Source organism: Eubalaena glacialis, chromosome 3, assembly GCF_028564815.1.
Source record: "Eubalaena glacialis isolate mEubGla1 chromosome 3, mEubGla1.1.hap2.+ XY, whole genome shotgun sequence".
Taxonomy (NCBI): domain Eukaryota; kingdom Metazoa; phylum Chordata; class Mammalia; order Artiodactyla; family Balaenidae; genus Eubalaena; species Eubalaena glacialis.
In genome coordinates this window covers 51,989,913-52,566,628 of record NC_083718.1, presented here as the reverse complement: position 1 = coordinate 52,566,628, position 576,716 = coordinate 51,989,913, and the positions used below count along the sequence as shown (strand labels likewise).

Sequence of the window (576,716 nt, the reverse complement as noted above, 5' to 3'; positions counted from 1 at the left end):
CCAGCAAAAGGCACTGGACAACAGCCACAACTCATTCAAATGGAAGAAGAACCAAAACCAATGTTTTGTTATGTCTGAAAGGGCACCATATTGTTCGAATTAGTTGCTACTTGTAGCCAGAGAGGCAAGAAATAAAATGGCAGGTGTGGCAGTGGGGTTGTGCTGGGGCATCTGGGATTGTGATGCCTCCTCGGAGGGGTAAAGGGAATCTGTCGTGGGGTCATGTGGTCGGTAGGCATGGCCCGCTCCCAGCAATCAGAATGGTCTGTCAAGGAGAGTCTTGTTTGTGGGCACAATTGTTGTTTGTTTTGACGGTGGAGGGGAGTGAATGTGGCTGCTCTTCTCTTAAGGAGATTCCAAGCCAGGAAAACCATCAGCCTTCTGGTATCCCAGCTCTTTAAACTTTTTCATTATAAAAAGAAACCCAAACATTGTAGTGTGACTGTTCCTGCTTATGGGCTGATGGAAGAAGGGCTTCAGCGGCTGGTAACTGCCTTGTGTCTGTGTGTACATATGTTGGGGTGCGGTGGGGGCATGAAGAGTCCACTTTGGGGTTAATGGAGTCATTCTCCTTCCCTCTAATAGATTCAATAGATTCTGAGGTTAGTTTTCTAAAGTGGGAAAATCTCTCCCTGTGTCTTCCCCACTCTGTGTTTCTTCTCCCTTGAGGGGAGGGCTGTTAATTCCCCAGGCCCTAGGATTCTGACCCCCCTTTGTGCAGGGCCCATGATCTCCTCTATGACTGCGGTTCCCACTGATGCTTGAACTGAAAAAAAAAATCTTCATAAGGGAAACCAGATCTGTAAGACTTCCCAAAAATCTGTCAGCCTCTGAAAAACTGATGTAAAGCCCTGATTTTTTCCCCCCTAATGCCCAGCTGGAGCAGTTTTCAATATCAGGGCTAAAGGCCTGGTTTTCCAAAGTCTATTTCATAGAGACCAGACTCACTTCTTTTCAGGGTTGATGATAATTTTTAGGACTTACCTGATGCTGGGGCTGAGGTTCTGGAATCTCCCAACCAGGCCTCTTGGGGGTGTGGTGAAGTAGGCACTAGCTAAGGAGGCTGCACGGCCCTTGGTCTTCACTTCCTTTCCCCATCCCAAGCTAAGAGGAAGGGAAGAGGAGCCTTTGGCCTTGTGATCATTTAGTTCCTGTCAATGCATGTTTTCTGAGATGTGCTAGGCCCTGGGTAGGTGGGTGTAGAGCGTACAAAGTTGACTAACTAAAATCCCTGCTCTTAGCCATAGCTCACAGCTAAGTAGGAAAGGCTGAATGTCTTTATTCAACTCTGGCAACCCCCAAACGAAGTCTTCAGAAAACCTGCCCCATCTTTCTATGCCAAGACCAGGCCTAAGGAACCAGAGGTACAGGGGAGAGAATCCTCTCCTTTCTCTTTCTCTTTCTCCTCCTTCCCTTCTTCCTTTCTGTTTCTCTTCTTGGCCCTTTCAGTCCTACTGCCTCCTCCTTTCTGTCTCTGGGACCCTGTGTCCTCTGATTCTGAGTTTTTGGTGGAGGGTGGGCAGCTGAGTATAGCCACCTGGCAAAGCCCCTCTGGGGACCTACTTGGATTGAAGAGATGGGCTGGTGGGACCCGAGGTCTTCACCAGCAAGGGTTCTGGGAGGCCTTTCTGTTACTATCCAGGAAAAGATATGCAAAGAGCCAGAGAAATGGGGGGAGAGGGAGCCCTCTGAGGGATTCAGGTCTAGAAAGCCTTGGAGGTATGCCAGTCCGACTGTTTTTAGGGTTGTTAATTTTTTGTGCCCCTTAACTACCCCTGGGGAACAGAGTCTCGCTTCTAGCCCTCTGCTGGCCCCTGGCCACCCTCGGAGAGCCTTTACGTCCCCCCAGAGGCATCAGAGATGCTCCCCACTCGGGCTGGGGTCCCCTTTCCTTGGGCAGCATCTGGCTCAGGTACTGGTCCTCCCACACTTCCCTCTCTCCCTCAACTTGATCCTTAAAGCCTCCATTCGCTTCTGTTTCCCGTCCGGGGGAATCACGCTCTTCCATCAAGGTTCCCGGGCCAGCGAGGCAAACGGCCAGGACCTTGGAGCCGGGGTGAGGTCCACCGGCGGAACCTTGGGAGATGCCGCTCTTGCCCACAAACGGGGACGGTGTTCTCGAGTGGAAGTCGCCCGTGGAAGTCTGAGGTCACTGAACTTTTCCACAGAAACCCCGACCGAAATTTCTCGCCTCCAGGCCCTTTTACTACACCGAGCCCCGCCCGCCCGCCCGCGATCCAGCCCCCAGCCCCGCCCGCAGCCCGTGTGCGCGCTCCCGCTGGCGTCCCTCTCCGCACCCTCCCGCCTCGCGGTGCAGCCTGGCCCGACTGCTATTTCTTCCTCTGTTTGGATACAGCTCCAGTCTTCTCTTCTCCGTCTGACCCCTCTGGGGGGCATGTGTGCGAGTTCTCGTTCTGATTGTCAGACATTTCTTTTCCACTGTGTGGGCAGGAGACAGGTTTTCCCCCGCGAACTGTCTCCCGTCTCTTTTATTCATTTTATTCTCTGTTTCTCTCCTTTCCCTCCTCCGGCCTTCCCGCCCGCCCCCCCCCACTTCTTTTTTCCTGATTCCTCCTTCTTCCCCCTTCAATTTCACCATCTCTCCTGCCCCCTCTCCCCGTGGCCCTTCCCCTACCCTTGTGCCCTTTGAAAATAATTCAGTGATGTCTCGGGAGTACTAGCACACTCTCCTCGTTCAGCCGAGCGCGGGACTCTGCGTTAATTCAAGGTAAGCCCCGGTTCCTGCTGCCCAGGAAATGGTCGTCTGCGCCCTGGCGCCCGCGGTCTTTGGGGCTGTGCTACCTTCCCCGGCGCCGGGCGCCCGGCTCCGTGTCCCCGGTGCTGCTACCTGTTGGCGGTGCATGGACCGTGGAGATTCCTAGTTTGCCCAAACCTTCCCCTGAGACGGTTCTTCCTCTGCACGCGCTGCCCTTTTCTTTGCAACTTCCGTGTTCGTTTCCCGGGCGTGAGAAAGCCCCCGCGCGGTGGGCGTTTCGGGGTGTGAGTGGTGTGCTCCTTGCCGGGGCGCCCGGGGCTGGCACCTCGTTCGTGCTTGCGTGTTCGCTCAGCCGGCAGCGAGGGAGCCTCGTGCCGCCAGGCGAGCGCAGCCAAGCTCGGAGGAGGGGGTGCCGGCCGGCAGCCGGGGCTCTGCCAGTCCCCGCCGCCGGGAAGTTCTCTGGGTTGGGGCGGGGGGGACCACTCCTGGGGAAGGCTCGCTGAGCAGGGGCTAAGCTTCCAGCGAAGTTTCTGGGAAGGAAGCTGTGTGCGCCGTTGGAAGCGTCCCGGGATTGGTGCAGGTTAGGCTGGGGTGTTTCTGGAGCCTCGGGTCGACCAGGCGGGTGGGCGGGCGAGCGGACCCTATCCTGGGAGAGAGCTGGGAACTGGGCCTCGGAGGAGGAAGGGGAGTGCGGAGAAGAAGCCGGACTATTTAGAGTGACTTGCCTTTTGACCGGCTTTGGGTCTCCCTGCGAGAGGGTGAGTTGCGTGTCCTTTTCCAGGGATGTACACCCAGTTCTCTTGAGTCTCTTTGCTTTGTGCCCGTGCCCAGGAGAGAATGATGGGGGACACTAACCCCTCCTCTGCCACATCCCCCTGAGATCGAGGCTTCCGCCGTCTCACTCTGGGGACTGAGGTGGCACTTTGGCCATTTGCCCAAGGAGGGATCCTCCCTCTCACCAGGTCTGACTCTGTGGCCGCTCTGAGCAGAGCAGGTGGTTCACGCTGCGTAGGTGGGTGAATGACCGAGATCTGGGGGTTTGTAATGATTCACTCTCTCTTACCTTTGGAGGCCATGGTGTTGGAACATTAATTCTTTCTTACTCTTGGGGGCCAAGAACCACACTGTGTCTCAGAGACATCATGGTCAGCGGAAAGGCTGGAGAAGCCAAGCAGTTTAGTCCAGACTAGAGACTGTGAGACCTGCACTCAGAGAAACGTTTTCATGAAAGGAAAGATGTTTCTGACGCTTAAATAAGAGCATCGCTTTAACTCCACTGACACCTGAGCTAGAAAAAAGGGGTTTTCTTTACTGGGACTGGGAGCTAGGGTAGACACTGGGGAAAGCTTCCCCAGTTGACAGTTCCAAGATGAATTACTAATGGAAAATAATAGAACTTCCCCTTCTGCAAATGTGTGGGTCTTGTCGGGGTGTGCAGCCATCTCTAGAGCCTAGAAGAAGATGACCTTTTCTTGTTTGATTCCACTCTGCTGTTCTCTCACATGCTTTTTCTCTGACCAGCTAAGATGCATTATTTTTTAAATCACTTTGTAGTATTGGGTAATCATATAATTTATTGTCCAAGCTGGGACACTTTTGAGAGTAGATAGAGACATTAGTAATAATTAGACAGGGACAAGAGAGACTGTCTAGACAGATAGGGATGAATGATTGCCCTGAGAGTGACTATACAGTCAGAGTGAGGGACAGTTCATGAGGTAGCGTGCGATGCTTTCATGTCATTTGGATCTTACACCTTCCTTATTGGCGTGGTTCTTCCTGACTCAAATTGCAAATGGACTTTATTTCGGTTGCCTCTGAGAAACCAGTGCTGAATACAAATCTCTTTCCTGTGACGAGTCCTCTTTCCTCAATTCCACGAAACCCTTCAAAAATCCCACTTCCAGAGGGGAACTTCATGCTTTGATTGCAGGAGTTACAAGTAGAGGGTGATTTCCATGGAAATGATTTACATGTTTCTATCCTTCTGACTGCTTCCTTGTGATATTTATGAGCCTGGGCTCCCAGGAGGCCATCCTTCTGCCAGGACTTGTGAGTGTTATGGTGATGGCAGGATGATATACAGTGACCCTCAGAGTCCCACGGTTGAGTGATTGGATCACTGCTGTCATAACTCCTCAGCTGTCCTGAGGCTGGGGGTGGGGTGTGTGTTGGGTGTGAGAGAGGACAGCGAAGAGGAAAGAATCCTATATGTGTCTGGGTTTTGAACACATATAGGTTTCGAACATATATATGTTCTAGAAGCATCCTATTGCAGGGAAGTGCCCGGCTTTTACTTCCTAGGTTGTGTGAGGGAGTGATGAGGATTCTTAGGGGATGTGTCAGTAACACTTGCAGCCCCCTAGGAGCCCAAGAGTCTGTCAGACAGCGAGTCCCTGCAGGGCTTCAACAGTTTAGTTATCATTTATTAAGTGCTTGTTACTTTCCAGATACTAGAGCAAAGAGTTTCCAGACTTTATCATAATTAATCCGTATCCAATCCTATTAAGTAGGTATCCTCATTTTATAGGTGAGGCAACTGGAGCTCAGAAAAGTTAAGTAACTTGCTCAAGTTCACCCAGAGGCTAGCTGACTCTCTCCATGCAATGGGTACCTTCTTGTGCTGAAGTTGATGTGGTCAGTATTTGGCTCACACATGTGGTGCAACCTGTTTGGGGCCCTGGGGGCGATGGATGGTTTCAGAGTAGGGTGGATTAGACAATCCACTTGTCCGTCCCGCCTGGTTCTTGACTCATGTTGCCCCTGTTCTTTCTGTCCACATCGTCCTTTCTTGGTATCTGTGAAGTTTGTGCGCTCCACCCTCTGCCCTGCCACCTGGACCATCACTGGAGGACCCTCTCTCCTAGATCCCCCTCCAGTTTGCCTATGAATGCCTGTGGTGAGAGGATTGTCTCATGGATGCGCAGAGCATGTGCCACCATCTGGTATTGAGGGTCTGTCTACACCGTAGTTATTGAAGCCTGCCTCTCTCAGGATCGCAGTTGACTGAGTCCAGTTGTCTCAGAGACTGACAATGGTCTAGACTTGGAGAAAGCCTCCCCACCCCTTGGTTTGCCCAGAAGTAACTCTATAGACTAGCAGGGGAACCTGACCGTTCCCAGCTGACAGTGTTTTGGTTCGGTCCTTTAGATCCTTTCTCTATCATTGAGGCAAAAATAGAGCCTTAAGTAGGTAATTCTAGACCTTGTTTTCACCTGCTCCTCCTTCCTATTTACCCGTAGTATGTAATCAGACCAAGAACAACATGCCTGGGGGAAACAGGGCGTTATCAGGTGAGGGTGGGGTGGATAAAGGAGCACTGGCCTGGGAGACTTGACTTCTAGCCCAACTGAGCCCCATTAAGGAGCCATGTGACCCTGGGCAAGTCACGAACTGCCCTGGGCCTCATTTAACTTGCCTGAAAATGAAGATTGGGCAGATGCTCCACAGGTATTTCCCAGCTCCAGCAGTTGAAGATCCCACAGTTCAGGGTAGCTTTGGGCTCTGAGCTCCATAAATTCTAGGCAGAGCCACTCCTTGCTTCCCCTCCCTGGGTGGGGAAGCACAGGAGGCTGATAGATAGGAGTTAGGGGGAGGGGCCATGAAAGACACATCCTGGGGAGGGGCAGTGACTGTCCCTGGTCTCCTGTGGGCAGGCCTCAGCCCAGTTCTGGTCTGGAAAAATGGGGTGCCTTATCTGGCCTTCCCTCCTGTCTGCCTTGTGTTGTCTTGAATCCCCAAGAAGTTGTATTTCCTTGTACCCACAGTAAGTGACAGAGGATTGGGAAGAGCAGGAAATACAACACTACGCTAACCAACATCTACAATAGTCCCTGAATGATGAGCTGAGCACTGGGGGAAGGGCAGGGGTGGTAGGCAGGAGGATGGCAGAAGGTGGTCTACAAAAAGAAAAATAGAAAAGGGACATGGTCTTTGTCTTCATGGCACTTGCAGTATGGTAGGGAGCCTGGATCTAGGCCATTGTATAGTAACAAACTGTAAAGCCATTTGGAACCAAAAAGCCCATTACAAAGCTCTTTGTTATAGTACAGAGTGGGTTACATGCAAATCAAGAAACTTCCTGGCAGAAGCAAAGAAGTGTGGTACCTCTTTCCCTGTAACCTGGAAAACGTGTTAGGGGTGTAATCCTCATCTCTGACATGAGGATTCTAAAGGGTTCTGTTGTCTGCTGTACATGTGTGGACTTGGGGGAATGGCAATGAATGAGATTCTAGAACAGAATTGGGCTTTACCAAGGAAAGGCCTTCCCTTCTATGTTCACATAGTAGCACTTTGAAAGATACATCCTCTGGAATCACAGAGATTTTGCAACTACATTGACCTCACTTGAAAAAAAATTCTTTCCCCCTATAAACGCTAGCCTGGGATTGGGGCAGAGAGAGAATGCTCCAGATTCTCACTGTAGGGTTAGAGGTGGCAGCAGCAGCTGAATGGGTGCTGGGGGAGGGCACGGAGCTGGGGCCCAAGAGGAAGGCGTGATGCTGTCTTGGATACGGGGCAGGCACTGCAGCCTGTGGCAGGGCAGGGCATCCAGCCTGGTGGGCTTTTATGTAATTTCTAACCTGAGTAACAAAATCTAGGGCTACACTGATGGCTGCAACTTTTAATGATGGAAATATCACTGTAGTTGCAGAAATGTAACGATGCAGCTTTCTGTATCTTCTCAGCAGAGGGTATCTGTGTTTATGCCTCCTTTATGTATCTTTTGGGGTTCCCCCCATGAATCAGATGTGTACAAGGCCTTTTGCTGGGAGAAATGGGAAAATAAAGATGAAAATGACATGGTTTTCACTCTCAAATAGTTGGTTTCTAGCTCTAAGTACAGTCCTTTGAAGAAATTTTGATTTCTTTTACCAAATTATGTGTTATCTGGTCTTGCCCCAGTCCTTACTGGCTATAGACCATGGGCAAATCACTTAACCCCCTAGGCCTCAGGTACTTTATCAATACACAGGCCCGGTAGCCCATCTTGGAGAGAAGGGGCCTGGACCCAACAGTCATCTGAGGCCCCTTTCCATTTTAAGAGCAATGACTGTTCTGTGATTTTGTTTTCCATCCCTTCTCTCTCCGCTTCTCTTTATTCTTTGCCTCTCCCTCTTACCTAGTCATACAATAGATTTTTTTTTTGTTTGCTATATTTACTGAATAGGAATTTTATTCTTTGTTCTTAATTTAAAAAGTACTGGAGAACATTTTATATTTCTGCCTCTGAAAAGAAAGTAAGTTGAATCTCTCTTGACCTCTTTGGTCCTTGATGGATGTTTTCTTGAGTGTAAGGATCCTAAATACAGACGAAGTTCCAGGCCTTCTTTAGAGAAGGGATGTGTAATGACAGGTGAGCACTTATCCCCGATTTTCTTTTTGTCAGATCTCTGACTCGGGGTTATGAGCTGTTCAGTGCTGAAGTCTGAGAGTCCTGGGTACCTCTGCCTCTGTGCCCAGGCAAAGAAAGTCAGCCTGTCAACCTCAGAACCTGGGCACTGGCCCAGAGTGGCCTCCCAAGGTTCCCCAAGGATGGGAAGGAGCCTGGGCTGAGGGGGAGGGGCAGAGCCCCAGATGTGAGCCTCAGCTCTGCCACTTAGTTCTTCTCCCCTCCCTCCTCCGCTCCCACCTGCTCTCCCCACCCTCCTTCCTTCTGCACATGTGTCCTAAGTGCCTGTTCGGGCCAGGCACTGCTTTGGGTACAGGGAATACAGCAGTGACCAAGGCAGACAAATTTCCCACTTTTGTGAAATTTTTGTTCTATTGCAGGGAGAGAGAGACGATAAATAGACTAGTAAATTTATTTAAAAAAATCATACTGCGATACATGTCACTCAGAAAATTAATATAGGGTGACGTGGCACTTGATTGGGTAGCTCTTTAGATTGGACGTCAGGGAGGCTTCTGAAGAGGTAATATTTAAGCTGAAGATCAGAATGGCAAAAAATGAAATAGGATCCATATCACCAATTCTCATAATGTGGCCATTATGAGGAATAAGTACCACTGTATATGAAAGTGTTTTATAAACTATGTAATAAATGTAGCACATTTTATGTCTCATTAGGCAAAATTCCTTGAGGGCAAGCATTGTGATTAATTAATACTTGCAATCTCAGTGCCTAGCATGGTAGTAATTGCAGGTTGAAAAAATTATGTATCTAAAACTGGGAGTTCAGAGGGGATTTTTAAGAAATAAGATGACATCTTTGACAGGCCTTTGTTGAAAGAAGACAATATTCCATCCACTCTTGCCACGCCACTACTGGGCTTTGCTGGTGATTTCCATCCATGATGCCCTGGGGAGAGCAGAGCAGGTTCCCTGGACATCACTAGGGCACAGAGGGATGGAGAAGAACGGGCAATACTGTGAGTGTAGACTTCCTGGGGAAATTCCAGATTGCTTTTCTTGCTTTTCAGGGTCTTCTTAACCCAGAGCAGAGGCTAACTTATCTGAAATTGTGAAGAGAGGCCATAGGCTCTCTCTCGCCCTCCACAGCTGGCTGGAAGGCTTCCCTTCCCATGCTTCCGAAACCTTTGTCTTCCTCCAGCCCCGCTGCATCTCTCCCTTCCCTCCAGTCTGGAACCTGGCTCATCGGGTGCCCAGGGGACCTCAGTCCATTCTGCTGACTGGTGGCTGTGACTCTACAGACCTGCTCCCCTCCCTGTCACCCTCCCCGGGGGTTGAGTCAATGCAGCCCACCTACTGAATCCTGTGAGTCATGGCTTTTCAAACATGCAGGTGTGAATCACTCAACTTGTAGCCCTTGGGATGTCTTGGGTGACAGCTGAGGGAGAAGACTGGGTGCCTGTCCCTGTCCCTCACCTTCCCATTGCTTTGTCATGCTTCCTGCACTGAGGACCCAGAGCTCCCATCCCACAGCCCTTCTCTAGGGCCTCAAGACCAGTTTATGAGGTACATATGAGTGGGCATTCACTCATGTGGTAGGAGTCCTTCAAGTAGGACATCCCATCCCAAAGTGTGGTTCCTGGCCCAGCAGCATCAGCGTTATCCCAGACATCCTGAATCAGAACCTGGGACTGGGTGAGTGTGATGCCCATTAAAGTTTGAGAACCACTGTTAGAGGCATAGATGAAGGGATGCGCCAGAAACTTGGTACACCTTATACCTTTTGAGATAGAGACATTGTTATTCCTGTTTTTATAGGAGCAAACAAAGGCCTCTAGAATCCAAGATCACAGTAGGTGGTAGAGCTCTGGATTAGAATCCAAGCATTGGCTCCAAAGCCAGAATCACTATGAAGTTTAGACTCCTAATTAAAATGCAAATATATCTGGAGACATCTATTACTAACCATTAACACCTTAGTGCTAATTGCTCCCCTGGCCATTTACAATAGACTTCTGAGAAGAGAGCTGGAGCAGCTCAGTAGGTGGTGGTATCTTGTGGGTGCTTTCACTGCTTTGGTAATCTCTCCTCTGGTTAGCTCTGGCTGGGTTCCTCCTCCAGATGGGAACTGAGTGACTGATTCTTAAATATAGGAGCTCCCTGGTCCCAGTACACTCTCCTAGAGGGACTTTAACCCCTCCCTTTGCTTCAGCCATCACCCATATGATGATGACTTCCAAATTTGTTTTCCAACCCAGGATTCTCTTTTGTGTGTTAGAATTTCTCTCCAGCTGACTATTGGGCATTTCTGTTTCAACACCTCATAGTATCTCAAACTTACCTTGTCCCAAACTAAACCCATCATCGTTTACAAAATTTCGTTTTCTTCTCATAGAGCCTCTTTCAGCAAGTGGTACCACCATCCATTCAGTTGACCAGGCCAGAAATATGGATGTTATCTGTGACTCTTCTTCCTCCTTTTTGCCTTGTCTCCTCACCTACGTCTTGTTAGTGAGGACATTCTGCTGACTGTTCCTCCTTAATGCCATGGAATTCCGGCCCTTCTCCCTTCTTCCACTACCACTGCACTCATCATTTCTCTCCTGGTCTACTGCACCTGTCTTGTCTCCATATTCTGTACTGTGGCCACAACCATCTTTCTAATATGCAGATGTGAGTATGTCATTCTTTTTTTTGACACCACTCCATGGTTCCTTTTTTCAGAATAAAGTATGTATGGCATGATGTGTAAAGCCTTTCATGGTCTAACCCCCTGCCTGCCTCTCCAGTCTTGTTTCTAGATATTTCCACTCATTTTCTCCCTGTACTCTGCCCCACTGGACTACTTCAGTTACCTAGACATGCCTTCCTCTGTTAAGCCTTAATACCTTCACCAGTGCTAGTTCAACGTGACCTTTCCTAGCCCCTCCTCAAAGAGCCTGGCTCATCCTTGCCTATTCTACCAAACTCAGTTACTTATTCCAGGAAGATTTCCTTGATTCTCTTCAAGCTGTGCCAGAACCTCTTCCTTTGTACTCTCTCAGTGTCTTGTGCTGTAGTGTTGTCATTGCCAGCCTCTTTCCTAGAGTGTGAAATCTTTGAGAGCAGGAATTGTTTCTTTTATCTATGTCTCCTCAAAGCTTTGCACTTAGCAGGTGACTGATAAGTTTCTTGAATATATAAACAAGTAGAGAAGCCACTCTGGAACCTTCGACCAATCCTGATTCTCCTTCCCTCTGTTGTGTACCATCTTCCCTGTGATTGGGTCATTATACTCACCAACTGTGACTTTAACAGAGTCTTCATCATTTGTTGACTTTGAAATGACAGCAAGAACCCATCAACTTCTCTCAGAGAAAGTGGTGAGTTGACTGAAGGCTGTGATACCATGGAGTGTGTGTGAGTGTGTGTGTGAGTGTGTGTATGTGTGTGTGTGTGTGTGTGTTTGAAAGTGGTCCCATGAAGCCTGAAGTAGAAGAATCCAGGTAGATTCTATAGTCCTGCTAACTTTGTATCCAGTAATTTTTAATATCTAGAAAGTTGAAAAAGGGTTTTCTTCGGTTCCCCCATTTTTCTCCTTTAGGATAAAGAGTGTGTTTCAGTTATAACTGTATACCCATGGCTCCTCAGTATGCTATCTGGAACATAGTAAGTGCTAAATAAACTTTCAGAAGGGACTTAGCCAATGGAAGGAGCACTATGAAAGGTTTTGGATTGGGAGCCTGAGGACAGGATCCATGAGTCCATGATAGGACCAACTTATTCCCATGGCTTTGAGTACCATCTTAGGCCCCAGGCTCCTATGTAAGTTTACTTTTTCAATATAATAAGTCATCCCCAAACTCAGTAGTCTAAAACAGCAAACATTTAGTATTTCTCACAATTCTCTGGGTTGGGTAGGTTTGTTTGTCCTGGGCCAACTTGGCTGGAGTTGGATTGTCTAGTTTGGCCTCACTTACATGTATGGGTCATCAGCTGAGGCAGTGAGACAGCTGGAATGGCTGGAGCCTCTCTCCTCTTGGTTACTGATCCTCAGAAAGGCTAGCCAAGGCTTGTTCACATGGTTGTGGAAGGGTTCCCAGAAGCAAGAGAGAAGGCAATCCCCAATGCACAAGCCTTTCTCAATACTCCGCTTGTATCACATTTGCTATTGTTTCACTGCCTAAAGCAAGTCACAGGGTCAAGGTGAGATTCAGTGTGGGAAGGTCCTCCAACAAAGTAGACACCAAGATCAGATTAAATGTGCAAAGATTTTGTTGGGGGGAAACTCTTGTGAAACGTAATGGGGAGGGAGCTGGGAAAGGCTGGAAGAACTATCAGAGCACCGTGCAAGTCTGACCCTGAGTGATGGGTAGAGGGAAGAAGGTTGGTACCAGGGTCTCAACCTGCTCTGCAATCTAAGGATGCTCGGCAAGGCTGTTGGGAAGCTCTCCAGCCCAAGTCAGTCATCAGAGGGGTCCTGTGTCTCCCAGGAGTGGGCCTGCCTTAGTGTCCCTGTCCTGCTCCCTCTGTGCAAATTCGGTGATGGATTTCAGAGCCCAGCAGCTGGGGTTTTTGGTCAATTAAGCACCCTGTAGTTAGACGTCTGCCAGGCACATTCTCACAGCCACCTACAGGGCCATTACTCAAACAATTTATTGCAAGTCTCTAATTTATGCCTCCAGCTCAGACTTCTCTTCTAAGATCTGGGCCTCTAGATCCATCAGCTTTCTTAATGTCTCCACTTGGCTGTCTCAGAGCCATCTCAGACTTAATATTTTCAGACTGAGCTCTTGATCTCTACAACCAAATCTACTCCTCCAGCTTGCTTGTCTTGATGAGTGGCACCTTCATCCAGTCACAAGTCCAGGGTCACTGTTGATACTTGCACCTCTACATGCCCTTAGGCAATCCATTATGAAATCCTGACAGTCTAACTGCCTGAATACCTCTTGATCTGTACTCTTATCTACACAACCCCTCCCCCGCTCCCCCACCTAGACCAAGCCACCATCATCTCTTACTTCGATGACACAGCAGCCTCCTAACTCATCTCTCATTAGCCATACCTCGTCTTACGGCACTTCGCTTTATCACACTTTACAGATATAGTGTTATTTACAATTTGAAGGTTTGTGGCAACCTTCTATGGAGCAAGTCTTTTGACACCATTTTTCCAACAGCATTTGCTTATTCGTGTCTCTGTGTCACGTTTTGGTATAATTCTTGCAATATTTCAAATTTTTCATTATTGTTAAATTTGTTATAGTGATCTGTGACCAGTGATTTTTGTTTTCTTATTAATTTTTATTGGAGTATAGTTGCTTTACAATGTTCTGTTAGTTTATACTGTACAGCAAAGTGAATTTGCCATACGTATACATATATCCCCTCTTTTTTGGATTTCCTTCCCATTTAGGTCACCACAGAGCACTGAGTAGAGTTCCCTGTGCTATACAGTAGGTTCTTATTAGTTATCTATTTTATACAGAGTAGTGTATATATGTCAATCCCAATCTCCCAATTCATCCCACCTCCCCTCCCTTCCCTGGTATCCATATGTCCGTTCTCTACTTCTGTGTCTCTATTTCTGACCAGTGATATTTGATGTTACTGTTGCAAAAATGTTGCGATTCACTGAGGACTCAGATGATGGTTAGCATTCTTTTAGCAATAAAGTGTTTTTAAATTAAGGTGTGTACATTGTTTTTTAGACATAATGCTATTGCACACTTAATAGACTACAGTATAGTGTAAACATACCTTTTATATGCACTGGGAAACCAAAAAATTCGGGTGACTTGCTTTATTGCAATAGTTGCTTTATTTTTTTCCCTTCATTTTTTAATTGAACTGTAGTTGATTTACAATGTTGTGTTAGTTTCAGATGTACAGCAAAGTGATTCAGTTATACATATTATATAAATCTACTCTTTTTCAGGTTCTTTTCCATTATAGGTTATTACAAGACACTGAATATAATTCCCTGTGCTATACAGTAAGCCCTTGTTGGTTATCTATTTTATATGTAGTAGTGTGTATATGTTAATCCTAAACTCCTAATTTATCCCTCCCCTGCAATATTTGCTTTATTGCAGTGGTCTGGAACCAAGCCTGTAATATCTGGCTTATTGCCCGCCCCCTCTCCCTGCCATGGCCCCCTCCTCCCAGTCCTGTCCCTTTCCCTCTTCTCTGCCTGCCTCCAGCTCATTATGACTGAAATGAGAGGCGGAGGCATCTCAAATGAAATGTCACAACAGGCATTACTCATTGTGGTAAGGATGGCTGGCCAGGGAGTAAGCAGAGTGGAGTACCTGGCCAGGTCAGCCCGAGAAAGGTGCCTGGGGAACTGGGCGGACACAGCCCAAGTGTGACGCATGGCTGCAGCAGCTCTGGCCCCTGCTTCTGTCCTGCTCTCTCCCCTGTGGGGTGGGGCGAGGCTTGCTGGCATCCTAGAATTGTTGAAACTCTGCTGTTGAAACATAGAGCTGCCCAGGTCGCTGTGACAGGGTTTCCTTGTGGATGGGTGAGTCCAGAGGGTGTCAGACGAGTAGTAACCAAGTGGATGGGGACTCAGTTCTGTGGTAGAGGGCTTAGAGCACCAACCTGGGGTCAGGCAGCTTTCAGATCGGGTCCTGGCTCCCCCATTCATTCCTAAGCGGCTCTGAGCAGGTGAGTTACTTTCCCTGAATCTCAGCTTCCTTAAATGTATACAGGAGTAGTTCCCACCTCATAGGATTTGTGTGACGTTTGAATCAGTATAAGCAATCGACAAATATTAGCTAGAGACGATTGAGACTTGTTTAAGGTCAGGGGATGGTGCTGAACTCTGTGGGGAGGGGAGAGAAGGCAGAACGGTAGGCAGAGTTCTGGCTGGGCGCTGCCAAGGTACCCGTGGCCCACCCTCTTCCTCTGCTATCCTATGGCATCTCAGAAGCTCAAGCCCACTAGGCATCCATAAAAGTTGATTAAATGAACATATAAAATATTTGAGGGAGGCAGAGAGTCAAGATTGTCTTGGGTCCCATATCCTTTTAGTCATACCTTTGATGGGGATGTAAAGTTGTGAGGGTTTGGGGGATGCCAATTTGTAGAGGCCGTTCAAACCATTAAGACAAACACAATTCTGTGAAAAATACAAATTGCACTCCATTTTATTGTTTTACTCTGCTTTTTAAAATTTTCAGAGCAAAATTCTCAAAGTCCAAATATAAAGTACAAATGATGGGAATTCCCTGGCGGTCCAGTGGTTAGGACTTAGCGCTTTCACTGCCAAGGCCTGGGTTCGATCCCTACTCAGGGAACTAAGATCCCGCATGGCGTGGCAAGTACCAATGAAATACTTGCTCTGTTTACTTGCTTTGTAAACTGTACGGCTTGAAGTATGTATAATGTCAGCTATTATGTGGGAAGTAGCTCCTGATAGGGTTGCTATTTTGTTTGGCCTATAAAGGTAGAGGGTACTTGAGGTTTGCATTGCTATTAGCCTGCCATTGAAGAATTTTAATTCTTGTTTTCATTGATCCTGAAGCAATCTTCTATTTTGAGAGGTAGGAGGACCTTTGAAGGAGTCCCAACAGATGTAATTATACCTCAGACCTCACCCCAAATCCAGTACATCAAACAATTATTAAGCCTCTAGTCGTGTGATTCCTAACCTTTGGAGTCATAGAATCCCTTGAAAATTTGATGAAGGCTGTGGACTCGACCTGGTAAAATGGATACCTCAAATATTCATACAATATCAGGACCCCAGAGCCTCATGAAGCCCATCCTACTTGGAGTCTGAGTGGATCACGTCAGATGGAGAATATTCTCAGCATCATGAGTCATCCACGAGAGGACTGGGCAGAACTCAGAGGACAGAGATGCCAGGTGGAGAGGTCGGCCTGGGCCCCACCTTTGCCAGTGCACCTCTCTGGTGTCAGGACTCACCAGGGGCGTCCCCATTCTCATCGTGCAGACTTGCCGTCTCTGAGGATGCCTCCCGCCTCGCACAGGGACAGGGGCTCCCTTCCACAGCTGTGGGCCCTGATGCCCAGAAAGTTGGCTGTGGGTCACTGTGGCCCACGGGAAGTAATTCACAGGGACACATCAGAGGGCGGCGTGGAGGGTGGATGACATCATTCCCAGTCCTTTCCAGTGTGAACTTTGTGGAAGGGTCTTCCCTTCTGGTCTTAGCCTTTGCTCGCGTTACTTTCCTTCCTAAAATGCACTGCTCTCTCCTCTTTGCCCATCTTCCAGCATCTCATCTCCTCCAGCAAGTACTTGGCAACTTTCCCAGCCCTCGCCCCTACCCTCCTCATTCTTCTCTGAACCAGACTACCCTTAAGGCCCTCACATCCTCTGAGTTACATGTTCCCACACTCCTTGTCTTTTAGTTAACTTTTCAGCTGTAGTTAGACTTGACTGTGCAGTTAGAGGGCAGCTTCTCAAGATCAGAGACTCACCTTCTGACTGGCTACCTAGAGGCTCAGAGTGGGAAGTTTCAGAAGAAACCAAATATGTTGTTTAGGAGAGCAGCCAGGGGGAGGCAAGAAAGCTCCAGTGAAAGCTGTGGGGACTGTGAAGGGAGAGTCTAGTGGAGATGACCGTGGGTTGTTTTTCTGTTTTTTGTTTTTTATAATTGACACATAACATTTTATTAGTTTCAGGTGTACAACATAATGATTTGATATTTGTATACACTGAGAAATTACCACCACAGTAAGTCTAGGAGAATTGTGTTCTTACCCCAGTCATGTCACTGTTTAAAAAAATTTTTTTTGTCTTTATTATTTTTCCTTTTTTAAAATTGAAGTACAGTTGATTTACAGTGTTTCAGGGGTACAGTTTTATATATGTATGTGTGTGTGTGTGTGTATATATATATATATACACATATATATATATATTCTTTTTCAGATTCTTCCCCATTAAAGATTATTACAAGATATTGAATTTAGTTCCCTGAGCTACACAGTAGGTCCTTGTTGTTTATCTATTTTACATACAGTAGTATGTATCTGTCAATCCCAAATTCTCAACTTAAGGAGATGACCATGTTTTTAAAACTCTTCTTTCCTCCTCCAGAAATAGCTCCATTTTGCTTCTTAATGCAGTACAATTCCAAAAAAAAAAAAAAGCAGTACAATTCCTCCAAAGAGTTGCCTGTACTTGTTGGGTCCAAATTCTCTCCCTTTATTCTCTTCTTTTTAAAATACCTTTTTAATGTGGAAAATTTCAAACATATACTAAAGTCGAGAGAGTAGTGTAATGAACCTACAAGTGACCACAACCCAGCTTCAATAATTATCAACTCATAACCAACTTTTTTTACCTCAATCTCCCTACTCTACCTCCCCACTGGATTATTTTGAAGTAAATCCCAGTCATCATGTAACTCCATCCATAAATATTTAAGTACTAAGCTCTAAAAGATAATGGATTAAAAAAAGACCATAATAGCATTACCACACTCCCACAGATTAACAATAATTTCTTAGTATCTTCAGATACCTAGTTGGTGTTCAGATTTCTCCAACTGTATCATTTTTTAAGAAGCAGTTTGTTTGTTTAAATCAGGATCCAAATAAGGGCCACACCTCATATTTTGTTGAAAGGTTTCTTAAGTCATAATCTGTAGGTTACTTCACCCCACTTGTTTTTCAGCCTCATGGTTTATTTGTTGAAGAAACTTGGTCATATTTTCTGTAGATTTTCCCCCATTCTGGAGTTTGCTGGTTGCACCCCCATGGGGTTGTTGAATGTTTTTGTTCCCTGTAGTTCCTGTAAGCTGGCACTTAGTTCCATCTGGTTCAGATTTGCTTTTTTGTTACTTTGTAAGATTACTTCCTAGGGGGTGGTAGGTATTTCCATCAGAGGCACATAATGTCTGGTTGTTTCCCTTCATGTGACATCAGCAGTCACTGAGGATTATTGCCTGGGTTAGAGTTGGAAAACTTTCTCTATTAAGGGCCAGTAAATATTTTAGTCTGTGGGCCATGCGGTCTCTATCACAACCACTCAACACTGAGATTGTAGTGTGGAAGCAGCCAGAGCCAATACATAAGTGAATGGGCACAGGTGAGTTCCAGTAAAACTTTACTTACAAAAACAAGCAGACCAGATATAGCCCAAGGGCTATAGTTTGCTGACCCCTGCCTGGATTGTTTCCTTATGGGCTTGCACAATGCCGATATCCTAATCCTGTCATTCCTTCTTCATTTATTAGTTGGAATCACTTACAAAGAGAGATTTTTCCCTGCACTATTTGGCTATTCCGTTCTTTTTGATCCTTCTTTAATGAGGCTCCCTTCTGCCCCACTCCGCCAAAATTGTTCTAAGATCATCAGTGACCATCCTGTTGCTAAATCCGTTGTTCTGTTTCCAGTTCTCATCTTGAGATACTTGACCTACCGGCAGCATTTGACATAGCTGATCACTCGTTCCTCTGTGAAAGGCTTCACCTGACTTCAGGACCCACCACCTCTCCTGGGTTCTTCCTTTGCCATTGGTAACTCCTTCTCAGTGGCTTTTGTTAATTTTTCCTAATCAATCAATCTGTGAGTCTTGGATCCCCTAGGCTGAGTCTTTAGACCTCTTCTCTTCTTTATCTGAATCGCTTCTCCAGGGTTCTAGACATAGATGACTTCTAAATATGTACATATTTAGCTAAATATATATGTATATTAAATATTATGTTTAATATGATATGAAATATGTAGCTCTTGCCTGGTCTTCTTTGTGAACCCTGCATGTGTCTCTCCAAGTTGCCCATGAAACATTTCCCCGGGGATGTCTAAGAGAAATGTCAAACCTTACATGTCTAAATATGAATGCTTGATCTTCCCCATAAAATCTGCTCCTTCTTCAATCTTTCCTATCTCAGTTAATGGAAACTCCGTCCTTCCAGGATCTAGGCCAAAAAATCTTAGTGTCATCCTTAATACGTATCTCTTTTTCTTTCACTCCCCACGTCCAATCTGTCAGCAAATCCTCCTTCAAAATATATCTGCTTCTCACCACCTCCACTGCTACCAACCTGGTTCAAGCTATTGTCACCCCCTCCCCAGGATTGTTGCAACCACCTGCTACTAACTGAAGCAGGTGGTCCTGCTGCCCTACTTGGAGTGCATTCTCAACCCAGCAGCCCAAGGAACCCTTTAAAAACCATAAATCAGGGTATCTTACTCTTCTGCTCAGAACCCTTCAATGGGCTTCCCATCTCATTTAGAGTAGAAGCCAGAATCCTTAAAGTGGCCTGCAGAACCCTACAGGGCCTGAACCCCACCTCCACCCCTTGCCTTTCTAACCTCGTGTCCTATACCTCTTCCCATGTGTCTCCCTGCTCCAGTCACACAGGCTCACTGCTGTACCCATTATGCTAAGCACACTCATTGCCCCTGGTTCTTTGCCCTTGCTACTCCTTCTGCCTGGGATGCTCTTCTGCAGATATCTGTGTGGCTTGCCCCTCACCACCTTCAGGTCTTTGCTCAGTGAGGCCTTCCCTGATCACACTACTGTTCCCTCCACCCCTGCACTCCAGGAAAGAAGAAAGTCAAGATCTCAGCCAAGAGAAGGTGGATTGTCTTTACTCTGAGACCCTAATAGGGAAGTTGCCCGGCTGAGACCACACAGGAGCATTTCCCTGCCTGTCCTCTTCCTCCACCCCGACTCCCAATGCAGCTGGTCTGGACTGTAGGTGAAGCTCCAAGATGGTGAAGGGAGTCCTGCCTTTCCCTCTCCCTCCATGCAGGACACCCTGGAACCCCTCCACCCTCTGTTCCCTTTCCTTAAAAAATAAGCTCTCTGGGGGCTTCCCTGGTGGCGCAGTGGTTAAGAATCTGCCTGCCAATGCAGGGGACACGGGTTCGAGCCCTGGTCCGGGAAGATCCCACATGCCGCAGAGCAGCTAAGCCTGTGCACCACAACTACTGAAGCCCATGCGCCTAGAGCCCGTGCTCTGCAACAAGAGAAGCCACTGTAATGAGAAGCCCGCGCACCGCAACGAAGGGTTCCCCCTGCTCGCCGCAACTAGAGAAAGCCTGCGTGCAGCAACGAAGACCCAATGCAGCCAAGGAAAAAAAAAAAAAAAAAAAGCTGTCTGACTCTTCTGGGTTGCTAGACCAGCTGGGGTGGCTCAGAGCTGGGGGCTAGTGTGGGGACCCTCACTGGATTCACAGCCTGCATTGGGGTGTTTTCTTCCACGCCTTCACTGATGAATCCTGCTTCAATGTTTTATTCTGGAGCTCGTGCTGGCCCAGAAAAAGGCCACAGTGACCTCTTTGGGCCTTTCTTCCCTTCTGTCTATCATCCAGGGATGAGCATGCCTTGGTGCCTCTCCATTCATCTATGTGAAAATTGTGTCTGTCATTTTGAATTTGAATCCATACCTGCCATCTGGAGACTTCTGGTCCCTGCTGGGGGGGATTTGGATGATGTCATGAAATGGTGATGTCTGCAAGGCTGATGCCCTGGAGCCTTTCCCCAGCCAGGCCACTCATCAGTCAGTCCTTGTCCTCACTTTGTAGCATCAGAGACTCTCTGAGCCAGACGGTGCCCCAGCGATCACCCAGTCTAACCCTCCAAGTCTCTTCTGCTACGTGTCTGAGAAGTGGCTATACAGGCTGCCTCACTACTTTTCATGGTAGCTCATTCTACTTTCAGATAGGTCTAATTGGAACGTTCAGTCTAATTGAGTCTCTTGTTTCTTTTCTTGAAGGGTACTTCCACAGTGACTATTTCAACACTTACTCCTACAGTGAGGGCTGCGTGAAGGTAGAATCAGTTAAGGTCCCGTTTACCAAGTGGTGAAATTCTTAAAGGCAGGAATCCATCCTATTCATCTCTGTATTCCCTGCACTTGGCATAATGTCTGAATCTAATAGATGCTCAATAAATGTCAAAGACAATTATGAATGAGGAACTACTGCTTATTAAGCATTAACAGTGTGGCAGGCACTGCTCTAAGCCCTTTATGTGCCTCCAAATAGCCCAATATAGTAGGCAGTGCTTTTATTACCATGTTTTTGGATGAGGAAACTGAATCTTAGAAATGTTAAGTACCTTTCTAAGGTGACATAGCTATGAATGGAAGTAGTGAGGATTCACACCCAGAAGTGGACTCTAGAGTTCACTCTTCTTTGTATATTATTTAAGCTTTCTTTCTTTCTCTTTATTTTTTTATTGTGGTAAAATATGTATAACATAAAGTTTGCCATGTTAACCATTTCTAAGTGTACAGTTTAGTGGCATTAAATGCATTCACATTGTTGTACAACCGTAATCACCTTCCATTTCTATAAATTTTTCATCTTCCCAAACTCTGGAACTCCATACCCATTAAACTATCACTCCTCATTCCTTCCTTCCCTAGCTCCTGGTAACTACCATCCTACTTTCTGTCTCTATGAATTTGACTACTTGAGGTACCTCATATAAGTGAAATCATATAATATTTGTCCTTTGGTGACTGGCTTGTTTCACTTAGCATAATTTCTTCAAGGTTCATTCATGTTGCAGCATGTGTCAGGATTTCTTTCTTTTTTAAGGCTGAATAATATTCTATTGTATGTATATATACCACATTTTGTTTATCCATTTATCCATCAATGGAAACGTGGATTGCTTACATCTTTTGGCTATTGTGAATAATACAGCTATGAACATGGGTATGCAAATATCTGTTTGAGTCCCTACTTTCAGGAGTGGAATTGCTGGATCATATGGTAATTCTAAGTTTAATTTTTTTGAAGAACTGCCATACTGTTTCCCACAGTGGCTGCACCATTTCACATTCCCACCAGCAATGTACAAGGGTTCCAGTTTCTCCACATCCTTACCAGTACTTGTTATTTCCTGTTTAAAAAATTTTTTTTTATTAATAGCCATCCTAATGGGTATGAAGTGGTATCTCACTGTGGTTTTGATTCACATCTCCCTAATGATTAATGATGTTGAGCCTCTTTTCATGCACTTATTGATCATTTGTATATCTTTGGAGAAAGTCTATTCAATTACTTTGCCCATTAAAAAATGGAGTTGCTTGTTTTGTTGGTGGTGTTGAGTTGTATGTATTCTTTATATATTCTGGATACTAAACTCTTATCAGATATATGATTTGCAAATATTTTCTACCATTTTGTAGATTGCCTTTTCACTCTGTTGACAGTGTCCCTTGATGCACAACAGTTTTAAACTTTGATGAAGTCCAACTTATCTATTTTTCTTTTGTTGCCTATGCTTTTGGTGTCCCATTTAAGAAATCATTGCCAAATCCAATGTCATTAAGTTTTCTTCCGATGTTTTCTTCTAAGAGTTTTATGGTTTTAGCTCTTACATTTAGGTCTTTGATCCATTTTGAGTTAATATTTGTATATGGTGTAAGCTAAGGGTCCAAATTCATTTGTTGCACGTGGATATCCAGTTTTCCCTACACCATTTGTTGAAAATACTGTCTTCTCCCCATTGAATAGTCTTGGATCCCATGTTGAAAATCGTTTGACCGTATATGGGAGGGTTTATTTCTGGACTCTCTAATCTATTTCATTGATCTATATGTCTGTCTTTATGCCAGTACCACATTGTTTTGGTTACTGTAGTTTTTTAGTAAGTTTTAAAATTAGGAAGTGTGAGACCTCTAACTTTGCTTGTTTTCAAGATTGTTTGGCTATTCAAGGCCTCTAGAATTTCCGTATAAATTTTAGGCTTGCTTTTTCAGTTTATGCAAAAACTGTTGTTGGGATTTTGATAGGGAACGCATTAAATCTGTAGATCACTTTGGGCAGTATTGAGATCTTAAGACTCTTATGTCTTCTAATCTATGGAATGAGATGTCTTTTCATTTATTAGTATCTTCTTTAATTTCTTTTAGTAGTATTTTATAGTTTTCAGTGTATTTATTTTAAATTTTTTTCTTTATAAAGTTTTCCCCAGCCACCTAGTTCCCCTCCTAGAAAGTAACCACTGTTACCATTTTCTCATGTATCCTTCCATTTCCATATATGTCTAAATAAAATTTTAACGTATAAGTTTCTCAGAACCAAATAGTAACATACATAACTTACTGTTCTGCACCTAGGTATTTTTCCACTTAAGAATTGATCTTGGAGATCCTTCCAGATCAGGACACTGAAATCTGCCTCTCTCTTTTTAAAGGGTATATACATTCCATAATTTATTTAGCTGATGCCCTTTTGAAGGACATATAGGTTTCTTTTTTTGGGTAATATTTTACTATTAATGCTTCAATGAATAAACATATAAAGATGTCATTTGCACATATGCAAATATACATGAAGAAAATTTCCTAAAAGTAGAACTGTGGAGCCAAAGAGTGAGTTTAAAACTTTGCATTGTAGTCCCAAATTGCCTTCCATGGAAGTTGTACCAGTTTATCCATTTACCAACATGGTGGCTGTTTCCTTGCATCCTTGCCAACATAGTGTGTTATCAAACTTTTTTGGTTCTAGACTATCTAAGATATTAGAAATGGTATCTCCTAGTTTAAATGTGTATTTCTCTTATTGTGATATTGAACATCTTTTCAAATATTAAGAGCCCTTTATATTTCCTCATTTGTGAATTGGTCATTCATATCCTATGTATATTTTTCATGTTAATTTGTCATTATATGTTAAGAAAATTTGTCCTTTGCAGTATAGATGCAGAAAATAGTTTTCTAATTTGTCGTTTGGCTTTTGAAGTTGTTTATGTTTTTATGACAGTTTTTATATAGTTGAATGTATCAGCCTTTTTATAACTGTGTTTTGGTTTTATATTGCTAACAAAGTCCTTCACAACTACAAAAATTAGACATTAAAAATGCTAGCACTTTTATGGTTTCATTTGTTACATTTAGCTCTTTGATTCATTGATAATTTATTTTGGCATAAGACTTGAGGGAAGGATCCTACTTAATTTTTTCCCATATATCTACTCAGTTGTCTCAATACCATTTATCGACTATTCATACTTCCTCAGTGATCTGAAATATAATATTTCTTATAGATATTTGGGTCTCTTTCTACATTTTAAATTCTGTTCTATTGATCCATTTGTCCATTCATATGCCAGAATGCATGTTTTAATTAATGCAGTTTTATAATGTGCCTCAATATGTGGGGACTAGTTATCTTTCATAACATTTCTTTGTTAGAATTTTCCTGGATATTCTTGCTTATTTATTGTTCCATGTGAACTTTAGATTAAACTTATCTAGCTCTCTCCCAAACTTATTGGGAATGCATTCAGTTCATAAGTGAACTTTAGGGAGAATTTACGTCTTCAGGATGTCAAATTTCTTTATCCATGAACGTGTTATGACTTTCCATTTGTTCAAGTTCTTTTTTGTCCTTAAGTAGTGTTTTAAATGAAACGTTTCTTCATACATCTTGCATATTTCTTATTAAATTTGTTCCTAGCATTTTAGTTGTGTTTTCATTTGTTATTATAAGGATCCTTCCTCTTTTACTACTAGAGATCTCATTGTGCTCTTAGAAATTTAGTCACTACAAGTTTCCCACCCTCCTGGCCTGGGGTGCTACAGTGTCCTGAAAGGAAAATATCCTCCCAGACGTTGCCACTTATTCCAAATCTGACCTATAATTTACTATCTGTTTTTACTTTCTGAGTAATGGGCCTCTTTCAAGCCCATTATTATCATCTTACTAAAAAGCTCTTTTATATATGTGATTTCATTTGATCCTTACAATAACCTTGAAATGTTAACAAAGAGGGTATTTATCCATGTCCGTTTTAAGGAGGAAGTAATTGTCAGTCAGGCAGATTGAGATGCTCTCCTGAGCTCACACGGGTGGGGCTGGACCTGGCCCCCCCCCCGCCCCCCCGCCGCACATTCTCATCCGGGTTCTTCCAATGCCTGTCCTTGCCTCGCAGCCCCACACTCCTGTCCCATCTCCAGGAGGAGTCTTTCTGTCTCTCCTTCAGGGTTGCTCTCCATCCCAGTCTTCCCTCCTGAAGCCCCAGACTGGCTGCTCTGGGTCTGTGCAGGGATGGACCCGAAACCACTCGAAGCGTACCCCAGCGCCCAGCTGTGAGATACGGAGTCTGGTGCCGGCCTCTGTTGCTCACTGGATGTTTACTGAGGCAGTAGTTGGGAAAGTTTGTCATTTCCAGAGGTCATTCTGGCAGGTTGACAGCCCAAATCATCTCATTCTGCTGCCTTGACTTCTCAGAGAGAACAATGCAACACCCCCGCCTTCCTCTCCTGTCGTCTAGACACGGATTAAAGTCAGCCTTGCTTATTCGACTGCTTCAGCAGGGGTTGGCTTGTGCTCTGAAGGAGGTTCAGTGTTCCTTCCCTCACAGGGCATCTTTTCCTGGGCTCCAGGATCAGCGGGGCTGCAAGGGGCACACAGCCCTCCGGCACACGTGAGACCAGGCCACAGGGGCAAAGGGAAAGCCCTCGGCCCAGGGTGCAGAGCACAGAGTTTCAATTAGTGTTCACCTCCTGCCTCCCTTCCTTCCTTTTTTCTTCCTCCATCGTTCTCAAAAATATTCACTGTTTTCTATCTGCCCACTTCCTTCAACTTCCACCAGACCAGTTATGCTGCCATCTTTCCTGGAGATTCATCCCTTCATTTGTTCATTCAACAAGCTTTTATTGAATGCTTGCTCTATGTCGGACACAGTTACAGTTGCTGAGGACGTAGCAGCGAACAAGACAAAGTCCCTGAGCTCAGGGAAGTGGGAGGAGATAAACATTAAGCAAGCTACCAGACAGGTAAATAAGATGGCTTCCCATAGTGAAGAGTGCCATGAAGAAAACCAAACAAGGGGATGTGAAGGAGGGAGATTTGGGCTCTCTCCCAAATTAGGTGGTCAAGGGAGTTGTCTAAGGAGGTGTTATTTGGTTTGAAACTTAAATGATAAGAAGCTGACTATGCCAAGATCTGCAGTCTAGGGATAGGAGAGAGCAGTGCAAGGGCCCTGAGGTAGGTGTGAACATGGCATGTTCCAGCAACAGACAGACTGATGAGGTGGGAAAGTTGTGAGCAAAGGGAGGAAGATACAAGAGGAGGGATGAGAAGGAAGCAAGGGCCTTATAAGCCAAGGTTAGGAGTTTGGATTTTAAGTATGACAGGGAGATTTTGGAGAGTTTTAAGCAAAGGAGAGACATGGTCTGATCCATATTTTAAGGCTATTCTGGCACCAAGAGACAAATATCAAAGGGCTCATAGCAACACTATTCATATTGGCTGAAAAACTAGAAGCAACCCAAATGCCCATCAACAGTAGAATGGATAAATAATGGACTGCCATAGAACAATCAAAATAAACAAACTAGAGCTATACACACAACACAGATGAATCCCATAAAGAAAATGCTGAGTGAAAGAAGTCCAATGCAAAGTAATACATGCAGTGTGATCCCATTTATGTAGAGTTCAAATATCAGCCAAAATCAAAACAATAGCTTTTAGGGATTCGTGGTTAGGTGGTAAAATATAAGAGAAGTTGAAGAAGTGATTACCTTAAAAGCCAGGATAGGGGTTGTCTTTGGCAGGACAGGACAGGCAGTGATAGGGAGGGAGCACGAGGAGGGCTTTTGGGGTAGAACTGGGAATGTTTTACTTCTTGACATTGGGGGTGATTGCACGTATGCTCATGTTGTGACAAACCACAGAGTTACATATTTTCGTTTTTTGTACTTTTCTGCATATGTGTTATATTTTACAATAAAAATGTGTAAACACTGCACTTTGGCTGCCATGTGACAAATGGGTTGAAGGGAACCAAGAATTGGGGGAGGACCAGCACTTTGCTGACTGCAGACATCCCAGCAAGTGGTGAGGGTGCTGGGACTGTGGTGGTTTCGATGGAATGGGTTTGGGATGTGCTTTGGAGGTGAAGTCCATAGGACTTGCCAACAGATTGGGTGGTAAGTGGTGGTGATGAGGGAAATAGCCATCTGGATGCCCCCGGAGTATTTGGCTTGCGGGTCTGGTACCATTTCCTGAGAAAGAAGACTTGGGGAGGGGGGCGGGCTTGAAGGGGAGATAAAGAATTCTGCATTGGTTCTGTCAAGTCTGAGATGCATATTATGTATTTAATGGAGAAATCAAGTAGGCAACAGTTTCCTAACTGGCTAGTCGACCTCCAGCCTGGTTCCCTTCATTGTATTCTTGACCCCATGATTCAAGCGATCTATCTAAAGAATGAATCTGGTGATGCCGCTTCTCTTCCCCAAATCCTCCCAATGACTCTTGCCCAGTGGGTAGAGGCTAAATTCCTCATTGTCGCCTCAAGCCACCATGCCCAGTTGGGTCCTGCCTCGCCAACTTTGTCTCCAGTGGCTCCTCCATCATCCCATACTGGCCACATAAAAGGACGGCAGGCTTTTACATGTACTGTCCTCTTTGTCTCCAGCTTCTTCCCTAGCCCTCACCCTTCATCTTGCGCCCAGTCTTCAAGTCTCACCTTGGATACCTGTTCCCCCAGACAGCCTTTCCATGTTTCTTAGCCCCCAGGACCCAGTGGGGTGCCATCCTGTGTACTCTCAAACCCCTCCTTCATTTAGCTCTCCTGTTAGCACTCACCCCACAGCCCTGAAGTAGCTCTTCATTTCCATCTCCTCTGGTCGACTGTAAGCTAGCTGAGGGCAATGCCCAGGTCTTATTCACAGCTGCATCCCACACAGCTGTGCCACACCTGTTAAGGCAAATGCTCAACAAACACCTCTTGATAAACTAGTATTTAATGCATACCCTCTCCCACACACGTTCCAGGCACTTGCTCTGTCTCTTCCACCCACAGAACTTCCTCCTGGACTCTGTCCATGCCAAGGCACACTTCGTATTGCTCCTTTCACAAGCATCCTGTCTCAGGCTACAGATGCCCCCCCCAAGTCTTCTGAGAGTGCAGATGCTTTTCTACCTAAGGATTTGGAAGGTCACCAGGGAGGAGGCACAGGTGTTACCGGAGCAGCTGTGAGAAAGAGAAGAGAGAACAGAAATCAGCTTTCCTGGTGCCTCCCAGACAAAATGATCCAAAAATTGCCTTGGGGGAAACACTGGGTCTAAGTGGCTACAAATGCTGTTTGTTCTACCAGACATCTGGCAAAGCCAATCGAATGACATTATGTATATCTTCCCTGCCCAGCACTCCCACTTCCATTCAGCATGAATTCTCAAGGAGTCATTAAGCGGAAGAAGAGCCCCACAAAGTGTGCGCTGGACGGTGGCCTCTGTGGGCCTAGGATAGGGGTGAGGTTTCTGTGCTGTTTGCCTGGGAACCTTAAGTCTTTTTTTTTTTTTTTTTTTTTTTTAAGAATCTGTTGGCAGGGCTTCCCTGGTGGCGCAGTGGTTGAGAATCTGCCTGCCAATGCAGGGGACACGGGTTCGAGCCCTGGTCTGGGAAGATCCCACATGCCGCGGAGCGACTAGGCCCGTGAGCCACAATTGCTGAGCCTGTGCGTCTGGAGCCTGTGCTCCGCAACAAGAGAGGCCGCGATAGTGAGAGGCCCGCGCACCGCGATGAAGAGTGGACCCCGCTTGCCGCAACTAGAGAAAGCCCTCGCACAGAAACGAAGACCCAACACAGCCAAAAAAAAAAAAAATTAATTAATTAATTAATTAATTAATAAAAAAAAATAGAGCTACTTTAAAAAAAAAGTTGCATCCATCTCATGGATATTTGTTTCAGATTTAAAAAGAAAAAAAAAAGAATCTGTTGGCATACAACATTATAAATCAACTATACTCCAATAAAAATTAATAAAAAAAGAAATGACCAAAGAATATGCACCCAAAAATATAGGGAAAAAGTATAAATGTTTGTCAAGTGGTTAATTAATAAAACTCTGTGATTTTTCTGGAAAAAAAAAAAAAAGAATCTGTTGACGGAGCCCTGAATGCCTCTGCGGTTCACACTGGCCAGGTCAGCCTAAGGATTTAGCCACATCTGAGGTCATTCTTGCAATTTTGCTACTTCCTTCCTCCTGTTCCACTGATACCTGCCATCCCTAGGGATGATAGACTGAATTTCATCCCTGTAAGAAAAAAACGAGCCAACCCAGACCCTGGAATGAAAGACAGTGGCTTGAGGCTGGCAGAACTGGCCATAGTCCCAGCCAGCTCCCTGTTACCTGCCTCAGCAGAGGTGCCAGAGTAGGGAACCGTGTGGGTGCCCCGGCACAGACTCCAGACTCAGCCTGGGCTCCTGGTGAGCGGAGCTGGGGAGCAGCTGCCTTGCAGGGTGAGTGACCACTTGCCATCCTGATTGAAGGTGTTCGCCTTGGAGGGCTGGTGGCTTATTTCCTTGTAAAGCCTTTTCATAAGAGCTCTGAGGACCCTGGGCTTGCGGTCTCTTGCAGTTGGTGTGAGCCTGGGCAATAGAAAACACCACTGGTGGAGGGCCTGCAAGACACGCTTCATTCCTCCTCACTGTTGGGCATGGTCACACGCTGAGACGGCGGCCCAGGTGGCCGTACCTGGGGTGTGAGCGGGCCACTGAGAAGGTCCGGGGCCTAAAGTAGCACCTCAGGGTCTGCTGGCTACAGAGGCTCCCTAGGCATCTGGCTGTGTGCCTACAGGGCTACTGTTAGAATGTCAGCTCATGGTCTGAGAGGAGACACAAATGGACGCATGGGCACAGCTGGTCTATCAGGAGAGCAGGGGGCTCACCAGGGGCTGGAAGAGATGTCAGAGGGGAGTTACCCAGTGTCCTCATTTAGGTCCAGGAACGTCGGATGACTTACTCACATCTTCCTGATTCTTGAGTGGCCGAGCCAGGGCTGAGCCTAGATCTTCCTCCCAGCCAGGGGCCCTCTCAACACCTTCCGGGTTCCACTAGAGGGGAGGAGTGGGCTCTTGAGGCCACCAGGTGATACTGGGGGGGGGGGCGAGGTCACAGGAAGGAGGGACTGCAGGGCTAGCTCCGCCTCCCCACACCTCACTCTTTTTTAAAAAAAATTTTTATTGGAGTATAGTTGATTTACAATGTTGTGTTAGTTTCAGGTGTACAACAAAGTGAATCAGTTATACATATACATATATCTGTTCTTTTTCAGATTCTTTTCCCATAGAGGCCATTACAGAGTATCGAGTAGAGTTCCCTGTGCTATACAGCAGGTCCTTATTAGCTCACACCTCTCTTGAATGCAGAGCCAGGTGTTCCTGAGGGAAAGCCCATCTGACATTTTCCATGGGCGATTGGGCACGAAAGGGCTAAGCCTGGGGCTTTGCCCAAAGTAGGCAAGCTCTAGTAGGGTGTGTGATGGAGACTCCTGCACGGCTGAAGGCTGAAGACTGAAGACAGCAGAGGTCGGCGAGGGCCATGAGCACCGTCACTCAGTTTACCCTGCCCTTCCCTCTGCTCCAGCCAGCAGTCTCCTGCTCCTCCTCCCTCTCCCAGGCCTGCTCTCACCTCAGGGCACCTGCACTAGCTCTTCGCTTTGTCCGGAATGTACTTCCTCGCATATCTTCATAGTTCTATCCTCCACTCCCTTCAGAAGTTTACTCAAAAGTAACTTTCTCTGGAAGATCTTCCTTGGTCATTCTTTCTAAACTTTAGGCCACTACATCTCCCTGCCTTATTTTTCTTCCTTAGCCCTTATCACCATCTAAAATGCCATTTGTTATACCTAAAAAAATTTTTTTGATATTGTTTATATCCTCCATTAGAATGCAGGTGATAGGAGGTCGGGGAGCTGTGTCTGATTTGTTACTTTATAGAAGCCCAAACTGCCTGGCAGCCTGTGGTCGAAGGGAGAGGGCCACCATGGGTGTCACCAACCTTGGCTGCTGCAGGCTGCTATTGTAGACCCTGTTCTTCCTAATTACTGCAGGTTACTTTAACTTTTTTTTTTTTTTGGCTGTGTCCCATGCGGGATCTTAGTTCCCCAACCAGGGATTGAACCCGTGCCCTTGCATTGAGAGCGTGGGGTCTTAACCCCTGGACCGCCAGGAAGTCTCTCCTCTTATCTTTTCTAAATCCCTTCTTGCAACTCTCCGGGCAGGGTTCCATTTGCTCAAGATGCTTCCCCCTGGGGAGTCAGCCAGTCTGGGGTGTGGGTTAATGCCTTTACTTTCTATTGGCTTTTAATTGAAGACTCTTGGGACCATGTTCCCTCCATGCAAAGGGCTGGATCTCTAATGGTGGGAATTCCAGGCATAACAGCCAAGGATAGGGCCTTCCTGACTCCAGGCCTCCAGTGGTTGCCTCTCAGATGCTGGAAGGAAGTGGCCTCTGACCCCACCTGCCGCAGGACCGCTGCTTGGACTGTTCCATTCTATGGAAGCAGACCTTGGGCAGTGCACTCTGAGGGCAGCCTGCCCTGCACCTGGGGTACAGAGTTCTTTACAGACTTCTTTACAGAGCCGGGCATGCTCGCTGACTGAATGTGGCCTAATCAATGAGGACCACAGCTCTTAATGGGAACTTCCCAGTATTGCCTTATAGTTGAAAACAAGGAAATCTTTACTCTCCCAAATTCCTTTATTCAGTTCCCTTCTCCTCGACTTTGAAGAAAGGCCACTACCTTCCCGCACAGAAATAAAACATCCCACAGGCTTGACTCACAGCCTTATTTATTTTAGCTCTAACCTGCTTTCTCTTAGGATTGGTCTAATTATCTTAGGATTGGTCTAATTATCTCTAAAGCATGCCTGTCCAGGAAGCCAGAAAGTTCCAAGCAACTTCCCAAGCTGAAGAGATACAAAATAAGGAATGAAAGAATACGAACGTATCTGAATATTCTTCCAACCCCGCCTTTTCTTTCTTCCCATCCCCATATGGTTGTCTGGCACTTTGGCCCCCGAATCAACATGCGGCTTGTTTTTGTACGGGGAGGCGGACGGGTTCCTTCTCAAGAAGGCTCCCATCCAGAGAGCCTCAGAGACCTGCTTACATCTCCTTCCCCAAACTAAAGACCCCACAGGTTCAGGGATGAGGGGGCGGGGCTAAAAGGACCCATCGTCACCTCTGAACCTCTTCTGCCTCCATCCATGATTCCGGGTCTTTGGGCCTCAAGCCTTCATTTACTTTGCATGTTTTAGTCATTTGTGGGCTCATGAAGTCTAAACTCAGTGACTGTGTCCACTGTCCTGGGGGTGATGGAGTTGGTGACAGCAAGTGGCTGCAGCCTGCTGGGTGGGGCAGGGAGTGGCCGTTTCACCACAGAGGGCTTTCCTGGGTATTGTGCTCTGTGGGATTCTAGTCAGAAGTGTTCCATGACAGTAAATACTTCCCCTTCTTATCCAGAAGCAACAAAATCCCAGCTGAAGGCAGAAAAGGCATTTTGCAGAGCGTTAATTATTGATGCTGCAGGACAGCAGCTCACCTCAGGGTGCTGGTCCAGAGACACCTGCTCACTTTACAGCCAGGAGGAAAAAGGCAGCCCTCAGGGAGAACCTACTCAGGGCCAGGCTTGGGGGGTAGGAATAGGAGCTTGACTGTCACCTGCTCAGGCGACCAGCAGGTGATACTTGGCTATTATTGAGATGGGCTGACTTTTCTGCTGGACCACCTCTTTGGACTGGCACCATCTGGTCACTGATACTTAAGTTGGTGGGGTTGGAGTGTGGGAAGGCGATGGGCAGGGTCACCTTCTCCAGGTGCCTTCCACCCCAGTGACTTGTGGCTCTAAAGTGAGCAGTGGCACTGATAATTGTAATAATAGACTCAGTCCCACTCCTCGACGTCATTGGTTTCGGGGAGGGAGGATGTGAACGCCAGTTGTGCCCAGCACTGAACTATCCTCTGAGTTTAGGTGAAGTCTAGGTGGACAGGTCAGCCTTGCAATGGAGATGAAGGGTCGCACTTGGGCATACTCGGACACCAGGGGAAAGAGAGGGGCATATATAACTTGGAGCTTCAGAACCCAAGGTCTGCCTATCCTGCGGGAGGTTGGATCTCATCTTCCCCGCCCCACGTCTCATCCGTCCCTCATTTACAGTTGAAGAAAACATCTGTGATCTGAGGATCTGACTTAGAGAGTCAATGTGGTTTGCTCCATGGCAGTTCTGTTTGTTATTATCTGAATGATGGGCCATGATACAAGTTGCTGGGTCCCATATATGCTTAACCATTGCCACGCTCCTGGGAAGCCGTGCATGGTGGCAATGAGTGTGTATATGTGTCAGGTGGGTGTATTGTTGCCTCAGATTTTCGTAGCTTCTAGCATTGACTGCACACTCTTCTGGGAGATACAAGCCAGATTTCCAAGAAAAGGGCTGATTTTCCTTCTCCTCTTACGTGCCCAGGACATTTAAGGCCATACTTTCAGCTGCTCTGCTTGTCGTTTGTGTATGGAGACACTGATGTCTACTTAAAGACATCAAGAAGTACGGGGCACTGAGTCGGGAGCAGCAGTGAACCCCAGCATCCTCATTTAACAGATGTGAGCCTACAGAGAGTGGACGAGGGCACGTGGACAGACAGTGGGAGGGGGGACAGGACCAGAACCCAGGATCCAACCCAGAGCTCCCGTCCAGTGCCTCCACCGGGTATGCGGCTCCTCCTCATCTCCCGCGCGAGTCCGGAGAGGGCCCTGAAGGCGGGCAGGGAGGACAGAGCAGTTGGTGAACGTGCCCTCACAGAGTTCCGCAGACAGCAACATCCTTTGGAGGCTTTTGGGAACCCGTGGGGAGAGCAGGGAGGTGGCAGGACTGGGCTGGATGCTGTTATGGGACAGAGAGAAGGTCAGAGAGACATCACAGTGTGGCATAAACTTGGCCCTCGGTAGAGTTGATGCCCATGCTTGGGTGGGGACGGAGGCGCAGGTGCACCGTGGGGTTTATCCAAGGCCATGAAAGTCAGCAAATCCTGGTCTGGACTTGGATCCCTGATTTCCAAGGAGTGGGGAGTGACGGAGCTCTCGCAGTGGGCTGGGCTGGGCTGGGCTGGGGTAGGAGGCAGGGGCTACCGAGAGGAATCTGCAGGGAATTTGCCATCTTGTTGGGAAGATGAGATCAGCACCATAGGATTCAGGGCTAAGATGTGTTGTATGAAAACTCCAAGTGCTGGAGTTGTTCAAACAAGGGAACGGAGCCCTGGCAGGTAATAGAAGAGAGGTCTTGAACTAAAGCTTCCCGGATGGGTGAAATTGGAGAGGGAGGGAAGGTGTGAGGGCTGCCGGGGTGTGGCGGGGGAGCATCTCGAAGAAAAGCACAGAGTTACTGGGTGACAACGAGGAGACAGGCCTGTGTAGAAAGGATGGATTCATGTGTGTGTGCGTGTGCGTGCTTGTATACGTGTGTGTGTGTGTGCATATTGGCGTGTTGTGAATGAGGCTCCAAGAAATGTTTGATGGAACCAAGTTGGAAATGTATTATCCTGATATCAGGATATTGAATTATTGATTCCACTCTTACTTACCAACAGCTGTGTGACCTCAAGCGAATCCTGTCCCTTCTCTGTTCCTCAGTTTTCTGGGGTGTAGTTAGTTGCCTTTCCAGACCTTATCCAGCCTTAACTCGTAAGAGAGGCATTTTTAGTAAAGACCCTCAACTCCCTGATTTTACTGCTTCTGAGACCTTCCCTGAGGATGACAGGCAGGGGGCAGAGAGGAAGGGGGTCTTTTATGATCCTGCACCCTGGCCGGGAGACTGCCTTGGAGCCGCTGATATTTATTGGGAGAAATTCAGTGGCGCTCTCAGGCAAACCAGAGCCTGAATTAATGCCTTAATTATCCAGGCAGCCTTCCCTGAGGCCCTATTCTCCATTTTAATTTTGGGAAACTCAGGTATGTGATATTCTTCTTCTCTTGATCTGTCATCATTCAGGCTGGAAACACTTCCCTGGAGCCTCAGTGGAGGATGTAAGTGATGGCTCCTGGTGCTGGGAGCCCTCCATCACCCGGTGCTGGGAGGGGGTGGGTCCCTGGTAGCTGCCCCCTAAGAACAGGGGTGTCCTGTGGCAGAAAGAAGAGACACAGGGGAGCCCTCCTCTCTGGGGCTTTGAGCACCCTCCTCTTTCCTCCCCCTCCTTCATCTCTCCCTTCACATCCAAGAGTGGGGGGGCTCGATGTGCCCTCTGGTTCCATGTCTCTGATCTAACCTCACATGGGCTCGTAGATCTCAGCTCTCCCAGGACGGAGAGAATCTAAGACCGAATGAGCCCTCACACATGTCATGTGCCTGCACTGACCCTGACCCCTGGGCATCAGAGTAGCTCTAGGACAACAGCCCTGCATAGAGGCACATTCAACCAGCTGAGGAGGAGGCAAGGATTACCATGAAGCAGTTAACCAATGAGAAGGCACAGCATTGCATCAAGTGGCCCAGAAGGTGTATGTGGAAAGAGATCAATGCAGAAGTGGCAGTGAAGTATTAGGGCTTTTTCAGTTAAAAGAGACAGAAATTCAGCTCCAGCTGGCTGAGAGTAAAAAAGGCAAGTTTTAGTTCATGTAAATGGGAAGAACAGGGATGGATCTAGATCGGGTTCAACTGGACCAAGAGTTCAAACACTGCCGTTCTCCATTTTTCTCTTGATCGCTCACCCTCACTCATGTTTTCTCCTCTGCTTCTTTTTGGGTATTGACTTTCTTCCTCAGTATTACAAATACACTTTGAATGGGGAGCAGGGTGGTATTTCCAGGCTCCTTAATCTGCGTGTAGCAAAAGAGAGAGTTTTTCTCTTTCAGTACCCATAAATAAAATCTGAGGGAAGCACTCTGGCCCAGTATGAGAATGAGTGACTTTGGTTGGGCCTCCATCACATGGCCAACCCTGTGACCCTGGTCAGGTAGGTTCTCTGATCGCCTTTCCCATCAGGATCACATGACTGAGGTGGGAGGAGCAGTGCCTCTAAAGAAGAGACGGTGCTGGCCAGACAATAGCACCAGATGCCCACTATGGGGTTTCACTGGCCCGGAGGTAATGATAGTGACTCAGCTCTGACGTGCCCTGGGACCCAAGCAGAATCGGACGAGGGGAGGAGGGAAGACTGGGACTGGGTGATTTGGGCTGAAAGGAACTCCCCTGGTTCAGGTCCACATCACAGTGTCCAGAGGGGTCTGATGACCTCAATTCTGATCTGGGTCCAAGAGCATGTGATGAGTGTGCGGGCCTTGCAGCAAGAGTTTCTAGGCAGTGGCTGTGCTCCTCAGGTAGGGGTGAGTGTGCACAGGTGCCGTGGTTCCTGTGCCCAGCTGTCTGGATTGGAGCAGGACAGGCACTAAAGTGCAAATCAGGAAATGGAGGTAGCCTTAAAAATTACACCAAAATCTAGCAAAGGAAGGGGGGACACTGCCAGTCCAGAGAGCCTGTGAGGCCAACCCTGGGTGTGTATATCCTTGGTCTTATGATGGCCCTGTTCCTTGAAGCTGCCCTGATCTTCTCTGTCATGTTGTAGTCTAGGCAGGGCTGAGACTATAGGAGACAGGCTGAAGGGGCTGGAGGAGCTGGGAGCTGATGGGCCTTGAAGGATGGTGGAGAGGATTTAGGGAAGGTGGAGAAAGGCACAGAGTTAGAACGGGCATGCAAGTAAGAGTCAGGGAGCACATACAACTTTAGCCATCCAGACTGGGTTCCTGTCTCAACAGAGGCATCCCCCATGTCTCAGACTTGGAAATGGTCAGAAATATCTCCCCACCTCCCTTGCCTTATATGTCCCTATTTTTTCTATCCATAACCTCTACAGTTAAGGGATTAATTAATTCAACAGTGTTTATTAAGTGCCTACCATTTACTAGGCACGTGTTGGTGCTGAGGATACAGGGGAGAACAAGACAAACGCAGTTCCTATACTTTGGGAGGGAAGCAACCAAACAATAAAAAAACCAACTAAAGAAACCAATAAATGAGATAACTATAATTGGTGGCAAGTCCTATGAAAAAAACAAACAAGGATCTGGAAGAGAAAAGCAGGAGGGGAATTCTTTTTTTTTTTTTTTTAATTGAAGTACAGTTGATTTACAATATTGTGTTACTTTCAGGTGTACAGCAAAGTGATTCAGTTATTTGTATATTTTTTCACATTCTTTTCCATTATAGGTTATTATAAGATATTGAATATAGTTCCCTGTGCTATACAGTAAATCATTGTTTATCTGTTTTATTTATTGTAGTGTGCATCTGTTAATCCCATACTGCCAATTTATCCCTCCCCCGCACCTTCCCCTTTGGTAAGCATAAGTTTGTTTTCTATGTCTGTGAGTCTGTTTCTGTTTTGTAAATAAGTTCATTTGTAGTATTTTTTAGACTTCACATATAAGTGATATCGTATGATATTTGTCTTTCTTTGTCTGACTTACTTCACTTAGTATGATAATCTCTAGGTCCATCCAGGAGGGGAACTCTTTTTGATGTTGTGTTAGGAAAGAATTCTCTAAGAGGTGACATTTAAGTTTAGATTTGAGGAGGGAGCCAGCCATTTGAAGAGCAGGACGAAGAGAATTTCAGATAGAGGGAGTGGCTGGGAACATTGGAATACCTGACGGAGGACTGGTGTGCCTGGGTTCCTCACTCATGAGCAGTGATGGAATTAAGGCAGAGTGGGTGGTTCATGCAGTAGGGAGGGAATGTACTGAGTGTCAGCCGGGACCACCTCTAGGGCTGAAGTCCCAAGGCCCACAAGAAGTGCTCAGGGTCCACGGTGTATCATGCAACATGGCAGGTAAAGAATGGTCCCGTCCTGGACTCTCCAAGACTGAGGAAAATGGCCTCAGTCCTGGAGCTGCAGAACTTTGGATTTTACTATGGAGAAAAAGTGATTTGGATGTTGTGTCAGTTTTCTGCAGTGGCAGAACGCTTAGAGCAGCAGAAATCTATTGTGTCACAGTTCTGGAGGCCAGAAGTAAGAAATCGGAATCACTGAACTGAAATGAAGGTGTCCGTAGGGCTGAGCGCCCTCTGGAGGCTCTTGGCGGGGGTGGGGGGGGGCAGGTTCTGTTTCTTGTCTCTTCCAGCTTCTAGTGGCTGCTGGCATTCCTTGGCTTGTAGCCACTTCCCCTCCCATCTCTGCTGCCTGGTCTCACTGTCATCTTCTGTGTCAAATTTCCCTCTGCCTCTCTCTTATAAGGACACTTATCATTGCATTTAGGCCTACCAGGATAATCCAGGTGAATCTCCCTTCATCACATCTGCAAAGCCCCTTTTGCCATATAAGGTAACATTTACAGGTTCTGGGATATTAGAATGTGGCCATATTTGGAGGCTACTATTTAGCCTACCCAAGATGTGACGGTGAAGGAGAAGGAGGAGGTTGGGGAGAGCGTGGGCAGGGTCTGTGCACCAGTGTCTGAAGTAGATATGCTTGGCGCCTGGTTTGAAGCCCCAGTGAGTACTGGTAAAAATACTTAATTATACCTCCAGCTATGATATTTTAATTTTTCATTATATCTTAATCCTGTCATTCCCAGGAGAGGATTTGGCCAGCAGGAAAGAGGGATGAGAAGTTTGGGGTGGCAGAAACCTTGGGCCTCTCAGTTACATCAACTTTTTATGTTTTAAATAAAAAGCCTCCTGACATGGAATAAAAGGGCACAGAGCAGTGGGGAATGATGGTGTCCAAACAAGTGGGGGTGATGAGGAGGACGGAGGGCGGTGGCGGGTGGGGGGGACTTCCACTGGCATTAACAGGGGGGTCCTTGTTGCCTTCAGTTCTGAGTTTTTATTGTTAGATTCTGAGAATTCATGGACTTGAATAATTATGTAAGATACGATTATGTAAATAAGAGAAGAATGCTGTATTTCCTAGAGCTGTCAAAGAAGCATTAAGGTCTCCTACCTAGACAGTCTTTCCAGAAATATTGAATTTCTTTTTATTATTTCTGAAGTTAAACAAGAATACATTTGAATAATTAATGCATTGGTCTCTCTCTTCACTGCCTCCTCTGCCACTTGCTAGCATCTATATCACCTGAAGGTGCTTGAGCGGAAAGAGATAGAGACGTGGCAGTGCAATTTGTAGACATCGGCTAAACTGCTCGTTTGGCTTGCAGGTCGAGGTGGTGGTTATGATTGGAGGGTGAGGGTCCTCGTCTCTAAGCTCCTGGGGGTCTGTGTCAATGTCTGCTCCCGTTAATCTGTCTCAGTGCAGGACTCAGGTTGGTGAGCCCTTTAAAATAAGGCATCTTTTCTGATTGGGAAGAAGGAGGGTGGGGTTAAGTGCAGTCTGGGGTTGTCCCCAGGCAGTGAGCACTGCTCTGACCTGAGGGAGGGCAGGACAGGGACTTGGACTGACTCTCAATGCCCCTGTCAGAGTTGTCTCTGGGGCTTCAGTCATGCTGCCCTGGCTTCTGGACAGCAGCTTGTTATTGGCTGTGCCACTGTCTGTTCTGTCTCATGCAGATCATTGCCAGCTACACATATTCAGAATTAATGGGACAGGTAGCTGTTTGGCTTCTGAAGAACTAAGGGCTTCCTCTGCTAATCTAGAAGGCCCTGCAGGAGATCATCTCTCTGAGGTCCTGCGAGGGGTCTTCATTTATATACCCCACAAGCATTTAATGGCGTCTGCTCTGGGTCAGGTTCTGGGGGTACCACAAGGCATGGCACGAGCTTGGTCCCCAAGTAGCTTTTGTCTAATGGGAGAAACAGACAAGTAACAGGCAATCATAATAGAGTGGGGTAAGGGCTGCTACCGGCCTGAGTGCTGGGTGATCTGAGAGCACAGAGTCAAGGGTGGCTTTCTGGAGGCAGTCATGTCTACTGTGAAGTCTGAGAGAGAATTTGGGATTAGCCAAGTAAAAGGTGGAGGTGAACATTCCAGACAGAGGGAATAACATATGGCCAAGCTCTGGAGAGAGAGAGCATGATGTGTTTGGGGAACCATAAGCAGTTTGGCATGAATGTAGTGTTGGGTGAGGGACGAGGGTGGGAAGAGTTGAGGGTGAACCAGGTACAGACTCTTTGGATGGGGCGTTAGGGCAATGGAGCATAAAAGGGTTTAAACATGGGAGTGACATGATCAGACTCACGCTTACTATTATTTTAGAAAAATCACTCTGGCTGTAATGTGCAGAATGGCTTGGGGAAGCGTTAGGATTCTTTAGTAGGGACACTAGTTCAAGGGCTGTTAGTCATCTGGACAAAAGACATTAGTGGGATAGACTAAGGTCTTGGCAGGGGGGATGGTGGGAAGACAAGATATTTGAAATGTTAAAAGAGAAGGAGTGACAGGGCTTTGCAGTTGTGGAGGATGAGGGAGGAGGAATGGAGGATGACACCCAGACTTCATTTTCTGAGCAACAGGCCTGAATGATGATCTCATTTGCTCAGATAGGAAATACAAGAGGTGCAGCAGACTTCTAAGGAAAGATACTGGGCTTGAGATGCTTCAAGCAGAGATGACACTGGTCTGGAACACAGGAGACAGAGCAGGACATAAGAGGCAGACTCGGATCCTCAGCACATAGATGGTAACTGAAGCCGATAGAGAGATGAGATCTTCCAGGAATAGCACTGAGTGAGAGGAGATGAGGTCATCTATTGCTGTATAAAAAAAGAGAAACTTAAGGGCTTAACACAACAACAGTGATATCTCACTGTTTCGTGGGCCAGGAATTTGGGCAGGGCTCAGCCGGGAAGTTCTTCTGTTCCATGTGGGGTTGACACAGGTCACTGGTTGTATTCAGCTGGCAGATGGGTTGGTCTGGAGGTACAAGAGGCTTCACTCACACATCTGCCACCTTGCAGACGGCTGGAAGGTCAGGCTTGGCTGGGACTCTCCAGTAAGGTCACCTCAAGGTAGCTGAACTTCCTACGTGGAAGCTCAGTATCCCCAGAGAGAGAGAGTATCCCATGAGAGGAATTAGAAACTGTCAGTTTCTCAAGGCCCGGGCCCAGAAATTGGCAGGGAGTTTTTGCCCGTGCATTTCATTGGTCAAAGCAGCCATAGAACCACCCACTGAGATTCAAGGTATGTGGTAAAAACTCTGCTTCTTGATTGGAGGAGTGTCAGATATTCAAATTTGTGGCCACCATACTCAGGACGGAAGGTGATGGCAGGGCTACCCTTATTTACAGGTAAGGAATTTGAAGAGATCCCCTGACTCCTAAAGTTGATAATTAACTGGTAGGCACCAGTAATGCTATACTGGGTTGTTAAAAATGAAATATTTCCATACATATTTGGTAAAGAGCCACTTCCCTGAGCTCCTGAGTGCTGTCTAACTGCCCTGGCTGACTTGGTCCCTCTCCTGTACACAGAAATTGCAATTTTACTTTATTTGTATATTTGTCAAATGTGATATTTATCTCCATACCAGACTGGAAGCTGAATAAGGACGCAAACTTTTTTTTTTAAAACCAATGTCTATTGTAATCACGTTTGCCACATAGTTGTTAATCAGTGTTGCTCAATGAAAAAAATGAGTGAGGGCTTCCCTGGTGGTGCAGTGGTTGAGAATCTGCCTGCCAATTCAGGGGACAGGGGTTCGAGCCCTGGTCCGGGAAGATCGCACGTGCCATGGAGCAACTATGCCCGTGTGCCACAACTACGGAGCCTGCGCTCTAGAGCCCGCGAGCCACAGCTACTGAGCCCGCGTGCCACATCTACTGAGGTCCGCGCGCCTAGAGCCCGTGCTCCGCAACAAGAGAGGCCACCGCAATGAGAAGCCCGCGCACCGCAGGGAAGAGTGGCCCCTGCTCACCGCAACTAGAGAAAGCCCACACGCAGCAACAAAGACCCAACACAGCCAAAAGTAAAAATAAATAAGTTTATAAACGAAAAAAGAAAAAAATGAGTGAAATCAATATCTGTCATGGTAGATATACATATCTACCATGTGCCAGCCACATTATGGGCATCGAGAGAGACACATGATAGAATACATAAGTAAAATCTGTAATATGTCAGATGCTGATAAGTGCTACGGAGAAAACCCAGGCAGGAGAACGGGGAGTGTCAGGGAAGAGTTGCTCTTTCAAATAGGGCCCTCAAGGAAGGCCTTGAGGAGGAGGTGACTTTTGTGTGAAGATCTGAAGAAATGAATGTATGAGCTTACATGGTTTGTTTGGGGCAGTGGGAACCCACCTCATCAAAATCCATACCTTCCTTGCCAGCTTCCCAGGGTCAGAAAAGTCACAATTAGAGATTCCCTCCTGCAGCTTGGGTTGTCTGTACCTTACCCTGTTCTTTTAGAGGGACACGGAGCTGTGATTGTGAGAGCTCAGTGTGGAAGATTCAGCCTATCCCATCCCAAGCGTAAGTTTTCCTAGAGGGAGAAGGGGCAAAGCCGCGAGGCCCTGGCTGCCCCAGAGTGTTTCAGCGAGGAGATAGCATTGCGGGCATGATGTGGGAGGGCCGGGGGCTGAGTTCCTATGGAAAGAGGAAGGCGGGGGAGGGAGAGAAAGGAGGGTTTTGCCCACGAAGAAACCAAAACAGAAAAATTGAAACAGCCAACCCCAAGCCTAGTGAGTGGCATTAGTAAATGCGGTTCGGGATCTTAGGACCTCCTGCACAAGACCTCCAGAAATCCCAGCTGTGTTCCATTGTGTGAGGAGATGGAAGAGGCCAGTGTCTGCTGGGACCCTGTGCCATGAGGAGAGATGAGCCCCACTTGGAGGAACCCCACAGAGGAAGGGGTGACTTTACTAAATAGAACAGTTCCTAGGGGAAATGGTCCAGTGAGGTGGTTGAGCTGGGTGAGGCCCTGAGCTGACGGCCTGGGTTTGAATCCCGGCCCTGCCGTGTACTAGCTGGTGACATTGGGCAAAATCAGTATCCTTTCCACATCTGTTTCCTCATCTGGAAAATGCATCACAGGTGGAGGTGAGGGTTACGTGAGGGTTACCGAGTTCTTAGCCTGGGGCACCCCATGGACTAAGGGCTCATTTTACTAATAATCAGAACCCAAATCTGGAAAGGCTTCCTTTAAAAGAGAGCTCTCCCCCACCATGCTTGTTTTCAGATCAGTAACTGATTGACAGTTGCTAGAGGACAGAGGATGTTAAAGCTAAATTGACAGAAGGCATTGCCAAGTCTGGAGCATGAGAAATGAAGGTGCAGCACGTCTAAGACTGTGTGGCAAACCAGTGGGGCATTGAGGCCTGCTTCATAAGACAATTTGCACACTACTTGGTGATCCAAAATTTCACATAAGATATGCCGAGTTGGTGTAAGGGGTTCATTTCCCCCCTTCCTTTTTTGCAGTACCCCTCTTTTACCTTTTTATTGGCACCATTGGGGCACCCTCCCTCCCCGTGTTTACAACCTGAAATGCATCTTTTGTGCCCTTCTCTCTGTGATGCTGTCATTTTTAAAACAGACATGTATAGATCGGGGATTGTTTTTGTCAGCATCTTATAAAAAGGTGATCATCGTATATACACTGTTCTGCTTCTCGTTTTTCCAGTTTAATAATACCTCCCACAGCTCATTTTTCAGGAACACATTTATTGATGAACCGAGGCACCTGTGCAGGCAGTGGGTTCCTATGACATAACCAAACAGTGGTGAGGGCGAATGGGTGTTTCTCGTGAGAAGTGGGCTGAGCCCCTGAGCTGACCCTACTCTGCTGAGGTCGAGGACAGCCCTTACCTGGCAACGCGCTGGCCTGTGAGCAAAAGCAGGTGCAGGCAAGCCTTCTCACCTTGTGCTCCCAGGGCTGTCGCGGCACCCAGTGGTAGCAGGCATGTTGAAAATGCGCGGAGGCTCTTGGCTCACTGACCGACCTGTGCTTTCCTTCCCTCACGCAGGCGTGCACCTGCGGACAGATTTATCAAGAATGTCTGGGATGACTTGGAGGTGCTTGTGGCGGAGTTATGTTTCCTTGAGCTGTTGGAAAGTGCAGCAGGAGGATGCAGGGATGGAGAAAGCCAGCAGGACTCTCTAGTCATCTTATTCCCTGGCTGTTGCCTTCCAGTTGTGTGTGTGTGTGTGTGTGTGTGTGTCCAGGTTGATTGTGACATCATAGAAAGTGGTTCCTATATCATCTATTTGCTCTGTATCTAACCCATAGCATCTCCCCTGCCCCTAGTTTAACGTATGACTTTGTGCCTGGTGCTTGGGGAACAAAGATGCACGATAGACTCTTGGTCTGATTTGGTCACTTAGCAGCTGGACCCTCCCCAGAGCCCTGCTAGACCTAGAAGACATGCGTGCTCTGGCCTTTGCACCGCCTGGCACCAGGCCTTGCCGGGAGAAGATATCCAGGCCCTGCAGGCCTCAGCCTTGTTTAGATTCCTTCGCCACTGGCTTCAGTCAGCGCCGCGTTGGAGGCTATTCCAGGGTCCACTGCTGGGCTCTGTTCCTCCCAGGGCGACTCCTGCTACATCCTGGGGGTTTCCTCAACCCGGGGCTCCAGGTCGGGGGAGGCTGGCGTCTCGACCCCGTGTCCCCTCCTCCTCTCTACTCCCAAGCCCTGGTGGGAGCCCTTAGAGACTCTCTGGCTCCAGTGGACAAACTAACTGGTTGCTCAAATTGGTTCTAAATATAACCAGTGCAGCAAAGAGACTCAGCTAGAGGGTATGGAGAAGTTGTACTTGGGTAAACGACTGTTTATTTCTGATTATTTTACCAATCATCGGAGCTGCCCTCTCCCAGGCTTCCTCTTTGCCTCTCTTTTAGCAGCAAATGTAATTGTTTCCACTGAAGCTGCTCCCCTCCTGCCTTCCCACCTGCTGCTGCCTCGCCCGCCCACTGTTTGAAAGGAGTCTTTACTCTTGTTCCTGGATTAACCCCAGCAGCTCGCTGAGCAGAAAGATGGGCAGGTCCCTGGGAGCCCTGGCTGACGGCGCTGGCGCCCACTCCTCCTTTGCTGGGCTCAGGGCCCCCAGGAATGGGCACGACCTCCCATTGCCATGCTCAGAAGTCCTCAGCGAGACACTCTGGGGACTTCTTAACGCCCAAACCATTATTTATTCCCATCTCCGTACGAGAAAACCAAAGGTGCATAATTCTGACTCTTCTCAGGGCCCCCAGTGATCAGAGCTTGTCCCTCCGGGGCCGTTAGCCTCTGTGGTGGGGACAGACTCCTGTTCTGGTTTTCCTATTTTTATTTGTTTCTCAATTTGAAATAAAGGACGCTGTCAGGCACCCTGTGTGAGCTCAGTTAGAGTCGGCTGATGATGATAATTCACAGACAGGATTGCCTGTGTGTTACCCAGAAGACACCTCCCCCTGCTCTACCGGGAACTTCAGCCCTGCCTAACCCATCACTGTGCAATTTGAGGCAAATAAGAGGGTATTTGGTTTTTCCTGGATTTTGAAGCTATATAGATTAACCCCCAAACAGCTGAATGACATTTGCAACCTACATGCTATGAACGCCCAGCCCCTGAGGTGTCCCGGTTAGATACCATCCCTGGAATCTCTGCCCCTTGGCGTTGTCTATCGCAGGGCAGAGAGGGTAGCAGAGAGGTTGATTGCACTCCAGTGAGGGGTATTTTCCTGCCGTTCATTCATGGTGAGAGGAGGAAAGTGAGAAGTGGGCTATGGACATTTGCCATGAAAGGGAGAGAGAGATTTGCTGGTAGAGGGCTCTCTCTGTCACAGAGTGGGAGGTCTGGTCATCTGCTGAGTGGAAGAGGAGGTGGAGTAGAGAGGGCTTGACATGACTTTCAGGAGGACAAGAAAGTGCTGGCTCTAAAAACAGACTGGACTGCATCTGTCCACAGCCGGCTCTCCATGTGGAGGGTTGGTGCCACGTCTTCTTCAGTGCATGACCCGAGCAATCTCACATTCCTCACATTTTGCGGGGACCAGGGAGAAGTAGCCTTTCTTTCATTTGGAATGGGTGAGTTCTACCCATTCCTCCTGTTCCTTGGTCAGGAGCTATTTCTTGAGATTTAGCTAAAATCTTGGAAGCATGCAAAATCATGCTGAAGGTCACACACTCAGTTTGGTTTTGCTGCAAGATGCAACAGTGGGGTTTGTGATGATTTCTACTCTAGTGTATAAAGGGACATTTGAAAGAGTATTTGGTGAAATCTTATTCAATGTATAATCTTATGAAAGTTTACAAGGTTGCAGGGAGGATTTGTTTTAGATGTTTGAAAGAGCTTTCTTATTGTGGGCTGGTGATCCAGTGAACCAAGGAACACTAAGGCTAATCCTTCCATGGAGATTTCTTGGAAAAGCCTAGATAGTTGCTTTTTTGGAATGAGTTGAATGGCAATGTCCTGTTTTGCAAAAAGGAGTGTTGGTAAGTAGAGAATCTGGCCATTACAGAGCTGTGTGTTAGATCTGATTTATTCATGATGAGCTATCATTTCACATCAATGTAAAGTAGGCTTCTAGAAACTGTCCTCCCTCAGAGGTACACCTGGCACACTACATAATGTCCTTGTAACATTTCCCCCCATATATCTCTTCCTCAAATACCGGTCTGATGCATATGCCAGCAATGTTCCCCACTTATAGCACTTCCTTACTTTTATCATTTTATCAGAAACTCAGGGAAGCAATTGTGGGACCAACCGGTATTTTGGTTGACACTAGAGTCTTTATTTTGATGCAATTTCTGGCCATTCCTTGGAAATCACCCTGAATGTGCTGGGTTCGAGCACTGGCTCAGCCACCTGCTAACTATTGGACTCCTTGATAAGTCCCCTACCCTTCTTGGCCATAGTCCCCTATTTGTATAATAGAGGCTTGGCCTGATTAATTCACTCAACAGGTATTTATGGAACATCAGCTATGTGCTAAATGCATGGGATGCCCAGTCAAATAATACACTGCCCTTTAGCTGGGTGGGCGGGTGGTGGTGGTTGGAGGGGCTTTAGACAGAAGACAGAGACAAATAAACAAATAAATACAATGCCAAGTGTGCAACATGCTAAGGGGCATGAATGAAGGATGGATTAATTCTGCCTGAGTGGGACAGCAAATGAGTCACTGCAGGAAGTAACATTTCTACTTGGCCTTGAAGTAGGATTTTTTTTAGTATACAAGGGGGAAAGGCAGAAAGAACAGTGTGGGCAAAGACACAGAAGTTCAAACATACATCATGGATGTGGGGAACAGCAAGCAGTGCAGTGTGGTTGAAGGGGGTCGTAATGCCAGACAGGAAGCTGGGTTGAATAGGCCAGTCTAAGGCATGTGGGCTTCCACTCCCACTAAGGGCCTTCTAGTTCTGATAGGCTATGGATCTGCGCTTACTCTTCCCTTTTGGATAAATACCCAGAGGCTTGGGTGGTGGAGGGTTTTACAACTCCTCGTGGGCTTCCCTGGCTTCCTCTCTGAGATGTTTCCAAGGTTCAGCTGTGTAGTAGTTACTTATCTCTATTCACCAATTTAGGTATGCAAGAAATGTAATTTTATTTCTCTATAATTTAACTTAATTTCTATAATAAATTCCCATTCTGCTAGAGAGGAAAGTTAATCTTAGTTAATTTGGAGCCCTCTCCTTTCTTTAGGGTTATAGCTAAATCTGGGGTGCATGGAGGGAGCTGGCATAAACATTCACCCTGGTAGTTGCTGAAATGTCAGCACTGCTGACCAGCCTTGCAACCCACTGCTGAGTGGTTTTGACTTTCCCTCTCTCAACGATAAGACCTCTTCCTGTCTGGCTCTCTCCCTTGGCAAATAGGAATCATAGTTACTTTGCTGCGTCCATGACTCATTAGGCCATGGGTAGCTCCACGGGCTGTCAAAAGCCCTATCTCTGGTGCAGCCTTTTGTGGAAAGGAGTCTTGGCAGTTCCCTCAAAAGGTAAACATAGAGCTATGACTCAGCAGTTTCACTCCTAGGTATATAACCAATAGAATTTGTGTGTTTTGTGGGCACACAAAAACTTGTACATGAATGTTCATAGCAGCGTGATTCATAATAGCCGAAAAATGAAAACAACACAAATGTCCATCAGCTAATGACCGTCAGCTAATGAATATATCAACAAGTGGTGGCCTATCCATATGATGGAATATTATTCAGCCATAAAAAGGAATGAAGTACTCTTACCTGCTATAACTGGGTATAAACCTTGAAAACATTATGTTGAATTAAAGAAGCCAGGCATAAAGGTCGTATATTGTATGATGCCATTTTTATGAAATGTCCAGAATAGGCAAATCCATAGAGACAGAGAGTAGATGAGTGGTTGCTAGGGACTGTGTGTACGGGGGGCGGGAGGGATTGGGAGTGACTACTAACAGTGTGGGGTTTCTTTTGGTGGATGAATGGAAATGTTCTGGAATTAGGTAGTGGTGATGGTTGTATAACATTGTGAACATACTAAAAACCACTGAATTGTACATTTTTAAATGGTGAATTTTTTAAAGTGTGTGGACACATCGTTTTTACTGAGGTTATGATGAAAAAATCCCAGAGACGTTAATAACATTTTCTGATATCAGTGCATAATTGTGTGCAAAATAAATCTCTATGGAATAACAGGTAGCAATTTTTAATGGATCATTGATTGCCCTGAGCCGTGTGTTTCTTAAGAAAAACCATCATTTTTAATGAAATATCAAAACCCTTAAAGCAACTTTTTTCTACTTATTTCTTCATCTGTAACAAATGATCACAAGTCACTGCCTGAAGTCAAAAGATTTTTCTGTAGAGTCACCCTCACTTTCATTTTAACCACAGATCTCTCATATGTTTCTTTTGGCCAAATAAGGTCAGGCTAAATGGTGAATCTTATGTGAATTATATCTTTATTTTGAAGACTGAAAAAAAAAGAGAGAGAGAGAGTGAAAAATCCACTCTCTCTCTGGATGCCCTATGCAACTATTTCTTCTCTGAGATCTTGTAGCCTCTTTAGGACTCTACCTGGGTAAGTGGGCAAGGACCCCTGATGTTCTCAAATCCCGTAAACTCACGGGGAGGGTGGTACAAGGACCCTCAAGTGGCGGGAGCAGGGCACAGCGTTCCCCTTTCTCAGGGACCCACTGCATCTCTCCATCTTTGCTTCACCCCTGATGTCCCCCAGATCCCCCAGCATGGGAAGCTCTGAGCTGCTTCTTTGTGTAGTTCCCTTCTGTCTGTGGTCTAGCTGCTGAATCCTATCTGCTCCTTCCTGAGGGCTGGGCTTGGAAAACTCAAAAGCTGGAACTAACTCTTTCTTCCTCTGTGATTCTTCTGTTCTGTCCTTCCCGAGGCAGCGCACACAGACCGTCTCAGCGGACCCAGTGAGGGAAGGACAGAGCAGTGCAGGGAGATACGGAGCTGGGTTTGGAAACCTCGGTTGACATTTCAGAATATCATCCTACCACATGCCGCCTAGTCTTCTACTTTGTGTGAGGCCTCTGCCCGATGTAGCAGGGAAGGTCTCAGAGGTTCACAGGCCAGGAGATTCAGCTGCTAGATTTCCCCATGACCCCCCTGGAAGCCTCAAGGATTGTCATTAGGAGGGGCTGGCCTTGGGCAGAGGCAACATGAACAGAGGCCTTTTAATGCCCCCGAAACCAGCACCATGGAGACAGCTGTTTACTCTCCTCCCCCCTCACCTGTAAATACATCTTCCTCAGCCACCTGCCCCCTCCTGCAGGTGTGGGCCTTGGTGGCCCACAGAGCAGCCTGTGACCGATCACTGCTCTGTACGTATCTGAGGATGTCATGGGGAAGGAAGGGGATTCGACTTGATCTTGAAGTCCTCAGGATGGCTTTGCTACCCACAAGCTGAGCTCCTCTGGGCAAATTTCTTGGCAAGACTCAGTTTCCACTTCTGGAAATGGTAATTCGATTACTTAATGCATTCAAGCCTCTCCAGCCTATGGATTAAGGATTATTAGAATTATTAAGTATCTTTATTACTCAGCACAGTGCCTGACACACAGCAAGTGTCAATAAATGGCTGATATGATATTGACTTATTACTAGCTGCGTCATGAGCTTGAGCTACTCATTTACCCTCTCTGAGCCTGTTTCCTCATCTGTCACATGGGGTGAATATTACCTACTTCACAGGAGAGTTTTGAAGACTGGTTGCATGCCAGCATCTGGTGTTCAGTAGGTGTCAGATGAACCTTAATCCACCTTTTCCCGCGTCTTCTCTAACAGCTTCTGGTCCTTTCTCATCAGAGACAGAAAGGGGAGGTTCCTTGTCCCCATGATGATCTCACAACTCTGGGCCTGTTTTACTCCAGACTCTTTTTTTCCCAGAGGCCCAGAGTCTCATGTGTTTTCCCAGTAGCTGCAGAAATGGAGGAACGGACTCACTTGCTGTCCTGTCTGCCTTGGCTGACAGCAAGACCTCCTCATTATGGGAACAATCTTTGCCTTTGTTGCTGTTCCTCACATGGTACATTCCTCACCTAGCCTTAGCTTTGTTGCTTGGTAGGTGTGCGTGGTCTTAGGTGAGGCTCCCAACCTCTCCAGACCTCAGTTTCCTTATCTGTAGAATAGGGTGATGATGCTCTTTGCCTTGCCCACCTTACAGGATTGTTACTGGCATCTAGTGGAACACTGAATGTGAAAATATTACATACTTTGTAAAATGCTGTGCAGTTGTAAGGGATTATTGTTTTAGACTCCCTGACTACCGACGGTTTTGCCACCCCTCTTGAAACACAAATATCTCCCAGAGGCACCTCACCTGAAGCCTTATATCAGTAGATTAGAGCAAGGCATGATAGGAATAAGATTTAGAAGTGCACATCTAGGAAGGGAAACTGGGGAATTGGGAAGGACTCTTTTGACTGTATAGTTTGTCTCCGGGTGACCCAACCCCTTGCCTGAGGCCTCCTCAGGCACCCCATTATGAGTTTACCAGAGAAGCCAGGAGGAGACTGCAGGGGTTAAATCTTTCATCCCAGGTCTGGCATCAGGCCTCTTACAGGCCTGCAAAGCCCACAGTTTCCCTGGGGGAATGCAGCTGTGTTTCTAAGACAGGTGAGCTGTGCAGATGGTCACCTCTTGCTGCTTTCTTTGAAACCAGATTGCTTCAAAGCAGACATGAACAGGAGACAAATAGACCTGCATTCATTTCAAGTTTCATTCAGTAAGTTTCCAGGGCATATTTTGTGCCTGGTCTGGTACTGAAGGTTACAAGGAATGCTCTCAAGGCACTCACAATCTCTTTAGGAAGATAAGAAATAGATCTATGAAAACTGTACCAAAACACACCCCTTTGTGAACCCTTGCCAAAACGTGTGTGAGATGTCTATTGCTGTCATCCAGAGGGGAGAGATAGTACTGCCAGAACGGCTTAGGAAAGAAGGAGAGAATCCATGTTTGGAAGTAGTGGGAACTAAATTGGGACAGTTTCTTAGGTCACTTTTACTTGTCTGGAGACAGACCCTGAGTTAAAGATTTGTACGCAAGTGACAATGAGATACCTCACACCTGTTAGAATGGCTGTCATCAAAAAGACCACAAATAACAAGTGTTGGCAAGGATGTGGAGAAAAGGGAGCCCTCAACAGCCCACACTGTTGGTGGGAATGTAAATTGGTGCATCCACTGTGGAAAACAGTATGGAGCTTCCTCAAAGAACTAAAAATAGAGCCACCATATGATTCAGCAATCCCACTCCTGGATATATATCCAAAGAAAACGAAAACACTACTTTGAAAAGATACATGCACCCCAGTGTTCATGGCAGTATTATTTACAATTGTCAAGATACGGAAGCAACCTAAGTGTCCGTCAACAGAGGACTAGATAAAGAAGATGTGAGATTCATACATACATATATGTGTATATGTGTGTGTGTGTGTGTGTGTGTGTATGTACACACGCAATGGAATACTACTCAGCCATAAAAAAGAATGAAATTTTGCCACTTGCAACAACATGGATGGACCTGGAGGGTATTATGTTTAGTGAGGAAGGTCAGATAGAGACATCCAAATACTGTATGTTATCACTTATATGTGGAATCTAAAAAATGAAACAAACTAGTGAACATAACAAAAAAGAAACAGACTTGCAGATATAGAGAACAAACTAGTGGTTACCAGTGGGGAGAGGGAAGGGGAGAGGGGCAAGGTAGGGGTAGGGGATTAAGAGGTACAAACTACTATGTATAAAATAAATAAGCTGAATACTGTATACTGCAGCACAGAGAATATATATAATATAGAGCCAATATTTTATAATAGCTATAAATGGATCTTTAAAAATTGTGCATTGCTATGTTGTACACCTGAAACATATAATATTGTAAATCAACTATACCTGAATTAAAAAAAACGTAAAAGAAAATACCTAAAAAAAAAAAAAAAAAAAGATAATGCTTCCAGGAGAAACTAGTAAGGGACCAGGGGGAGCAGGACAGGGCAGGGAAGGCACCAAGCAAGGATGCTATTCCAGGTGACATTCCAGCCTCCGCCTGGTCCCTCTGGGAGCTCTGGAGCATAAATGACACGGCTGACTCTGTACAAGCTCTAGGCAGGGACCTGGCCCTTCACAGTCCCACTCAGTGTCTGTAGGCTGCTGCAGGGCAGGTGACTTGGACCCCAGGTACTTCTGACTTTCTGCGTGGTGGTGGCAGGGCTCTCCATAATATCTCAAGTAGCAGCCGTCAGAAACAAGACAAGGAGGGAGGTGCACAGTAGCAGTGACAGGAATCCGGGCAGAGCGCCAACAGCACCTACAGATAGTGGGGCGGGGCCAGGGTATGGGATGTCTTCAGTACCCGAGTAAGCAGTCCAGACTGGGTCCTCTGTTCAACTGGAAGCCCTTATAAATTCCTGAGCAGTTGGATGGCACAGGGAAACAGAAAGATTAACCCAATGGTGATGCTCAAGGAGATGGAGGTGGCAGAGCCCAGAGGCCGGGCAGGCCAGGCACGTGCTTCCCTTTAGGGCCTATGCACTGGCTGTTCCCCACCGCCTGGAATGTTCTTCCCCCATGGATCAGTGAATTCCCTGACCTCCTTCAGGTTTTTGTTGAGATTGCATCTTCTCACCGAGGTCTACCTTGACCCCTCCCCTGATTTCTGCACTGTGCTCTCCTGCACCCTATGCTCCCAGTTTCCTTTATTCTGCTCTGCAGTTTCCTTTTTCCATAGCACTTAGGAGCTTTCAACACACTTTGTAAACTTACCTATTTATTGCATCTATTGTTAGTTGTCTCTCCTTGTGATGGGAACTCTGTGTGGACAAGGACCTCTGTTTTGCTCACCAGAGGTAGGATGGAGGCTGCCAGGGAAGGAGCTAGATGGGAAGGCTTGGACCTCAGAGATGTCTTGGGGAAGAAGTAACAGGGATGGAATGGGTCGACACAAGGGTTGAGTGGAAGGAGAATACGAGAAGGATCATGAAGATTTGGGCAAGGAAAGTAGAGTGATGCTGTGTCATTGGTGCGTGGCTCTGCCCCGGCACAGGATTCTAGGTGGAGGATGTTGGAGGAATACACAATGCAGTGACGGTCTAGGGAGCAGGTTTTCCCAGGAGTGGGCAGGGGAGTGGGGAAGAGGAAGTCTGCTCTCCGATGCACTGGGGCCTGAGTCTGACTCCTGTGCTGGGGAAAGCCAGGTGCACAGCAGGGCGGACAGAGGATTTTCCCACCCTCCTGCCTGTGGCCTCCTTCCTGCTGACAGGGCTGCTGGGATAATGAGTGGCCCCTAGGGCCTTTCCTCTGTACACAGCCCTTGGCACCATCAGCCAAGCCCCCTGGCATGGCCGGGGAGCAGCACTGAGCATCGAGCCGGCTAGTAGTGAGTGTGTGTGAGTATGAGGGAAGGTGGGGGCAGCCCCTACTGGGACGGGGATACCCACCTTTGGAGCTACCTGGAGTTCAGAAGCCTCCGGTAAGTCTGAGGAGCTGGGGTGGGGCAGCTGCAGCCTGGTGGCATGGTTTGTTACTGTTCTCCTGAAAAATTAGCAAGGGGAGTCCTGCGCTGGGGTGGACAGTTCAGAGACCGCCTCAGTCACTGATCTTTCTTTCTACCCCAAACCCGGGACACGTGGTCTGGACAGCAGAGGGAGGGGTGCCTCAGGCAGAAGCTCCAGGAGCTGTATTTGCCTTGGTGGCAGGAGAGGGCTTTCCCCCTGTGTCTGGGGGCCACGAGCCCCTGACATCTAGCAGGAAATGGCACCCCAGGCACAGGGGAGAGTCTTTTGAGGCAGACACTGGCAGTGCTCACAGCCACAAGCATCGTCATGTGAGGAAGTGGTTGAGGGGGCCAGAGTGGGAGGGGAAGATCGGGACAGATGCCCTGTGGAAACTGGCTGGTGAGCATAGTCGAGATGGCTCTTGGAGCCTTTCGCCTGTGATTGGGAAGACCCTGTGAGGACCAGAGGCCTGCCAGAGCCTTTGAACTTGGGGTTATTGTTGTCACTCTGACTCCACAGCCACGGGCTGGTGAGAGCTGGAGTAAAGGCTGTCACATGGAGCCTGGGATTGGTGTCCCCAGAGAATAAGCCTCCCCATTCCCTGCCCTGGACCATAGTCTCATTTGACTATCCTCTGTGGATGTTTTATTCCCATCTTACACCTTTGGTTTTAGGGTCGGGGGAGAGGACTGATACCTTGCACGTATTACAGCTGTTGTGTTGCATCTTCCCCTCCCCCTCCCCTTTTCTTACTACAGGGGCTCTGATGTTCTGTGATCCCTGTTATCAGACACTGGGCGATGCCCTGTGCTATAAGTTGATTAGATCCACTTGGGTTGCAGGTTGCATGAGACCCAGTTATCTCAAGGTAGGACTCAATATCTCCAATTGACTGATTTGACCTATGGCACTTTGAGGGTTCCCAGCATAATTAGTCATTTTCCTCTGCTTTCCCCAGTAATCTCCCTGCTTTCCTCCCACCTCTTGAGAGGTGAGCCACCACACTGCTGCCACAAATCTAATCCTGCAGGGATGGCATTCACGGGAGCTGCTGCAGGAGGAGAGGGCATCCTGCATATGGGTGGGCTAAGGGGCAGACTGCAAAGGCAGGGAGCAGCGGTGTGAGCCCTGACCCTGCCACCCATTTGCTGTGTGACCCCAGGCAATTTACCTCACTTCTCTGAACTGGAGACTTTTTCTCACAAAAATGGAAGAGAAAACATATGCCTTTATGTTGGGTAACTGAAGAGATGATAGACTAATACTGATAATAGTAATTATATCTAACATCCCTTAAAGGCCTGTTTTGTGCCAGGTGCTTACCTGTATCCTCTATAATTCTCACAACAGCCAGTTGAAGTACTTTTAGCTCAAGTTTATAAGTGAAATGATGATGGTTTGGAGGCTGGCATCCCTTAAAACTTCCTCCTCTTTCCATTACGTGATCCTGTGTCTGTATTGAAGGAGGTATCCCTCTGCCTAACACATCCTATTAGCTCCTTTTAGGGCTACCCCAGGGGTGAGCCCCACCTGGGCCCAGGACACCCCGACTTCCTGGGATGGATCTGCATCTCCTGCCTCCCCCATCCCTGGAGAGCTGTCGTTCAAGGGTATTGCGGTATCACCTTCAGCCTGTGGAGACCCTGTTGCTCCTCAGGATCGAGGCAGATTCATAGCAAAATTTAGAATTTGTCAAAGATCTCTGGCCTGGTGCCCGATCCAAAGTGCTGCTTCAGAAACTCTGTTTTAAGTTGAACTGTCACCATCTCATCTCTCCTTTCACATTCTCTCTTTCCCATCTTGGGCTTCAAGAATTTTCCCCTTAGTTTGTTCCAGGACCACCTGGACATTTGTTTTTGTTGTGCACTGAAACCTTGAAAACCATTTAGGAAGCTTGCCCCCTCAAAGGGGTACCGAATGTACAGTTGTAGAAAAATATGAATAAAAAATAAATCAAAGTTTGAAGCTCTCCAGATGAACTTGATTTGGGATAATAATTATGTTTGTACTAGTTGGAATTGAAAATAACAGAGAGTCACTAGCTAACTACTTCAGAGATTGTTTCATAAGGGATGGGTAAGATATGGTAAATTAGCTTTTATATTTTAATTATTTTCAAATGCAACAAATACGATTCTGCTCCAGAACCATGAGAAATATGACCACTTATTTGTAATTTATTCTGCTTTCCTTGAAAATGGGGCTTTATTTCTCATAGAGCTTTCAGAAATCCTTACCAGTGCTTTTGATAGACAGCCGTGTGAAGCTCTTGGCAAAGAGAAAATGCATCACAGATCTGCCAGAGTAACTGAAAAGGAGATATTTATAAGTAGGTGACAAATGAAAACTATTTCCACAGACAACCTGGGGTACAAATTTTATTGTCAAAAAGATTTCTAAAAAGTTATTAAAGACATCTGAATTAGAAGTAATAAAAGCTAGCTGAAAATCACAATTAGCCTGAAATAAGAATATCCGTTTGAGCAAGAAAAAGGCGGTTCAGTTTTGTGACAGAAACAATCAGACAACCTTATGGGGCCTTAATAAAAGCCACTTTCCAAAATTTACCTCTGACGTTTTTCTTCTTGTGTCTTCTGAGGACAGAGAAAAGCCGATGGGGGCGGAGACAGGACCAGTGAGGAGAGTGGTGGTATTTTGCCCACAGTCATCATTAATACTAGAGGCTGTGAAACCAATTTTGTTTTTCTTCTTCTTTTTAAATTAATTTTTTTTTCAGGTGTACAGCAAAGTGATTCAGTTATACATACACATGTATCTATTCTTTTTCTATTCTTTTTCAAATTCTTTTCCCATTTAGGTTGTTACATAATATTGAGCAGAGTTCCCTGTGCTATACAGTAGGTCCTTGTTGGTTATCCATTTTAAATATAGCAGTGTGTGCATGTCAATCCCAAACTCCCTAACTATCCCTTCCCTCCCCCCTTCCCCCTTGGTATCTGTAAGTTTGCATGGAACCAATTTTGAAAAAGTTTTTGTATAAAGAAAGCCAAAAAAAAAAAGTTTTTTTTGGTCGGTCTCTATTTACACTAAATTTGTTTCCAACTTTCCAAGGGGGAGAGAATCGAAATATTTTGGAGGCAGTGGTGTGAATGGTATGGGTTTTGGGGTCAAATTGCTTAGTTCCACGTCCATAGAGTGGATCTCATAACACTGTCCCTGTGGATTCTTCAAGGGGTACAGATGATGTATGTAAAGTACTCAGCACACAGTAGGTTCGTTTTAAATTGCCACCAGGATTTGTATTGATGCTGATTTGTCAGGATTCTGACTCTATACTAAAGGAAGCATCATGAAGACAGGTTGAAGCAGATGCTGTAGAAGAGAGTGGATCCTTCTGTCTAAGTGATTCTCTAGGTCAAGTTGTGACACTCCTCACTTAATTAGAAGGGCCTGCAAGTACACCGGTGAATAGTTGCATGTCAACATTTCAAAGCTAGTTGACTCTGAGATATTTCTAGCTTGGAGGTTTCCACTAATTTAAACCTTGCACAAAATGCAGTGTGGCGGTTGAGAACTGGAGAAATTACGTGGCTTCTGACCGAGGCTTTTTAATGGCAGCATTCTCCAGTCTCTGTTTCCCGGTCTGACTGGGCCACAGGAGAAAACTGATGCCTGTTATGTCACAAGCCTTGCTCTGACTGTTAGAGTTCCCCTAAGAAGAAATGGAATTCTCCACACATTAACTAAGGCATTCTGGGATGCAAAAGTCACATGAAGCTCAAAAAGCCACATCACAGAACTTTCTCTCCAGTGAATTTGTTGAATGAAAGTTGTCCTATAGTTCCAATACATAGGCCTCAAAGATGGGGCCCTCACTCCTGGAGGGACTCCCTCAGCAGCTGGTGTCAGCATGAAACATGACCCCAGAAGAGCCAAGAAGTTCCAGCTCCCCAGAGCCAGGCTGTAGCTGCCACACTACACTGGAGACCTGTGAAGACCACGGGTCCCTTCTCTAAGGCCATCAAGATGCCTGAATGGCCTCCTCCATCTCAGACATCATCTGATTAGTAGAAATAGCCTTGGTAGGAAATTCAACTCTCAGTTGATTCAGATTTTGCCCCTAAAAGCCTGAGATAACCTGAAAGAAACGTTTTATGTCAGTAGAGTCTAAAATAACTAGAAATGGCAAGTTAAAAATTTCCCCCACTATCCAAGGGGTTGGGGCTCAATAATAAAAATGACTTCAGTTTTAAAATTAAAAAGGTATATTTTTTCGCTGTGCACCTGAAACTATCACAACATTGTAATCAACTATACTCCAATATAAAATAAAGTTAAAAAAAATTAAAAAGAAATACTTTTTACACATCTAGGATTTGTGTATAATTTTTGCACTTCTGGGTATATCAAGTAATAAAGGTAAAAGACATAAAAGAATGACTAGAGTGAAGGGAAAAATAATACAACATAGTTAAGACCAAACAGAAAGCTGGTACACCGCATACGCTAAATGCCTTCACAGTTAGAGAGTGGACTTCAAGTTTGGCTCTGACCTTCTCTGTAGCCGGAGTAAAAAGAGAAGCACAGTGAGTCATAGGTGTCACATTTTCATAAGGTGAAAGAAGAACAGCTGCTCTGGAGAAAGGTTTCCAGATACCAAAGATGGAGAGACCGGAAGGTGCTGAGTGATGTAGTGGATGAATAACAATATGATGGGCATTTGTTAATTCATTCAACAAATATTTATAGGATGTGCACAACATGCTTACCATGCCGGGGCTGGAGATGAAACAAAGAATGAGACTCAGGCCCTGCCCTCACAGAGCTCACAGTTGGATTGAGTTTCAGGGAGTTGTTTCCTATAGGTTTGTCCATGCAGGCTGGGGGCACAAACCTTAAAAGCAGTTCTGGCAAAAGAGGTTTTATTAGGGGTCAAATTCATGTCGGTTGCATTTGTAGCTCTTTAATCATATTGTCTGGTATTTAAATTTTTTTTTTTAAAGAAACCCTGTATGAATTTTATTTTTATTTATTTATTTATTTTTGGCTGTGTTGGGTCTTCGTTGCTGTGCGCGGGCTTTCTCTAGTTGCGGCGAGCGGGGTTGCGGTGCGCGGGCTTCTCACTGGGGAGGCGTCTCTTGTTGCGGAGCATGGGCACTAGGTGAGCGGGCTCAGTAGTTGTGGCTCGTGGGCTTTAGAGCGCAGGCTCAGTAGTTGTGGCGCACGGGTTTAGTTGCTCCGCAGGCATGTGGGATCTTCCCGGACCAGGGCTCGAACCCGTGTCCCCTTCATTGACAGGCAGATTCTTAACCTCTGCGCCACCAGGGAAGTCCCTGGTATTTAAATTTGATAGGAGCAGCTATGAAACTGAAAAGGAATCCATTTATTCCTTAAATGTTTATGAGCCCTTATTTGTGTCATACTATGGGAGACCCTGAGAACATAAAGATAAATATCAGATGGAGTCAAGGCTTTCTAGAACCTCCCATGGCCGTGAAGGTAACACACATAGGCAGGTAAGTCAGAGTGGATTATGGTGGGTGCTATTACAGAGGTACAAGCTGCGATTTCTGGAGATGTCTGATTCTCCCAGGGGGCGTCAAGGAGGGGTCTACCAAGAGGAGAAACTGGAGCTGAAGGAACAGGAGCAACCCAAAGAACAACAGCAAACACTTGGTACTTACTTTGTCAGGAACTACTCCAAACACTGTGTGCATATAAAATGTGTTGAATTAACTCACAATCCTCACAACAGCTCTATGAAGTAAGTATGACCATGATCCCCACCCATTTCACAAATAAGGAGACCCAGGCACAGGGAAGCTAAGCAACGTGCCCTGGATTTCCTTGTTGGGAAGTGATGTCAAGCCTGGAGCCCCTCATCCTTCTTGTCTCCTCTGGGTGACTTCTCTTGAGACCCCAGATGAGGCTGGGTTTCCTGGCTGCAGGCTCTAACTGCATTGTATACTTTTACTTCTTAGAACTCATTACATAATTACACACTTATCCATGAAATTATTTATTTAATGTCTGCTTCTCCCTGTAGACCACAATCTCCATTGGGGCAGAATTACTGTGTGTGCATCTTTTTTTACTATTTAATCTCTAGTGCAAGAGTTTGGCACATGTAAGGCACTCAACAAATATTCGTTGAGTGAGTGGAGCCTGGAAAGGGCCTGAGCTGCATGAAGAATGTGTGGTCAAAACCCAAGGTGGCAGGGAGGTGGGAGCAGGCTGTGGAGATACTTGGGACAAACCTACAAATCGTGCCTGCCACCTATACGGATGCCTCTCTTTTTGTTGTTTGCTTTAAAATAAACCTCAGCCTGGATGACCCACCCAGGAAGGTAAGCTGTTTACTTTGCTGCGGCAGAGACGAGAAACAGGGAAGGAGCTTGGACAGGGCCAATTTGCATTCTTTGACAGCCTTGGCCTATTGGATGTTTCCTGAGCCAGGTTAGGGGTGCAGAGCCTGCAGGAACAGGTTTTTGTATCTTTTATTTCTTAGATGTTTATTTAACTATAGTTGATTTACAATATTGTGTTAGTTTAAGGTGTACCGCAAAGTGATTCAGTTTTATATATATATATATATATATATATATATATATTCAGATTATTTTCCATTATAGGTTATTACAAGATATTGAATATAGTTCCATGTGCTATACAGTAAGTCTTTATTGTTTATCTATTTTATGTATGGTGGTGTGTGTCTATCAATCCCATACTCCTAATTTATCCCTCCCCCTCCCATTTCCCCTTTGGTAACCACAAGTTTGTTTTATCTGTGAGTCTCTTTCTGTTTTGTAAATAAGTTGATTTGTATTATTTTTTTAGATTCCACATTTTGATATCTTAATTCTCTTTTCCTCCTTCAGTCTCTAGGAGACAGATGCAGAAAGGACCTCGTGCTGGGAGGTGGCTTGTGCCTTCCTTTGTTCCCTCCTTTCCCAACCTTTCTCGGGAAAGTCCCTCCAGCTTGAGGTGGGAGGGGATGGGGAGTGGTTTCCAGCCCTGGCTTCCCTCTTGCTGCTGCAGGGATGGCAGGAATGGGCCGGTTTCCTGTGCTGTGACACCATGTCACTTTTCCTTTGCGTCCTGAGCTTCTGCTGCCTCCTACTTTCTATTTCCAGGGGAGGATGGCAGCAGTCTGTATTTGGTGGGATGTTCTGCTTCTCTTTGGCACATTTGACTCAGTGAGGCTGTGTTAATTAGACAAGTTCAAGAGCTGGGAAACTGGCAACTGAAGTTTTGTGGCCTTTGCTACTTCTGTACCCCCGGGGGCTGCCAGGGATAATGTGGCTATTTTGGGTTCAGTTCTTCCTGCCATTTGCATGATGAAGAGCTCAGCTTCTCTCAGGAAGAACTGGCTAAGGAAAGAATTGACTGTATAGTTCTTTGCCTTGAATGTCCCCATTAGTCCTCTGAGTCAAATTAATTTATTTGTTCAGTGAGTGGTTGTTTATTGAGTGCCTGCTAGGTGAATAGGTCTATAGCAATTACTAAAAAAGGAAGTCAACAGGGGTCCTATGAAAATCATGGACAGTGTGGCCGAGGTTGTTGAGAGGACACAGAGATTGAATATTTTGAGAGTGATCAGGATAAGCTTTATAGGGAGATAGAGTTTGAGTTAGACTCTTAAGGATGGATAGGATCTCGATTAGAGTGGACTTGGGTGGAGGGGGCTATAGAATGAAATTCCAGGTAGAGGAGATTGTGTGAGCAAAGGTCAGGAGAAAGATGTATTTGGGGTCAGGCAAAAGGATCAGTATTCTTGGAGCAAAGAGTTGATGTGGTAGTGGTGGTGGGGAGATGAATTTAGAGATGAGGGCTGGGGCTAGACAGTGGGAATACTTTGGGGGTGACATGGGGAGCCATAGAGGATTTTACAGCAGGGATGCATTAGAATAAAACTTGGATTTTAGGAAGCATCTTCTATTAGAAGTATCTTCTGGGGGATAAATTAAAGGGAGGAGAAATTGAAAACAAGGAGACCAATTCAATTCAAGTCAATAATACTAGCTAACACTTGCACAATGCTTATTGTGTACCAGGTATTGTTCTATGTATTTCACATATAAATCATTTAATCTTCACAACAGTCCTCTGTGTTTGATACTATTATCTTTGTGTTACAGGCAAGAACACGAATGCATAAGGAAGTTAAGTGACTTGTCTAAGGTCATATAGCTAGTGAGTTGTGGAGTCAGGATCTGAACACAGGCAGTCGGCCTCCAGTGTTACGTAGTCTTAATACTGCACTATATATTTTCCCTAGATGTATTGAACCCCAACAATGCGCAAGGAGCTGCTAGCAACATATAAATGTAAATAAAATACACATAGTTTTGTTTTTCATTACTTAGTTAAGAGGTAAATATTTTGATAGTTCAGATGATAATTAAGTCTTAAACTATGATGACAGTAATTAAAAAAGGGAATAATTGACAGAACTTGGTGCTAGATTTGCTGGGAAGTTTAAGAACACTTAAAATTTGGCATCTTGGGCTGATCCTTTCTTCAATTTACTCATTCATAATATGGGTATAATAATAATGACAGAGATTTTGCTTCTGGTCAAGATGGAGTAAAAGGGATCATACTTAACTTACACTTGAAACACCAAAATTCAGAAACAACATATGAAATAATTATTTGCAAGAAATTAGACATCAGGCAGAAAAAGACAGTAACTCTTTTTTTTAAAACAAGATATTGAGTACAGTTCCCTGTGTTGTACAGTAGGTCCTTGTTGTTTACCTATCTTATATATAGTAGTGTGTATATGTTAACCCCAAAGTCCTAATTTATCTCTCCCCCTGTTTCCCCCACTATCCCCTTTGGTAACCATAAGTTTGTTTTCTCTGTTTGTGAGTCTATTTCTACTTTGTAAATAAATTCATTTGTATCATTTTTTTAGATTCCACATATAAGTGATATCATATGATATTTGTCTTTCTCTGTCTGACTTACTTCACCTAATGTGATAATCTCTAGGTCCATCCATGTTGCTGTAAATGGCATTATTTCGTTCTTTTTTATGGCTGAGTAATATTCCAGTGTGTGTGTGTGTGTGTGTGTGTGTGTGTGTGTGTGTATATACACACATATACCACATCTTCTTTATCCATTCATCTGTTGATGGACATTTAATTTGCTTCCATGTGAAAAAGACAGTAATTCTTGAGGGATGAGAAACACATGAGGTGAACTCTATCATTGTCCCAGCTTACTGTCTTGAGATAGTTTCCAGGCCACATACAGGGAAGAGAAACCCAGGTAGATCACAGCCGACTCCCTGAATTGAAGAGACAAAGCTGAGAGTCCAGGGAGAGGAAGGCAGTTAGAGTTCTCACGACAGAGTAACAGAGAAGAGAAAGTTGCAAAGAGAGGACTCCAGGAGTTTGTAGAGAATCCCTTTTGAGCTTTCAGCTGAGTACTTATGAGTGCATGTGTGTGAGGAAACTACCCAAGGCTGGGGAAAGAATCACCGAAAGGATTAGAGGTAAAAGTGCCCAGCACTCACACAGGTCCAGAAATAGTACCTGTTCTCCATAGCCCAGCTGGAAACCTCAAGATTCAAGGGCGTTGCTCTGGTTCCTCATAACAAATTTTAAAAGCAAGACACAGAAGGATTGAACAATTTCCAAGGTACTGCATCCCAGGAAAAAACTCACAAATAATTATGGGGAAAATGTTTTCAACATCCAATAAGGTAAAATTGACAATATCAGCCATTCAATCAAAAATTACCAGGCATGCAAAGCAGCAGAAAAATACAACCCACAATGAGATAAATTTATGAACTGAGACTGACCCATAACTGACCCGGATGTTAGAATTAGCAAACAAAGCCATTAAAAATAGTTATAACTGTATTCCATTGTTCAAAAAGTTAATTAGAGACATGGAAGATATAAAAATCCATCTTCTAAAAATGATAACTACAATGTGTGAGACGAAAAATACACTGGATGAGACTAATGGTAAGTTAGACTTTGCAGAAGGAAAGTTTTGTGAACTTGAAGTCCTAGCAATAGAAAATATCCAAAATGAAACACAGGAATAAGAGAGAATTTTTTAAAAAGAGCAGAGTATTCGTTAGCTGTGAACAACTTCAAGTGGCCTAACATACATGTAACTGGAGTCCACAAAGGAGAGGAGAGGGAGAAGTGACAGAAAAAATATTTGAAGAAATAATGGGTGAAATTTTCAAATTTGATGAAAATGATAAATTCAGAAATACAAGAAGCTCACAAACCTCAAGCACAAGGAACATGAAGAAAACTGTACCAAGGCAAGTCATAATCAAATGCTCAAAACCACTGGTAAAGAGAAAGTACTAATAGGTACCAGAGGAAAAAGATATGTTATGTATAGAAGAACAAAGATAGGGATGACAGCAGATATCTTTTGGAAACAATGCAGATGAAAGGTTGTAGAACATCTTTGAAATAAAATTATCCCTGTCAACTTAGAATTTTATGTCCAGAGAAAGTATCTTTCAAAAATGAAGGAAAAATAAAGACTTTTTCAGACATACAAAAGCTGAAAAAATTCATCACCAGCAGAACCACACTATAGGAAGTGTTAAAGGGGGTTCTTCAGGCAGAAGGAGCAGGATACCAGGTGGAATTCTGGATCAACACGAAGGAATGAAGAACACCAGAAAAGATACCTACATTGATAAATATATAAGACTTTTTACTTATTATTTAAATCTCTTTAAAAGAAAAGAAAGTGTTTAAACAAAAGTAATAACAATGTAGTGTGACGTTTGTAATATATATAAAAATCTAAGTCATAACAACAACAAAAAAGATTGGGAGGGGAGAAATGGAAATGTACTATTGTAAGGTTCTTATATGTGAGTGGTAGCACTTGAAGGTAGACTGTTGTAAGGTAAATATGGATACTATAAATCTTAAAGCGACCACTAGAATAACAAAACAAAGAGCTAGTAAACTAATCACAGAAGTAAAAAATCATACAAAATATTCAGTTTATCCAAAAGAAGGCAGAAAAAAAAAAAAGGAGTCAACAGATGGGACAAAAAGAAAAAGGAGTCAAAGAACAGATGGGACAAATAGAAAAAGAAAAACAAGATAATCGATTCAAACCCAGATACATCAATAAACACCCCAGTTAAAAGACAGCGATCATAAGACTGGATGAAAAGGCAAGACCTAACTCATATTACATAGGAGAAGTCCACTGAATATAAAGACACAAACTTGATAGCCTTGAATGCCTATATGAGAAAATTAAGGTCTCAATTCAGTGACTTCAGCTTCCATCTTAAACTAGAAAAAGAAGAGCAAGGTAAACCCAAAGTAAGTAGAAGAAAATAAATCATAAATATCAGAGCAGAAATTAATTACACAGAAAACAGGAAAATAAAGAAAAATTAATGAACCCAAATGCTAGTTATTTGAGAAGGTCAATAAAATTGATAAACCTGTAGCCAGACTGATCAGGAAAAAAATGAGAAGAAAACAAAAATTACCAATATCAGGAATGAGAAAGGTGACATCACTATAGATTGAACAAATATTAAAAGGATAATAAGAATAATATTATGAACAACTTTCTGCCAATAAATTCAACAACTTAGATAAAATCAACAAATTCCTTGAAAGGTACAAACTACCAAAGCTAATTTAAAAAGAGATAACCTGAATAGTTGCATAGGTATTAAAAATGTAATATTTGGTTAGAAATGTTTCCACAAAGTTAACTCCAGGCCCAGATAATTTCACTGGTGAATTCTACCAAACATTTAAATAAGAATTCCATACAAACTCTTTCAGAAGATTGAGGAGGAAGGAATACTTCCCAACTAATCTTGTGAAGCCAGCATTACACTGATACCAAAACCAAAGACATCACAAGAGAAGAAAACTGTAGATCAATATCCTTCATAGACATAGTTGCAAAAATTCTGAAAAAATTTTTAGCAAACTGAATTCAAACAAGTGGCAAATGAGCACATGGAAATATGCTGAACATCATCCATCATTGGAGAAAGGCAAATTAAAACCTCAGTGAGGCACTACTACATGTCTGTAACAATGGCTAAAATGAAAAAGACTGATGGTATGAAGTGTTGGTGAGAATGGGGAAGAACTGGAATTCTAAAGTGCTGATGGTGGGAATGTAAAATGGTACGACATTAGAAAGGAGTTTAGTGTTTTTTTAAAAAACTAAACATATATCTACAATACGATACAGCCATTCCACCCCTAGTGATTTACGCAAGAGCAATGAAAGCATGTATCTGTCAATGAAAATTCAACTAGCTCTCAAGCTAAGAAGAAAAAAGGGGAATTTTATTTGACCCAAACTGAGGATTATAACCCAGGAAGCAGCTTCTCAGAAAACTCTGAGAACTCTTCCACCTGTTAGAAGTAGAAGGCACAGTCATATACATTTTTGAGACAGGATCGTACATCAGAGTGACATACTGATATTTTACATAAAGGTCACCAAGGATACCTAGTCCAGGTAAGCACATACAAGGTGAGCAGCAAGTCACCATGACCCCCCCTACAGAGCTGGGAAAGAACACTATTCTTTTAAGAAGTTACATTGCTAGAGCGCAAGAAAGGAAAAGAAATCTTTGTGGTTGAGCAGGCACTCCCGTCTTTGAGGAGCTCTGGTTAACGTGTAATGCAAATGCACATTGCACATTAGGGAGGGAGGAGGCCCAAACAAACACACAGAGAGAATATTGTTTAATTTTTTCTTGTTGTGCCTTAAAATATACATTTTATTTCACCATATCCGTATAATGATTTGCATACAAATGTTCCTAGAAGCTTTATTTGTAATAGCCCCAAGGTGGAAACCCCAAATATTCATCAACAGGTGATGGGCAAACTGGTACATCAATACAATGGAATACTACTCAGTAATAAAAAGGAAATATCGACACAAGTTACAACCTGGGATGAATTTCAAAATAATCATGCTGAATGAAAGAAGCCAGACAAACATGAGTATATAAGGTATGATTCCATTTATGTAAAGTTCTAGGAAATGCACACTAATGTAGGGACAGAAAACAGATCAGTGGTTTCCAGGAGAGGATGGAGAAGTGGGGTGGGATGAGTTAGAGATTACCAAGGGACGCAAGGCAGCATTTTGGGATAATGGATGTGTTCATTATCTTGATTTTGGTAATGGTTTCATATTTATTCAATTCTGCTTCAATAAGCCTGTTAAAAATAATAATGACCACCTAAGTGATTAAGAAGATGACATGTGAAAGTCTTTTATATACTGTATAACACTACAGAAAAGTTAGTTTTTAATTATATATAAGGAATTAATTAAAGAAGACCGTGTGATTATAAGCTTAGGAAATTGGAAGGGTGATGGTAGGAGTAGCAGAAATAAGGGAGAAAGGAATAGGAACTGGTTTGCAAAAGACAGTGATTTCTGTTTTGCCAAACGTGACCTATAGGTGGGAACACCCAGGAGCTAGTTGGGAATGTGGCGCTGCAGCTGCAGAGGTGAGCGTTGCCACATGTATGTGTAGATGGGCTCAGGGGTGAGAGCCGGAGACAGGAGAGTGGAGGAGATACCTGGAAGGACAGCAGGGAGCAAGGGAAGAGTAGAAGTCTGCGGACACTCCCAGCAAATTTTATAATAGTAATTGGGGACAGGGGCTGTTGGGATAGGGCAATTAGAGGTCGTCTGAATTGGTGACATTTGAGCTGAACCAGCCGTGTGGAGATCAAAAGGAACAGTGTCCATTCTCTACATCTGTGTCTTTATTCCTGTCCTGCCCCTAGGTTCTTCAGAACTGTTTTTTTAAGATTCCATATATATGTGTTAGCCACATAGCACAGAGAGATCAGCTTGGTGCTTTGTGACCACCTAGAGGGGTGGGATAGGGAGGGTGGGAGGGAGACACAAGAGGGAGGGGATATGGGGATATATGTATATGTATAGCTGATTCACTTTGTTATACAGCAGAAACTAACACACCATTGTAAAGCAATTATACTCAATAAAGGGGTTAAAAAAAAAAAAAAAAGGAACAGTGTTTCCAGGTTGAGGGACAGCAACTGCAGAGGCCTGGAGATGGGAAAGACCTTGATGTGTTCTAGGAGCTGTTTTTGGAGACCAGTGTGGCTCACGTTGGTCAGGAAGGAGGAAGGTAGCATGACCTGGTTGGGCTGGAAGGCTGCAGTGAGTTTCGTTCAAGGACACCCCCAGGATTTATTTATCCTATGACTGGAAGTTTATACCTTTTGATCATCTTCACTCATTTTGCGCCCCTCCCAGCTCCCACCCCCTCTCCCACCTCCAGCAACCACCAATCTGTTCTCTGTATCTATGAGGTTTTTTTGGGTTTTTTTTTAACATTTCACATACAAGTGAGTTCATACAGTATTTGTCTTTCTGTCTTATTTCATTTAGCATAATGCTGTCAAGTTCCATCCATGTTGTTGTAAATGGCAGGATATCCTTTTTTTCTGGCTGAATAATATTCCATTGGATGTATATACTACATCCTATTTATCCATTCATCCATAGATGGACACAGGTTGTTTCCATGTCTTGACCAATGTAAATAATGCTGCATTGAACATGGGGCTGTCCATATATTTTGGAAATAGTGATTTCATTTGCTTGGAATAAATACCCGGAAGTGGAATTGCTGGATCATATGGTAGCTCTATTTTAATTTTTTGAGGGAACTTTATATTGTTTTCCTTAGTGGCTGCACCAATTTATATTCCCACCAACAGTGTACAAGGGTTCTCTTTTTTCCACATCCTTGTCAACACTTGTTATTTATCTTTTGATTACAGCCATTTTCTAACAGATGTGAGCTGATATCTTATTGTGGTATTGATTTGCATTTCCCTGATGATTAGTGATATTGAGCACCTTTTCCTGAACCTGTTGACCATTTGTATGTTTCCTTTGAAAAAACATCTATTCAGATTCTCTGCCTATTTTTAAATTGGATTTTGGTTTTTTTCCTATTGGTTGTATGAGTTCTTTATATATTTTGGATATTAATTCCTTATCGGATATATGATTAGCAAATATTTTCTCCCATTCAGTAGGTTGCCTTTTCATTCAGTTGATAGTTTCCCTTGCTGTGCATAATGAAGCTTTTTAGTTTGATGTAGTCTTGCTTGTTTATTTTTGAATTGTTGCCTTCCCTGTGAATGTTGATTCAAATATCTCTGTATCCAGTATAAATGATGGGTTGGGAGTGGGGGGGGGGCACAAAGGAAATAGAGGGCACAAATGGAGCAGTTGGGAGTGCTTCGAATTAGGAAAGTATGTGTATTGAAATGCCTTTAGAGAATGACTCTGAGCATGAGCCTGACCACCAGCTTATCTCTAACTTGCTTAAAATTTAAAACAGCCTGTGGGGAGATATTCTCCTTTCAGGATCATCAGTCTGATTTTATTACAGAACCGTAGTGGGGAAATGAGTTTTTATTTTAGGAATTTTTTAGAATGTATCTGTGGAGGAAGCTGGCAATTGCTCATTAAACCCATTTCCTCTTCCCCCTGGGCACACAGCTTGACTGCATTTCCCTGGTCCCCTTGCAGTGATGTGTGGCAGTGTGACTGAGCTCTGGCCAGTGGACTAGGGGCAGAAGTGCTGTGTGGCACCTTCTGGCCTGGCTGATAAAACTCCTGCATCATTATCCAAGCTCTTTTCTCTTCTTTGCCTGCTGGCTGCATGCCAGAGCTCCAGTGGCGAGCAGCCCTATCCAGTGGAACCTTCTACGGTGATGAAATGTTCTAACTCTCTGCTGTCCAATATGGTATCTGTGTGCTCACTGAGCATTTGAAATGTAGCTAGTCTGACTGAGGAACTGAATTTTTTATTTTGTTTACTTTTAATGAATTTAAATAGCCACAGAGGGCTATGGCTACCATACTGGATAGCCCAGCATGATTTAGAGGGAGTCTGGTCCTTGAGTGACTGTGTGGCGCAGAGTTCCAGCCTATCTGCATTGCCTGGTAAAGTGCATGAGAAATAAATATTGACTGTGTTAAGACACTGAGATACAGTATCTCTTCCATAAAGTGAGGGATACCTGCTGATTCAGCTACATTAAAAACTCATATGGTTTCCATCTTTAGCTGCTCAGCAATGTGGCTGGACAAACTCAATATCTAATATCAAACCCAGTTATGTAGTGTCATTCTTAAATGGGCAATCCCATCTCCTTTCTCCTCTCTTGAGCTCCCAATCTTGCCCCCCCCTATCTTGCTGGGGGGAAAAATGGAGCTCAGGAGGTAAACAATACTTCCTTTCCCTGCACAGGGTAGCAGAGACTGCTCCATCCTGGCTCACCATGTGGGCTTGGGCAAGTCACATTTTTTCTCTGGTTTGACTTCCTCACCCATAAAATTATGATTTCTGGGTGTGCTCACCCACCTTTTTTTTTTGTCCCTAAAATGCTTCTTTTAAATATCTGCTCTCTCATGGATGGATAAACAAAATGTGGTCCGTCCAAACAACAGAATATTATTCAGCCTTAAAAAGGAAGGAAATTCTGAGTCATGCTACAACATGGATGCACCCTGAAGAGTTAGGCTGCGTGAAATAAGCCTGACACAGAAGGTCAAATCCTGTGTGATTCCAGTTATGAGGTATCCCAGTTGTCCAATCATACGACAGAAAGTAGACTAGAGGTTCCCAGGGGCTGGGGAGGGGAGTTACCATTTATGTCTAGAGTTTCAGTTTGTGATGTTGGCAAAGTCTGGAAATAGACAGTATGATGGTTGCACGGCACTAAATGTACTTAATACCAATGATTTTTTTTTAAAGCCACAATTAAACACACAGAAAGGAAAAAATGATAAATATCTGCCCTCCTTCTGCCCCCTCTGCTTCTCCTCCTCCTTTGAAAGTGTTCTCACTCCCAGTGGCCCTGGCTCCAGCCACCCTGTGCCCACCCCACCACAGGCCCTTCCACATTCTGTTTTGTGCCCCTGTCTTCAGCCTTAGCACTTAGCCCTCTTGCCTGGTTCACTGCTTTTGTTTTCTTTACCAACGATTACGTCCATACCTGCGATCGCTACTGCCTCACGCCTTGCTCACCTTCAGCCTTTCCAGCCCAGCTTCCGCCTCAACTTCTCTGCTGAGGTGGCTTTTAAGAATATCGCTATGATGATTCTCTGTTCAGCTTCAGAAGGGTGGGCTCTGGGGACCGGGTGAGTCTCTTTTGTCTGGGTACCTTAATCCTGTCACATGGCTCTTCTTCCCCACCTCTACATTCTAGGCTCTCACCTCCTGCACTCCCTGGGTGTCAGGAGAATTAAAAGTTTGTAAATTGCCTTGAGTTCCTTGGGGATAACTAGCAAGTGTAAAGAATAAAAATCATTTCACATAAAGCTGTTGAAAAATAGGCAGTGAATTGATTCACAGTCTCCCCCACTGGGCTATGATTATGAGTGTCTTAGATGAAATATCACATTTCAGCAAGACAGGCGATGCCTGTGTTAGGCTGCTAATTGTAATAAAAAGCTTAATTTGCGGTTCTATTTCTCATTCCACTGGATTGGGGAGTAGGGGTGGCAAGGATGGGACTATTCAGGGAGGCTTTATAAGCCTGACCTTTAGTCGGTGATGGGAAAATAATCGTTCCTGCATTGTATAGTCAAAGCTTAGTTGCTTGGTGCCATTAGCTCCAGCTATTCTGTTACTCAATAATGCCATCATTTTCCCTGTCTTCTAAGGCAGAAACTACATCCATCATTTATTCACCTACCTCTTCCTTTTGTTTTTCTTACTTTTATCTCCCTTTCTCCCTCCCTTCCTTCCTCCTCTCCATCTCTCTCTCCTTCTCTTGTTCCTTCCCTCCCTCCAGCCCTTCCTTTCTTATCAATAATTCTTTAATAATTTTGATCATTCACTATAATGAAGAGACTGGAGATAAGGTGGTAAATGAAATAAACAAGGTCCCTTTTAATTGCAAACTACAGTGGTTGACAAACAGTGAAACAAGGAATTCTAACAAAGAGTTATTCATTTGTTCATTCGTTCAACAAATAATTACAGAGAGTTTACTGTGAGCCAGGCAGTGTACTAGGCGCTGGGATACATCCATGAACAACTGATAGTAGGGCTGTGATGAGCAAAGAACAGACTTCTCTGGGATTGCAAAGCAGGGGACTTTGTCTCATCTAAGGGTTCAGGAGGGACTCCAGAGAAAGGGTTCTTTGACTGAACCCTGCAGGTTGAGAAGAAATTAGGTTGGCAGAAGGGATCGTGGTTCAGCTAGCTGCTGCTGGAGGGAGCAGCTTGTGAGAAGGATGGAAAGGAGCTTGCTCAGCACGGCTGGTGCCTGTGGCCTGTGGGGCCAGAGTGGCAAAAATGAGTCTTGAGAGCCAGGCAGGGGCTGATCCCTAAGGGCCACCTAAGCCACGATAGTGAGTTTGGCGTTCATTCTAGGGCATCTGAAGGATGCTGGAGAGGGTCTGGACAGTTTGGATCAGAGCTGTCCAGTAGAACTTTCTCTGATGGTGGAAATCCTGCTCTGGCCAATATGGTAGCAGCTAGCCACAGTAACTGATGTGTACTTGAAATGTGACTAGCGTGACCAAGGAACTGAGTTTTAATGTTTACTTTATTTTATTTACATTTAAATAGCCACATGTGGCTAGAAGCTACCATATTGGACAGTACACATCTGTATTGTCTGCTCGTCATACCCAGAAATAGAATGGAATTTCTTGTGCACAGGACCCCCATGCCGGCCCCTCTGCTCCTCTCAAGCCTTCCCCAGCCACTGAGGCCTGTTGTACCAGTCGAATCTCCTGGTTAACTGGGTAACCATTTTCTACCAGTTTTTATGTGTGTCTCCCTTCCTCTTCAATGAGTCTTTATATTCTCAGAGTAGGGACTGCTCTTGGCTTTTGTTTTCACCCCATGGCAGGCCACATAGCCTGTATTCACTGAATAATTTTTGTTTCACTGCTTGGCTCCTGTTTTCCTTCGTGAGCTAGTGGATAGAAAGCTCTAAGGATGCAGATACCGGCTTGTGTCCCAGCCCCCAGAGGGTGCGTGGAAGACATCTGCCTTTGAACTGCAAGGCCTCTGGGACCCCTTCCGGGGAGCCCCAGACTCTCTCGCTTGCCCATCCCTGGGACACTTCAGTGCTGTGAGTGCAGTGGGGTGGAGGGATTCTCTGCTCCCTCAGGGAATGGCGAGGTGTCACCTCATGGGACCTTGTCGCCACCCCCCAAAGGACTGTTGGGCTGCTCTTCTGAAAGCCTTATGGTGACGGGGAGCTTGCTTTGCATTCCTGCATTTTCTCTTGACAGTCAAATCACTTTCCCACTGAGATTTACCGTTTTAAAATGATTGGGAAATGGTCTTATTTCCACGCTTATGTTTTCGGCTCAGCTTGAGGCATAAAAGGAAACATTCTTGTGGTAATTGCTCTCAATCAATCTGGAGATAATCAATGATCTGCCACTTTTGTAGCCTCCCCCAACCATCAGAGCCAAAGGTGGTAGAGCTCCTGCCCCGAGGGAGAGCCATTCCTGAGCGCAGGTCTCTGTGTGTCAGCAGGAGGCGCATGTGACCTGGCGGCCGGGGCTCGTCCTCCTCTCTGGTAGTGCAGATAGTGTCGCCCCCTTTTCAGAGTACACAGAGACTGGAGACGTGGTAGTTTTAGTGATGGAACTGGGATTTTGCCCTGGCAGAGTCCTGATTCCCACTTGGGAAATTTATTTTCATAGAATAACAGACTCTCAAATATCATTTTGTCAGTGCTTGCATTTTCTCAGGGTCCCCTCTGGTTCTTGTCACCTGCAGTGACAGAGACCTCATTACCGCACGAGGCTGCCCTCGTATCTGCAGGTCCTTCTGAGGTTGGGAACACACTTCATTGGGCTGAGCTAAAGTCTGCCCCTTTGTAGCTTTCACTCTTGGATCCTGACCTTCCCCAGGGGACCCTATAAACCCAGCCTGATCATCCCTCCTCCACATGAATACCGCCGGGCGTTTGATGATAGTCTGAGTCTTCCTTCTCCAGATAGGCTCCCTCTTTCTTGGAGGATACGCAATCAAGCCCCATGGTCATCTTGGCTGGCAGTCTTTCATTTCTCCCCATTCTTGGAGGATAAGCAATCAAGCCCCATGGTCATCTTGGCTGACAGTCTTTCATTTCTCCCCAGAGTGGAGCACCCAGAGCTAAAACTTCACAGACCACTGGTGGCCTCAGCAGACCACGTAGAGTAGAGCTACATCCTCCCTTATTCTAGATGCTCTCCTTCGTTAACACACCCTGGGAGACTGTAGAACTCCAATTTCAGTCCATCCTTGTTACTTGCAGTAGTTATGTTCTCTAGAGTTGCTGAATTAGTGAATACTAGAGCACTGTTCCTAGGGGAAATACAGGGTTAGGGTTCCTGTGAGCATCTGGTCATGTTTTCATCAACCAATCAATGCATAACCTTGTTTTATGTGCATTTCTACTCAAAGACACCTTATGTAATATATATTCTTGATTCATTAGCATTGACCTCACACCCAACAGCTCTATAAAGTGATGCTTGAATAAAGTTTATCTACCAAACGTATTTCATATCACAGCCTTCTTGTGCTTAGGGACACCAGATTACACGTCAGCATTAGACTTGGGGGGCCATTTTAAACAGTGAAATCACCAACAGGAAGCACAAAAATGTAAAAACCATGGCCCTAAAGAGACAGTGAGGGGCTTCCCTGGTGGTGCAGTGGTTAAGAATCCACCTGCCAATGCAGGAGACATGGGTTCGAGCCCTGGTCTGGGAAGATCCCACGTGCTGCGGAGCAACTAAGCCCGTGCGCCACAACTACTGAGCCTGCACTCCAGAGCCCGCGAGCTACAACTACTGAGCCCATGTGCCACAACTACTGAAGCCCAGGCGCCTAGAGCCCGTGCTCCACAACAAGAGAAGCCACCGCAACGAGAGGCCCACGCACCGCAACAAAGAGTAGCCCCCGCTCACTGCAACTAGAGAAAGCCCGTAGGCAGCAACAAAGACCCAACACAGCCAAAAATAATTAAAAGAAAATAAATTTATTTAAAAAAAAAAGAGACAATGAAAAGGACTTGTTTACAGTATGAGCTGAAATGAGAAGGCAGAGCATCACCTTGTTTGACTTTGGCTGGGAAGTCTGCACTGGGTGACTCAAATTTTTTGCCAACCTGGGTATGTCTGTGGATGATCGCCAAAGTGCCTTGAGTATTGATTTGGGGGTTACAGATAAATTTTAGTGAGTAGGTGAATTCATAAATATGGAATCTGTGGATAATGAGGATTGATTATATCGTAAACAAGAGGAGGAAGTAGAAAAGTGGTTAGCTTTACGCAGAGATGTGGAGAGTGAATGCCCGGGCAGAAATTGTATGACATCCTATGCAAGTGTGTATTGCAGGAAGGTCTAAAGTATTGGTCCTGACCGTATAGTGAATGAGTCTTACTTTTTGTCCCATGTCCTTGGATGGACTCAGCTTGGGGAGGACATGCCTCGCATTTGCATCTTCACTCTCTGGCTCAGAGTGGGCACTGGGTGACTTTTTGCTACGAGGGCTGCGGGGATGTTGTCAGCGCTGGTTCAGAGCAGAGGGAGAGGAGGGAGAGAATGAAATGAGACAAGGGATGCACGGAGGACCCAAGGAGCACTTAGAGTGAGTATACAAGGCTTAAGATTCATTCAAAAAATAAACGAAGAGACAGTGGAAGGACCTGCAGGAGGAGACTGAAGTGGCTGCAGCCACAGAAGGATGATGTGGGGAGAAACAGACTCTGTGTATTGGGATGGGGCTGGTGTGAGGCAGAGGCTTGTTGTTTTCCATTTCCCTGGGAGGACTTTCCTTCCTGAAAACATGAGGCCTCCCTTCCACATAGAGGATGGCTGCTCTTCGCGACAGCTCCCTGAGACGGCCGGGCTGTTATGCCCACTGTTCAGATGAGCAAAGGGCCTGGGGTGGGGAGGGGGGATTAAGCCACCTTCCCGAGGGAACAGGAACCTGGGCTCCCACCATCACTGACCTGACCATAGGGAACGGCTTCAGCTGAATTCTGTGATGGCCAGACAAGAGGACACCATTTTATTTATTTTAAATGAGAAGTTAGGAAAGTGGAGGAAGTTGAGAGCTTATAAAAGAAGACATGCTGTTCATGCTGTTTGGTGATGTCAGTTTGATTTAGTTCGGTAGTCACTTGTTGAGCCTCTGTATATCCTTCCTGCTGGAAAGGATGGAATCATAGGCTGGGCAGAGATAGAATCTGGTCAGGGACAGCTGCCCATCAACAGGGGAGTGGGCTTCATCTGTGAATTGGGGAAGGACATCCAGGACTGTTAGCAAGGGCTCAAAGTGGTTGCTGAAATTCGTACCCTTTTGTATAGTAAGAGATGGAACTTGGGGCCTGCCGCCTAGGGGCGATTCTGTTCTGTTAGGTTGTCAGCTCAGTGCTTTGCCCTATGGCTGCACATCTGAGAGCCCTAGGTGCTAGGGAGGTCACAAAGATGAACTAGATACAGTGAGCTACAGCAAATTACAGTCTGGCAGGGGAAGTAAGTCAGATGGACATATAGCTATATAATTATAATATTTTCCCACCATCATGTGATTACAAATGAGGGAAAAATTACTCCCTACTGGAAGGGCTGTTGGATGCGTCCTGAAGAAGGAGTTGATTTGACACGGTATTCGACCCCCACGCCGCCCCTGCCCTTCTAGTCCCACCTCTGTGCTTCCCACCCAGTTGGTCAAGCCAAAACTCTAGTGGATCCATCACAAATTCTTCTCTTTTCCTCATCTCCCACATCCAATCCTTCTTCAGTTTGCTTAGCATCTATCTCTGGCATAGAGCTCGAGTCTATCCCTTGCACTCTTTATTTATTGCTACCACCGAAGCCCTGGGTACAACCACCCGTTGCTGGAGCTATTGAAAGAGCTTCCTGGGTGGTTTAAAATTCTACCCAACCTCCCCTCCTATCAGTAGTTTTTGCAGCAGCCAGAGTAATCTTTCCAAAAGATAATTCAAGACCCTGCCACTCCCCTCTTCAAAAACCTTTGTGGCTTCCTGTATTAATTAGTCAGTGAAACAACTTTAGGTATTTCAAATAGGGAATATGAATACAAGGATTTTGTTGCATAGAAACAAACAGAGGATGGGAGGCAACCCAGAGCAGGAAGCCACTACCAACTCTAGGCTGGAGGGATCCAAGCCCAGAACCCAGAAGTTACTCAACTCTGGTGGGTCCCCTGTGGTGGGATCTGGGACCTCAGAGGGAGGGGCTGTCTGGTGGGAAGCTGCAGTGACAAAGGGGACACTGCTGTTGCCATAAATGCCGGCTAGCGCCAAGAAGGAGAGGGAGAAATACTCTGGCTTCTCCCTTCTCCCTATCTGCGGTCTCTCTCTAGGGCCTCCCAATGGCTGAACTTTGCCAGAAGCTCGTTGTCAAGGGAGCCTGGGAAATGCTGAAGGCGAAGTGTGGAAGGGCGGAAGCAGATTGACAGCAAATAGGCAAAGACTGGCGCCCTCCCAGCTCTCTGCCATGGCCTGTGGGGACTCGCACCATCTGCCCCTGGTTACCTGTCCGCCCTTGCCTCGTACCAACTTGCCTTGTACCCTTCCTCCCATCAGGCCTGCTCTGCTAGCCCTCTTTCTAGTCCTGGAGCTCCCCAGGCTCATCGTTCCCCACCCCTTTGGACAGTGCCCTCTCTTTCTGAAATATGCATCCCTTGGCTACCCTCCTGGCTGGCTCCTATCTTTGCATCCTCAGTCTTAGCTCAAATGGCACCTCCCCAGAGGGGCCTTCCTGACCACCCCATGTAAAGGCGCTCCCCTCACCTTATTCTATAATATCACCTACTCTGTAATATCACCCTGATAGTTCTTTTTTTTTTTTGATGAATTAATGTTTAGTTCTTTTGCACTGGCTTTGTGGATAAGATCTTTCTTTTCTTTTTAATTTTTTTTAATTTTAATTTTATTTATTTATTTTTGGCTGCGTTGGGTCTTTGTTGCTGCATGCAGGCTTTCTCTAGTTGCGTCGAGCGGGGGCTACTCTTCGTTGCGGTGTGTGGGCTTCTCACTGCAGTGGCTTCTCTTGCTGCGGAGCACGGGCTCTAGGTGCGCGGGCTTCAGTAGTTGTGGCACGTGGGCTCAGTAGTTGTGGCTCGCGGGCTCTAGAGTGCAGGCTCAGTAGTTGTGGCTCATGGGCTTAGTTGCTCCGCGGCATGTGGGATCTTCCCAGACCAGGGAATGAACCCGTGTCCCTGCCTGCACTGGCAGGCAGATTCTTATCCACTGCGCCCCCAGGGAAGCCCACCCTGATAGTTTTTTATGGCACTTGTTTTCAGCAAAATTATTTTATTTGTTTGTTGTTTATTCTTGTCTACCCTCACTTCATTCAGGTCTCTGCTCAAATGTTGCCTCCATGGAGAGGCCTTCCACGACCACCCAAGCTAAGTATTGCCCCTCACCCATCGTGTTTTATTTCATTACACAGCTTTATTATTATTATTTGATAGAGCCAGTCATTACTTGGTGTGTGTGCACACACACACTTATTTATCTTCCCCACTAGACTATAAACTGCATGAAAGCAGCTTGCTCACCTTATTCATTTGAAAGGAAGGCTCCATGGAGGCAGGGGTTTTGTGTGCGCTGTTCAGCAGAGTGAACTGTTGTGAACATTCCTAGCACTTAGAATGATGCCAGACGTAGTACACACTCAGTGAATATCTGTGGCATGAATAAATGAATAGTGCTGAAATTGAGTAGAATCTCAATAAGCAGTGATGGGAGAGAAGAAAGAACATTCTCAAACAGTGGAATAACAAAAATAAAAGCAGAGTTATTGGAAAGTGTGTATTTCAGGAAAGATGAGAGCTTTGGTTTGTTGGAGTGTAAAGAAAGTGATGGGCGGTAAGTAGGAATTAGGTCAAGAGAGGCAGATTGAGGCCAGATCATGGAGGACCTTAAAAGCTATGTTAACGGGTTTATTCAGCTAGGTAATAGGGAACCATGGAAAGCTGTTGAGCAGGGTGTTCAGAACTGTACTTTGAAGGATGCATAAAAAGTGTCCAAAGAGTTACTACATTTTTAACTCCAGTGAAAATTTTGTAACTATCCTAGTCACAATTGGTTTAGACAGAGGGATGCCGTTAGCAAAGACTAGTGAACTTAAGAGGAATTCTAGTGTGGTTAATTGATTGAATCATTTATTCGTCAAGGATCGGCATGCCTGGTAAGAACCGGGTTCTGCCAGTGTAAAGGGAGAGACATTTAAATGTAAACAGGGTGTTAATGTAGATGTAAAACCAGGGTCCCTTCCCTTGGGCTCACTGTCTAATATGGGAGATAAACCTGTAAACCAGTGATTACAGTGCAGTGTGATCTGTGCTAACAGAACTCTGTGCAAGGCACTGGGGCCAGAGGATCTGCCAGCTCTTCCCAGGGTGTCACGAAGATTGCTCATATCCCAGGGCTGGCTTGGAAGGTGAAGGGAAATGAAAGCCGAGGGACAGTATGCAATCCAGAGGGGTACAAGAGCATGGTTGTCTGGAGAACAGGAAGCAGTGGCTCTGGGGGCTGAGTGTATGGGGGTGGGGGGATGGGCAAGGGACCTGGACATGATGAAAGGTGAGAGGTCGGTAAGCTGGGAGGGGCCAGGTGATGAAGGCACTTCCACACCACGTAAGGAGTTTGAAGAGGAGGACTATTTCCTACCATTCCCTGACTTCTGCTTTTAGCAGAAATGGTCTCTTTGTGGCCCTGACACACCCAATTTTCACCCATTTGTTCATTTTTTTCCAAAAAAATATTTAATAAGATTCTATTATATGCCACAACTATTCTATGAATTGAAGATATGGTCGTAAATAAGGTAAACTCCTTGTGGAGTTTATAGTCTAGCGAGGAAGACACATGCCTGTATGTGTGTGTATATATACATATATATATATGTATACATACTATTTGTGTGTATTTATTTTTTGCCAAGTAATGATTAATTTCATGAAAACATACGTGTGTGTGTATGTGTATATATATATATATATTATTATTTTTTGACAAGTTAATGATTAGTTCTATGAAAAATCAAACTTTGTAAGGAGTTAAAATGTGAAGCGAGAGGATTTCTATTTAGCTTAGGTGGTCATGGAAGGTCTTTCTGTGCTGTGGCAAGTGACATGTGGAAAAGACCTGAAGTGAGGAGCAAGCCATGTGAATATCGTGGGAAAGAGTGTTTTAGGCAGAGGGAACAGCAAGTGCAAAGGTCCTGAGGCAAGAGATATTCCAGGAAGAGCAAGGAGGACAGGGAAGCTGGAGTACAGTGCATGAAGGCAGAGTGGGAATGGAGGGAGAAGTCAGGGAGCAATCATGGTAGGCTTGTAAGTAGCAGGCAAGGTTATGGATTTCATTCTAAATTTGATGAGGAGTCATTGGAGGGTTTTGAGCTGGGGATTGATGTAACGTGACCTACATTGTGTTAGAATCACGCTGACTGCTTCTGAGAAGTAGGCTCTTAATGGGGCAGGTGGCGGTCGAGGGATGAGTTGGGAGACAGTTGCTGTGGTACAGGTGAGAGATGATGGTGGCTTGGTACAGCTGAGCAGCAGTGCTGTTGGTGAGAAATGGTCCAATTCCACATATATTTTGCATGTGGAGTCAATACAATTTGTTGATGGAGTGAATGTGGGGTTTTAGGGAAAGGGAGAAGTCAAAAGTGGTTCCCAGTGTTTTTTACTTGAGTAACTGGGTGACTGGTGGTGCCATTTATTGAGACGAGAGACACTGACAAGAAAACCGAGCAGGGGGTAGAGAGCAGGGGAGTGAAGACTTTTCATCTGGAGAAGCCTGTCAGACCCCCGAGTGGAGGTGCCATCTGGGCAGCTGGTTGCAGTAGCCAGGAGTTCCGGGGTGAAGTCAAAGGTGGAAGTAGACATTTGGGAGTGTCCGAATATAAATGGCAGTTAAATGCTGTCTCTGTCCTGACCACCTTTTCAGGACCAGAGTCAGTGCTGCCTCTTCCATGAAGCCTTCCTTGACCATCCCAGGCCTTTCCTTTGCCTTCCTGTCATTTCCTTTAAGCTGAAGCCCTTTGTTTGGGTTGCTCAGGGAAGCTGTGGCTTTCGCCTCTGATTTAGATCTCTTGGGGCCTCGCAGGGCCTTGACTGGGTAGGTGGGCCTGGCTGTCCTTGGGGTGAGGGTGCTCACCTTCTAAGTGCAGAGGCAGGTGGACCATGTTTCCCAAGGCTCTATATGGCTGGTGTCGTGGGTCCACCCGACAAGACCGTGTTCTCCTTGTCGTTAGAGCCTAGACCCTCAGGGTCCTCAACACGCACTAGGGTGGATTCAAAACCTCATCAGGAAAGCCAAAGACCAAAGGACACATATTGTATGATTGTATTTATGTGATATACCCAGAATAGGCAAATCCATAGAGAGAGGGGCTTCCCTGGTGGCACAGAGGTTAAGAATCTGCCTGCCAATGCAGGGGACACGGGTTGGAGCCCTGGTCCGGGAAGGTCCCACATGCTGCGGAGCCCGTGCGCCACAACTACTGAGCCTGCGCTCTAGAGCCCGTGAGCCACAACTACAGAAGCCCGCGCGCCTAGAGCCCATGCTCCGCAACAAGAGAAGCCACCGCAATGAGAAGCCCGCGCACCGCAAGGAAGAGTAGCCCCTGCTCGCTGCAACTAGAGAAAGCCCGCAAGCAGGAGCGAAGACCCAACACAGCCAAAAAATAAATAAATAAAAAAATTAAAATACCAAATCCATAGAGAGAGAAAGCCAATTAGTGGTTGCCAGGGGCTGGGGGTGGAATGGGGTGGAGGGGGATTGTCCAGAGACTGGTCAACGGGTCCAGAGTTTCCTTTGGAGTGATGAAAAGTTCTGAACTAGATAGTGCTGATGGTGGCACAACGTTATAAATGTACTAAATACTACTGAATTGTAAACTTTAAAGTGGTGAATTTTGTGTTACGTGTATTTTACCACAATGAAAAAAAAAACCAAGAAATGTTTTCAGGGATGACAGTTTCTACAAGCTTCGCTTTCTGTTCTCTCTTTTGCAGCCTCGCCGCCCCCCTTCCACTGGCTCTCTCTACTTGGGGGCGGGGCTGGTGGCCAAGGGCACGGCACGGGGATGGGAGAGGTTGGAGGTTTGTGGCTGGGAGCTGGCACTGACCGTCTTCAAAAGGCAGTCTGTCCATTTGTAGGGAGAGGTGGAGGAAGGCAGTGTTGGAATGGCAAAGCAGGGTGGGTTTATTCCCACCTAACCTGGGTCTGGGATGCACATGGGGTGAAACAAGGGCTGGTCACAATGTGAGAAGTAACTAAGCTTAGGGAATCACCATGTAGATGGAAACTGAAAAGACCCTGGAGACCCTGCCTAAAGATCCCTACGTGGTGATCCCTAAGCTTAGCTAGTGGTGAACCAAGCTGTTCACCACTGGTATTTGGAAATGCCCCGCAACCGTCAGGACACGGGTGGGGGCTGGGGCTGGGGGCTGGGGGCCGAGGCAGGTGGCCTGGGAGCCAAACTGTATCCTGGAGGAGGGTGTGCGGTAAACTGCTAGCTTATGGAGTATCAGGCACCGGCTGAACTATTGGTGCAGACTGAGTCTGACTCGTGGGTGGAACAGAGAGCTGCTGAATTTGTCTGTCAGAAAGTACCATAGCCCAGGAATCTGCTCAGCTCTTCACATTTCTGTGTGTGTGTGTGTGTGTGTGTGTGTGTGCGCGTGTGCGTGCGCGCGTGCGTGCGAGTGTGTGTGTGTGTCTAGTGGAGGGACAGGTGTCTCCTGGTCCAGGGGCTCAGTAAATGATGGAGAGCCTCTTATTGGCCTCTTTTTGACCCTGGGACGATAAACGGCGATTATTATTCTTAAGAGAATTCTATGGCAGATTAGCAGAGAAAGTGCAAAACACAGGCAGTTTGGTGCTTCCAGAATATAATCTCAGTGACTTTTCATGCAGCATTAAAGCCTTTTCGGGTTTCATCCAATCTTATCTCCCATGTTTCTCCAACTGGAATCTTTTTCCTGATACTAGACTAAGCCTTACTAACTTCAACCTCCTCACCTTTGCATATAAGAATCCCTTTGGCCAAATCCTATCCATCCTTCAAGAACAGCTCAAACCTCACCTCCTCCATGAAGCCTTCCTGGTTTCCTCTAGCCCACAGAGATCTTTCTCTCCTTTTCAGAATTCTTCAAAGGTTTTAAAGTTGCTTTCACTACTTGGTTAAATCAGCTTTTCCCAAGAGAGATATTTCAGAGATGTCACCACTATATGCAGGCACAGAGTGGATGTCTGACCAACATCTGGTGAGTGGAAATTTATGCAATCCTAAAGATCAAGCAATCAGTGTTTAAAAAAGAAGAAGAAAAAAAGCGAGGCAGGTACAAATGTGTGTGGTCAATGATTAATGAGCCCCCCCCAAAGAGGGTGCTTTAGGAACAAGACAGAGCAATACTGTCATTGGCAGCAAATGTGAAATTGTGGCCCTTGGGGAGAAGGGAGGCTGCCCTTAATTAATGGGTAGCTGGAAAAAGAAAAGACAGCGGCAAGAGAGGCTGAGATGGGGAGCAGGCTGAGAAAGCTTAGCGTGAAGATACTGTGTGATGTTAGCAATTTTGAAATGTTACATTTAGCAATGAGTAATAGATGACTGATCTAGTGGAAAATGCAGTGTTGGTTCTTTAGGAAGGTAAAAATGGGGTCTGTGAAGTGATAAGGAAGTTAACTATGGGTAGCTATATTGGAAGATATAATGTCGGTTTGTTTACCAATCTCAATGTTGTCTGTGACTATGAATGGATTTGCTCTGTGGAGTGCTGGAGCCTTAAACAGCCCTAGGTGTTGTTTACACATTCCGCACGCTTCCATGCTGAAGTGTGGTGCATCAGTTAAACACAGGATGTGGGGGTAGGCTGCCTGGGCTTAAATCCTGGCTCAATTACTTACCACTTATGGTACTTTAAGAATGCTGCTGAACCTCTCTGTGCCTCAGTTTTTCTCCTCTGTAAAATGGGGTTAATAATTGCACCTCCCTTATAGTGCTGTGAGGATTCAATGAGGTGTAATTTACATAAAGCATTCAGGAGTGTCTAGCATGTTGCAGGAGCTAATATGCTGTTACTTATCATTACCATCAGTTGTCAGTGTCTTCAAGGCTTTGAGGATGGGACTGACGGAAGAGCTGGTGTTCTTTCCTGATGGAGGCAGTGAGAAGTCATGGACCAATGTGTACTCACCTGGCCTCAAAGGCTTAGAAAGCCCCGATATTTCAAATATTTGCAAAAATGTTTGCAACATTCAAAAGGTGAACACCAAGAACCTCATCCTGGGCTTATGGGTTTGAGGGGCTGGTGCTGTTTGTGTGACTGTCCGTCACCACGTGTCACCGGTGGGATGGATGCCTGCACCTGGGGACAGGAGGAAAGGTAGAGATTGGCTGCTGGTCTCCAGACAGGACCCTTAGGGATGCCATGAGGGTGTGATGCAGTGGATTCTCTGGGCCAAAACTGTTGTCTCAGGTGACTGCAGATCCCTGACCAGTCCAGCGTGTGGTGGATGTTTAGTGGAAGAGAGGGAAGAGTGGTAGGGGCATCCTTCGGGCCTTTAGTGCCAGCCTGACCTGGGTTCAAATTGGGGTTGGCTTATCACCACTTATGTGACTTTAGGAAGCGACTTAACTTCTCTGAGCCTTGGAACACGGGAGGAATATCTAAGACAATGTATATAGAGAGTCTGGCACATAGTAAGACTAAGTGTTAATTCCCTTTTCCTTGGTTCCATCATCTGTGAAATGTAGATTAAAAAAAATCTTGTGAGGCTTTTTATCATAATTATAGATAAATAGTTATTCATTCGTTCAACAGATATTTTTTTTTTTAGTGTTGACTGAATGTCAGATGCTGCCCTAAGGGCTTAGGGCATATCAGTGAATAAAGCAGCAAAGATACTGGCCCTTTGGTAGTTTAAATTTTAGCAAGGGAAGATAGACAGTTAACTAACATAAATGAATAAAGTTTCTAGTGTGTAAAAAGATGTTAAGTGCTGTGGAAAAAAAACAAAAACAAAAGTAGGATCAGGGAGCTTGGGAGTGCTGGGTGGGGGCCAGTGTGTATATTAAATAAGATGGCCAAGACAGGTCTCTTATTGACAAGGTGGTGTTTGAGCAAAGACTTGAAGAAGAAGATGAGGAACTTAATCATGATGATGTTTAGGGGAAGAACATTCCATACAGAAGAAACAGTAAGTGCAAATGCTGTGGGGCTGTGCCTGGCATGTTGCAAGAACAGCACAGAGGCCAGTGTGGCTAGAACAGAATAAAGGAAGAAAAGAAGGAGACGAAGTCAGGGAGTAACAGGGAAACCAGCCCGCGTAGGGCTTTGCTGCCATTGGTGGGGGTGGGGCTTTGGCTTTTACTCTAAGTGAAATGAGAATATATTGCAGGATGTTGAGCAGAGAGGAATGGTGTGATCTGCTTATTTAAGAGAATTACACTGCACACTGGCTACTGTGTCCAAAGTTGACTGAGAGAGACAAGGATGGAAACAAGGAGACCAGTTAGAAGGTTACTGCTGTAACCTTCTGCTGTAACCAGTTAGGAGGTTACAGGCAAGGATGGAAACAAGGAGACCAGTTAGAAGGTTACTGCTGTAACCTACTGCTGTAACCTACTGCTGTCCAGGTGAGAGATGATGGTGGCTTGAACTACGGTGGTAGCAGTGGTTGGTAAGAAGCAACTAGATCTTCTTATATTCTGGAAGGTAGAGTCAGTAGAAGTGACTGATGATTGGATGTGAAGACTAAGAGGAAGATAGGAATTAAGGACAGTCTGAGTAACTAGGAGGATGGAACTGCCATCAGTTCAGAAGAATGTGGAACAGGTTTGGATGGGAAAAATTATGAGTTCACGTTTGGTCATGTTGAATTTGAGCTGTATATTAAATATCCAAGTGGAGAAGTCATGTAAACAGCTGGCTACGTTCGTTAGAAGTTTGGGAGAGAGATCTGGGTTGAGATATAAATTTGGGAGTTGACAATATATAGATGGTAATAATGAAAGCCATGAGACTGGATGAGGTCCCCAAGGGGGAGAGTGTAGACATACAAGAGAAGAGGACCAAGGACCAAGTTTTAGGGCCTCCAACTTTAAAAGAACCAACAGAAGAAGTTGAGGGGAAGTGATTCATGAGGTAGAAGAAAAACCAAGGGAGTGTGCTGTAATGGGAGCCAAATGAAGAAAGGGTTTCAAGGAGGAAGGAGTGATCAACTGTGTCAAATAATGTGATGGGTCAAGTATAGTAGTTATCTATTGTGTAACAGATCACACCAAAACTTAGTAGCTTAAAACAACAAATGTTTATTATCTCATAAAGTTTCTGAGGGTCAGGAATCTGGGAGTGGCTAAGCTGAGGGGTTCTGACTCAAGATCTCTTGCAAGGTTACCATCAAGCTGTTAGCTGGGGCTGCAGTCATCTCAAGGCTCGACTGGGGCTGGAGAATCCTACTCCAGGCTCACACTTACAGTTCTTAGCAGTCCTCAGTTCCTCACTGGCTGTTGGCCAAACAACTCATTTCCTCACCATGTGGGCTTTTCTATAGGCTGTCTGAGTGGCCTCATGATATGGCAGCAGCTTCTCGCAGAGCAGATGATCCAAGGGAGAGAGAAAGAGAGAGCAAGCAAGAGAGCACCCAAGACGGTAGTCATAGCCTTTTATAACCTAATTTTGGAATGTCATACCATCACCTCTGGATGCTCTTGGTCACACAGACCAAACATGGCACAATGTGCAGGAGATTACACAAGGTGTGAATACCAGGAGGTGGGGGACATCATGGAAGTTGGCTACCACATCAAGTATGACAAGAAGAATTGATAATTGGATTTAGCAATGTGGAGGTCATTGGTGACCTTAACAAAAGCTACAAAGAGAAATGTTTGATTACAGATGGTATAAGAAAGGATGGGAGGAAAGGAACTAAGACAATCAGTATACAACTCTTTTGAAGAGTTTGCTGAAGAGGGAAGCAAAGAAATGGGGTAACAGCTGGTGAAGAAAGTATTTTTTATAAGGTGAGAGAAATAGCACTATGTTTGTATGTTGATGGGAATAGTCCAACAGAGAGTGAAAAATTGTTGATGTATTATAGAAGAGAAAGAATTACTGGAGCATTGCCCTTGAGTAGGAGAGAGAGATAAGAGCTTGTGTCAAGGAAGAGTGGACTTTAGCTAGAAGCATGCTGAGTTCAGGAAGACAAACCACATGGTAGGTGGGCAGATATGGTTATGGAAGTTTGTGGAGTTGTCTTTTTTTTTTTAATTTAATTTAATTTATTTATTTTTATACAGCAGGTTCTTATTAGTTATCTATTTTATACATATTAGTGTATATATGTCAATCCCAATCTTCCACTTCATCCCACCATGTGGAGTTGTCTTCTGATCATTCCTTTTTCTTCAGTGAAGTGGGAAGCAAGGTCATCAGCTAGGCTGGCTAGATGGTATATATTTTTAAAAATTGTGGCTTTGATACTTTTGATGATGGTGGGTAACTATGGCTGCAGTTAAGGCACCTTCCTCACGATTCCTTTTGCTTGTGGTCAAAAGGTAGAACTTATGTTCTCATAACTTGTCCAGATGGTGGGGCATCTGCAAAGTCACGGTACTCTTTGCAAATTAACATAGAAACAAAGGTCTATTTAACTCCAAATAAATAGTTTATGCTAAAACAGATAAAATTACCTACACATTCTCACATAGACAAGAGGTACCAGATCTCAAGAGTTTAAGAAAAAAATTACAGGGGAGAAATCTTAATATTGAGGAAATTCTTTTCATTAACTAATTTTTAACTAATTAGGAGAAGACTGAAGTCTCTTTATTTCAGGAGTAGAACATATCTGGTCAGCCTGCAGCCTGGTTGGAAAATCTCTGTAGTCAACCTAGTGAATGATTGGCTGGGACTTCTAGAGTAGTTCAGAGCCCTGAAGATAGTCAGGCTTTCTGTTTCAAGATGAGGGAATTATAGAGCTGACCAAATAGACTGCAAAATGAAAAAGCACAGGGACTTGCTGGAGTTCTCAGAATGTCTCTGAAAGAAGCAGGAGCATCAACTAACCCCCACGCCCCCGCCCCAAGCTCCCAGCAGGGCTTACATTATCAGATCCTCTCCTCTTATTAGATCTCACTGGAATAAATAGTGGATAGGACTCTGCCTTGGACCCCTAAGCAGCCCAGCCTCCGGCCTGGGCCAAGTGACTTGGTCTTCTCTTGAGTCCACTAGGAAGGCTCTAGGAATAGGGAGGACAGTGAGAGAAGCTTTTGAATGGACCACACCTGTGATGCTTAGAATCCAGCTTTAAGACCTGGCAGCCCTCCCTCTACCTTCTCCTCGTCCTCTTTTCCCCCTGCCTGGCTCCTCAGCCCTGCGACCTCCATGTGCAGACCTGAGCATGAGGTCAGTCCTTGCTCCCCTTGTCCTGTAGGCAATTCCCATGGGTGCTCTCCTGATTCCCCCAAAGCCCTCATCCCATTGGCTGGGGCAGAAAGTAACTTTGGAGATCCTGGATGCTCTCCTAGCAACCGTGCCAGAGCTGGTGGCCACCTCATTTTTGCAGAGACAGATGCTCCTGTAAGAGGAACAAATCAATTAGCTAGCCTGATGCTAATGTACTAATGCCACCTTATCAAGCTGGTACATGTCTCAGCGGAGCTGCCTCTTCCTTCTATCCCTGCTCTAGCACTCAGTTTTCCATTGTTGCATCAACCCCCGGCTTCTGGAAGGCTCCACGGACCACAGGATTCCTGCAGTGGGCTGATTCTTGACCTCTGTCTATTCTGAGGTCAGTTGTAAAATGAAACTGCTGCCATCTCAACATCTGTGAAGACCACAGGCCCTACCCAGATGCTTCAGCTGACAGAGGGCAGCTTAATTCCCATTTCTCATGCAGTCTTTGGAGCGTGAGGGACAGCTATTCTTTTCCTCCCTATTTCCTGAAAAACAGGACAAAGGTGTGCTGAAACTTTAAATTAGATGATAATAACAACAACAACATTTTTCTCCATAAGCTTAATAGCTTAGAAAGTGCTTTCTCACATTTTATCTTATTTAATCCTCATAATAAGTCTATTGGAGGCCAGGACAATTATCTCCATTTTACAGGTGAGAAAACTGAGGCCAAAAGTGGCTGCTGACTTGCTCAATGACATTAAGCTGGTAAATGACAAAGCTAGGAATAGAGGAAGGAGAAGATAAAAGGCCAGTAAAAGGTGATTCAAAGCAAAGGTAAACCCTGGAGGAAACCCTCCTGGCAGCTGGAGCCAGGCGGCTTGGAGAGTGCTTTCTCTCCACAGACCTCGCTGAAGGAGACTGGGGCTCCTGGAGCACCAGCACCTCTGTGCCTCCCCCACGCCCCACCTGGATCACCTTTCACTGTGTCAGCTTTTCATTCTGTCTCATTTTCAGGAAGATGTCTTAGCAGCACCGCTGGACCTACTCTAGTATGTTTCTAAGGGGTTTCACTTCATCACGCAAAACCAAGTACCTCTTTGAAATCTGTAGCCCCATTTTTAAAGATCAGCGTTTTAGCTTGATCAAAGGGCAAAAAGCAATGGAGAACCAACTAGAAACTAATCCCTTCATCCCCTCCACATGGTCCTGCTGTGCAAAAACAGCACTTCAGAAATTCTGTCTACACCAAGAGGACATAAATATTAGGAGAACCTCCTCTGCAGATTCTAGGTGAACCTTGATCCTTCAGTGAGCCCCCTCAGCCCACCTCCCAAATCCCTTAAAGATTTGTCCTCATATTGTGACCTTTCTGCCCTTCTGAAGTTATGGAAGCTGACTCTTCCTGAAATAACCTGAATCAAAAAGTAATGGCTTTTTGGAAAGTTACAATTAGCTTTTCACTGGGAAGAAAGATCAAAGAGATGTATTTTTAAAGGAAAAGAAGTGGAAAAAGAAAAGAGGTGGAAAAAGAAAAAAGAAGCAACTGAAAAATCTTGTGGTCCTCTGAGTCAATTGAGAAAATTCTGAATTATTTTAGTGGAGAGCTCTTCCAACAGGAGACACATTGATTTTTGGCTTCTCTTCATTGTTTTTATGGCTGATTATATCCTATTTTCTAGATTGTCAGCATTGGGTAGAGGTGAATGAATTACTCTTCCTCACAGTTTATTGATTTCTGTGTTGATGCACATCAATTTCAGCTCAGAATAAGAGAGAGCATCCTAATAGAGCTGTCTAAAATTGGAAGAGTTGCCTTGGGAGCAGTGAGATCCCTGTCAATACAGGTGTTCAAATATAGGCTGAGTGACTGTGCAGGGAATATTTAGGGCTGTCTCAAGTGATGACTGCGAGGGTAGCTTGGGTAATCCTTAATGTCCTCTGCCTCGTGTTCAACATTAAAACCCTGGATGACAATCGCTTTAGGTAGAGCCTGCATCTCGACCAGGACAATGTTTCCCACGTGGTGGTATGCTAGAGGATTTTCACTGATGAAGAATTTACTATTAAAAACAGGAAAAATATAAAACGAGATACCACTCCATTCCTATTAGAATGGCCAAAATCCAGAACACTGCCAACACCAAATGCTGGCGAGGATGTGGAGCAATAGGAACTCTTATTCACTGCTGATAGGAATACAAAATGGTACAGCCACTTTGGAAGGTAGTTTAGCAGTTTCTTGCAAAACTAAACATACTATATGAGCCAACCATCATGCTCACTGGTATTTACCCAAAGGAGTTGAAAACTTATCTCCATATAGAAACCTGCACACAGAAGTTTCTAGCAGCTTTATTCGTAATTGCCAAAACTCGGAAGCAAGATGTCCTACAGTGGGTGAAGTGATAAACTGGAACATCAGACAATGGGATATTATTCAGTACTAGAAAGAAATGAACTATCAAGGCATGAAGAGGCATGGAAGAAGCTTAAATGCATGTTACTAAGTGAAAGAAGCCAGTCTGAAAAGGCTACATACTATATGATTCCAACTGTATGACATTCTGGAAAAGGCAAAACTATGGCGACAGTAAAAAGATCCATGGTTGCCAGCGGTCAAAAGGGTAAGAAGGGATGAATAGGCAGAGCGCAGAGGATTTTTAAGGCAGCGAAAATACTCTTATGATACTATAATGCTGGATACCTGTCATTATACATTTTGTCCAAACCTATAGAATGCAGGACAACTAGAATAAATCCTAATGTAAACTCTGGACTTTGGGTGATAATGATGCGTCAGTGTAGGTTCATCAGTAGTAACAAATGTACCGCTCTGGTGGGGAATGTTGACAATGGGGGAGGCTGTGCATGTGTGAGGGCAGGAGGTACATAGGAACTCTCTGTGCCTTCCTTTCAGTTTTGCTTTGAACCTAAAACTGCTGTAAAAATTAAAGTCTTTTAAAAAAACTGAAAAAAAAGTAAAAATAGAATCAGCACATCAAATCAAGATTTTATGGATATCATTGCCTAGGATTAAGCTAAGACAATCAATGCCATGGTAACCCACATTAAGATTGCACAAATTACAGGTGGGGTCCTAAGACATGACCTTGAACATTTAAAACCTTCATTGCTGAATTTCAGCTCTAACTAGTCCAAAGGGTGAATTGTACAGATGATCTGGATAAATAATACAGAATCATATGTACTGTATTTCTATGCTATATCTCAGTGCTCTTTTCAAGGGTACATTGTGACACAGATTTGAATTTGCAGAGCCACAAAACTCAGAAATGGTTTTCATTATTTCTAGAACCTTATTTGATTTCTGAATCCCCAGTAACTTTAATGGAGAACAACTTGAATTTTTCAAAGTCATGTTTTTCCTTGGTTCTAGCCAGAGATTTTCTAGTTAACCCAAGATTTATCATTCTTTTGATTAAATATAGAGTTAACTAATATTCTGTCTCCTACCCCTTCTTTTCTGGAGCTTACATGGCCTGACATTGGCGTGGGGTATGTGGCCTGCAGGGCTGACTGCAGACTGGCCGTGACTGGAGTGTAGATGTCCTCCGGTGGGAGGGCACTGGTGTCACTGCATTAGCTGTTGGAGCCTCTGCGTGCCCTGCCATGCCTCTAGTCTCTTGTCTCTTCCTTGCCCGAATCTTGAGGCCCCTTCAGGACAGTGGCAAGATTCCCCCACTCCTCTCTGTGGGCAGGAGTGTGTGCTGAAGATGGGAAATCTTCAGAGATTCTCCTGCACCACTCGGAGGACACACGAGCTTTAGGGGTGGGCTGGGGCCATCCCAGGCCTTGTGGCACGTTGAGCTCCTATTGATCAGGGAACTTCTACTGGCTGTCTCTGCCCAGGGTTCGAGAGAGGAAGCAGGCACACTTACAGTATTATTGCTCTAATAGCTTCCAACTAGTATAGTCTCCTGGTCTCTTCCCCTGCTCCCTAGAGTCTATTCTCAATACCAGCCAAGTAGGATAGTATCACAGCTCTGCTTAAGACCCTCCGATGCTTCCCATTTCACTCAGAGCAAAAGCAAAGTCCCTCCACGTTACCTCTCTGAGTTTATCTCTTGCTATTCCTGCTCTAGCCACACTGGTCTCCTTCCTGCTCCTGGAATGTTCTAGCCCTGCTCCCTCTTTAGGGCCTTTGCACTGCCTTTTCTGTCTCTTTGGAGATCTGAATTGCTCACTCTTTTCCTTCCTTCAAGTTTGCTCAAATGTCACCTCTCCCAGGAGGCCTACCCTAACCAGGCTATTGAAATTGCAGCCCATCCCAACTCTCCCCACCCTGCACATGGCCGCCTCTTACCTAAGGTACAGTTCCCAGCTTAAATAAATATCCTGTCCTCCAAGCAGCCTCCTTGACTCCCCAGTGCCTTCTGTGGACTCCCAAAGCATGTTATTCTTTTTCTCATGTAAGCATTTATCATAGTGTTGTGTCAGAATCTATTTACTGGTCTGTTTTTATCCCTGATGCCTAGCCCAATGCTTGGCACGTACTACGTGCTCATTATACATGTGTGGAAGAAATAAATGATTGGATGGATGAATGAATGACTCAGTTCATTAAAAAAAAAAAAAGATTGTTGCAATAACTAGAAGGCTTGTAAAGCCTTCAGCATGGTGCCTGGCTCAAAAAGAGGGAATTTATAATTTGTATGATAAAGGAGGGCTTCTTGCCATGGAACTTCTCTGTATTGTCTAGAATTCAACTAGTCCCAGAGAAAATGGCACTGATTTTTATACCGGAGAACTGTATAAAAATATCAGACTAAAATGTTTGGAAAATGTGCGTTGGATGGACGGGGCAGTGCCACGTTTCTACAGCATCAAGTCTTTCTTACACACGACTAGCAGAGGCCCCTCTTCTTGCCTCACCTCCTGTTATCACTGACTGGCTGTCAAGCAGCCCAGCTCCCTGCACCACTGGCACCTTAGAATGTGCTAATGTATTTAAGTGATTTTCATTTTACCTCTAAGAGCCTGCTGCTGGGGGAACTCAAGTTTAAGGTGGGAAAAAGAGGTAGAAGAAAGGCAGGATAGACTATCTTGGAGCATGCGTCTGATGACTAGATGGTCCAGCCTTTCTGGTGCTTCCCAATTTTGTATAATTATATTTTTTCCAGTATAGGTAACTATATGAGATGTTTCTTATACATAATTTTTCAAGTAAAAAAAATCTTTTTTTTCAGACCAGTTTTAATTTTTGGATTGAAAAGTAAGGTTGCCATAATCATAGTGGATTTTTTTGGACAAAATTATGGTGAAGACAGGAATTTGGCAACAGCCAGAGGGCAGTATAAGGACCCTGGCAGCCGGAGGATGGGGGTATAAGGTGGCAAGAGAGAGCCTAGGGACCAGGAAAGGAGGTGGAAAGATCCCAAGACTCATTTTGTCCACTTTTTCCTTGTTTCGTCCCAGAGCAGAGCTGTCACTTGATTTTTGTCAGGTGATGACACGATCACAACTGATGACTCACTCCCTCTCTTCCGCACCTCTGGGCAGTCCCAGAGCCTGCTCTGTGATGATCCTGCCTGGTGCTGCCTGGGGAGGCCTGGGACATTTCTGCCAAGAGTGTGCTCTGCCCCCGTGCCATGCTGTGCTTATTTAGAAAGTGCCACTGCCCATAGCTCTGCTTCTTTTGCACAGTCCTGTGTAAAGACATAGAGCCAGACCCGGGTGAGGGGCCAGGGAGAATCTGGCACAAACATGCATGAACTTAACAACCCACTGCACATACATGTATATGCAGTCACTGAAATATGCAGGTGGCCTAGGGATAGGACCATTTGAGGTCTCCTCCACTTGCAAAGTACAGCTTCCCAGAGAGACACTGGGGGAGGAATCTGATATTGAAGTCCAGATTCAGTGTTTACTAGTGATGTGACCTTGGGTGAGTTTCCATTATTAAAAGAGAATAGTAATAATTCTTACCTTACAGGATGGTTAATAAACGTGCATTTCTGGCTCTGCATAAGTGTTCAATAAGTAAAAGTTATTGTCATAAAACATTATTACTGTTGTATTATTACTGTCATTAGAGCCAGGGCAATGCAGTGGATGACGGCAGGGCATTTGGAGTCAGTCAGACATGGGTTAGAGGCCGTACCACTTAATGACTATGTAACCCTAACCTTGCGGTATTACATAACCCTTTGAAGTCTCAGTTTTCTCACTTGTAAAACCGAGTTAATCATAAGAGTTGTTTCATAAGATTTTTTCAAAAATTAAATGAAATCTTAAAGGATCTAGTGCATGAATGGCCCTTAATACAGTATCTAGCATAAAATAAAAATCCAATAAATACTAACCATTGTATTTATTGATGATGATAATGATGACAGTGTCTGCTAGGACCACTAAATATTTTTATACTACACTTAATTTCAATAAGTCCTTTCCATGCAATTCAGTTCCCTTCCCCACCTAAAACTTATTGCTTGCTCAGTTGAATTTAACTTTATTCAGTTTAAGTTGAGTCATTTCCCCATTATACCAGGGAATCTTAGAATTAGAATCTCACTCTCAAGAATTTTATGCAAGACTGAAGTCCCAGTGTCTATGTATAAAAGATGAACCACAACCAGAAAACATGTAGAGGAGCATGAGGTGACGTTCGCCCTGCTGTGACCAAAACAATTCAGCGGTTTTGCAGGCTCGTGGAATAGTTAACATCTTATCATTGTACAGGTGGTTATGGGGCTTCTACAGTTAGTAAGCTTTAGGATGCAAGTGACAGAAAAATCTAACTCAAATGCATGGGCTGCAGCCATCAGGCAGGAGCTGTGATGCCTCATCTTACTAGTGGTCTAGAGGTGGATGGCTTCCAGGCTGACAGAATCTGGTGACTCTATTCCTGTGGCCCGCCCTCCTCCTTGTGGCAGCTTTGTCCTCAGGTTGGCAGTGAGGTGGTGGCAGCGGTTCCATGGTTCACATCTGTGTAGGACACTGTCCAGAGGCAATTCCGTTAAAAGCTTTCCTTGAAAGCCGGGAGAATTCTCTCCACAGCCCCAGTAAGCTTGACTTCTTCCTTCATTGGCCTTAAGTGAGTCACGTGCCCTACCCTTAACTAGTCACTGGCAAACGGTTAGGGTTACCTTGACGGGCATAGACTAACTAGAACCCACCCTGGTGCTGGAGCCCATTGCCCAGATTGAATAGAGACTGCATGAGGGTGGGGCATGGAAGGATCTGGAAGATTAACCGTAATGCCCACTACAGTTTTTCTTTTTAGCTTGCTGTCGGTGTGCAGGCACTTTCAGCATGGCTGTAATTGTTGGTCTAATCTCACAAGTGCTCTGTGTCCTAGTGCACAACTCCAGGGGCCACCAGTCTGAGCTGCACACCTGGTTTTGCCGACATTGTGCATTGTGCGTATGTATTGAGCATAAAATCCTTCAGGTCATGTTATCCCTGGAAATGCAAATTTTGTTCTCAATGAATTCTTTGGCTTAAAAAACAAGTTAATTATAATATCATTATTAATAATTATGTGGGAAAATATACAATAAATGACCGGAGGGAAAAAAGCATAAATGAACATTGAGAGAGTGCAGAGATGAGGGTGGGATGAAGGAAAGAGTGTAAAAGCTCTCAGAGGCCAGATACGCTTGGAAGGCATCAGTTCATCCTTCTATTTCCGTCAGTGCCTAAGCATCCAGCTCAGAAGCCATGACTTTCCACTTGCTGGCAGGCTTCACTGTCACTTCCCATGTGTCTGATCGCAGCTGAGTGGGTGGCCGGACAAAGGCTGGGTTCTGAGACAGGTCTGACGTTGGGGGGCCTGACCCCTGGGAGGGGCCCGCACTGGCAGACAGGTGGGGCAGAGCTCAGCACCTGGAAGGGACAGCCACCACCACAGGGGCTCACAGCTGGCCAAAATGCAAGGCCTTGAGGGCTGTAGGCTTGTCCTTCTTCCTGGGGCCACACTGTGGAAGCCTTGAATGCAGACTCGGGGCTCTGTGCTTATTTCTCTGGGTGGGTGGTGATTCAGACCGGCTCTCTCAGTGCAAACCATGCTCCCTGCTTAAATCCGCAGAGTGAGGGGCTGCTCCTGGGCTAGTGCCTCTGAGAGCCTGTAACAGAATCGGAATCCTGCTCAGAGAGGAGATGCCATTTGGCTGCACAAATAGTGCTGACTCCCACCCCAAACTCTGCTGTGGCAGTAACTTATTCCTCTTTAAAAGACAGCTTCCAGGGAAATCAGCTCAAGTCATCTTGGTCTCTGTGGGCAGGAGGGATATTATTAGGCACTAGCTGGAGACCCCCAGTGCTCCTGGGATTGACACTTGACAAGTATTTGATGGAAACAAGGGTACTGGAGGAGTTTTTGCAGCACTGTGGATTCAGCTGTCCAAGCCTGATGCTGCAGTGGTTTGGCCACATACCTTTCAGGGAATATGTGTGGTCTCCTGGAAGCCCCCCAGCCCTTCTCTATCCCAGGCTAGACAACTGTGGCACCTCAACTCTGTTTCTGCAAGTCCAAGGGGTTGTGGCATTTGCTTTCTTTCCAGCTGTCATCATAACTGACTCCTTCCAGATCCTATCCAAAGAACAGTATTCTGTCCTTGGATTTCTACTTCCCTTAAAATCTTCAGAAAACGTATGCATTCCTTTTTAGCTTTGCGTGCCTGTCTGTCTATGTCTGGGTGCCTTAGGGAAGTAGAAGGAGTGACAGAAGTAACAAACCCTGGAAAAGTCACAAATGCTCAAGGAATTTCAAGATACTCTTGTGGAAGTAATTTTTGGTCTACATTCCAAAGTAGTTGCGTTTAAAAAAAAAAGTAAGAAAAAAAAGTGCCTGTACTGGGCCTAACCCCTTGGGTTTCTTTCTGGATTCTTTCTATGGTACCGTAAAGAATTTTCAGTGCCTTTATCACTCCCCAACACATAGTAGGTGCTCAATAAGTGTTTGTTGAATGAATCTATGGGCATTTCTGCACAGGAGTGTATTAAGTCTCCCCTCCCATGTTAAAGCATCTCCCTTCCCTCCTCCAAGTCAGGCAGGTCCTGTAGAGATTGTAAGCAGTTCTTAAAGCAGAACAGTAAAGGCGAATATTCAAGCAGATTGGAAAGTTGCAAGCAAAAGCCCCTTAAACCCACTCCTACCCACTCAAATGTAGTTGTAAGGATCTCTGCATAAGCCAGCTCTTTAAGAGGACTAATTTACCACAATAGCAAAATTATGGTATGGGAAATTGCAGAGTATCTTTCTTTCTCCCTACGTTCCTTCCCTCCTCTCCCCCAACCCCCGTTCCTTCCTTTTATAAATCTTTATTGAATGCTTACAGGGCTGGGTGCTAGGGATACAGCGGTGGATAAAGTCGTTGTGGCCTCTGCCTTCATGTAGCTTGAAGGCCAGCGTGTGTGTGAGGGGGGTGGTCATTCATCAAAGGACTGTAAAGGTAGATGTGTCTGTGGTATGAGCCCGCTGTATGATTGATTAGGACCCACCAACACTTTGCACTGTTGAGGTCTTGTTTTCCAAATCATCAGGATCCTTTGGTGAATTGATTGTCACACCACTTAGGGTTTCTCCTTTTTCTTTTGTGTAAAATATATCTGTTTATCTCTCTCTGTGCACATTATGATGTGGCTAATTTTCAGCAATTGATTAATACTTCATTGGATTGGCCAATATTCCATGTATTTGACATATTTGTGAGTATTTGCATTTCGATTCGCTTGTGTGGTTATGTCACAATGCAAATAGCAATAGTGTGATGCAGACGATCAATACTGGTTTTCTCCTCCCTGTCCTTGGCACTCAGGTAGACAGCATTTCTGCTGTTCTTCGGTTAAGGAGGGCCAGGAGACAGTTCTGGCTAATGGAAGAGGGGAGAAGTGCTATCCATCGCTTCCAGGTCTGGCCTCAAGACCTTTTGCAATGTCCCCCAAGTGCTTTTTCTTTTTCTTTGTCTCCAGGCTGGAGAGAAAAAGTCTAGTGGAGGACTCTAAGACTCTAGGCTCAGGTGTTAGCTGCCTGTTTTTTTTTAAATAAAGTTTTATTGAAACAGCCACATTCATTTGCCTATGTATCATCTATGGCTGCTTTTACACTACAAAGGCAGCAGTGAGTATTTGCAGCTGAAACTCACGACCTGCCAAGCCTAAAATATTTACTTTCCAGCCCTTTAAGAAAAAAATGCCATCCTTAGGGGATGACAGAGCCGCTGAATGAAATAAATCTGGGTCCCAGAATGACATCATGGAGCAGAGTCTCTCTTTCTCATCTTCTAGGCCAACTCTCATTATTAGACTATGACATGAGAGAGAAAGAAACCTTTACTGTATTAAACCACAGACATTTTGGTGTTGTTACTAGCATTACTTACTCTAATAAAATGTCATCTGTATAATAAAAAATGAGAGCTAACATTTATTGGGTGTTTCTGCCAGGTACTGTTCTACGTGTTTATATATTCAGTTCTCAAACCAACCTTATGAAGTATCTACTCTTAGTGACATTTTAAAAATGAGGAAATGAAAGACTATGTCATTTGCCCAGGGATTCATTTGGTCAGAGGGGAGCTGGGATTCATACCCAGGCAGCTTGGCTTCAGCATGCTAACTCCTAGCCTCTCTTCTTTGCTCCATATTTACATAATTCACATCTCCAAGTTCTTTCCCAGGGGCTATCTTATTTGATTCTCACCACAGACTTCTGTAAGACAGGTTATATTATTATCCATGACAATATATTATATAATTATAGAATATATTTATTATTAAATGTTGTGTAATGTAACATAAATTATATAATGATTATCATTATCATTGTTCAGGAGAGGAAACTGACCTAGAAAGGTGACTTGCCAAAGCTTGCTTGACTAGCAAATGGCAGAACTATATCCCGAGCCCCGAGCTGCTGGCACCAAATCAAGGCTCTTTTGCCTCCTTCACTCCAGCAGATGTAGCGATCACTCCACGTTTGAAGTCGTGTGTTTTCCTTGGGTCTTGGTTTCCATTCAAAATGCACCAGCTGTCAAATGCTGTTGGACATTAGCCCATCCTTGAACAGTCACCATAACAACACAGACATATGGAGAGGGATGTGGGAGGGGCAAAAACTGATGCCAGTCGAGGGGAGAATGGAGTTTTGCAGGGAGTGTGGGTGGGTCAAGGAACTCATCTTGGATGTTTTTTGGTACCTTCACTTCATGATGTAGATTGAAAATGGGTGAAAGGAACACTGTCCTACCTACGGGGCCTTTAACCTCCTAATTCATTACTTCTTACCAACTCAGCACAACCTCTCAGGACTATAGGCTGCTTTTAGGACACTGTTTCTCAAGACATGATTGCTGGGGGTGGAGGGGGTGGGGTGGTGCTTATTAAAATTGCAGAGTCCTGAGCCCACCCAAGATCTATTGCATGAGAATCTCTGGAGGGAGGTCCCAGGAATCTTCTATTGTAAAACCAGCAATGGAGATGATTCTGAGGTTCACTAAAGCCTGAGAACCACAACCTTGGGAGGTTACAGCAAATAAACTAACCCAGCTTTCACTCCTCCTTTGTAGTCAGGTAGCAAGCTGGCTCAGATAAGAATCCCTAGATGAATATTTATCACTATACAAGGAATGTTCCTCTCTGAGCCGGTGGGTGAAGATGAAGAGTAGGGTTATTCCTTGCCTTTTCTTTCACTGGGCAGGAAGCCCATTAATTGTGTCAGTTCTCTTCTCTAGAGCAGCATTTTTAGAAAAGAACTCAGAACGGTATCTCAGTTGTGTAGTATCTTATTTTTAAAAGTGTTCTCCTCTTGTGATTGTTCATTTCTTACAGTTGGGATGGGGACCTTTCTGCCCTCTTCCTGCCCGGGGCAGACAAAGGGCACAGGGCTGGGATATATCAGGTCCAGCTCAGGCACATATGTGTGCCCACCACTCACCTTTTACTGCCCATCAGTCCCATTTCTGTTCACTCTCTCCCAACCCATGCTGCTTGGTGGTGTATTCCATGGTGACTTCTTCCTCCTTGCTGAACTCAAAACTTTCAGGGTATAAAGGCAGTACATTCATAAGAACATTGTGACTTTGTTGACTTCCTAGTGTATCCATTTCTCAGAAGGTGGCTGGAAGATGCACGTGTTCTGGAAGAATTAGAAAGTGAGGGGTGAGAGTGGGATGGGCATGAACCCAATGAGAGGAAGATGCATGTCTTCAACAGGGCAGACTCACCTGCTGGGCCTGAGAGGCCAAGGGGATGCATGGGCCATTATTACTAAAGCAATCAAAAATAGATGAATAAAATTAAAACTCAGGATATAAAGGGAAAGATGGTGCAAAGAACATAATGTTCCTTTGTGGAAGAAGATCTCGACTTCGGCTCTGAGGGGAGAGAGGGGAGAAGGTTTCAGAGGCGGGCCGGAGTGTGACTACTGGCTCTAGCATCTTTGGCAGTGCAGGGTACTTGGGGTACCTTGGGGTGGAAAGGGGAGCCCTTACCTTGCTACCCCATGTGGCCTGACAAGCAAGGGAAGAGTTTTTAATGGAGCTGCTGGATTGCAAATGTGTCACTAAGCCCTCTTCCTCCTCAGGATCCCTATAATTTAAGATCCCATCTCCTGCGCATTAGCCAAAAAAAAGCAACAAAGAAAAAGAAGAGAGGTAAGTGGAAAGCAAAGTTAGAGGAATAAGACAGGTGCCCTCGGGGCTTTCGTGAGCTCACTCTTAGGTCAGTATCTCAGAGCCGCAGGACCTGTTTTCCTTCCCCTAGGGACTGGGGGTGGGGTCCACAGGACAGCCACTTTGCCCTCAGGAAGCTTCTTACTTGGTGTGTCCACCCTTGATTCTGTTTTGTGGATCTCCATTCTCTCTTTTTGCCTGCTGCTCTGTAGAACCTGCTCCTTTGGGCACAGACTGAGTGACAATGATGGTGTCCAAGAGGTGCACTTGAAAGGGCAAAGTTTACAAAAGTTTATAAGTAAAGTTTTATCAGAACACAGTCAAACATTCATTTACATATTGTCTGGTTGCTTTCAGGCTACAACAGCAGAATTTGAGTATTTGCAACAAAGATTGCATGGCCTGTGAAGTCTAAAATATTTACTATCTGGTCCTTACAGACAAAGTTTGCCTGTCCCTCTAGATCTAGAGATCTCGCACTGGCTTTAAGTGCTTAGCCCTGAAGTGACATGCATACTCCACTCACAACTCACTGGGCAGCACGGTCACTTGACCCCGCTCAACCATAGGCGGCCGGAAGTGCATCCTATTATGTGCCCAGGAAGGGGATGACCAGACTCTTTGGCCAACAGTACCAATGACCACCACAGCAATCTACTATGTGTTGAACTCAGTACTAGGGGCTGGATATAGAAAGATAAGACAAAATCCCTGATCCCAAGGAACTCAAGGAATGCCAGAATTTGGGGGCTGGGGGAAATCTAAGTATAGAGTAGATTCAAATGTCCTTCCCTGGAAGATGTAGACTCTGTCTTGTCTAAATTGCCTGAGATGAAAGATGTTTTCTCAGCTTGATGATAGCCAGACCTGGGGACTGGCCAGCTTGGCAGGCAGTGGGAGCGACAGATTCCCCTGATGAACATTTATATCAATAATAGAAGGGTTGTTTAACAGGAATTCTTAAAGGAAAGATGAGATAATTTCATGTTTTGATATTTGTAAAATTGATTCCGTTGAAGCGGGAGCGCTGTGGTGCATATTATTGCTGCTGTAATTTTGGCAAAGATGTGATTCAACTTGGCAGAGTGTCTGGGAAGGGGAAATCCAGGAGGGAGGGTGAGGGTGGGCCAGGAAGCGTAGACAAGGAGCCAGGTCCTGGTGGCCTGGTGGGAGCTCGGAGGGTGGCCCAGGAGCCTCTGCCATAGGGCGACATGAGGAAGAGGAGGCTGCAGGCAGCAGAACCTGAGACTGCTTGGGTTTCTGGCGGTGCTGAAGCTCGCGGAGGGAGTGGGAGCAGCCCGGGAGGGGTGCGTGCGTGTGTGTGGTGGAGGAGAGACATTTAAACATTGTAGGAATGAAGGATAAATTTAAAATCCATCAAGCAGAGTTGAGACAGAATGACAACGTGAGGAACATGAATCACTCTTTCTAGGGACCCACCCAACTGCGTGCAGGATTGGAAATTATTTTCTCCTTCTCTCCTCCCTACCAAGCTTATCCTGGACCCTTTACCTCCCCTGGCCCTGTCCTCTTGACCCAGCTTGGTGGCTGAGTATCTAGCGCTGACCAGCACATTCCCAGGGCCTCCAGCCCAGTATCCCCGAGATGCTTGCTGGTAGGGCTGGGATGACCAGTCCGGGTGCTAGAAATGCAGGAGGAGACAAATAAGGAAGATATCTCCCACCCTCTCTCTGACTGAGGTCAGGGTCTATTTAATGTTCGCATCAGGCTTGATCACCTATGCGCTAAGATCATCCTTCCTTTTTCTTTTCTACCTGCTTCCTTAGTGTAATGAGGAGGGGCCTGGAGAGGCATCTAGGGATTCTGCTTCATGGGGTAGAAGCAGTGTAATCAATATGGTGGAAAAACTATGAGCTAAATTTGAAACCTGGGCCCCCTCCCAGCTCTGACTTTTATTGCTAGTGTGACCCTGGGCAAGACTGTCTACCTCTTTGGACCTCAGTTCCCTCACCTGTAAAATGATACGGCTCAACCATTAAGATTCCTGCCCATTTTAATATTCTTTGTTTTTGTGACTTGCAATTTGATAGGCAGTCCAGACTGGGGAAGGTGGGGCAGGGTCTGGAGGGCAGCATTCTGGGAAGATGCCTCCCCTGGGGGCCCAGCATAGCCCTCAATTCGTAGTGGGTGGTCACTAAGCCCTGTATGAGTGATTTGGATGCCAGGGCTCCTCCCAGCGTGTAGAGCAAATGGCACTTCTTGGAGCCAAGGGGGCATGTGCAAGCCGCTTGTGTCACTAGGGGTGTGGTTTGGAGCATGGATGGGGAGGAGGCTGGGAATTCAGGTGCTGGGCTCTTGGCTGGGAGGGAGACAGTAGGTAGAGATCTGGAAAAGGTGCTAAGTTCAGGTTCTCTCAAGTCAGGACTGTCCCCCAGACCTCAGACTTGCTATGGGAACTCTTTCTGAATCCTTCAGTTTCCCTAAATCCTCTCTGCGCATGCTCTCCCTTTTGCCTGTAAGCCTCTCCCTTTCCTCACCGGGCAAGCTCTGCTTAAACCCAGCCTGAGGGTCCCTTCCTCCACAAAGCCTTCAAGCGGACTGGGGGGCCCCTCCTATGAGCTCACGTAGCAATCAATCCTAGCACATCGCGATGTGCGGTCAAATTCATGTTCTTCCTCTTTCTCCCACGAGGAGGATGTGGACTACATCCAGCTCATCTTGGCGTGCCCAGCGGCTGGCACGTGGTAAGCCCTCAGTTAATGTTGATTGAATGAGTACATCGTTCAGAGGCAAATCCGGCCACATCCTCCTTGGCACGGAAAAGGAGAACGAGGCTCAAGGGAGCCCGCCGAGGCACCTGATTCCACACATGCTCCCCAGATCCTGCGCGAATGAGCATAAGGAAAGGAGGAAGGAACCCATGTACGGGACCCAGTTCTCCCGAACAGCCTGCCTATGGCTGCCTAGTCCTGCGGGAGAGAATGTGAGAGTTAGGGCGGCAGGTGGTGGGTAGGACTTCCCCAGAGGAGGTGGGGAGAGGGTTAGGGGGATTCTTTCACCACCTGTCCTGGCCAGGACAGCCAGGTAGCTGTCGAGGTAGGGGCTGAGAAGGACAGCCTTTGGCACTCTCCTCTCCTGATAGCAGCACCCTGAGACATTTATCACAGTTGCATACAGTTATTTCTTTAACGTCTGTCCTCTGCGCTAGACTGAAGTTCATGGGGCAAAAATCAAGTCTACGTTGTTTGACTCTAGACACCCAGCACCTACGTTGTTTGACTCTAGACACCCAGCACCTGGCACACAGCCTGGTCCACAATGGATGCTCCTGAGTTCAACGGTCATTTATTGAGTTCCTACTGTGTGCCAGTTTCTGGGCCAGGCTGGAAGCCTTGCCCTGGAGGACAAAGTCATTAACCTCTTTCTCTTCTCTATCTCCCTCGTGCCCACCCCTCCCCTCCCTGCCCTCCCACCCCTTATCTCTCGCCCACCTCCCCGCGCAGAGCAATGTTCTGTGATGGTGCCCGAGATGCGTGGACTGAGCCCCGGCCGCAGGCTGCCCGAGCCCGCCCTCTGCCTGGCTGCGGGCGGGAGCCCTGAGCCCGGGGCCGAGGGCCGCCGCCGCCATCGCCACGTCCTGGCCCTGCCCGAGGAGGAGGCATGGCGGCCCCAGCAGTGCGCCCTGCTCGAGGCCGAAGCCTCGGACCAGGCGGGCATGCTGCCGGCCTCCCCGCGCGCCTCCAACGCCGGCTTCGACAACTTCTTCCCGGTGCAGGAGGGCGAGGGCCCATGCTGGGAGGGCGGGTCCAGCCCCTTCCTCCCGGTGAGCCCCGAGGTGATGAAGCGGCGGCGCGGGGGTCTCATCGAGCAGCGCGACATCATCAAGGCCCACGAGGCGCACAAGATGCAGAGCACCCCGCAGGCGCGGCGCAAGGAGTGGGAGTGAGTACCCGGCGGGTGGGATTGGGGAGCGCGGCGTCAGCCCGGCTGGTGGCCGGGGAGGAGGCGTGGGGACGGGGTCGGTGGTCCCGCGGGAACGGATGGGCCAGCGAGGCAGATGGATCCATCTCTGCTCCCGCCAAAGAGGGGCTTGACCCTCCGAGGTAGGTCCCTGAGGTCAGACCCGATTGATCTCACTGATCAGCCTTAGGCTGCATGGAGCTTCACTGAGGCCTACAGCTGGTTCATTTGGAGCCCTCCCTCCCCATCCCCCCCCCAAGTGCACCTAGTTTACTGAGAGCCTGGGCAGAAAGCACTGGGTTCTGATTCACACCCTGAACTTCCCTGAGAAGAGGAGCTCTATAAACCATGGAGAATCCACCAAAATGGGAAGCATCTATCTCGTTTTTTCCTCCGGAATTGCTGCTTACCCTCCTCTTTCTGGTGTCATCCTTGAGTGAATGATTACGTTTGGGGACAAGTCTTCAGTGGATAGAAGAGATTGACCAAGATTTCCCCACCCCCCCCCCCCACCCCCCCCATGACTTTATTTCTGATCTTTTTGTGTAGAGCGAAAGGATCTCTGTTCTGTCTTGGGCCACCTTTACCCTGATTGATGCTTATTGAGGACTGGGATTTTATTCCTAGGAGTCATCAATTAAAGGAAGATAGTATTTCATTTAATTCTCAATCACTCCAGATTTACATCCCACCCAGGGACTTTGTCCTTTGGATGCCAGTGTTTATTCTGCATGTTTGCATGTCCCGTGATCTGTATGTCTTTCTCTCTCTTGCCTTAGACTGAGTTGTTAGATGTTAGACTAGCAACAGGTGTTTTTTGATGGTGCTGGTCATGGTGGAATTTACCTACCTGGTTTTGGTGGACATCCTGTATGGTGCAAATGGGGGTAGATTAACTGATCTCTGGCGGTCTTTTCCTATGGTTGTTAGTTCATTCATTCAGTGACATGTACCAGGCTCCTGGGATTCAGAGAGGAGTTGGGCACTCAGCACTCAACACACCTTCTCTCCTGTTGATCATCTTCCAGTGCTGTTAGTTTTTAAAACCTTACATAGCTCTCTAAGTGCCAGCAACATTCTAAGCACCTTACCTATATTAACTCATGTTACTCCTCATCATTACTATGAGGTAGGTACGATTATTGTCCGCATTTAACCAACGAGACACAGGGAAGTTAAGTGACTTTCCCAAGGTCACTCTGATAATTACTGCATTGTTAATGTGGTTTGAGGTTCGTTAGTGATTTGTACCCTGGAAGTCTGGTTCTAGAATCCATGCTTCTAACTATGAAGGCACAGTGCCTTTTATTCTAGTTCTCACAGTACTTCTTATCTCAACCACCCATTGAGTTGCCATGGCAAGAGCACTGGCTTGGGGGTTGAGAGACATGGGGCTAATTCCCAGGGTGACCTTATAGGTGGTAAATCATCTCATCATGGCTTTGAAAAATGAGTAGGAGAAGGTAGATGAGCATTTGAATACGGTACAACTCTGATAGTTGGTATTTCTTCATATTCCAGAAGTACTATATTTTTATGCACCTCTGTCTTGTCTTCTTAAGAGGATGCTGAACAGCTTGAGGGCAGAGACTGTCTTGCACATTCTTCATGTCACTCAATGCCTGTCATACGACCTAACTCAAGAATTCCTACAACACTCACTGAAAAATTAGCTTCACCATGGCTAGCAATTTGTGAATAACTCTTAGGTCTTTCTCTAAGTTAAACTTTTGCTAGTTGGAGGATGGGGTGGCTGTGGGGATGGTGGGAGACTGTGCTTTCATCAGGGTGGGTCCATGAGGAGGTGAGCCAGGGCAGACACACCAGTGGCTTGAGGTCACGTCAACCTCTAAGAGTAGCGGTAGAGGAGGAGCCCACAAAGGAGGTGAGCAGAAGTGGCTGGAGTGGTAGGAAGAAAACCGGAGGGCACAGGGACAAAGAATCGAAAAGAAGGGTGTGTCAGAGAGAACACCATCTGTGTAGGATGTTGCTGAAAGGTCAAATAAAATGAGGATGGAGAGGAATCACTGGGCTTTGGCAATACGGAGGTGACCTTAATGGGAACAATTTCAGTAGGGTGATGGGGCAAGGTCCCAGATGGAGTGGGTTGCGGAGAAAGTGGGGGTGACATGGCCACACCCTCCCTGCTCCCCAGCACTCACAGCCATCACTGCAGTCTGTTTGGAGATCTCTGTGGTCAATACCACCAAGCCCTTTTCCTCACCACAAACTCCCTCCCCACAAGGCTCTGTGCATGCCTTAGTCAGATCCCCTTCCTCCTCCTCCCCAAATTCCCAAATTCCCTAATTCCCTGATATTGCACTGGCTAGGACTCATGTTCCATCATCAGCAAGAGCCTTCTCTGGACAGTCCCTTCACCTCCTGTTCTCACTGGCACCTGCCTCTCCCCCAAGAATGCTGCTTGGTCTGCAGCCGCGTCATGTGATGGCTGTCTTCCCTCCCACACTGCCTTGTGCTCTTGAGCCTGAAGGTGGGGTAGGTGTCTCCTTGCTCCTCACTGTTGCTTCCAGACCATTATTCCTCATACCTGTCCTAAAATGCCAGTTTGGAGCTCATGGCATCAGACAACACCACCTGCTGTTCCTTCCTGCTGCAGCCATCTACAGACTCCCAGACCACTCTCCTTCATCCCAGGAAGATTTCAGCTTTTGGTTTACTGCCTCTCTCCCCATCTCTTCTCCTGCCAGCAGTTCTTAGTTATTTCCATATCCACTTAGATAACTCTTCTTGTACCCTGGCCTCTTGGTTCCTTAACCTCTTCTCCCCGATGAATCTGCTCCATGCTTCCAGCTGAGACCTCATTTCCTTGGCTAGCCTGGACCGTGTCGTAACTGCACTGCTCCACGGTCTCAGTTTCACTCATCCCACTGTCTGACCATCACCTCTTTTCTGTCCAGTTCACTCCCTCTGGTGCTCCATTTCCAAGATTCTTTAATCTCACTGGCATCCACAAGACATTGATCCTATTACTTTGTCACTGCCCCCTCCCCAACCGTATCCTCACTTCCCATCTTACCAAATTAAACTCCATTGTAAGCACCAAAAATACTTCCCAGAGAAAAATGGTGACATTTCACTTGAGGTCTCCTCCTACCCTCTCAACTCTTTCTCCTGCCACCTTCTAAGATAGAGCCAATCAGCAGCCAAGGGCCAGGATGCTGGATGACTCCCAAGTTGCTCAGTAGCCTACTTTATGCTTCACCATCGTGGTGATCACTTCCTTGTTTTCACTCTCAACTTCCTTGCCCCTCTGGCGCTCCATTATACTGGTCTGGCAGAACTCCAAACCTGCTTAAATCCCACCTGCCCACCTGCACCTGGGCAGCTGAACATTGCTATAGCAAAATTCACAGCTATGCTCATTGGTCTGGCTGTAAATTTGTGACCCCTACCTCAGGTCCACCCTTAGTCCTGCCCAGAAATCCCACTACTTTCCCTTTTTCATCCACCCTCACCCTCTTTTAGAGATTATTTCACATACTTTTTCCTTCATTCTCAAACCCCAGCGTCTCTTGCCAGCCTATTCCTAGCTCATGACCACAATTGCTTTCCTACTTCACTGGGAAAATAGCAGCAATCAAAGAGGCTTGTATGAGCTCCGACCTGCATTGACCACCTGCTGCCTCTGGACCCTGTTCCGGGCCATTCCTCCTGTTTCTGTGGACCAACCCCTCATCACACTCCATGTGGAGGTCTGATGCCCACGTAGAGCATGATAAGCCTGTTTGTCTATTCGCTCTATCTCTAATTTTTCTCCTACAATTCCCTCTGGAACCCATTCCAATCAGGCTTTTGTCCCAGTCAGACAAACAGCTCTCGCCATGCTTACATGGTCCTCCACTTTGCTAAATCCAGTGGATGATTCTCCGTGTCCATTTTCTTTAATGACAGTGGCGGCGGCAGCAGCAGCATTTGATCACTGCCACTCTCTCTTTCTTAAAACTCTTTTCTCTTCCTGCCCTGCCAATCACCCCTCAATCTCTTTGGCTAGTTTCCTCTTCCTTTTCCCAATTCCTAAACATTGGAGAGCCCAGGGCTCCATCCTGCCCCTCTTCTCTTCTCACCAACACTTACTTCCCAGTGATCTCATTCAGCCTCAGACCCTTAGTTACTGCAATATACTGGTGACTCCCAAACTTCTATCGCCAGCCAAGACCCCCTTCCCTGAATGTTAAGTACAACCCATTTAGTCAGCATCTTCTCTTGTGTGTCCATAGGCATCTCAAGCACAGTATGTCCAATGGCAAAATATCAACTTTCCCCTAAACCTATGGTCTTCCCTGTCTCTGTAAATGGAACCTACACTCTTTCTGTTGCTGGGGCCAGAAACGTTGGAATCATCCAGATTTCTCTCACACTGACACCCGATTCTTACCAATCCCCATTGGCTTTCCCTTCAAAATGTAGCAGATCACAATTCACCACTTCTGCCACCATCCCCCTGGTCCAAGCCACCTTTTATTTTAATTTTTTATTCCATAAACACTTATATGGTACTTACTAGATACCCAGCACTGTTGTAAACACTTTATTAACTCATTTAATCCTCTTAATCGAATGAGGCTGGCAATGTTATTATCCCCTGACTTGCAGTTGAGCCACAGAAAGTTTGAGTAACTCTCCCAAGACGATTACTGCAACCACCTCTTAGCTAGCCTCCCTGCTGGAGCCTGTCGCCCTCACTGCAGTGAAGCGTCCTTTTTTTTCTTTTTTTAAAAAAGGATTTACAAAGGAGTTGGAAAGATAGTGCATAGAGTTTCCATGAAAGAGTCTTCAGAAACCCATCGCATCAGTCCTCTGCTCAGAACCCTCTAGTGGCGCTTACCCCACAGAACAAACCCCAGTCCTTAGCATGGTCTACAAGGCTCTGCGTGACCTCCCTCCTCGACTTTGACCTTGACTTCTCCCCCGCAAAGATGCACAGGCGTCTTCGACTTCATCTCTTTATCTTTCCCCCACTCATCTGCTCCAGCTCTGCTGGCCTCAGGCCATTCCTTGAACCCACCTCACCGCAGGAGCCTCGCCTTTGCTGTCCGCTCTGCCTGGAGTGCTCTTTCCCTCAGAGCACTCACCCCCCACTTCACTGAGGTCCCTGCTCGGAGAGACCTTCCTGACCCCTCTCTGTTGAGTAGCCTCCCCCCATTGTCACCCTGTCTCTTTATTGTGCTTTATTTTTCATCATAGCCTTACTATCATTTTCCCAACACACACATTACACACATATGTGCACATACAAGCACATAGAGATACATGCACACACACACACACACACACAGACGCAGACACACACACACACGTATTTTGTGTGTGTACATTTGTCTCCCTGCACTGAAATGTAAGCTTCTTGAAAGCAGGAACTTTGCTTATTTTCAGTGTATAGAATAATGTCCCATATGTAGTTGACTCGCAATAACTGTTTGTTGAATGAATGATGAAATAAACACACTGAGGGGAATTGATACCTATTCCAATCAGCTAGCTTCCAGGGAAAGAGGTAACTGAGTTCTCTGGGTCAGCTGTGCAGCTGTGCAGGTTGCTGACTGCACAAGGCCCTCCAGTTGAACAATCAGCAGAAGAAGTGGGGAGTCTGTGTTCTGCCCTCCTTCAGGGCTGCTCAGGACCCCGTGTCTGTGGTGCACCTTGGAGAGGTGGAGCCTTCTTCTCTCTTCTGTCTTCCGCCTTCTGGCTTCTCCGGACTTACATTTTATAGACAGGTTCCTCGTGGCACTAGGACAGGGCAGCCTGGTCTTTCTGCAGACATGGATTTGCTGCAGTAGGAAATCAGGAAGGCATCTCTGTCGGTGGCCCTGCCTGCTTCCTGCTCCTCCCTCAGTCCCAGCCCCTCCCTAGGCCCTGTCCACCGCCCACACAGCTGACAGCCTATGGCACACGCACACCACCCGCTTTACAAATCCTGCCTCCTTGGCACTGATTCAGGACTCTGGTGCTGCACGAAGCAGACTAGAAACCAACCTGGGCTGTTTCCAGCATTTTTGCTTTTGCCTGGGGGAGCTAAATTCTGGGAGGGGGAGTTGGGAGGGTAGGATGAGACTTCAAGGAAAGGGTCTCCGTTTTCCTGAAGACAGACTGTAGGTGATTTGGATAAAGCCGATTTTCTTGTGCGGAATGTTATTTCCCAAAGAACCTGTTAAAAGGTTTCCTCAGGCCTAATGTACTGGTTATGAGACCTTTTGTTTAACACTAAGTTTTATAGTTCTAGCAAGTGGGCATGAAACCATGTTTTACTAATGCTGTAATATAATTCCCTCAAGCTTCCAAAATATTTTCATATATACTATCTTATCTGACCCTCACTATGACCCTATGGACCAGCTACTATTATTTCTAATTTACGGAAAGGAAAAATGAGCTGCAAAGTTAGAGGTGGTGTTAGGTCAAAAAACCCAAGTCTTAATAACAGCTGCCGCTATCAATTGAGCACTGGCTATGTGCTAGACGCTTTGCATGTTATTTATTTTTCTAATGGAAATCACAGGTACTATTATAAAGAATGGAAACATTTCATATGGGACTATTATTGCATATGGATTTGGAAGAAAGGAAAATATGTGTAACTTTAAAGTCTGCGTAGGTTGGTACAACTTACTCTATGAAGAGGGAAACAGTATTTCCGTAATCATAGTACTTATCATGCTATATTGTAATTGCCTGTTTACATGTCTGTCTCCCCCACTAGACGGTAGAGCAGAGAAGTTTGTCTGAATCGCATTGTGTCTCCATCACTTAGCACAGTGCCCGGCACGTAATAGACTCTTAATAGATATTTGCAAAATGAAAAAAAAAAAAAAAAAAAAAGGTGATTTGACACACTAGGAAACTCAGGTTTGACGAAGTTACGTTAGTTGTCCAGAATCTCACAGCTAATGAGGATTCACACCAGGCCCTCTGACTTCAACGCCTGTCTTGTTGCACGGAGGCATTCTGCCCACCTTAGTATCCCTTGCAGTGACTACACAGCACAGGCAAGTGACAGGAACCCAATTCAAACTAGTGGGGTTGATTCTAAACTTGTAAACTGTGGGACCTGGAGCTGATTGTAAGCTCTCTGCATTTTTAGAGCAGAGGAGAGTAATAATACTTGCCTTGCTGATCTGTTGTAAATTTTGGCCATATTTATTATATCACATATGCTGGTGTGGGTCCTCAAAATGTTGGTGAGCCCCAGGGTTATTCTGGGCCTCTCCTCTGCCTACACAGTCTCCCTGGGTGACCTCAACCAGGTCCACATATATAGAGATGACTCCAGAATGGAGATTTCCTAAGAACTCTTGACTTTTGTAGCCAAATGCTAGCCCCACATCGCCACACTGTGGTCTAACCAGCATCGAGAACCTAACGTGGATAAAGCAGAACTCTTGACCCTCTTCTGACCCCACCTGCCTCCTCATTTCTGTAAGTGGCATCACATCTGTGCATTGCCTCAAGCCAAAGATTCTCAGGATCCTTTATTGCTCTCCTGCCCTTTTCTCCCGCTTCCAATCAGTTGGTAAGCCCTATCCACACATCTCCCAAACATATTCCAAGTCTGAGCACCTCTCCCTCCCCACGGCTGCCAGTCTCTTCTGTACCACTGTCACTCGGACCACTGCAGTGGCCTCCCTGTTGGCCTCTCCCTCGTGTTGGCTTCTCTGTAATCAGGAATGTGTCTATTCACTCACCAGACAGGGATGTTTATAAAAGATGTAAATTTAACCGTGATTCTGTGACATAACTTTCCCTTGTACTCAGAGTAAAATCTGAGCTCCTTTCTCTGCCTCACGAAGTCCCACACCACCTGGTCTTTGGGTGGCTTCTGGCCTCATCCTGACCACTCTCTCCCTTCCTCCCTATACTTTCGCCCACCTGCCTTCTTTCAGGCCAGGCCCGTGCCGGCTTACGTCTCTGCCCTGGTTCCTCCCTCTGCCCAGAATGTTCTTTCTCCAGAACTTAACAAGATTGGTCCATTCTTGTCATTTTGACCTCAGCTAAAATGACACCTCCTCAGAGAGGTTGCCCTTCACCACATAGTCTAAACTAGACATCTGGTAACTCTGGGTCACATCACCCTACGCAGTTGACTGCCTCCCCCCACAAGTGCCACGCAGCCTTGTCCCCTCCCTAGTGACAGTGCTGGGAGCAATGCCCGACACCCAGGCTCTTAGTGAATATATGTGAGTGAATGAATGAATGCATGATTGCTCAATGAACGGTTGATATGGTTATAATTATGATCTCGATGCTCACCCGGCCTCTGACAGCCCCCAGACATGTTATGGGGTCTGAGGAGCTCAGGGCGCCAAGGGCTCTGAGTCTAGACCAGCGTCAGCCCTTGGGGTGTAAAGCCTCATGGGCTGTGAAAACCCAGGTTGGTTAAGTTGCAGGTCATTTGGGCACTGTCCTCCTTCACACCTTCCTTTGATCACATTGAACCATGGTTATTTGACCTGGGGAAAAATATTCAAGCATTCAGAGTTTCATGTTCATCCTTAGCTAGATTGTGGATGAGGACATTGACCTTTCTGAAGAACATGTCAAGTACTTGGTCCACTGTTTCGTTGTTTTCCCCCTAATGTAGGGTTCCTCACCTTCCAGAGCCGTGACTTGCCATCACTGTCTACAGCAGGGCATAGAGGTTTGCTGAAGTCTGTGGCACAGAGGGTGCAGTCAGGGTTGGGATCAACTGCATAAGTCAGTGGACCCCAGCAGCTCTCAGGTGATGAAACGAGGAAATGCACAGTGCCCAGCATGTGGTAAAGAGTCAGTGTGCATCAGCCATTTCCTTCTTCCCCTTCCCTTTTCCCTCCCCCTCCTCCTCCTCCTCCTCCTTCTTCTTCTTATCATCATCATCATCGTCATGCCCCTCCTCCTCCTCATCCTCATCAACATTCCCATCTGGTCCAGCTGCCTCATTTACAGATGAGGAAACTGGGGTCCTGAGGGCTGGGTGACTGCTGCTGCTTTACAGAAACCATTCTTCTGATGGCAAGGTCAGTGGACTGTGGTGAATGAAAAGGCTTGGAGGACCCAGCCCTGTAAATCCCACCCATCACTCCCACCCACAGCCCTGCAGCTGTGCTATCTTGGGAGGTGGGACTGGGGCAGCCAGATTGGGAGAGACGATAACTCAAACACGCCACCAACATTCTCGCCAGCTTTCACACCACACTCAACATCCGTGACAAATTCTGTATAAAAAAACAAAAAAAACCCCAGACGTCTCAATCTTGAAGCTTTCTGGTTCAATTTTTAAAGCCATGTGGCCAATTTTTCTCTGAACTCTTGAAAGGCAGCTACCCCCATGCAGAACGGTCAGACTAAGTGGGGATGTCCTTCCACATGCTGTCACTTGCTGGCAAAATCAGGCTCATCTGGGTTAGTTCTTAGAATACTAGAGTCTGTAAAAATGTCATTGCCAGAAGGGCACGGTGGGGGTGGGGGTGGGGGTGGGGGTGGGTGGGACAGAGTCTGCTCAGTTGAATAGAAGTGCTTTGTTGAATGATCCGGCATTTTAATACAATTTAAATTTGTATGCTTTGAGGAGGGTCAGGAAGGTCACTGCTGTCCCCATCACTCCCTACTGCCTCAGACAGGGCTGATTCATGCGTTTAGAGGACCAGCTTTGCCCTGAAGGCACTTGAGCAGGCAGCCCTGCGGAGTTCAACCCCCTCACTCACAGACAAGGCATTTCAGGCTCTTAGGGTTGTAGTATATATAACAGCCTTGCAAAAACCAGGACATGTGCCAATGGAACACAGAAATCATGAGCCTTCAGCACACTGCGTTATCACTAGCCAACAGCACGTTTGGAAACCACGAGCCAAGCGGGGGCCTGCAGCACATGCCCTGCCTTCTTGGAGTTCTGAGCAACACAGGGCACCGCCCCCCAGCCCACCCTGGGAACCGACGCAGTTCTGGTGACTCCGAGAAACTGGCTTTATGATGGCCCTTTGGGGGAGCTTCAGCACACATCCTTGAATTTTTTTTTACCTGTCCTCCAGGGATTTCAAAAAAATGGTCTCTTTCTAGGTCTGTTCTCTAATGACTTTCCTTTCCCTACTTTTTTTTCTCCTTCAAACCTTCTGGCGGTTCTGTGAAAGCTTCGCTCAAGAGAGCAGGCTGTGGGGATACGCATGGTGGGGAGCGTGAGAAGTGGGGGTCCCTGTGCGGGTGCCCAGCCCCTCCCGCAGTGCCTGGTGACTTTCACCCCTCATACCCTCTCTGCTCCTTCGCTGAGCCACCGGCTGCCCTGAGGGAAAGCAGAATTTGTCACCTTCTCCAGAGCATGGTGCCAGGAGCCAGCACTTAGTGGGGTCAGGTGATTCTCTGTTGTCCTGGTTCATCCCTTCAAGACCAGGTCAGGAAGGAGGAGGCAGGGGAGGAGAGTGTGTGAGCCTGCAGCCCAGCTCTCAGTCCTGATGTGCCCCAGGTGTCCAGTCCATGTCTGTGCTTCCTCTTCTGGCAGCATCAGTCTTGTCTGTTTTGAGGGACAGCTGAGCCAATCTCTCCTCCCTGCCACCTGGCCATCTCCTCTCTGCCAGCATGATCCATGCCTGGGTACCTTCAGAAGGAGACGTTCAGCCTTCTGAACACGTCAAGATAGGAAGCGATTGTATCCCGAGACACCTTTTTGAAGAAAATGGGAAAAGGGGCGCCCTCTACTGTCAGCTGCACAATTTGTCACACTTTCCCTGCTTCTTGAGATAATTTTTCCTGTTTTCTGGTGCCCCCAAGTGGTCATTTCTGTGTAGTGCAGCCATTGTCTCTCACTTGGAAGCTTTTCCCAGAGTGCTATGCAGCTGGAATGGGCTGGAGCAACCTAGGGGTCACCCATCATATCACAGGTAAGGACACCAAAGCCAGAAGATGGAGGGCCTTGCAGAGCTGGGTGAGCACGCAGGGCTTCTGGCTTCAGTCCAGGGCTTCCCATCTCCCTCACTGCCTTGCCTTGCCCTTCCTTCGCTCACCTGGATGCATGGTTCCAGATGAGTCAGGGGTGTTTTTCTCTTGGAAGTGACAGAATGGATGAAGACACATGTAGAAAAGGAAATACTTGGTGCTGAAGGTCACACACACATACAGACCACCTGCGGTATTCCAGGCATTGTGATAAACAAGACGTTTAAAAACATTGCCTCACGTAATTTCTCTTTTAACGTTCAGATGAGAAAGCAGAGGTGGAGAGAAGGAAATGCATCACCCTAGGCCCTGTGGCCAGTCTGTTGTGACCTTTGGCCTCTGTGCTGTTTTCAGTGGCTGCTCCGCCTCTCAGCACAGGACGCCCCTCAAGAGGCCTGCTCTCCCACCTGTACCGCCTTCCGCCTCTCTGTGCCATTGGCCCCTCTCACCACCTCTCTCTTCCTCATTTGTTCTTCAAAGCCCAATGTGGAAAGGAATGAGTAAATGTGGGGTTGGGTTCCTTTTTTGCTTCTCTCCCTTCCCTCCATCTCTTACCTGGGAAGCCCTGTGTAGACCCCCTGCAGTGTGTACACATCTCACTACCAGGCCACGCTGCACATCACCTGCCGATCTCAGTGATGGGAAAGCTGCCTCCCTCCCCAAATTTATAAAGAATACAGGGAGGAGTTAGGTAAATTCTCTTTCTGTTCTTAGAGTACAGAAATACTTACTTGGGGGCGTGCTCTTTGGTTTGGGGTAGGGTGGCTGGACATACCTGGCCTGGGTATGCTGAGGTCAAGTCCATCTTCATCCCCCTCCCCCCTCATCTCAGCGCTCCCCAGCCATCATCCGTTGTGGTAACTCCCTTCCCCTTATTTCTATGCTGAAGCCGGGAACACTTGTCTCTCCCTTTCCTTCTGTCATGACAGTGCAATCATATTAGACATACAGGTCTGCATTTTGCTTTTAATTTTGCTTTTTAAAAGTTAACATTCTATCATGGATATCTTTCCTTGGCAATTTCTAGAAAGATGACCACAATGTCTCTTTAAAGCTGCATAGTATTCCTTAGATGCAGTTTCCTTAGAACCACAATTTATTCACATAGCCCCTCTGCATGGGAGTTTCCGGTCGCTTGCAAATAACGAGCCGCGCTCCAGCGACCCTCTGTGATTGAGCCTCTGTGACACGCGCTTTCCTTCCTGTAGGATAGAGTTGAAGGAGGGGGTAGGTGGAGGAGGCTTTCCCACACTGTGCCCTCACGCCCCCTGAGGACTGATGCTTCTCCCCAAACCCCGCTTCTCATCTTGGCTGCAGATTGAAATGTGAACTTTCGCAGTCTGTATTATCTCTCCGGCCCCACCGGAGAGGCACAATGAATTAATAATGTGCCAGCAGGAGACAGAGAGATGGAGTCATTAATTGTCAGTCAGTGTGCCCAACCTCTCCTCTCAATAATTAGCATGCTGACAGCTTCGGTTTTATCCAGAGCCAGGGCGATGCTTCGGGGACGTTTGTGGCTCAGCTTGTGGCATCCGGCGCAGAGCAGGGAGCCCTGGTGTCTTCCTGGGTGGGGTAGGGGCCTCCTTGCAAGGGGCTGGCTGAATTCAGAAGTTCCTCCAGGGAACCCCGTGTGCCTCCTTGGGTGGGGGGGGGGAGCGGAATGGAAACGGGCCGGGGGGGCGGGCAGGGTTGGGGGTTAACTGTCCAGGTGGTGCTGGCTGGTGTGTGCTGGCCCAGGTGGCAGCTTTGTGATTCTGGTTCTGCTGCAGGTGAGTGACACTTGCCAAATTGCGCTGGGTGTCGTTGTCTCAGGGAGGAGCCTTGCTTTCAAATCACAGGCTCCCTCTAGGGGGAGGTGGCCCTGGAAGATCGCCTCAACATAAATACTGTTCTAACCCCACCGTCCTCCTTCACTACACGTACACTCCTATGAGGTGTAACATCTGGCCCGTGCATAGTGCCAGGCTTGTATAAAGTTGCTCAAGGAATGTTTCTATAAAGGAGACTGTCACCAAGAAGCTGTGTGACCCTGGCCAAGCCTCTTTACGTCTCTGGGCTCTGTTTGTAATATGGATTAGAGGTAGCCCTTGCTTGCTGTCTGAGGCAGTGTGGCCAGATGGCTCAGAGTGCCAATTATAGGTGTGACTGCCTGTTTTCAATCCGGGCTCTAGCACCTGGGAGCTGGGTGGCTTTGGGTAAGTCACTTCACCTCTCTGGGCCTCTGTTCCCTCCTCCCTTTATTATTTAGAGCTAATGTTGGTTTGATATTGACGAAAACTCCAATCTGATGAGAATAATTTTTTCCCACGTTTGTACGCTGTTTGACATGGACTCCAGATAAAATTTCTTAGGCCTCCTGGCTGGGACTCAGCCCTGTTCCTTCCCCGTCTTCCCAAGTAGGCTATGGAGCCAGTTGGGGACCATGCAGCTAAGACAGAGCCACATCCTCTGGGCTGGGACGCAGGCATCGCCTCCTCCTGCGCTTGGCCCTGGCTTGGCTAAGGGCCAGGCTCTGTCAAGCCCATCCTTTACCCTCCGGTGCCTAGGACACCTGCCCTCCTTCCCACATTGCTCTGGGGCCTCCTCTCCCACGCTGCTGCAGGGGTGGGAGGCTACTTGTTGCAGACTGGGTTCCGGGAAACAGACTCTGAGACAAGGATTAACGTGCAGGATGTTTATGCAGGGTTGGGGGTGACCTTCGGATCAGCTCTGGAGGAGAGGAAGGGAGGGAAGCAGGATTGGGCTGAGGGAGAAGTTGGGCTGCGATTCGTCTCAACAGAGGCCTCAGATGACCTCGTGGGGTGGAGGTGGAGGACTCTAGAGCTTGGATGGTCTTCCAGAGTTGTCCGGAGTTGGGGCAAAGAGGCCAGGCCTTTCTCTTCCCTCGTCGACCAGACACTGGAGCCAGCTCCGCCCCCCCACCGGCCCCGAAGGTGTCCTGACCTTGGTCCAGGTGGGCAGCTGCAGCCAAGGCAATTCCTGAGGGGGCTGACGGTGCGGACTGTGTGCCAACAGCATCCCAGCAGCTGGGGGAAAGGACCTGCAGTCCTGAAGGGAGACAGGGCGTGTCACGGCATCCGCCACACTGCTTTAAGGACTCCTGCACCACACGGAGGGAGGGCGTCATGTCCCCCCGTCCACACAGTACAGACTTGCCTCTGAGCAGAGGCACAGGGGCTGGCCAGAACCTTCTGGAACACCAGCCAGGACCTGTTCTCCCAAGGGTGCTCCTCTGTTGTGAGTGCTTGCCTTTCTGCTCTGACCTGTCTGCACACCTATGGAGATGGTTGGAGCCTCTCGGTGGAAGGTCTGGGTCTTTCCTCACTTTCACCAGCCAGGATCACCTGCCTGGCATCTGGACTTGACTCTGCTCTCTCGGGCTCCTCTCAGATGCTTCTGGCAGCAGAGCTTAGTGGAGGCTGAAAATCCTTGGAATTAGGTAGACCTGAGCCTGTCACCCAGTAGCCTGACATGTCTCTTCATCTTTCTGGGATTAACAGCAGCAACATCTCAGGGTTGCTTTTGTCTATGTATTTACCTTTACCGATAAGCTTCATACTTTCTTATGCTCTCATGATGTGTTTAATCTCATTTTCACTAATGTTTATTATTCATCTTTGGCTTGTCAGTTTGGGCTGCTGTAACAAAGTACCATAGCCTGGGTGTCTTTTAAACAACAGAAATTTATTTCTCGCAGTTCTGGAGGCTGGAAGTCTGAGGTCAGGGTGCTGGCACGGTCAGGTTTTGGTGGGGCCCTTCTTCTGGGTTGCTGACGGCCGACTTCTCACTGTGTCCTCACGGGTAGAAAGAGAGCACCAAGCTCTCTGGCCTCTTCTTGTAAGGGCACTAACCCATTCATGGGTGCTGCACCCTCATGACCTAATCACCTCCCGAAGGCCCCACCTCCAAATACCATCACATTAGGAATTCAACGTGTGAATGTTAGCGGAACACAAACATTCAGTCCATTGCAGTCTTTCTCTGTCCCGCACTTTCCTTAGGCTGTAGCCAGGAAGCAGGACCGTCATTTACACAGTGAGCTTCAGTGACCCACCTACACCATTCCCAGTTTGCTTTAAAAAATATGGGTGTCTAGATTCCAACTCTGAAAGATTCAGATGCAGATACTCTTAGGTGGAGTCTTGGCATTGATATGTGTGTATGTATGTATATGTATGTATGTATATATGTATATTGATATATATATTTTCTACAGCTCCCCAGGTGATTCTAAGGTGCAGCCAGGGTTGAGAGCTTTTTACCCAGACCTGTGGCTGCAGATGGGCAGGCACCTGTGTCCAGCCTTTGTCAGGAGTCTGTCCCTCTATCATCTTTCCTGGGACATAGCAGATTATCTGAGACTATCTCCTGAGACCCCCCACATTTTTTGAGGGGGTAGACCGCTCCTGTAGGCCTTTTAGAAGGCAATTAGAGCATCTCTGAGGGGTTCTGCATCTCTGTACATGTAAAATAAGGGGCCAAGGCTCACTGGATGATAATTTATATCCTTTTGTCTGAGTCCTGGGATAATGGGAGGGGGAAGGCTTATCTGGATCTGAATCCGGTTTGAATCCAGCAATTCTTAGTTGTCTGATCTTGGGTAAATTACTTAGTTCTCCTGCACCTCATTTTCCTCATCTGTAGGACAGTATGTACCTTACAATACAAGCCTACAATTCTAGGACATTATATAGTGGACAAAGCATGTTCATTATGTCATCTAATTTGAGCTTGTAATGGCCTGGCCAGTTGTTATGGATAAAATGAAAGGCTTAGAGAGAGTAAATGTTTTACCCAGAATCACACAGCTAGAGCTGGGATTGAACCCACATTTTCGTTTACGTTACAACTCTGCTGAACATGGACCTTGCGATTTCACGTGACTGTAAATAAGTAAGGTTCACAGAGGGCCCAGGGACTAACACTGTCACAAAGGAACAAGGCCACTGACACTTAACTTTTCTATAAGTTCAGCCATTGATAGATCTGGAACTGTGGTGACCTTTTCAGGGTTATGGGCTCCTCCAAGTATCCCAGGAAAGCTATGGAACTCTCCCCACCCAGAAACACACTCATACACACACACCAGCCTGAACAATTTTGCCTACAAATTATTATAAGTGATTTATTTCACATACATAAAATAGAAAAATGGTATTCCAAAGGAGTATGCCTCTTCCTCAATTTTTCATGTAGAAATTAATGACCATTTGCTAAAAAAAAAAAAAATGAATTCAAACTGTACAAATAAAGCAAAAGATAAATTTAAGCTCTGCTTAAAAGTAAATTTGAATGGAAAATTGTTGTTTGCTTTGAATAAGGAGCTGAAATTGTGAAGTGATTTTTGATGTGGCAGGGGTACATCATCTTTGCTCTCCAGTTGCTTTTGACTTGGTTTTGATCACAACATACTGACCCTGAAACTCAGAGGTATGTCATTTCATCATTTTGAAGACATCATGACTTTTTTATAAATTGAAGTATAGTTGATTTACCATATTGTGTTAAGTTTCAGGTGTATAGCAAGTGATTGTAATATATATATATTATTTTTTCAGATTACTTTCCATTATAGATTATTACTAGATACTGAATATAGTTCCCTGTGCTAGTATATCCTTGTTGCTTGTCTATTTTATATATAGTAGTGTGTATCTGTTAATCCCATACTCCTAATTTATCCCCTCCCCCCTCTTTCCCCTTTTGTAACCATAAGTTTGTTTTCTATGTCTGTGAGTCTGTTTCTGTTTTGTAAATAGATTCATTTGTATTGTTTTTTAGATTCCACATGTAAGTGATATTTTATGATATTTGTCTTTCTCTGTCTGACTTGCTTCACTTATTAAGATATTCTCTAGGTCCATCCATGTTGTTGAAAATGGCTAAATTTCATACCTTTTAATGAAGTACAGGTAGCAACCTGGACTTGCAGTAGGCATCTGAAGTCCAAGGAGCAGGTGATGGGAACCTCCAATCTGTAGCAGGTTGGTCAGAAGCACAGGTAACAACCTGGGCTTGTGATTGGAGTCTGAAGTGGAGGCAGCGGGGGGAGGTCTTGTAGGACTGATCCCTTAACCTGTGGAATCTTAGGGTATCTCTGGGTCGATAGTGTCAGAATTGAATTGTAGGGGACACCCCACCCTGTATTGGAATTGGGTCCAGGAACCTAAAACTCTACCCTAACCTAGAACTTACCTCCCTCCAGTGTCGGGGGAAGGGACCAACCCTCGAAGCCTAACCTACCCTGTCACCTTTCCTCACCATCCCCTCTCTATCCTGTGCTTGCCTCCTTTGTGACCACTTCTCTTACTGCTGTTTCTCAGGTTAAGTACTTGAGGCCTCTCCCCGCAAGGCTTCTCTCAGCCTGGCCCCGGAGAAACCATATTTGCAGCCTCCCAATCCTGCTTATCTGTGCTGTTTAACATTCTCTCAATTTTGCATCCCATCACCTTTAAAATCTTCAGCCATTTAAAAAAAATGTAATGATATAGACTTTTTCCCTCTCATTACAAAAGACGTATTCATTGGAAAACAATTGGGAAATAAGGAAGAATATAAAGAAGAATATAAAAATCACACACAATCCAGTCACTCCAATCCAAACACTGCCAACATTTTGGTGTGTTTTTCCCTCTGGTCTTTTTCAAAGCATTTTATATACATACAAATGTGTTTTTAATTTCTAGGGCCCCCCCCTCCAAATTGAGCTCCTACAGAATATATAGTTTTCTATCTTGCTTCTTTCGCTTTTCATTATATTGTGAGTATTATAGTAATACCATTAAATATTATTTGAAAACCGGATTTGTAACGGCTAATGGCTGAAGTTCAGGGAGAGATTTGGGGGTTCTTATGCTGCTGGTAAGATAGAGACTCATGTAAACTTAGTTCCTGTCTTGCTTCTTATTCTTCCTCCCTAAAGAGCTCTTGCCCAAGAGAACTGCAAATGTGAAGAGCAGCAGCCAACTGTGAAATAAGAAACTATTTCAATAATAGCTCAGCGAGCGCTTGAAACTAGCAATTGGATGTTTTTGGGCTCATTGGTCTAAGTGAAGCCTCCTAACCCCCCTCCCTGGAATCTTAGATGATCTAGATAGGCCTGTGGAGCTGACTTGGGTTTGACTTACTTACTTGGCTCTGTGTAGCTTTGGGCAGATGACTTAAACTCTCTGGTTATTTCCTCATCTGTAAAATGGGGATAACAATAGTACTCACCCCATAGAGTTTTGTACATATTAAGTGAGGTGAACAAATAACATGTATCACAGTACCTGGCGGATAATGATCAATAAATGTTAGTTTTACCATTTCCCTATCATTGGGCATTTATGTGTTTTAAAATTTTTTCACTATTAAAAACAAATCAATTTATCAATATTCAACAAATATTTATTGAGTACTTACTAGATGCCAAGTATTTTTCTAAATGCCAGAAATTACATGGGGTAACTAGACAGGTGTCATCTTACGGAGTTTAAATTTTACTGGAGAGACATGACCAACAAGGTAAGTTCAGGTGGTGACAAGGACTATAAATGAAACAAGGTAATGTACTGAACTAAGAGGTGGCAACTTCAGATGGGGTGGTCAGGGAGGATCTTTCTGAATAGGAGATCCTATTGGAGAAGGATGTGGGAGAAGATGTGGGAAAGGGCAAGTTGAAAAGCTTGAATGACAAGGAGAAGATGTGGGAAAGGGCAAGTTGAAAGGCTCTGAAGTGGGAGTGAACTTGGGGAGTTCAATCAAAATTCAGAAGCAGTACATATATGAAATCTAAAAAAACGGTACTGATGAACCTAGTGGCAGGGCAGGAATAAAGATGCAGACTTAGAGAACGGACTTGAGGACACAGCGGGGGAAGGGGAAGCTGGGATGAAGTGAGAGAGTAGCACTGACATATATACACTACCAAATGTAAAATGGATGGCTAGTGGGAAGCTGTTGCATAGCACAGGGAGATCAGCTCAATGCGTTGTGATGACCTAGAGGGGTGGGTAGGGAGGGTGGGAGGGAGGCTCAAGACGGGGGATATGGGGATATATATATACATATAGCTGATTCACTTTGTTGTACAGTAGAAACTAACACAACACTGTAAAGCAATTATACTCCAATGAAGATATAAAAAAAAAAAATTCAGAATCCGTGAGTGAGCAAAGGGGGGGTGGAGGAGGTGCCCGGGAGATGGGCAGGGGCCACTTCATCATGGAGCATTTTGGGGGACAGAGCAAGGAGTGTGGACTTTATTGCAAAATGTGAGGGACCCCCACTGGGGGTTTTGTGTGGGGGAGAAACACACATTCAGTCATGTGAGCTGGACTTGGCTCACGTGGGCTTGTGAGAACCGATTATACCCATTTCTTCCCAACTAATTGTTTAGTGACATCATGTTGGTGACTTAAATGGCCATGGTGAGAGTGTTCACACTACAGAAATTTGTAGCAGTTGCTACAAATCAGGACTTTCATCCTCCAGAGGGTCCATTGTTAAGCATTTACTAGCGCACCACTGGAACACACTGATCTGGGTTTTTAAAAACACTTCTTTAGCTGCTCTGTGAAGAATGAATTATATGGAGGTGATACTGTAATGAACATCCTTGAACGTATCATTTTGACTGTAGTTCTGAGTACTTCCTTAGGAGAAATTGCTAGAAGTGAAATTACTGCGTAAAATCATCTAATTGCTCCCTCCTTAAAGTTTTCACCAATTTATACTTCCACCAGCAGTAAGAGACACCTTTCCTGTAACTTTACTGATACTGATCATTAGCAAGCAAAGAAAGGGGGAAAAAAAGAAAAAACTAAATTTGTTAGATAAAAAATGGTGTCCTATTTGATTATTAATGATTGAATGTTTATCACTCATATGTTTATTTTCTTTATTGAATTATTTATTCATGTCCTACGCTCCTTTTAAAAATTGGGTGTTTGTATTTTTCTTATTGATTTGTCAGAACTCTATATTAAAAGTTTTAATTTTTTGTCATTACGGTACAAATATTTTTTCTTCGTTTATTCTTTACTCTTTTAATTTTTAAAAATATATTGAAGTTTTACATTTCTATGGAATAAGATCTATATTGTTTCTTCAGCCCGAGGAATGTTCATTTATGTTTTAATTATGTTTTAAAAATACATTGTTAATCCATCTGGAATTTATTCTGGTTTAAGATTTTTAGTTAATATTCAATTTCATTTTATTCTAAATGGTTAACCAACTTTCCCAGCAGTATTTATTGAAGAAATCTTTCTCCACTGGTTTTTAATGTTATCTGTATCATCATCTACAATTTTAGGTATAGTAGAGTCTGTTTCTATTTTGCTTAGTTACATTGATCTATTATTTCCTACTATCGTGCTGTTTTTATTTTGAGCTTTATAATATATTAGAATATCTGATAAGGTAAAGTCTCCTTTAGCATACTTTAGAATCACTTTGCAGTAATATAAAAAAGTTAGGATTTTGTTGGGAATTGCAACAGTCTTTAATTGGTTTGGATAAAAAGGACATTTATATTTTTTCCATCTGGGAATATGGTATTTATTCAAGGTTTCTCTTACCTTTTGCAGTAAAATATTATAATTTCCTTCCTTTATACAAATTCTGTTGTTAAGGTTTTTTTTTCTAGACATAGTTTTTATTGCTATTATGAACAAGATACTTTTTTCTAACATGTTATTGCTGGCATGTAGGCAAGCTGTAATTTTTTGTGTACATGTATGTTGACCGTTTATATTGGTGTCCCATTGAAATCTAAACTCCCAGGGCCTATAAAGCTCTGCCTGACCTGGCACCGCCTGCCCCTTCAGCTTCATCTCCTATACCTTCTCTCTTCTTTCTGTCCTCTGGGCCCTCTGGCTTTCTCTTACCTCCTCCAACATCCTGACCTTTTTGTTTTACCACTTTGCACAGTCTGTTCCTTTTATCTGGAACTTCCCATTCTGTTCTCTATGTGGCTGATTCCTTTTTATCCTTCAGGTCTGGGCTCACACATCCTCTCTTTCCAGAGGACTTTCCTAACCACCCTATCAATCTATAATTATTTATTTGCAAGAACCATGGCCATTTACTTGTCAAACTACATCCACTGGCTACGACAGTGTCTGTCATATAGTAGGCTCTCAATATATTGATATATTCTTGGAATGAACCAGTGCATCTGACTACCTTTCTGAACTCTTGAGTTAATTCTAATACAGTTGAATGAGTTCTCTTACTTGGAATGTCCAGGATTGGCTTATTCTAGTCTAATGATATTTCTGAGGTTGAGGTGTCTTAAATCCAAAGAGCTCAGTGATTGATAACAAAATATTGTGCAATAAAATGCAACTAAACATCTGTTACCCATTAAAACATGAACAACTAAGAACTCTCACTAATGCATGATTCGAGTGAGACTGCCAGGACCTCCCTGTGTGCTCACCAACAGCGTCTCTGACTGGTTGTTCTGAAGGCCAGCAGACCACCCCATCACTGTGTGCCACGGGTAGCCTCATACCACCACAGGCTTCCCTTCTCACCACAAGGCTGATGTGTGTAGTCTTGCTTCTTGACAGTTTTATATTCTCTTTTAAAAATTTCCACATTTGCTCTCAATGTCATCTCTTCACCTTCCCACACTCTCTACCAGATCATTTCCACCAGTGTAAATACATGCTATATAATCTCATATTAAAAAAAAAAGCAACCCTCCCTGAATGTCATTCCCCTCTTTATCCTCTGTCCTGTTTCTCTGCTCTCCTTTACAGCAAAACCTCTTGAAAGAGTTGTCAATAGTCGTCCCCACTTTTTCATCTGCTGTTCCCTTCTTAACACACTCTAATAGGCTTCTGTCTGCTAAAACTGCTCTTGTAAAGTGGTGTCCTTGTTGCTGAGTCCCAAGGTTCCTTCTCTGCCTTTATTTTGTTTGACTTCTCAGAGTATTTGGTACAGCTGATGACTGTCATTCTGGAAACATTTACTTCTCTTGGCTTTTGTGATAGCATGCTCTCCTAGTTTCCTTCCTAACTCTCTGACTATTCGTTATAGTCTCTGTTGCTGGCTCTTCCTCTCTGCTCTATTCCTCATGTAGGTGTGCCTCAGGTCTGGGTTCTGGCCCTCTTCTCTTCTCTATCTATACTCATCTGCTAGGATCTCATCCATTCTTACAGGTTTCCAGAAATCCGTATGTGGATGACTTCCACATTTATAGATCCAGCCTTTATCTCTCCTCTGAGCTTCTGAGGCTTAATCCAACTGCATCCTTGACAACTTAACTCAGGGGTCTGGTAGCATCTTCAGCTTAACATGTCCAGACCAGAACTTTCAACTTACCCCATCCTCCAAGCTCCTCCTCCTCCATGTCTTCCCTGTTCTACAAAGGACACCACCATCTACACTGTGGCTCCAAACCCAGTTAATGCTGAAGAGTTAAGGAAGGTGTGTGGTGAGGTAACAGCTACGTTTCCCAAGGGTGCTGTTTCCAGGACTGTCCTCTCTCTGATCTGACCTTCCTTATTTTGTAGCTCATGTCCCAGAACCCAAAGTCTGTGGCCAGTTCTCCCTCCCCACTACTCCCACTTCCTGTTCCTTCTTAGGAAGTTTGGTCTTGTAATGACTCTAGAAACAGAGGTGCTGAAGGCTAGAGTGGGCAGTGGTATTCTGTCTTCTCACAAGTTACACCCAGGTAAGAGAAGGTTGGCTTCCTGGTTCTCTGGGTAGTAGAGCCCTTGCCTCCCTGTGACGTGGAGCAGGAATTGCAGATGAGGGATGGTGCATTTCTGGAAATTCTTTCAGGCTAGTAGGTTTGTTCTGTTCCAATTCCATTCTCAGTTGTTATTTTTTTTTTTTTAAATATTATTTGTTTTTGTCCATTTTTTCCTTTATCATCATGGGTATTTTGGTGGGGAGTGGGAGAGTCTAAATCAAACACTGTCAGTCAGATGGTGTTTTAAGCTAGAAATCCTCAAAGAAAGACAAATATAAACAATTAGGACAAACTTCTTTATACCCAGCAGAATGACAGAATTCAGAAAGCTGGATAATACCCACGTTGGCACTGATGTGGGGAGATGGGAACTTTCATGGACTGCTGGTGAGAGCGTAACTGGTACAACGACTCTGGAAAGTATCAATATAATAATTTGGCAGAATCTAGTGAAATGAAACATGTGTATGACCTATGACCCAGAAGTCCCACTCAGATATATAGATCCTAGAGAAATGCTTTGCATAGATCCGAAAGGCCGTGTCCAAAGATTTCATTGTCGTGTTGCTTGTAATAGCAGGGAGTTAATGGCAACCTAGGTGCCCATTACAAAGGGAACAGTCAAGTCAAGTGCAGTGGAAGCAGTTATAGGACATGCAGGAGGGAAGCAAGAGCCTGCATACTGAAACACGGATAAGCTTTAAGAACAGTACTGAGTGAAAAAAACGAGGAACTGAATGAAATTCGTTAACATAATATGACTTAGGTAAATTGAAAACATCCCTCCCTCCCGATATCTCATATTTTATAAAGATAAATGAACATTTAAGATTATATGCTAAATGTGTCAGGGAAGGTGTTGGTTTGAAGGGGGAGGGGTTTGAAGGTGGGAACTAGGGATGAAGATGTCAAAGCCCCGGTGCCTCCTGAGTCATTTCCGGGAGAGGGAAGAACAGCATGCATAAAATCAGACAGAAAGTTCAGATTTGAAACATTTCCCCCATGAATTTCAGAATGCTAGATTTACATTTCCCAAATGTCTTTTTTTTTTTTTTTTTTAAGAACCACCTTTAAAACCCAGGTCCAGGACTAGCGTGAGTGGGTCAGGCCTTTGTCGATGGTGGTTAGGGGTGGACTTTTGCTCCTTTCTGTCCCCAAAGTGCTCCAAGTTGCAGATGACATGAAACCAGTATGCACAGTCAGTCACCCTATTGTCTAGAGGATGAGCCCTAGGGACTGGGTCTGCACCACTCACCTTGGTGTCCCCAGCACCCAGTGCAGTGATTGGCCATGAACAAGCTCTCAGCACTTGCTAGCTCCTTTCAATTGTATCACTTCGTTGGTGACTTTCCTGGTGTATATGCTTGCCTTGGCAAGAGGCTTATCTAGGCACTTCCCCACCAAAAAGACAGGTCTCACCCACAGAGATAGCCTGGTCTATCTACCAAGAGAATAACATGTCATCTGGTCACAGGAAATAGCATAAAACATGGGCTTTCCTGAATGATGGCCAAATCCATCCCTACAAGGAGACAGCATCTTTTCCATTTAGGAAATACCCTTGTGGAGCTCTGTTCAAGTTCATCCAATCTCACAAATGTATGTTGAATGCTAAGTGCAACAGGGTCGAAGTTTTGGGGGCAATTCCAATGAGATGACCAGAACGCTCTAGAATGAGTGGGAAATAGAGAGTGGTACATGGAGTATCATCCTTTATGCAATAATAGGAATAATAGGAAATAATAAGGACTTACATTTATAGAATGCTTTATACCTTTCAAAAGTACTTTCCTGTCAATTATCTCAGCATGGTTTGGCGACCATAGTCTCAGGCAGTCCTTGTGATCAGGTAGATGTTTTCTTTGGAAAATGGTCTCCAGCATTGGGCTACCTACTTTTTTGGGTTGCATGAGCATGTGGGGGAAAGAGGCAATTGTGTGCTCCCATAGAAGGAGATGCAGGAGCCAAGGCTGAAAAGTTTCCCACCCCTAGCGGTGAAACCTTACATCAGTGATTCCCAACCCTGCTTAATGATTCCCCAGGGTTGTCTTGGAATTCTTCAAAGGAAATTAATTGTCATTAATTAATTAATTAATGAAATTAATTGTCATGAAATTAATTAATTGTCATAAAAACTTCAGTTTTTAAAATACACGTATGTGCTGTGTAGCACAATGCTTCTATTCATGGGCGAACCAGGGGAGGTAGACTGGAAGTTGTATGTGTGTCAAAGAAGCTGTCAATCAGCCATAGAACAATAGGCACCTGAAACTCCCCCAAATTTGGGGGAGTGTTTGGTCTGTGTTCACACCTGCTGGCTAGGCAGAGGCAAAAGGGGGTGGTGTTACTGAAAAAGTTGACATAACTTGTTGGATGACTGGGTCAACTCCATACTCTCAACTCGAGATGGTCTGACTGTGGCCTCAGCTGGTAAGATGCCCAGGTCTTCCCAGAACCTGGAAAAGCTGGCTTCCTGGCCCCCAGGGCGTATGTCAAATCTGCATTGCACAGTGGGTGGTGAGGCCTCAATTTATTATTTTTAATTGGCTAAGTTAATGATTCAGTGCTTTCAGCATTTGTTTATTGATACCAAGGAAGTGCTGTCGGATGGCTGCTTGGTTTAAGAACACTATGGCCTTGGTTGTACTTTTCCTTCCCTACTCAAGTTAGAAGTGCCGAGTTCGCTCTGTCGTAGCATTTGGTTAATGCAAACACGTGGATCACTGTGTGTTCTCAGAACTTAAAGTGCATCGTATTGGATAGGGAGGAACTCATTGCCGATGGGGCCTCAGAGGAATGTATCGAGTGCCGCCTCTGCTTTCTTCCCTCTGCCTTGCTGCGTTGCCTGGGAAGTGGGATTTGTGGGCAGCTGCGAGTGTGTCTGGGCTGGAGCCAAACTCCTGTGTGTTCTTAGCCTGTTTCTACAGAGTGCAGTAGGAAAGGAGCCATAGAGAGTGGCTGGAAGCAGGGGCACCTCGGTTTGGGGAACGTGAAGCAGCCTTGCAGAGGGTGATGGAAGACAGGATGGGGGAGAGTTAGGGAAGCCTTCGTTCACCACATGTGACAGCTCAGACACTGAAGTTGCCGCATCTACGCCTCACAGGTTGTGTAGTCAGTGCAGTTACAGCATTTTAGAGCCCACGTGGACCTTGGACTCTGGCATGCTCTGGAATTGGCTGTAAGAATAGCAGTGCTGTTTCCTGCTTCACTGGGGGATGTGGGAGCGGGGATTGGGTTGTGAAGGGCACGGGTGTGAAGGGCACGGGTGTGAAGGGCACAGGTTGTGAAGGGCATGGGTGTGAAGGGCAGGGGCCTTCATCGTGGCTCCTTATTTTGTTCTTGAGCCTTCTCTTCCCAGCTGCTCCCCGAGAGCTTCCCAGTGGTCTGCCTTCCCACTTCCTCTGTTGGGAGCAGCCCAGCTGCCCATCACCCAGATGGCAGGGGTCCCCAAAGGTCTCTTCCAGCTTCCAAATGTCCTGGTTCTCTAAGATCCTAGAAAGAGTTTGAAGACATGATTATGTCCCGGTTGTTAGTCTTCAAATGCCCTTAATTCTCAGTCCTTCCACATCCTTCTATCCCCTTGCTTACTTCCACCCCCAGAAGGTGTTGGATGTTGGGGGCAATGGGCTCAGCGAATGATGTTTCACCCCACGAGAGAGCAAGTGTCTCAGTGCCACGGTGCCCAGCTGTCCCGTCCGAGGGTCACTCCCTCAGCGGAAGAGCTCTTCTGCAGACCCACTCTGCCCTGGGGGCACCCTCCTCAGCCTTCCCCTCTGGCTCAGGGTGACTTTGCTCCTTTCCCTCAGCCCAGAGGGGGAAGAACAGGATGCTCATAAACCAAGGAGAAGAAAAGCGCAGACAGAGATGAACCCGCCACGCCCAAAGGGGCAGCCTAACGCGATAGGAAACACACCAGACTTGGGTTCGAGTGCTGCCTCTGGCTTTGCAAACTGTGTAAGTTTGCATGAGTCACTTTGCTTTTTAAGACTTCTTTTCTTTCTTTGCAAAATGTCTCTACTTTCTCTCCCTCACAGCACTTAATATATAAAACGTGCAAAGGCTGTTTGCAAAATATTAAATACTAGATGAAAGGAAGGTTCTGGACAGGCTTGGACAGCCTGAGGCTTCTCAGTTGTTCTTCTATCACAGACATCATGGTGTTCGTCCCCATGGTCCTTGACCTCACACTTCAAGGTTTGTCTCTTCCCTGGATTTTCCCAATTGATGGGAAAATGCGCTCTTCTTGTTTCTAAGATACTGACGACGACTACGAAAATGGCTTAAACATATTTTGAGCCCTGGCCCTTCCAACCACAGTCAGCTGATGAGGAAAAGTACAAGGGGTGTTGCAGGTTCAAAAGGAGGCAGACAACCCATTGCAGGCAGGACCACCAGTCTTACCCTCTCACTACAAATTCATGAAGACAGCAGCTTCTGAGATGGGGTGTCCTGTAACAACTGTGCTGGCAGGATTCTTATTCCTCCGGTGGACGTGAGAAGGCTGAGGTTTTGTGAGCGGACAGAGCTACCGCAGCGGTAAGTGGTGGAGCCAGGATTTGATCCCAGGTCTGTCAAACGCCAGGATCCACCCTCTTCCCACTGCAGCACCATGTACTTGACTATGCATGAGATCTAGACATGGCAGCTCTCACCCTGCACCCCCCTCAAAGCAGGACTTAGCACTTGGACGAATCTGCAGAATAAATCTAGCTTCACAGCACGTTGGTGAGAAATGGAGCTTTGACTGAAGATTTTCTGGGGCCGGATGAGGAAGACATTTTGCATTGCACATCACTGAGGAAAAGTTTCTTGAATTCCTTGAATTCTTTTTTTTTTTTTTTAAATTTTATTTATTTATGGCTGTGTTGGGTCCTCGTTTCTGTGTGAGGGCTTTCTCTAGTTGTGGCAAGCGGGGGCCACTCTTCATCGCGGTGCACGGGCCTCTCACTATCGCGGCCTCTCTTATTGCGGAGCACAGGCTCCAGACGCGCAGGCTCAGTAATTGTGGCTCACGGGCCCAGTTGCTCCGCGGCATGTGGGATCTTCCCAGACCAGGGCTCGAACCTGTGTCCCCTGCATTGGCAGGCAGACTCTCAACCACTGCGCCACCAGGGAAGCCTCTTGAATTCTTTTTTAACATCTCTGTTCTTCTCCTTGATGCCTTTCCCTCAGCTCCATTTCAGGGTTGGTTCATCTGTTTTCTCTCACTCTCTTCCTTTGGCCCCCGGTACCCCCTCCATTGTTCCAAGCAGTTCGGCGCCCACCCTAGCAGCATACGCAGGGCAGCCAAGCAGAATCTCTGTAGTGCGTTGAGCTGACTCCCTTTGATCACAGGCCAGTGAACACTTGCGGTGATTCTGCCGTCTCCCCAAGTGGCTTATCAAAGTATTCACCCAACAGAGCTGGTGTCCTCCAAGGGTAGGGAGGACGATGCTTTAAAAAAATAGGATTTTCCTCTATATTGTTTCATATGGGAGAGCATGAAGGAGAGAGAGTTAAAAGAGAGGGCTTAAGCTACGGAGAAGGCCACTGGGGAAAGAGAGGAGGAGATAGCTATGAGACACCGACAGGTGGAATTACAGGACTTGGGGATTGCCTGGAGAGACAGGGAAAGAAAAGGGAAGGATGACTCAGGATTTTGGCTACAGCAACAGGGTAGAATAAGATGGAGAATTCTGGAAGGGAGACAGACTTGAGATGGGGTGGGGGGAAGAAGAGTTTAGGAAAGAGAATATATTTTCTGAACTCAGGGCTACCTTGCTATCTACTTGAGACACTGTCTACTAGGGCCCCACCTGTCTGGCCCTGGCAGATGTGTTCCTTGCTTTAGCCTTCGGTCATCTGCTGGGGGGCTCAGCACCAGCGGGGGAGATGGGAAGAGCTGGTCCCAGAGCTCGGAAGGCAGTTCCCCAGTTCACTACTTTGAGTGCTCTTTGAAGTTGACTCCGCTTGGAGTTCCCTGGAATTGCTCCCCCGTCTAGGGTCTCCTCTTTCAATTTTTCTGGCTGTGGTTCCTCTGTCTTCTCTCCCTGTCTGTTTGTACCCATGACTTTTGATCTTTTAGAATTCTCTCACCCCTCTGGTTCACTGATGGCATTCTTGTTTTCCAGTCCTAGTTATAGATGTATTCTTAAACAAAACAAAATGGAGGGAAAGGAAAGGAGACAGGTACTTAGATTGTTCTCTTGATCACTTCTATAATTTATATGTTTTTGTGTCCCATTCTCCTTCCTGACTTTGAATTCCTTGAGGGCAGGAAAACTGGCTTATTCATCCCTTTGTTCGTAAGCACTGTCTCCTTTTACATGCACTGGGGAAATTAGTGTTTGAGGAATTGTATGTTTACTTCTTTTGTAAACTTATTAATAAAAGAAAAGATAAAAATACAATGCATCATCTTCCAACTCAAGATTTTTTCCCCTGTATTTTCATTTCAGCACTATTCCTGAGTGCCTCTTCTGTGTTTAGCATGGATTTAATCAAACATGAGGAAAATATGAACACACCAGAAGACCTGAAGCCTTGAAGCCATTTCCCCTGCTCCAGACTCTAGACTTCAGGGCTGGAGAGGATGAAGGATGGGTGTTGGGGATGAAGGATGGGTGATGGGGATGAAGGATGGTGGTGAGGATAAAGAGTGGCAGTGGTTCTCTGGCCTGGAGGAAGTTCCTGGTGTGGCTGTCTGAGTGGTGGGTGAGCTTTTCCCAGCCCACCCACATGTTTTTATTGCCTGCTTGCCCTGTGCTTAGCATACACCAGGGGTGTGATGTATAACAGGTGATACACCACACAGGGGCCCTGCCCTCAAAGAGCAGAGGGAAATAAGCCTGACACACAGCAGTTGGGGGACTTTCCAAGTTAGAGAGTTAAAAATTGCAGCATTTGACAAATCTGGTCCCAGCCTCACCTCACTTGCTAAATTAGTGGTTCATGCCGCCAGGATCATTCAGGTTCCAAAAAGAGAGACATCGTTTTGGGGAAAGCATCTTTGCATCTCTGTATATGGCTCCTGAGTTGGTTCAAAGAGACTCCTCAGCAACCCCACTTTTGGGAGATGATTGCTCTCTCAGCCCGCCACACTGAGCACCCAGCCCCGGCATTCATGGAAGAGGAGGAATGTAAGGACGCACGCTTATTCTTCTTCCTGCAAGTGACTGTCACGAAGTCATCTTGGAGCCCACCTGGCAGTTTGTTCTCAAGGTAAAATAGCATCATTTTTCTAGACTGGCTCCTTACATGCTCACCAACAGGGCTGACCTCAGAGTCTGGGGCAACCTTATTTACTTTGCTAGACTGTGGTGTTCTTTGGAGGGACTTCCAGACCAGGAAAGGGATGTGGCAGCGGCTGCTGGACCACGGACCCGTCTGGGGTCTCCCAGCCTCTGTGAGGTCGCCACACAGGTGCTATCCTGGCCTTGCAGCACAGCTTAGATTTTGCCTCTGCCTTTAATAGAGGATGAAATGAATCTCAGCCAGAGGACCCAGGCTTGCTTGATGCCAAGCATTGCATTCTGAGCGCGTCGGAATACAGTGGGCCTAATGGATAAAGCTATTATAGATGTGCTTATTAATATGGCAGACCGCTGTTTCATTATGCAGCTGTGGGCTCCCTCAGCATCTGTTGCTTGGAGTTACTGCCATCAGCATCTTCTTGTTCCTGGTGTTTGGGTGGCTAATGCACTATACGAAGATTCAGAGGCATTTAATAAGATGATCAAATGCCATGCTGAACTAATGTTTACAGCTTCTTGGCTTGGGCTTTCTAAATCTAGAAGTCCTCGGGACTGAAAACTAAGAATTTATCTTGGTCTCCATGCTGTCTCTGCTCACCCCGATCATTCTTTTACAGCATGTGCCCTCGGGGACTCTTGCACCCTGTCATTTGGTTGCAGAGTGGATTGTAACCTGATGGGAGATGTGAAACGTGCCATACATGTCCCCAGAAAAGCTTTTCTTGTGGCTGGTAGGGCTGTGGTTCCTCCTGGATCATTGTGTTATTTCCAGATACCATGTTTGGCATAAATGGCCAAACACACCATTGTTAAAAGTGTTCTTTAGAACTGCACCTGTTGGAGCCTTTCTTACTCCCAGAAGAATCTGGGCCATTGTGTTTTAGGCTTATGATGTAATCCTATGTCGTAGGGTGATTTGGTTAGACTATAATCCCAAGGCTCTTAAGTTCTTCCAAATGTTATGCCTCATTTTACTAGCGGACACCAGGAGGAAAGGACCTGGATGAGAGCCTCAAGGTTCACATATCCAGAATATCCAGGCTTCTCTTAGGAGTCATTAACTGAGTAAAAGAAAACTTGATTGCTATTCCAGTTTGGGATTTTTTTTTTTCCTATCAAAATAGAACTCTATTAAAAAGTTAAATCTGTATATACATAGTGTAGTGCATTAGTTTTTCTACTGATGCCATAACAAATTACCATGAATTTAGCAGCTTAAAACCCCACAGATTTATTACCTTCCAGTTCTGTGTGGAAGAAATCTGGTATGGGTCTCACTGGGCTAAAATCAAGGTGTCAGCAGAATGTTCCCTTCTGGAGGCTCTAGGCGAGAGTGTGTTTCCTGCATATTCCGGTTGTTGGCAGAATGCATTTCTTTGCAGTTGTAGGATCTCGGTGTCCAGTCTCTTGCTGGCTGTAGCCTGAGGGCTGTCTCCTTCTAAAGGCAGCCGCCTTCTCTGGTTTGTGACCTTCTTCTTCCATCTTAAAAGCCAGCCAGTAGTGGGCTGAATCTTTCTCATGTCACATCTCTCTCATCCACTTTTTTTGCCTTCCTCTTCTGCTTTTAAGAGCTCATGTAATTAGATTAGATGAGACTGTGATAAGCCAGGTTAATCTCTCCATTTTAAGGTCAGCTGATTAGCAACCTTAATTCCATCTGCAGCCTTAATCCTCTTAATTTACATGTTCTGGGGATTAGGATGTGGATATCTTTGGGGGCTGGGTATTATTATGCTTATCATATATAGTTTCTTCAGAAAGCCCATAGTGCATTAAATTCTAGAGGTTACAATCAGGAGGAGGGGAACTAACATCTATTGAGCACCTATGGTATGCCAAGTACCATGCTAGACCTGCACGTGCATTATGTGCCTTAATTAGGCAAGTACTATCCTCATTTGGGGGATGAGTTAACTGAGATTTGGGGAAATTAAGTAACTTGCCTAAGATCCAAAATTTAGTAAATGATAGAGCTAGGATTTGAGCCCAAGAGGTAAGACTCCAAAGTCTGAATGCTGTTCTTTCTATCATTCCATAATTGTTTCTCCTGGGATCTCAACCAAGAGCTTCAGAATTAGGCTTGTTTAAATATAAACGTTTCCTCTAGATTCATTAAAGTCTGTCTGAGATGTGAGCTGGAGGTTGCGTATAGATTACTCATTCTCCCAGACTCCTGTCTCTGACGAGCAGCAGAATAATTTTATATCACTTATATCACCTGGGACAAGAAAGACAATTGAGGAAGTGAGGAAACTCTGTCTCAGGGCCTTTGGCCAAGCTCCAAATCTTTTAAGAGTGGCTTAAAGTGGAACCAGGAATCTTGTCCCTGTGGTATCCTATCCTGAGTGTTGGGAAGCTGGTTGAATTCCTTCCTCTGTTCTGCTCATCTCAGATGCCTGGGGCCCTGCAGGAGGTTGGCCTTGGGCAAGCAGCGTCTGCCCTCCCCGTTGACTGAAACTGAGGGGTTGGGGTGTCTGTGCCAGCTGCATCAGAACTGGAGGAGCTCTGCAGGAATTGCAGGGACCAGAGAGACAAGGTGGGGCAGAAGGGCATGCCAGGTTTGGTGTGGCTGTCAGCGGGTCCACACCTGGAGGCCACCAGTTCTGTAAAACACCCCAGTGTTATGATCATTGATTTCCTGCCGACGCAGTTGGTTTGGATCTGGGTAGACTGTTGATGCTGTGGCCTTTGGGAGCTTACAGTTCAAGCCAGAGATATCTGGTTTGTGTCTCAGTTAGAAAGCTCCCCAGAGACATGCAGTCCCATCCCTGAGATGCCTGCCACAGTAACAACTTGGGGAGGCTGTAGCTATTTCAGCCTCATATACACACAGATACGTACACTCACGTACACACTTTAAATATGTGATCGGCTTATGTCCTGCTTCAGTATTCTGGTTTTTACTTCCAATTTTGGTACTGCTCTGACAGGCTAGCAGGGCACCACGATTCTGTCTTTGCATGTTGATTAAAGTGACTCTGACAGATCAGGATTGCAAGTTGCTAACTTGCTTTTGAGTTCCGACTGATGAGGAATTTCTAATGTCTATCCTAATCTCTTCTCCCTCTTAGCTTCTGCATCAAGAGTCCGGAGCACTGTAGGAAGTGGTGTTAGCGTCTTTCTGTTTGCACCCGGGAGGGTGGGAGGCCCCAGGGAGGAGCCTGGGTGAGCAGACACCTGGGCTTCTTTCTGTTGATGACCAGTGCCTTCCCACAAACCACCTGTATGTGAAGGTGCTGGGCTGCGGGCTCCTCTGTTTCATTTCAGCAAACACTGATTGAACATCTACTTTGGATATTCAAAGGCAAACAATGACAAACCTCTCCCTCTATTAAAAAGGCAAATACAATAGAGTGTTATAAATGCTGTATGGGAGGCAGGGAAGTATAGCGAGTTATGGGGATACACAGGAAGGTGCCAACCCAATCTGGACAGCGGATGGGCAGGGAAGACTCCCTAAAGGAACTGACATACAAGCTAGACCTAAAAGCAAACCGGAACTTTTTTCTTCAGGTGAGGGAGGGTGTGTGTGTGTGTGTGTGTGTGTGTGTGTGTGTGTGTGTGTAGGGGCCTCGAGACAAAGCGAAGAAGAGTTCTAGGCAGAATAAATGTCATGGGCAAAGGCCCAGAGGCCAGAGAGAATTAGGCAAACGAGAGAATTAGAGGCAGAGATGATGGGTGGGATTCAGAGTAGGATGATGGATGGAAAGTGGAGAGAGATTAGAGTAGCGGGAACTGAAAAAGTAGATAATCTATAGACCAAGTAAAGAAATTTGTGTTTCAACCTCAGGGAAATGGAGAGCTGCTGAATGAGTATAGAAGAGTAGTTACACAAACCAATTTGGCTTAAAGAAGATTATTTTAGCTGCGATGTGAAGAGTCGCTTGGAGGAGGCAGCACCATCAGGGAGGCTCCTTACAGGGGTCTTAAGTGGAAAAAGCAGTAGCCTGACTTAAATTTCAGGATGGAGAAAGTGGGTGAATTGGAGAAATATTTAGGAATTGTAAAGGACGGGACTTGGTCTTGATGACTGATTCAGTAGGGTTCAGGGAGAGGAAGTGGTACTAAGAATTCACCTAGATTTCCTCCCTAGGCAACCAGATGGATAGTACCGCCTTCACTGCTACAAGGGCTGGAAAGGCAGAGCAGATGTGGGAGGCTGGGGTGGAGAAGATGAGTAAAGTGTGGACAGGTTGAATGTGAGGGGCTGTGGGATGGCCAAAATGGAGGTTTCATCGGTGTTGACTCATTGGGCCTGTTTGGTTACTGAAATATGAAATACTTCTGTGTTGCCAATAAAGAGCCACTGCCCAGAGCAGCCCCTCTTCCCTGTTCCCCTTCCACCACCTTGCTTGCCAGCCACTCGAACCTCCCCAAGATCTAGAAACTAAACCGATAATGTGGGTCACGTGCGGCATGACAGAAGGTCTCCTACTCTGACTGGTTAGTGCCCTTGCCAGGGCCGTTCAGTATTTTTAACATCTCTCCTTGAAGACAGCAAAGTGTCCTGCAGGCAGTTGGTTGTAAAAGGTCAAGAGCTCAGGGGAAAGAGAGGTCATGGTCAGGAATACAGTTGGCCCTCCATATCTGTGGGTTCCGCATTCTTGGATTCAACCAAGTACGGATTGAAAATATTCAAAAAAATTTTTTCCAGAAAGTCCCAAAAAGCAAAACTGGAATTTGCCTTGCTGGCAACTATTTACATAGCATTTACATTGTATTTACAAATATTTACATAGCATTTACATTGTATTAAGTATTATAAGTAGTATAGAAATGATTTAAAGTGTACAGGTGGATGTGTGTAGGTTATATGCAAATACTATGCCATTTTTATACAAGGGACTTGAGCATCTGTGGCTTTTGGTATCTCTGGAGGTCCTGGAACCAATCTCCGCAGATACCGAGAGATGACTGTACTCTATTTGAGATCATCAGCCTAAAGGTTGAAGCCTTGGAGTGGATGAGAGTCTTCAAGAAGAGTGTACGGAATAAGAAGAGGGGCCCCCCAGGGCTAAGGAATTTGGACTCGACCCTACAGGAAGTAAGGAGCCAGTAAAGTATTTTAAGCAGAAGCATGAAGCAACTAATGGAACTCCCAGGGCCAAGAAGAGTGCCGAAGAAGTCTGATAAGGTGGCTGCCCTCAAGGAGTTTATGCTCTAATTGGGATAGGCAAGATAATACTGCCTCTTCAGAAGGAACCAGCTCACTGCATGTGGTGATTAGCACCATCCTGCAGTAAGTAGTTCTGTCCCACAGCATAGTCCGGAGCCCCCAGTGTGAAGGCTCTTCCTCCACCTGATGGTTAGGGTCAGCTGAGGGCTTAGTCAATCCATTTGCCTCTGCTGGAATGCTCAATAGTAGAGATAGCGCCTCGGAACTAAATGACTTTTGAGTTCCCTTTCAAAGCCTAGATTCTTGAATAAGCGGAAAGGGTTCTTAGTAAAAGTAAAAGCCTTTGTATGCACTTAGCAGTTTACAAAACTCTTTGAGGTATATTCCCTCATTTCATCCCTTCAGCAGGTAAGTTAGAGCAGGGGTCTCCAACCCCTGGGCCACCGACCAGTGCTGGCCCGTGGCCTGTTAGGAACCGGGCCACACAGTAGGGGGTGAGCAGCGGGTGAGTGAGCGAAGCTTCATCTGTATTTACAGCCACTCCGCATCACTCACATTAACACCTGAGGTCCACCTCACCGGCATTAGATTCTCATAGGAGCGTGAACCCTACCATGAACTGCGCACGTGAGGGATCTAGGTTGCGTGCTCCTTATGAGAATCTAATGCCTGATGATCCGAGGCGGAGCTGAGGTGGTCCCATCACCCCCACATGGGACCATCTAGTTGCAGGAAAACAAGCTCAGGGCTCCCACTGATTCTGCGTTATGGTGAGTTGCATAATTACTTCATTAGATATTACAATGTAATAATAATAGAAATAAAGTGCACAATAAATGTAATGTGCTTGAATCATCCCGAAACCATCCCCCCAGTCCATGGAAAGATTGTCTTCCATGAAACTGGTCCCTGGTGCCAAAAAGGTTGGGGACCGCTGAGTTAGAGGATATTGCAGAGATCAGGAACTGAGGCTCAGAGACGTTTGAGGTTAATAAGTTACGGAGCCAGCCTGAAATCTGGGTCTTTAGATCCAAGGGTTGGCTCTTTCACACTTCTCCCGTGGTTTGCAAACTGTGTTCCTTGGAGCCCTTCAGGGACTGCATTGGGTTACAGGTGTTGGGAAGCATCTAGGAGGCAGGGCTAGCTCCCAGCCTACCTCAGCCAGGCTCTCAGGCATTTGTCAGCCTTTTAGATCAGCCTTCTTTGGAAGTTGTCTCCCAGGGAAGCATTTCCCAGTGTGGGGAACCTACACCAGCCTGTCTTTAAGAGTTCTCAAGGCATGTCTGTCTGCAAACCATCCCCCAAAGTTGCTGTTGGTCCTTTGTTTACCACACACAACACCTAGCAAGCCACTTGCTTTGTTCTAACCTTAACCCTTCGGCCTCAGCTCTGGCCTCTCCCCTCCGGACCTATGCTCTGTGGTGCCAGTTCTTTTCATCAGGATGTCTGTTTGCTTTCTGTCCCTCCACCTCCTCCTATAGACTCTTGGCACTCCAGACACTGGAAGAGTGAATGTAAAAATTTACCAGCTTGGATTCTTTCCTGGACATGCATTGTTCCTGACCCTGTGACCATCAGCAGGATAGTTTTAGTATCTTCAAATCTTGATGGGCTTGTGTTTGGACACTTAGTGGCAGTGTTTTCCTGAAACCACTGCATCTCACGCATATCAATTTACCAATTCCCTTGTCCTCAGAAACTGTACCTGCATTAAAACAATCCCTTTTCCATTAAAATATTTTTTTAAAAGGCTGCAGTTCGCCTTGATGACCAGTAGGTATGCGTTAGAGGCTAAAGAGAAAAGACCCAGAGGCAAAGACAATAATTTTACTTCCTGATTATACAGCAAAATTAAGAATTAGTATTTCTGTGTTTTTCATTTCTGAGGACTGCCTAGAACTGAGTGGCAACTTCCTGACTCACAATTTGTGAAATTCAGGCCTAAACCTTTATCTTCTTCTCAAATGCTTATTGAGTACCTATTGAGGGGCAAAGCTTAGTTCTAGATTATGTAGAGGATACAAAGATGTTAAGAAATGGTTTCTGCCTTCAGGGGAGTTAATGGTCCTGGCATGGACTGAAATAATACAAGGAGGAGGTAGGGATGGATAGATGGAGTGAGTACTGAGGGTGGCCTGAAAAATGGAAGTAATCAGATTATTTCAAGGTTCCGAGTGAGAACATTGGTGTTCTGACAGGTGACCCTTGTGTATCCTACTCCAGAAGTATGGGGGTTGATGGTAGAGTTCTTCTGGGGACAGAGGGCAGGAAAGGTCCAGAGAAAGAGAGCTGACACTGATAAATCAACTCCTAACTGCTGGCGTGGTTGATGGTGGAGAGTTCTGGAATCCTCGTGTCGAGACAAACTCAAGATATTTCAATTGTGTGTTCTTGAAAATTTGGTCATGAGTAGCTCTTGATTTCTTAGTCCCTGACAGGCTGGAGCTGGGGAAGACATTACCCTGGAGCAGCTCACCTACCAGATCTACCACTGGGAGGGCACAGGCTCTGGAATCAGATGCCCGGGTTCAAGTCCCTGCTCTTTTTTCCCACTCTGCTGTGTTGGTTGCTTAACTTCTCTTGGCCTCAGTTTCCTTACTGTACAAAGGAGAAATAATGCCTGCCTTGCTGGATTGTTGAGAAGATGGGGGACAGCACAAGGAAAGTGCTTGGTGTATAATAGGCACTCAAGTAAATAGTACTTCATTACTTTCACTATGGTCCAAGGGCTTCATAAGGGGATCGAGGCCGCAGGTTGTGGTAGCCTAGCACAGATGTCACACGTTACTCTCACAAGTGTCAGGATAGCCATGCTGCATGGCGGAGTGAGGGTCTAGTGATCAGGTTTCTCCCCAAAGCCTCTGGGATAAGCCTCTGAACCTTCTCTGTGTGTTAGTCCTATTTGTATGCTGATAAAGTGGAAGTGAAAAAAATCACAACGCTCAGAGTTGGAGAGGATTTTCCAATACAATGTAAAATAAAGGTATTTAACAGGAGAGGCAGCTGAGGCCTAGAAGAGGTGAAATGACACCCCAAAGGCAAAGCAGAAAATGTGGCCCTTGCCTCCTAGGAGAATGCTCCTCCTTTACATAGTTGCTCTAAAAATTGGTGACAGCTCGGAGGCTTGGGAGGTTAGTTCATGCATCATGAACTAATGATCCCTTTGGCTGGACCACACACACTTGTCAGATTTATCATAGACAAATGCTGTTTTTATCAGCATCATTCAAGGACTTGTAGCATAAAGGTAGCATAAAATGGGGGTGGAAAAGAGCTGTCTTCCCCTCTGTTTTTACAGCTTAGCTCCCTCTTTACCTTTGGTTTCTTAAGTGTTTCCCTGCTCTGACCTGACATTCACTCACTCGGTATTTATCCCATGCATACAAGGCTTTGTGAGTTCGTGGATACAAAGAAATATAAACAGAACTTGAGCGTCTTCCCATCTAGCATACAGAGAAAACATGAACAGTTGAAAAGTTGGATAAACAATATGGGAGAAAATAGAACTAAGCAAAACTGCAACGCACTGTATGATTAAGCGTCAAATGAGACATCTCTATTTATGGTTCCAATGCTAATTTATGGGTTGGTGCCTGTTGATGACAACATTTTCATCAGTTTGTTGTGAAATGAGAAAAACAAGGCAAGTAGCGATTATTTTATAAGGCTCAATTTACAGACGTACCTTGTATTATCTCACTTTACTTTTCTGCACTTTGCAAGTACTGCCTTTTTTATGTATTGAAGGTTTGCAGCAATCATGCATTGAGCAAATCTCTGGGCACCATTTTTTCCAACATTTGCTCACTTTGTGTCTCTGTGTCACATTTTGGTAGAAATTCTTACCATATTTCAAACCCTACAGTAACAAAAAGAATGTGACTTGCTAAGGCTCAGATGACAGTTCGCATTTTTTAGCAATAAAGTATTTTTTAAATTAAGGTATGTACATTGCTTTTTTTTTGACATAATGCTCTTGCACACTTAATAGACTACAGTGCAGTGTAGCCATAACTTTTATATGCACTGGGAAACCAACAAATTCGGGTGTCTTGCTTTACTGCAATATTTTTTTGCATCGCTTTGTTACGATGATCTGAAACTGAACCCACGATATCTCTGAGGTATTTGTTTTACAGGATTTTCTGAGATGATATGCTTCTGAAATTTTAGTGTTAAAATGCTCTTTCTTTTATAAAATGATAGGGTCTAAATAGTGGTAGTTGTTTTTGAAAGCCCATACTTAGAAAAATAAAAAGTTGGCTACATAGTATGTTTCTTTTTGAAATTTTGCTCATCCTTGAAATTCAAAAGCAAGAGAATCTTTGGTGTGCACACATGTCCAGAGCCAAGGGGAGGAGCAATTATTGAATACTGGAGTGTTCAGGGAAAGGACAGACATCGATTTTGTTTGACAAAGGATTTGATAAAGTGGAAGGCTGGGAGGAATCTTCCCCTTGAGGGAGTAATGTGAGAAGAACTTTGGGGGTAAGATTGGAGGGTTCATTTAGGGTAGTAGGAAGAAGTTTGGAAGCCTTGTCCATTTACCTGCTGGGCCCAGAAAAAATTCACCCAGCTGTTACTACAATAACAACAGATCTCTGGCTTTCTTGAATTAACCAAGTCACTGTCTTTTTAAAAATATTTATTTGTTTATTTATGGCTGTGTTGGGTCTTCGTTTCTGTGCGAGGGTTTTCTCTACTTGTGGCAAGCAGAGGCCACTCTTCATCGCGGTGCGCGGGCCTCTCACTGTCGCGGCCTCTCTTGTTGCGGAGCACAGGCTCCAGACGCGCAGGCTCAGTAATTGTGGCTCACGGGCCCAGTTGCTCCGTGGCATGTGGGATCTTCCCAGACCAGGGCTCGAACCCGTGTCCCCTGCATTGGCAGGCAGATTCTCAACCACTGCGCCACCAGGGAAGCCCCAAGTCACTGTCTTGAACCCCTTACCCCCGTCACTGAATCAGTGACACAGTCCACCTGGTATTCTGGCTGTGGCCCGCCCTCTCACATGCTGATCTTTGACCTTGCCTTAACGCTCACCTCTGGCCAGCAGTCACTCATTTCCAGTTCTGACCTCTTGCTTGCATCCCTGAGCACAATTTGGACTGGTTACTGGGTTGGACTGAACTCGTTCATTCTGGCCTCGTCCAGAGATATACACCCTAGGCCAGATGTACACCCTTGAGGGTAGCACCCTTATGGAGTTAGCCCCAGCTTCTGAGGAGGGCCCAGTGAGCAGTAGTGTGTAGGATGCATCACAGGGCAGATTGAGGGAATGGAAAAAGTCTCAATAGGGTACGTGACTGGGTGGAGAGGGAGGAACCAGTGGCCAAAGCCTGGGGGTCTGGGGCTGGGATGGTCACCGTTGATTAAAATAGGAAGAGAGCCTGATTGGAAGAGGAAAAGAATTTGATTTCAAAGTTGCTGAGCCCAGAAATGAGAAGGGAGATAAAGGGAGGCTGGAGGAGAAGGACCAGATCCATTTGGAGCCAAGAAGGATTCTTGATCGAGAGCTTCTAGAGAGAGAGTGCATCACTGCTGCAGGTCCAGAGAGCACGGAGGAGGAGGAAACTGGAGAGTGCAGCCTCATGTGAAGGCTGGAATTAGTGCAGGAAGGGCTGGGTAGACCATAGGGGGCTGGGGAGCCCATGGTAGACAAGATGAGAGACTCCACTAACCAAGAGATCATATACTTGGTTTTGGCAAGGACCCATCCTTTCAGAACTAGAAGTCATCTTTCACTATAGGTGAGCAGCCTGAGGGTGAGGGAGAGGTGTGCTTGCTTTGTGAGCCTCTGTGTGATTTGAGGTATTCCCTTGACACAAACCTCCACCTCCTTTGCTTGGTGTCTTCACGCCTTTCCCTGCCTCCTACTCCTCCTCAGGGGAAAGCGGTCCTTGATTCCAGGAACTGAGTGGCTGTAGGGCACAGAGAGGGTAGTGGCCAAGGGGGCCATCCTTCTTTAGGTCTCTGTCATGGGCTGCTAAGCGGGGCATCTATTTGAGCTTATTTATGTGTGTGGAGTTGAGAGCCCATGTTTTGCTTATTCCATCAGCTTCCCACGCTGCCAAGAAAGTGCTAAGCAGCAGAAATTCACATGCCCCCCCCCCACCCCCGCTCTCTCACTCTCTTTCTGGTATTCTTCAACTCCAATGGGAGCTAATATTTACCTGCTGCATTAGCTGTGGGGCTGTGGGATGTGACAGCTGGAGGTGGAGAGGACGTTTTTCTCTCTTCCTCCTCCACCTGTGTTTCCCTAGAAGTTTGAAAAGGGGAAAAATTGTAATTGTAATCTTCAGGGCTGCCTGGTTGAGAATTCGGAGATAGCTGGGAAGAGTCGGGGGTCTTGTGTTAACTTCTCTACTGAAAAGCAAGGAGGGAAGATGAGTCTGCTGGGCAGATGGCTTTGGGGAGATGCCCTAAAGATTGGGTCAGCCCCTGGGCAGCCCGGGAAGGGGAGTAGCTGCCAGCCAAGGGATACTTTTTTACAGGTGAGGGACTACAGAGTTGGGGACTGCAGGGCATGAGTGACAGAATCTGAGGCATTACTGTGATGGTCTCAATTGGTGCTGGCCGGTGTGGACCACCCCTACAGGGGAGGCCGAACAGATTTCCCATGGCTAGGTACATAACTGCTTCCTACCCCTGGGACTCTGCCAGATGCTGACTCAGCCTCCATATTTACCTGCTCACCTATCAGGAGTCGAACATATGTAGTAAGTTGAACAAACGTCTGAGACCAGGAATAGGAGAAGTGTCTTAACTCAGCATGGCTTGTGAGTGATAGGAAGGTGAATAACTGGTGATGTTCTAAGACCTTGATATGTTCCTGCCATGGGAAAGGAGGTTTCCCAGGGATGCTGGAGGAAGGGACACGTAGGGGAGATGGAGTAGGGATGAAAAGAGGAATCTCAAAGTTGGGAGCAGGTGGGGCTGTCACCCCATATAAATTCAGGGCATGGTGTGGGTCCACCTGTGTGACTCCGCAGTGGACCAGTGCCCCTACTCCACTCACTCCTCTAGCTGCCTTTTTCTGCCTTTCTAGCCATTTACCAGAAAGCCTGTTTCTGTTCTTCAAACTGCTTTTTTGAGCTGTGTGTCATGATTTTCTCTTGCCCCAGTTTGTCCTCGCGTTGCTATGGTAGCTGGCTAGGGGTCTCCAGTGGCTGGGGGTGTCTTGCTGGCAAGACATGAAGGCAGAAGACACAGGTGATCCTGGGATGGCACTTCTGGAACTCCTTGTACTACAAAGTCCCCTTTTGGCCTCCTCTGCCCCCATCACCCTGCAGATCCCACAACCTATGCTTGCCAAAAGGCAAAAGCAAAAAAAGGAAGCAATAGTTACAGTTTTCTTTTATTCTGGCCATTTCAGAAACAGCCTGGCTAGGCATGGGCTGCCTCCTTCAGGGTAAAGCTATGGAAGAGCAGGGATGGGATGGCTGTTTGGGGGAAGAACCCCAAGGAAACACGTTGGATCCACTTGTCCCATCCACAACTAGGAAGAGAAAAGAAGGCAGTAGAGAGGGAGCCAGGATTTAGCCTGTGAAAAGCCACATCTAGGAAACATGCATAATTTGATGTGCTGTGGGCCCTTGGCCTCTGGGAGCTAAGCAGCCTCTGGCTGGGAATCTCAGAGCCCAGGAATATGCAAGTTTTTTTGAGGGTCCTGTATTTTTGGTGCATTGCATCACCACGTTAGCCTTTTCATCTTTCACTTGGGTTTTCTATCACATCATGGCTATGTTTCACAAGATACATTTTAAATCACTTATTTACTCATCCATCTCTTCAACAAATATGGGAGAAATAATTATTGAGTACCTACTACAATTACTGAGTACCTGTAATTATTGAGTACCTTCCAACTATGCAGATATAGCAGTGAACAAGATTGACAGTCTCTGCTCTCAAGTAGTTTACATTCTTCTGAGACAGGTCAACAATAAATAAATAAGAAAATACCAGATAGTAAAAAGTGGAAGATTAACATAGGGTGATGTCATAGAGGGTCTCTGAGTGGGTGGTCTAGGAAGGCCTCTGAGAAGGTGGCATGTAAACTGAGGTTGGAACACCAGGAAGTAGTCACTATGGGCAGATGGGGGAAGAGCATTCCCAGCATGGAACAACTAGCTTAGGTGCCCTAGCACAGAAGCAAGCCTGTGTGCTTAGAAATATCAAAGTCAGTGTGAGTGGAATGAGTGAAGGAGAAGGAGGTAGGAGATATGGTCAGATCTGGGGTCATCGTGTCAGACGCCTTAACATGGGCCATGTCAGAGACTCTTGGCTTCACCTGTTTCTGGGACCTTTGGCTGCTTGTTCCAGCCCAGCCACCACTGTAGTGATTGGCCAACTTTATGCATGTAAAACTCGATAGCCCTTCACCTCATACTGTGGACTGCCTACCTCTTACCCTGGAGCTTCTCTATTGATGCTGACCCATGAGACACTCGGGACTCTTCTGGGCAACTGCAAGTTGAAGAGAGAAATTAACTCTCTGAGTGATAACTTTTGACCAATAGGAGACCCAGCAGATGAATTCTTCCCCTCTGATGGACTGCCCCAATACACAGTTACCTGGGCTTTTAGCAGCAACCAGCTTGGTAATACACCCTTGTATTGGCTCTCTCTTTCCCTGCCTTCCTTCCCTGTTACCTCACTCCTGCTTCCATGTGATTGTACCTAAATCCTTGCCTCAGGCTCTGCTTTCTGGGGACAGACAGGCAGGCATTAGCTGATGGAGGGCTTTGTAGGACATGGTAAGAAGTTTGCATTTCATTCTGAGAATTAGGAGAAGTAGTTAAAGAATATTGAACAGGGGAATGATGATCTGATTTTTTAAAAAGGTGACTCTGATTGCAGTTGGGAGAATAAATTGAAGGGAGGCAGGAGTGGAAGCAGGCTGAGGAGTGTTGAGGTTATTGCCATAGTTCAGGTGAGAGATGGATGATGACCCAAACGAGAGTGGGGGCAGTGGGGGGCATGGGCATGTGTGTCTGCGATGAGGGAAATCATAAGGCAAGGCTGCACTGAGATGGGTGCTGGGTGGTGGGTCAGATTGCTTTTAGTAATGGACTCACCTCTGCACAGCAGCCTTTATGCTTGGAATTCAAATATGTGGTTCAGCAAGATGTCAAATTACAAGGTCCATAGATGGACCTTCATCTATGTTGAGAGTAGAGAAGGCTCACCCTTGGGGAACACTGCTGGGGAGAACTGAAGACCTTTGCAGTCACCTCGGTATGGCATTATTCGAACTGCTCCCTGCTCGGGGGGAAGGAGTTTGGGTTTCCCACTCTTAGCTGAATCAGAGTAGCCCTCCACTTTCATTTGTTTACACTTAGAGTGGTTATTTCTTTTGCAGAAAGGGATCCATGGCTAAAAGTGTAAGGAAATACTTCTTCCATTAAGGAGTAGTAATTTACCGTAGTAAGACCAGATTGAGTCTTAGATTCACAGAGCTCTCGGTTTCAAGTCCAGCTTGACCAGTTCCTAGTTATATGACCTCAGTCTAAGTTTCTCATCTTCAATATGGAGATTAATAACACCAACTGCCTGGAGTTGTTGTGAGGATGAAATGATTTAGGTGTATAACCTGCCTGATACATGCTCTTTCTCTCCCGTCACTGCACTCATGGTAAATTAATCCCATGGAAGATGCAGTTCAGTGGGGTTGAATTGAGATGGGTTCAGCCTTGACCCTCATCTGGCAGACCACTTTCCAGGGTTTAGTCTGGAGATTCTGGAGTTTGTGCCATTAAGGGAAGTAATAGATCCTTATAAAACATTCCTCTGGTGATATTTAGGAGGCTGGAATCTAGCCCTTTCTTCTGAGAGACTCCGAGCAGCATCCATCTATGAATAACTGTGATGGTGCCCCTGTGAGATAATTTGAGACAAGTGTTTTCAATCCATTTTATAGATGGAAGATTGTAGTACTTTAGGCAGTTGTGCCTTCCCAATTTGCAGTCAAACTCTAAGGCATTTCCCCCTCCATGCTCTCTTCTTCCCTTGCTTAACTAAAAAATAATGCTGGCACTTGCAGGATAAATCATCAGTCACTAACAGTGGCTGATGTGAACAACCCATATGAACCTTAGACCCACCTTAGATATAATAATGTGGCTTTTTTGAAATTACAAAAGTACTTTATTTTAGAAAGTATGGAAAAGCACAAGAAGAAAACTTAGGTTATCCACAATCCCATCATGTACAATTAATCACTCACATTGGATCAATATTCCTGCATATATAATTAATCACTAACATTGGATCAGTTTCTCCCCTGCTTCCACGCATTCATATGAACAGTCACATACACATACCTAAATACAGTTTATTATACTCAATGGGGATTATAGTGCATACATATTGCTTTTGTAACTTGCTTTCCTTATAATATACTGTGAGCAATTTCCTGTGTCATTAAATGTTATTTTACCATACGATTTATTTTAGCCTATGATCTTAAATAATTGCCAAATATTTCATTGTATGACTGTATCATAATATGTTAACCAGTTCCTTATTGTTATTTTGGATTGTAGCTTTTTATATTCGAATTAACAATCCCATGGACAATTTTACAAATGCATATTTGTGTGCAAGTTCAATGATCTCATAAGGGTAAATTCTTAGAATTATTGGGGCATAGGCAATGCATATATTTATGATGCTTGAGAAATATTGCCCAGTCTCCCCCAGGAGAGTTTGTACTAATTACACCCCTGCTAGTAGTGGATAAGATTGCCCAGGTCTTTGCCAGCTCTGTATTTTATTTTATTTTAATTAATTAATTAATTAATTAATGGCTGTGTTGGGTCTTCACTGCTGTGCGTGGGCTTTCTCTAGCTGCAGCGAGCGGGGACCACTCTTCATTGCGGTGCCCGGGCTCCTCTTTGCAGTGGCTTCTCTTGTTGCGGAACACGGGCTCTAGGCACGCCAGCTTCAGTAGTTGTGGCTCGCAGGCTTTGGTAGTTGTGGCTCGCGGGCTCTAAAGTGCAGGCTCAAGTAGTTGTGGCGCACGGGCTTAGTTGCTCCGCGGCATGTGGGATCCTCCTGGACCAGGGCTCGAACCCGTGTCCCTTGCAGGCGGATTCTTAACCACTGCACCACCGGGGAAGTCCCCTCTCTGTATTTTAATTAGTAAGAATATCTCCTGAACTTCTCTTAAACATTTATTTGAATTATGATATATTTCAGACATTTAGTATAGAAAATAATTAAGAAACATCCATATACTTAACACGAAGATTAAATGGATCATGGTATTTGCCATATTTACTTCCTTTCTCTCCCATTTTTAAAGAAATAAAATGTTACAGGTGCATGTGTGTACCCTCATCCTTAGCCATAGCTCCAGAAGTCACCACTTTTCTGAAATTGATATTTCATTACCATGTGCATTTGTATAAGTTTACTACATATGTATGTTTTCATAAAATATGCATGTGAATTTTTGTGAGTTTTAAAGTTTTATATAAATGATGTATGGAATGTGCCCCTTTGCAGCAAAGTGAACATTTATTTTTAAGATTTACCAGTGTTATTACACAAACACCTAGTTCATTATTTCACTTTCTGCCTACACCTGCACTGTATAAATAAATCACAGGTTGTTAATTTACTCCCCTTCTGAGGGGAGCTGGGTTGTTCCGATGCTTTTGCTATTATAAGCAATGTGAAAATGATCAACCTTGTCCATGTCTCCTTGGGCACATGTGAGATTTTTCTCTAGGGTAGGTGCCTGAAAGTTTAATTACTGAGGTTTGGAATGCACATTTCCAACTTTATCAGGTGTCACCACATTGCTTTCCAGAGTGACTGTGTCATCTACCCTCCCACCATGTGTAGGGTTCCCATTTCCATATATCTTCCACAACACTTGAGATGATCAGAATTATTAAAGTTGGACAAATCTGATGGGTGTAAAATTACTGCATTAATTGCATTTCCTTCCCCCCCATTACTAATGAAATTGAGCATTTAACATATGTTTATTGGGCATTTGGATTTCTTCTTAGGTGAATTGTAGGTTCATATCCTTTTCCCATATTTCTGTCATGTAGTTTGTGTTTTCTTCTTATGATTTGTGAGAGTTCTTACAAACAGATATGATTTGTGGGTTGTAAAATATCTTCTCCCTCACATGGCTTGTCTTTTTCACTTTGTTTATGGTGCTTTTTGTCACAGAGTTGTTAATATTAGTGTGGTAAAATTTATCTGCTTTTTTCTTTGTGATTTTTGTTCATTTTATCTTATTTAAAAATTCCTTCCACAAACTGAGATAAAAAGAAGTCATTTGTTTTTTAATAAATTTATTTATTTATTTATTTATTTTTGGCTGCGTTGGGTCTTCATTGCGGTGTGCGTGCTTCTCATTGCAGTGGCCTCTCTTGCTGCGGAGCACGGGCTTTAGGTGTGAGGGCTTCAGTAGTTGTGGCACGTGGGCTCTAGAGTGCAGGCTCAACAGTCGTGGCGCACGGACTTAGTTGCTTCGCGGCATGTGGGATCCTCCTGTACCAGAGATCGAACCCGTGTCCCCTGCATTGGCAGGTGGATTCTTTTTTTTTAATATGTATTTATTTTATTTATTTATGGCTGCGTTGGGTTTTCGTTGCTGCGTGCAAGCTTTCTCTAGTTGCGGCGAGCGGGGGCTACTCTTTGTTGCGGTGCGCGGGCTTCTCATTGTGGTGGTTTCTCTTGTTGCAGAGCATGGGCTCTAGGTGCACGGGCTTCAGTAGTTGTGGCACACGGGCTCAGTAGTTGTGGCTCGTGGGCTCTAGAGTGCAGGCTCAGTAGTTGTGGCACACGGGCTTAGTTGCTCCATGGCATGTGGGATCTTCCCGGACCAGGGCTCGAACCCGTGTCCCCTGCATTGGCAGGCAGATTCTTAACCACTCCACCACCAGGGAAGCCAGGCAGGCAGATTCTTAACCACTGCACTACCAGGGAAGTCCCTCATTTGTATTTTTTTAAACTACAATTTTTAGTTTTTCTTGTCACATTTGGCTCTTCTAATTCATCTGGAATTAATTTTTGTGTGTAGAGGTAGGCTCTAATTTTATCTTTAATCTCCCCCCCACCCCCATGATCAGTCCTTTGTCCCATTAGTCACCATTTAGTGACTAGTCAATTTGTTTCCACTGTTTCTGGGCATCTTTTTTATTCCACTGGTCTAATGGTATATCCCTTTTACCCCTATCTCACTAATTTAGTTTTTATAGCTTTGTGGTTTTCATATATTAGGGTAAATCCTTTCCACACCCTTGCCAAATTATCTTGGATATTGGCCGTTATTCATTAATATGACTTCTAGGATAAGCTTCTTGTATTTCATTTTTAAACTGGGATTCTGATTGAAACTGAATTTATAGTTTTATTTGAGGGAGGGTTGCAATCTTCAAGCTATCTTTCCAGCCCTGATCATGACATGTTTCTTCCTATGCTTGGATCTTCCTTAAAAGTCCCCCAAGAGAGTTAAAATTTTTTTCTCTACATCTTTTACTGCACATCTTGTTATCTGATTTACAGTTTTGATGCTATTGCATGATGCCTTTTTATCATTGTATCTTCTGGTTCTTTGTTGTAGTTGTATCAGAATTTGTACTTTTGTGTGCTTATTTCATATCCAGCATTCTCACAGAACTGTCTTATTACTTTGAATGGTTTTCCCCCTATAGGCTGTCATATTTTTTATGTAGGCAGTATCAATTGTGAATAATGACAGCTTTGTTTTTTCCTTTGCAATCCATATGCCGTTCCTTTCTTTTTCTTTACTTATTACACTGACTAGTACTTTAAGTACAACAATGAATAGAAACATTTTTAGTGGGTGTCCTAGTCACATACCTCACTTCAAATATATGGTTTGACTTCAAGTCTGTACTCCTTCTGAACAATACCTTACCTCTGGTCATCCTTCCTACCTTACAAGGCACTGTTGTCTAGTGATATGCCTTCGTCGTGTGTGTGTGTGTGTGTGTGTGTGTGTATGTGTATTCACAAGTTAAACTATCTCTCTTATCTGTCATCTATCTGCCTATCTATCTATCTATCTTTAGTTTACATTTGTCCTCATGTTTACCATTATTTTTTGCTCATCATGCCATTTTCTTGCATGGCAGTCTTTTCTTCCATTTAAATGTCCTTCTTGAGGAATATTGTATAGTACTTATTTCACCTGAACTTGAGTGGTAAAATCTTCTTTATTATTCTGAGAAAGGCTTTATTTCAATCTCAGTTTTGAGTAACAGTTTACTGAATATTTTTTGCACTTGAAGGTATTATTCTATCATTTCTAGCCTCTAGTATTATAGCTGATTTTCTAATTATTTCTTTAGGCAATCTGTATTTTCTCTCAGGATGCTTTTAAGATTTTTCTGTTCGTAATTTTAGAACTTTTAATATTTCACTAAAATGTGTATAGGTTGGATTTATTTTTCATCCTGCTTAGAACTCATTGAAATTCTTGACTCTGAGGATTTATGTCTTTCATTAATACTGGAAAATTTAATCTTTAGTTCTTCAAATACTGTCTCCATTATCTCTTTCTAGAACTCCCATTAGATATATTTTGGATCTTTTTCATCTGTTCTCCCTTTCTCTTACCTTTAATCATATTTTCCATCTGTTTATCTCTCTGTGCTGTATGCTCAGATTCCTCAAATGTGTCTACCTGTTCATTAACACTCTCCCTAGTGTGTCTAACCTAATAATTAACTTATCTACTGCCTTTAATTTCAAAGATTAGCTTTTTCATTACAAAAAATTGTATTTGTCACTTTAAACATTTCTTCATTGTATCCTATTAATGTCGTTCTTTATATACCTTTTCTATTATTTCAAGCTCTAGTGCTCTAATTATCTTATTTATTATATCAACTAAGCTTCCCTTATAGTAGATTGTTTCCTTGTGTGAGTGAAAAGTTTTGATTGCAAGCTCACGTCTAATGATGCTTGTTTTTCCTATGGAAATACAGTAGAATCTGGGTTGTGAGAGTAGCCTCATAGAATGGTTTTGTTTAGTTCTCTTATTTAACCCAGGAAAGTTACTAGGACTGGTTTTTACTTTGGCTTAAGGGTTCCTGAACCCTCCTGAACATGTGGTATGAATTCAGCTCATAAATTCATATAACATATACAATGTTGGGTTTTGATTTCTCAGGGTTTTGCTTTTTTCACTCACTCAGAGATAAAAGCTTCTTCACCATCTCCTTTTGCTATAGAGTTGACTTTTATGCAGTTTATTGTTTAACTGAGAGTGCAGTCCTTTAAGTGTCCCAGCTTAATGCAGAATCTTAGTTTTAACTTCTGTTCACAGGTGCTCTTAAGACCTTATCTCTTGCTCTTGAATGGGCATTAAAACCCATCCATTAAATCTGCTAGGTTACCAGGACTAATCACTGCCCATGGGACAGCTGCAGTCTCAGTTCACATGCTTAGTCCTATGTTTTTCATTTCCTCCTAGGGATTTCCTTTTATGTTTTGCAAGTTCAGCAATATATGTTTTAAAATATATTTGAAAATATATTTCTGTACTTTAGTTTTCTAGAAATTTTTAGCAAGAGGTTTTTCTTATTCTGCCATCTCGCTAGTACTGGATCCTTGAATGACTTTTACAAAGAGAATTCACTAAAATAAGAAAGCATAAGATATTTCCTGGGGGCATACACAGCATCCTTCAAGACTTGTAAGTGTGATGTTCCTAATGGAGAGGTTACTCAGTGCTGGACTGAGTGTAGAAGAAGATTTGAGGAAGGAAGTGGGGGAGGAACAGTAGTGCGTTAATGGACAATTACTTTCTGCCGCCTCAGATGGTACTTGAGTGTTTAGCTAATGGCAGTTCACTTAGAAAAGTGATCATTGACAAGTCCTGGTAAGCAGCTTCTAAAAATATTTTGCCTGAAGTGATTGAGTCTTTTTAGGGAATAAAAGATCAGAATCTGGAAGCAGGGAGATGGTTCTCAAGTTCTAGTGAAAGTAAATTCTAAAAGCAAAGTGGGAGCCACAGGAGGTGTTGGGGAAAGGAGAGATTGAAAGACTCAAGCTCTCCTCTAAATTTAAACATTAGAAGAGGAAGCAAACAGAAGGAGAAGCAGGGGTGAGGGTGTAAAGGACTGAGTTGAAAGCATGCGTGTAGGAGTTTTCACTGAAGACAAAGCCAATTTGTGGGGGAAAACCTATTCTCCGTGGGGCCTGGTAACCACATTTCTTAGCATCCGAAGTATTAGGAGAAATGCCACTTGCCTGAGATCCATTTGCTAAGCGTTAAGCAGATGATATTGGATTATGATCACTCTTATGCTTCAGCCTGAGTTCTCCCTTTGGTCTCTGCTAGGAATATGTCTCATATTGAGGTGTGGATCCCCATGTAGGGCTATGAGGCTATTAGAAAACCAGATGTGCAGCTCTGAGTTCACTCTGGCCCCCAAAGGCTGTGTTTCATCAGATATGAGGGAGAGAAGTGAAAGACAGTGCTGGTGTGGCAAGAGCATTCTACTGGGAGTTACTGCATTCCTGGTTACAGTGCTGGTGAGTCGTGTGGTCTTGAGGAACTCATTTAATTATTCCATACCAGTGGTCTCAACCAGGGGCAGTTTTGCCCCTCAAGGGACATTTGGCAACTGGAAGCATTTTTGATTGTCACAACTGGGAGGTGCTTCTGGCATCTGTTGGTAAGGAGCCAGGAATACTACTAAACATCCTACAGTGCACAGGCCCGCCCACCATGACAAAGAATTATCTGACTCAAAAATGTCGATTGTACTGTGGTTGACATGCCTGTGGTTGACAAAACCCTGCTCTACCTGCCTTTTCTCATACAAAAAGGAGGGGTTAGAAGAGGAGGTTGATATGTGTGTGGCTAGACTAGGTAAGCTCTAATATTCAACTTGCACTCCTATCTAACACAGACCACTTCTCTCCATGTCACATCCATAGAAGCATGAATCAAATGAAATGGGCTAAAAACATTCCTCATTTTCTGCCAAAAGAAGAAAATTGTGTCCTCAAAATGCTGGGAGCTTTGCAGGTTCACAGCGACCACTGTGTTTGCCTCCACACTTGTCCCTGTGAAGTAAGAGCCAAGGATTGTCTTCTTAGAGCTGAACTGCTTGTCTGCAGAACAGGTTTATCACTTCTAGCTATTCCCACACAACCTTCCCAACATGGCACAGATCCTAAGAAGTCCATGTCCTGGTTGTGTCCATTTGGCTTCGCATATAGTTACCATTCATTCATTCAATCATTCAATAAAATATGTGTTTTGTACCCACCAGGCATAAGGCAGTGCATTAATTGTGTGGAAAATGAAAGGACGGATAAATGAAGCCCCTTGTAGTGTAGTGGGGAGAAGAGATCCATACACCACAGTGTCTGAGGCAGGAGGTCATAAAGTGCCCAAGGTTCTCAGAGGAGAAAGAGATCATGTTGTGTTATGATCACAAAATGCTTCGCAGAGGAGGTTTGGCATGAGCTGGGCTTTGAAGTCTAGTTTTTTGACAGGTAGGTACAAGAGAAGGGGGACAGAAGGGAGAGAGAAAATGAGAAATGATATGCAGGAGGATTTGCATTTGTGGAAGGTGTGTATTTATGTGTCTGTGGACTGGTGAGAGTCCTGCTTCATTGGAGCAGGCAGTGAGAGCTGCACAGCCATAGGAGATATTGCTGGGAGCATAGATGTGGCAGGGCATTTTGTTCAGTTCTGGTCCTTGAAACAAGGACTTACATGGGATGACATTTAAGTTTGCTTACAACCCTAAGATTATAAGGTCTCGTGATTCCATAGTTATATTTGATAGGCACTAGAAAGCTCATCTCTTCATTCAATAAATAAATGTAATGATTTTTTTTAGCAGACAGTGTGCTAGGCACGGGGGGTGCAACATTGAACAAGTTCTTGGATTTTGCTGCACAGCAGGCTGGGGATAGGGTCAGAGTTGGGTTATGCAGTGAACACTTGTGGTAGAACCTGGAAGAGGAAGATGGGTTGGGAGGCTCTTCCCAGCTTCTGAGAAGGAGGTATAAAAGTCTGACCTTGAGAGGTGGTGGTGCACATGGAATGAAAGGAAGCCTGTGAAAGTGGAATAGAAAAAAAACTGACAGGACTTGGGGAAGGGTTGATGGAGGAGATGGGCAAGAGGAAGAATCAACTTTGATTCCAAAGTTTCGTGCCTGAGTTAGGGGGAGACTGTGGTGCTGCAGTCAGAATTAGAGACCCGGGAAGGGGCTGATTTGGAGGGAAAGATGATGAGTTGATTTTTAAACCAGTTGATTCATGGCGCTTTCAGGCCATTCAGGTGGAAGAGCCTTTGAGCAGTTGTGAATGTGGTACCACACTTTAAACAGAACAGGCCAAAGGAAAAGATGTGGGAATCTTCCGTATATTAGCTGTGGTTGAAGCCATCTAGATGGATGAAATCACCAAGAGAGAGGGTCTACATAGAGAAGAGGGTAGGGAACAGCCCGTGAGAGATGCGTACCTTTAGGAGGAGGAAGAAGAAAGGGAAGAAAAGGAAGAAGAAAAGGTGAAGAAGATGAAGGGGCAGCGAGGGAGGTGGGGGGAGAACAGGAGATTGGAGATGCTCCCGGAGGGGGCGGGGAAGCCAGTTCCTGCTGAGCCCCGGATGCAGCAGAATGTGTACTCACCCTGATAGCCTCCAGGGAAACAGACTCTGGTTTTAAAAATCCCTTGGAACGTATTTAGCTGTAGAAGTGTTGAGCTACCTGATCATTTTATCACATCTCAGGGCCTCAGCCAGAGGGGGAGGGGGGGGAAAAGAGGAGGAGAAGGCTGTCCAGTGAGTCTTCCCTCCTGTGTGTGCGGAGTTGTGGTGAAGAGGTTTGCTGTGAGGGAAAAGCTGCTTGATTTGTTTTACGGTAGGTACCAGTATGGCAACAAGGGGACTTCAGAAGCTACAGCCTTTGGCCTGAGAGGTATCCCCCCACCTGGAAGACACAGGGGACTGTCTGTGATGGATTTGGTCCGTGCCATCCTGTTCCCCACAGCCTGGATGGCTGTGTGGACATAGCTCATGCAAATCCTTCAGCTTTCCTCCAGGAATAGGGACTTTCCATCTTTTTATTTTTGGTTGTGGAGGAGGCTACGTGCCCACTACCTGACCCTCACTGACTCCAGAGTGACCCTGAGCTCTTCCACTGTGGGCCCTTGAAACCATTCTTGCCCAGCCTCACCGTTCAGGCCACACTTGCTCCTTCCGTGTGGCTCTTGCAGTGAGGGGGAGGGGTGGGATGTGACCTCTGGCATCAGACAGGTCCAGCTCCAAGTCTAGCACTGCCACATACTCGCTGTGTGATCTTAGTTTAGGGACATCGTTTCTCTGATCTCATCTGAAAAATGGTTGAAGCCTCTGAGGATTCTTATGCAGATCAAATGAGGTAACACATACACGCTGCTTATTAGTTAGACCTTCCACAAATGGTAGGTATTGTTAGGGCTTTGAAACTTTTTCTTTCATTTTTCTGCCTCACTCTCTTTTCGTTGAATTGTTTTCAGAATTTCTTTCCCTCTCTTCCAATGTTTTCCACCTTAGAAAAAGCAATTAATTTGAAGAAAATTATAACCTAACACCCCTTAGCCGGCTCCTGTCTGGCTCCCTAGGCAAATGAAGGGCCTTGAATGCTTTGATTGTTCTGGTATAATTCCCTTTTGGAAGTAGGGAGCTGTCTTTTGGCATCACCTGTAACGCCCGGTATCTGTCCTTGCAAATATCACAATAGTACCACCTACCGTGTGTGACACTCTAAGTTTACAAAGCATTTTCACACACATCATCTCAACAAGCTCAGCATCATTTTGGGAGCTGGGTCTTTCACTCCAGAGAGCTGGTGACTGTCTTCAGTTTTTAGGGGCGTGTGTGTGTGTGTGTGTGTGTGTGTGTGTGTGTGTGTGTGTGTGTGTGTGTGCGTGAGGATAGCTTCCTTTCTTTTAACACAAAAAGCTAAAGTTTCAAAGTAGGTGGGGTGTGGGTTAAACACTGTTCTAAATGGCAGGCCTGCTGTTCGTGGGGAGGGAAAGTGGCCTGAAAGTTTAAAAATAACCTGAACATTATAGACTCCTGTGAATTCTACAGCCCGGAGCACCGCGAGTCTGTGGGTGTCTTACCTGCTGGAGGGTAGGCAGGGAAACAACAAGTTGAAAGGCAGGAGGATTTAAGTGTGCTGAATCCTTTAGTGGCACGCGTTGGCAGCAGAAGTATTCATAGAAAAAAAAAATTCAAGCCAAACTGAGTGATCAGGCTCCATCTTCCTGAATGGTCGGAATCCACTAGCCTTGGATTTCCTGAACACAGAGCACTGGCTAATATTTGGGTCTGCAGTGCCGTGGACCCTCCTTCTCTGCTGCTGGGCGTCATCTCCTCTCCCTTCCTCCCTTCTCTCCCTCAGTGACCCCTCCAGAGTTGGGCTGAAAACTTTTCCAGATAGCTACCTAGAGTGACCCACCAGGGAGCTCAGGGGCTGGGGCATTTGGGGTAGATTTGGCCATTCATTGGATAACAAGTAAATGGGATAGAAAACCATGTTCATCATAAGTAAACTGTGCACACTAATATACACTTTGTATTTTGAGAAGTTTTGGAGAGTTGGAACAGTTTTTGAACGAGGACTCAGTTCTTGCATGCCTTGTGCCTGGGGACGTAGCAATGCAGAACTGAGGCAGGTCAGGCTAATAGTACCAGCATGGGTTGGAATACAATGCATTTGACAGTCTGTTTTCACAGTTGGTCTGTCAGTAGTCTCCTGAGATTCAGATGGCAGGCACTACTGCTGTCATTTCTGCAGGTGGGGCAATAAACCCAACCAGGACTGAGGGATAAGTCTGTCTTGTCTCACACACACATAACTCGCTTATTTGGGGTCTATCAGAACCTGCTGTAGTGTCTGGACATTTTCTTGCCTCTTGGAATTGTAGGATCATCATGAAAGTAAGTGACCACCCCAAATCTCTATTTATGATATCAGTGAGAGGCTGTACAGTGTGATGGTGAAGATAATGGATTTTGGAGTCAAACAGACTTAGGGTTGATTTTCTGTGATGTCATTCACCACCTATCTGACCTTAAGTGAAATTATTTAGTCTCTTTCAGTTTTGCTTTTCTTATGTGTAAAATGCAGATTATAATAATACCTACCACATAGAATTATTCTGAGAAATAAGGAAAGTAAAGGGCTTAGGACAGCGCCTGGCACATAATATGTATTTAATACCTATTGCAATTAGTATTATCACTAATTAGTACTTTTCTTTGTAATTATTCTTTGCTTGCTTGATGCATGTCCCTTTTTCTCTTTGTTTTTTATAGTCCTGGAATTTTTAATATGAAATTATGACTTATTGGAGAATAGATATTATTTTAACAAGGGGAAAATAGCATCATAGGAAGCTTTGGGTGATTATATTAATACGTGACCACTTTACATCTGGCAGAATTTCTTTGAAGAATGTGATTGAGTGATGGGGTGATTATGTGAAAAACAAAACAAAACAAAAACAAGTTTTTAATGGAAAGGGCTGTATAGTGAGTGTGTCTATGTGTGTGTGTCCAAGGGACTGGCTTGTTAAGGGTATTAGAGAGGAGTGTTTCACAAATTCTCTCTTTTGATTGAGAATTACATTTCCACCTTTCCCATTTTAAATGACACATTAGGAATATTTAGAAATCTTCAAAAGAGCTTATAGTTCTTCACCTTTGAATGTAATGTATTATTAAGCCTGTCTGAAAGCTGTCAACAGCATAGGAAGGTTCCTTGTATATGTTTGGACACGTGACTGGCAGAACTTGAGATCAGATCAGAAGCTAGTGCGTGTGTCTGCATACAGTCAAAAGTGTGTGTGTCTCTTTCACGTGTCATTCTTCATAAGGGAAAGAGGTGTATGATGGTGACATTTGCCTTTTTTGTAGAGAGAAGAGATAGAACCAATTAATTCTGTAGTCGATTTTTTTTTTTGAAGCAGAATTTTATTCTGCTATGTTTTATTTTCTGAGGAAAGGGATCTGAAAATATTCTCTATGTAGGGATCTGAATGTCTCTTTTTGATAACTGATTCCCCAAACCTTAATTCAACTACATTTTTAAAGAGCAGGAGATATTCCTCGTAGGGGAATGAACCCCATAATTTATGATGGATAAAATGAGGGTGAGGCTGTAATTGTGCTGGAAAAGGTCCCCCTGAGTTAGAGTCACCTGATCTCCTACGCGAGAGGTAAGCATCCCTTCTTTTTTTTTTTTATTAATTAATTAATTTTTTTATTTTTGGCTGTGTTGGGTCTTCTTTTCTGTGCGAGGGCTTTCTCCAGTTGCGGCAAGCAGGGGCCACTCTTCATCGCGGTGCGCGGGCCTCTCACCATCGTGGCCTCTCTTGTTGTGGAGCACAGGCTCCAGACGCGCAGGCTCAGTAGTTGTGGCTTATGGGCCTAGTTGCTCCGTGGCATGTGGGATCTTCCCAGACCAGGGCTCGAACCCGTGTCCCCTGCATTAGCAGGCAGATTGTCAACCACTGCGCCACCAGGGAAGCCCCATCCCTTCTTATTAAGGGGAGGATGAACACTCAGAAAGATCAGCTGGAAACATCAGACAACAGAACAGAGACTCAAAGTCAGTGGCAGAATGTGTTAGGAGAAGGGCAGCCCCTCAGACAGGGACCAGCTACCTGGTTGATGCCAAAGCTCTTTTTCACCAAAAAGAGTTGCAGGAGACCCAATCATTCATTCGTTGACTGTGTATTTAGTAAAGGCCTGCTATGAGGATAACATCATGCAGGCACTCTAGGTAATAATGAAGGGGAATTTATGTCTTCCGTACTTGAGAAGCTTATACCACAGTGGAGGAGACATGGCATACTTAACTGCAGACTTAAGTAGGACTGTACTGTTGAAGTTATATCCATGGCAACCATGACAGTGAGTAAACAAGGTACTACGGATGAGCGATACGAAAGCTCTGTGAGTTTATAGGAGGTAGAGATCACAGATTGACTTGGAGAGGTTATGGAAGTCTTCATGGCGGAGGCAGAATTGAACTGAACCACACACCTTGAGGGATACCTCGGAGTTGGGGAAGCAGAAAAGAGGAAGCATGTGCTTGGGTCAGTCCGAAGCAGGTGCTGTGAGTAAGAGTTTTGAGGTAGGCATGGGCACAACGTGTTATAACTGTGTTAATGCTCTGGTACACGGGGAGATGGTGTTGGAAAGGTAGGTTGAATTCAGATTGTCTTGAGTTGTCAGGCTAAGGAGTTTGGCCATGTTTTAGGCAGCGAGGAGCCACTGAAGTCAAGTGATTGACAGGGAGAATGATGTCACCTGGGTAGAAAGTGGCATTTTTGGAGGTGGAGCTTGCTTTGAAGGAATTATAATGAATTCACTTTCAAATACATTGAGTTTTAGATGATGATGGGTAGCCCAGTCGGTACAAAGTTACCCATTACTTAATTGTGCATTTGGCTATGGAAATGAGGTGAAAGATAAGGGATAGAGGCTAGATGTGGAAGTAGAGGATAGTTGAAACTGTGGGTAAGGACATGACCCCAGAGGGAGAGAAGTCAGAGAGAGAAGGTCAAGGGGTTGAGGACAGACCCATGGGGGCTCCCACGATAAAGGGACAGGAATAAGAGGAGTTTAGAAGGACCAGGCAGGGAGGTGGGTCCTTTTCTTACTCTTATTCTGGGAGGGGTGGGGACTGGGATGCTAAGGGGCGGACCTCTGAGAAGAAGGGGAGGTCAGTGGTGCCAAACCCTGCAGGACGGTCCAGGAGAAGGAGGGGAAAACAAGGACCATACAAGGTCAGTGGGGTCTTCGTGCAATTTCTGGGGGTTGGAAGGGGCAGAAACCAGTACGGTCTGCCCGGATGCACGTTTCAAAGCTGGCCTCAAGTCCATATCATATGGGAATGCCTTATTCACTCTGATTATTTTATACCAGGTGGGTGTAACCAGCTGTTCAGCGGAGGAGAGAGTGGGAGAGAAGGGGTGTGGTGATGGAAAGGTGGTGGCTTAATCTGTGATGATTCCAACCCGGAGTCCTGTGAGAGACAAGCCTGGTGGGCGGGGTGGGTGCGAGTTCTCTACATTGGACTGGCAGGGCTCCTCTAGGCTCTGTTTGGGCTCTGAGCTGCTTTTTTCCCTGCTGGTGGGACATCTTCTTCAAGAGTGAAATGTGGGGAGTGAGTGGTTCAAGAGCGGCCAGTCAGTGCAGGATGCAGCCCAGTGCCCTCTGATCCTCGGCACGACGCCACGCCTGACACGTGGAAGGCTCTCATTTTCTGTCTGTTGAATGAATGCATCAGCCCGAGCCCACCCAGGCTGAGCAAGCTTTGCAATGTGTGGGCTGTATTTTGTTTTCCAAGTCAAGAGGCCAAGGGGGCAGATGCATGGGCGTGTTTCCGTCAGTTGTTCTTACCCTTAGATGGCGAGGCACCCTCGGCTCACCCCTGTTGGTCAGAGCTGGAGCTCTGTGGAGTGGTCCTGCTGTCCTCTGCCTTGGCTGGACAGCAGGGCTGGACACTGAGGGTGGGAGCTCAGGTGCACAGGGATGAGGCAGGCATCCTTGGCTGTCTGGGGCTAGACACGGAACCTCCAAAATGACTTTCCCAATAGGGGTTAATGTCTTTTAAGTTTGACTTTTGTCCAGGCCGAAAAGTGACCTCATCTTATGGAAAACAAAGGATTGAAGTGGTAATACTAGACTCGTTTATGATCTTAGATACACTGCAAGAAAATAAAGATGCTGACTGGTTAATGAATTCCCTACCTTTCATCCCCTGCACGCCCAGGCTCTTGTGTCCCCCAGCGCTTCTCCAGGTCTCCAATGCTGTCTCTTTCAGGGGGTGCCACTGATTCTTCTGTTTTCCCAGCTGCCTCCAGCCCCAGCCCGAGGGGACGCCTCCCTCCTCGGCTCTTCCTCCACCCCACACCCCGTGCTCTCTTAGGGTGCCCGCCACATTCTGCCTCCTCTTAGGGTTCTTCATAAGGACGTTTTCCCCTTCTCCTCTTTTAAACCGTAAGCTTTTAGGGGCCGTGACTGTGTCTAATTTATCCTTGACACTCAGAATCCCTGGGAACGATGCCAGGCACATTAAAAGGGGTTAGTGCTTATTTGTTCAATGGGTTTATGAATTAACAAAGAAGTAAACAAGCACGACTGTCCCAGGTATCAAGACCTTTGGGGTCTTCAGACTCTGGTCTCTAATATTTTGCTTTCTTTTCTCTTTTCCCTCGTCTTTCTAAGTCTCAGGCACTTACACTTCTCTCCACCTCCATCTATCCTGCACACACCACAGCCACCCGTGGGATGCACTTCTGAAGTCTGCTTTCAGAAGCAGAAAGCTGTCAGATGTGCGGTGTTTGCTGTGTGTACAGTGGTCACAGCTAAAATGTAGTTAACAGACACTTACGCGGCACTTATTGTGTGCCAGGTACTGATCTAAGAGCTTGATATGTATTAAGGAACTTAATCTTCATAACAGCCCTGTGGGACAGGTGATGGGCCTTCTTAGAAATTTAACCCTCTGGGAGACTCCCTGGCTCAAGGTCATGGCTTACTTCTCCAAGGTCTAAGATCATGCCTGTGACCGGACTCTTAAGCAAGGAAAACATTATCCTGACATGCAGTATGTTAATGGTCACACATTGTAAGGAATCCTGACCTCATTACCAGCAGATGCAGCTCTGCTGTTTCCTATCTCTGTGCACTTGGACACGTCCCTGAACCTCTGGGCCCCAGGTAATAGAATGTGTCTCAACAGTCCTGCAGCAAAGATGCAGTGAGATAACATTACCACGGTTGGCACCCAGGAAATATTGAGTTGTCGTAAATGAATGGTTTAAAAAATATTTTTTAGCAAACTTTGCACATCTATAGTTAGCTGATAGAGGGTTGGAGCTGTGCGGTTTCTCAGGCATAGGTTTGAGAAATGCCGGTTCTAGGGACAGACATTACATAAGGATGTGAGGTTATGTTTTCACCCAAGTCAGGGCTGTAAGGTATTGTGGAAGCTGCCAGACTCCCAAGATGTCTGCATCACCGTAATGCTCCTCTGCTCTGCTATGAATTTGCACATGGTCTCCTGCCAACTTTTCTTCTTAAAACCCAATCCCAAATCCTCTCTGCATTATGTTCCTTAGAGCAATGCTTTGCATAAGAGTCTATTTCTTGGAAAGGCTCAACAGGGGAAAAATAGAACAAAAGGGGCCCTGATCACTTAAGCATAAGCTATCTGAGTGGAACTGGCCGGGTAGGGGGAGATGAGGGAGTGGGGCTGGTGGGAGGGCACACACCTTTAGATGAGGCGAAGGTGTGCAGACTCCCCAGTGGTGGGCTGAAATCTCCTGTGAAGATGGCCCAAGACCTCACAGATCTGGGAAGAGCTTTATGAATGAGGGAAATAGGCTAAGTGCTTCTCCATCTTTGCCACTCACATCTCTCCATCTTGGTACAAACTCCCATGGCCTGCCTGGTCTGGGGGGAGCGTGGTGACCTTGTTTCCTTCCTTTTCCAGAGGATGCTGGAGGGACCCCCTACCAGTCAGCTTCTCTCTTGCTTGCACTTTGAATGGTGCCCTGGAGTAGAGGAGTTGCGGGGTTAATGCTTTGAAATTGAACTGTCTGCATGGGATTCATACTCCAGGAAAGTTTTTCACTTGCTTCCTTGGATCCTTTTGGGTTTCTAGTTTGCAGGTCATTTCTTGCAGGAAATCATGTAGACCTTTTGGCTGCACCGTCTTAACTCGTGTGTGTGTGTGTGTGTGTGTGTGTGTGTGTGTGTACCTTGTACCCACGTGCCCAGTGTGTGGGGCTGCACGTTTCAAGTACTGTGAGATGGCTGATTGCATTGTTGGTGACCTTTGGGGCTTGGGCCTCAACAAAGTACCACAGGAGTAGAGGGCTGGTGACAAGAGCTCACGTCTAGGAATGTCTAGGCTCTGAGGTGTGGCGCCTGAGGTGCTTGGCTGCCAAGTACCTGAGCTCACAGGGATATGCTCACAAATGACCAGTAGATGGTGCTCTAACAACATGAAAATATGGCTGCTCTCCCTCCTGGGCTGGAAAGGGATTTTAGGAAACCGGTTTCCAATCAGAGTTATGACCAATTGCTGATTTTTTTACATTTCCATTTGTGGGTCTTTAAGAGGACTCTGGAACTAGGGACATGGGAAGGAGAATGCCCACCAAGTTCCCCTTACAAAGAGCATTACGGCAGTGACCTAATCTGAAGTTTTTTCTAAGGATCCTCCTGGATCTTGAGGGCAGTAGATGTGTTCCCAGTTAAGCATCTTCCCAGCGTGGTCCCAGGAGCATTTGGCCACTGATCAGATTCAATTTGAGGATGGTAAGCCCAGCATTCCCATAGGCTTAGCGTGATTGCAGAGTTTCTTCTCTTGATGTTGAACAATTTGGGATTACACTATTACTGCCCCTGAGAAATTAGCCTGGGTATTGGAAAAAGCCATCAAGTGAAAGATCTGTTAGAAGTCTAAAATCTGCCTCTTATCAGATGTGGAAAAACTACTTAACATTTCTGAAACTCTAATTTGTCCACCAAATCAGGGTTGTAATACATGTGTGGCCAGGCTGACCTCAGAGGTTTGGAGTTAGATTTACATAAAGTGAAAACTATTGAAGACACATAAGATATTGTTCAGCCATTAAAATTGTAGCCCTCTGGGGACTGGGAGAATGGGGGCATCGGAAAGCAGGAAAGAAGTTCACAGATCTCAAAGGACTCAAGAGCTGTGACAGCCAGGTGGAGGTGACTATGAGAGTGTGCCTTCTTCCCAGCATTACTGTCCTTAGGCCAAGTCCATTCCCAAAGCCATTTATGCCATCATGTTTGCCTTTGTCCTCTTGGGCTCCACCCTCTAGGAATTTCCAGTTTTTAACTACCCTACAGAGGTGCTCACGCTCCCCAGCACACTTTACATCATCCCTAACACATGCATTTGTGATCCCTGCCTCCTGAGAAGGTAGGAAGGTAAGCCTCAACTGCAGTGGGTCCTCACATTTCCGTGAATAATATCCTGTCTTGGGAATTCTAGGTCCCTAGAATTATAGCAGCAACAGAGAACACAGGACATTGTAGAGAGAGCAAAAGGAATTAGTACTGGATCTCTGCTTAGTAGGTGACATTGAAGACACAAGCCAAGGGTTCCTGATCTTCCAGGAACTTCTTCCAGGAGGTAATAGGTTGGTGAGCCCTGCTTCCTCTGAGAATTAACAGGCATGCCACCCTCTAGCCTGCAAAGGCCAGGACACGAAGTAGAGGGATGAAGTTGCAGCATGAGAATGAGGTCCATCATGCATACTAGCCAGTAAAGTTATACAATCTAATTTAATCCCAGAAGCATATACTTTATTTTTATCATCATCTATTTTGTTCATGATTGTGCTCTCAGCTCCTAAAACAGTGCCTAGGGCTCAGAAATATTTGTCAAATGATTTGAATGAATCTTGTGCTATGGGTTATGGTCCTACCTCTGAAAGCATCGATTTGATCATTTCCGAAAGTCTTTTCTAATCCTGTATAGTTTACAGGGCTACTGAGACAGCCACTTGTGACTGGTTCTAAATGACTGACAGCTGACGGGACTTTGGGTTCATAGTATCGCCTTCCCTTTCACTCTGACTAGGTGTTCAGGCAGAAAAGGACCCTCCAATTGAGGTAGGTAGAAGGACTGAGTAAGGCAGTAATGGGAAAGCAAAATACTCTGACTCACCTCGAATAGTAATTTGGCTTAAAATGGGCCTTCCTGAATCAAAAGGTCAACACGCCATGCCCAAGGGCAGCAGTGCCTGCTGGGGGAGGACGTGTTGAGACCATTCCTTTCGTTTTCCAGCACCAGAGACTTTCCCTTCACACAGACACACACTCACATACATTCTCACACAGCAGACCCGTGTCAGTGCTCACATGGCCTTGCCCAGCACACACACACATCCACCGAGGAACACACGCTGCCTCTCACTCAGATGTCAACTCTCTTCTCACCAGTTAATCTCACACACCGACACTGCCTTCCACACCCGCGAATCCACACACACCCATGATTTCCAGCCTCCGGGCTCTGGTCAGTCTTTTGTTTCCTTCCTCTGTCCCCCACACCACCCCCCTTCCATGGCTCAGGTGGGGAGGATTTGGATAGGGCTGTGCGTTCAGACCAAAGCGGAGGGGCAGCTGGTACCTATCTTCAGTTCAAACCACTGACTCACCTGTGCGTAAGGGCTTGGTTGCTAAACCCAGGGACTCGTTCTCTGGGGCGTGAAGTCCACCAGTCCCGCTTCTGCAGCTCAGACACTAATTCTATTTTTTCTTCATTATTGGGGTGGGTTTGAGGAAGTCAGTGGAGAGGACTTGGGGGTAAAAGATAGGGGTGGGAGGATCCCCCTGATTGAGAAGGTAGTTTTAGCCTAGAACTCACTACCTCGGAACTCAGTATCCCAGAGATACAGGGCTCTATTAGAGCCAAACCCAAGAGGTCGTCCCAGATCGCGTTTGGAGAGGGGCTGGGTGCAGAAGCTCCCGTCAGAGCTGGCTCCAACGCCAGAGTGGCGGAGCCCCCAGAGGTCCTAGCGCCCCTCGTGGGACCTCCAGGCTGCTAAGTGGGCACATGGGCAGAAGAGGGTGCTGCCTTCTCTGCGGAAACCCTGGGGCAGCGCCCTCGGAGCCTGGGAGGTGCGGAGGCGCGGCGATCCGGCCCCGGCGCAGGGCGCGTAGAGCGCAAAGGCTTCGACTCCCGGCTAGGGCGGCGGCGCGCCGGTCACTGCGCGGGGCACAGCCCCGGCGGGCGCCTCTCTGCGGGGACGGGAGGCGCGAGAGCGTGCGCGCGTGCGTGTGCGCCCCCGCCAGGCCTCGGCTCTCAGGCGGAGACTCCGCCGCGCCGCCAGCTGAGCCAGCCTGTTTCCTCTCTGCAGTACTTGGGGAAAGGCGATTCTTGCCTGGATCTTTGCAAAGGGGGCCCGCTGGACCCTCTGGCTACATCGATCAGTAGCCTAAGCCAGCCTCGGGTCCCAGGAACCTCCTGCAGCGGTTGGCCGGGTCCTTCCGGCTCCATCCCCGCCCCGCCCTTGCTCGCCAGCCCCGCCCCCGCTTCTCCTGGCTCTTCAGTGCGCGCCTGGCTGCGCCTCTGCGCTCCGCTCGCTCTGCCCCTCCTGGCCTCCCCCTTCTTCTCCTCTGCTCCTCGGAGTGGGGCTGCCAGGGTGGAAGAGGAAGACTGAGTCGGTAGTAAGCAAGTCCGGTCCTTGGACAACTCCCGTGCCAGGCTACCGCTGGGCTCGGCTGCAACCTGTTCCTCCCTCGCCCAAGTGCTCGCTCGCCCGCCCGCTCGCTCGCTCGCTCCCGCTCTCCCGCCCTCTCCCCGGCGCAGCCGCGGATCGCTGTTGCATGCTGATCCGGGGAGGCGGCGGCGGCGGCGGCGGCGGCGAGCGCTCCGGGCGGATGCTGGCACTCGGGCTTCGCTGCTCTCTGGATGCTGCTCAACTTCTCTCCCAAGCGCAGGAGCTTTGAAGTCATTTGTCCCTCTCCGGTTGGATCGACTTCTTATTTTGATATTTTGGGCGTTGCGGTTTACGCAGCAACCTCAATACCGCTCTCCCCCCTCTCTTTCTCTCTCTCAACCTTTGGATGCGTCTGTGCTGGCAGATTTAAAGACCCAAGTCTTGGCTGTGGGATTTCTCAGATGGACTTGCGGGGGCTGGTGTTATAAAGCATGTCACCATAACCTCGTCCTTGTCTTTTTTTTTTTGAAAAGTTCTTTTGTTTTCATTTTTCCCCTCCCCCCACCAATAAATTACCAAACTGTTACCTAGCGGGCCGGTGCCTGCCTCTCTCCCAGAACTAGGTGGTGCGTCTGCCAGAAGAGGAGCTATGTTTGAAGAGCAGCCTACTCCACCCGTCTCCTCTCCAGTCCCTGAACGCCACCACACACTGGCATTTTGAAAAAAAAAAAAAAAATTGCCTCCAGAAACTGAGCACACCCAAGCTCTTCCCCCCCTTTTTTTCCTCCTTGAGGAATGGAGCTTCGCAGAGGTTGTATTTAGATTCAACAGTTCAGAGCGGCGGGGTTGCTGCTGCCGCCTTTCCGCAGAGCTCGCGAGGCTCCCCGGAGGCGGTGGTCCCCGTGTCCGTCTGGATGCGGCTCTGAGACTCCGTGTGTCTTTCTGCTTGTTGCTGTGTGCGGGTGTTCGGCCACGATCACCTTTGTGTGTATTCTGTCTGTTTAAACTTCAGGATGGCTCGCTTCGGGGAGGCGGTGGTCGGCAGGCCGGGGTCGGGAGATGGAGATTCGGACCAGAGCAGGAACCGGCAAGGAACCCCCGTGCCGGCCTCCGGGCCGGCGGCCGCCTACAAGCAGTCGAAAGCGCAGAGGGCGCGGACTATGGCTTTGTACAACCCTATTCCCGTCCGGCAGAACTGTTTCACCGTCAACAGATCCCTGTTCATCTTCGGAGAAGATAACATTGTCAGGAAATACGCCAAGAAGCTCATCGATTGGCCATATCCTTTCTTGCCCACCATCACTCCCCTCTCCCCCTTTGCATTTCTTCGGGTAAGGGGGGAAACCTAGCATGGAATTTGCACCCCCATTCCTTTCCTGGTGCCGATTTGCCTCTTTGCTGAAGTGCACTCTGTACTTTGGTGCACCTAAGAGGCAAGCTTGGTGCTGTAGAAACCGATGTGGGCACTAGTGTTTTGCAAGGTAAGACTTTTGGTTTTTGATATTTCCTACGTGGAAGTCTCCAGCATCCCTGGGTGCGTGGTGTTGTGGTGTCTGCCCCTTTTGCGGCTGGGCTTTATTCGATTCTCAGCCCCCTAGTCCCTTCACAAGCTGCATAGAATGGGTTGCCCCTAATCTCTGGGTTTTCTTTCATACTCAGCCCCCCTTTTCCCTCCCTTTAAGCCATTCCCTTTGCCCCCATACCCACCAGCCGGGAAGACACCTACACTATCTGCTTGTAGGGAAGTCAAGACTCCATGAGGGGATTTATCAGTTCAGAAGCTTCAAGAGCTCTGAGCCAAAACCCTGTGGACAAGTTGACAAATGGATAAATAACGCAGGCGTTTGGCTTGGGACCCAGCTAACTCTGCTGGGGACTGAGTTTAAGTTCCACTGGAAGTGGAGTGAATGAGTGTGTCAGGGGAGGCAATCTCTAATGACACAGCCCAAACAATGCAGTGTTCGGGCTCTCTTCTCAGCCACGAAAGAGCAACTCATCAGGGCCCATCCTTTCCTTAGTCCTGGGTTGGGTACTCCTGCCTCTTAATGCTTCACCAGCTGAGTGCTCTCCTAGTGCCCAGGATCCAGGCAGATCTGCTGGGCCTGAATTCATCAGCAGGGTGCTGCATCAGCTGAGCCCAGAGGTGTGCAAGCAGTCTGTCTCTCCCTAGTTCCAGAGGAACTGCTCTCCACAAAGAGCTGGTGGGGGCAATCTCTGATGGTAACGGTGTCAGGGTGAACGGGCATAGAGGGAGCTTCTTTGCAGGTTTAATGAAGTGCACCAAATGCGGGCTGCTGATTAGGCATCTCACTGCCTCGTTCTTCACTAAGAATATGGGTGTCTGGCAAGGTCTCTATGAATTGGGGGTTGCTGGATGGTGAGGGGGATGAGTAGGGAGCAAGCCCGTGGGATGGTGTTATATATGGGGGTAGGCTTGGAGACATGGGACTTTGATGCTTTTGGAGAGAGATTTCTTGGGAGGGATGCACCTGCAAAAGAGGCCACTCCTCTTCTTCCCTATCCTCCCTCCTCCCCACCCCCACCCTCCAGGTGTGCAGCAGGGAGACAGCTGGAGCCACGTTGGGTCTCTAGTAGCAGCGAGGCTCGTGGCTCACTCCCCTCGGGGCCTGGGCATCTCCCTGCTACCCCCACCCTAGTCTCTGCCCTTCCCCTCTTTCCTCCCTAGTTCCCTGCCTCAGCAGCATGGCGATTGGCTGGCTCGTGGTGCTTCTAGGCAGTACCCCTCATTAGAAACGGAGGAGCATCTCTAGGCAGATATCCTTCCTGCTGCTGCTCGAATCCTCCCACAGCCACCGCTGGCTGGGCTTCTTCTCTCCTTCTCCCTGCACTCCCCTCCCTCTCCTACCCGCACAGAGTGATCCTGGGGCCAAACAGTACCAGAGTTAAACCTACCTAGGGTGAGGGGGACTGGGGAGGGGGAGGGGTCCGGTCCCTGCAGTCCCGCCCGCCGGTGCGCTGCACAAAGCGACAGCTTTCATTGTGTTTTCGTGCTGCGGCTACGAACACTGCTCTAGTCAGGTCCCTACAGATTTCCTCAGCGGCACCCCCTTCCCCGCCCGTCCATCTTCTACAATTCTCTAAAATTTCCCACCCACCAGGTGCTGCTTTACAGTGCCCCTCTCTTAGGGGCCTGTTTACCTAGACAGGCGCCCTCCCGTTTCCCGGCGGTAGACAAAGCCGCCCCAGCCGCCGCGCGGGTGGCAGAGTGTGCCCGCAGCCAGCGTTGGTACCTCGGACAGCGCCACCGAAACTGCCCCGCGGCCTGGGCTCCACCGTCCCCGGGGTTCAGCACCTCGGGCACTTCCGGCCGGGCCCAGGCTCCCGGGCGGGGAAATTAAGCACGTTTCCTACACCACGCGTTCGCCGCTTTTCACGTTTTCTCTTCCGCTGCAAAAACGCCGCCTTTCTAGCAGGAGTTGCGAGCGGCGCAAGGTGCGACTGTGGGTTTCACTGCGCCCTTTCCTGTCTTCGGCCAGAATGCACCAAAGCCACTCAAAGGAGAGACTAGGGAGTTGATTTCGGCATCCTACTCGGTGCCTTGGCCTTGAGCCCCGTCCCAGTGGTCTCTTCCATCCCCATAGTTGGAAGTTTCACAGTGCTTCTACAGCATGTAGGCTGTTAGTGTTTGGAGAGCATCTGCTAAGGTGTGTAGTGGAGCCCTGTTCACAAATTTAAAGTACACCATGTTTGCTGTTTATTCCTGGCTGTACAATGTAATTGACTGATATATATTCCCTCTGGTGGTGACCATGTGGACACATTGCGCTTCTCTGGGTTCTGCGTTTGCTCTAATACCGCGTATAAGTTCCTAGTCTCACCTCTCTTCCCTTCTAATTCCTTTCTGGAATTATATTCCTTTTTCTTACTGGGAGTCAGTGTGAGCACTGGTTACCAGTAAAGCTTGGGAGCTAAGCTGTCTGGGTTCAAATCTCAGTTCCTTCACCAGCTCTGCGTCCTTGAGAAGTTACTTCATTTCTCTGTGACTCGGTTTCCTTATCTGTAAAATGAGGATGATAATAATGAGTTACTGGGAGAATTAAATGAATTAATATATGTCAGGTTCCTGGAACACCGCCTAATTCCCTGTAAACACTAGCTATTATTATTAATAGAGTCCTTCAGAAATTTCAGCATACCAGAAGGGAGGGATCTTAGTTCTAGGTGAACGAAGTCGTCTAGGCTTTTGTCTCCCACAGACAGCAAAGACCAGCATCACCTGGAGGCTTGTTAAAAATTCAGAATCCCAGATACAGAGAAGAAACCAGTGGTTTCCACAAGGGAGAGGGACAGGGGGAGGGGCAAAATAGGTGAAGGGGCTTAAGAGGTCCAAACCAGCAGTTATAGTATAAATAAGTCACAGGGATGTAATGTACAGCACAGGGACTATAGTCTATGTTTTATAATAGCTTTGTATGGCATGTAATCTATAAAAATATCGAATCACTATGTTGTGCACCTGAAACTAATATAATATTGTAAATCAATTATACTTCAATTAAAAAAAATTCAGAATCCTGAGCCACACTTCAGATTTACTAAATCAGAATCTGCATTTTAATAAGATCCTCAGGTGATTAGTATGCCCGTTCAAGTCTGGCCAGTACTTCTGTGCTCTACGTAAGGGCCAGATTTTCACAGAAAGGAAGGTTCAGGACACATGTCAAGACCTGTTTTGAACTGTCATGTTCATATGCAACATGCTTGAGGATTTTGATTATTCATGTAGTACACTTTTTGAGATGTATACATCTTTTATTGGCTGCAAAAAGTCACTGTAGAACTAAGGGGATAATATGTACTTCTGTGTGCTGTGTTAGTGGTCTCTGAACACCACATAATACTGGTCTTTAATCAGATTAGCCTGAAAAGATCAGTTAAATAGAAGGAATGATTTAATTTATACTTGCCACTCTCTGACTTGGATGGGGGTGGTGATAACCTCGTCCAGTTACTAACAGGGAAGGTCTCGTTCTTACGGGAAGAAACGCATAGGATAACCTAGATTTGGCAAGAAAAATGGTGGCAAGTCAACAGCCCACTGTGAATGTGTTTCATTTTTCTTGGAAGCTACATCTGCACAGGGAGATAATTTTATTTTCTTATGGCACTCTCTTCTGCAGTGGATGCCATAACCTTTTGGAAAATGCTAATCTGATTTAAAATGTGGTATTACATTTTATATGATTCCTCTTTTTCTTTTTTGCTCATCTAATAGATCTAACAAAAGGGTTCTCTTTTTCTCAGGGAATTGGCTGCTGTGAATGTCACCCCGCATTCACTGTGTCGTAAGCTTACTGGCTCTAACCCTTCTGTGCCCAGGCCCAGTTGCCCTGTGGATATACAGGGTCTCCCTCGTGGTTTGTGAGATGTTCCCCACACGTTTGCACTTCTCCAGGTTAGAGGATGAAGGGAAGAAATGGCACGTCTGACTTTGTGCCATTGATGGGCAGTGGGAGATTTCTCCCCCACTGATGGTGTGGGTTATCTCAGCAGGGGAGCACATGTTTCATGTGGAAATGAACATGGTTTAAAGTAGGAAGATCAAATGTGTTTGTAGCCACTGAGCTGATGAAGCTCATTATGATGAACCTGTGGATATTCATTCGTGATTTCTTGTTGCAGAGAATTTCTTTATAGCCCCAAGGGACTCTGGCTTTGAGTCAGAGGTTATGTGCTTTATTGTGGAGAATTTCCCATTGCCAATTATCCATTATTTTTGGAGGATTTTGCTGAAGATTACTGAAAGCTTTAGTTCCCCAATCTCCCATTATGGCATATACTTTTCTCCTGTTTTGTTGCCTATAAATATATTGCACTGTGAAAGATAGTAGACTGTAATCCTGGCAAGAACTTCAGGTTTGATGTAACTCTAATGGTTCATGAGTCAGATCACCTTGATTAGGGCAGAGGGTGGCAGCTAACAAGAATGAAGTCTGTAATTATATCCTGTGATCAGATAATGCAGAAAGTCTTCACATCTTCTGTGTACCTGGGCACGGAGGCAGTGAAACAGATAGCAACTGTAACTGGTGCGGGATAAAGGTCTTCATTTTCTGAGTCTCCCAGGACAATCTCCATGTTGCCTAGGGGCTTTGCCCTTGAAATAAGGTGTGAGAAATGTTTCTTCCAGAAACCAGGCTAGGACTTGTCGTGGGGACCAGTTGTAATTGGGATGCAGCCTGGAATGCGAGTTGGAGTGAAGGAGTTTGACAGAAATGAAATGACTTGAGGATGGAGACAAAAATATCTTGGATGTGATAGTTTTGTCTGTTGGTTTGCATGTCATTATTTCCCCACTTCTCTCCACTTGCTTTCCCTGCGCTAGGTGCAGGGCACACTATGAATTACAGGAGGAGGAGGAAGAAAATAATGAGAACAGGCCTTCTTTTTATCTTTTTTTGAAAGATCCAGACTCTGGGATTAGTAGCTCGATCCAGAATTGCTTATCTCTTTTTAGCTGCTGCTGTACAAAATGTAGGTGTTTTTCTCCCCCCTCAAACTCTGCTGCATTTCCCCCTCTTTATAGGAACATCTGGTTTCTTTCCATTTTCATATTCTTAGTTGAAATAAAATGCAGTCAATATGTGCAAAACTATCAGAACTCTTGCAGACTCTTTGGCTCTCTGTGTTCCATCAGTTCATCAGTAGCCTCCCTCTTGTCATCCGCAGGGCTGCCTGGGAGGCTGCAGCTCCCCAAGGCCAGCATGTGGTCCAGCCCATCAGAGGCCACTGTGCTGATCTAATTTTGTTTATCACTGACCGCTAAGACATAAAAGGGGGAACCTATACGTGACTGTAATTAATACTCTTTTATTCACGGAGAGAGAGACCAGGTCCTTTTCTTCACTTTCTCTTTCTGCCCAGTCCTCCGCCCTTTTCATCTTTCTATATTTCTCCCTCTCATTTTTAGGTTCAGCCTTTGTGAATAATTCATTATATGTGTGGGTTTTTCCTAGGCTTTTTAGAAAAGGAAGGTTATTCTTCGTTTTCTTGGTTATGAGCAAGATCTCTTGCAGAGGGCCAACTTCACAAATCAACTTTTTTCTCTAAGTCCTCTGTATTTTTGCAGTGGGATTGGGACACATGAGAAAGGTAGTTGGGGGGAAAAAATCTTTTTAAATCATTTTTTTCTTGCTGCTTTTGTAATGATTGCCTCCTACCCAGTCCTGTTACATCTGGATGCCCCATCAGTTTGCAGCCATTCCCCTCCTGTATTCAGAGAACGTGGTTAACTAGAAGATATTTATGTCCCCAAGCACTTGTCACTCTGAATCCTTTCATCCTCCTAGGTCTTCACGCTGATAAATGCTGAGCCACTGAGCTCAGAAGCAGGCTTCTGTAACTGCTTCATTTCAAATTCCAGTGTGAATTCACATAGGATTGGAGTGGGGAGCAGACACTTAAATTAGTGTATCACGCCCCCCATCACCATGTGACTTCTAAAGCAGTCCTTTCAAAGAGGGATAAAAATGCCAGGGACCCCTATCAACGCTTCTCTTCCCAAACATTCTAAACCTATGCAGAGAGGGCCGGTGGAGGTTCACCAGCCCTGTTGCCAGCATTGCCCTTAATTAAGGACGGAAAGTACAGCACAAAGTTTTTAGGCTCCTCCGACCGAGCGGTCTCTTATGCGTTAAGCCTACTTCAGGGCGCTGTCTATGGTGTATTTTTGGTCACTGAGCACCCCAAGAATGTTTACTGAGTTTTTCATTCCCCACATCTTTGGCCCGTCTTTGGCTATAAACTCTTAACCCTATTTATGAGCCCCGATGTCCCCATCTCTGGAAAGCAAGGAGCAGCTAGAAGGTATATCCTTAAGAGGCAGAAATGGGCCAGATTAAGGAGAACAGCACTGAATGACTTTAAAAAATGTCTGTTATCCAATCCATCCCCCACCCTGTCCCTGGCAATGCAGTGGGTTACCCCTTAGGGGTTTCTTTTCTTATTGTATTTTGAGTTCCAAGTTTGTAGGACTGAACAGTTCCACTCTCAGCCTTTTTGAATTTTTTTTGTTTTGTTTTAAGGCCTGCAATGAATCCATTTGTAAAGTAGTTCATCCCAGAGGCAGGTGGGCGGGGCTTGGGGATGTAACTCCAGGCTAGGCTCCAGCTCTAGGCTCCTGTGGTCCAGCCAAGTGAGCGGCTTCAGGGAGGGACCCTCCTGTGCCGAGTGTGGTCTTTGTGCCTGTAGGTGGCTGATTTGAATCTCTGTTGCAACTCTGCATAGTTTTGAGGCTATTTTGGGGGGGGGGGCTGCATTTGGTCCCGCTGCTTTTTTGCTGCATCTGTTTCGCCCCATCTCTGGAGAATTTGGAAAGCCTGTTTCAGATGTATGCCCTGGCTTTCTAAAGGCTTGTGTCATTAAAGCCAGAAGGTGGCGGTGGAGTGGGGTGTCTTTTTTTTTCCTCTTCCTCTTTAGGGGAGATGAAAAGGATGTGGCCAAACAGTGGATAACAGGTTAGAGGGGAGAAGTGCTCTGGTCAGTGTCAGGAACTGAGGTTTGCCAGTAATCAGAGGCTGGTATCATTTCCGTAGCCAAGATACAGGGGGCTGGGAGTGGCCTCAGGGACCCAGAGGAGAGCCTCTGCACACCAGCGTGAGGAAGAAGTTCGTACTCTCAAGTCTTTCCCAGCCTTCAGCTCAGTTGGAGGTTTGAAGTGTTGCAAACTTTCTGTACCTCTTTCTCAATTTCCACACCTCATGGTCATGGAGCTGGTCGGAGTCAAAAAGCATGAAATGGATTTTCAGCAGTCACTCACTGACGTCCTGGCAATTTCCAGCTGTGTGCTATTGGGAACTGTTTGCTACTGCTCTGTCAGGGATGTTCCTTGCCAGCAGGTGATTTCTGTCAGCATCAAGGCTGATTCCTCATTTAGCTTCTTTGTGTTGAAGTCATACATATGCACTCTGTCTGTTTCATCTCTACCGTTAGTCTTCAAACTTCATTGTGTCTCAGAATCTCCTGAAGGGCTTGTTAAAATACAGATTACTGGACCTCAGTCCTGGAGTTTCTGACTTCATTGGTCTGAAGTAGAGCCTGAGAATTTGCATTTGTCACAGGTTCTCAGGGGACACTGATGCTGCTGGCCCTGGAACCGTACTTTGAGAACCACTGCTATGCCTGGCAATGCCTTAGAGAAGACCAGTCTTACAAAGCGCCCATCCTAAATCTCTCTCTCTCTCTCTCTCTCTCTCATATAACCCTTGCTGTTAACAGGGGTTCTTTGGGTTCAGGTAGTGAGTCTTTGAGACTTTCTTTACCAAAATACAGATGATCTTGGGAGCAGGGACATAGTAAGCTAGTATATGACATTATCAACTTAGAGTTAGTTCTTATTCTTTCTGGGCTTATAATTGAGAGCAGGCTGTTCTGAGAATAGGCAAAGGACATGCCCATTTAATGCCACAATGCTGGCACTTGGTGAGCATTCAGTGAACTGTTGCTGAATGATCGAATTAATCAGTTGCTATTGATTAAAACCACAAGCATCGGTGAAGTGCCTGTTATGTGTCTAGTGTTGCACTGACTGGGACCTGTAGGACCAGGCATAGCCTTAGTAGGGGAAGAGGAGGATGCTAGGAGGTGGTGAGGGCACTGGATGGCTGGCAGGGGATTGAAAGGTCATTACATGGGAATTTGGAGGTTGGGAAAGTAGCTTTACCTACTTTAGAACCTTGCTAAGGGTCGCTCTAGTTTCTATAATATCCAACACAGGCTGTGCAGAAAGTACATGGTGTCTGCTGTTATCGGGCATTTGGTTGTACAAAACTCTTTATTAATCAGCACCCAGAGATCTATGGTTTAATGACAATTGACATTTATACCGATGGCCCCTAGGTACCACAAAATGCTGTAGTGCTTTCTGAATATGATGGCCAATCGTTACATTATGTCAACCTGGTTTGAATGGTATGTGTACTTTATTGTATTCAGAGCTGCTGCAAATTATAATCCATATTGATTATATAAAGTAGCTCTTTATCACTTTTTTGTTAAATTAACCAAAATCTTCTCCAGCTACACCAGATAATAGAGGAATTGCTGCATTGTTCTAGAAATGAATCCTTTCAACTCTAATAATACTGTAGGACCTGGAGATGGATCCTGGTACAGTTGTCATAATGTCAGGTGGTGGTTAGAACAAAGTCATTATTTTTTAAATAGCTCAGCAAGCTTTAGATTTAGTGGGCAAGTTCTCCAGCTGACAAGCTGGCATTGCATCTAACTGGGTGTGCTTGGTTCTGTGGGCTCACATTGAAAATGAACCACCAAGATTTCCAAGAGGATCTCCAATAGGCATCTCAGCAAGAGGTTGACAGGTGACACCTTCCCCAACTTGATTGAATTACCCAGCTTTTGTGCTTTGGATTGTTCCATGCTCTTTTATACTCCCATCTCATTTCTCCTTGATCAAGATCAGAGGATGTTTGGTTTGAAACTGTTCATTGCAGGGTGATGGTCTTTAGATGCTTAAGGCATCTAAACTTTAGAGTTGGGATGGAACACATGGAACTTTAGAGTTGGGACTGACCCGAATGACTGTCTAGATGACATCTAGGTGACTGTTCTTGGAGTATGGGGACAGTTATGTCCTTCTGGTACAGTGTTTTCTTGCTTTGTATATCGGGATCACAAATCCTGTTGCAATCCAAGTGATGCTGTGGACCCCTCTTTCCTGAAAAATACACATACAATTTTGCATTAAATTTCATGGAGGGGCGGTCCATGGATCACAATTTAAAAATGCTGACTGTGTTAGAAAATTCCCACATTCTGGGATGTTGGGATGCTGGGCCATCAGGAATAGGGACTCCCAACCCAACAATGTATCCTTTAGGTACAAGTATGACAGGACTTCACATGGAAGAGCTACAGATATTTGTTTGTGTGAGTGCATCAGCCATGCTACCATGATGAAACATAAACATTCTAACCAAAGAGCATTAAGTCAATACTGGAACTCTTTCTCCATCACCCTGATAGATGGCCATCAAGCTTCTAGTGTCAGGGTGCTCTTCCATTATTAGAAAACTTGAAGTGTAGGAAGTTGAAATATTCCTACTTATAGTTTCCACCTGTTTGTTTTTTTCCTGTTTCTGTTCTGTAAAGCAACACAGACCGAATCTACTTCTTGTTCACTTAATGGTACTATGGTACTGAGCAGTGCTATTGGCTAGAACTTTCTGTGATGATGGATGTGTTTTTATCTGTGCCGTCCAATGCTGTAGCTGCTAGCCATATGTGGCTCTTGAGCACTTGATATGTGGCTATCGTGACCGAGTGTTAAGTTTTAAATTTTATTTCATTTTAATTAATTCAAATTTAAATAGCCACATGTGGCTAGTAGCTACAGTACAGGACAGTAGAAGTAGAGAGGCTAGATAGAGTCAGAAAGTCTGAGTTCCTGTCTGGGTTCTGTTCTTTGTTTGCTTTGTAACTGGACAACGTTTCCCTAGCTTGTTGCGCAGGGCTTCTTGTGATCCCCTCTGCACATGGCACCAACCTGTCTCAACCGCCATGATGCCCTTCTTTCCAGATGTTCCAATGGGCCGCCTGAAGGGACCATCCTCTCCCAGGCCTCCATGCCTGTGTATTTGCTGCTCCCTCTGCCTGGAATGTTTTCTCTCTCCCCCCGACTTCCTGGCTTTAAGACTGTACTCAGAGGTCATTTCCCCCATGAAGCCTTCCTTGATTTCTCTCAGCAGAGTAAGGCCAACTCCCTCCTTCTGGCTCCCATATGCCACCTAGTTTATTACTTTCTTATAACACTCACTTACCACATAGCTTTAGTATTGGTTTAAAATCCCTACAAGCGAAGGGCCATTATCTATAAGTTTTTAAATTACCGGAACTTAGAACAGTGCTTACTAACATTGGCATTTAACACACTTATCTATCTATCTATCTATTTATTTATTTATTTATATTATATTTTTGGCTGTGTTGGGTCTTTGTTGCTGCACTCGGGCTTTCTCTAGTTGCGGCGAGCAGGGGCTACTCTTCGTTGCGGTGTGTGGGCTCTAGGCGTGTGGGCTTCAGTAGTTGTGGCACATGGGCTCAGTAGTTGTGGCTCGCGGGCTCTAGAGCACAGGCTCAGTAGTTGTGGCGCATGGGCTTAGTCGCTTTGCGGCATGTGGGATCTTCCCGGACCAGGGCTCGAACCCGTGTCCCCTGCATTGGCAGGCGGACTCTTATCCACTGTGCCACCAGGGAAGTCCCCATTTATTTAAATTAAAATAATTTTTTCAAGTTTTTTTTTTCTGTGAAGAAATGGCATTCTGACTTGACTTGAGATTGTAGTCAGCTTAAAACCTTGGATCTTTTACTATGAATTGATGACAGAGTTAATTTTCCCTCGAACTGTTCTCATTCAGTTTAATTTTTGAATGTGAATTCAGGACTCCGTGTTTATTTCAAGTACATTTTATCTCCTTGCTTTTGGTCCAGCAGTCCATCCTGTAGAGATCCTTTTCAAGTGGGGACAGGGAACTAACATTCACTGAGCATCCATAAACTTCAGACTCCATACATGTTATTATCCACATTTTATATATGGGGAAGCTGAGACTAAAGAAGATTCATTTGGTTGCCTAAGGTCATCACCAGTGAACTTGAACCCTGGTGGTCTGACTCCAAAGCTTAGGTGGTTTCCATTGCACATTGTCTCTAGACCCTGCTGTTTAGTGGGCACGCTCTTTACCCTGAGGGCTACATCAACTGCAGACTGGATAGGCATGTGCTTTATGCTTTCATTTAAGTAATTGATAGAAATATGGTTAGAACTGGGGACCTCCCTTCTGCTTACTACTAGTGCATTGGTAAGTGCTCATCGACTGTTCAGCTTTTCTCACATTTCCTGAATGGTGCTTTAGCCAGGTGTTAGCCCTCTGTTTTGCCTGTAAGGATATTGTGCGAGATATCCTTGTCACATGCTTTGCTGAAATCAATACACACTTTTATGCCTATTTCACGCCTTTGTTAGGCCAGGATATAGCATCTTGCTTTCTCCAAAGTCCGCACTGTGTGTCATTTTCAGAGACTCACTTAGACAATATTTTATTTCTTTACTGGACAGTTGAAGTTGAAGTGATCGTAGGAGTTGAAGTGATATTAGACGTCAGGTAGTCCAGTGCCCAGCTGATGAAAGCTTCACCTTAGGGTTTAGGATTTACCAGTCCCTGCTTGGAAGCATTAGAGTGTCATAGTTAAAAATGCGGCCTTTAGATTCAAATCTTGGTACCATCTCCACCACTTCCTTGCTCGTGCCTCTGGGAGTTACTTGACCTTGCTGTGCCTTAGAATCCTCAAACATAAAATGGAAATAGGAATTTTACCTATAAGGTGTATCTTATAGGATTTTTGTGATGATCAGATGAGGTGACACATGTGAAATGTGAGAACGATGTCTGGCACATAGTAAGCCATGAATACATCTTAGTTGTTAGTACCTGGTTAATTTCAGTTGAATCAACATTAAATTTCTGCAGCTAAGTTTTCTCCTTCTAACAATACCATTTACTTTCTCCTGACTCTTGTTGGTTGTCTAACCTGAGCACTGCCAGATGTTTATGTGACCTTGCATTGGTTTTGTAACCTCTCTGAGCCTCAGTGTCTTCAGGTGTGAGGTAGAGGTCACCTGCCCTGCTTTGCCTCCCTTGCAAGACTGTTGTGAGGCTAGCATCATCTAATATGTATGAAAACCCTTTGTAAACGTGTTAGATATTAGCACTAGTGTTAATGTCAATAGGGTTAATAAATACCCAACATTTTATTGGGTATTTACTGTGTGCCAGATTCCTGTGCTAAGTGCGTCCCATGGATTATTGCATTTATTCCCCATGACAGTTCTACAGAGATATGCATGCTTGTTTTCTACATTTCACAGCTGGGGAGATTACAGCATGGAGAGGTTAACTCATTTGCCCAAGATTACACAGCAAGTGAGACCTGGAGGCCTGGATCAGAGCCCGTGCTCTCAACCACTGCAACTAGGTGGTTTGCCCACCAGCCCTTTTTGTTTTTCTTCTCAAAGTTATTGGGTTTACATTTTTAAAGATACATTAAAAATATCTACATCCAAACCTGTCTTTCTTCATGGGTCTCTGATGCTAGTTTTACGCCAACATTGTCCCTGAGGACACATTTGGATTTACAATCCAGAAAAAAAATATCTGTAGGAGCAATAATGATGCAGAATTTTTCCAGCAAACTTTTGATAAAAGCAGATGAGATATTCAGAACTATCAACCGTAGACAAAGTCGCTCGATTTTGTTTTTGTTTGTACAGAAATGGTAGCCACAAGTTTCAGATGGCCTGATTGATGGTGTGTGGAAGTGTCCCTCCTAGAACCCCAGCTTGGCATCTGGGCAGGTTTTCTTCTCAGAGGTTGCCAGCCTTCTAGCTAACTCCTCCTCGTCTGTTTGGGTTTCTGGGTATTTAAAGTCTCCATCTTTGTTCTGTCAGAGAAGGGAGTCACGGTGGGATTCCATGAACTGTGGATGAAACTTCTGAAAGGGTCAGAGGCATGTGGCAGAGAGGGGGAGCCTCCATGGCTTGGAGCCCTTGGACATTTGCATAATGAGCTTAGGGAAGGTCATCTGACCAGGATACTGGAGGGCATTTTACTTGAGGGAACTGGGCACGGATGTGGATGTGAATGGGGAACCAGGATGTACCACTTGGCTTCTGGAAACCAGGTGGAGGGCTCAAAGGAAATTAGGGAGTGGGCCTAAAGAAAAATGAAAGGAACTGCCTCTTCTTTCTGCTAACTTTGGATTGTATTTGCAAGGGAGTTTGTGTTTATGAGATAACTGAGCCATATGGATGTACAAGGATGCATGTGTTCTCCTGGTCTGCTGATATGAGGAGCAGTTGAAGGGTGTGGGCTTGTCTGGAGGTGGGGTGGGTAGGTGGATGTGGTAACATGAGGAGAGGCAGTTCTGGGGGATATGGGCCCATGTAAATTCAGAGGATCTGGGCATTTTGGCAACATGATAATCCTTTCTCATCGATAGTTATGTATTTATTTATTTTTGAGATCACCATCTGCCCCTCCTCCCCCAAAGTTCTATGGATAAGGGATGGTACATCTTCTCTGGGTAACCTCTTTCCTTGGTGATGATTAGAGAGTAACAAACAAATGCCCACCCCTGAATGTGCAGGCTCAGAAAGACTGAGCTCACTTCTGTCACAAACAGCAGTAGACAGGCTCAAAGGAGCAAAGCAAGGGAATAGATTCTGGGAAATGAGAACTGTCCAACAGTTTTCCACACTTGCACTGTGGAAGAGGCTGGGTTCAGAACAACCCTGCACAATTATAAGGTTTATCATCCCTTTCTCTTCTCTTACCTTCATTTATTTTTATTTTCATGTAATTATTTTCATTATCATTTTACCAGCATGCTGTAGAGACCATGATCCAGACCTGGAGAGTCATCCATCCCTCAGTACACATCCCTGGGAGTGTTCAGAGGAACCTAACCTTTAATAAACGCCTGTTGTGTGGCAGACACTCTGCAGTGTGCTTTAGAGCTATATTATCACTTTACCCAAAGCTGTGTGAAGTGGATATTATTGTTCTCATCTTACAGATGATTAGCCCAGGGTCACAGGTAGATGTGGTCTGAATGACTCCATTGGCTCCTCTCTTTCCACTGTACCACACTGCCTCAGGTCAGACCAGAAGAGTAGCAAGTACTCTTCCCTAACAGAGCATCTTTTAGGATGACACTGTGAACTGCTTGCCTGTATCAGTAGCACCCACTGGGTATGAGGCTAAACCCGTGGAGGAGTAAAGGAGTGATAGATGGGAAAAGCACAAAGATCTCTTACCCATCATTATGAAATGGGTCTGAGGCAGCTTGCCCTGTGTCATTGGAGTGCAAGCTTCATTTGGAACTGGGGCCCTTTGCTATTTTGTCTTCTGTCTTCACCAGAAGCTCCACTGTCAGACGTCATCACTCTGCAAAGGACTTTTGATTTGGAAGTGCCAATTCTCCTTTTCTTTTTAATATTAGCATATCAAGTCCATTTTCTTTTTTCCAGCCCTCAAAAGGTCTGTTCTCAGCCCTCCCTTTTCCGGGGCACCCATATGGTGAGTGGTAGTGTGGAGGAGACAACATTTGTGACTTTTTTTGAACTTTCACCTTTTACTGAATGCTTCTACCTTTGCGGCTTGTTAAGGACATGGGGGCTGTGGGGACAGAGAGGCTGCAGAAAAGACTTTACTATCCCGACAGAGAGTGTAGAAAAGGCTTACAGTAAGTTTATGGAAAAGCAGCCTCAGGTTCACCTTCAGGCCACCATTTGGAGGATTCTGACTTTTTATTAACTATCTCTTAGAGGTGTTTCTAGCCAGTCCAGCTTGTCATGGAGCTCCTGCTATTGAAAATTTAGAAGTGTTTCCATTGACTTTAGACACTTGAAAGGTATTCCTAGGTGTGCCAGGACTTCTGCTTTGGGTGTTATTGTTGGATGTACTCATTAGTAGCTTCGCGAAAAGTGGCTTCTCTCAGTTGTAATAATGGGCGCTCCCCCTTTCTGTCTCACTTCCCTTCCCGTCATGTTGCTTATTAGCACCACAGACTAATAGAATGTTAGAGTTACGGGGACCTAAGAGAAACTCTAATCAAACCTTCCTTTATCTGTAAGAAAGCTGAGAGTCAGAGAGGTTAAGTGACTTGTCACTGATCTCTCAGTAAGTGACAGAGCCAGGGCTGGAACCCAGGGATCCTGACTCTCAGCCCAGGGCTCCTTTTTTTTTTTTTTTTTTTAAACATCTTTATTGAAGTATAATTGCTTTACAATGGTGTGTTAGTTTCTGCTTTATAACAAAGTGAATCAGTTATACATATACATATGTTCCCATATCTCTTCCCTCTTGCATCTCCCTCCCTCCCACCCTCCCTATCCCACCCCTCTGGGTGGTCACAAAGCACCGAGCTGATCTCCCTGTGCTATGCGGCTGCTTCCCACTAGCTATCTATTTTACATTTGGTAGTGTATATATGTCCATGACACTCTCTCACCCAGGGCTCCTTTTTATCACATTTCCTCTGTGCTTTCTTCAGTACTGTTTCTCCACTCGGTCATCATCCTTCTACCCCCTCATCCTCTTTCTGGGATGTTTTCCTCCTTTTTTTCGTTAGCAGGTATATGTTTTTAGTGTTTCTCTGGGTTGGGGCACAGGAGGCTGGATCATGATTAATAAGAAAGGACTTAATTAAGAAAAAGTAGACAAGAGAAGGAATGGACAAGAGAAGGAAAATTTAAGAGACGCCAACCAGCACAGATCCAATGAGAATGGGAAGCTGTGATTCAGAACAATGGTCGATGTTTTCCTTTCCCAAAAATATTGCTGGAGAGTGTTATAAAGTGGTAGTACTCAGTAGGCAATGGGCTTCTACCCAGTGTAAAACCAAGATCACATCTCAGCAGACGGGAGAATGGCCGCTGAGGCGAGCAGTCATCTCAGAATGTTTTCTGGACTCTTCAGTGGTCCTGACAAAGGTAACCTATCCACACCTTACCTTAAGAGATACGCTCTTGAGAACAGTCGAATAGGGATGGGGCAGTAAACTCAATAAGAAGATACCATTCTTTTAGAACTGTCAATTCAAGCCAAGAAGCTAGGGAGTTTTATTTGATTGCTCTGATAATTGGTTCCTAAGCTTTTCAGGAATCCAGAGAGGTTTCTAGTCGTGGCTCTGGAAAAGTATTATTCCTGCTCTGGTTTCAGTATCTACATCTACAAAATGAGTGTGCTGGATCAGTTAAGAGAGCTCTAAGGCACCTTTCAGTTCTTACTGAGGTGCCTCTGGGATTCTGTTTCCTCATTTGTTATCTCAGCTGAGTTGAGGACACCGTTAGCTGTCTTGGCCTCCAGCACTGAAGACAATGTTCTCCCTGGCTGCACATTGAAATCAGCCTAGGTCCTTCTAGAAATGCTGATGCCCAGATGGTAGCTGAGACAAATTAAATCAGGATTTCTACAGATGGGATACCTATATCCTTAGTTTTTAAAAGCTTCCCAGGTGATTCTACTGTGTAGCAAAGGCTGAGATCCGCTGATCTTCCAGAATAAGAGGTGAGCCTTTACTGGATTTGTTTCCTTGGATTGTGCTTTTAATCATGTGTCTTGGTAGGTTCCTCTCAGTTCTCTTATAGGCTACGGTGATATAGTAGGAGCCCCCTGGGTCTCCCGGAATTTAACCTGAGAGAATGGGATGATTAATTCTTATGTTTCATGGTGCTGGCAAACCATTCACCCGTGGCTGCTTCTGGCACACATCCCGCCACACAGGTACCAGCCTTCTGTGATACGGGTGATGCTTCACACTTCATGAAGGCAGGTACTGCTAAGAGAGCAACTTGAGTCTAAGGGACAGAGGGAGTCATGCTGACCCATGAGGCCCTTGAGCAAGAGACCGAAGACTCATTGACTTTCTTCCTTCCCATTTGTTAACTCCTTATGCGTAGGAGGGTTGATCCAGCTCAACTGCTATCAAATACAGGAATCTCTTCCTCAATATCCTTGATGGTCTCCCAGAGACATGGAACTTACAGTAAGTGATGTGTGGAACTGGCTAGTCCCAGCTTGTGGGTTTCAACTGTGTGTATCTCTTCCCAACTCCATGTGCATTGGTGTCAAGTTGGTAGCCTCAATCGCCATGGAGACAGTCTTTACACTCCAGAAATTGACACATGCTACACATCAGGGCTTTTCTCTCTTCAGAGGGGCTGGTTGTTAAACATCTACTCGTACAACAGTTAGTTTACTACTTAACAAAATAGTCCATTCATTTGTGGAACAGTGGAACTTCTCTGTATTGCCGCAGATCTGCCTTTGGGTGGGCACTCCACCCAGTGGTCTCAGCCTTGCCCTTCGGAACAACTTAGACGACATCAAAGCCCCCTCTGACAAGCTAGCCCTTCAGATATTTGAAAACAGCTGTGATGTCTCTCTCAAGTCTTCCCTTTCCAAGCTGAGTATCCTTAGTGTGTTCAACGTGTTCTCATGTGGTTTGGAGGCTCAGTAGGTGTCTTTGAATATTGGGGTGCAGTGGCAGGGTTTTTAGAGGAAAACGAAAACTACTCCCAGAGATGATCTGTGGACTTCTTCACAAAAGGCTTTTCATTCTCTTTCTACATTCAGAGTACCGTCTGAGCCCCACGGAGTGAGTGTGGTTGTGGAGTAGGCTACAGTCTTGGGTGTGGCTGCTGATTGCAGCCCACATGCTTTCCCTAAAATGCACATTGCTGCCAGAATGCTTGACGGGCTTGAATTCATCAGAGTGTCATCAAAACACAGATTCTGGTTTCTGAAACAGGTAATTTTCCCACCGCTGTTTTGTTTTCCTTCCAGAGGCTTTTAATGTTCCCCCTTTCTTTCTTCCCTTTTCTGTAGCGTTCAATCATTTGTCTCCTGATCACCAAAACTCTGTGTCGAATGACAGCGTTTTGAGTCCAGGATTCAGTCAGACACACAAAAAGGGAAGTTGTTAAGACTTATCCAGCTGACTGTAGTGAGACAAAAGCGAGAAGGAAGCCGGTGCTGTCTGAGTTCCGCAGAATCGCCACTCCCCATCCTTTTGGAATTGGGGCTCGGCTGAATCTGGAACTGACCTCAGCACGGGTTAACCAAATTGGCAATAATGTGAACTTCCTTTTAGTCATCTTATATAGAGGGCAGGGACATGGGAGTCAGACGGGAGTTCTTTGGTCTAAAAGCAATGAAAAGTTCAATGCAGCTACGCAGCTAACATTGCAAGGGTAATGCTAGGGATCTTTGTTTTGGGTAACTGAGTCCATTGACCTCCCTAAGAGAGCAGTGAGACTGTACCGGCAAACAGAAAGCCTCTTTCGGTGGGGTGGGGGGGGTCTCTGCCTCTTTGCTGTATTCTCAACATTGCTTCCTTTGTTTTTCATTCATTAGGATTTAAGTCTTTAGGAGTAGGTGTAATGGCATTTCCATCTTCTTGACAGAGAGAGAGGGAGAGAGGTGTGTTCAGGACTGCCTGTCATATGGTGAATTTGAACAGAGGCAGCTGTTGTCATGGTGATGGCAGGTTGCATCCCACCACCATGGAAACCAAAGTTAAAAAACTAATGTTAAGGCTGGAAGTCACATGATACATTTTTGTTTTGTTTTGTTTTAAAAAAAGAAAAGGGGTTTGGTTTTTCAAACTGTTTTTTGTTGTTTTTTTTTTAAGACGAGTTGGGTTTTGTTTTTTTTTTAAGACGAGAAAAATTCTAGTGAGGAAAGCAATGAGATCATGAAATGGGACAACACGAAGTATGCAGAGCCTTCCACCCCATTTTTCTGCTTGTTAACGGTGCGTTTCTGCTGCCATGGGGGTGGGAAAGGAAGGAGAGATCCAGGATGGATTTCCAGATTTGCAGCCAGAATTTTGTACTGATTCTTCTGTCACATGAGGAAGCACAGGGGTTTAAGCCTCCTGCCCTTCGGTGGCAACATGTGGTCCACCCTCTGTTGACGAGCCCGGGACAGAGCCTGGAAACCTAAAAATAAGGACTGAGAAAAGGGATGGGAATGCAGTTGAAGGTGTGACTTGCCCCAGAGATGAGAGTGGTTCATACATTGATAAGTTCAGATGCTTAACATTGTTCTTCAGGAAATTGAAAAATTTATCTGTAGCCCCTCAGAACCCCACAGAATACAGTGTCTCTATTTATTCCCTTTTCTGGATGAGTTTTCTTTGGGCGCACTGTCCTCCTAGGTCAGCCACGGGAGCAAGTTCAGAGAAGTCCAGGAGGAGCCCATCCAGGAGCATATTAGCCACTGGGCCGAGGCTCCCTTGGACCGTGGCTAACCTCTGAACCCGGCCTCAGTGGGGCAGGGCTGCGAAGGCTTGCTGAGAGCTGTTAGAAAGCCCTCTTGGCTCAATCTTTTTATCTCATATTTCCTCCTACTTCATTCCACAATCTGGAGAAAAGGTGAAACATCCTTCCAGGAAGGAGAGCTGGCCCCAGGCCTAACCGGGCTGGTTTTAATTTTTTTTTCAGTCTGTGAGGCATTGAAGAACTGTACACACGACGTGTGTGGAAAGGCTAGGAGACAGCTATTCCTGTGAGAATATCAGCCTCTAGGGAGGGGTGCAGACACTGCATGTGGAAACGATGGTGGTGGCTCTGGCCACGTCTGGGTTTTAGGCCTAAGTCTCATCTCTTCACTATTACTGGTCCCTCCAGGGCAGATGTATTGTTCTCTGCAGCCCAGGCCGGGGGATATGATCTCACCAGCATGATCTCACTGCATTTCCATCAGGGTCTGTAGGAGCCAGAGCCGGACCTCTGTGGCGGTTCAACCCCTCCTGTTCTTAGCCCTGGCCTTGGGTGTGATGAATGTCCCTTCTAATCACTGGGTGAGATTGCATCAGAGCCATCAGCTTCATAAATCCTCCTCTGGGGACTGGTGTTTGGATGTGCTTTCCATATTCCCAGGAGGTTCTGGGCCACATGTCTTTGCTCTCTTCCCGGAGGCCCATTACCATAATTTTCTTTTAAATCCTTTATTGCAGTGGGTCTCTTCAATGTCAACCCGTGGCTGCAGCCAGCCAGCCCGCTTCCAGAGGCTGTGACCCCTAACAGATGCTTCCCCCAAAGCTTAGAGCCAGAGCAGTGCTTAAAGATTGATTTAGTAGGAGAATAAAAATGACTGTGCATTTGTTTAGCACCTTACAGTTTTCAAAGGGTTTTAAAAAAATTTTTATTTTATATTGGAGTATAGTTGATTTACAATGTTGTGTTAGTTTCAGGTGTACAGCAAAGTAATTCGGTTATACATATACATGTATCTATTCTTTTTCAGATTCTTTGCCATTATAGGTTATTACAGAGTATTGAGTAGAGTTTCCTGTGCTATACAGTAGGTCCTTGTTGATTATCTATTTTATATATAGTAGTGTGTACATATTCATGTATCATCTTAGACGTTGATCCTTTTGTTGTCCTCCTTTGGTTCTGGGGGAGCGGGTGGCGGTGGTTTTCTCTGACTCGAATATCATGTCAGGGTGACTTTTGCATGGAGAGCCGTGGCTCTGGTTTCCATTGCCAAGGTACGTTTTCTCCATTGCATTCCATGTCTCGAGGAAGATTCTAATTCTTCTCATATTAAAAAGGCAGCACGAAGGTCTTGGATAGCTGGATTTCACTATTGTTCATATTTAAAATATCCCTTTGGTGTTGTGTTTGAGGGAATCACAGACTAGGCAGCACCCCTCACCCCATGACTGTTTTTTTTTTAAAATTAATTAATTAATTAATTAATTTAGTTTTGGCTGTGTTGGGTCTTCGTTTCTGCGCGAGGGCTTTCTCTAGTTGCGGCGAGCGGGGGCCACTCTTCATCGCGGTGCGCGGGCCTCTCACTATCGTGGCCTCTCTTGTTGCGGAGCACAGGCTCCAGACGCGCAGGCTCAGTAGTTGTGGCTCACGGGCCCAGTTGCTCCGCGGCATGTGGGATCCTCCCAGACCAGGGCTCGAACCCGTGTCCCCTGCATTGGCAGGCAGACTCTCAACCACTGCGCCACCAGGGAAGCCCCATGACTGTTTTTGAGTCAACATTCCACTGGTTAGAATGATATTTCTGTGCAGGTGAGGGAGGAGTGGAAGGGTGTGCACAACGCTGCCCAGGCTGTCTTCTGAGACTCTTCCATCTCTTAGAATTAGACATCCCCAAACAGGAGGCAGGGATGGACAGGAGGAAAGGAGACAGACCTGCCCGTAGGGGGCGTGCTCTCGGCCTGGGGTGAGGGGTGGCGATGGGTCCTGAGGCCTGCTGCCTCTCAGACTGTGCTGTTCTAGACTCCCCAGGAGTTTACAGGAAGTGCCTAGGTGGCCACAGGCTGCCCCCGACAAAAGCACATTCTCCATTAGGCCAGGAGTTGGAGAGAGGGCACAGCGTTCCATCTGACTGCATGTCCCCGGTGGGCCCTCAGCCCCCTGAGCTCTTTCAGTCTCCTCTTTGGTATTCTAGCGTCACAGCTCTGAGAGGAAGCAGCTGAGAGTATAAGGGTCTAGGATCAGCCTCCTGATGGTATAGAGATGCATGTTTCCCTGGGGACACCCCAGATTTGCTGCTCGGTCCCTAAGTCCTTCCCAGTCCTGTACCTGCACATCAGTCCCTGTGAGGTATGGATGGGGAAGCTCTGCTGGGTGAGCAAAGGGAGGGCTTAGCTCCCAGGCCAGGCCCCCAGGGCTCTGTTGACAAGCAGAGCCAGTGCCACCATGGTAGCCAGTAGCTAGCTGGTAGGGCAGTCCTCTCTCTCCCCTGCCCCAGCTTTCTGGGCTTCAGGAAGGAGATGAACAAATAGCAGGTGTGCAGGCCAAGTCGTGCTGCTCAAATTAGCTGTGTTGCTAAGGAAACAAGTCAACCATTCGAAGGAAGGAGCATTGGGTAAAGGAGATAAATCAATAAGGGAACCTATTTTTATCATTTCCCTAATGATCGTCTTGAAGCTGCGAGATGGGAAAGGGAGTATTGGAGTGACACAGGTCCTCATTAACGGGCTCAGAGAGAGAAAGGAGTGAAGGGGTGTTTGGGGAGATTGCCAAGGAAGTTTATAAAATGAGGCCCCTAGCGAGCAGACAGCGAGACTGATGCAGAGAAGAGGCATCTTTGCAGGTTTCAAAGAATTTCCGTGGTCATTTCCTCATTTGGTCCAGTCCCTTTGTTCTCCTGTGTTTGATCCTCTCAGAAATCTTGTGCTGATTTCCATGACCCTCAGGTTGGCATGGGTTTTTGTGTTGGTTTGGTTTTTTCAGAATAGAGATAGCTTTAATTGATTTTATAATTATAAATGAATACATGCTCATTATAACACAATGCGTAAAGGAGTAAAGAAGAAATCCTGCTACCCCAAGAAAACTCATTATCCTTCTAGCAAGACAGATTTTTTTCCTTTGCTCGTAAACAGAATTTTTTTTTACATTAAAGAAGTCTTTTATGCATGCTGGTTTCTTTTTCTGAAGAGCTAATGTGTGTACGCAGCATACAGCACACAAAGTTCAAATGGGTGTACTGTGTAGAGAAAGTATGGGTAGCTTTTGTAAGGATAGCTCCGGCTCTGTTTTCTTGTTGCTATTCGCTTATGAATTGATTGATTACATTATTAATTAGTTAAAAACCAGTCATGGGGTGACCACTGTGTGCTGGACACTGGGGTACAGAGGTCCCTGAGTCAAACAGAGCCCCTGCCCTCAGGCTCCCTCACTGCTCCGTCAGCTCCATATGATCAAAATCTCAAGCCACAAACAGTGCAGACACCAGGCAGAGAGAGTGTTCTCCGAAATGCGCTTGGTGTCAGGCACAGAATGTCATGGGAGTCTCTGAATTCCTGGGCAGAAGGCATCAGAGTCCTGGACAGACTTCCATTCTGTTTCATGAAGGGCATTGTTCTTTGAGGCCTTGGCAACACGGAGCTTCCTTTGACCTTTCCAAGCACGTCTTTGCCTAGCCTGCGAGGTGCATCCTTGTGCCCTGTGGGCTGTTACTTGCAGCTCAGGCTCTTCCCCTGGGAGGTGTAGCAGAGCCCTTGGTAAGGGGCTTGAACTTCTGCTTCAGGAAGACAGGGAGCGGTGCCCCTGAGTCAGCTCCCAAGCTGGGGGCCCGAGCCAGTGGGAGTGACTACAAGCTGGTCTTCGTGAGAGCTCCTCAGTGGGGCTACAGCTCACGGACGGGGATGCCTCCCTTTCATTCACGCCTGCGCTTAACACTGAGTGAGCTCCTACTGTGTGCCAGGAGCTCTGCTGAGAGCCGCCAGTGGAGAGGTGAGCAAAACACTGTCCCTGCTTTCCAGGTATAGTTTCTTGGGGGAGATCAGTATGAGGAGGGATGATAAAATTGTACCATGCAGAGAGCTGTGGGGCACAGGGAGAAGCCTTTACAGACAAGGTGATATTTCACCTCCATCTTGACATATGACCAGAAAGGAGGAGAAAGGCCATTGCAGGAGGAAGCAAAATCACTGAGATGTAAGTGCCCATTCTTTGTGCTTTCTTCAGAAAGGGAAGTGGAAAAGAGGTTAAAGGAAAGGGCTGTAAGGGAGAGTGGCTGGGGCCTGGGCCGAGCTGGGTGTTCTCTCCTGCTCTCCTCTCCTAAAATTTCCCTGTCCCCCTTCTTTCTTTCACCTAGTCACAGATACTCAGAATTCCCATAGTTTCACCTTTACTTCTGCACCAAAATTTCACCTCAGATCCTTAATTGCCCCAGACGTGAATTCATCCTGAGGTCGAGATGCTCTATAAGGCCTAAAGGGACATCCCTCTCCAGGGTATGTGCATTTGAAGTTTTCAAAATTTGCCACGCGGCTTGTGGGATCTTAGTTCCCTGACCAGGGATCGAACCTGTGCCCCCTGCGGTGGAAGCGCAGAGTCCTAACCACTGGACCGCCAGGGAATTCCCTGAGGTTTTCAGAATTTCAAGCCAAAGGATCACTGCTCTGAATGGGCCCTTAGACATCAGACTGCAGGCAGAGGATTTGAGTCGGGAGGATGTGGGAACGGGGTCTTCTCAGAAACTGAATTACCAAACCCTCACTTTTAGATTCTAGCCTCCTGGGCCATAGGTGGTGCCATTTGTTGAGCCCTCATGAATTCTCGGCCATCCAGATACCTGTCTGGTCATAGGAAGTCTGGCTCGTCAGCCTTTCTCCCGCACTGAGCGCCCTTCATGGTAATGGCCAAGGAGCTAGGCCTGTGTCCCCCAGAAGCCTCATCTATCTGCACCTGGACATTCTGGGCTAGGTGAGCTTACCGGTCCTAGCAGGGAGCTGTATGCTTAGACTGTCTGGCCAGGAGGATGCAGGTGTGGAAGTGGGCATGAGGAATGGGGCGACAGAGGGGCTGCGGCAGCCCAAGCAGGCATTGCTCGGTGGAAAGCCTTGGAGATGCACAGCCAACAGGAGCTGCCTTGCCTGAAGGTCAGCAACTAAGAGCTCCTTTTCTTTTAAGTCTGTGCTTGTCCCTCGAAGGTGTTCAGGAGAAGAAGCCTGTCCCCCCAGTAGATCAATGAGAGTGCGCGACATCTGCGGCTTGAATGTGAACATGCATGTCCCCGGTCCTGCTTCCCAGGTCACGTGCTGGGCCCCTTGGACCCACCGAGTAGCCTTCTGAACTTGTGTGGGGACTTCCAGCCATGGCAAAGGGCTGGCCAAGCCTGACACTTCGTGAACATTTTTGTTAGAGACAAGGACAGGGCGTGAAGTGGAAGAGGCATTAATTTCACTCCTGTCAGAGCCGCCATCCTCGCATCCCCTGGACCCTTGGGGACTGGCTGTGAGTTCTGCCCTTTGTATCAGGGCTCCCCAGATGTGTTCCTATGAACAGCATCCCCAGGAGAGATGCTCTGACAGAAGGGTTATATGGTGAAGAAGTTTGGGAGTGCTGTGTCCTGTTCCCAGCCCCCTTTGGGGGATGGGGTGCATGCTGTGTACAAGAGTATTAAAGGCTCCAAGCACCCTGCTGGGAGGAAACCTGCTCACCTTGACCGAACCCAGGCTTTCCCTCATTCGTTTGATTGCAAGTTCCTGTAGCACTAGTATCCTGTGGTCTGCATCTTAGAAACATGCCCCAAGTGCCCTTCATTTCTTTTGCCATTTGTCATTGGCTTGTTGTCATGTTCTTGGTTCCCTATCTGTACCGATTCCCTGGGCTTGTTCTCAGGAAAGGGCATGGATTCCTGGGTCTCCACTTCTGCCATGTTCCCACCTTCATTTTACCATTCGGGTCTGGGGAATTCTGGGTGTCTGAACCAGGCCAAGGACAGGCTAGCCTATTCAGAGGGCTTATGGGACACCAGATCCTGGTGTGGTCCTGGTCATCCTGCACTTGTTCAGAGCTCTGGATTAGAGCCCATGATGGGGAGGAGGAGAACTCCCCCTGTGATTTGTGGGCACTGGTACACCTGGGTGAGCTGTTTGTGGGCACTTGTCACAAGAAAGTAGGCTTGTAAGTGTGGTGGGCATCTCTGGTGTGTATTTGCTGGCATGTTTAGCTCTCAGGGGCCATGCTTGGTGCCCAGAGAGACGGAAGGAGGAAGAGTGGCGAGGTGTGCTGGGGGACTTTCCATGTGGTGAGGCTCCCCGCTGACTGAGAGGGTTTCAGCCAGCACAGTAGGGTATGGAGGCAGGAGGCTGGCTCTGAGGTCCTCTGAGCCCCATCCAACCAGTTTTCAGATCCGGTGGCTGGGTCCTAGAGGCCAGCAGAACTGTCCCCAGGGTATGAGTCCTGTGTGAGTGTTGGGGTGTGTGGGAAGGGAGGATGGCCAGCTGCTGGAGAATGGGCTGTGACTCAGGGTTGCATGGGGGCAGGGGGCGGGGAGCGGTGCTGCTAAATGAGAATAAACAGTTCTGGAGGCTCGAATGTGGCCAGCCATCTCACCCCCTCCAGCCTCCCATTCCAGCACCAGGACTAGAGCAGCTGCTGGGGCGGCTCACATCGTGCACGTACCACCTCTGCCCTACCCCTCTCAGAGATGCTGTGAGTGCTTCTTTGCCACTGATGTTCACCGACACACATATCCTGGTGGGGATGGGGAGGCATGGAGGCGTGTTTATGATTTGCCCTCCTTCTGTACTCCCTAGGGAGGGCTCTGGGCCCTACATCCTACACAGCCAGCTTGAACGTGTGGGGAGACAAGATCCCTTCCCTTCCCTCCACTTTATCAGACTTACTACTCATCTCTCCCGCCTGGATTCCAGAAGCTGCCAGATCACAGGTTGATCAGCAAGACCAGTGGCAACAGCTCACTTCTGTTTGTCACAACCATAGTTATAGAATGAAATCCCACGTGCAGAGTGATCCTGGAGCCGGTGATTCCCTCTCTCTTTTCTAGAAGTCCCCCCCTCCTGCCTTCCCCGGGCTTACGGCACAACCTTTCTGCAGGAGTCAAGGATGCTGGCACTACAATCGTAGTCCTGTTTTTCAAAAAGTCACAGGGAGCCCACTCACCTGTCTTCAGAAAAATGCAACAGAAAACGAAGCCTGAATTCATTATCCATTCATTTGTAGTTTGATTCCTAGGGGCCCCGACTTTGCTGCCCTGAATGCAGACTAATGATTTGTCTGTCTGTTTTCTATAGATGTAGACGCTTAGGAGAAAATAAGGTGGGACAAAGCCAGTTTCTCCTGGCCTCATTATAGATTTTCCTGAATTGGATATTAAAATAAAAGGGAGCTCATGGAGAGAATTGTTCCTTTTCCAAGGGCTCTTCTTCTATTTATTCGAGCAGAGGTTCTAGAAGAGGGCACTACAGGTGTGATTCCCCGAGGCAGCAACGAACAGCCACAGCTGGATCCTTGCTGAAGCATCATCATACAGTCCAGTGGTTTGAAGACTGAGAAGAACGGGGAGCCTGCAACAGCATCAGTGTTTCTTCCTCCCTTCGTCCCACTTCCCTTTTTAGTCCTGGTTAATTCCTGGATGTGTCACTGAATTTACTAAGTATCTGGAGTGTCTACCATATGTCTAATATATTATTTATTGGCTACACTCTTTTCTTTTCTTGAGAAGATACTTTGTGTTCAGAGCCTAATCAGAAATGGTTACAGTTCCACATGCTAAGGACCATCCACTGTCCTACCTGCCTGTTTGCTCATATCAGTCATGCAGACTGCACAGACAGTGTGGGTTGATAAAGTTTGTGTATTGATGTACACAGCCATCTTGGAGGCTGTGTCCCTGTCTCTTTGGTGAATCTGTTTCTTAACTCCTCCTTTCCCACGCCGTTTGAGTACATGATCTTGGCCACCATCATTGCCAACTGCATCGTCTTGGCCCTGGAACAGCATCTTCCTGAGGATGACAAGACCCCAATGTCCCGCAGACTGGTAGGTGCCTCCCTCCTTCTCATCTTTCTTTCCCCCTGTTCTTCCTCTTGCCTGGTTCCCTTCTCCTTTGCTTCTTCACCTGGCTCCCTTCCCTTCTGTACGGTTCTGTGAGTTTGTTCTTTGCTGAGGGACAAGTTGGTAACAAATCCCATTGGGATTCATAAAGACAAGAGGACTGACCTTTTAAATTCCTGCTCCCGGGAAGTTCTGTGTATACACTGCATGGAAACCAGGCAAGAAGAAAGGGAGGACACGGGGTCCACACACACTTCTCTCCTCTTTCTGAGGGACTTTGGGAGTGAGAGGAAGAGGGAGAGTAAGGGAGAGAGCATGAAGGATGCTCAAAGCCTATGTGCATTCACTGTTCTGAACTTCCTAAACGTTTGTCCGTATTCTCTATAAAGAAATCATCCATGTGTCTAAAGTATTCCCTCTGAAGAGAGCAAACAAAATGCTTAAAATCCAAATGTATGGGTAAGTGGCTCCAGCCTGATAACCCATGGATGAGAACGAACTCTTAAGCTTCCAACATAAGTGAAGGCCAGCAATGGGGAAGCTGACCCCTTCAAGGCAAAGCCAGCACCGTTGGTCATTGTCGTGGGAAGATGGCCGGTCCTGGGCATGAGACCCACATCCATCCATTTCTGCAGCTGGCTTCCCTTGCTCTTGTGCTCTCTGTGAGTCCTGCAGCACCCTCACCCGTACGTGGGGCTGGCTCAGCGCAGACGTCCAGGTGTCCTGTAGGAGAGAGGAAATGTCAGAGCAGAGAGGATAGCTAGCCAGGGTGTGCCTTGGCCCGTGTCTGATGAAGCACAGTCCTTCTCTAACCAGCATCTCTGTTCTTCATCCCACAGGAGAAGACAGAACCGTATTTCATCGGGATCTTTTGCTTTGAAGCTGGGATCAAAATCGTAGCCTTGGGGTTCATCTTCCATAAGGGCTCGTACCTCCGCAATGGCTGGAATGTCATGGACTTCATCGTGGTCCTCAGTGGGTGAGTCCTCTTCCTGTCTCGTTTTTGTGTGTGGAGGGGCCTGTGGGGTAAAGAAGCGGCTGGTGCGAGGAACCTGGGGGTGGGAAGGCAGAAGTCGGTGGGGGAAGAAGTTCAAGGGTGAGATTCCCACGGGGCTGAGCCATGGATGAGCCACCTGCAGGGGAGTGCAAGCCCTCTGGAGACGCGCGTGACATTCGGCAGAGACCGTGGACCCAAGGTCTGGCGCTGCTGCTTCTGGTTTCCCATTCTGTGTTTGGCTAGGGATGCACAGACGTTTCCAAGTGAGTCTTTTCACTAAAGCAAGCAGCTTGCCCTAGCCTGAGGACTGCCCCCCCGCCAAAAAATGGGCCAGAAGATGCCATGAGGTGCAGTTTTCTTCTGGAGGGTGGAAAAGACTCTAAGTATATTTTCTGAACTGATAATTGAGACTCGTGTCCTGACAACAGAATTGTTTACGATTTACAGATTTATACGTATTTATTATCCGAGGAGGTATAAAACTGAATCACACGAAAATGTCTGATAACGCGTCCCTCTGGAAATTAACATAGTAATACTGTGTTGTGTCATAAGCAGCATATATGATGGCAGTACATTTATTTAAATATTCAATAGTCATTTTTTGTAAATGAATATAGTATACCTATACTGGGGTTGATCCAGCGCTGTTGGCAGCATATGCGATGGACCTTGGGACTGGTGATGATGGGCATTGCCTCCCTGGGCTTCTGTGGCTTCTTGTGTGTCTTTGTATCAGGTTGCTCTTGGTACCTGCAGGGGAGGGGAGCAGTCCAGACCAGGTGGGTCCTGTGTGGGTGTGGCAGCAAGGGGTGTGGCATGGAAATTCCCTTAGCCGGCTGCCCAGTTGTTCAAACCCGTGAGTACAAGATGAGAGTGGAGTGGAAAAGTGAGGAGTGGGGAGATATGAGCTACCATTATGATTGACCAAAGGCAGAGGGGAGCAAAGAGGACCTTCCCCCCCGCCCCAGGGAATAGCCAGAGGAGTGGGCGTAGGTAAAATCTGACAAGAGTGAGAGTTTGAGACTATTTGCATCTCTTCATTATGTCTTCTGCAATAGACATAATCCTCATATGTTTAACCTTCGTGTCAGTTGTGATTAAGTGAAAGGGAAAAAGTTGAAGGGGCAATTGACTAGAATGTATAAATGGAAGCTCACGAGCATCGAACCCTTTAATATAGGGAACAGATAAGTAGATGGAGATGACTCTTTATGTTTAAAAGCATCTGTTGCCTTACAAAAGGATTTTCTGAAGGTTATTTTTCTAAAAGAAAATTCTACTACTGCATTTAAAATGTGATTTAGTGTATAAAGATAAACCTTCTGCATAGTGTTTCAGAAGTACATGGTCAAAGACTGCAGTACACCTGGATGATGTTTTGTGGGGTTTTCTCTCCAGCTTAATTGAAGTATGATTGAAAAATAAAAATTGTATATATTTAAGGTGTACAATGTGATGATTTGATATATGTATACATTGTAAAATGATTACTGCAATCAAGCTAATTAACATATCCATCACCTCTCATAGTTACTTTTTTTGTTTGTTTTTTGGTGGTGAGAACACTTGACATCTACACTTTTAGCAAATTTCAAGTATGTTATACATTATTATTTACTATAGTCACCATGGTGAATACTAGGTCTCCAGAACTTATTCATCTGTAGCTGAAAGTTTGTACCCTTTGATCAATAGCTTCCCTTTTCCTGTACTCCCAGCCCCTGGTAACCACCATTCCTTCCTCTGTTACTATGACTTCGGCTTTTAAAAAAATTCGACCTCACATATAATTGAGATCATGCAGCATTTGTCTTTCTCTATTTCACGTCACATAATATCCTTCATGTTCATCCATGTTGTTGCAAATGGCAGGATTTACTTCTTTTCAAAGGCTGAATAATATTCCTCTCTGTGTGTGTGTGTACCTGTATCACGGTTTCTTTATCCATTCATTCATCGATGGAAATTTAGGTTGTGTCCATATCTGGCTATTGTGAATAATGCTGCAATGGACATGGGATTGTAGATATCTCTTCAAGATAATGATTTCATTGTCTTGGATATATATCCAGAAGTGAAATTGCTGGATTATATGGTAGTTCTATTTTTAATTCTTTTGAGGAAGTTCCATACAGTTTTCCGTAGTGGCTGCGCCAATTTACATTTCCACCAACAATGCGCAAGGGTTCCTTTTTCTCCACATCATCACCGACAATTGTTATCTTTTGACTTTTGCTAATAACTGGGTGATGTTTTAAATGTCTCTAAAATAAATAATATATACTATACAGGTAGTCCCCAACTTATGATGGTTTGACTTCTGATTTTTTGACTTTCCGATGATGTGAAAGCAATGCGCATTCGGTAGAAACTGTACTTCGAATTTTGAATTTTGATCTTTTCCTGGGCTAGCGATAGGCAGTATGATACTCTCTTGTGATGCTGGGCAGCAGCAACTACAGCTCCCAGCCAGCCCTGAGGTCACGAGGATAAACAACCGATACACTGACAAGCATCGTGTACCCATACAACCATTGCGTTTTTCACTTTTAGTATAGTATTCAATAAATAACATGAGATATTCAACACTTTATTAAAAAATAAGCTTTGTGTTAGATGATTTTGCCTAACTGTAGGCTAATGCAAGTGTTCTAAGAACGTTTAAGGTAACTCGGCTCAGCTATGATGTTCAGTAGGTTAGGTGTATTAAATGTGTTTTCGACTTACGTTGTTTTCAGCTTATGATGGGTTTATCAGGGTGTAACCTCATTGTAAGTCAAGGAAGATATGTACAGTAAAAGGCCTAAATGAGTCTGCGTCATTTTAGAAATATGATTCTGTCTAAAAGAAGAGTACTGTAATGTATATGGATTATATGCTACAATTGCGTGAATTCTTGGTCTCATTGAGGCCTATACATGTCAGAGGCCATTTGAAATTTCTCGTCTAGTCTATTTATTTTTACTTTAAACTATTCTGTGTTCATTAAGGAAAATTTGGAAAATACAGAAAAATCAAAAGAAAAAAAACAGTCACTGATTAAGAAAAATTCCTGATTATTTTGTGGTATTTCCTTCCAGCCCCTTTAATGCTAAGCAAGCTCTCCTTTCAATGCTTGTAATTGTGCTACCTTTTCTCAGTATAGTATGGGCATAGTACATATTACTCCATATTTTGGGAAAAATCTGTAAGGACTGATCAGCAGTTTGTTAAATAGATGTACCCAGCTTACTTCTCCATTTTTGCAATTATCTGAGACTTAGATTGCTTTCTGGTTTTGGCTATTATAAATAATTATTAAAGATGCTCAGTGTACATCTTTTGGATGTCACATTTTAAGAGACATTTTGACAGGTTGAAGTACTTCTAACGGAGAATCTGCCTTTCTGGGGTGGGGCCTGGGAACTAGGATGGGTGAGGGAAGGTGGAGGAAATGGGCCAACCATTTGATGGAATGAGAGAAGGCTGGTGGGAGCCATAAGCACTGCCTTCAAATGAGGGTTGCCATGTGGTTGAAGGGGCAGATTCGTAGAGTCCTTCGTCAGCATGGCCAAGAAGGCCCTCTGTGTCCTCGCCTGCATGTGTGGGGTGCACACGAGTGGGCGCAGGTGCTGAGCCCTTGGCCAAGTCACTTGTCCTCTCCGCTCTCTCTCCCCCAAGCCTGGGCATCTCCCGTTCTTAGTGGCTCTTCAAACTTTGCTGAAAGGCGACTGCTGTCCATCTGAACCAATAGGACTTTGCCCCTGTTCTTCCTGCACCTACTCATTCTTTCTCTCCAGGGAGAGGGCTTGGCACTCTTGAGATCCGAGCTCAGGGTTGCGGTTCTAACCCGCAGGAATGGGTAATCAGATTTTGTCTTCTGATCACACGGTGCTTTCATCTACCACATTGCATGGCTTCTAAAATGCATATTTCTCCTGCTGGAGCATCTCTAAAATCAGCCCGTGTCCTACAATAATGGCATGATATAGTTTAATTGACAGCATTTGTCTTTCATAGTGGTAAATAAAACCACGGGGCATCTTACAACTGTAATACCAGCCCAGGGAAGCAGGCAGATCAGGCTTTAGATAGGAGTCATCCCGTACTCAGAGAGGTTAAGTGCTCAGCCCAAGACCACCAGCTCCTTGACAGCAGATACAGGAGTTGGAACTATGCCCTTTGACCCAAGGCTGGTGTTTTACCTCTGCCCGGTGCAGCCCCTCCTTTAGGCTTCCTGACACCCGCCCCTGCAGCAGCCCGTGCTGGCTGCTCTGACTTCTTACCTCAGCTCCAGGTGTCACCTCACATCCGCCTCCAGCGCACAGGAGGAGTGACAGGTGCTAGAGCAGGACACTGCCTCAGGCTGAGGCTGTACAACTTCTCAGCTCTCAGTGTGTGATGGGAGGTGGAGGGGTGGGGGGCTGAGGTGCCAGACAGCTGGCTCAGCCAAAGACCTTCCATCACTGCCTTTTGCTCAGAGATGGGTGGTTGGGAGACCTGGGCCACCACATTCTGCCTGTACTCTCGACCTTCTAACCTTTAGAATTCTTAGGTCTGTAAGCTGAGGGAGCTCCATGGTTCAGAAGGTTAATTTATGTACATTATTCATCTAATCCTCATAATCCCCAAAATGGGATCTCGTTATCCTTGTTTTATAGATGAAGAAACCTAGGTTTAGAGAAGGTACATGATATACTAGGAGGTACTAGAGCTGGGACTTGAGCCCGTATCTTCTGGATCCAAGTTCCTTCAATGCTCATTTCCCCACACCATCAGTGACCTCACAACCTCACAGCCTCCGTGGTTCTGTAGCTCTGTGATTGCATGTTCCTTTGGTCCCCTTGAAGCAATGTGGAATGGGCTCAGGGAGCGACATAATCAGGCAGATGTCCCTGACCCAGAGCTGAGGCTTCACGTATGACTTGAAGAGGACCAGAGCCCCATGTGTCCATCCTAAGACTTCTCTCTGTGGGCTTGGAATAGAACCAACTCCCTGCTCTGTGGTTAAGAAGGCACGTTACTTAACTCTCATGGTTTAATACATAAAAACTAAACCCGAAGTTCCAGCTTGTTTCATTAATTGGCTTGTTCATTCATTCATTCACCCATCCATCCATTCATTTATTCAACAAAACGTGTATTGTTGAATACTCAAGCAAATTCTGGGACTGAGAACACCAAGGTTAATGTATTCTCATTTCTTCTAAAAGACAGTGGAATTTGCTATTCTTTTAACAAATTATTACCTTACATAACTTGGGATCTCTCTTGTACTGGTAACAATTCAAGAGATGCTATTTCTAACCATTTGTTAGGCCACCTGGAGAATTCTAAATTACTCGAAGTCATTATTATATATTAGTCTTAATAATAAGTCATAGTCTCTGGAATAGATGGGCAATGATAGGGGAGGATGAGAACTCAAAGGTACTCCTAACCCAGGGGTAGGAACAGGGAAGTGAGGGCCAGGACTGTGTCTTTGAACCCTATTCATATCTGTGCCTGATCAGAGTAGGTACTTAATAAATGCTAGTAGAATGGAATCACTTGTTCCATCCCAGATTGTCTTGTCACCGATAGGATACAAAGGAGAGTGCTGGGGGCAGCCTGGGGCTGGCAGTGTGGAGGGGTTGCCTATTCCCAGTCCTGCCTCTTGGTCTGGCTGAGCCAGGCAGTATCTACATCTCTCTCATGTAGCTATGACTCAGCCTGGCTGCTCACATCGTGATCACTCCATTAGAGAAATGAAGGCTGGGAACTCAGCCTCCAGGTGAGTAAGATATTGGGCTTCATATCACTTGGGCCTATTTACTAGGTTCGCAGTGTTACCTTTTGGGAATTGCTTCCTGGGTGATGGGTGCAGAGTTGGGGTCAGGGCTGAGTACTGAAGACCCAACTTCCTAGAGGTGGCTGTGGGTTGGGGGAGGCATATGGAGAAAGAAGCAGAAAGAGCAGAAGAATGCCTCACCTGGCATTTGCCATGTAATGAAAGCTTCCATCTATTGAGCCATATTGCAAAGACTACATTTCTATCTATATCTGTATCTATGTCTATGTCTATATCTTTATCTATACCTATTGCTCAGAACATGCTTCACTATCAGTTTTGCCAGCTTTTCTGTGGGAGATGACCTGTCTTGACTATTTTCTTAACTGCAAGAACATGGGTACAAACTCTGAAGAGTGGGTAAGTGTATCTGAGCCTGGGGCTCTGCCTCCTTCCTCTACCAAGACCATTACCCCAGGGCCCAGGTGATCACCTGTGCCTCTGTCTTCCTTCAAGTCCTTCAAGGGACATTGTCTTCCTTCAAGTCCTTCAAGGGACATTGTTGACGACCCACAATGTGCCAGGCACTGTGCTTGATGTGGGTGGGGCAGGGCTGAGTGTCCCCACCAGGAGGCCGCATGTCATGAAAACCAAGAAGGGCATCCAACCTAGCTCTGGGGACTGGGGCAAACTTCCTGGAGGAAGTAACATTGAAACTGGGATGTGAGGATAGGCCGTTAGGACTTAGACAAGGAAGGAGAAGAGCTTTTCTGGGAGAAAGAATGCTACACACAAATCCTTGAAGCTGAGAGAGAGCATGCAGGATGCTTCTGGGGAGTTGGCCAGTGGAATAGTGAGCGATACTCCCAGAGAGGTCAGCAGGGGCCAGCCGAGGCCATGAGGAGGAGCTTGTACCGTAGCCAGAAGGCAGTGGGGAACCACTGAAGGCATTGAGCAGGGGTGGAATGATTAGTTCTAACTCAGTGCTGGATGCTGCACAGGTCTTTGTCATCCTGGAATTAACTCTGAGGAAAGGGCATGGAAAGGAGAGGGAAGCCGTGGCCATACCCTTAGTTGCAGTTTGGGAGGAGGTGCATCGCCCAGCAGGGAGAGGAAGGATGAAAGGAAAAGGGAACGGGGAGGAGAAGAGCCCGAGGAGATGCTGCAGAAGAGCTGGGAGCTGCTATTGGATGTCCCCAGCTTCTCACCAGTGGCACAAGCAGAGCCTGTTGGTAGGAGGACGGTATCTGGAGCTAAATATACATCGGTAGGTATTTTTAGAGGGTTTCTGTAAGGAGGCTGCCCTAATACACGAATTTCCCGAGCAGCTAAAGATCGAGGAAAGCACAGTTTTCCTTCTCCAGCACCGTCTCTCCAGTGCTGAGAATGTGCGGGAGGTGTTGTGAACGCAGCCCCGGGGCCCCCAGCCCAATTTAAATCTCTGTGGTAATAGTATGATAACACTTGGTATTTATATAGCATCTCCGTGCCAGTGAGCCTGGCGAGATTTTACAGACCTGTCTTTTACTCATCCTCTGTGCTCTAAGTGGGCGAAGCAGGAAGGTGGGGAGCAGGGAAGGGCTGGGTAGAGGGAGGAGGCATTGGAGCTCGTCCTTTCAGAGACGGGGAAACTGAGGCTGAGTGAGGTGATATGGGGGGCTGGGAGCTACTCAGAAGACCCGAGTCAGTAGAAGGAGACCAGGTCTTCGGTGCCTTCGTGCTGACGTTGGGGTGCTTCGCTAGTCCTTAAGCTCCAACTGCTTCTCAAGTTCTCTCTCCCAGCAGAGTTGGTGGCTGCTTGTCTGAAAGACCTCCACCTCCTCACCAGTTCCTCGTTCATTTCTAGCTTCACTTTGGGGGAACACAGCTGCTACTTGCAGCATCTCCTTTTGTCAGAACATTAGTTCTCTTTTAATTGCATTTCCCTCCAGATGGGTGCATGATGGAAATGATAGAGTTAGGATATGGAATTTGGATTCAGGGGAGAGGTAGGCAGAAGGCAAAATGTGGAGCTTGGAGGTCTCTTCTTCACTCTGTGCTAATGATAAACCCAATTCTTTCAGGGAGACCCCAGATGAGAGTCCCAGGTCGTAGTTGACAGGCAGTTGAGCTGGGGTTGCTCCTTGGGTGGGAGATCATTTCTTCTTACATATGTACTCTATCCTTTTTCTGTATTGAGAGTCATCGTTGATTCATTCTACAGGTATTTATTGACTACTTGCTGTGTTCTGGGTGTAAGACATTGCTGTTGGGATGGTTTCTCTTTCCTGAAACATTGCTTCTTGTCACCTCCATTGACTGATAGAAGCTCAAACTGGAGAGAACTGAGTGGGGGCCTGAATTGGTCTTGGTGTCAACAAGGAGGAAGGAAAGCCAGAGCGAGTGGAGGAAGGTCCAGACCCCCCGGGTGGTTTGGTTTCAGAGTATTTTGCTGGCTTTATATTCATTCAGGGTAACAAAGGGAAAGAAATGATGGCCAGATGCTTTCTAAGCCAGACCACCGCCCTGGGCCTGGAGCTGCCATTTGAATGCTGTTAAGTGCGTACAGTCTTAGACATGTGCGTGACTGTGTGTGGAAGAGAGCAGCAGGGGTGAAAATTCCAAGGCAGGATTGCAAAGCAGAGATGGCTATAGCATAAATGTTCATTCTCTAAATTTACAAGGGAGACTTGAGAATTAAAGGGAGTGTTTACATTTCCATTCTGTGGGTGATATACGTTTCCTCCTTTGGATAGAGCTTTTGTGCACTTCTGTCTGTACTGTAAATATAGTCCACAGTTCAGTGTGAAACGCGAAATGCAACAGTACTATTCAATGTATGACTCCCTGAAGTCAGAAAATAGCAGACGTGAGGAGTGCAGAGTGGTTACCACAGGGAGCAGTGCAGATGCTGAAAGGAAAAAGAGGGTGTGCTGGGCTTAAGGAGAACATATAAAGGACGGTTAAGTCTAAGGTTACTAAAACTTAACCACCGAATTTTAGACCTGGGGGAATGATAAATTTGTCCCACTTTCTTTCTTTATTTTTTTCCCCAGAAGAGAAAACTGAGGCCCAAGTGGCTAAGCCACGTGTCCAGGGTCTTAGAGCTGGAACATGGTGAGCGGGGACTTGGATACTGGTTTGTTAACTCCAAATCCAGGACTTGCTTGCAGCTATGCTCTACTCTCCCCGGCAGTGAGAATCTGATGCTTCTTGATTGTGTTCAGGCCATTAAACTGGAGTGTTAAGAAATAAATGATTTTTGTAATTGGTTGGCTGGAATATATATATATATATATATACATATATATATTGCAATATATATGTGTGTGTATATATATATATGCAACTTATATGGAAACAGAGTTTAGTTTAGTGGACTAAATGATTTCAGGGGCCCTGAGTCCTGGTCCTGACCCTAATATACATTCTCTCTCTGATACCTCAGTGTGATACTAGGTGATACCTAAATCATCTCAGCTTTCCTCATGAAACCTCATTTATGAAATGAAGGTAGCGCCTGCACGAGCTACCTCACCAGGTCTGTGACAAACAAATACAGTAATGATGATGCTGATACTGGTGATGATGGCTCGCATTTTACCAGGAGCTCACATGTCTTATTTTAAATGTGGAAGCCTTCATATACTATTCTCAGCACTTGCATATATCATTTTAAGTATAGAAACATAAATCAAGGCAAATGTTATCTCCGATTTGAGGATGAGGAATTCAAAACTCAAAGAGGCTAAGTCACGTGCTCAGGGCCAAACACTTACTAAGGGGAGGGATCAGCATTTTCATTGTATTATCAGCAGTTCTAAAGCCCATGTGGTGTCTACTGTACAACACAGCCACCTCAGCAAAAGCGTTTGGGAAGACAATGAAGCAAAATACGAAATCAGTGAGCAGAAATACTTTCCCTCCCAGGTCAGAGATATTATGAAGATAAATGTTAAAATACACATAAAGCACCTTGAGTGCCTTTTGAAAAACATGTTTCAAAATATTCAAAATACTGTAGTTCTGTAGCTCATTCAGAATAGTCATTTACCTCCATAAAAGTTGCAACTACAAAGACAAGTTTCACTGCAACTTACTGCGAATTCCAAGGCTGTGGCTGATTTAAAAATTTCCCATTAGTTGTCATTTTGCTTCAAGGCAGAAGTTTACTCCAGACTGAACGTGAGATATATCTTATTTCCTCTTAGAAGTATCTAATTTTATCAGAACTAGTCAAATCCTTCTGCGGTTATTATCAACAACAACAAAGAAATTCCAAGTAAAAGCGGAAACAAAGGCCTTCATTTTTAGCCTTATCATCAATGAAAATATTACATTTTTCCATATTCTTACTTTTATTTTTTTAATATTCCGTGTCTTTGTCTTCATCTTCTGGCCTCCCGCTTCACACAAACATACACAAGTCAGAAGGCTCTGAGTGCTACAAAGGAAGGCTGAAGAGAATGCCCTTTTCCCCCCAAGAAGGAATGTCCCATCAGAAGGGTCGTGCACAGAACTCTAGTCCTCGCTCTGAGGAGAGTTGGCAGGAAAGGCTGAGTTCTGATGTCCTTCCCCTTGTCTTTCATTTCCTTCCGTCTCGGCTGCCACTCTTCTGTCAGGAGCCTGGGCCTTGGTGACGGAATGGTTAGGAGAGGGGCTCAAGGTCATGGCTTTTCTCCCTGGCCTCAAACTCTGCAACAGTGACTGGGAGGCAGAGTGACAGGTGTGGCTGCTTCACACTTCGGATGACATTTGCGGTGAAGTCTCATGATTTATGTCACTGTGGGCGGTTCCATGCATCTCACCTCCTCCCCCATCAACCCTCTAGGGCCAGGCGGGTCCTTGAGGAGTCGTTCCTTAGTCCAGGACCACATGAATGGCCATGGAGAGCTGAAGCTGAAACAGAACTGGTTTGGGGTATCTTTGCTGTTGAGTCTTAATCAAAACTCTGGGTTAGAGTGGGATAACAGAATGACGTATCTCCCGGCCCCGGCCCACTCAGAGCTAAGCATCCCTAGCCCCCATATCTGAAACTTTGAATTATGGGGAAAGACATAGGAGGAGCCAGGAGAAGACAAGGGGGAGGGAAGGCTAGAGGCAGCCGGTATTAGTTGAGGACCTCTTACGTTCCAAACATCGTGCTGACTATAAGGGGTACAGCCCTGGATGGAGATAGAGTTTCTATTGTCTTAGAGCTTGCTGTCTAGGAGAGAAGACAGATAGTAAATTAAATTTAAATGCAATGGTGTATAAAGTGCTGCAAAGGAGAAGTGTTAACAGTGCCAGGAGGGTTTGAAATTGGAACTCTAACCTAATCTGAGGGGAAGGAGGTCCAGAAGTTGATGTTAATGTTGAAACCTGGAGATGGAGTAGCCTTTGGCTAGGAAAAGAAGACGAGAGGGAAGGGGGCAGGACGAGGAGGGTTTAGGTGGAGGGTAGGGCAGGTGTAAAGGGCTGGAGGTGGGAGAGGGCCTGGCAGCTCTGGGAAACAGAAAGAAGGCCAGTGGAGCCCAACGTGTAGTGTCTGAGGTGACAGTAACCTGAGGGGAGTTGGAGAGGGGGAGGAGCCACATCATTCAGGGTCTCATTGGCATCACCAAGGATGTTCAATGGGAGGCCATTGACTGGTTTGAAGCAGGGAAGTAGACATATTTGCAGAAGATGGCTAGGGATGGGTGATGTTCGCTGAGAAAATAGAACTTCCCTGAATGATTCCAAGTCTGCTCAGAATTAGGATAGAATTAATGTTTTCGAAGAGTCCCTCCCTCTCTCCTCTTGCCTCCTCCTTCCAACACTGACCCTCAACTATAATTTTGTTTAACCTATTGGAACTGTACCAAAACCCAGTCTCTAGACCTTATAATCTAGCCCATCCTATGCTAAAAATCTGTTAACCCTGCCCAGAGTAAAGACATAGTCCTGCCTTCTGGGTTCACACTCTGAGCATCTCCTACTGATTCAAATAATGGGTAAGAATTGATGAGTGTGTGGGCTTTTATTTTTGATGTGCAGCAGAGAAATTATTTTAAAAATGTTTTTCTGAGAACACTGCTATATGATTATTATGATTTTTATTTTTCTGATAGAACAATAGTCAAAAGATCAAGCCAACCCACATGCTTGTTTATGGGATGTTTCTCTTTTTCCTGCTTTCTAAGCCCATGACACATCATGATGCTGAATCTGGATCCAAGTTGAACTCTGGTTAATAACAACGATCAATATACCATTTTGTGATTTAGGGCCCCCTTCCGGGGGGAGCTCAAAGTGCCCTGTAATTCACCCTCTTCCCACTTCTCGTTTGGAAAAAGGAAATAGAGGCCTCCCTCCTGGGTCCTTTTCTGAGTAAGTGTTGTGTTCTCTGTTTTAGAGACAGGTAACCCGGATGGAGGCTTCACAGCTGGTCTCTGGTGCTAGCGACGGGAGGTGTTCACTGCTTACCCCAGGCTTTCCCACTGAGTACTTAAATTCACATCCTCTCTTCACATGAGTGCAGCCAGCTCTTTAATGTTCCAGCTTCCTCCTCCCTGCTCTTGCTTTGTTCTCTTCTTACTCTCCCTAACCTTTGTCTGTTTTCATTTTTCACCCTGGTTCAAAATAAAAGACTGGGTGAGTTGAGGACAGGTGCCATAGAGGGTGGTGTATTTGTGTGTGTGTGTCTGTATGTGATGCTAGTTCTGACAGACTCCTTCTTAGACCTCTGTCTGTAGAGTGAGTCTGACGTTCAACCCCTCTTCTCCAGCAAACAAATCCACATATGAGGAGGGTTCTCTCTACTGGGAATCTGATAGCTCAAAGTTTGAACAGCTACTACTGAAAATAAAGGAGGAGGAATTTCCATGAGTACTTCAACTCCCCACAGCTGTGACTGATCTGAAACCAAACTAAAGCTAAGAACCTTTAAGTCACCCAGGAATTCAAATTTTAGGACCACAGGTAGAAAGTTAAAGCAGGAATATACCTTAAGAACACACCTTAAGAGACCCCTGGCATTATTGCAGTGGCCATGCAGGTCCATGGCCGCGCCTAGCGTTGGCTGTTTCCTGAAGAGTGTTTCCCACAAATATGTACCACAGTATCATTTTTCTAAAATGTGTGTGGGTGCCATTGTAATTTATTAGATATAAATAGATTTAGAAGCATTCTTGAAGAAATGGTGGCATTGTTTTTCTCATTTAGTCGGTATAGCATAGCGGTTAACAGTTTGGGCTCTGTAGGCAAGCAAACCTGAATTCCTGTTTCTGCTCTGCTGTTTACTAGCTCTGTGGTTGTGGGCAAATGATCCAGCTTCTGTAAGTCTCAATGTCTTCATCTCTATAAAAAAGGGGAGGTGGTGATGGATAATAACATCTGTCTGACAGAGTTGTCATGGGGCTATATTAACGAAATAACTCCTCTGGGAGGGTCAAGTGGGTCTTGGACTCTTGACATTAAAAAAGGAGCCTCACACTTGAAAGGGTAAGAATGGCTGACCCAGTGTGACCCATTGTTACAGACGAAGAGGCTGAGGCCCAGAGAGGGCTTTGAGAGCTTGAACTCTAGTGTATGCCTAGTACTCTTGTCTCTGGTTGGGAGGTCACTTGCCTATAGCTAACACCTGAGTTTGGTCAGGCTTATAATTTCTTGTATTCAGTCTGGTGGTATAGATATGGAGGGGATATGGAGGGGAAGTAGAAGTGGAAGTTAGACCCAGTGCGTGCACTCATGATTGGAGTAGAATACATATGTATGTATATCTGTATGTAAGGCAGCTCAGCACAGTGTGATCAGGACACAGGCTAGTTCTGGTCAGGTGGTTCAGTCTCTAGGAGTGGCTAGAAGCGAAAGATGTAAGTTGGGCCAGTGATACCCAGATCTGTATCCAAGATTAGGTATTCCATAGTTAGCCTTTGGATTCTTTGTCTTTCACCGTTGATCCAAGGTAACTTGGATAGTTAAGTCTTTTTTGGTGCTTGCTTGCCCATCTTTTCTTGACCCTGTGTGTATATACACCTTGTATTACTGTCCTAAAAGAAAATGTCTTTTTGCTCAAGCATTTGCAGGTTGACTATAGATCTTGATTTGATTACTGCTTGATAAAGGAGCACAATGTTAGCTCTTTAAATCTGTTCCCTGAAATTCACCAATGAAAATTTATGGATTCATAGCAAGGCTGAGAGAGACTTTGTGGGGAACTGAACAGGGAAAGAAGGTATAATGGAATATATAAGGACTCTCAGCATCCTTGGCTCTTGCTGCAAGAGGATGTGGGATGGGGGGAAAGAGATTGTTAGTCTTATTTCACCAGATTTCTCCTAGTGATACTTCTTCCCCACCCATCCATCCATCCATCCATCCATCCATCCATCCATCCATCCATCCATCCATCCATCCATATATTTGTCTACCCATCCACTTATCCATCCACTCATCCATCCATCCACCCACCCACCTACCCATCCACCTATGCATCTATCCATCCACTCATCCATCTAACAAACCATCATGCATTATTTATTAAGTAAATATGGAATGCCTTGCAGTATATCAGTAATATAACGGTTATGGTCCATTCCCTCATGGAACTTACCTTCAATCCAGGATTAGGGAGGAATAAGGAAGCTTAGCCTGGTGTTGCCTCTACTGCACTTGGTAGTGGGGAGAAGTGGTTGTTTCGTAGATGTGTACCCATCCATTACCAACATCAAATCATACCTTAGTGGAAAGACTAAGGACTTTAGGTTTAGGTAGACCTGAACTTGAACTTCAGCTTTGCCATTCGGATGTGACTTTGGGCAAGTTATTTAGCCTGTTGGAACCTTGTTGTTGTTGTTGTTTTTTAAGTCTAAAATACCTCTGTTGCAAGATTTATGTGCTAGATTGAGTACCACTACTTGCTCTAAGAAGCAACCCCCTATATTTCAGTGGGTTAGCACAATAGATTTATCTCTGTCTCCTTGAATAGGTCAGTGTGTTCTTGGCTTTCACTCACTTGGTGATTTAGAGACCCAGTCTCCTTCTGTCTGGTGGCTCTGCCATCTTCCAGGTTCTCATGGTTTACATCTCAGTAGAAACAGAAAGAGTATGAAGAAGGCACAGTCACTTTTTACATTCATTGGCATAGAAGAGACACACATAATTTCTACTAACACCTCATTGGCAAGGACCAGCCACGTGACTCAACCTAGGTGCAAAGGAGACTAGGAGATCTAATCTCTAATTGGGCAGCTGCTTCCTAGCAACAATGCTACACTGTGGAAAGGTGAGCATCAATTTTGGAGGACAGGTAGTGACCTCTTCATTGTCTATATGAAGGTTAAAAAAGAAAATGTATGTAAATTGTTGGACAGATAGTGGTATATAATAAATGTTTTCTTCTAATTATTAGTAATACCCGTTGATTCAAGCAATATTTCCTACACATGTATAAAACATTTTACTAAGTATTTGGACAAAAAAGATAAGTAATAAGATATCTGCCCTCAAGGAGTGTCAGTCTGATACAGAGATAGCATCTGTATACAGATAGTTTTAATTTGTGCTCAAACCATTTGATCAGGAGGAAAGTTTGCAAATAAATCTGTTCTGTCCATTCAGCTTTCCATCTCTCTGTCTACCCACCTTTTATTAAGTGCTTACTGTGTACACAGCATAGTTGTGAATAGTAAGAGGGACAGTGATAGAGTTAAATCAGGAGGAGATGGAAGGTCATTGGGAATTTGGTTTCATTTTGCTCTAATGCTACTGTTGGCACCTATACTACAAGCCGGTGTCAGCAGCCCTTGAACACTTTTTTGCCACCTCTTTTGATCAGGCTTTGAAGATAAGGATGAGAAGCTAGTAGTTTATTTCATTTTATTTTATTTTTTTGTTGTTTTTTTCTCTTCAAGATGACAAAACCCAGAGGTAGTCAGCCAGCTGAGGCTATTTATAAAATGTCCATGTTGGCCTGGATATCACTGCTGGTTAACATCTGTCAAACTCCAAACTCTGTGGCCAGTAGGACAGAGGATCAGGAGCCAGTGTCAGAGGGAAAACCAGCTTCTTAGTTTACTAATGTCTTTTCTATCCTTAGTTTGCACAAAGAAGGTTGAGAAGTCAGATGTTTACTAGTGAACTATGCATGACTACAACAAGTAAATTGGAGTCAGTATCTCATGATAGTTCTGTTTTTTTGTGTGTGTGTTGCTTTCTGATTATACAGCTGAGTTTTCCCCTTGTGAAAGAACACAAAACATTAACATTTATTATAATAAATGATTTATCTGCTTTCATTTATACAGTATTTGCTATTCATTAGACCTTATTCTTTTTCATGTTTCTTTTCCTTATTTTTTTCTGTACTGATCGGAATCTTATAATCAGTTTCTTATCATTGTCAACCAAATTGTTAAGTCTTACGGTGGAGATACTACTTTTTATCTTTTTTGTTTTATTCCCTGTCACTTCCCCCACTCCTTTGCAGGCTGTAAGCATGAATACACATACAGCACTAAACTTGATGCTGAGTTAATAGTTGATTTTTAAGACTTATTGTATCACTGACAATTTGACTGTCAAACTGAGTCAGTGCCGGTGAGAAATTGTTTGTTGTAGTGGAAAGCCCATCCAGGTCAAAACTGATCCGTTCCTAGTACCTGTCCTTATTTTTGGTATGACGGTAGGGCTAGTTTGCAACCATCCTGAGTCTTAATCTTCTGCTCTACAAAGAGAGCAATACTAGCCTTCCAGAAGTGTTGAGGAGATTAAATGCAATGACATATGTGAGAGTGTCTGGTACCTTCCTTGCTGCTGCCGCCTTTTCCTGTCTACCTTCCTCCTGACTTCCGTGCATCAGTAGGAGGAGTCGTGGAGGCCACTTATGCAGTTTCTCTATATTCAGGCCGTGGTGCTGCAGAGGAGGAAGCCCATTAAAGTTTGATGGTGCTCCTGGGCACTGCTGGGCTGGAGAGGTGAAATGCAAGAGAAGAGAAGAATAAGAATAAGAATAAAATTGTACAGCTTTTGAAGAAGATAGGCACAGGCTTATGGTTTATGATCTGCCCATATGTGTGCCTGCCGACGTGTCATATATATTCTTGCCTGACATTGCATCAAAGTACATCCGCATCTATACTTTCGTCTGTATCCACCATATCATGTATTATCCTAAGGAGAACTCTTGAATGCAAACAGCATGGCAGTTGTGTTCTCTTAGTAGCTTTTTTTCTTTATCAGGGATTTTGTTAAAAGGATTTAAAAGCCTTTTCTTTCCTTTTTTAAAGAATTTATTTTTAATTGATGTAACACTGGTTTATAATATTACCATAGCTTGTTCTAGGGGTGGATTTCCCTGCCTTTCTGTAAACTGCTACAAGGCGATGTCTCTTTCCTTCTCTCCACCTCAGTAGCATCCTCAGCCCGCAACCCTGACCGGTTTGGTCTTGTCTTTGCCAGGAGGACCCAACCCTTAGAATTTCCTGGGAATAAACTCCCACCGGTCATCATTTCTGGAATGCAAATCCTGGGCTTAGATGGACATTTGAAAATGAATTTGTCACAGCAAGGACAGCGACTCAGCCTTTATTTCACTCATGATCTGCTATTTGAGGGCAGACCCATTTCCCAGTGGGGTAAGCTGAGATTATCTTCCCTGTATTTATGTGAAAGGAGGGAGGAAGGAGAGCCTGTTTGATGATTTTTTTTTTTAAGCTGCTCTTTTTTTTTTTAATTTTAAAAATTTATTTATTTATTTATGGCTGTGTTGGGTCTTTCGTTTCTGTGCGAGGGCTTTCTCTAGTTGCGGCAAGTGGGGGCCACTCTTCATCGCGTTGTGCGGGCCTCTCATTATCGCGGCCTCTCTTGTTGCGGAGCACAGGCTCCAGACGCGGAGGCTCAGTAATTGTGGCGCACGGGCCTAGTTGCTCCGCGGCATGTGGGATCTTCCCAGCCCAGGGCTCGAACCCGTGTCCCCTGCATTGGCAGGCAGATTCTCAACCACTGCGCCACCAGGGAAGCCCCCCGTTTGATGATTTTTGAAGGGCACATCTCCAAATTTAATTGTGTATTAAAAACAAAAGCAAAAACAAACATCAAGGGATTTGAAAAAAGGGTGTTTTTTTTTTTTTTTTTTTTTTTTAACTGAGTTCAGAGACATTCCAGAAAGGTAACTTCTCACACCACAGTTTTTATTTATTTTTTTCTACCTCCTTGATTTTTCTCTTTGATTAAATTCTTTCCTACAAAATGACACCTTTTCCAACATCACCATTTCTATCAATGGTGTCAGTAGTCTGTGTGGTTACAAGGACGAAACGACCTTGACGCATGTCAGGAATACTAGGATCTGCTCCAGGCGCCGCCAGACCCTTCAGAGCCACAACCCCAGCTGCAGCCTGGAAAGTTTGGATGGATGGGCTTTAGGCAGCCTTGCATCACCTAAAATCATGTAATAAGTTAATATATATGAGCATTTTCCCCCAGGAGAAGGGTCCATAGCTTTTATCAAAGGAGCCTGTGACCCACATTTTAGGACCATTCCTTTAAATGATCTCTAAGGAACTTACAAGTTTGAGAATTTATTTGGGTTTTATTAGCCTTCCCATCATGTAGACATTTCTGTTACGTTTGATGTCTTCATCAACCCAAGACCTTATTTTCCTCCTGCCTATTTCTGTCATCTCTCCCCTCATTGGGATTGTCATCAATGAGTCCCTGCCCTGCAAGGCCATCATAACTTGACTTCTGGCCACAGGTTTGCCCCATCTCTCCTCTGTCATCACACGTGCAATTGAATCATTTCTTTCTGTATACCTCTCTCCTGATCAGGACCTTTTGACAAACTTTTCTTTCCTCTTTGGCATGGAAAAGAAGAAAAGAAACTCTTTAGCATTGCATCCCGGACACCCGTCAGCTGAATCTCCTCCCCGCCTCGTGCCCATTGCCCCTCTTGTGTCATTACTGTCACTGAAGGCTCCTTCACCCCAGCAGGGCCAGACTCGGAGGTGCCTTTCTCATTTCAAAGCTTCTTTCTGTATTCCTTCACTTGCTGTCACCCTGCTTTGTTTATATCCTGCGTACCTTTTAATAATAATAATCCTGCGTACCTTTTAATAATCTGTGCCATGATGTTCTGTGGGAACCAGCTCAAGACCTGACTTCTCGGGAAGATAGACCCCCTTCTCCAGGCTCCCTAAGCACTTAGCTGCATTTTCGCTTCATCAGCAGGTGCTGTGTTTCCTCCTTCGTTATTTCTGTGGCCCTCTTGTCTGTGCGTTGAGATTGAGGATGGGACATGTACTCCTTCCTTCTTCCCTAGGGTGACTTGGGTTTTCTCAGACTCATAATAAATGCCCAACAAAGCTGGGATGAATAAGGAGGTGAAAAACAAGGGTCTGTTGGTATCTGCCCATGGAGCTGAGTGGGGAGGGTGGGGAGGGAAACACGGACCCAGCTTAAACCTTGAACTCCAGTTTCATAGTCTGCCCTGGTGTGTTTTCTCTTCCTCAGCCCACGCAGCAGGAGGAAAAATGCAGGCCGTGGCCGAACCTTAGGCCCAGTAGTGGTGTGTGTGGGTGCTGAGCTCCTCGTCCAGCTGCGGGTGGGGAGGCTAAAGGTGGAGAATGGGGTACCATGGGGTGGAGTGCTTTGATCGGGACTCTGGGGAGAGGGCCTCTTCTCTTTCAGCTTGTATCCCATATTAGTTATCCAGTTAACTTAGAGGAAGCTGTTTTCTTTCTCTTTGTGCTTTGTTGTTGTTTTTTCTTTAAAATAAATGAAGTATTAATACTGCCAATTGTCAGATTGGCTCAGATTCCTTTTCCTTCCATCAGTCTCCCTTCCCCCTTCACCCCTCCTTCCTGGACAATTAGCAAAGTGTTTGGTCTTTGGTTTGGATGAATAATTGATTCAGAAGCTTTGTGAATGATTCATGGCCCATATGGTGGGGCAACAGGATGTGTGTGTGTGTGTGTGTGTGTGTGTGTGTGTGTGTGTGTGTGTGTGATCAGCACCTCCTACAAAAGGTCAGAGGCTTCTCCCTGGCTCTGTGGAGGGGATGGTACAGACCATCCCTCAGGGGCAGAACAGACTGCATGTGGTCTTCCTCTCTGTGTTCTAGCAAAGGTGAGAGGGTTGGAGCTTCTCCCAGGAAAGCAAGGTTCTCTGTGTGTATATGCATTTCAGTCCTTCTAGATTGGTGGTTCTGGTTTTGGTCAGGTTAATCAGGGAACTGGAGTTTATCCCCTTTAAATTTACCAGCTATTCACTCTTCCCAAGGTGAATGGTTAATTTGATTTTCAAAGCATTTGAAAAAAGGGGGGTATGTTGCCTTCCTCCCTTTGCGATACAGTATTTCAGACCTTCCTAGTCAAGGGACATTTTTTTTCTTAACCCAGAGTCTTAACCTAGTTACTTTCTGCTGCCACGCTAATTCAGTTTCCTCATATATCTCCTTCACTGAAGACAGAGAACACCTGGTTATCATTCATTTTATAGCTCTTCTTTATCTTTGAAAACTGTCATTAAATATTTGTGTGCCTGAGACAGTAGGACTGATGCCTAGCTTGTAGAAGAGCGGCATTCTCTATCTACAAACCCTTTCAGTTTTAGTCATTTTATAGGGAAAAATTGGGACTCCTGAATATACCCTGATTTTTGGAAGCCAGCTAAGAAAAAATAATTTTGTTACCTAAACAGAGTTCATTTTTTTCTTAGGCAGTCAGACTCCACATTTTATTTTAGGGAGTTGAGACACAGGCAGTGTATAAGTAAAATGCAAGACTGATGAAGATGTGGCAGTATGTTTATTGGTCATTTGGGCTTTTTTCAGGAAGGTCATAAAGATATTCCCCTATATTTTCTAGTACTATTTAAAAATTATGCTTGTCATATTTATGTTCTAATCCTTCTTGAATTTATTTTTGTGTTATTATGTGAAGTATGAATATACCTGTATGTTTTTCCATAGATTTCTAACTTCATTTAGTGAATAGTACATCTTTTGCCCACTGACTGCTGATGCCACTTCTGTTTATATGCCAGGTTCCTATATATGCATTGTTTGTTTTTAGGCTCTCTGTTCTAGCCCATCAGTTATTATTTGTCTGTCCTATTAATGACTATGTATTTATAATGCTCTTTGGTAACTGAGAGTGCTAATCATCCCTTCTCCATTTGTCTTTAAAATTGGCTAATCTTGGACATTGTAGTTTCATACAAATTTAGAATTAACATGTGAAAATCTTAAGATTTTGTTTGGAAATGCAGTGTATTTACTGAGTAATTTGAGGAAAATTGACATTTTTATAATATTGAGTCTTACCAATATGTCTTTATTTATTTGGGATATATTTTAGGTCTTATAAGAGTTTTGGAGATTCTCTATTTAGGACTTGTGCATCTCTTATTAGAGTTATTTGTATGTACCTTATAATTTTGCTGTTCTTGTGAATGAGTTAATATCTTTTTCATTCCTAATCAAACATTGCTAGTGTATAGGAATGTTACTATTTTTGTTTGTTGGTATTATACCCTCCAGTCATGTCAAACCCTTTCTTTAATTGACATTCTCTTAGATTATCTATGTAGAACATTACATCAACTGCAAATAGGTGTTATTATATCTCTTTCTTTCCATTTCACGCACTCTATATATTTTTTCTTATCTTATTACACTAGCTAGAACTGCTAGGAAAATGTTGAATAATGGCAGTAATAGAAGGCTTTCATATCTTATTTCTGATATTAAAGGGAACATTTTTAAAGTTTCACCATCAAGACAGATATTTGTTATAACACTATATGTTATTGTAGATACCCTTTATAAAGTAAATAAAGAGTAACAGTTAAATTAATTTCACCGATAGCTCAGTATTTTCATTTAATTTATAAACTCAAAGGATTTGGAAGTTCATTCTATAGAAGGTTAAACACTGAAATTATTGTGAATGCTATTGAAAATTCATTTTAAAAGTTTAGTATTAACAATAAACTTTTAGAGTACATATTGTTTTTTAAATTAATTTTTATTGGAGTATAGTAAAATGAAAAATTGCACCTTGTTTTTAAATAATTAAAAAATTATAACCATTCTTCTTATTAAAAAACAATAAACATTTATTTTTGGAGTGATAATATGCATATGATTTTGGTATAATGTTGGTGTTATTGTAGAAATAAAGTTTTTACTAAATTAAGAAGCCTATGGAATGGAAATTCATGGAGTTGCGAGGTACACATAATTCTTAATCACAGCCAGCAAGGTCTGGTATTCCCTAAGTTGAAATAGAAGCTGTAGACAAATAGAACCAGTAAAGAAAAAAGGTAATAAAGAAAATCCAGAAAGTCCATCAAGAAGCAAGAAAGGAGAGAAATGAAACAATAAGACAAACAGAAAATATGAATGTAGAAATAAGTCCTAGCTTAATAGCAATCAGAACAAATGTAAATAGATTAAACTTACTTTTTAAAATATAAACTCGGTGATTTAATTTAATTTTAACTTATGTTTCAAAGATTTAACTAAATAAAAATGATATTAGAAAATTGAAAATAGAAAGGGTGGTAAAAAATATGCTAGACAATGTCAATAAAAAGAAAGTCTCAATAAAAAAATATAATGGTTTTTTAAAAATCATTAAGGTAAAAGCATTAAAGGGGACAGTGATGACTATTCCATCCTGATAAAAGGAAAATCATTCAAGAAGATGTAAAAGTTACATCTTTATATATCATCAGCATAAATATCTGTTAAATATTTAAAGGTAGCTTAATATTAATATTAATTTAAGGGTATCCTTAATATTAAAGGGTAGCTACTAAAGAGATTTCCAACTGATTTTGAACAAAATGCAACCAAAATTTCTTCTTTACAAAAAGGTTCAATTCTATTTCAACACACACACATGCATACATGCACACGCACACACACACACACGATTACCTTTAAAATTTTAAACCTTCCTACCATTGTCTTTTATCCCATGTAGTTGATGACAATTCTAATATCAGCTTGATTATTTCTTTACACAATGTTAGCATTTTCCCCTTATTTTTGGTGGTGTAAAATTTCACCAATATGTGCTTTACATGATGGTTTTTATTTACTTATTTTTATCTTTCATGCCAGTTTTGGGGACCCTTTCAATCCAGAGATTCATATCTTTATTGTTTAATTCTGGGAAGTACTTTTGAATTGTTTTTTCCTTCCTTCAAATTGCTCCTTCCTTTTCTCTCTCTTTTTAATATTGCTTTCTCTCCATTTTATCTATTCTTTATTTCTAGCATTCATTATATACAATGTTGGGACTTTTCTGTATATCCTCTATATCTCTTAACTTTGCTTTTTTCATCTTTTTATTGCTTTGTGTTGATTTCTGGGAACACTGCTCAGTTTTATTTTCCAGGTCTCTAATTCAGCTGTCTATCTTGCCATTCAGTTTATTTAGCCACTTAAAAATTTTTCAGTTATTGAAATTTTTATTTGCCCTATCTCTAGCAATTTTTAAAAATGCTTGTAATGTTCTCACACTTTCCCCTAAGCTAGTAATTATATGTATTCATTCTCATTGAGTGTAAGTTCTTTGTTGAGTTTGTTTCCTCACTTTGTGGTATTGAATTTCCTCAAGTATTTTGTGGTTCTTGATTGTAACGTCACCTGTCATATCTGTTTGTGCAAACTGCTTGAAGGGACATTAGACTATGAGGCTAACAGGCTAACAGTCTAGTGAGAGTGTGGAGGGATGCAACCTGCTGCTGGGTGGGTCACTCTGATGGCCAGTCGCCTGTTCCTTTCAGGCATGGAAAGGCACAAAGGGCACTGCCCCACTTTCTCACCCAACTTCCATGCCCATTGTCCTGGCTTATAGGCAAACATTCTTTTATTGCTTCCTGGTCCAAGGAGGTAAGGAAGGGAAAGAAGGGTAAGGAGGAGAGAGTAAAATGTGTGCTTGATCTTACTGCTACTCTACCCACTGTCACCCTGTTGGTCACCCCTGGATCCCTCCGGACTCCGGTGTCCACCATCTGCAGACAGGAGCACTCATGGAGCGAGCCTGCGTTTATGGCAGTGGCATCCTCCTCTGAGGTCTGGGAGCTGTGGTTTTCTTTTAAAAATCAAATTGCATCTATTTTCTGTCCTAAGGGCATTCATTACAATCTCTAGTTGACCAAAGGCCTATTTCCCTTCTTGCTTTCCAGTGTGGTTATTATATGTATTTGTAAAATGATTTCTAGGAATTGGAAAGAAGAAGAGGCCACAGTGTGTGCGCCGTCTGCCTGTCTGAGAGAGAGAAGCTGGGACAACTTATTCTAATCTCACCGATCCTCAGTTTTCTCATGTTCACAACCAGGTGGTGATGGTGGTGACACTTAGTTGATATTTGAAAGTATAGTATATGTCAGGCATTATTCTAAGTTCACACTTCACATGTGTAAACTCATCTAATTCCTCAACAACCCTATGATATATATTATTATTGCCATTTCATAGATGAAGAAACTGAGGCACAGAGAGGTTAAGTAATTTACCCAAATAAGTGGCTACCTAGTTCATAGGGTTAGTGTGAGGATGATTGAATTAATACACATAAAGCACTTAACATGGTAGTTGAAATGTGTTAAATTCATAAAAAAATGGCAATTATCATTTTTCTCAGAGTTAACAACAGAGCTGGCTGATAACAGGCACCAAAAAATACATGGTGAATGAATGAAAAGACAGCAAAAAGTTACATTCCACTTGGTCTGCAGAAGGTCATGTAGCAATCTTTGGATAGAAACCTCTATCCTGGTGCTTTCTTTTGTAATTAAAAAAATGTGGGTTTCTGGATGTTGGCCACTTGGTTCCCACCCTACCAGCTCAACATTTTAGATTTTTAGGTATTGGTGCTCGAGACCATTTCAACTTTTTCTGCTTTGTCATAGGGTGTGATCACAAATATGTAACTTAGTTAATAAGTTTTAAAGAAAATCAGTTGTTTGTAATTCCTCATGTTCAGAGTACTGAAGAAGACATTAACTTTTGCTTTAAGGGAAGCAGTTTTTAATTTCCATATACATATACATCACAAACACATTTACATGTACTGCATGAGAAAATTTTCCTTCATTCAGTAGTACTGTATTAAAAACCAGTGTCCAGCACAGTGTTTGGCACAGAGCAAGTGTTCGATCAAGTACTGATGAGAAAATGAGCTTGTAGTATATGTAAATTAAATGCAAGTTTCTGCCTTCATGGGACCCAGAGGCTAGGAAGAGAGAGACTTGTAAGAAGTAACTGGAATGCATCAGTGCAGTCGTGCTCTATAGAAGGTATCCTAGGAGCATGGAGGAAAGAGAAGATGACTGTGTTTGGGGGAAGAAAAAAATCACAGGAGAGATGATGTTTGTTTTGGGTTGTTGTTGAAGATGGATAAGGGGTTGCCATAGAGAAAGTGGGGAAGGGTATTCAGTCAGGAAAGTGGAGGATATCACCCAATATAAAGCAAACTGAATTGCAAACCCCTAAGAATCTACAAAATGAAATCTGGTCAATAGTATCATGTTAATCTGAAAAGACTTCTGCTGAATTTTGAAAAAAGATCTTGCAGAAGAGGATCACCATAGATTTTCAAAATGCAATATGATTATGCAACTCTTTGCTTAAAGCCCTTCTTTAGTCGTTTGCTGTTATCTGTAGCAGAGTACAAGAGCCATTCAAGATCCTTCCTGACCTGACCATATGCAGCCTGCCCTCCAATTATACTGGACTACTTACAGTTCCTTGAGTTTTGTGCATTTCGTGCCTCCTTCCTTTTGAACATGCTCTTTTGCCTGCTGTTACACCATGCTTGCCATGCCTTTGGCTAATTCCTCATTTCCCTCCATTCTTCCCTTCCTCCCTGGCTAGGCTCACTTGGAACTTAACTCCCACGATGGACATTAGTGTCTCCTCCACTAGATGGGTTGCTTGCTGAGGGTTTGAGGGCAGGGGTTATATCTTATCCTTATCTGAACTCCTTGTGTCACTGGCACTTAGCAGTCATTCAGCAAATATGGCTGAAAAACAGATGAATGATGGAACAAGCTAATGAGTGAATTACTGAATGGCAGATAGGAAAGGGGGAAGAATTTAAGAAGGCAGGCAAATGTTTCAAGGATGCTCTTAAGGCCAAATGAAGAAATGCTGAGTTGGTCCAATCTTTGTCCAAGGGTAACCTTCATGGGAGGAAGAATATATCATTCCCCATCTCCTTCTCCTTCTCCAATGGTCCTTTAACATTACTAATTCTGCATGAGCCGCTCAACTGCATGTGTCCTACGATGTCTGAGTCCCACTGAAGCTTTCCTTGAGCTGAATAAAAGCAACCTGAAAAAACTGTTAAGCTTTCTTCTTAGTTAATAGAAATCCTTCCTCAGGTCAATAACCTCTGAATATTAGATATAAAACCATTACATTACTTAATGGATAAAACTCCTGTTAAAATTTACCTTTTCTCTATAGAAGACTGATGGAGAGTCTAGACTTTGCTCTCAGTTGCCGTATGTAAGAAGTGGTATACGGTGAAGCTGTGTTATTTGACCAGGGGTCTTAAGTTCAAATAGGACAGAGGTGAAATTAGAAACCAAGATTTCTGATTTCAGGTCCCCAGTCTTACAATAAATAAAAGTGTTCTCTCTTTAGTCCCTGTTTGGCCTCCATCCTCCTTATCACGACCACCAACAGATACTCAATGAATACCTGCTGTGTGGTTATGATGTGCTGGTGACACAATGCATAGTTAGAGCCTGTTTATGATGAGGGAAATGGAGGGTCTTCACAAAACCCACCTTAACGTAAACACGTTTCCTACATACCTTGTGGAGTTGATCATAATTATGCACAAACACACAATAAACATCAGAGGTCTTTGACTGGGTGCTCCATCATCAGGAATTTCCTGTCGCCTCATCTGATTTCCCCTATGTTCACCACCACGGTCTCCATACTCTATGGCACACGATATGTTATACGATTTTATATAGGATTGTTTTTATTCCTTATGTGCATAGCACTTAGAAGTCATTCAGCAATATTTGATGAATATTGAACAAGCTGATGAATGAATGGCAGATATGAAAAGGGGGAGATTTTAGGAAGGCAGGCAAATATTTCAAGAATGTTTTTAAGGTCCTAGGGGGTCCTAAGATTTAACATGGTTTTAGTCAAAAATATTAACATTTCATTTTGAAAGGAGCTGAGGCTTTATATTCAACATTCCATTGCCATAATAATAGCAGTTAAAGATACAGCTAAAAAAAGATGGAGGGAATTTCTAAGAATAGGATATTAGAAGCTAGAGGTTGTAGGAGTTATGAGTCTCCCAATTAGTCAGGTGGACTATGAAGGGGAAAAAAAGGAAGAGGGGCATGATTTCTAGTTTAGTAGTAACAGGATTGTTGCGAGCATAAACAGAAGTAAATTGATGCTCATATCCCAGATTAGTTAAGAACAGCCTAATTAGCTAATGAACAGTTCCAGTCCTGTGTTCTGAAAAGCTCAGTTTCTGGGCAAGCTGCAGTGCTTAACAGCAGCTGCAAAAGCGTATGGACACGCTAACACCAAGCAGAGGAACCCATGCTGAGTTCTGACCTGCAAAGGCTGGTCTTTTTGAGTTACCCATTCTTAAAGGAATATCAGAGAACAGAGAGCATGTTGAGTAAGACTAACAGAGAGGCAGCAGGACACAGCATCCTGGACTCTGGAACCAGACTACCTGGGGTCCATCGCAGCCCAGTCACTTACTAGCAGAGCGATCCTCAACTCCTGGTCCTCACCCCCTTGCGCAGTCGTCGCCCACATTGTGTCGGTGTTGGTCTTCATGACCAAGAGAACATGGCAGAAGGGAGAGTGTAACTTTTGAGGCTCAGTCATAAAAGACATTGCCACTCTGCCTTGCTGTCTTGGATGACTTGCTCTGGGGAAAGCCAGCTGCCATATGATGAGGACTCTCAATGAGCCCTGTGGAAGGTCACGTGGTGAGGAACTCCTGCCAAAGCCAGGTGAGTGAGCCATCTTGGAAACCCAGAATAGTCAAGCCTCAGATAACTGCAGCCCTTGCTGACATCTTGACTACAAGACCCTGAGAGATCCTGCTCCAGGACCAGGCACCTCAGTCACTCTCAGATTCCTGACCGCTGTGTGAGATAACACGTGCTGATTGTTGTCGTAAGCCACTCCGTTTTGCTGTGCAGTGGGAGACAGCAGAAGCAAAAGACTTTGTAAAGAACTAGTTTAAAGGATACTCTTAATGGATTTTGATTTGACAAAGAAAATAGCGGCACAGGATACTTAAAAAAGAATATTTGCCAAAGTAACTTCTATGGAACACTAGTCCTGTAAGATGCTCCATATAAAAGGGGTTTGATGCTCATATAAGTTTGGGAAATGCTATACACTGGATGTCCTTTTGTAGATTCACAATGCTCATAAACATGTTAAAGGGTCTGAGAAGTTCTGAGTAAAGAATTTTTTGTTTGGCCCAATGTTTCTCAAACTTATATTGCCAAGAAATTTCTTTATCAAATATCACTTGGTAAAATGCTGTGGAACACCCTGTAGGAAACATTATTCTATAGCATTGATTCTTAGACTTAAGCCTCCACTTAAGAGAGCTTAGAGGCACTTGGAGAGCTTGTTAAAACATAGATTGCTGAGCCCCACTTTTAGAATCTCTGATTCAGGTGACCTGGGGTAGGGCCTGAGAATTAGCATTTCTAATAAGATCTCTGGTGATGGTGATACTGCTGGTATGTGAGTGTGTGCAGGGGAGGGAAGAGACCACATTTTGAGAATCACTGTAAACAGTGGGTTCCAGGCTCCTTGGTAAAAGCTTTAAAGAAAGAGTATGGAAGTGGTCAATAAACACAGGAAAGAATGCTCAATATCATTAACCATTAAGGAAATGCAGATCACAACCACAGTGAGATACTCTTCACACCCGATAGGACGGTTATAGTAAAAAAGACAGACAGTAACAAGTGTTGGGCAGGAGTATGGAGAAATTGGCACCCTTAAACATTTGCTGGTGGGAATGTAAAGTGGTGCAGCCATGTTGGAAAACAATGTGTCAGTTCCTCAAAATAAAGTTACCATATGACCCAGCTGTTTCACTCCTAGATATATTCTTAAGAGAAATGAAGACATGTGCCCATACAAAAAAACTGTTCATTATTCATCATAGTCAAAAATGGTAGTCACCCAAGTGTCCAAGAGCTGATGAATGGATAAACAAAATGTGATCTACTATAAAATGGAATACTATTTACCTACAAAAAGGACGTTTTGATTCATGCTACAACATGGGTGACCCTTGAAAACATTATGCTAAGTGTAAGAAGTCCTTTACAAAAAGGCCATACATTGTATGATTCCATTTAGACGAAAAGTTCAGAATAGGCAAATCCATAGAAACAGAAAGTAGAATAGTGGTTACCAAAGGTTGGAGGGCAGGGTGTGGCAGAGAGGCTGCTAATGGGTCTTTTTGCAGTGAGGAAAATATCCTGGAATTAGCAGTGCAGATGGTCAGACAACTCTGTGACTACACTAAAAACCACTGAATTGTACACTTTAAATGGGTGAGTTTTGTGATTGTAAATTATAACTCAAAGCAGCTGTAAAAAGGAATGTGTATAGCTTCTAAATTAGCATAACAACAAAAATACAGATATCCAGTTACGGCATATGTTGTAACTCTGTTATAATCTGTAAGGTGCCAGAGACTTGGAAGCAGTGGTGGGCTGATACAAAGGACATTTAGATATGGATAGCCCTTTAGCTCTCTTCTCTTCCTCCTTCCCCCATGGAGATAATAAATGTTACTGTTGTTTCATTGTGGCTCGGAGTGAGCTGAGGCAGTGATGGTGAAGCAGCAGGGTGACCTCAGACAGTTTGGAGAAAGTATAAAACCTGCCTCGGATCTGTCATTCAGATGGGGCAGTAAGTGACAGCAATTTCATGCGTTACCCTTCCCGGGATTGCTTGGTTGGTTGGTTGGTTGGTTGGTTTTGGTCGTTGTTGTTGTTTGTTTTGCACTTTAAAAAGCTGAAAGTTCTAAGCTAGAACAGTGGCTCTCGAAGCTTTGGTGTGCATTAAGATCACCTGGGGCTCTTGTTTAAAAAGCAGAACTTTGGCCTTAACCCTGAGAGGATCGAGAATCTGAAGCAGCCAGATAACCCTGATGCAGGTGGTTCCTGGACACCATTGAAAACATCTGAGCTAGAAAAACACCTAAACTATATTGGGAAAGTACATAAATCTGTACGTGACTGATGTGAGCAACTCCACAGTAGTTACTCTAGGGAGGTGGGGGAGGAAACAGGTTGGGGTGGAGCCTGAGCTGTGTCTGAAATGTTCATCTGTTTTAAAAAAATGATTTGAAGCAAATAGCAGAAAATGGTAACCCCTGCTAAAGATGGGACTATGTATTACTATGTACATTGCCTTATGTCCTGAATACCTGAAATATCTCATAATAAGAAATATATCAAAGGACTTTATCACCTTTGGAAGTTTAGATCGGGCTTCGTGTTTCCCGTGGGGCTATAGGTGATGGCAGCCCTCAGCTTGGAAGCCCCCTGGTGGGCCTGGCCCTGCCCATCTCCTCCCACAGGCCCTCTGCCGGGAGGGTCCCCTGGTGACTACTCCTGGCTCCAAACAGCCTCCATCAAGGCAGGACACAGAAACTCTAGAAGCCCCAGGATAGAATTTCCACTGACAGAACAGGAAAGAGAGGAGGAATGAGGAAACCACAGCCTGCCTGCTTGGTCCCAGGTGACATCTGTTCTGAGAGTTTGGGGAGGATGCCATGTTTGGATCATAATAGTTGTCACTTTTTTTTTTCTTTTCCCTCCTAGGTTTTAAGACCCCTGCCTTTTCCCCCTATCTCTAGGAGGGAGGAATTTTTGTTTCTTGGTCAAAAGCTACCTCAGCTCCCCACTGCCCCGCCCTGATCTAATTTCTCTCTTTTCTTCAGGTGTATTCTTTCCTTGGTTCCCTTTACATGGCTGGGCATGGAGGTGCAGAGGAGGTCACCAAATAGACTCCAGGGTGGCCACCTGCTGGGCCGTGGGGCTCTGTCTCGGGCTGCAGGAGAGCTGGGCTGGCCAGCCTCGTGGAGAGGGAAGCTGAGGCTTTGAGTGAGGGGTACACGTGATGGGAAGCAGCCGGCTGGCCTTTGACACTTTGGTAAATGGAGAGTCCACATCCAGCAGATGCAGAGCTTGGTTTCAAAGGGGATGAATGCCAAGTCATCAAGTTTTAAAGCAGTCTCGGGCCAGTTGAGAAGCCTGCCAGCGTGTGCCGTCCCCGAGGAGGAGGGAGGTGTGGCAGAGCATGCTGGCCTGAGAATTCAGAGACCTGGGCTCTTGCCAGCTTCCTCTTTCCCCGATCCTCTGCCCTCTTCTCTGAAAGCAGGCAGTGCCGCTCTCTGTCCACCGCACGGAGGTGCTGAGAACAACGTAGGGCGTTTGGAAGATGGCTGATGTATCATCTTAGAGTTGCTGCAACCGCCCTCCTTCCCTCCCTCCCTCCCAATTTCCTGCTACCCTTGGTCTCCCCACATCAGCCCCTGCTGGGGCTGGGCCCTCTCTTTTCTTTTTTCCTTTTTTTTTAAAAAAATTAATTTTATTTATTTATTTTTTATACAGCAGGTTCTTATTAGTTATCTATTTTATACATATTACTGTATACATGTCAATCCCAATCTCCCAATTCATCCCACCACCACTGCCCCCCTTTGGTGTCCATACGTTTGTTCTCTACATCTGCGTCTCTGTTTCTGCCTTGCAAACCAGTTCATCTGTACCATTTTTCTAGATTCCACATATATGCATTAATATATTTGTTTTTCTCTTTCTGACTTACTTCACTCTGTATCACAGTCTCTAGGTCCATCCACGTCTCTACAAATGACCCAATTTTGTTCCTTTTTATGGCTGAGTAATATTCCATTGTGTATATGTACCACATCTTCTTTATCCATTTGTCTGTCAGTGGGCATTTAGGTTGTTTCCACGACCTGGATATTGTAAATAGTGTGCAATGAACATTGGGGTGCATGTGTCTTCTTCTTTTTTTTTTAACATCTTTACAATGGTGTGTTAGTTTCTGCTGTATAACAAAGTGAATCAGCTATATGTATACATATATCCCCATATCCCTTCCCTCTTGAGTCTCCCTCCCACCCTCCCTATCCCACCCCTCTAGGTGGTCACAAAGCACCAAGCTGATCTCCCTGTGTGATGCAGCTGCTTCCCACTAGCTATCTATTTTACATTTGGTAGTGTATATATGTCCATGCCACTCTCTCACTTTGTCCCAGCTTACCCTTCCCCCTCCCCATGTCCTTAAGTCCATTCTCTATGTCTACGTCTTTATTCCTGTCCTGCCCCTAGGTTTGTCAGAACCATTTTTTTTTTTTTTTTTAGATTCCATATATATGTTAGCATACGATATTTGTTTTTCTCTTTCTGACTTACTTTACTCTGTATGACAGACTCTAGGTCTATCCACTTCACTACAGATAACTCAGTTTTGCTTCCTTTTATGGCTGAGTAATATTCCATTGTATATATGTGCCACATCTTCTTTATCTATTCATCTGTCGATGGACACTTAGGTTGCTTCCATATCCTGGCTCTTGTAAACAGTGCTGCAGTGAACATTGTGGTACATGACTCTTTTTGAATTATGGTTTTTTCAGGGTATATGCCCAGTAGTGAGATTGCTGGGTCATATGGTAGCTCTATTTTTAGTTTTTTAAGGAACCTCCATACTGTTCTCCATAGTGGCTGTATCAATTTACATTCCCACCAACAGTGCAAGAGGGTTCCCTTTTCTCCGCACCCTCTCCAGCATTTGTTGTTTGTAGATTTTCTTTCTTTTTTTTTTTTTTTTTAAAGGGGGCGTGGAGGCGGTTGTGGAAGTGGGGTCAGTTTTTTTGTTGTTGTTGTTTTTTGTTTATTTATTTATGGCTGTGTTGGGTCTTCGTTTCTGTGTGAGGGCTTTCTCTAGTTGTGGCAAGCGGGGGCCACTCTTCATCGCGGTGCGCGGGCCTCTCACTATCGCGGCCTCTCTTGTTGTGGAGCACAGGCTCCAGACGCACAGGCTCAGTAGTTGTGGCTCACGGGCCTAGTTGCTCCGTGGCATGTGGGATCTTCCCAGACCAGGGCTCGAACCCGTGTCCCCTGCATTAGCGGGCAGATTCTCAACCACTGTGCCACCAGGGAAGCCCTGTTTGTAGATTTTCTGATGATGCCCATTCTAACCGGTGTGAGGTGATACCTCATGGTAGTTTTGATTTGCATTTCCCTAATAATTAGTGATGTTGAGCAGCTTTTCATGTGCTTCTTGTGTGCCCTCTCTTTTCTATCTCAAATGGTCCCCTCCCGGATCTGCTCTCATATAGGTTTGATGCCTCTTAATGTTTCTAAGGTTACGTGAGGGATTACTGAAGGTTCAGAGTGGCTCTCAGTGGATAAACAAGTGCTGATCGTCGTTCTGGGCCAAGCACTGTTCCAGCTGCCATGGGAGATGCAGTGTTAAACAGGGCCTTCTTCTCCATAAGAAAGAGTCTGCGGGGTCAGTGCCCGCTCATCAATTCCTATTCTGCCTCTTGCTGTCAATGGCCCATCTTTTGGAGCATGAGATGTATAGGTGTTGGGCTATTTCAAACTGGGGGTCGGGTGTTTGCCTGGGGTCTGAAGTGGTGAGGTAGGTACTGGACTCATCCCTTTTCTGTATCCTTCATACCTGAGTTTCCCAAGTCTAACCTGTCCTTTCAAAATAAGCGATCTATTCTTCCATTCAGTGTCATCCTCCCAGCCAGCAGCCCACATCCTCATCATCTCAATAAAGTGGGTGATTTAATAGCTCATTCGTTGTCTCCTTCCCTTCGTTTTGTCCCCAGTTTCAGTCTGTTGACTGTTATGAGACTCTCCCTACAGGCCCTTCCACAGCAAGGCATGCCCCTGAACGGGAACCTAGGATGGCCACCTGTTTCCTATGGTCCCAGGTCTGACCTCTTCTGCATGGCTTGTGAAGCCTTTCTTGGTTGGTGATGCTGTCCCCATCCCTGCCCTGACACTGTAGCCACCTGCTCAGCCCTGTTCTTTTAAGCACACCTCCATCACTCTGACTGTCACAGCTCTGCTCAGCATCTGCCCTCATTGGAAATCCCTTCTGTCGTCCCTCCTTCTTCATCTCCGGTTCATCCTCAGTCTCTCCTCTCCTCAGCACCTTCCACCATGACGTCAGCTGGTTCCTCTGCCTTCAGAACCACAGTTCATGCGAATTGGAAGGGATCTTCGAGAGCCTTGCGTCTTGCTTCTCTTCCGAGGCCTTGAGAGGGGAAATAACCTGCCTGTGATATACACCAGGCGATTCCAGGGCCAGACCTCCCGTTCCTGGTCCAGCGCTCCCATCGTAACATGCCGCCTACAGATGTAGAGGAAGTGTTCTCACCCACAGCTAGCTGGGATGTTGTCATCACCAGCCACGGAGATGCAGTGGAAGTAAATAACAATGTTTGTGGAGGATTTCTTATTCACTGCCTTCTCCATGCAGTTAGCACTTTATTATAGTCTGATCTCATTCTTGTTGTCAGTTCCACACATTGAGCCCTTTATTATATCAGAATATAACACTGCCTTGTTCACTTATTACTTTATGCCTGGTAGTCAAAACTGTCTTAAATATCTTTTGTAGCCTGGAACATCTCACACAGTTCCAGGCATGGAATGGAACTCACTCTCTATTTGGGGATTCACTGGATTTCAAGGCAATTCCAGGCAAGGCTCATGTTGGAGCTGTGAGGGGGACCCGCTCCGCCATACCAGTGTTGCCTTTGCCTGAACTCTTCTCCTGAGGCTTCCCAGAACCACCTGGTTAGAATCAGGTAGCCCCCTCCCCTCTGTTCTCATAGCACTTGATTAGTACCTTGATTGTGGCTCAAAACATGTGGATAATTATGAACAAAGTCCTGCCTTCTCCTGGATTCTGAGTGTCCCAAGACATTAAGAAGTTGTGCCCCATACATGGTTGTTGAATTGAATATCATGAATAATGATACAATTAGCACCATCTTATCCACATGAGGGCTTTCTGCACAGCCCAGGGCCTCTTTCCACAATGCGGCCAAACCCCCAGGCTGGGATGCAGGCCAGGCTGGGAGGGTTTGGGCTGGTTTCCAGATGGGCAGAGGTAGTTGTATGTCTGTGAGCATGTCTTGAACCTCCTCTCAAAGTCAAATACACAATAAATTACTTTGGTTTTATCCATCATGGCTACTTGGCTAAGTCTCTTCCTCCCTCCGTCAGCCCAGATAATGAAGAGATGACATTTTTATTGTTTACTCTGTGGCACAGAGAATAAAGCAAATTCCCAGTAACAGGGCACAGGCAGCATTTTCCAAGCACCCAAACTGCAGTGGTCTGGGAAGGAAAGGTGTGTCTGGGGGAAACAGAAAGGGAAAGCTAGGTAGAAAGAGGATTCCAACCCTGAGGGCTAGAAGGTCTAACCTCATTTTACAGATAAAGAAATGGAGGTCCAAAGAAGGGAAGCCAGCCCAAAGTCCCAGGGGAGGTGGAGAGGAGAGAGCTCGGCCTTTTGGGCCCCTGTCCTGGCTCTCAGGTATCGGTTCCCCTAATACCACAGCCCTGTCAGGTTGTTAGCAGAAGTGTCACACAACTGGGTTGTTTTGTGCTTTGAGGGCATTAAGAGAGGAATAGAAGTGAATAGATTAGAATAGACTTGCAGGTGATCACGGAAGGGCTAGAGAGAAGAGAGGAGGAAGAAGGAGAGAAGACAGAGGGGCGAGTGGTATTTGCTTCTGATTCAGGATACTCCCCTCCTCTGGAAAGGGGAACAAGTAAGAGAATGAGAGAAGGCAGAATCATGCCACAAGCATCGGGGCCGGGGAGGTGTAGATAAACAGCTCCCCACCAGGCTGCTTCCAGATTCATCTCTTTCCCTTATAATGATATTGCCGCAACTGTAGAGCTTTCTGGAAACTTCTAAGGAGTGAATCTTTCCAAAGGGGGAGGAGGGAAGAGGAGGAATTACCCTTGGGTTCCCATCATACTTGCTGGAGCAAGGGGCATTGGCAGAAGGAGCTGTTGATGAGTGGAGCCCCACGGGGCTGGACGCGTATCTTCTGGTGGGGGAACGGAGTAGATAATAATGATTAGATTTCCCCAGATCCCTAATTAAGTAGACCCAAAGTCCTACATAGATGAAATAGAAAGGGAGAATTGTAAAGTCCTGAATTAGGATTTCATAATTGAATAACTTAAGGACCAGATAGCAGAGCTATGGCTTTCCAGCAATGCATATGAGAAAGACTGGTGTTCTCTGGTTTAACTAATGTCATCTTAATTTGCATTAGTATTGTAGAAATACTGGGTCCAAAGGAAAGGCAGTAATAGTATGTGTGTTCTTTTGACTTCACTCTCCACGTAAATGATGTGTTAATTCAAGGTGCATACTGTTCAAGGTATATACTGTTTCCTGTATACTGTATAAGGGATGCAGACTGTCTGGAATCCCATCAGAGGAACGTGGCAGCAGAGTGTGGAGCTCTGGAAACCAGAGTACCTTTCTAACAGGTGTTTTTAAGTGTTTAGTCAATGGCGAACCCTGTGATGCGTTCAGGGGACACAGATGGAAGACACGGCCTCTTCCTGCAGGAGTCCAAGTAGCTTGGGAAGTTAGACCTGGACCCCAACCATTACCATAGGGTGGTGAGGCTGTAAGATGGGTAAGTACAAGGTGCTCAGGGAGCATGAAGGAGGGAGCATCTAGCTCTTCTTGGAAGAGTCAGGGAAAGAGGCCACACAGAAGAGCTGTTGCTTGAATGGAGACGTTCAGAAGGGGCTCCTCAGCTGCACGGTGGGGCTGGGAAGAAAGCCATACAGAGGGAACACAAGCAAAGGCACGGAGGCGAGAGCAAGCCTGCTGTATTTGGAGAATGGCATGCCTGGAGTGTGCAGGGGCAGGATCATAGGGAGGTCAAGCATGGTGGTTCCAGAAGTAGACCAATAGGCAGGTGGGAACCTTAGGGTCTTGTGTTCCGTGATAACACATTTGGATTTTACTACGAAGGCAACAGAGGATCATTAAAGGGTTAAAGCAAGAGAGAAAGAATTCCTGGATAGATAAACCTTCCAACTCGCCAAGGCTTAGATTCTTGCCGTGGTACACGTGAGTGGGTGATGCTGGTTAGGGAGGAAGAAGTAAGACTCGAGCCCAGAGGACCAGTTAGGAGGCTCTCCTTTACGTGTGTTACTGTCTAGAAGAAAATGGAGGTATGAATCTGGACTGTGTCAGTGAGACCAGAGAAGAGGGGACAGATATAATTTATGGATCCTTCAATTGGGAGTATGAGGAAGAGGGAAGAATCAAAGATGAGTCCCAGGTTTGGCGAGGTGGGGGGTGGACTCCTTCCCTGAGAGAGAGGATAACACCCTAGATGAGGAGCACCCAGGAGTGGGGGAATGAGGACGATTCTGTCTTTGTTGGGTTGGATATGCCTTTTGGACCATTGGGTATGGCACCCTGGTCAAAAGGCTGGAGGTCAGTTCATGGGTCTGTGTGGACATCTGTGGTTCATCGGTGTGTGGTTGCCATATGTAACCATAGACGTGGATCAGGTTGTCCCAGGAGAGCGACAGAGAGAGAAGAGGCTGAGGATGGACTCCAGAGGACCCTGCATTAAACAGGTGCAGAAAACATGGGCAACCCGGAGGGGAGGCTGAGAGGCAGCAGGCAGAGAGTGGGAGACAGATTAGCAGAGACCATTAGCAGGGAGGAGTTTACAGAAGAAGCAAATGGTTAACAGGGTGAAATGTGAGGAGGGAAATCACTGCTGGCATTTGCTTGAGAAACCCTGACCTTTTTCTGCTTCCTTGCTGGAGATAAGTGCCTTTTCTTTGCAGGAGGCAGTAATATACAGGGGCCCTGCCCCTCTGGAATGAATTGTTATTGTCCCATGTCTTAGATTCCATACGTAAAGTCCATTCTGGGTGTAGGCTTTCTTGAAAGAGCAGAGAAGTCACCCTTGGGAAGTTGGCACTGAGAGGCAGAGGGGGCCGGGTGCAGGGGGTTAGAGCCTTAATTTTACCAAGACTCTCTGAGCTCCTTGGAAGGCAAGCTTTATTTCTATATAAATAGAAAGTATTATTATTATTACATCCTCGTGCTGTATCAGAGCCAAACACTGGAATCCTCAATACTGTTTATTTCTTTGGGCTTCTGGAGGGGTGGGGAAGAATGGGATGTTTAGGTTGCTACGTGATTGTGCTTCTAAAAATAATGAAATTCCCCAGTGGCTTTCTTTCCTGTTTCTTGGTTAGCGTGAGAGGATGCCAAGGTCAAGTTATGGATGACGGACTATGACTCAAGGTGGCCTCAGGGCAGCCTGTTGGGGGAGGACGGGAGAAACTCTCCCTCTCCAGTCCTCCTCCCTGCATCCCCTTAGGGCTCACTCTTTGGGGAACTGCAGAAAAAACTGGGCCTCCCTCTGCCTGAATTGAAATGCCTTGAGAGGTAGTCAGCCCCTGTGGTTGCTATAGTGATGGTGGGCGGTTGAGGGGAGGTAGTGATGCAGCGTTTGGCCTGTGTGGCTGAGGTCCCCAGAACAGGCGGCTTGAAGCCCGGGCTCTGATGCTCTCCACAATTCATTTGGGATTCCAGAGGGTCACTTGCTGCAGTGTCGAAGTCTCCAGACAGGCCAGCTAAGTTCAGCCAGCTGAATCCGTCACTATTGAAAATGCATCTCGCAGGCCAAATTTTGGCAGGTGTTCATGGGATTAGGAGCTCCACAGTGACTTTGATGGAGGAAGGGGTGTGTGGAAAAGAGCTCTGAGGAGGGCAGAGGGGGTGGGGTTATAGCCTCTGAGAACTGGAAATGGCCTTTGAGATTATCTAGTTCATCAAACTCTTCAACAGCATCCCTGATGTCTGGTCGTCAAGCCTCTGCTTGGACTCTCTCTGTGATGAAGAGCTTACTACTGGGCAAGGCACACCGTTCCATTGTTAGTTCCTAGGTACCCCTCTCCCCATCCTCCCTCCCTCCCTCCCTCCATTCCTTTCTGTCTATCTGTCTTTCTGTCTTTCTTGGCAAAATCTGGCCCCTTCTAATTTGATCCACTGGCTCAAGTAACACCAAGAAGAAAAGCAGTGTAAGTCTTCATCCACGCGATAGCCACTTGCTACCAAACAAAACATTCATGCTTTTCTCAATTTCTTCTCACCTGACATTTCAAGGCAAGACTCTTTGTGCTACCCCATCCCCCATGTTTCCCAGTATTGCTCTTAAAATATGACACCTAGAACTGAACGTCGTACTCCACTGGTCTGACCCATGTAGCAAACTTGCGGATGGTACCACACATCTGTGAACACAGTCGGGGCTTATGTTTTAGTCCTCTCATCACACCATTGGCTGATTGTCTGTCAGTCTCAGGTCTTTTACATATGAACAGCTGTCATTGTCCTCTAGTTTTCTACTTTTTTTTTGCTGTTCTCATCTAAGCTGTTGATGAATATGTTGAAATGGACAGAAATAATGATGATAGAACTCAGTGGCACACCTCTAGAGACCTCCCTAGAGGTTGAAATGGATAACATAATTACATTAACAGCTAATGTTTGCTGCTTATCTATCTATCTGTCTATCTATCTATCCATCCATCTAATCAACCTTCTGTGGTCTTCTGAGTTGGTTGCTATTATTTAATGATAATAATATTTTTCTGATGAGGATATGGAACCCCACAGAGAGGTTAAGTAAGTTACCTAAGGTCTCACAGGCTCTAAATAGCAAAGTCAGAATTTGAACTCCATATTTTATTCACTGATCAGTATAATTTGGGCAAGACTTTTCAAATGTCAGCAACTCACCCAATGGTATTGTCCACAACTCTGATAGCATAAGAGATTTTGTCAGAGGGCTTACTGAAATACTGGGGTATGAAATTGTAAGCATTTTCCTGATTTATTCATCCAATAACCCTTTAAAAACAAGAAACAAGGTTAGCTTAGTTCAGTGTGTTCCAAGCAATCCCATGCTAATTCCTGGTAATAAGAAACAATGATAATAGTGATAGGAACAGTCCTCACATTTACTGAGCCCTCCTCACCTCTCCTAGGAACTGAGCTAAGCTTTCCCATGCATTATTTGATCATCTTGCTTTCTCATTGCTCACAAACTATTTACCAATGTATTGCTAAATTCCTCCGGAGTTGACAATGAGCTTACTTGTTACCATTCTACAATCTTCTCTTTGGCAATCAAGACATTTGTTCAGGTTTTTAAGGCCTCTGTTTTTATCGCCAATTTCTCACAAGCAGTTTGGATGTTCTTTTCAGTGCTGAGTCTAAACGAGCATTGAACGTGGGAGCTGGAGACTGGGTTCAAGTGCAGTTCTACTTCAGCTTTTTATCTATGGGACTAACAGCAGATCACTCAATCTTCTTGAGCTCTGGTCTCCTCATCCTTAAAATGGGGACAGTAATCCTATGCAGAATATTTCTAGGGATTTTGAAATACTTGTGTTGGGAGAATGTTTATGCTTCTCAAACTTGAAAGTTCCAGACATATTTGAGCTATTGTTATTATCTAAAATGGTTAGGGAGTCTCTCTTATATTATCTCCTACCTGGGTTTCACTTTTCTCTTAACAAAATTTGCCCTATCCTTTTTTATTTGTTTTATATATTTATAAGACACACAGAGGTGTGGCTGAATATTAGTCGCCAGACCCAGAAAGAGGTACCCGCTAGCCATCTTCCCTACTGTTTTAGCTTGAGGTGCAAGAAATGGGGTTGCAGACTTAAGCAGTCCCTAACTGGCAGAAGTCCTCAAAGAAGCAAATCACATTGATCCCAGAAGGAGGGCACCATATGCATAGATTTTCATTTTTTTTTCTTTATTCTTCTACCCTCCCTGTGTCAGCAGGATAATCTGGTTACCCCTGCAGTTTCTTCTGATGTTACTGTGGGAAGGTGGGCTGCATACAGAGAGCAACCAGCTGCTTCCCCCTATGGCCAGCAGCCTCATTTTCTCATTGGGAAAACTAAGACGCAAAACAATGGGCTTACATGGTGTCATGACCTTAGCAGAGCTGCCATGTTCTATCCCTGGTCTTAGCTCTCGGAAGATGCGCTCCATTAGATTGTAAGCCCTGATCTCGTGACCATCTTGCTTGCCGTTGCATCCTAGCTCCTCACATTGTCTGGTACCTGGTACACATGAAATGTCAGTGTACATTCATGCAGGAAGGAATGAACAAAGGAATGAAGGGAGAAATCTTTTTCATGGAAACTGTGGCTTCTGCCACGACATGCAATCTTTCTTAAGCTTTGTGATGAGGAGTCCCAGAAAGGAGTTCATCAGAAAAGCTCCACCCATCTTTACTCTTTAAATCCTGTCCAAAAGAATGGAAATGTTCTGAGATTGTTGGAAACATGGGCCTAGATGAGCAAATGATTTTGGAGTGGTGTAGGAGTGCTTGGGCCTCCAGCTGCTGTCATGGGTGAAGGGCACTGCAGGAGTAAGATGCAGGATGGATTTTCTGCTTCAAGTGTGGATATATTAGAGTGTTCCAGGGCATCTTCTTACTGGATGTCTTGCAGGGTGGTATCAACACCCCTCACCTCATCCCTCTGAGGCGGAAGGGGTGCGGTGTACCTTCATGCAGGGTTTGCACTAAACACTAAATTCCCAGGACGTTGCATTCTCATCCATTATTGTCCAGATATCGTCGGTATCTCTGGGAGAGAGTCTTGCTTCCTCATGTCCCCATAATAGTCACCTCTAAGCAAGAATATAAATAAGAGGCAAAAAAATCAGGCTTCCTCCGTCATCACAGCAGATCCAAACTGTTGGAAGGGATGGGATGTGGAGGGGGGCGGTGTGTGGGTGGAGTCGGCAGTTTGTCTCCCCTGGACAGCGCATCCCCAGAGAAGCCCTGCGGACACTGGTCTTCTGAATGCACTTCTTCCCGTAATAGTATCAGGACCTTCTCCCCCAAAGAGGGGTCACCCTGAAGTGCGAATCCACTTCCTGCGGATTCGCTTGGAGGGTGCATGGCCTCAGGCCACATCGTGGGGCTGGTGGGCAGAAGTCGGGTGGGGTGAGGAGGCACTGTGGTCGTATTGAGGAAACAAGATGCTAAAGCTTCCAGTTCTGACGGGCCTGCGTTCGTAATTATTGAGATGGAGACCGGAATGCGTGCACTATCGCCGCCGCGGCTGCTGCTACCAAGAGGTGTAAAACGAGACTTCGGAGGGAGAACCAGAGATAACTTGCTAGTTCACAGCCTTTCTCACAGTTCACACAGAATTTTTAGTCCCCCTTCCCCATCCCCACGGCTTTTCCTTTAAATATGTCAGAGACAGTGAGATGAGCGGGAAGAGCATCACGCGGTGTAAGGATGGGGGCTGCGGGGCCCCCCCCTCAGCTCTGGGAGCAGGGGCTCTGGCGAGGGCTGGGGGTGTCGGGGATCAGCTCAGGGGGAGCGTGAGGTTGGCATTCGCACAGCTCTCCTCCCTGGGACCCTGGTTCCTGGCCTCCAGAAGGCCCAGCCGGTCGGCCTTCAGCAGGGCTTCTCTTTGACAGCGTCATGGGGGCTCCTCTAGTGGTGAGGTTGCTAAGAGGAGCAAGGGGCAGGTGTGGAGGGGCCAGTAGAGAGGGATGTGCGGGAAGCCTCTGTATGTGGCTCAGGAGCACCTCCTGATGTTTCTCTAGAGCCTTCGTTTCCCCTCTGGAAAGTTACACCAGCAAATCTAACCTTCCTGCGGTCACCCTTTGCCATACAGTGGCTGCCTCAATCCTTCTTGACAGCTTTGGGCATTTTAATAGTCCTTCTGCTGATGACCATGTGGAGTAGGCACATCCTGTCAACATGCTGAGTGTCTGGGAAGATGGAGGCAATGAACTTCCTTTCCACCCCAGTTACTGTCACCAAGTTCAGAGCCTCCTTGCTCCTCTGCCCAGACATCTCTCCTCTCTCTGGCCACTCTTTCAACCACTGCTGGACGACCTTCCAAAGCCTAGCTTTGCTCACATTGTCCCCCTGGTCAAGAACCATCCATGGCTCCCGTCTCTCAGGGGAGGACGGCTTGGAGCTGGCTGAGCAGTGGGTTGTGGGAAAGGACTCAGGATACCTTAAGGGAGTGAAATGGCTGCTGAGAAGGGGATAAGGCCATCCAGGCCTCTGTAACCAGAATTTAAGGTCCCAAACAAGTGACAAAAAGGAGTGGTTACAGATAAAATTGTCCAGAATAACTAGGGTTTGGCCTAAAGAAAAGTTACAGGACATGAGAGAAGAAATAAGGATGTAAGCCTGGAGAAGACCAGGAGTGCGGACCTTTGAACACTTGAAGGACAGTCTTGCAGCTCCATTAAGAGGGGGTTCCTTTATATAACCTCAAGGTCAGGGGTGGGCTGCTTTGGAAGAACGTTGCTCCTCATCCCTGTGAGGGTCCAAACAGCGGCTGGAATGATCTTAGCCTAGAAACACTATATAGTGGCTTGGAGTTTGGGCTTGATGTTTTCCAAGATCGTTTCCAACTTGAGGTTGATCTAGTTCTCTTCCCTGCAACATACATTTATTGACTACTTACTGTGTGCCATGTACCTTGTCATAGGCAATGTTCATGTCCCCCCAAAATTCATATATTGAAACCTAATCCCCAAGGTGATGATATTTGGAAGTGGGACTTTGGAGGTGATTGGTTAATGGGATTAGTGTCCTAATAAGAAGAGGCCCCAGAAAGCTCCCCCACCCCCTTCCTCCATGTGGGGACACAGCAAAAAGATGGTAGTCTATGAATCAGGAAACGTGTTTCACCACATACCAAATAGGCCGCCACCTTGATCTTGGACTTCCCAGCCTCCAGAACTGTGAGAAATAAATTTCTGTTGTTTTAGCCACCCAGTCTGGTATTATGTCATAGCAGCCCAAACAGACTAAGACATACTTTATTCCATATTGTGCTGGAACTATGGTACAGGCCTTGCCCTCAGAGAACTCAGTCTAGTAGGGAAGACAGATAAGAAGAATGAGTTACTAGATAGAAGATGGGGGAAAGGGTGATTTGGGAAGACTTCCTAAAAGACGTTCACGCTGAACAGACGTTTGAGGGAAATGTTTTGGAGGAGCAGGTTATACCCAGACAAGGCAAGGTACATGCAGAGGCATTGACATGTGAGAACCTGACACCTGTAGGAAACCATAATTAGTTCAGGTGATTGGAGGGTGGGGTGGGGGAGGTGTGGGAACAGGCTGGGCTAGATCATGGTGTTATTTGAAAGTCAACATGGAGGTATGGGGGAATTTAAAATGGGAAGTTGCATATCAGACTTGCATTTTAGAAAGATCATTCTAGTAATGGTCTGGAAATAGGATTGTGGAAGAAGAGGGCAGGAAGACAGAGAGAAACCACTAGGTAGTGACGTGAAAAATGATGAGGACATTGGCGGTGAGGATAGAGATACTAATGGAGACAAAGCTACAGGAATTACTGTAAGACAATATCTAGAGAAAGACAGAAGAGGTGACATTTCAGGTGACACCTGAATGATGAGAAGAAAGCAGCCATGTGAAAATGTGGAACAAAGAGAGTTCCAAACCAAAGGACCAGCAAAGCCCTTGAAACAGAAATAAATCTGGAATGTTCGAGAAACAGAGTGGCGACTGGTATGGCTGGATCACAGAGGGTGGTGGAGAAAGTGGAGGGACACGAGGTGAGAGAGAGGCAGGGCCCAAATCATGCAGGACCTGATTCGTGGGAAGTCGTTGTTGTAAGCGTGGGGAGAAGCTAGAGCATTTTAGGCAAGTTGATGTGATCTATGCTTTAGGGAAGTTCACTCTGCCGTGTGGAGAAAGCACTGTGGAGGGTGCATGCAGGCCTGAAGCCCTGTAGGAGGTGGTTGGACTGCAGAGTGGAAGTGCCCAACTGGGGACTGGAGATGCAAGGAGAGAGGTCTGCTCTGCAGATAAAGACAGGATCGGGGGTGGGGGTGGGGTCATTAGTATCTAAGTGATAGAAGCCTGGTTTCACTGAGGCCACTGAGGGAGAATGTGTGAATTGAAAAGAAAGGGAGGAGGGTGCAAGTATGAAACCTTGGGAAACACTGCTTTTCAAGGAGGGTGGAGGAGGAGGAGTGGCCAGAGGAAAAAAAGGTAACTCAAAAGGAAAAGGAGGAATTTCAAAGAGAGAGCACCAAAGCCTACAAATTTAGAAAGTGCTATAATAAGAATACCAACAAGTACATGTTGGATTTGGGGACGTGGAGGCCATTGATGACCTTTAATGAGAATCACTCTCATAGAGTGGTGAGGGAAGAGGCCAGAGGGCAGTGGGCTGAGGAGGTAGAGTGGCTATGTTGACCAGCTTCAGAAGCTGGACAGCGAAGTAAGGTGAAGAAGGGCACCTTGAGCACCCAGGGAAGAGCTGTGTCAACAGATAGAGATTAAGGAGTGGAAGAAACAGGAGAGGGGCACTCATAGCACAGGACCCCTGAGGATGCGGAACACAGGGCCTCAGATGAGGATTTAGCGTGAGGAACAACGTCACCTCTGCCCAGTCCGTGTTGGTACTAGAAGGGTTGGATGGTTTTAAGTTAAGGATCCAATAACTATTGGAGAGTTTTTTTACATGTATTATATTTTAGTCATATTTTCAAATTTATCAATCAAAACATGTCTTGATATGAATGTAAAAATCCCCACCCAGTTCAGTGGCCCTCCTGGATGGGGCCATGAAGAGTGCTTTTGTGGAAGCCTGTGAGTTGTTCTCTGTGATGCTGACTTCAGAAGGTTGGGGAGATACTCCAAGCAACCTTGCCTTTTTTTTTATAGTTATGTTTTTCTGATTATAGAAGGAATACATTCTCAGTAAAGAAAATTTGCAAAGTACAGATAAGCATAAAGAAAATATATGTAACCTGTAGTTCCCACCACCTAACGATGATCACTGCCCCCATTTGGGTGTATTTCCTTCCAGTCTTTTTTCTGCTCTTACACATTGCACATTGTTGAATTTATATTGTACATAAAATATTTTTCCTTTAAAATTGCACTGTTTTTCCCTTTAAGACTATATGATGAATTTTCCCATATTATTAAAAGTAATATAGAAATAGCATTTTAAAGGCTACATACTATTTCACTGAGTGCACTATGCTTTGCTCAACCATTCCCCTCTTGTTATAACACTAAAGACTCCCTATGGAAAATGGTATGGTGGTTCCTCAAAAAATTAAACACAGAATCACTATATAACTCAGCAGTTCCACTTCTGGGTATATACCCAAAATAATTGAAAGAAGGGACTTGAACAGGTATTTGTACACCAGTGTTTGTAGCAGCATTATTTACAATTGCCAAAAGGTGGAAGCAACCCAGGTGTCCATTGACAGATGAGTGGATAAACAAAATGTGGTACAGACATACAATGGCATATCATGCAGCTTTAAAAAGAAAGAAAATCCTAATATGTGCAAAACACAGATGAATCTTGAAGACATTATGCTGAGTGAAATAAGCCAGTCACAAAAGGACAAATATTGTGATTCCACTTACTTGAGGTACCTAGAGTAGTCAAATTTGTAGAAATAGAAAATAGAATGGTAGTTAGCAGGGGCTGGGAGAAGAAGAGAATGGGGACTTAGTGTTTAATGAGTACAGTTTCAGTTTTATGAGGTGAAAAGAGTTCTGAGGGTGGATGGTGGTGATGTTTGCACAGCAATGTAAATGTACTTAATGACACAGAACTGTACACTTAAAAATGGTTAAGATGGTAAATTTCATATTATGTATGTTTTACCACAATTAAAAAAAAAAAACCCACTAAGGAGTCTGATATGTTTTGAAGTCAAGTTTACTGAGGTATAATTTACATATAGTGAAATCCATCCTTTTTAGGTATACCATTCTGTGTGTTTTGACAGATGTATGTGGTCAGCTAACCACCACCACAATCAAGATATAGAATATTTCTTTCACTCTGAAAGTTCCCTCAAGCCTGTTTATTGTCCATCCTCTTTCCCCGGCCTCAGCCCCTAGCAATTACTGCTCTGTTGTGTCCTTATGGTTTTGCCTTTTCCAGAATATCATATAAATGGAATCATTTAGCATGTCATCTTTTCACTCTTGCTTCTTGCATTTAAGATAATGCTTTTGAGATTCATCCATGTTGTTGCATATGCCAAAAATTCATTCCTTTTTATTGCTGCCTAGTGTTCAATTGTATGAGTGTATCACAATTTGTTTATTCACCATTTGAGGGACATTTGTAATGTTTCCAGTTTGGGGCAATTATGAATCTAACTGTGATAAGTAACCATTCACTGCTGGGTTATATAGCAAGTGTATGTTTAACTCTAAGCAGCTGCCAAACTGTTTTCCAAAATGGCTCTACTGTTTTGTAGTCCCACTAGCAATATACAAGAGTTCCAGTTGCTCCACAATCTTACCAGCATTTGCTATTGTCAGGCTTTTTATTGTTTTGTTTCATTTCTGTTTTAGCCTTCTAATAGGGGTGTAGTAATAACTATCGTGGTTTTAATTAGCATTTCCCTAGTGATTAATAATGGTGCATCTTTTCATGTGCTTATTTGCCATCCACATCTCTCTTTGGTTCAGCATCTATTCACTTCTTTTGACCATTTTTAAATTGGGTTATTTGTTTTCTTATTATTTAGTTGTGGGTAATTTTTAAATTTTTTACTATCATAAAAAGTGCTTCCATGAACAACATTATATGTAAAAGTTTGCCCTCAGTTTGGAGCTTGTACTTAAAATAATTTCCTAAAACCACCAGATCAAAGTGTGAACATCTTCAATGTCTTTATATACACATTGTTCAAGAATTTTTCAAAGTGTTTGTACCAATTTACTGTCTTTCTAGTGGTGGTAATTTGATAGGCAGAACAGGCTATCATGTTGTTTTAATTTGAATTTCTTTGACTCTAATGCTATGGAACTTTTTCATGTAATCACTAAACATTCTTTTTCTTCTTTTGTAAATCATCTCTAGCCTTGCTGGTTTTGATGCTAGAATAGCACAGAAATTTTTCATGGCTCTATCTTCACAGGGTCAGTTATAGAGTATGTGAAGCTCAGTGCTAGGAATGGTGGTTTACAGTATTTTCATTTTTCATAAAATATTAACCAATCTCAGCCTGCTCTCTTTCATGCTCGGAGGGCATGAGTTAATTTGCATAGCTGGCAAGGTAAAAATAACTTCAGAGCTGAAAAGAAAGAGCATTGCCATCGAGTTAAATTTGGACCCTGGGTGTCAGCACTTGTACAAGGGGCAGTAGTTCCTTCGTCTAGACTCCATTATTAATGAACACACTCCATTGTTCCTTATAAATAGAGAAAGGTGCTCTTTTAAATTCCTTTCTGAGAAAATGCCCGTGCTACTTAGTTCTTCAGCTGGAGGAGCAACCTCTTGATTCCTTTAACAACTCAGCATTGTATTCATTCACAATGAAAGTGCAATTAAAACCACTTACTTTGTTTGTGCTTACATACTCTATCAAATAGATTTGGGTAACAAAGGGTTCCTGTATATAAGCGCAATTCTTTTTAATCATTAAAATTGCTTGTTCTTTATTGTATTCCAAATAGGTGGTATGGGATGTGATATGACTCAGAAGTACTGGAATGAATTTTGGTTTAATGACTCTGAAAAGTAAAAAACACTTTGTTTTCTTGACAAATAGCTCTAGTTCATTTGGGTGCTCTACAGACAGTTGATATTTTAGAACAACTTTGTGGCTGCCTCTTCATCATGCACCATAATTGTAGGTTTGTCTTCTATGCAAGTATGGGAAATTATCTAAGTATTTTTTTTTTTAATTCTTGTCATCCTAGAAGACAGAAAGCATATGCCTGTCATGCAAGTCAGCGTCTCAGGCATTGTAGGCAGAACTAGGAAAGTGGAACAATGGACAAATATATTTTTTTCTAACATTTATGGATCCATGATTTGTCTCAAAGAGTCATTGATTTGAGAATGTTTTATAAACTCAAACAGATTCTTTCAGCCAGGTATTTCCCAGACATCCAAAAAAAAGGGGGGGAAGTGCTCCTTTCCTCAACACACTATGAGAAAGCAGAGTTTTATTACTTAGGCTTTTCTTTTCCTTCTACTTTTAAGGATCCCTTCAGTCAACCCTCCATCCAGGGTTAACCTGCACTCATCAGCATTTGATGTCTTGAGAAGAGGCCTCTGACTCTCCCCAGCATTACGAATGTGTGTAGTTTTTCAGTCTTTCTGAAGCTGTAGAGAGACCAAAGTTTCAATATCTTAGGAATTAAGCCACTTGCTAAGGTGACATCAAGAAAAAAGCTTGTACATCCTCTAATTGATATATTGGTACCATGCCAGTGTTATGTTTCTGAGTTTTTCCTTGTTTTTCATGAATCTCACTTAGCTCTTGTCTGACCATGCCAGTTATTTCAAGTTCTTCACTTTGGTTTCTTATCCAGATGGTATTATCTGGACAGAATAGGTGAGTAGGTCCTTGTGAGTGACAGAAATTAAACTTGGACTAGTTTAAGCAAAGAGGGGCTTTTCAGGGTCCTGGTTTCACAGGACCACCAAGTTGCAGAAATGTTCAGAAGAGTAGGGCCTCAGGAACTGTAGGATCAGGGTGCCATCTCCAGCAGAATTCCTTCCTTCATTCTTCTTACCTCTGTGGGATCTGCTTTATTCTTCTCTTTCACTGCAGCCAGCTTTGTTCTGTGAGAGGAAACATGGACAATGACAGCCTTTCATTTTATGGCTTATATTTTATTTTATAGCTGCTTCAGAAGAGTTCAGCCAAACTCTGGTCCTAAGTCCAAACATCCCAGTGCACTCCCTGTCTCTGAACCTGTAAACTGGCCAGCCATGTCACATAAGAACATTGTCATTTCTGAAAAGAACTGTAGGGGTAGAGTGGTGTTTTTGGAAGAAAGGCAGTACAAACCATAGGCGGCCACTCAGTAGGGGCGGTGCTGTACTATAAAGCTGGTGCCTGTAATCTGGTATTGGAGTTTGCTAGTGCATTCTTCTGCCGAGGCTGACATTAGGGCCTTGGCCCCCACATGGATAATTAGCTGCGTTCTGTTCCTCAGCTGGGCTCTCTCCCTGGCTAGCCGTCTCACAGATGCTTGTTCCTGGTCCTGCAGGAGACCTGGTGAGAGAAAGTGTGTGGGTGGTAGATCAACAGAAATCCCTCACCACTACTAGCAAAACAACTCAAAGAACATGTATTTATGTTAGCGAGTTCTTATAATGTGGGATTTCCCTCTCCAGCAGTTCTCCTTCTTTGCCAACCCTCTGAAGCACAGTTTTGGTAACATGCATAGGATGCTGCAATCACAGGACACCATAAGGCTCTGCAGAGAGGCAGCTCTGTGGTTGTCCAAGAGAAGGCATTTGTCAAATATATGTGCCTTTGGGATATATTTGTAGCTATCAGCCATTATCTTTTGTAGCTACTGAAATCACTCCAAATTTGGAATCTAAATTTCTGGGTTTGAGTCTCAGTTTGACCATTTACTATCTCAAGTGACCTTGGGCTAGCCAATTTCTCTCTGTGAGCCTTAATTCTCACACTTATAAAATGGGGGATAATGGTATCGCTATGGAACAGGGTTATGTAAGCTGTGAAACAACATTGAGACAGTGTTCTCTTATCATCATAGTCATCACCTGGTCCTGAATGACAGTCAGAGTTTCTACCCATTGCCTTGGCATTTCTCTTTGCTGTGTCTGAGTGAATAATCAGGGACTTTCTAAAAAAAAACAAAACAAAACGGAAAGAAAGGAAGGAAGGCAGGAAGGATGGAAGAAAGAAGGAAGGAAAGAAAGGGAGGGAGAGAGGAAAGAAAGAAAGAAGGAAGGAAGGAAAGAGAAAGAAAGAAACAAAAAGAAAGAAAGAAAGAAAGAAGAAAGGGAGGAAGGAAAGAAAGAGAGAGAGGAAGGAAAGAAAGGAAGGAAGGAAAGAAAGAAAGAAGGAAGGATGGATGGAAAGAAGGAAAGAAAGAAAGAAGGAGAGAAAGGGAGGGAGGAAAGAAAGAAGGAAAGAAGGAAAGAGAGAGAGAAAGAAAGAAAGAAGGAAGGAAGGAAAGAAAGAAAGAAAGAAAGGAGGGAGGGAGGGAGGAAGGAAGGAAGGGAAGAAGGAAAGAGAGAGAGAAAGAAAGAAAGAAGGAAGGAAGGAAAGAAAGAAAGAAAGAAAGGAGGGAGGGAGGAAGGAAGGAAGGAAGGGAAGAAAGGGAAGAGAGAAAGAAACCAGGGACCACTGGTAGGAACTTGACCTTTGTTCCCACTACACTGAGGTTAAGGAGCTAAAACCCTCCTTTACGTTTCCTTGTTCTTCACCTTGCATCATTTGGGGAAACTTTTCTTTTGGATTAAGGCTTCCTTTGGAGACACCGTGGGGTTAAGTTTTATGCATCCCCTAGGGGATGTTTAAAGAAGAAAGCAGAAGGGAATTTTCATCAATGCTGGAGGCCCCTGAAAATTATGACTTGTGGCTGGGGGTCATCCTGGCAACCTCTTCATTTCTGCCTGAGAGAGGCTATGTGTTCTTCTCCCAGAGTGGGTGGGGACTAGTTGTGAAGCCTTTGGTCAGACTATTGCTCAGCTTGAGGGACTCACTGTCTGAGAGGTTCTCTTATGGCAGCGGTTCTCAACCAGGGGTGCCCTCAGAGGACATTTGATGATGTCTAGAGACATTCTTAGTTGTCATAACCTGGGGAGGGGGGAATGGAGGAGGGAACGCTATAGGCATCTAGTGGGTAGAGGCCAGGGATGCTGCTCAACGTCCTGCAATGCACAGCACAACTCCCTAAACATATGGTCTCAAATGTCAATACAACTTCCTCTCCTTGGTGTGACATGGTTTGATTGTTGAACTTTTTTTTTTTTCATGTATATTATCCAACTTTATTATTAAATTGTCTTTACCCATTTTATTTTTTATTTTTATTTTTATTTTATTTTATTTTTTTTTCACATCTTTATTGGAGGATAATTGCTTTACAATGGTGCATTAGTTTCTGCTTTATAACAAAGTGAATCAGCTATACATATACATACATCCCCATATCTCTTCCCTCTTGCATCTCCCTCCCTCCCACCCTCCTTATCCCACCCCTCTAGGTGGTCACAAAGCACCGAACTGATCTCCCTGTGCTATGCGGCTGCTTCCCACTAGCTATCTGTTTTACATTTGGTAGTGTATATATGTCCATGTCACTCTCTCACTTTGTCACAGCTTACCCTTCCCCCTCCCCATATCCTCAAGTCCATTCTCTAGTAGGTCTGTGTCTTTATTCCCGTCTTACCCCTAGGTTCTTCATGACCTTTTTTTTTTTCCTCTTAGATTCCATATATATGTGTTAGCATACTGCATTTGTTTTTCTCTTTCTGACTTACTTCACTCTGTATGACAGACTCTAGGTCCATCCACCTCACTACAAATAACTCAATTTTGTTTCCTTTTATGGCTGAGTAATATTCCATTGTATATATGTGCCACATCTTCTTTATCCATTCATCTGTTGATGGACACTTAGGTTGCTTCCATGTCCTGGCTATTGTAAATAGAGCTGCAATGAACATTTTGGTACATGACTCTTTTTGAATTATGGTTTTCTCAGGGTATATGCCCAGTAGTGGGATTGCTGGGTCATATGGTAATTCTATTTTTAGTTTTTTAAGGAACCTCCATACTGTTCTCCATAGTGGCTGTATCAATTTGCATTGAACTTTCTTTTGGTGGGAAAGGAAAGAGGAGTTTTAGGCTAAGATTTTACTGCTCGTCAAAAGGCATATTTTGGGACTCCTTCATATCCACTAAGATTCTTATGAAACTTAATTAGAAACCCCATTTTAAAATCCAGAAAGGGTTGTCTTATCTTTATTAAATACAGAGCTACTTGTTCCCTCTGGAAATATATCTTCTCTATTGGAAAGGGGCAATTTGACCCTGCCCTCCTCCCATCTTCCTAAGAAATATTAGGGCTTCTGGGTATGATTTATTATCTGTGGACTTATAAGAAAGTCCATATTCCACTCTTCTGACCCAAGCCAAATACCAAAACAAACAAAAACAAGCAACCCCCCCCCCAAAAAAAAAACAAAACAGAAACAAGTGGCTGCCTCAGGATGATTTTGAAGTTAGCGTGTGTGTATGTGATCTCTTTAACATTGCCCATTCCCCGGGACAGCAAGATGCTAATGCTACTTCAGGTACCGTAAGAGGGAACAGGGTCCCTCCTAGAATGCTGTGTCTGCAGTTCTTAGAAAATCACTAAACCTTTCAAGGCAGACTGTTTCATTGTTCTGGGAAAACACCAGGAATGGTACTATTAAAGCAGCAATTCATGTTGGTCCATCTCATCCTCTCCTTAGAGAGAGTGAGCGTGTGTGTTGGCTGGTTTCTATATCTGGGTTTTTCAAACTGTGGGCCAAACCCCATTAGAGGGTCATGAAAGCAATATAGTTGGTTGCAACCAGCATTAAACAAAAGGTAGAAAGGAAGAATTGAAGAGAAAATATGAATGTATTACACAGAGAAAGAGTAGGTATTATTTTATGAAGCATTATACAATTATATATGTACATGCCCCCTGGCTTGTGATGTAAAATATGTTTTCTACTGTAGGCTGTGGTCAGAAAAGCTTTGAAAATCATTGCTGTTTATGCTTTTACATTTGTTCTAAGAACACGGGTCAGTTGAAGCCCCACAGCATGTTTTCCCTTACACCAAAGGCCTGAGTTCCATCCCCTGCCCATTCCTTAACCAGTCACTACTCGGGACAATGGACTTAGACTTTTGCTTAGACTAATTTGCTTAGAGAATTTGCTTAGACTAATCTAGGTGCACCCTCTGGGCTGGAGAGGGGCCCAGCCTCTTTAGTTGGCATGACCAGAGGATATCTCTGTGATCTGAGAAGATTATTTCTAGTCTCTGCAGCCTCTCCACTCTCCATCCTTCCCTGGACCACTAGGTTCCAGCCACAAAAGCCCTTGTTTGAATTTTTCAAGTATGCCAATCTCCTTTCTGCCTCTGGGCCTTCTGCACGTGCCTTTTCCTGCATCTGGGATGTTCTCCCCACATTGCTTCCTCTGGCCACTCATACCTTACCTTTGAGCTCATGTGCTATTTCCACTTCCCTCATATGCCTTTCTTTCCTGACCTTCCACTTCCTATAATTGTGATCTATTTAGTGCCTGTCTTCTTCATTAAGTTTCGTGAGGACAACCACCGTCTCCATCTTGTTCTCCATTGTAATGCCAGCATCTCCTGCATGGCATACACTCAATACGTATCAATAGATTGTAGATGGGTTCTGGGCTCTGGGATGGAGCTAAGCCTGAATGGGATCAAGGGACCCCAGCATAAGGGCTGGGGAGGAAAAGGAGGCAGCTTGCAGAGACTGGGGACTGGTCTGGGCCTAACCCCTGTTGTCTCTTTCCCAGCCTCACTCTCTTTCTCAAGTATATTTTGGTCAAGTTGAATGTTGGAGAGGGGAGACTTGTCTCTATGTAAACAATTTAATATATACTGACATTTTTGTTTTTGATTAGATGAAGTAAAGTGTTTAGAAATTGATTCCCAGATCAAATCACACTTTCAGTAATTCATTAAAAAGAAACGGAGAGCCAAACATAAGGTGTAATTCAGTAGATTTTTGATAGATCATCATTATGTGCACATGTGGTTTAAATGGATGTCCAGTTACATGTACAGGTGCCTGTGGGCTCACTCACAGCTCCATGGACAAGTCCAGCCAATCCATCTCAATGGGGGGATGTATTAGTACTCATTTATCCCTGAGTCAAGGGTATTTCTTGGGCACCACTGTTGCATATTGTTAGGGAAGGGGCCGTGGTAGATGGAAATGTGAAAGGCAGTTCCTGCTATCAAGGAGCTGGCTTTGAACTGAGTTATGAGGATCCAGCTAATGATCATTAATGATCAGACTTTTGTTCTAAGATGCAAGAACAGTATGCAATCAAGTGTTAAGTGTTGTGCAGCCCTCTGGATGGCCAGAGAAAGGGGAGATTGGTGTGAGCTGCAGGGGTGTAGCACCATGTAGGTAGGCTTTGACTCACAGAGTTTGAGAGCGTGAAGGGGTCCAAGAGGGCTCTCTATCTGACCACCTCATTTTATAGATAAGAAAACAAATACATTCTTTCTCTTTTTCCTCCACAACACCTATTTATTACTTAATAGACATTGTTTTTTTTTTAGTTATCCTACATCGAGCTTCCTCCATGGTCCCTGATCTCCCTTTTGGGAGAATCTTTTATTGTTTGTGCTCTTGCTAGGGGTCTTGCTCTCCTTGGAGGTGGTGGAGGACTGTCCCAGTGCAGCCAGATGAGGTATAAGGGGACATGTGACTTAAGCGCAAACACATGGCTTTTTTCCACATGACTTTTAAGCTAGTGACATTATGACATTAGTTTTCATTGGCAGATATATTCCTAAGAATATCCACAGTGGCCTAAGAATCAGATGTCCTGGATTCTCTGACCTTTGCCAAGTGTATTAGTTTCCTATTGCTGCTGTAACAAATTACTGCAAACTTGGTGGCTTAGAGAAAATTAATTTTCTTACAGTTCCAGAGGTCAGAAATCCAAAATCCATTTTACTGGGCCAAAATCAAGGTGTCAACAGAGCTGTGCTCCCACCAGAGGCTTTAGGAGAGAATTCATTCCTTTGTCTTTCTGAGCTTCTAGAGCTGTATTTCCTGTGATCTTTGACTGGTGGGCCCTTCTTCCATCTATCAAAGCCAGCAGCATAGCGTCTTGCTTCACTCACCATATTGCCTTCTTTCTAGTCAAGTCTTCCTGTGCCTCCCTCCTATAAGGGCACTTGTGATTGCTTTTAGGGCCTACTTAGATAATCCAGAATAATTTCCCCATCTCAAAATCCTTAATCACGTCTGCAAAACCTCTTTTTGCCATATTAGGTAACATTCACAGGTTCCAGGGATTAGGACCTGGGTATCTTTAGGAAGCATTATTCAGCCAACTACACGAAGATTCCTGCTTTTCTGTTTTCCCAGCCTGGTCTTCCAATATACCTTCAGTTCTGTGAGATCCTGATATTTTCTCAATATACTTTTTTTTTTGGTTTGTTTGCTTAAGAAGGCTAAAATTAGTTTCTGTCGTTTTCAACCAGGAACCCTACGTGGTAAATCAGCGCTGTGTGAAGAACTTTACAAGCAACCTCTTTTAAACAACATCAACCCTCTTAGGGAGGCACTGTCCCCATTTTACAGATAAGAAAACTGTAGCTCAGAGAGACAATTGCATAAGGCCACACAGCTAGTGTGATGGAACTGGTATTAAAACCAGCCAGTATGACTGGAGAGCATGGGCTCAACTACTTTCTCAGAATCCTAGTTCAAGTCTCTCTTGATTGTGGACCTTTCTTCAAGGACAGGCAGGATTTCATCTGGGCCCTGAAGTCTGGATCATATTATTGAGGCAGGAGAGAGATGGCATAAGAAGGGCATTCCAGACAAGAGCGAGGCTGGAGAGTAACAGGTAAATCCAAGAGATGCAGTAGAGGAAAGATATGATGGACTTTGGTGCCTCATTGGAGATAAAATAGTAAAAGAGATGAAGGAGTCAACCTCCCAGGGAACAGTTTTAAGTGAACACAGCAACTCATTTCTGTTGACTACCCAAGGAAATGATATCCTGACTCAACTCTGGGTTGGAATCCAACTTGAATTAGGTGCCTTCCTGCCTCCTCTGGGTCTCCTCATAACATGGCCTGGATATATACCTAACACCTTTTGCTACTGCTAATCAGTCTTTTTGCACAGATATCAACAACTTGGCTTTCAAATGCTAATGAGGTTCTCCCTGGGGATTTATATGGTCCGAGACAAAACAGGTAATTTCTGGAGCTCAGGAGGGAATTCTAGGCCTGATGCTAACAGTCCTGGGCTTGTGTCTCTTCTCAGAAGAAAACTTGAATGTTCATTTAGGGCCGGGGCAACCACTGAGAGGGAGGCTCTTTACTTGGTCATTTCTGGTCACCACTGAAGTAGAGTTGCCAGATTTAGCAAATTAAAATATGAGCTGCCTAGTTAAGTTTGAATTTCAGATAAGCAACGAATCATTTTTAGTGTAATATTTGTACAATGCTTCCGGGCACCTTCAGCCATGGGAGTGTATAGTGAAATACATGTGTGCAAAGAGACTGTTAGATCTGGATCGACAAGGAGGTTATGGCAGAACCCCAAGGTCAAAAGGAATACAGCATTGAAGAATTCTTTGAGTGACGACTTGGGAAGAGACCTTTGGTTATAATTGCCCAGAGCATCACTCCCATCGTCTGCTGTGCTGTGCCACTGTGTGATGGTCAGGCCACACCCTCAGAATCATATCGGCCTCCATTCTCTTCTTACCTGCTGACATGACACCTACAAGCAAAAACGATAGAGGCAGGGCTGAGCCCTGACATCCATCAGGAAACACTTTTTGAACATTCACAGCGTCTAGAACACAGTCTCTGTGCTGGTGCTGGTCAGAAGTTTGTTTGCTGTCCGATTGTCCTCTGCTTGGGGGATAAAGTAGTAATTAAGCCCCCCTCTGTGTCCAGAGCTCTCCACCAGGCTCTGTGCTCATGGTGACAAAAGGAATGGAGAACACAGCCTTCACTCCTGAAGAGCACATGCGTATGCCTCTTGGGACGGCGGAGAGCTTAGCTTTTATTAACTCAGAACTGAACTCCTCCTCAGTGGCCTCGCTCTGACCTTGTGGTGCACGTGTCCCTTCCTGTGTGTATATGTAGATACTGTGGCGGTCACCACCTGGGGTGCGAGGAGCCTCCTACCCTGCTGGTCCTGAGAATGATTGCTGTCAAGTCTGTAGGAGGTAGCAGTTTGTGGCCTTAGAATGAAGGAAGCCAAGTTCCCTGGCTTGTTTGGCGACCACACTCTGCAACCTTGGTATTTTTAGCAACTCACTGGACTAAGGAACAGTGGAGCTGCCTGGGACCGAGAAGACGCTGCCCGGCATCATGGCAGAGAGGGAAACGATGGGTTTTGATCTCACAGGATAACTAACTTTAATGCCTGTTCTTGCCATTTATTAGAAATTTAATTTTGTTCTGAGCTTCAGTTGCCTCCCCTATGAAGTGGAGTCGATAGTAATATCAGGATATTTTGGAGGATTTAATGAGATAACGTATTGGAAAATGCTAGCAGATAGTAAGCTCTGTATTTGTCCACTGCAGTGTTTCCCATTCTCATAGCACTTTGTAAACACCTCTGTTCTGACACTCTTCACGGTGAATTATAATCATTTCATTTCCGTGTCTGTCTCCTTCCACTAGACTGAGGGCCGGGGCCTTTTCCTCTGGTTCACTTGCCCAGAGCCTCTCGCGCAGGCCTGCTCTGGACAAGGCTTGGAGTTGTGCTGAGCTGGGTACTCTTCAGTACTTGGGTTTTGCTAGGAGGCAAGTCTTTGAATTTTGAGTCTTCCTCCTTCCTCCCTCCCTCTCTAACTCTCCCACTCTAACTCTCCCACTGAGGGCTGGGCAGATCTTGCCCTGTGGGATCTGTTTGAGAGCAGGAGTCTTAGCATCAGAACAGGTACATCAGAAGATCCTCATTAGACCCTACAATGCTCGAGGGCAGATTTCCAGTGCACTCCTGTATGCTCACACAGGCGTGTGTTTGGGTAGCAAATCAGCCGTGCTATCCTAATCTTTTCATTGATAAGTTCTAGGGTCTCTGCTTCAATACGTTTATTACTTTCATCAGTGCAGTTTTGAGCATTTATTGAGCACCTTTTACTTGCCAGACCCTGGGCTAGGTGTGGGGCCTGTCGAGATGAGGAAGACAGTGTCTCCAGGTGAGATGCTCTGGATCTCAGAGGGTAGACAGATGAGAACACAGAGACTTCCTTTGGGACGTGGTAAGGGCAGTGATGGGCACAGAATTTTATGGGAGCTCAGAATAGGGCCCTTTTCCTTAATTACCTTTTCCTCTAAGGATCCCATTGCTCCTGTTTCTGACAGGTGGATCGGGGAGCCAAATTGTGATTCCTGCCCTCAAAAATGATTTGAATACTAGCAGGCAGCCAGTGGCCAATGTGCAGCAGCCAGAGGTTCAGTTGACAGCCCTCCTGCACTGGATGAAAGAGAAGAAAATTCTGAGGGCCAGGGGAGCACAGGGCCACAGGCGCACAGCCCTGCCTGAAGTGTGATGGGGCTTTGGAGGACTGGGGAGGGGTTGGTTCAGCTGAGGGTAAAAAGGGCCTGGACATATCTCATGGCTGGCCACGCGAGGCCCCTGCACCATATTTTTGCTTCTCTCTTTGATGTTAACTTTACTTTTCTTCTCTTTCCCATGTCATCATCCCTGTTTCTCTGACATTTGCTTCTCCACCAGCTTTCATTTCTTCTTATTTCCCTTATTGCTTTCATCTCCACATTTCCTTTGCTCACTGCCCATCCTCTCATTCTCCTTTCCCTCTACTGCTTTTTTTTTCTCTCTACACCTGTGCCTTCTTGCCCTTTAATGTCGTCCTTGGCCTCCTACCTCCGTGTTCCAAGATGGACCTTGTTCATCTCTGGGTTGGGGAGGAGATTTTCATTTTCAGCGGCCCTTCTTATGATATGAAAGAGCATCTCACGTGTATCTGGGTATCCTAGGAAACAGAACTCTGGTTTCTGAACGGGGCAGATTCTATCCACTATGTTTGTAAGACAGCGAACCAGAGGGAAAGCAGCCTCCACGCATGCCCCTCCGAAGACTGAGAGTACAGTGCTCCTTCCCCTGTTAGCAGAATCAGGGGAGCAGTGACACCATTTTCCTGGGGTTCTGCTTCTCTATCACTGTACCTATCCTTGAAGCTTCTCTTTCTCTCTCTCTTTTTTCCTTTGTTTTTGTCTATTTCTGTCCTGTTTTTCACTCCTGTTTTCCATGTTTCTCCTTGTTCTCTCTTCTCTTCGTTTTTTCCTACTTACTAGAAATTACATCCCTCCCCTCCCTAATGTTACTCTTTGGCCTTGGAAGATAGAGTCAAAAGCAGTGTCTCCTAAATTCCCTCCTTCTAAGATGAGAGGATGGAAGTTTGGGTTGGGAGAGACAAAGAAAACCTAGCTCCTGAGATGCTTTATGAGACTAAACTTTCTTTCTGGTTCTGATTTTGAGATTGGATCAATATAGAATTATAGAATCTTAAAGTTGAAAGAAATCTCTATTGGTCATTTAAATAACCTTCAACCCAATGTTGGAACCCTCTTACCTTCGTAAAAGAGAGTTCTTCTGTCTGTCCTCGAATACTTCGAATGTCGGGAAGTCACTACCACATAAAGCAGCCCACTTGGCTGTTGGCCAGCACTGCTTGTATCAAAGTTACTGCTCGTGATTATAATCTGGATCTGCGTAATTTGTCTCTGTTGATCCCATATCTGCTTTCTAGAGATAATAGAGCATAAACCTTTCATTCACGTATTAAAGGGACTTCAAGGTATCTTGAATGTCCAATGTCAGAGAAACAGGGCTGATGACATGGGAAAGAGAAGAAAAGTAAAGCTAACGTCAAAGAGAGAAGCAAAAATACGGTGCAGGAGCCTTGCGTGGCCAGCCACGAGATGTGTCCAGGCCCTTTTTACCCTCAGCTGAACCAACCTCTCCCCAGTCCTCCAAAGCCCCTTAAAATAATTAAATGAAATAAATCATTCTTGCCACCCTTTGACCATATAGAAAACTCAGTTTTCTGAATGAGTCATTCCCCAATAGTTCCACATAGCTGAAATTGTCCTAGAAGTTGTAAGGAAGAAAAAGCACTACTCTACAGAAAGAAGACTAAAATTAGACAAAGTTGTAAAGGCAATATTATTAACATTTGTGTTAGATATAATGTCTGTTTTGCACGTTATAGTTTACAGAACACTCGTAACATTCAATACCATGTCATTTTATTTTTGTAACTAGGCCATGGTACTCCCCCAGTTTGTAGATGAGGGTAGTGTGGCTCATAGAGGTTGACTGGCCTCAAGGCACCCAGTTCACAAGTGCATGAGTCAGGACTGAAACCCAGTTCTTCTGACTCTTAGTCTTCTGCTGTACCTGTCATAAATACTTAAGTGTCTTTGTTTCTCCAAAGTACCTGCAGTGTCATGGGATTATATGAAATAACTTGTCTCTTCAAGACAAGGTACTTGGTGTACACAATCTAATAGGATTGTTATGGATTTTTGTTGTGTGTGTGTGTGTTCCTGGATATGGCTTTTGAAGTAGAAAAGTGGAAACAAAGAAACCAAATCCAGGTCACACAGTGATTTGGGGGCGATTATAAAAATACTGCATGGGGACCAGTGACGTTATTCCCTAAGTATAAGCATCAGAGTGATTGATTTTGTTTGGTAAAAATTCTAAGCGTCAAGGTAAAGAAGAGTGAGTTACTCCTTTACTGCAGTTAATCCAGAGAAATTTCCTGAAGGCGATAGGAGACAGGGGAATCTAAGAAAATTTTAAAATAAAATATGTGAGGCCCTTGGTAGGTTGGAAAGAGGGGAAGGAAATTGGCAAGGGGCAGAGAGGAGGGTAGGGGACACGGTTTCGGGGCAGGAATGAGACAGATGCTGGGGACCTTGTGTTTTACTAATGATTTGGAGCTAGGATTCCAATGTGATGATCAGTTTTCCTCCTTTTCGAAGTGAAACCCAGATGCGGCTAAATTTAATTCCACTCGGAATCACTGGTGATTCACCCAAGCTCAGGTGCGCCCACACGCAGCTGGCATCCGCTCTGTGTGCTTTCCAGGCTGATGATTCTTCTTTAACCCAGCTTCCCCCATGGAACAGGGGGAGAAAGGCAGACTGTGGTAACCTTGACCTTCTGTGTCTCCATCTGCAGCATCCTGGCCACTGCGGGAACCCACTTCAACACACATGTGGACCTGAGGACGCTCCGGGCTGTGCGTGTCCTAAGGCCCCTGAAGCTCGTGTCAGGGATACCTAGTGAGCACCTTTCTTCTTTCTCCTCTGCTGATAGCTTTACTGATGTGTCCTGAACCAGATCCAGGGTCAAAGAGAATTAGGGATAACAAGAAATAATTTCTCCTGCGAGGAAGCCCCTGCAGTAATAAATAGAGGACCTGCAGCAATCTGGCATCACCTTCCACTTTAAAATTTAGCAGATTTTTTTCATATTTAAAAGATAATGAAAGATCTTTGTAAAAAATTTGGAAAGTAAAGGAAACAATACAAAATGAAAATGAAGAGCACCCATTATCCTATCACTCAGAAATAACTTTTGTTAACATTTTAGCATATTTTTTCATTCATTTTTTCCTGTGCATTTTAATGTGATTGGGATCATGCTGTATTTTTGGTATTGGATCCCATCATAAGCATTTGATTTGCCTGACGTTAAAAATTCTTCAGAAATATGATTTTTAAATCTGTATTATAGTCTGTCTTATACGGTCCCTGACTTGGGTAGTCATTTCTACACTGCTATTCATTTAGGTTATTTCCAGTTTTCTTTTTCTAACTAGAAATAGTGCTGCAACAAACATCTTTTTACTTAAATATTATTCAAATCTCTGATTATTTTCTTAGGCTAGAATCCTAGAAGGACAATTTCTGGGTCAAAGGATATGGTGTTTCATGAACAGTGGTTGTACTAATCCTGCTTCCCCAACAGTGGGTGGGAGAGCTGGCTCTGAGATAGAGTTGTGGGGAAGATGAACTTTGTCCTTGTTCTTACAGATTTATAGCCTAGCAGGGCTGGGCCTAATTCCCTTTAGGAAAGAAGCGTATTCTAATAAGTTTCATCTATAAGAGGAATCCAGAAGACAGCATGGGTGCAATGAATAAGGGAAGGGTGATAGGCATGTAAATGATCAGGGAATGGTGAAGAAGAGGTAGGGATTGATCCCTAGGGGAGGGGGTAATGGCAGTCTTTGGCTTGACTTATCCTGGTTATCCCTTTGTGAATTGCTTTATCATCTCAGGATCAATGGTTCTTTTCCCTCAAAGACTTGCCCCTCTTCTCCCAGGAAGAAGTCAGCCTGCCATATCAGGTGGTGCTAAGTGAGGATTCCATTTATCATTCTCTTTCTTTCCCCCTAGGCCTGCAGATTGTGTTGAAGTCCATCATGAAGGCCATGGTGCCTCTTCTGCAGATTGGCCTTTTGCTCTTCTTTGCCATCCTGATGTTTGCTATCATTGGCTTGGAGTTCTACAGTGGGAAGTTGCACCGAGCTTGCTTCATGAACAATTCAGGTAGGGTCACTATTTTCTGACTTCTGCTTCTTCCTTCCTCTCTCCTCTGGTCATTGGGGTAATTTCAGGGCATTTGGAGGCTGGTTGGAAAAGTATGTCCTATCCCAACCCTAGAATTAGAATCAGAGACTTCCTAGTCAGCAGCTTTATGAGGCACAACCAGCCTAAAGATCCCCATTGTGCATTGATGTCGCAAAGCAAATAACCTCTTAGGTTTATAGTTTATTTCAATAGAAGGTCTCAGCTGCCCCATCCCTTGGTAGGAGGCTATCAGAATGCACGTCAAAAACCTTCTGCCTGGGCTTCCCTGGTGGCGCAGTGGTTGAGAATGCCTGCCAATGCAGGGGACACGGGTTCGAGCCCTGGTCTGGGAAGATCCCACATGCCGCGGAGCAACTGGGCCCGTGAGCCACAGCTGCTGAGCCTGCGCATCTGGAGCCTGTGCTCCACAACAAGAGAGGCCGCGATAGTGAGAGGCCCGTGCACCGCGATGAAGAGTGGCTCCCGCTTGCCGCAACTAGAGAAAGCCCTCGCATAGAAACGAAGACCCAACACAGCCAAAAAATTTAAAAAATAAATAAATTAATTAACTAAAAAAAAAAAAAGAAAAAAAGAATGAGGTCCTCACTTAAAAAAAAAAAAACTTTCTGCCTGAATAATTACCCTTTGTATATGGCCTCTTTGGCCCACAGCCAGAGAGACCAGGAGTCCGGAGTCAGATCTGGGGCCCTCCAGATCTTGGGGACATTTTCCATCCATGCTCGAGCTCATGACCTTCCCCCTCTCTGCTGTGACCCACACATAGTGTGGAAGAACTGAGGGAGTTCTGAGCATGACTTGGCAGGGGTGCTTGGGAGATTAGTAAGGTACACAGTTCTGGCATTCTTGTCTCCCTGTATCTTCTTTGTTCTTTTCAAGTTCAGTAGAGTGCTTTAGGAGGAAAGGGAGCAGGGGAGAGGTTGAAGGAGCCCAATTAGGTACCATGTTTTTATGAAAAGAATCTTCAAAGGACACCTTCCACGTTGGATTTTTATTTTTTATTTTTGTCTTATTTAAGATGAGGAATTTAGGCCATAAAAACAAGGAGTTAAGATCCACGGAAGGGACTGTAGTTTATAATTGTTCCCAAGGAACCCAGAAAGAACTAAGAGTCTATTCTGGAGTCTAAAGTTAGAAAATCAGTAAGATTCTGCCTTCAGCTCAGACCTTTCTGGGTGACCCAGTCCTGTAAATTCCCGTGGGACTCAGGAGAAGGTAGAAGATGTGATCTGAGGAAAGAGGGGGTGGGGGAGGCATGTGGAGGAGGCTTCATTTTCACAGGAGGTTGGGAAACATTGGGTTGAACACATGGTATGTGAGCTGTGAGGTGTAAAGATGCCAGAGAAGGGTAGGAGCCGGAGACAAAGAAGGACACACCTTTCTGTGGGAAATAGAATTACATGCTTGTGGCCTCCTGGGATCATTTCCAGCTCATGCTAAGCATTGTGTGGTTTATCCCCCACCCTCCAAATGTGTCTGCAGGTATTCTAGAAGGATTTGACCCCCCTCACCCATGTGGTGTGCAGGGCTGCCCAGCTGGTTATGAATGCCGGGACTGGATCGGCCCCAATGATGGGATCACCCAGTTTGATAACATCCTTTTTGCCGTGCTGACTGTCTTCCAGTGCATCACCATGGAAGGGTGGACCACCGTGCTGTACAATGTGAGTAGAGCTGGCGAGGGGCCGGAGCAGGAGGGAAGGATCGTGGAATGGGGCTCCTGGCATGGTTTGGGCTGGTTAGTCTGAGAAAAGGGAGGGCTGGGGATGTGTGTGTGTGTGTGTGTGTGTGTGTAGACTCAACCATGGTTGCCCTCCCACGGTCTACCTTTACCTTTCCTTCTAACCTGATTCTGTCTGTATAAATAATGGGTAGAACATGGGGTAGCTTACAAAAAGCCCCCTTTAGAAGGACTTCTGGACATAATCTATACTTAGCAGTTTATTTGCCTCTGTTATTTGGCCTCTTGCTAAGTACACAGCTTCTTAATATAGTCAGGAAATTACATGCCATATTTGATGGGTGAACTGCTAGTGAAATCAGATCAACTCAGCCATTGTGTTCTGCTACTGGTTCGACATGGTGGTGGGATTCAGTGAGGGGCACCAAGAAGTATAGATTTGTTGGTTGCTGTCTTCAAAGAGCTTACCACTGGTCTGGGAAGGTATTCCAGTAGTTCCCACCCCTGGCCGCACATTAGAATCAGCTGGGAGGGAGCTTTAAAAATTTACACCACCTGGGCTCTACTCCAGACAAGTTAAGTAGGAATAGCTAGGGGTAAAGACCTGTCATTGATTTTTTTTTTAAAGCTTCCTAGCTGATTCTAATATGTAGCTACCCTCAAGAACCATTGCATTACATGCACGTAAGTAACACGCTTAATTTTAAGACTCACTAGGGATGCTTGTTGAAAATTCTGATTCACAGGCCCTTGGAGATTTTGATTTCATGTGGCTTTGGATAGTTAGTGAGCTGAGCTACATTTTTTACACGTGCCCCTGGTGATTCATGTGATCAGGCATGTTGGGAAAGTTCTGAGTTGGTGTACAAGACGAGGCTATCTAACTGTCTGTGTGGGACGTTAGGGTGACCACTGAAGTGTCTTCCACCTCCCAGAGTCTGATCTCAACAAGTTATGGAAGGCATGGTGCAGAGTCTAAGTTCTAAAATGAAAGGGTGGGGAGGTGTGTGCTTTGATGCATAGGAGGCCTAGGGGGGCAAAGCAATTTGGGCAAATTGTCTTTGTAAACAGGTGCTCATAAAGGTCTGTACCCTCCTATGCATACAGCCAGCCCACCCCAAGGCAGATCCCTTTGGAGCAATCATCCATCTTACTTGCCCTCCCATAGTCTACCTTTACCTTTCCTTCTAACTGATTCCGTCTGTATAAATAATGGGTGGAACATGGTGTGGCTTACAAAAAGCCCCCTTTAGAAGGACTTCTGGACATAATCTATACTGGAAGGAAAGGAAATGCTGTCTCAGGAGAGACTCAACCAGATTGTCATGGAGGAAGAGCCAGGGTCTGCAAAAAGCCCGTACAAGTAGGTACCTAGTAAATGTTCATCACTAACCTGGACCCATTCCCAAGCTCCCAGGCAGGTAGAGCTTTGCAGAAAAGAGCCACAGGCTATTATGCCGAAGCTCTGCAGGGCAGTGAAGAAGTCCCAAGGACCAGCATATGCCCAGAAAGCTCAGGGGTTATGTGTGACCTAGAAAACCCTTGAGGACACTCTGGGATTCTCACCAGTTGTGGGGTGGCAGGAAGGAGGGAAGGGAGGCAAGGTTGATGAGTCCAGTCGCTCCTCATTTGAGATGTGAAGGTTGTCTTGAAGCCGTGTCACTCAGATTAACCAAGCGCCTCTGGAAATGACAGCACTGACCCCACAGCGGCTGGTGTCATTTGTGGGGCTTTGGGAGGGATGTATTTCAATTATATGTGTAGACTCACCTAAGTGATGTGATAAATGCACTGAAAGCCTGAAGGGAGAAGTGTTGCATTTGAAGATAAAGGCGAGATCTGTTGGTCCTCCGGAGCCAAGGCTCAGAAGGTACTGAGATAAACAGGAATCACTCATCACTTACATTAGTTCCTTTGTTCATTTGTTCATTCATTCTTTCAACATATATTAGTGAGCATCTGTGATGTGTCAAGCAGTGTGCTAGGCACTGGGGAAACAGAGGGAGAAAAAAGCGCCATGATCCCTGCTCTCCTGGTGCTCTCTTCAAATTCCAGTCTCTCTCAGGTTATCCATCCAACATAGGTATGGAGGTCACACAGAGACAGTGAACTTGCTCTCCTCTCTAGGTGTGCTCTACCGAGGAAGCAGGGAGAAGAGGTCAAGCTGCAGATCCTCTGAAACCTTTGATTGCATGGGCTCCCAGGGCCACAGACTCACAGTACCTCTGACAATGACATCAGTCATTGAACTTCAGTTTACTGAAGGCCTCCTGCTACCCCTGTGGCTGGATCCAGGCTTGAGGGAACTCATTGAGCTGTTGGGCTGGTTTCTGAAAAGTGGCTGCTTATGGGGCAGAATGAACTCATGCCCACTTTGAAATGACATCACTTTCCAAAGCGTTGGATCTAGGGGGAGGGCATGGAGCCAGGAGTCCACAGGCAGAGGTGATGGTCGTAGTTAGATGGATAACTACCCCTTGATTCAGGAGAAGTTGGATGAAAAAGGCGTCCAATTTTCAGCCAGTGGAACAAGGACAAAGTCTGGCTTCTTAGGAAGAGAAGGAGCCATCAAAGTCTGGGCTTCCTTTGAGCAGGAAACTGGGGTGTAAAGCATGGCTCAGGCAGAGCTCTCTTGCAGGAGCTGGATGCACATCCTGGAGTTAGGGTTTTCTGCTACTGGAGGAAGGTTCAGAGCTGTGGACTCTTCAGTCTGGTGGGCGTAAGGCTTGCAATATATGGTGGAGTCACATCATACAAGCTTTTGTTAAGGAAACCAAAATTCAACTGAGTGAATTTCAAAGATGTTATTGACTTTATTCAACCATTCATGAATTGGGCAGCATCCCATCTAGCAGCTGGAAAGGAGCTCTGAGGAGCTGTACAAAAAAATGAAAGACTTTTATAGGCAGAAGGGCACTGGACCAGGAAGTTAGTAAAAAGTGGATTAGTTGTGGCAAGGTCACTTTCCTTTGGGGCGTGGCAGGGTTTTATCAGGAAGATGCTGGTGCAGATGACTCACCTGATCACTAGTGCTGAACAGGTGATTCCTGATTGACTAGTTTAAGAGCCCATTTGTGGGAGAGGCTGACACTGAAATGAAGTTTTGGATTGGTGACATGGGGCTTAGCATAAGTGACTCTGTTTTGGACCTGTTGTCTTGTTTTAAACACTTTTAATTTACCCAAATTCAACCATTTAGCTTGGAAAGGAAAGAGGATCCAGGATGGGGGAAAATAACAATTTAAATAGTACAGACTGGGCTTCCCTGGTGGCGCAGTGGTTAAGAATCCGCCTGCCAATGCAGGGGACATGGGTTCGAGCTCTGGTCTGGGAAGATCCCACATGCTGCGGAGCAACTAAGCCCGTGCGCCACAACTACTGAGCCTGCGCTCTAGAGCCCGTGAGGCACAACTACTGAGCCTGTGTGCCACAACTACTGAGCCCACGTGCTGCAACTACTGAAGCCCGCGCACATAGAGCTCATGCTCCACAACAAGAGAAGCCTGTGCACCTCAACGAAGAGTAGCCCCCGCTCACCGCAACTAGAGCAAGCCTGCACGCAGCAACGAAGACCCAACACAGCCAAAAATAAATAAATTAAAAAAAAATTTTTTTTAAATAGTACAGACTAATTCACCTACCACCCCTCTCCCGCTTATGCCCATTGAAAGTATGAGATTAGAGATGCCTAGTATCTTGGTTGAAAACGTGCAGATTCTGAAAGCCCATGTCAACGATACCTGAGTATTTTTCTTCTCTTAATTTTACCTTAAGATTTTGTAATGACAAAACTTTACATATATATTAGAACTGGTTACACACCACTGAATTAACTATAAACAACTAGTCACCTGAGTACTCTAAATAGATGCATGTATATATGTATGTTTCTACATAGAGAAAAATTACCCACTGTGCCTTTTATTATTACCACTGCTAATAAGACGCAGATATAACTGTGTTGATTTCCCTTTCTACCACTATTCCTGGAAGGCCCAATTCACCCAGCCACTGTATTTCTTCACAAAGACCACAAAGAAAAGGGAGTCCCTATTTCCCTGTCCAATGCCTCTTCTATTCAGTGGTTACAACAAATACGTAAGATTTATTGGCGCCAGTTATAACCAAACCATTAGGAGAACCTTCAGGTTTACACTGTACGCAGAAGCTCTCTCAAACATGTGGACTCAGTTTAACCTTTTTCTATGTAACTTAAATGCTTCCTTGGTGTTTGCATCCCTTTTCTGCTGCACAGACCCTTCCTAAATGCCTCCTGTGACCTTGTATGGCTCTGCCAATGATTACCGTTGACTTCATTTGCATGTAGCTTTTCTCATGAGCATGCATGATTGTAAGGGTGGGGGAGCGTTCCCATCGTCAGGGCAACCTGGAGGCCTGCGTGCTGTGCTCAACTTAGTCTCTCCCAGAATTTCAACTCGGCTTGGCCACACTCCAACTGTATTCTTGGCTTCCCTCCCTCTTGTGGTAGAAAGATGCAAAGCAGTCTACGGTTCTGCTGGCTGCTTCTTCCTGTTTTGACTGTCTCTCCAAAGGTCTCCTCCATTTGCAGACTCTCCCCTCTTCTTAACTAGTTTAATTCCTTTCATTTTTCCTAATCTGGATAGGTGTTGCTTCTCCAGGACAGCACCTTCTCCTTCAGTGCTGTTCACTCCACAGATGTTACCGTGGCTCCATTATTAACTTCTAACCTTCTTCACCTGGGTGAGATGTGGCTCTCAGATCTGGCTTTCTCCCGATTCTGGTCTGATTTCCCTGTTGTCATCCTGGTTTTATGTTCTCTGCTGTTTGTGGTACCAGGAATATAATATACAGATTGCAGGGGTTCCCAATTGCTGTCTGCAGTTCCTCCAATCTGTGCTCTTCAAGTCCAGTATTTTTGATCTGTATTTCTACATTGGATCTGTATTTTTCATCAAGCTATTTCTCTTCTCACCTGGTGTTGATAACTCATGCAGATGCGGACATTTCTTGGAGGCGTGCTGTTCTTTGGCTTTGCAGGTACACCAGCTGTATCTGTTATGACTGCCTCGGTGCTCTATGCTGCTGTGGGGGAGATTTTTATACTCTTTCCTGGCTTTTGGCAAGAAGAGGCAACCTGTGGTCTGATGCTTTCTGAGAGTCTTCCTCACTCTCAGAAGTCCTTTGGTCTGTGACAGTGCGTATGACGCTCCTTTAAGTTGCCTTCTCCCAGCTACACATAGTTAATATTTGCTAAATGGTTAACAGAGAATTCACTTTTTGCCTCGTTGCTGTTTTGCTTATGTATGTTGAAAGAATAATGCCGTATCTGAGGGTTGGTGGAAAGCTGCCATCTCCAGCTTCCTGAAGTTTCTCTGATTTTATAGTATCTGCAGAGAACGTGTTCGGTGCTGAGTTCCATGCGACTAGGGAATGTTGTCTACTCATCTCTGCTTTAGTTTTCATCACCACCTCCTCCACATGCTCTGAGAACAGAGCATACTCAGAGCTCATTTGACAGATAGGGGCCAGGAACCTACCATCATCTTACGGTGTCAGAGTGATAAGGTGTACCAGCTGACCTAGGATAAGGTGTCTAGTTGGTAAAATTTGTAGACTCCTGTAATCGATCAGTCATGCTCTGGAATAGGCAGTTTTTTTCCCCACATCCCTGTCTGCACGAGCCTGTTCCTGTGTCCTTGCTGTTGTCTGGGTCTCTGTAATACAGGTGACACCTGGAATCTGATACCAGTGTCTGTTCACCTGTGACTTGTTTAATACACAAAGGGATTGATAAGTGGATACCGGAAGTTAGTCTGCCCCTTTCCCATGAAGGCTGAGAGGTGAAGTAGATGGGGAGGAAAATAAAGAATTGAGTTTGGACATGAATGAAAAATTTGTGATGCTTATTTGATATGGTGGTGTAAGGAGAGAGTTGGGTAAATGAATTCAGGGTAGAAGCCTAGGCTGGAGATAATAAATTTGGGAGTTTTCTGTGTGTAGAATGGTATTTAAAGTCCAAAGACTGGATAAACTATCAAGGAAGGGAATATCTAACTATAGAGAAGAGGTTCCAGAACTAAGTTCCAGTGTGAAGATGTGGGTGAGTTAGGGAGTTAGCAAGAAGACTGAGAAGGAGCAGTAGGGGGGCATGGTGTCCTGTAGGCCAAGGGAAGAGGGTGCTTCAGGAAGGAGGAAGTAGCAGTGATCAGCTGAGTCAGATGCTGCCTAGAGATGGGTCAAGGGAGATAAGGGCTAAGAATTAATCATCAGAGGCCAGGAGGGGAAAGTGGGAGGGGCGAAAACCCGATGGGAGAAGGTTTAAGAGAGGTTTGGGGACAGCCATACAGACCGTTGTGTTGAGTTTTGTTGAAAGAGAAGCAGAGAGAGTGGGGCAGGTAGAAGGAATACCATTTGCTTTTTGGTGAGAATGAGTCATTCAAGGTAAAAATCACGGCTGCTGGAGAGAGAGGACAGTTGGTGGAGCAGCCTTCTAAAGCAGGTGAGAGGGGGTGGGCTCCTAGTCCATCAGAGCACAGGTGGAGGGCCAGGCTTGGAGCCCAGCTTTGTGGTTCATCCGTAGTCCTAGGAGGGAGGCTGCAGAGGCTGGGATGGGGGTAGACATGGTGACGGAAGCATGTAGAAATTCCCCTATTGCTTCTATTGTCTCAATGAAATAGAAAGTCAGGTCATCAGCAGAAGGTGGGAGGAGGGAAATGCTGGAAGTTTGAGGGAAGGTGGGAATAGTTTTCCAGGAGAGCGAGGGACTAGGTGCAGTGGGGATCTGATCGCCGGGCAGCATTCAGGACCCACTCGGGGTTAATGGTGCTGGGGTGAAAGTGAGACCAGTGAATGTGTTGTGTTTTCCTGTGGTCACATTTGGCCCCTGAGGTTCAGGCAAGGAAGTAGGTGGAGAGTTGGCTTTCACCAGAGTAGTTCTAACTGGTGAGCACAATAAAATGAGAATCAAGGGAGGTGGAATTTGAGCTGGGTAGGGAAGAAAGAGGTGGGGAGGTGGGGGGAGACTGTGAAAAGGGAGTAAATGGATTATAGGCCTTTTTTCAAATGTTACTCTGGAATCTCCTGGACAAATTCAGTCTGTGGAATGAGTTTGAGAAACCTGTCTCATTGCATAGAAGAAGTAGGAGTGAGCTTTAAAACCAGCTGTTCTGATTTCTAATTCTGTGCTTGAACTGCCCCCAGTAGAGGGAGAGTGAGTGAGTGAGGGGTGTGTGTCCCCGAGAGCAGAGTAAGCTGTGACAGAAGGTGTGGCACACCTCCTGGGCCCTCCCAGACTTCACTCCTGGGCACCTCGCCCCGTGTCAGCCCAATTCAGAGCATTGACTGGGGAAACTTTGGGGGACTGAAACCTACCAGGCCCGCCCACCTTCCTCACTAGCATTGTACTCTGTAATCCCGTTTTCCTCCTCAGAGTGTCTCTTTTTAAAAACACATTGAGGTGGATGGACCTAGAGTCTGTCCTACAGAGTGAAGTAAGTCAGAAAGAGAAAAACAAATACCGTATGCTAACACATATATATGGAATCTAAAAAAAAAAAAAAAAATGGTTCTGAAGAACCTGGGGGCAGGACAGGAATAAAGACACAGACGTAGAGAATGGACTTGAGGACACGGGGAGGGGGAAGGGTAAGCTGGGACAAAGTGAGAGAGTGGCATGGACATATATACACTACCAAATGTAAAATCGATAGCTAGTGGGAAGCAGCCGCATAGCACAGGGAGATCAGCTCTGCTTTGTGACCACCTAGAGGGGTGGGATAGGGAGGGAGATGCAAGAGGGAGGAGATACGGGGATATATGTATATGTATAGCTGATTCACTTTGTTATACAGCAGAAACCAATACACCATTGTAAAGCAATTATACTCCAATAAAGATGTTAAAAAAAAATAAAGATATCGGCTTTTCAGGTGGAAAAATAAAAACATTTATGTTTGTAGCTTCTGCTGCTGCCTTTGGCAGCTTGTTCTCCATGTGAATCACTTGTCCTCCCTCTAAACCCTGCAATGCCTTTCTCCTGCTCCCTGCCCGCTGGGCCGGAGCCCGGGGTCCACATTTTCCAGTCCCTGGCTCCCTCCGTGGGATAAAAAAAAAAACTGTGTTTGCTTTCTTTCTCCTTCCCATCCATAGCTGCTTCTACCCTGAAATTATTCCTACTCTTTCATATCCATTTTGATTTCTTAATAACTTGTCAAACCAGAGATGTCATCGTGTTTAGAGTTGATTCCAAATATGCAAAGTTTGCCTCCTGATCAGGTGCCTGAATTTCACACCACGCACGCACCAGGCCAGTCTCCAGATCTTTCGTCTGTGCAGAACCATTAAGCTGGCTCGGGGCTCTTTGCCTTTCTTTTAGCCCACTCTAATACACAGTTTAATTTCTGATCCGTGGCCAGAGGCCTCAGGTGCCTGGTGTGTCATGCAGCCTTAGGCTATGATCTCTCTGTTCTGAGGCAACCCCAGGCCTTAGGACTAAGGGGCAGAAATTAACTGGGGGTGGTATGTTGGTGACTCAGTGGCTGTTTCAGGTGCTTTCCACTGGCTCACTCTGGAGGCCAAATCCTTACGGAATCCCAGCCAGATGGGATGGCACAGTGCCAGCCTCTGGCACTAGGCAGCCAAAAGGTCTCTATTCATTTTTCCTTCAATTTATCATTCAGAAGAAAAATATTTATTGAGGACTTTCTTTCAGTGCCCCTCAGAGTGTGGGCCGGCTTAGAATTGCCTGGGGGCAATTAATGTAATTTCAGATTCCTGGGCTCTGCCTGGGTCTGGCAGCTACAGAGCTAGGAAGAAGGAATCTGTATTTTTAACAAGCTCCCTTGTGATTCTGAGGCCACAGTGAAGTGTGACAGCGACAGTTCCGTGTGGCTGTAATGACTGGGCCTGGGGAGGGTGAAGTGGGAGCATACCAAAGAGAAAGCCTTCAGAAAGCCCGTCTCCCCCACTACATGGGTTTCTACGAGGTCCTACTTTAATCAATATTTGTCTAATATAAAGTGATTGACACACAGTGAGCTCTCAGGAAAGAGGACCAGGACCAGTGGCATTTCCATCCTCCTGAGGGCACTTTGCTGGCTGCCTACCTCCCATGCCTACAGGGTCTCTTCTCCCTCTCCCATCCCGACGCCTCTGCCCTTTGCCCTGGATCAGGGACTTGTCAGCTGCGATCCATAGGTGCACTTTGATGGCTTTACAAAATTGTCTCAAAAAAAATTTTTTTTAACATCTTTATTGGAGTATAATTGCTTTACAATGGTGTGTTAGTTTCTGCTTTATAACAAAGTGAATCAGCTGTATGTATACATATATCCCCATAGCCCCTCCCTCTTGCGTCTCCCTCCCACCCTCCCTATCCCACCCCTCTAGGTGGTCACAAAACACCGAGCTGATCTCCCTGTGCTATGTGGCTGCTTCCCACTAGCTATCGATTTTACATTTGGTAGTGTATATATGTCTATGCCACTCTCTCACTTCGTCCCAGCTTACCCTTCCCCTCCCAGTTTCCTCAAGTCCATTCTCTACATCTGCGTTGTTTTTAAAATATATCTTTTTTTTGACTTTTTGTATAATTGAAGTGTAGTTGATTTACAATGTTTCAGGTGTACAGCAAAGTGATTCAGTTATATATATATGTATATATGTATTCTTTTTCAGATTCTTTTCCGTTGTAGGTTATTAGAAGATATTGAATATAGTTCCCTGTGCTATCCAGTAGGTCCTTATTGTTTATCTGTTTTCTATATGGTAGTGTGTATCTCTTAATCCCAAATTCCTAATTTATCCTTACCCCGCCCTTTCCCCTTTGGTAACTGTAAGTTTGTTTTCTATGTCTGTGAGTCTATTTCTGTTTTGTAAATAAGTTCATTTGTATCATTTTTTTTTTTTGATTCCACATGTAAGTGACATCATATGATATTTGTCTTTCTCTGTCAGACTTACTTCACTTAGTATGATAATCTCTAGCTCCATCCATGTTGCTGCAGATGGCATTATTTCATTCTTTTCTTTGGCTGAGTAATACTCCATTTTGTATGTATATATATGCACCACATCTTCTTCATCCATTCATCTGTCGATGGACACTTAGATTGCTTCCATGTCTTGACTATTAAATAGTGCTGCTATGAACACTGGGGTTCATGTATCTTTTCGAATTAGAGTTTTTGTCTATTCTGGATATATGCCCTGGAGTGGAATTGCTGGATCATATGGTAACTCTATTTTTAGTTTTTTGAGGAACCTCCATACTGTTCTCCATAGTGGCTGTACCAGTTTGCATTCCCACCAACAGTGTAGGAGGGTTCCCTTTTCTCCACACCCTCTCCAGCGTTTATTATTTGTAGACTTTTTGATGATGGCCATTCTGGTTGGTGTGAGGTGGTACCTCACTGTAGGTTTGATTTGCATTTCTCTAATTATTATCGATGTTGAGCATCTTTTCACGTGCCTGTTGGCCATCTGTATGTCTTTTTTGAAAGAATGTCTATTTAGGTCTTCCACCCATTTTTTGACTGGGTTGTTTGTAAGCTGTTTGTGTGTTTTGGAAATTAATCCTTTGTCAGTTGCATCATTTGCAAATATTTTCTCCCATTCCGTGGTTTGTCTTTTCGTTTTGTTTATAGTTAAAATTTATATTTTAATTGTCACACTTCCTTGAATACAAGATACATACCATTGATGATAAGATCTACTAAAAAGTTAATAACGGCATTTCAGGGGGGAACCCCTACTACATTCTGTATGTTACATATTCATATATTCTTAGTTCTAAAACCTTTGTCTGCAAAGAAAGGTGTATCTTAGAATTGGGGAAGTAGAAAATGATGAAAAAAAAAACTAATTTAAAAAGCCACACGTAATCAATGTGTTCGAGACCAAATTTTCATACTTGGAGACTGCTCATGATCACCCTGGCTTATTTGTGCAGACCTTGGAGTAAAGCTCCCTTTGCCATCTCTGTGTTCGTTTGAACTTTGTGTAAATGTGCTATTAGAAGGCTGGTAGTTCTGTGTTAGTATTTTTAAAAAATTCAGGCCTGAGCTTGTTTGCTCACAGACAGTGATATAAGTGAGCACACTGTTACTTTTCTGTGTGATTCAGGATTTTCTCAGTACTATGAAACTAAAACAAAATACAGAAATAAACTGAATGTCAAAGCTGATTCAAGACTGCAGCAGTCATCCTACCGGCTTCAGTGCTCATCTTCCCCAAAACCACCTTATGTTTTGAGTGATTGATTCTACATTACATACATGTTTTGTATTATAAATGCATATATATATATTAAATAGCAAAAATACATTTATGCCAAAGGTGTTCCTCTCTGTAAGTTTTCTGCATTGATGTTCTGATGATCTTGTTTGAAACAATGATTTCTGTTACTAGACGTGATATAACAGTGGTTAGGAATCCTGGTCCCACCCTTACTACCTGTGGGATCTGGACAACTTAACCTCTGTGCCTTATTGTCCTTATCTGTAATATGAGGGTAATTTTGGTACCCCCCTCACAGAGTTGTAGTAAGAATTAAATGAGATATCTTGGATAAAGCCCTTGACATGTGCCTAGCACATAGGAAGCACTAATGGTGTTAAATAATTATTTAGAACATTTTGTGAAAACCACTCATACAGGGGAGACAAGCAGAACATCTTCTTCCACTGCCCACTCGCTGTCCAGATCTCCTCCTCTCCGACGGGTCCTTTCCTATCTCTCAGCCTAGCCACTTAGTACCTTTCCTGTGCATCTTCGCCAATCTTACATTCATGTTTTTTGAATTAGTTTTTCCTCCAAAACATTGGCCACCTCCTCCACAGAGCCTTCTCTGACTATCCCTGAAAACTCAAAGGAAAAGAGATCTTTCCTCTAAGCCCTCTCCCCCAGACCTAAACGTCAGTAGCATTCATCTGGTGCTTTTCCCAGATTCCCCTATCAGGAGTTGTCTTCTAGGTGCCTCTGTCCCTTTTCCCTTTCAAAACACCATTCTGTCTTTTTTTTTTTTTTAAAAAACATTGGAGGTTTTATTTATTTATTTATTTATTTATTTATTTATGGCTGTGTTGGGTCTTCGTTTCTGCGCAAGGGCTTTCTCTAGTTGTGGCAAGCGGGGGCCACTCTTCATCGCGGTGCACGGGCCTCTCACTATCGCGGCCTCTCTTGTTGCGGAGCACAGGCTCCAGACGCGCAGGCTCAGTAGTTGTGGCTCACGGGGCCTAGTTGCTCCGCGGCATGTGGGATCTTCCCAGACCAGGGCTCGAACCCGTGTCCCCTGCATTGGCAGGCAGATTCTCAACCACTGCGCCACCAGGGAAGCCCCACCATTCTGTCTTCTGGCATCAACCACAGTTCCCCAGACATGATTATGTATTCAGTAAATATCCATCAATAGGCTAATTTCACAGAGAGGCTCTGTGAACCCACCCAGGGTGCCCTGGCTTCCAGACCGTCCGGCTGTCAGCATATGCAGCATAGGGTCTAGGTTCAGATGAAGGAGCTGCTGTCGGGAAGGACACCGCTAATGCTGGACAGTGGGCTGTCCCCACTGTCACTGCAGTCTGCTTTCCCTGCTGTGCTCCAGCTCAGCGCCATGCTCCCTTCTACTGTGACAGGTAGAGGCACACACAAAAAAACCCAACTAGTGAAAAGTAGGGGGACTGTAATTTATTGGAATGTTTACGCAGGGTTTGTGTGTAATTAGTAGTTAATTTCTGTGACACAGTTGGCCTTCCTGGCTTGGAACCTGGCTCTGAAATGCTCTTAAAGAGACCCAGACCTAAGAGATGACAATCTGAGACATGGTTAGGGTTTGGGAACAGAACAAAGAGAAAGTATGCCCTGTTTTCTGTGATGAAACGTGACCAGGAACAGCCCCAAATTGAAGACTCCCTACACACACACACATTCTGTTTCTGGGATCACTTTCTGTGGCTGAATCCTCCTTTCACAAGTTCCATTTTTTACCTCTGTGAACATCAGCTTGGGATTTGATACTTACACTGAGGATAGGGGGACAGCCACTGGACCCCCTTCTGCCATTAGCCCTGTGATCCCAGGCAAAACACTTATGTCTCTTTGTAAGTGTCAGATGAATAAATAAACGTGCGTTAGTCTTCTCATTAGTCATACGCGGGTAATACCACCAGCTGTTCCTAACCTCAAGAGTCTTGTAGCTATTACATGAGATAAAACATATGAAAGTGCTTTGAAAAAGACCCTCATTCTTTGCTTTATGAGTGCTTTCTTTTTTTTTTTTTATTTTTTAACATCTTTATTGGAGTATAATTGCTTTACAATGGTGTGTTAGTTTCTGCTGTATAACAAAGTGAATCAGCTATACATATACATATATCCCCATATCTCTTCCCTCTTGCGTCTCCCTCCTTTTTGCTTATAAGAGCTGTGTACTTATAAACTCGATTTTGCTAAGTGAGCTTTTTTTGGTTGTTTTTTGTTTTGCTTATTCAAATAGAGTATCTGATTGCTGCTGGGGGCATGTAAGGCAAATTCTCCCATCATGTTTCCTTTTCCTTAGCTTCCATTTGCTCTATGTATTGGGAGCTCTCGTGGCCTGTGCTTTTGCTTTGAAGTGTAGTGTTATTTATATTATGTCCATGTTGAAAAACATACCTGTAGTTGATGCTAAAATGGCTTCTGAACACATTTTAAGTATTCATACCAGTTCTTACTAACTTGAATTACCTCTGGATAACTGGCGAAATGCTGACGTTACAGCTGCTCTCAAATTCTAACACACTTCAGGACTTTCTACACTTTGTGTTAGGGCAGACCTGACATTTATCTCCAGCAGTGTTCCTGAATGGGCCGGGACTGAGCCCTTAGTGAAGTTTTTAGCAGTCTGGCATAATGAGGAAATAATAGCAATACAGTTTTTTGGGAAGCTAAATTTGTTCAACTTGAAGTTGAATTTTCAAAGTTAATATCTTTTCTTGGCAGAAGAAAAAGTTAACAACCATATGGCAAGCCCATATTCTTTTGTATTTGTTTTGTGAAAATTCTCTGATCTGTGGAAGTTGAAAAAAAAAAACTATGGTTATATAGATTTTATCTATATAATAGATTAATCTATTAATATAATTACATTGATGTAAATAATTTACTTGTGAATGCACAGTATTGCTATTAGCAGCTTGGCATGTGAGTTTTTTGTTTGTTTGTTTGTTTGTTTTTCCCCATTCTGGTGACAGTGAGCTTTTTACATTAATTTTAACAGGAATTAGTAGTTGCTTATGTGACTTGTCACCAAAGAACGAATATTTTAGAAAACCAGTTAGGCTGGCATAGCGAATACCATAAGGAATAGGTAGTATTCAACATTGGGTTGTACTCAGAAGATCTGGGTTCAAGTTCAGGTTTTATTTTGTCTACTCCCCCCTCCCCCATACCATGATCTTAGGCAAGTCACATGACCTCACTGAGACTCATCTTCCTCTTCCATTAAATTGGAACACTTAGTTCATATTATGGTTGTAAGAATTAAATCAGAATGTATGTATGAAAGGGCTTTGTGCACCAAGATATGCTTTATAAATTTAAGGTATTGTTAAAATAGTTTAAGGTTATGAACAGTGATGTTTAGAGGATTTCTGTTTTTGAGCTTCACAATAATCGATTTTTCACGTATCATCTTTAAATGTGTTTTGACAGATATGGTCAGTGGGATCCCTAGGAAGTAAGGCAGAATATATATTCAAAATATCGTTAGGATCTTTCTCTTTCCTTTGTGCACAAAACATGGTACTGTGACCTTTTCCAACTGTTTCCTTGATGATGTAAAACAGAGCCACCACTCCCGGAGTCTTTTGTATAAAAAGAGCAGATTTCTAGATGAAGCAGAAAAGAAAGGGAGTGTGGGAACGTGAGTCCTTTTCCGAGGGACCCCACCTTGATCTGAATGACCGAGGTGTGCCGCCACCTGCCTTCGGGGGTGCTGCTAGTTACAGCTGTGCCATTGAATCAATTTCCTGATTTGGAAGGAAAGGCAGGACCGAAAGGGCAGCAGGCACACGCACACCCAGGTGATCACGCCTCCCTCACCGCCAGTCGTGATCACATTCGAGTTCTTGGCAGCGTGTCCCCCAAACCCAGGTGGGGCTGGGGTAGTTCGCCAGGCTGGCGCATCTCTGTCACAGCCTCCCTTTCTCCCAGGGTTTCCAATCAGGGCTCCCTCTCTCTCTTTCTCTCTTTCTCTCCGTCTTCCTTCCCTTCCCCAGGTCTCCCACTCTCCTCTCTCTCTGTGACAGGTTCCTCTTCCTTAGCAGGTGGCGTTGGAGTGGCATGACACAGCCCCTCAGGGAGCGTGCCACCTGAATGGGTTGGGAAGAGCAGAGAGGCACCCATGGCTAATAGCTAAGTCACCAAGGTCATGCTCCCCAAAGAGTGGGCAGCGGGGTTCCAGTCCTGGGAATTACAGACTCGGTGGCCTCGTTGGGCCAGCAGTCTTGGTCTACCCTCCAGGACCCCAGTCTTCCCCGGGAACGCGAACCTTGCCTGTCATCCTGCATTACTAGAAGCAGCTGTGACTGTCGGCCCACTGAGCCTGGGAAAGGTTACCGCGGAGAGTACCCGCCCCTATTTAGTCTGCGTGCACGTGTGTGACAGAGTGAGAGGGAGGACGCGTGCCTCTCTTTTGTACCCAAGTTATTTATTGCATTTGTCTTACGACTTCCATTTAGAGCTAAATAAACTGCAAAGTGGGTTATTTAGCCAGATCTCGGGTGTCTTCAGCAAGTGGGGAAGTGGGCGGTGAGGAGGGAGAAAGATGGGAGCTTGGGCAGAGGAGATTCAGAGAAAGGGGCCAAGAGGAACAAGAGGTGGCTTTTCCCCTCCCTTCAGATGGGTAAGGCATGCATGTGCTGTGGCTTGTCCACCCGGAGCCCCTTTGCTGGAGGACCTTGAAGCGCTTTCTCTGTCTCAGGCATTTGGGAAGCAGCCTCCTGTGGACATTATCTTGAGTTACAATTTATGGATTAAAAAAACGAAGGTATGCCCTGCAGACTGCATGAAGTCTGCAGTGAGCTACCCTACCTGGTAAGGCAGCTCCCCACCTCTGTGCCCGCCTGACATGATCACATCTCTTCCCTACGTGCCCTGGTCTTAAGCAGCCTCACAGAGGGGAGACACGCAAGGGAGAATGTCCTTAGAGCATATTATAGCCACCGAATCCAAATGAGGTCTCAGGGCTCTCATCTCCACAGCACAATGTCCCTCCCTACCACCATGTGCCTGCCTGCGTGCCTATCAAGCTCGAACTCCCTGCAGGCCCGGGGAACTCTTTGTCATTTCGTCGATCAAAATCACTCATGAATTCTCTTTTGCACAGATTTGATAAAGGGTCTTTCTTGAGTACCAGAAGTACTGTACATAATTCATAACATGAAGCAAGATGAAGTAGAAAGAGTGAGAAAAGATAATAAAAACTGGGGAATTAAAAGTTTTAAGCTTTGTTACAAGCTGGGAGAATGAGTCAGCAGCACATATGTCTTGAGGGAGAGCTTTGCGCAGAGCTGGTTTTGGGGTAGGGGCCCAGGGGTTCCAAAACGGAGGAAGAAGATTGCCCAGGAGTCAGAAGTAGGGGGTGGAGAGGGAGATGGCTGAGGGGTGGGGAGGAAAGGGGCAGATTGTGAGTGGGGGTGAATTCTAGCTCGGCCCTGCCTCTTCCCCTCGCCTCTAAGGAAGGAAATATCCTGGGGCCTTAATCATCTCCCTATCTCTCATTTCTCTCCTGGTTTAATTAAATTCCTGTTCTAATTTGGAAGAGCTTGCATATCCTTTTCTGCTGTGGCAACCAATCTCTTTCTATGAGACCCACCCTGGCGCTCAGACACTGAGACCTCAGTGGGGACTTGGGTCCTCTGTGGCTTTTGCGGTCATGGACAGTTCAGAAGTGGGCAGAGGTTGGCTGGAGAGGAAAAGGGGGTTATCTTGCTGTTGTCAGTCATCTTGTTTCCCGTGGCCTCAGTCTGCCACCTCCCCTTACACCACCTGGAGTGAAGCCTCTCCTCCCATCCGTATGTCGTGATGTCTTTCTCACTGTGTTACTTCTCCTCTCGAAGGACAAAACACGCTTTGTTGGAATCTCTGGACATTCAGTAATGCCGTAAAGAGAGATGAAAGACAAGACATATGTGGATAATAATACTAGCTACCATTTATCATATACCTACTGTGTGCCAGGCACTGTGCCAGGCCCTTTACCTGTGTGGCCTCTAGTTCTTACAGTAGCCTTGAAGTTGACTCTGATCATTCCTTGTTTTACAGATGAGGCAACTGAGGCACAGAGAGGTTAAGTGACCTGCCCAGGGTTGTTCAGTTATTAAGGTAGAAAGCCTGGATTGGAACCTAGTGTTGTGTCACTAGAAAAGCCCAGGCTCTTTCCACTACTCCCTGCTGCCATCAGTTAGAACAGATTGGCAGAGGAGATGGTGGATGATTGGGCCATTCAGTTCAACTTAATTTTCATAACAAACTTTAGACAGCCTCCTCATTGCCGGGATAGTAGAAGGTATTTTGTGCCTCCTTTTGAGGAGAGAAGACAGACTTGTGTTCAGTGGATGCCATGATAAAGTGTTATCATCCCTTCCACCCTTGTGGACTGAGTGCTGTGAGGACAACCAGACGATGGCCGTATTCTGTCTGAGGTGGTCAAGAAAGGCTTAGTAGAGAAACCTCACAGTGACTTGCTTGGCACAGTGACTGTTTGGTGGGTTCAACAGCAGGAAGGCAGCAGCACTCCAGAAGGGCATGGAGGGAAGAGGGATCAGAAAGCTAGTTGGGGCCAGATCCCATTGGGCCTCATTGGGTTTTATTTCACATTTGATGGGAAGTCTTTGAAGTGTTTTGAGCAGATGGGTGGTGTGACTTGATATATGTTGAAAGATCACTCTGGCTGCTGTGTGGAGAACTGGCCATGGTGGGCAAGGGTGGAGGTAATAGAAGGCGATGGTGGTGAAGTCTGGGATGGTCACGCTGGCAGTGATGAACGGTGGTCAGATTGGGCTGTATTTTGAAGGTAGAGTTGGTAGGACTTGCCGATGGATTGAATGTAGGGTGAGAGAGAAAGGTGGGGACCAATGATGGCTCCTCAGCTACATTAGTGTATTAACAGTGGTACCATTTCCCGAGACAGGGAAGCTTAGAGAAGGGGCAGGTTGATTGGCCAGGGTCAAGAGTTCAGTTGGGGGTATGTTAAATTGGAGATGCCTATTTGATGCATCTTAGGTATCCAAGTTAGTGGTGTCACGATGAGTGAGTAGTTAGATATATAAGCCTGGAGCTCAGAGGAGAGGGCAGAGCAGGAGATACACATTTGAGAAGCATCAACTTATTAATGGTTTTAGAGTTATGGGCTTGATTGGCTGATGCCGCATAGGGAGAAGGTATAGATAGAAAAGAGGATTAAGGACTGAGCTCCAAGGAACTACAACTCAATGTGTATTAGCCCAGCAGTGGCCCTATTATTAAGGCCCTAAGAACTTCGGGGTCTTCTCTCAGAGCTATTTGTTTTGGAATTTAGCCCAAGTGTAATATTATTACTTCTCCTAGGACATTACCAGGATAATAACATGCTCTAGGGCCAGTTTGTCGATTATGGCAGGGACTTCTTTACTATAGGGAAGGCAAATAGGAGTTCCCACCACCAGCCAATGAGTTGGTTTAGGACAGATACAGTTTCAGGTATGGAGAAAGCTCTTCAATCCAAGTCTGTCCTGGTTTGGTTCTTTTTCCTTTTGTCTGCTCCTCTTCTATAAAAATTATATTTTCCCTCAAGATGATGTTGCTTGTAAAGCTTGGTTTTTATTTGTGTAACTGTACTCCTTTACATTCAAGACATTTATCGGGGGCCTACTATGTGCTAGACACTGGGCTGAGTGCTGGAATGCTCCCTTTTCCAACACAGGGCTCCTCTGACAATTTCTTTACTGCTCTCAGTCATCTGCTCTCTCCCAGCTGGTCTCGATTTGTTTGCACTCCTTGTATTATTCACCTGTACACCATTATTCATAGCTGTTACATCATTGATTTTTTAGGTACTGTAGCTACCAAACCTCAGAACCATTCTTCTGGTTTTTTTCTCATACCCCACATTTAATTCATTGCTAACTCCCGTCAGCTCTACAGTCCCTATTTATCCAGACTCTGACCACCAGTCTGACCTGCAGCACCGCACCCTGGCCCAAGCCACCACATCTCTTGCCTGAGTTACTGCAGTGTCTCCCTGAGTGCATCACTGCCCCACTTCAGTCTGGCCTTTTGGGACTTCCCTGGCAGTCCAGTGGTTAAGACACCGGGCTCCCAATGCAGGGGGCGCGGGTTCGATCCCTGGTCAGGGAACCAAGATCCCACATGCCGTGTGGCGCAGCCAAAAAAAAAAACCAAAACAAAACAAAAAAGTCTGGCCTTGTGACCCTGGTACATGTAAGTCAGCGCACGTCTCTCCTGCGGGGAGCCCTGCAGCGGCTTCTCCTCTCTCGCTGAGTGAAAGCCAAAGCTCTCGCCAGGAAGCCACAGGACCCTGTACCATCTGCCCCTCCCCCCCTTCTGCTCCTCTCCTCCTCTCCCCTCACTCATCTCCTCCAGCCACAGCGGTCTTTTTGCAGTAGACACACCAGGCACGTTCCTGCCTTGCTATTGTGCTGTCCTGCTGGAATGTGCTTCCCCAGAGATCAGAGTGGGCGCACCCTTTCCCCTCCTTGGGTCTTTACTCAGTGCATCCTTTCATGCCCACCCTATTTAAGGTTGAATTTCCCCTTCCCAGTAGTCTCTATCCCCCTTCCTGCTTTCTTTCTTTCTTTCTTTCTTTCTTTCTTTCTTTCTTTCTTTCTTTCTTCCTTCCTTCCTTCCTTCCTTCCTTCCTTCCTTCCTTCCTTCCTTCCTTCCTTCCTTCCTTCCTTCCTTCCTTCCTTCCTTCCTTTCTTTCTTTCGCACTTAACCTTTTACCACAGCGTATATTTTTCCCATTTATTTGTTTGAAGACTAACTCATCCCATTACAATAAGCCTTGGAAGGCATGAATTCTGTCTTACTCACTGCTTTGAACAGTTGCTGCTCAGATCAATACCAGGCACAAGATAAGTTTTTAATAACTATTTGCTGAATGAATAAATGACAGAATATGAGCCCACAAGGGAGGGGTTGTGGTCCATGCACCGTATCTGTTATAGTTACTGTTACTCCCCTGGCTGTTGCACCAGAACCTCTGCTGATGGGTGGAGTGCATTTGTGAGATGGTTGGCTGCCATAAGGGACCTAATCTGTGCTCTCAGAACAGCATTCCCATTCGAGAAGCCAGCTGGCCGCCACGGGGGCGGGGGTGTGTGTGTGAGCCATTCACCCAGGTGTCCTTAGTATTATTAGCAAACTGACCATCCCAGGTATGAGGTTAGATAAATCCACACAGGGGCTCACTGAGGTCATATTCACAAAAGCAAGTCATTCTTTTGAGGGTTCACGAGATCTATTTTTATGCATGAAGATAACTGTGAGATCTCTGGCTGGGAGACAGGGAGGAGATCCAGATTCCTGAGGGAGCCCTCATGACGCCTTCATCCAGGTGCTACAGCAAGCCTCCAGCCCCACTGAGTAGAGTTTGAATCTGTGAATGAAGTGGAGGTCAGTGAACCTTAAAACCAGGAAGGAAAACCTACTGGCCATAAGTACTGGGAGACCTCTTGTTTATATCCTTGGGGGTATTTAGTGTTGTGAAAGGACCAGGGTGAGGCATCACAGCAAACACTTATCTAGCATATATTGTACGCCAGGCACTGTTCTATGTATTTTATAGGTATAAATTCACTTGATAGTCTCCACAACCCTTTCAGATAGGACTGTTACACCCCCATTTTACAGTTGAGAAGACCAAGGCCATCTGCTCCCAGAGTCTGTGCCCTTAATCATTATACTACAACTGTCTCAAAATAAGTGTGGCTAACCAGACATTCAGGAGAATAGAGAGGTTGTTTCATATGCTTACATGTTACGTTTTGATTTGTGATATTATTGTGGGGAGTAGCTGTGTGTGAAAACTGATGTTTTTATGAGGCATGCATATGTGAACACTGTAATTAGTATTTCCAAGAGAGAACAGGTATTTTTCCCCCACTGCGCCTAGCTGGAGACTTTGCTTATGACACTTTTTTTTTTTTTTGAATTTTCATAAGAGAGAATGTTAAAGTAGGGCTGTCCTTTCGATGAAAGTCCTGGAGGGTTTGGGACCCTTGAAGACTGGTTAGATGCTATTAAGCATTTTTCCCCTTTGATCCTCTGTACTAAGAAATTCTTGATTACCCAGGAAGGATTCTCTAGTGATTAGAGGAGCCAATTTCTTGTCCTCTCCTGTTTTTGCCTCTGCCCAACTGTCTTCCATCCCTGGTGATGGACGTGTGCTGACTCACCATCAGGTGTCCAGGGCTAGGGGGTCAGGTTTGCAGCAGCCCACCTGTGGACCTCTGAGGGCACTTCAGGCGGAGAGTGATGGTAGAAGATCAGCGACACTTGGTGGTAATGAAGCTTGTGGATTGACCTCTGCCCCACCCCCCTCTACACTTTGCCCTGCTCTGTGGGTAACAGAGCTGGCCAGCTCTTCTTACTCTACTGGGTTGGCCAAAAAGTTTGCTTGAGTTTTTCCGTAACATCTTAATAGAAGCACTGATTTTAAGAGAATGGCCAGGCTTCTTGTGTGTGCTGGACTCATCCGGATTTGAAAGGAAGGTCCTTGTGACTCCCATAAATGGTACCCTGACGTCCAGCCTTCAAGTACCATTACCTTCTGAGGCCTGAGCAGGTGCGGGGTTCCACCTTGACCCTGTCTCAGACTGGGGTCCCATCTGCCACCGGAGTGTGGGCCTTTGGGGAACCCGCCTCACCTTGGTCAGCCTTCCTTTTGGGGGAGTAATCAGGATCCTCACACCCCACTACCTTCAACACAACACAAGCACATCCCACCCATCTTGCAGGCAGCCTTGAGTAGCGCCTCTCGTGGAGTGGGCAGCCGTGGAATCGTTTGGGAAAAGGAGCCGAGGTTGGCTCCCCTTTCTCTGGGCTGAGACTGGGAAGGGGGAAGGGATGGACCGGTTGGGCATGGCCCTGGAGGCAGTAGCTACATCAGGACCAGTAGGTTCTGTCTGCACGGGACCAGCCTCACACTCATGTGATTAGGCTCCTGATGCCGCTTTCTACTGACAAGGGTGAGGCTGCTACCAAGTCACTGGAGATGAAATTGGGTCGCCCGTCGCGATTCCTGTGGGATGAGGTAGAACTGAGGTAGAACTACACACCTTGCCCTACTTTAACCTCCAGCTGGATCTGATCCCACATCCCGACTGGAGGGAGGAGAAGAGACCTCCCAGGGCCACTCTGATCTCCTCGGGGTGGAGGCTTGGCCCAGGCTGCGTCCCTTCCCCTAGCACAGGGGCTCTTAACAGAGGTCAGAGTGAATCTTTTCTCTTTTTCTAAGTCCAATTTGTAGAACAAGGGGAGGACAGTGCCCCTGAAACCCTCCTGGTGTGGGAGAGATGAGAATGGCCCCATTTGTCATTCCGAGCGTGGAGGAAGGCACGGGCAATTATTTGTCTTCTCTCAGAGAGCCACAATCTCTAGAGTTCTTCTCTGAGAATGGAAATAAGGAGAGCTGTCCGGAGACTAAGCGAGCAAGGGAGGACAGGGAGAGAAAAGAACCTCATTTTGCTTGTGTGCGTGCACGCTTCAACATCGTGGATTTAAACTTAGGAGGCAATTGAGGGGGAAACAGAAAGAGGGAAACTAGAACAAGTTGGAAGAACACTGAGGTGGGGGAGAAGGAGGCATAACAGGGACAAGAGGACGGAGAAGAGGCTGCTGAAGAGGCAGTGAAAGGGAGAGGTAAGGGAGGGAGTGAGGAACAGGGGCAGAAGGCAGAGGGGAGCTGGGAGGTGGGGAGCCTGCACTGTTTTCCAGATGCTGACACAACTTTTCCTGGAAGCCAGACTGATGCCCCAGGCAGCACTCAAACCTCAAGCCAAAACTCATGCAAGAAAAGAACCCCTTTTATTGTGTTTTCTTTAGGTTTTGGAAACAGGAATAACCACCAAAAAAGAAACACAGGGGGAAAAAAGAGACGGGGGGGCGGAGGGGAATCTGTCATGGAGGTATGAAAATTTAATCAACACCCAGTGTTCTTAGGAGTTCCGGAGCGGGCACAGATCTTATTATCTATGCAGCTATTTCCGTCCCCTCCCAGGGGCCCTCGGAGCAACCCCTGCCAGGGCCCAGCGCCTGGGACTCATTGTCCTGGTCTCTGTCCTGGGTGGGAGAAGAGACGGTGATCTTCTTGGGAAGCTTTCAGCAGAGGGAGGTTTCAGGCTTTACCTAGTAGGTATTTATGTACGTGGAGATTTTAGCATAGACTTTTTTCCTGGGGTACTAGATATAAACATGAGGTCATTTGAGCATTTAAAAACCCAGTCATGTTACCTTTGGTGTGTGGCTCTGGACCAGTATATCCTGGTTGATGGGATGCTCCTTCCCTACAGCTTTAGAGCCATCACACTGACCTGTTTCCTTCCGTCTTTCTGGTTGCTTCTTCTCCTTGGGGCCCTCATTTCTTCTCACACACTCTTTCCCTGGAAGGTATTGTTGAAAGTCCCTTGACGATCAGCTGATGACTGGAATTTATATTTCTAGCCCAGAACTCTCTTCTGAGCTCCAGGCGTATATATCTAATTACCTACTGCCTGCACCATCCTGAAATACCTCAGATTAACGAGCCTTAAACTAAACGCTTGATTTGCCACCATCCTCTTCCTCCGGTCTCCCCCATCCCAGTACAAGAGCCCCACCACCTATTTAGTGGCACGAGCAGAAGCCTCCTGTCTCCTTGTTTCCTCCCACTCCTTCACCTTCTGTCTCCCATCAAACCCAAGTGCTATGGATTCTACCCTCAAAATGCATTCCAGTGCCCCGTCTCCATCTCCACTACAGCCCGTCTGGTCCAGCTGCCGTGTTCTTTCCCCGCACTGCTGCCGTCGCCTCCTGCCTTCCCAGTTTTCTCTCTTGTGCCTCTTCAATCCATTCTCTACTCTGCAGCTGGAATGATTTTTAAACAATGCACGTCTCCCACGTCACTTCCCTTTCCCTTTATTTGGTTCCTGTTGCACTTGAAATATAGACAGAAATCTTTAACGTGCTCTGTGAGGGATGTGGCCCCTGTGAGCCTTTCGCTTTGCTGGCCCTTGCTTTTTGTACTGTGGCCACGCTGGCCTTTGTCAGAACCATGCAGCCCCCAGCTGCACCAGCCTCAGGACCTTTGGACATGCTGTTCTGCACGTAATGGAATTTCTTCCCTCGGAGCCCCTTCCCTTGCTGGTCAACTCCTGCTCGTCTTTTAGATCTCAGTTTTAAGGACATACTCTCAGGGAAATGTTCCCTTGGTACGACCCTAAACAAAGTCAGCTCTCCCCAGAAATCTCACTCGTGACTCTTTCCTGTTTTTCTTTGGAGTGCTTACCACCATTGTGCTATTCCGGTCATTTTGTAATGTTTTAAGTAATGCCATCCCTCCTAATAAGTGCAAGCTCGACGAGAGCAGGGCCCTGTCTGTCCTGTTCACTGTGGTGTCTCTGGAATACAGCACCCTGCCTGGCCCATTGTAGAGGCTGAACAAATGAATGAATCTGTCCTGAACACCTCTGTGTCTGGGGCTTTGATTCAAGCACAAGGTAGGGGTGGGGCAGGACATTCAGAAAGGGATTACCAAGAGTCCTTGGCTTAAGGCCCCTTCCCACCTGGCCCTAATCTGTTTTGTGTCATCAACTTGTGCATACATGTATGCATGTTTCCAAATAGAGGTTTGTACTCCTTGAGGACTGTGTCTTAAACTTTGCGGACACATATTCACTGGGTTTTATTTTCTTGGATGTCGTATATACACAGAGACCCTTCCAGCCCCTGTCTTCCAAGATATATCCTTCCTCCCCTTCCCCACTGGCCTTGTGTCCCTGGGATCCCAGAACGTCCTGTGGCCCAAACCACTGCGTTAAGACAACCGAATAGCTGCGTGTTCTCAGCCATGGCGCTTATTCTCTAGAAGCTTCAGCTCTCTGCAAAATGCGAATGAGATTATTAATGGTAATGATACCTTGTCTATCTTTCAGGGTTGTTGTGAGGAAAAGATGAGTTCATTTATGTCAAATACTTTGAAAACCGTACAGCTCCATAAGAGTGTTGGAATTAAGTAAGGATGTTGGGGAGTGACGAGAGATGAGCCATCACTCAACTGCAGTGGAAAAGAAAGTTTCTTGGAGGGGGTGGGATTGAGATTGAGGCTGGAAAGATGGTGTTTCAGGCAGGATCCTGACAGGAAACAGAAGGCACCTTCAGCTGGGGTAGGGAGAGATTTCATGAAGGGAGTGTTTAAGAGATGTGGTCAGAGCCAGCCAGGGATGTTTAGACCCCAGGGACAGCTTCAGTGAAAGGCCATTTCCACTGTTGGGTCCAGAGGAGCAAGGCAAGGATGGGGGTGGGGTGAGCAGAGCCCAGTGAGAGCTGGGAGCAGGGAAGAGGGACTGCCAGACTGCTATCACAGAGGGACCTGGTCCAACCAGAGTCCCCGCAACAAAGTCCAAGGGAGTTGGGAAAGACATACCTCCAGCTCTCTCCTCCTGCTAGTGCCTCTTGTGAGAAGTGAGAAGGCTAGGGAGCCACGTGATGAAGTTCGAAGGGGCTAGCTCTCAGGGCACAGAGAAGGGCAGGGAATACATGGGGGAGGGGCAGGCAAATGGAGAATAACCAGCACAGGTGGGTATAATTTGGGAAGACAGGCACAAGGAGCGGCAAGGATGTCCAGGTGAGGATAATGGTGTAAGAAAAAAAGCAGAAAGGCTGGAAAGTATTTAGGGATCAGCTGAAGAAATCAACAGGAAATAGGATTTAAGAAGTAGGTAGCGTCGACCAAACCACTGTTGATTGTTACGCTTGGAAGGTTGGGTTTTATCCTGCGAACAAGGGAAGTTATAGAAGATGTTTCAACAGAGAAGACCCATTAGGAAACCTGTGTGTGGAAGAATGTTTTAGGCAGAAGTATGTGGGTGGAGGGAAGCAAGGAGTGATTGGAAGACTGTTGTAAGGGGGCCTGATGTGAGGGGACAGGGGGCCTGGACTGAATGACAGCCGAGTGCAAGTGGAAAGCGCAGGATGAACACAAGGACCGCTGGGAATGGATGAGACCTGGATGTAGAGGTTATCAGCCACCATGTATGTCCGCAGGAGACCCAGGGACACAGAGAGGCCCCCAGTCCTGCCATTTCTGGGCGGGATCGCTTCACTTTCCCCTGTACCTCCCTCCCCTCTATCTAGTCCCATGCCAGGGGTCTTTGTGACGGGTGCTTTTCTCTTCTCTTCCTTGGGACATCTCTGCTACAGCTGCCTGCTCTCTTGTTCCTGGAACCCTCTTCCACATTCCTGATTCCCAATGGTGCATTCTTACTGTGAGGCTCAGGAATGATGGACTGAGGCTTCTGAGCCTGTGGGGCTGGGGCAGTGGTGTCTCCTGACTGTGTTTCAACCCTTTGGCCGCAGCCTGGACCACGCAGGCAGCTTTAGACTCCGAGGAGACCCCCAGGGTCTGCAAAGGGCATTAATCTTGGGAATACGAAATGAAGAGAGGGCACTTTTTCCCTCTGGCTTTTTCCTTACACCTGACTGAATGAATGCTTTACCTAGCAGGGCCACCTCCTGCCCATCTATCCAGTGCCATTTCCTTGTCTAATGCCAATTCTTATTTAACATCTGCCAAGCACAAAAGGTGCATCAGGGCCACATGGAAACAAAGCAAAATGCTAGTGGTGCTCCCTGAGCTTAGATCTGAAATAAGACAAACAAGAAAATAAAACATCACCCTAGGAGATGAGGGCCCTGGGAGAGAGAATGGCAGTGGGGCTCGCTTGCTTGCTTTCTGGTTGTCTGGCCCCCTCTTCTACTCTCCCTTCCTTTAAAACCTCTTATTTAAAAGATGTTTGTATTTTTTTTTATTTCTTTATTTGCTTTTGTTTGTTTGGTCAGTGGTAAGAGAATGGAGGCGAGCTGTTTGGAAAGGATGCATTCTTAGCGGTGGAAGGGATGGGGTGGTGTCAGGTATGACGGGGAAGCAAGCGTTAGGAATAGTAGCCCCAAGTGTGGCCGAATAGAAATAAGAAGAGAAGAACAGAGGGGGCAGGTGACCGCGGCACACCAGACTTGGTGTGGTAGAAGGAGCTCTGGGTCAGGATGGGGAATCGGTGAGGGATTTGCCTGGGTGCTTGTGTGCAGGTTGTAAGAAAAATTGCTAATGAGCCAATACAAATCATCATAATCATTTATTCATCATGTCATTAAGCACTGTATTTAGCTACTTTATGCATAATCTTATTTAATTCTCACAACAGTTCTATGAGATGAAGTACTATTAGCTTCAGTTTAGAGATGGCAAGGCTGAGTGAGTAGCTTGCCTAAGGTCACACAGCTGGTAAGTGGCACAGGTGGATCTCAAACTCAAAAGGGGCAAAACCAGGATTGTTGAGGGATTGTTCCACCTGGGCGTAGGTCCTTAGCAAGAACTCTTAACTGGGTGGATGGGGTTAGGGAAGAGTTGCCAGGACAGAGCACATCTCCACCCATACCCCACCCCCCAGCCCCCCATGTTTTGGGAGCTGGCCCAGAGATGCGCCAACACACGCATTCATTTGATGGATGGTCAAGAAAGGCTGGGGAAAGCTCCGTCAGTTTGGTGTGTAGTAGGCGCCTTCCTGAGCTGGAGCAGGTCCTCTTAGTCTAAAAGCCATGATGGTTTGTTCCCCATGTTGTATAAGAAGAGGGGGCAAGCCTTTTTGCCTCCAGTACTGCAAAGAGGGTCTGTGGCCTGAGCAGACTTCCTGAAGGCCAGCCCTCTTAGAGTCCCTGCATATAGTACCAACTGGATAATTTTTCCAGCCATTCCTCTTACCCCTATCTCAAATCATAGACCAGTAACCTAAACATATAAGCTTGAGAAGTCTCCTTCCAAACATGTCTTTGCGTAATTGGGGGATTAGCAGAGCGTATATGAGGAGTTGTGTTGGGAGATACCCAAGAACATATCTTTTTCTACAGCACTTTTCTACCTTGCTTGTTCTGTAACACAGCCAGGCACAGAGTACAGTATTGTGCATCTAAGGTTTTTAGGTTTAAGATGCCAAATATTCTTTTTTTTTTTTTTAAAGGTGAGTGTTTTTTCTTTTTTTTTTTTTAAAGTATTTATTTATTTATTTATGGCTGTGTCGGGTCTTCGTTTCTGTGTGAGGGCTTTCTCTAGTTGTGGCAAGCGGGGGCCACTCTTCATCGCGGTGCGCGGGCCTCTCATTATCGCGGCCTCTCTTGTTGCGGAGCACAGGCTCCAGACGCGCAGGCTCAGTAATTGTGGCTCATGGGCCCAGCTGCTCCACGGCACGTGGGATCTTCCCAGACCAGGGCTCGAACCCGTGTCCCCTGCATTAGCAGGCAGATTCTCAACCACTGCGCCACCAGGGAGGCCCATGCCAAATATTCTTAATCATCCTTTGTAACAGAGTGAAAAGTTCTGATCCATAGCTACTATAATCTACAATGCCAAGTAAGATACCTCCTCATTCACTTCTTGAGTATACACAAAACTGCCAGGTTGACTGAGGAACTTTTCCAACCTCAAGGTCATGAAGATATTTTCCTGTCTTATTTTCTGGAAGTTTTATTGGTTTATTTTTCATATTTAGTTTTCATTTCACCCAGAATTGATTTTTAAGTATGTTGTGAGTGGGAGTTAAGATTCATTTTTGTGCATAATGGATATCCAATTGACCTAGCAGTATTTACTGAAAAGACTATCCTTACTTTATTACTCTCTTTGTCACCTTTATCATAAACCAAGTGACCATATGTGTATGAGTCTGCTTCTGGATTCTCTATTCTGTTCCACTGTGTCTCTTTGTCTTTGTTCCAAATACCAGTTTCTTAATAATTGTTGCTTTATAATAAATTTTGATATGTGATAATGTAATTTCCCCAAATTTGTTCTCCCTTTTCAGGTTTGTCTTAGCTATTATTTTTTTCTCCTAGCATTTCCATACATATTTTAGAATTAACTTATCAATTTTCATAAAAAATTTCTGCTGGGGTTTTGACTGAGACTGCATAAAATCTGTAGATTACTGGAAAGAATTGATATCTTTACAATACTGAGCCATCTCATTCATGAGCATAGTATTTATTATATCTAATTTTTCTCAGTAATGTTTTATAGTATGTTGTGTATAGGTCTGATGCATCTTTTATTAAACAATGTTTTTGATGTTTTGTTTGTGATTGGTATTATTTTTATAGTTTGTTTTCTAATATTTTGTTGCTAGTATATCAACACACAAATGAATTTTGTTTACTGAACTCGTATCCAGCTACCTTGCTAAATTCACTTGTTTATTTTAATAGTGTATCTGAGATCCTTTTGGATTTTTTCCATACATACTCATGCCATCATGCAAATAAGAATAGTTTTATTTCTTCCTTTCTAATCCTTATACCTTTTGTTTCTTATTGCACTGGCTAGGACCTCTAGTACAAATAGAAGTGATAAAAATGGATTTTTTTTCCTTATTCACAATCTCAGTGGAAAAACTTTCAGTATTTCCTCATTAAATATGATGATTGCTGTAGGTTTCTCATATATACCACTTTTCAGGCTAGGAAAGTTCTATTCCTAAACTGCTAAAGTTTTGTTTTGTTTTTCGTTTTAGCATGAACAGCGGTTGAACTTCCTTAAATTCATTCTCTACTTACTGCAGTGATCACATGATTTTTCTCCTATATTCTTTTCTTTTCTTTTTTTTTACGTAATTCTCAACTTTTAGGTTGTGCATTTTTTTCAGTCGACAACACTGACTTTTTTTTAAAAAATAAATTTGTTTTATTTATTTATTTTTGGCTGCATTGGGTCTTTGTTGCTGCGTGCGGGCTTTCTCTAGTTGTGGCGAGCGGGAGCTACTCTTCATTGCAGTGCACAAGCTTCTCATTGCAGTGGCTTCTCTTGTTGCGGAGCACAGCCTCTAGGTGCGCGGGCTTAGTAGTTGTGGCTCACGGGCTCTAGAGCACAGGCTCAATAGTTGTGGCGCACGGGCTTAGTTGTTCTGTGGCATGTGGGATCTTCCCAGACCAGCGATCGAACCCGTGTCCCCTGCATTGGCAGGCGGATTCTTAACCACTGTGCCACCAGGGAAGTCCATCCTATATTCATTTAATATAGTGAATTACACTGATTTTCCAGTGTTAAACCTTCAGCCCTAGACTAACACCAATTTTGTTATGTATGCTTTTTTTATATTATCGAGTTTGATTTGCTATATTCTAGTTTATGATTGTATTATCTATTTTCATAATAGAGATTAGTCTGTAATTTTCCTTTTCTTAAAATGTCCTACTTAGATTTTGATATCAAGGTTAGGTTTCCCTCATGAAACCTAACCTTGATATCAAAACTATATGTTCCCTCTCTTTGTCTATTCTTTGGGAGAATTTGTAAGATTGAAGGATTGAAGTTACTTCTTTCCTTAGAATTTATCCATGAAGTCATCTGGGCCTGGCAGTTGTGGGGTTTTTTTTACTTTTTAAAGTTTTGTTTTGGCTTTATCCAAGTTGCAAGTTTGTTTGTTTAGCAGTGGAAAAGTCAATCAGTGTAATTCACTATATTAAAAGAATGAAAGAGAAAAATTGTGATCAATGCAAACATGACCAATATAGAAAAAGAATTTAGTAAAGTTCAAGTTTTATTTTGTTTAGTGATTTTTTAAATTACAGATTTAATTTCTTTGCTAGACATCAGATTATAAACTTTCCTACTTATTCTTGTGTCAGTTATTTTAAGTCATGTTTTTAAAGTAATTTATCCATTGCATCTTTATTTTTTTATTTTTATTTTTTTAATTGGGGTATAGTTGTTTTACAATGTTGTGTTAGTTTCTACTGTACAGCAAAGTGAAGTAGAGTTCCCTGTGCCATATAGCAGGTTCTCATTAGTTATCTGTTTTATACATATTAGTGTATATGTGTTAGTCCCAATCTCCCAATTCATCCCAACCCCCCCTTTCCCCCCTTGGTGTCCATACGTTTGTTCTCTACATCTGTGTCTCTATTTCTGACTTGCAAACCAGTTCATCTGTACTATTTTTCTAGATTCCACAAATAATTGCATCTTAATTTTAAAATTTAGTTGCATAAATTTGTTAATCATACATTATTATGTTATTTGATGTTCATAGGATCTGTAGTGATGCTGTCTTTTTTTTTTTTTTCTCATTCCCGATATTGGTAATCTCTGCTTTCTCTCTTCTGTTTACTTATTTTTGATCAGTTTTGCTAGAGGTTTATCAATTTTATTAATCTTCTCAAAGAACCAATTCTTGGTTTTGTTGATTTTCTGTATTGCAAATTTATTTTTATTTCAATTTCTGTTCTTTATTATTTTCTTCTAATTTGGGGAGTGGTTTAATATGCTATTCAGTTTCAACCTCTCTGCGCATCTTTATATCTAAGGTGTGTTTTTTTGTAAGTAATTTTTGTCTTTTAATTAGCGTCTTTAGTGTCATTTGTTCACCATGGTAAATTGCACCTGGAATAGTACCTGGCACATTCTTAGTGTTCCACGAGAAAATGTTGAATGAATGAGTGAATAAGCACTGACTCTTTGTTAAGAGCAGGAGATTTGGACAGAGGTAGTCGGAAATCTGAGTTTGTTCAGCCGCCAGTGAATAGTGCAACTCCCTTGGGCACCTTTGTCTTCTGTTTAGTTGCCTCTCTGATTTAGGCGGCTCTCATGCTTATCTGTTTCCTAGCAGTCCCCCTATCAAGGACTTCTACTTCCCCTCTCCCCCACCCCCATCACTAACAATGAAAGCAGTGAGAAGTGCTACAGGCTTAAGTATATCGCGTGTTCTTTGCCAGCATTCCCGACAGCCCCTCCTTTTCAGTGTTCCCCCAAGGAAGGATTGCCTCCCACCCCTCTCTGCATTACAAAAGAGCCCAAACGACTCTGGGTATTTTAAGGGGCACAGCTATGTGACAGTGACAGAGTGATGTGGTATCAGCACAGTGACTCTGTTGGAAGTGCCATTAGGGCTTTTCATGTCATCTGGATGACTGCTGCTTTGTCCACATTTAGCTGGGTGAGTCCTAGAACTGAGGGAGTTTATTTTCAGTGTGGGAAGAAAGGCTTCTTGGATCTGCATGGCAGCTCCTCTTTTTTTTTTTTTTTCTCATTTAAGACTCCAAACTCGATATGGCTTGTCCCCACTGCCTTGCTCCAGAGACCCAAAGTTATAGACAGTGAGTCCCTGCATGACATTTAATTTGCCTGCAGTGGTGTTTCGAATGTTTTAGAAAAACCAACCATGAAGTGACTGTGTGTCTGTATTAATATGGATTAATTGGATATGTGAGATAGGGGACTAGATGAACCAGAGGGAAATATTCTTGGGAAGAGTAGGAAGATAACCAGAGAAGGGATGATAGTGGGCATGGCAGATTAGATTCATAATAGTAGAAGGGACATCAAAAATCATCTGGTTGAGTCTTCTGTTCTTGGGTAGGTGAAGTATCCTCATCCATATTTTATAGACAACACAGTTGACGTTCAGAGATGTTTCATTACTTGGTAAAGAAGTTAAAATTTGATTCTGCTAGCTTATAAATTTCAAAGGTCAAAGACTATATTTGCCTTGATCACTGTTGTATCTCCAACACCTATTTCAATACCTAGCACATGGTAGGTGCTCAATAAATGTTTATTGAATGAACACCAAATACATAGCTGCTGCTAGTAAAAATTCCTTCAAGGCTACTCTTTAAGATAATCTTCAGAGTATCTGATTAATCTGGTCCTAAAGTATTTACCTCAAATATTATCAAATTTTTGATTCATAGATACACAGTAGTAATGGGTAAAATAAGTGAATTTCAGTTTATTGTATTAGATTTATTAAATTATGTAGCACATTTTCATTGAGCATCTGTTATGTGCCAGGCACTGGTCTAGGTAATGGGAAGATAGCAAGGAGCAAAACAATCCAAATCCCTGCCATCATGGAACTTACATTCAAAACAATTTAAAAAGTAAAATAAATAAGTAATATTAGTCATTTTAGTATTAAGTAATACACAGTGTGATAGAAAGGGGTATACTCCGAGGAGGCATGGGCAGTTTTGGTAGGAGGGCCTGAGGTTGTCATTTTATATAGGATAGGTAGGAAAGGCCTCAAAGAGAAGTTGGCTTTTGAATAAAGACCTGAAGAAAGCTAGGAATTAAGACACATGGATATCTGGGCAACAAGCATTCTGAGAAGAATAGTACATGTGAAAGCCCTGAGGTAGGAATAGGTCTGTAGAGGTTGAGGAAGAGTGAAGAGGACAGTGTGGGTAGAGCTTAGCAACAAGAGAGCAATCTAGAAGGTGGGGTGAGATCTGGGGACCCAGGTCATGGAGGGTCCTTGTGGGTCATGATGAGGCTTTGACTTTTACCTGGAGTGAGCTCGGAAGCCTTTGGAGAGCTTAGAAGAAGCCAATGCCATGAGTCAGCTTATGTTTTAACAGGGTCACACTGTTAAATGTTAAATGTAACGTGCTGACTGCTGTGTTGAGAATAGACTGAAAGAGGCTCTAAGCCCAGTAAGACATCGTGGTGGCTTAGCCCAGGGTGGTCAGAGAATGGGAGGAGAAGGAGTAAAATTCTGGATGAGTTTTGAAGGAAAGGGCTGTTGGATTTATTGATGGACCAGAAGTTGGATGTGAGAGACAGAGGGGAGTTAAGGGTGATTTGAAGGTTTTTGGCCTGAACAACTAGTAGAATGGCATTGTAACTAACTAAAATGGGGAAAATTGTAGGAGAAACAGAATTGTGAGGGGCATATCAGGAACTCAGTTTTAGACATGTGAAGTTTGAGATGGTTGTTGGACCTCCACGGAGGATCTGGGATAGGCAGCTGGACATATGACTCTGGAGTTCAGAGGAGAGGTTTGTGGTGAACCTTCATATTTCTGGGTTATTATAGTATATATAAAAAAGTTTTTATTATATAGTTTTTGTTATTTTGTTTTATTGTTATTTATATGTATTTTATATTTAGTATCACATTATTATTATAGCATATAGATGGCCATGAAAATTCGATGAGAACAAAGCCGATGTCATGTGTTCCATTAGTATGTGACCCAAATAGGTCTTTCTACTGGGGGGCCATTGATTAGTTTCAGAGCCACTAGCCCAAGCTAGCTGTATAGCGCACGTGCGCATCAAGTCTACAGGTGAGCCTGGGGAGAGTAGGGGGATGGATCAACATCAGCCAGCCTCACTACTGGGAAAGGAGCCTCACTGGGGTGAGTCAGCGTGTCATCATCCTTGCTGTGAAGGGGAGCACGTCCTGATTGCTTTGACAGATATGCAGATACAAGTCACCTGGAGAATGTCATTTCACCATGCTGACACCCCTCATCCATATGTTGAGTCATGGGCTGACATGTGCAGTTGAATTCATTTCTGATTTTTCTTAGGGTTCATTCATCTCAGGGTGAGACTTTGAGGTAGAGTTGACAAATGGGCCAGAGATAACACGGACCAGAGCATGCTTAGGACTGGTCGACACTGGATAGCTCATGAATCTGAGAAGACAGATGCTCCCAGCTTGTTGTCCTCTTCCTAGGAGTCCCAAGTGGATTGCACTACATTCATAGCAATGTGGTGAGTGCAGAGAGGTAGAAGACTTAGAGAGTTTCCTGAAGGGACTTATTATCTGGTGGACTTACATCCACTGTATAGTTCAAATAATAATGCAAGATGGAGGGCGCTAGAAGGCAAGGGCATGGTGAAGGTAATATGTGTCATGAGGAATGCAGAGAAGAAAGAAACTCCTGGATACCATGGAGTCAGAAAAGGCTCATTCTCACAGCAGGTGAGGATTGAACCGGCCTTTGAGAAATGGAGGGACTTAAATAAGTAAAAGAAAGAGGGGGAAGGCTCCTCTTTGTGGTTGTGCAGGAAATACCTACACAACTTCATACAGCACCATATATATCCTAATCGTGTGCCTTATGTGCGTAATCAGTGGCCCCAAAACAGACACTCCAGGAGGGAAAAAGAGCATGGACAAAAACAAGGAGGTAGAATCAGCCATGATATGGTCATTTGTTTGATGCTAGTCAAACATCCATCTACTTATGCAGCAAATATTGTCTGTCACCAATGAACAGGCCACATTGACCATAGCGGAAGATTCATGACAAATATGTGACAAATATGTGTGATTGGTGCTACATTCTGTGAGGCTTTGACTGTTAAGCTAAAGAGTTAGAACTTCACCATATTGTCAGTTATCAGCTGACTAGAAGTTTTTGGATAAGAGATTGAATGTTTTAAAAATGTGTTCTAGACAGATCCCTTGGTAGCAGAGTGCAGGCAGGCTGGGGTCGTGAGATGTCTGGTGGTGGTGAAGTGAAGGAAGGGAATAGGCTAGACGGAGAATTGAGAGTGTTAAAACAATGTTGTTAGGGTTAATGGAAAGACACAGAACCATTTCCAAGCATGTACCACAGGGCTGACTGTACATTAACCAAATAGGTGCATGATAAGTGCTTACCATGTCCGTAGCTTTCTAATACATGTAGATGGGAGACAGGGAAAAAAATTGAACACATGGCTTCCTCCCTCAATTGCTCAAAGTCTAACTGAATATAAAATGCATGTCCACATTGCAAGTCAACTAGCCAATAAAAGAAGACAGAACTTAGATAAGCAGAAAGAGCTATGGTAAGGAAATTTAATAATTGTCAGTTCAGCTAGCATTTGTGGAGCTCCATAATGGCTTAAAACATGACCATATATTATCACACCTGATTCTCACTACAACCCTGTGAGATTGGTATTATCAACCCTATCTGCCAGGGAGGTAACCAAGATACTGAAAGGCTGAATGACCTACCTATTAAGTCACCCAGCCTGGCAGTGACAGGGCATGTCTCAAACTCTTGACTGCTGATCCCAGAAATGCTTTTTCTACTCCCATAATGCCTTGTGTTGCATTTTGTGTATCTCCTTTACAGCCATGGAAGACCCTGCAGAAAGTGTAGGTAGGATTGTATACGTGTAAGGAGGGGAGGGGAACTTTCTCTCCTACTAGCTCTGTTTTCTCCACTGCTGGCCAGAGTTTTTGCCTGTATCAAGCTTAGTCTCCCTACAGTGCATAGGTAAGGGAGTATCTACTAATAGAACCAGCTTTGTCAGCTGTGGTGTGGGTCATGCTCAGCCCCGTCATGAGTATATCCCCTCCTTAAAGGGCATATAAGACCCTGCTGAGCTAAGGCATCCAGTACAGGGCCTCTCTCACTGCCTAGAATGTCCGTGCCCGAATAGTGTCCTTGAGTAGCAGAGTCCCTACTCCTTTCTCCTGGATGAGTTAGGTCAACCAGAGCTCCACCACCTCTCCTTGGCACTGATCCATCAGAGCTGCCTCTGGCCCATTTCTATTATCAGGTAATGCTTGGCATATCCAAGGTGAGCTCCTCTGTTTCCTTCCCCTGAGAGTCTTTCACAATCATTTAGATCTTTTTGAAAGCCAGCTCTTGGCTTAGTAGAGGGCTGCTCTCTTTCAAGGAGTCAAGTTTCATTGTTGAACCTTCTCTGATTAGGAAGGCAATGTTAGAGTAGTTGGTAGGTATATTAGTTTGCTAGGGAAACCAAAATATACCACAGGCTGTGTGGCTCAAACAATAGAAATATATTTTCCCACAGCTCCGAAGGCTGAAATTCCAAGATCAAGGTGTCAGCAGGTTTGCTTTCTCCTGAGACATCTTCCTTGGCTTGTTGATGGCCACCTTCTTGCTGTGTCCTCATATGGTCTTTCCTCTGTGTGTGCATCCCTGGTGTTGCTTCATGTGTCTGTTATTTCTCCTCTTATGAGGACATCTGTCAGATTTAATTAGGGCCCACCCTAATGGCCTAATTTTAAGGTAATCACCACTTAAAAGGCCCTATCTCCAAGTATGGTCACATGCTAGGGTACTGGGAGCTAGGACTTCCACATATGAATTTTGGAGGACACAGAGCAGCCCATAACAGTGGGGAAGCTCTTCCTTACTCCACACTTCATCCTTCTGTTGTCTCCACTCCCCCCAACCCCTTTTCTGGGAGTCCATTTAGGCTGTTTGCAGAGGATAAAAGGGTGGGATCTGAAGTGGTTGCTTAGAAACCCTACATAATAAGTTCTTCCAGGACAAGGATCACTCCTTATATTTTATTTTCTGCCAGAGTTTAGCAGAGAGTAGACACAGAGCAGGTTCTCAAATGTTTGCTGGATGATTACATGATTACAGGACTTGTCTGAAGCAGCGGTATTTCTTTGGGTCCATAAACTTAGAAATTTCTGTTTAATCAAATGTAGTGCTTAATAGGCTGGTGTATAGATTTTGCAAATTATGAACTTTGAAAAAATCAAATTGCAATAAAATACATTTTAAATTCAAACCATATAGAGCTAATCTCATCTTTCTTAGATGGGTGACATAAAGCAAAGGACAGTAGAGGCAAGTTGGAGAGTTCTGCCTCTTTCTCTGCCCCTCATGGGCTTTTGGACCTTGGGAAGTTACTCAGCCTCTCTCAAGACCTTTTACCATGTGCAGAATGAGTGGATGGAATCTCAGATGACAACTGGGTTTCACATTGCATGCAGTTTTCAGCCAATGGATATGATTTCCTAGAGGATTCTGAGATCATGTCCAAACCCATCTTTGAAGAGTATCTTAAATGATTAGCCATGTCTACCAAATGCACAGGAGGGAGGAGAGGTGGTGTTAATGGAGATGTTTTCTGAGGTCACTCTGAGCAGTAAAGTTCTATGAATTTATGATTTGGGAGAAAGTGCTTCAGAGACTTGCATCACCAAGAACATTTGCTTGCATTGTACTATTGATATGCAGGAGTGCTCATTGGCAGAGACTTCTGGTCAACCAAATGCTGGGTGAGTAGATAGTATGTGACTTGATCTAAATTCAGGAAAAGATGCACAGGGCGTAGGACTTCCATACATAAAATTGTTAAATTGAATTGATGTAAAATGTGCAATTAAGAGAGTAATGAGAGTGGTTATCTCTAGGTGATAATTATGGGTAATTTTTGCTTTCCTGTTTCTGCTTTTTTGTACTTTTCAAATGTTCATGTACTACTTTCATAAGCAGAAGAACAAAATTTTATTTAAAAAAATCCTAGCAGCGTAAAAGAACAATGAAAAATTTCAAAGTTCAGTTCATTTCAACAAACACCTGTATCATTCAATAAATATTTATTTAACCTTTATAATATTACAAGCACTGTGAGAGTTACAAATAATTATGATTCAAGATGGAGAGCTGTTCACAGGATGAATGTTTCATAGAAGAGAAAGCTGTTGAACTAGGCCTCATGGGAAGAGTTAGCAATTGACAGAATATGGAAAGTAGATCTCTCTGTCAAAGCAAACAACACCTGTATCTGGAAAATGTAGTGTGTTATCAATGAACTGTGAAAGGTCAGGTTTAGGTATGTGGGAGGGATCGTATCTGGGAGGGGGGTATGAGTCCAACAGACAGATTGGGCCCAGCTCGTTGCACTCATGGCCTCTAGTTGGTGAACAGAGTGTAGCCAGTGCAGAGTTCTGAGCAGAGGAAGGCTGTAATAAAGCAGTGTGTTGGCTGCTGAGTGGGTTGGAGGGGAGTCATCAGGCCAGCACAGTAATTCAGCTATAAGGGAATGTTGTCTAGGGATCCTAGGTTTTGAGAAAGGCCTTTCAAGATGGTAGATACTTCTGTGAGCACCAGGCTTCTCCCCACTGTCCTTAATTATTACAAATTAGGGAGAATAAGGTTTAAGTTGTGTCACTAACATGCTTCTCCAGTGGGTGAGGCTAAAGGTTGCTAAACTTTTTGGAATTGTGATACAATAATTTCATTGTTTTAATGTCATGTCTTGTCAACCCACTTCTGCTTTCTCTGTCTAGCCTTCTTCCATCCCGTTATTGACATTTAGTTCATATTCACTTTAGTTCTCAAGTGAACTAAATTACTTCTCTATTAGGCAATTCACGTTTAGATCATTAGAAATTTTCTGTAATGCTGTAAGCTAGAATCATGGGACTGCGTAAGTCATACTTTGAAGAAAGAGAAAAACCACCAAGAAGCTAGATGGTATGATGAGGGGTTGAGATGGGCTGTGTGTCCCTTAAGTAACTGGCCAGTGTCAGCAACCTTTGAACCCCATCCTAGGTGAAAAGTTCAACTCTCTTACTGCAAATGCATGTGTCCAGCTCTGATCACTGTGGGTGTCTCAGGAGCCTTCCATTTTCTTAGATTCTTCAGCATTCCTCAGGAATGGAAACACTCACTCTCAGGGCATACATGAGGCCAAGTCGGAGAGTAAATGTCCATAGCACTTACAGAGAGGAAGCCAGGACTCTATTTCTAAAGGAGGAATCTGTATAACCAGATTATCTTTCCTCTATTAAAAATTTGAAATCCTTTCTCCCAGGAGCTCATTGCTGGTGGACTTCTTTGTAGTCTGATAGTCAGTTCAAAAACGTGTCACTTCTGCTTCTGGAAGATGCAAGCTTGATTGTGTGAACACTATCACATGAATCATTTTTTATCATAGAAAAGTCTTTAGGTGGGGTATTGATGTCAAGATTAACTCAGAGAATATTGGCTGCAGTTAGGGCTGAATGATAGTGATCATTCTAAAAACTCATTAAGAGTCTGAAAAATGAATATTTAGACTTTATCCTTGACCAAAACCCATTTGTCCCAGAGTGAAACATGGTAGCTGGAGAATGGCAGCTCAGCAAGCCTGAAGTGTAGGCGGGCTTCTCTTTATGAACCAGGCATGTTCTTGAAATTTTGTGTGTCAATCAGCTTTTTGTAAATGGAATCTTTTTTTTTTTTTTTTTCATTAACCTACCCTGTAATTTCAGCAGTGTTTAACATTTATTCCTGATTGATCTTGAGTTGGCAGTTAACTGCGAACCTTCAGCTTTGGATTTTAATGCTTCTTCCCAGTTTCGTGCTTTTTCCTTGCTCCCTTTCTTTCACCAGCTACTTAAGGAGCAAATACTGTGTGTTAGGCACAGTAATAGGTGTTGGGAATATAAATAAGAATGACAGGTAAATAATTACCAAACGAGAGGTAAGTGTAATATACCAAGGAGTGAGGGGAGGCCCATTAGATCAGAGTCCCTTGGCCTGGTGTGGTGAGGGAAGGTATAGATGTTGCCAGAGCTGAGTGCTTAAGGAGATGAAAATGTGAGGAGGAGCTTGCTTGGGTGATGGCCTCCCACCACCCCGCAAGATGACCAGGATCAGAGGCATGGTGGACTTCAGTGTTGAGTGGTTCAGGTGTCAGGACAAGCAATCAGCAGTTGATGGTCTTTGCCTAGCCTTCTACGTGGAGTGAATTTTGGTGAAAAGTTGTTCACAACGTTTGCTTCCCTAATCATCAGGAGAGGTTATTTTTACTATTTTTCTCTCAACTTTTCTGTCAAGTATACTTGTGGAGTTTGTACTATGAACTGCCTTATTTCAGTCTGTAAGTTCAGTCTATAAGACTGAAACCTTATTATTCATGAAGCAGGACACCCCCAAACAAGACTGAGGGAAAAAAGAACGTGAATGGTTTAATTTCCAGGGGGAACTGTAATATTTAACTCAGCAACCTTAAGAAATTACAAATTTTCTGTGGCAAAGGACACCTTAGGTAATGTCAAAGGACAATTGATAGATTGAGAAAAATGACACATAAAGCAAATTCTAATGTAACTGATATACAAAGAGCCCCAACAAATTTATAAGAAAAAAGATAACCACATTAAAAAAAAAAGAACAAAGGGTATGACTAAGCAGTTCAAAGAAAAGGCAATCTAAATGGCTACTAAACACCTGAAATGATGCTGAGACCCCTGAAAGATGCAAAATAAAGTATTAAATAAAACCCATTTTTCATCCATCAGATTGGCCAACTTTTAAGGGTCATAACATCCAGTACCTGTGAGGATGTGGAGTAAGAGGCATTCATGAAATTTTGGTGGAGTTTTTGGTGCATTGCTACAACCTTTAGGGGAATTAATACTGATAATATGTATTCCCTTTGACCCTGTAAGCCCAATTGTTGAGACACGCACCTACTGAAATTAAAAGACCAGTCAATATGGATATCATATGCAAGAGAGAGTATTCAGCCTTATTTTACAGCACCCAAAGCAAAAGCAAACAGTAGTAGGGAGATCTGTGGAGTGTCACATAGCTGTGGTTCTGTGTATGTCTGTGCCCATGTGGTGTGTGTATGGCGTGCTTTAATGATTTTGATCTATGCGTTTGTCCTGGAGGGACATTCCTAACGTGTTTTACGTAAGATAAGCAAGTTACAGAGTAACGTGTATAGTGTGATGCCATTAAAAGAATAAACAAATAGCAAAGTGCTATATGTCAGTTTGAATGTGCATGGAGATAGGTGGGGAGGTATACACATCAGGCCATGGACATGGTGTAAACACAGTGGGATAGGGTGGAGGTGAGGGGAAACTAAAGCTTTCTTTATACCTCTTTGTATTGTTTATTACTTATTCCTAATGCACATTGCTCTTGTAATTTAAAATTTCACAAGTACTTAAAGATTAAGAACTGATTAGGATGGTTTTTCTGTTCCCATCTGCTCCCGTCTGGCCATACGGTTGTTCAAACCAGCTAGAAAACAGCTACATGATGCCAAGTGAGGTGAACGTCCTTCCTCCTGCCAGGGACTTTAATATCATGCCTAGAACAGAGTGGTGTAATTGACACTACCCACTACACCTGTTTTATTTTAGCCTCTCCATTTTGAGGCCCTATTATTCATTCATTCATTTATCAATTTCTTACCTTAGTTATAATTTAAAAATACACACACACACACACACACACACACACACACACACGCATACATGCACAATTGCATACTATATGCCAGACTTCCTGCCTGTACTGGCTCTGAGCCCTGCTCACCTTCCAAGTGTTCGTGTTTTTTTTTCCAACTCTGACCTGATTCCTCTCAGGCCAGGCAGGCTAGCATCTTCTGGAATTGTCCTCAGGTAGCCGGAAGACCTGACTGGAAGGAACCTGGCTTGTCACCCTCAGCTGGGAGGTCCTCCTTGGAGGCCTACTCTCCAAGAGCAAACGAACCCAGCCTGACACCGCATCCCAGGGGCGCTTTCTCAGGCTCGGTGCCCAGGGCGGCCGAGTTGCCAGCCAGGTGCGTGATGCTCGGTTAATTAGGTGATTATATGCTGTCCCGGCCCGGGCTGGGTGCTAATGAGTCTGGGCTGATGTGGAGACCTCTGGCCGAGAATGGACGTCCTCTGCAGAGAGCTCTAATGTTTCAGGTCCCAGGATGACTTTTCTTTTGAGAACGTCTTATAGGACCTCTCAGGCCCTCAGACCCTATTCCCCTCTCTGAGTGTCTTTATTTTTTTTTTGGTGTATCATTTGTTTGGCCTTGATTTGTTGCACTTTCCAGTCTCCCTGACTGCATCTTAGGCTGCCTGAGGTCCAGGAGTGGCTCTAACAATTTGCGCCCCCAGCATAGTGCTTTGGGCACAGGTAGTGCTCAGTAAGCCCAGAGATACCTGGAGTGTGTGAGGATTCCGGGGAGTCCCTGGAGCTCTATTCCCAGGGACCTGTGGCAGCAGGCAGGGCAGCAGGGATGGACCTTTCATCGCAGGACCTCCTGCTGGCCCCTCATCTGGATGCTGCCCCTCAGAGTGAAGGGAACCCCCGAGCAGCTGAGGGGAAGAGGGAACACGCGCCCCGACCTGCACTCCGGGGGAAGAGGAGAAGGAGAAGCTCGCTCCTCGGCTTCCAGGGAGCGTGCCGACAGCTCACCTGTTAAAATGCCTATTTTACTGTCTCTCGTGGCAAGCTGAAGGGAAAGTTGAGGAACCCTTGGTTTGACCACTTTTTCTGATGGATGGCTCTGGCTGGGCCCCAGGGAAGCCACACGATCGACACGGCCTTTCCGAGGGCCTCCTGTCTGGCTCCACAAGCCCAGGGAGATGAGATTCAGCCCAGGCTTCGTGTGGTGACAGGAATACTGCTCCGTGGATCTCAAGACCCCACCCACCAGAACTCAGACATGTAAAGAGCAGCAAGTCTGTCTGGGAGTCCTGAGGAAAGAACTCATCCCTGTGCAGCCCCACGGACTTCAGACCGAACTAGAGTCACCTTGAACTGAATGAGCTGGTGCAATATTGGCAGCTACACCTTCTCTGCCTGAGACGTCCTTTCTCAGCCTCTCTCCACCCTGCAGCTAAACACATAGACATCACTGAGGAGTATCAACAGCAGGGGTTAACCTGTTTCACGGCACCAAAAGAGCAAGTTTGTGCATTTCCCCTTTTCTCTTATACCTACGTTTCCAGAGGAGCAAATTATAGAGGGTATAGTGTAACCCAAGAATACAGGTTTGGGAATAGGGGAACTAGTTTCTATTCCAAGCACTGTCACTGGCTTTCTGTGTCACCTTGGTAGGAGGCGGGGTAGAAGGAGACTTGTGCTGGGATCGGCTGTCCCCCAAGGAGCTTATGTCTCTCTCTCAGGGAGGCTGGAGGGTCAGGTCAGAAACACCTATCTTTACAGATGTGAGCTTTGTTTAATATTTAATTTTTAATTTTTAAAGAACTAATAATAATAGTTCATATAACCTACTTCCCTTGTTTGATTTGTGTGGCCCATTTTTACAAAGTTAATCTGTCAGAGGGATTTCATTTATAAAGTTCCTTACTGCTGAGACTCTGCATGCCCTGGTTATGAACCATGTATGTCAATGCTGTGGAAATGAAATTTGTACCCCCTGGACCCATGCAGATGGATTAGATTCTGGGCTGAATAGAAATATAGCCTGTATGAGTCAAATATGTTTCTAGAGGATGTGCTGTCTTGAGGATGCTTGAAGGAAACAAAGACATTCAAGACACAGTCCTGCTCCTTAAAGAATGTACAGTCCGGCCAATCATTCTATAAAGCTTCCAGGAGTCACGTGTACAATATCATAGCCTTTTGAAGACTTCATAATTGCTGTTATCAGTTACTCTTTGCTGAGCACTGAGATATAGATCCTATAGATTAGATTGGGGTTTCTGGAAAGCAACTCTGCACTGGAGAATTGTGTGCAGAGTGTTGATCGGGGTGTGCTTTTGGGAGATACACCTGAGGAAGTGAGGAGACCAAAGTCGGACAGAGGAGAGGCTGACCCACACCAGCTGAGCTAGGTGCCCCTTCAGAGGTACAGGGCAATGCCCAGTGAGGGATGCAGCTGTGAGCTGTCAGAGACAGATGGTCCCAGCAGCTGTGGGATGGGCTTGTGCTCTCCGAGGAGGAGAGCTGGCTAGAACTAGAACACGTGGCATCCACTTATCACATGCTTTCTGCGTGCCATGCCACGCCTTGAGCTGAGTGCTTTAGCTGCATTATTCCTAGTCCAACCATTTTAGAGATGAGGCAGTTGAGGGGCAGAGAAACTAAGTAATGTACCTAAGATCCCACAGCTAATACATGGTGGGGTGGGGTGGGTGTTAACTAGCACACTATATTTCTCATTTAATCTTCCCAGCACTGCTTCATGAGAGAGATCATCACCCGCATTATGCAAGTTGAGAAGCTGAGGCACTAAGAGTTTAAATGATTTGCCCAGTGTCACAGAACTAATAAGAGGTGAGGCTAGTATTTTCCCATTACACTATAGCATATCACAGGAATAACCTGTCCAGTGAGAGACACCCAGTTCTGGCTGGAATAGCACACAGCCCCTGGGTAACTTATGGACCACCAGTTCTCCCTACCTCCATTTTTGTGGACAGAATTGTGTCCTTTGTTGTGGGTAAAGGAGCATGGTCTTTGAAGTCAGGCAGAGGTAAGTTCGAACCCCAGTCTTTGTTTTATGACCTGCATGCTCCTCGACTTCTCTGGGCTCCATGTCCTTATCCATAAAAATGGGAGTTGCAGTGATGACTTCGTTGGGTTGTTAATGCGGATTAGAAGGAATCCGATGGGAGAAATCTCTGCATATTCTCCTCTAGTCCCCCCTCTCCCCCTCCAAAAAAGGGTTCAGGGCTTCGCAAGGGTTTTCAGAGGGTGGATACCTTGAACATAGTGGTGGTTTATTGATTCAGCTTTTTCTCACCTTCTTTCTTCTCTCACGCGGAGACAAAGCGAGACTAAGTCTTCCATGCGGTTTGCTCAGAATTCTAACACTAGCCTGTTAGTCTAATCATAACACAGTTCTTCTTGGAAACAAACATAGCAACAGCAATTATATCTTACTTTTAATGTCTAATTGGCTGTAAACTCGCTTTCCCGGAGTTATTTCCATCGAGCATATGGAGCACTGTGCGTTTTGCTTATCTCGGTGTCCTCCTGCAGCCCCTGTCTTGCCTTTATTAGGGAAGCCAGTCGGAGGCGCGTTTGCCTTGTGGGTGCCCTGGCAGCTCCAGCCATTCCCAGCAAAGGGCCGGGACGCTCTTGAGAGACTTCTGCTCCTCATTACCCCTTTGCTCTCCCCCCCTGAGCCCCTTGAATCTTCATGCGAGCTCCGCGCCTCTTCTCCTTCCCCATTTGGTCTCCCGCCCTGGCTTCTGGAGTAATCCATCCCTGGTCTCTGAGCCCTGTCTCCTTATGCCCTCCTCTGCTTCCACCCCTGCAGCATGGTGGGCTCTCTCCCTCTCCTCTTAAGCCACTCATCCTTTCTCACAGTGAGTTCTGCAGGGCAGCCTTAGCCAGGCTGTGAGCTGGGGTGCAGAGGAGCAAACCCACATGGCTGTGTCTTCACCGCATGTTGGGACTGATCACTGACCTTAGGAAGAACCGACCTTTCCAGGAGTGCAGCTGGGGACCAGAGCCTGTGTGGGAAGCTACTTCTATAAGCTTTCCCCTCACTGTGTTTTTCCAACTTGCTGAAGCTTAAATCTTTCTGCAGGGCTCAGGCCTCAGCGTAGGTGTGTCTAATGCCTGGTCATCCTGGGGAGGGGGTGGGGGATGTGCTGGACCTGTTGCTGTGGCAACATGCTGCTGAGATCATGAACCCATTTCATTCCCAGGAGATGAATCTCTCCTTCTCACCCACCCTCTTTCTCCTCCCTCTCCATCTCTCCCCACACCCTTCTGTCATCTTCCCTCCTCCCCACTCAACCTCAGACTTTCTCCTTCCTCAGATCTCTCTTTTGCACTCCTGGATACAACAGCATAGCAACTGAGGCTACCCATGGTAGACTTCTTTTTTTCCCTAGACCATTAGTTCTCAAGCTTTAGCAGGCATCACCTGAAGAGCTTGTTAAAACACAGGTGGCTGAGTGCTGAGCTTCATCCCGAGAGTTCTGATCCGAAGGTCTCTATGGGTACCTTCGGATCAGTGCATTTCCAACAAGGCCCCCAAAGCTGCTGATGCTGGGGGACCAGGGACCACCTTTGAGAACCACTGTTCTAGACTGTGTTTGTCCAATTTGAACTAGTTATGGCTGGAATATTCCTTTACATTTCGATTCTAAAGGATTTGATTAGCTCATTCACCTGTTTGTGCAACAGATGTTAATTGAGCCGTATTCAGAGAACTAGAGCAGGCATGCTAAACAACGGAACACAAAACCCAGTCCTCCAGATTTCACAGATTTGTACAGGGGACTGACAAGTAAATAATCATTGTTTGGTGTGATAAATATTACAATCACCTGCAAATGATAAGAGGCTTAGAAGTAGACACCAATCTCCTTGCACAAGGCAAGCAAAATATTTAGATGAGATGGTGAAACAATGAAATTAGAACACTTCCTAACACCATACACAAAAATAAACTCAAAATGGATTAAAGACCTAAATGTAAGGCCAGACACTATCAAACTCTTAGAGGAAAACATAGGCAAAACACTCTATGACATAAGTCACAGCAAGATCCTTTTTGACCCACCTCCTAGAGAAATGGAAATAAAAACAAAAATAAACAAATGGGACCTAATGAAACTTCAAAGCTTTTGCACAGCAAAGGAAACCATAAACAAGACGAAAAGACAACCCTCAGAATGGGAGAAAATATTTGCAAACGGAGCAACTGACAGAGAATTAATCTCCAAAATATGCAAGCATCTCATGCAGCTCAATATCAAAAAAACAAATAACCCAATCCAAAAATGGGCAGAAGACCTAAACAGACATTTCTCCAAAGAAGACATACAGATTGCCAACAAACACATGAAAGGATGCTCAACATCACTAATCATTGGAGAAATGCAAATCAAAACCACAATGAGGTATCACCTCACACTGGACAGAATGGCCATCATCAAAAAACCTACAAACAATAAATGCTGGAGAGGGTGTGGAGAAGAGGGAACCCTCTTGCACTGTTGGTGGGAATGTAAATTGATAGTCACTATGGATAACAGTATGGTGGTTCCTTAAAAAACTAAAAATAGAACTACCATATGATCCAGCAATCCCACTACTGGGCATATACCCTGAGAAAACCATAATTCAAAAAGAGACATGTACCACAATGTTCATTGCAGCACTATTTACAGTAGCCAGGACATGGAAGCAACCTAAGTGTCCATTGACAGATGAATGGATAAAGAAGATGTGGCACATATATACAATGGAATATTACTCAGCCATGAAAAGAAATGAAATTGAGTTATTTGTAGTGAGGTGGATGGACCTAGAGTCTGTCCTACAGAGTGAAGTAAGTCAGAAAGGGAAAAACAAATACCATATGCTAACACATTTATATGGAATCTAAAAAAGAAAAAAGAAAAAAGAAAAGGTTCTGAAGAACCTAGGGGCAGGACAGGAATAAAGACGCAAACGTAGTGAATGGACTTGAGGACACAGGGCGGGGGAAAGGTAAGCTGGGACAAAGTGTGAGAGTAACACTGACATATATACACTACCAAATGTAAAATAGATAGCTAGTGGGAAGCAGCTGCATAGCACAGGGAGATCAGCTCGGTGCTTTGTGACCACCTAGAGAGGTGGGATAGGGAGGGTGGGAGGGAGACACAAGAGGGAGGGGATATGGGGATATATGTATACATATAGCTGATTCACTTTGTTATACAGCAGAAACTAACACAACAATATGAAGCAATTATATTCCAATAAAGATGTTAAAAAAAATCATAGTGATTCATCCATTCTTTTTTCCCCCCTTTTTCAAGGGTTAAAGGGAACTGAGCTTAACCTATTTAAATAATATTAATATGTAATGCGTGTGGAGCATTTTCTATATTTCAGTTCTCAGACTGCTGGCTGTAGTCCTAGTGTTGTCACTTACTGTCTGTGCAACCTCAGGCAGGTTAGCTAACCACTCTGTGCCTCAGTTTCCTCATTGGAGAAAAAGGCTACGGTACTACTATCAGCTTTAAAGCATTCTTGAAAAGATTAAATGTGCAAATGTGGGCAAAATGTACATAGTAATTTCTCCAAAAAGTGTTGACTTTTATTGATATTGTGTGACCTCATGTTGAATATCAAGAGAGTTTGCCTAGAGAAGTTTATACTCTTCAGACTAAATAAATCACCAGGGTTTAGCCAAGAGAATGGTTTGGGGCTGGCTCTGAATGTGAGAGTTAGAGGATCTCCGAACAAGTCCAAAAAGCCCCTGGGGCACCAGAGGGCCCTGGCTGGGTGATCAGGGCATCATTTCATCCAGATGGAGTATAACAAAGGCCTTGAAGGATGGCCAGGATTTTTGACAAAGCATTTCTTATTTTTGAGAGGATGAGTGGCGGTTTTAGATGGAGGCTTAAAAGAATTCCCAGCTGAAAGAACATCTCTACCTCACAACGCTTAAGAGGACAGAACACAGACCCCTCCGGCTGGGATCTAGAAAGTTTCAAGTTTACCTCTGACATTGAGAGAACCAGGGTCACCTTCTCTGAGACATGCTTTCTTCCCCATCACCTTCGTGCCCAGAGGCCACAGCAAAGAGGCTGCGTTTTTTGCTGCTTTCCCAAAGGGGCTGCTCTCTCCCCTCTTGGTTACCTCCCCCTACTCCACCCCGCACTGTCCGCTGAGAGATGAGTTTCACTATTCTAGTTTCGAGATTAGGGAGAGTTCCCCTAATCTCTGCCTGGGGCCCTGCAGGAACCACTGTCCACATTCGTGTTGAGAATCAAGTCTGTATTTTCTGCCTCCCTCAAACCCAGCTTTACAGCTGAAACTGTAGCTGGATGAAGTGGCAGAAGCTACCAGTTTTGTTTTTAATTCTTTTTTTTTTTTAACATCTTTATTGGAGTATAATTGCTTTACAATGGTGTGTTAGTTTCTGCTTTATAACAAAGTGAATCAGTTATACATATACATATGTTCCCGTATCTCTTCCCTCTTGAGTCTCCCTCCCTTTCCTGAGCTCATCAGAGATGAGTGATAAAGCCTTTCTTCTTCTGGAGAGGATTAGAGGATGAAGTCCTTCGGTGGCAAGATACACCTGGGAAGGGCTTATTAAGTGATAATTCCTGATAAACCCCCTCTAATCATTCAGTGACTCTGCCCTCTTAGTGATAAAAGAAACCTCTAGGCATTTAATTAACTCTTTAAGAAATCTTTTCTCATCACCTTTTCTTCCGTTTGCTTGTCTTAGTTTTAATCAGAGCCATACATTCAGCTTATTAACTTGTTCATTTATCTATTCACTCAGTGAACACTTGCTGAGCACCTACTGAGAGCTAACTTGGGTTCTGGGGCAGATAGACTGAAAAATAAGACCTCTTCCTTGTTCTTGTGGGGTGTCAAGTCTTGTAGAGAAAGACATACCAGCAAGCCATGATTACAGTAGAGTTGAGTGGCATGGTAGCCTTAAGTGCAGAGAGTGAAGAGAGCAAGCAACTCTGGGAAGGCTTCCTGGCAAAAGTAACCTTTAATCAGGGCCTGCGTAGAGGCTTTCCAGGTGCAAAAGGCAGAGAAGGTATTCTAGGCTGTGGGAACAACATGAGCAGAAGCATACAGCTATGAAAGAACATGGCATTTGGGGGAATTGCAAGAAGTGGGGTGTGGCCACTTGACTTGGTATACGAGGAGGCGGGGGCTGTGAGGTGAGCCAGAGAGAGGTTGGGCTGGGGTCGCACGTGGTAGGGGATTTGGCAAGGGCAGCCTTTGGAGGGTTTTAAGCAGAAGAGAGACAGGGTGAGAGATGTTGGTTAGAAATGACAACTTTCCCCTGCTCTGAAGACTGAAGCCAACCGTGGCTGGGAATCACTCGTCCCACTTTCCAAGATCACCCTGGCAACAGAGTGACTGTTGCAGTACTAGCCAGGGAACTTGCTGTGACAAGTTCTTCCAACCTTATCAGACATCGAGGGCAGAGAAGAAATCACTGCATTAAGGTGTAGACATCAAAGGAGTTGAAACAACATAACATTCAGATGGGATTGCAGTATGCAATTGGTCAGAAACTATTTCTTCTGCTGGCACTGCTATTGTAAATACCTGCACCCATAGCTCTGTTCTCAGATACGTTCCATGTTAAAACAACATTTTTATTTCTGTCTCTCTACCCCTTTCCCACCATACAAGAGGCAACACAGTGTCATGTCTTAAGAGGAAGTCAAACATGGGTTTGGATTTGGGTTCTGTAACATACTGACTATGGGGCCTTGGGCAAGTCCTCAGGTTTTCTGAGCCTGGATTTTGTTGTTGTTTGTTTTTAACATGTGAAATTACCGTTGCACCTCTCTTACACATGGTTGTTATGCACCTGGCTCATCGTTCAGCGGAGACTAGATGCTTAACGAATGGAAGCCATGATTATTTTTCCTTCTCAATTACACCGGAGCCTTAGGGTATAAGTCAAAGGAAAATGTGGAGATAAAAATGTTTTAATCAGGTCTTCTTAGTACTTCCAGAAATAGGTCTGACTGGGTCCATGTTGAATTTGCCATCCAACAGTTTATATGCAGTCTTGTATTAGTCACCCATCGTGGTTGCTCTCAGTACATTCCACCCTAATGAACAGGAACGAAAGTTGTACAAAGAATGGGAAAGGCCAAAAGAGATTTTTCTTTCCAATGGTTCCCAGATTGGGGAAGCAGTGAACATTATTACTTTATTATCTGTATTTTGTTTCAACTTTGTTATGCCCCCAAACCAATGGGAGAGCTCAGTTGGGGCATGCACTCTGTATCTGAGGAGAAAGAAGAAGAACCAAGGTGAATTACTAGGAGGGCAGCCGCAGAGTGAACGAGATAGGAGAAATCAAGAGATGAGAAAAGAGAAAGTTTCGAGGGAGTGGTAGAATTGAAACCGGAGAATTCGAGTCCATGAGATAGAGGAGAAGCACAGTGAGGAATCTGGGTCTGAGTGGGAAGGGACCCCACATCTGTTGTCTGATGTAGGCACCTACTCAAGCGAGGAATTCCCTCCTCAATGTCCCTGACAGATGGTCGTCTGGCACAGAGATTCCCATTTTTTTTCACATCATGGAACAAATAGAAAATAACATTTGTCTAACGCTGGGGTGAGTGGACAAAGCTGTTCACAAGTGGAGGTGACTGCCTTGGGGACTCTGGCTGAGCCAGGCTCTGCCAGCGGCCGCGAGAGTTGAGTGGAGTGATGTTTTGGGCACTTGTGTTTCTCCAAGCCCAGTGTGCTTAGAGAAACTCTGATCCAGCAGGACCAGAGTGAAGAGCCTCACCCAGGTACTCTCAGACCCTCAGGTGATAAATAGGCACGTGGGACTGGGCATTTCATTATCACCAATTATCAGCACCAATGCAGATTAATTGAGCATGTTTTCCTGAAATCTGAAGATATAAAGACTTCAAAGCCATGGTTTCTTGCTTTCAAGCTGTTCTTACCAAGGAGTAAGAGTGGCTCCTGTGGCCACAAAATAAATGAAACTAACTGGCCTGGAGCTTCTTCAGGGAACCAGCTACACTTACCAGCCTTACCTAGTGTTTGACACGCAATCGTTAATTAAAACGGGGATGTTCAGTGATAAATTACTTCACCTGCTCTTTGTGGAGGGCATGAAAGCCAAGAAAAATGATTACCTGAAGCTCTTTTCTTGAGTGTCTGCTCTTATATGCTGTGCTGAATATTTGAGTTAGCTAAGTGTTCTTGCTATATGTCAACAGAGATGCCATTTTACAGGTGATATATTTATTTCCAGAGAAGGAAACTCATGCAGGCCTGTGAAGCAGAAGAATGGTGGTGTTAACAATCTCCTGGTAGTCGACAACGTTACTGAGACTCTCTTGTTTGTAGAATAATATTCTAGGCATTAGTAGAGTGAACAGAGGAATAAAAGATGCAGTTCTGTCTTTAAGAACCAGTCAACCCTGATGGAAGGGGAGGACCAATGTGTGAAAGAGACAGAATACATCTAAAGAGGGCCTGTAAATAAGTACAAATAAAAACCCAAGTGCAGCACTTAATGTTTTGTTTTCAATTATAGGCATTTATACTCATGAGTTAGCCTTCTTATGGATACCAAGGCCCTTAAGGACTGTTTTCCTTTCTCATTCATCTTGTACAGAGTACACACTCAAAAATGTTGAATGACTATATATGCTGCTATGGGGTACGCCTAAGTGCTGGGAAATTCTGGAGAGAAGCAGAGTGATGCGCCTTGGGGAAGCCTTCTAGAGACTGAGCAGTGTTCTCCAGTGTGAGGGAACTCATGGCTTGGCACAGAGAGGAGAGGGTAGAAGGAAGGAAGAGCTCTTGGGGAGTGAGCAAATCCAAACATTTAGACCACCATTCAGGGTCCTCCAGGACCTGCTCCTCTTCATCTTGCCTTCCTCGCTACTGCCCACAGCCACTCTTTGTGGCCTCATCATTCCCACTTCTTTCCCTCTCTTGGACTCTCTTCCTCCATTGATGGGCCAATCGACATCCTTCTCCTACTTCAAGTCCAGGTGAAGGCACAGCCCCAGGAAGCCTTCCAGGATATCTCTAGCCTCACTCCTTTCTTTATGAAATCCGATAGCCATGTTCACAGCTCCGTGCTCCAAACCTTCAGAAGAAGTAAAACACATCGTCGTGGCCTCCACCTTCAGGTAGCTTCCAAGGGAAAGCATGAAGCTAGACTACTACATACAAAATAACCAGAGAGAGCAGGGCCATACATATGTATCAGTACTAAACGATACGGTAGAGAATACAAGGGCTATACAGAGTAGCCTGGGGATCAGAAGTCCTAGTTCTGCTTCTGTAATCAACTAGTGTGGAGTATCTTTCAGCAATCACTTAGCGTTTGACCCTTGCTTCTTCATCCATAAAATGAGGGGTTTGTGCAAGATGCTGTGATTCCTCCTAGCTCTATATACTGCAAGATGATGAAAGTTACAGTATTCATGTTAGATGAATGGGAAATAGTGATTGGTTAGCTGGAGGGGACGGGAGACTCATGGAAATGCAGTAAATGGTGGTAACCAGATTGACCCCCAAGGACTGTAGGATAGAGCCGAGAACCAGCTGGGGACTGGTTGAAGACCTGTTGCCCTGGTGTCATCAGCACAGTCTTTCTAGAATACAGTGGACCCTACACAAAGCTCTCACAGTGCAGAGGATCTGTCAAGCCTTGTGTACCCTTTGTCCCTGGGCCTCAAAGGAAGGGTCTTCTGAGACTCATGTCTTCTCTCATTCTCTGAGCTCTTTCTGGTGCTTGACTTTCTTGCAAAAATACATTCAGTCTCTGGTCAGCCCGCCGTGTAGAACGGGTAAAAGGGTGATGTGTGTTAGCTGATCATCATAGGAAGCATCCTCTTTAAGTGGCCTACTTTGGCCAGCCTGCATATGGCAGCATCAGAACAACACACTCGCCTTTTCCCAGAGCAGTGCAGCATCCTGGCCTGGATGGCTCACTTATGGTCAACTGTCCGGCTTCCCATTGGCCCCAGGAACGTCAGCCTCCTCAGCACCCTGCTGCAGTCGCCGGGCAGGAGGACCTCCTCTTTGGCTTTTTTTTTTTTCCACTGTATGTTTTCTCTGACCATGAAAACAAACAAAACAAGAACCACTTAGTTACTGCAGAAAAGTTGCAAAGTATAGGAAAAATATAAAAAGATTTTTAAACAAAATCACTAATTTCTACCCCCCCCCATTTATCATAAAATCCACATATGACCCTGAACCATATAACTAACCTATACAGTTTTATTTGGGGAAAATTTTAAACCCTCTATTGTAGAAATTTTCAAGCATACACACAAGTAGAGAGAATAGAATATTGAGCCCCTGTGTAACCCAAACCCAGCTTCAACAGTTACAAGATCTTGAAAGGATCTCTCATCTCCATTTTGGGCTTCCGGGCCAGGGCTCAGAAAGGGAGGTGACAATAAGCCTCACATAACAATGATATTGGAATTATTAGGATTTAACCAAAGAGTTTTTAGGCACAGCAGGGCTCCGAGCTCTGTGGGTTTTGAGGCTCTCACTTGCGTGGACAACGTCATGGCAGCCTTCCTGGTCAGATGTGGCACTGCTCCTCCTCCCTCACTTTGATATTTATTCTTGAGTCTTCTTCCCAGGCATGTGGATGGATTTTCACGGACACATCAATACCTGTCTGCCCAGCACCAGTGGTGATCACTGCCCACATCCAAAATGAGGCAGTGCTTACTGGTCCATGATGCTGAGCAGAGCTTGCAAGGGTGGTCTCATTGGAATCATGCTACTGCCTGTGGACCAGGGTGGGAGAGGTGTTATTTTCTGGTTCTCCTCTTTGGCTGACTGGTCCTGCTCTGTTTTTCCACTAGTCAGAGAAGGGGAAGAATAGGTGGTGAAATGCCCAATAGGAAGTCCTCCTGGAGGTGCTTTGCAGATGGGCTAAGGCACTGCTGCATCAGTGATGGTCACTGGCAGTCCAGGCAAGTGGAGAAAGTGGCTGCTGGCCATCAAGTCCGGGGGCGTTTGGGAGGACCAGAATGCGTGGAGAGTCTTGATTACTTATCACAGGCCCCTGGCTAAGCCAGATGCTGCCTTTGGAGCTTGTTTGTGTGGGGAGACTTAGCATATTCATTAGATATGCTCAGGGATCTGAGACGTAACTAAATGCCCTGCCTCCAGGACTGACAGGTTCTGCCTCCTTGCTGGGTGGCAGCAGGTGGCTGTGTTGCACTCGGGGCTCTCTGTCCTCACTCTTTTCACCTGCTCCCCCCACCCTTCTTTCCTGCCTGGGGACTGGGAAGACAGCTTTCATGTTCTGCCTGCCAGATCCTAGTGTTGGCTTTCTTCTTTATTGTGGTTCTCCCCTAGAAGGTGGTGACAGTATGGGTAGGATTGCTTTTAAGAGATTTGGAACCAAACGAGATATGGAGAGTCAAGTGTCCTCAAGAAGTTGACCCACTGTGGTTCTAGATCAGGACCCCTACACTTTGCTTGCCTGGACCTTGGTTTCCTCTTCTACCAACTGATGGGTTGGATAGTGTGTTCTCATAATCTTCCAAGACTGTGGCTAGCATTCCTGGTATACAAGAAACCAGATCGCATGATCCACAGGCTTTACTTGCCCAGTGGTTGTAGGGTATGCTGGGCATTGTGTCCTTTCGCTAAAATGTGGGTGTGGTCAAAGGGCAGTGACTCTGCCCTTAGAAACACCATCCACCATCTATCTGTGTGACTCAGGGGCAGAATGTTACCTGCTTTGTAAGGCTGGTCAAAACCCTGATGAGAAAGGGATTTAATGCCTTAAGTCAGATTCCCTATAAACTGTCTCTGGGACAGAGATTTTTCTGGCAGTGATTTATTTATGGACTGCTTTCGGGAGAAGCCTGTACCAATAGGAGGGAAGTAGAATAAGTCAGGAGAAAATGCTAGACAAAGGTGTGGTTGCAGCCATTTTAGCCTCAGTCTGATCCCCCAGGCGGCTCCACAGTGAGTTGCACCACAGAAGTTGTCCCATGCAGAGGTGAAGGGGCTGGGCCCTTGACACCCCTGCGTCAGTGAGTTATTGGTTCCAGGTCACTGCCCCCCATGGACAGGCATAAACTCCCAGATGAAGAGGGTCTGTCAGCCAGGGGCCAACTTCTCAGGTGGATCCAGGTGTGAGCCGTTAGCAGCCAACACTCAGAGCTGCTGGGGTGGGAGGGGGGTGGGTACACCTGCTGGTAAAGGAGATCTGATGGGGGCAGCACAGAATCTGCCACATCCAGGCTGCTGAGAGCCGGACAGGGAGGGGGGCTAGGAGGCATGGTATGAGGGGGCTATTCTGAATATAAGTCCCTGAGCAAAGAGGGAACGGGGATGGCTCAGGACATGCAGGGAAATGCTCAGATGTGATTTTCCAATTAGGCCAACGTAACTGATGGTTATAGAAGTCAGGAGAACGTTACATTTGAGGGGAGGGAGATGGTGCCTAGGAGGGGTGTGAGGGAAGCCCTGGGGTTATCTGGGTGCAGGCTGCACGGTTATGTACGCTTTGAAAAAATCTGCTAAGAGTGCCCTTATGATTCATGTATGTTTCAGTACAACATCCACACGGGGGCCCGGGGGCTGCTATCGCAGGAAGGCAGGAGTTCATTCCCAGAGAGCATTCCCTGCCCTCATTTTTCTTCTCACGTGTCCCCTACCTCTTGACACTTCTGAATCTCTTTTTTTTTTAAATTGAAGTGTAGTTGATTTACAATGTTGTGTTGGTTTCAGGTGCATAGCACAGCGATTCAGTTACATATACATATATATATCCATTCTTTTTCAGATTCTTTTCCCTCACAGGCCATCACAAAACATTGAGTAGAGTTCCCTGTGCTCTACAGTAGGTCCCTGTTGGTTATCTATTTTATATATAGTAGTGTGTCTATGGTAATCCCAAACTCCTAATTTATCCCTCCCCACGCCCCTTTCCCCTTTGGTAACCGTAAGTTTGTTTTTTATGACTGTGTTTTTTATGACTTCTTAATCTTAACCTTCTCCTCCTCTTTCTTTCACCTCCATGATAAACCTTTTCTCTGCCTTTCTGACCTCTGCTGCCTCCTGCCAAGGTAGTTTCTTAGACTGTCATGTGACTCTTTACTCTGAAAGCTTCAGCAAATCCTTTCCTGACCCCCTGGACCAGATCAGACGCACCTGTGGGTCAGCTCCCTGGTGGTCCCTTCATCACACTCATCTCGGTTTAAAGCCGCACAGTATGTGTGAGCTCACTTATTTAATGTGGGTCTCCCCATTATACTAGGTCATGAAGGCCAGGACCTGAGACTGTTTTGTTCATCATTTATCCCCAGTACCTAGGAGAATATCTGTTGCCTAGTACATGGTCCACAAATTTGTTGAACAAAATATGGCCTTTAGGCTCTGAGACATGCACTCCGAGTCCCAAGTCCCTTGGGATGAAAAGGAGCTGTACACTTGGTGCTGGAATGAAGTGAGGGGCCCAGGCCAGGCAAGTCAGCTGGGCAGTGCCGGATGCCCAGGCATCATACCCTCAGGGAAGGTGGTAAGCAGTTGAATCGTCCTTGGCCTCCTCATTATATTTTTGTGTTAGCCTGTGAGAAGACCCACCAAAAAGGAACATTGTTAACTTTATTTCCTCCACCTCTTGCCCTCTCTGAATTTTCTCTCCCCGGGATGGTCTGCAGAGGCCTTGGACAGATGCTTTTGCTGAGACGAATGGCCTGGCCTCTTTGACAGCCCAGAGTGGCTGCTCCAGCCCTCCCTTGACCTGAGCTCACTTGGCAGTTCCAAAGCTCTCTCTTTGAGGCAGAGCCTCTAGGCCAGCAGTTCTCAACTGGAAGCCGTTTTTGCCCCCAAGCATTTTGGCAGTTCTGGAGCCACTTTTGGTTGTCACAACTAGGGGAGTGCTGTTGGCATCCAATGGGTGGAAGCCAGGGATCTGCAAATGCACCATACAGGACAGCTCCCACAGCAAAGAATTATCCTGCCCACAATGCCGATGGTGCCCAGGCTGAGAAAGCCTGCGGCAGGCCAGGCCAGGGCTTGCCAGCGGGTGCCACCTCCAGCCTGGGAAGCAGGTGTACCTGAGAGACCATTTTTTTTTTCCCCTGAAAGGACCCTGGAATAAGTATCCTCATTTTTTTCCCAGTTCCAATTCACTCAGCCTCCCCACTCAGGTATATGTCATTCAGCCTCCCTGGTCAGAGCTGCTCTGTGAGAGGCATGGACGTCCAAGAGGAGGCCCTTCAGCCTGTTTTCTGCAGAGCCTTGTGGAACCCTGATGGAGACCTGCTTCCAAGGATGGGGGCTAGCACTGCCTTTACAGCCCAGGCCAGGACTGGGCAGGGACCCCCTGCCTCTTGTCATCTCCATCCCCATCTTTCTTTCCAATCCTGCTCCTCCCACCCCTGCCTTCCACCATCTCCCCCATCACCCAGAGATTAATGTGATAATTGCCATGTGTGCCTGTTTACGCAGGGAGTGGGTGCACTCACCACCCCCAGTCAGGCAGGTTCCCAAAGGAACACATTCCCACTGTGTCAGGCCTGGTACCCGCTGAGCACTCCCTGTGCAGGGTGGGCCGCCACCCCCGACTACTTTCTCTGTCATCAGCCCCATCCTGCGCACGTGTGCGCGTGTGTGTGTGTCACTCAGGGAATCAGCAGGTGAGAGGGATGGAGGGCAGCCTGCTTGCCAAGTCTAGGGGCTTGACTGGGTCGGTGGGAGGAGAATCAGCATCTTAAATAAGAGGACGTTGCCCCGAAGAAAAGCGCTCTTATGTACTGCCTGCCACAGAGTAGGTGTTCCATGAATGATGGGGAGGAGGAAGCTGGTACTCTGCGTGCAGCCGTCTTTGCAGGGAGGGGCTGGTTTACACTTTAGCTGCTCCACAATAGCGGTCTGGGCAGGGAAGGGTCCACTCTTCTGGGGCCAGAATCCAGTGGACCATGTTTGGAAAGCTGTAGGTCTCCTTCCCCGGGATCTTGCAAAGTGTACTTAGCACAGCTGTCTCCTGGCCCTGAAGGAAGAGTTGCTAGGGAGAATGAAGTGTGATGCCTCCGCAGGCAAGGTGCTTGGGAGAGTCACAGAAGCAGGGGGTACAGGGGAGAGAGAAGGAAAGGGAGAGCTTCTCCCTCTCACACAGGCAGCCCCTCCTCTCTCCCGTCTCCTGCTGTGTCACAGACACACATGCCCCCCCCCCCCGAGGGAACACAGTCACAACTCTGGGGTTGAACTGGTTCCTTTCTGCTTGGCACTCCTGAGTCCCACCTCATATGGTATCAGGGCACTTGCTGCCTTCAGAGTTGTCGATTACTTTCTTCTTTTTTCATCTCAAAAGACACTTCAGTAGTTGTCTATCCTACACTGGACAGTTTTAAGGTTTTAATAATGATGAATCAGAAGGAGATTGATGCTCTAATCAGCATCAGAAAGAACCTTGCCATTTTGGAGGAGGGAAGCGTGAAGTCCTAGGCTTGCCCACTTCCTGCTGAGGTTTGTTCACCTGTCCTGGTGGCCTTGTCATTGATCCACTGACAGGCATGGGAGGTGAGGGTGTGAGGCCACCTGGAGAGGAGGAGCGGGAGGGGCCGAGGGAAGAGGAAGCCGGAGGGAGAGGCGAAGGTGTAGAGGGGGTACGGCAAGTCTATTAAAAGGTTTGTGAATAATCTCGGGGAGCTGTCAAGCTGCTTTCTCCAGAAGAACCTTTTAAGCTGTCAGTCATCCTTAATAACCCCCTAGGGTTATTAACCCCCTAGCCACTGGCCCTGGGGTCCTCCCAGATATTCTTTTTCTTCTCCTCTTCCCTTTCTCCTCTCTTCTTCTCATCCAACAGGCCCCAGTACCATGGTGGATGACTTTTTTTTTTTTTTTCTTTTAAAGCAATTCAGACAAAGCTTGGGGAGAATATCAGAATGAATTTCGTTTGGCATATTTTAAACACGAGAATCATCTTACTCAAATTATGGTCATTTATTGATTGGTTGAGCATCTGTGTGTGCCAAACACTTTGTCAGATGCCAGATACAGAAATGAGCAGACAGTGAAGGCTCTTGCCTTAATGCAGGTTAAAGTGAAACCAAAACATTCTCACAGCACACTGAGTAAAAGGACACTCTTCATCAGCAGTATTTTAGAAAATTGGGACGCACATTCCAGACTCTGGGCCTGTGAGGGAAGTTCTTCTCTCCCTGTATTTCACAGGCTGTACTTCCTGATATGTTAATAGATTGCCGTTGAAAAGGAGGTTTTGTAATCAAGGAAGTGTAGGAAATGATGGAGGCAATAAAGTTAATAATGTTCCTTTTTGGTGGGTCTTCTCACAGGCTGACACGAAAATATAATCTGCTGTGTTTCCCCAGTTTCTTTGGTTCCAGAAGCTCATTTTCCACAGAACACATGAACATCTTACAGATCGCTAGCAATGAGAAGAACACAATTTGGGAATTGTTCTTCACTGTACAGCATCTCTGGCAAATAGTCACCCAACTGAAATTGCTCTAGCCATCCTCAAAACGTAGCACAGTCACTCCTGGGACCAAAAACAGATTAAAAGTCACAATTTCATCATTGCCATTGCTGACACCAACTGATGTTTATTGGCAACTGAGCCCTGATCTGGGTGCTGGGAGCAGACTCAGTTCTTGCTGCCAAAGAACGCTAAGGGTGGGGCTGACTGTCTAAGCCATGGAGTGAATGAAACTTGTTGATCTGGAGCACCACCGGTGAACCATCAGCGCTAACCAGTCTTCACAAAATGTTGCATTTATAGTCACGGATAAAGATAGAGCTAGTTATACAAAGATCATTCAGTCCATCCTGAAGCTCACAGGAAGAAGCATGTCTCAATTATCTCAGAAAAAATAGCTTCCTATGTCCATTAAAACCCCCTGTGGCCCTTGGCATCTAGTTCTTCTGCATCTTCCTTCTGATATCAGGAGAAATTTTCTCTGCGGTCTGACCCGAATCTTCCCTGCTTACATTTGACTGACCAGACCTGGTTGAACCAAAGAGCCTAGATCTTATACACTGAAATTGGCAGGTCTCTGCTTTTGTTCATACAGTTCAGAAGGTGTTTGTTTGTTTTTAACTTTTATTCTGCTTCATCTGCAAACGTATCTCTCTGAACAGCATAGGGGCAAGACAAAAAGACACGAGCTTGGTGAAAGAGGTTGCCTTAGGAGCTATTTTTTAATGGAAAAATCTACTGTACAGTGATAACTGCCATGATCAGTGGGAGGCTATATTTTATAGACTGACATATTTGAATGGGAGGCAGAAGGAAAATGAGATAATTTGGGGAAAAACAAGATAGAATGTCATAGAAGTCCATGGGAAGCAGGAAGACAATGAATCAAAATATGTTTGCAAAGTTAGTAGTGAGAGGGAGAAAAAGGTAAATCACGAGGATAAGAAACACTTTGCAATAGAAATTCCGAGCTCAGATCTTCATTTTACTAATTTAGCATGCGAATTTTAGGCATGGCATTTGATTTGGATGGCCTTGTTTCTCCAGTGAATTGGGAATAAAATATCTTTCCAGAAACTTTTGAGTTTCAGGCAGGTATTAAAGTTTGTGTGTGAGGGCTGGAGTGGGATTGGGGGGATTTCAAAGCCCTGTATATGTAAAATGCAATTCAGGTGGACTTGTTAGGAAGATTTGGGGTTGATATCATGAGGAGAGAGAGTCAAGGCAAAGCTTAGTTGAGAGGTCCATGTGTTAGGACTTTTCAGAATTCTCCAAAACTGTTTAAAGGTCCTTAATGAGACATCCTACTGAGAGTTGCTTTACGTTTTTTTTTTTTTTTTGGCTAAGACATGTGGTATAATCCTCCCTCAGCCCCCTACCATTCAAGGGCCTTGCATCTCACTTGTGGTATAAGAATCCAGAATATGGGTTTCCATGCAGTTTTTAGTTCACTGTGTGTTCACATTAGAGAGAGAGCAAGGGATCACTCTTCAAATCTAGATTTATTCCTTCTTTTACCAGAGCCTTCCCAGGGCCAAGCCTGATCTAGCTCTGTACTATTGGACTATGATGGAAGAAGGAAAGCCAGAGCCCAGGGTCACGCGCTGAACAAGATGTGGATGATATTAATCTCTCCCAAGCAACGTGTCAAGGTGTTTGCCAGCATCCCTGGAATAAAGTGATGGACACAGCCTGCCTCTGTCTTTTGAGAACGTGCCCAGTTTAGAGTACAAAGGCTTAGAACTCACATCACCAAACACTGTAAAACCAGTGATTATTTGCATGATCTTAGAAAAGTATTTTACCTTTCTGGGTTCAGTTACCTGCTGAGTGAGGGTGTTAGACCATTCCAATTCAGGATGTTATGTGTGGCTGACACGGTGCCCTTCACAATATACATGGAGAACATGAGTTAATATACAACCACATTAAATTGGGAGTGAAGTGGGGCAGTGTTTAACCGTATTGCACTGTGCTTTTTCATCACCCTATATGTGCTGCAGGAATGGAGGCCTTCACCTGGCGGATGGTTCTGATGAAGTATTAAGGAACCATTTTTCTTCCTTTCAGACCAATGATGCCTTAGGAGCCACCTGGAATTGGCTGTACTTCATCCCCCTGATCATCATTGGATCCTTCTTTGTTCTCAACCTCGTCCTGGGAGTGCTTTCTGGGTAAGCCAAATGTTTCTCTCTCCTCTTCTTTCTAATGATAAACTAGTGCTCCTGACTCCTTGCAGATTCATTCATGTAACCTTCATCAACTGGGCAGCCCCTATGTGCCAAAAGCTGTTCTAGATTCTGGGAATGCAGTCATGAACCATCGTTTTAATCATCTTTAGTATTCTTAGGAATTAAAAAATCTTTAGACTGGTACAACCTTGAACATGGTAGCTAATGAGAGTCCATTTATCCATCCATCCTTTCATTCTGTCACTCAACAGAGACCTTCTGTGTCAAACACTGTGCTGGTTGATAGACATATAATGTTTAATAAGAAACAGGCTTTACCCTCAAAAGGTTCTTACTCTATTGTGTATTGGACATCAAATTCCATATTTGTGGCTTGAATTAGTATACATCAGTTAACAAGTACTGAATGTTCAGTGCCATTGCAAAGAGCACATAAAGTGTAAGGCACGGTTTCTGCCTTTAAGAAACTTAGGTTTTGCTGAGAAGACAACACAAACACTTGAAACAGTTAGGGAACAGGAGTTCTTTTACTGACTAATATAAGATACAGTTCATTTGTTTTGGGGAAGGGACAAATCTATATAGTCCGAAGCTATCAGAAATGGTTTCAGAAAGGACTGGGATTTTGCTTGGGGTACAAAATATGTAATAGAATAAAATAGAATATATGGGAGTGAATATTCCAGGAAGTTGAGCACCACACCATAAGCAAACATGAAGAAATGGGATTCGTCATGGAGAGTGAGGAGACTAGAATGCAACCAGATTTAACTTGAGTGGAAATTTCATTTGGGAATTGAAAGGATGAAATAGGAGGGCTAAAACAGGGCCTTAGAGAGTCTTTCATTTTTCTAAGCAAAACTGAACATAATCTCTTGTCTGAATGGCAGACATTCTTGAAATGGAAATTTATAAGGTGGTCCTTCTCTTTAAACGTGGCAGATTGAACCAAGTTGGACATCTCTTATAAGTCCACTAACACAGGAAGTAAATATTGAAAAGGACACAGTGACAAAGAGAACAGGAGAGGGTATGAAAACAGATGAGAGATGTCAACAGAACTTTTGAAGACAGTAAATGGTAACTAATCTAGTGGCACGAAAGCTGAGGTTACACTGCCTCCAGCGAGGAATGCCAAGAAAAAAGCAAAATGAGAGCCCTAGAAAGGCTCAGGAATTGAGGCACCAGGTATATCTAAAAGCTGGGGTATGGGGGTGGTTCTAGAACAAGAGGATTTTTCCCAGTTCCTAGATGCATTCTCCCCTGTACCTTAGGTCTCTTCCCCCAGACACTGCTCACAGGTGCCTGTCCCACCCAACCCCCCGCCCCCAGCCAAAGTTAGAAGACTTCCTCTCTGAGGAGGCTGAATCAGAGAAGCGTGGAATAGTAACATCAGGGTGGGGTTGATATTCTGTACTGAAAACGAGAGTGTTACATGAAAGTCCACAAACTGAATGTCATGCTCCCAGCCCACTTCTACTGCTTGGCTCTCAAAAATGTAGCAATGTGGCAGAGTTCACAGCCTTCCTCTATGGGGGAACTACCCATCTGAAGAGAAAAGACCTCTGTATCCTGGTATTTGAGGGTAATCAGAGAAATGGTCCCACCCCTCACCTTCAGGGAGGCTCACCATATTAGTTTCCTGAGGCTGCCCCAACAAATTACCACAAGCTAGGTGGCTTAAAAGTGTGAGAGAAATTGTCTCATAGTTCTGGAGGCTAGAGGTCCAAAATCTGGCAGGGCCATGCTACCTCCAAGGGCTCTACAGGAGAATGTCTTTGCTTCCTCTTCCAGCCTCTGGTGGCTCCAGGCATTCCTTGGCTGTGGCTGTGTCACTCCAGTCTCTGCCTCCATGGTCAAGTTGCCTCCTTCTCTTCTGTCTAGAATCTCCCTTTGACTCTCTCTTATGAGGACACTTGACATTGTATTTAGGGTCACCTGGATAATCCAGGATGACCTCTTCATCTCAAGATCCATAACTTAATTACATCTGCAAAGATCCTTTTTCCAAATACGGGGACATTCACAGGTGCCAGGAATTAGGATGTGGACCTATCTTTGGGGGAGGGGGGCACCAGTCAAACTACTACACTCAGCATTCTACAAGCCCCAACCATTCCTGCAGGAGTTTCCAGTAAGCCTTTTGTGCTTTGCCCTTAAATATAAACACACAGCTAGGGGTCATCAGCATTCAAGGAAAAGGTCCAACACAAAAGACAAAATCAAAATAATAAATAGGAAAAAAGAACTTGAGGGAACATGAATAATGCAGGGAGCGGAAGATAACTTTTTAAAAGTATAATTGATATCAACAGAGATAGAAGAGAAATTATTTTATCCACAAGGCAGCAGATTGCTATAAAAAAAAAGAGAACATTTAGCAGTTAAAAAGAGCTCTTGGAAATTAATGTAAAATAATTAGTGTAAAATTTATATTAATGTAAAAATATTAAAATGTAATAAAAATAAATAGTAAACAGTTGGATTATAAAGTTGATGAAATCACCCAGAAAGTAGAACAGAAATCAGAAAATTAGAGGATTGGTTCAACATTGAACTAATAAGAATTCCATAAAGAAAATAGGGAAATGGAGAGGAAGAAATTAACAAAGAAAAATACCAAAAATGTTCTCAAAACTAATAAACTCATACTGCCAGATTAAAAGATCTGTTGAGACACGTGCAAGGATATTCTTTCTAGCATTAGTTTTTGATGGTGGGGGCTTGGAGAAAACCTGGGTATCTATAACTAGGAGAGTAGTTAGGTATCTGTTGGATGACATACTATGTGCCAGTCAGGAGCAATAAAGACCATGTACACATTAAAAACAGAGTTTAGTGAAAACAAGAAGGAAACAGTATAATACCAAACACATAAATTTAAAAATACATGTACACATAATATACAGTTTGTAAAAATTCATTCAAATAAAAAGTATACATTGAATATATTGTAACGGTTGTTTGTATGGCAAGGAGATGGGAGGTGGGTGTGGAGAAAAAAGGGAGCAAGTGAATTAATAATAAAAATGCCAACTGAGCACTCAACACAACAGTTGAGAAGAGACTACACCAAGACAAATCATGACATTTCAGAGCATCTGAGTAAAATAATATTCTGGAAGCTTCTGGTGCTTAGTAAGGAGATGACTTTTATCTATAAAGAATCAGGAATTAGGATGGCTTTGGACATATCCATGACATTGAAAGTTAGAAACCAATAGAGAAGTTCCTAAAAAATTTTTTGGAAAACAATTTCCAAGATAGAATGCTTATACCTAGCCAAAATAGCAATTATTTGTGAGGATGGAATAGCAATATTTGAGACACTTTCTCTGAAGAAGTTACTGGAGAATGTGAGTCACTAAAAATAAAGAATTAATTGAAGAAAGAGAAGGACCCGAGACTCATGGAAACAAGGGATTCATTAGAGAGAAGGAAAGGAGATTTCCAGAATGATGATGAAGGGAACTTTAGGATAATACCTGTCAGAAGGCCTAGTGAGCAGCAAGTTCAGATTTGAGTAGGATGACAGAGGGCTCTAAAAATATGTTTAAGAAAAAAATGAAATTAATGTTTCCCAGTGTGTATTATTCTACCTACAAGAGTTTAATTTTTTCTAAAACTATGTATATGAATATATAAATATTTGTATGTATTTGCACACACACACCAATCTAAGCAATTAATTCCACAAAATACAGAAGTGTTACCGCTAAAGGAATATAAGCAAAGTAAGTACTCCATACCGCTCAGCTGTCAATCAGACGTACATTGTTCACACTGGATTTTGAGATAGCCCCTATGGTGCTATAATTACCTTAAGAGGATGGGGGAAAATAAGGATGGGGGAGGGGAAGGGAATGTCAAAGACTAAAATCTTAGGTTCCACAGTGGGGAAGTCCTTAAGTGATATCTAAAACTGAAATATCAAGAAAGAACAGTTGTGTAAGTATAATATTTATAAAATTGGAAATGAATACTAGAAGAACCAGGTAAGAGAGTTGTAAGTGGTTGCCTTGGGGAGTCAGATTCAGGGGTGAGAAGGGGTGAGGCAGTGGGCTGCTATTTTTTCATTACAAGCTTTAAAAAATTTTGACTTTAAAACTCAACATGCATGACTTGGAGAAAAATAGAAATTGAATTTTAAAATTACTGCACACACAAAAGAAGTGTAGGATGAAAGGAGTGTATATGACTATTCATCTAGCATTGTGGGGGGAGGATTGGCCTAGAGAGAGACCAGATACAGGAGGATTAAGGAGGAAACAGCCATATTAGTCAACTCTGTGGTACTAAGAGCCTTGGGGGACTTGTGAAATGGTTATGAAGGAAAGACAAGAGACAGTGTGAAGAAGTCCTTAATAGTGTGTATCTTGAGTGGAGAGTCATGAGACATAATGCGATTTCTTATGTATGTACTCATTCAGTGAGCATTTATTGACATCCTTTATGCTCAATAGGTAATTCTCTCCACATAGCCTATAGCTACAACTCACCTGCTCTACCTCAATGACTGCCCAGGAGGGACCTGACCATGGACTTCTTTCTTCTTGTATTTCTACTGAGGGGATAATCTCTTGTTTGTATAATCTTATCCGACATTCTTTGTCCTTACTTGTCCATGTTTTAGTTGAGAAAATTCAAGTCAGATTCTCACTATTGAATAACAGGTCATTGATGTTCCAGATAAGGTTCCAGTGTGGGTTGAGGATGTGTCATAACAGAGCTGGAAATGGGACAGAGCACTGCCCTGAAACACAATTCCTGTCTGACCGTGTCCACTCTGATGGACTAGCTCTAGTGTGGAATTGCATCTTTGAATTCTCCTACATCCTTCTCTGGGTGGGAAAGCATGGGAGGTTGGGAGAAATGTGAGCTTGGGCATCTGACAGTCACGGGTGAGATCCTAACCCTGCCGCTTGTTAGCATTGTGCATTTGGACAAGTTACTCTGAGCCTGCTTCCTCCTCTGTGAAATGGGATAGCCATATCCCTCTCCCAGGCAGAAGCCTAGCCCAGGTCTGGCATGGAGTAGCCGTCAGCTCTTACACCCTTTGATATTATCGATGTTCATTTTCTCTACCTGTTAGGTGCAGGTGGCTATCATCTGAGTAGCAGCCTATGATGTTGGGCTTGAACCTGCCGCGAGGCCATCAGTTCCTCTCTGACCAGGAGGCGACCTCCTCAGGTTGGGAGATGAAACAGAACTGCATGGCATATGCCTCCTTAGCACTTCTGGAGAAGCCTAGGAAGTGACAGCAGCAGCTGGGAACAGCTGGTGTGAATAAATTCCAACATTTAAAAGAGTGTTAACAACAGGGGCCTTACAGGCTGGGGCTGGAATACTTCTGTCCTGGTTTCTTTTTCTCGTTCTGATGTTCAACATGTATTGGGTTTCACTGGTGTCTGCAGAGGGTTCGGCAGCAGCTAGTTCTGTGTACAGGGTTGGGGGTGGAGCATGGGCTCTCTCTCCTGCTTTGTCTGGTTCTCACATGCCCCTGGAGGGGATGGAGGCGTTCTCCTTCGGGTAAGAGGTTGCTTGGGAGTTACACTCATAAGCCAGGGAAAAGCTCTGAAGGTTTTATCTCTGGGATACATGTTCCCAGTGACCTGCAGGCAGTTTGAACGTTAGGTACCGAGGTTTCCTAAAGCAGGGAGAAGGCAATGGAAGGAGGAACCCCTCTGTTGGGCAAGTGAAGAAGAGTCCAGTGAGTGGGGGCAGGCAGCCCACACAGGTGCTTATGGCCCACCAAGTGTGGAAGTGGTGGATGCACCTGTCCCAGGGGCATGGGCCTAGGTGGGAGGAGGGCTCAGAGGTATATTTGTCAGTTTCAGTGTATTTAAACAGGAAGTGTGGATAGAAGCTTTGTCGCATTTTTACTTGTCTCAGAGGAAATGGGATTTGATGAAAACCATTAGTTTAGGCTTGAAGAGAAGCAGAGCTTCCTGTCTCCATGGAAACAAACCAGGGCTGCTTAAGCACATCCTGAAGTGCAGTCAGGGGCTACAGGGCAGAAGGCTCACGCAAACAAAAAATGACCCTTATCCCATCGCCTCTACTCTCTGCTCCCAGGGCTTCTGGAGAGAGGGAGGTAGGCTTGGGGGAGCAGCTGTGCTGTCTCCAAACCAGGGCAGGGACAGCCAAGCCAGGGATTGTTTACGCATGCACACAGGGAGCATGTATGTAAAGCATGTCATAGTTTTCAGAGCACCTTTGCTTAGGTAGACACTATCTTTATTTACAGATGGGAAGAGGGCAGTTTAGAGGTGCTAACCCCCAAGTAGTTACTGGCAGAGGTGTGGCCAGAGGTAATAATTTCCCACCTTCTGGTTAGGGGCTTGTTTTAATACACCTACACCAGGTGGCCTCCATCCAGGAATACTGGCACCCAGTGTGGCACAACTAGAGCAAGTTGGCCAGTGGTTAACCTAGAATATCATCCTGACCATACAGATGTTGGTACGAGTTTTAATCTGTACCTACATTGAAGCACATACTTATTCTCATACACTGGTCTTCAGTACACAATGTGAGCTGGTACATACAAGGTAGAAGATGCCAAGGCCCACTGTCCAGGTCCTGTTGCCCTCAAGACTAATGGGGAGTGGTGGACTCTCCGTATAAGAGGAAGAATTCTTCTGTTTGTATCTCTTGAATGAGTGGAGTGGCTCCCATTACTGGCAAGATGACTGTGGTCTCTGTCTTGCCACCAACTCCTTTGCTGGGTAGGTTTGACGATTCAATGCAATTCAGCAAAAGCTGATTGTGTGGCTACTATGCTTAAGACACGCGCTAGACTCTGAGATTACAAAGATGAGTAAAACAGATTGTAGACTAATTAAGGAAATCATTCAAAATACATGTAATGGTGTCTAAATTCAATAGATCCAGAATTCTAGCCCTATCAAAAGTTAAATTTTCATATGTCATGTATTTTGGGCACCTACTATCTTGTGAAGCATTGCTGAGAATACAAAGGTGAGTAGGACCTAAGTCCTGTCCACAGGGAAGAGGCTAACGAATGTACCTTCAATATTAAATGTTGGATCTCCTGAGTCACCTGCCATTGCTTCCCTCTGGATGTTAGGAAGCGGCACCTGAGCATTTCCCAGGCCTGACTTGAGATAGGAATGGCTGGTGGTCTTAAGAAGGAAATTGTTCATGCCCAGATCAGTGGTCCAGATGAGCACTCTGAGGGGTTGGTGGGTATCAGTTTGGCCTGTGTGTGATCTTTCCGAGGCAGACTGACATCGAAGGAGACTGGCTAAGATAAGCGTGTGCATGAACCACACGGTAATTCTCCTGCCAGGATTCCAACACTGGAATTAACTGGGAGAAATTCAATGAGCAGTTCCTGAGTGCTTGCTATATGTCACTTGCTCCTAGGGCTGGGAATGAGATCAGACTGGGACAGAGAGCTGCTACCCTCAGGGAGCTTGTAATCTAGGTGGAGAGGTAGAGAGATAGCACAGGGTGAGCCTTTATATTAGATGGGGGCAAGGATCAGGCAGGGCCACCTGAAGAAGGTGACATTGATGCATTCTTTTGAAGAATGAGTAATGGCCAGCAAGAAGAAGGGAAGAGGACTTTCCAGCAGGTTGGTAGTCAGGAAGATGTATAATGAGAGGCCATTCTGAGTGACTGGAGTGAAACATATCGGGGGCTGTAGAGGAGGTGAAACTAGAGGCAGAGGCTCATCATGCAGGGCCCGTCCTATGGGCTAAACATGAGTTCAAACCTGACCCCTAGAGCTCGTGGGGGGGTTCTCAAACTTAGCGGGGAAGACAGCCAGTTTGCATTTGAAGATGATTACCCTGGAGAAGCGAGATTAGAGGCAGGGAGACATGTTTGGAGCAACAGATGAAGAAAGAAGCAGAGAAGCAGTGAGGCAGAGGGGAGTGGTGATGGAGAAGGTGGACCAGATCCAGGAGGTGTTGGTGGGATGGGATCTGCGTGACTTGGTGACTGTGTGGGTGTGTTTGAGTGTGTACTGGGGGTGGAAATAAGAGGGAAGTGTCTTGGACTACTTCTAGATTTTTAAAAAAATTTTTTTATTGAAGTATAGTTGATTTACAATATCGTGTAAGTTTCAGGTGTGCAGCACAGCATATATATATATATATATATATATATATATATATATATATATACACACACACACACACACACACAAACACACACATGCACACATATATATTCTTTTCCAGATTCTTTTCTCTTATAGGTTATTACATAATATTGAGTATAGTTCCCTGCACTATACAGTAGGTCCTTGTTGATTATTTTACACATAGCAGTGTGTATATGTTAACCCCAGCCTCCTAATTTATCCCTCCCCTAACCCCTCTTTCCCCCTTGGTAATCATAAGTTTGTTTTCTGTCTGTGAGTCTCTTTCATTCTGAATTGAGCCACTAGGTGGCCGAGGGAGAACATAGGACAAAGAGGTTTTGAGGGAAATAGTTTAGGTTTTGTACCTATAGGGTTTGAGAAAGTGTAATGCATTTTACACCTTTGGCTAGTTCACAGCAGTAGTGTAGGGTTTGTTTTAGGTTGATTTTTTTTTTTAAGCTGTAATCTATTGAGACTGTGCTATGCACCAAGCATTGTGCTAATCCCATGGCACACATTGTTTCATTTAATCCTCACCATGACCCTTGAGTTATTACTGTCTTTTATAAATAGGATAGCTGTGATGGGGAGGTTTGGTAATTTGCCTAAGCTCACAAAGCAGCAGGTTCAGAATTTGGATGGAGGTCTGGCTAGACCCAAATACATCTTGCATATAGTTTAAATGTCCTTGTTAAAAGGAATTTATCTGGGATCTAGTATGGCAGAACTCGATGGAAATGAAGGGGCCCTTGGTGGCTGGTGGGACATATAGAACTTTCCAGTCCTGCAGACAGAGATTTCATGCCAAACACCTGTAATGACCAGAGTAGAGTGTTTATAGTTCCCACCTTGACTGGAAGCATGCTACTGGATGAGTTGTGTGCCCACGAGGCTCCCACATAAAGCTATGAGGGTTTGTGGAAAGAGTCTGCATTTCCCCAAGAAGCTGTTTTGTGTATCAGTTGTCAGAGTTGTATCTTAGAGTGTGATAAAAATTATTGGAGGCAGAAGGGACTATAAGTGTAGTTTATTCCTGGCCTCCATGTTATAACTGAAGAAGTCTGACCAGAGAGTGAAGAGACTTCCTGAAGTCATGCGTAGCTATTTAGCGGCAGATCTTGACTAGAACCAAGTCCTCTGGTTCCGTGTTCAGAGTGCTTATTTCCTCTGCACAATGGGGATAGCTTAGTAGTAAAATACAGACTCTGTAGAGAGCGTACCTGGGTTTGAATCCCATGTCCATCACTTGTCATCTGCATGACCTTAGGCAAGTTGCTCCACCTTTCTATACCCTAGATTACCTGACTGCAAACAAGGATTCTAGGATCCACCATGTAGGATTGTTGGGGAAACTAAATCAGATCATTCATGTTAAGTGTTCAGTACCTGGGAGATAGTAAATACTTAATCAGCGTTAGCTCTGAGTAGCAGATTTCTTCTCTCCAGACCTTGGTTTACACCTCAGTAGGTAGGGCTGGGAAAGAGTCATTTTTACTTACCAAGTCCCCCCATTGAGTCAACTAGCATGAACTCGGATGTTTTCAGTTACCACTGGTAGGGCTGACCATCCATGGCACCCTATTCCCTAGAGGGAATAGTAATGATGGATCATTGGACCACACCCCTGTACCTCCGCATGTGGCCATCACCTTGGACACTATACCTCTTACCGTTTCTTAGCAATGCCCTCTGCTCCTGTGGTCTGGAGTAAGCCTTGCCCCCTTAGTTTTCCTTGTTGAATTCCTGCTTATCCCTCATCACCTGTTTCAGCTTTGACTTCCTTCATGAGATCTTTCCAGATCCATACGCCCACTCCCATTCTGCAGTTAGGATTCAAATCTTTCTCCCATATGCTCCTATAGCACTATGTACCTGTCCATTAGAATCTATTACTCAGTATAACATTACACTATTCTGTTATGTCATTTAATAATAATAATAATGCTAAAGAAAACAGCTAACGTTTATTGAAAGCTCGTTATCTGCCTGATAGTATGCTAAATACTTTATACACATTATTTTGATTAAGTTTATAACAGCCTCACGAGTAAGGTAGTATTGTTAACCCCATTTTATAATAAATGAGGAAATGGAGGCTGAGAAAGTTTGAGTCTTGAATATGACTGTTATCAGGGGGCAGAACTCTCCTGTCCCACCCAGGATGCACTGTCTTCCTTGTATTGGAGTTATGAATGTCCCTGTCACCTGTTAGGTTTTCTTTCTTTTTTTTTTTTTTATTGTTTCTTGCCTTTTTTTTTTTTTTATTGTTTCTTGCCTTTTTTTTTTTTTGGCTGCATTGGGTCTTTGTTGCTGCGAGTGGGGGCTACTCTTCGTTGCGGTGCGTGGGCTTCTCATTGCGGTGGCTTCTCTTGTTGCAGAGCACGGGCTCTTGGCGCGTGGGCTTTAGTAGTTGCAGCACTTAGTTGTGGCACGTGGGCTTAGTTGCTCTGTGGCACGTGGGATCTTCCCGGACCAGGGATCGACCCATGTCCCCTGCATTGGCAGGCGGATTCTTAACCACTGAGCCACAGGGAAGTCCAGGTTTTATTTCTTATGTTGGAGATGGCTTTCCACATAATTGGACCTCTCTTAACATCTTAGTGCCTTATCTTGTGCTCAGTACATAATTGCTGAATTGAAGGGAAACCAACTAACACCAGGCCCCTCTTAGAAGATTTCTTACCCCCTTGTGACATTCTGGAGAATAATACTGCAGAGGACTATGAAGAGGCTGGTATCTTGAAAGTCAGGAGCACAATCACTAGCATTGGAGATCCAGGGGAAAGCTCAAGAGAGGCTGTTTACTTTGCAGAGTGGTGGTCCCTGCTTGCATCTAATAGGTGTTACAAACATGAAATTGTCACATACTGAACATTTTTTCACATAGCTATTGATTTTTTTCTTTTAGTTAATTGCTCATGTCCTTTGCCCATTTTCCTCTAGCCATATTTATCTTTTTCAAATGAACTTAAAATTTCTATTTGTATAGTGAGGATATTAATCCGTATATATCACATGTGGCAAATATTTAGGGAACAATCACTTAAGGATCGTTAAAGCTGTCATCCTAGTGGGAATTGTGGGCAACTAAGTCTGTTGGAAGCACAGAAAGACTAAAGCAGTTATTCTTTTATTCTTTTCTTTTTTCTTTCTTTTTTTTTTTTTACCGTAGAGCACTTCATTTAGAAAGCATTTCATGGGTATTCATTTGTTTAATTCTCATAGTGACTCTAGGAATTGTGTTGTTATTTTACAACTAAGGAGACTGAAGTTCAAAAGTGAGCAAGTGACATGCCTTAAATCCTAAATCTAAGGGTGTGGTGTTCTGACCCTTAGTCCAGTGCTCTTGGTTACACAAAACACTTTTTCCCATTCTGGAGTTGGGTATTGCCAGTAGAAGCTTTGCTGCTCAGCTTCTACTCAAGACATAGCAGTGTGATTTACATGCATGCTCCAACAAACCACAAAATGCTCTTTTGAATTTAGTTATTAGGTTGATAAATATTTATTGAGCACTTACTATGTGCCAAACACTGTTCTAGATGCTGGAATTGAAAAATCCCTCCCCTCATGTAACTTATATTTTTGTGTTGCACATGTAATCTCTATTTTCTAGAATATTACTCCCCATTTTAAGATGAACTAATATGAAGAAGTATAATCAGTGCCATTACCCTGAAATCACCCTTGTTGATAACTTTATGGGCTGAGATTGTGAATGTGAAATGTAATGCTTTGAGAAGAAAAAGGCTCTAGGTCTCTTTTATTGTTTAAAATTTGGTTCCCTCTCAAAAGTCAAGCTCTAGTGCACTCTTTTATTTATCTGGGGGAGTATGGGCTGCACTGCGATAGATGGTTCTGAGGGCCCGGGCCAAGGTGGGAGGATCATTGTCTGAATATGTATGTGGTGGGGATGGAGCGGTGAAGTCATATCTGGTAGAAGCTAACAATCTTATAAAGAAAGGTCAACTCCGAGAGGCAGGGTCAAAGTGTTAACAGAAAAGGAATAGAGAAATCACTGAGTAGGACAGTCAAGATAAATCATCAAAACAAGGTACTGTTTTACATGGACTCATACTTTTTCTAGAGCAATTTGAACAATTAGACTTGGAATTCATTAGGTGCCTTTTTGGTGATGGAGACTAAATATAAAAATGCCTCCATTCTCTGTTGAAGGATTTTTCGTGCATTAAATTTTTAGTTGGCCAAGTTCTTAGGTGGCTGAAACAATACTGTTATCTCCTCTGCCATAACCTGAATAACTAGGTTCGAGATTCATTCTCGAACACTCTGATACCTTTATTTATATATGTGTGTGTACATACATACATTTGTACACACATACACACACAAATATACACACATATTTATATGCATACACGCATACACACACACACAAATATACACACATATTTATATGCATACACACATATTTCCACACATGTACATGATGCTTATATTCATGCTCAAACTTTATATACATGCTGTATTCCAGTCTTTGTTCCTCCATGAAGTACTTAAGGACCCCGTAGGTGACTATACCATTCTCTGAATTTGCCTTGTACAGTGTACACTTTATTTTTGCACACTATTTTTTATAATTGCACACTTGCACACTATATTTAAGCCTCTTTCAAGACTGTTTCTGTCTTAAAATCCCATTTATCTGTTTTTCAGAGGAGGAGCTAATTTGTGTTTAATAAAATAATGTAATATAAAGTTATATTTAAGAAGATGGCTTATTACCAGGCCAGCCTGGATTTAATTTACCCATCTGCTACTAAGCTCCAAAAGGGATATTTTCACTTGGGTATCCCTTACGTGTCTCAAACTTAGGATGCTCTAAACTGAATTCATTGCCTCATTCCCCTACTGCACCACTAAAAACATCCACTACTCTTCCATACTCTCCCTCTGTTATCTTTTATCACTTTAGTTATCCAAGATAGTAACCTTAGTTAACCTTAGTCCTTTCGTTTTACTTATTCTCTGCATCTAGTTGCTCATCAAGACCTACTGATTCCCCCTTTGAAAGGTTTCATGAGCTGTATCCTGGACTGTAGCAATTGCCTCTTTAAGTGCTCTGCCTACTCTAATCCAGCCTGCTCTCCATGATCAAAGCAGTCTTTCCTAACTAGACATCTAATTACACAGTTTGTGTACCTTAATTATTTATAATGACTTTCTATTACCTAAATAATAGAATAATTTATGTGTTCATTTGTTCAGTTTTTCAACAAATAGGTATTGTGCTTCTACTGTGCCAGAAAGTGTTCTAGAAACTGGGAATATAGCACAGAACAAAACAAAAAGTCCTGCCCTTGTGGAGCTTGAATTCCAACATGGGGAGATTCTAGGTTGTTTATTCTCATTTAGGTAAATAAGAAGACAAACACTGTACTCGAAAAGGAATGCTTCAGATGACAAAGATGTCTATTTTCCCTAGTTTCGTCTTTAACTTGAATATTAATAAATGCAAATAAGATTTTTACTTTACTAAATGGAAATTTATCTGAAAACTAAAGTATATAAGAATATCCAAGACATTTCTTAGAACGGTGAGGAACAGGGACTTTTCTCCAAGTAGTAAAATGTATTCTAAAGCTGCAGTAATTGAAACAGTGTGGCCTGATGTAGGAATAAGAGGACCAAAAGGAGATTCAAATATATATATGAATTTACAGTGTATGTAAGTGTCATTTCAAATTAGTGAAATTATTCAATGAATGGTGTTGATAACTGGCCAGTCACTTAGAAAGAAAAAGTTGAATTGGCTCCCAATCTCATATATTTTATACCAAAGTAAATTGCAGATGGAGCAAGTACACATGTTTGTAAAACTAAACTATAAATATTCAAAAAGATTATGGACTATTTAAAACTCTTTAAGGGGGAAAGCGTTTCTAAGGATGATACAAATCAGTAAGCCATTAAGGAAACAATTGATAAATTGAATTTGTAAAAATAAAAATGTGCTGACTACCATAAATCATTAATAAAATCAAAAGACAAAACTTGAGTTAGTTTTGAATTTTATTTATTTATTTATTTATTTATTTATTATTATTTTTTCACACACACACACTGTATTTTATTTTTACAAGAGATAAATAAACTGACACCAAGCATTGTAAATGGATGACCACAACAAAAGCAACAATGATTGCAATTACCAAACACGAAACACACTCATACTATGTCATAATATTGACATTAAGTCCAGTAATCCTCCACTGTAACAGCTCGTTTACTTTGCAGTGAAAATTGATTTGTATATTTTTTGCCTCTGAGTCCTTGTGGGATTTTTTTTTAATTCAAACACAAAGTCACAAAAATTATAATCATCCTCATCAGTTCACTCAGTCCCATGTAATTAATTTTTTTTTCATCTTGATCATTTGTTAGCACTTTTATGAATTCATCAGTTTTCCATCAGAGTTCTGAAAATGCTTATTCATTCAGTTCAGCAGTATAGTCAGTTACCAGAAACCTGTACTTATCAGAGTCTTTTCCATGACTTCCTTGAAGATGTTCTTGTCCCTTTTACAGGAACATTTTTGCAAAAGCATCAGAGTACACCCAGAACTGTCTGTAAATGACAAAAGACTTAAAAATGACCACGGTTAAAGATTTGATGAAAGTTCACAATAATGCAATTGACACGGAAATTTAGTTATTTCTGAGATATACATTTTAAAGTAATAACTAGAATTATAACTTATAACATTATACCAGAACATATAAGATTTTTGAAATTTCATGTAATGTCTGAAACATTTATATTAACATATTTCCATACAAATAACCCAAAGAAAGTTTAGTATTAGTTGTTCTGGTTTTTTTTTTTTTTTTTTACTGCAGATACTTATTAGTCATCAATTTTATACGCATCAGTGTATACATGTCAATCCCAATCGCCCAATTCAGCACACCACCATCCCCACCCCACCACGGTTTTCCCCCCTTGGTGTCCATACGTTTGTTCTCTACATCTGTGTCTCAACTTCTGCCCTGCAAACCGGTTCATCTGTACAATTTTTCTAGGTTCCATATACATGCGTTAATATACGATATTTGTTTTTCTCTTTCTGACTTAACTTCACTCTGTATGACAGTCTCTAGATCCATCCACGTCTCAACAAATGACTCAATTTCGTTCCTTTTTATGGCTGAGTAATATTCCATTGTATATAAGTACCACATCTTCTTTATCCATTCGTCTGCCAACGGGCATTTAGGTTGCTTCCATGACCTGGCTATTGTAAATAGTGCTGCAATGAACATTGGGGTGCATGTGTCTTTTTGAATTATGGTTTTCTCTGGGTATATGCCCAGTAGTGGGATTGCTGGATCATATGGTAATTCTATTTTTAGTTTTTTAAGGAACCTCCATACTGTTCTCCATAGTGGCTGTATCAATTTACATACCCACCAACAGTGCAAGAGGGTTCCCTTTTCTCCACACCCTCTGCAGCATTTGTTGTTTGTAGATTTTCTGATGATGCCCATTCTAACTGGTGTGAGGTGATACCTCATTGTAGTTTTGATTTACATTTCTCTAATAATTAGTGATGTTGAGCATCTTTTCATGTGCTTCTTGACCATCTGTATGTCTTCTTTGGAGAAATGTCTATTTAGGTCTTCTGCGCATTTTTGGATTGGGTTGTTTGTTTCTTTAATATTGAGCTGCATGAGCTATTTATATATCTTGGAGATTAATCCTTTGTCCGTTGATTCGTTTGCAATTATTTTCTCCCATTCTGAGGGTTGTCTTTTCGTCTTGTTTATGGTTTCCTTTGCTGTGCAAAAGCTTTGAAGTTTCATTAGGTCCCATTTGTTTATTTTTGTTTTTATTTCCATTACTCTAGGAGGTGGATCAAAAAAGATCTTGCTGTGACTTATGTCAAAGAGTGTTCTTCCTATGTTTTCCTCTAAGAGTTTTATAGTGTCCAGTCTTACATCTAGGTCATCATTAGTGTATAGGAATGCAAGAGATTTCTGTGCATTAATTTTGTATCCTGCAACTTTACCATATTCATTAATTAGCTCTAGCAGTTTTCTGGTAGCATTTTTAGGATTCTCTATGTATAGTATCATGTCATCTGCAAACAGTGACAGTTTTACTTCTTCTTTTCCAATTTGTATTCCTTTTATTTCTTTTACTTCTCTGATTGCCGTGGCTAGGACTTCCAGAACTATGTTGAATAATAGTGGTGAGAGTGGACATCCTTGTCTCGTTCCTGATCTTAGAGGAAATGCTTTCAGTTTTTCACCGTTGAGAATGATGTTTGCTGTGGGTTTGTCATATATGGCCTTTATTATGTTGAGGTAGGTTCCCTCTATGCCCACTTTCTGGAGAGTTTTTATCATAAATGGGTGTTGAATTTTGTCAAAAGCTTTTTCTGCATCTATTGAGATGATCATATGGTTTTTACTCTTCAATTTGTTAATATGGTGTATCACATTGATTGATTTGCGTATATTGAAGAATCCTTGCATCCCTGGGATAAATCCCACTTGATCGTGGTGTATGATCCTTTTACTATGTTGTTGGATTCTGTTTGCTAGTATTTTGTTGAGGATTTTTGCATCTATATTCATCAGTGATATTGGTCTGTAATTTTCTTTTTTTGTAGTGTTTTTGTCTGGTTTTGGTATCAGGGTGATGGTGGCCTCATAGAATGAGTTTGGGAGTGTTCCTTCCTCTGCAATTTTTTGGAAGAGTTTGAGAAGGATGGGTGTTAGCTCTTGTCTAAATGTTTGATAGAATTCACCTTTGAAGCCATCTGGTCCTGGACTTTTGTTTGTTGGAAGATTTTTTATCACAGTTTCAATTTCATTACTTGTGATTGGTCTGTTCATATTTTCTGCTTCTTCCTGGTTCAGTCTTGGAAGGTTATACCTTTCTAAGAATTTGTCCATTTCTTCCAGGTTGTCCATTTTATTGGCATAAAGTTGCTTGTAGTAGTCTCTTAGGATGCTTTGTATTTCTGCGGTGTCTGTTGTAACTTCTCCTTTTTCATTTCTGATTTTATTGATTTGAGTCCTCTCCCTCTTTTTCTTGATGAGTCTGGCTAATGGCTTATCAATTTTGTTTATCTTCTCAAAGAACCAGCTTTTAGTTTTATTGATCTTTGCTATTGTTTTCTTTGTTTCTATTTCATTTATTTCCACTCTGATCTTTATGATTTCTTTCCTTCTGCTAACTTTGGGTTTTGTTTGTTCTTTCTCTAGTTTCTTTAGGTGTAAGGTTAGATTGTTTACTTGAGATTTTTCTTGTTTGTTTAAGTAGGCTTTTATAGCTATAAACTTCCCTCTTAGAACTGCTTTTGCTGCATCCCATAGGTTTTGGGTCGTCGTGTTTTCATTGTCATTTGTCTCTAGGTATTTTTTGATTTCCTCTTTGATTTCTTCAGTGATTTCTTGGTTATTTAGTAACGTATTGTTTAGCCTCCATGTGTTTGTGTTTTTTACGTTTTTTTCCCTGTAATTCATTTCTAATCTCATAGCATTGTGGTCAGAAAAGATGCTTGATATGATTTCAATTTTCTTAAATTTACTGAGGCTTGATTTGTGACCCAAGATGTGATCTATCTTGGAGAATATTCCGTGCGCACTTGAGAAGAATGTGTAATCTGCTGTTTTTGGATGGAATGTCCTATAAATATCAATTAAATCTATCTGGTCTATTGTGTCATTTAAAACTTCTGTTTCCTTATTTATTTTCATTTTGGATGATCTGTCCATTGGTGTAAGTGAGGTGTTAAAGTCCCCCACTATTATTGTGTTACTGTCAATTTCCTCTTTTATACCTGTTAGCAGTTGCCTTATGTATTGAAGTGCTCCTATGTTGGGTGCATATATATTTATAATTGTTATATCTTCTTCTTGGATTGATCCCTTGATCATTATGTAGTGTCCTTCCTTGTCTCTTGTAACATTCTTTATTTTAAAGTCTATTTTATCTGATATGAGTATTGCTACTCCAGCTTTCTTTTGATTTCCATTTGCATGGAATATCTTTTTCCATCCCCTGACTCTCAGTCTGTATGTGTCCCTAGGTCTGAAGTGGGTCTCTTGTAGACAGCATATATATGGGTCTTGTTTTTATATCCATTCAGCAAGCCTGTGTCTTTTGGTTGGAGCATTTAATCCATTCACGTTTAAGGTAATTATCTATATGTATGTTCCTATGACCATTTTCTTAATTGTTTTGGGTTTGTTTTTGTAGGTCCTTTTCTTCTCTTGTGTTTCCCACTTAGAGAACAGAAGTTCCTTTAGCATTTGTTGTAGAGCTGGTTTGGTGGTGCTGAATTCTCTTAGCTTTTGCTTGTCTGTAAAGCTTTTGATTTCTCCATCAAAGCTGAATGAGATCCTTGCCAGGTAGAGTAATCTTGGTTGTAGGTTCTTCCTTTTCATCACTTTAAGTATATCATGCCACTCCCTTCTGGCTTGTAGAGTTTCTGCTGATAAATCAGCTGTTAACCTTATGGGACTTCCCTTGTATGTTATCTGTCGTTTTTCCCTTGCTGCTTTCAATAATTTTTCTTTGTTTTTAATTTTTGCCAATTTGATTACTATGTGTCTCGGCATGTTTCTCCTTGGGTTTATCCTGTATGGGACTCGCTGCGCTTCCTGGACTTGGGTGGCTATTTCCTTTCCCATGTTAGGGAAGTTTTTGACTATAATCTCTTCAAATATTTTCTCTGGTCCTTTCTCTCTCTCTTCTCCTTCTGGGACCCCTATAATGCGAATGTTGTTGCGTTTAATATTGTCCGTCTCTTAGGCTGTCTTCATTTCTTTTCATTCTTTTTTCTTTATTGTGTTCCACAGCAGTGAATTCCACCATTCTGTCTTCCAGGTCACTTATCCGTTCTTCTGCCTCAGTTATTCTGCTATTGATTCCTTCTAGTGTAGTTTTCATTTCAGTTATTTTATTGTTCATCTCTGTTTGTTTGTTCTTTAATTCTTCTAGGTCTTTGTTAAACATTTCTTGCATCTTCTCAATCTTTGCCTCCGTTCTTTTTCCGAGGTCCTGGATCATCTTCACTATCAGTATTCTGAATTCTTTTTCTGGAAGGTTGCCTATCTCCACTTCATTTAGTTGTTTTTCTGGGGTTTTATCTTGTTCGTTCATCTGTTGCATAGTCCTTTGCCTTTTCATCTTGTCTGTCTTTCTGTGAATGTGGTTTTTGTTCCACAGGCTGCAGGATTGTAGTTCTTCTTGCTTCTGCTGTCTGCCCTCTGGTGGATGAAGCTGTCTAAGAGGCTTGATGGGAGGGACTGATGTTGGGTAGAGCTGACTGTTGCTCTGGTGGGCAGAGCTCAGTAAAACTTTAATCCACTTGACTGTTGATGGGTGGGGCTGTGTTCCCTCCCTGTTGGTTGTTTGGCCTGAGGCAACCCAACACTGGAGCCTACCTGGGCTCTTTGGTGGGGCTAATGACAGACACTGGGAGGGCTCACGCCAAGGAGTACTTCCCAGCACTTCTGCTGCCAGTGTCCTTGTCCCCACGGTGAAACAGAGCCACCCCCCACCTCTGCAGGAGACCCTCCAACACTAGCAGGTAGGTCTGGTTCAGTCTCCCCTGGGGTCACTGCTCCTTCCCCTGGGTCCTGATGCGCACACTACTTTGTGTGTGCCCTCCAAGAGTGGAGTCTCTTTTTCCCCCAGTGCTGTCAAAGTCCTGCAATCAATTCCCACTAGGCTTCAAAGTCTGATTCTCTAGGAATTCCTCCTGCCGTTGCCATACCCCCAGGTTGGGAAGCCTGACCTGGCGTTCAGAGCCTTCACTCCAGTGGGTGGACTTCTGTGGTATAAGTGTTCGCCAGTCTGTGAGTCACCCGCCCACCAGTTATGGGATTTGATTTTACTGTGATTGCGCCCCTCCTACCGTCTCATTGTGGCTTCTCGTTTGTCTTTGGATGTGGAGTATCTTTTTTGGTGAGTTCTAGTGTCTTCCTGTCTATGATTGTCCAGCAGCTAGTTGTGATTCTGGTGTTCTTGCAAGAGGGAGTGAGAGCACGTCCTTCTACTCCGCCATCTTGGTTCCTCCTCTGGTTTTGAATTTTAGATTGAAGATTAGGGAAGGTGGTTTAAAAAAAAAAGGTGATTGATTAGTGATAAGACTGTGAAAAGCTCTAGTTGTGGATAGAAAGTGAGGATCTTAGGCACCGATGGCTGAAATGTAAAAGGGAAAACAGAGGTGAAGATTTTAGGTGGTAAAATAGTCAGGACAACGTAAATGATTTGCTGTAATGGGTGAGGGAAGATCATTTAGGATACATCCCAAGACTCACTTGCAAATGTCTTGGAGAACTTTGGTTTTTCATTTACTGAGATGAATAATATAGGAAGAAAAACATCTCTGTTCTGGTAGGAATATGCATTCAATTTCAGACAGAGAATGTTTGAGGTTCAGGAGGGCCAAACAAGTAGATAGGATCAGCCAATATCTGTGTTTTGAGAACAGAGGGAGAACAGATGCGACACACTCTCAGAACATAGTAGAGAAGATGGCATGAATAGATAAGGTTATCTGTGGAGGGCATGTAGAGAAGAAAAAACAGAGCCAAGGATAAAGATTTCTAGAACACAAGCTATTAAAGAATTAGAATATCAAGATTGGTCAAAAGGATATCACCAAATCATCACATGGTAGAGGACAAAGAAATACAGGATTTTTAAAAGGAATGAGAAAATCCCAAATGCTGAATGAATCATAGAGTCAATACAAAGATGACTAAAAAATAGCTTTTGAAGTTTTCAATGTGGAGGACCTGGCTAGCTTTTTTTAAAAGTTTTTTTTTTTTTTTGAAACAATTATAGCGTCACAGGAAGTTGAAAAAAAAAAAAAGTACAGGGAAGACTTGTATCCTCTTCACCTGGTTTCCCCAATTATAACATCTTGCATGACTATAGTACAATACCAAAACTAGGAAATTGACATTGGTGCGATCTGTAGAGCTTATTCAGATTTAACTGGTTTTACATGCACTCCTGTGTGTGTGCAAGTGTGTGTTTGTGTGTGTGTGGTTCCATGCAGTTTTATCAAGTGTAGATTTGTGTAACCACCACCATAATCAAGACGCAGAACTATTTCATTACCATGAGACTTCCTCATGCTACCCCTTTATAATCACACCCACTGTCCTCCACTCCTCAACCCCTGGTAACCACTCAATTGTTCTCCATCTCTCTAATTTTGTCATTTTAAGAGTGTTATTTAAATGGAATCATACAGTATATAACCTTTTCAAATTGACTTTCTTTTCACTCAACATAGTTTTCTTGAAATCCATCCAGATCTTTGCACGTATCAATAGCTTATTCCTGTTTGTTTCTGAATAGCATTTCATGGTGCGGATGTACCGCAGTTTGTTTATCCATTCACCCCTTAGGAAGACATTTGAGTTGTTTTGAGTTTTGAGCTATTACAGATAAAGCTGCTCTGAACATTTGTCTACATGGTTTTGTGTGAACGTAACCATGAGATAAATGCCCAGGAGTATAATTGCTGGGTCATAGGGTAAGTGCATGTTTAGTTTTATAAGAAACTGCCAATCTGCTTTCCAGAGTGGCTGTATCATTTTACATTCCTGTCAGCAAAAGTGAGAATTCTGGTTTTTTCTTGTCCTCACTGGCTGGTTTTTAAAAATTAAATAATAATATACAATGAACACTAAAAAGTATCACAATTTATTTGGAAATTTTAAGGTAATATAAATAATGTAAACCAATGATTATTAGATAGATCACGTTTTTAAACATTATGGACCAGGAAGTTCTCAGAAAATGAGAATAAACAACAACAACAAAACCAACATTGGATGGGTTGGAAAGATGAATATGGAGTTAATAACTTTTAATTTAATAATTAAAGGCTTTAAAACAGGATAATCACAAACACATCTTCAACTGCTAGCTTCTTTAATCATCAATTTATTAAAAAGTCCAAAGAAATGGTCCTTGTCTTGCAAGACTTCTCAAAGCTTAGCCCAACCTACTTTTCTAGCCTCAATGCTATGTTCCCTCTCCTTTAGCCCTGCTACGCACTCGCTGTTCCTGGATGCCCCAGGTACACACACCTCCATTCCTTTGTTCCCTTTGCCTAGAAAGAACCACCATATCCCCCTTCACACACCTGCCTTATTTGACTAGGAAACTCTGACTCATCTTGCAAGGTCAAATTCCCCTTAAGTACCCTCATCTGTGTTTTTCTTGCACTATAGATAATCCTCTATTAGAGCACTTGTCTTATTTTATAGCTATTTGTGGAGGTCTCTGCCCCTTTCATAGGGTTATGAAAGCAGGCACCATGGTGAGCTCACCTTCCTTTCTCCAGCACTTGGCAAGCGTAATTAACAGGTGTTCAGTGGGCTCCCAGTAGATACCCTCTAGTGAACAAATCAAAGGCCGTCTTCCTGTGTATGGGTTGTCCACATTTGTCAGAAATTTTCCTGAGATTTTGGGCACTGTTTTCAGTGGCTATAATTCCCCTGAAACCCAAGTTTAACATTAGTTGAAGAGCGGAGCACAGATGACTGTAGCAGAACTCCATTCTTTTGCTGGTGTCAAGGAACAACTCTAAGAATTGTGCTTAGACCTTCTCCATTACAGGGAGAAGGAGGGAACATTTGTCATTATCAGATTGATGGACATAAGCCACTGTATCAAGTCACTGCTGTTTGAGGGGCTTTTTAACAGATTTTTTTTGCTGACAAAATTTATCCCATATGCTCATTTCACTGTGGCTTTTATGCCAAAATCTTAGTCTTTTCAACATTAGAAAAAATTTTTTTGCTTGAACCAATGTCTCTTTTTCTGGTCTGTGGAATCTCATAGTAACTGATTTCACCACATGGAAATTCATAATAGTATTAGAGCCTCACTTCATTCTGAGCTTATAGCCCACAGTCAAGCCCCTGTAATTAGACATGTTTTCTGTGTGCTTGCAGACATGTGCACACTGAGGTGGCTGAAATAATACCTCCCAATTTCCCCGGTTGATAATCACAGTCTTTATAACTTGGTTATATACTGGGTGCTTGGCATTTCTAGCTGTTAAGTTCCAATGCCATTAGAGTTGTAGTTGAATTAAAAGTTCTTTATTTTCCCCTCGGTGTCAAGTGCATCACTACATTCTCAACACTTAATTATCATTGCATCCCCAAATATTCCTCATTTAGCAAAAATATTGAAATTACTCTTTCCTGGTGAAGAAACAAACTCTGTTACGCAGGGAGAACACGGAGATGGTGTGTTCCATAGAGAACCCAGGAAATGAACAGCTATTGAGAGCTTTGAGAGAACAGAAGGGACCCCAAAGCCTGTTAAAGGGGCCACATTACTCTTACCCATGTTAAACTAAACTTGATAACCAAGCTGACAAATCCATAAGCTCAAGTTGACCAGACCAGAGGAGACCCTCACCAGAGTTGACTGAAATGGCAGTAAAATGAGACATGAATCTTCCCCACTCCTCCCACGACCTTGTGTGCTGTACACAGAGAAGTACCTCTTCCATCACCTTGCCCCCGCTTTTTCACATTATGCTCTTCCTTTAGAACAATACCCAATGGTCAGATATAACACAAGGGAGGGATGATCTTATTAACAGACATCAATGCCTCAGCCAGCAGGTATCTGAGACCCAGAACTGAGAGAAGGAGATATGAGATAATTTTTTTAAGTAGAGGAAGGCAAGGAGAAGAAACACCCATTTGATGATTTATGAAGATTTTTTTTTCAGCACACATTTATTAAGCACCTGTGTTTGATAGTGGATGAGAAGTGGAGTCCCTCGCCCTCATGAACTTCATAGTCATGAAGTTCTAATGGCCAGGACAGAAAACAAGCAAATAGCACCATATTAAAGGTACATGTTATGAAGAAAATGAACAGACTTTGAATAACAGCTCTAACTCTTGTCTTAGGATGAAAAACATCAGACTTGAGAGAACAACATGTGTCTGACCTAGGTGTCAGATCTGTAGACATACTTTTCTCAGCCTGACACAAGGGCTCCCTCACTGGAGAGATGGCATGTGTTTTGCTCTAGAAGGACAGTGTCTGTTATTCTGAAAATGTCACTTCCCAAGCAATGGGGCTACAAAAATTAACAAGCAATAGTATCTTGAATGTGTTAATTAATCTGTGTGGGGCACCCCCTGTTCTGCACTCGGTGGGGTTAAAAAGGGTGCCTCTGTGTTAACCATCAGTGAAAGATGCCCCAGTGGATCAAGCAACTTAATATTCCTTCCAGAGATAATGAGCCGGCATCCAGGACTATGCTTTTATTGATATCTCTGCCTTCTGCATTCCCTCTGCATACACCTATGAATAGGAAAATTCTAAAACGGTCAGAGGGAACCTCAAGGCCAAGTCATGTCCCAGATTGTCTACTCCCCAGAGAGGAAGGATGTTATTCATTCAGTCACTCATTTCTGGCCCCTTTTCTGAGCACTATCCTTAGAAGCAGTAACAAATTGCTGTCTCTAGGTTGCTCATTTTTACAGATGAGTTAAACAAAAATTAACCTTTCTTTCTAGGAATTTCTGGTCCATGTATATAATCTTTCAACCCTGGTCAAGATTTGGTCCTGGCAAAATTTGAAATGTAGTCGTTGATACTTGAGATGACGTACCTTTGTTCTCCCCAAGTTTAATGTCACCCGTTCCTTTTTCCCATCCTTTTGTCAGGGAGGAAAATGATTTGCTGGACTAACTGGCTCACAGGTAGTGTTTTGGGCTGGGTTCCTCTGAAAGAAGATCCTAAGAAAAGGATTGGGGCTAGGTAGTTTATTTGGGAAGTGATCTCTAGCTGCAGAAGGGAAAGAATGGGGAAATTGAGACAGAAGTGGAAAAGCCAAATAATATGTATTAATTGAGAGAGTTACTAGTATGGGTTGCTGAGGCTTAACCCACTGGGAACCTTCTAAGGAACCATATAGGATATATTTCAGAATTGCTCCACTGAGGACTGAGCCATTGGGATATATATTTACGTATAATCTCCCTTAATTCCTGGCCCTCCTTGAGTGATGACACTTTGAGGCTGCCCTGCTTGTGGGCTGATCAAGCCCCTGGGGGACTGGAGAAATCCCTCAGGCAGAGAAACAGAAAGATGTGGGCACTTGAAGCGGGGGGCTGTCACATTTGTCAAAGCGTGCAGGACCCGTCCACCGCAGCTTCAGGACAACTCAAAGGGGACTTGAGGGGATATGAAGTGGGCCATCCAGAGCATACACTGCTTGCTGCCCATTCAAGGAATATTTCATTCATCCAGCATTTGTCGAGCACCTACTATGTGCCAGGAACAGTATTTCTGAGGTTAGTGTCCAGGTAAGTTAAAAGAAGCAGAGTGGGAATAGAGCCTGAGGTATGGAGTGGGCTGGAGGAGCAGGTGGTCGGTCCACTGCCCAGAATGAGAGCATCCTTCAGTGGGGAGGAGACAGGTGCTCTGGGGGTAGGTGTGCTGCTTAGAAGCCAGGGGCTGGGCAGGACACCCCTGTCATATCCCACAAGGCCAACCCAAGTCCTGAAAGTTGAGGTCAACGTGACCCCACTCTTCTCCTCCTTACCCATCTCTCTCCGCCTTCTCCTCTCCCCAACACACCCACCATTCCAGTTTATCCCAACATGCGTTTGTCCTACTCAGCCTTCCTTCCCTTTTCACCCTCCCCTACCCTTGCTGTGAAGTACAGTATTCCCTTTATCATTATTTAGTTCCCTCGTCTACACAGCTAATCCTGTTATGGGCCAATTTAAGCAATGCTGGAGTCTGGAGCTTTTATGACTTAAGCAAGTGGGGATCTCCTTCTGTTAACAGTGATGAATGATATAATAAGTAAGCAGAGTCTCAATTAAAATACTCATCCATCACTGGTGATGTCACAAAGTCTAATCTCAAACTCAATTGGTCCATGAATTGAAAATACTGGGTCTCAGTAGCCAGAGGGTCATTCAATCTTAGAGCCTCAGGACACTGTCCCATAATCTGGGTCAGGCCCCTTCTGTCAGTTTCATACCCCCCTCAGCCTAGAATTCCTGTGTTCTCTGGCCCAGTCATCCTCCCTCTCCCCAGTGGGGAGAGCAGCAGAGGCGTGGGGCTGTCAGGAGGAAGGAGTTTGTGGGTGTACTTTGTCCTGACCACCTCTCTTGGGTCACCCAGACCCCAGCCCAGAGAACCAGAGCATGAGTCCTTGGGGTGACAGCTCCTTTAGCAGCAGTGTGGCCCAAACAACCATTTCACCTACAGGTGCCCCAGCGTGCCAGAGCTCAGAGCTTCCTCCTCACAAGTGAATGAAGCAGGTGGGAGCAAGCACCAGCCTCTCGCGATGGCTCGTGTTCAGTGTGGGAGTTCAGGCTCTCTCCTCCCCGTTTTGGTTTCCTTTCCCTCTCTGTCTCCATCTGGTTCTTTTTTTTTTTTTTTTAATTTGTTTATTTATTTTTAGCTGTGTTGAGTCTTCGTTTCTGTGCGAGGGCTTTCTCTAGTTGCGAGCGGGGGCCACTCTTCATCGCGGTGCGCGGGCCTCTCACTATCGCGGCCTCTCTTGTTGCGGAGCACAGGCTCCAGACGCGCAGGCTCAGTAGTAGTGGCTCACGGGCCCAGTTGCTCCGCGGCATGTGGGATCTTCCCAGACCAGGGCTCGAACCCGTGTCTCCTGCATTGGCAGGTGGATTCTTAACCACTGCGCCACCAGGGAAGCCCCGGGAAGCCCCCTCCATCTGGTTCTTGATAGCAAAGGTTAATGTTATAATTAAACAATCAATGTAGCAACTTTTCTTTGGGGCTTGCCTTTCCTTTCCTTTTGGCAACTGTAGCTCCTCTGATCTCCAGAGAGCCCACATCCAAGGTGTTTTCACTTACCTTCATGTACAGTTGTGGCTGTTTCTTTTTTTAAATGCTGTTTTCAAGGGCTAACAAATGATAAATAAGACACAGCATGTGCATGGTTTATATAAGCAGGAAGGAATAAATCTGCTTCTCTCTGCAGGAAGAGAGAAGGAGGAGAGAAGAGAGGGCCAAGCTGATGGCTGTTACCCAAGGCCTTGCTCCCAAACATCACAGGGATTTGAAGCCTAAGAATATTAATTGGATATTGTGAGAACAGGGGCAATTTCAAATACCCAGGGGGACAAGCAGTGCTGAAGTAGAAAGTGTGTGAGAAAAGTTACCTGGCGGTGATAATGGTCGTATTTTCTTCCATGTTTTGTTTCATGTGCAAAACATATACACGGCAAGAAATGGAAGAGGGAAAAGGAGTTCATGGAAGGGAGAAGAGGAGGAGAAATAAACTTTGAGAATTCTAGTTGCCATAACAACATAATGAGCTCCAAAATGGCATCTCTGAACTAGTTTTGCAGGGGAAGGCAGGGGAGCCCGGAAGGAAAGAATTAAAATAATACAAATAATAAAGCAGTGATCATGAGGCCAAGGACACCTCTGAAGAGGCTCTTAACACATCCTGCCACTCTCTGGGGACCTGGACTGTGGAGCTGCTTGCTCCTGGCCCGAGCGCGGCAGAGACTGCGGGGATTGCCGGGCCGCATACAATGCTTCTCGCAACCTCCTGGGCTCTGGACAATGCGAGGCTAAGAGATTCTGACAAAGGAAACTGCATTGTGTGTGAGGCATATTGTGGGGGGAGAAGCCTCTGAAAGCCGGGCTCTCGTCCTGCTCTGCTGTCCCTTCCTCTCCTCCCACCTGCCCCCCTCTCAGCGTTCCTCCTTGCAGTGGGTTCCCTGGCACTCAAGTGACAGTGTGCGCTGTATCCCTCTCACCACAACAGTTTAGAACAGAAAGTCTCCATCACGGGGCACTTATTATAACTAGAAAGCTCTTCTCCCCAGTCCCAGAACTGTGTAGGGTTCAGACAAAAGAAGGCAGCATTGAGAAGCATAAAATGTGAGGGCTGAGAAGGATTTGTAGGTAATGGTTTGTTTGTCTACCATACTCAAATTGAAAATGCACCCAAAGCATCTTAGAATTGTTTACTCTTAAAAAAGGTATATTTAAGAAGCAACCCCTCGGTGTTCTCTTATCCTTGTTCAAATATCATTCATTTTTTTTCTCATTAGAATAGCTGTGGACATTTCAATAACATATCCTTCCCTCGTATAATCAGCAATTATCTTACAGCATTTTGAACCAATCAGTGAATTAACAGGCTTGTTCTTAGAACTGGGTGAAATTGGGGATCCTGCTGCCACCTTGTGCTTGCTTGACATGGGTACCCATTAGTCTGTACGCTGTTATATCTCTACTGCCAAGCACAGTAGCTAGCACACTATAATTACTTAATATATGTTTGTTGAATGAATGAATGAGTGCTTGATTCTGGTTCAGGTTTCAGGCCCTTTTTATTATATGTGCTCTGGCCAGACTCTAACAAAGGGCTCTTTGGCCATAATGCACATCAAGCTCAACAGACGACATATAAGTGAGCCCCTATACCCCTAAGAAGGACAGCAACGCCACTGAAATTAGCAAATCACACTGAGTGAGTTCTTTGGATCAGCAGAGGCTAATCTACCAATATCCCTTTCAGGTATTAACCAGTTACATTGTTAGTATTGCATTACACTTCCTATATTTTAGACCCATTTATTAGTGAGGGGACCTCCTTTTTCTCTGGCTTCATGTATCCATGTGGAGGACCTTCCTCCAGAAAACACTACATTTCTCTCCCTACCCTTCATTCGTTCCTCCTGACTCATAACTGGTAAGAATAAAAGAACTGGGTATGGCTCCCTCAGCCTTCTTCTCCTTTTTAGGGCCGGCCTGCCCTCCAGGTGTGGGTGTCCTCGCCTCCTCTGGCTCTTGGCTTACAGGGATAGCACCCTGTAATAGGGCGGGCTTAGACTCGTAGCTTGTGCCTATGACTGGGTGGCTCAAAATGCTGAAGCAAACATTAGAGATGGAGCTGAAGCCATGTCTCCACTGGGCTGGATCTGAAATAAAGCTGATGTTTTTGTCTTCTTGTATCAGACTCCTGCATATTCTGTTTATCTCAGTTGGTTCCATAATCAGGAGGAGAAGAAATATATTGATCCCCACAGTACGTTAGGCTTGATTGGAAAGTCTTTTTTCCACCTTAAACGTGCAATTTAAAATGATACAGTACAATCTCAGATGCGATTTTTGTCACATTCAAGGAATCCAGAAATTTCACTGTGCATCCCTTAGATATTTATATTGAAGGTCAGTTGGGAAAGCATAGTTACAGAACAGAAATTATCTTTATAGCACACTTGACTGGTGTATGACCTTCTGACCACCAAAAATAGGCGAATGAAAGAGAAGTCTGAGAACTGGTTCTTTCTCTTGGGGCTTACGTCCTCCCCAAGAAGCTTAAACTTGCCGTTCTTTCATATTGGCCATCGCTGTAACAGGCGTTCTGTGACTGGGAATCAACCGTGGCTTCTATTAGAAGAGCAGCTTTGTGGAAAGAAGGGGGATTTGAGCCGGACTTTGAAGGGTGGCTAAAATTTAGGTAAGCCAGGGACGGTGTGGAGTAGGGTTGGGGGAGAGGAGCATTTCAGGCTGGAGGAATAGGATGAGCACCAGCTTTGAGGCCCTAATTTATTTGTGGGATAGAGAGGACATTGCATTTGACAGTGGTGCAAACAAGGTTGGCTTATAGTTGGGTCTGGCCAGATGATGGCAGGGCTCACAAAAGAGGGGATTAGGTTTGATCTTGCAGGCAGGTGAGTCACTGTGTATACTGGATGGAGGATACAGGATTACCATGCGGGACATAGTATTTTAGGAAGATGGACTTACAGACCTGTCCTGTGGGCAAGGACTCCTGCTTATCTAGTTCCTTTGACACCTCCCCAACTCTTTCATCTTCTAGGAGCTCTGAGCTGTCTCTCAGGAGGACTATGGCTGTGTCCCTTGTCAGCCACTCTGCACTGTGACAGACATGCCGGGCACAGAAGGTAGGCTAGGATGCTTCTGAAAGGACTGAAAGAGCATTCATTCCACCGAGACCATGGCTTTGAGATTTGCAGTTACATGTGAGGATGCACATTGTTTCAAAAGAAAGGCCTTTTTTTAAAGATAAATGAAAAATCAGAAATAGTAGTCACCATTCCCCTGTAAACACACACATCTAGGAGCTGTAGCAAAGGGCTGTACGTCATAACAGTAATAGTAATAATAAAGCCCCTGTTTATAAAGTGTTTGCTGAGTGTTAGGGCTTTTCTTACTGTGTTTGGGCATCTCTAACATATATGCTTCTAACAAGGACATAATGAATGGTCATTAGGATTTTACAGTGCTGGGGGTCAATACAGACAAAAAAAGGCAACCCCTGATGGGAATGTTCTGGAAGAGTCCCTTACCAAAACTAGGAGACTGTCTAGCGTAGTGGTTTTGGAATTGGAGAGCTCAAGTTTAAATCCTAACTCTTCATTTTACTATTGTATGATGATGGGCAAATTTTCCAACCTCTGTAAGCTTCAGTTTCCCAATCTTTGAAGTGGGGATCACAATACTTCATAGAATTATTTTGGTGTTGATTAAATGAGGTAATAAACGCAATGAACTTTAAACAGTGCCTGGCACATAATGGATGTTCAATAGCGTATAGCTATTATTATTAAGGTCATCTTAACTCACCTCCTGTGGAAACATAATTTTTCTATTATCTGCTGTATCTTTGAGTTGAGGCTTTGTAAGAGCCTCTAAATAACTAAAACACGATATATAGTGAAAGTTACACATTTTCTCCCTCATACTCCTTCAACAGCTTTGCATGACTCATTTATTAGCATCTTAGAACAACAGAGCCCCAGCAGAGTGGTACCTAGGCAGGACAGAATCATTTTATTTATTTATTTACTTATTTTTTTAAATTAATTTATTATTTATTTATTTTTGGCTGTGTCAAGTCTTCGTTGCTGTGCGTGGGCTTTCTCTAATTGTGGCGAGCTGGGGCTACTCGTTGCTGTGCGCGGACTTCTCATTTGCGGTGGCTTCTCTTGTGGCAGAGCACGGGCTCTAGGCACATGGGCTTCAGTAGTTGTGGCACTCAGGCTCAGTAGTTGTGGTGCACAGGCTTCGTTGCTCCGCGGCATGTGGTATCTTCCTGGACCGCAGCTTGAACCCGTGTCCCCTGCATTGGCAGGCAGATTCTTAACCACTGCACCACCAGGGAAGTCCCAGAATCATTTGAATAGTTGGGGAATGGAGTTGTAAAAGATGAAGGAGTCTGGAAAAAGCTAAAACATCTTGTTCCAAACAAGATGTATTGAGTAACCACAATATGGTAGAAAATTTTTATATATTATCTATTTAATCCTCATAACAACTCAGTAAGGTAGGCTGTGTTCTCCTCATATTACAAATGAGGAAATGTGGACTACAGGAGATTAAGTAACTTGCCCAAGGATCCCCGGCTAGTAAATGGAGGGACCAGGATTTGAACTCAGGGCTCTCTTAATCCAAAGACTGTGTGCTTTGTCCTGTACTCTGCTGGCCCTTGGGAAATGCACAGAGCGATGATGCCTATTGGAAGAAGGCAAACTCGGGGGGCCAAGGGTCCTAGGGAAGCCAAGGAGAGGCTAAGGGCATAATGCCAAAGGGCCCAATGTAAAGATGTGAAAGAGGTAGACATGTTAACAGGGAAATGGGGGAAAGTGGAGGAAAGGTATGCTTTCACAGCTTCTACTTCCTGTGTCCCTTAGGGCTGGCTTGGTTTGGGGGAGACAGAGTGAACCCCTGTCCACACTCCCAAGGCACATTACCCATCAGGACAGTGCAGCAGGGCTGGGGTTCTGAGCGGTGCTGCTCAGCATCTGTCCCCTCTCCGTGGCTGGGCAAGGAGCAGGTCTGACTGGGCAGTGGCCGGGGGGAGCTTAGGATAGGCAGGCCATTCGTTATTTAGCATAATAGTGTGCGGAATTGACAAACAGATCCATGCCCAGAAGGGGACCAAAGTCAGAGTGAGGGCTGATGTTCTAAATCTGGGTCCCCAATCTAAGGAGCTACAGAGAGAACAGGAGTCAGGATACAGGCTGGAGGACCCAGTGGGTAGGAGGGGTCAGTGAGCAAGGAGAATCAACATGGGTGTGGGGAGGTGGCTCTGGAAGGATTCCCTGGGCAGAGAGTGGGCTTTTAGTGTGGTTTCTCTGTCCTTCTTGTGAAGGCAGGCTGGGCACTTTTCAAGCAGCCAGGTCTGATGTGCTATAATGCATGAAACTCCAACCCCGGGCGCGGGCGGGTGGGCAGGAGGGATGTGGTTTGGGGTGAGAGCACAAGCCAAGGATGTGGCAACCCAGTGGGCTAGAGCGAATGAAAATTGCCACAGTGAGAAGTGTGTAGGCTGCCAACCAACCGGGCCAAGGCAAATCAAGGAACTGTGTGTTCTCTAATTCACATGCAAACCAGCCCAGGCCACCCTGCCTCTCAGGCTCTCTGCGTCCGAAAATGAAGAGCCAAAAGAAAGAAAACCTCCTGCTGGTGGTTTCTACAGTTTTCCAGACATCAGTCCACTTGACGGCACACTTCACCACACCCCGTACCTGTCTCTAGTTATTCCCAGGGAATCCCCATTGCCGAGTCAATAGTCTCTTCAGTCATGAAACTCTTCCATGCTTTGCAGCATTTGAAAATGTTGATGACTTCATGGAGACCTTTGCTCTTCTCTTAGGTTTCTCTTTTTCGCTTCCTAGATTTCTGACCACTCCCTCTCAGTATTTGTATAGATTAAGCTATGTGGCTGAAACAACCCCTAAATCTCAGTAGCTTGAAATAATAGAAGTTTATTTTTTACTCAAGCTACACGGTCAAGGTTGCATATCATAGATGCCTCTCAGAGACTCAGGCTGACAGTTCTATATTCTGGCACAGAAGTGCCACCTAACAGTTCTCACATTTCATTGGTCAGAACCTGTCACATAGCCTTGCCTAATGTCAAAGTTGGAAGATGAGCAGTCCTGCATGTGCCTGGAAGTCGAGGAGAACTATCAGTTATGTCTCCCTCACTCTGTTTGCTGGTCTTTTTTTTCTAGGTCCTGGTGAAACACTGGTTCCCCATAGGGAGCCATTCTGAGCCACATCGCCCTGCCCTTCCTGGGAAGTCTCATTTACTCCCCCAGCTATAAGCCTTCCATGTCCTTCTGACCCTTAGATCCACATCCCCAACTTTTGCTTCTCTCCTCTGCTGCAAAGCCATATTCCCAATTGTGTGATAGATCTGAATGAATTACTTTAAGCTCATCATACTGCAAACCAAATGAACTTCTGACACCAAACTCCCCATCTCCTCTCTCTGCTAACACACCCACTTAGCCATCTTGGGGGCCTTTGAAATTTCTGGCTCTTCCTTGTCTGGTCCACAAATTCCTTTTTATTCTGTGAAATGTCTGTTGGCCTATCCATCCTCCTTTCCATTGTCAATGCCCTTGGTCACGTCAGGCCCGGATTCCCGCCATAGTCTACTAAATAGTGTTTCTTCCTCATCTTTAGTCTTTGGCAAAAACATAGCGATTTTCCTAAAAATAGATCTAACTGTGTTGCTCCCTTATGTAAAAACCTTTGAGAATTTCCTACGACCCACAGAATAAAGTAAATCACGTCAACTCTTTGGGGGGAACGGAGTTGTATTTGAACAGAGACCGACAAGAGCTTGAATCCTGGTCCACCGCCTACTAGCTGTGAGTAAGTTATTTAATCTCATTGATTCTCAGTTTTCCAACCTATAAAAAGAAGATAATAATACCTACCTCACAGGGTTGCTTTATTTTTTGCTCATGTTCATGTCCATCATCCAGCTGGCTGGGGGCTTGTTATTATGTTTCCTCTCAAACCTGGGCTGATGGAGCAGCCATTCTCTGACTTCGTCCCCTCCTCCTCCCCCACTGCCTACTGTACTTCAACCACCTCCTCACACCATGACAAGGGGAAAGAGAGCTCTGGAGGCTCTAATCCTGGCAGTGAAGTGTTTGTCCTCAAACATATTTGACAGAACTGGCCGTATGGCCATATCCAGCCTCAGGGGCTAAGAAGGCAGAAAGCCAAAAACATTATGTGAGCGGCTTGAATGACTGCTCCATTACCCCATAGCAGTTGCCTCAGACCCTTGGCCTCTGGATCGCCTCCTTGCCTGATCAAGCTCTGACGCAAAGACTCCATGGGACCACTAGTTAGTCAACCTTGTCAGGTTTTTCCTAGCCTCCTTCCAAAGAGGATGGGACACAATAGTTTTAAGTATGTCAAGGACTTTAAGACAAGAACTGACCCTCAAAGATACTCCAACTAGAAGGAATGCAAACTGTCTTTTAGTCAGTTCTACTCATCACAGATGAGGAAACTGAAGGACCAAGAAGGGCAAGACATCCCCACCTAGTGCTCCCTGGCATCTTAGACTCAGCATGTCCATCCTGAGCCCTCATTATCTCTGCCAGCAAATTCAACCTGTGTTTTCTCAGTGGCTGGTGTTACCATTTATTCTCGACTTATCTTTCAAAACATGTCTTCTTCCCTGGACACCTTCCCTAGTTACTCCCATAGAATTGGAGCCTCTCTCTTCCCTGTTTCATCCATGTCTCATTTATAGCATATGCCATTTTTTATTGTTTTACTTGCATGTCTTCTGGGAAGATTGGATTTACTTGAGTACCGGCATGGTATCTTATACATCTTTGTATTTTCCAATCTAACAAGTGGCACTTTATCCAGTGCCACTGGATAAGATTCTGTGTCTGAATGACTGGAAACAAAAACAATTCCCACAGCCACACAAACAGGCAGAGTTGGTACCAAAACCTAAGACTCCTGATTCTTGTTCCCACTTTCTACTGAATTTTATTCAGCTTGTAATTTTTTAGTCTCTTACAGAATTGTGTCCCATGTACTTATTCTTGGGTTTAGGAGACTGTTTCTTATCAGATTTTCTTCCTCTGTTGTTCATTAGGTTTGCCAATTTGCTTTGTTACTCATTTGGTGATAATACCACTTTCCCATTCTAGATGGATGTTCTCCCTAAACAAAAGTTTTTGAGTTTTTGTTTTGTTTTTTGCCCTTTTAGGATCATGCTACAGGAAATAAATAGATTAATTCTACTTTGCAATTTGACAGCCTGAATTAAAGGATTCTATATGGCTTTGGGGGCTTAATGTTTTGCAAAGACTGAGTTACTCTGTTTTTTTTTAAAATAAATGTATTTATTTATTTTTGGCTGCATTGGGTCTTTGTTGCTACGTGTGGGCTTTTCTCTAGTTGCGGTGAGCGGGGGGCTACTCTTTGCTGCAGTGCGTGGGCTTCTCATGGCGTTGGCTTCTCTTGTTGCGGAGCATGGGCTCTAGGCGTGCGGGCTTCAGTAGTTGTGGCTTGCGGGCTCTAGAGCGCAGGCTCAGAAGTTGTGACGCAAGAGCTTATTTGCTCCGCGGCATTTGGGATCTTCCCAGACCAGGGCTTGAACCTGTGTCCCCTGCATTGGCAGGCGGATTCTTAACCACTGCACCACCAGGGAAGTCCAAGACTGAGTTGCTCTTGAGATACTCTGTGTGAAGGTTTTTTACAAACTGTAAAGTAACATACTGTTATAAGTAGTATACTTAATGTTATATTCTACTTATCATCCAGCATCATATCTGGTGCATAATAGATGCTGAATGAGAATTTGATGAGCAAATGAAGACTTTTTCCCCCTAGGTGCATGCTTACAAAGAAGATGTTTCCTTGCCTAACTGGGTTGCACATAGCTTACTTTTAATTTTTCAAATTGTTTGTACGTCTGTTATTTCATGTTGTCCTCATGACAAGCTGTTTTGCAGCCACAAACTGTACCCCTCAAGTCAGTCAGTGCTGTATTCTGAAGGCCTTGTACAAGTCTCCAGAAAAACACAGCTGGACCCTGTGGATGACTAACCCAACACAGTCTACTTTCTACCGACAGCAGCGCATTGTACCATCTTCCTCCTTGGGGGTCAGTCCCCTTACCCCTACTGACTCAGACTCTCTTGGATACCTCTTTTTTACTTCTGGAAGGATCCTAAGTCTTTCCTTTAATGTTCTAAATTGCCATGTTTTGGGCAGGTGTTTCCCCCTCCAGCAGATGTTCTCCATCTTGGTCTCATTCATTCAATGCATAAATATAGTTCCTACTATGAGCCAGGTGCTATGTTCAGTTCTGTGGGAAAAGCATGACTATACCTACTTTTAAGAGACCCTCTCAAACTTTGTCTCCAAGACTGTTTAGAATAATTCACCTATATCTCATTGTTTTACTATCCCTGGTTTCTAGAGTTTACTCATTTTGTACCCCGATTGTTTTGCTTTTTATATAACTTGGACTATTTCTTCATATGCTTCATGCCCTGCATCCTAGTTCTGTAAATTTCACATCCTGGGAGCATCAGGTGTAACTAACATTGGGTTTCATTTGAGTTATAATCTGAAAATGCTCCGGCTAGCAAGGCCCTTAGAGAATGTTTCATGGCTGAGGTCATAGAGTCACCTCCACCCCACGAATTATCTTGACTAAGACCCAGAGGTGGCAAGTGTCAGAGTAAGGCTGGAGTCCAGGCCCCTTGACTCCTCTTCAATGTTTATTGCCTAACTACCCTTGTCAGATGTGCCTTTTGATATTTGACTTCCATCCTTATTATCCCCAGCCCTTCACTTGGTACCGAGGACCACACTTTCATCCCATATTAAATTGATTACAGAGCCTTGGAGGTCAATAAGAACCCAGGTTTCCAAGCAGTGGCTTCGTGTCTCTGAGTGTTGGCCTTTCAGGCTGGTAGCAAGATGATGAGCCTCTTTTAGTCCTTATTGCTATCCAGATACTGCAGCTTGGATTGCAGCTAGTAGGAATCATATAAGGCCCTCCTAATCCAGGGAGGACATGTCCAGAGGGGACAGGCCAAGGTGGGGATGCTAGCAGGACTTTCCTGTGGAGAGTTCTCTTGTGTGGAGGTGTTTAAGAAAGCAGGCTTGTGGGTGAGGGGCAAAGGGAATTCTAAAAAGACTCTAAAATGGACTTTCCTCTGGCTCCCCTCAAGGAGGGGTGGAGATCCTGGGCGACTTGTGATGCTAATTTTTATTGTTCTGCCTATTGGTACTATGGCTGCTGCGTGTCTTTTGCTATCTCCTTGGCAAGAGAAATGTGATTGGCTTGATTGGGAGCATGCGGGGGCGGGGGGGGGGTTCAACAAGCTACCCTTAATTCACAGATTTCAAGAGAGGTGGTTGGTGTGGGTACAGAAGGGCTCCCCTTGAAGGAAGAAGTATGACATCTAACCCCCAGCAGCCAGATGGGAACAGAGACCCTGGAGTTATCAGCGAAGCAGGTGCTGGGGCAGGGAGAACAGATGGCACTTTCGCCCCAGCCTTCACAGTCTTCCATTGGGGGTTTCCTGTCTTTTGTCTTGATCTTTAATGTTCCTTTAATGAGCTCTGGAATCTATAACAGTCTGCTCTGGAAAGTCGCTCAGGGTGATATGCTGGGAAATCAGGTTTGTTACTTAGGGACTTAAATGGCCTGGGGTTCCTCACAGCTCTTCCAGCTTGTCAAGCCCACCCTCAGCTGGCTGGAGCTTGGCCCTTTGAGAAGGTGGGTAACCGCAGGCTTGGGAGGAAGGCATGCCAAAGGGTCTGTTTAAGTGAGCACAGGCAGCTGGGTGTGAGAGCCCAGATGCTCCCCCCTGAACTTGGTGCGGGTAAATATTAACGTGCTTTCCGACTGCCACATACATTTTTATAAGAAGGGGCATTGGGTCAACTATAAAAGAATGCAGCTGACAGACACAGTTTCTTGAACTGGAAGAAAAATTATTTCCTGCATGTGTTTTTAGGGTCTTTTGATATATATATATTTCATATATATATATATATGGCTTATTACCTTTCCCAGAACACCTTTGTATATATTTTTTATTCTTTTATTTGTACCATACCTTCAGGAGAAATTATTATCCCCATTTTGTAAGAAACAGAGACTGTTGACTTAGCCAGAATCACACAGTTAGGCTATGTCAGAGTCAGGACTGGAAACCAGCTCTTCTCCTTCTACTCAGTGCTATTTTTCTTATTATTCAAGGTAACTCAACACCCTCATAACCATGAAGCAATGTGTTTTCATGACTCATGGTTCATTGACTCACAAAAGCCCTTCTGTCTGAAATATTTCATCTACACAAAAGAAAATATATATATGTAATTTTATATAAGGTTTGTACCATATATGTGTTACAAACATAAATGAAATGAGTGTCTGGGTATTCACAATGAAGCTGGAGAGAGCATTATTACTGGTACCAGTGGAGCCCAATGGCCTTTCTCCAACTGCTTCTCCCACCTCCCCTCAAGGGTAGCGCTTATTATCCCTTTGCTTTTCATTAGTTTTACTACCTATGTATGTTTCCCTAAACAATAAATCATTGTTTGCTTATATGAATTGGAACGTACTGTGGATGTTTTTATTCATCTTGGGTCATTGCTGTGTAGAATTCCACTGTGTAAATGCACTGCAAGTTATTTATCCATTCTCCTGTTGGTGGGTCCTTCTAGTTTTTTGCCAATGCAAGTATGTTGCCATGAAGATTCTAGAAGTGGTTTTCTGGGGTTATAGGTCATATGCATTTTCAACTCTATGAGACAATGCATAGTTATTTTTTAAAGTGATTGTACCAGTTTACAATTTCACCAGCAGTTTATAAGAGGTCCTGTTGTTCGCCATCCTTGTTAACACTTAAACTTTTTGACTTTTGATTTTGTGTCAACTTAATGTGTATAAACAGCATCTTGTGGTTTTAATTTGTGTTTTCTTGATTCCTAATGAGGTTGAGCATATTTTCAAATGTTCATTGCCAATTTGTATTTTACCCGTTTCCATCTTTTGTCTATATTTCTTTTGGATTATTTGTCTTTTTCTAGGAGTTCTTTGTTTACTCTAGGTAAACATTACTTTTGTTGCTGTTAGTATTTTGTCTTGAAGTAACGCCTCACAGTTTGTAGCACATCATTATTTTGTTCTGTCATGTCCTAACTATGAACAGAAGTTTGAAGTTTTAATTTATTTGTCTTATTTTTATGGTTTATGTTTTTTAAAACTTATTTTTTAAAAATCCTTCTCTACCTCAAGGTTATAAAGATATTCTTATATTCTATTCTAAAAATTTTATAAAATTTTGCTTTTTACATGTAAGTCTTTAACCGACTTAGATGTGTGTGAGAGAGAGAGAGAGAGAGAGAGAGAGAGAGAGAGAGAATGATTTGGGAAATGGACCCATTTTCATTTTAGGGACCCACCACTTATAAGAAAACAGCTTACTCTTTTTGGTGCTTTTCTTTTCCATATGAATTCTAACATCCTTATCAGGTTCCAAGATAATATCTGTTAGGATTTTTATTGGAATGCTTCACATCCTCTAGTGCGATTTAGGGAGACTGATATTTACAGTAAGAAGTCTATCCACAAACATATAGATATCTTCATTTTTTGTGCCTTCTTTGATGTCTTTCAGTATAATTTCATAACTCCAGAAAGGTCTTACACATCTTTTGTTAGATTTATTCCTAGGTACCTCATGATTTGTGTTGCTATTACAAATGGTACCTTTTTATTATTAATTTTCTAATTGCTCTGGTATCTAGTTTTCATTTATTTCTGGAAATCGATAATTTGTATTCATTAATATTGTTATACTCTCTTAATTCTATTAGATTATATGTAGATTCTTTGGGGTTTTCAGCGCATAGTATTATCATCCAAAGATCACATAGCTTTTTAATTCTTTTTTCCACTTAGTCTACTTTATACCCTCTATCAGATGTGAAGGTAGCATTCTATTTCTTTTCTTTTAGTGGATAAATTTTAATTTTTTCCAGGCATTCTAAATTAATGAAATTTTTGTAAACTCAATGACTTAACCCTCCTACCTCATAATATAAAAACTCAATTATTTGTATTACCTTATTTTTGGCTTATAAGCTATTATTGGTCAATATGAAGTTCTAATTTTTTAATTCAACAATTTAGATATAATCTTTACAATTTTAAACAAATATATTTGTTAGATTTACTTGCATGTCTACCACATTTTCTGCTCACCATTCTTTCTTCCATTGTAAACTTTTTTTTGTTTTTAGTTTTTCAACATGTTATTTTATTTTTTAAATTTTTTAAATTTTTATTGGAGTATATTGGTTTACAATGTTGCATTAGTTTCAGGTGTACAGCAAAGTGGATATACATATATCCACTTTTTTTTTTTTTTAGATTCTTTTCCCATATACACACTACTATATATAAAATAGATAACTAATAAGAACCTGCTGTATAGCACAGGGAACTCTACTCAATACTCTGTTTTCCTTCTTTCTAAAGTACATCCTTCAGAGTTTCCTTTGGCAGAGATCTTTTGGTGCAGGTTCCTTCAGTTTTTATTTATCTGAAAAATATCTTTATTTTGACCTCATTCTTAAAAGTTTGTTTGTCAGGATTCATAATTCAAAGGCGACAATTATTTTGTCTCAGCATTCTAAACATATAATCCCTATATCTTGGCTTCCAACATTACTGATGAGACCTAATTAACATCCCTTAATAAATGATAATTTAAAAAAATCTCTTAGGCTTCTTTAAAGACTTTGTCCTTGGTGTTGTATGGTTTTACTCTAATGGTTCTTGTTATGGGTTGCTTTTTATTTATCCTGCTTTTATATGTATTGTGCTTACTATATCTATATATTTGAGTATTTCATCAATTCTGAGAAATTCAGGCATCTTTTCAAATATTTCCTCTTCTTCTTCTATCTCCTCTATTTTTATGGAACTCTGACTTGACCTATTTAAGATCTTTATCCTGTCTAACATTTGTATTAACCTCCCTTTCATCTTCCTATCTCTTTACAGTTCACTGCCTTTTTCTTTCAATGCTATCTGCTTTACTGTATAACTTACCTTTGAAATTTAAATCTCAAAGAAAGAGAAATAAATTATCAACATTAGGAACAAAAAGGGGATCATCACTATAGATCCTACAGACATTAGATAATAGGGATATAGTATGAATAAATTTATGCCAGCAAATTCAACAACTTAGAGAAAATGGCAAGTTCCTTGAAAACATAAATTGCCAAAACTTATACAAGAAATTGAAGATTTAATTAAACCCATATCTATTAAAGAAATCAAATTCATAATTTAGAATTTTCCCACAAAGCAAACTCCAGTCCACATGGCTTCATCAGTTAGTTCTACCAAACATAATACCAAACCTTCACAAACTCTTTCGAATATAGAGGAGGATAGACTTCCCAACTCATTTGATGTAGACAGCATAACCCCAGTACTTAAGCCTGACAAACATATAATTAGAAAGGAAAATTGCAGAATAATATTCATCATGAACATAGATGCAAAATTCCTTAACAAAATATTATCGGTCAAATTTGGCAAACTATAAAGGATAATGTTGTTTAATCCATGAGTTCAGGGTTGGCTTGGCATTTGAGAATCAATCAGTGTAATATACCACATTAACAGTATTAAAGGGAAAAAGCACATGTGACAACTCAGTAGATGCCCAAAAAGAATATAACAAAATCCAATAATCTTTTATGATTAAAAACTCACAGTAATCTAATGATAGAAGGGAACTTTCTCAGTCTGATCAAAGGGCATCTAAAAACCTACAGCTGATGTCATACTTAATGGTGATATATGAATCCCTTTTTTCCCCTATGATCCAGAAATGGGTGAGAAATTTCACTTTCACCACTTCTGTTCGACATTGTTCTGTAGATCTGAGCCATTTTAATAAAGGTAGGAAACAGAAATAAAGGACACATAGATCAGAAAGGAAGAAGTAAAACTGTAATTTTTTCACAGACAATATGATTGCATGTTTTGAAAATCTAACAATAGAATCTACAAACTACTAGAGCTAATAAGCAATTTTAGCAAGATCATAGGACATAGGTCAAATTCAAAATTTTAATTGGGTTAATAATATTTGCAGTGTATTTCAATTTCAACTGAAAATACTTCAGTTTCAACTGAAATGAATTAAGATGAATGAAGAATTTTAAAGTAAAAAAAATCAAACATCTAGGAACACATCTGACAAAAGATGAGACTGGGGACAATACTTGCATAATATGTATCGTTTTTATCTTTTTAACCTTAGAGATTTCTATTACTTTCCTGTAAGCTTAGGAATGTATTAATTAACATGCGTGTTGTAATTTATCCAGCATCTGGATATTTTGTGTAAAAGGTATTTCAGAACATTAGTGCATGAGTCTGCCAGAAGTAGAAGTCAGTTTTTTTACTTTTCAGATTACCCGTGAGATACAACAGTTTCCTGAGCAGCATGAGGTGGAAATAAATTTCTAGCATGATAGTGACTACCTTACTTCACACTTAAGCAAAATTGTTTAGTCAAAACCTATCTAGTTACCCCTTCAGACATAAAGCCTGTACTTACTGCTTCCCCAGGTAGGACGCATGACTGCAAAGCAGTAGGTTAACCTCTGGAAATAATGTCGGCATGGTATATGTTTTGAGGTGTGAGCCTTCCTATAAGTGGGGCTCTGGCTATACACGTGTTATGTATAGACCCATTGTGTGCATGTACCTTTTCATGACTGTGTAGCCACATGTATTCACAGATAGTGTTTTCAAATAAGGTGTATTTTCTGGTAAGAATGAAGATTTGAAAATAAGTAATATTTTAACTTAAACTTAGAATTCATTGTAATATTTGGATGCAAGATATGTGAAAAAATGATTAGTGTTTATTAGCAGAGCAAGTTTAACTTACCAAAGGATGTGGCTATGATTTTTGCTATTGAATATTGGTGCTTTTAATGAGAATTCGTTTTTCTTAACTACCATTTGATAATACTTTCTGCACAGGATGAGAATGTGAATTTCATGCCTCCTTATGGCTTCAACCGCTCAACCACACAGAGCAGGGTAGGGCAAGGACATCCTCTAGTGGAGTTCAGGGGCTTTTGTGACCTCAGGCTCTATCCTTTTGGCTGAGTCCATCCTCAGGGATGAGAGACAGAAGGGAAAACAGACAAGAAAAGAAGAAAAAAGAAGAAAAACAAAAAGCAGAGGAGGAGGGTGCAAAAAAAGAAAGAAGAGAAAGATATACTGAAAAGATGTGACTAAATGCTACCAATATAATCATAAGGGCATCAAGTGGCACTAGCCTCCTGGCTTCTCATCTGCCTCTCTAGAGCTATTTGTGGTCAAAAGAATATTGGTGCCATCACTGCTTCATTTTATGACTTCAGACAGGTTTTTAAATATCCTTTGGACTCTTTTTAAAAGTGAGATGATAGCGTGTATTTTGTGTTTTTATGAAAATTAAATGATACAGTGCTTATAAAACATTTAGCAGAGTTTCTGTTATGTCATAAACACAAAATAAATGGTGATTAGTATTATGATCTCAATACCACATCTTCTAGCCGCAAAAAAAATTGCTTTTCCTCCAGACAGTGCTTCTCCAACTATCTGTAGTGAAAAATCACTTTTTAACATTCCCAGTCTAGTGTGTATTGATACTTTTGTGAAATGCAATTGTAACAAAAATGGATTACCATAATAAATGAAAATACACAGAGACATAAATATAAGCCCTCAATTTTATTCTTACATTCGACTGACATAAAATATCTATCAAATTGTTATAGAAGTTACTAAGCACTTTTAATTTCTGAATTTATTTTATCATGAACTAGTAACAGTGTGCAGATGGGCATTGGTCCATAGACCACACTTTGAGTACCACTGCTCTGTGAGGAGCAGATCTATGATGGCTATATATATATTAGGATAAACTTTGGTAAGGGAAGGGCTTGGAAGTTCTTAGAAGTCTATGCTAGGGTGAGGGGTTATGATCCAAGCTGACAGCTCCCCCCGCCGACTAATGCATTCATTTGCACACATGACCCTGATTGTTCCAAACTCTGGAACGTCTTCTCTAAAGGAAATTCTCATCAAAAAGTCCTATGCAGGAGTGGTTTCTTCTGAAGGTGGCAGAGTTATCCAGAAATCTATGAGGTGAGCAGTTAGAATTGAGAAGTAGCCAAGTAGTTTACTAATGTTTGGTAACATAGACTTTGTCAAAAGACGTACTTTTCTCCTCTCTGAACTTCACTGGTATTCCTTCCTTTCTGGTGTTGATTTATATTATCCTGGACCCAAATACCTGTTTTGAGTTAACATCCCAAGGTGATAAAATATCAACAGCAAGAGTCATCCACTCACAGTGCTTTATACTTTAAGTGAATTAGCTACTTTGGGGCTTCAGATTCAAATTCAGCTTGTGTATATTTAAGATGTACCATGCTCCACACCATGATGGGTACCTTTGCTCTTTTGAGCCCATTGACACAACAGCTCAGTGAGGTTGTTTTTTATCAGTGCCATTTATTAGGAAATCAAGCCTCAGAGAGCTTGAATGACTTTCCCATGGACTATCATTCAAGCTAGGTGTACTGAGTCTAAATACAGTTCTTTTAAACTATAGTGCATGTTTAATTATCTCTCAGAACATCTTGTTTCTTTGGTTGTGTATGTATCATTACAGAGTCCTCGTTGGAAAGTGCATAGCCTACATAGTCCTAAACAGTAACGTCCACCACATGCCAGCCTTTCAGGAGAACATCTTTACTTGTACATCACCTGCTTTTGTAGCATTTGTCTCTAAGAGACACTGAAATTTTCAATGCGGTAATAATTAATTACATTTTCACAAAGAACCCTGCTTAACTGTAAGACAAGCTAAAGAAGATGGTGATTCATTAAATATCCTCAACTTGAGAAAGATTGCTGAATAAAAGATGATAACCATCAACTTAAGTGAGACTGCAGAAGGATAAGGTCTCAAATGCAGTAGAAAATATTTAAGTAGAATACACTAAAGAATTTCCTGCCATGATTGATGCTTTACAGCTTTGGAGTGGTTTTGAAAGTTCATGTTCTAAGAAAAGGTGCAGATTTTAGTTTTAGATTTGGTTGAGAATTAATTGTTGGAGGTTGAGGAATTGATCACACTACAAGTAGATAGGATATGCAATGGTCATGACTCATAATGGTAACGTACCTCCAGAGAAAAGAATGTATAATTCTGCATGTTCTGTTACCTTTATTCATTCATTCAACAAGTATCTGTTGAGTTCCTTCTAAGTACCAGGCACTGTTCTGAGCACTGAGGATATAATGGTGAACATGGCAGAAGAGACCCCCTTTTTCCCCATAAGACATTCTTATGGGAAGACAAAAAAACCAAATAGTTGAACAAGGTAATCTTTTAGCAACAAATGTTATTAATAAAATCAAACGGGTAGTTGTAATAGAATATGACAGGTAGTGGGATTACTAATTTTGGTTCTGTGATCAGGGAAGGTTCCCTGAAGTCAAGGAGACAGACAAGAGTCAGACTCATGTAGGGTCTCGTAGACAACTGTGGGATGCCAGGGGAGAGTCTTAAGCAGGAGGGTAACATGACTTATTTTAAAAGTCACTCCTTATTTTTCTTCTATGAGGGAAATAGGGGGATTGGGGCAAGGGTAGAAACGAAAAGTGAGTTAGAGAGGTTACTTCAGGCTACCAAAGGTAAGAAGCATCCAGGCAAGAAAGCAGAGTAGCTTGGACTCAGGGGACAGCAGTGGAGTTGGAGAGAGGCAGTTGGATGGCTAGGAATTGGATTGGATTGGGGTTGCAGTGAGAGGAAGGGAAGAATTGAAAGTGACTCCTAGCTTGGCTGATATTCTTTACTGAGGCGGGACAGTCTAGAGGAGGAGGGATTTGGGGGAGAAATCAAAAATTTGATTTTGGCCATGTTAAGTTTGGGTTGCCTGTTTGCCATCCCAGTTGCCGATCACAAGTAGACAGTTGCATAAACGTGTTTGGAGCTCATTGGTGAGTTGGGGCTGGAGCTGTATATTTGATGATATAGAGATGAGGTTGATTCCATGGGCCTGTACAGGGTCATCTGGAGGGAGAATGGCTAGAGGAGAAGACCTAGGCCTGGATGCTGAGGCATTCCCATGTGTCAAGGAGAAGGAAGGAGATGGAGAAGAAGCAAAGCAGAGAAGCCTAAGAGAAGAAGTTTCTTTCTCCTGAAAGAGTAAGCTGGAGTCACACACCCACACGTGCCCCCCACCCCTTGTTGACCCTGCACATCCAGGACCCGGGACTGAGACACGGCACAGGCCCCACTCACTCCACTGGACCCAGTCTTGCCTCTTGTTCCAAAATCCGAACCTGCTCTGTGTCCGGTGGTTGCCCCTACTGTGTGGTGCCCTTCGTTCACTTAGTAAACGTCTGTTGAGCAGCCCATCTGTGCTGGCACCGTGGGTGTAACACTGAATGAGAACAGTTCGACACAGTCCCTGCCCTCAGAGAGTTTATAACATAATAGGGTCACCAACAAGTGGACAATTACAATGAACAGAAATGGTTGAGGTTCAGTTGTTTTTAGTATAGACTGTGAGACTCGGGCAAGTATAGCTGCTGTTCTAAGCCTTGATTTTCCATCTGAGAAATGGAACTAAGTTTGAGGAGCTTTCTGATATACCCTGAGGATGTGAATGGATGGATGTGTGAATGAAAACTCCTGTCTATCCCCTCATGGAACATCTAACAAGGCAGTGAGTGGGGAGGCCTGGTCAGCCTCTCTGTGTGGCGAGCTCACGTTTGGTGGGTTAGCCTACAGCAAGTCTCCAACTTTTCCTTCAGATGTCTGCTCCTCTCCCCACCCTTCACCATTGCTGTTCTGTCAGCTCTGGGCCTTCTCTTTGGTTCTGCTTGTCCATCCCAAAGCAGAAGAAAGGGCTTATTTTAACAGAGAAGAATCCTTTGATGCTGAACCAAGAAGATTTGACCTTCCTGAGAGGCATCTTTGATGTTTAAATGCTCTGGGGAGGTGCAACAAAGGATTCTGGGAAATTCAAAGTGCCCACACAGTGTTCAGTGTATAATGGCTGAACTTGGTAATAAACTCTCAGCCACTCCCTTGAACCCAGCCGCACCCACTCCTCACGTGCCTCAGAACCTTTCGGGGAGGGTACTGATTGCGGCAGCTTCTCAGAGAAATGCAGGAAGTGTCTCTGAAAAGAACACAGCCATTTGTTCTCTGTCAAGATGCCTCTTTCATACTGTAATTAGAGTGCTGTAGGGGGGTGGAAATGGGGGAGAAGGAGGAATATGAAACGCTCTTACTTCCCCTTGCGGCTTATTCTTCCTGCACCGCAGGGCTTTGAACTCACTGAAATATTGTGACTGAAACACACACTGTTATATGCACAGAGAGGGAGAAAGCGACATGCATGCCCCTGAGTTTCTGCCTCCATGGTGTCTATGTGCTAAAGTGAGAGGGTACAGCCTGGGGGGAATTCAACAGAGTAGGGAGATCAGAATTCTGCCTTGTAACCCTGTGCCTCTCCAAGAGTCACGTTGAACTGATTTAGCCTGTATCCCAAGTTTTAAAGAAGAATGAACACATTCTTCAACATAAATTCTGGCAATATTTCTATGTTCACATCTGGAAACGAAGATAGGAATAGTATATACCTAAAAGTGTCGTGAAGATGAATGAAATAATAGAAGTAAAGCAGTTAGAACAATGCCTGTGGCATAGAACACATTAAATATGTGTTAAAAACGTGTTTCTATTATTACAACAATTTTTAATCTAGGGGGTTTCATTTTTACAGAGAAAGGTAGTGGTCATTGATTATATTAGACATGCAGTAAAGATGGTTATTTTGACATGCTTGTATATTTTGAAAAGTAGACTTTGGAAAGAATTTTTACATTTTCTTACTATTTCTTTAGATGAAACTGAGGCACAGTATATACGTTAAACTGTTTTTCATTAAAGAAAAAAGAGTCAGTTGATCCTTCAGGGCTTTATTTTTCCAATCGGAAAAATGGGGGTAAAAGTGTGAGGGTCCCTTAGTTTCCTTCCTGAAAAGTTGTAAGGACAAGCTTGTGAGAACTCAAAACTTTTCACTGTGTTCTTAGTACCTGCTATTCCATGGTCATCTCTGATGATAGAAGGAAATGATAAAGCTAGTTGGAGTGAAATAGTGCAGCATTCAAGAATGTTTGTGGGGTTTTGTTTTGAATTGTATTTGCAGCAATAGCTAAAACAATTTCTTGATTATATCTTGCTGGAAAATCAGTTAACATCTTTCTAACACCTGCAGGCAGGGGAAGAGAAAGCAGGGTGTGGAAGGAGTCTAGGATGGCTGTTTCAGTCACAGCAGATGATTTTTGAAGCAGCTGGCTGATCTCGTGTGGATAACAGAGAACTGGTGCTATTGGGCCCAATGATCTTTCATATAAATGTGTCAGGATATCCAGCTGACTTGATACACAGCTGAACTCCTGGTCTGCCCCCCAGAAACTGCTCTTCTCCATCTCAGTTATTTGAACTCCATCCTTCTAGTTGCTCAAGCTAAAAAACCTTGAGGGTCATCTTTGACTCATGTTTCTCCTATATTCCACATTCAATGTGTCAGCAAGTCTTCCTAGCTCTACCTCACAGTATACCCAGAATCCCGCTATCTCTCAGTTTCCCCACTCCTCCCACTCTGGCCAAGGCAGTCATGATCTGGAAATAACCTGGGAGGTCTCCTTGCTTCCACCTTTAGCCCTCGTCAGTCTGTTCTCAACAGGGCAATCAGAGACATTCTTTGAAAACTTTAATCAGGTCACATGAGTTCTCTGCTGCAACCCCCCCCCCCCCCACCCCGCCATGGTTTCCAGATCACACCAAGTGAAAGTCAGGTTCTTATCCATGGTCTACCTGGTCTAGCCTCCCACCTCCATGTGGCCTGTTACGCACTCTGACTTCATCTCCTTCATTCTCTATTTATTCCGTCCAGCGCGGCCACACTGACTCCTTTCAATTCTTCGGAAGCTCCTCCAGGATGTTCCTGCCCCACAGCTTTGCCCTGGCTGTTGCCTCTTCTGGAATGCTCTTCCTCAGAAATCTGCATGGCTCACTCTCTCACACTTCTCCTGTCATTTCTCAGGTCTTCTCAGCGAGGCCTTTCCCAGCCACTCTACCCCCAACCCCAGACCCTATCCCCATACTTACTATTCCTCTTCATGCTTTGTTTTTCCCTCAGCACTTATCAGTATATAACATACTTTATATGTGTACTTATCTTTGTTATTATTGTCTGTCTCCTCTACTGGAATGTAAGCTCCATGAGGCCAAGGATTATTACTTTTATGTTTGCTGCTGTATCCCCATATGCTAAAGCAATGCCAACCATGTAGTAGGAACTCAGTAAATTATATTTTGGAAGCAGAATAAGTAGATAGATAGATAGATAGATAGATAGATAGATAGATAGATAGATAGATAGATAGATAGATAGATAAGGACCTTGATAGTAGTTTGTGTGTATTATGATACATTCTTAGGAATGTCAGCAGTACTTAAAATAGGCACTTGGAATACCTATTCTATGCTGGATACTATACTTTGCACTTTCCATCTATTATTTAATTTAATCCTCACAATGCTTTGAGAGAGGTACAGTGTTTATTCCTACTTTACAAACGAGGAAACTGAGACTCAGAGAGGTTAAGAACTTGCCCCAGGTCCCTGACGGAGCCGTGATTTAAACCCAGTTCAGTCACATTTCAGAACTTTTAATCATTATGTTGTAACAGTCTGGATTATACCAACTTCAAGGTTAAAAAGCAAAACAGGAAACATAGCTCCTTCATTATGTCCTTTATGTTAGTTGCCAGGCCTTCCCCTGCATCTGCTCAAACAAATAAATAAACGATCTCAATGTCAAGAAGAACAAGGAAAAAAAAAAAAGACTGAGCAAATTTCCCAAGGTCCTAAAAGAATCTGCCTCTTTGAGTTCTCATGACTGAAATATCACAAAGATGTGGAATGGCACTGGCTTTGGAACCTGGAGATCGAAGTGATGGGTCAGGTCAGCCTCCGAGCACCCTGTCAGCCTTGGGCCAGCAAGCCCTCTGACCTCTCTGTGCCTTAGTTTCCCTGCATGTAAAAGGCGACACTTGGGGAAGTGGTCTGTGAGGTCCTTCCCACCTGATATTCTGGCCTGTGAGACTCATGGCCTTTCTTTCATTGCTGTGGGTATAGCGTGGAGGAGTGAGGGTGGGCTATAGTACTCTGTGTAAGGCCATTTATTTACCTTCACTGCTTTAGGGAAGGACTTCTGCTCATTGGAGCCCCTGATCTCTAACGAGAAGCGACACAGTATGATGCAGTGCCTGAGTTAATGCATCCCTCACCCTCCTCTATCCCCATCCATTCTGCTTATTAGAGTCAACACTGGATGGCATTTAGAGGACGGGGTGCTGTTTTGGCCTTTATTTATTGACAACCTAAGTCTCCTTAAATCCTTTCTGGAACAAATCAAGGGATAAGGTGTAAATAACTGTAATACAGCTGAACTGTGTGACCTTCAGTAAGGTATTTACCTTCTCTGAGCTGTGTTTGCTCCTCTGAAAAATGGGAGAAAATGTTCCCCAGGCTCCTAAGTACACTGAAAGACTGTTTTACAATCCCCTTCCACCCCACCACACCCTTGCCATTCTCCAATGAAATCGAAATGAAAACACTGCCAACACACAATTGCCTATCTGACCTCCCCCAATTTCTTTGTTAGTTTTAGAACAGTTAGGGTCAAAGGGTTTTTTTTTTTTTGATGTCTAACCCAAATTCCTCTTTCCTAAAGCAAACATGTTACAGGAAGACTGGCAAGGTTCCACTGGGGCAGTGAAACACTTTGGAAATATGGGCTTTGAAGATTAATAGAAATATGACCACGTGGCCATTTGTGAGCTTGGCAGTCTGTCCACATATGCTTCTGCGTGCCAGTGTGAGCATGTGTGCATTTGTGCCAGTGTGTGTGTGATGAAGCGTACAAGTGCGTATGGCGGGCTTTGTCTTCCTTTTGGTTGCCATGACAACAGCGAGGGCCTCTGCATCCGTAAACAAAGCTCCCTATGTGACTGAACCAGGAAGAGGGGTCTGGAGCTAGAAGCCAAAACTGAGAGCCATGTAATCCTCTGACAGAGTGTTTCTTGTCACAGCAGACCTACCGGAACATCTTCGCCACTAGGTAAATATAGAGATACCTGTTCAGGTGCCCTGTGATCCTGAGGTAACATAACATGGGCAGGAATTTCCAATTGGAGCAAGGCTTCAGTGAACCTCACTCCTAATCCCCAACAGTTAGTCATCTCATAATAAATTCTAGCAACGTGAGTGGTCAAAGCCCCTCCCATCACCCTCTGGACCAAAACCAATCAATCACCTTAATTTATCAATATACAGATGAGCCGCTTTGTGAATTATCTATGGCTCCTTTATAGGTTCAGAAGTTCATAAAATATAAATTAATTTTAATATTAACCTAAATATGACTTGAAAGACCACTCTGCCTCCTCCCCACCACCCGCCCCCCAGTCAAACATGATAAACACACATGGATGTTGTACCTTGTCTGAGATTATCTACATCATTCTTCCACTTTATCTAATTGTGAATAATATGGAACTGGCTATGTATGAATAGTTGATTTGTACAAGTTATGCCTCTCATGTAAACTGCTAAAAAACAAAAGCAGTCACAAATGTAAATTCACTAACTCAGACGTAAGAAGAAAATTGTACGTAGCCGTGCAGTATGGGGAGATCAGCCTCCTTCTTCGTTCCGGTAACTGAGGTTTAAAAACCCAAACCTTGCATACACACGAGACAACCAGAATAGAGTCTCAGCTGTGCTCATCTCCACGTCATCATCCTTCCATCTATGTGACAGCTGTGTTTTGAGGGGAACTGCCGGTTCTCCTGCCAGGAAAAAAAAAAAGACAGCCAAAAATTATGGATAACAGAATTGGGTAAGAAATATTTGAATGAAATGCAATGGATTTTCCCCACAGTTTTATTGAGATATAATTGACAGATAACATTGTATTAGTTTAAGTTGTGTTAGTTCAATATTTGTATGTATTGTGAAATGATCACCACAGTAGGTTAACATCCCTCACCTCACGTAGTTACATTTTTTTTCTTGTGATGAGAACTTTGAAGATCTTCTCTCTCAGCAACTTCAAAATACACAGCACAATATTGTTAACTACTGTCACTATGCTATGCGTTACATCTCCAGAACTTACTTATAACTGGAAGTATGTACCTATTGACCACCTTCACCCATTTCCCCCACCCCCTAACCCCACCCCTGGCAACCACCAAAATGTTGTTTCTATGAGTTCAGTTTTTCTAAAATTCCACAAATAAGGGAGACCATACAGTACTTGGCTTTCTCTGTCTGACATATTTTACTTAGCATAATGCCTTCAAGGTTAATCCATATTGTCCCAAATGACAGGATTTCCATCTTTATTATGGCCAAATAATATTCCATTGTGTGTGTGTGTGTGTGTGTGTGTATATATATATATATATATATATATATATATATATATATATACACACACGTATACACACACCCCACATTTTTTTATCCGTTCATCTCTTGATGGGTACTTAGGTTGTTTCCATGTCTTGGCTATTGTAAATAATGCTGCAGTGAACCTGGGGGTATATAATGTCTTTGAGAGAGTAATTTCAATTCCTTTGAATATATACCCAGAAGCGGGATTGCTAGACCATATCATAATTCTATTTTTAATTTTGTGAGGAACCTTCATACTGTTTTCCATAGTGGCTGCACCAATTTATATTCACACCAACAGTGCAAAAGGGTTCCCTTTTCTCCACATTCTGACAGTTATCTCTTGTCTTTTTGACAGCTTTTCTAATACATGTGAAGTGATATCTCACTGTGGTTTTGATTTGCATTTCCCTGATGATTAGTGATGTTGAGCACCTTTTCATGTACCTGTTGGTCATTTGTATGTCTTCTTTGGAAAAATGTCTATTTAGTTCCTCTGCCTATTTTATAATGGTATTTTTTTTTTTTTTTTTTTTTGCTATTGAGTTGTGTGAGTTCTTTATATATTTTGGATATTAACCCCTTATCAGATATATGATTTGCAAATATTTTTTTCCTTTCCATAGGCTGCCTTTTCATTCCATAGGTTGCCATTTCATTGAATTTTTATCATTTTACAATCTCTTACAAGAATCCACTGAGGACTTCCAGACTAAAACAGATTTATTCCTCCTCTGGTTATGAGCAGGGGGGTTTCGTGTCTTTCTAATGGCAACACTGGCTGAAGAGGAAACTGAGACAGAGAGGTTTACTGCCCAGTTTATTAGCAGCAAAGGTTACCTGGGTACCTAGCTCTGCGGATTGACTTGATGGTATTTATGCCACATCACATGGGGATTTATTTTTGTTTTCCTGAGTGTCTAGATGCATCTCAGCTTGAGTTCTGTTACATCTAGGGGTGTGGAAACACTGGATGGAGCAAATGAAAAGGAGCTGACTACCCATCCTCTTACCTTGAGCCACAGGCTAATGCCAAGTGCTCTTAGGGGACATGAGCACTCTTCTAATGTAAGCCAGATTTTTCTCCTTTTGAACTTCCTGTTGCTTGATCCAAGGAGACTGGATAAATTGAGATATCCATGGGGCCACTCCTTGAGGCACCTTTCATTAAGGAGTTTGGCAGTGGTCATCTAGATGGCTAAGGGAACGGCCATATGTTTTTTTTTTGGTTTGTTTTAAGAGTTTCTCTTTTTTTTTTTTTTTAAATTTTGGGTTTATTTATTTATTTATTTATTTATTTATTTATTTATTTATGGCTGTGTTGGGTCTTCGTTTCTGTGTGAGGGCTTTCTTTAGGTGTGGCAAGCGGGGGCCACTCTTCATCGCGGTGTGCGGGCCTTTCACTATCGCAGCCTCTCCTGTTGCGGAGCACAGGCTCCAGACGCGCAGGCTCAGTAGTTGTGGCTCACGGGCCCAGTTGCTCCGCGGCATGTGGGATCTTCCCAGACCAGGGCTCGAACCCATGTCCCCTGCATTGGCAGGCAGACTCTCAACCACTGCGCCACCAGGGAAACCCCCGGCCATATGTTTTATCTTTGCAAAAGCATCATCATCTGAATAACCCCAGGATAATCCTCTGTGAAGAGGAGAGAGTACTCAGGTCCTCAGGGAAGAGAGGGACCAGTGGGAGGGACACATTTCCCTTTCTTCCGTCTGGCTGCATATATACTCACGAGACTGGCAGACATGTTGAATCTAAGGTAAGAATAATCACTTATTTTGGGCAGGTAATAGAGCTGAATCCTGTTTGTCCCTGTGTTCTCCAGAATGCAATATGTGTATAAATAAATGGTGACTGTGATATAGACACAAAATCAAGCAGCACATCACTAGCTTGACTAATGCTACAAATTTGATACTAGGTCCTTATTAACCCAACACAGAGCAATGGATTTTTATGCTGCTCTCTCAATTAAAAAAGATAGTCCTTTTAGAAAAAACACAAAACTCTGTTTTTATGTCCTTACTTTCCTCAACCTTTGGCTGAAAAATAAATCCCTCTTGTGGATTTTAAATGTTGACCGCTACATAACATGGAAGACAGCTCAGGCCTCGTAGAAACAGCACTTAATCTGGAATGAAAAGGCATTCATTTGAATTCTGGCTCTGCTTCCTGATAATTTGGTCATTTGGGGGAAGTAACCTTTCTGAATCTCCCAGGGTTTTTGCAAATCTAAATGAAATAATTTACATGAAAGTGATTTAGAAAATAAAAATTTTACAAATGTGGCTTAAAAAGCTTAATATTTTATTTATAACCTATGGAATCTACTATAATACTAGGCTGTGGATTAAACTTCATTGGTCCTTGATAGAATGTGATATGATTCAGCCTCTACTTGGCCTCATGGAACCTTCAGATTAGTCAGAGAGAAGCCATGGGCACAAACACTCTGATGGCAAGGGAGGGGGTTTAGAAGTGTCATGAAAGACACTGGTGCCAGACTTTCTGCCCTAGGCTCCCAACTGAAAAACAAAACAAAGCAAAACAAAACACAGAAGGCCACGTGCTATAGACAGTATGCTATGATCCAATTTTTGTAAATATAAATAAATAAATAAGAGCAAAGATGAAAAAAAAACACAGAAGGCCAAATGATAAACATAGTACAGAAGAACCCCAAACACAGCCCTTCTTCCCCCCACTGACATGCGGGAGCTGCTTAGGAAGTAGCCCCGTTGGTGCATACTCTTTTCTTTATTTCTTTTAGCCAAGAAGCTTCTTAAAAAGACCAAGCCAGATTTGTTGGGCTCTGGGCCTGTAAGATGCCAGGTGGGAGGGTGGGAGGAAATGGGGGCCTGCAGTGGCAGAGGAGAGCAGGGAAGCCAGCTGGTGAGACTGGAGCCAGGAAACTTCCAAATATACAGGGAGGTTAGGCTGCGGTGTCTTGGACTATCCCACCGGAAATCGATCCACGCGGTCATCCTGGGGATAAGATAGAGGTGCCACACTGCATACTTCATAAACGAATGCTACAGAGATGTTAGTGGAGCCAAACAAAGAAAAATAGTGGTGGCAGTGTCCAGGAGTTACCTGGCAACTGCTGAATTCCGCTAGTTCACCTGGCTCCATTTGGGTCAGTGCAGAGATGCTGCGCCCCTTCAATTAAGCCTTTGGGAATCAGGTCAGAGCTATCAGTATGCTCCTCAAGTCAGCCTGGGTATCTTTAATAAAAAAATCTATTGAATAAGTACTTTACGTCAGACCTAATCTAGTCCTGGAGGATGCAAAGTTGAGTAAGACAAAATGTTTTCAAAAAGGTCACATAGAGGGAGAGAGACAGTCACATGTACAACTCACCATAATAGAGGTCTGGCTGTAACATGAGCTGTGACGAGATAGAGGGAAGGTAGAAGGGAGGCCAGAAGACTGGGGGCAAGGGAGAGGAGGAGGGGAAAGCTAAACATTAGAGGTGACATTTCAACCTGGCCTTAAAGAAGGATTCTAACAGACTCAGGCAGGTAAGAGGGGATTCTGGACAGTGTGAATTAAACCTTGAGATCCCTCACTGCTTTTTCAGGAACTGTGGGAAGTGTGCTGTGTTTCGAGCATGGCCGTGGTGGACTGCAAGTAGACAAGAGATAGATCGGATTGATGGGATGTGAGGTTTGAATGAAAGGTTCAGATCCAGCCGTGAAGACCTTTGAAGGGTCTGTTAGGTGTTTAGCAGCTGGTGGAGGAGACTGTGGAGGAGGGGAGGATAGAGTAGAGAGAAGAGGGAATTTAGAAGATCTGAGGGTCGTAGTTCCTCTTAGTGGCCGGCCACTTAACTCCCCTTAGATTCAGTTTTTGGGTTTGTTTTTTTTTTTGAATTTTTGAATTTTATTTTATTTATTTTTTATATAGCAGGTTCTTATTAGTTATCTGTTTTATACATATTAGTGTATATATGTCAATCCCAAGCTCCCAATTCATCCCACCACCAAGATTCAGTTTTCTGAGCTGGAAAATGGAGATGTTGGTAATAATGCAGATGCTAAAAGATTATTGTGTTCCCCTGCTCATAGCTTGCTTAAATTCTCCTTGTTCAATGTCTTGCTCAAAACATTGCCTCCTGCAAAACCCTCTTGGATTTCCCTAGAGCGTAGTTGGAAAATGAAGACACATATATATGAAAAGATAAAGAAAGCAGCATATAAATATGCCACTGGGCCGGCCGATATGTGGGGAGCCTGGGCTCTTAGAGCAGACAGGCCTGGGTTCCAAACCTGGCTCCATCTCTTACCTGAACCTGAACAAGTTGTTTAACTTTTAAATCGAGGCTGAAAATACATGTTCTACCTTCTTCTCATTTTGGTTGTAAAGATTAAATGCACAAAATGGATGAAGGTGCTTGGAAATTAGAAAGTGCTCCATAAATGTCACTCACTGTGGTTATTATTTTCAGTTTGGAAGTGGTAAAATCCAGTGCATGTTTTAGAAAGATAACTCGAATAACTGTGAAATAGATGAAATGAAGGGAAGAGAGACAGGTGGTTGAGAGACCAAGTAGGTGCTATTGCAGTTGTCCAGGCAGGAAAGGGTGAGGTTCTGGACCAAGAGGCAGTAAGGATGAAGAGGGAGGGTGGATCCAAGTGCCATTCTGAAGATAGAACCAACAGACCAATGGCATTGATCAGGCAGGAAGGTTAGAAAGAAGACAAAGAACCAAAGGTAAGAACTTTGGTAGATGGTGACGCCATGAACCAAGCTAGCTCTTTGTTACTTTCTAATAGCTGAAATCCAGAAGGGCAGGTGAAAAAAGGAGGTGTCCCAGGGCTTAGGTTCTGTTACCCTGACTCTCGCTGGCCCTGCTCAACTCTTCCTTCCCCCACAGCAGCCTTAGGAGAACCCACTGAGCTTGAAACCAAGCCCAGGAGAATTTCTCCTGCCCGTGTGCCTTGTCCCCATGCCCTTAGCCTGATTGTGACCATTGTAAGGTGTCTGTGCCCGAGGAATCCATCTCTGTCTTGGAAGGAGGGGCCGTATGAGACCCAAACCGGTATCCCTCTGCCTCACGGTAGACTGGCACCTCTCCTTTCCCTGCACCGGGGCTGGGGCACGGCCCTCAGCCCCTGGCTCATTTTCTCCTCCCTGGACATGAGGGAGTAGGTGGCAGGACCCACAGTGGGTGCTAGACTCTCTTATCTTCAGGCTTCTGCTCTTTATTGACGGGGAACACCTTGAATAAGTGGAGCAGCTTCCAGGGCAGTAGGAGAGTGCGTGAGCCGTGGCTGGGAGGCACTACGCTAGCAAGGGGTGTTCTGGCTGGAAGGGTGTTTGGTGATGAGATGGGCATTGGTGCAGAGGTGGTATCTGGAGGGGCCTGTTAGCAAATGAATATTTCTTGATCCCCATTTGCTCACTCGTTGAATCTGATCATCTTCCTCTCTGCCAGGGAACCCTCATTCCTCTTCTGTCTTCTTTTTCCCATGGAGCTTTCATTTTTGTTTTGTTTTTTTTAATCCTCTTGTGCCATAGAGTGGCTCTGGTCCCCTGTGCCTGTTAGTGGGCTCTGTCTTATCTCTGACCCTCATGCTGGCTTTTTCCGTCTGTCTCATTTTCCCCTCCACACCACCGCATCTTCCTACCGTCTTTCTACTGGAGCCACGTGCCCTTCCTGTGTCCTTACCTTTCTTGTTTAATCTCGACCAGCCATCTTCAAACAGCATTTCAGCCCTTCTAGGCCTCAGTGTCGTGGTCTTCCCTGGCAGCCCGTACTGAGCGCCACAGGGTACAGGCCACCAGAGGAAGCACAGCATAATGGGTAGAGTTCAGATCCCAGCAAGTTACTTCCCTCCCCTAAACCTTGGTTTCCCCACCTGTTAAATAGGAATTTTAATACTGCTTACTTCATAGGGTGATTGTGAGGATTAAATGAGTTAATGGGTATGAAAAACTTCATATAGGCTGGCACGTAATCATCAGTCAATGTACATTAGTCACTGTTGTTATTAAGAGCAGAAAGGGTAGCTGGGCCCCTCAGAGGGTGAAGGGCTTCCGTTGTAGCCGGAGAGACATAACATAGCATTCTGGAACCTAGCTGGTCACATTACTAAGTCAATACCTTTCAAAATAGAGCAAGCAGAGAGCATTAGTGCTGACTGGAATGAAACTGATCTGCGAAGGCTTCCTGCAGGAGGCTGAACGAAGTGCATTTCTGTGCAACATTTTAAGGAGATCCCCGTTGCAGCCTGGGACAAAGGAAATGGGGTATACACGGTGCCTGTTCAAACACTCTCTCTCTCCTGCTTGTCTCACCCTTTCTTTTAGTCATGGCACTGCCCAAACCTAGTGAATCTTATCTGCCTTGTCCACAGGGAATTTGCCAAAGAGAGAGAGAGAGTGGAGAACCGGAGAGCTTTCATGAAACTGCGGCGCCAGCAGCAGGTCGAGCGTGAGCTGAATGGGTATCGCGCCTGGATAGACAAAGCAGGTAAGGCCTGGGGGCCGGAGGAGGTTGGTGATGGGCTGCCCAGACATCAGGGACCTGCCCCAGTTCCCATTCCCAATACTTCCATTCAAAGGGGCAGCCTAGAGCAAAGCAGAGAGAAGCTCGAGATGACTTGTTGGCTTTTTGGATTCCCTGCTGGTCCCTTTTTCTCCCTCTGGAGTCTGTCCCTGTCTTCAGCCAAACACCTTTCACGAGGCAGGCATTTTAGCAAGGTGAACTGAGTAAAAGGTAACATAACCCAATGCTAGAACTGAGTTTGGGCTGATGACATTCTATACTACTACCGTTACTACTAATAATAACAGTCTGTTCATTCCACAAATATTTATTGAGAGCTTACTTTGTGCCAAGTCCTGTTCTAGGCACTTAGGATACAGCTATGAGCCAGAGCTCTACTCTTTTTTTTTTTTTGACCATGCCACGTGGCTTTCAGGATCTTAGTTCCCCAACCAGGGATTGAACCCGGGCCCCCCCCCAAAGCAGTGAGTCCTAACCACTGGATTGCCAGAGAATTCCCCCAGAGCTCTACTCTTGTGGAGCTCATTACCCTGTAGCTGGGGAAGGCAACGATGAACAAAATAATAACTTTTGATAAGGTGCTAAGTACAGTGAAAACAGATCAAGGTAGGGTTAGGGGTTTAGGGTAGGTTGCAGTCTTAAACAGAGGGTCAGGGTAGACCTGTGTGAGGAGAGATTCTAAAGAGATGAGGGCTTGAGCCACGGGGAGCTCTGAGGGAAGAAAACCCCAGTGCCCAGGCTCTAATGTGGGAGGGGCCAGGAGCCCTCCAGGAATAGCAGGAGGTGTGAGCAGGGGAAGGTGTCAGGAGTAAGGATGAGGGCAGCTGTGGTGGGAGCGAGGCAGTGGATTGTGTATGACCTTTACGGGCCATTGTAAAGTTTGGGGCTTTCCTGTGAGTAAGGCAAGAACCACAGGAGGGTCTTGAGCAGAGAAGGGACATGCTCTGTTTAAGATTTTGAAGGAGACTTGGTTGCTGCACTGAGAACAGACAGTAGGAAGACAAGGCCAGAAGCAGGGAGACTGATTGTGAGGCTACTGCAATGAGGCAGCTAATAGATGATGGTGAGAACTGGCTTTCCCTGCTCCCTGAACTGTCATCGGGTCCTCACTCTGTGGCTCAGCCTCGGGAAAAATTCTTGCCCAGCCCTGAGGATAGGTCCAGATTTATCCCGATTTCATTAACCCACAGAGCCCCCAGAGGCAAGTTTGACTGTGGCTCTGCTGCTTATGAGGGGCATCGATCACCCCCCATCTGTCAGTAAAAAGGATGTATTTGATTTCCTTATTATTTTAAAGGTTGCGTTGCATTGGTGTTGTATATCTTCCTGAGCAAAAGAGTAAAATTTTTTTTAATAAAAAAAAAATACACATGATAGTCAGCATCTTTGCTCTATTCCTGGTAGAAAGCAGAGAACAAAGAGGTCTCTCAGGAAAAATTTGGAATAGGATTGGATACTTAGGTGCCTGACCCTTATTCTTCTCTAAGCTTTGGAATGATGCTATGACTCTTATTCAGATCCCAGCACACAAAAGCTCTCTCAGTTCAGGAGTCAACTTTTGATTATCTTTCAGGGGTGAGAGGGCATGTGTGATGGAAAATGCCATGTCAAAGCCAGATAAAAGCCACCTCTCATTTGGGACTATCTGCATTCCTTTGCTGCTTCTGGAAGCAAGAGCCATGGGAGTGGTGACTGTACTTCCATTTTGCCCTTTCTCCTCTGAGGCTCTTGTGTGGAGGTGAATGTGAATCTCCCCTCCCTCTTCCCGGAACAGTATCTCAGCAGATTTGCCTCCAGGCCAGGCCGGCAGCTTGAAGTTCCCAACTGCCCTTGGCTTCCTGGGCAGGGGAGCCATCTGACAGACCACCCTAGCGAGCAGGCTGGCAGCAGAGCTGGAAGACAACCCTCCCTACCCTTCCCACGGCCCTGCTCAGGGTCAGGCAGCCCGGGATGCTGCTCTTTGCGGCTCTGCTTTTCAATCACATGCAGAATCCCAAGGCTCCACTTTCTTCCAGTTGGCAAAGCCAGCACTCTTCTCCTTCTAAGAAAAAAAGACGCACTGCGACGTCAAATTGTGCTTCCTGGCCCTTCCCTTTACAAGTGGAGCGTGAGTGATTCAGAGACATATGGGTTACATTTGCCTGGAAAGACATGCTCAAGTTCGAAAGCAAACTTGGCAAAAGGCATGGGGGGGATGGGAGGGCCGTTCCAGCCCATCCAGAGCCCTGGAGCGCTTCCCAGAGGTACTCAGCAGCACCATACACCCTCCGTCTGCCTTGGGGGTCCTCAGATCTGCTGATCCCAAAGCCCCGACACTGCACAGAGCGAAAAAGACTCTCTGGCTGAGGTCATTCATGTTGCTATGAGGTATTTTAACAAGTACCTAATTTTAAAAGGATGCCCTCCAAAAGCAAGTGCTATTAATGACTTTAAAACCCTCTTTGTCCTCATCAAGGAGCATCCCACCAATAACATTTAACCTGTTAACTTAGTTTTGCCAGAGGGCTGTACTTAAAAAAGAAAGCTAAATGTTATGACTTTATAATGGCCATCCTGCATGGTACCCTCCGAGCCTCAAAATGTTCCCCTGCCTGGGAAATACATTATATACTCTCAGTTTTATATGCAGATGGAATTATGGTAATAACTTTACCCTCTTATGCCTGTCCTTTTACTTGTTAGAAGTGCTTAAATTAAAGCATTGCTTCATAGACCCTGCTGCAAGCTTTTCCCCAGCAGCTGGGATCTTAGGGAATGATTGCTGGGGCCTCCAGCTCCCTCACCTGTGGCTGAGACAGGGGCGGGGATCAGAACTCATCCACGCCACTCCCAATAGTTGGGCTCAGAATCCCAGCAGACATGGGACAGGACGGCTGTTTTGTTGATAAGTTTGGAGGGATGTCAGTGAGGCACATGCTAATGAGTCTTAGCAGAAAGTAGTATCCTGCCGATGATGACACCGCTGTGGAGTACAGGCTGCTCCTGGGGAGGCCAAGAGGGGCATCCAGGGGACTAAGTGGTTGTTTTCCAAATGCCAACAACCAAATACATCGTCCCAATGCCAACCAGGTCTTCCACTCTCTGACACCAGTTGGGGTGTCCAACAATTCAATTCAATTCTGACGCGAAGTTAGTGCAGACGCCACAGGTGAAAGGCTCAATCCCACAAGCCTGCCTCTACTTTACACACCAGCCACAGTGGGGTCCCCAGGTGACCTGCGCCTCTTCCTGGCTGACTAAAACTTCAGAGGGCTCCAGATTTGATAATTAGTTAGAATGACTTACAGAACTCAGGAAAAACTACCACCAGTTTATTATGAAGGATACAAGTCAGTAACAGCCAACTGGAAGGGATACACAGGGTAAGGTATGAAGGTGGGGTTTGGGGGGTGTGCAGATCCTACATGCCCTCTCCAGGCACATAACCCTCCCAGTACCCTGATGTGCTCACCAACCCATAAGTAACCCGGGCCCTGTCGTGTAGGGTTTTTATGGAGGTTTTATGTAGACATGATTGATTAAATCATTGACCACTGGTGATTGAATAGTCTCAAGACCCTCTCCCCTCCTGCAAGGTGGGAGGGGGATGAGACTGAAAGTTACAACCTTCTAATCATGTGGTTGGTTTTTTGGGGGGACCAGCCCCCATCCTTACACTAACTAGGCCTCTCCCACAGTGAGTCATCTCATTAGCGTACAAAAGACAGTAAATTCCAAGGGTTTTGGAATCTCTGTGCCAGGAAGGTGGACAGAAACAAAATATTTATATTTTATTATATCACAGGGACAAATTGGTGGCGGGGAGAGGAAGCAAGCCCATAAGCCCTGCTCCTCTCTTTGAGGTGGCTGTGAGCATCTTCCTCTCCCCGTTCCTTAAAGAAGTAGGCTAGAACCCAAAACATGGTCTCACCTTCAGAATGAAGGGGTAGGTGTTATGACCTAGGGGCTGGAGACAAGCAAAACTAAGGGAGCTCCTGCTGCTAGAAAAGGTTTAAGGAACCTGGATGAAAGAAAAAACAGAAATGGAAATTTGTCATTCTTCTCAATTGAGGGGATTTTAGTTAAAAAGATCAGCTTTCGCTCTCAGGGCTATTCTCCTAAACAGTGTATCAGAGACAGAGCTGAATCTTACCGATCACCCCCCAACACCCCCTCACTGAAGACCTTCCTTTCTGTTCTGACGTTCAGGTGTTCCCTTCATGACCCTTGACGTCTTGCTGATGCTGATGCCTGCGACCAGCTCTGAACTCTTTGCTCTCTCTCTGTTGCCCTGGAACCAGAGCTGTTCCTGAGGGATTTTCATTTTGCAAAATAATTTGGCATTTACCGATAATTTACTAAACCATTTGTTTCCATATAGAGGAAGTCATGCTCGCTGAAGAAAATAAAAATGCTGGAACGTCAGCCTTAGAAGGTAAGGAAGCGCTCCAAGGCCTCATTCCTTTCGCATTTGCCCCCTCTTCTGCAGAGGCAATCTCTCTTGATCAAAAGAAGAGAAAGAAATAAAAGAGGGGTGCTCTGGGATTTGAAACGCAAGTCTCTCTGTCATAAAATCCCTCATGCTTTAAAACGAAGGGAATTGAGTCACGGATTTAAATGCTTTTTAAAGTGATGAAAATGAAATCCAAGAGTTGCTTTGTTCCAGGGCGTGTGATTGATACGGGCAATGAAAAAGCCATCATACCACCAATGGCACAGAAAGGGATCTTCTTTGACAATTTGTGGGGATCATCTTGGGACCACTTTCATTGGCAGGAAGTGACATTTGTTTATGAAGAACCAGAACAAATAGATACGGAGTGCCTGTTACCTACCGCATTTAGATAAGCTCTAGCAAGGATTCGGGAGCCTTGTCCCATGGGATTCAAGAGCCTCGTGTGTCAGAGGTGCTGCTGAGCATGGGAGCCATGTTTCCGTAGACATCTGTGACTTCACTAACCCCGGCTCGGGTATTTAAAGGCAGGCGCCTGTGTCAGAGGGGCCTCTTGCCCACAGTCCTCAGTTCTGACCAGACTGATCCGGTTGTTCTTGTGTCCTCTCCCTGGCCTCCGCCTTTCCTGGTGTAGTGCTCCGAAGGGCAACCATCAAAAGGAGCCGGACGGAGGCCATGACGCGGGACTCCAGCGACGAGCGCTGTGTCGACATCTCCTCTGTGGGTGAGTGGAGGCCGTCAGATCTCCTTTCACTGGTCTGAACCTCCTCTGAAAGGGAACATCCTGTCTTTGGAGAAACACCACCAGGAGGAAGGGAGGCCAAAGAATCCAGAACGTTGGGATGTAATTAGGAAAAGGCGTTGGAGTCTAATCTAGTTGACAATGACTTACAGAAAAAGATGGACCAGGGGATACTGTTTATGTGAAACATGGGGCTTAGGGCCAAGAATCCAACCCAGATTCTTCAAGTGTGGCAGATGTATCCCATCGGCATATATATCCTATCTCTTCTGGATGTGATAATGAGAACCCACTTTGGGAAATTGTTCAAAGGATCCTGAGGACACCCATTTGAGAACCTGCAATCATTTGCTTAATCATAGTAGCATCTACCTACTTCCATCGCCTGCTTCCATGTGATACTTAAACAAATTCCTACTGACAACCCTTTAACATGACTGGTGTTCAATCTCAGGTTCCCTTAGGGATTCTGGCTGATGGCAGATGTTTTCCTCCCCAGATAAAAGGGAAGGGTCTGACTTCATCCTCAAAAGCAGAAGAGGCGTACAGAGCTCATCGCTGCTTTAGGCTTCCAGTGGCAGAAAAATCACAAATGCGGCAGGATGATTCCAGTGCCTGAAGCATATTTAAAAAGAAAAGCCAGAGAGAAGCCCAATCTGTTACAGACATAAACACGATCCTGTTAGGATTCAAGATACCGGCTGGATGCCTGGTGTCCTGCCTGGGGAATCTTTCCGTTTCCTAGGACTGAGGGTGCCCAGAGGAAAAGCAGGGTTCCCTGCTGTGCTGTGGAAACTCTTAGCTCATGACACGTGGCAGTACCCTAGCCCTGGGATCAAAGCTGCCCACCTTGCCCTGCGAATACCTGCTTGCCATGGAGGGTGATCTCTTTTGCAGCCTCATTCTTCCTCCTTACTTCTCCCCACTTAGGCACACCCCTCGCCCGAGCCAGCATCAAGAGCACAAAGGTGGACGGGGCCTCCTATTTCCGGCACAAGGAGCGGCTTCTGCGTATCTCTATCCGCCACATGGTTAAATCCCAGGTGTTTTACTGGATTGTGCTGAGCCTTGTGGCTCTCAACACCGCCTGTGTGGCCATCGTCCATCACAACCAGCCCCAGTGGCTCACCCACCTCCTCTGTAAGTGAATGGTGACTACTGGCTTTCACGGCAGCAGCTCGATTGGGGTGTGAATGTCAAGAGAGCAAGGTGTCACGTGGGCCTGGCAGTGGTCCTGCCCACCCAGAGTTCTGCCTCTCCACCACATTGTGACCGAGGCCAGAGCTGTCCTCAAGGGGTCGGGGTTATCACATGACCATTCCTAGCTGTCATTCATTATTGAATCAGAGCAACAAATCTTTGCTGATGAGTCAACAAGATGGTGTTACCCCTTGGGTAGTCTAAGGCCAGCTTACTGCCTTAAGTAGGCTCAGTGATGTAGGGAGTCTTGGTCACCAAAGTCCTAGGGAAGAAGTTCCTAGGGAAATTGATACCTTCAATAGACCAGAAAGGAAACGTATAGGTCAGCTCTGGGTAAGGCTGCCCCTGGGTGCGAGTGAGGCTCCCAGAGGCTGGCACTGCCGGGAGTGTGGAGAGCGAATCCAGCTCTTTCATCAAAGCCATGCTTAAGCCCTTTCTCTCTCTCCTGAGAGCCATCTACCATTTAAAGGGCAATGACAAAGCCACCTGTCAAGAGAGCAAAGCTGACCTGTGGAGTGTGCCTGGGACTCATTCGGGGTCTGAGCGTTTTCAGACATCATTAGGTTTTGCCTGGCACTGAGCTGGCATGGTCACTGAAAGTCCCGCTTGTGTAGGTCCTGCTGCTGTTGAGGGTTCCTCTGTAGGTGGGGCGATTGGACCGGGGAGGGCAGAAGCCCGTGCCATCCATGGAACCAACGCTTCTGCCTTTAATGCTTTCAGACTATGCAGAATTTTTGTTTCTGGGACTCTTCCTCCTGGAGATGTCCCTGAAGATGTACGGCATGGGGCCTCGCCTTTATTTTCACTCTTCGTTCAACTGCTTTGATTTTGGGGTAAGTGCTCTGGAGCCCGCCCATCCTTCTGCCAGGTGTTGCTGTGCCATGGTTTGAGATAAGCAGCTTGCTCCGGGGCTCGGCATGAAGCACTGAAATCAGAATTTATAAAAGGGGAATAGATAGGATTAGCAAAAGGGAGGTCAGGAGTGAGTGAATCCTTGCTGTACTAGGGTTTGTTTGGGTTTTTTAAATGCTCTTTTATTTTTAATGTTTTTACTGAATGGTAACACATGTACCATAGAGTAAACACTTCAGTAAATTTTACAAAGCTGGGCTTCCCTGGTGGCGCAGTGGTTGAGAATCTGCCTGCTAATGCAGGGGACACGGGTTCGAGCCCTGGTCTGGGAAGATCCCACATGCTGTGGAGCAACTAGGCCCGTGAGCCACAACTACTGAGCCTGCGCATCTGGAGCCTGTGCTCCGCAACAAGAGAGGCCACGATAGTGAGAGGCCCATGCACCGTGATGAAGAGTGGCCCCCGCTTGCCGCAACTAGAGAAAACCCTGGAACAGAAACGAAGACCCAACATAGCAATCAATCAATCAATCAATCAATAAATCTTAAAAAAAAAAAAAAATTTTTACAAAGCTACCCATAGCCAAAGTTTTGAACCACTTATTATCTTGGGGGAAGCCTCGGGGAGAAGGACAAAAGACTTGATTCCAGAAGGTGGTTCAATCAAAAATGAGAAACGTATATATTTATTTTTTTGAGTTCAGTTTAAAATTGGGAAAATTATCTGGGTATACGCTTAAACATTCATACACATATGCACATACACGCTCGTGTATTAGCAAGTCCCCACATAGACTACTTCACCCAGTGTCCACTTTCCTAAATAATATTGATATATAAATGTGTGCGTTACTAACAGTCTTCAAGGTGCTTTCACATACATTTTTGTCCTCCACTGCTTGCAGGGGTCCGACGTCCACGATGTTAGGTGTTGGGAGTTAGGCTGCCTGTTTACACATGAATAAATAGGAGACCTCGTGTGCAAGTTCACACAGCCAGTTAGCAGCAGAAGTAGGTTGCAAAACTTTGGGTTCCTGAACCACCTCTCTTTCTGCCAAACCTACTTCTTTTTCTGCCAAATCTCCAGTTAGGTGCTAACGACTCTGAGCCCTTGCCAATCTGCATTTTAACTTGGAACATATGCTTCTGGGTACAGGCAATTTTCAGGCATAATAACTAGTGAAAGACCATTTTCACCTTAGTTCCCTTATGTACATACTTTTCAGCATTGCTGTGAGAATTAATTTTTGTTCTTTCTCCTAGTGCTGTGTGTGGAATATAGTAGACTTTCAATAAACATATAATTAAAACGTAAAACAAATTGGATGGTTAATTTGACATTGCTATTTCTATAGCAGTCAGATTCTATGCCTCCAAGTAGTACCATCACGTTGGGGTATGGGGTCCTGAGTGACTGAAAGATATTTCATGTACAGGTGACTGAAACATTCTTGTTAGCACTAAATTCTAGGACAATGAGAGAACATGGATCTTCTCAGAGGTTTTTATATTGGAATGCAACCTGTATTAATTTAAACTTGTTTTCTCATTTGAGGACCACTCTTTTGTCTGTTCAAGGTGTTATAAGAACAGTATGGCTGTCAAATGTGTGCAGAAGTGGTGAATGACTACTGCAGTTTTCACAAAGGACAGAACAGCAGTCAGTAAAGCAATCTATAGTTGGAAGGAGGAAATTTAGCAAGCGGAGTGGGGAGGGAGGTGGTAGAGTCTTGTTTTTCCTTGGCAGCCTTCACAAATAGGTGGTCCTGTTGCAGGTGGGCTGGGTGGGGGAGGGGAGAGTTTGAATTAAACAATGGCCCAGTGAGAACTGTTGGTTGCAGAATACAAGATTGCTCCTCTCTCCTCCTCCTCATTCACCTCCTCCTCCTTTTCCTCTTCTCACCGTGGCTGGGTTTGGCTCTTTAGGTCACAGTGGGCAGCATCTTTGAAGTGGTCTGGGCGATCTTCAGACCTGGTACATCTTTTGGAATCAGTGTCTTGCGAGCTCTCCGGCTTCTAAGAATATTTAAAATAACCAAGTAAGTGATCAGAATCTAGACTCTTCCCAACTACCTTCGAGAGTGGACGCTTCTCTCTGCCTTATTATATTTATTTCCTTCCATCTCCACATGCCCTTACCATGTGATCCCCTTCCCGACTCCACCCCCCACTCCAGTCTTCAGTTCCTTCTTCTTCTCCGAAGATTAAACCAGAAAAATGCCCATGATGCCATATCCTGTGCCATATTCCCAAGGGGAGCCACATTATTGCTGTCATCTCTCCTTCCTACAAGTATGCAGATGCGGCTTATCTCATAGACCACCAGGCAGATGCCCAGCTGCGCATGGAGATAATTTGGTATTTAGTGTTCACTGCTGTAATGCTGTCTGGGTTTTTGTAGGTACTGGGCATCCCTGCGGAATTTGGTGGTCTCCTTGATGAGTTCCATGAAGTCAATCATCAGTTTGCTCTTCCTTCTCTTCCTCTTCATCGTCGTCTTTGCTCTCCTAGGAATGCAGCTGTTTGGAGGCAGGTAAGCACCAATGAACTTTGCATCCAAAGGAGCCTCAAAACCTAGACTTCGACCTGTGAGCGCTGGGGTCACTAATTTGATTGCCATGTTAACTGTCTCGTTTGTTTGTGTCTGTGGCTCAAATCAACCACGAGCATGTGTGTGGAACAAACATCTCTGTTTTTAATCCGTTCACACTGTACAGGGTTCTTATTGAGGGGACCCCTCTCTCTGGAGCTGTCCCTGAAAGGTACAGCCTGGGGCTTTGTAACTCAGGATCAGCCCAGACCCCGTCCCATTACCAGGGCCCTTCAAGTGCACAGTCCCCCAGTAGTAGTCACTAAAACTGTCTTCATAAGTTACTGGGATGAGGGGAGAGTAGGGCAGAGGGGGATGTGGAGAAAGTGGAAAAGTAGTGATGAAAACGGCATAATCTTGGGAAAGGAAAACTTGGTGTGTGAGATATTCATTTCATTCTCTCTGAATTTCCTTTTTCAGGTTCAACTTTAATGATGGGACTCCTTCAGCAAACTTTGACACCTTCCCTGCAGCCATCATGACTGTATTCCAGGTATGAGACGTTAAAAAATGTTACTTGGGATCCCTTGGTGCACACACTACAAAATGATGTGTTAAGAGAATCCTCCCTTTCCTCTCCAAGCTCCTGTCAGGCAGCTGGGTACTCTTGCTTATTGAGTAATCATCACCACTATAATTCCTAGCATTTCTATAGCTATGTCCTTACCAATAATAAAAGAGCTCTATTGTGATGACCTCATTGGCTTTCTCCTTACACTTGTGAGTTTGCAAGGGATGTTAGTCAAAGTCATTCAGCAACATCGCATTTCTGGTTTTATGAAATTGGAAGTATCTTCAAACCCACGTGTCCATTTAAAGAAGTATCTTTTCCACGCACCCCCCCCCAAATTTTTTTTTAAATCATGGGGGAAACTCAAAATCAATAATGTCTAAGAGCTAAAGGAGAACACTATTTAGCCAGAATCTGAGGCTGAACCAGAACCCAGGTTTCCAGAACTGGAGCCCATGAGGCCCTTTCCAATAATGCTGCTGTCTCATGAACTGTATCTTGGCAGCTCCCGGGGACAGTTATGCAGTGACCAGACCACCTCATCTGTGTGATTCTCACAGGCCGGGCAAAGCTGAGGTTTGGGTCAGGGTGGGGGGACTCTATATTTTGAGGAATAGAATCTTTCCTTTTGATGTTCTCCTTCTGTTTTCAACGTCTCTTACATATCAGAAGGAAGTTGAGCATTATTCATGGGCGTGACATTTTTTTCTCTCTGGCAGGATAATCAAGCAAGGGGTAGATGGAAAAGACCCAGGCCCAGAATTTTCCCCCTTCCGTTGACCCCATTTTCTCATCCAACCCAGGTCTCTGATTTGCCTGTTGTTTGCTTTGTGTAGATCCTGACGGGTGAGGACTGGAATGAGGTGATGTACAATGGGATCCGCTCCCAGGGTGGGGTCAGCTCAGGCATGTGGTCAGCTATCTATTTCATTGTGCTCACCTTGTTTGGAAACTGTATCCTTTTTAAAAGGCTTCTCTTGTGCTGCCTGCACGGACCAGCATGTGAGGAGGAGGAGGCGGTGGTAGTGGTGCTGATGGTGGTGATAGTAGGGGGGGGTGGGGGTAGCACTGGGGTGACCATTGCTAGGTGTACTAAGAGACACAAGGATCCCGATCTTAAGGAACATCTGCTAGTTGGGTAAAGAAGATAAATATAAACAAGACAGAGTATCATCCAAATTATCAAATATCATAATATCCAAGTTTTCAGATTATCAACACAAATAAAAACATATGAATCTGTTATAGTAAATGGTTGGAGATACTATGAGCTGGGGAAAATAAGAAAGAACAGAGATCACTATGGGCTGAAATAGTGACAAGATTATAATACTAATGAATTAATTATATGTTTTTTCTTTTTACTTTTTTAAAAAAGACTTTTTAATTTAAGTATAGTTGATTTACAATGTTGTATTAGTTTCAGGTGTACAGCAAAGTTATTCAGTTACACATATATATATTTTTTTCAGATTCTTTTCCCTTATAGGTTATTACAAAATATCGAGGATAGTTCCTTGTGCTATACAGAAGGTCCTTGTTGGTTATCTATTTTATATATAGTAGTGTGTACATGTTAATCCCAGACTCTTAATTTATTCCTCCTCCCCCCTTTCCCCTTTGGTAACCATAAGCTTGGTTTTCTATGTCCGTGGGTCTATTTCTCTTTTGTATATGTTCATTTGTATCATGGTTTTTAGATTCCACATATAAGCGATATCATATGATATTTGTCTTTCTCTGTCTGGCTTACTTCACTTAGTATGATAATCTCTAGGTCTATCCATGTTGCTGCAAATGGCAATATTTCATTCTTTTTTATGGCTGAGTAGTATTCCACTGTATATATATCCCATATCTTCTTTATCCATTCATGTGTCAATGGACATTCAGGTTGCTTCCATGTCTTAGCTATTGTAAGTAGTGTGCAATGAACATTGGGGTGCATGTATCTTTTCGAATTCTAGTTTTCTCCAGATATATGCCCAGGAGTGGGATTGCAGGATTATATGGCAACTCTATATGTTAATATAGAACAGAGCCTTCCACATAGTAAGTTCTCAAAAATATTAGTATTGTGATTAATGCTGATACTACTGAGCATAGCTAACATTTATCATACTTGTGCTATTCATGAGACCCTGTACTAAATGCTTTTCAGGCACCATTTCGTCTAATCCTTACCTTATAAGACTTAGAGGAAATAACTTAATCAAAGTCAAACAATTACTAAATTGTGAAGGGAGACTAGAAACTAAGTGCATTTAATTCCAAAATCCATGGCTGGTCATGGGCTCTAGACCAGAAAGATTTAGGTTTTAATCCCAGCAACTCTGTTTACCAGCTGTGTGGCCTTGGGAAAGTCACTTAATCTCTCTGAGCTTCTAGTTTTCACATCTGAAAGGAGGAAGCAATATCTCTCTCCTTTGATGGTTATGAATAGTAAATGAGATAATTTGCTTGAATGTTACATTATAAACTGCAAACTTCTACATGATCATTAGAAGTTTTGGGGGGTGGGACTTGCCTTGAATTGGGATTGCTAGAGTGAAAAGGGACGGCCATGTGATGCAGCTATATTTTTGCATTTTCCATAGTCTCACAGAACAGTGATATTCCTTTAAGTTTTCTGCCCTGAAAACTTCTAGGGGCCAGAGCAGACTATAAACTAAACATGAGAAACCCATAAAAAGAAAGCTAGGCAGTGAGTCACAGAAATGGAAGGCCAGTTTGTCACAAAGTAGCTCACTTTGCCCTCTGGGAGCTTTGATTCAGGTATTTCTTTGTCCTGTACAAAGAGATGACATGTGGAAGGAGAGATGACATGTGGAAGGAGAGAAGACATATTCTCCATCAAACAGAGTTGCATAACATCTCTCTCCCTCCCCCAACAGCCCCTGCGTAAGTGACTCTTTGGGGTGGTTTCTGTTCTTGCTGGTGTCCCAGGCAGAAAAGGCCTGGAGATGCCCTCTCAGCCTTGCTGGAGCCTTTTGCTTTTCTTACTTGCCCATCCTTAACTCATCACCCCAGACACGCTGCTGAATGTGTTCTTGGCCATCGCTGTGGACAATCTGGCCAATGCCCAGGAGCTGACCAAGGTAAGCATTGTTCTCCGGAGATCCGATGGTTCTCTAGTGCCATTGGGTGCCTGCTGGGCTTTGGGGCTGCTTCCAGAAGTCTGCGTTGCCTGGCTCAAGCCTGCCAGGAAGGCCCCTTCTGGGAGCTTGTGGACAGTTGGAGAGCCACACACCCATGAAAGGAGCCTGGTTCACTTTCACTGAGTTTGCTGAGCCTTGGAGCAGACTGGATCTCTCATGGGATGTAGAAGATAATCACTTAATCACTGCAAATTCCCAAAGATATCCTTTGCAGAATTATGCCCTGGAAAATAAAGAAAACACCAAAGTCCTGGATTTAAGTCCCACCTCTGCTCCTGTGACCTGTGGCTGTGTGACCTCAATCATGTGCCTTCACACTTCTGGGTTTGGGGATGAGAGGGGCCAGGATCATCTCTGTTCCTAGACTGTGTCTGCTGGGGTATTCCAGTGGCCATGGTCACCTTGAGGGAAGTTGCAATGAAGCTAGATGCTACATTGCTCAAAGAACTGTTCCTTTCTTTCCTCTGAGTCATTTCTTCAGGGGTGGAGGCAATACTGATTACAGTGGGATGGTCTAGGGAGATGAGTGAAAACTTCTCCCCACATAATACAAATTTGGTTTGGGGCAGAGCCCATAGCAACCTGGTGATGTTTCTGTGACTGCTCTTCCCTACATCCTTGAGGGTCTTCTTATCTGCAGGCAGGGGAAAATACCAGCTCTAGTATCTGAAAAGCTGGCTGTGAGTCATGCATCTACCACTTACTGGCTCTTTTAGCTTGTGCTTGACCCCTGGTCTCCATTAGCATTGCTTCTTTCATCTGTAAAAAAGGAATGATATATCTGCCTTGCATACCTCACAGGAGTACTGCAAGGATCAAGTAAAATGATGTGTGTGAAAACAGAGCTGGCTGTGAAGATGTATGTATTCTTAGTAGCTCTAGTCATTTTACCTGAACTGGCTTTCCTTGGTGTCATCACATAGAGGGACATTTATGAGCAGGAATGTGGGTGAGGGGATGAGGTCCCTGCCTGAGCCCCAGGGTGGGGTCACTTAGCTGTGCAGGGAAGAGGGCGTGATGGGAAGTGTGGTGTTTACTTCAGGGGCCTCTGCCTGGAAGGTCCCCCTCCATCACTTCCAGACACTGCAGAGCATCTGAGAAGTGTCGGCTCTGGCCTCTGACCTCCACAGCCCCGGCCAGCTCCCCTGGAGCTGGGGTAGAACTGGGTTGGGGTAGAACTGCTCGGCTCTCCTGAGGAGGTGGGGCAGGGTGGAGGCCAGAATTGCTGGCCAGGAGGCTGCTGTCTCAAGGGGACTGGCTGCTGGCCACCTGAGGTCTGTGAGCCAACCTGACCTCATTCTGCCTTGTTTCACCTCTTCCCCTGCTTGTCTCGCTTCGCCTGGTCTCCAGAACGCCTTCTGGGGAGAGCCAAGGGAGCTGCTGTCCTTCACGAGGATCCCAGACAAAGCCCTCTCTGCTTTGTGTCTAGGATGAACAGGAAGAAGAGGAGGCCTTCAACCAGAAACACGCGCTGCAGAAGGCCAAGGAGGTCAGCCCGATGTCTGCACCCAACATGCCTTCCATCGAGTGAGTCGGTGTCCCCACTTCACAGACCCCTGGGCTCCTGTGCTGACAGCCAGTTGCTCAGTTCCAAAGCTGTGAACTCTCGGAGGGCGCCTGCTCCATGCCAGGAAACGTCCTGTGAATACAGCAGTGAGCAAGACAGGGTCTCTTTTTTTCACAGAGCTTTTATTTCAGTGAGCAAAATAGCTGATGAATACACAGAAATAATTTTAGATAGTGAGAATAGCTGTAAAATAAATAAAACAGGGTACTAAGGCAGAGGAACAGGAATTGGGTGGAGTACTTTCGGGCGATCTGGGAGGGGTTCTCTGAAGAGGTGATATTTAAGCAGAGACCTAAATGTGTAGAAGATGGTCGTGTGACATTACGAAGATGGAACATCCCCAGCAAGGCCCAGTGTGGCTAGTATGAAGGGAGCAAGGGGGAAGAGAAGGAGACACGGCCGGGGAGGTCCTGAAGGCCCAGGTGAAGGACTTTAGCTTTTGTTCTACTTACAACCATAGGAGGGTCTAGAGGGGAAGGATGGGTAGGTTAGGATTTACACTTTTAAAAGGTCACTGTGCTCTGTGGAGATGGACTGTAGGGGCCCAGACTGGAGCCGGGAAGACAGAGGTTGGCTCTTAGAGTAAAGTAGGTGAGAGTTGGTGGTGGTTTAGACCATGGTAGCAATGGAGCAGATGACAAGTCATCCCACTTGGTCTGTATTTTGGAGGGAGAACCAGTAGGATGAGCTGATGGAATAAATGTGATGGAGGTGGGGATGAAAAAAAAAAGAGAAGAAACAAATGTTTCTCCCAGGTTTTTAGGTTTGAACCTAAGCAGCTGGGTAGATGATGGTGGTATTTACTGCTAGCCTGGAGAACAGTGGAAATCCAAGGTTCATTTTGGCCACGTTAAATTTGAGATGCTTATAAGACATGCAAGTGAAGATGTTGAACGGGCTGTTGGCCTGTGAGTCTGGAGTTTAGAAGTCGGGGTTAGAATTAAGGATTTGGGGGAGCATTTGCATTTGGATGGCATTTTAGCTGTCAGCCCGGGCGAGCTGACCCAGGGAGAGGTGGGCTGGAGAAGCGAGGAGCTGAGGACAGAGGCCAGAGCACTCCGTGCCTCGAGGAAAACCCGCGAGGAGACTGACGGGGAGCAGCCCGGAGGTGGGAGAGAGAACAAGGGAGCGTGGTGTCCTGGAGACGTGGAGAAGAACACGCTTCCAGACGGAGGGAGTGGACGGCGGAGCTCAGGACCGTTGAAAGATCACGTAAGATGAGAACAGAAAAGGGAGCGTTGGGTTTGGCAAAATGAACGCTCTTAGCGACCTTCCCGAGAGCCGTTTCAGTGGCCCAGTGGGAACAGAATCCAGTTGGAGCGGATTAGGGAGAGAATGGGAGGTGATAAATTAGAGTGGCGAGTGTAGACTCTCTTTGAGGATCCAGCCTGGCCCTGTGGCTGCTGGTGGAACCGGCAGGCCATGGGCCCTGCCGGGTGGGGCTGACCGCTATATGGTGCTGGGGGAGGGCCTTGGAGAAGGGCCTTGAGAAGTGACCACAGAACCACGGAATTCCTGTTTTGGCTTCTTGGCCCTCCTGAGGACTGAGTGAGGGGTCCTGGGGTATCACTGGGGAGGGTCTGAGACCCCTGGCAGCTGGACCTCTATCCTGGCCCCAGACCCTGTCATCTATTACTTGAAGCTGATCAGGGAGGAGCCCTTCTCTGCCTAGAGCTCGTGTGAAAGCCTATGAATGTCCTTGGCCTCGCCTTGTAGGAACATTCCAGAGTTACGTGTGGGGACCTCCCTCCCCTGCATGAGAAAAAAAACTCCCCGCCCCAGCAAATTTTTTAAAGATTGATGAAGAAAGGTGAAACAACTCCTTCCTCCCTAGAGCATTCTCTGGGCCTTGAGCAGTTTCTACTCCACTGTCCCTGCACTCATGAGTCTGGGCTAAAAATATATATACACAGGTATCCAAACATGCTGGTGGGTAGGGCTGGCTGTCACTTAGGAGTGGGTGGTTCTATTTACTGAGATGAGGAAGCCTGGAGGAGGAGTGGGTTTAGAGATACGCGGGGGAAGGATGCTTGGCCCAGAGTAGAAAATCACTATTTATGGAATGAAAGAATGAATGAGATGCTGGTAGGCACATGGCAGTAGGCATTGAGCTGTGTGCGTATCCGGGCACAGTGAGGTGGGAGAGGTGCTGTGACCATCCAAGATGAGCAGAGATCCAGGCTTTGGGTGCGGTGCTTGTGCTGCGAGGTGGGTGCTGCAGGTGGAACGTTGTCAGGGTGTGTGTGCGCTGCCTGGGCTTGCAGGCCAGACCCCTGACTTCCGGACTACGGTGTAACTAAGTGCGAATGTGGTGTCCATAGAGAAACACGGAAAGAACATTGTTACAAATTAAAAGGCCCAAGTGCTAGTCATAGCTCGGTCCCTCACACGCTGAGGGAACCTCTTAGCATCTCAGAATCCCTGTTTCCCCATCTTCGAAATGAAGAATACCAACCACCATTCCTGATCCACAGGATCCTTGCAGGGTGTATGTGAGGTCATATATGCATGAGTTGGAGAGATGCTTCTCTGTGATTTTAGGTATGAAGACATATTAATGGTTGTGATGGGATGTGAATCTGGAACTTTGTATGTACGATTGGAGAAGTGAAGTTTGAAGTGTGTATCTGATTTGTGTGGAAATTAGAGGTTGGTTCTTTCTTTGGCCTGGCATATGTGTGTGTGTGTGTGTGTGCACGCGTGTGTGCGTATGTGGGTGTGCACACATGTGAGCATGTAAGAGAGAGAGAGAGAATTCTTCCATGTAATTACACTCTTACACATGTGCTTCTGGAGGGCTGGCATTTGAATATTTGAGAATTTGCAAATAGCCAGTGGAAGGTGCTTTTCCTGGTGGGAGTGCATGCTGCCCGTCTAGAGCGTGTGCTTCTCTTTCTCTGTGCTGCCCATGCTTCTTGGCATGGCCGCTCCACGTGCATTGCAGCTGTCGATGCTGAGGGGTGCATTCATTTGTGGAGCTCACAGGTGTCTCCACAGTGATATCCACATCCATTCCATGGGTGCTCATGTGCGTTTTGCCTCTTCAGGCTCAGACCAGCTGCCTCTGCTCCCTTTGCCCACCGTGGACCACGCTTCTCTGCAGATGTGGACATGGTGTTTGAACAGTGCTCGTTTGCCTGCGTGTTCTCCATTGGTGGCTGTCAGTTTCATCAGGGAAGGAGCAGCATTTGCCAACCTCCCAGGTCCAGGCAGGGCCCACTGGGCCAGACTGGGTTTGTCAGCCCAGGAACTGGGGCAAGCTCATTCCACAGGTGTACCAGACGTGTAATCCTCCACCTGAGCACTGACAGCTTCATTTTTCCTGTTTGCCTTTGTGGGTAATGCCTCTACCCTACCATTCTGACCTTGCTTGTGTTTGAAAGGACACAACACGTGTGTGTCTGTAGAAGAGATTTTTCCCTGTGCAAGGCCATGAAGGTTAATACTGTGCTTCACCCAGCTGAATAGACTGAACATTCAAGGCCTCTGGTCAGGGCCACTGCATTGCATACATGCAGAGGACGCTGCTTACATCCTGAAGTATGTGGACAGCAGCGCACGGAGTGGTGGCCCCGCCTCCGGCCGTGGGCTACTTGGTGGCCTCGATGGTGTGCATGGCAGTGCATTTGTTCCCTGCATGTCGTGTGAGATTGGAGGGATGAGCTGGGGAGTCACACCCTTGTGAATATCCTAGAAATGATCAGGGGGAAATACAACTCTTCGTCCAAGTTTACAGGGTTTCCAAAATAGGTCTCTGAAGGATATTTAGGTGAAAGCGTGAGTGCCAGTGGGGCTTGATGACTGAGTATCCGAAGCTGTTACCTCCGGGAAGCAATAGACCCTTTGCGTGCCTGCATGTTTGCTTCAATACTAGATCCGTGTGTTTGCACACAGCCAGGAACCAAGGTCACTCCCTTGGAGAGTTGAAGGTTGGGAGTCTACAGAGGGCAGCAGACACGTAGGGGATTCTGCACCTCTCCCTGGAGATCGGCTGGTGGCCGTGGGGCTTGCGGGTCCTAGAGGTCAGGATGAACTGAACCTGTCCATTTTTCTTCCCCAGAAGAGACAGAAGGAGAAGACACCACATGTCGATGTGGGAGCCACGCAGCAGCCACCTGTATGTGTGTACCGGTTTGCGTGTTTGTGAGTGGTTACGTGTGGGTGCGGGGACACCGTGTCTTTGTCCTTGCCGTGGGCAGAGTGGCACTGGGTGTGCACGTGTCAGTGTGTGCCATGGTGTGTGCGTGGGCGTTCCGTGCACATGGTTTGTGGATCTGCCCCTCCGCACCTCTCACCATGTGCCTATCTCAGTGTGCGTCTCAGGTATGTGACCCCGTGTGCAGTTTGCTCTTCCGTGTGGCCTGTGAATGGGCATGTGTCGGCGTGGGTCGTTAGTGCCGGTGGGGTGCCTTTCATGCAGGCACTTGTGGACAGCACGTGTGGGCCCCAGTGAGGATGCGTGTGGGCACATGTGAGCATCCCCTGCACGGGCTCTAGGCGTGCGCCCGCAGGTGTGTGTGAGTGCGGGCATAGGCATCCACCCCACCCCCCCTCCTGTGGGAGCCCACTCTCTGTGTCACGTTTGTGTGTTCCCGCTGCCACGTGAATGCTCAGCCAGGCCCCTGAGCTGGATTGTTCAACAGTTGTTTTGAGTATGAGTTGCTGGTGGTCCCTGGACATAGAGTCCCATGGATTTTATTAGTGGTTGTGGAAGAGACCCCACTGCATCACTGCAGGAGTGATGCCAAGACCTTTTATAACATGGGTCTGCTCGCCGCTGTCGTCCGTCACCCTTGGAAAGTACCTGCCCATTGTATTTCTCAGCCCTGGTTCTCCCAGGCTGTCCTCAGAAAGGGAAAGGAGAGGGAGAGGAGGAGGAAGAAAGGCCTCTCACCTTGAACTAAGGGCCATTGGTAGGCACAGAGCAGGTACAGGCTGATGCCCTGAAAGCAAAGGGGAGCTGGGGGAGTGGAGATCTGGTAAGCCTTCGTACTACTGTCCTGGGGACCGGGACTCAGTCCTGGGCTGACCCCACCCCTCTCAGCTCCTGCGGAGCAGGGATTAGAGTGGGAAGCCCCACGGACCAGGGAGCAGTGGTCCAACCACCCCCTCAGCCCCTCGCATCTTTCTGTGCACCCTGTCTGCAGGTCCTGGGCTCTCCCATTTGCTCCCCGCACTGTGTGTCCCCCCATCCCACGGCCACCGAGGGCTGGCCTCTGCCCCGTGGCCGCCCTCCCTGGCCCTTAGCCGTCAGTTCTGACCAAACCCTCGCCCTCTCCCCTTTGCCAGGAGGGAGCGAAGGCGCCGACACCACATGTCGGTGTGGGAGCAGCGCACCAGCCAGCTGAGAAGGCACATGCAGATGTCCAGCCAGGAGGCCCTCAACAAGGAGGAGGCCCCACCCATGAACCCCCTCAATCCCCTCAACCCCCTGAGCCCCCTCAACCCGCTCAATGCCCACCCCAGCCTCTACCGGAGACCCAGGCCCATCGAGGGGCTGGCCCTGGGCCTGGGTCTGGACAAGTGTGAGGAAGAGCGCGTCAGCCGCGGGGGGTCCCTCAAGGGGGACGGAGGGGACCTGTCGAGTGCCCTGGACAACCAGAGGAGCCCCCTGTCCCTGGGCAAACGGGAGCCGCCCTGGCTGGCCAGGCCCTGTCATGGGAACTGTGACCCGACCCAGCAGGAGGCCGGGGGCGGGGAGACCGTGGTGACCTTCGAGGACCGGGCCAGGCACAGGCAGAGCCAGCGGCGCAGCCGGCACCGCCGCGTCAGGACGGAGGGCAAGGAGTCCTCCTCCGCTTCCAGGAGCAGGTCTGCCAGCCAGGAGCGGAGTCTGGATGAAGCTGTGCCCAGTGACGGGGAGAGGGACCTCGAGCCCAGGGACAGCCACGGGGGCAAGGAGCCCACAATACAGGAAGAAGAGCGATCCCAGGACTTAAGGAGGTAAATTAGACACAGGAGCATGCTGGAGGCATGTAGCGCGGCTGGAATTAGGGGTTCTTCAACGTAAGCCTTTCTAAGCCTCGGTTTCCCCTTTAGTAAAATGGAGGTGACGCTAATGCACCTTTTACGAGGCATGTGTAAATATGACAGCAATGGCATCTACCCCTCTGAAAACCAGGGCATCTCCTGTTGGGAGTGGGTAGTGGATGAATGGATAGGAGTAAAGGCAGTGGATACCGCCCGTGGACCTTAGCTCCTCTGCCTGGCTGGGTGGGGTGGGAGGCACTGGATGCCACGTGCTCTCCAACAGGGCTGCTTTGGCTCCCCGCACTTCTCCCTCTCGCCAGGCGTATCAGCCGTTTCGGAACAGCTTCTCGATCTGAGCACCACCTGTGTCCCCCTCTCTCTTCAAAGGACCAACAGTCTGATGGTGCCCAGAGGCTCCGGGCTGGCAGGAGCCCTCGACGAGGCCGACACACCCCTCGTCCTGCCCCAACCAGAGCTGGAAGCGGAGAAGGATGCAGCGCTGGCAGAGCAGGAGCCGGAGGGCAGCAGTGAGCAAGCCCTGCTGGGGGACGTGCAGCTGGACATGGGCCGGGTCATCAGCCAGAGTGAGCCCGACCTCTCCTGCGTCACGGCCAACACGGACAAGGCTGCCACCGAGAGCACCAGCGTCACCGTCGCCATCCCCGACGTGGGCCCCTTGGTGGACTCGACCGTGGTGCACAGTGAGAATGCAGTTCCTGTCCCCTTCACCCCCATTGCCCATCGTGCCCGGGGCTGGGGGAGTCATGGCTCTGGAGTCATCCCTGGAAAGCTGCGTGGAAAACCCCACCAGTGGGATGAAATCACTCTTCAGCATGTAAAAAAAAATAGCAGCAGTTTTATCCCAGTTTGCAAGAAAAATAAGTTAGAATTTTCTCAATCTTAAGTTTTGCCCTTAAAATGTCCTTAGGCCTTTGGCCCCTGTGACCATCCTAGAGTCTTCAGAGAGATCACATGTGATTTTTTACCCATTTATATATTCAGCTATTTGATTTATTGTATGAATATCTGATGGCATTCTCTGGAACCCCCCCAGGTGCTCTGCCACTTGACAGTTTGGGGACCATTGCTGGAACAGAAGATGTCAGGTGGGCTCGGGCCGGCACTGGCTGTGCTCCGTGTGTAGCCTCCTAAGCCCTGTGTCTCTCGAGACCTCAGTATATCATCTGTGAAGTGAGGGCATCGAACCAGATGACCTCTGAGATCTTTTCCCTGTGCTAACATTTTATGAATCTATTACTCTTATCTACTCTTTTTCTCCTAGGAGCTCTTAGTCACCCTCTCTCATAGTTCCTGAAGGCAGTGGATGTTCACCTGTGAGACCTTAAACGGAAACAACCAAAAAGCACTTAACCCACACCCATCCCTGCCCTGACCCCCCACCCATCTCTGCATTAGTCCCACCATCCACCTCATCGTCACTGAATCGTGACCACAGGATTCCACTCTTGCTTTTTTTCCTCTCTTTCTTTCCCCATATTTTTCTCTTTTCACAGAACAGTCCTCTCTCCCTGGTTTTCTCTCTCCCACTTCTTCACCTTCTCGAAGTGAAGAAAATGTCTCAAAGTATTCTTCAAACTGCCAGTACTACTTTAAAAAGTGAAATCTCGCATATCTGGTGCCCCTGGGGTTGACTTGGGTGGGCAAGTCTCAGGATCTCAGACTCACAACCTTTTTTGCTGTCTTATTTAATTTTATGTTCTAATAATGAAGTTTTGGGGGCCCTCCTTTATGAGACACGACATTAAGAAAGTTTGACCCCCCTCTGTTCTCTTTCTGGGGCTAGTCCCTGTCCTTGGTTGTAGGTAAGAGCGTGTCATCAGAGGGTTTTTGGACACTTTGGATGACTTACCTTTTGGAAGGACCTGGAAGGGGTCAGGACCTCAGAGGTTTGCTACTTACACAAGGTTCCAGGGCAGAAGCATTCACTGAATGGGAATGTGGGAGAGGTTCCTTTGCCCCACTCGGATAGCCTCATCCTCTCTGCCACTCACCCCGCGCTGGGACTTGCGTAAGGAAACAGAGAGTAGTGGTCCAGTGCCCCACTCTGTCTCTGCTTCTTCATCCTCTCAATCCTGGGATAAAGTCATGGACCCATCTTCGCATGAATATTGCATTCTTGTTTCTACATTTATCATGATGGGAAAAAGCACAGCCAGAAAGGCAGCCACAAACAGAGTAATGTCTTCTTAAAATCTTCCATTGCAATGTGATTTCCTTGAAAGGAGATAGAATTTTGAACTGGGAACCCATACCAGCTGTATGACCTTAGGATAGGTCCTTGAATTCCCTGAACTTCAGTTTTCCCATCTGTAGAAGGGGAATAATAATATATGCCGTCCAGGGTGTACGGATGTGAAAAATGCCATAAGTGAATATATACAAAGAGTCCAGATTTTAGATATCAATAAACTCTGTAAACTTTACAACAGAAACAACCATTCTGTTTTACCCAGGGAAACATGATTACCATTTATATGGCAAAAAAAAAAAAAGGCCATACCACCTGAAATCAGGTCAGGGATAAGGCTAGGAAGAGAGCAGGGCTTAACTCAGTATAATCTAGCAAACACCCCGATGTTTTCAGGCACATCCCTAGCTCCCTCTCCCATCCCCTCCATCCCATCCCCAGTGGAAAATGAAGGGCACCATTCTGCACGTAGCAAGGTTTCTGAAGATTTCAACACGTTCCTCTTGCAGTCAGCAGCAAGACTGATGGAGAAGCCAGTCCCTTGAAAGAGGCAGAGGTCAAAGAGGATGAGGAGGAGGTGGGGAAGCAGCACCAGAAGAAGGAGAAGCGTGAGACGGGCAAAGCCATGGTGCCCCACAGCTCAATGTTCATCTTCAGCACCACCAACCCGTAAGACACCCTCCGTTGCCACCTCCCTTTGGTGCTGGAGTAAACAGCCAAGGTTTGAGCCAGGGCGGGGTGATGAGAAGGAGGGATGGGGGTCCAGTCTTCCTCCTGAGCCTTCCTGGTGGAATGTGGCCAGACATCTGAAGACTCCAGGGTGCTCACTAGTTGAGGTGAGTCATGGAATTCATGAACAGCCTCGGAACTCGGTGCCCATAGTCTAAAGAGTAATTTAAGACGGTACAGAATGAGAAATGTCATGAGGAAAGGACCCTTCACCTACTCTTTGGTTAGCAGGTTGGGGTGGGGGGGTGGTGAGAAGGAAGGAAATCTACTTGGGATGTGTCACCAAATATTCCAGAGGTGGACAGAGCTGAGAATAGGGAGCCTGGGATAACTAGATCATCCGTCGGCTGCCCTACGTGTGAATTTTGAAGTGGGTGTGTCCCGCAGAGCAGAGGCAGGGCATGAGATGGGGTTGGCGAGGAAGAATCTGGAAGGTTAGATTTAGGAAAGATGGAATTTTGAAAGAGAAGCTGCCTTCCACCCTGGAAATGAGCAAGATGTACACGTAGACCAGCTTCTGAGTCTAGGAAGGTGAGAAGGCTTTCAGTGACCATGTGGGCAGTATTCAGGCACGGCCCTGGGAAGGAAGGAACCGGGGCTAAGAGATGTCAGGCCAACCGAGGCCAGGATGCTGTCTGTAGAATGGTCACTTTAATCAGAATACCTGAGGCTCAGGGAAGCCCGTTGCTGCTTTCATCAGGAATCTTAGGATCAAGGTCTGTTTTTACATTTATTGGTTCTTAGGATTTCCTTGCTGTGCCCCAGTTTCTGTACAGCTGGGGAGGAGACGTTGAGACACAGTGGAAGGTACCTTGTAGCCACCCGAGCGTGTGTCATCTGGTGCTGGCTGCTGCTCCCCACAGCTCAGATGTGCTTGCAGATAATGTATCTTGGCTTGTGTACTGCAGCCTCTAACCAATCTGATTACCTTCCCCCACCTGGACTTTAAGTCAAGGGTGGTGCCTGAGAAATTAAATTGCTCTCCCCCTGGCTTCCTCTGGCCAGGGCCTGGCTGTCTGGAAGAGGCTGATGTGCATGGGCGTGGGGAGGAAAGATGGGAATGGGAGGGAAGGGGGGCCGGCTCAGCGGGCTCATCCGCCGCCCCACAGGATCCGCAGGGCCTGCCACTACATCGTGAACCTGCGCTACTTTGAGATGTGCATCCTCCTGGTGATCGCAGCCAGCAGCATCGCCCTGGCGGCCGAGGACCCCGTCCTGACCAACTCGGAGCGCAACAAAGTGGGTGCACAGGGGCCGATTGCCAGCCCCCGTCGTGCCCTGGTACCATCTCATCCCAGCCCCTCCCATCCCAACATTAGAGATGAGCTAAGGAAGGTTCCTGGAGAATGAGAAAGGCTTGAGAGATTGCCTGGTCCTATTCCTCAGGGCAAAGTGTGAACCACTTCAAGGCCAGCCCTCACCCCCAGCCCTAACCCTAACCACACTGCTTACCTTTATGCTCAGCAGTGGGCCTTACACCCAGAGCCAGCCAGCGCTTTGAAAGGGGGTCTGCAGTCACCCATGGGTTGGATGTGGGGTCTGACCTAGGGGCATGGGTGATGTGGGTGAAGTCGGGGCGCTGCAGCTCCTCCCAGGGAGCTGAGGCACCTCCTGGAGGGCCAGGGTGGATGTCAGGAGGGGTCAAGGGGGTGGGGAGGATTGGAACGGGCAAGGATCCCAGGGAGGGAGAGATCTGTGGGGCAATTCGGACCCAAGACATTAAGTTCTGACCACAGAGGAGGGAAGGGCCAAGGACTGGCCAGCGGGTCATGGGGCCCCAGCAGTATCCACGTCTGATTAGCAGTTACAACTCCGAGCTTCTGTTCCAGGGTAGAAATGAGCGGGGCTTGGGGTGGGCGTGCAGGAGAGCCCGTGTTTGAGGGGTGTGTGTAGCCTGGTGGTCTCTACCTTCTGTGTCTTACAGGTGCTGAGGTATTTTGACTATGTTTTCACTGGCGTCTTCACCTTTGAGATGGTTATAAAGGTAAGAGCCTCAAGAGCAAACCTGGGCTCCGGGGCTTGGATGGGCCACCTGTCTGCCTCTCTAGTCTGGTGCCCTTCCCCAGGGCTGTCACCTCCTGATCAATGACAGAATCTCAGCGGCGCCTCTGCTGACCCCTCCTCCAGCCTCAGATCCAGTGAGGTCTGTTGTGGCAGGACGTGACTGCGGGGATCTGTTTAGACTGGTGCAGACCTGTGGGCATGGCCCGGGGAGAAGGCAAGCCCCCTCTCAGGCAGGCTGTAGAGGTGCTCCAGGCGTGGGGACTGTTCTCACCTCCCCAACACGCTTCCTGGTTTGAGCCTGGGTACCTGCCAAGGCAGAGGGTTAGGTAGGGATGTCTTCCTGGCCTCATTAGTCCCAACCGTACTCACTGCCCTCCACTCTCTTCCCTGCCACCATAACACCCCACATTACCATCTTATTCCCAGTCTCACCCATCTGAGATTTTTCTCGTCTGCGCATATGTGGCGATGCCTGGGGCTCTGAGCCACTAATGTAAGGAGGGATGTGGTGGCTTTCGCGGAGCCAAGGAGTCTAAGTGAACCCTGGTGGCTATGAGAAGGGCCTTGGGCCTCACAGTTAGGTGGAGAGAGCCTGTGGGACCTGTCCTCGTGCTCCTTGGGTCCCCGTGTGGGGTTGCTTCTTAGAGGCAGTGGCAGCGGGGGCATTGCCATGGGGAGCCCAGAGCTCAGGGCATGTATGACCGGCACCTCCTGGGGCTCATTGGTGGCTGTTCACATCCTCCTCCTGCAGATGATAGACCAGGGCTTGATCCTGCAGGACGGGTCCTACTTCCGAGACCTGTGGAACATCCTCGACTTTGTGGTAGTGGTTGGTGCATTGGTGGCCTTTGCTCTGGCGTAAGTAACTCTTTTTTTCTCGTTCAGTTCCCTTCCCTCCCTCCTTCCTGAGACGGCTGATTTGAGGGCTTCTCCAGGGCCAATTCACTCAGTGGTGCCAATGAACGCTGCCCTGGGAGTCTGCTTCCCAGTTGCCCCTCGACAGAGCTCCTGAGAGCCTTACAGCCTCAGCTCACACGCCCTGAGTCGTGGGACAGGTGAAGCAGGAGCAGAGCAAGTCTCTAGGGAGAAGTCAAAGGCCTTGGCATTCCTCCCTTCGAGATGAGCGAGCCTGGGCAGGCACTCACCTGTGTGCCCCCACGGGCTCAGTGCGGGACCCAGGGACAGCCGAGGTACCCTTTCATTTCTTGATTCTGTCAAACAAAGGATCAGCTTGAAAGAAAAATGCAGCGGGTAGAGCAGAGTTGGGGAATCACAGAATCCTGGGTGTGGGGAGATTCTCTGCTCATGAGCAGAAGTACCCCAGAGCTATTCCAAGGACATAAGAAGCATGTTAATATGATGAACTCCAGAAGGAAAGACTTTCCCAACCTTCCTTGGTAACACACTTAGGAAAACAGTCTTAAACCATTCAGGCGACTAACCATGTTCATTACATTAGGGGATTTTTTTTTTTTTTCTGAACACTGATCCAGGGAAGGGCTTTCCTAGCCCTCCAGGGTGTAGCTAGGAGGTTGACATATTGCCAGAGCGTTTTCCCTAAGCTAGTGGGTAGAGGGCCCCAGGAGATGAATGACAGCCTTCTGGGCTCTGTCTGTACCTTGCTCCACTGTTGGAGCAGCTTCACCCTTTGCCGGATGGCACAGTAGAATGCCCTCCAGCCTTCTGAGTACAAGAGAAAGCCAAGTCTTCTAGGCAAGACGAGCTACACTGTGTGATGGGGCACAAGGAAAGCATTTGGGTGCTTCTGTCATTGATGACAGCTACAAAAGGGAAGGAGCAAAACACCTCCATAGGCTTGACCTTCCCAGATCCAAGTGGTCAAGTAGGGATCATCTGTCCCACCTTCTCCCCAGACACTGTCAGTTTCCATCCCTATCCATCTGGCAGAGAAAGAAATGGGGTAAGAGTTAAGAAGGAATGTTCCTCAGGTGGCCAAGAGTGGGAGGAGAGATGAAAGGTCCCCAGCTGTGCTAAGAATTTGAGACCTCCCAGAACCTGGAAGTAGACTGTGTCCATTGCTGCCCCAGCCATGAGGGACCCTCCAAAGGAGAACCAGGCTGAATGTGACTTGTGACCCTGAGCTGGCAGTCAGGACAATTCCAGTGTCCTTTGTCCTTATGTGCACCAGTGTATTTACCCCATTAGAGTCACGTGGAGTCACCTGTGCCCCTCACAAGGCAACCTCCTATCAGACGTTTCTGAACTGTTCCCAAGGAGATTTCACAAAAGCATGACATTTTTCCAAGCATCGGGTCGCTGTATGGACTCTCATAGCAAGATAAAAATAAAGGCAACTCTGCCTCTAATAAGGGGACTCCCAGCTCCTCTTCCTCCTCCTTCATGGGAAGAAGCACCAAAGCCTGCCTTTGTCCTAAGGAGGTCCACCTTTTTATGTTAGAGATAAATCTTATCCCTGAGTTTTTAAAGTCAAGTTCCCTTCTCATTTTACCAACTCGTTTGTATACATAGTTCACCATATTGTTCTTCTCCCTTACTTTGATCTCAGCAAAATACGTTGTCTCTCTTTGAAGATATAAAGGACAAGGAGAGAGGAGCATATAGGAAAGGAGCCACCTCATCTTGAGGAAGAACGGAGTTCACTGGGGTCACAGGGCAGAGTGGGAGGAAGGGGGTGAGCTGTGGAGTCAGGAAGGCCCAGCTCCTCCACTTCCCAGTTTCATGGCCTAGAGCAACATAGCAAAGTATTAACCCTCTTAACCTCCGTTCCTCATTTCTGACATGGAGACAAAATCACGTGTGTCAAGAGCTTAGCCCGGAGCCTTACCCAGTGTGAGCGATCAGTAAACGTGAATTCCCTTCCTTATGCTTCCATTCTCCATCACGTCATGAAGTCCGAATATGGAGCAAACTGTGTGTTGAGACATAACGTACACAAAAAGTTGAACACAGGCTGGTTTCCAAGACCTGGTTGTTGTGCACACACACCTGGCCTGTGTTGGTGCCAGTGGGAAGGAGGTGTGTGTTAAAGGAAGCCTCTGCATGCCTGCCGCATGTCCACAGTCCAGCTGTGTCTCCTCGGATCCAGAGCAGTGACGACGGGCTGGAGGGTTGTCATCTGTCTTGTTCTTTCTTTGTGCCCTCTGAAACATGGCAGTGGTAGCTTTGGTGTTTGTGGCGGGGGAAGCCGTAACAGCCCCGGAGCCGAAGCCTCTCTGTTGGTCCTCAGACCAGGTACAGTGCAGGGTACCCCAGGAATCCCCTGGTTCTGGGGTCCACACGTATTGTGATGGATTGAGCGTTCTGATCCATTGCTTGTTTTTAGTGATTTCACTTCTTGAACTTTTTATTCATTTCTCTCCAAAATGTAAATGGTACTTGCTCATCCTTCTCCAACCACACTCTCTCTTTTGTTAGCATCCTTCTAAGCTTGCCATGCACACTTCCTCCCCCTTTCTCCTGCTTATGGGACAGGCCCACACCCCCCTCCTCTGGCCTTTGTCACGTTTGCTGAGGTCCAGGTGATGCCTTCTCTTGCTCATATGCTCATGCTTTCTAACGCTGTTCTCTCCCTTTCCTCATTAAGGGCACAGAGAATTCAGCTGTCCCATCACTTTGGTAGGGTTAGCCAGGGTTTCCCCTGCCAGCAAAGCAAGGGCCTGGCCTGAAACGAGTTGACATCGGAATGAGGCCTATGTCCCACTGCGGGGCTGTGGTCAGGGGCTCAGGCCAAGAGAACCACGTGTGAGTTTTTCTGTAGGCTTGTCAAGGACCTCCCTCCCTGTGGATACAACTTTCATTGTCATAGCCCATATTTTTGCCCCTAAGAATGTCCACCATTCACATAACCTTACTCCTGCCCTATCTTTCTCTCTCTCTCCTTGAAATTGAGCCTTGTTTTACTGAGGCTTCTGCAAAGGTTATTGCTCAATTTGAGCAGAACTGATGGTGATTGTCATGGTAATACCTTTCCGTGGCTCCTCAGAAATCAGAAGTGACTTGGTATCTCTTCCACCACTGGCAGCCAGAGCCTTCTCAGAACCCAGCCCAAGTCCCAGGAGCAACACCCCAACCAAGGGGAGAAAATGGCCTCTAGCTGAATTCTCAGAGAAAGCTGAGCCCTTCTACTGCAGCAGCCTGCACCTGCCATCATGTATATTTTCTAGGAGCATGTATATTGTTTATGTATTGGCTGAAAGGGGATCTCTCTTCTTTATAGCTGCATATGTGAAGTGAAGGGATTCTTTATCATGTAAACTCGACAGATTCCATGTGGGCACTTTATTGACTTTTGAGGAGGGGAGGAAGGGGGTTTATTTTCTGAGTGTGGGCATAGCAAGGGATAAGAAAATAAATGGAAAGATACCTGTATTGCACCCTTCCTGTTCTTCCGAGTCCACTTTTACATTATAAAGCATTTATAAGGACACTCAGGTCTCCCTCCATAAGCCCGATACCTGTATAGAGGGGGGCAGAGTTTTGGCAGAGGTTGGCTACAGCTCTCCCTCATCCCACTGCCCTCACAACACCCCGCTTTCTGGGCCACGTGGGGACACGGAGTGTTTGCCAACTATAAATATCCTGACTGTGCCTTTTCCTCTCTGTGGTTTCAAGAAAAGTCTGGTGAGTGACTGGGCCTGTGAAACCTTTCTCTTTTATCTTTTTCTATTTGAAAAAGAGGGATTCTTCTGTTTGATAATTTATTGTCCACTGAAAGACCAGAAACTGCTTTTCCCACTTTTCTCACACCCTGTTGCCATCACTTCTGCTTCCCGGTCTGCTGGGTGGGAAAGCAGAGATGGTTCCAGCCTTGGCATTTCTGGGAATCTGCACATTGGACACACACCCCCTCACTTTGGGGCACCCCCCAGAGTCGGCTGCCTTGTAGGGGGGTCATGTGTCCACTGTGCAGGTTGAGTACATGAACCTTATGGGATCCTGCCCAGTGATGGCGATGCTGTCTGGCCCTCAGGCTTCCTGTCTTCCATGTTTAGTGAAGGGCTTCTGACAGGCAGGTGGGCGGGGCCGGGCCAGCACCTCAGTAGGGACTGCAGGGGAGGATGGGAAGCGTGTGATCCTGCACTCCAGCCCAGGCCCCTCCCTCCTCTTCATTCCCATTGCTCTATAACACGTTACTTGACCAGCTCAAGTCAAGTCACCAGGTGAGCTGTCCTGGGTTGGATTCTAAATAGTAAATTCGCAGCTTATGATGGCTTCGCAACACAAACAGTTTAAAAGAAAAATAACTAGCAATTCAGCTCCCACCTCCTCCCCAGCATGGGTGTGTACATCAGTCAGAGTCATGCAGGCTCTCAGGCAGCTGACGCCAAAGCTTCCCGTTACCATCTTCCATCATAGCGGGGCACACGGTAAGGTCAGGACTCCCTGGCACGCAGGGGATCTGGATCACAGCCGCACTTGGCCTTTCATTATTCAGTCCTTAGCCAGAAAAGAAAAGCATGAGTCAATCGCCTCTTGATGCCAGAAGGAACCGGAATTCCCACGTTAGCTTTTAGTACATTCTTTTCATTGAAGTATGTCACTTTCCTGACACTTGACAGTCTGCCCTAGTCTCTAAGGTGGATAAGGTCTTTGGAACGCATTCAGAACCAGCCACAGCAGCAGAGCTGGTTCTGAATTCATTCAACGAAATACACAAGCACAGACAATTTTAGACTTGGAAATGGTACTCTGGCTCTGGTTTTGCATTTGAGGCTTTGTGTTTGTGAAGGTGGGAGTGTGCATACATGAGAAAGGAGTGACTACTTAGAACTGAAATGCTGGTATGTGCTCACACTCAGCGGAGCGTGGTAATAATAGACCTGACATTTCACCTTACACCTGCCTGACCCTTTCTCCTGTCCTTTGCTGTCTGCCCGTGTCTGAGGCAGTCCCCTCAGACCTCAAGTTTTGCCTTTGGGGCTTCTTTCTTGACAGCGCCCATTCTTTTAAAAGTGAGAGGGGTGTCTCCCGCAGGAAGCTATGACTACTCATTAATCTTGTAGGGGGAAAAGGGGTGGACAAAGTCCTGCTTCATGCAAAGAAGACCCATTTACCACTGAGCCAAACAGTTCATCCAGTTCCACTGCTCTGTGGAAGAGAATGAAGGATTAAAATTAAATTTAGCCGTCAGGTAGCCCATTAACTGTGGATTTAGGATGCCAGCTGAGCTGGAATTGGAAATTTCCAGCTGTGAGCAGATAGAAGGATGTCATTGCTTGAGACTCCAGCATTAAGAGTCACCTCAAGAGTGACTTTATCTGACTTTGGACCCCAGCAGGGACACTGAAGATGATTAATGTCCATGGACTCTTGGGGTACCCACTGCTGTATTTTACACCCTAGCTGCCTTGCAAACAGGGTTTGGGAGGGAAAAAGGAGGATCATAGTGACAGCCACACGAAGGAAGTGTCTGAAAGAAAGACAGAAGTTCCCAGTCTACCTGTTCTTGTCTTTAAGCCCCAGCATGCATGTTTTTTGATGAACACTGGAAAATGCATTCTGTTACAAATGCCCTTGGTGCTGCTGGGGAGCCCTCTGTAGAATGTGCGCTTGGGGACCTTTATCATGTGGAGACAATGAGTGTGAGCATCTTAATATTTCTCTTTATTAATAAGCACAAATTGGGGAGATGGTTGGTTGTAAATAGGATCTCAGCCTGTGGCCACAGAACCAAACAAAATGAAATAGTCCAGTCCACACGATAACCGACAATTTGGCTAACCAGACTCAGATGCAAAAGCACCCGGCACAGAAAGGTGAGGCTTCAGAGCTGTGGGAAGAGCCCAGTTCTGCAGTATTAGTAGAAACTCATCACAGTGCCCTCCAGATTTAAAAGTAGGTTTTAGAGTAATTTGGGTCAGAAGATTTCATGATGAGACTTGGGAAGTATCTGCTTAGATCATGTGACCTGCCAGCCGTCTGCTTAATCCACACTCACAGAGGCACAGGCTAGCATTATGAGTTAGTCTCCAGCCGGGGGAGTGTATGGGCTGGACTTCAGCTGGCATGAAGGTCTTCTTAGAAAGATCAGCAGATGAGGGGTCTTGGGGTATGTTTAGATTCGGAGGACTAAGAAGCAAAACAAATCAGGTCACTGTTCACCAGAATGAACAACAAAACTGCTAAGCGATAGATGCTTTGCTATCTCTTGCTGCTTCCCAGTGCTTGGACAAAAATATCTTCCAGTAAGAGTATAGTGCTCGAGTTTTGCAAAGGAGAAACTTTGCAAAGGCAATGGTGAGTGTGTTACAGGGAGTTCGTTGAAGTCCATATGCAAGAAGAAAAGGATTACGCACTAACCGCTTAGCATAGAACTAGTGCTCTGGTCACAGAACAAAGAAAGATGGCAGAGTCCCAAAGGATTTATGGCTCGTGGGTGATCCCGAGAGATGCTGAGGTATGGGTCAGGAAGAAAAATAATCCCCAAATGGCAGCAGCCAAGCAGTGACAAGGTCAAAGTGCTGGATTTAGATTCTTCGTGCAGATGAACTAGCCTTGCCTAGAGAGTTCCGTTTCCAGAGACAAGCAGGGCCAGTGCAAAGGGGGAAACTTCCTCCTCACTTCCATGGGGCTTCAGAATTTGTAAAGTGCTTTCACACTCTTTATTTCATTTGTCACTCTACAGTCTTATTTCACAGTTGAAAAATGGATCGCCTGAGGTTTGACTAGCTTGACTCATTTGACTAGTAAGTAGCAAAGCCAGTTCTTAAACAACTGATCATTTTGATTTCAAGTTCAGGGCTTTCTCCATTACATTAAGCCCCCTTCTACTTCTGATATTCTACTTAGTTCCAAGTCATTAACCTCTGAAAACTCAAAATAGTGGCCTGGTATGGATTTCTCCTTATCCCACAGTTCCTCTGTCTCTGCCTGGAAACAGACAAGACCTATGGACCAAATGGAGAAGGCATCCCTGACCTTGTCAGTCTTGCTGTTCCATCTGTATCTTTTTCTTCCCATGCACCCTCACAGGCCCTAGACTGATGAAGAAGACTAGGATAGATGGCTCAGTATTTGAGCTCAGGAACTGCTGGTTTCTTTTGCCGTTTCCTTCTTTGGTTAAAACCCTCCATTTGTTCCCACGTGGAAAGGCATTGTAACGTTGTAAATAAGAGCCTAGGTTTCACAGTCAGGTAAACTTAGCACTGTTAATTATTAGCTACCTTAACTCTCTGAATTTCTACTTGCTCATCTGTAAGTAAAAATCAAAAATAACTCTATTTTGGTCTTATGAGAATTAACTAAGGTAAAATATATTGTGTCCAGTGTAGTGCCAAACACTTAGTAAGTACGTAATGAGTGATAGTTATTATTGACTACTAAATAATAGTCCAGACACTTTAGCAAGGTTCAAGGCTCCTCACAGCATAACCCCGCCACCCCCTTTACATTCCAGCAAGCCTGTCCATTCCTCTAATGCAAGAGATTCCTTAAAATCCCTGTGCTGTTCCCTCCTGGGCTCGTGGGGAAGGGAAGAAGACCATTCCACTTAAAAGAGGGAAGGACTGTTCAGAAACTGATGTTCTGGCTCTGCCCCCCAGCACGCGCCTCCCACCATGGAAGGAGAGTCAGTTCCTAGCAGAAATCAATTTGAGAGCACGTCCTTTGAGAAAGGGGGGACATAGAAGATGAAAAGCAAGATTACAGAGAATGATGAGTGATTACACATGAAAGATCTGGAGGGCAGCTTGACAATTGAGCTGGAAGATTCTCATCTTTTACTGATGAGACATAAGAGAAATGTGGCAATTTTTTTTTTTGGAGAGCAGCCAGGAACTTAACAAATAAGTAGGAAATAAATGGGGAAATGGGTAGCCCAATTGAGCCCCAATTAAAGTAGGGCCAGTACATACTCACATGTGAAATTATCCTCAAATTTTAACATTAGAGTCAATTTTTTTTAATTAATTAATTTTTTTAACATCTTTATTGAAGTATAATTTCTTTACAATGGTGTGTTAGTTTCTGCTTTATGACAAAGTGAATCAGCTGTACGTATACATATATCCCCATATCTCTTCCCTCCTGTGTCTCCCTCCCACCCTCCCTATCCCACCCCTCTAGGTGGTCACAAAGCACTGAGCTGATCTCCCTGTGCTATGCGGCTGCTTCCCACTAGCTATCTATTTTACATTTGGTAGTATATATAAGTCCATGGCACTCTCTCACTTTGTCCCAGCTTACCCTTCCCTCTCCCCATGTCCTCAAGTCCATTCTCTATGTCTGCATCTTTATTCCTGTCCTGCCCCTAGGTTCTTGAGAACCTTTTTTTTTTTTTTTTAGATTCCATATATATGTGTTAGCATATGGTATTTATTTTTCTCTTTCTGACTTACTTCACTCTGTATGACAGTCTCTAGGTCCATCCACCTCACTACAAATAACTGAATTTCGTTTCTCTTTCGTTTCTCTCTTTCGTTTCGTTTCTCTTTATATATTGTATATATGTGCCACATCATCTTTATCCATTCATCTGTCGATGGACACTTAGGTTGCTTCCATGTCCTGGCTATTGTATATAGAGCTGCAATGAACATTGTGGTACATGACTCTTTTTAAATTATGGTTTTCTCAGGGTATATGCCCAGCAGTGGGATTGCTGGGTCATATCATAATTATATTTTTAGTTTTTTAAGGAACCTCCATACCGTTCTCCATAGTGACTGTATCAATTTACATTCCCACCAACAGTGCAAGAGGGTTCCCTTTTCTCCACACCCTTTCCAGCATTTATTGTATCTAGATTTTTTGATGATGGCCATTCTGACTGGTGTGAGGTGATACCTCATTGTAGTTTTGATTCACATTTCTCTAATGATTAGTGACGTTGAGCATCCTTTCATGTGTTTGTTGGCAATCTGTATATCTTCTTTGGAGAAATCTCTATTTAGCTCTTCTGACCATTTTTGGATTGGGTTATTTGTTTTTTTCATATTGAGCTGCATGAGCTGCTTGTAAATTTTGGAGATTACTTCTTTGTCAGTTGCTTCATTTGCAAATATTTTCTCCTATTCTGAGGGTTGTCTTTACGTCTTGTTTATAGTTTCCTTTGCTGTGCAAAAGCTTTTAAGTTTCATTAGGTCCCATTTATTTATTTTTGTTTTTATTTCCATTCCTCTAGGAGGTGGGTCAAAAAGGATCTTGCTGTGATTTATGTCATAGAGTGTTCTGCCTATGTTTTCCTCTAAGAGTTTGATAGTGTTTGGCCTTACATTTAGATCCTTAATCCATTTTGAGTTTATTTTTGTGTATGGTGTTAGGGAGTGTTCTAATTTCATTCTTTTACATGTAGCTGTCCAGTTTACCCATCACCACTTATTGAAGAGGCTGTCTTTTCTCCATTGTATAGTCTTGCCTCCTTTGTCAAAAATAAGGTGACCATATGTGCATGGGTTTATCTCTGGGCTTTCTATCCTGTTCCATTGATCTATATTTCTGTTTTTGTGCCAGTACCTTACTGTCTTTATTACTGTAGCTTTGTAGTATAGTCTGAAGTCTGAGAGCCTGATTCCTCCAGCTCCGTTTTTCTTTCTCACGATTGCTTTGGCTATTTGGAGTCTTTTGTGTTTCCATACAAATTGTGAAATTTTTTGTTCTAGTTCTGTGAAAAATGCCATTGGTATTTTGATAGGGATTGCATTGAATCTGTAGATTGCTTTGGGTAGTATAGTCACTTTCACAATGTTGATTCTTCCAATCCAAGAACATGGTATATCTCTCCATCTGCTTGTATCTTCTTTAATTTCTTTCATCAGTGTCTTATAGTTCTCTGCATACAGGTCTTTTTGTCTCCTTAGGAAGGTTTATTCGTAGGTATTTTATTCTTTTTGTTGCAATGGTAAATGGGAGTGTTTCCTTAGTTTCTCTTTCAGATTTTTCATCATTAGTGTATAGGAATGCAAGAGATTTCTGTGCATCAATTTTGTATCCTGCAACTTTACCAAATTCATTGATTAGCTCTAGTAGTTTTCTGGGAGCATCTTTAGGATTCTCTATGTATAGTATCATGTCATCTGCAAACAGTGACAGCTTTACTTCTTCTTTTCCGATTTGGATTCCTTTTATTTCTTTTTCTTCTCTGATTGCTGTGGCTAAAAGATCTAGAGTCAATTTTAAACCTGATAAAATTTCACCAATTAGCCAGGCATTGTAAAAAAATTTCGCTTATACATTTAGTAGCAAAGAGTAGCAGAGTGTTATCAAATGATTATATTTAAATGATCTGTGAAAAGCTCATGAATTTTTTCTTAAACAATATGCCACAATTGACGTACTTGAAGAGTCTGTTCTCTTGGTTTGATAAAACCTCTCCCTTGCAATCTTGTTGACTTGGATAATGGCTTAAATGACTCTTGTATGCAGGGATTTGGGAGAGGTAGTTTAGCCTAGCCCATGTGTAAATTTATGATATATTTTAATTAATGGGGACTATGTTGTTGGTGCTTTTCCTGACCCTGTGGCTTTGTTAGCCAGTATTCCTTTCACTTCAAATGACAATTTTCAAGTTCGTACTGAATGTATGTTAACAAAACTGAGAACCCAAGCATGCTTTTTTGCAGCCACTCAAAATCCTAGTTTTTCAGTGGCTCTTCTGCAGACCTGTTTGAAAGATGCGCAGAGCAATGACTAATCTTTATTTTACTTTTGGCCTGTGTCTGATTACTGTCCTTGGCTCAACTCTGTAGGAGTCAGAATGGGACTAATAGCCCAGTACTTTGGCAACCACAGTCAGCTGTTAAGATCAGAGTGTACCATCGAAGAATTCCACTTCCCAAACCAAGGGACACACACACACAGGTCAGAGATCCCCTTTGTTCCATAGCATGACATTTTACTAGGATCCTGGGACAAAATTAATTGTAGAGAGCAAATTCTGTGCTTTATCTGGGTGTGTAGGAGGAGAAAAAATTATTGAACTTTCCTTCAATATGATGGGCATCTGAGAGTATGAACCCATTTAGACTCTACTGGATATAAAGGTCTTGGGGTTAAGGACCTGGGTTAATGGAAGGTGAAAGCCTGGACCACCTGTCCATCCATTTATCCCACTTTATTCTCTCATTTCAAGGATGTGGAAGATTCTCCCTGAGCTTTTGCTAAAGATGAATGTAGCCTGGGGAAATGATGGTGACCTATGTAGTTGTTCTGGCAAAATTTTCAATCAAATGATTCCATCTTTCCCAAGCATTTAGCTTGCAATTATACCTTCATTTGTTTGCTTGTTTATTTAAGGCCTGTCTTCCCTCCTAGATTAGGTAAGCTCCAAGAGGGTAGGGACCTCATTTGTTTTGTTCACAACCGTGTAGTCAGTACTTAGAATAGTGCCAGACATTTATTAAGGACTCCATCAGTGCTGTTATATGAATGGATAAAGGTATATTTGGCTGACCTACCACGTGCCCAGTCTCATGCATGAGAAGACACTGTTATAACTCAGGGGAAGATATTTCCTCTGCCTTCTGAGCATTTGGAGATTATCACATGAGGGATTTAAGGTTTATAAGGCCTTGGGTTTAATTCTCAAACCACCTTCATTTGGCATTTACAGTGAAAATTAATGTAATTTTGAATGTGGGATCATTCACTGAATAAAATGGTCATTGGAAATCTTTGCTTGTGGCATATGGTGGTGTAACATAGGTTTGTGGTAAGTAAAAAAAATTAAAAGAAAGGAAGAAGAAGTACCCTTCACAGCCAACTGTCAACCAAGAAGCAAAGGCTGAATTTTAGGCACTTCTTCATAGCAGCCGGCCTGTTCACCCATGGCACTGGGGCTCACTTACTGAGATCTTATGCAAGGCACACCTTCCTCGGACTGCAGTTTTGTTTGCAGCTAAGTGGATTTCAAGGATCTGTTCCAGCTGTAGAATTTGGTGAGCTGTTTGACAGAGCCTAGAACCAAAAACTTGCTGACGCAGAAGCTTAATGGTGCAGAGCAAGAGCTCTGAGCATCATATAGACTTGGGTTCAAATCCCAGCTCACCCTGCCACTGCTGGGCACTCAACCTCTCGGCGTCTCATCTGTGAAATGGAGATAATAATACCTTTGTCCGAAAGTTACTAGGACGTCCGAATAAAGAGTTGCACTAAAAGTGCTTAACAGAGTCTGGCCAAGAATAAATATTCAGAAAGTTAGCTTTTATTATTTCTGTCTCAAATGTTTCATGTTTATGCTCTCCATCTTTATTTTTGTCATTTTTAAGCCTCACCAATAGAACTGGGATGATTTGTCTGCAAGCTACACGGTAAATAGCTCACAAAGGATGGGTGGTCATTTAATTTATCAAAAAGCATCCCTTTATGTGACATCAGGACCTTGATAGACAATGCCTTCCCCCATATTTCAAGGTGGTTTTATGGTATGGCCCATTTGTGCTTTTGAGAGATGTCAGAGTAGCCCTCTCCTGGACATTGTGTCTCCCTCTTCAAATGAACTCCTTCATAAGCATAAGTATGCCACTATGTCTTGAAATGCCTTTTCGAAGACATAGTTTCTGGCCCAGAGCAGGCATTTTTCCTCTAGCCTGGCTTCTTATAAATTCACTGGAAACAGAAGGAGTTTGTCTGAAGGCTACTAAGGAAGTGGAAGTGAAAGACTACATTTAGAAAACTCCAATTCAGCGAGACTCCATGGGATAAAGTACACCTGGGGAATGCCATATAGTTAGAGGCAGCATCCCTAATGCTTGCAGAGGTCCTTTGCCTTTGCAGGGTGGAGAGGTGGGTGTGGAGCGATGGTGTGCTGGCCCTCCCTTTCCTTCACAAAGCGTGCGGACTCTGCAAGTGCCAAGGCTGTAAGCGGGATCTCTAGGGTCTGGGCATCTCCAATTTCCCGTTGTCCTAAAGTTCTCTTTTCTCCCTGAATTTACTGACTATCTCCCTTCTCTCCATTACCTCGCCTCCTTTTTTTTTTTTTTTTTTTTTTACTGCTTTCTGCTTGGATCCTCCATAGGAATGCTTTGGGGTAAATATTTTTTTCTTCAGTTTTCTTTGAACTAAAAAAATATGGGAAGTGGGTTGGAGGAGGGAGAAAGTATGGTTGAGAGGGAAGGAACTGGCTCACTAAGAAAAGAGTGGTGAGTTTATGTGAGTGGTGTGTTTTCATTGATATCCAAGAGAACAAAAACTAGGAGTCACCAAGCCTTCTTGGGAAATGATCATTCTTATTGGTTTGGATATGTATTCAGCCTATATGTTGCCTTTTTAGAAAGGTAGATAGACGAACCTACTAAAGTAAAAGAGTTTATAAAATATACAAAGCCCATGGATGCAAGAGTCCATTGATATCAATGTGATACTTTTGGGTCATCTATATTCAGATCTAGAACTGAGTAAAAGCAACTTATAGATCATGGATTGTAACCATTTAAGAGGGTCTCAAAATTCACATTCTAGGCAGTCAGCATTCCATTAAATGTCTTCCTACCTTGCCTTGTATGAAGGAATGGATGGCCTTTGATCTCCCTATTTGGAGGATGGGTATGGCAGGAAGGACAGGGTGAGAAGCAGGCAGAAGCCTTGTAGTTCCCATCTGATGTTCTAGATGGATCCCATTTCCTCCGATAGTTGGTGTCATGGTGATCTGCTCCAACTTGAGGAAAGAACCAGAACCTGAGCTCACTATTTAGAGTCTCATTTTCTACCATCTGCATGTTTTACAAATTGCGGTTGTTTGACTTGAATGCAAAGATCTCAGGGGATGGGCAGGGTGGAGAGATGCAGGTTGATTTATTCATTTCCTTCCTAAAAATAGAAAGATGTATTTTGTCTACTAGGAGCAAACATTTCCGAGAGGCTGACGAGGGAGGGTCATTAACTGTAGGGTGAGGATAAAGGTGGGCGGGGGCTGCAGTTTGGGCCTCCTTCAACTGCAGGCTCTCCGCAGCTTGTGCTAGGTGCAGAGGGCTGGAAATGGGAAGGGACTGCTGGAAGAGCCACTCGCACAGAAATAATCGGGGTGTGAGCCAAAGTCCTGGCTAGAAGCCTGCCTGACATGCTCTCTCTGGAGCCAGCAGCCCAGCACAGCACGGGTGTCATGTCCCCACCAGCCTTCCTTACCCTGCTCTCCCCTGAACTCATGAACTGTGCAGAGGTGACAAACCTAGAGCTGAAGGAAGGACTAGGTTGAGTCCTCTGATGAGACTTGCTCTCAACCATGGCTCCCTATTCAATTCAGCAAATACTATTTGAGAGCCTTCTACTGAAGACTCCCTAGGCTAGGCACCATGCCGGTGCACAACGGGCTACGGTCATGTTCCCCAGTCGATTGATCCTCCATTTCCATTTGGTCAGTGTGGTCATGAGCAGCATTGCTCCGGCTGTTAGGGGTAGGAAGTGTTGATTAACGTGTGTGCATGGGTGCCTCTGTGGCGGGCCTGTGTCTTCCTCTTTGTGAGTATGCATGAGTGTGCGTGCATATGAGTGTGTGCACACTGGGGAATGATTGGAAAATTTTCCCGGAGAGTGTTGTTTGGGGTCTACTCTGACCCAATTTCAGGCCTCTTGCCCACCTCTTCCCCCCCTTCTCCCTGTGGTTGTTAACGTAGTAGTGTGACTGTCACTTTAACTCTCCCCTGTCCTGTGATTTCCCGGGGCTTCTCCCCTGCAGAACCAACAAGGGCCGGGACATTAAGACCATCAAGTCCCTGCGGGTGCTGCGTGTGCTGAGACCGCTAAAGACCATCAAGCGCCTGCCCAAGCTCAAGGTAACATTCGCCAGTTTCTTCCCATCAGCTCCCCTTCATCTAGAGAGAGAAGCCTAGGTGGCCTGCTTTTGGAGAATTATTTCTGGAAATATTCTTTTTGCTCACACAGAGACAGATTCTTTTCATCTGCTTGAACTAAGGGTCTGAGTTTCAAAGGAAAATAACCAATATCCTAAGAAATCTATCTCTAAGGACTTTTACCCCTTGAGTCCAAACCCAGGAGGTATGTTCTACCCTCTGTGGGAGGTCATAGGAAGAACCCTGTGTGGCTTTATCCTGGAGCCTCCTGTGTCACTAAGGTGGGTCAGACACCAGAATGGAAGGAGCAGGAGCCCTGCGTGTTGTGGTCTGCACACTAGGTCAGACCAAGTCACCTGGGTTGGTTTATTTCCTCATGATTCTAGAGAAAGAAAGAATCTTCTAGCCCTGACCCTTCATATTTTAGAGGCCAATAACTTGCCCAAGGACACAGAGTCATTTTTGGCACAAGCAGAGAAGAAATGGGGAAGTGAGCTCACACAACTAAGTTCTCCCTGTTGCCAGGACCTGTGTCTTCATAGGTCTGTTATCTGGGTTCTCCTGCCCTCTGACCTGCTCACCCACCCTGATCTCCTTCCCTGAGCCTTCCTGCCCTCAGGTTGCTGGATTGTGGAACCCGCCTCTCCCACACACATCCGTTGCTGTTATGGAAGCTGAAGCCTCATGGGAGAAAAGTTCTTCCTTCCTGAATTCCTGTGAATGAGAGCCAGCCACCACCAGGGAGGGAACAAGGGACTCCCCTGCTCCCCAGTTCCTCTTTCCCATTGGGTTTGCATCACCTCTGATATTCCCCACCAATCCCTCCACCACCACCCCAACTGCTTCCCTTTCAGCCCTCTGGCTCTGCAGAGAGGTGTTAAACCAACCAGGTTGATCAAAGGCTTAAGACCACAGGAAAGTCTTTTTTGGAAGGCCCCTAACTGGCTGAGACATGGCTTCCTCTCAGAGCCCAGGGCCCTGGCCTCCTGCGTGGATTCCCGAGGAGAGGTACTCATGCTCCAAAGGAAGTGTCCTCACTGCCTGCCTTCCTCCTTCACTGCCCTGCCTTCCCTCCTGGATCAGGCACCTCCCACGGTATCGGGAAATCTTTCACACGCTGTTCATTATAACCCTCCACCTGGTGACGGGCCCCAGCACAGGGCCTGGCCGGGGTCAGTGCCTGTGAACATTCATTCCTTTCTGCCTCACCCCCAGAAAAATATGGCCGGGAGGCCTGGGGCCCTAACCAACGTTGTTAGCTGCAGCCCAGGTCCACTGGTCTCCTCTTCTGAGCTATGTTGGGGTCCTGAGAAGAGCTTGGACAGGGTGATGAGATTAGTTAACAGGCTGAAGAAGGCGACCCAACCTTGGTTAATTCCAATTAATTAGGAAGGGCTGGCTCTTCGCTCTGCAGCTCCATAACCTGAGGGAAATGTAGGTGGATCTGATAATTCCACGAGGCTGCATGTCACTCACATTCCCTGCAGTGCTGAACTAATTAAACCAGCAGTGTTCACCCAGCGCTGTGAAGAGGCAACCGCTCAAATGCAGCGCCACTGTGGGGCTAGACTCTCCAGTGAGCTAAACCTACAAACCTAGAAAATAACCTAAAAATGGTTTGAAATGTGTTGAATTCCCATGTAACTCTTCATGGCTTAGGGCCTAGAATGGATTCTTCAGAGGGAGATTCACTGCCTTGAACTGAAGTGCAAGTTCCTGATTCTGTCCATCTGGTCCTCCCATCTCTAAGAGAGGGTGGCTCTTACCCCTTCCCACATCACCTGTTGAATCTTCATCCCCAGCACAGCCAGCTTTAAACTAGAGAACATTTACGTGAAGTGTGGAATGTAATTGGGGTAAATGTGTGAACTTATTACAAAACATCATTAAAATGAACAAAGATGATAGTTTATTATCACTCCCTGATCTATTTAGAAAGGCTAAGAGAAAACAATACATATTCAGTATATAAATCAAATCTAAGAATGTGCCCCAAATAGATGAAGTTACGGATGAGCTATTTAACGCTTAAAACAGGCTAAATGATTTCAAGGATCCCTTTTCTGGAATAAATTTCTGTTTCACACTAAGTGGAATGCACGTAATAGGATTCCACAAAGGACTCCCTCCACTGCCTGATACCATCTGGTCTCTACTGCTTTGGGTTTCCTTTCAGATTCAGAACATGTGTTCCCCTCCTAAATTATAGGTTCCTGCAGTCATGACCAGCTTAGAAAACAGGTCCGAATCCCATGAGTGTCACTTCTTACTAGGGTGATATCTCCTGGGGCACCTTCTCAGTGGGCTGGCTGGTGGTAGTATGGGTCCAACTCAGCTGTAGGCAAATACACAGGCCATTCCAGGGACTCACACACCAGGGCTCTTTTTTCTGTTCACAGGCTGTCTTCGACTGTGTGGTCACCTCCTTGAAAAATGTCTTCAACATACTAATTGTCTATAAGCTCTTCATGTTCATCTTTGCTGTCATCGCAGTTCAACTTTTCAAGGGCAAGTTCTTCTATTGCACAGACAGTTCCAAGGACACAGAGAAGGAGTGCATGTAAGCGCCACCAGCACATACCACTCACTTTTTGCTAAAGTGTGTTCTGCCAAGGTCCACGCAACCCTTTACAGATAGGTCTTTTCTTTCTCCCTTTCTTAAATCCATTCCTCTTTTGGGAAAAAAGGCAAAATAAGAAGTTGCTACATTTTGAGTGAGTACCTCTTTTGTGTCAGACATGGAACATAGCATTTTGCATCAGGTTTTAATTTTAAATCTTTCTAATGACCTTTTGAGATAGGTTTTATTTGCACATTAGAGGTGTGGAAGCCTAGGCACAGAAAGTTTAAGGAAGTTGCCCAAGGTTACACAGTGACTAGTGAAAGAATTAGGATTTAATCTTCCATGTCTGTTGGGCACCAAATCTCATTTTTATTCCATGATAATACACTGCCTTAATAAAATCCCCTCTTGCTTGCGTTTGAATGCTGATAATTACTACTGTACATTATCGAAGTCCCTAGAATTTCTTTGCTTTTCCATGAGCTGTAGTGAAGAGGTTCTGGTTCACTTCTGCTCTGGTTTTAGAGGAAACTATGTAGATCATGAGAAAAACAAGATGGAGGTGAAAGGCCGAGAATGGAAGCGCCATGAATTCCACTATGACAACATCATCTGGGCCCTGCTGACCCTCTTCACCGTCTCCACAGGGGAAGGATGGCCTCAGTGAGTGATGGGTTTGGCTTGGCATGCTTGTCTGTGAGCTGGGCTAGGGCCATGTGTTTGCCTTGAGAAGTTGATTAGAGATAAACAAGGCTAACCCTTTGTTATTGTACCAAGGAAAGTAAGTGGTTATGAGTAGGTGAGACGGGCAGGAGAGAGGAAGAATGAAAATCCTTCAGGCAGGAATCAGGAGGGAGCTGACGGAGTCAGGGAAATATTTGAAACACAATGTTTTAGCCGATGATCAAGGAGTTGAATAGAGCCATCTGATTCCTACAGAACAAATGAGTTTTGAACAGCTCTCCACACCATAGGAGGGTCCCTGAGGACTGTTTTAGACCGATTTATCCTCCGAGTTGGCCCTGGACATGAGGGTCAAGGGTTCAGGATGAGGTGGCAGAACCCAGAGATGCTTTCTGTGGTCATACCTCACATGTCAAAGACAACAGAATGCAGTTTTTATGCTGCTCGTAGCTGCAGGCTGATTTTTTCAGAGACTTGGCAGTAACCAAGACACCACTTTCTGGTGACAGCAAAATGCCAAAGGGAAATTTAGGAGTCTGTTGGTATTTTATGACAACCTCAACTATAAAATAATGTCACTCTGGTGTTTAGGAGTTGGATGCATGATGGCACCGGGGCTAGAAAGAGCAGTGGATTGGGGGTCACTGGACCTCCACCAGCTTGGTTGTGGAGCCCCAACTTCACGGAGGATCCACAAAGTTTAAAACGTCAGATAAGAAAATACAGTAGATGGCACATCTGCTAATGAAGCCTTGAGTCACAGCAGCTGCCAAGATCGCCGTCCACCATCCATGCCCTCTCATTCTGTCCCCAGAGTTTTGCAGCATTCTGTCGATGTGACAGAGGAAGACCGAGGCCCGAGCCGCAGCAACCGCATGGAGATGTCCATCTTTTACGTGGTCTACTTTGTGGTCTTTCCTTTCTTCTTCGTCAACATCTTTGTGGCTCTCATCATCATCACCTTCCAGGAGCAGGGGGACAAGATGATGGAGGAGTGCAGCCTGGAGAAGAACGAGGTGAAACGAGGGGTCTGGAGTGTAGGGCAGGGGGGGGCTCTGGAAAGGACTCTCAGACCAGCAGTGTTAGGAGGAAGACAGAATGCTCTCCACTTTATTGTGAATTAGAGAGAGAATTGGGGGAAAATGTATTAGCCAGTCATTAAATAAATGTTTTTGGAGTATCCGCTCTGTTTAAAGCCCAGGTATGAGACACAGAGAACGGGGAGGGATGTAAGGTGTTTAAGATGCAGCCCCTACGTTTATACGGCGCATCATCTGGAGGTGGGGGTGAAAGAGGTGTGCCAACATTATAACGTTAACATGTCTGCTTCCCTTCCTGCATCCCTCAATGGTGTATATTTGCTGTAAGGGCAGGGAACCTGTCTAACTTATTACTGCTTTTGTAGTAACAAGTGTAGTTCTGGCACATTGTCGGGTCCATTGTTTTTATCCTGGACATGAACTAGAAATTGTTAGAGTCTGTAAGAGAAATGCAAATAAAGTGCTATGGGAATGCACAGGGAGATAGATTTTTACTTCTGACTGTGGGCTTCCTGCCCAAATATCTAAGTCTTGTGCTGTGTAAAAGGACATTATTAATAACCATCAAGTCCTTACCGCATGGGACGGAACCCTTCTAGTTCTATATATTCATTTAAGGTGACATCTCACCTGTAGCTTTGTCCAGATAATTTCTTTTGCTGCTTTTACCTCTGCTTGCCCAGCCCTAGCCTCTTCTCACACACTGTCCTCTTCTTCTAACCGTCTAACAGAGAGCTCACCAGTGTGCGAGGTTTAGGGAATCTGAGCTTGGCTAATCAGTGTGACTCTCCTGCAGAGGGCGTGCATCGACTTCGCCATCAGTGCCAAACCACTCACCCGCTACATGCCCCAGAACAGGCACACCTTCCAGTACCGCGTCTGGCACTTCGTGGTGTCTCCATCCTTTGAGTACACCATCATGGCCATGATCGCCCTGAACACCGTCGTGCTGATGATGAAGGTGAGAAGGTGATGGCTGGGAGGTACTCGGGCAGGCTGAGCCTCGGCAACTGTCCCCTCGCAGAGCACTTGTGTGTGTGCCTGAGACACTGAGAAAACACTCCAGCTTACCAGTCTATTGCCTCCTTACCTACTTTTCCATCGTGGAATCTCTCTTTGATCTTGTCTCCATCAACAGCCCAGCCTTTGGGTCTTTGGGGCAAAATGCAGTGAAATATATAGTAGCAGTCCAGGAACTCTGAAAGCAAAGGTTGGTGATGGCAATCAGATGCAGACAAGGGTGCAAATGTCAGGAGATGTAGATGATCATGGGGTTCTAAAAGAGTGTCGGAAGAGGTTTTTAATACTAAATGGTAAAGTAATTAACTCTAGGAAATGTTTCTGCCCTTCTCACCTTCAACTCTAGGAAGACTGGCCATTTTGCTAATAAGACCTGTGTTTTCCTCTGTTTTGTTTTGCTACATAGGATGTGTGCTTCTCCTCTCTAGCCCTAGATGACTGTCTCTCCTCCTGCATCACGCACCAGAATGTCCCCCAAGCGCAGGGACGCGAGATGGCCAGCCTCTCTCATGGACTCTCTCACCTTTAGGGGTTTGATTCTTTCCTGTTTTCTCTTCCTGGCAGTACTACTCTGCTCCCTGTACCTATGAACTGGCCCTGAAGTACCTGAATATCGCCTTCACCATGGTGTTTTCCCTGGAATGTGTCCTAAAGATCATTGCGTTTGGCTTCTTGGTATGTCATGGAATTTATCCCGGCATCATTCTTGTCTTCCCTTCTCTTTGGGTACATTCCCAGCCTTTGTTGGAAGGGAGGGCGGTCACCGCTATTCCAGAAATGGTTCATACACCTGCCCACCTAATTGTGGGCTTGTTTCGACTGCTCAAAAAACTGCCATAGAGACAGGATGATGTGTGAGGGTGTTAGGAGAAAAGACAAAGAGAACCAGATCCCCAGCTCCGTACCCATCTAGCTATCAGCTCTGTTCTTGTCAAAGTCTGTCAGTTGTCAAGGGGCGACAATCATTGAGTCTTAACTAGAACTTAGTAAGATTTATCTGTCAGGAAGAGCAAAACAAGGATTGGACTAATAAACCTGAGTGCTTATTTACTGGTGAAAGGTTTAAAATCTTATAACTCAAATGGGAAAATATCTGTCCCGCTTAGCCTCAAACATAGCAAATAATAGATTTTACCTAGTAGTCCTCCTCCCTTTAGTTACGTGAAGAGTAATTTCTGCCACTAAAAATAAATGTTTAGTACTTAAGCTTTCAAAGGCTAATGGCCTTTAAAGTGTGTGTATGAGAGAGAGAAAGAGAGAGAGTGAGTAAGTGTGGGGTCAGGGGGGGCAGTTTCTGGAATTGGTTTGGGGAGGGTTGGGTTGAGTTTTTCTGGCATGAGTCCTCCTTTTACTTCTCCTCAACCACTAATTATAGTTGTTTGGCAGATTCTCGCATCTACCATCAAGAGTGTTAAGCAAACCTAGCCCTTCACTTCAGTGTCCTGTAAACAAAATAATCCTCTGTGCCACCCTTGGCTCAGTGTTTACAGTGAGATCAGTGGGCTGCAGATAAACCCACCCAACAGCTGTTTCACACTTATTTTGTGTGTGAGCTACCATTTCAAATTATATGTATATGGCTTTCCCTGCAAGAAGAGAAACTCAGCTTATTATCTGAATATGGGTTTGTCTGGTGGCAGCTTGAACAGGGACTCTGGCCTCGGCTTGATGGTTGTGAGTGTTGATGGTGGGGATTGCTTCTGGTTTCCTGGTGGTTCTTTGAAAAGTCATTGATTTGATGGTTTGGGGAGGAGGGTCGAAGGGAACCCATTGCAGGTGGCTGTATTGTTGGTTGTTTGACTCCCTTTTGAGTCTTGGAGAAATAAAGAAAAGTAAACTACCAGCAACAAAGATGCCATTATAATACAGTCTGGCCCTGGGCAGGAGGAGCAGGGGGTGGGGGAAGCCTGTGTAAAAACAGGGAAAGTTTTTCTCTGCATCTTGATTATTTGCATGTCGGATTGGCGTCATCTGTGACTTAAGTCCCCAATTCTGTGTCAAATTATGGTGAATGCTGAATACATGCTTACAGGCTTAACTAGATGATTTGGCCCCAAAGCCTGCCTCCTTCCCACCTTCACCGCCGTATTTTCATTCAAGGTCTAGAAGCATTCTCACACTATAAAAGGCACCACTAGTCCCAAATAAGCCTTTTCACTGATATAGTACTGTAGATTTTCAGAACGCCCTAGTATATACTGTTTTGTCAGATCTTCTCAATGACTCTGAAATAGGCATGGCAGAAACTGTCATTATCGTTGTTGTTGTTATTTTAAATGAGGAAATTGAAGTTCAGAAAAATTGTGTCACTTTTTGAAGATTACAGAATAAAAGGCAGTAGAATTGGAAAGTGGAGTGGGAATAGAAAAGGAAGGAAGAGGAAAAAGAAAGAGGGAGAGACTTGACATACATTGGTTGTCTACTAAGTACCAAAAGCTTTATGTATTATTCATTTTAGCTTCATAAGAACTCTATTAGATGGCCATTATGGTTTTCTTCTTATACGGATGAGCTAGGGCTCAAGAAGATTCAGTACTTTGCACAAGGTTACTAAAAGGCAGAGCCAGTTTTCAGATCCTGGTCTCTCTGGCTTCAAAGCCCACACTTTGTCCACCATAATCTACTAGTCTGTACTATGCTATGCTGTGCTCTACCATACTGTATTGTAAGGCTTCCTCTACTGGAATCTAGGGCTTCTGTCCCCTGAGAGCCAGTTTTATATTCTACCTCTTATATAGGGACCTAACCAAGAATTAGGAAGCTCACCCCAGGTTGGTAATAGGAGAGCACTGAGAATTGAAGAACTCAGAGACTCAACTTGACCCCACTCCTGAGGTAGTCATCCTTAACAGCAGTGAGTTTGTGAGGCTGTGTGCTTAGTTTCTGTACATGCCTGGCAGGTGCCTGTGACTTTGCAATCAGACAGGCCTTTCTAAGCCTCAGTTTTCTCATTCATAAAAGGAGGATAACAATAGCTGCCATAAAGCCTTAGATACTGTGTGTGTGTCCCATGAGGGAATATACCTAAGGTGGCTAGTCCTGAGTAGGTGCTCATAAACGTAACTTCTCTCTCCCCAGAACATTTCTCTCTCTATCACATATCTCTACCCGTTCTTCTTGCTAGCCCTACCACTCAGTAATTTATGAGGTATTTATCATTACCTACTTATAGCATCCATGGGAGGAATAAATGAACTGAAAGAATGCCAAGGGAGGACCTGGCACAAAATCTGGCATGGATTCATGAATGCCAGTTGTGGGGGTGGAAGAGGGTGTATTTTGCAGTGCTCTGAGGGTCTCTTAAGGGAAGTGCCACCCAAGGGCAAGTGGGTAACGTTTTGGAGTCCTAAGCATTCTGTTTCTTTTAAGGAATATAGTCCAAGGTCTGTTTTCACCAGAGCACTGGAGATGAGAGCAGAGCCCACTTTCTCTATTAAGCTTAACGTTGGCTGGCTGGTGCATTATCCAGGTCCTTTACTTCTTCGTTTCCTTTAACCCACTCATTCTATTACTGCTTCCTTGTGTTTTATTTAGTTACACCTCCTCGAAAGGTGTAACAGAGCAGGGGAAGAGGGGAAAGATGAGTTTGTTCATCCTATTGCCAATCAGCAGTTGGTGTGAAAAGGCTCAATGGAGTTAGGAAGAGATTTTTGACACATCTTTGATCTTTAGTCACTTAGGATGTCTCTGTGACTTTTATTGTTAGTTGAAAGTCAGAACTGTATATTTATAGGGTCACATGATACTATATAAGTAATTTAAAAGTTATAGAAAACCTTAGAGTAATACTGGAAATAATTTTATTGTCTTGTAGGTGACAATTATGATCTTATATTTTTGGACATCAAAATGTTCTAGGCCACAAATCTCTTTCTTACATATTTTTATGTAATATTACATTAAAAAATCTTACACTTTTTTTAATGTAGCTTTTTAGTGACAGCTTCAAAAACAAGGTCTCCAAATAGTGATGAAACTGCTTCCCAAATGAGAAACTCTCAAATTAGTGAAGGAGAAACAGCATTTTTGGTTAGAAATAGGAAACTAAAGCCAAAGTTAGAATGAACTTGTCCTGGAATTGACAAGTTTTAATTCCAAGTGACAAAGTTATGTCATGAAAGATGTCTTTTTTTCCATTTTCTCCCGTGTTTTCTTTTCCTTTTTTTTTCCTGATGCTCCCATGGCTGAATTCACTTGGCAGAACTATTTCCGAGACACCTGGAATATCTTTGACTTCATCACCGTGATCGGCAGTATCACAGAAATTATTCTGACAGACAGCAAGGTGAATGGCTCCTTGATCCTTCTCTTTAGGCTCGGCCCTGGAGTTGCGTTAAAAAAAAATTCTCTGCACCTTCAGTCCATTTTTAGCTCCACAAACCCAATGTGCAGCCCCCTATTCACTTCCTCATTCCTGAGCTTTTGCCATAAAATGGGAACATTGGATGGCGCTGGATCTCATGGAAGGCTTGGTCCCATTTGCACGACTCAAGATAGCAGCCATCCAATGGGGGTGAATAGGATAGAGGGCCCAGGAGAGGCCGAGTGTGCACAGTGTCCTGCTAGATTCTTTGGGAGACACAAAAGAGACACAGGGTCTTCGCCCTCAGAGTTGTTAGACCTGAACTGTTTCCCTGAAATGGTTCACCCTAAGGAAGACTTGGAGAGCTCATCACAAGTCTTTGAATATCGGAGGGCCATCATGTGCAAGAGAGATTGTTAGGTCTGCCCTCTGGCATCCAAGTGCAGAGTTAGGACCACTTAGAGAAGACTGGGGAGGCCATTAGAGAAGACTGGGGAGGCCAGTTTTGTCAGTTGTATGCGGGGCAACCGTCTGTGGTACTTCCATGCCTTCCTTCTGGGAATAGAGGGCAGGCCTGGGGAGGCTCCGAGAGATGATCCCCACTGGCCCATCAGCTGGAAATGGGGTTAAAAACAAAAGACAGCATCCATGTTCCATTCTATGATCTGAATGAGAGATAAATACACAAATACCGGTGCTTAGATGTTCTAAATGACCATAATGTCACTAATGATATGTTTCCTTTTGATCCACCAGCTGGTGAACACCAGTGGCTTCAATATGAGCTTTCTGAAGCTCTTCCGAGCCGCCCGCCTCATCAAGCTTCTGCGTCAAGGCTACACCATCCGTATTTTACTTTGGACCTTCGTGCAGTCCTTTAAGGTAAAGGGCACAAGCTCCTCCCCTCTGAGGGTTGCAGCGGCCCTGTCGCATCAGACAGCACACCAGGCAACGCAGCATGATTCCACAAGTCCCCTCGCCTCTGGGGATGGGCGTTTGTCAGAAGCGTTAGATAAACACAGCGGTTCTTAGTTACAACACAACTTGGCCAGGCAGCGATTAGCTTATGACTAATTGACTAGAATCTCATGCTAAAAAATCACCCCAACTTTGTAACTCAGTTACCTTCTCTGTCCACTGAGGCAGGGGGCTCGTTTTATGAGGTGTGCTCCCTCCCAAGGTATTTCAATATGCCCTGGGCAATCCCATCCACGGACAGAGCCAGCCACCTGTAGTCACATATCCTCTGCATTTTTCAGGTATTCATCTGTGGCTTTATTTCACAGAACGGTTTTTCAAAGGACTCCTTGAGTTGTGTTTTATAACAAGATGATTCATACCAGTCCCACCCAGGTCATCATTAGTGTGTATTTCCTGAACCACTGAATATATGGCATGCTAATGGTCACCTCTGCGTCCCACAAACCAATAGGGTATCTGGGCAAGGTTAATTTGGTGAGCTTCTTTTGAATGATCTCATGGAGCCATACAGAGATGTATATGTAATAAACAAGTTAAAAATTGATACCTGAGATCCACTTTAATGGCAGAGACTTCCAGTAAAAGAAGTTTTCCAAACATATTTCAATATCTTCAAGCTCTAGCAAATATAATTAGTTTGTTTTTCAGCTTTGGGGGACATCAATGCTGCTCAAAAGCCTACTATTCTCCTGCTATAAAAAAGAGTCTTTCAATTAATGTACTTTAAAAATATATTTGATGAAATTGATTCAAAGATGAAAAATCATAAATTTATTGAATTGCCTTTTTTATTTTAATTGTACATTTTAATTACAAATTGAACTAAAGAAAGCTTGTCAGTGAATTCATGGTTTCTTGTCACTTGAAAGGGACTTCACGCCACACCATCATTACTGATTTACTTCTTCAGCAAAGTCCTGGGGATCTGAGATGTGAGGCCAGTTGTAAGGATGCTCAGGGTCCCACGAGCAACCTTGACATTTTTATTGGATTCAGAGTAATTGTTTGGTGCTATGACTCCCACAGAGGTGTCACCTCAATGAAAACTATTTCTCCAAAGCTCAGTGACAGAGGAGAAATCGAAAACCTTAGCAAGAATTTACCATTTGAGTCTCGGGTGGATCTGGATTTAGAATTTGAAACACAAGATGGTCTTAAAATCTTTTTATAGAGGCCTGTGCAACAAGTTACAGTTGTTAGTGAGTCTCTTAAGAAATATGTGTCAGCCTGTCATATTCTCATGATCACTGATTCTCTGTAAAAGTGTATACTATCGAGGGCAAAGAAAAGCATGTCAAAAATTGATGACCAAATGGTTGGCTTATTCCAGTGAATAGAGAGAGAACAGTGAAGACAGCTGAATCTGCCTCCAGGTGACACTGTGATGGATGGGTGCAGCCCTGGGACACAGTGTAGAAGTTGTTTTCTTGAAGCTGGTTTAACAAAGGCTGCCTCTGCACATACACAGCAGAAAGTAACACTGTGTAAACAGCGTTGCCCCTGCCTCTACCTTCCCCACCCCCACCCTGAGCATCACCCAGTTCTCCACCACTGACCCCTACTCAGTTCTTCTCTCTTTTCCTTATTTTGTGTTGGAATTTACCACATGACAAGAAGAGAGATGAGGATGACTCTTTGGTCCTCTCCTCAAAGCTGGGAGAGAAACCTGCCTCCCTACTCTTCCCTTTCAGCAGATGGTGTCTTCACATGCCCCCTCGGGATATAGTCGCTCCTCACAGATCTTGAGAATCAGCACTCCACTGGAGAAGGGATTCTCCCACCAACTCTCTATTGCATTTTTTTTTTAATAAATTTATTTATTTATTTATTTATTTTTGGCTCTGTTGGGTCTTCGTTGCTGCGCAGGCTTTCTCTAGTTGCGGTGAGCGGGCTTCTCATTGTCGTGGCTTATCTTGTTGCGGAGCACGGGCTCTAGGCACACAGGCATCAGTAATTGTGGCACGTGGGCTCAGTAATTGTGGCTTGCGGGCTCTAGAGCTCAGGCTCAGTAGTTGTGGCGCACAGGCTTAGTTGCTCCGCGGCATGTGGGATCTTCCCAGACCAGGGCTCAAACCCGTGTCCCCTGCATTGGCAGGCAGATTCTTAACCACTGCGCCACCAGGGAAACCCCTCTATTGCATTTTAATGTTATTCTTTATTCAAGTTGTAAAAGTCTCCCAGGGCTCTTCATTTAGTTAGCTCTGTTGATAAGCTCTGCCTGGTTCGTGCAGTCTGAAAGCCTTCAGTTGCTCTCCGGGGAGTTGTGCTGTACACACTCGAGAGAGAGTGGAGACTCGGAGTTGCACGAACTGCCAGGGAGGCTTCCTGGGTGGTAAAGAAGAGGGGCTTCCATGTCAGCACTGAGATCACCCCAGAATTGTAATGCCCATCCTGACCTCCAAACCAAACTGCCCTATGTCTCCATCCTCCCCCAGCCACCAGGGGCAGTTCTGTCTCTTCCACTCGCCCTTTCACCCCCATCAGTAAAGTGTTGTAATCCCAGAGTGGCAGTTAGCTTGCACAGGATGGAATTTTGTACCATGTGGCTTCATGGCAGGGTTTTGTGATGGCTCACACTTTGAAAGCCTTTTTGGAATTTTGTGTGACACAGAATGGAAGGTCAGGATGCTTAAACATTGGAAAAAGATGTTTCATCAGAGCTTGAAGGAGCCTGCTAGGAACTGACCAGCAACTGAGACCCCAGCCATTTCATTTTGCTTCCAAATGCTCCGTTATGAACCTCACATTGAGCGAGGGGGTGGGAAGGGTAATACAGGGATTTGGGAGCCAAAGCTAGATGCTTGCTGTGTAATTTGCATCACAACTGCCCAGGTTATTAATATTCTGCATACAGAGTGGGATGAATCCCAATCCCAAGAAGTTTTCCCAGCTCTCCCTTGGAGATATGGGCCACACACTTGTGGGTCAGGGAATATTCTCGACAGAGGGGAAATTACAAGCCTCTCTGGGGCCACCAACTTACATATCTGTCAGAGGATGTGGACATCTGCAAAAGTATGGAATCCCAAAATAGAACATCCCAGGGGAATAGAGAGTCCCAGACCTGTGTTTAAGTCAGTCTCAGGACAAGAGTTCCTGTACTGTCCGTGCTGCGGGTTGTTGACCTTGGAGCTGCCTGCCTTTACATTCATGGTTGTGTCTCTGCTTTCCTTCCAGGCCCTCCCCTACGTCTGCCTTCTGATTGCCATGCTTTTTTTCATCTATGCCATCATTGGGATGCAGGTGAGAGGGTGCATCAGGGCTCTGGTGGGGGACAGTTGTTGCCCAGGTTGTCTCTGGCTTTCTAGCTTGAGCCTACAGGATTTAAAGAATCCTTTAAAGAATCCCTTCTTGCCCTGAGGCTCGCTCCCAAGATCTTGTTGCAATATGACCTTGGGAATTCACATGTGCAGGGTTCCCCACTCGGGTTGCCCAGATGGTCAAGGTGGTCTGATACAGGGGCTTCCTCTGAGGTTGTCAGGTCATGGTGCTGCCTCATAAGCAGCTGGACTCCAGTGAAGGTGACACCGCTTTTCTTAGCCAGAGGGGTTCCCCCCCTGAGACTAAGGATAGGGTAAGGTTCGTGATGATCCATATCTCAGGACCCTCCCATATTTGAGCCAGACCTAAAAGAAGGTCAGGTGGTTGTTCTTCTGCAGACTGCGACACAAAATATATGCGAGTTACATCCCAAATGGCTGAGATTGATGCCCTAAGACCCACCACTGGGAACAGCTCAGAGTTCCTGGCAGTGTGCCCAATCCTCAGGAAACCCAAGGGCCACATTCCAGCAGATGCCTGTCAAAGGACCACGCAGCTCGCTGGATGGTTCTCCTTGGTTACCACCTCCTTTCCAGTTTCGGAATTGAGAAGTGGATGAGGTTCCCACCCTGGGTACTTATGCAGGTAACCAGAAGCCCACTGAGCAGAAGAGGCCAAAAGATCTTTCAAAGGCAGCTGTCATTTGTGGTTGGTGAACTCCTACCATAAACAACCAGCAGCACATCCCATGCACCTGTCTAGTTGGATACACAGGTTCTCTGCTGGGCTCCAAGAGGCTGATTTTCTGACTTGGAGATTTGGAGACTAAACCCCAGCGTAGGACCTCAGCCAAGTGGGAGTCTCTGCAGTCAGGTGGTCTGGCTGCCTTTGAACGGCCAGCTGCCTTCTCAATGGTGGCTGCCATCTGGAGCCACTGCACGCATCCCCCAGGCTTGCCGTGTCAGCAGCCCTTTCGAGCGCTTCTCTGAAATGTCTTCTTTTTGTTCCCCTCTCTTGCCTGCACTTCCAAATTTTGTTCATCTTCTGATCCCATTACTGGAGAGTTTTGTTCTCCAAAAATACAATAGAATGTCAAGTGTCAAAAAATGTGAGATTTGGTTGAAAAGTAATGAGTTCTCCTTCACGGAGGATATTTCAGTAGAGCTTTAACGATGATGTCAGAGGTGGGTGCAAGCTGAATCCCAGCTGAAGTGGAAGATTGGCTTGATGACTTCTATTAAGTCCATCCAAACTCTCAAATATTTGATTCTAGAATTAAAATGTTCTTGAACGGCCAAATGAAACTTGATTAAATTAGGGTTCTTTTTTTTTTTTTGGTCCATGCTTAAAATAGTTCTTATCCCCTTTTCATCTTCCAGCAAAATAAACTAGAATAACACCATCTCTAATACTAACCCGTTAGTAATACTACTGATGATGATGATAATACCGTTTACCATCACTTGAATTCCTGAGTGTTCCAGACACTGTGCTAAATAGATATTCTTACCCACTCCTGCCTCCCTTTCTCTCCCTCACTTTCTCTCTTTCCCCGCAAATATATATATTACACACACACATACACACACACACACCACATACCACACACCACACACACAAGATACATGACTGATGTATTCAGGAGTGATGTGAAAATGTTTATATGTGGGTTTCATTGTCTCCACTGTTGCTTAGCGTGGTTAAGTAACTTGTAACACACTCAAGATCTCAGATAGTAAGTGGGAGAGCTGAGTTTAAATCTCAGCTCTGTCTGCTCTGCAGCCCATGTTCCTACTGTACTGCAAGTTCTCTGCACTGTCTCTCCTCCCACCAACAAGCAAACACAAGTATTTCTCTGACCCTTTAGTGGGAGATAGGAGTTCTTCAGTTGTGAAATTGCGATATTTACAGTAACCACATTGTGTAATAATTTATTGCCCTTAGACTTATTTCCAAAAAATAAGATCACTATTTCCATTCCACCAAGACGTGAATGCTATTCCCACTGTGACTTACCTTTAGCTGGCCATCTTCATCCTGTCCCATGACAGAGACCCCACACCATGCACAAAGCAGACACCTAGCTTGTAACTAGAAAGGCTGTGTCTCATACAGTCTTAACAAAGCAGAGGGATCCATACAAACAGAAAAGCAAAAGGAAAGTAGACCAGCATTGGAAAGATATAAATAGCAATAGGAGGTATCTGTGAGAATCACCATTATTCTGAACTTTCAAGGGCTTCTTAGAAGAAGAGAGCTTTGCAGAGAAATCTGAAGATGGAAGGAAGGAGTAACTTGCTGGGTTTGGGAGAGTCCTGGGGCTACAGGCTTCCAGCCTCACCTCCACCACTGACCAGCTGTGCAAACTTGGTCAAGTCACTGAACCCCTCTGGACCTTAACCCCATCACCGGTGCAGTAGAGGAGTTGGGTAGATAGCTTTACGGGTCCCTTCTAGTTCTAAAGTTCTGTAATCCCAAGTGAAACAGATTTAAGCCTATACTTTCATTAAGTATTCCGATGGGTCTCATCAAACCTTCTTTCTCTTCCATAGCCTTTCCTTTTGATGTAGGAGATTTGGGTTAATGACAAGGACTAAGTGAAAAGCTTTTTAAAAAGCTGGAAAAATTTAGACACCACCTTCATAATAAATATACATTATTGGCTTGACAGTAGTTCCTTGACTATTACACACATACCTTTTGTAAAATCACAGTGTGCCCTCCAGCTAGTTCACAATTGGGTAAGGTATTCGAGAATATCGTAAAGAGGACAACTAATGATGGCTTCAGAAGTGTCACAGGGAGGAAATACACTGTAAGTTGTGTGTGTGTGATGAATCAGGGATACATTATGGATTTTGAGTTAAGTGGGTGTAAAGAAAGACAGAAGGGGATGTGAACATGGGCAAGGATATATGACAGTTTCCTCCTGGGGCATCCAGAACTAGGTTTGATTGTTTGGGTGGGATTTTTTTCAGTGCTACTATTTGTCTAACTGGGGGCCCTCAGCCTTATCTCCCTCCTTCCCTTCCTCCCCAGCACTGCCTAGCTTGCCACCTCCATTCTCCCTGAGAGACAAGTAGTATTCAGGTTTTGAAAATCAGCGTTGAGAACAAATTCCCCAAGCAGGTGTCAGTGGGAGCTATTTGAGCAAAATAGCAGAGACTGTTCCTCAATTGCACATTCTAGACACTGTTGGGGGGCGGGGAAATGTGTTCCATTTAGCACATATTAGGTAAACTGAAGCATGTTAAATACAGGCTGAAAATAATCTCAAAAGGCCGGAAAAGTGACCTGTAAGCCTTCGGTTGAACAAACATTGCCTTGTGAGAGTAGATCCTGAGATCTGAATCATGGCTGGGGAGGAAATTACACGTGTAAGGGCACCCTTCCCATCTAGAGAGACATGGGATCGACCTTGGCTCCAGACAGCACTGTCTGAGAGCTCATCATTATTCACTGTAGATAAAGATCTCTGACTTTTCCCTCTTTTTTCACATGAAGTTGCACCGTGACCTCATTCTAAGCCCAGCGACCCACAGCAGATTAGTAAACTCACTCTATAGCCAGATCTGCCGAAATCCGTTTTCTTTTTCCTTTTCCAAGTATCCAGTTTTCCAGACTTTCTTCATCCTATTGGCCTGGACTTGGTGTGTGTTCATTCTCATGGATTCTGGGTTATAGATGTATCACACTTCTGAGATGTGACTCTCCGGATGGGAACATATCCAAGGAAGATAGAGATACCCTTCTCTGACTTAAACTGCTTGCAAATTCCAGGGCAGCATCTGCCTATTTATCCTTTATAAGGGATAAATCACGTCTTCTGCAAATACAAATGTTCTCATCATTACCAGCTGAGACAGGAAGAGGGGGGGTAACTCGTTCCCTGCATGCCTATTATAGGGTAATGTCTTTGACAGACTGCTTGAGTACCATAGTGAATAGGTATCATAGAAATAAAAAGACCAAATTAGGTGTGGGAGGAACTACATCTAAGCAGAATGGCTTTCAAAGATCTTGCCTTCTGTGGTCCTTGCAAGCATTCATCCTCTTTGCTTCACTGGAGAATATAACTCTTCCCGCGTATCAGGCCAAGAACGTGGGGTCTACCAGCCTTCCTGGGTTTTGAGTTGTCTGCTTCATGGTTAGGCCAGCGGGAGGAGCCACGCATGTGAATTCACCAAGCCTGCAGGTGCATCTAATATCCTGCGCTGGTCACATCCCATTGCTCAATAATGCTCAGGGCTTTCTGTTGTTTTTCTCATCCAGGTCTTTGGAAACATAAAATTAGATGAGGAGAGTCACATCAACCGGCACAACAACTTCCGGAGTTTCTTTGGGTCCCTCATGCTACTCTTCAGGTACCTGGATCCGTAACTGTGGTGGCTGGAGCTCTCCTGCAAGAGAGAGACAGTCGGCCTTCCTCTTCCGCCCGTTCCCCTTTGTCTCTGCTCACTTTGCTCCTATGAGGATAGACGGTGGGATGGGGGCGGAAGTGGGGGCAGGACCTCCGAAAAACTGCTCCGATGACTTGACTTTAGAACATTTCCTCCACATCTTTGACTCAGTAGTCAATTTGCAAAATGCAGTTTCAGCACATCCTCCAGGGCTTTGAGAGGGGAAAGGTGAGGATGGATTGCAGGCCAGATTCCATTTAAGGGCTGAAACCACGGATGACCAGGTTTACGTGGGGTCTTAAGAGAGTCCCACTGCCCTCTCTACCACTGTCAACAGAAGATGGAGAGGCAGTGGGTGAGGTGGCAGAGCCCAAGAGAGGACCTCACTGGCACTCTCCATCGCACTCGAAGGAGGCTGAGCGTAAGAGGAGCCTAGATGGGTGAGTCGGGGAGAGTGCTGAGGAGAGATTAGGACACGCAGACCTGCTGCTACTAACCGAGTTGTGTTTTGGGCTCAGGAGTGCCACGGGTGAGGCCTGGCAGGAGATAATGCTGTCGTGCCTCGGGGAGAAGGGCTGTGAGCCTGACACCACCGCACCATCGGGGCAGAGCGAGAGCGAGCGCTGTGGCACCGACCTGGCCTACGTGTACTTCGTCTCCTTCATCTTCTTCTGTTCCTTCTTGGTGAGCAGCAGTGTGATCTTGGCTTGAGATGTGGCCCAGTGCCCCCCTCTGATAAATAGACGAGAGGTTTCCCTCGGTGTACGTTCCGCCACAAGCCCCAGCCCATGTTGAGAAATAGGTCCTCCTCAAGGAGGCTCTTGGAGGCCAGGGTGGGTAACTTTCCAAGGCTGAGAGATGTCTCTGCTGCTTCTAGGCGAGGACTGTGTGAGAAGAGCTAGTTAGGGGAGTAGGTAGGGTTCAGTGAATAGAGTATTGAATGTCACGTTGAATCAGTTGTGACCCAGAGTAAATCTTTCTCTTCTGTATCTCTGGTGTTTTATCTCACAAGCAAGGCTCAGAATCTTTTCTCTCTCTTTTGGAGACCTTTGAACTGTTTGAGAAAACGTACTTTGAAACTGTAAGGGGATAGCATTAATCAGAGTAGGATGATGACAATATACAATGTAATAGATGCGGTTCTCTCTTATGTCACTACGTTTGGTGACAGTTGGCCAGCTTGATAGACATGAAAGGATATGACTGCTTTGGGCATTAGTAAATATTGAGTAATATACGTGGCACATGCCCACCTATAAAATAGTGAGAAGCCCTAGGTGCCTTCTTAATTCTTTCTTTGGGAGAAAACATGACTCGGCACAGCAGCATCCAGAAATCTCTACCCTGCACAACCACACAAGCGGTGATAAAGAGAATAATGGGCGAGGTGCTACCAGATCACTGAAAGGGTCAGTCTGGCGTTTCTGGCCACCCTGATGTCCCTCAGCTCGGCTTCACTGCTGATGCCACCGGCTACAGAAAAAATCTAAAACTAAAGCAATGCCACTTAAAAGTGGTCAGCTTCATGGCTGGGAATCCCAAAGTGAATTGTTTGGTGTCCAGGAATTTCTACCTCTTTAAAGTGATCCCAAGGGGACTTGCCATGTGTCCAGCTGTTGGGTGTGGGGAAGTGGCTAACAAACGGACTGGTAAGGGTGGCGGGCAGGCCGATGTAGCAGGGGTTGAACTGACCGGAGACTTGGGGAGCCCACATTGGCGTTGTTGCTGTTCTAGCCTTGGCCAAGCCACCTTCCCATTTGTGGCTTCTGTAAAATGGGAAGAAAAAGTACTTGCTGATAAGAGTATTATCGGTATAGTGAGCTGATACATGTGTTCCTTCTCATGGATGTGAAAGGTTTTTTGATGAAAAAAGAACAGAAAATATTATCTTACTTAGAAATAGGGAAGTATAATCTATAATGAAAATAACCGCAAGGAAATTTAGAATGATGATATAAATTGGAGTTTTTTTGTTTATTCATTCCTGTATTCAGCACTTTCAGCACATTTTTATTGGGTGGCCATTAAAAGGCTCACACTGAGCTAGACATTGGGGTGAAGCCGTCAGTGAGTTTCAGTGCATCCGTCACCTAGAACTGAAAGTTGAAACTCATACAGGAGTATCAGCGCTTATCATAGGGGGAAGTGGAGCATATAGAAGGCCATGCAGACATCTCCATTTTATCTTACATCATTTAAGTGTTTAATAAATATTTTAAAAGAAACCAAAGATATAACTGGAAAATTAATTAGCGACTATAAAGGTACTTTTAGAATTTTGAGATGGAGGCTACTGCATAATTCACATGAATGTTATTTTTATAGAGGCTATATTCAGTATGAGATGATCTGCTTTCAAATCTCAGCCCTACACTGACTCTGTGACCTTGGGCAAGTCACACAGCTTCTCAACTCAAGCCAACCACTCTAGAAAGATTTACCGATGCGTTGGGATGTGCCCGGCTATGTGCTTGGAGCTAAAGAACACAGATGTGTATAGGAAGCACCTATGTCCATGAAAGGCTGGTGGTAATTAAACCTGCTTCACAAAAGGTTAGAGCAAGCATTAAACGTATGGTAGGTGTGAATACGCACACAACGCTATAGAAGACTATGCAAATGTAAAGCAATAATAATACAAATAGTTTTTGTTAACGTTAATAATAGGTATCCGGAAAGGAGTGTAAGGAAAATGTGTGGATACGGTCGGCCCTATCTGCGGGTTCTGTATCCGTGAGTTCAACCAACCTCAGATTGAAAATGTTAAAAAAATAAATAAAAAAAAATTTCAGAAAGTTCCGAAATCCAAAACTTGAATTTGCGGCATACCAGCAACTATTTACGTAGCATTTACATTGTATTAGGAATTATAAGCAATCTAGAGATGATTTAAAGTATGCAGGAGGATGTGCATAGGTTATATGCAAATACTACACAATTTTTTTTCTTTTGGCTGCGCCGCATGGCTTGCAGGATCTTAGTCCCCCCAACCAGGGATCGAACCCGGGCTCCCGCAGTGAAAGCGCCAAGTCTTAACCATTGGACCACAAGAGAATTCCCAATACTATACCATTTTACATAAGGGACTTGAGCATCTGCACATTTTAGTATCTGGGAAGGTCCTGGAACTAATTCCCAGCAGATACCGAGGGATGATTGTATATGGAAACCCCTTTATAACCCGGACAGTGATTGAATAAATTCACTGTGGCTCCAGTCACAGTGACAGAAAGAAAAGTCCATGCTAGGATTAGGTTCAGCTGCTTGAAGCGGAGCTCCTCAAATAACAGTAGCTTCACCAAGAGGGATGTTTATTTTCCTGGCATGTTAGTGAAGCCTGGAAGAAGGCAGTGAGTCTGGTTACGGTGGCTCCACAGAGTGGCTGGTGCCCCAGACCCCGTCCCTCTTTTTGCTCCCACACTTCCAAGGAGTGTCCCTCAGCCTCATGGTAAGAGGACGGCTGGATTCCAGGCATCCACTTCCATTCTAGGCAGTAGAATGAAGGAAGGAAGGGAAGGGAGAGAGGAGGGAGGAAGGAGGAGAAGAGACTGGTTATCAGGATGCAGCCAGCAGTCTCTGTTGCAGAGAAGACTCCCAGCAACTCCATCCTGCAGACTTTCTCTTTATCCTGTGTATCCTGTCTGCATATCTGGCACCTCCACCCACCCAGCCACTTAACCTGGGAATCAGCAGCAGAGGCTCCTATTCACTCACCTCCACAGCCAATTCATTTCTGTCAGGCAAGTTTCTTTCACTTGCAAGTGGCAGAAAGTCCAGCTGCATCCGACCTAAGCAAAAAGGGATTTTATCGGCTCATATAAATGAAGAGTCTGGCAGGACAGGCTTAAGCAAGCTTAATCTGGGGCTCAGATGACATCCCCAGGACGAGGTTTCCTTCTTTATTGACAGATCTCTTCCTCAAGCTTCTCCATGTGAGCTCTTTTCTCCAACACCTCCAGTCCTTGGCTCCAAGACGGCTGTAGCAGCAGCTGTATACCTCACTCCCCACATATTCAAGGCCAGCAAGGAAGAACAAGTCTCTTGCTCAGAATATTCAATGCCATTTTCTTGGCCTTGATTGGCTCACCAGTCACTGTAGCCCAGGGGGATGGGATTCAATGGCTGGTTGAGGCCTGGGTCATGGTGGTGCCCCACTAAACCATATTAACTGGGAATAGGTAAGGGGTGTGTCCTCAGGAGACCGGAAGTACAGTATATGTGTGCTGGATGGCCAAGAAACAACAAAGAACTGCTGTTCACTCTGGTCGAGGCCTGTTGAGTCCACCTCCTTAAACTCTCTATCCAGGCTGCCGTCCTGGCACTGGCTTGGTTCAGGAGCATCGCAAAACTCTCCCCCTGGTCTCCTGCCCACCTTCTGCACCTTCCACATTGCGACCAAGTGTTCTTTCTGAATGCATATAGCCCTTGGTCTCTCTCCTAGTTTAAACCCCTTTAGGGGTTCCTGTTGCTTCCTGTATAATCTGGATAAGATTATATAGAGCTCCACAAGCTATAGCCCACAAGCCAAATCCAGTGTACCACTTGTTTTTCTATGGCCCATGAGCTAGTAATGATTTTTACATTTTTCAATAGTTGAGAAAAAAAATCAAAAGATGAATAATATTTCATGACATGAAAATTATATGAAATTCGAACCCGTACTCCTTTTTGTCCCAGCTGTACATGTTTCTTTCATGGCTCTTAAAAAAATCTGTAACATTTGTATGTTTCCAACACATCACAGTCTCTGCTAAATACTAAATGTCTTTAAGAATATTCAAGTAACAACATCTAGTGAACGCCTGCTGTGCCTTAAGCAACGTGCTAGTTATGGAAATGTATCTCTGACCAGACCTTTCTTAACTCCCACCCCCAGCACCTGGAGCTCTGTCTGGAACATAGTAGGTGCACAATAAATGTTGTTGAACAAATAAGCGGGAGAACAGGGTCTTGGAAGCACTTAAGAGCCGTGAACAGCTTCAAGTTGTCGCACAGTGAGCCCTTCATCCGCTATGAGGCATCTCACCAGTTCTCTCATTGGCCGCTTTGGGGAGCAAGGGTTGGGGAGGGAGGCTGGAAGGGAGGCTTGGTGTCGGGCCTTGACTTCCTCTAGCCTTTGAGAACGTGTTGCTGCTGATACTCCCTTGCTGCTGCACTAACAATGAAAGAAATTTAATAGATAACAAAAGCGACTGAGGAGTACTTTGCAAATATAAAGTGGCATAGGAAAGTGAAATCATAATGCATGCAGAATGACATGTGTAGTTCAGTCATGAAAATGCTGCATTGCCTTCAGCAGGATCAACAGTGCTTTGGTTAGGAGCTTCAGCCTTACAAACTTCTGAATTCTTTATTTGCCTTGAAGCCTGTTTTTCTGCTTTGGGTTTCTCCTAACTCCTCTTTTCCCCCTTGCCCTCCAGATGCTCAACCTGTTCGTGGCCGTCATCATGGACAACTTTGAGTACCTGACTCGGGACTCATCCATCCTGGGGCCTCACCACCTGGACGAGTTTGTCCGTGTCTGGGCAGAGTATGACAGAGCGGCATGGTGCGTAGGCCTCTCGGCGCCCCCCGTGAGGCCCATATCAAGGGCCTCTGGAGTTCTCAAGGAAGAGGTTGGAATTGGAGCCACCCATGCTTGCCTGTTAGAGAAGGAGAGGAGATCCTCTTGGTTGTGGCCCGTGGAAGAGGCCAGGTCCTCAGACTGGCTCTGGGATCAAGCCAGTTATGGACCATTTAGCTTCTTTATCTTCCTTTCCCCTCTCTTTCCTTCTGTGACAGGCTTTTCCCTTTCTTTGCCTATCTCAGTACACAGTCTGCACCTCAGAGTGTTTGAGTCAGTCCCTAGAGGAGCTTCCAAAATGGTTAGTGGACTCCTCTGAGTCACCAGGGGGGTTGACAAGGGTTTTTGGGGCCAGCTGGACATCTGGCCACCATGGTCAGTGACATTAGTCTTTTCTCTCTCTCATCCCTCTCAAAAGGTACAGTTTCAGATAACTCTGAAATTATATAAAAAAGCAAGTTATTCTTCTGACTGCTTAAATACTTGTGGATTTTTATTGCATGGAACTGAGTTAAATGGCAGGAATTTGCGGGGATGACCTCCCTAGGTCTTTTTCACTTTCCGATAGTTCTCAAGTGATATTGTGCCTTCTGGGCTTTAAAGCAGAGGCTGGCAAACTATAACCCATGGGCTAAATGTGGCTCACTGTCTATTTTTGCAAATAAAGTTTTATTGGAGCACAGCCATGCTCATTTATGTACTGTCTATGGCTGCTTTCACACTACAAGGCAGAGCTGCATATTGTGACAAAGACAGCATGGCCCTCAAATTCAAAAATATTTATTATCTGACCCTTTACTTAAAAAGTTTGCTAATCCCTGATTTAGAGTTCAAAGGCAGCCTTTTGGTCCTCATAGTTGAAGACAGGGTAAGAGTGCTGTGAGCACTCACTCCATGGGAACTTTTCTGTCCCAAGTCATCTTAGTTTTAGGATCTTATCTCGCCAATCTATCCATTCTGGTCCCCCTCTGAAAATACTACAAGAAATTCCATCCTTCATGGGAATGGACCACGTTGCTTCCACCTGGAACTCCTTCATAATCTAAGTCTCTTCCCAAATCTGTCCTCCTATGAGGCTTGTTGAACTTGGGTCACTGCTTTAGATGTTGAAAGAATGAATCAGAATTCCTCTTCCCCTCAGTAATTATTAATGACTTAGCACAGAGTTCTCTAAATCCATTCCTGTTACAATGGCTGAGCAATGGCTTTTACTTTCTGGACCTTCTTTCTAGTAGGATAGGCCGCTTAGAATGCAGTGGGCACTGTGTTACAGGGCAATGCAGCCAGGCCTGTATCTTGTCAGCACGGTGGCCTTGGACAAGTCACTCAACCACTCTGAGCTTCCACATTTGTTGTATAATAGTGGTAATGATCCTACCTACCTTGAAGGCTGGTTGTGAAGATTATATTAAATCATGTATGTAACTGTTGTTATAATTAATTACCATATGGGAAAGAAAATATGAAAAATTGGTGTCTGTAAAGCTGGATGGCCATGGGATCGGGAGACCAAGAAGGGACCTCTTCACTCACCTGAGAGAGGAGAAAGCAGCTGCTAGCAAAGGAGTTCATTGTTCACCTAGCCTCACTCAGGAGCCCTTGGCTCTCAGAAACCCCAGCTTTTTGGGGTTCACATTATTTTGGGACCCAAGTGCCTTGGGCATTAAACATGCTGCTCCCCAGTTCTTCCATCTGCTGGGAAGAACAATTCCACGAGAACTAATCATGAGACTCAGATGCATGAGCTGTGAAAGAGCAAACAGACCAAGGAGAACCTCTTGTGTCTACTTTGAAATTCACAGCGTAACTTGTCCTGGTTATAGTTTTACTGGCCTTCTCTATGAGATGAGAGGGGAAACTAACCAAGGTAAAGTAAGCCAATGTCTTCAAAAAGGAGACAGACAAGTTGCAGAGCACATCAGCCTGTAGACAGCAGGACCAACTCACCCACGTCCCATCCACAATAAGAAACAAAAGAACACATGGTAAAATGAACCTCCCCTCAAGAGTCAAGAGACTTGGAAGTACGGCTGAGCTGCTGTTTGGAAGAAGAGGAGGAATCAACAGCAAAATCAAGAAAAGATTAGGAAGAGTGACACTGGGGCAAAGTGGTAGTCTCGACATCACTGGCGAGGATTGGATGCTTGGAGGTGGAGAATGCGTGCATATAATTTCCGGTGGAAACCCTGGTCTGTACCAGGATGTGTCCAGACCCTCAGATCCCTGGCCATTGCTGACTTGTTCTGGTCCCTGAGGGAGCAGATGCTTTAGCCACTGAAAATGAATCGACTGTTGAGTCTGTCCTTTACACGGGAAATCAGAATTCTCTAGCAGGCTCTGTGAAAGGGGAGTGATAAGATAGGTCACAGTGTTCCTGGAATTCTGACTGGATCTGACCCAGCTGCTTATGGGCTGGGTTGCAGGAGCAGGGCTGGCGGGAGAGCATTTCGGCTCCCTTGCAGGCTGCTTTCTGAGCACAGATCCCGGCAGGCTCCAGCCAAATTGAGAAGAGTTTGCCCAAGCAGAACTCGGGGAAAAATCTGCCACAAAGAGAAGCAAAGCCCTTTGCAAATTCCCTCGTGCCAACTGTGCTCCTTGCTAATTAGCCTAATGGGAAATTTCTTTCTCACAGTCTGTAGAAGGAGGCTGACTTTCCCACTGCCCTGACAGGCGGGTCTGAGTAACTGACTGTAATCAGTGTCTGTGAAAAGCAAAGGGTTCTGCAGTCTGCTTCACGGCAGCCTGGTGTCCGCTGTTGGTGGCAGTCAGAGGTATTTGTGAATTGGTGGGCTTTGTTCTTAGAGGCCTAGCTGGAGCCAGGCTCCATTTTCTGCATCTGGCCAGGTATAGACCCAACAGATATCTCTGGGTGCTCGTGGCCACTAGGCATTGAATGAGCTCTGATTCCTTAGAAAATTCGAGGCAGTGCAGTTTGCAGCGATGGTTCTCTGATACTTACCATGCTGTTTGCAAGGTGGTGGTTCTCTGATGCTTTTCGTCCTCAGTCTCTCCTAATCTGGCTTTGCTGGGCCCAAGGAAAGAAGCCGCCCTTCCTCTTCCAGCCATCCCCTTCATGGCTAGGCTGTCATTTCTCTCCTACCCTTCTCTGAGTGTTCTATTAACCCACCTCTGCTTCCTTTACAGCGGCAGGATCCCGTATAAGGATATGTACAAATTAGTGCGGGTGATCTCGCCACCTCTGGGCCTGGGAGAGAACTGCCCCTACAGGGTGGCTTGCAAGGTTTGCCTCCGGTCCCCAGCTGTGACCATGACCATGACCGTGACCGGCGGCGGGGTGCAGCCTCCAACCCCCCTCCTCTCCGTTCTGCTCCACCACCACTGCGCCACATGAGGGAACCTTCATGTTGCTTTCCTTTGAGTTTAAAGAGGTCCAAACCCTCCCAGAACCAGCAGCTGTTACACAAGGAAGAAGGGCACGTTTTGGGGGGAAGGCGGATAACAAAAGAGTTAAGGACTTAATAACGGAGGCTGCTTTGACCTCTGTTTTCTTCACATGCACACACTCATTCGTGCACGTATAACACACACATTCTTCTCTCTCTCTTCCTCACTCCACCTTAATCTGTGGATTTAACCAGAAGGACCTCTCCCTCCTCCAGAGAATGCAGAAATCTTTTGAATCCAGCAAGGAGTTCTGGTTTCATTTCCCTGGAGACTCTAGAGAGCCTCCTTTCAGCAAACTAGTAGCATCATCCCATATACGGTGCAGAAAAGTGTGATTCTAGCCATGCCTACCTCTGCCCAGCTCTGGATAGTTTGGCCACAAGCGATTATAAGAGCTATAGGACCAAAGGGAGGTGAGAAATAATTAAAAAATGAGGACAGGAGGGGAGGATAAGTCAAGAAGGCAAAGAGGATAGAGTCGGTGGGAGACTTTACTAGCTCAGAGGGTCTGGGAAGGTCTCAGCAGAGGACGGAGGGCTCGGAGCAGATTTCTTGCCTGAGGGTCCTGCCATGTATTGTTGGAGGCACCGAGGGCTCTGTCGTAACTGCCGAGTCACTGTTTGTTGGTGAGACCAAGGACATTGTTCAGGGGTACACAGGACCTCCCTCTCCAACTAGCACAGTGGCTGCACCCAGCCCCTGTCCAAGACCAAGCCCACTAGATAAGGAAGTCTCTCCTGGTGTTACAGGAGGGAAGCGCGGGCTCCCGGGGGCGTAGCACAGTCTGGCAGCTGGAAGACGACTTAGGCCCAGGAAGATGCCAGGCTGGGCGATGGGAAGGAGCTGGCCTGGGCTGGTGACAAGTGATTCCCATACTCAGGAGGCCGAACAGCTGCCTCTGCAGAGACTCTTTAAACTCCACCCTGGTGAAACCTGCAGCCGCATGTGGGAGAGCCGGGGAGGGCAGCATGGCATGCGAGATGCTCTTCCTCCTCCTGGTTTTGTTTCTTCTGTGCCCAGCATGCCGTCGCCCCCGGGGCATGCCGGGGCACAAAGAGCACTCTTGCCACCAGAGCCAGGTGGAAGCAACGGGCCGACTCTGAGCAGCAGCCGTAGCGCAAGACGCCGTCTCCTGCTGCACTCACACCACAGAGGGGGATACACGATGCTCCGCCTGCGGGTTCAGAGCAGGACAAAGGCCTGACTTCCAGGCCAGCACCCCCGTCCCCAGCCGGGGCCAGAAATCCTAACCCACGGCTGGAACACCGTCTATCTGGTTTATACCACTCTCACACAGCCCTGGGAATTGAAGACAAGCTTGTGTTGTATGGGGGATGAATGGGTGAACAGAGAGGTAGGGTGATGCTCATCCTGAAGGAGACAACTGGTCCCTGTGACAGAGACCAAAGGTTGCTGCCACGTTCCCGGGTCTGTGTTGGGTGTGCTATAAATCCGCACCAGGATGGAGACACGTGTATGACTTGCCTTGATTAACGGGTTTCCTGTTCTTTTCCTGTTTGTCCATTTTGTTTCGTTTTTCTTCTCCTGTTTTCTGTACTCTTTTGTTTGTTTGTTTTGGCTCCCCGGGAATGCCTGTTCTCCTCTCCTCCCTGTCTGCATCCTTTCCCTGCCGCCCTGCCCCCATCCCCACTTACCACCCCGCCATGAGCAGTGGCCGCATCCATTACACTGAGATGTATGAAATGCTGACTCTCATGTCACCACCGCTAGGCCTCGGCAAGAGATGTCCCTCCAAGGTGGCATATAAGGTAGACCACCTCTTCCTTCGTTCTGGGCTAGTGGCCAGCAGGAAATGGGCGCCAGCTGTGGGGAGGTCAGAACGTGGGGAGGAAGCCGGGCTGGGGAGGGAGAGGAGGGAACCAAGGAAAAAAGGAATGATGAGATGAAAAGGTCATGAAGCTTCACAGAAGGATGAAGTCCTGAATCGATACACAGGGTGGTGTGTAAGACTATTCGACGTGGTTTTTTTTTTTAATGTTATTCTGTTCCTACAAGTGTGTGGCTTCTTTTGAGTGGGTTACTAGAAAGGAAGTGTTAAGTAGCATGTTTCCTTCTAGAGAAGGCAGAGTGGTGGGCTGTGTAATAGCATATATGGGCAAGAAGAAAACCTACAGCAAGACAGCTATCAGAGCTTATAAAAAAAAATCTTCAATCAGATAAGCTAAGGAAATAATGCAGAAATTCCTTTAAACATGGCTCAAGAAGAAATTTTTAGGAGAGAGGAAAACTCTTAACAAATTTCTTCCTCCATGACATAGGGAGGAATGATGGCATGGTTCCTTCTAGGTACCAGAAAAGAAAGAGGAACAACAACCTCCATCCCATGATATATGATGAAGGATGCAGCTCCCTTCCCCATTAGCCCAGCTACCCATTTTTCCTGGCAATTCAAAGGAAAGGGTAATGACGGACACAAGTTGCATTCAGCATTAGATCTGCCTTCTTGGCATGACTGAGTTATGGGTGGATTCCCCTCAGCTTGCTTAGGACAGCATTGTGCATTGGGAGTCAACTGCCATTGGGATGCTCAGAGCCTTGGGGCCTGAACTTTTTCTCCACAATGAATAATAGTTACTGTTAATTCCCCATTGCTGTTTAGACTGACCCAGAACTCTGGAGCTCTTTCATTCACCTAGGAATACAACCTAGCAATGTCGCCACTTCTCTAAAAGCCTAAAGAAGTGGGAGAGAGATGGAAGTCAGATACAAACGAGAAACTGGCCTTACACTCTAAGACACCATGTTTGTGGCATCACGTCAAGCAAGATGTTCCAGTGGAGGTTTAGAAGCCCTGTCCTGGGAAGAAACACTTGCCTTCCTGCTAGGCTGGTGGTTCTGTTGGAGGACCTTCTCCTGCTGCTACCTCCACATTAAGCAAGATGTTCCAGTGGAGTTTTAGAAGCCCTGTCTTGGGAAGAAACACTTGCCTTCCTGCTAGGCTGGTGGTTCTGTTGGAGGACCTTCTCCTGCTGCTACCTCCAAGTTTAAAGCTCCAGAGAGCATCTCATTGGAATTGGGGGGGGGGGCCCATTAGGGACCCTTATCCACCCCACTACATGGCTCCTCCTTTGCAGCTTAGGGGCTGGCATCCTTTTTGCTCATGATTCCACATCTAACGGTACCAGGTGGTGGAACGTGGCCCTAAGTTCTTTGAATTTCTGGGGTGAAGCTCAGTGGGAGAAGGGATGTGGGGATTGGAGGAAAAGTTAATTCCAAAAGCAAGATACTCTCTGGAAAGTGGATTTGGCCATTTCAGTTTGATCCCCTTCCTTTGGGTGAGGGGAACAAGGCCTGCCCACTCTGCTCCTGCCTTGGTCACCCTTCTCTTCTCTGCTCTCCCCAGCCCTCTTCCCCTAGACCTTGTTTGCACTCTCCCACTTTTCCATTCTGCTCCACTTCATCTTTTGGATAAGCTGGACTTCTGCATGTTCAACCATGTGCTGGCAAATTTCATCTTTTAAAGACTCAAAAAGGGGGCATCAGGATGCATCTTTCAAGTCAGATAAGCAAAGCAAAATCTCCCCCATGTGAGTTTTGGGGGTATTCATGGGACAAGTGGAATTGTAGAGCAGCCCTGAAACAGGGAATGGAGTCACCTCACAGAGCTGACTCCTTCCCCTGAGCCACTGCTTTTAGGAATCCCTATTAAAGACATTCTTAGGACTGTGGAGGAGTCCTACAGAATGATTAGTCCCTCTTCCCTTGGAATTTGGCATCATTCCCTAGAAATAAACAAAGCAAAACAAAACAGCAGCCAATGAGCCTTAAGTGAGAAGCAGGGAGAGGGCAGGACTGGGACAGGGGACGGGGGAATCCTTGCCCTTCTTTTTTGTCTCTGCACTTGACCTCTGCACTTCTCCTCCCTTCTCACCAAGGTTTCTCTCGATATATTTTTTTCCTCCTGCTGTGTCTTTTCTCTCTTTCACATAGAGGTTAGTCCTGATGAATATGCCAGTGGCTGAGGACATGACTGTCCACTTCACTTCCACGCTTATGGCTCTGATCCGGACAGCGCTGGACATTAAAATCGCCAAAGGTCAGTAAGCTTAGGAAGGAAAAAGATTCTGAAACAACTCACGCAGGGTGGCGCAGGATGGAAATGTTTGACCTTTCATCCATCTGATGATGCAGTGACCTGGAGATCCAATAGTAGGGTCCCTGTTTCACCTCTGAGCTACAATAACTATAGTATTTGCCCTTTCTTCTTGGTGAAATGAATGGTTTGATAATCACTAAGCCTCCTTTTGACTTCAACAGTATGTGATCTTTGGTGTCTGGCACATAGTAGGCATTTTAGAAATATTTGTTGATTGAACAAATGAGTTTTAATTTAGTTCTTTTTTTGTTTTTTTTTCCTTATGTGGTGCCTTTAACAACTTGGAAGGCTTCTGTGGCAGGTGCTATCATGGCAGTATCTTGTTCCTCTTGATTTCTAATTCAGTGGTTTAGGAAAGAAAGCGTTTACTACTTCCAGATGGGCCTCCAGCTTCCTGCTCTTGCCTGACCCAAATCCTTTTTAAAATCAGGTCACTCAGACTCTGGAGTCAGATCGCTGGAAGAACTGATACACGTATAAAGGCAGAGGAGGCTGGCTCGTGGCTCTCTGCATTTCCCCTTCTGATATATTGAGCAGCTGGGAGCCTCTGTGAATGAATGAGGAGGCTGATCTTGGTCCCAGGGCCTCAGCTCTCTGTGACAGGATATCCCTGAGTCACTGAAAACGGGAGCCAAAATGTGTTCTGCTTCTTCAGCAGAAAGACCCAGTATTGCAAGATCCACTGTCACTAAGTGCCAAGATCCCCTCTGAGAATATGAGGTGCCATGCTGACTCAGCTCCGGCCCCACCTCCTCCCTCCGTCCTTGTTATTTCTGTGTCTGTTCTGTTTTCGCTATTAATAAATTTATCTTCCCCTAGGTGGTGCGGACAGGCAGCAGCTAGACTCAGAGCTACAGAAGGAGACCCTGGCCATCTGGCCTCACCTGTCCCAGAAGATGTTAGATCTGCTTGTGCCCATGCCCAAAGGTGTGGGGTCTCCTCCAGGGTATCCTTGTCACTGTGGGCCCAGCACGCCAAGACCACACCTTTGGGGGGAACACAAAATGATCAAGGAGACAGGGGAAGGGTGCTCTTTTATTCTTAGGAAACAAAAAATCCCTCACTTCTCAAGTTCCTTTTGCATTAATTGAAAACAGTTTCTTTTTTTTTAACTGAAGTATAGTTGATTTACAGTGTTGTGTTAATTTCTGCTATATAGCAAAGTGACTCAATTACATACATAAATATATTCTTTTTTATATTCTTTTCCATTATGGTTTATCCCAGGATATTGAATATAGTTCCCTGTGCTATACTAACCTTGTTGTTTATCCATCCTATATGTAACAGTTTGCATCTACTAACCCCAAACTCCCAATCCTTCCCACCCCCTTGGCAACCACAAGTCTGTTCTTTATGTCTGTGAGTCTGTTCTTTATGTCCGTGAGTCTGTTTCCATTTCGTGCCATATAAGTGACATCATATGTTATTTGTCTCTTTCTGACTTACTTCACTTAGTATGATACTCTCTAGTTGCATCCTTGTTGCTGCAAATGGCATTAGTTTGTTCTTTTTTATGGCTGAGTAGTATTCCACTGTATATATGTACCACAGCTTCTTTATCCATTCATCTGTTGGTGAACATTTAGGTTGCTTCCATGTCTTGGCTATTGTGAATAGTGCTGCTATGAACACTGAGGTGTGTGTATCTTTTTGAATTAGGGTTTTGTCTGGATATATGCCCAGGAGTAGGATTGCAAGATCACATGGTAGTTCTAGTTTCAGTTTTCTGAGGAACCTCCACACTGGAAAACAGTTTCTTAAGATAGGTCACTGTGGTTGTGGATGAAACTTCTTGGCTACATAGCTCTGTCCTTCCACATAACACAGTTCAGCAAACCTTCAAGCCGTTGGGGAAAAGGTGGTGTTACTAAGAGATGGAAACCTAGACCATTCTGGGGGTGGGAGGTGCTTACTAATGTGTTGCACATCATTGGTAACATCACCCTCCCTGGATGGCCGTGGAAGCTCCCTGAGGCTAGACATGGGGACCTATTCACTCTGTAGCCTCAGTGCCTGGCACAGATGGAACCCTCAATAAATGTTGGATGGGTGGGTGGCCGAAGGGGCAAACCTGCTTCCTAGGTGTCCTCACTCTCCCCCCACCATCTTCTCCCTGTTCCCCTCCATGCCACACTTGTGTCTTCAGCCTCCGACCTGACTGTGGGCAAAATCTATGCAGCAATGATGATCATGGACTACTATAAACAGAGCAAGGTGAAGAAGCAGAGGCAGCAGCTGGAGGAACAGGTGAAGGTCAAGGACAGCGTGGTGGGTGGGTGAGCCCCTGAAGGGACAGGCGTGTGCATCCCTGGGGCACAGTGCCCTGCAAGTGCTTAGAAGCAGAGGTCAGGCTTTGCAGGGTCCAGGAACCTCCCTAGGATGAAGGGATTAGAAACCCAGTGGGGCAGAGGTTCAGATAGTCAAACAAACAGGGTATCAGTCATATTCCTGTTTTACTCAAATGGTATTTTGCCCCCACAGTCATTTGAGTTCCTTTTTCCTCCTTTCCACTTTTAACACAGAAAAACGCACCCATGTTCCAGCGGATGGAGCCATCATCTCTGCCTCAGGAGATCATTGCTAATGCCAAAGCCCTGCCTTATCTCCAGCAGGACCCCGGTTCAGGCCTGTGAGTATAACCAGAGGGTCCATGACGCGCCTGCTTGCATTATCACGTGTGCCATCGGGCAGACCCAGAAACTCATTGCCTAGAAGTGCCCGAGCTAATACTAATGCTGAGGTGCATGGATGATCCCCTCTCTGAGGGTGAGAAGACAACATGTTGTATCTTAAGATGGTTATTCAGCAGGGGTAATAGAAAAGCAGACTGAGCGTGTTTGGTGCTATGGCCAGCTCGAGAGACAGGGAGTGCTGTGAATGGACAAAGGAAGAAAGGGGCTGTGTTAGTATCATCACTTTAGAGTGAACTCAGAGAGGTTCACTAAGTGGCCCAAAGCCATATGGCTGGTAGGAAGCTGAACTGGAATTTAAGTCAGTTATTTCCAAGCCCAGAGTCTTCCCACTACACTGTGTTATCTGTAATGAACAAAAAGAACCTTAAATCAGGCAAAACAATTTTTTGTTAATTTTCTCTATTGAAAGTGGAAACAAAACCCTAATTAAGGAATGTGCCAATTCTTCCGAGTTGTAAGCCTTAGCCCCAATGTGGTCATTAGCCATAAAGGATCTAATGTAATATACATACTTCATTTTAATGCTTTCTTTCTCTCATCACAAGTGATGTACCCAAAGGGTCCCTCTACCCAACGTAAATGGCTTGTTGTCGTTGGTTATGATTAGTGACTTTTTTCCAGTCTAGCTCTCGTGGAACCAGTAAATCACTAAATATCACAACTTCAGTCATTGTCAGTCAGAGGAGTGAAATCCCAGGCTTAGGAATGAGCTCTCAGTCCGAATACCATTTGGAATCTCTCACGCCATAAATTTCTTTCTGCCTGTGGTGTGTTGGAGACCTGTTTTTGAAAAGCATTGTTTTCAGAGGTCCCAATCCAACACATTTGGAAAAGAAGAAAAACGACCAAGGCCGTCGGTCATTTTTACAAAACATGTGAGGTGTTAAAGTAGCAGGTATGGATTCTCCTGTCTACAAAAAAACAAGTGCATGTTGATCTTCTTTGGTCTGTGCAGGCAGGTGGTCAAGAGGTATGATTACAGTACCAGGACTACCACCTCGGAAGAGTTTACAGTGTTTTTCAAGGGTCTTTGGCTTAGAAATAGAGGACACCCTCCACCATCTAGATCTGTTTTAGCCACAACCATTTGCTGTACAGATTAACTCCCATCACTGGACTATTCCAGCCTCTCTTCCGTATGTTTATTAATCCATTTACTCATTGATTTGACCAATATTTACTGAGAGTCGGTGTGACCCAAAAACTGGCTCAGACGCTGGGGATTCAGTCAAGATGATCACAGTCTCCCTGGACACAGTTCTTAAAAAAGAAATTACAAGAGTGATAAAGGTTAAAATGTGGAAGGGTAGGCTACTGTGACTCCGTGTAAAGGAAACAACTGACGTAGGATTTGAGGAAGCTTCCCTGAGGAAGTAACATTTGAGTGAGACTCAAAAGCAAGCACTTCAAGAGGTGAAATAAAGTATGGTAAGTTTAAGGAACCTAAGAACTGTCATGATGGTTGGAGCACAAGATATCAGGGGACGTGGCAGGTGATGGATTTGGAGGGGCCAGGATGTAGGGATACAGAAGTTTACAGGCTGGATACAGAAGTTTAGTGTCATCCAAGGATAATGGGTGACACGATCATCAGAGTGACATGATCAGGTTTGGGCTTTCCAAAGAAAGATCATTCTTTAATCCAGTGTGGGCTCAGTGGATTGGAGGGAAGCAGTTCGAGAGATAGAACACCGTTAATATGTGGCTGCAATTGTGTATATTATGAGACTGTGGCTTGGACTAACAACAGGATAGAAATGGGGAGAGAGAATCAGACTTGAGAGGCAATTAATACACAGAACGGATAGGATTTGGTGATTGATTTGCTACATGGTGTGAAGGACAGGGAGGAATCCAAGATGACCCTCAGGTTTCTGGTTTGAGCTTCTAGGTGGATGTTGGTCCGTTTCCTGAAACGGAGATGCTGGTGGAGCAGCAGGCTGGTTCTTTGGAACCATCTGTGTTTCTAGAGCCCTGAATTGTTCAAGTAGAGATTGCTTTGCGGGCAGCGTGGTGAACATGACAGGGCTCCTCTCTCATTGAGCTTCCAGCTGGTAGAAAAACAAACAAACATGAAACAGAATTATCAGAAAGAAAAAAACTTGTCATTTTTGATGATTTAATCACAGTTCTGGTGAGTGCTAGGATGGGAAAAAAAATGCATTATGATCTGAGTGCACGTGAGAGAGACCTCTGACGAGTTTATCAGGTAAGGTTTCCTTAAGGAAGTGACTTTTAAGAAGAATTTTGAAGGATGAATTCAAAAAAGAGTTTGCAAGGGACCGGGTGTTTGAGAACCGGGTGTTTGCACTCTGGGAACAGCCTTTATTCAAGTCCTGAGGCAGAAAGAAGCCTGGCACATTCAACCAACTGAGAGAGCCCAGCATGTTGGAATTCAGGGAATAAGGGGAAGTAATGCAAGAGGAGGGTGGCCAGGTAGGAAGTGGGTCATGAAAGAGGCCTCTGGACTCTCTCCTAATAACCATGAGAAGCCAGACAAGGTTTTCAAAGTAAGAGGTTACTCAGGGTTCAAATTCTTCAAGTCTATAAGGTTGTTCAGTGCTTTTAAGTGTCCTCTCTACCTATTGGGGATCCTGGAGTTACTCATTTTCTGTAGGACAAAAGGGGGCCCATTTCCTACAGAGCAGTGCTTATCTTGTTTCCCGTGGTTCTCAGGCCAAGGCACACAGAAGAAGATGATTGCCATTTAAGCAGTCGTTTAAATAGCAGACTGCTCTCTAGCAGTTGTAAAAATTCAGCTAAAGCCCTCACTAGCAGCAAGGGGACAGGTTGGGTGAAAAGTCTGCTTTTCGGATTTTCCCCTATGATCCCAGTCTAATGGATTATTTTTCAGTAACTGGCAATCCTTGCTTAGGTCTCAGATTTTCCACTGGATTCACAGTCATTAGCAGCAGACTCTGTAGTGGCTCTCTCTGGAGCAGGTGGGACGCTGGCAGAGACAGTGTCCCATCTCTCCCTCCTAATTCCACACCCACTGAGGGAGCTGCTGCTCCAGTCACTGACCACGTTCCTCTTCCCGTGATCGGGAAGCTGAGTCTGCATGCTGGCTTTTAGGTCAAAGAGAAACTGTTACTGTACTAGTAGCAATGAGTGGCAGCAGCAGCCAAATTCTCAGGAAAGATTGGCTGCCTCTTTTTTTTCCTACCCAGCCCAGTGGATCCCATTGGCTGAGGGTGTCTTTCAGGTACCAAACCGTGGTTTAATAACAGGCACACTGCAACAGCTCTCCACGCTTTTCATTCAGAGGCCCCTAAAACACTTGGCCAACTCTGCCCCTGTCCTTTTACCTCATCACCATTGAAGCATCCTCCTACATAGCCATCGACCCAGACGTTGTCACCTCTTTCACCTCTTCGGAAATCGTTCCGTTCAGTTCATACGCCAACAGACAGTGTCTGGTACAGAGCAGTCCTTCAGTAAATGTTCATGGCATTGGATTGTTTGGTTTGGCCAGGGATGTTGGCACAATAAAACCATATTCTTACTGAGAGTGGAGGAAATTTTTTAAAAGACCATGACTGCTTAATATTTAAACAAACTGTTCACTGTTTAAACTATGGCATTTTTCTGCCGAATGGAGAAACTGAGCAGAAACAGGTTTACAATCTAGCACTGGTCTTCCATATGGCTGAGTGTGACAAATGATGTCATTTGTCATAGATATGCTAGTCACCAGCAAAATGATGAATGGTTACAAATGCAGGTTGAAAACAGTGGTTCCTCTTTTCCAATGCTTTTTTAAAAAAATTTCTATTCTAGGGCTAGCCACCTGTAAGTTACCAGGCTTGCAAGGCAGCCAAGGCTAAAGTGTATTGCCCTTGCTGGGAAGGAAGTCTTGTCTGGGTGGGAATTGGTAATGACAACTACGTCATGACTGTTTCTCTCTCTCTCATGCACACATTACCTCTGAACTTGGCATTGCTTTGCAGGAGTGGCCGGAGTGGATACCCTTCGATGAGTCCACTCTCCCCGCAGGAAATATTCCAGTTGGCCTGTATGGACCCAGCTGATGATGGACAATTCCAGGAACAGCAATCTCTGGTGAATGAATGAGTTACAATACCTCAAAAATACTTCCTTGGTTTCCCGATCCCTCCCACTCTCATTTTCAAATTTTATTCCATAGCCTTGCTCCATCAGAAAAAAACCTTTCTGGTAGTCCAACCAATTACCCTGAAAGTTTCCCGCCATCTCCCCTTTCATAGCTGAGTTTCTCATGTTCTTTGACAAATGCTCCCGCTTCAGGTTTTACAACCCCAGAGGCTCCTTACCTGCTTCAGGAACTTGTAATGCTTCAGGCCGAGCCCTCTTAATTTACGCCCCTGGGCATCAAATGGAGAAGCAGAAGTCACAAATGAAATCTTGCCTTTGAGAGGGAGCCTTAGGATGAATCATCATAAGAATGGATGGCACCAATGGATGACAGATGGAACTTTAGATTTTGATAATACAAAGCTAAAATGGGACTCCCAGAGATGATGGACTTTGCTATTAGTTCAGGAGCCATGAGATCAAGTTCCCTCTGGAGCTTAGAATTAAAGTCCAGGTGGTTATTGGTCTGGAAAGAAAAAGGGTAAAACCCAACCTTTGCAACAATCTATATAGACAGCTTGTATTAAGTGAGTTCTGTGTCACTTTGATTCTAATTCACCTGTGTTCTTCTCTCCCCTTCATTTTTTTCCCTGACCCCTCCCCACTGTTACTGTGTACCCCAGCGCCTCCCTGAATGCATGTGTGGGTGGAGTGTGGGTGTGGTCTGCTTGTGGAGGGCATGTCTGATGGAATGGGTACCCTTCAGAGGGGAAAAAGCACTTCAGTAACTCCAGCAAATGAGTGATTCCATCTCCTGTGACTGAGGAGACAAGGAATTGTACACAGTTGTATTGGGGAGACAGCCATACTCCCCCCTCCCAGTGTATGAGTGGTGGCCTGAGGGTGTTCTTGGTAAAGTGGGTAAGAATGCTTGGAGCAATTCCCTGCCTTCCTGAGGAGATTAGCACCAAAGCCCAGGGACTAATTAATTGGTACAGATAGTTTAATTCTTAAAAGGGCCTCTCAGGCCCGTGCACCGCGATGAAGAGTGGCCCCCACTTGGCGCAACTAGAGAAAGCCCTCGCACAGAAACAAAGACCCAACACGGCCAAAAAAATTAATTAATTTAAAAAAAAAAATGCTAAAAAAAAAAAAAAAAGGGGCCGCTCATCATTTTATGGCTTGCCTGGTGATGTGTCTGTCTGGTGAGAAAAATCTCAATAATGTGTCCTTTCTTTCACAGGGAGGCTTTATTACATCATCCTTTCTGCAGGTTTCCCAGGGCTGAGCTGTAGTGCCAGGACTTTTTGGATATATGTTCATCTCATTGTCAATACTGGTGTCTGTAATTCAATTCAGGTGTCAGCCCGTGCTATACACTCACCACTGTGTACTCCTGCCCATCCTTTGGGGCCCCCTGCTCAATGTCCTGGGACATGGCCATGATTTGTGTGTGTTGCACGACCTCTGATACCCGTTGACTGCAGTTGTCGTTACCACGTAGACTGCAGTGTTTGTTTGTTGTTATCACATCTGTTTTGAGTCAGACCTGGGTGCTATATAAAGCACATACTGCAAACAAACGCTGTAACTTCTTCAGGTGCACACATCATGTCCTTTGAAGGCAGTCCTCCCATTCATACCAGGAACCACTCAGCTAAATGGTCATTGAGGCCAAGGGGGTGTCTCAGGCCCCCCCTTTCCTTTAATAGTACCCTACTCATACACCCATGTTTTTAGGTGTCATTTCCTAAATGTAAAATGCTTTTTTTCTGGTGTAATCTCCAGATGATGTCCAAGATATTCCTAGGTCTCTTTGTTGGGTGACCCATGTAAACATTTTTAAAGCAGCTCTACTCTTTATACAATGACACTAGCTGTCTATACAGAGCATGTACATTTGCCAAACTAACAAACATTCTTTAACCAGGAAAATTAAATGATTTGGGCACGACCCTAGAGATCTCCAATCCAACTTTCTTAAAAGCTCTGAAGTGCTTTCATAGTCCAATACAGTAGCCACTGCCCACATACGGTAATTGAGCACTTGAAATGTGACTAGTCCAAATTGAGATGTGACTAGTCCAAATTGAGATGTGCCATAGGTGTAAAATATATACCAATGTCAAAGACTTGGTACCAAAAAATGTAAAATATCTCATTAATTTTTTATATTGATTACATGTTGCCATGAGAATATTTGGATATATTGGGTTACATAAAATCTATTATTAAATTTCATATTTCTTTGTACTTTTTAAAATGTAATTACTAGGAAATTTTAAATTACATGAGTGGTTTGCATCATATTTCTATTAGACTGCACTAGTCTAAAGCATTCCTGAATGATGGCTACCAACCCCCATTATCGGATGGTTTCAATCATAAGAAAGCTCTTAAAATCACGTGTCTTAAGGTTTCAGAAGATACACTTGACACCAGAAATTGGTGGCTTTCCTTAAAACAGTGGTTTCTATTTAATTGACAAATGGCTTCTTCAGATTACAAGAATAAACCCCATACTGTCAACTTGCAGAAGGTAAATTTCACAAAGCTATAAAATCTGAAGCATTGCTCAGTGATAACTAAGATGATACTTAACTAGAAAAGGTGATCCTTATCCCTCAATCCTAGTTAGAGCTTTCTGTTTGGGACATCTGGTATACCACATATGTGCACACATAGACACAAACATATATACACATACAACTGAGACCTTAGAGATGCAAGTGCCTCTTCTGAAAGCCGTTCTTCACATGGAGGAGGCAGAATCATCCACTGGAAGTGAGAAGCAATGGGATGGAATCAAGTCCCACAAGCTTGGCTGTGTGTTTATTTCTAGGAGCCAGAGGTTAGTGAATTAAAAAGCGTGCAGCCCTCTAACCATGGCATCTACCTTCCTTCGGACACCCAGGAGCATGCGGGATCTGGGAGGGCATCCTCTATGCCACGCCTGACTGTGGATCCCCAGGTAAAACGCAACCACCACCTACCACATGCAGTGGCATCCTGGGCTGTATTGAGTTGGTGGGTTATGAACAAACAGCTGATATTTTCAGGTGAGCCCTTGACTTGCCCCCACCCCTTCTCTATAAGCACAACCTGGCTCATGGGCCTTCTCTACAGAGCCTGCTCCTCCACACTGTGTTTCCAATGAAACCCGAACCACAACAGCCTAGCCAGCAGAAGGGCAGGCCCCCGGATGGGCTCAACATCCTCAAGACTCAACCAGCCATGCAAGAAATATTTTCCAGGATTTCCCCTGTGTATTTTTCCTTCCTTTTCTCCTTTCCTGGTTCCTCTAGCACATACGCAGTTACTTACACACACAGCTCTGTGTCAGGACTGTCTGTCCTAACCAGTGCAGGCCACGCCTCATTTCTTTGTCTGTTTTCCTGGCTTCTTTTTTCTGTCTGTCTGTCTTACATCAAGTTTTGACAGAGACAAGAAGTTTTTGTGGATCTGTTTTAACATCTGTGGCAAGTCAAAATGCCAGAGTTTAAGGTGGAGCTGGCGTGGGACTGATCGAGAGAGAGCAGTGCATTCTCAGGAGCTATTCATTTACAAGCTCTCCTAAGCTCTAGCGCTATAGGGTGGCGCCTTCTCTGAGGAGGGCAAAAGACAAAAGGCAAAGCCGTGCTTCTTTCATGGTGGAGACTTTTTGACAGTTGCCCTCGCTATTTCAAAGTGGCTCAAGGTTCACGGCAGGTCCTGGCTGAGTCTCCAGGGTAGATGGCTCTATGGGCAGCTTGCACAGGACCCTCAGCTCCTTGCTTTCCTGAGCGTGAAGAGGAGCCCTGCACCAGCCCAGTGACTATGTTAACGTAAAGACACTTTCAGAAACAGCTTCCTCCAGCTAAGGTCTGAGCAAGAGGCATTTATGGGAGGTGACAATTTGCAATCTTCAACAATCTCAGTCCTACATCTTCCTTACTTTTAGACCATTTCAGTAATTAATCCATACCTTGTGTTCTTCTGGGGGCTCATGTTTCCAGGTGGTGACAGAACCTAGCTCCATGAGACGTTCATTTTCCACTATTCGGGAAAAGCGTTCAAATTCCTCTTGGCTGGAGGAATTCTCCATGGAGCGAAGCAGCGAAAACACCTACAAGTCGCGTCGCCGGAGTTACCACTCCTCTCTGAGGCTGTCAGCCCACCGCCTGAACTCTGACTCAGGTGAGGGAGTCTTCACCGTTTGCCTCTTTTCTGACAAGAACTGAAAATCACGGGAACAGAATCCAGATAAAGATAGGCTTGCGGAGAGTGAAGGAAGAATGCTCCTTAACAAAGGGGGTTTCCTGTCTGACTCACATCATGAAACAAAGCAACAAAACCCTCTCTAGTCATCACAAAGGCTGATGAGATTTCTTTCTTCCAGAGCAGGGCTATAGAAATCATTAAAACAGAGTTTTCCCAAGGGCCTTCTACAAAACCACTCCACTGCCTTAGGGATGCATTAGAGACCCCCTGGCAAGGGCGGAGCTTTACCCACTAACTGCGCTTCGACCCAGACAGTGCTACCTGGAATTGTTTTATGCATTTGAGTTTTGTTTTTTAAGGAAAAGGGTCATATTGATAGAAACAGAAAATCACTAGTCTGGTTCAAACTATTTTACTAAGTGAAGAAACAAAGATAAAAAAGCAGTGACATGTCCCATATCATAGGGCCAGTAAGTGGCAGACAGGGGACTAGAAGTGAAATCCTTTGACTTCAGTCCTAGGGCATTACAGTAACTGTGTTTACTTTGTTCACAGCCACTTCTTAATTCCCTTCTGCTAATGCCGTTCTCCCTCTAAAAAGTTACACACCCATGTTTAGGACATAGAGGATTCTTGGGCCACATTGCTGGCAGAGAGTCTACCTTAATTGTATCTAGCATAAATGGAAGCAGAAGAGAGTGATTGCATCCTTGAATTTGCAAGTCTTTCCAGTGGCGGCTTGCACACTTACCTCTTCACAAAAGGGTAATTTTCCAGTCTTTCTCTCCTTCTTCCCTTTCAGATCACCTGTTGGCATGTCTGCAGAAGCCAGGGTCCTTGAAGGGCCTGGTCCCAAGCTGTAAGACTTATCTTTGTGTTCAGCAGCCAGGATGGGCAGAGTTATGATAGTTGCTTTTGTCATCTCTCATAGGCCACAAGTCCGACACCCACCGCTCAGGGGGCAGAGAGCGAGGACGATCGAAAGAGCGAAAGCATCTTCTCTCTCCCGACGTGTCCCGCTGCAACTCCGAGGAGCGAGGGACCCAGGCCGACTGGGAGTCCCCAGAACGTCATCAGTCCCGGTCTCCCAGCGAGGGCAGGTCACAGACCCCCAACAGACCGGTGAGCATGGAGAGGAAGCTGAGCCTCTGCAGAAGACAGGGAGGGGCGGGCTGTTAACATTAGGTGCAATATGTGGGCAACCAGCACCCACACAGACCTCAGCTTCACAGGAAACTACATCCATTGTGCATAGAGGTTAGCTTTTTACTTAACACTTGTGTACTCAGACATGATATGAATTCACAGAAAACCAAAGAGTCCCCCAAGAAAGACAATGGTGTCTAGGGGTCATTCCTTCTTGGTTCTCAGAATCCAGAGTCACAAAGTCACAACAAATAAGTTCATAAATATCTCAGGCAGATTTCAGAGGAAAGGATGGTTTTTCAGCCAGAAAAGTTTTGACCAGTTGCATGACCCTTAGTATTGGTTGGAATGGTGATTCCTCTCTCAGCACAGGATTCAAAAGTCAGATCAATTCAACTTCATCTATCTAGCTTCCAGCCATCCCAAGAGCAAGAGCATCTCTCCTTCCAGCCTGTTGCTGAAACATCAGCCTAGGTCTAAGATATAACTACCAGAGCTGTGTGAAAACATTCTCTGGCCCTGTTTTCCTCCTGACTACCGTCCCTCACTCCCTGCCCTACCTTGCTCCAATCTCAGAGTCCAGATGTGAGACCCATCAGCAGTGAGCAATGGGGAAGAGGAAGGGCTTCCACAGCCAACTTTTAGACGCAGTTGAGAAGTTTACTTCTAGAGCAGTGGTGTCGAGTTTTAGTGCAGAACAGAGTCACCTAGGGCTTGTTATAAGTGCACGTTCCTGGGACCTCAAGGCTTCTGCTTCAGTAGTGAGACCCGCTGTAAAGTAGAACCCAGAAATCTGCACTTGGAAGGACCCCAGAATCTCCCAGGAGATCTTGAGCATGTGGTTCCTAGGTTACACGCACACCTTAAGCCTCAACACCGAGCTGGAGGTCCATTTACCGACCCCTGGGCTCAGAGACCCTTGGGAATAGGTGAGCAGGTCAAGTCAGGCCTGAACCAACAGATGAGTGGGTGTAGAAACCAAGTTAGTCTTAGCACGCCACTGAAAACCCAGATGCAAAAAGAGAAGATGAGGGAAGGTATTTGCCATGCCCTTAGATCCAGTTCCCAAGAACGTTCCCCAGACAGAGCAACTCTAGAGCATTCGTTTACCTTTCATGTAGTTGTCTTTCCCAAAAGCTTCAAGTCTTTCTTTCAATGTGCCACGTGCTGGAGAGAGTGAGCGTCCAGATCTTTGCTACGCAACGTGTTTGTTCCATGGACCGGCAGCACCTGTGAGCTTGTTAGAAATGCAGGATCTCAGGCCCCACCCCAGACTTCCTGAGCTGCGTCTGCAGTTTAACAAGACCCCAGAGATGCATAAGCATATTGAGAGTTGACATACCCTGGTCTCGATGGTACTGGCTCCTCAGTCCCCTGTAATCTCTGCGTCCCTGAGTGGATGTGACTGGTAGCAGAGGGGACCCTGGTGGCTCTCTGTAGGAGGGGTTAGGGACCTTAACCAGGTCCCAAGTAGGAATGATGCCAAACCCAGGCTAACATGCCATGTTTCTCCTGCTGCACAGGGCACAGCGTCCCTCAGTGAAAGCTCCATCCCGTCCGTCTCTGACACCAGCACCCCAAGACGAAGTCGTCGGCAGCTCCCACCTGTCCCTCCAAAGCCTCGGCCCCTCCTTTCCTACAGCTCCCTGCTCAGACACGCTGGGAGCATCTCCCCACCTGCTGATGGGAGCGAGGGTGGCTCCCCACTGACTTCCCAAGCTCTGGAGGGCAATGACGCCAGCCTGCCCGAGTCTTCCAACCCCCGGTACGTACAGCAGGGCCACCCCTCCTCCCCACAGCGCTACATCTCTGAGCCCTACCTGGCCCTGCACGAAGACTCCCACGCCTCGGACTGTGGCGAGGAGGAGACGCTCACCTTTGAAGCAGCTGTGGCTACCAGCCTCGGCCGGTCCAACACCATCGGCTCAGCCCCGCCCCTGCGGCACAGCTGGCAGATGCCCAATGGGCACTATTGGCGGCAGAGGCGCGGGGGGCCTGGACCAGGCGTGATGTGTGGAGCTGTCAGCGACCTTCTGAGTGATACGGAAGAAGACGACAAATGCTAGAGGCCGCTCCCCCCTCCGATGCATGCTCTTCTCTCAACACGGAGATAACCAAGACCCCAATTGGGAAGCCAGTGCGGCCCGGGGGGGGAGGAAGAGGGAGGAAGAAGATAGAAGGACACCGTGCATTATCAGAGAAGAGGAAGGGAAGGACAGAAGGAAAACCGGTCAAACCCACCAAATCGCTGTATTTCCCTTGGCAAGATGGGCACTGCCATAGTTCTGCCTCTTTGCTGGGGAAAGAATATACAAGAACATGGAGGGTTATTCCCAGGGGAGAAGGGACACGAGGATGGCTTTGCTTCCCCTTGCCCCTTCCCACTTTTCTATAGCCGTGGGGATGTCGGGCCGGCCTGTGGCTATGCCCGTTGCCCTGAGAAGCCTGGAAGACATTCTGGCTCTTAACTGGGGAGTCATGGAGACCCTGGGAGAGGACGCTCCTCCCTCACCAGCCCTTCCTCCTCAGCCAGCACCCCTGCCACCAGGCCAACCACGACGGCATCTCATGCGTTATCCTGTGGCTTGCGTCCCCAGAGGAAGCACAGGCTGAGTTCAGGAGCATTGGATGTCAAGGGTAGGAGGCAGAGAGGGAGGAGAAAGGGGAAGGGGTCAGGGTGCTGTGGTGGCAGCAGCGAGAGCTGGTCTGGGTGAGCAAAGCCATAGTCCGGCCGCCCTCACCATAGCGGAGGGGGCAAAGGAGCGGAGAGCTGCTGGTGCTGGTCGCTACAGTCCCGTGTGAGGCCTGTCGCCCACCCAGTAGGTGCTGTGTTCACTTAGGATAGGCCAGGAGGTCCCCTGAGGTCCAGGGAGGTGCCGAAGGCTCTGGTAAGGGTGATATTTTCAAAGTATTTAACAACCCGTGTGACCAGGGCACCAGCTGATGAGAGTGGAGTCCGGCCTTAGCGCTGGCGCCCCATGCCACGACAGGCCTTACTTAGCCCGGGAGATGCCGGGCACGGGGGAGCCCCGAGGGTGGGCTGAGTGTGGCAGGGGGGCACTTAAGGGGCTCAGGCAGAGTCAGTTTTCCAACCAGTATAGAGGTAATTCAGTATGTAGAACGGTGCTGCAGCCGGCCCAGCACATACCGGCTGAATGTCAGCCCAGACTCTGGGCCAGAAGCAGAAGACCTCTTTGCCAGGCAGCAAGGCCAGTGCCGTGCCAAGGCCAGTGAGCCCAAGTGCCAGTGGCCTAGCCTTCCCAGCCACTCCCCAAGAGGGCAGCACACACACATCCAAGGTGAGCTACACATCACCTGGTAGGGACTTCTTCCGTAGAGATGAGAAAGGCCAACAGATTGCAACCAGAGAAGCTTCAATGAGAGGGTCCCTCTGAGTTTACTGAGGAGCTCCCGTCAGGGAGGGACCCTTGGACGGGCAGCTTCTACAGCTAGTTTGTGATTGAGGGTCAGTTTGTCAGGATACTTTAAGGTGATGAGTAAATATACCTCAGCTTAGACCTGGGCTGCTCCTTCTAGCAAAGCAGGCTCCAGTGGGGCCTCAGTACACAAGGTGAGAGGCCTGGGACCCCGGTGGTCCTGAATATTCCCCTGGGCTTTACCCATCCCTAAAGTAGGAGCTGAGCAGAAGACAACCTCAGGACATTGTTCCTAACCCCCAAAACTCATAAGCATTGAGAAAAAAGAGAGCCCTTTCTTGGCTGATCAGCGCTCCTTCACTGTATCGATTATCCATTCGGTGGAAACGCACCACCCCCTTATGTCCTTCTCCAGTCCTCCAGCACCATCACCGTTAGGTGGAAGGATTTCCTGGAGGGGGTACCAGGCAGGGCCCTCCTCTCCCAGCCAGGAGCCGACGGAGCCTGCCTCCCGGGACCCTCCATGGGGCGACTCAGAGGCCCCCAACTGAGATCGCAGCGGATAAACACTCTTTATCCTCCTCCAGCCCAGGCAGACTTCACGTCTTGGGTAGGAGCAGTCAGTGGCTGTTATTTTTCTTGTGAACTTGGGTTTTTTTGTTTTGTTGTTGTTGTTGAAATAGAAGTAAGGCATCGTCGTATCAGCTCTGAAAAGCCAGATTCAACCCTGTGGCTGCAAAATCATTTGTGATGGCCCTGCCTTCTGTCCTAGACATGGATGGAGCTTCACGGCCCAGAGTCAGCCCCCAAACCAAAGCAGTCCCGGGGCAGGAGACCAGTGAGGCAGAGACGTAGGCCTCCCACTCTGAAACCCTCGTCTCTTTTCCCTTTCCTCTCCCACTCAGCACACGTGTGTGCTCAGGGGTACCTGGGAGTGTGACTCTGTAACACCCTGATCCTAACAGGCGGGATTGTTACCTGAGACTCAGACGCGGGGCCTTGTACTGTCTTAAAGGTTTCCCCTGCTCGGTGTCATTTCCTGCCAAAGTGCTGCTATGGGCTGCTTCGCACAAAATTGCTTTCTTCCACCTCGGAAATGCAGCTTTCCTGAGGGAAAGGCTGACACAGGACGGCCATTCTGCACCAGCGAGTCTATTGCATTGTGTTTTGAGGATGGGTGTTGAAGTGACGTCTTACACCATTGCAACAGGAGACACTGAGGCTGGCAGAGCAATTACCAGAAGTGGGATTTGCCTGCAAACAACATTACAGACACTCAATTTGCTGTGCCAGGAAACCTTCCTGGACATCTGAACTCCTTAAACTCACATCCACACAAGCACTTGAGTCCTGAATAAAGTGGCATACTGCACCGTAGATGCAGGCCCCTGACCAACTCCTTGGGCTTTTTTAGTACCCATGAACTTCTGAACTCATCTCTTTAATTCAACTCCCCCCGACCAAGAAATCAGGTTTCTAATCCCTTAGCCTGCATTTACCCTTCTATTGAGACCACAAAATAAAAGACAATTTTCTATGAAGTCACGGAACGCATTAGCATAATCTTACAATGGTTTCCTTCCACCTCTGAATAAATATGAACCTTAACCTTCCCCCAGTAGCCAACCTGGAGATCCATTCCTAGGTGTCAGATTCTGCCTCTTTCCCTTGAAAAGAGGCCCCCCCCCCTTTAAATCTCAAAACCTGTGCTTCTCTTTGGGTTAAAAAGTATGGCAGCATCTTGAGAAATTCCAAGCAAAACAGAACCACCACCAGTGTTTGAGATACACAGCGTGATCAAACTCAGCACTGTAGGTTCCCTCAGAAGAATCTTTAGCTGTATGTCCAGTTTCCCTTGCCTGAGACTTCAGGATCCCCTCAAAATAAGAAAGAGGGAGGTAGTGGGGAGAGGAAGGGAAAAAGAAGGAAGGAGAAGGAAAAGAAAAGAAACCAAGGCAGAGAGATGTTCTGACTAGGTTTGTGTTTAGATACTCCTCTTTTCACTTAAGGCTCCAGACAGACTTCTGGTGGGGAATTCATCTCTCTTTCCGTGTACACATATGTGTGTCCCTCTGCCTGTCTCAGTCACCAAGGGGGCAGAGTGCCAGCAGGCCTTCAGACAAGGGGGTAGAGCTCTAGGCTCTAGGCCAAGGTGCCCTGTGAGCCAGGGTCAGGATAGACTTACCTACACGGTGAAGGGACGGTACCCTTGAGGGTCCCCCAGGCTCAACATGAGCCATGAACACAGCTGCCCAATGTGGGGCTGTGTGCTTTTCTAGCTGAGGAATCTATTTCTAATCTGGGTTTCACTTCTCCCCATTCAGTGTTTCTATGAGGTACCGAAATCACTGATAGCAGTTCTCTGAAGCTGAACTCCAGATCTTCTGGTTTTGCCTTCCCTTGACTCTGGCACCACAAAGAGAAGACCCCATGTTCCACCACTCGGCCAGCACGCATCCTCCCCACACATCCTCCTTCACATAGGCTTTGTGATGAGCCTGGGCGCCCTCTGTCCTCCCATCCCAGCCCTTGTTTTGCCACATGTTAGTAATGACCCAACTCCTGAGATGGTTAAGTCCACCCAATCCAAGCTTATCTGCTGACCTGCCTGCCTCTGCTGGGCTGTCTGCCGTTAGGGCATGCTTGAGCCTCATGAAATACAGTCGGGACTCACCTGGTGGTACAAGATGATCTGAGATAGTGTAATGTGCAGAACTCTTGCTGGTGTGTATGAAACGTCCACATACTCGATGAAAGCCCATCGTAGGGAAATCAGGTCTCTCCTGGAGTAATGGAACAAAATTGAATAACTTTGATGCTTTAAGAAAGTTCTCAATTTTTCATTACATCCTTATTTCTAAAGCCTGCTCTAGATGTCTCGTTTTTGGACAGAATATTTCTTTAGTAGGTCAAGCCAGGGATAAGTTGAGAGATTCTTTAATTTCTAAGCTCAGCTATAATACATCTTATGAGGTTGTATTGAAAAAGGGGTACATGTATAACAGGAGGGGAGCAGAAAGTCACCTACTTTGCTGAGATTTTATGAGAAGGTTAAGGAACTTTCACTGCTATTTTTATCAGTTTCATGTCTTATGTTTGAGATCTTAAAGGCCCAGTACCAGTGTATGCAGAGAATCAGGGTGAAGAGAGGCGTTTCCATGCCTTAGGGTAGATTCTTCCTCACTTGCTTCTCACCCATCCTGTCTGTCCTTCCCCCCGTGGATTCCAGAGCATTGAGCACTTCCCTGGAGTTTCAGGAGAGGACTTTATGCTGTAGGAAATGAGGACAGGGGGCCCCTGCAAGTGGCCAGTCAGGGCATGATGGTTTAACTCCAGACAGCAGCCCCATAAGGAATCAGGTCCCGGTTTAGATAACTATATATCCACACTGAGACTCTTATTTTAACAAAAGCCAAACGAGATTAACTCAGGAGTTGCGACCTAACATTTTCATGAGGCGATCAGAGGAGATCCCACGTTGATAAACACTGCGTCTGTCAGCAGTGTTGTCTTTTTTTCTTTTTTTTTTAAAGCTTACTGGATGATTTTTTTTTTTTTTTTTTTTTAATTTATGGCTGTGTTGGGTCCTCGTTTCTGTGCGAGGGCTTTCTCTAGTTGTGGCAAGCGGGGGCCACTCTTCATCGCGGTGCACGGGCCTCTCACTATCGCGGCCTCCCTTGTTGCGGAGCACAGGCTCCAGACGCGCAGGCTCAGCAATTGTGGCTCACGGGCTCAGTTGCTCCGCGGCATGCGGGATCCTCCCAGACCAGGGCTCGAACCCGTGTCCCCTGCATTGGCAGGCAGACTCTCAACCACTGCGCCACCAGGGAATCCCTGAGTGTTGTCTTTTTGATTTTTGTTTTTTCCTCTCTGAAGCACCCAGTCATCATAGGCAGGTCTAACCCAACAGAGCAGCAGCCAGTGGCTTCTCTGCTGGCTCTAGTGGCAGGCTCAGCTCCAGCCTGCTGGGGCGATTGTCAGCTGCCATGTGCTACAACTCACCCCGTCAGAGATATAGATGTACCACTTGGGGGCAGAAAAGACTAGGAACGGAAAGAACCATCTGGTTTCTGATGGCTGTCTTTTTCTTGAGTCCCTTCTGCTTTGAGCCTCTGAGGCTTATGCATCCCAGAGAGATCACTCCAAGCCAAAGATAACTGATTCATAGATTGTTCCAATCTACCCAAGGGCCTGAAAAAGCTGCTCTTAAAATTCAAGCCAGTTAGTTAGTTAAGAAGCAGGAATGGGACTCAGAGGAGAGTCCTATCACATTGCTGGTGAGGCTGGGGTGTCCCCAAACTGCGCTTCTATTTTTATAGTCTTGCTTCTTTCTACTTCCTCCCCCCATGCTAAAAATAGGGGGGCTGGTATCTTGACCTTCTAAATGCAAGACGAGATTTTATAATAAGTCATGCTGTGATGTAAATATATTATTGAGATTGATTTTTTTTTTTGATGTGGACCATTTTTAAAGTCTTTATTGAATTTGTTACAATATTGATTCTGTTTTATGTTTTGGTTTTTTGGCCCTGAGGCAGGTGGGATCTTAGCTCCCCGACCAGGGATCGAACTCACACCCCCTGCATTGGAAGGTGAAGTCTTAACCACTGGACCACCAGGGAAGTCCCTGAATTCTTATTTCTGGGGGTTTGAAAGAGTTGAGTAGATCAGGTAAAAAGAGATAAGGGGATTTATGTTTATTTTTATTTGGATTTTTTTTTTTGGTTTGGTTAGTTGCACTTTTTGGTAAGAGACCTGCTCTAGAACAGCAAAGAAGGGTAAATGTGTGCTCTGCATTGTTTCTGAATTAGCTTCTCTTTAGGAATTAATTTCTGTCCAATCTAATGATGTGATATTTAAGTCCAAAATCTGAGGTTACACAGTACCAGCTCTATTTTCTCTCTCTGGTTTCCTTTTTGTCTTCTTTCTCCTTCTAGGTCAGCTTCTGTCTCTCATTTCTCTGTCTCTTCTCCTCTTAGGGACTTAACATATTATCTAGAAGACTGAAAAACTCTGAAAACATAGGGAAAGCCAAGGAAATAATAGAATGGATACAGAATTTTTCTAGGACATCTTTAACCAATAAATACAAAATTTATGTCTTGATGAAAAGATAAAAAATTTTTAAAAGGGCGTAGTAATTTGGTAAATGAAAATTATGGAAAGTCAAAAATAATAAAATCTATCCCAGCCTTCTGTACTAACTTGTGCCTTCAGCAGGGTATCGCCTCTCTCTACTTTCTTTCCCTTATTAGGAAAATTAAAATACTAATGCTTGGCTAGTTCATGGGTGTGTCAAGTGTTTGCAAGTAAGTTACTAACTCATCATTTAAATAAAGCACTTAGTCTCCACAAATCAGTTTAGAAAAATCTTCACTCCCTACATCCCATTTAGGACCTATGACATTCTTGGCATTGCTCTAAGCATTTAATTTTTTTTTTTTTTTTGGAAGAAACTTCATGTTTAATGGATCCTGAATCCAGGATTTACTTTAATTTCACCCTCTAGTTTTCCCCTTTTCCCTTCCTCTTCCTCTTAGCTTGCTAACAACAACAACAACAACAAAAATCCAGACTTTCTTTTTTTTAATCCAGGAAGGCAGTTGAGTGTTCATGCTCAGAGCTTCCCAGTCCAGTGTCTCCTTTGTGGGCGCTGAGCCAGTCTTAGATCAAATGCTCACAAGCTAACACGTAGGATCCTCACTGAGACCCCTTCTCCTACTCAGCATTGGAAATCTGGGTGGGTCTTTCTCTCTCTCTCTCTTCTGCCAGTTTGTCAGAGATAAGGATGGATTATTCTCTACGTTCTGGACCAGATCCGAGAATGTGTACCAGGCAGTACCACTTCCTTCTTGATTCACTCAGAGGGGGACCCCCAAGCTGCAAGGAGACTAAATCAGTCAAAACTGCCAGATTCAAATTTGACCTTATTTGTGACTCAATTTTCCTTCCAGTACTCTAATTTCTTCTAGTGATGGCCTGTAGCACAGAAGAACCGCCACTGAAAATTTATTAGAAATCTTGATAAGAGATGAGCAGGAAAAACACACTGCAAAACTTCAAAGTGCCATTAATCAATTTAAAAAAATAAAAGTAATAGGAAATGAGGGCTAAACAAGGTAATCTAACTGCCAGTTAAAGTATACTGTAGTTCTGGTCTTAGTTACATTTGATATGGAGCTATGTAGCATTAAGCAGATCCCAACAGATTTAGTAAAAACATACGTATTATATTTTAATGGCTACCCATGGAGATATATACTTAGCCTGCAGGCCAAACTTCAATCAGTGTTTTTCTACCCTGGGGTTTTGTGACCAACCAAAATTTATACAAAGCCACCCTAAGTGCTGTGATTGCAGAGGAACCTCCTTCTTGGTGACATTAGAGAGCCGTCCGTCTCCACTCAAACTGAGTCCAAGATTTGGAACTCACCCAGAAAAACAAACAGAGGAGAAAAATCTAAAGCACTAAGTATGCAGGACATTTCATAGCTGGGACGAGTTGGGTAGAGGTGGGGAAAACAAGCTGTAGAACAAAGACAAGGTTAAGGTGAGAAATACCAGCTGGTCCCAGGTAGAGGAAGGCTTAGAGGTGTGTGACCTGGGATCCTCATTTATGCCAGATCACGGGTCAACCTGTTAGCATGATACCGGGGGCAGAGGGGTTCTTTCCACTCTAGGTAGTGGATTTGAAGGCCTCAGAAGATTAATAGAGCCCTGAAAAAAAATTTCCAGACTTGGGAGATGGAGAGAAAGGAGGTTCTTGCTTTCAAGCAGCCTGAAGACAATCTCGATGACTTTAACATCTCTTCAATATAGTAGTGCCAGTAGTGGAGAGATTTCACTGATCTTCCTAGTGGCACAAGCACCATAGGAGGGGAGAGGGAGGAGGGGCAGTGAGTGGGACAAGAGATAAGCTTTATCAGGAATAGATTTCAAACTCCACATGGTGCACTAGCCTCAAAAGATAACACTGCAAGGAAGTGGACAATAGGGTGCCCAGGCCATGCCCTCTGTCCTTTGGGACCCAAGGTCAGGCCATTCCCCCTGCTTGATTTGCTCTTCGAGGATGAACACATCAGATGGGACCAAGAGGGAAATTGGGTGATCTGCCTTAGGCTGTTAAAATGCTGCCACCTGCATTACAAAACACGTGTGAGTCAAGGCACTTGAGACACTTCCTTACAGGCAGCATCCACTGCGGTGTGCCAGCCTGATGCCCCTTCAGTGACCATGTTGGAATGGCAGCCAGTGCTGGCCTGCCCACGGTATTGGTGCATCTCTCCCAAAGCCAGAGTTCAGCACTGCATGTTAACCAGGTGGATATCCTGTAATATAAATGCTCGTTTGGATCCAAAAGGAAAACCATTAAAAATAAAAGAAAGATGAACAACTTTAATGTTTCTTTTTTTTGGGTGGGTGGGTGGGGGGTCAAAGAAAATAAATAAAACCTTGTTGTAAAGAATTCATCGGCCTGATTCCCTCTCTCACTCGATGTGTTTCTTTGCTCCCACTCAAAAGGGAGATCATGGAAGTGAAGCCTTGCCAGGACTCTCAAGGGGGACGGGCAGCAGCTTCTGGATGTCAACGTCTGCTCAGCCCAGCTACTTATGAGGAATTCCAGAGTTTCCCAAAGTTCCAAGGACATCCTGGTCCTAGAAGATTTTCTTTTATTAATAAATGTTCTTCATCTTAGAGGAAATAACCAATAAATAAATAACCAGATAAACTAGTTGGAAAAAGTTGGGCAAATTTTTCTAATCAGAAAAATACTATGTCCGGGGGAGGAGTTTAAAAATAGGCAGAGAATCTCTTTATGGGACACACGGCTTCTTGACTAGAAGAACTATAACCAGCCTCCCTCCCAAAAGAGGGAGAAGATTATGGGACACCAGCTTAGCTGCCAAGATCAGGACGGAGCAGACTCCCCAAGCCTTTTGGGAAATACTGTCCATTCTTTCCTTCTGCCCATATCATTCCTTATTTAACCATCATGGCTTCTTTAATAAAAAGAAAGAAATCAGTCCCCGGGTCCAGTGGTCCCTTTGAGTCTCCATTTGGAGGACAACTTTTTGTCTCATTCTCCCTGGGGAAGCATCATCATCTTCTAATCCTAGTGTTGGGTTTATTATTTTAATCTGAATAATTATTTTATCAATTAAATAAAACCAAGAATTCTAGGATAAGTCCCCCATTTCTGCAGTTCCATCAAAGATAACCTCTCAAGCCCTAAGACATATAATTTTGTTAAGTAAGAATTACTGCACCACATTTTTGGACGGTTTTGATTATAAGAAAATGGTCTAGGTCCTTGGAGGCTGGATTGGAAACTTCTGAGATCTTGTCCAACTCTCAGATTTTGTGTATTTTCCAGTCACAATTTCTTTGCCATGGCTTCCATCACCATTGGAGCTGGGAAGATGGAATGTCAGCAACAGTCTTCCTTACCTTCATTCTTTTATGGGATTACTAGTTGGTTTGTTTAGGCAAATGTTGGTCTGTAAGGAATTTCTACATGGATTGATGAGGGTTTTTGGTTTTTTTTTTTTGGTTTCCTTCTAATCTAGACCTTAGGTCCATAGTATTTCACAGGGTAATGGCACTAGGAAACATATACAAAGAAAAATAGACACTATTCTGCACTTCCTTCTGGTGTTTCTGTGTTATGCTTCCGAGCATTTGTTGGTTACCCTAACACATCCTTTAAATTTTCTACAATATTAAAAACTTGTTTTTACTTGTATACCAAGTTCCTTTACTAATAAGCTAGGAAAATTCCCAAAGACCAAGATGTCAGTTCCTTAAACACAAAATATTGGGACTAGTCACAGGTGTATATGACTCTAGAACACCTCAAGCATAAGAAGCAACACAGAGAAAGAGGAGAAGAGACGGTATAAAGGCAAGTGCTGGAGTCAGACCCAACTGAGTTCAAATCTGTGCACCACCATTCATGAACTGTGTGCCCTTGAGCAAGCCATTTAACCTAACACTCACTTTCTTCGTCTTTAAAATGGAACAATAGGACTTCCCTGGCGGTGCAGTGGTTGAAACTCTGCGCTTCCAATGCAAGGGGCGAGGGCTCAATCCCTGGTCAGGGAACTAAGATCCCACATGCTGTGTGGCACGGCCAAAAAAAAAATATTTATCAAAAAAAAATTAAAATAGAATAAAATAAAATAAAATGGAACAATAGTAGTAACTACCTCATAGGGTGGTTATATGGCACTGACAAGTTACTGCATATAAAGAGAATAGCCAGTGCCGGCCCCATAGGAACACCATACTTGTCATCATCATCACATAAAAGTACATTCCCCAACCCCCCTAAACCCAAGAAACTGAACCCTCAGAGACACGTTCTAACCAGAAGAGTATGCCAGGTGGGTGTCCCTCTTCTGTCAGTGAAACACAGAGGACAATCTGATCTGTAGACAGGTTTCTAACGAGAAGGGAATTAAGCTTTAAAAAGCAAGCAAAACATTATTGTATATCTATTTTTAAATAATGCCTCCATTCTTGTCTCAGAAACAAGCCCTAATTTGCTTATTCTTCACTTCTGATTTCCATATTCATTTAGTAACAAAATGGGAGAAACATTAGTGGGAGATAGTAATTGTAAAAGTAGGAATAACGTTAATGGCAATATTAAAAATACTGCACACATATTCAAGGCAATTTGAAATATGAAGCAACTCACAAATTAACGGCACATGTAAGAGAATCATAGATTCAGCGTCAATGGCCTGATTGTTACTCCATTAAAAGAAAAACATCAGAAAAATCCTTTAAAAAAACCATTGCTAGGTGGTCAATAAAAATTATTAGTTCATAAGGCATCAGGTCTGGACATAAATAAATTGCAGTGCTTTGCAGGGAATAGAGTACCAAAAGGTCAGAGCAACGTGACTTAACAGCTGTGAGTCCATCCAGGAAGGGGACCCCCATGGATCAGGGTATTGCTTCCAAATCTCTGGCCTCTGCTTCTGCATGCAAGACCACATGTGTGCATAAAATACCTGTAGCCTCCATGTGCTGATATTTCAATGATTCTGTAACACACAGGAATCATAGAACCAGAATGTTAGAGCAGGAAGGAGCCTAGGTGTCAATTCTGGCCCAAGCTCAATCATACGTGAGGGATATGAGATTTAGAAAAACTCTAACGTGGGTTTTCCAGAGATCAAGGAGGTCTCCTGTGAATCTGGACAGCCATAGTAGGCTCCACCCACCCTACCACAACTTCCAAAAAAGAAGAGGGGAAGAAAACAGCAGGGAAATACCCAGGAGGCCCTTTTGCTCACACATCCAGAAGACTCCTTTGGGAATCTAATGGAAGCTATGGATCCTCTCCCTTGAAAAAAAGCGCAAAAAAACCTGAGTCTTCACATCCCCCAGCCCCACCCCAAAGGCTGTTTATAATTCCCCCACAACAGTCCCAGGAGGTATTAGGGAAAGACCAAGCCCAAAACAGAGCTACTTGCATCAAAGGAATTCAAAGGAAGAGCTGTGACATCAAACTATTTGGGCCTGGAAATAAAGGATAGAATCCAGGCCCAGTTCCCAGGTATGCAGGAAACACTGCTTTCCTCGGCCTCCAGATCTGATGGCTTGACTTGGATGGGATTACAGTGTGAATGGTTGGGAGGGATTTGAGAGGGGAAAAGGGTGCTTCATTATAAATACAGCTCAGTAAATATACTGACATAAAGCAATAGATAGATCTGGCCCCAAATTCCAGTTATGCATCGAATAGTGACCCCAGCCATGTAACTTAGCCTCTAATCCTTGGTTTTCCCAACTACAGAATTAGGATAACAAGACCAACCTTGCATAGTTGTATTTAGGATTAGAGACTACAGTTGACCTTTGAGCAATGCAGGGTTTAGGGGCGCCCACCCCGAGCCATCGAAAATCTGCATACCGCTATCTCTGCCTCAAAAACAGAGGAACTGATAAGTGACTCAAACAAGGGCAAGAAGCTGAAACAGTTTGGATAGAATCAGGATTCAAACCTTAGTTCTTTTGATCACATATTGTGATCTCTAATTGAACACAAACTTTTCCCTATACTTACTTAAAGATCTGTAAAATGAAAATACAGGTACTGTATTTATTGAAAAAATCTGCAGATAAGTGGACCCAAGCAGTTCAAACCTATGTTGTTCAAGGGTCACCTGTATACACACACACACACACACACACACACACACAGTACCTGGCATGGTGCCTATCACATAGCAGGCATTCCATAAAACATGATTACTATTATTATGAATCCATTCACCCATTCATCAGATGTATTTATTAATCACACACTATGGTGCCAAGAACTAGGATTTTGATGGTGAAGAAGACAGGTGAAGTAGTGGCTTTGAATTGTCCACCGCCTAATGGAGTTACAGAAAACAAATAAACCACTGCCCCACTGTGTGATTCTTATGCGGGGGGGAACTTCCAGGGAACTATGGAAGCCCCTAAGAGGGGCTTGGGAGTCAGAAACAGCTTCCTGGGAGAGCCAGTATTTGAGTTGAGGGCTGAAGGATAGCAGAGTTTAGCTGGGCCACAAGAATGGGGAAGAGGGTGCTGGGTAGAGGTGTGGGAAAACATATTAATAGCTTGCTGTGGTTCAAGGGCAGAGCTTTGAGAGGGTGTGTGAAGGGATAAGGTTGGAGCATTAAGGGAGAGCACATAGACCGTGTTCAGAGCTTAGCCTTCATGCAACCACCGTGTTAGTCAATGGCAATGGCAAGTATTAAATTATGAGAAGACTAGACACAGACATCGCACGGGTGAGCCAGAGCGGGTTTGCTTACCGAAAGGATAAAGAAGAAACTCACGACAGTCAGTATACACTGAAGAGAAATAACAATGTTCTCCAAGACAGTCAGAGATACAATCTTGTGACCACCAAATTTGGCACTGGGAGTGCACTGCCGAAGATGATAATGTGAATGAGTGGGGTTACATCAGACCCTTTGGAGGCTTAAACATCTCCTCCAGGTGCCACTCCCAGGCGTGACACTGAAGCTGTTCTCCGTGTAGGTTAATCTGGAGAGGTGCCAGGGGATGCCTCCACTGGTGCACCTCATCAGTCTTGAAATCACACCGCGATGACAAGGCTTGTACAGGGCAGAACTCTCAGGCTGGAGGACAGCTCCCATCTATCACCCTCAACTCCACCCCCTCCACAGCCTAACACAGTCCAGCCCACATAAATCCCTCAGTTTTGTGCTGTAGAACCCCAGAGGGGCCGTTTCCCAGGAGACTCTGGGAACCTCCATGACAAACCCTCTGACCTGTGCCTCCGTTTATCCCCGAGACTTTATCCTGAAGTCAGTGAGCAGCCGCTGAGGTGGTTAGAAGCAGAGAAATGACATGGTCTGATTTGTAAGAACAAAACAAAACAAAAACACTTCGGCTGAAATGAGGTGAATGGGGTTCAAAGAGGAGAAATCCACTGTAGGGGAAATCCATTATCCTGGGCAAGGATAATGAAGGCAGAGATGGAAAGAAGTGGACAGAATTAAGAAGTCCATTTAGGGGAGGATTAGGCAGCATTTGATGATTGGCTGATGTGGCACACTGACAGAGAAATCTGTAGTTTCCAATGAGTGAGCCAGCAAGTTAGTTAAAATGGTGTATGTTTCCTTTTGCTATTGCAACAAATTATACAAACTAGTGGCTTGAAACCATACAGATTTATTCTCTTATTGTTCTGGAGGTCAGAAGACAGTTTCACTGGACTAAAATCAAGGTGTTAGCAGGGCTGGTTCTTTCTGGAGCCTCTGAGGGAGAATTCTTTGCCTTGCCTTTTTCAGCTTCTTAGTGGCCACCTGTATCCTTTGGCTTGTGAACCTTTGCTCCATCTTCAAAGTGTATCACTCCAAGCATCACAGTGCCTTCTCATCTAAGAAGGCAACCCCTCATCCCTCACATAAGAAATGTTGTGGTTACATCAGTCTTTATACGTCATTATATATCTATTTTTAAATAATGCCCCCACTCTTGTCTCAGAGACAAGTCCCAATTTGCTTATTCTTCATTTCTAATTTCCATATTCATTTAATGAAAAATGGGAGCTGCTCTGCCAGATAGAGGGACTAAGAGAGGGTTTTCAGGCACCATGATTGATCACCAGCAGCTAACCTTCCTTGAGAGAGAGAGAGAGAAAGCTAGGATAGGAGAGGGAGGAAAAGAAAGAAGAAGAAGGAGAAGCATTAACACAAGCAGAGTGCAACTTCACCATTACCAAGCATCACCATCGAGTCACCAAGCATGGCAGAAAGGTTCTTTTGTAATTAGAAAAAATCAGTGGGTTAGTCACACACTAATTGAGACCTATTTTTGCTTGAATTAGGTCAGTCTTCGTTAAATGCCTCTCTAGAAATAGGCAGAGGTCGGACTCCCCATGGGTGGTTTGCACTGATGCAGCAGAGATGACTCACGTTAGCTCACGCTACAAGCTGTACAGATGGATGGAAGTGGCTGATGGAAGCTGCCCTGCCAACTCCCCACGAGACTGAAGCCCACCCACCCACCATCCCCACTGCGAGCCGTGCAAATGGACTACAGAGAGAGCAACAGTTTCTGAGCTGACCCTCATGCCAAGGGCCACATCGGTTTCTTGACCCTTTGCTATCAGAGTGCCGGGAATTATAATCTCAGCTAGATGTGTATCTGTGACTGGCACAGAGAAGTTTCCGGCATCCTGGTGAACTGGCAGGTCTCTCTAGTGGAAGAAATAATCACTTCAGCTGGGTCCTCATGGGATGACAGACTTGTTTCAGTTTGCCTGAAAGCCTTGCATCCTGGGAATCCCCTCACTCCTGGGTAAACCAACCATTGGTCAGCCTAGGTCTCTCCATAAAGGGTAAGACGCAGGACCAAATCTTTACTTGAAAGATATTCCAGGTTCTCCGCAGTGAATGAAAAAGTATTGGATGAGAAAATGTTCGAGATGAAAGGGATATTAGTGACTATCTGACCCAATAGTTCTCCAACTGTAGTGTATATCAGAATCCCCTAGGCTGTTTATTGAAAATGCAGATTCCTGGGTTCTACCTCCAGAAATACTGATAGAGTAGGTCTTGGTGGGGCTCCATATTTTCGCATTTTATAAGCATCCTGGATGATTCAGATTAAAGTGGTCCAAGAAGCCATGTTTGAGAAATAGGGATTTAATTCCAGCACCTCATTTTATTGATAAGAAATCTATCCTGAACTGAATCACTTTGCTGTTCACCTAAAACTAATAGAGCATTGTTAATCAACTATGCTCCAATATAAAATAAAAATTAGAAAAAAAAAAAGAAATCTATCCTGTGTAAGGCTACACAATAGGCCAACTACAGCCCGATCTAAAATAAAAACTCAAATACACATTCCCTTCTGAGTCCAAAGTTATTTCCATTTATAGCATTTGGGGGCTACATGGCCCTTTCTTCTTGCAAAAGTCTCTTTATATCTTCCCTCCAGAAAATATCATCTATCTGAGAAAATATTTAACAAAAATGAAAACTGAGACTCACTGGATGTAACCATATTTATAGGGCTTGGAATTTCTTTTCTGTTAGTAGCTGGTGTCAGCTTCAAAGGAAAAGAAGCTATAATGTTTTGTTTTCCTTCTTGAGGAGTTTCTTAGAAGCATCAGCTGCTTTGAGCCAGTCTAGTCTTATATAGAAGGTTTGATACCTCACACTGATTCAGCCAGGATAAGGGATATTAATTATAAAGGTATCTGGGATTAGACAGACACAAAATCTTTAATTCAGGCTCCAAAATTTGTCCTTTGTGGAACTGGACCCAGGGCATTTCCTGTCAGTGTGACTCCTCTCTGCTTTGCCCATACCATGTAGAGCCAGTCTTTAAATATCAAAGGGTAAGCTTTTGAATGTAGTATTTTAAGGTGGATCTGACTAAATAGGTGGCAATTTGAGATGGGCCCCATTTCATGGCGTTTTTTTCCCCCTCTGTGTAACTTTCATCTATTACTCATAGACCCGTCCTCTGGAGCTACCTAAGTCTAATTCTTCTTCCAGAAGACAGGTCGTCAGATATTTGAAGACTGTTATCAAGACACCCAGAATAAACATCCCTAATTTATCCAGGTGTCCTCTTTCCAAATTCCTCCTTCTCCTTGGGGTATGATCTAGAACACTGCTGTCTTGTTAAAGTGTGTCATGCAGATCTGAACCCAGTTCCTGGGCTCCACCCCTTTCCCTCACATCAACACCATCATTAGAACTGGGGGAGAGATGTGAAGGGAGATGACACATCTCACTTGGAGATTTGAAGGTTTCCAAGATTGAAAAGAGTTTGTGAAAAGGGACCCACCCCGGGAATGGAGGGAGAGATCACCTATGCCTCCCACCTGCCAGGTAAGGACTGAGGATTGCTTTAGCTGTGGTGACAATAAACTGAAGTCACATGGATTTGTCTTAATTAACAGCTTTAGATACAATTCACAGGTCACACAGTGCATCCACTTACAGTTACGATTCAGTATTTTTTATTATATTCAGAGTTGTGCAACTATCACCACAATTAATTTGAGAACATTTTCGTCATCCCAAAAATATAATCAAATTTTAAATATTATCCTAATCAACTTATTTCCTAGTTACTGATAATCATTTACAAGAGTATCACTCTATGAAGTGATACTTGAACCTTCTAGTGAGGTGCTGGATATAAGAACTCAGTATGAAAGAAAGAGAGAAAAAAAGGGCAATGCACATCTTAGAGACTACATGACCCTGTTGCGTAACGTTAACTACCAAGTATTTCACAGTTTTCTATAGAGGCTGAGAACAAGGACTCTGGGGCCATATTGGCTGGGTTCAAATTCTGGCTTCACCACTTACCGACCTTGGGAGAGTCAGTTCTATCTGTAAAATGAGGACAGTATTTGTTCCCACCTCATATGGTTCTTATAAGGATTACATAGATTAACAGAGAAAGCATTTAGAACAGAACCTGATTCTATATCTCTGCTTGCTAATCTAATTATTATATGTATAATTTACTGTTATGGATACTGACCTTCTACCAGGTAACCCTTTGTGATGCTCTGAGTCATGAGATTTTGTATTTGTACATCTAATCTGTTAGCAGTTCAGTATGTATTGAAAGTCTGTGGTTAGAATTAAAGTCCCTGTGAGATTATTGGTTATTGGGCATTTTACTTGGGAGAAAAGTTAGACAGTCTAGTCTTATTTCATGAACACAAAGAAATTTACATAGCTATGGAATGGCAGTTCCTGGCTTAACAACACAGTCTTTTAACTCTCATTCTAGCTTTCCAGTGCCCAGAAGGGGACTAGTACATAATAAGCACTGAAAATATCTTATTGAAAAAAATGAATGATTCACTTAGAATGTACTAGAGTGACCTAAGAGAGTCACCACCCTTTCTTAGGTTTCTTTATTCAGCATGCACTAAGTTTCTCACCTCAGGAAGTAAACACACACTTTTATTTACCTAGAAAATCTTTCCCAACTACATTTTGCCTTGCTTCCTACTCAGGCTTCAGGGAGAACTGAAGCTGGGTTGAGTACCTTTCCTATATATTCCCATAGCTCCCTATAGTTTCCCTATTAGAGCAATAATCACGCCAAATTAGGGGCTTCCCTGGTGGCGCAGCGGTTGCGAATCCGCCTGCCAATGCAGGGAACGCAGGTTCGAACCCTGGTCCGGGAAGATCCCACATGCCGCGGAGCAACAAAGCCCATGCGTCACAACTACTGAGCCTGTGTACCACAACTACTGAGCCTGCGCTCTAGAGCCTGGGAGCCACAACAACTGCAGCCCACGTGCCTAGAGCCCGTGCTCTGCAACAAGAGAAGCCACGACAATGAGAAGCCCGCGCACCACAACTAAGAGTAGCCCCCGCTAGCTGCAACTAGAGAAAGCCCACGCTCAGCAACGAAGACCCAACGCAGCCCAAAAATAATAATAATAATAAAAATAAATTAATAAATTAAAAAAATAAACACACCAAATTATAATGTGTCAGTTCACTCCACTAGAATGTAAGCTACGTGAGGGCAGACACTATGTTACTGTTATAACAATGTTTATCCTAGGCACAACAAGGACCTAGCATATAATAGTAGTATTTTCAGATGAACATTAGAAACTGTGGAAGACATTGATAACTGTTTCCCCGTATTCATTCCTCCTGATTCTTTCAAGAATAGTATTCTCCCTCCACACTGATATTTTAGAAGGTCACGGGACCACCAAACCAGAGAAGACATCACAGCCAACCTTTCAGCCAGTGACCAAGTTGTCACCAAGGGAAAGTAAGCAGAAGTGATATGCACACGTGTCTTGAAAGGATATGCTTGCCATCTACTTTGTCTCTTTCCCTCTTTCTTTCAGCTGGAAGGCAGTTGTGGTGCTAGTGAGTGAGACTGAAACATGTAGAGACAGAAAGCACCCTAAGGGATGGTAAAACAACAAGGTACAACGAACCTAGGTTCCTGGATGATCTTCTAGGGTGAAACTGCTTGACCTACCATGCACAGGCTGCTTGACTTTGACTGTTAAATGAGGAATATATAAACCTACAACTTGTTTGAGTCCCTCTGTTTTGGAGTCTCTTTGTTACAGCTGCTTAGGCCCTTCCTTAACTAAAATTTGAAACAGGGCATGAGAATTCTAAACAATCCTTGGGGAGGCACTAACCATTCAGAATCTTTGAAATTCTAGGCACTTAGTAGTACATAAGTTCCACTGCTTATAAGAAATGAATGGCTATATTCAGCAAGGTTGATCCTAGTACCAGAGGGAATTTTATACATCTGGGCATAAGAATAACAGTGATCTTGACCATATCCAGGTGTCAACGAAACTGGAAGTGATTCATGATACTGCAGAGTCCTGACAACTTGACAAATATGTTAATAACTGGCCCCTTGGAAGTAGGCATCCATTCATGGCCACCCTTGTACTCTGCCCTACTAGCATGACTCAGCTACTCTTCCCAGAGCTGATTCCTTCTGGGCCTTTCCACTTCTATCTTCTGTTTCTATTGAACTCTGGCTCTTTCATAGCTCTAGTTCCAAGGCTCAAGGGAAAACATCTGATTAATCCAATTTAATCAACACCTGATTGTCCACTGGCCAGATTATAGATGGGCTGCTTTTATGGGGCATGTCCTCCATGTGCAAATTAGCTGTGGCTAAATTGGGGTTAGGAGTCCTGTGGTGAAGAACATGGCCCTGTTGGTGTAAGAATCTGCCTGAGATTTTACCCTCAGCAAGGGTGTTAGTTTTCTACTACTGTTATGACAAATCACAAAAAATCTAGTGTTTTAAAGGAACAACAGTTTATTATCTTACACTGCTATAGACCATAAACCCAACATGGATCTCACTGGACTAAGGTTAATGTGTCAACAGGATACATTTCTTTCTGAAGATTCTAGAGAAGAAGTTATTTCCTTGCCTTTTCCAGTTACTAGAGGCCTCCTGCACTCCTTAACTCACGGGCCCCCCCTCTATCTTCAAAGCCAGCAATGTCAACCAAGTCCTTTACATACTACCATCACTCTGGTTCTCTCCTCTGCCTGCCTCTTCCAATTTTAAGGACCTTTGTGATTATTTTGGGCCCACACAGATAATCCAAGATAATCTCCTTATTTTAAGGTTAGCTGATAAGTAAACTTAATTCTGTCCTCTCCCTTAATTCTCCTTTGCCATGTCTGACTCTGGTCACCAATTACAATGCATGTGGGGCAGGGTTCTCCCCACATACCACCACGGAATTCTCAAACACCAGCTGGTTGTTCAACTCCAGTTGAATTGTCCTACAATTAATCTCAATTCTGACACTCAATTCTAATGCTATCATTTCTATCATTTCTGTTCCTATTGATTGATTTTTGCTCTAATTATGAGTCACATTTTCCTTTTCTTGGAATGTCTATTAATTTTTGCTGGATGCAGGACTTTGTGAATACTATGTTGTTGAGTGTCTGGATTGTGTTGTCTTTCCTTAAAGAGTGTTGGGCAGGCAGTTAGGTAATTTACAGATCAGTTTGATCTCTAAGGCCTGTCTTTAACCTTTTCTAGAGCAGGTCTAGAGTAGTCTTCACCCTATGATAGCATAGCCCTAGTGCCAAGCTGTGGAGTCTACACTGAATGCCCTGGTGTGATCACCAATGGCTCTCCAATTTGGCTAGTCATAGTTTGAATACATCCTCACAGCTTAAACATCTCATTGACCTGTATGAGCTCTGGGGATTATTCTGATTACAATTCTCTTGGGTTTTCTTTACCTGGCTTTGTATGGTTTTCCTCTACGACTGTACAGCTTGTATTCAGCAAAGATTCATGAGGATTCTTTTTTAGGTTTCTGGAGTTCTTTTTCTGCACATATTTTCTGAAATTCTGTACTGTAACATCCACCACTGTAGCTGCCTTGAGCTCTAATTTCCAAATATCTACGTCTTGAATTCATGAAGGTCACTGGGCAGTGCTTGAGTTGACCCCCCTCCACCTATGCCCACAGCCTAGAAGTTGCTTCCAGGCAGAAATCCAAGATGATCACAAGGCTCACTTTACTTGTTTCTCTCTATTTATCTAATAGGGGACACGCTCCTGTCCTGCTTGTTGTAAAATGTTGGAAAATACTTGTTTTGTGTTACTATAGACTGAATATTTGTGTCTCTCCAAAATTCATATGCGAAATCTAATGTTCAACTTGATGATATTTGGAGGTGGAGCCTTTGGGAGGTGATTAGGTCATGACCATGAACTCTCATAAATGAAAGTAATGCTCTTATAAAAGTGACCCCACAGAGCTCCATAGCCCCTTTCACCATGTAAGGACACAGTGAGAAGACTGCCATCTATGAACCAGAAATGGGCTCTCACCAGACACCAAATCTGCAGGTGTCTTGATTTTGTACTTTCCAGCCTCCTGAACTGTGAGAAATAAATTCCTGTTGCTTATAAGCCACCCAGTCTATGATAATTTGTTAAAGCATCCTGAATGAACTAAGACACATGTATATTATCTAGTTTTCTAGCTGTTTATAAGCTAAGTTTGCCCTAGTCCATGTTATTTCATCATGCTTTTAAGTAGAAGTCCAGTCAGAGACCTTTTATTTAACCCATTTTTATAGGTAAAGTTTTCCTCTTAACTCATTCATGTAAATACAAAGTTCAAACATAAGGTAAATAGAGAAGGAAGAGGCAAAGAAAGACAGGAGGTGAAAGAGTGAGATTGCAAAACATGAGTTTAGGCTCCTCATCTTTTAACCCAAATCTTTGTTCATCTTTGGTATTTTTTTTAAAATATAAAAAAGGAAATATTAGATATTTTAGCAGGAGTTTGCTCTTATTGGCCTATAGATAAATATTGCCTATTTAAAAAATAATCAGACTAAACTAGTAAGCAAAAGGGGCTTCATGCCTTGAGGGAGGTTTTGATATGTGCCTGTAACTGCATACATTTAAAATTAGTTATGAGCAGTAAACCCATCATGCTGTTCCCAAAGTCCTTTTTCCTCTGTGACCCTGAGAGATTAGGACAGCAAAGATCCATTGATACATCCCCAAATTTGTGCAGAAGAGTAAATAAAGATAGAAACCAAAAGCTCCTATCCCTGGTAAGATTTATAAAATAACTAAGTAGACAGGTCAGTAGTGCCTAAATAAAGCTGAAAATAACCTCTGCTGAAAACTTTCCTTTAAAAGCCCTCATATGTTATCATTTAGTCTGAGCTAAAAGCTATTGGGAGAAACAGGTAATATCTATATATGTCTGGACTACCCTTGCTATCTCTCAGCCTGGAGCTGTAGTACATCCACAGGAATAATTATGTCCCATAGATGTAAATGATTAGCACCATCATTCCCAAGCACAGTCCTCTTACAAATATTCATAAGAAACAAAACACTTTTTCTTCTAAATTCAACAACCAGGGCCTCTTGAGGGACTCTTGCCTTGCTTTGATCAAACTTGCAGAGACGCAACAGTTACTGCTGAGAAGGAATGACTTTTACAAAGAAAGGACTATATTGTCTCCTCAAAATTGTTTTCTGTGTGAAAGCTGCAAGTCAGTAAGTAAGGAATACACAGACAATGTATATATCTATATTCTCAAAAACACAAATGCACATGTGTATTTAAAAGTTCATTCCAAATGGAAATCCTTTACTGAGGTTTTTCTAGATTTTAGAAAATATGTCAAGTGCTATGAGGGATATATAGATGTTAAATAAGGTATGGATTTTGAATGAAATAAGTTCACAAGTCAGAAGAGAGATTGACATTATATACTAACACAAAACAAAGAGTAATAAGGTATAAAGTGTTAAAGAGAGACACACATATACAACCCAAGGGAGTGAAGGTGCCTGGCACATAATAGGTTCTCAAATATTTATTTAGTGGATAAATGAATGATGAATACATTTCTCTGACCATATATCTTAAATACTATCATCACTGAATAAACTATTTTTTGGAAGGGGACAAAGACTGGGGAGTTCAAAAACACTCGTAAAATAGTCTGATCTTTCATCTATGATTCAGACCTGTGTAGTCCAGAAATATCAGAAAGAGATGTTTCTGAATAATTTGTCTAAATATTTTCTCTGGAGGTTATATTATAGTAAAATACTGTTTCATTATGTCATGAGTTATCAATATTAGGTACACTTTGCTCTCTACCAACAGTACACACCCAGGGAAAATGGTCCACAGAAAGCTGCAGCATTACATAAAGGCAGATGGCAGATCCAGCATGGATATTAAAGAATATACTAGAAAACGAGAAACCAAATAAATATCTGATTCTGAGACATGCTAGAGGAATGTGAACTCCTCTAGGAAAGGCAGTATGACTTCTAGAATTCCATTCCTCTCCCTTGCTGCCTATGCAAAATAGTTTCTACTCTTTAAAAAAAAATGAGGCTATGAGGACTTCAGCTTCTCTGTAAAATGGAATAATAGGGACCACATCTAACCTTACAACTGAAACAATTAAAAAAGGACTAAATATATGAAACAAAGGTTTGCAAGACACTACATATCAGGCAATGAAGGCAAATGGTCCTTGAGAGATGGGAAACACCATATTCCTATGAGAGATGGAGCATTATGGTTGCCATGGTGCAGGGTGGAGGGATGTGAGGGCAATCATGTAGAGCCCAGTGAACTCCCTGAGCTGAGGATAAGGAGTGGAGAGTTTGTAGGAGACTATGGCAGCTCAAGTTGCTAAAAAGAGAGTACCAGAAAGGAAAGCGCTACACAGAGAGAGAACTCTGGAGATATGCAGAGATTTACCCTTGAGTATTTAGGTGAATACTGATTAGCACATGCATATGAAGAAACTACTCAAGGCTGGGGGAAAACTATTTGAAATATTATAATTAGAGGTAACAGTGCCTGGTGATCAGACAGGGCTTGGAATAATGTCTAGTCCCAAAAACCAGACTGAAAAACCAAAAAATTGAGGAGGATTTGGGTAGAGTATACACAAGGCTCTTACCTCAGTAATAGGGAATAATAAGCTATGGATTGATAACTGCTCCAATCTTCTCTTATAAATCTTAACAGCAAAACTTGAAAAGATCAAACAGTTTTCATGTAACAAAACAACCCATAACAAAGCTCAGGAATATTTATGAGAATATAAAAATATCCTGCATCTCAGAAAGTAAAATTCAAAACATCTGACATCCAATAAAAAATTGCCAGGATGTAAAGAAGCAGCATAATGCAACCCATAGTTAGGAGATAAATTGATCGAATGAAATTGACTCAGAACTGATACAGACGTTAGAATTAGCAGACAAAGACATTAAAGCAATTATTATACCTGAGTTCCATATGCTCAAAACTTAAGAAGAGACATGGAAAATATAAAAGTGACTAAAATTGAGCTTCTAGAAATGAAAATTACAAAGTGTGAGATAAAAATAAACCTAATGAAATTAATGGCAGATTAGGCTTAGAAGAAAAAATTAGTAAACTTCAAGATATAGTAAAAGAAAAAATTTAAAAACCATACACACAGAGAAATGAGAATTTAAAAATGTAAACAGAGAGATTAGCTTAAGATGGCAGAGTAGAAGGACATGAGCTCACACCCTTCTTACAAAGACACCAAAATCACAACTAACTGCTGAACAACCATCAACAAAAAAACACTGGTAACTACCAAAAAAGATAACCTACATCCAAAGACAAAGAAGAAGTTGCAACAAGACAGTAGGAGTGGCACGGTTGCGATAAAATTAAACCCCAGACCTGCTGGGTGAGAGACCCACAAACTGGAAAACAATTATACCACAGAAGTTATGCAACAGGAGTGAAAGTTCTGAGCCCCACATCAGACTTCCCAGCCTGGGGTTCTGGCAATGGGAGGAGGAGTTCTCAGAGAATCTGGATTTGAAGGCCAGCAGGGTTTGATCACAGGACTTCCACAGGACTGGGGGAAACAGAAACTACACTCTTGGAGGGCACACACAAAGTCCTGTGTGCACCAGGACCCAGGGGAAAAATGCAGTGACTCCAGAAGAGACTGGGCCAGACTTACGTGCTAGTATTGGAGGGTCTCTGGTGGAGGCAGGGGTTGCTGTGGCTCACTGTGGGGACAGCAACATTGGCAGCAGCAGTTTTGGGAAGTCCTCATTGGCATGACCTCTCCCAGAGGCTGCCATTTGCCTCAAACAGCCTGTAGGCTCCGGTACTGAGTCGCCTCAGGCCAAACAACCAATCAGCCCCACCCATCAGCAGACAAGTGGCTTAAAGTCTCCCTGAGCACAGCCCTGCCCACCAGAGGAACAAGACCCAGCTCCACCCAACTGGGCAGGAACCAGCCCCTCCCATCAGGAAACCTGTACAAGTCTCGTAGACAGCCTCAGCCACCAGAGGGCAGAGAGCAGAAGCAAGAATTACAGTCCTGCAGGCTGTGGAATGGAAACCACAATCACAGAAAGTTAGACAAAATGAGATGGCAGAGGAATATGTCCCAGATGAAGGAACAAGATGAAACCCCAGAAGAACAACTAAGTGAAGTGGGGATAACCAGCCTACTGGAAAAAGAATTCAGAATAATGATAGTGAAGATGATCCAATATCTCGGAAAAAGAATGGAAGTAAGGATCGAGAAGATGCAAGAAATGTTTAACAAAGACCTAGAAGAACTAAAGAACAAACAAAGAGATGAACAATACAATAACTGAAATGAAAAATACACTAGAAGGAATCAATAGCAGAATAAGTGAGGCAGAAGAATGGATAAGTGACCTAGAAGACAGAATGATGGAAATCACTGCTGTGGAACAGAATAAAGAAAAAAGAATGAAAAGAAAGGAAGACAGTCTAACAGACCTCTGGGACAACATTAAACACAACAATGCTTGCATTATAGGTGTCCCAGAAGGAGAAGAGAGAGAGAAAGGACCCGAGAAAATATTTAAGGAGATAATAGCTGAAAATTGCCCTTACATGGGAAAGGAAACAGTCACCCAAGTTCAGGAAGCACAGAGAGTCTCAGGTAGGATAAACCCAAAGAGGAACATACCAAGACACATAGTAATCAAATTAACAAAAATTAAAGACAAAAAAAAATATTAAAAGCAACAAGGGAAAAGCAACAAATAACATACAAGGGAACTCTCACGAGGATATCAGCTGATTTCTCAGCAGAAGCTCTGCAGGTCAGAAGGGAATGGCATGATACATTTAAAGTGATGAAAGGGAAGAACCTACAAGCAAGAGTGCTCTAACCAGCAGGGCTCTAATTCAGATTCAACAGAGAAATCAAAAGCTTTACAGACAAGCAAAAGCTAAGAGAATTCAGCACCACCAGACCAACTTTGTTACAAATGCTAAAGGAACTTCTCTAAACAGAAAAGACCAAAACTAGAAAAAAGAAAATTATGGATGGAAAAGCTCACTGGTAAAGGCAAACATACATTAAAGGTAGGAAATCATCAACACAAAAATATATCAAAACCATCAATTATGAGAAGAGGAGAGCACAAATGCAGGATATTGGAAATGCATTTGAAATTAAAAGACCAGCAACTTAAAACAATCTTGTTTATATACAGACTGCTATATCAAAACCTCATGTTAACCACAAACCAAAAATCTATGATACATACACCAAAAAGAAAAAGGAATCCAAACACAACACTAAAGTTAGTCATCAAATCACAAGAGAAGAGAACAAAAGAAGGGAAGAAAAAACACCTACAAAAACAAATCCAAAACAAGTAACAAAATGGCAATAAGAATATACATATGGATAATTACCTTAAATGTAAATGGATTAAATGCTCCAACCAAAAGACATAGACTGGCTGAATGGATACAAAAACAAGACCCATATATATGCTGTCAATAAGAGACCCACTTCAGATCTAGGGACACATACAGACTGAAAGTGAGGGGATGGGAAAATGTATTCCATGCAAATGGAAATCAAAAGAAAGCTGGAGTTGCAATACTCATATCAGACAAAATAGACTTAAAAATAAAGACTATTAGAAGAGACAAAGAAGGACACTATATAATGATGAAGGGATCAATCCAAGAAGAAGATATAACAATTGTAAATATATATGCACCCAACATAGGAGCACACTTCAATACATAAGGCAAATACTAACAACCATAAAGGGAGAAATCGACAGTAACACAATAATATTGGGGAACTTTAACACCCCACTTTCATCAATAGACAGAAATATCCAGACAGAAAACCAATAAGGAAACACAGGCCTTAAATGACACATTAGAGCAGACGGAGTTAATTGATATTTATAGAGCATTCCATTCAAAAGCAGTAGAATACACATTCTTCTCATTTGCACATGGAACATTCTCCAGGATTGACCACATGCTGGGCCACAAAGCGAGCCTCAGTAAATTTAAGAAAATTGAAATCATATCAAGTATCTTTTCCAACCACAAAGCTATGAGATTAGAAATAAATGACAAGGAAGAAAAACTGTAAAAAACACAAACAGGTGGAGGCTAAACAATATGCAACCAAACAACCAATGGATCACTGAAGAAATCAAAGAGGAAATCAAAAAACACCTAGAGACAAATGAAAACGAAAGCTCAAGGATTCAAAACCTATGGGATGCAGCAAAAGCAATTCTAAGAGGGAAGTTTATAGCATACAATCCTACCTCAGTAAACAAAAAAAAAAAACTCAAATAAACAACCTAACCTTACACCTAAAGCAACTAGAGAAAGAAGAACAAACAAAACCTAAAGTTAGTAGGAGGAAAGAAATCATAAAGATCAGAGCAAAAATAATGAAATAGAGATGAAGAAAACAATAAGATCAATGAAACTAAATGTTGGTTCTTTGAAAAGATAAGCAAAATTGATAAACTTTTAGCCAGACTCATCAAGAAAAAAAAAAAAAAAGGAGAGGACTCAAATCAATAAAATTAGAAATGAAAGAGGAGAAGTTACAACTGACACCACAGAAATACAAAGGATCATAAGAGACTTCTACAAGCAACCATATGTCAATAAGATGGACAACCTGGAAGAAATGGACAAATTCTTAGAAAGGTGTAATCTCCCAAGATTGGACAAGGGAGGAATAGAAAATATGAACAGATCAATCACAAGTACTGAAATTGAAACTGTGATTTAAAAACTCCCAACAAACAAAAATCCAGGACCAGATGGCTTCACAGGCGAATTCTCTCAAACATTTAGAGAAGAGTTAACACTTATCCTTCTGAAAATGTTCCAAAAAGTTGCAGAGGAAGGAAAACTCCCAAACTCATTCTATGAGGCCACCATCACCCTGGTGCCAAAACCAGAAAAAGATACCACAAAAAAAGAAAATTATAGGGCAATATCACTGATGAACATAGATGCAAAAATCCTCAACAAAATACTAGCAAACAGAATCCAACAACACATTAAAAGGATCATACACCATGATCAAGTGGGATTTATCCCAGGGATGCAAGGATTCTTCAATATCCGCAAATCAATCAGTGTGATACAGCACATCAACAAATTGAAGAATAAAAACCAAATGATCATCTCAATAGATGCAGAAAAGGCTTCTGACAAAATTCAACACCAATTTATGACCAACACTCTCCAGAAAGTGGGTATAGAGGGAGCATACCTCAACATAATAAAGGCCATATACAAGAAACCTACAGTTAACATCATACTCAATGGTGAAAAGCTGAAAGTATTTCCTCTAAGATCAGGAAAAAGACAAGGATGTCCACTCTTGCCACTTTTATTCAGCACAGTTTTGGAAGTCCTAGCTATGGCAATCAGAGAAGAAAAAGAAAGAAAAGGAACCCAGATTGGAAAAGAAGAAGTTAAATTGGCACTGTTTGCAGATAACATGATACTATACATAGAAAATCCTAAAGACATTACCAGAAAACTGCTAGAGCTCATCAATGAATTTGGTAAAGTTGCAGGATACAAAATTAGTACACAGAAATCTCTTGCATTTCTATACACTAACTATGAAAGATCAGGAAGAGAAATTCAAGAAACAATCCCATTTGCCATCACATCAAAAAGAATAAAATACCTTGGAATAAATTTACCTAAGGAGGCAAAAACCTGTGTTCCCAAAACTATAAGACACTGATAAAGGAAATAACAGACTAGACAAATAGATGGAAAGATATACCATGTTCTTGGATTGGAAAAATCAATATTGTCAAAATGACTATACTACTCAATGCAATCTACAGATTAAATGCAATCCCTATCAAATTTCCAATGGCATTTTTCACAGAACTAGAATAAAAAATCTTAAAATTTGTATGGAGACACAAAAGACCCTGAATAGCCAAAGCAACCTTGAGAAAGAAAAACAGAGCTGGAGGGATCAGGGTCCCTGACCTCAGATCATACCACAAAGCAATAGTCATCAAAACAGTATGGTACTGGCACAAAAACAGAAATATAGATCAATGGAACAGGATAGATAACCCATATATAAACCCACGCCCCTATGGTCAATTAATCTATGACAAAGGAGGCAAGACTATACAATGGAGGAAAGACAGTATCTTCAATAAATGGTGCTGGGAAAACTGGACAGTTCCATGTAAAAGAATGAAATTAGAACACTCCCTAACACCATACACAAAATAAACTCAAAATGGATTAAAGGCCTAAATGTAAAGCTGGATAATATAAAACTCTTAGAAGAAAACATAGGTAGAACACTCTCTGACATAAATCACAGCAATATCTTTTTCAATCCATCTCCCAAAGTAATGGAAATAAAAACAAAAATAAATAAATGGGACCTAATTAAACTCAAATGCTTTTGCACAGCAAAAGAAACCATAAACAAAACGAAAAGACAGCCCACAGAATGGGAGAAAATATTTGCAAATGATGCAACCAACAAGGGAGTAGTCTCCAAAATTTACAAACAACAGCCCATGTGGCTTAATATCATAAAAACAAGCAACCCAATCAAAAAATGGGCAGAAGACCTAAATAGACATTTCTCCAAAGAAGACATACAAATGGCCAAAAGGCACGTGAAAAGATGTTCAACATTACTAGTTATTAGGGAAACGAAAATCCAAACTACAGTGAGATATCACCTCACACCAGTCAGAATGGCCATCATCAAAAAATCTACAAACAATAAATGGTGGAGAGGGTGTGGAGAAAAGGGAACCCTCCTACACTGTTGGTGAAAATGCAAATTGATACAGCCACTATGGAGAATACAGCCAGTATGGAGGTTCCTTAAAAAACTAAAATAGAACTACCATATGATCCTGCAATCCCACTCCTGGGCATAAATCCAGAGAAAAGTATGGTCCAAAAGGATACGTGCACCCCAATGTTCATTGCAGCACTGTTTACAACAGCCAAGACATGGAAGCAACCTGAATGTCCATCAACAGATGATGGATAAAGAAGCTGTTGTACATATATACAATGGAATATTACTCAGCCATTAAAATGAATGAAATAATGCCATTTGCAGCAACATGGATGGACCTAGAGATGATCATACTGAGTGAAATAAGTCAGATAAAGACAAATATCGTATGATATTGTTTAATATGAAGAATCTTAAAAAAAATGATAGAAATTAACTTATTTACAAAACAGAAACAGAGTCACAGTCTTCGAGAATGAACTTATGGTTACCAGGGGGGAATGATGGGGGGTGGGATAGTTAGGGAGTTTGGGCTTGACATGTACACATTGCTATATTTAAAATGGATAACCAACAAGTCCTACTGTATAGCACAGGGAACTCTGTTCAATATTATGTAACAACTTAAATGGGAAACAAATTTGAAAAAGAATAAATACATGTGTATGTATAACTGAATCACTTTGCTGTACAACTGAAAGTAACACAACATTGTTAATCAACTATACTCCAATATAAAATACAAAGTTAAAAAAAATTAAAATGTAAATAGAGCCTGAGTGATCTGTGGGACAACTTTAAGCAGCCTAACAATTGCTTAATTGGAACCTCTATGAAAGAAGCTACAGAAAAATTTGAAAAATAATGGTTGAAAAATTTCCAAAATTGATATAAACTATAAACTCATAGATCCAAAAAGCTAGTTGAGGGATCAGATCAAGATGGTGGAGGAGTAGGAAGTGGAGCTCACATTCTCCCCACAGTAACTTCAAAAATACATCTACACATGGAACGACTCTCACAGAACATCTACTGAATGCTGGCAGAAGACCTCAGACTTCCAAAAGGGCAAGAAAATCTCCACATAACTGGGTAGTGCAAAAGAAAAAAGAAAAAAAAAGAGAGAAAGGAATCAGGAGGGGAACTGAGCCTCTGGGAGGGAATTGTGAAAGAGGAAAGGTTTCCACACACTGGGAAGTCCCCTTACTGTTGGGGACAGAGGGGGAACTTCAGAGACTTGGAAGAGAGCACAGCAAAAGGTGTGTGGAGGGCAAAGTGGAGAGAGACCTGCATGGAGGGACGGTGCCGACCGACACTCCCCAGCCTGAGATGCTTGTCCGCTCGCCTACTGGGGCTCGTGGAGGCTGGGTACTAAGGCTCAGGCTTTGGAGGTCAGACTCTGGGGAGAGGATGGGGGTTGGCTGCCTGAAGACAGCCTGAGTGGGTTAGAGTGTAGTGTACCACAACTGAGCGTGTCCGGGAAGAAGCCTGGGCCTACTAGAGAAGCAAGGGACCATTGTTGGTGGGCACATGAGGAGAGGGGAGGGCCTGCCATAGGAGCTTCTTTCTCCATGTTCTAGCAGGTGGCACAGCATCAGCTACATGAGCTCCAGGGGGCAGGCATGAGCTGTGGCTGCCATCTCGGACTCCAGAGGTGGGTGTGCATCACTGCTGCTTCCACTGTTGTGAATGGGTGCAGGTCACTGCCCCCACCTTCCCAGGAGCTGGCGTGGCCCGCCACTGCCAAGGGCCCCAATGTCTGGGGCCAACTTCCCCAGCAGTGCACGTGGCCTGCCACTGCTGCTGAGGGCCCTGTGACTTGGAGCCAACCACTGCCCCTACCTCCCTTGGGGTGCACGACCCACCGCCACTGCTGTCCAGGGACCCGCAATCTGGGGCCAACTTCCCCAGGGTGCACAACCCACTACCACTGCAGTGGGACCTGCAACCAGGATCCAACTGTTGCCCCCACCTTCCTGGGAGCCTGTGTGAGCTGTGCACCTGGGCAACTGCACACCCCCTATCAAGGGGTTAATAGCCAGTACACTCTGAGGAAAGAGACAGAAAGCATGCAAACCAAAAACAGCCCTCATGACCCCCAAATATTAAACTCTCACAAGCTACACAGGATGCTCCTGCTTATAAATAGCCCTCCAAGACTACAGTAGATAATTGTTTCTCCTAAATTCACAGACTAAGAGACATATAAGCAAAATGAAGAAGCAGAGTAACCACTTCCAGTTAAAGGAAAAATTAACTTTTTAATTAACCAAGAAAATTCTCCTGAAGGAACAAACAATGAAATAAACCTCTTCAGTCTAATAGACACTGAGTTCAAAAAGGAGGTAATAGAAATACTGAGGGAATTAAGAAAGGCTATTGACAGAAATGCAGATTACTGTAAAAAGGAACTAGAGACTATAAGGAGGAGCCAAGAAAAATTAGAAAATTCATTTGACGAGACAAAAGCTGAGCTCAAGGCAATGAATAACAGAATGAATGATGCAGAAGACAGAATAAGTGACCTGGAAGACAGACTAATGGAAATTACCCAATCAAAACATCTGACAGAAAGCCAAATGAAAAAAAAAATGAAAGCAATATAAGAGACCTATGCGATAATATAAAGTGGGTCAACCTACACATAATAGGGATACCCAAAAGAGAAGAAAGACAGGAGGGAAATGAAAACGTATTTGAAGAAATTATGGCTGAAAATTTCCCAAACCTAAAGAAGGAAATAGATATCCAGATACAGGAAGCACAGAGGGTCTCAAACAAGATGGACTCAAACAGACCTACAACAAGACATATTACAATAAAAATGGCAAAAGCTAAAGATAAAGAGAGGATTCTAAAGGCAGCAAGAGAAAAACCAAGAGTTCTTTACAAGGGAACCCCTATAAGGCTATTAGCTGATTTCCCTACAGAAACACTGCAGGCCAGAAGGGAGTGGCAAAATATATTCAAAGTCTTGAAAGAGAAATATCTGCAACCTAGAATACTCTACCTAGCAAAATTATCATTTAGTATAGGAGGAGAAATAAAAAATTTCTCAGACAAGCAAAAACTAAAAAATACAGCAATACTAAACCTATCCTAAAAGAAATATTGAAAGGCCATCTCTAAAGAGAAAAGAGGCAAGAAGAAATTGGAAGGAGGAATTCACAGTTGGAAAGTAAATCACTTAAATTAGCCAGTATAAAGGTAAAAAGAAAAAGGAAAAAAAACCAATGATAAACACAAGGAACAGCAAAGAATAAACATGAAGATGGAAAAAGGAACATCAAAATCAAAGCATGTGGGGAAGGAGAGTAAGAAAATGCAGATTCTTTTTCTTTTTCTTAGAATGTGTTTGAGCCTATATGACTATCAATCTAAAACAAGCAGATATAGGAGGGGGTTAGAATATTTGAAACACAGGGCAACCACAAATCAAAAACATACAATAGAGTCACAAAAGCCTAAAAGAAGAGAACACAAGCATAAAATAAAAAGAAATCATCAAACCACAAAAAGAAAAAGAAAGGAGCAAAGAAGAAACAGAGAATCAACTGGAAAACAAGGTTTGAAATGGAAATAAATACATATCTATCAGTAATTACCTTAACTGTCAATGGACTGAATGCTCCAATCAAAAGACATAGAGTGGCAGACTGGATAAAAAAACAAGAGCCTACAATATGCTGTCCACAAGAGACCCACCTTAGGGCAAAGGACACACATAGATTGAAAGTGTGAGAATAGAAAAAATATTTTGTGCAAACGGAAATGACAAGAAAGCGGGAGTCGCAATATTCATATCAGACATTAAACTTTAAAGCAAAGACTATAAAGAAAGATAAAGAAGGACACTATAAAATGATAAAAGGATCAATACAAGAAGAGGATTTTACACTCATCAACATATATGCACCTAACATAGGAGCACCCAAATACATAAAACAAATATTATCAGACATAAAGTGAGAAATTGATAGGAATATAGTAATAGTAGGAGACTTTAACACCCCACTCACATCAATGGACAGATCTTCTAGACAGAAAATCAATAAGGCAACAGAGGTCCTAAATGATACAATAGAACAGTTAGACTTAATTGATATTTTCAGGACACTGCATCCAAAAAAGAGAAACAGAATATACATTCTTTTCAAGTGAACACGGAACATTCTCTAGGATTGACCACATCCTAGGGCACAAAACTAACCTCAACAAATTTAAGAGTATAGAAATTATTTCAAGCCTCTGACCACAGTGACATGAAACTAGAAATCAACCACAGGAAAAGAAATGAGAAAAAAACGATTACATGGAGACTAAATAACATGTTACTAAAAAACCAATGGGTTGGACTTCCCTGGTGGTCCAGTGGTAAAGAATCCACCTTCCAATGTAGGGGACGTGGGTTCGATCCCTTGTCAGGGAACTAAGATCCCACATGCTGCGGGGCAACTAAGCCCATGTGCCACAACTACTGAGCTCCTGTGCCTCAACTAGAGAGTCCATGTGCTGCAAACTACAGAGCCCATGCACTCTGGAGCCCGCACGCCACAACTAGAGAGAGAAAAACCACACACCACAACTAGAGAGAAGCTCGCATGATGCAATGAAGAGCCCACGCACTGCAACAAAAGATCCTGCATGCCTCAACGAAGATCCTGTGTGCTGCAACTAAGACCCAATGCAGCCAAAAAATAAAATAAATAAATAAAATGTTAAAAAAAACCACCAACTAAGTCTCATGATAAAATTTAAAAAACAGAAAAAAACCCCCAGTGGGTCAGTGAGGAAATAGAAAAGGAAATTAAAAAATACCTTGAGACAAATGACAATGAAAACACAACTATACAAAATCTATGGGATGCAGCAAAAGCAGTTCTTAGAGGGAAGTTCATAGCAATACAGGCCTTCATCAAAAAAAGAGAAAAATTTCAAGTAAACAACCTAACCTGCCACCTAAAAGAATTAGAAAAAGAGGAACAAACAAAACCTAAAGTCAGCAGAAGGAAGGAAATAATAAGGATCAAGGGGGAAATAAATAAAATAGAGATTTAAAAAATAGAAAAAAATCAAAAAAACCAAGAGCTGGTTCTTTGAAAGGGTAAACAAAATTGACAAACCTCTGGCCAGGCTCAACAAGAAGAAAAGAGAGAGAACCCAAATAAACAAAATAAGAAATGAAAACAGAGAAATCTCGACTGATATCACAGAAATACAAAAACCATAAAAGAATAATATGAACAATTTTATGCCAACAAATTTGACAACCTAGAAGAAATGGACAACTTTCTAGAAACACACAGCCCACCAAAATTGAATAAAGAAGAAATAGATACTTTGAACAGACTGATCACGAGAAGTGAAATAGAATCTGCAATAAAAAAAAACTTCCTACAAATAAAAGTCCAGGACCAGATGGCTTCACAGGCAAATTCTATCAAACTTAGAAGAACTTACACCAATTCTTCTTAAACTCTTCCAAAAGATAAGGAGGGAACACTCCCAAAGATATTCTATGAAGCCACCATCACCCTGATACCAAAACCTGACAAAGACACCACCAAAAAAGCAAATTACAGGCCAATAGCTTTGATGAATACAGATGTAAAAATTATCAACAAAATATTAGCAAACAGGATCTAATGACACATAAAAAAATCATACACCACGACTAAGTGGAATTCATCCCAGGATCACAAGGATGGTTCAACATATGCAAATCAATAAATGTAATACAACACATTAAAAAAAGAAAAGTCAAAAAACACATGGTCATCTCAATAGATGCAGAAAAATCTTTTGACAAAATTCAACATCCATTCATGATAAAAACTCTTACCAAAGTGAGAATAGAGGGAACATATCTCAACATAATAAAAGCCAGTTATAACAAACCCACAGCCAATATAATACTCAATGGTGAAAAGCTGAAAGCCTTCCCACTAAAATCTGGAAAAAGACAAGGATGCTCACTCTCACCACTTCTCTTCAACATAATATTGGAAGTCTTAGCCACAGCAATCAGACAAAAAAAAAAGAAATAAAAGTTATCCAAACTGGAAGGGAAGAGGTTAAAATTGTCACTATATGCAGATGACATGGTACTATACATAGAAAACCCTAAGGACTCCACACAAAAACTACTAGATATAATAAATGAATTCAGCAAAGTAGCAGGATACAAGATTAACATTCAGAAATCAGTTGCATTACTTTACACTAACAATGAAATATCAGAAAAGGAATGTAAAAAAACAATACCTTTTAAAATCCACCAAAAAAAAAAAAAAAACCTATGAATTAACCTGACCAAAGAGGTGACAGACTTATACGGTGAGAACTATAAAACATTAATGAAGGAAATAAAAGAGGATTAAAAGAAATGGAAAGATATCCCATACTCTTGCATTGGAAGAATTAATATTATTAAAATGGCAATACTACCCAAAGCAATCTACAGATTTAATGTGATCCCTAACAAATTACCCATGACATTGTTCACAGAACTAGAACAAATAATCCAAAAATTTATATGGAACCATAAAAGACCCAGAATTGCTAGAGCAATCCTGACGGGGCAAAAACAAAACAAAGCAGGAGGCATAACTCTCCCAGAGGTCAGACAATACTGCAAAGCTACAGTAATCAAAACAGTGTGGTATTGGTACAAAAACACGTATTCAGATCAATGGAACAGAATAGAGAACCCAGAAATAAACCCACACACCTACAGTCAATTAATCGTTGACAAAGGAGGCAAGAATATAAAATGGGAAAAAGACAGTCTCTTCAGCAAGTGGTGTTGGGAAAGTTGGACAGCCGCATGTAAATCAATGAAGTTAGAACATGTCCTCACACCGTGTACAAAAATAAACTCAAAATGGCTTAAAGACTTAAACATAAGACATGACACCATAAAACTCCTAGAAGAGAGCATACGCAAAACATTCTCTGACATAAATTGTACCAATGTTTTCTTAAGTCAGTCTCCCAAGGCAATAGAAATGAAAGCAGGGGTAGTGGCACAGTGGATAAGACTCCATGCTCCCAATGCAGGGGGCCTGGGTTCGATCCCTGGTTGGTGAACTACATCCCACATGCATGCCACAACTAAGAGTTTGCGTGCCACAACTAAGGAGCCCACCTGCTGCAACTAAGGAGCTCACGTGCTGCAACTAAGGAGCTGGTGAGCCACAACCAAGACCTGATGCAACCAAATAAATAAATAAATAAGAAAATATTAAAAAAAATAAAAATAAAAGCAAAAATAAACAAATGGAACCTAATCAAAATTACAAACTTTTGCACAGCAAAGGAAACCATAAAAAAAAAAAATGAAAAGACAACCTATGAAATGGGAGACAATATTTGCAAATGATGTGACAGACAAGGGCTTAATCTCCAAAATATACAAACAGTTCATACAACCAACAACAAAAAAACGACCTAATCGAAAAATGGGTATAAGACATTAATAGACATTTCTCCAAACCAGACATACAGATGGCCAGTAGGCACATGAAAAGATGCTCAACATCACTAATTATTAGAGAAATGCAAATCAAAACTACAATAAGATACCACCATAAACCAGTCAGAATGGCCATCATTAAAAAGTTTATAAATAACAAATGCTAGAGAGGGTGTGGTGAAAAGGGAACCCTCCTACATTGTTGGTGGGAATGTAAGTTGGTACAGCCACTATGGAAAACAGTGTGGAGGTTCCTCAGAACACTAAAAATAGAATTACCATATGATCCAGCAATCCCACTTCTGGGAATATACCTGGAAAAAACTATAATTTAAAAAGATACATGCATCCCTACGTTCATAGCAGCACTGTTCACAATAGCCAAAACATGGAAACAACCTAAATATCTATCGACTGATGAATGGATAAAGAAGATGTGGTACATATATATAATGGAATACTACTCAGCCATAAAAAAGAACGAAATAATGTCATTTGCAGCAACATGGATGCAACTAGAGATTATCATACTAAGTGAAGTATGTCAGAAAGAGAAAGACAAATACCATATGATATCACTTATATGTGGAATCTAAAATATGGCACAAATGAACTTATCTACAAAACGAAAACAGACTCATAGACATAGAGAACAGACTTGTGGTTGCCAAGGGGGAGGGGGGGAGGGAGAGAGATAGACTGGGAGTTTGGGGTTGGTAGATGCAAATTATTACTTATTATATTTAGAATGGATAAACAACAAGGTCCTAATGTATAGCACAGAAAACTTTATTGAATATTCTGTGACAAGCCATAGTGGAAAAGAATATTAAAAAAGAATGTATATATGTGTATAACTGAGTCACTTTGCTGTACATCGGAGATTGTCACAACATTGTAAATCAACTATACATCAATAAAAAATAATTATATAAAAACAAACAAACAAAACCCAAAAAGCTAGATGAAATACAAACAAAAGAAACTGGAATAAAACTACTCTAAAGCATATCAAAATCTAATTGCTCAAAACCAGTGATATAAGAGAATCTTAAAAGCATCCAGAGAAAAAAAGGCATGATATTGTACATACAGAATGTGGAAGGCAGAACCATGGCCTTCCAAAGATGTCCATGTCCTAATCCTCAGAACCTATGACTATTTTATGTTATATGCCTAAAGGAATTAATATAGATGATAAAATAAAATTTGCTAATCTGGTAACCCTAGACAGGAAGATTATCCTGGATTATCTGAATTGGCCCAATATAATCACAGGGGTCCTCAAAAGAAGATGAGGGAGACCATAGAGAGAACCAGAGAAATAACAGTGTGAGAACTTGGCCTGATGTTGCTGACTTCAAAAGGAAGGGGGTCATGAACCAAGGAATGCAAAATGTTTCTAGAAGCTGAATAAGGCAAGCAAACAAACAAACTAACAAACAAAACCAGCATTCTTTCCTATAGCTTCTGGAAAGGAATACAGCAATGTCAACACCTTGATTTTAGCACAGTGAGACCCGTCTCAGACTTCTGAATATTTTTCCAGAACTATAATAAACTTGTGCTGTTTTAAGCCACTAAGGTTGTCATAACTTGTTATAGCAGCAAATAGAAAACCAATACACAGAAGAACAAAGAAAAGGATAACAGCTGATTTCTTATCATAATCAATGCAAGAGAGAAAACACTTGAACAACATTTTTAAAGTACTAAAAAAAAAAAAAAAAATCCACTTAGAATTCTACACCCAGGGAAATTCACTCTTAAAATGAAGGTAAAATAAGGTTTCTTTTAGATATACAAAATCTGAAGAGACCTACAATAGAGGAAATGATAAAGGAGGTCTTTCAGGAAGAAGGAAAATGACATCAGATTGAAATATGAATCAACACAAAGAAATAAAGAAAACAGGAAATGATAATTACATGGGTAAGTACAAAATATTTTTATTAACCATTTATTAGAAATAAATGTTTAGCCTCCGTGTGTTTGTGTTTTTACAGTTTTTTCTTGTAATTGATTTCTAATCTCATAGCATTGTGGTCAGAAAAGATGCTTGATAGGATTTCAATTTTAGAGACACAGACATAGAGAACAAACATATGGATACCAAAAGGAAAACAGGGGAGTGGGATGAATTGGGAGATTGGGATTGACATATATACACTATTGATACTGTGTATAAAATAGATAACTAATGAGAACCTACTGTATAGCACAGGGAAATCTACTCAATGCTCTGTGGTGACCTAAATAGGAATAAAGTCCAAAAAAGAGGGGATATATGTATATGAATAGCTGATTCGCTTTGCTATACAGTAGAAACTAACACAACATTGTAAAGCAAGTATACTGCAATAAAAATTTAAAATGTTTAAATAAAAGTAACAATGCATTTGTGGTTTACAGCATCTGTGAAATTAAAATTTATGACAACAATAGGACAAAGGTCAGGAGGAGTGAAATGAAAGTATGCTGTTGTGTCTTATATTTTATGAGAAGTTGCATAATATCACTTGAAAATAGACAACCAATAAGTCATAAGTTAAAGTTGTATACTATAAACCCTAAAGCAATCCCCAAAATGACAAAACAAGGACTTATAATAAATAAACAACAAAAAAGAGATAAAATAGAACTATAAAAAGTGTCCAATAAATCCAAATGAAGGCAGGGAAAAAAGATAAGAGAATGAAAAACAGATGTGACAAACAAAAAAACCCAGCAAGAGGATAAATTGAAAATAAACATATCAATAATTACACTAAAAGTAAATGGTCTAAATATCAAAGATTTGTCCGATTGATTTTAAAAAGCAAGAAACTTTATGCGACTTACAAGAAACACCCCTCAAATATAGATATACAAATAGATTAAAAGTAAAAGGATAGAAAATAAACAATGCTAACAATAGTAAAAATAAAAATAAAAAACTAAAGCAGCTGTACTAGTATTAAGTGAAGTAGATTACACAGCAAACATTATTACTAGGGATAAAGATAGTATTTCATAATGATAAAGAGATAAATTATTATGATTGTTATTTCTACTGCATAAATTTATGTACCATATAAGAGAATTTCAAGACACATGAAGCAAAAATTGACAGAACTACAAGGGTAAATAAACATATCTACAGTTACTTTTAGAGATGTCAATACCTTCTCACAATGATAGAGCAGACTTGAATAACACTTTCATTTAATTTGATCTACTTTACTAGCATAGAAGATGCTGCAAATAGTAGAATACATGTTATTTTCAAGTACACAAGCAATATTTACCAAGATAGACCATATTGTGACCATAAAACAAGTGTCAAAAGATTTTAAGGTATTCAAGTCATACAAAGTATATTCTCTGATTACTATGAAATTAAATTAAAAACTAATAACAGAAAGATCTCTGGAAAATCCCCTCAAAATTTGGAAACGAAATAAAACACCTCTAAATTATACATGAGTCAAAGAATATATCAAAGGGGAATTAAAAATTATTTCAGGGCTTCCCTGGTGGCACAGTGGTTAAGAATCCACCTGCCAATGCAGGGGACACGGGTTTGAGCCCTGGTCCGGGAAGATCCCAAATGCCACTGAGCAACTAAGCCCGTGCACCACAACTACTGAGCCCACGAGCCGCAACTACTGAAGCCCGTGCACCTAGAGCCTGTGCTCCGCAACAAGAGAAGCCACCGCAATGAGGAGCCTGAGCACCACAACGAAGATCCAACGCAGCCAAAAATAAATAAATAACTAAAATAAATTATTAAAAAAAATTATTTCAAACTTAATGAAAATGAAATTACACCTGTCAAAACTTGTAAAATGTCACAATTTTATAGAATTAATGCCAGTACTAGAAGAGAATAAAGTCCTCAAATCAATGACTTCAGCTCCCAGCTAGAAAAAGGAGAGCCAATTAAATTCAAAGGAAGTAGAATAAAGTAAAAGAAAAACTCAGAACATAAATTAATGAAACAGGAAAATAGAGAAAAATCAACAAAATCAAAAGCTGATTCTTTGAAATTAAGGGATAAATTTTTAGCTACACAGGGTAAGAAACACAAAGTACTAGTATCAGGAATTAGAACAAGGGCATTACTATGGATCATAGCTATTTAAAGGCTAAAAAGTGAATATTATAAATAAATTTATGCCTATAAATTTGACAACTTAGATGAACTTAGTTTAAAACCTTATGAAGCAAACTCCAGGCTCAGGTGGCTTCATTAGTTAATTCTACTAAAAGTTTATAAATAATTAATACCAAGTATACACAAATTCTTTCAGAAAATTGAAAACAAGAGAGTACTCTCCAAGTCATTCTATGAGTTCTACATTAAACTTAAACAAAAACAAAATAAAAACATTACAAGAAACGAACTACCAATCAATATCCCTCAAAAACATAGATACAAAAGTTCTAGACAAAATTTGGACAAATCAAATCCAACAATATGTAAAGGAGGATAATACATCGGGGGTTTTCCAGGGATGCAAGCAAGGTTGGTTTAACATGCAAAATTCAATTAATGTAGGAGGATTCTGGGAAGATGGCAGAGTAGGAAGCACCAGAAATCTGTCTCCTCACTTAGACAACAATAACACTGGCAGAATCTGTGTGATGTAACTACTTTGGAACACTGTGGTATACACTGAAGGCTTGCCACTTCCAGGAAAAGTCTTTGATGGTAGATTGCAGTTGGCCTCTTTCTCTGTGCCGGGAGACCACCCTCACAGTTTCCCTGTGCAGCCCTGCACGGTGTGGGGCCCTCTCCTCTCCAGAACTGCACAGAGTGAGGTGCTGGAAATACAACAAGCAAGCAGACACTGACGGTGCCTTCACAGAGCTGATACTTTTGGTGGGAGAAATTAAGGAAGAAGAGAAATTTGTGGCCCTGAACCAAGGTGGCGGAGTAGAAGGACGTGCTCTCACTCCCACTTGTGAGAACAACAGAATCACAACTAGCTACTGGACAATCATGGACAGGAAGACACTGGAACTCACCAAAAAAGATACTCCACATCCAAAGACAAAGGAGAAGCCACAATGAGACTGTAGGAGGGGCGCAATCACAATAAAATCAAATCCCATAACTGCTGGGTGGGTGACTCACAAACTGGAGAACACTTATACCACAGAAGTCCACCCACTGGAGTGAAGGTTCTGAGCCCCACATCAGGCTTCCCAACCTGGGGGTCTGGCAACGGCAGGAGGAATTCCTAGAGAATCAGACTTTGAAGGCTAGTGGGATTTGATTGCAGGACTTTGACAGGACTGGGAGAAACAGAGACTCCACTCTTGGAGGGCACACACAAAATAGTGTGTGCATCAGGACCCAGGGGAAGGAGCAGTGACCCCAGGGGAGACTGAACCAGACCTACATGCTAGTGTTGAAGGGTCTCCTGCAGAGGCGGGGGTGGCTGTGGCTCACCATGCGGACAAGGACACTGTCAGCAGAAGTTCTGGGAAGTACTGCTTGGCATGAGTGCTCCCAGAGTGTGCCATTAGCCCCACCAAAGAGCCCAGGTAGGCTCCAGTGTTCGGTTGCCTCAGGCCAAACAACCAACAGGGAGGGAACCCAGCCCCACCCAACAGCAGTCAAGCAGATTGAAGTTAACTGAGCTCTGCCCAACAGAGCAACAGTCAGCTCTACCCACCACCAGTCCCTCCCAACAGGAAACTTGCACAAACCTCTTAGATAGACCCATCCACCAGAGGGCAGACAGCAGAAGCAAGAAGAACTACAATTCTGCAGCAGGTGAAAAAAAACCACATCCACAGAAAGATAGACAATATGAAAAGGCAGAGGGCTATGTACCAGATGAAGGAACAAGATAAAACCCCAGAAAAACAACTAAATGAAGTGGAGATAGGCAACCTTCCAGAAAAAGAATTCAGAATAATGATAGTGAAGATGATCCAGGACCTCGGAAAAAGAATGGAGGCAAAGATCGAGAAGATGCAAGAAATGTTTAACAAAGACCTAGAAGAATTAAAGAACACACAAACAGAGATGAACAATACAATAACTGAAAACTACACTAGAAAGAATCAATAGCAGGATAACTAAGGCAGAAGAACGGATAAGTGACCTGGAAGAAAGAATGGTGGAATTCACTTCTGTGGAACAGACTAAAGAAAAAAGAATGAAAAGAAATGAAGACAGCCTACGACACCTCTGGGACAATACTAAACACAACAACATTCGCATTATAGGGGTCCCAGAAGGAGAAGAGAAAGAGAAAGGACCAGAGAAAATATTTGAAGAGATTATAGTCGAAAACTTCCCTAACATGGGAAAGGAAATAGCCACCCAAGTCCAGGAAGCACAGCGAGTCCCATACAGGATAAACCCAAGGAGAAACACTCCAAGACATATAGTAATCAAATTGACAAAAATTAAAGACAAACAAAAATTATTGAAAGCAGCAAGGGAAAAATGACAAACAATATACAAGGGAAGTCCTATAAGGTTAACAGCTGATTTCTCAGCAGAAACTCTACAAGCCAGAAGGGAGTGGCATGATATACTTAAAGTGATGAAAGGGAAGAAACTACAACCACGATTACTCTACCCAGCAAGGATCTCATTCAGATTTAATGGAGAAATCAAAAGCTTTACAGACAAGCAAAAGCTAAGAGAATTCAGCACCACCAAACCAGCTGTACAACAAATGCTAAAGGAACTTCTCTAAGTGGGAGACACAAGAGAAGAAAAGGACCTACAAAAACAAACCCATAACAATTAAGAATATGGTAATAGGAACATACATATAGATAATTACCTTAAACGTGAATGGATTAAATGGTCAAACCAAAAGACACAGGCTTGCTGAATGGATACAAAAACAAGACCCATATATATGCTGTCTACAGGAAACCCACTTCAGGCCTAGGGACACATAAAGACTGAAAGTGAGGGGATGGAAAAAGATATTCCATGCAAATGGAAATCAAAAGAAAGCTGGAATAGCAATACTCATATCAGATAAAATAGACTTTAAAATAAAGAATGTTACAAGAGACAAGGAGCGACACTACATAATGATCAAGGGATCAATCCAAGAAGAAGATATAACAATTATAAATATATATGCACCCAACATAGGAGCACCTCAATACATAAGGTAACTGCTAACAGCTATAAAAGAGGAAATCAACAGTAACACAATAATAGTGGGGGACTTTAACACCTCACTTACACCAATGGACAGATCATCCAAAATGAAAATAAATAAGGAAACACAAGCTTTAAATGACATAATAGAACAGATAGATTTCATTGATATTTATAGGACATTCCATCCAAAAACAGCAGATTACACTTTCTTCTCAAGTGCGCACGGAACATTCTCCAGGATAGATCACATCTTGGGTCACAAATCAAGACTCAGTAATTTTAAGAAAATTGAAATCATATCAATCATCTTTTCTGACCACAACACTATGAGATTAGAAATGAATTACAGGGAAAAGAATGTAAAAAACACAAACACATGGAGGCTAAACAATACGTTACTAAATAACCAAGAGATCACTGAAGAAATCAAAGAGGAAATCAAAAAATACCTAGAGACAAATGACAATGAAAACACGATGATCCAAAACCTATGGGATGCAGCAAAAGCAGTTCTAAGAGGGAAGTTTATAGCTATACAAGCCTACCTCAAGAAACAAGAAAAACCTCAAATAAACAATCTAACCTTATACCTAAAGGAACTAGAGAAAGAAGAACAAACAAAACCCAAAGTTAGCAGAAGGAAAGAAATCATAAAGATCAGAGCAGAAATAAATGAAATAGAAACAAAGAAAACAATAGCAAAGATTAATAAAACTAAAAGCTGGTTCTTTGAGAGGATAAACAAAATTGATAAACCATTAGCCAGATTCGTCAAGAAAAAGAAGGAGAGGACTCAAATCAATAAAATTAGAAATGAAAAAGAAGAAGTTACAACAGACACCACAGAACTACAAAGCATCCTAAGAGACTACTACAAGCAACTCTATGCCAATAAAATGGACAACCTGGAAGAAATGGACAAATTCTTAGAAAGGTATAACCTTCCAAGACTGAACCAGGAAGAAATAGAAAATATGAACAGACCAATCACAAGTAATGAAATTGAAACTGTAATTAAAAATCTTCTAACAGAGAGAGGAGAAGATGGCAGAAGAATAAGACGCAGAGATCACCTTCCTCCCCACAGATACATCAGAAATACATCTACACGTGGAACTGCTCCTATAGAACACCCACTGAACACTGGCAGAAGACCTCAGATCTCCCAAAAGGCAAGAAACTCCCCACGTACCTGGGTAGGGCAAAAGAAAAAAGAAATAACAGAGACAAAAGAATAGGGATGGGACCTGCACCAGTGGGAGGGAGCTGTGAAGGAGGAAAGGTTTCCACACACTAGGAAGGCCTTTTGTGGGCGGAGACTGCGGGTGGCGGAGGGGGAAGCTTCAGAGCCACGGAGGAGAGCACAGCAACAGGGGTGCGGAGGGCAAAGCGGAGAGATTCCTGCACGGAGGATCCGTGCCGACCAGCACTCATCAGCCCGAGAGGCTTGTCTGCTCACCCGCCGGGGCGGGCGGGGGCTGGGAGCTGAGGCTCGGGCTTCGGAGGTCAGATCCCAGGGAGAGGACTGGGGTTGGTGGCGTGAACACAGCCTGAAGGGGGCTAGTGCGCCACAGCTAGCCACGAGGGAGTCCGGGAAAAGGTCTGGACCTGCCGAAGAGGCAAAAGACTTTTTCTTGCCTCTTTGTTTCCTGGTGCGCGAGGAGAGGGGATTAAGAGCACTGCTTTAAGGAGCTCCAGAGACGGGCGCGAGCCGCAGCTATCAGCGCGGACCCCAGAGACGGGCGTGAGACGCTAAGGCTGCTGCTGCCGCCACCAGGAGGCCTGTGTGCAAGCACAGGTCACTATCCACACCTCCCCTCCCGGGAGCCTGTGCAGCCCGCCACGGCCAGCGTCCCGTGATCCAGGGACAACTTCCCCGGGAGAATGCACGGCGCGCCTCAGGCTGGTGCAACGTCACGCTGGCCTCTGCCGCCGCAGGCTCGCCCCGCATCCGTACCCCTCCATCCCCCCCGCCTGAGTGAGCCAGAGCCCCCAAAGCACCTGCTCCTTTAACCCCGTCCTGTCTGAGCAAAGAACACACGCCTTCAGGCGACCTACACGCAGAGGTGGGGCAAAATCCAAAGCTGAACCCTGGGAGCTGTGTGAACAAAGAAGAGAAAGGGAAATCTCTCCCAGCAGCCTCAGAAGCAGCGGATTAAATCTCCACAATCAACTTGATGTACCTGCATCTGTGGAATACCTGAATAGACAATGAATCATCCAAAATTGAGGAGGTGGACTTTGGGAGCAAGATATATTATTTTTTCCCCTTTTCCTCTTTTTCTGAGCGTGTATGTGTATGCTTCTGTGTGAGATTTTGTCTGTATAGCTTTGCTTTCACCATTTGTCCTAGGGTTCTGTCCGTCCGTGTTTTTTTTTTTTTACTTAAAAAAATATTTTTTCCTAATAACTTTATTTTATTTTATCTTACTTTATTGTATTTTATTTTATTTTATCCTCTTTCTTTCTTTCTTTCTTTCTATTTTTTCTCCCTTTTATTCTGAGCCGTGTGGATGAAAGACTCTTGGTGATCCAGCCAGGCATCAGGGCTGTGCCTCTGAGGTGGGAGAGCCAACTTCAGGACACTGGTCCACAAGAGACCTCCCAGCTCCACGTAATACCAAACAACGAAAATCTCCCAGAGATCTCCATCTCAACACCAAGACCCAGCTCCACTCAAGGACCAGCAAGCTACAGTGCTGGACACCCTATGCCAAACAACTAGCAAGACAGGAACACAGCCCCATCCATTAGCAGAGAGGCTGCCTAAAATCATAATAAGGCCACAGACACCCCAATACACACCACCAGACATGGACCTGCCTACCAGAAAGACAAGATCCAGCCTCATCCACAGAACACAGGCACTAGTCCACTCCACCAGGAAGCCTACACAACCCACTGAACCAACCCTAGCCACTGGGGATAGACACCAAAAACAACTGGAACTACAAATCTACAGCCTGCGAAAAGGAGACCCCAAACACAGTAAGATAAGCAAAATGAGAAGACAGAAAAACACACAGCAGATGAAGGAGCAAGGTAAAAACACACCAGACCTAAAAAATGAAGAGGAAATAGGCAGTCTACCTGAAAAAGAATTCAGCATAATGATAGTAAAGATGATCCAAAATCTTGGAAATAGAATAGACAAAATGCAAGAAACATTTAACAAGCACCTAGAAGAACTAAAGAGGAAACAAGCAATGATGAACAACACAATAAATGAAATTAAAAATACTCTAGACGGGATCAATAGCAGAATAACTGAGGCAGAAGCACGGATAAGTGACCTGGAAGATAAAATAGTGGAAATAACTACTGCAGAGCAGAATAAAGAAAAAAGAATGAAAAGAACTGAGGACAGTCTCAGAGACCTCTGGGACAACATTAAACACACCAACATTCGAATTATAGGGGTCCCAGAAGAAGAAGAGAAAACGAAAGGGACTGAGAAAATATTTGAAGAGATTATAGTTGAAAACTTCCCTAATATGGGAAAGGAAATAGTTAATCAAGTCCTGGAAGCACAGAGAGTCCCATACAGGAAAAATCCAAGGAGAAACACGCCAAGACACATATTAATCAAACTGTCAAAAATTAAATATAAAGAAAACATATTAAAAGCAGCAAGGGAAAAACAACAAATAACACACGAGGGAATCCCCATAAGGTTAACAACTGAACTTTCAGCAGAAACTCTGCAAGCCAGAAGGGAGTGGCAGGACATATTTAAAGTGATGAAGGAGAAAATTCTACAACCAAGATTACTCTACCCATCAAGGATCTCATTCAGATTTGATGGAGAAATTAAAACCTTTACAGACAAGCAAAAGCTGAGAGAGTTCAGCACCACCAAACCAGCTTTACAACAAATGCTAAAGGAACTTATCTAGGCAAGAAACACAAGAGAAGGAAAACACCTACAATAACAAACCCAAAACATTTAAGAAAATGGGAATAGGAACATACATATTGATAATTACCTTAAATGTAAATGGATTAAATGCTCCAACCAAAAGACATAGACTGGCTGAATGGATACAAAAACAAGACCTGTATATATGCTGTCTACAAGAGACCCACTTCAGACCTAGGGACACATACAGACTGAAAGTGAGGGGATGGAAAAAGATATTCCATGCAAATGGAAATCAAAAGAAAGCTGGAGTAGCAATTCTCATATCAGACAAAATAGATTTTAAAATAAAGACTATTACAAGAGACAAAGAAGGACACTACATAATGATCAAGGGAATGTTCCAAGAAGAAGATATAACAATTGTAAATATTTATGCACCCAACATAGGAGCACCTCAATACATAAGGCAAATACTAACAGCCATAAAAGGGGAAATCAACAATAACACAATCACAGTAGGGGACTTTAACACCCCACTTTCACCAATGGACAGATCATCCAAAACGAAAATAAATAAGGAAACACAAGCTTTAAATGATACATTAAACAAGATGGACTTAATTGATATTTATAGGACATTCCACCCCAAAACAACAGAATACACATTTTTCTCAAGCGCTCATGGAACATTCTCCAGGATAGATCATATCTTGGGTCACAAATCAAGCCTTGGTAACTTTAAGAAAATTGAAATCGTATCAAGTATCTTTTCCGACCACAACGCTGTGAGACTAGATATCAATTACAGGAAAAGATCTGTAAAAAATACCAACACATGGAGGCTAAACAATACACTACTTAATAACCAAGTGATCACTGAAAAAATCAAAGGGGAAATCAAAAAACACCTAGAGACAAATTACAATGAAAACACGATGATCCAAAACCTATGGGATGCAGCAAAAGCAGTTCTAAGAGGGAAGTTTATAGCAATAAAATCCTACCTCAAGAAACAAGAAAAACCTCAAATAAATAATCTAACCTTACACCTAAAGGAAAGAGAGAAAGAAAAACAAACAAAACCCAAAGTTAGTAGAAAGAAATAAATCATAAAGTTCAGAGCAGAACTAAATGAAATAGAAACAAAGAAAACAATAGCAAAGATCAATAAAACTAAAAGCTGATTCTTTGAGAAGAGAAACAAAATTGATAAACCTTTAACCAGCCTCATCAAGAAAAAGAGGGAGAGAACTCAAATCAATAAAATTAGAAATGAAGAAGGAGAAAACGGACAGTGCAGAAATACAAAGCATCCTAAGAGACTACTACAAGCAACTCTAAGCCAATAAAATGGACAACCTGGAAGAAATGGACAAATTCTTAGAAAGGTATAACCTTCCAAGACTGAACCAGGAAGATATAGAAAATATGAACAGACCAATCACAAGTAATGAAGTTGAGACTGTGATTAAAAATCTTCCAACAAACAAAAGTCCAGGACCAGATGGCTTCACAGGTGAATTCTATCACATATTTAGAGAAGAGCTAACACGCATCCTTCTCAAACTCTTCCAGAAAATTGCAGAGGAAGGAACACCTCCAAACTCATTCTACAAGGCCACAATCATCCTGATACCAAAATCAAAGATACTACAAGAAAAAAAAGAAAATTATAGACCAGTATCACTGATGATTATAGATGCAAAAAGCCTCAACAAAATACTAGCAAACAGGATCCAACAGCACATTAAAATGATCACACAACAAGTGGGATTTACCCCAGGGATGCAAGGATTCTTCAATATACGCAAATCAATCCATGTGATACACCATAGTAAGAAACTGAAGGATAAAAACCATATGATAATCTCAATAGATGCAGAAAAAGTTTTTGACAAATTTCAACATCCACTTATGATAAAAACTTTCCAGAAAGCGGGCGTAGAGGGAATCTACCTCAACATAGTAAAAGCCATATATGAAAAACCCACAGCAAACTTCATTCTCAGTGGTGAAAAACTGAAAGCATTTTCTCTAAGATCAGGAACAAGACAAGGATGTCCACTCTCACCCCTATTATTCAACATAGTTTTGTAAGTCCTAGCCACAGCAATCAGAGAAGAAAAAGAAGTAAAAGGAATCCAAATTGGAAAAGAAGAAGTAAAACTGTCACTGTTGCAGATGACAAGATACTATACATAGAGAATCCTAAAGATGCCACCAGAAAACTACTAGAGCTAATCAATGAATATGTTAAAGTTGCAGGATACAAAATTAATGTACAGAAATCTCTTGCATTCCTATACACTAACAATGAAAGATCAGAAAGAGAAATTAAGGAAACAATCCCATTCACCACTGCAACAAAAAGAATAAAATACCTAGGTATAAACCTACCTAAGGAGGTAAAAGACCTATACTCAGAAAACTATAAGACAGTGATGAAAGAAATCAAAGATGACACAAACAGATGGAGAGATATACCATGTTCTTGGATTGGAAGAATCAATATTATGAAAATGACTATACTACCCAAAGCAATCTACAGATTCAATGCAATCCCTATCAAATTACCAATGGCAGTTTTTACAAAACTACAAAAAAATAATAAAATTTGTATGGAGACACAAAAGACCCTGAATAGTCAAAGCAGTCCTGAGGGGAAAAAACGGAGCTGGAGGAATCAGACTCCCTGACTTCAGACTATACTACAAAGCTACAGTAATCAAGACAATATGGTACTGGCACAAAAACAGAAATATAGATCAATGGAACAGGATGGAAAGCTCAGAGATAAACCCACACACTTATGGTCAATTAATCTATGACAAAGGAGGCAAGGATATACAATGGAGAAAAGACAGTGTCTTCAGTAAGTGGTGCTGGGAAAACTGGGCAGCAACATGTAAAAGAATGAAATTAGAACACTCCCTAACACCATACACAAAAATAAACTCAAAATAGGTTAAAGACCTAAATGTAAGACCAGACATTACAAAACTCTTAGAGGAAAACATAGGAAGAACACTCTTTGACATAAATCACAGCAAGATCTTTTTTGACCCACCTCCTAGAGTAATGGAAATAAAAACAAAAATAAACAAATGGGACCTAATGAAACTTCAAAGCTTTTGCACAGCAAAGGAAACTATAAAGACAAAAAGACAACTCTCAAAATGTGAGAAAATATTTGCAAACGAATCAATGGACAAAGGATTAATCTCCAAAATATATGAACAGCTTATGATGCTCAATATTAAAAAAAAAAACCCGATCAAAAAATGGGCAGAAGAACTAAATAGACATTTCTCCATAGAAGACATACAGATGGCCAAGAAGCACATGAAAAGCTGCTCAACATCACTAATTATTAGAGAAATGCAAATCAAGACTACAATGAGGTATCACCTCACACCAGTTAGAATGGGCATCATCAGAAAATCTACAAACAACAAATGCTGGAGAGGGTGTGGAGAAAAGGGAACCCTCTTGCACTGTCAGTGGGAATGTAAATTGATACAGCCACTCTGGAGAACAGTATGGAAGTTCTTTAAAGAACTAAAAATAGAATTACCATATGACCCGGCAATCCCACTACTGGGCATATACCCAGAGAAAACCATAATTCAAAAAGACACATGCACCCCAAAGTTCATTGCAGTGCTATTTACAATAGCCAGGTCATGGAAGCAACCTAAATGCCCATCGACAGATGAATGGATAAAGAAGATGTGGCACATATATACAGTGGAATATTACTCAGCCATAAAAAGGAACGAATTTGCAGAGACGTGGATGGACATAGAGACTGTCATACAGAGTGAAGTAAATCAGAAAGAGAAAAACAAATGTGTGTATTAATGCATATATGTGGAATCTAGAAAAAAGGTACAGATGAACCAGTTTGCAGGGCAGAAATAGAGACACAGATGTAGAGAACAAACGTATGGACACCAAGGGGGGAAAGAGGCGGGATGGTGGTAGTGGGATGAATTGGAAGATTGCGATTGACATATATACAGTAATATGTGTAAAATGGATAACTAATAAGAACCTGCTGTATAAAAAAAATAAAAATAAAATTAAATAAGAATTAAAAAAAAAACAGAGAAGAGATTAATAGAAGTACGGAATGCCGTAAAAGAAAAGAAAAGAAAAAAAAAAGGCTATCATAGGTATAGGTCCCAGAAGGAAAGGAGAGAGAGAGATTGGGGCAGACCTAAGAACTGAAGAGATAATGGATGAGAATCTTTTGAATGATTCAAAATGTTCAGCAATCTCCAAAGAGGATGAATACAAAGAAAGCCAACCAAAGCACATATAGTTAACCTGTTGAAAACCAAAGACAAAGATAAGAACTGCTGATTCCAGTTTTCCCCAGTAGCCAGCCACTGCCTGGGCCATGCCTGATATCCAGTCCTTTTCCTGATTTGTAAAATGCTCCCAGGAAATAAAATGCTACCAATTTCAGCTCACATAGAAAGGGGTCTTCCTCCCTCCAGAATTTTGTGTTATCTAGTCCTTATTGCTTCCACATTTCTTTGATGTCTTAAAATAATTTTTTCAATTGTCCTATTATTTCTTAGTTGTTGCAGATATAGTTTTCTTTTTTAAAAAATATACATATCTTTAATTAATTTAGTTTATTATTATTTATTTATTTATTTTTGGCTGCGTTGGGTCTTCATTGCTGTGCGTGGGCTTTCTCTAGTTGTGTTGAGCAGGGGCTACTGTTTGTTGCAGTGCACAGACTTCTCATTGCAGTGTCTTCTCTTGTTGCAGAGCGTGGGCTCTAGGCATGTGGGCTTTGGTAGTTGTGGCACGTGGGTCTGTAGTTGTGACACACTGGCTTAGTTGCTTCACGGCATGTGGGATCTTCCCGGACCAGGGATCGAACCTGGGTCCCCTGCATTAGCAGGCAGATTCTTAACCACTGCGCCACCAGGGAAGTCCCAGCAGATATAGTTTTCAACTCTCTAATAAAAACTGGAGTGCCAATCTGCTGACAATCAACTGTTACAAACTACTTTGATGTGGAAGTTCCCTTATATCACTTTTTATTTAAAGAAAATAGTTAAATTAACAGCAAAATTTCAGAAATTTGGAGAGGCTAATCATCCACTAATCTTAATGATATTTTATTTTAATGTCTGTGAAAAATAAAGGAGTTCAGTAAATTATTTCAATCAGTGTTACAAGTTAATAAAATCTCAAACATTAAGAAAATATTTTAATATGTCATAGGAATATGAGAGGATATGAGAGAAGAATGAGATATAAATGTTGCATGTATGCCTTGCTATATTCACAGTACATTATTATACATTTATAATTCAACAGGCTTGAATTAGTAAGCTCTTTTCAGTTCCCCGTGACATGTAGGTGACTAGATCTCTATCTTTGTTATACTCTGAATTCATTGAGCTGACACGGTGCCATGACTAAATCTGGACAGTGGTTTGCTGTTAAATGTCTGGTAACTGGCTCTTCAAGCAAAAAAAAAAAAAATGTAAAACCCTAGTTTGTAGCATTTGCCAATTCCATGTTGTAAATATTCTAACTATGTCCAACTTCAAGCTACCATTAGGAAGTTACTGAATGTGGGGTTTGGGAAGAGATATGAACAATTGGCTTGTATGAGCCCATGCCAACCAGCCCCAGTATACCACTGGGTCCCAGGATTGACTGAGCTGAGGGCAGTGAGAGGGAATTCTTTAACAAAGCCCATTCAGTCTCTCTTAAGGTCTTACCACTGGCTACTCTGATGTGGTCTGAGTGCACAGTAGGCTGCCTTCAATGATCCTTTCCTTGTTCCTTTGCCCATTATTCATTTTACACAGGCAACTCAGAAACAGCATCTCCTACAGAAACACTAAGAGAATAATAACAATAAAATGAAAAAATGTTGCTAAGTTCCATGTGTGCTATTCCAGCTGCTCCCCACCCCAACTATGACCATGGCAAGTCAGACCACTCTGCTTCACTTGTGAAATAGGAGAAGGACCCCCACATGGGTCCCACGTTGAGCTGCTCTAAGGCCAGGACCCAAAGGCAGAGGCAGTGCTTGGAGATGGAAGCAGCATACACAAAACAGAAGACTGTGTCATGGGGACAGAATAAATGTTTCACATTCCCTATGTAGCAATAAAATCATCTCTAGTTAAAAATAATTTATACATTTATTAAGATATATACCCAGATTTTAAGTGAGAGCCAGCTCTCAGTGGGAAGGAAATCTTAGTGGAAGGCAGGGAGAAGTCCAGTGGTTAAAAACAAACCAACAAACCAACAAACAAAAAACCCCAGCAGCTGTCATACATCTAGTTACCCCAAGGAAGAGTGGATAAGAAGCCTAAAAAGAGCCTGGAAACTTCCAGAATGTCAGGGTTGGAAGAGCTCTTGAGGATCATGTAGCTTTACCTCCAAACCAGGTCAGTGGTCTCCCCCACAGAGGAATCTTAACATCCCCTGGAATTCAGAGATTTCTTTCTCACTCTTTAGTTTCTCTATCCTCTATTCAAGTAGTATCCAAAATTATTAGAAAATTATGACTCTGACAATCCTAAATATGCTGAGAGTCTATGACCTTACTAAATATGGACAAAACTTAGAGAGGGGCTTCCCTGGTGGTGCAGTGGTTGAGAATCCGCCTGCCAATGCAGGGGACACGGATTCGAGCCCTGGTCTGGGAAGATCCCACATGCCGCGGAGCAAATGGGCCCGTGAGCCACAACTGCTGAGCCTGCGCGTCTGGAGCCTGTGCTCCGTAACAAGAGAGGCCGCGGTAGTGAGAGGCCCGCGCATCGCGATGAAGAGTGGCCCCCGCTCGCCGCAACTAGAGAAAGCCCTCGCACAGAAACGAAGACCCAACACCGCCAAAAATAAATAAATAAATATATTAAAAAAAACTTAGAGAGGGATAGGAATGTTTCATGTTGATTGCAAACTTCAGATGACTTGCTGAGCCACGATCCATCACTGATACCTGATAATTGATCAACACAGCATTAAGGGAGAGGAAATATGGAGAAACCTCAAAGCAGAGGGAAGTTGTTTACTTCTTTTATGCCAGGCTTTCTCTGTTATAATTCATAAGGGACACACAGAGTAAAAAATAAGGTGTCATCCAGAATTTGGAAAAGGGGTAAATTTCCCTCACTGAATTATGACCCAGCGTATATGACTCTGGTTACAGCAAAGATACGCAAAGCCATCTGAAAAATACAGCAAAGTTTGACTGTAATCCAAACAGATATATGAGCAGTGTTCACAAAAGCATACAGTCAGGATGGGGTTGGTCAGTAAAAGAAACTTAGAAAAAGATAATTCATAGCGGGATGACTTAAGTTACATAAAGGAGGCAGAAAGTACATAGCAAGAGACCAATGTGGGCAGAACCTTTGATTCCCACTGGTAGGGCCCTCTCTGTAGTGCACGAAAGGATTCCAAGCCTTCCTATCTGGGGAGCAGAATCTCATCTAAATAAATGCCCTTGTTCTGCTTGGCTGTTCTTGGAGAATGTAGCTGTTCAGAGAGATTTGTCTGTTTATAGTGGATGTGGTCAAAGTGGAGAAAGAGAGAGGAGAATAGGAAGGTTGTCTGAGAATCCCTTAGGGAGCTTTCCAGGAAGTATGGGAGCATCATGATGGATAAGGCAAGAAACCACGTGTATGTTGAAGTGTTCTCCATGAGACCCTGATATCCCCCCAACACTCATTCCTGAATATCACCAGACTTTAGAAAAAGAGCATATCACACCCACGTGAAATTCCAGCCCATGTGATGATTATACTGCTGGCCCTTGAACAACATGGGATTTAGGGGCGCTGACCCTTTGCAAATTGTTGAAAATTCATGTCTAACTTATAGTCATCCCTCTGTATCAGTGGTTCCTCCTTACCTACAGATTCAACCAACCAGGGAACACATAGCACTGCAGTATTTACTATTGAAAAGAATCTGCGTATAAGTGGACCCTCGCAGTTCAAACCCATGTTGTTCAAGGGACAACTGTATTTCTTTTCATAAGTTAACAAGTCATTAGTGATGTACATAGCAATTCCTGTGAGTTTAGTTAATGTAAAGCTACCCCTGAGTAACCAACTCGCTCTCAGAAACCCCAAATCATTTTCTGGTCCTCGAAACTGATGACCAAAATCTGGGCTGAGGTGAAATCATCTGGTTAAATGGCAGCCTTCCTGATGCTACTTGACCTCATGATGGGGACTCTTAATTTTAGGCAACGAAATGTGGGAAAACTAATATCGTAAGCTCTTTCTAGTTCCTACCTATAAAATGGGGATAATACCTTCTACATAGGGTTGTTGTGAGAATTGAATCGATATCAGTGATAAAGAGCCTGGAACATCCTTAGTGTGGCAGGCTAGTTTGGAAGGCTGGGTGCTCACCAATCCATTTTCTTGTGCACAGAGAAATGCTACATTTCCCAGCATCCTCTGAAGTTAGATCGAGGCCACCAGATTCTGGCTAATGGGATGTGGGTAGAAAAGTCCCTACACAATTAGCTCCCCCTTTCTCTTTCTATGGTGCTTCTTAGAAGCCACATGTTTAAATAGCAGTTTCACAGGATGCAAAGGTACTGACTGAACCCTGAGGTCACTACCAAGCCGAGAGCCCCCAAGGAGAGCCTCTGACCTGCATTAGATAAGAGTATAAGCAAGAAATAAACCTTTGTGGTTCATAGAGCAACTAGAATGAATTCCTCTAACAAAGAAGTCGGTATCTTGAATTGGGATGTTACTGAAAGCAAAAGCCCAGGATTTGTGCCACGACCTAAAAAATCAGCACTGAGTGACAGCAAACCATTAAAAAGATTAAAAAGGCTGAAAAGATTAAGATACGTATTAAACAGTGCCATACATTTGATGAAACACTAGAACTTGAAATACAATGCTATAACCTGGATGTCAGATCACGTGTCTAATGACTTCATAACTTTAGGGGAAGAATTTGGAAAACAGGATGCTACCAATGCATGTTGGATACGCTTGGTTGCATTTGATGAGGTATTAGAAGAAAGAGATAAGTTCAGGAAAGAATCAGCTTGTTTGCAAGCAGAAATAAAATGAATAGAAAGTCCAGAAATCCAGGGCTTTGCAGGATTGTAAAATCTGGCTGCTTCTAACTCTGAAGTGTTAGAGATGGGATTTTTGAAACCTCTGAAGACAAAACCCTTATAAAACTTCTCATTTGATAAAAGTGACTAGGGAAAAGATCAGATTAAAGGTTCTAGGTGGTTTCATGATAGCCATATTTAAGTTGAGATAGAGAACAATGGGGATGAAAAAATAAAGATTTGAAAAAGCATATTTGAGAACTATGTCTCAGGAGAAATCTGGGTATGGTTACTGGCATATGAGATGGACTGGAAATAGATAGATTAGAAGTCCACTATATTTCTGAGGGAATTATGTTACTTAAGACACCATTAATGTGGATTTTAAGAAGGACTTTATTGTTCAAAACTTAGAACAATCCTCAAAACTTCCACAAACATAGCCTGCTTTAAAAGCTGCACAATCTCCCAAAGGGTACTTTATAGGTTTAAGAAACAAGGGGAGCATCCTTGAAGAACCAGGAGCCACAGAGAACAATGAACAAGAAAACTGTTCCCAGAATCAATATAACAGAGGAACTACCCGACCCCAAGGACGGGTGCCTTTATGACATCTGCCTAACAAGATACAGAATTGTTCCAGACAACTGTCTGTACAGTGTCTCCACTCTTCCCCTTTCTGAAGGGGTGTTTATTGTGGTTATCCCAGCCCTGTCCCATCAGTGTATTCTGTTTGTTTGGGCAGGGGAGGGGTAGGGAGATGCATATAACTTTCTTCTTATTTCATCAATTGCCAAGCTAAGAAAACCTACATGTGGAGTTGATGGAAAGGGCTGCATAACACCTGGGTTCCTGAGCTTTAAGCAGGATACAGAGACTGGGTGGGGTTTTAATTGGCCTCCTTGGTATGTATGTCCCATGTGTGAAAGCAGGAGTGAAAAAGACTTACAGATTGGCAGCCTATGGCAGAGGCCTGCTAGATGCTCACCAATCCCGTTTCCCTCTTCTTGACACAGAAGACTACATTCCCCAGTATACTGTGTAATTAGGTTGGAACAGTAAGAGTGGGTTCTGGCCAGTGGGATGTGGATAGAAGTGACCATACTTAGCCCCTGTACTGTCTAATAAGGTGGTCACTAAATTTAAGTTTAAATAAAATTAAAAAATTGAATTTCTCAGTCACAGTACATGTCAAGTGCTCAATAGCCACATGTCCAGTGGGTACCATACCAGCTGGTACAGATACTGAACATTTCCTTCATCACAGATGTTCTATTCAACAGTGCTGCTTTAGCCCTTCTGCAGTGACCTTGGCAGTCATTCCCTAAATGAGATGAAGTCTCAGAAGGTCCAAACAGTGGAGAGAGGGGTGACTCTAATGATTAGGACAAATTTTATAGATTTAAGTTTCAATTAGAAATAAAAGGTACCACTAGTTAAACAAGTGACCAGTGGAGGAAACAGTCCTATTTATGCCTGTGGCAAAGAACTGGGGACAAGGGCAATAATATCTGCTGCTTTAATAACAATGTTATCTTCCTTGACACTGAAAATGTTTGCATCCTTTAACTGCTTATGGTGTTTCTAAAATGCTACGAAAATAAGCCAACAGATTATCCTGACTTCTAGACTGATTATCCCCTCAGAAATCTTATTAGCACCCTTGAATTATGCTCTCTATGAAGGCAGAGTTTGTAAATCATACGTAAACCTCAAGGCTTGTTGAAACATATTCCTAATCAATAAAGTTCTGGGATGCCTGAAAAAGTGTTTCTGGAAAATTGAATATTATCTAAATTATGATTAGGGCCAATGACTGCACGTATGATTGAAAGATTCCCTGTGGGCATCATAAAAATTCTTCCCGCCCCTCCACCCAACAGAATCAAGTTAACAGAGCATTTTGTGAAAATATTCAGAAGGAAATAAAGTAGATTTTTTTTAACTAAAGAAAACAGAATCCACCATAATTTCCAACCTGACATATTCTCTTTTCTCATTTGATTCTCCAAAAGAATCTAATGGGTAACAATCATCCTTCATGATCTTAGCTTTCTCTCTGATGATTCTGACAAGGTCAAATGTCCCATGTTAGTCTGGAGCCACAGGTGTTGTCTATTTGTCTTTCATGCATAAATATGTGTCTATATTGTATATAGACACATACCTCTTCCTTTTTAAGATTTTGCCTTTCTGCATATCTAAATTCAAGAATGTTCCTACATACACAAACATATCACACTGGTAGCATTTTGAGGGGAAAGACAAACAGCATGATTCTACCACTATCTATGTGACCATAGGCATAGTCACTTAATTTTTCAGGACCCTGTTTCACTCTAAAATGCACACAGGAATGAAATCATCTCTAAGATCCATTCTTGTTAACTCACGTTATTTATGACTTTCATGTAAAGGAAAATCAAATAAAAAATATATCAAGAAATACTCTACTTAAAATTTCATTGTCCAGCTTAACCGTTTACTAGTTTTAGGCAAGAATGTTTGACTTATTTATTAATTCCCATAAACAAATTAAACTTTGTTTGAATTTCCCTTTTTTTGAATTTTATTTTATATATATTTTAATAGAGCAGGTTCTTATTAGTTATCCATTTTATACATATTAGTGTATACATGTCAATCCCAATCGCCCAATTCATCACACCACCACACTCCCCCGACCCCCCCACTCCCACTTTCCACTCTTGGTGTCCATACATTTGTTCTCTACATCTGTGTCTCTATTTCTGCCCTACAAACCCATTCATCTGTACCATTTTCCTAGGTTCCACATATATGCATTAATAGACGATATTTGTTGTTCTCTTTCTGACTTACTTCACTCTGTATGACAGTCTCTAGATCCATCCAAGTCTCTACAAATGACCCAATTTCGTTCCTTTTTATGGCTGAGTAATATTCCATTGTATATATGTGCCACATCTTCTTTATCCATTCGTCTGTCTGTGAACATTTATGTTGCTTCCATGACCTGGCTATTGTAAATAGTACTGCAATGAACTTTGGGGTGCATGTGTCTTTTTGAATTATGGTTTTCTCTGGGTATATGCCCAGTAGTGGGATTGCCGGGTCATATGGTAATTCTATTTTTAGTTCTTTAAAGAACTTCCATACTGTTCTCCAGAGTGGCTGTATCAATTTACATTCCCACCAACAGTGCAAGACGGTTCCCTTTTCTCCACACCCTCTCCAGCATTTGTTGTTTGTAGATTTTCTGATGATGCCCATTCTAACTGGTGTGAGGTGATACCTCATTGTAGTTTTGATTTGCATTTCTCTAATAATTAATGATGTTGAACAGCTTTTCATGTGCCTCTTGGCCATCTGTATGTCTTCTTTGGAGAAATGTCTATTTAGGTCTTCAGCTCAGTTTTTGATTGGGTTTTTTTTTTTTAATATTGAGCATCATAAGCTGTTTATATATTTTGGAGATTAATCATTTGTCCGTTAATTCGTTTGCAAATATTTTCTCCCATTCTGAGGGTTGTCTTTTCATCTTGTTTATAGTTTCCTTTGCTGTGTAAAAGCTTTCAAGTTTCATTAAGTCCCATTTGTTTATTTTTGCTTTTATTTCCATTACTCTAGGAGGTGGTTCATAAAAGACCTTGCTGTGATTTATGTCAAAGAGTGTTCTTCCTATGTTTTCCTCTAAGAGTTTTATAATGTCTGGTATTACATTTAGGTCTTTAATCCATTTTGAGTTTATTTTTGTGTATGGTGTTAGGGAGTGTTCTAATGTCATTCTTTTACATGTAGCTGCCCAGTTTTCCCAGCACCACTTATTGAAGAGGCTGTCTTTTCTCCATTGTATATTCTTTCCTCTTTTACCAAAGATAAGGTGAACATAGGTGCGTGGGTTTATCTCTGGGCTTTCCATCCTGTTCCATTGATCTATATTTCTGTTTTTGTGTCAGTACCATATTGTCTTGATTACTGTAGCTTTGTAGTATAGTCTGAAGTCAGGGAGTCTGATTCCTCCAGCTCTGTTTCTTTCCCTCATGACTGCTTTGGCTATTTGGGGTCTTCTGTGTCTCCATACAAATTTTAAGATTTTTTGTTCTAGTTCCATAAAAAATGCCATTGGTAATTTGATAGAGATTGCATTGAATCTGTAGATTGCTTTGGGAAATATAGTCATTTTCGCAATATTGATTCTTCTAATCCAAGAACATGGTATATCTCTCCATCTGTTGGTTTCATCTTTAATTTCTTTCATCAGTGTCTTATAGTTTTCTGAGTACAGGTCTTTTGTCTCCCTAGGTAGGTTTATTCCTAGGTATTTTATTCTTTTTGTTGTAATGGTAACTCAGAGTGTTTCCTTAATTTCTCTTTCAGATTTTTCATCATTAGTGTATAGGAATGCAAGAGATTTCTGTGCATTAATTTTGTATCCTGCAACTATAACATATTCATTGATTAGCTCTAGTAGTTTTCTGGTAGCATCTTTAGGATTCTCTATGTATAGTATCATGTCATCTGCAAACAGTGACAGCTTTACTTCTTCTTCTCCAATTTGGATTCCTTTTATTTCTTTTTCTTCTCTGATTGCTGTGGCTAGGACTTCCAAAACTATGTTGAATAATAGTGGCGAGAGTCGACATTCTTGTCTTGTTCCTGATCTTAGAGGAAATGCTTTCAGTTTTTCACCATTGAGAATGATGTTTGCTGTGGGTTTGTCATATATGGCCTTTATTATGTTGAGGAAGTTTCCCTCTATGCCCACTTTCTGAGGAGTTTTGATCATAAATGGGAGTTGAATTTTGTCACAAGTTTTTCTGCATCTATTGAGATGATCATATGGTTTTTATTCTACAATTTGTTAATATGGTGTATCACATTGATTGATTTGCGTATATTGAAGAATCATTGCATCCCTGGGATAAAGCCCACTTGATCATGGTGCATGATCCTTTTAATCTGTTGGATCCTGTTTGCTAGTATTTTGTTGAGGATTTTTGCATCTATATTCATCAGTGATATTGGTCTATAATTTTCTTTTTTTGTAGTATCTTTGTCTGCTTTTGGTATCAGGGTGATGGTGGCCTCATAGAATGAGTTGGAGGTGTTCCTTCCTCTGCAATTTTCTGGAAGAGTTTGAGAAGGATGGGTGTTAGCTCTTCTCTAAATATTTGATAGAATTCACCTGTGAAGCCATCTGGTCCTGGACTTTTGTTTTTTGGAAGGTATTTAACCACAGTTTCAATTTCATTACCTGTGATTCGTCTGTTCATATCTTGTATGTCTTCCTGGTTCAGTCTTGGAAGGTTATATCTTTCTAAGAATTTGTCCATTTCTTCCAGGTTGTCCATTTTATTGGCATAGAGATGCTTGTAGTAGTCTCTTAGGATGCTTTGTAGTTCTGTGGTGTCCGTTTTCTCCTTCTTCTTTTCTAATTTTATTGATTTAAGTCCTCTCCCTCTTTTTCTTGATGAGTCTGGCTAAAGGTTTATCAATTTTGTTTATCTTCTCAAAGAATCAGCTTTTAGTTTTATTGATCTTTGCTATTGTTTTCTTTGTTTCTATTTCATTTATTTCTGCTCTGATCTTTATGACTTCTTTCCTTCTGCTAACTTTGGGTTTTGTTTGTTCTTCTTTCTCTAGTTCCTTTAGGTGTAAGGTTAGATTGTTTATTTGAGATTTTTCTTGTTTCTTGAGGTAGGCTTGTATTGCTATAAACTTCCCTCTTAGAACTGCTTTTGCTGCATCCCATAGGTTTTGGATCATCGTGTTTTCATTGTCATTTGTCTCTAGATATTTTTTGATTTCCTCTTCGATTTCTTCAGTGATCTCTTGGTTATTTAGTAACGTATTGTTTAGCCTCCATGTGTTTATGGTTTTTACGTTCTTTTCCCTGTAATTCATTTCTAATCTCATAGCATTGTGGTCAGAAAAGATGCATGATATGATTTCAATTTTCTTAAATTTACTGAGGCTTGATTTGTGACCCAAGATGTGATCTATCCTGGAGAATGTTTCATGTGCACTTGAGAAGAAAGTGTAATCTGCTGTTTTGGGATGGAATGTCCTACAAATATCAATTAAATCTATCTGGTCTATTATGTCATTTAAAGCTTTTGTTTCCTTATTAATTTTGTGTTTGGATGATCTGTCCATTGGTGTAAATGAGGTGTTAAAACCCCCCACTATTATTGTGTTACTGTCGATTTCCTCTTTTATAGCTGTTAGCAGTTACCTTATGTATTGAGGTGCTCCTATGTTGGGTGCATATATATTTATAATTGTTATATCTTCTTCTTGGATTGATCCCTTGATCATTATGTAGTGTCCTTCCTTGTCTCTTGTAACATTCTTTATTTTAAAGTCTATTTTATCTGATATGAGTATTGCTACTCCAGCCTTCTTTTGATTTCCATTTGCATGGAATATCTTTTTGTGTCCCCTCACTTTCAGTCTGTATGTGTCCCGAGGTCTGAAGTGGGTCTCTTGGAGACAGCATATATATGGGTCTTGTTTTTGTATCCATTCAGCAAGCCTGTGTCTTTTGGTTGGAGCATTTAATCCATTTACATTTAAGGTAATTATCGATATGTAAGTTCCTATTACCATTTTCTTAATTTTTTTGGGTTTTTTTTTGTAGGTCCTTTTCTTCTCTTGTTTTTCCCACTTAGAGAATTTCCTTTAGCATTTGTTGTAGAGCTGGTTTGGTGCTGCTGAATTCTCTTAGCTTTTGTTTGTCTGTAAAGCTTTTGATTTCTCCATCGAATCTGAATGAAATCCTTGCTGGGTAGAGTAATCTTGGTTGTAGGTTCTTCCATTTCATCACTTTTAATATATCACGCCACTCCTTTCTGGCTTGTAGAGTTTCAGCTGAGAAATCAGCTCTTAACCTTATGGGAGTTCCCTTGTATGTTATTTGTCGTTTTTTCCTTGTTGCTTTCAATAATTTTTGTTTGTCTTTAATTTTTGTCAATTTGATTACTGTGTGTCTCAGCGTGTTTCTCCTTGGGTTTATCCTGCCCAGGAGTCTCTGCACGTTCTGGACTTGGGTGGCTATTTCCTTTCCGATGTTATGGAAGTTTTCAACTATAATCTCTTCAAATATTTTCCTGGGTCCTTCCTCTCTCTCTTCTCCTTCTGGGACCCGTGTAATTCGAATGTTGTTGCGTTTAATTTTGTCCCAGAGGTCTCTTAGGCTGTCTTCATTTCTTTTCATTCTTTTTCTTTATTCTGTTCTATGGCAGTGAATTCCACCATTCTGTCTTCCAGGTGACTTATCCGTTCTTCTTCCTCAGTTATTCTGCTCTTGATTCCTTCTAGTGTATTTTTCATTTTAGTTATTGTATTGTTCATCTCTGTTTGTTTGTTCTTTAATTTTTCTAGGTGTTTGTTCTTTAATTCTTCTAGGTCTTTTTTAAACATTTCTTGCATCTTCTCGATCTTTTCCTCCATTCTTTTTCCAAGGTCCTGGATCATCTTCACTATCATTATTCTGAATTCTTTTTCTGGAAGGTTTCCTATCTCCACTTCATTTAGTTGTTTTTCTGGGGTTTTATCTTGTTCCTTCATCTGGTACATAGCTCTCTGCCTTTTCATCTTGTCTATCTTTCTGTGAATGTGGTTTTTGTTTCACAGGTTGCAGTATTGTAGTTCGTCTTGCTTCTGCTCTCTGCCCTCTCATAGATGAGGCTATCTAATAGGCTTGTGCAAGTTTCCTGATGGGAGGGAGTGGTGGTGAGTAACTCCCTAAGTATTCTTGAATTCAGAAGAACCTTGGCAATAAGGTCAAACTCTCACACCAGTAAATATCAGAACTGATGGGCTGATCTTGCTGGTTGGATAATCTCGGATGACATTTGCTGTGATACAGGATTTAACCAAACCAAACGTATATTTTTGTCCTACAAATTGAAAAATTGTCCTGCTGACATTTTTGTCTCATGTGAGGCTTCATCCATCTAACTTTGGGTCACTCTAATCTCTCAAATTGCTTTCTTTTATCAGGTACTTCTTTTTTTTTTTTAATTAATTAATTAATTATTTATTTATGGCTGTGTTGGGTCTTTGTTTCTGTGTGAGGGCTTTCTCTAATTGCGGCAAGTGGGGGCCACTCTTCATCGCGGTGCGTGGGCCTCTCACCATCGCGGCCTCTCTTGCTGCGGAGTACAGGCTCCAGACACGCAGGCTCAGTAATTGTGGCTCACGGGACCAGCCGCTCCACAGCATGTGGGATCTTCCCAGACCAGGGCTTGAACCCGTGTCCCCTGCATTGGCAGGCAGACTCCCAACCACTGCGCCACCAGGGAAGCCCTATCAGGTACTTCTTAAGTACCACAGTAATCATATGACCTCAGAGAAAATACTTGATCCTTGTCAGTGTCCCCTAACACCTCCAGAGGAAAAGAATGTTTAGTCAGGAGGCAGGACTATTCTGTGGAAATAGTGTCACATTGGGAACCAGAAAACTAAATCGGCGTCCTGGTTTCCATTCAATAAAAAATCTTTTATTGAGTAACCACTATGTCCAAAAATGTTGGGCTAGCATCTGGGGATACAGTGGGGAATAATACAAAAAGAACTTACTGACTTTGGGGGGAGGGGGTGGGAAATAAACATCAAACATATAATTGCAGGTGTGATAAACATTTCCAAGGGGATATAAAGGGTACTATGAGAACATGGAAGAGGAGACTTTACTAAGCCTACGGGATAAGCTGAGATCAGAAAATTAAGTGAGAAAGTTGTCCAGAGAGAGATAAAGGGGAATTAATCCAAACAGTGGGGATAGCATGTGCAGAGGCTTAGAGGCAAAAGAGAGCATCATTCATTTGAGGTATTAAAGGAGGATTAAATGAGCCAGAATATAGAGAACAGGGGGAAATAGCCTGAGATGAAGATGAGATACCCAGGAGCCACAGTGTGGAAGACTCTGAAATACAATTAACCAGCTGTGATCTTGGGAAGACCTCTTCACCTCTCCAGGCCATTGCAGTATGGGATGTTAGAGTAGGTGGACTGTACAGAATCTTCTAGCTCGAAGGTTGAAAGGTCTATGACATCTAATTATTCTACGCCCCAGAGGTCCATTAGCTTAAATTCAAGTGTTGAGAGAAATGCAGCTATTTAGGGTAAATCTTAGCCTGATGTCTCAAGGAATTTTTCACTATTCCATGAATTTTATGGATGTCTCTGTATGTTGTTAGGCAACATAAATGCACAGGACGAGGATGCTGAATTGCCATGCTGTGTAATCTAGTCACTGAGTGGAGATCCTGAGAGTATGAGGTCTTCAGTCCTGCTTGGGGTCCATTGCTGATTCACCCAGCCTGGGATAATTATTACTTTCCACCTTATCAGTTCCCTTCATCCCTCTGAATTCTCATGGGGGGATACTGAAAATGCTTCTGTTAGAATAGTCATGATTAAATTGTATAAGATGTTCTAAATATGTAGAATGAAATATATGGGCAATACAATTGGTTCAGTTCAGCCCAGCCAGATAAGTCATCTGAATTTCAGCAAGATGACATTTCTTGATATTCTTATGTGTTAGGTGAAATAATTTGACCTGGAACAAAGTTCTGGTAAGCAGATTCACAGAGGGCGAATAGCAACTGCCAAGACTGCATGCCTTGCAAAACCAGGAAAATGTCTTTTTTTGTTCTGCTATATTTAGAACACCTAGGCAGTGTCAGAGCCATAGCTCAATAAATATTTATAGAAAATGCAAATTTATCAAGGTGTCTATTGGTATAGTTTATGTTAACTCAATTTACCTTGCTGGATATTCAGCAAAAACTCATAAAAATCATCAAGGATATTAACCCACATTTCTATTAACCCACTTTTCTGTTACCCTTTTTAAAAAAAATTAATTTATTTTATTTTTGGCTGCATTGGGTCTTTGTTGCCGTGCATGGGCTTTCTTTAGTAGCTGCAAGTGGGCGCTACTCTTCGTTGTGGTGCGTGGGTTTCTCATTGCAGTGGCTTCTCTTGTTGTGGAGCATGGACTCTATGCACACGGACTTCAGTAGTTGTGGCATATGGGCTCAGTAGCTGTGGCTCGTGGGCTGTAGAGCACAGGCTCAGTAGTTGTGGTGCATGGGCTTAGTTGCTCCACGGCATGTGGGATCTTCCCAGACCAGGGCTCAAACCTGTGTCCCCCGCATTGGCAGGCGGATTCTTAACCACTGCACCACCAAGGAAGCCCCTGTTACCCATTCTGATTTGCTTTGTATAGCTCTTGACTTCCTTGGTTTTTCAACCTTAGATTTGCTCAGTCACTCAATGTCAAATTTGCTCTAATCACTCCTGTCTTTGACAATCCATTTTGAGCTTACTACCCCAGCTCAACTGGCATCTTACTTTGTACCAAAGACTAATATTTGACCTTTAGAATAACCTGCACTATGACAGCAACCTTTAATTTAATTCTTCTGGTGATACAGAATAAGCTACTTACAAAACAAAGGTCTGTACATCACTAGGAAGCTCTTCACTGCATTATGGCAAAAGTTGTGTCCTTCAATTTTAAGTCATTTAATATAATTCTTTCCCTTGGAGAAACAGAATAATAAGTCTAGTCCTTCTTTCACATGACAGTAATCCAAATAAGTGAAAATTAATGATTATGTTCTTAAGCTTTTCTTCTCTAGAAACTCTTTCAACCATCCTATAGGACATCGTCTTGAAATCATCTACCTTTCTGATAAATTTGAGTACATAAAACAGAAATTGCATGCCAAAAGCCACAACAAGTGAAGTCAAAAGGGAACTGGTCAACCAGGAGAAAATATTTGCAGGATATATAACAGATAAAAGCTAATATTTCTAATATGTAAATGACTTATAAAAATTAAGAAGGGAGGCACAAAACTCTGATTAAAATATTGACAAGATATGAATAGACAAATAACAAAAATATATATAAAGTGACCTTCAAGTATATGAAAAAATGTTCAATCTCACTCATAATTAGATTTTATGAAATATAAGTTTATAAAAATTAAATTACACTGAGATACCATTCTTATCCAGCATAAAGGTGAAAAAAACAACAACAAAAGACATTTTGTTGGTGATGCTATGTAGAAACAGGCACTCTCATACATTGCTGATGGGAATATAAACTAGTGCAAGCCTTTTGGAGAAGAATTTGGGCTTACATAATAAAAAATACATACGCACTTACCTATTGAAACCGAGTTCCTCTGCTGGGTTTATGATTAACCTCTCTATCCAAAATTTTATTCCCCTTCATGTCCTGAGCCTATTCCCCTCAAGACTGAGAAGTATCAAAGAAAAGGGGATATTGAAACCACATACAAGCCCCTGTATCCTTGTCCTTTGAAAAAAAGGGCTTTTGTTTTAGTCTCCCAGGTCTCCCCTGAGTTTCAAAAGTCTGGCTCAAGAGTTAATGATTAGGAAATGTGAAGAGGTAGAAACGAAAAATACTTATTGGGCCAAGAAACTGGTAACAATTTAGACTATAAACCAGCCACATAGCTGAATCACAGAACTCCCAGTTCCCTGAAAGATATAGATAAAGTTGTGACACACATTCCTAAGTTGTTCTCACAGGAAGTGGATGGAAACCATTGACCGCAAGCACTTAGACCCCAGACTGGTTGAAACCAGAAGATTGGTGATTCTTGAAACTTCACCTTGATGCCAACTGATCTGAGAATTGTGCATGAACTGATCACACACCCTACAACCCCTCCTTTACACTGCCTTTAAAAATCCTTCCCTGAAAGTCATCAGGAAGTTTGAGTCTTTTGAGCATGAGCTGCCCATTCTCCTTGTTCAGCACCCTGCAATAAATGCTGTACTTTCCTTCATGACAACATGGTGTCAGTAGGTTGGCTTTACTGCTCTCAGGCAAGCAGACCCAAATCCAGGTTCAGTAATATTATTGACCCAGACAAAGAGTCAAAGCAATTGCTATAAGTAGTGTAGAAATTTACCCTAAAGATATACCCTTAGCAATATAAAGATATACATGCACAAGATTATTCATTGCAGAATTGTTTGTAATAGTACAATATAAGAAACAATTTAAATATAGCAAAGTGATTGAATAAACTATGGTACATCCACAGAATGCAGTACTACTATGTAACTGTAAAAAAAAATGAGGAAATTATCTATGAACTAATATGGAGTAATTTTTAGGGCATAATATTAGGTGAATAGAAGCAATCTATGCAAGAGTGTCTATCACATGTTACTTTGAGTATAAGAAGGGAAAAATAAGAAAATATACAGGGACTTCCCTTGTGGTCCAGTGGTTAAGACTTCCCCTTCCAATGCAGGGAGTGTGGGTTCAATCCCTGGTTGGGGAGCTAAGATCCCACATGGCTTGTGGCCAAAAAACCAAAACATAATACAGAAGCAATATTGTAACAAATTCAACAAAGACTTAAAAAATATGGTCCACATCAAAAAAAATTTTTTGTTTAAATAAAAGAAAAGAAAATATACATAAATGTACTTATTGATTAAAAAAAATAGAAAGGATGAACTGGAAACTAATAATATTGGTCAGCCACACTCAGTGGGTAGAAACAGGATGAAAAATGGGAATGTGGTAGGAATTGGTGGGCACCACTTCTTGAGTAAAAAATAAAAATTGTATAGTTGTGACTTAGATCTATATTAATATCTAACATACTCAAAATATAGATATATAATTAAAATGAGTGGTGGTGAAGGAGACTCCAAAAGGAATATAAACAGAAAAGTATGAGCCAAACTCTATTACCAATAATATAACCACACTGATGGTGTGGTGGTGGCAGTGGATAACTAACCAATGTAACTTTGGAAAATAGAAGTTTGACTATATAATCTAAGAGTAAATAGAAAAGAAAAAAAGGAGAAACTACACAAATATTATACTTTAGTTGGTAGGTTTGTTTTCCACAGGGTTATGGGTTAGCAATTCTGAAACTACTTTATGTGTATTCTATGAGTCGGCAAATATATTATGAATAATAAGAGCTAGGTTGCTCTTTGTCAGGGAAAGGAGTTGCAAATCAGGAAAAGGGGAAGGCTAGAATAAGCTTTGTGAAGTTGAACTAAAATCAGAGGTATTAGTATAAGCTCCAGGACTTAAAAATATATACAGAACTAGGGTGCCTGCCGGCTACTGCTGGGGGACTCTGATGCCCAAGGAGACAGGAGGAACCCCAAAGTGAACCGGTAGGATGTGGGGACTGAGAGGGGAGGAGAAGCGGAAGCCAGACAGGATCAGTGCTGCCCCTGAGACTGGGGAGATAAGGAGACACAGGAGGGAGGAGCCATCCAGGAGGAGCAGGAGAAGAGCGGAGGATGATTGCCCTGCCCACTCAGGCTGGGGAGCCTGTTGAGCTCCCAGACCGATCCCCTGCCCCCCAAAGCCTCCTCCAGGTTGCGTGGGTCCTTGGGGGCATAGGAAGGAAGCTGAAGGGAGATCAGGAGAGGCAGGCAGGAGGAGCCATCCAGGAGGAGTGGGAAAGGAGCAAAGGGCAACTGCCCACCTACTCAGGTACGGGGAGCCTGCTGAGCTCCTAGGCCGGTCCCCTGCCCTCCAAGGCCCCCTCCAGGCCACGTGGGTCCTTGAGGGCATAACAGGGAGGCCACGGAGATCAGGAGAGGCAGGAGGGATGGGCCCTCTCAGACAGGAGGAGCAGGAGAGGAGAGGAGGGCATTTGCTGCACCCACTCGAGTCCAGGAAGCCTGCTGGGCTCCCAGGTGAGGTCCCCTGCCCTCTGAGACCAGGGGTGGGGGGCACACCTGGGCCCCTTCTGTTCCTTGAGCCTAAGCCCCACCCCTCCACAGCCCCCAGGGCCTTTTCCAGCCCTGTGGGTCCTGAGCATTGGCCCTGCCCACCACCCAAAACTCACCCTCGCTTAGGCCCCACCCTCCACAGCCAAGGCCTTCCGCTCCCTTTTTTTTCCTTTTCCCCCTTCCTCTTTTTTAATATTGTGGTACTGATGTACCTTCCAGTTGTTGATTCATCTATATTTTTATTTTTATATTCTTCCTAACATATCTGTTAGTTTCCTAGTCTAATTTTATTTTTTACTTTGTTATTGTTGTGTTTTGTGTTTTTTTTGCCACCAAGGCAGCTTGTAGGATCTGGGTTCACAAGCCCGGAACCCAACCAAAGCTCCTGCAGTGGGTGCTCCGAGTCCAAACCACTGGACTAACAGAGAACCTCAGAACCCAGGGAATATTCAACAGAGTGAGGTCTCACAGAGTTCCTCATCTCAGCACCAAGACCCAGCTCTACCCAACAGCCTACAAACTCCAGTGTTGGAAGCCTCAGGCCAAACAACCAGTAAGATAGGAACACAATCCCACTCATAAAAAAAAAAAATGAGATGGCAAAAATATATGTCACAGATGAAGGAGCAAGGTAAAAACCTACAAGACCAAATAAATGAAGAGGAAATAGGCAATCTACTTGAAAAAGAATTCACAGTAATGATAGTAAAGATGATCCAGAATCTCAGAAATAGAATGGAGGCACAGACTGAGAAAATACAAGAAATGTTTAACAAAGATCTAGGAGAACTAAAGAACAAACAGAGATGAACAACACAATATCTGATATGAAAAATACACTAGAAGGAATCAATAACAGAATAACTGAGGCAGAAGAATGAATCAGTGACCTGAAGACAAAATGGTGGAAATAACTGCCGAGGAGCAGAATAAAGAAAAAAGAATGAAAAGTATTGAAGACAATCTCAGAGACCTCTGGGACAACAATAAACACACCAACATTCACATTATAGGGGTCCCAGAAAAAGAAGAGAAAAAGAAAGGGTCTGAGAAAATATTTGAAGAGATTATAGTTGAAAATTTCCCTAACATGGAAAAGGAAATAGTCACCCAAGTCCAGGAAGCACAGAGAGTCCCAAACAGGATAAACTCTAGGAAAAACACAGCAAGACACATATTAATCAAACTAACAAAAATTAAATTAAAAGAAAAAAATAAAAGCAGCAAGGGAAAGACAAAAAATAACATACAAAGGAATCCCCATAAGGTTATCAGCTGATTTTTCAGTGGAAACTCTGCAGGCCAGAAGGGAGTGGCAGGATATACTTAAAGTGATGAAACAGAAAAACCTACAACCAAGATTACTCTACCCAGCAAGGATCTCATTCAGATTCGATGGAGAAGTCAAAAGCTTTTCAGACAAGCAAAAACTAAGAGAAATCAGCACCACCAAACCAGCTTTACAACACATGCTAAAGAAACTTCTCCAAGTGGGAAACACAAGAGAAGAAAAAGACCCGCAAAAACAAACCCAAAACAATTAAGAAAATGGTAATAGGAACACACATATCGATAATAACCTTAAACATGAATGGATTAAATGCCCCAACCAAAAGACACAGGCTTGCTGAATGGATACAAAAACAAGACCCACATATATGCTATTTACAAGAGACCCACTTCAGACCTAGGGACACATACAGACTGAAAATGAAGGGATGGAAAAAGATACTCCATGCAAATGGAAATCAAAAGAAAGCTGGAGTAACAATACTTGTATCGACAAAATAGACTTTAAAATAAAGACTGCTACAAGAAATAAGGAGGGACAGTACATAATGATCAAAGATCAATCCAAGAAGAAGATATAACAATTATAAATGTTTATGCACCCAACATAGGAACACCTCAATACATGAGGCAAATGCTAACAAGCATGAAAGGAGAAATCGACAGTAACACAATAATAGTAGGGGACTTTAACACCCCACTCACACCAATGGACAGATCATCCAAAATGAAAATAAATAAGGAAACACAAGCTTTAAATGACACAATAGACCAGATAAATCTAATTGATATTTATAGAACATTCCACCCATAAGTGGCAGAATACACTTTCTTCTCAAGTGCACATGGAACATTCTCCAGGATAGATCACATCTTGGGTCACAAATCAAGACTTGGAAAATTTAAGAAAATTGAAATCATATCAAGCATCTTTTCTGACCACAATGCTATGAGATTGGAAATAAATTACAGGAAGAATACTGTAAAAACCACAAATACATGGAGGCTAAACAGTGTGCTACTAAATCACCAAGAGATCACTGAAGAAATCAAAGAAGAAATAAAAAAATACCTAGAAACAAATGACAATGAAAACACGACAACTCAAAACCTGTGGAATGCAGCAAAAGCAGTTCTAAGAGGGAAGTTTATAGCAATACAATCTCACCTCAAGAAACAAGAAAAATCTCAAATAAACAATCTAACCCTACTCTTAAAACAACTAGAGAAAGAAGAACAAAGAAAACTGAAAGTCAGTAGAAGGAAAGAAATCATAAAGATCAGAGCAGAAATAAATGAATAGAAATGAAGGAAACAAGAGTAAAGGTCAATAAAACTAAAAGCTGGTTCTTTGAGAAGATAAACAAAATTGATAAACCCCTAGCCAGACTCATCAAGAAAAACAGGGAGAAGATGCAAATCAATAAAATTAGAAATGAAAAAGGAGGAATCACAACTGACACTGTAGAAATACAAAGGATTATGAGACTACTACAAACAACTATATGCCAATAAAATAGACAACCAAGAAGAAATGGACAAATTCTTGGAAAGGTACAATTTTCCAATACTGAACCAGGAAGAATTACAAAATGTAAACAGACCTATCACAAGTAATGAAATTGAAACCGTAATTAAAAATCTTCCAAGAAACGAAAGCCCAGGACCAGATGGCTTCATAGGCGAATTCTATCAAACATTTAGAGAAAAGCTAACACCTATCCTTCTCAAACTCTTCCAAAAATTTGCAGAGGGAGAAACACTCCCAAATTCATTCTACGAAGTCACCATCACCCTGATACCAAAACCAGAAAAAGATATCACAAAAAATGAAAATTATAGACCAATATCACTGATGAACATAGATGCAAAAATCCTGAACAAAACACTAGCAAACAGAATCCAACAGCACATTAAAAGGATCATACACCATGATCAAGTGGGATTTATCCCAGGGATGTAAGGATTCTTCAATATATGCAAATCAATCAATGTGATACACCACATTAACAAATTAAGGAATAAAAACCATATTCATCCCAATAGATGCAGAAAAAGCTTTTGACAAAATTCAGCACCAATTTATGATAAAAACTCTCCAGAAAATGGGCATAGAGGGAACCTACCTCAGCATAGTAAAGGCCATATATGACAAACCCACAGCAAGCATCATACTCAATGATGAAAAACTGAAAGCATTTCCACTAAGATCAGGAACAAGACTCTCACCACTCTTATTCAACATAGTTTTGGAAGTCCTAGCCACAGAGACCAGACAAGAAAAAGAAATAAAAGGAATCCAAATTGGAAAAGAAGAAGTAAAACTGTCACTGTTTGCCAATGACATGATACTATACATAGAAAATCCTAAAAATGCCACCAGAAAACTACTAGAGCTAATCAATGAATTTGGTAAGGTTTCAGGATGCAAAATTAATGCACAGAAATCTCTGGCATTCCTATACACAAACAATGAAAAATAAGAAAGAGAAATTAAGGAAACACTTCCATTTACCACTGCAACAAAAAGAATAAAATACTTAGGAATAAACCGGCCTAAGGAGGCAAAAGACTTATACTCAGGAAACTATAAACAACTGATGAAAGAAATCAAAGATGACATAAACAGATGGAGAAATATACAATGTTCTTAGATTGGAAGAATCAATATTGTGAAAATGACTATAGTACCCAAAGCAATCTACAGAGTCAATGCAATCCCTATCAAACTACCAATGGTATTCCTCACAGAATTAAAACCAAAAATATTATAATTTGTATGGAAACACAAACAACCCCGAATAGCCAAAGCAATCTTGAGAAAGAAAAAGGGAGATGGAGGAATCAGGCTCCCCAACTTCAAACTATACCACAAAGCTACAGTAATCAAGACAGTATGGTACTGGCACAAAAACAGAAATATAGATCAATGGTACAAGATAGAATGTCCAGAGATAAACCCACGTGCATATGGGCATCTAATTTATGACAAAGGAGGCAAGAACATACAATGGAGAAAAGACAGCCCCTTCAATATGTGGTTCTGGGAAAACTGGGCAGCTACATGTAAAAGAATGAAATTAGAATACTACCTAACACCATACACAAAAATAAACTCCAAATGTATTAAAGACTTAAATGTAAGACCGGACACTATAAAACTCTTAGAGGAAAATATAGGAAAAACACTCTTTGACATAAACCACAGGAAGATCTTTATTGACCCACCTCCTAGAGTAATGGAAAGAAAAACAAAAATAAACAAATGTGACCTAATTAAACTTAAAAGCTTTTACACAGCAAAGGAAATCATAAACAAGACAAAAAGAGCACCCTCAGAATGGGAGAAAATATTTGCCAATGAAACAACAGGCAAAGGATTAATCTCCAAAATATACAAACAGCTCATGGTGTTCAATATCAAAAAAACCCAAACAATCCAGTTTAAAAATAGGCAGAAGACCTAAATAGACATTTCACCAAGGAAGACATACAGATGGCCAAGAGGCACATGAAAAGCTGCTCAACATCATTAATTGTTAGAGAAATGCAAATCAAAACTACAATGAGGTATCACCTCATGCCAGTCAGAATGGCCATTATCAAAAAAGCTAGAAACAATAAATGCTGGAAAGGGTGTGGTGAAAAGGCAACCCTCCTGCACTGTTGGTGGGAATGTAAATTGATACAACCACTATGGAAAACAGTATGGAGTTCCTTAAAAAACTAAAAATAGAATTACCATATGGCCCAGCAATCCCACTACTGGGCATATACCCTGAGGAAACCATAATTCAAAAAGAGGCATGTACCACAATTTTCATTGCGGCACTATTTACAATAGCCAGTACATGGAACCAACCTAAGTATCCATTGACAGATGAATGGATAAAGAAGATGTGGCACATATATACAATGGAATATTACTCAGCCAAAAAAAGAAACGAAATTGAGTTATTTGTAGTGAGGTGCAGGGATTTAGAGTCTGCCATGCAGAGTGAAGTAAGTCAGAAAGAGAAAAATAAATACCGTATGCTAACGCATATATATGGAATCTAAAAAAAAAAGTGGTACTGATGAACCTAAGTGTAGGGCAGGAATAAAGGGGTAGACATAGAAAATGGACTTGAGGACATGGGGTGGGAGGGCGAAGCTGGGGCAAAGTGAGAGTACCACCGACGTATATACACTACCGAATGTAAAATAGTTGGCTGGTGGGAAGCAGCAGCATAGCACAGGGAGATCGGCTCAGTGCTTTGCGATGACCTAGAGGGGTGGGATAAGGAGGATGGGAGGGAGGCTCAAGAGAGAGGGGATATGGGGACATGTGTATGCATATGGCTGATTTGCTTTCTTGTGCAACAGAAACTGACACAGTATTGTGAAGCAATTATACTCCAGTAAAGATCTATTAAAGAAAATTAAAAGAATTCTTGTCAATCAAAAAAAATATATATATATACAGATAGATATAAAAGTAGCTATGTGTGTGTGTGTGTGTGTGTCTGTGTACATTCATAGCTCTGTCTGCTGAGAAGGCCTGGAAGCAATTATACCCCTACACCAATGAGCACACCTAGTGCCTATTCTCTAGTAAAAGTAACTGTTTCAAAAGTATAATTCTCAATAAAATGAACCAGGACTCCTTGAAGAAAGGGCACATTTCAAGGATTGGGCAGGACAAATATAAGATAAGCCTGGAACATCTTGTGGGGTCAGAGATTAGGAAATGCTTGAAAAATGTTAGAGCCATATAAAAAGACACTGAAGCCAAATGAATAAGCTCCCAATGACCAAATACAGAACAATTTGAGCAGCAAAATGAGTAACTGTATGTTATAACTCATAGAGTAAAATTAAATCCATAAGTCCACACAGATATAAATAAATAATTGAATAGATACATAAATGGTGGAAAAAGGAAAGCTCTTCCTTGAATTACACTCCAATAAATGTAGAAGGATTACTAGAAAATCACCACTTAGTAAACACTAAAGTAATAGTTTTCAGCAAGAATCATCAGTGGAAACTAAAATTTGTAGACAAAAGTATGAGAAACATGATATTTACATGGTCTCAAAGTATCTCCCCATAAGATATTTATTCATTACAATGAAAAAAATACAGTGGGGGAGCCTGGCAGACACCACCCTTACCGAATAGTCAAAGATAACATCACCAGAAATGGGACAAATTAACATTATATGCCTCCTGATATCATGCACTGAGAAGGACACAATATCACTTCTGTGGCATTCTTGAAAAATGCAAAACCTAATTTAATCACGAGGAAACATACAAAGAGGGACATTGTATAAAATAACTGAATAGTACATTTCAAAATATTAAGGTCATGAAAGACAAAGAAAGATTGAAAACCTGTTTGAGACTAAAGGAGACGAAAGAGACAGGATAACTAATGCAAGGTCTGAACCTGGATTGGATCCTCATTCAGGAAAATGACATTCCTGCAACAACTGGAAAAATTTGAACCAAGACTATAGAATACATAATAGAATTGTATCAATGTTAACCTTCTGATTTTGATAACCATTCCATGGGTGTTATGGGCTGAACTGTGCCCTGTCCTCCAAATTCATGTGTTGAAGTACTCACCCTATTACCTCTGAATGTGACAGTTTGGAGGTAGGGTCTTTAAAGAGGTGATTAAGGGAAAATGAGGTCATCTGGGTAGAAGAGGAGATTGGCATACTGACAACAGGCAGAGAGATGACTACGTGAAGACATAGAGAGAAGGTGGCCATCTGCAAGCCAAGGAGAGAGGCCTCAAGATGAATCCAAGCCTGCAGACACTTTGATCTTGGACTTCTAAATTCCAGAGCTGTGAGAAAATAAATTTCTGTTATTTAAGCCACCTAGTCTGTAGTATTTTATTGTGGCAGCCCTAGAAAACGAATACAATGTACAATGGAATATCATTCAGCCTTAAAAAGGAAGGAAATTCTAACACATGCTATAACATGAACCTTGAAGACATTATGGTAAGTGAAATAAACCAATCACAAAAGGGCAAATACTGTCTGAGTCCACTTATATGAGGTACCTAGAGTAGTCAAATTTATAGAGACAGAAAGTAGAATAGTGGCTGCCAGGGGCTGGGGAAAGAGGGGGATGGGGAGTTGGTGTTTAGTGGGTACAGAATTTCAGTGATGCAAGACGAAGAGTTCTAGAGACCGACGTGGTGATGGTTGTGCAGCAAGGTGAATGCACTTAATGTCACTGAACTGTACACTTAAAAATGGTTAAAATAAATTTTATGTTATATATATTTGGCCAGAATTAAAAATAAAGATGAGGAAAATTTCGATATAGAGACAGAAGACACAGGGAGAACAGCATCTGATGGTGGAGGCAGAAATTGGAGTGAGGCAGCTCTAAGCCAAGAGTTACCTGGAGCCACCAGAAGCTAAGAAGAGGCAAGGAAGGATTCTCCCCGAGAGCCCCCAGAGGGAGCTTTGTCTTACTGACACAACTTGATTTCAGATGTCTAGCTTTCAGAACTGTTAGAGAATACATCTTTGTTGTTTAAAGGAAAGGTAAAAAGGAAAGAAGGGAGGAAGAAAGGGAGGGAGGGAGAAAGAGAGGGAGAGATGGAAAGAAAGGGGAAAAGAGGAAAACAAAAATAAAAAGGGGAAAAACGGAAGAAAGAAAAAGGAAATTGTGAGCCTGAGAGGGCCTGTCTGTGATACAAAACACAATGCGATATATCTAGCCAGCTTGGAATGGATTCAGCAGAGTGAACTATCATTACTTCATGTGGATTAAGTTCTTGAAATGTGCAGGTCTGAAGTGTTCGGAAGTACATCTGCCCAAACAACAGCCAAATAGCATTCTTTTCCCTGGGGGAGTACACTTACCTTTGTAAATCATTGCCTAAACACAGCATTACCAAGAAGAAAGGGTGAAGCAGATACTTTGTCTCCTATGACCCTATTTGAAGTTCCTCCCACCCTTGCTTTTCACCAAAGCAACAATGGTGATGGACAAATGTTAAAGGAGTTAGGAGACTTCTTTTTATTTCTTTTGTGTGTTCATTTGTTCACTTATTTGTTTATATCCAACAATCAATTATTAAGTATCTTACATTTATTTTCCAAGGGGTAATTTATTTAGTTGACAAATATTAAGTGTCTGCCATGTGCTAGTCTAGGTGTCTAGGTGTCAGAGGTATGGTAGTTTAACAAGACAGCATCCCTGTGGTGACTGTGAAAATACACATCTCAGAGAATGTCATTAACTGACAGCCCCAGCTGCTGTGCTCTGAAATCCATCACCATATTCCTGCCAAGGCTACACTTCCCAAGGACTGCTCCCAGATAATGAATGAACTTGGCAGAGGTACAAAGGCAGGCTAGGTCCTGGAAGATATGACTCCTTTGATGCATGATTTTGACTGACCTTTTTGGGAGACTTTTCTTAAAATGATACTGCAATCTGTGGTGTTCCTTCTTTCCCTCCTTCTTCTGCCTTCCACCCCTCTCTCCGTCACCAGGGTCAGAACTCCATCATGGTCTAACTTCTCTACCAGTTTCCTCTGGCTCTTTTTTCATATTCTGTTACTGGGATTTCCCCCAGTAAGTTTCTTGCATGTCTAATCCCATCTTGGTGTTTGCTTCTTGGAGGACCCTGACTAACAGAGTCCCCAACTCCCTGCAGAAGGGGGCAGAGAGAACATGCATTCTGGAGTCTGACTGCCTGGGTTCGAAGCCCTGCCTTGCCACTTACTAACAAGTTATTTCATCTCCCCGCACCTCGATTTCATTATAGACTTTGACTCAGTGTCATCACTTGTGAAATAAGGATAATAATAATAAACTAAACTCATGGGGTTGTTATGAGGATTAAACACATTATTACATGTGTAAAGTTCCTAGAATGATGCAAGGCACATGGTCTATATAAATGCTGGTTATTATAGAGCTTGCATTTTAATGAAGAAGAGAGAGAGAAAAAACAAATACACCAATACCAGGTGGCAATAATACTAAGGTGAAAGTCAGGAGGAGGATGTGATGTGATGATTAATGAGCCATTTTAGATCAGGAATCAGGAAAGGTCAGTAAGAAAGAGTCCACCATGTTGAGATCTGGAGAGGGCAATTAGCTAAAGGAAACAGCCTGTGCAAAGATCTTAAGGCAAGAATGAACAGGTCATGCTTCAAAAAGAACAAGAAAGTCAAGGAAACTGGAGGAGTGAACAAGGAGCATGGTAGGTGAGGAGACCGGGAGACAGGTTGAAGGCACATCAGGAAGGGCCGAGTAGGCCAGAAAAGGAGTTTCATTTCTTCTCTCATTAAGTCATTCATTGTGTATTTGCCAGCCACCCAACTAAGCCAGCCACTGGCTCTACATTTTCTGGTTATATGATTAGGAGGCAACTTGAGGTAGTAGTTAGGCCCTGGGCAAAAGTCATACAGGAGGCAAAACCATCTTCTAATGACCCTCTTTCCTTCTTTCTGTTTTTGCATAACTCGATCAAATTTTCTGCTCTTGGAACATTTTTTTCTACTGATAGACATTTGGGGGATAAACATAGGCTTATTGTTTTACTAAGCTTTACCTTATAGATACTTCACTTTTCTTAAAGATATATGTTGCTTAATATAATATAAAACAACTAGATTCACTTTGTTATCAAAGTTCTGGTGGTTTGAAAAGAACTACCACCATCACCCAACAACTCTGTGATTGGCCATTATGCTAAGCATTGCTGAGTTTGTTTGGCTAAACTTACTGTGCTCGGATTGATCTGACCAGCAGTCAACGAGTACCTTTCACAAGCGGGCAAAGATTGATAATCACTCTAGCCATTAGACAATAGTCCTGAAATGCCCAGTAGGAGGTATGTTTATTTCACTTTATGTTGTATTCTAATGTGAAACCAGAGACTAAGTTTGGTGTTTTCAAGGTCCTAAGCACTCACTTACTTTTCCTTAACCTAGAGATATCTCTGCACAGGCCCACGGCCATATAATTCATCAAGGTCTCAGCTTCCTCACTTATAAAAAGGGGATAATATACCATTTCTACTTGCCTTGGGAGCCTGAGTGAGTGATGTTTTCTCTGGTGGATTCTTCTGAATCTGGATCCATGAGGCAATGAGGAGTCATTTGGGGGTACCCTTTTTTCCCACAAGTTCGTGAAGGTGAAAAAATCTCTAACTGAAATTCTAGAAGGGAAAGTGATAACTAAAGTGTTGAGATAGTGAGCCAAGCTGCTGTGTTTTAATCCCAAATTAGGGTCCTGAGAACAAGAATAGCATTTGCAGCAGCACCTGCCTGGGCAAAATTAAAACGGACACCAGTCTCTAGGTCTCAGGCTGCAGACTGGCAGTTCTGGGTCTTCCCCCAAGAGCTGCCTTCTTTTCTCTGTTAAAATCTGTGGACTCCCCAGGGAACCCAGAGATTTCCTTATTAGATCTGCCTCTGGTTGGGTGGTGCCCTGCACCATTTGCTGGCCTTCAATTGTTCAGTCTGCAAAGTAGAACAACATATAATATAATCAACCTATCATCCTCCAAGGTTAGTTGTGAGCTTTACCAGCAACTAGGGAGGGAGAGGGCAATGTAGAGTCAGAGGACAGAGTGGGCAATTACAGGAAGCACTTCCTGGAATCTTAACATTGAAGGAGAAGAATATAAGATTGACTATGCTCTGGGTTAGACAAAGGGCCATAGCAGCAGGAAGGAAGCATCTTCTAACTTTGGCTTATGACGGAAGGAAAAGAGAGATTCCCTTCATCTTATTGCTTATTTGACTGTGGAAGTTATCATTTTTCCTGAAGTTATTCTTTAGCCTACAGCAGAAACCCCCAAGCTTGGTTGCTTCTCAGAATCATATGTTAAGCCTAATCCAATACCTCCTGAGACAGAATATCTGGGACTTCTACTTCTGACTAAGAGTAACAGGGATCATGTTTACTCTCCCATTGGAAACAGCCAAAACATGGGCAAAATATATAAAGCAATGGTTTGCAAGACCCCAGGCATGAGCAAACAAAGGACAGTGATCTCTGAGTCCCAGGAAAGAAACGAGGTAAGTCTTGTGATTACCCCAGCTTGCAGCCAGGTTGTTGCCAGATTCTGGTACAGTGTGGAGCACTGTGACTGGAGAGGGAAAGCTGAGATTCTGGTGAAATTAAGTTGGTAGAATTCTCAGGACAAAGTATCAGAGAGAAAGATGCTACAAAGAGAGAGAGTGTGTGTGCCTTGAATATTTGCAGAGGGTACTCCTTGAGTATTCATCTGAATATTGATCAGTGCATATGTGTACAAAAATTATCTAAAACTATGGGGAATAATCTGAAAGGATTAAAGGATTAATATGAAACACTCATACTGGGCCAAGAATAGTGTCTATTCTCAACACCTAGAATGGAAAACCTTAAGATTCAAGGGGCAATGGGTAGATTAAACAGAAGTTTTCTTGCTTCAGTGGTGGGGAATAATTAGCCCTTAACTGATAACTGCTTCAGTCTTGCCTAACAAATCTTAAAAGCAAACAGGAAAGAATTAAAGTGTTTCCAGTTAACTTAACTATGTTCCAGAACTAAGCCCAAGAGTATAAGAGTACAGAAATATCCAGCACTCAACAGGGTAAAATTCAAAATGTTCGGTATCTAATAAAAAAACTACTGGGCATAAAGAGAAGGAAGAAAATGCAATCCATAATGAGGAGATAAATAATTGAAAATAACCCAGAACTGACAGATACTCGAACTAGCAGATAAGGACATTGAAATTAAATGCTGTATTCTATATAATTTAAAAGTTAACTAGAGACATGGAAGATATTTTAGAAAGAGCTAGAGAAAACTTATAGAAATAAAAACTACAATGGCTGAGATAAAAATTCAATGGTTGGGATTAATAGCAGATTAGACATGACAAAATAAAAGATCAGAAAACTATGAAGACATAGCAATATAAACTATTCAAAATGAAACACAGAAAGATAATTTTAAAAAATGAACAAAGCATTAATGAGCTTTGGAATATCTTCAAGCAGCCTAATATATTTTTAATTGAAGAACCCAAAGTGCAGGAGTGTTTCAGAATAAATATTTGAAGAAATAATGACTGACATGTTCCCAAATTTGATGAATATGATAAAAATACACATGCAAGGATTTCAACAAAACCCTAAGCACAAAAACATTAATAAAATTACATCAAGATACATCATAATAAAACTTCAAAACCAGTGATAAGGAGAAAATCTTAAGAGCAGCCAAATGAATAAATGACACATTATCTGCAGAAGAATAAAGGTAAGGAATAAAACAGATGTCTTATTGGAAACAATGCAAGTGAGAAGACAGTGGAATCACACTTTAAAGGACTAAAATAAAACAACTGTCAACCTAGAATTTTAGGCCCAGAGAAAATATCTTTTAAAAATGAAGACAAAATGCTTTTTCAGACTAAGAAACCAGAAAGATATATATATATATATATATATATTTGCCAGCAGATCTGCACTATCATAAATGTTAAATCCTTCAGGCAGAAGGAAAGTGATACCAGATGGAAATATGGCCTATAAAAACGTATGAAGAGCAGTGGAAATGGTAACTACATGGATAAATATTTATGATTTTTTCCCACTTTTTAAATCACATTAAAAGACAATTAACTGTTTAAACACAAATGATAACAATGTGGTGTTTAGTTTATTGTAATCTTATACACACGTAAGGGTAAAATATTTGACAAATATATCGCAAAGTTGAGGAAGGAAGAAATATACTATTGTAAATTTCTATTATACATGAAGTGGTAAAGTATCATTCAAATATGGAGTTTGGTAAGTTAAAGGAGTGTACTATATATTCTAAAGCAAACACTCAAATAACAAAGCAAAGATCTATAGCCAATAAGCTAACAAAGGCAATAAAATGGAATCATGAAATCTATTTAAGTATTCCCAAAAGAAGGCAGAAAAAGAAGAAAAAGGGGGTCAGGGAAGAGCACAGGGAACGAATATAAAACAAATAACATGTTAGACAAATCTAATCATATCAATAATCACAATAAATAGAATGGTCAAAATAACACAACTAACAGGCAAAGACTGTGTGATTGTATAAAAAGTGAGTCTCAAGTATATCTTGATCACAAGGAATACACTTGAAATATAAAGACACAAATAGCTTATGAATGAAGGGATGGAAAAAATATACCATGCTCAAATTAATCAAAAGAAGGTTGGAAGGTCTAAATTTCATAGCAAATAATACTAACAGGGATAAAGACAATTATAAAAATAACAATTCTATATGTTTGAGTCTAATAACACAACAAATATGTGAAGCAAAAACAGATTGAATTTCAAGGAGAAAGACAAATACACAATTATAGTGAGAGCTTCCAATACTTCTCTCTTAAAAATTGATAGGGCAATTAGACATAAACTCAGTAAGATTACAGAAGACTTGAGCACTACCAACTAACTTGAACTAATTGATATTTATAGAACATTCCACTCAACAACATCAAAATAAACATTCTTGTCAAGTGTACAGGTAATTGTTATTAAGATAGACCATACTCTGGGCTATAAAACAAGCTTCAATATATTGAAAAGGAATTAAGTCATACAAAGCATGGTCTTTGACCACATTGGAAGTAGGTTAGAAATCAAAAACAGAAATACATCTGGAAAATCCCCAAATATTTGGAAATTAAATAACACATTTCTAGGGGACCAATGGGACAAAGAAGACATCAAAAGCAAAATTAGAAAGTATTTTGAACTGAATGAAACACAACATATCAAAATGTGTGAGATGCCACTAAAGCAGTACATAAGGGGAAATTAAATGCCTATATTATAAAAGAAGAATGAACTTATATCAATGACCTCAGCTTCTTACCTTAAGAAGCTACAAAAAGAAGAGCAAATTAAACCCCAAGTAAGCATGAGATAGAAAATAGTAAAGATCAGCATGGAAATTAATAAAATAGAAAATAGAAAAAAAAAAGAAAAATATCAATAAAAATAGCTGATTTTTTGGGAAAATCAATAACACTGTACACTTCTAACCAGACTAATAAGAAAATAAAACAAAACAGAGAAAAGGCTCAAATATCCAATATTAGAAATGGGAGAGGATACATCACCACAGGTTCTACAGATATTAAAAAGAAAACAGAAAGATATTATGAACAACTTTACACCAAGAAATTCTAAAACATAGATGAAATTGACAAGTTCCTTGAAAGACACAAACCACCAAAACTCACTCAAGAAGAATTAAATAATCTGAATAGCCCTATATCTATTAAATAAATTGAATTTATAGTTAAAACATTTTTACAAAGAAAGCTCTGTGTAGGGAAGTGACCTCAGCAAGATGGCAGACTAACAGGTCCCAAAGCTCAGCCATACACAAAAACAACGGTTAAACAATTACCCACAAACAATTACCCACAAACAATTACCCATCAAGAAAAAGCTCTCTAAGACAGCTCCAGAGTACGATAAAGAAGCTGTAGCAAATGAGTGGAGTGCAAAAACTCAGGATAGCTGTGTAGAAAGTCATAGGAAGCATTTGATCCATATCATCCCATGTCCCAGTCCAGCACAGCTTGGCATCGAGAGGAATCCCCTTGGCTATGACCTTCCCCCATGGGGGAAAAGGAGAGCAGGAGGAACCTAGCAGCCCTTGCCACTGCTGTAGACATGTGCAGCTTTCACACAAAGTACCCTCCAGTCTTCTCCAATGTTAACCTGAGCTGATGAAGCTGCCCAGAGTCCACATCAGTGTGCACCCCCCAACCAAGGCCAGAGCCTTTGCACCATCTCCAGCCTCAGTGCCACTGTGTGCATGCAAATGCCACAACCTCTAACCCTTTCATTGTGATATGTGCATATGCATGTACATCCTGGACCCCAGAACCACCACCACTATGCACATACCTACAACCAAGAAACTGGTATCAAGAAGGACCTCCCTAGCTGCAATTTCCCACTCTGGGGGAAAAGGAGAGCATTAGGACCCTAGAAGCCTTCACCACTGAGTATCCCAGCAACCTTCACCAATGAGGACCCAGACAGCCCTTGCTGCTGTTGTAGACACCCACAGCCTTGGCTGCTGAGGATTCCTATGGTCTTCACTGAATCTGACCTCAGCTGACAGAGCTGCCTGGTGTCCATGCCACTTTGCCCCTCCCCCTCACAGAGCTGGAGCCACTGCACCCCACTCAATTGACATTCTCACACCTACCCACAGGTGAAGGTTTTTCCACTGAAGCCATTACAAAAAATCTGAAAGAGGTGACTGCTCCTTCAAATGTGCAGACATCAACACAAGTCTGCAAGGACTACACACACACACACACACACACACACACACACACACACACACACACTCACACTGAAAAAACATGATATCACCAAAAGAACAAAATAATTTTCCCATAACCAACCCCAGAGAAATGGAGATCTATGACTTGCCTGACCAATAATTCAAAATAATTGTTTTAAAAAGGCTTAGTGAGAGCTATAAAAAAACATTGACAGATAACTCAACAAAATCAAGAAAACAATACATGAACAAAATGAGATGTTTAACAAAGAGATAGAAATCTCCAAACAAAACAAAACAGAAATTCTGGTGCTGAAGAGTTCAATAAATAAAATGAAAAAATGCAATAGAAATCTTCAATAATGAATTTGATTAAGCAGAAGAAACAATCTTGGAACTCAAAGAAAGATCATTTGAAATCATCCAGTCAGAGGAGGAAACAAAAAATTAAAATAATGGATTTATGGATAACATTAAATGAATATATGCATTATGGGAGTCCCAGAAGGAGGATAGGGAAGGAAGTAGAAGGCTTATTTAAATAAATAATAGCTGAAAACTTCCCAAATCATGGGAGGAAAATGGACATCAAGATTCAGAAAGCTCAAAAGTTTCCAAACTGGATCATTCCAAAGAAGACCACACCAAGGTGCATTATAAACAAATTATCAAATTCAAGGACAAAGAGATAATTTTGAAAGCAGCAGAGAAAAGTGACATATGAGGAAACCCCCAGAAGACCGTGAGTAGATTTCTCAGCAGAAATCTTGTAGGCCAGGATAGAATGGAATGATAAATTCAAAGTCCTGAAAGGAAAAAAAACTGACAAAAATAATACACCCAGTAAAATTACATTTAAAAAATGAAAGAAAGATAAAGTCTTTCCCAGACAATCAAAAACTGAGCAGTTTCTTGTAGACTTGTCTTACAAGAAATGCTTAAAGGAATTCTTCAGATTGAAACAAAAACTAGAAGCAACATGAAAGCATAAATCTCACTGGTAATAGTAAATATATAAACAAATACAGAATAATGAAACACTGTAATGGTGATACATAAATTACCTTTAACCCTAATATGAAAGTTAAAAGATAGAACTTTATTAACGGATACACAATATATAGAGAATCAAACTCTGACTACAAGAACACAAAGTGTAGAGATGAGGAGTAAAAGTGTAGAGTTTTTTTTGCAATTGAAGTTGCTAGCAACTTAAAATACAGGATTATAACTACAAGATATTTTAAGCAAGTTTTAAGCTAACCACAAAGGAAAAACTATAGCAGATACAGAACAAAGTGAAAAGAATCAAAGCAAATCACTACAAAATATCATCAAATAACAGCAACAACAGAAACGACAGTGAGAGAGACAAAACAACTGCAAAACAGAAAACAACTAATAAATGGCAATAGTAAGTCCTCATCTATCAATGAGTAAATGTAAATGGATTAAACTCACCAATTGAAAGGCATAGAATGGCTGAAAGGATAACAATAATAGAAAAAGATCCGGTGATATGTTGTCTACATGAAACTCAAGTTATATATAAAAATAAACATAAGTTGAAAATAAAGGGATAAAAAAGATATTTCCTGCAAGTGGTAACCAAAGAAATCAGGGATGGCTATACTTATATCAGACAAAATATACTTTCAGTCTAAAACTGTCTCTAAAGACAAAGAAGGTCATTGTAGGGACTTCCCTGGCAGACCAGTGGTTAAGACTCCACGGTCCCAATGCAGGGGGCCGGGGTTTGATCCCTGGTCAGGGAACTAAGATACTGCATGCCGCACAGCACAGCCAAAAATAACTAAATAAATGTTTAAAAAAAAGAAGGTCATTGTATAATGTTAAGAGAATCTATTCAACAGGAAGATACGGCAATTATAAATATATATGCACACAACATCAGAGCACCGAAATATATAAAGCAAATATTGACAGATCTGAAGGGAGAGATTGACAGCAGTGCAATAATAGTAGGGAACTTCAATATTCCACTTATAATAATAGGCAGACACCCAGACAAAATATTTATAAAGAAACAACTGACCTGAACAACACTATAGACCAAATAGACCTAACAGACATGTACAGAACTTTCTACCCAACAATCAAAGAATACACATTCTTCTCAAGCATAAATGGAATATTCTCCAGGACAGATCACATGTTAGGTAGCAAAACAAGTCTTAACAAACTTAAAAAAGATTGAGATCATTCCAAGTATCTTTTCCCAAAAGTGGAAAGAAACTAGAAATCAATACAAATAAGAAATTTGCAAAATTCACAGATAAATGAAAATTAAACAATACACTCGAATGACCACTGAATCAAAGAGGAAATCAAAAGGGAATTTTAAAAGTATCTTGAAACAACAACAACAAAAGGCACAGAACATACTAAAAGTTGTGGGATGCAATGAAAGCAGTACCAAGAGTTTAGAGTAATAAGTGTCTAAAATAAAGAGAAGAAAGATCTAATATAAACAACCTAACTTCACATCTCAAGAAATTAAAAAAGAAGAACAAACTAGCTCAAAATTTGCAGAAGAAAGGAAATAATAAAGATTAGAGCAGAAATAAATCAGAGAAAAAATAGAATAAAACAAAACTAAGAGTTGGTTTATTGAAAAGATAAACAAAACTCTTAGCTAGAGTCTAAATTCCTAGACAAAATCTCTGAGAAGACTCAAAAAGTACAATCAGAATGAGAGAGGAAACATTACAGTGGATGCCTCAGAAATAAAAAGGGTTATCAAGGACTATTATGAACAAAAGCACACTAACAAATTGGATGATCTAGAAGAAATGGATAAATTCCTAGAAACATACAACCTACCAAAACTGAATCAAGAAGAAATAGAAAGCTTAAACAAAACCATAACAAATTAGGAGATTGAATCTGTTATCAAAAACTTCCTAACAAAGAAAAGTCCAGGACCAGATGGCTTCATGGTGAATCCTACCAAACATTCAAAGAATTAATACGAATCTTTCTTAAACTCTTCCAAAAACTAGAAGAAGAGGAAACACTTCTAAACTTATCTTATGAGGCCTACTTCACCCTAATACCAAAAACAGACAAGGCACTACAAGAAAAGAAAATTACAGGCCAATATCCCTAATGAACATTGATGTAAAAACACTTAGTAAAATACTAGCAAACCGAATTCACCAGGACATTAAAAGGATCATACATGATGACCAAGAGGGATTTATCCCTGGGATGCAAGGATGGTTTGACATATGGAAATTAATCAATATGATACAACACACTGACAAAATGAAGTAAAAAAGCCACATGATCATCTCAATAGAGAAAAAGTATTTGACAGAGTTCAACATCCATTCTTGATTAAAACTCTCAACAAAATATGTATAGAAGGAACTTACTTCAACACAATAAAGCCCACATCTAATAAGCTGACAGCTAACATCATAATCAATGAAGAAAAACTGAGAACTTTCCATCTAAAATTGGGTACAAGGCTAACACACCCATTCTCACCACTTCTTTTCTCCACAGTACTAGAAGTCCTAGATAGGGCAATTAGATGAGAAAAGATTTAAAAAACATTCAAATTGGAAAGGAAGAAGAAAAATCAACTCTGCAGTTGAAATGATCAGATACATAGAAAACTATGAAGACTTAACTACAACAACAACAACAACCTGTTAGAATTAACAACAACAAAAAACCTGTTAGAATTAACAATGAAGTCTGTAAGTTGTAGGATACAAAATCAACAGGTAAAAATCAATCACATTTCTATACAAACAACGAACTACCCAAAAAGGAAATTAAGAAAATAACCACATTCTCCATAGAAACAAAAAGAATAAAATATTTTGGAATAAACTTAACCAAAGAAGTGAAAGATTTGCACTCTGAAAATTATAAAATTAAAGACACTGATAAATGGAAAGGCACACTGTGTTCATGCATTGAGGAATTGTTTAAATGTCCATACTACCCCAAATGATCTATAGATTCAATGCAATCCTTATCAAAATCCCAATGGCATTCTTTAGAGATACAGAAAAAACAATTCTAAAATTCACATGGAATCACAAAATATCCCAAAAAGCCAAAGCACTCTTGAGCAAGAAGAACAAACTTGGAGGCATAACACTGCCTGACTTCATAATATATTACAAAGTTACAGTAAGCAAAACAATATGGTACTGGCATAAACACAGACATATAAACAAATGGAAAAGAGTACAGAGTCAAGAAATAAATCCATGGATCTATAGTCAACTGATTTTTTTCAATTTTTTAAATTAAAAAAGTTTTATTTAGGTATAGTTGATTTACAATTTTATTAATTTCAGTTATAAAACACAGTGATCTAAAATTTTTATAAATTCCACTTATATTTATTATAAAACATTGGTTATATTCCCTGTGCTGTACAAAATATTTTTGTAGCTTATTTATTTTATACAAAGTAGTTTGCACCATTTAATGCCCTACCCCTATTTTGCCCTTCCCTCCTTTCCTCTCACCACAAACTGCTAGTTTCTTCTTGTATCTGTGAGTCTGTTTCTTTTTTGTTATATTCACTAGTTTTTAAAATTTTTGTTTTATTTTTTAGATTGTTTTATTTTTATGGACACACAAAGTTTGTCATATAAGTGATACATATAGTATTTGTTTTGTCTGACTTATTTTACTAAGCATAATACCCTCCAAGTCCATCCATGTTGTTGCAAATGGCAAAATTTCATTCTTTTTTATGGTTGAGTAGTATTCCATTCCATTATATATACACATATGATGGAATACTACTATATATATGTGTATATATATATATATATACATATATACATATATATATACACACACACATTGCACAATATCTTCTTTATCCATTCATCTGTTGATGGATACTTAGGTTCCTTCCATATCTTGGCTATTGTAAATAAAGCTGTTATGGACCCTGGGGTGTGTATCTTTTCAAATTCATGTTTTCATTTTCTTGGGATGTATATTCAGGAGCAAAATTGCTGCATCATATGGTAGTACTATTTTTAGTTTTTTAAGGAAACTCCATACTGTTTTCCCAGTGGCTGCACCAATTTTTTACATTCACACCAACAGTGTACAGGATTCCCTTTTCTCCACATCCTTGGCAATATTTGTTATTTGTGGTCATTTTAATGATGGCCATTCTGTCAGCTGTGAGGTGATACCTCATTGTGGTTTTGATTTGCATTTCTCTGTTGATTTGCAATGTTGAGCATTTTTTCATGTGCCTGTTTTGTCAATCAGGTTTTCTGTCCAATTTTAACTGGGTTGTTTGGGTTTTTGTTTTTGTTTTTTTTTGATACTGAGTTGTATGAACAGTATATATTTTTTGGATATTAACCCCTTAACAATCATGTGATTTGCAAATATTTTCTCCCATTCAGTAGGTTGTCTTTTCATTTTGTTGATGGTTTCCTTTGCTGCCCCAAAGCTTTTAAGTTTAATTAGGTCCCATTTGTTTGTTTTTGCTTTTGTTTCCTTTGCTTTAGGAGAGAGATCCAAAAAAATACTGCTCAATTTGTGTCAAAGAGTGTTCTGCCTATGTTTTCTTCTAGGAGTTTTTTGGTTTTCGATGTTACACTTAGGTCTTTAATCATTTTGAGTTTATTTTTGTATACGGTATGAGAAAATGTTCTAAATTAATTCTTTCATATGTAAGTGTCCAGGTTTCCCAGAATCACTTATTGTGTTTTCTCCATTGTATATTCTTGCCTTCTTTGTCATAGATTAATTTATCATAAGTGCATGGGTTTACTTCTGGGCTCTCTATTCTGTTCCATTGACTATGTGTCTGTTTTTGTGCTAGTACCATAATGTTTTGTTCTATTTTTTTAACATCTTTATTGGAGTATAGTTGCTTTACAATGTTGTGTTAGTTTCTGCTGTATAACAAAGTGAATCAGCTATATGTATACATATATCCCCATATCCCCTCCCTCTTGCGTCTGCCTTCCACCCTCCCTATCCCACACCTATAGGTGGTCACAAAGCACTGAGCTGATCTCCCTATGTGATGCAGCTGCTTCCCACTAGCTATCTAATTTACATTTGGTAGTGTATATATGTCAATGCTACTCTCTCGCTTCATCCCAGCTTACCCTTCCCTCTCTCCATGTCCTCAAGTCCATCCTCTAAGTCTACATCTTTATTCCTGTTCTGCCCCTAGGCTCATCAGAACCTTTTTTTTTTTTTTAATTTTAGATTCCATATATATGTGTTAGCATACGGTATTTGTTTTTCTCTTCCTGACTTACTTCACTCTGTATGACAGACTCTAGGCCCACCCACCTCACTACAAATAACTCAATTTTGTTTCTTTTTATGGCTGAGTAATATTCAGTTGTATATATGTGCCACATCTTTACCCATTCATCTGTCAATGGACACATTGGTTGTTTCCATGTCCTGGCTATTGCAAATAGTGCTGCAGTGAACATTGTGGTACATGACTCTTTTTGAATTATGGTTTTCTCAGGGTATATGCCCAGCAGTGGGATTGCTGGGTCATATTGTAATTATATTTTTAGTTTTTTAAGGAACCTCCATACTGTTCTCCATAGTGGTTGTATCAATTTACATTCCCACCAACAGTGCAAGAGGGTTCCCTTTTCTCCACACCTTCTCCAGCATTTATTGTTTGTAGATTTTTTGATGATGGCCATTCTGACCAGTGTGAAGTGATACTACATTTTAGTTTTGATTTGCATTTCTCTAATGATTAATGATGTTGAGCATCCTTTCATGTGTTTGTTGGCAATCTGTATATCTTCTATGGAGAAATGTCTGTTTAGGTCTTCTGCCCATTTTTGGATTGGGTTGTTTGTTTTTTTGATATTGAGCTGCATGAGCTGCTTGTATATTTTGGAGATTAATCCTTTGTCAGTTGCTTCATTTGCAAATATTGTCTCCCATTCTGACAGTTTTCTTTTCATCTTGTTTATGGTCTCCTTTGCTGTGCAAAAGCTTTTAAGTTTCATTAGGTCCCATTTGTTTATTTTTGTTTTTATTTCCATTTCTCTAGGAGGTGGGTCAAAGAGGATCTTGCTGTGATTTATGTCATAGAGTGTTCTGCCTATGTTTTCGTCTAACAGTTTTATAGTGTCTGGCCTTACGTTTAGGTCTTTAATCCATTTTGAGTTTATTTTTGTGTATGGTGTTAGGGAGTGTTCTAATTTCATTATTTTACATGTAGCTGTCCAGTTTTCCCAGCACCACTTATTGAAGAGGCTGTCTTTTCTCCATTGTATATTCTTTCCTCTTTTATCAAAGATAAGGTGACCATATGTGCATGGGTTTATCTCTGGGCTTTCTATCCTGTTCCATTGATCTATATTTCTGTTTCTATGCCAGTACCATACGGTCTTGATTACTGTAGCTTTGTAGTATAGTCTGAAGTCAGGGAGCCTGATTCCCCCAGCTCCATTTTTCTTTCTCAAGTTTGTGTTTCCGTACATATTGTGAAATTTTTTGTTCTACTTCTGTGAAAAATGCCAATGGTAATTTGATAGGTATTGCACTGAATCTGTAGATTGCTTTCTGTAGTATAGTCATTTTCACAATGTTGATTCTTCCAATCCAAGTAAATGGTACATCTCTCCATCTGTTTGTATCATCTTTAATTTATTTCATCAGTGACTTAGAGTTTTCTGCATACAGGTCTTTTGTCTCCTTAGGTAGGTTTATCCCTAGGTATTTTATTCCTTTTGTTGCAATGGTAAATGGGAGTGTTTCCTTAATTTCTCTTTCAGATATTTCATCATTAGTGTACAGGAATGTAAGAGGTTTCTGTGCATTGATTTTGTATCCTGCTACTTTACCAAATTCATTGATTAGCTCTAGTAGTTTTCTGGTAGCATCTTTGTTATTCTCTATGTATAGTATTATGTCATCTGCAAACAGTGACAGTTTTACTTCTTCTTTTCCAATTTGGATTCCTTTTCTTTCTTTCTCTTCTCTGATTGCTGTGGCTAAAACTTCCAAACCTATGTTGAATAATAGTGGTGAGAGTGGGCAACCTTTTCTTGTTCCTGATCTTAGAGGAAATGGTTTCAGTTTTTCACCATTGAGAATGATGTTGGCTGTGGGTTTGTCATATATGGCCTTTATTATGTTGAGGTATGTTCCCTCTATGCCTACATTCTGGAGAGTTTTTATCATAAGTGGGTGTTGAATTTTGCTGAAAGCTTTTTTTGCATCTATTGAGATTATCATGTGGTTTTTATCCTTCAATTTGTTAATATGGTGTATCACATTGATTGATTTGCGTATATTGAAGAATCCTTCCATTCCTGGGATAAACCCCACTTGATCATGGTGTATGATCCTTTTAATGTGCTGTTGGATTCTGTTTGCTAGTATTTTGTTGAGGATTTTTGCATCTATGTTCATCAGCGATATTGGCCTGTAGTTTTCTTTCTTTGTGACATTTTTGTCTGGTTTTGGTATCAGGGTGATGGTGGCCTTGTAGAATGAGTTGGGGAGTGTTCCTCCCTCTGCAATATTTTGGAAGAGTTTGAGAAGGATAGGTGTTAGCTGTTCTCTAAATGTTTGATAGAATTCACCTGTGAAGCCATCTGGTCCTGGGCTTTTGTTTGTTGGAAGATTTTTAATCACAGTCTCAATTTCAGTGCTTGTGATTGGTCTGTTTATATTTTCTATTTCTTCCTGGTTCAGTCTTGGAAGGTTGTGCTTTTCTAAGAATTTGTCCATTTCTTCCAGCTTGTCCATTTTATTGGCATATAGTTACTTGTAGTAATCTCTCATGATCCTTTGTATTTCTGCAGTGTCAGTTGTTACTTCTCCTTTTTCATTTCTAATTCTATTGATTTGAGTTTTCTCTTTTTCTTGATGAGTCTGGCTAATGGTTTATCAATTTTGTTTATCTTCTCTAAGAACCAGCTTTTAGTTTTATTAATCTTTGCTATTGTTTCCTTCATTTCTTTTCATTTATTTCTGATCTGATCTTTATGATTTCTTTCCTTCTGCTAACTTTGGGGTTTTTTTTTTTTTTTTGTTCTTCTTTCTCTAATTGCTTTAGGTGTAATGTTAGGTTGTGTATTTGAGATATTTCTTGTTTCTTGCAGTAGGATTGTATTGGTATAAACTTCCCTCTTAGAACTGCTTTGGCTGCATCCCATGGGTTTTGAGTCGTTGTGTTTTCATTGTCATTTGGTTCTCAGAATTTTTTGATTTCCTCTTTGATTTCTTCAGTGATCACTTGGTTATTTAATAGTGTATTATTTAACCTCCATGTGTTTGTATTTTTTCCAGTTTTTTTCTGGTAATTGATATCTAGTCTCATAACGTTGTGGTCGGAAAAGATACTTGATATGATTTCAATTTTCTTAAATTTACCAAGGCTGATTTGTGACCCAAGATATGATCTATCCTGGAGAATGTTCCATGAGCAGTTGAGAAGAAAGTGTATTCTGTTGTTTTTGGATGGAATGTCCTATAAATATCAATTAAGTCCATTTGTCCAATGTGTCATTTAAAACTTGTGTCTCCTTATATATTTTCTTTTTGGATGATCTGTCCATTTGTCAGTGAGGTGTTAAAGTTCCCCACTTTTATTGTGTTACTGTCAATTTCCTGTTTTATAGCTGTTCGCATTTGCCTTATGTATTGAGGTGCTCCTGTGTTGGGTGCATATATATTTATAATTGTTATATCTTCTTCTTGGATTGATCCCTTGATCATTATGTAGTGTCCTTCCTTGTCTCTTGTAACATTCTTTATTTTAAAATCTATTTTCTCTGATATGAGTATTGTTACTCCAGCTTTCTTTTGATTTCCATTTGCATAGAATATCTTTTTCCATCCCCTCACTTTCAGTCTGTATGTGTCCCTAAGTCTGAAGTGGGTCTCTTGTAGACAACATATATATGGGTCTTGTTTTTGTATCCTTTCAGCCAGTCTATGTCTTTTGGTTGGAGCATTTATTGCATTTACATTTAAGGTAATTATCGATATGTATGTTCCTATTACCATTTTCTTAATTGTTTTGGGTTAGTTTTATAGGTCTTTTCATTCTCTTGTGTTTCCTGCCTAGAGAAGTTCCTTTAGCATTTGTTGTAAAGCTGGTTTGTTGCTGCTGAATTCTCTTAACTTTTGCTTGTCTGTAAAGTTTTTATTTTCTCCGTCGAATCTGAATGATATTCTTGCTGGGTAGAGCAATCTTCGTTGCAAGTTTTCCCCTTTCATCACTTTAAATATGTCCTGCCAGTCCCTTCTGGCTTGCAGATTTTCTGCTGAAAGATCAGCTCTTAACCTTATACCATACTGTTTTGATTACTGTAGCTTTGTAATATAGTCTAAAGTCAGGGAGCATGATCCTTCCAGCTCTGGTCTTCTTTCTCAAGATTGTTTTGGCTATTCATGTCTTTTTTGTTTCCATAGAAAATTGTAAATTATTTTTTTTATTTCTGTGAAAAATATTGGTATTTTGATAGGGATTGCATTCAATCTGTAGAGATTGCCTTGGATAGTATGGTCATTTTAATAATACTGATTCTTCCTATCCAAGAAACAGTACAAGTTTCCATCTTTTTGTGTCATCTTCAATTTCTTTCATCAGTTTCTTATAGTTTTTCAAGTACTGGTCTTTTACCTCCTAAGGTAGGTTTATTCCTAGATATCTCATTCTTTTTGATGTGGTGGTAAATGGGACTGTTTCCATAATCTCTCTTCCTGATTGTTTATTTTTAGTATATAGAAATGCAACAGATTTCTATATATTAATTTTGCATCCTGCAACTTTGCCAACTTCATTGATGAGCTCTAGTACAATAGAGCTTTTTGGTGGCATCTGCAAAAATTCTAAACACAATTTTAGCAAATTAAATCCAATGATACATAAGCAGATAATAACTCATGATCAATTGGAGTTTTCCAGGAATGCAAGATTGTTTTAACATTTCAAAATCAGTCACTGTGTTTCCCCATTCACCATATTAACAGACTAATAAAGAAAACCTATATAAGTTGTTCAATAAATGCAAACAAAGCATTGATAAAACCCATCATCTATTCCTTATAAAAAAATCAGCAAACAAGGAATTCTTTCTCAAACCAGTAAAGGGCATCTACAGAAAACCTACACCTAATGGTGAAAGAATGAATATTTACCCCCAAGATTAATAACAAGACAAGGCAATCCCTTCTATTCAACATTGTTCTGGATGTTCAAACCAGTGTAGTAAGGTAAGAAAAACTAATGGAAGGTATCCATATTGGAAAAGAAGAGTAAAACTTTTTAAATTCAGAGACAGCATGAACATCTCTGTAAAAAACCCTATGAAATCTGTCAAAATATTACTAGGATTAATAAGTGAGTTGAGCAAAGTTGCAGGATAGAAAATCAATATGTAAATATCAATTTTTATTTCTATATACAATCATTCAATAATTGGAAACTGAAGTTTAAGAAAACATGTAAATAGTAATAAAAATATAAAATACTTAGGGATAAATTTTACAAAAGCTGTGCAAGGCCTGTACATTGAAAAACATAAAGCATTGCTGAGAAAAATTAGAGTTCTAAATAAATGGAGATTTACCATGGTCATGGTGGGAAAACTCAATTTTATTAGATATCAATCCTCTCCAAATTTATTTATAGATGAAATGTTATCCAAATAAAAATTTCAGCAAGTTTCTTTGTAGACACTGACAAACTGATTCTAAAATTCATATGGAAATGCAAAAAATCTAGAATAGACAATTCGACTTCAAAATAAAAGAACAAAGTTAGAGGATAAATACTATCAGATTTCAAGATTTATTATAAAGCCACAGTAATTGAGACAATGATTTATCAGTGTCAATATAGACACATAGATCAGTGATTCAGAACAGTGAGTCCAGAAATAGACTCCCACATCTACTGTAAACTGATTTTTGACAAATATGCAAAGGCAATTCAGTAGAGAAAATATAGTCTTTTCTACAAATTGCGCTGAATCATTCATAATTAGATATCCATATACAAAGAAAAATAAAATTTAATCCATTTTTGCACTGTATACCAAAATTACATTAAAATGGATTATATACCTAAATGTAAAAGCTATACAACTTTTAGAATAAAACAGGAGAACAATCTTTATGTCCTTGAGTTAGGTAAAGATTTAAAAATATGACATCAAAAGGATCATCCATTTAGTAAGAAATGAATAAATTGGACTTCATCAAAAAAAGAAGAAAAAAAAAAAAAAGAAGGTTCTCTTTGAGAGATACTAATAAGGAAATGAAAAGACAAGCCACAAACTGGGGGAACACACTTGTAAAGTATGTATCTGATAAAGGACTTGTATCTGGATATATAAAGAACTCTCACAACTCAATAATAAGAAAATAAACAACCCAACAAGAATGGGCAAAAGATATGCCCATTTAGCAAAGCCATATAGATGGCACATAAGCACATGAAGAGATGCACAACATCATTAGTCATTAGGGAAATGCAAGTTAAATCCATAATGAGATATTGTTACGTACCTTTTAAAATGGCTAAAATTAAAAAAAAAAAAGATTTACTATATCAAGTACTGGAAAGGATGTGGAGTAGCTGGAACTCTTATAGACTGCTGGTGGGAATGTTAAATGGTGCAACCACTTCGGAAAACAGTTTGGCAGCTTCTTAAAAAGTTAAAAATACAACTACCATGTGAGCTAGCTATTCCACTCCCAGGTATTTACCCAAGAGAAATGGAAAACACGTATCTATACAATCACTTATACATGAATTTTCATAGCAGTTTAATCTGCAATAGTCCCAAACTTGAAACAACCCAAATGTCCATCAACAGATGAATGGTTAAACAAACTGCCATATATCCATACAATGAAATACTATTCAGCAATAAAAAGTAATAAACCATTGATCAAACAACATGATTGAATCTCAAAAACAATTATGCAAGTGATAGAAGACAAAAAAGAATACATACTGATATTATTTATACAAAATTTAAGGAGACAATTAATATATTGTGACAGAAATCATATCTGTAGTTATCTGATAATGGGGGTTAGAGTAGTGGAAGGGAAGAATTGCCCAGAGGCAGGAGGAAATTCTTGGGAGTGATGAATGTGTTCATTTTCTTTATTGTGGTGATGCTGTTATGGCAAAACTTACCAAATTGTGCATTTTATGTAGGTTTAGCTCATCGTATGTCAACTAAACATCAGTAACTGTCTTGTCAAAAAAGAGAATCTCTGGGATGGGAGTCCAGTTATACATAGTTTTATTCTTTTTTTTATTAAAGTATAATTGATTTACAATATTATATTAGTTTCAGGTATACAACATTGTGTATACATATTTTTAAAATGTTATATAAATGAGAGGAGATAACTACTGATTTAAGATGGGGAAGGCTGGAGAAGGAGAAATGATGACTCTCCTGGAGAGTTTACCTGAGTTCCCTTGACAACCACAGTGCAATGGCAGCCTGGCAGTGTCTTGTCACAATGCAGCTCTGATGCTCAGCTGCAGTCCCTTGCCTGGAACCCCTGGCAATGCTTTTTGGCCTTGTGACTTTTTTAACATAATGTTTCTATGCTTCTTATGATTTCACTTGTAGCTCCCCAATTTTAGTCTGTCATAGAACAGTTGCTTAGATACCTAGCTGGCTATCATCTGTCCTCTAAACATACCCACTGGAACAGACAACAATACATTTAGAATTGTGAAATTGCAAAAAAAATTTTTGTATCCTGTAAGGTCATAAGATAGGTATGTGAGGGATCCCCCCAGCCCTCACTCACAGTTTCCAGAGAAGGAAGATGGTTTGTTTGCTTCTTCAGTGGAAATCAGGAAAAGACAATTTTACCACCTCGTATAAGCTTTTTTTTTTCTTCAAAGCTGTTAAGACAAATATTTGTCCTCCAATAAGTCCTCCACAAAAATGGTAGTAGGAGGAATGTCCTATCTTTGTGAAGTGTGTTCAGGTGTGGTAAAGAGCCTGTGAGACGCACTGAACCCTCTAATAACCTCCAGCTGTGATTCATGACTGCATGAATGACTCCACTGGGAAAAACCTTGGGACCATATTTAGGCTTTGTGAAATTCTTGAGCAAGAAGCTGAAGGCCCAAGGAGCCTGTGAAGAGGGCTTTGGATAAGATGAGGTCTGAGAAGAGACGGGCCAGCTGTACCCATACTATACTGATTGGGATCTGGACTTTCTGATCTGAATCTCTGGCCCTGACTGGACCCCCAACTGCCCTTCTTCCATCCTACAACGCCCCTTAACAATATATGAACTTCTGTCCTCCATCATATAGGAACTCCCTCTAATTCTCAGATCCCTCAGATCTACAAGGGGACCTACCTTATTCATTCTTTCCTACCTTTCTCATGATACAATCGATGGGGAGGGATCTCTGGATTGTATGCCACCTCCTTCTCAGAAATTTCCAACTGTTAGTTAATTCTTCCATCCCCTGTATCTTAAACCACCCCTCTCTACTGGGTTTCTTGCTGTTCATATTTAAATGAAGTCAATTCTCTTCCATTTTAACACACAAACTTAACACAATCTCCCTTTATCCCTTCTCATTAAACTACTATCTTCTCATCTCCCCTTCACAATTAAACTGCTTAAAAAAATACTGTCTCTTATTCACTCCTTTACTCAAATATGCCTTTCTACACCAACAACTAAAACTCCTCTTACTAAGGTTGCTAATAACTGTCTTGTTAAATCTAATGAACCCTTCTTAGACTCTGCAGACCTGACCTCTGCAGTGTGTGACAACACAGTAAGCAGAGTATTAAGAGCATAAACTCTTTAGTCAGAGAGTCTGAATCTGAATTATGACTTCCTCATGCCAGCTTTGAGCAGGTTATCTAACTTCTTGGCTTTGGTTTTGTGAATAAAAAATATTGCCTGCCATATCAGTAAACACAGGATGTTGCAGCCATCAAACCATCACTTTACAGCTGCCCCGACAGTGAGCCCTGAGGGAACTCAGGATAAAAACAGGATGCCCGCTATCTAGTGGTCAACTTCTGCAGCCACCCCCAGCAGTGCACTCTGAGGAGTCTCAGGATGAGAAAGCACAGAATCCCAACCCCCATAGCTGAGGTGCATATCAAAGGAATGATTTCAATGAGCCTAGACTTTTGCATCTTCCAATATATAGAAAAGTGCTAACTTCCTTAACTTGAGATATCTGGTTTTCTTTCATTAACAGTAATCTTCAGATGTTTCAACTACTTGGTCGTTTTTGCAAAAACTCCTGTATATCCTGGCTCCCCACCTTGCCTCTTCAGAGCAGTCTCTCAGAGTTAGCTGAGATGTTGTGTCCCAGGCTTAAGTCCTCATATTAAAAAAAACATAACTCTCAACTTTTAGGTCGTGCGTTTTTTTTCGGTCGACCGTTTCCTATCTATGAGGATGATAATAATAGTATTTATCATGTGGAATTGTTGAGAGGATGTGATGAGCTATATATGTATAACACTTAGAACAGTGCCTATTGCATGGTGAGCACTCTCTGTTAGTTACTATTTTTGACCACTCCCTCTCTTGTTCCTGAAACACTCTTTTCTGCCATTCTGCACTCCTCGGGTTTTCCATCTACACATTTAATTGCCCCCTCTTGTCTCCTTGGTAGTTGCTCTTTCCCTGCCCATCCTTAAATTGTTGGTGTTCCCAGCGTTCGTCTTAGGTCTTCTCTCCTTACTCTCTCTGGGTGAGCTATCCTAAACCAAGCTTCATTTCCTTCCTGTATTCAGTGACTCCACATCTGCCTCTACCCCCTATGATTCATATCTAACTACATTAACATCTCCACTTAATGCCCCATTGGCTGCTCAAACTCTACATGCATGCCCAAAACTAAATTTACTCTCTTCCCCCTCAAACACTTGTTTCCTCTTCTGTGTTCCCTGTCCCAGTTAATGACTGCATCATCTCTTCATATGCTCAAGTTATAATTTGAGTTGGAACCTTAATTTCTCCCTCTTACTCTTTACAACCCATCACTCATTGTCAGATGTCCTCTATAAAGAATTTTGATTCTATTTCTCTCTATCACTACTTTAAGCCCCTGGTTGAGGCTACCACCATCTCTTGCCTGGATTACTGTAAAAATGCCTAATTCATTTCCCTTTTTTCAGTCTTGTTTCTTTCCACACAGCTCTTTGATTGAAGCCCTAAGACCTTGTTACAATGCAAATCAATTCTTATCAATTCCCTGTATCAAATTGTTCAACATTTCATCCTTTTCTTAAAATCCAAATTCCTAGACATGGTGTTCAAGGGTTTTAGGATCTTCAAATTCTTTCTGACCATTTTCTCCCTTCACTGCAGTCTATAGTCCATTAGACTAGGCTAAATTCAATTCCCCAAATGCTCCAGACTTACATGCATTTCTCTTCCCCCTTCCTACTCTCTCTTACCAACATCTGGTTAATTCCTACCTGTCTCAGATGTCACCTCTCATGTTCAGTAAAATGCAGTTGATTATCACCCTGTTAATGTTGACTAGTTTTGCATCTATTAATAAATCCTTTAAAAAACTTATCTTTTAACAACTATGTGGTAGGTTTACTATAATTATCCCCATTTTGCTGATGATGAAACTGAGCCCTAGTT

At 43.9% G+C, this 576,716-nt stretch overlaps 1 protein-coding gene across 3 annotated transcripts; it reads left to right on the top strand.

Moving 5' to 3' along the window:
* Positions 1-170,787: 170,787 nt before the first annotated feature.
* Positions 170,788-473,201, top strand: CACNA1E (calcium voltage-gated channel subunit alpha1 E). Of its 3 annotated transcripts, XM_061185648.1 has the most exons (48): positions 170,788-171,053; positions 198,536-198,641; positions 199,496-199,635; positions 261,265-261,368; positions 262,485-262,637; positions 264,159-264,340; positions 326,837-326,940; positions 385,874-385,989; positions 390,386-390,439; positions 391,092-391,181; positions 392,130-392,339; positions 393,120-393,232; positions 395,177-395,289; positions 395,652-395,783; positions 396,261-396,333; positions 397,188-397,305; positions 399,382-399,449; positions 400,939-401,036; positions 405,137-405,193; positions 406,366-407,019; positions 407,434-407,747; positions 409,765-409,924; positions 411,094-411,223; positions 411,909-411,968; positions 412,740-412,846; positions 425,922-425,933; positions 427,578-427,674; positions 430,092-430,252; positions 430,781-430,918; positions 431,754-431,955; positions 432,776-432,940; positions 433,564-433,674; positions 437,201-437,284; positions 438,059-438,184; positions 441,461-441,526; positions 445,817-445,908; positions 446,463-446,628; positions 451,365-451,492; positions 456,585-456,681; positions 458,864-458,969; positions 459,849-459,956; positions 461,179-461,279; positions 461,555-461,661; positions 465,676-465,787; positions 468,621-468,749; positions 469,774-469,954; positions 470,910-471,100; positions 472,648-473,201. In XM_061185648.1, the coding sequence occupies exons 1-48, from the start codon at positions 170,788-170,790 to the stop codon at positions 473,188-473,190; spliced, it is 6,945 nt and encodes a 2,314-aa protein (XP_061041631.1). In that variant the 3' UTR covers positions 473,191-473,201. The 3 variants fall into 3 exon arrangements, with proteins under 3 accessions (XP_061041631.1, XP_061041633.1, XP_061041634.1); XM_061185650.1 differs by lacking the exon at positions 468,621-468,749; XM_061185651.1 differs by lacking the exons at positions 405,137-405,193; positions 468,621-468,749.
* The last annotated feature ends 103,515 nt before the right edge of the window (positions 473,202-576,716 follow it).

Excerpts from the sequence above, each read along its gene's own strand:
- CACNA1E (XM_061185648.1), top strand. The coding sequence starts at position 170,788 with ATGGCTCGCTTCGGGGAGGCGGTGGTCGGCAGGCCGGGGTCGGGAGAT. Across the intron at positions 407,748-409,764 it reads GGACTCGACCGTGGTGCACA|TCAGCAGCAAGACTGATGGA; the intron begins GTGAGAATGCAG and ends TTCCTCTTGCAG. Across the intron at positions 438,185-441,460 it reads CCTTCGTGCAGTCCTTTAAG|GCCCTCCCCTACGTCTGCCT; the intron begins GTAAAGGGCACA and ends CTTTCCTTCCAG.